This window comes from Sarcophilus harrisii, chromosome 2 (assembly GCF_902635505.1).
Source record: "Sarcophilus harrisii chromosome 2, mSarHar1.11, whole genome shotgun sequence".
NCBI classification, from domain to species: domain Eukaryota; kingdom Metazoa; phylum Chordata; class Mammalia; order Dasyuromorphia; family Dasyuridae; genus Sarcophilus; species Sarcophilus harrisii.
Genome location: NC_045427.1, coordinates 125731021 through 126226680, shown reverse-complemented (window position 1 = coordinate 126226680; position 495660 = coordinate 125731021). Strand labels below are relative to the sequence as shown.

General features: G+C 35.0%; 6 protein-coding genes and 1 pseudogene across 12 annotated transcripts; 2 read left to right on the top strand and 5 right to left on the bottom strand.

Moving 5' to 3' along the window:
• Positions 1-19582: 19582 nt before the first annotated feature.
• Positions 19583-104674, bottom strand: LOC100927054 (disintegrin and metalloproteinase domain-containing protein 32-like). Of its 2 annotated transcripts, XM_031950735.1 has the most exons (21): positions 104531-104673; positions 100685-100761; positions 96542-96603; positions 88379-88457; positions 82127-82203; positions 80946-81123; positions 75344-75412; positions 65633-65704; positions 65110-65276; positions 58337-58418; positions 49407-49540; positions 48197-48383; positions 42564-42659; positions 39489-39684; positions 35181-35289; positions 34444-34627; positions 32961-33047; positions 30714-30822; positions 24702-24864; positions 20287-20325; positions 19583-19783 (listed from the first exon to the last, which is right to left on the bottom strand). In XM_031950735.1, the coding sequence occupies exons 1-21, from the start codon at positions 104586-104588 to the stop codon at positions 19768-19770; spliced, it is 2241 nt and encodes a 746-aa protein (XP_031806595.1). In that variant the 5' UTR covers positions 104589-104673; the 3' UTR covers positions 19583-19767. The 2 variants fall into 2 exon arrangements, 1 of the variants encoding a protein (XP_031806595.1); XR_004231758.1 differs by lacking the exon at positions 30714-30822 and having other exon boundaries at positions 104531-104674.
• A 1687-nt stretch (positions 104675-106361) lies between these two features.
• Positions 106362-219358, bottom strand: LOC100920255 (disintegrin and metalloproteinase domain-containing protein 18). Of its 5 annotated transcripts, none has more exons than XM_031950731.1 (21): positions 219214-219358; positions 212729-212808; positions 211276-211331; positions 210285-210372; positions 208599-208675; positions 203994-204171; positions 201709-201777; positions 198370-198441; positions 197983-198149; positions 193123-193204; positions 190890-191026; positions 188708-188891; positions 181405-181509; positions 175515-175713; positions 167223-167328; positions 166169-166358; positions 154955-155038; positions 152801-152915; positions 128864-129020; positions 126868-126906; positions 106362-107271 (listed from the first exon to the last, which is right to left on the bottom strand). In XM_031950731.1, exons 1-21 carry the CDS (start codon positions 219257-219259, stop codon positions 107217-107219), a joined length of 2286 nt encoding a protein of 761 aa, XP_031806591.1. In that variant the 5' UTR covers positions 219260-219358; the 3' UTR covers positions 106362-107216. The 5 variants fall into 5 exon arrangements, 4 of the variants coding, with proteins under 4 accessions (XP_031806591.1, XP_031806592.1, XP_031806594.1 ...); XM_031950732.1 differs by having other exon boundaries at positions 106362-107241; XM_031950733.1 differs by lacking the exon at positions 106362-107271 and adding an exon at positions 124731-124910 and having other exon boundaries at positions 219214-219357.
• A 245-nt stretch (positions 219359-219603) lies between these two features.
• Positions 219604-228347, top strand: LOC105748987 (annotated as a pseudogene).
• Positions 228348-236618: 8271 nt separating this feature from the next.
• Positions 236619-328211, bottom strand: ADAM9 (ADAM metallopeptidase domain 9). Its single transcript, XM_031950730.1, has 22 exons — positions 327957-328211; positions 313931-314028; positions 309788-309852; positions 301548-301626; positions 299083-299159; positions 298705-298915; positions 289204-289269; positions 287436-287507; positions 286371-286540; positions 284518-284599; positions 279192-279325; positions 275017-275188; positions 273270-273362; positions 272513-272708; positions 269262-269367; positions 256125-256311; positions 255944-256024; positions 248945-249050; positions 247913-248054; positions 244810-244897; positions 241422-241489; positions 236619-237280 (listed from the first exon to the last, which is right to left on the bottom strand). Exons 1-22 carry the CDS (start codon positions 328060-328062, stop codon positions 237190-237192), a joined length of 2490 nt encoding a protein of 829 aa, XP_031806590.1. The 5' UTR covers positions 328063-328211; the 3' UTR covers positions 236619-237189.
• A 179-nt stretch (positions 328212-328390) lies between these two features.
• Positions 328391-338429, top strand: TM2D2 (TM2 domain containing 2). The gene is made up of 4 exons (XM_003757986.4): positions 328391-328763; positions 330987-331074; positions 336384-336499; positions 337510-338429. The coding sequence occupies exons 1-4, from the start codon at positions 328531-328533 to the stop codon at positions 337721-337723; spliced, it is 651 nt and encodes a 216-aa protein (XP_003758034.1). The 5' UTR covers positions 328391-328530; the 3' UTR covers positions 337724-338429.
• Positions 338430-340734: 2305 nt separating this feature from the next.
• HTRA4 (HtrA serine peptidase 4) lies at positions 340735-356021 on the bottom strand. Its single transcript, XM_003758001.2, has 9 exons — positions 355233-356021; positions 353273-353372; positions 350800-351004; positions 349375-349569; positions 348187-348219; positions 344491-344605; positions 344109-344166; positions 343035-343130; positions 340735-340996 (listed from the first exon to the last, which is right to left on the bottom strand). Exons 1-9 carry the CDS (start codon positions 355702-355704, stop codon positions 340831-340833), a joined length of 1440 nt encoding a protein of 479 aa, XP_003758049.1. The 5' UTR covers positions 355705-356021; the 3' UTR covers positions 340735-340830.
• A 7732-nt stretch (positions 356022-363753) lies between these two features.
• On the bottom strand, positions 363754-482370 carry PLEKHA2 (pleckstrin homology domain containing A2). 2 transcript variants are annotated; one of them, XM_003757985.4, is made up of 12 exons: positions 482183-482370; positions 452576-452739; positions 408062-408118; positions 396966-397014; positions 393889-393986; positions 386305-386445; positions 385050-385196; positions 383972-384040; positions 383397-383467; positions 373818-373881; positions 368322-368399; positions 363754-366515 (listed from the first exon to the last, which is right to left on the bottom strand). In XM_003757985.4, exons 2-12 carry the CDS (start codon positions 452714-452716, stop codon positions 366156-366158), a joined length of 1275 nt encoding a protein of 424 aa, XP_003758033.1. In that variant the 5' UTR covers positions 452717-452739; positions 482183-482370; the 3' UTR covers positions 363754-366155. The 2 variants fall into 2 exon arrangements, with proteins under 2 accessions (XP_003758033.1, XP_031806589.1); XM_031950729.1 differs by lacking the exon at positions 482183-482370 and adding an exon at positions 462232-462473.
• Between the last annotated feature and the right edge of the window lie 13290 nt (positions 482371-495660).

Here is a 495660-nt window from a genome sequence, read left to right as displayed (position 1 = left end):
TCTTTTTCCCTTATGGTTCAGTTAGCCTGAAGTTATAGCATAAAAATATGCTCCTAGTTCACATTTAAGAATCTCTATTTGTTTTATTTTAATAATGAGAACTAAGAATATCAAAAAGAGGACAGAACAAGAGATTGCTTTGAAAAGAATATATTGAGCCAGGGAAAACAAAATTAAAAAGCAATTAGAGCATCTAAAAACATTTAACTACAGGAAAAAAAGGATCATATTGTCCAAAGGGGCAGTTTCAATTTCTTTGTCTGAGAATTGTCTGTTTATATCCTTTGACCATTTATCAATTGGAGAATAGCTTGATCTCTTATAAATTGGAGTCAATTCTCTATATATTTTGGAAATGAGGCCTTTATCAGAACCTTTGACTGTAAAAATGTTTTCCCAGTTTATTGCTTCCCTTCTAATCTTGTCTACATTAGTTTTGTTTGTACAAAAGCTTTTCAATTTGATATAATCAAAATTTTCTATTTTGTGATCAATAATGATCTCTAGTTTTTATTTGGTCATAAATTCCTTTCTCTTCCACAGGTCTGAGAGGTAACCTATCCTGTGTTCCTCTAATTTATTTATAATCTCATTCTTTATGCCTAGGTCATGAACCAATTTTGACCTTATCACTTGGTGAACAGTGTTAAGTGTTGATGTGGGAAAGATTCCTTTCTAGATTCCCATCCCCTCCTAGTTAATAATGTAAATTATCCTTTGACTCACAAATCCTGGTCCCTTTGAATTCCAATAGACAATCCGCACCTGTCCCAGCCCCATCTGGATCTGAACCTACTTTGGGGCTACACCCAAAAGCCCCTGGAGCTAAGTCTCCTATTACAAAAAGGCCACAATGGGAACCTCTCTTTGTAAAGATTCCAAACATTGCAGCCATGTGAGGACCCTCTGTCCACTGGACCCTCTGTCCAGTGTCCTCCTTATCTCTACCTTCACCTATCTCCTACTTCTAAACTCAATAATAAACCTCTTTTATCAATCTAGCTTTCGGACTAATAAATGCTTTTATTGGGGACTCCCACTGCTACTAGACCTCATTTACCACCGTATCCTTGCGCCGAATCCAAGGGGGTTACAGGGGAGCTTTGCTTAACTTCCTGTACCCCAAACTTGCCACTAGACCTAACTAAACCCTGATTTCATTTAGGTATCCCAAATCTAGACCTCAACATTTGGTCTATACCTCAACAGTGTGGGTCATTGTCTAGTTTCTGCCATACTAGTGTTATGCCACAGTTCTCTTTAACTGTTCTGACTTGGTTTCCCCTGAACTAGTTTCCTTTGTCTCAGTTTCCTTAGCTGTTCTGTTAAATCCCCTTAGTTGTAAAAACTGACTCTAGTCCGTTAAGACTGGGAACCGTTTACTCTAAGGTTATATATTGCTAGCAAGATAAACAAGAGAGCAGAACTCCTGACCCTCCCCTGTCCTCAAGAATTTACAATATCCCTCTAAAATATTCCAAGATACCTCACTGACATCTTTATCTCTGGGTATTCAGACATCCTGTCTCTGGGCTTTTAGGAGTTATGGTCTCCCCCCAACCTGACAGAAGCCTTCCCGCTTTTTTGGGGGGGAGGTCTTTGTCTCTAGGGTTATTTAAAGGAAGAGGCCGCTCTTATTCTTATTCGGAGCTACTTCATTCCTTGAGATGACAGCCCTGGGACCAACATGGATTCCTTGGTCCCAGTATATCTTTATCTCTGTCTGACTGGATAATTTGAGACGAGAGTCCTGTCCAGTCAATTATACTCTCCAATTAATAAACTATTGAAAACTCTCTAATCTCTCTCCTGCCTCAGTTTCTCCGGCATTACACTAGTTTCCAATTTCCCAGCAATTTTTGTAAACAGTGAGTTCTTATCTCAAAAGCTGGAGTCTTTGGATTTCTCAAACACTACAGTATTAAAGTTATTGGCTGTTTTATCCTTTGAACCTAACCTATTCCACTGATCAACTAATCTATTTTTTAGCCAATACCAAATGGTTTTGGTAACTGCTGCTTTATAATATAATTATAGCTTGGCCACCTTCATTTGATTTTTTTTCCCATTAATTTAAGGGGAAGCTTATTTAAGAAATGTACTTGAAGCTTCATGACATTTAGCCTGGAGAAAGATTTTTTATTACTCAAGAACTTGTAGGCCTACACCTAGTTATTCATATAACCCCATGATAGCCTTGAGGTTGGGGACACATTTGCTAAATATAGAAGACTCTAAATTTTAAATGCTGACAGATGTTTCTTGGTAGCCTCAATGACATAAACTAAGATTTTTTGGGGGGACCAGATGTGTATCCCTTTCCAAACCCTGGGAAAAGCCTGCAACCTCCCAATTAAGTGGTTTCATTCAATTGGAAATCTTGGTCAATCACCCTCCATTGAATTGCCACAAATAACCCTCAGTGGCTCAAACTCCTTTTAAGTAATCTCATTCAATTTTAAATTGAATTGAAAATCAGTCTTTCAGGAGTTGGCCCTCATCTCTGGGCCAAAGATCAAAGCAAACCCCAATATGTCTAGGGCTACATGCCCAGATATTTTTTTGCAGAAGTCTTAATAGACCATGCCCACTGGTAAAGATATTCTCTTCTCAGTGTTAACCTTTGCTATCTTCCTAATAGGACTTTTTGCCACTAAGAAATCTGTCTTCCTACCAATGCTGGTTTTTTAGTGTCAATAAATCCCTTTTTGCCACACAGATTTCAGGTTTTCCAATTCTTTCCCATAGGACCTGTGGCTCTAACCAGAGGGGATTTCCACACCTCTTCACAATTCCACTAACCTCATCATTTACACCTCATCAACATCTTAATTATCCTCTAGCATGGCTTCCATGAGTCCCCTTTTTGCAAAACACTCTGCCTTCTGCCTAAACCCCCTTACAAATCTGCTGGCATGGGATGCCTATCCAAACTTCTGTTCCCTGAAGGTATTTTGTCCCTACTACTGCCCACCCAGGAACTAACATCAGGACTATGTGTTTAAAACTGCAAAAGTAAGTTTTTGCCTTTAAGGTATACTTTGTAAAAGGTTCCCCAATATTGATCTTGAAGATGATCAATTTAGAATGTCTTCAATTAATGCTTAAGATGTTCCTTGATTGCATGTGTATGACATATATCAGATCTCTTGCCATCTTGGAGAAATGGGAGGGAAAGAGAAAAGTTTGGATCTCAAAATCTGATGTAGAGAGCCAGAACTCTGGAAAAGTATCTTGAAAGAAGTCCTCTTTTTTGTGGAAATTCAAAGGCAAATAGCTAGCCAATGTTAGTGAATACTCCAATTGTGATGCCGGAGAAACTGAGGCAGGAGAGAGATTAGAGAGTTTTCAATAGTTTATTAATTGGAGAGTATAATTGACTGGACAGGACTCTTGTCTCAAATTATCCAGTCAGATAGAGATAAAGATATACTGGGACCAAGGAATCCATGTTGGTCCCAAGGCTGTCATCTCAAAGAATGAAGCAGCCCCGAATAAGAGCGGCCTCTTCCTTTAAATAACCCTAGAGACAAAGACCTCCCCCCCAAAAAAGCGGGAAGGCTTCTGTCAGGTTGGGGGGAGACCATAACTCCTAAAAGCCCAGAGACAGGATGTCTGAATACCCAGAGATAAAGATGTCAGTGAGGTATCTTGGAATATTTTAGAGGGATATTGTAAATTCTTGAGGACAGGGGAGGGACAGGAGTTCTGCTCTCATGTTTATCTTGCTAGCAATATATAACCTTAGAGTAAACGGTTCCCAGTCTTAATGGACTAGAGTGGGTTTTTAAGACTAAGGGGATTTAACAGAACAGCTAAGGAAACTGAGGCAAAGGAAACTAGTTCAGGGGAAACCAAGTCAGAATAGTTAAAGAGAACTGTGACATAACACTTTACTTCAGGCAGCCCAAGAATCTCATTGTAAATATCATCAGGCTGCTCAAGCTTTACATTTGCAATTTGGGATAACAAAAGAGGAATTTGGGAACATAGTAAAAGCCTGTAAGGCTTGCTTTCTTTTCCACACTCCCTCAAGGGAAGAACCCTCATGGTTTGAGACCCAATGAAATTTGGCAAATGGATGTGACTCATTATAAATCTTTTGGTCACCTGTCTTTTATCCATGTTGTAGTAGACACCTTTTCAAGATTCACTTTTGCAGTACCAGCAACAAAAGAGCCAGCCCGAGTGGTCACTGAATTCCTTATACAAGCTTTTGCCACCATGGGTGTGCCACAAGCAATAAAAACAGATAATGTTCCTGCTTATACTTCAAAACATTTTGCACATTTTTGTGCACAGTATAAGATTTTACATACCAGAGGCATACTTTTTAATCCTCAAGGACAGGAAATAGTAGAGAGGAGAAACAGAGATATTAAGACGCTCCTCCAAAAACAAAAGAAAGGGGGAGCCACAGGTAACCCTAGAAAACTCCTAAATTTAGCTCTTTATACAATTAACTTCTTGATTTTTGACAAAGATGCACTGGCTCTGGCAGACAGGTTTTATAAAAACCCACCGGAAGGGCAGTGTCCAGTGCAAGCGGCTCCACTATCTTTAGATAATCTCCAGATGATATGGAGAGATCCAGAAAGTGGTGAATGGAAGGGACCAGATAGGCTAACTGCTTTGGGGAGAGGATTTGTTTGTATCTCTATAGATGGAGAAGGAATCAGATGGGTATCAACGAGTTGTATTCGCCTTGTCCATCAGAGAGAGACAGAGCAGACCCTTGAAACGAAGGAGAAGATCCAAGAAACATTGGGTGGTTCCATCGCTGATTGTGCCCACCACTGAAAGAGCATCACAGTTATGGCAATTGACTCATGAACATTAAAAATTGTTAATAAGACTGTTGCAAAACTTTAAAACCAGCATGAATCATTGGATTCCCTGAGTTAACACCTTATTTCAAGTATACTTCTTTCAAATATACTTCTCCAGAGTTCTAGCTCTCTACAATCTTACAAAAATTAATGTTAAAAAATAAAATAAATGTCAAAAAAATGTCAAAGATCCAACCCATTGACCATATTATTTCCAGGAACATTCCAGGGTATAGCTCAAACCAGATTTAAATAAAAATAGAAATTGTATCAAAATTAATAAAAAATATAATACATTAAAATATGTGTTACTTCTATAATAACCATATTAAGAAATATTGGTAACAATTGAAATTTTTTTAAATTGCAATGTATTAACTGAACAGTGAAGAAATAGAAAAGATATGACAATTTGGAAAAATGCTTTGATCTTTGCAAATGACATAGCAAGACTTGTTCAGACTTTTTTGTTAACTAGGACTAGAAAAAGTCAAAATGACTACTCCTGTGCTTCAACATGAATATGAGATGCTTTAAACCTTCGAAACACTTTTTATGTAATTACTAAGAACATCTCAAAGGATTTTTGAGGTGATTGTCCCACAGATTTCTCCATATATCGGGATTATGAATGAAGAGTATAGTTTTCTATCTCCTTTTGAGAGAACGGGAAATATCTGAGATGCTGATACTTCTAAAGAATACTTGAATTATAACTAATCAGCCAACAATAACTACATAGCTTAGGAAAACAAGGGTTTTAATGTAATGGGTTTTAAAAACAGTGCATGCTAAAGAAAAATGCAATGCTATAGGAAATATTCAGCTCAGTATAGATAGTCTGGGATATAGATGGAATACAGAGAATGATATGGGAAATTTTATGGTTATTCATGATATATAACTGGAATTTCCTGGGCTCCAAAGCTAGGGTATGGGAACAATAGGCTGCCAAGCAAAAGAGTAAGGACAAGAAAGTATCATGCTATTTGAAGTACTTTGAAGATAGAAAAAAATTATAGGGAACAGAGAGTCACTATGTGTCTTTTAAGAATGAGCCAAGTGATAACAAAGAGTTCTGGGTTGAAGCTCTGCCAGAAATCTTTGAGACTTAATATGTTTCTATTAGGAATCATAATGTTATGCCACAGTCTCTTTGAACTGTTCTACCTCAGTTTCCCTGCACTAGTTTCCCTTATTGTCCTGACTGAGTTTCCCTGAATTGTTCTATCTCAGTTTCCTTAACTGTTCTGCCTCAATCCCCTTAGTTGTAAAACCCTGCTCCAGTCCATTAAGACTGAGGACCATTTGCTCTTAAGTTATAAATTGTCAATGTGAGAATCAGGATGAGGGGGAGATCAGACTTCCTGACTCCTAACTCCTTCTGCCCTCAAGAATTTATGACACTACCCCCCTAGAATATTCCAAAAGATAAGACTATCCCAAATACCTCATTGACATCTTTACTTCTGTTTATTCAGACATCCTGACTCTGGCTTTTAGTAAGAATTTATAACCTCCCCCATCCTGACAGAACCAAATGGATCTGTGAAGAAGTTTCCCTCTTCTTTCCCCTTCTTTGTTTGAAAAGGTATAAAAAGATTTGGAATTCTCCCATTTATCGCTGGATACTTTGAGACAAGAGTCCTGTCCAGTCAATTATACTCTCCCATTAATAAAATATTAAAAACTCTCTAATCTCTATTATGCCTCAGTTTCTCGGGCATTACAATAAAACACAAATTTGATTTGGATGAAATATCGTCCAGAAATTAAATCAGAATGTGGTCTTAATCATGCTTCCTTATTGGTATAATTTTGGTAGATTGAGAACCTAAATACTTTAAATTTTTGACAGCGGATTAGTGAAATATGTAAATGAAGTACTTGAAATAATTGCACTTTGTAAAAAATACTAGTAAAAAATTGAAACTATTAAGTATTTTGTATGATATCATTTGGGAATATAGCTTCATGAATAATTTAATTCTAGTTTCATTTTAAGTGGGAAGAACTATGATCAGTTAGACTATTTGGCATGGAGAAAAGGTATTGGGAAAAAGGATAAGAAAATGTATTTTGTAATCTTAAAAAATAATCTTAAAAAGCTACTTTAATAATGCTTATATTTGTAACATTATATAGAATTAATGCCTAACATTACTTTAATAAATCATTGCATTAGAAATATAATTACTAAAAAAAAAACTTTTAAATTTGGATTCTTTTGATTTGTAGATTAAATTGTTAGAAGATTGATATATCTGAAAATTATCTATTTGCAAATATAGTGGATAACAGTGGCAATCATCTTTGAAGTTGGTATAGCAAGGATCTTTTAAAATGCCCTAATCTGTGAAAGCAGAATCCTAAATATCTTGTTAACTATATTAATCCTGAAAAGATTCTTTTTACTTTATATTTGAAACAAGCCATTATCTCATCAGCTCTTAAGCTCTTTGTAATAATCAAAAGATCTTTGTGTAATTGGGTCTGATAAATTAGCATCTTTAAGGGAACTAATTTTTAGATGGATTTTATATTTAATTTTGTAATGGAACAAGATTATCATACCTGAAGTTTCTTTTCTGAGGTTTGAGTGGACAAGCTTATATAAGCTAAAGTTTAACCTCCCCCTCTCTGAAAATACCAAAGATATAATTGCTACTAGAAATACTTTTCCCCATTTTCTCATGAAACATTGTTTCAGCTTTGTGGGGTATCCCTAAGAAACTATGGCAATCTGACCCTGCCCCTTAAATCTGCCTTAATCAAGTAGGTAAGCCCTGTTATTTTACAAAGACGTCCCTTAAAGATGATCCTCATGGCATGTTGGGGCTATTAGGACTGTTGATCTGTGTGATGCCGTCAATTAGATAGCTGTTCTTTGTTCTATGCTTACAAAAATGTATTGCACCTTTGAATTTAGGATCTCTTGGTCAGAGACAGAACATTATAATTATCCTTTATCAGGTCATTAATATACTACCTTTGAAATTTGCCTCTCTCTCAAATTCCCTTTGAGACATATAAATTGCACATATCAAAAGGAGGATTGTTTCTGGTTAATATATTATCAATGATTTTGGATTACTATTGAAATCACTTAAGTAAAAAAAATTAATCTAGATATTAATAAAATCTAGAAATTAGATATTTGTTTTACCTTACAATAATTTGCCTCATTCTGTGGCACAAATTGTAAGGCAGTTTATGTGCTAAAGCCTCTTTTATTAATCAGCAATATTGCTGTTATCAGCCCTGTCAGCCATATAATGTTAGAAAATTGGTAAAAATAAAAACAGATCACTTTAACTTTGTATGTGAAAAGTTTTTAATTGGTGCAAGACCTTGATAAGTATAGAATCTCTCCTTGAAGACTTGAAACTTATGGCAAGGTATCTTACTTGGTAACTCAACCATACACACAAAAACCAAGGACAAACAAACAAAAAAACCCTGACATTAAAGTTGATTTTCAACTTTATCTATCTAAAGATCCCATTTTTAAAGGTTAATATTGAAACAGAAGAGTGACTTGCTGGCAAAAGTATGTTGGAGCCAACTCATAGTGGCTCATGGGAGCCAACTATTGAATTTTTAATACAAGCATTTATGCCTCAGAAATCAGCAAAGGCTAGTAATAAGGGACTGATTTATTGTTTTATGGATTGTTTACTTCCTTTTGGCTCTCTAGTCTTTTCAGGAACTTCTGGTTTCCAACAGCAAGAAAAAAGATATGTGAGATCCCAACTTCCCTTCAGGCCCAAAGAAAAATAGAAGCCAATGTGAGAAGAATTGGCAGTCACCATGTCGCACATCAAGATTTTAGAGAAATTTCCTATTGGGTAAGACCTGGGACTCTTTTCTTGGTTGAATTTATTCCCCATGAAAGAGCCCTTCACTCTATATTGCTTGGTATCTATTCTTATATTTATATTTTCTTTGACTTGTTTTATTACCAAACTGGATAAATAGATATTTTTGCTATTAAAAAAGTGGCATAGAAAATAATGCAAATTAACTTTAAAAGTGTATCTTTTGGGGACAGTAGCTAGAGCCCCAGACCTGGAATCAGGAGGAATTGAGTTCAAATCTGGCCTTACATACTTGAAACTTAATGACCCTGGGCAAGTCACTTAACTTCAACTGCCTCACACACACACACACACACACACACACACAAAAATCCTTTGTACATAACTGCATTTCAATTCCAGTTGATTCCATGTTCTATTTGAGCCACAGAAAATCCTTGTTAGATCTCCATTTTACAGATTAGGAAGTGGTAATTTTTTCCAAAAAGTATCTGAAGAAGAATTCAATTCTTGACTGCAGGTCCACTGTTCCCATTTAATATCCTTGAAATTGTTCATTTGCTCCCTAATCATTTGTTTTGGAATAGAGATTAAAATCTTGTCCATGACATGTAATGGCATGTTGAAGCTAACAGAGTGAAAGGAAAGCTATTAAAAATTTTAACAGCCTTCTCTTTTTTTTCCTTTTTTTATTTGAAAAAAGTTAAAAGGAAAACAAAAAATACAAAAACAAAACAAAAGAGAACATTGTCATGTGTCCAGTAGAATATCAGGGAAGATTCAAAATATATAACAATTAAAAAATCAGTGTGTGTGTGTGTGTGTGTGTGTGTGTGTGTGTGTATGTATATAAGAAGAAATTATATTCATGACCCATTTTTTTCTTATAAATTGTTCTTTGGTTCTTTGCTGTACACATTCTTCCCCCGCCCTTCATCCTCTTACCATTTAAAATGTATACATACACACACATACACACCACATACACATCTTTCCTATGCTTAATTCTGCTCCATAACTTGGTTTACTACTACTTAACCCTCCTCTCCCGACCTAGGGATCCATCATCTTTCCTCACCCTTTGCTTTCCCATCTACCCATCCCTCTCCCCTTTATAGATTTTAGGGAATACTAAACCCTTCATGATATATGTGGTCTTTTGAACCCGTTCCAGATGTGAATAGGTTTTCAGAACTTTTCCCCCATCTAATGCCTATTCTTCCTCTGCATCTAATTTGAAAAATGTTATTTTTCCTTATCTCTGCCAATCTTTGTTGATGTAAATCTCATGCACACACACACACACACACAGACACAAGACACAGTTTGTCCACGTTAAGTTCCTTAAAACTGATCTTTCATATTGGCTCTTGTATGTTAAATTTTAAGTTCAGGTTTGGTTGATAGCAAGTTCTGAAAATCTGCAAGTTCTTTGAAGGTCCATTTTTCTCATTCAAAATTTTGCTGGATATATTTTTGGTCACAGATCTAGTTCTTTTCATTATTGGTAGATATGATCCCGGGAACTGCAGGCTTTTATTGTAGCTGCTGCTAAATCTTGTATAATTCTAATTGTAGCTCCAGGGTATTTACATTTGTTTTGTTTCTGGCAAATTTTCTAACTTTCCCCTCGTGTTCTATTACTCCAGGACAATTTTCTTAGATTATTTCCTGCATTATTGTGTCAAGGTTCTCTTTTTGGTCAACTTTCAGGCAGTTCAATTACATTTTCTCTTTTTGATCTGTTCTCCAGATCTATTTTTCTTATAAGCTATTTCACAGTGTTCTATTTTCTCTTGTTATTTCTTGGCCTCATATAGCTTCACTGGCTTCCCCTTGACCAAATTATTTTCATCTTTTCAGATTCTGTACCCTTTTTTCTAATTGGTTTAACTTTTTTCATAATTTTCTTTAATTTTTCAATGTCTCTCATTAAATTTTTGAATTTTTTTTAAGTTCTAGAAATTCTCTCTGGGCAGGGAGCCATTTCATGTTGTCTTTGGGTTAGAAGTGTCCTACTCTGAATATAAATCCTAGTCTTCCCTGCTCCCATAATATGTTTCAATGGTGGTCTTCTTTGCTGATTCATTTTTTTTTTTATAAGAGGTATTAGTGTAAGCATCTCTAATTGTGGGATAGGGGTATGGTGACTTCCCTTCCACTTACTACTTGGACCAGAAACCCCAAACTAAGAACTCCACCCTCCTGCAAGTACCCCCAGCCAAGTTTCCCTGACCTGCCACACTCATTGGGTGCTGGTTCCTTCTCACCCAGGGCCACATTTCAGCAGCACCAATTATCCAAATTTTGTTCAGTCTTCTGGAACTGAGTCCGGGGAGTCAAATCCTGACTCCACAATCTGGGAGGTTAAAGTCTCTGTGGTTCCTGCTAAAGCTTCAGCCACACCAAGCTAGCCCAAGGGATTCCCATTTGATGTTTCCATAGAGCTAACTTGGAGGTATTTGTACTTCAGATAGGTTAATCCCCAGCCCAGAGACTTTTTTTAGATCTTCTCACATTGTAACAGGAACCCCTCTCCCAAATTCTGCCCCTAGTCTTCTTAGGTTTTCACTAATCTGTGTTCACCCTGAGGCACAATTTTTTTTCTATTTGTGGAAGAAATCAGGAGAGCTTGAAATTTACCAACCTATTGCAACATCTTAATAGAATCCTCCCACAAGATAATTTCAATCCATCTTATTAATGTTGTCAAAAGTGTTAGTATGCAAGATAAAATCTGGGGACTACAAAGTTTATTTGTTACCATAATCTCTTTATCCTGATGAGAAAGTTTATAGTGATAAATCAGCAATCTAGTAGTACCCCATGTGGTTAATCAATTCTATGTGACTATAGATTACTGGAAATGTTGGAGGGATAATACTGTGAAAGCTGAATCCCCAACCCATTTCCTTTATTCTCAGCTTCTCTCTTCTTACAGTTTCCCATTTATTATACCATGGACATGGCTACTATAACTATTGAAAAATCCAAACTTATTGATTCATAATTTTTCCAGAAAGATTTCTGACTCATGCCCAAGATCAGAGTTCAAGATTCTTGCCTTTACACATCTATGGAAAGTGGAGCTGTAACATTTAGGTCTGGATCTGATAAAACAGCATAATATACATTTTTTAACATTTGTCCTTCCTTTCTTGTGGTAAAATTTTCTATACAATGAAGGGTAACTATGTTAAAGGAAAATTCTTGCTTCAAATTTCTTTCTGTACCCCAATAGTGCTTGTCAATATGTCAGTCATATTGGAAAGTTTAAAAAGATGAAATAAGCAGGTCCTCTCTTCCCATGAAGATCTTTTGTGAAAACAAGACTGATTTTACTCAAAAGACAAAATGTTTTTTCTAATGCACTTGTAATCATTTGCTTGTACTCAGCATGACTTGAAGATTTTCCTCTTAACAGAAACAGACTTTTAAAGGAATTTATTCCCAGATGTATAGATGTATATTACCCTAACATAAGTGACAGAAGCACCCAATTTATAGTATAGATTGTAAGGAAATTTTTGCAAGACTTTGAAAATTCAACATTTTTATTGCATACCCTGGATCCGCACAGGCAATGTTAAGAATAATATAGCTAAGATTTAATATGTGCTGATACTGGATTTAAGTGACCTAATATTCTTATCACATTCATGTACATTCAGAACACTGAAAACAGAAAACATGCCCTAAACATGAAATTCTCCTGATATATCTCATGCAAATGCTATCTAGAATTCTAGTCCCTCTATTAAACAAAATTCCAATTGAGAGATTAAACCAAGCTGAATTGCTATTAAAAATCAATAATATGTATTGTCTTGTTTACCAACAGATGTCAAAAGTTATGCTCTGACTGCTTAATAGCTCTTACTATATAAACTAAGTATTATTCATTGAAAAAATTGCCCTATGAACTACTAGAAAGGTTCATTTGATGTCTTGCTTACCATCAGCATTGACAAGGCCATCAGACATGGATCTATGTATCACCTTGCAAAGAAACTTACACATTCTAGGAACTAGCCATTTTTTCCTCCTTCCATGCCCCACACTCATCATGATAAAGGAAAAGAAATCCAAAACGAATGCACTAAACTACCAATACTACATTACTTTTAACGCTCCACTAGTGCTCCAAGCTGAGATTCTGTCACTCTCCAAAGCAACCCTGGATCGTCTTACATCTTTGTAGAATCTGTGTCCTACTGCTGTTACACTTTCATTGATCAGTATGAATTTAAAGGGACTAACCTTCAAGGGACCTGTATGTGCACGAATGTTTGTGGCAGCCCTTTTTGTAGTGGCTAGAAACTGGAAACTGAATGGATGTCCATCAGTTGGAGAATGGCTGAATAAATTGTGGTATATGAAAATTATGGAATATTACTGTTCTGTAAGAAATGACCAACAGGATGATTTCAGAAAGGCCTGGAGAGACTTACACGAACTGATGCTGAGTGAAATGAGCAGGACCAGGAGATCATAATATATATTGTTGTTCAACAACAATACTAGATGATGACTAGTTCTGATGGATCAGGCCATCCTCAGCAACGAGATCAACCAAATCATTTCTAATGGAGCAGTAATGAACCCAAGCTAATTGTACAATAATTCAGAGTCTGATTCTTTTTGTACAGCAAAATAATGTTTTGGTCATGTATACTTATTGTGTATCTAAGTTATATTTTAATATATTTAACATCTACTGGTCATCCTGCCATCTAGGGGAGGGGGTGGGGGGGGTAAGAGGTGAAAAATTGGAACAAGAGGTTTGGCAATTGTTAATCCTGTAAAGTTACCCATGTATATATCCTGTAAATAAAAGGCTATTAAATAAAAAAAAATAAAAATAAAGGGACTAACCTTCACACCTTCTGGGATCTATACCTTATGGCAATGAAAGATATGACCTGGACTCTGTTCTTGAGATTGTTCTCAATAATAAGTATTATTTACATTAGTTGCATTCTGAATTTAAAGTCTCATCCAGTCGTTAATATCAGTATTCATTGGCCTTTTCTCTTGACCTACAGGTTTCTATATGTATCACCAAAGATTTCACACAAACTCCATTTTACAACCATCCAACTAATTATCTGAAGTTTTCAAGTAAAAATTCTAATTACAGAATTATTGGAGATGGATATCATTGAGTGAAGCTATTCATACTGAAAAGTAAATGGGGTAGATAGAGGTTCAAAGGGACCTTTATTCTCCTCCTATTATGTGAGTGACTTAGAAGGTAGTGATTCATGAAACTAGCTCCAGTACAAAGGAATAGTCACATATTTTAAGTTTTTAAGTCTCCTTATAAGACAAACCACAGAGAAAAAAGTTTCCCTATTCTCTGTTCTTGAGATAAATGGAAGGAACACCTTTTTGTCCTTGAAAGAACAAAGTTGTCCTATCATGCCTCCAAATTAGCTGCAAAATTTGTAATTTAACCTAATTACCCCTTATTTTTCTTTTTTCAGCACACTTGCCTCATATGAATTTCTCTGCAAACCTAATTGGTGCTTCTTGCTATCATGGCTTCTAATAACAAAACATCTTTCTCTAACCTATATTCTAAAATTGCATATGCATAAAACAAGTGGTCACCCAGCTTCTGCTTGAAGATAGACCTCCACTGAAGGAAAATTCACTCTTCCTGTAACAGCACATTTCGCTTTTGGATGAATCATGTTTTTAGAATTATTTTCCAGATATCAAACTTTTGCCTTTTCAAAACGCCCATATTTTGCTTTTAGTTAAGTCCTCTAGAATCAAAATAGAAAAACTTGAATCCCTCTATCATGTGACAGTCCTTTGAATTTTTGAAGATGCCTACTATGCTGCCACCTCTCTTCTGGTCTTTTCTTCAGACTAAATATGCCCAATTCCTTCCGCAAATACTCAAATGATTAGAAAGGAACTCAAAACCCTTTAATTACTGGTTGCCTTCCTTCAGGTATCATCTAGTTTCTCAAGTGTTTTTTTTTTTTTTTTTAACTGTGGCACTAAGACTGATTACAAAAAATCAGATTAGGTTTAACCAAGCAAAGTCCTTCTGAATCATCTCCCTATTCCTAAAAGCTATGACTCTTTTCACAGAGCCCATGATCACCTTAGTTTTTTTGGCTAAACATTAATTTATTTTCAGATTGTTTTCTGAACATTCTTGACACAACATTCAAGGGAATTCTGATCATTGCTCCCAGACCACCCCAGTCCAAACCCTACAGACAAGCAAGTCAACATGCTGTTACTATATCAAGTGATTGAAACATAGAAATCAGTCAATAAAAGAGTAGCACCAGAAGGATACAGAGCAGGACTTTCCCCAATGTGTCACATTGTGTCCCACTCTCCCAGTGGGATCTTCTGTATTCTGGATAACCACATAGTTCCATCAAGGCTTTAGGACCTCTCAATATTAGCAAACTCTTCCTCCAATTTCAATATTTATTTATCTTGTCATGTAATCAATACCATTAATGCTTGTCTGTCTTTGTTGGGCTGATGACTCTTTAAGGGAGTTCGGCTAATCCACTGGGTGCATAAATCTCATCAAAATGTGTTTGCTTGGGTTGGAGATTGTTGAAGCCTGAACACCCCTCATCCTCCTCCATTTTCTCCTTAAGGTGATTTTGTGAACCCAAATATAAGACTTTACATTTTTCTTCTTGAAATCATCCCTCCTCACCCAACTCCACCTCTAATTCATACAAAAACAATTTGGCCAGAAGTGGGAAGGCCTCTTATGAGGTGTGCTTTTTCACCTTTGCTCTAAAAGTGACTGTCTCACTTTTGTTTGTATCCTTTTTCCTTTATTGATTCCTTTACCATGGTCTCTTGAAAAAAAGTAGCTCTTTCCTTCAACAAAGCTATAATCCTACATTATCTTTATCCACTCCCATTTGTTCTGGAAGAGCATTCCAAATGATCCTGTCTCAGTGTTCTGTAATTTCCCATTTGCTGGCTGCAAACATGCTCAAGTCTTACCCACCCCTTAAAAACTCTTTTAGCCATACTTCTGTCTTATGCTATATTTTTCTTTCATCCTCTTAAAATTGTTCAAGAAAGCTATCTCCATGTTCCTAGTTCCTCTCTCACTACATAACCCAACCGTAGTAAGACTTCTACCCAACTCAAACTGAATTAGTTAAAGTTCTTCTTTGGCCTCTTGGTCATTTTTTTTCTCTGTATCATTTGTGATTGAAGACTAGACTATTCTCATATACTCCCCCTTCTAGATTTTTGTAACACTGATACTTTGGTTCTTTTCCTATCTCTAGAACTATTTATCATTCTTCTTTAGTCCCCTAACTATGGGTATAACCAAAGGTTCTGTACTGGACCCTATTTTCTTCCACCACTATACTCTCATAATAGCATCCACCTCATAATGTTATGAAGCTCCAGTGAAATCTAATAATGTGACACAGTAAGTACTACATACTTATTTCCTTCTTATCTGCTTGTTTCAGTAATCCTATCCTTGTGCAAATGACAAATAGCCATCTTTGGTTTTACCTGAATTTCAGTCCCATCTTCCATTTTAAAATCAATGTCTTATAGACATCTCAGTTCCAACATATTGAAAACTCATTATATTTTACCCCAAACCCACTTCTCTTACACACCTTATTATTGTCAAGGAAACTAGCATACTTGCAATCACCCAGGTTACCAATTCCTCACTCTCCCTCATCCCCAATATCCAATTAGTTGCAAGACTTTAGAGATTACACTTCTCCCTCACCTTCACATTTATTCTTTTCTCCCTATTCACACTCCCTAGTTCAGGCTTATTTCTATATCTACCTAAAGTCTCTCTTCTCCTATCCATGCTCCAAATATCACAGCAACCAAAATGAAAGTCTAATCATCATCTTGCTCAACAAACTTATATGGCTCACTTTTATCTATTAAATTAAATACAAATTGCTCTTTTTGGCATGTAAAAACCCTTCAGAAGCTGACACAAACTTAACTTTACCTCATTATACACTATTCCCTTTTCATGAACTATATAGTTTCACCAAATGGCTCCTCACATGTTAACATATCCCAAGTCTATGCCTTTACTCAGCTGTTCCTCATGCTTTATCTATACTGCTTAAAATCTAATTTCCTTTATAGCCCTCCTCAGTTGTTGCCTTCCCCAGTTTCTGGTGCCTCTCAAAATTATATCTACTTATTTTTTTTTAATTTAATAGCCTTTTATTTACAGGATATATACATGGGTAACTTTACAGCATTAACAATTGCCAAACCTCTTGTTCCAATTTTTCACCTCTTACCCCCCCCACCCCCTCCCCTAAATGGCAGGATGACCAGTAGAATATCTACTTATTTTCTTACATTATGTCTGAGGCAATGTTTTAGTATCTTTAAAAGGAAAAAAAAACTAATCTCCTATGGATGGGATAGGATTTAAAGCCAAATCTGACCATTATTGCTGCTTCCACGAGGTATTATATGTGAGAAATATTTTAGCAAGACAGTCAGCCTCAAAGCCAGGAGGGCCTCAGTTCAAGTCCCAGGTTTGACACATAGTGGCTATTTATAAATCCAGAGAATTCACTTAACCTTTCAGTGATCTAGGCAATTCTCTAAAACTTTAAAATTTTCTGAGAAGCTACCACCCATTTTTTATATTTGAATACACTGCCTCTGTCAACAGAAGGTAGACCTTCTTGAAGGCATAGATTATTTTCAATTTATATTTGCAGTGCCTAGTGCAGAGCCCAAAACATAATAGCTACTTGCTGGGACATGACTATTAGGTTTTCTTTAATGTAGAAGCTGTTATCCTGACTACTTTCTGTATAAGTTATACTTGTTTCTTTCTGGATGCTTGCACTATGGCTCTATTAGAATTGTTTCTATTTTCTCTTTGATTTGAAACTTCTGGAATTTGGGTGGGTGTTTTCATTTGGGGATCTCTTTTAGGTGGTTATTGATGTATCCTTTCAGTTCTATTTTACCCTCTTGTTCTAGAATATCAGGATAGTTTTCCTTAATTTCTTAAAAATGATATATCTCGGCATTTTGATCATAAGTTTCAGGTAGACCAATATTTTTAAAATTCTCTCAGATCTATTTTCCAGGTCAGTTATACTTCCAATTAAGTATTTCACATTTTTTTTCTATTTCTGTTTTTTTTTTTTTGGTTTTGCTTTATTCTATATTGATTTCCCATAGTCATTAGCTTCCATTTGCTCAATTCTAATTTTAATTATTTTCTTTAGTGAACTTTTGTACCACTTTTCACAATTTTCTAATTTTGCTTTTGAAAGAATTCTCATTTGCTTGTTAAAATTTCCTTTTTCTCAACTTTCAATTTTTTTCCTGCCTAAGAACAATTTTTTTTTTTCTCAGAAGCTTTGGATATAGGAACTTTTGAATGTGTGTTTTGACCTTTTTTGTCACCATAGTAATTTTCAATGGTCAGAAACTTGTTCTGTTGTCTGTTCATTTTCCTAGCCTATTACTTGACTTCTAGCTCTTTGTTTTAAAGCCAGGCTGTTTCCAGGGTGGAGGGTGCACTGTCCCAAGTTTCAATAGTTTTTGTGCAACTTTTTTCAGAGATCCTTCTAGGAACCTCAGTATATGCCCTCTTTTCTACCCTGGAACTTTTAGGAGTATCCCAACCCCACTGTAGCTGCAAGATCTAGTGTGCTAAAGCCACAGTCATACCTTGCCAGGGCTGGGACCTCAGGAAACTGCTACACCACCACTGCCCATTCCCCTTCTTGGTTTGCTGGTTTCACTAGTGACTGATCTTTTATGCCGACCTTCCAAGTCGTCTTTGGTGTCTCTGAGAGGTCTAGAAACAGCCTGTGCAGCTGATTCAGAGGTCCTGCTTTGTTGGAGTTGGGGTAGGGCTGGAGGAGGAACTGTACTAGCATCTGCACCAGGACTGCTCGCTGAACTCCTACTCTGTTGTCATAGACCTTTTCTGCTGACCTTCTAATTTGTCTTCGGCTGAAAAATGTTCTAAATTGTTTTGCCTTAGTTCCCCAAATTGTTCTGCCTCAGTTTCCCTAAATTGTCCTGCCTCGGTTTCCCTAACTGATTCTGCCTCAGTTTCCTTAATTGTTCTGTCTCAATCCCCTTAGTTGCAAACCCCTCTCTGGTTCATGAAGACTGATATAACTCAGGGCTATTTAAGTTATAAATTGTCAATGTGTAAATTCAAAAAGGGGGAGTCCAGACTTTCTGTCTCTAGCCCAGACAGTTTCTTACCCCCCAGTTTGTTAGAATTTACTGCCCAAACTGTCAGAACCAGATTAATGGTTCCTGCCTGGAGATTCCTGCTCACCAGAGTTTGGACTCCATCCCCTTTGTTTAGCTATTGTGTATAAATATGTCATTGAGAACTTACATTCTCAGCTGAATGCTGAATTCTTGGAGACGATAGTCTCATTCAGCCCTAGGAACAAACAATGGATCCATTCGGTCCCAGTAAATCTCTCCCTTTCAAATACAATATTAAAAACTCTCTAATCTCTATCTTGCCTCAATTTCTCTGCCATTACATCATTATTATTACCCTGCTATCTAGTGTGGCATTGTATTTCTTCCTACTGATGGACAAAGACCCACTTTCAGGGATTTCTTATCCAGTATCATGCTTCTGACCTTATATCTAAATTCTGTAAACACTGATAAATCTGTAATAACAAATATCTTTAGCCCTATATAAGGCATCTTTCCTTGGACCTCCCTCCTTCTCCAAGTTCATTTTTAAAATCTAATCTATTATGTCATTAAAGAGGTAGTTTCTAAACTATGAGTTGCATAATTATGATCAATGAATACTTAGGACACAGTATGCAATATCGATCTAAATTTTCCTTTCTATTCAATCCTAGCCCAACATTATCAGAGAATTATCAAATTGCCATGGAAAAGTAAAGAAATGTTAGACAGAATTTATAATGGTTCCAAAAATAGTTTACTCTAAAAAATATTAATATCCTCAAAAGTGGCAAACCATCGATTGGCAAGGAAAAGGGGGAATGTGAGAGTGGAATATTTTTCCTGTGAGAGTTCTATTAGTCTGATTTCTGATGCAGTGAATTGTAATTTATTTTCTCCAGAGTTTTGCTTTTGGCATCTTAGGTACTGTGTTCACTGTAAAACAAAGAGTATACTCGACATTACTTTTTAATGTGATTACTATGAACTGATAGATAATATAGCCAGAACAATATGGTGTCATACTAGAGATGACTCCTTTTCCTTCAACTATAAATAGTTACCTTAGAAACATCTAAAACTAAATATACTTTTCCAAATTCAGACATGTGTGAATTATAAAATCAGTTCAATATATTTAGTTACTGTCATGTAGTAGGCATTAGGGCTAAGAAAGAAAAATAGATAAAAATTTTTATTCTCAAGGATTTTATATTCTATTGGGATGGATAAAACTATATATATATATATATATATATATATATATATATATATATATATATAGTATAATACAATGCAGGACAAAATATTCTAATTAAATCTGAGTAGGGAGAGAGCATTTTCATCTAGTCAGGATTCAGTATCAAAGAATAATGGGATGGAATAATGCATTTCATATGTCATTTTTAAATATGGTTAAATATCTTAAATATACTTACCTGCTACTGCTATATGAATATGTACTTTCTGATCCAGACCTATGTAAAAGTAAAAATATTGTTTTAAATTAGCAATTATGTCAAGGCTATATAATATCTACAAAACTTTATTTGGGAGATCAGTTTCCCCAAATATCTCATTTAAAACACATTGTTGACAAACTCAACTTTCAAAGAATTTTCTCCCCTTATCAAAAATTATATTTGTGGCAAATCAGAATCAGAAGAATCAAGTCACTCTTTTTCCCTCTGGCCACCTTTCTGAGTCTTATGACTTCATAGGACTCACTAAAAAGCAAGGCCATAAATATTCCTAATGACATACATTTTTAAGAAGGAAGAGCACACAACTATCATAAGATTATGTTTTTATTAAAACTATCATAAGATTATGTTTTTATTAACTGAAGATTCAGAGTATAAGAAAGCATTGATTTCAAAGACCTTGTTCATAAATATTGTTCATGATTTATTTTAAGTGAAATTTATCCCTTTTCAGTTGGTAGATGACCTATATTTTTTCTCATCAACATCTTTACCTCAATATGATTCACTAAATCAGTAGGCATTTTTTAACATCATTTTGTCTGTTCACCTTCATATTAGTTCATACTAATGGTTAAAGGAAACTTGGTTATTTCAAAATTTCTTTGAATTATTCATATTTATTGGTATTGTACAATATTTTATTATACTCATATACCCAATTCACTTATTTATATCCCTTTCAAGTAAATTTTTCTTCACTATTTCAACGAAGTCACTAGATTTCTTTAGTGATATAGTTTACAAAATCTTGTCAAGTTTGTCATAAAATCTCTTTTTGTCATTTCCCTGCAAAATTTTGGCAAACAAATTACAATAATATTTGTGTTCTTTTTGCTTATGCTTTTTAAGATGACCAAATGTACCGTGAAGTTAAGTCTATTGTTTATTGTTTCCTTTGGGTGCACATTGAAATCAACTCCATCAAATTTCTTTGCCTGAACAATAATGCATCCTTCTATTTCCAATTTCCTTATTTCTTTTGGTTCATTTAGAATTAGATATCAATGTAAGTTTGCTTCTCCATATTATGTCAATTCATTGGCTAGTCTAGAACTATCTCATTTTTAAAGTCCAACCTCGGTTTTCATAATTTTGCATACTTCCTACAAAGATGCAAATTGCAAACTATCCATGCCTCTTCATTCTTGTGATTCCTTGTCCATGTTCTAATTTATCCCTATGTTGTCCACCCAACTTTCTGAAGGCTTCTCTCTTGATATTAAATACTAATGGAGCACATAGGCTGCCCATTACTTAACCTTCTTTGCTCTTTTGCTATATGACTAATTTGTGCCCTCATTTCCATCCATCTGACATTTAATTACCTCTTCAATGTAATCTAGTTAGAAATTCTCCAGCCTTCTATCATACACTTTTCTCTGGATGATTTCTGGACATTCTAGTATTAAAATGACTCATAACCACACATAAGAATATTGATACTAAAAAAAATGGGCCTTTGTTTCAGAGAGAATATCTAACATTTACATAGGGCTTTTAAAGTCTGTAATGTGCTATATATATATATATATTATCTAATTTGATGCTATTATTTCATAAAAGAGTTAATTGAAGTTGAAAAGGGCTATGACTTGACTAGGGTCAAGGGGATTTTTTGTTTTAAGGAGGTGCATAATGTTTTTTATTAATTTGATTTACTGATTACAATTCATCTCTTTTTTCTGGTCTGATGACTCTACAACTATATGCATCTACATTTGTTTCCAGAAGTAATACCTATTCTTGGATGGTTATCTGTGCTCCAAGGTACTGGGTACTGGCTTGACTTCTTCAGACTTGGAAGAACATCAGGAACTAGAATGCCTTGGAACTTTGGGATAGCCAAATTAAATTCCTTCATTCTGGTTAGCTTTGGATACTTTATGTACAGCATTGAACCTATAACTATTACATTACTCAGGTATTTGATCAGTATTTGTATTTCTGGTTCCCACTTATGTAAAAGGCATCACAAATTAAAATTCAATTAATCTTTTATCCATATGGTCAGATGGAAGAAAAAGTGGAGAAATTTATGAATTTTGACACTATTCAGAGAGTTTTACTAAAGTACTGGAGATCTATTTTACCCAAGAAAAAATTAACAAAATTTTTAAGACATTATGATCATCCCATACTTGTTCCCAGCATATGCATATGCAGTGACTACTACTTCCAGTAATTTCTATATTCAAGATATTCAGAGGAAAGAGCGACACAACTGTAAGGATGTTGAGGGACTGATTCACAGAAGGTAACAATCAAGATAACATACTAAATGTGTGTGAAAAAAATCTCAGATCTTACTAATAGAGAATATCAATAGTTACAAAATCAATCATTTTTTAAAAATGTAATATTTACATAGCGCTGTTTTGCAAAGTACTTTGCATGTTATCTCATTTGCTTCCCACAACAACCCTGTGAAAGTACTGCTGTTCATGTCTAGGAAAAGATTTTTACCCATTTTCCTTACTCCAAGTCTATCATTCTATTCACTATGAAATACTACCTCTTTTTGCACTGTACAGTTTTCCAAAATAAATCCAGGCAACTTCCCTTCTTATGCACAACTCAGAATTTTGATCATCCCTCAAAAATATCTGTCCAAGATATAGTTACGGTGGTTTGTCTATCTAACAACATAATACATATTTTTCCTTCACTTGGATTTTTCAATTCTAGTCAGTCTGAATTCTTTTGAACCATCAAAATTATTTTAAGAAGCACTACAAAATTCTATCATTTGATGTAGTTAGTACAATGTTATCTGCATGTTAATCCTTAACATTTATAAGGAATCCTTTATGAAGATCCAAATTCTTTAATTTGAACAATAGTTTATGTGATGACAGCAAATACATTTGATAAGCATTTTTTTGTTTTGTGCTTTACTTGATGTTATAAGATTATAATCAGAAGACTATGTGAGCTATCTCAGTAATAATATGTTTTAAGGAATATACTATGATTATGGGATATTTGTAGATGATACCTTAATGGAGAACAGCCTTTAAGGTAGTATCTTGTCCATGAAATATTGCTTTTTTCTAGTCCACAAAAAACATATAACACTGTGATCTTATGAGCTCTACAAATTTCAGTCAATTTTGTAACCACCAAAATGGCATTCTGCAGAAAATAATTTTTTAAAATCTTTTTTTTTGCCTTCTAACACTTAATAATTCACTTAATGAAAATAATTTAATTATTAATAATTCACAAAATAAAAAAATACTTTGTGGGCATGGGAATAATGATTAGTAGTTATTGATATTTTTGTCATTTTTATAATATTTGAGATTTTTTCCAAGCCTCTATTATCCTTTATTATTTATCCTTTTAGATTTTATTGCAGAAATTCCTACAAACTTCAATTTTTTTCCATTTTTTTGTTCTCTTTCCAATTTTATACTTTCTATCTTTAGGATGATTTTGGCTTAGGTAAGTTGCTCAAAAGGCTTTCTTCAAATATGATTTTCTCTCCATTGTTATTATCTTATGAAGTGATATTGCTCACATCATGTTGCATGGAATACTTTACAAGTGAGTTTATGTTTTGTCTTACATACTTATAACCTGATAAGGAGATTCAATAATGGATAAAGTAACTTGTGTATTTTAATCAATCTCTTTTTCTAGTCTCCTCTAGTCTCTTCATTATGATCAATACCCTGTAAACTTCCCCAAGAAATGGTATTCTTTTATCTGCTCATTTATACTTGTTTTTTTCATTTTTCAGTCTCAATACCTTATTAAATAGATCAATTTAAAGTTGCCTCAATTTCTTTCCATTTATCTTCTCGTTTTTGTTCTTCTAGTTTGTACCAAATCTAAAATCTTCATTCTAATAAATCAATCATTTAAGCCAAATACTAATTCAGAAATTACTCTCACAGTCCTTTTCTGCCCATTAAAATGTAATCTATTTTATTATTTGTGAGACTGAGATGCTCTTCTGTCATAAGCATTTTTTCTTCTGGAACTTATGAGAGACTTCAATCATTAAGCCTCCAGACATTCAAATTCTCCATTCTAACTAGCTTTCAAAAAATAGTATCTGAGATTTTTTTACAATCTTTTTTGGTTATAATATCTGAAGTTTTATACCAGTCCCAGTGGTTTTATAGCCATACCCTACAGGGTATAATCAAGGTCTTTAATCTGAGCAGATTTCTTTTGTAACATCACTCTATCCAATGATTTTCAAAGATATCTAAATTGATCAAGGTCTTTCCCCACCTTCTAAAGGCTAAAAATGAGTGATTAATTGATTCAGTGGAGGTGCTCTAGACCTTTTTTATACCCAGTGAACAACTGAGATGGGTTCACACCTAGTGCTTAAAAAATACATAAATTCAATTTACTCAGTAATTGGCGATTCCTCCGGCAATAAGCATTCTTTCAGAGATTTCCATTTGAGAATTACTATGGCTACAATGAAAAAAATAGGTAGAGAAATGTAGAAACTTATAAGCAGCCAGTTCTTCTTAGGATGCTCAGCAGCTCTATAGTCATACAGGACATGTTCTAAAAATAAAAACACAGAAAGAAATGAATGACATAAAACCCAGCTAAAATGATTAATAGTTTTAATAATAATATTTTTTCAAACAGGGCTCTAATAAACATAAACGTTAGATTTAAAAGCAACAATCAAGTGAGTCAGAATTTATTAAATGTTTATCATATGCCAAGTGTTTTGCCAAGTCCTGAAAATGCAAAGAAAGGGGGAAAAGCACCACAGATAATGAATCAATATCAGTTTTTATATATGTGTGTTAAATGGCATAACATCTAAATACTTAGAGAAAGAGCTAACTAATCACATTGCAGAGAAAAAAAGTTAAATTATAATCCTGGGATTCTAATGTGCCCTTTTAGTCCTAGACAAATAAAACAAAAATATAAATAAGAAAAGTTAAAAACTAGAATAGCATTTTAGAAAAGTAAAATGAGAAAAATACCTGGCAAATTTGATTGAATGGGATTGAATGGGAATATTGAATGGGAATTGAAAAGAAAATTTAACATTTCATAACATTTCCTAACTTCTATAGCACGTATACAAATAGCAATCTATATAAAGATATGATCTTCAGAAAAAAAATAAAAGTGAAGCTTACAAAGCACAAGAGAAGTGAAGAAAAGATCAAAATAATTGAATACTATATAATTTATTCTTAAATTAATGAATCAAATCATAGCAATAGTAGAAAAACTTCTTTAAAGAAAATGACAGTGATGAGACAGTAATTCAAAGAGATATGGAGAAATTTTTCACACCTAAATGATTTCATGAACACAAGAAAGAAAGAAAAATAAGAATTGAGAGTGCAACTAAAAAGGAATACAGCAAAATAGAAAAAAAAGAAAATATTAACATTAAAATGTTAGAAATTTGGAAAATTAAAGACAATGGTAACCAAATAGAAAGGAAAAAAAAACTTTGAACTAAGAATTGTTTCTTTCTAACTAATCAATTAGAGAATTGGTCTCATTTTTTAAAAGAAAAAATAAAATCATAAAAATTAAAAGTAGGAATTCAGAATTAAAGATCTAAACACTATATTGCCTAATTTAATGCCACTATGACTAATATCAAATTAAACTTATTCACATTTGCAAAAATATAAAATATCCATATTACCAGAAAAACTAGAATATTTAAATATTTTAAGAAAAAGAAAATTGAACTAAATGAATTCCCCCCAAAAAAAAAAAAAAATCAGATGATTTCACAAGTGAATTCTATTACATTAAGAGAGTAATTCCAATTTATATAATCTATTTGTAAATGCAGGAAAAGAAGGGATCCTTTTAAATACTTTTGATGCAATAAATGAGCCTAGCCCAAAGAGAGGCAAAACGCTGATGACTATTTCTGAACATTAACACAAAAAATTAACTAAAATATTAAAAAAGCACCTGCAATTACATTTTAAAAGGTTATATTCTATGACTAGGTTAGATGTATGCAAAGAATACAGAGTTGTGTCTATTTACAAAAAACTATGAGCATAATAAACCAGATAACTGCATGATAATTTCAAAAGACAAGAAAAACTTTCTAACATAATATAAAACTCTTCTGTTTATATATATATATATATATATATATATATATATATATATATATATAACATGAACATATATATAAGAATAAGTGGTCCTTTCTTTAATATGGTACAGAGTATATGCCTAAAATCTAAGAATCCTGGCTATAAGAACCATGGTAGTATGTTATAAATACAGTGTCTCACAACTCTTCCAGAAGACCAGTGATGAACTTTGCTATCTCCTGAAAGAAGTGTTGTATTGGCATAGAATGAAGTATAAAGGTATACATTTTGAGTTGCAGTTAAGGTGAAAATGTTTTTGACTTGATTAGGAGCCAAGATCCTGACGTTCTGAGAATATATCCATTGTATCAGACTGAAGCAAGAATATAATTGTCCCAAAGATACCTTGGGGAGGTTCATTAATTAGATACCCCCCAGCATAGGTTTCCAGGTCTACTTTGTATTCACTATTATTAATAATAATAATTTATCACAAGGTTTGTGCAGAGGTTAAAACTATCTTTGCATATGTTTGGAAAAATAAAATACTATTTAAAAATAGTTATTTACATTTATGAAGTATTTTAAAATTTGCAAAGCACTTCATGTATGTTCAGGGAAGCAAGGAGATGTATTGGGAGGGCCAATGGGGAGGTTTTCAGACTCACTCCTCTCTTCTCTGCCCTTCCACCTGACAATACTTCTGCCCCCCTGACTGAACTCTGGCTCCCAGTAGCATTTTGTCCTCTCCTTCCCATTCCCATGCACCACTTTTCAACTTTCTTTGACAAATTCTTCTCTAGAGAAGAATCCTTAATCCTTGAGGATTGGAACTGTATTTTTATGTCTTTGTACTTCCAGTGCTTAGTACAAGTCCTGGAACAAAGCAAAGGCTTCGTGAATGCTCTGCTATATCTACCTGGCTAGTTACTTTAACTATTTTAAAGATTACAATATTTCATAACAAACTTGCCACAATGCAAAACAAAAATTCTGTCTTAAAACACAAGTTCCCAGGAGGAGGCTATATTCTTCCATTATAAGGAACTTCTCAATAAATAATGATTTCCCTTAATTTACCTACAACAAATGCCACTTATTCTTAGTTCTTTGGTATACCTTTGAGAGTAACTCACTAACTCACATGACCCAAAAATACCAATATCATTTATTGTGTTACCTAACACTAGCAAATGAAGTTGGCAACAAAGCTTCCCCAACAGAACTGAAAGCATCATTATGGGAATGGGGTGTTTCTGCTGTGCTACATGTAGCATCATTTCCTATAACTGGACCTTCCTATACCAATCCCTTTACAGTTCCCCCATACTTAAAGATTGATAAGGAAAGCATCAGTGGCCAAAGTTCTGTTATGGATACTCAGGAAGAAAAAGATGACAAAAACCTCAGTCACACATACTAAGTGGCTGAATCTAAGGTAGTTTGCCATATAATACCTCACATATAATATCTTGTCATAATATCTCACATTGAAAAGCATTTATATTTTGAAAAGCATTTAACATGCATTATTAAACCCATTTTACAAATGATGAAAATGAGACTCAGAGGGGGTGAATAATTTGCTAAGTCCCACACAGCTAGTAAGAAATTGAGCCAAGATAAGGTCAAAATGGGTTCATGATCTAGGCATAAAGAATAAGATTATAAATAAATTGCAAGAGCATAGCATAGTTTGCCTCTCAGACCTGTGGAAGAGGAAGGAATTTATGACCAAAGAAGAACAGAGATCACTATTGATCACAAAATAGAAAATTTTGATTATATCAAATTGAAAAATTTTTGTACAAACAAAACTAATGCAGACAAGATTAGAAGGGAAACAATAAACTGAGAAAACATTTTTACAGTCAAAGGTTCGGATAAAGGCCTCATTTCCAAAATATATAGAGAATTGACTCTAATTTATAAGAAATCAAGCCATTCTCCAATTCATAAATGGTCAAAGGATATGAACAGACAATTCTCAGACGAAGAAATTGAAACTATTTCTAGCCATATGAAAATATGCTCCAAATCATTATTAATCAGAGAAATGCAAATTACTACAACTCTGAGATACCACTACACACCTGTCAGATACAGTATCGTTGTTGAAGTATATAATGATCTCCTGGTTCTGCTCATTTCACTTAGCATCAGTTCATGTAAGTCTCTCCAAGCCTCTCTGTATTCATCCTGCTGGTCATTTCTTACAGAACAATAATATTCCATAACATTCACATACCACAATTTACCCATCCATTCTCCAATTGATGGGCATCCATTCATTTTTCAGTTTCTAGCCACTACAAACAGGGTTGCCACAAACATTTTGGCACATACAGGTCCCTTTCCCTTCTTTAGTATCTCCTTGGGGTATAAGCCCAGTAGTAGCACTGCTGGGTCAAAGGGTATGCACAGCTTGATAACTTTTTGGGCATAGTTCCAAACTGCTCTCCAGAATGGTTGGATTCGTTCACAACTCCACCAACAATGCATCTATGTCCCAGTTTTCCCACATTCCCTCCAACATTCATCATTATTTTTTCCTGTAATCTTAGCAAATCTGACAGGTGTGTAGTGATATCTCAGAGTTGTCTTAATTTGCATTTCTCTGATCAATAGTGATTTGGAGCACTCTTTCATATGAGTGGTAATAGTTTCAATTTCATCATCTGAAAATTGTCTGTTTATATCCTTTAACCATTTATCATTTGGAGAATGGCTTGATTTCTTATAAATTAAGAGTCAATTCTCCATGTATTTTGGAAATGAGACCTTTATCAGAACCTTTAACTGTAAAGATGTTTTCCCAGTTTGTTGTTTCCCTTCTAATCTTGTTTGCATTAGTTTTGTTTGTACAAAGGCTTTTTAATTTGATGTAATCAAAAATTTCTATTTTGTGATCACTAATAGTCTCTAGTTCATCTTTGGTCACAAATTTCTTCCTCCTCCACAGGTCTGAGAGATAAACTATATAAGGATGTATTCTGATGGAAGTGGATTTCTTCGACAAAGAGAAGATCTAACTCAGTTTCAATTGATCAAGGATGGATGGAAGCAGCTACACCCAAAGAAAGAACACTGGGAAATGAATGTAAACTGCTTGCGTTTTTGTTTTTCTTCCCGGGTTATTTATACCTTCTGAATCCAATTCTCCCTGTGCAACAAGAGAACTGTTTGGTTCTGCACACATATATTGTATCTAGGATATACTGTAACCTATTTAACATGTATAGGACTGCTTGCCATCTGGGGGAGGGGGTGGAGGGAGGGAGGGGAAAAATCAGAACAGAGGTGAGTGCAAGGGATAATGTTGTAAAAAATTACCCTGGCATGGATTCTGTCAATAAAAAGTTATTTAAAAAAAAAAGAAAAGAAATTGAGGTGTGTTTTAAATCCAGGTTTTCCTACTCCAAATTTAGCATTATATCACTGAATATGAAACAAACTCTTTGAGTGCCTCATTAAAATAAATGACCCAAAAGGCAATATGAAATCCAGAGAAGAGGAGTGAATCAGAGGTATAAATAAAGAGTTATTTGAATGGATACAAGGATGGATGAATGGATGAAAAAACTGATGAATGGAAAGATGGGTAGCTAGATGAATGAACAGGTATTTATTAAGCATTTATAATGGGGCAGACACTAAACTGAGGCCTGAGGATACAAATACAAACATCAAGGAGCTAGCAGTCAGAGTAAAGAAAACACATAAAGGGAAGCTAGAAAGCAGCATTGGAGGAGGGGTAAAAAAAAAAAAAGAGCAATAAGTGCATTAGTATGGTTTGATAATGTCTGATTCCAAGAAAAACAAAATGAAATCTTTCCAATAAAAGCTCAAGATGCCAGGGGACAGAGTCCAAAGTCTGATGGGAGATCGATGAGGAAAATGGGCAAGATACATGTGGAATCGTTTGAAATGTCCCAGCAGTTACTGGAAGTCTGGTTCTAAGCAGCTTAAGGTGAAAGTCCATATCAAGACTCTGGGCTTCCATGCTTCCATATCAGACACCATACCCCCCCCCCCCTTTATCACTTTCTTTATTGTCCTGATCACACACTGGCATTGCTCCATCATCAGGGATTTTGTGCAACTAGAGCCAAGTACACTCAAGTTGATGCCAGTCCCCACCAGGAAGATGCAATGGTATATTTTCCTAGAGTAATTAATTATGTAGTTTTCTTTTCTTTCTTTAATTACATGAAAGTCTAAGTTCCCTGCATTCCTTTCCTGCTGATGATAAAGGGAAAAAAAATTCTATTCTACGCCTCTGCTCATTTATTTATAGGCTGTATTATGGATACTAACCTCGTAACCACTTTACAAAATCTTTAATAACTCTACTTCTCCTTACACTGCAATTTGGGGAGAAATATCCTAAATGGCACATGCATAAGTCAGCTTCATTAGTGCATGCCTAAGATAAAAAAAATAAATATGAAAATTATGGATATCATAAATGATTATTTGGATAAATGTTCTGCATGCATATTTTCTTTTATACACTTAATTACAATAGCATTTTAATATATATATCATATTTATCATAGCAAAACTGACAAAGACTAAAGAACTTCTTCAAGGTCAATTAATGATCATCAACCATTTTTCTAAATAGTCTAAATCTTGGCCTTTTGACTAAATGGTTACTTAAATCCCATCAACAGGTCAACAAATCAACAAGCATCAAGAATTGTGCTAAGTACTAAATAAAGAAAAACAAAATTAGAATTTGCCCTCAAAAAGATCACATTCTAAAAAGGAGAACAACATAAAAACAAATATCTACGTGTAATATATATTAAATATAGAATAAATTGGAAATAACTTCAGAGGAAAAACATTAAGGGGGACTGGAAAAGGAATCTTCAAAAGGTGAGATTTCAGCTAAGATTTAAGGAAACCAAAATTCAAAGATGAAAAGAAGCATTGCAGACATGGGAGATAGTCATTGAAAATACATGGATTTTAAAATTGAGTATCTTCTGTGAGAAATAGCAAAGAGACCAGGGTCACTGGATTGCAGAGTACATGAGAGGGTTAGGGGAGTGTGAGGATAACTGGAAAGATAGGAGGACATGTTAAGAAAGGTTTTTGAATGTCAAACAAGATTTCAGTAACAAAAAAATAACAAGGGTTACAACTTTGCTATTATCATCTGCTTTCTGTAAAATTCCATTGCTGCCATCCTGTTTATATATTCACATTCCATTTATGGGTGCTGAAATTGATGCTCTGGGCTTTCTGGCCCTTTTATATAGCCTATACTATGAGTATTATAAACTGCAGTTTCTATCTTTACATTATTGATTAGTGATTGGCAACTGTACTTTTTCAGTAAGAAAATTTTGTCACAATAAACAGCAAAAATCTGTTAAACAACTTCACCAAAAATTTTCTTTTGCTCTTTTATAGCATTTATAAAAAAAAAAAAAAAAAAAAAAAAAAAGTTTGATGATATCCTGTACTGTTTCCTCTAGAATAAAATAAAAACTCTGTTCTTTACCACTTAATGTCTGTCTTAATCTGGCTCCAAATGACTTCTTCAGGTGTAGTATACACCATCTTTACGTTCCTTGCATACAACATTTCCTGTCTCTGGATCTTTCACAGTCTGTAATCCATGCTTAGGATACACAACATTTGCAAACACACACATAGATATATGCATAATACACACATACACATATATATATATATATATATATATACATATTAAAAACCATCTCTCCATGTGTATATATGTATATATAATTCTATTTGGTTATTCTGAACTTGACAAACTATAACAAACATGAGCATTCCCATATACAAGGAAGAATAGAACAAAACAATTATATATGAAACTACGAAGCTTCATTGCAAACAACTTGCATTTTAATTCATGTTTCAAATTCAAGGTTCAAAGTTTTTCTCCTTTGTGTCTTCCTTCAGATTCTTTTTGTTTTTCTTCTGTTCATTTTTGTAAATATTGTAATGACTTTCTTTTCTTTAACCTTTTTTCTTTTCTTGGAATCAGTAGCCATGGTCCTCCCACCCAACAGAATCTTCTCCCCAACTTAAAAAAAAGGAAATTTCAAAAAACTTTGAAATTCATAGGCATAATTAAGCAACACAACTCCATGTATTGTCAATATCGTGTCAGTCTGTGTTTTGATTCAATTCCCTCAAGAGCCTAAGATAATTTCTGAACTAAGTGCTCATACTGAAAAATTCACAATAGTCTCTTAAGGGCTAGTTCAAATTGGCTCTAGGACATTTCTGTCTGTGGCCAAAGACATATGAGCTATGGTAAAGAGCATCCTTATCTATGTCAGGAAGTTCATGCGAGGCAATTCTATACCCCTTAGAAATCATTGAATTGCACAAATACATGTATAGTTGTAGATAAGCTTATCCTAAACTTTCACCTAAACTATCTTTAGCTGTTTAACATGCTATAGATTCATAAATGATATTTGTAAGTATTTAAAATGAAGGTGATTAACGGAAGTACCTAAATCATAAATTATAGGATGCCAAATGATCCTACTGAATTAAAATGATGTTACTTACTCCATGACCACTGCATTGCGTCTCTGAACAAGCAGTTGCTTCACCTACGAGTCTACTCAAATATACACACTCAGAATTAAAACAAAACTAAAAAAAAAAAAAAAAAGAATCCATATTAGGTGGGCCAAGACATCTGAACTTTCTATTCAACTTTTATACAAAACAAATTAAGGCTTAAAGAATTATCAGAATTTGGGATAAAATATAAATTTATGTTGACATAAACACTTAGACAGGATTAAGTACACATGTAAAATGTTACTTTTGACATGAATATAGTCCCTATATCTATTTAATAGAAATTTCAAGACATGACAACCTCTATTGTAACACTGAACAATAGTTCAGATAATTTTTGTAATGATGACATGAAAAGAGGACCAACCTATTTATCTAATCAGAAGACCTAAATTGGATTGTAGCTTTGTGACTACAGACAAGATAATTTCTCTCTTTGACACTTCCTATTCCCACATCTGTTTCATTTCCAATCCCATCAAAGGGAGGGGGAAGGATGTCATGCATAAAGTACTGAGCCTGGACTCAGGAGTAGAGACGTGCCTTCAGATCTGGCCTTTTTATGGGACTCTGAGTAAGTCAACTCAACCCCTGGTTGCTCCAATTTTCTCAATTATAAAATGGGGATAATAATAGCACCTATCTCACAGGTTTGTGGTGAGAATCAAATGAGATAACATTTATAAAGAGCTTAAAACAGTGCCAAATACATAGGAGGCATTCTGTAAATACTTATTCCCTTCTCCTTTTCCCCCATTCCTATTTTGTAAAAAATAGGGATGATAACACTATCTAATAATAACACTCCACTGAGTGTTATTAGGATTAAAGAGAAGTACATGCAAAGGTACTTTACAAACCAAAAAGCATATTTTTAAAAATTACTACCATAATTTCCAACTCAACCACAGCATGCCAGAAGCAGGATTTGCTGAGCTTTTAAAAACTCAGTACCTCAATGTAGTATCTAGCAGTCATAGCCTATGTTCTCCAAGTCCTAACTTTAAGTTATCTTGGTTCTCAACTATGAGTTGAGTTTAAGAAATAAATTTTAAATCCTACAGTCTCCTAAAATCAAAGGCAGAATGATATTTCATTTTCACAAGATTTGGACTTCTATGATTTATACTACAATTTATGTGTACATGTGTAAATTCTAATAGTGTTGTCCTGAATAAGTGACTTTCAAAATGAAAATACACCTCACCTAGAATCATCCTAGGAACCTTTGAGGTGTGGGCAGTTCTAAGGCTTAAGTTGTGACTTAGAGAAGGCTGCTTTTCAACAGAGTTATATAATAAGCTACAGAAGAAATAAAGTAAGATTGGTGGCAGCATTTCTGGGTATTCTTTAGGAAATGCTCTGTTTGCCCTCTCATATTTTATATTGAAAAAAAGAAATGTGAACTTTTATGTTTTAATAGGAAACAAATATATAATTATTTTCCTAAAAAGATATTATTTACCTTTTTCACATCACATGGACTTCCATTTCCTATCAACATTGGATCTGGAGTATTTAGTTTAAACTTGTGATCTAAACTTATACATACAGTGTTTAGCACAAAACTATATATCACAGCAACATTTTCTCGAACATATGGTTTTCGATATGGGTATGTACAAATTAACTTGCCACAAAGAAGATTCCTACAAATGTAAAACAGAAATTGTTAAACACATAGTGGGAAAAGTCTGATCATCTTATTTCCAATGACACTATTTGATGAAGTCAAACACGTGAGGGGGGATAGACAACAGGACCAATAAAGTATTAAGTAAAGTAGAAAGCTATGAAAATATTAATCAGTGAAACCTGACAGAACTAGTCACTAAGTGATCCTTGCATAAAGTCTAAAGAAGGCTTTGACCAAACTTGGTAGATTTACAGAATAGATAACTCTAAGGAGTGTGACCTCTGGAAAAAGAAAGAAGGACCCACCTAAGGAAGAACCTATGGGTTTACCTTTCTAAATTTATAGTTCACAAGCATCTACTAGGATACTTACCTTTTTATTAATCAGTGGGTAGACACAATCAGCTTAAAACAAATACATTTTGAGATGACATCATAAGAATATTAGCTACAAAACATACTACCTAAAATCCTGGGCTTTATTCTTAGGCTGCTGCAGAGATATTATTCTCACTGAAGAAATCACTGCTCCTTCTATTTATCAAAATAAATATTTTCAAAACATACCTCCAGTTACAGAATTTAAATCTATTTTCTCCTTGCCGGCCACAATTCCCAAACCTGTCTTGCTGACTATTGATTTCTTCATAGCAAGCAAAGGGACCATTCTTGGAACCTAAGAATTTAGAAATAAAATTGAATAACCAAGGCTTTTCTTTCTCACTTATACTATGCTTTCCATTTATCTGTCTATATTTGTGATGTGAACCATGACTGATGTAACTAAAGATCTTTCTAGAAGTATGAATGGGAAGAGGTCATGCACATGAATAATTATCACCTGTTATTTCATAATATAATATACCATGCATTCTGTCTCTGTTGATGATTCCAATTTGACTCAAAGCCTATTGGTTTGATGATTATTCAATTTTAGTCTTAAAATACTAAGATCCTTAGATGGAGTGTCATCAAATTGAAATGTCTTCCTGAAGCTACAAAGGGCAACTCCAAATAATGGAATACACTTAAAAATGAAATAGAACCTGTTGAAAGAAATTTTCCAACCAAGCAGAAGAGGTTGGTGATTTAAGGCCTTAATTATTATATACATATAATTATTATATATATTATCTTAATTCTGGCATTTCCTAGTTTCTAATGAATTTCGTTTCTCTTTGAACCATTCTGGAATGTTTTTATCATTGTTCCATCTTCTCTGGGGATTCCAGATGGTTCTATATTTCATAATGCCGATATTGGTTCACTTTCTTGTAATGTAGTTACATTACAAGATATTTAAGAGATATTTATGCTTTGGGATCTTCTCTGTGACATTTTTTTAATCAGCAATTATTTTTGTCTACTTCTTTTCAAACCCCATGAGAAAAGGTAAAAATGAATATGCACAATCAAATAAAAGAAATTCTCATATTGGCATACCAAAAAGATCTCATTTTACCTATTATCCATCACTTCTTCAAATGAACCACAAAAATGATGAAAATATTATGTTGTGATCCACATTCAGCTCCCACATTCCTCTCTTTGGCTCTTATCACAAGACCATTGGAACTGATCTGAATCACCTCATTATTGAAAAGAGCCATGCCCATCAGAATTGATCATCATACAATCTTGTTGTTGCCATGTACAATGTTCTCTTGTTTCTACTCATTTCACTTGGCATCAGTTCCTGTAAGTTGTCCTGTCGATTATTTCTTACAAAAACAATAATATTCCATATCATTCATATACCATAACTTATTCAAACATTTCCCAAGTGATGTGTATCCCTTCAATTTCCAGTTCTTTATCACTACAAAAAGGGCTTCCACAGACATTTTTGCACATAAGGGTCCCTTTTCCCTTCTTTAAGATCTCTTTGGGATATAAGCCCAGTAGTAATATTGCTGGATCAAAGGGTATGAGTTCTTCCCTTTTTTAAGTTCCCTTTTGGATACAGACTCAGGTCTTTTACTCTCCAGAATGATTCGATCAACTTACAACTCCACTAACAATACATTCAAGTTTTCCCGCATCCCCTCCAATATATCATTATCTTTTCCTGTCATCTTAGCCAATCTGAGAAGTATGAAGTGATACCTACCTCAGAGTTGTCTTAATTTGCATTTCTTATTTCTCTAATCAATAGTGATTTAGAGCATTTTTTCATATGACTAGAAAGACTTTAATTTCTTCATTTGAAAATTGTCTTTTCATATACTTTGACTATTTATGAATTGGGGAAGTCTACTTCATTTCTTAACTAGCCTTAATCAGTAATTAGGCCTTGCCTCAGTCAAACTGAGACCTATTAAAAGTTCTTAGTTCAAAAAGGCCTTTCCCAGGGACTCGTATGTGCAAAAATGTTTGTGGCAGCCCTTTTCGTAGTGGATAGAAATTGGAAATTGAAGGGATGCCCACCAAAGAATTACTGAATAAATTGGTGTATATGAATTTTATGAAATATTATTGTTCTATAAGAAATGACCACCAGGACAATTTCAGAGAGGCCTGGAGAGACTTACAAGAACTGATGCTAAGTGAAATGAGCAGTCAGGAGATCATTATACATTTCAACAACAATACTACATGATGATCAATTCTGATGGATGTGGCTATCTTCAACAATGAGAGGATCCAAATCATTTCTAATTGATCAGTGATGAACAGAACAACTACATCCAGAGAAAGAACACTGGGAAATGAGTATGGACCACAATATAACATTTCTACTCTGTTATTGTTTACTTGCATTTTTGTTTTTTCTTCTCAGGTTATTTTTATCTTCTTTCTAAATCCAATCTTTCTTGTGCAACAAGATAACTGTATAAATATGTATACATATATTGTGTTTAACATATACTTTAATATATTTAATATGTATGGGACTACCTGCCATCTAGGGGAAAGGATAGAGGGAAGGAGGGCAAAAATTGAAACAGAAGTTTTTACAAGGGTCAGTGTTGAAAAATTACCCCTGCATAGGTTTTGTATATAAAATGCTATTTTTAAAAGGCCTTCTCATTGCATCTGGGGTGATCTCCAGTTGTCCTGATGATCTATAACTTGCCAATAGAGTAAGAAGGAGAAGTGAGCCCTCACTCACTCAAATCCAGTTCACTTGCTTGTCATGGTTATCACCTCCCTGATGTTATGGTCCTTACTTCCAAAGGACAAACAACAGTATCTATCTAAAACCCTCAGCAAGCATTATCTCTACTGGGGGTAAGCTGGAAGCTTTCCCAATAAAATCAAGAGGTGAAACGGATGCCCCTTATCACCACTATCATTCAATAGTGTATTAAAATATAATTCTAAGAGAGGAAAAAGAAATTGAATGGATCCTAATAGGAATGGGTAAACAAAACTACTACTTTTTATAGATGACATGTAGAATCCTAGAGAATTAACTAAAAAAAATTTAGCAAAGTTTCATTATATAACAAACTCACATAAGTTATTAGCATTTCTATATATTACCAACAAAACCCAAAAGCAAGAGAACAAAAAAAAAGAAAAGAAATTCTACTTAAAACAACTATAGACAATATAAAATACTCAAGAGTCTGCTTGACAAGACAAACCAGGAAATATATAAGCACAATCACAAAACACTTTTCACACAAATAGTCAGACCTAAACAACTAGAAAAATATCAATCTGCTCATGAGTAGTCCAAGCCAATATAATAAAATTACAATTTTGCTTATATTAATTTATTCAATGTCATAAAAATTGCACTACCAAAAATTATTTTATAGAGCTAGAAAAAAATAACACTATAATTCATCTGGAAGAACAAAAGAGAAGCTCATGAAAAAAATGCCAATCTGACAGGTGTGTAGTGGTATCTCAGAGTTGTCTTAATTTGCATTTCTCTGATTAATAATGACTTGAAGCATCTTTTTCTATGGCTAGAAATAGTTTAATTTCTTCGTCTAAGAATTGTCTGTTCATATCCTTTGACCATTTATGAATTGGAGAATGGCTTGATTTCTTATAAATTAGCGACAATTCTCTATATATTTTGGAAATAAGGCCTTTATCAGAACCTTTGACTGTAAAAATGTTTTCCCAGTTTATTGCTTCCCTTCTAATCTTGTCTGCATTAGCTTTGTTTGTACAAAAACTTTTCAGTTTGGTATAGTCAAAATTTTCTATTTTGTGATCAAGAAGACCTCTAGTTCTTCTTTGGTCATAAATTCCTTCCCCTTCCACACTGCCTATTATTTTTTAAGTTATTCTCAGTACCTGAACTTATTAAGTGGTTGTTTTTTTCTCCCGTGTCTTTGGCTGTCCTGCAGGATTCACAGAGAAAGACTTACTTATTGTCAGCTACACCTACACTCAGAACTCAATTGCAGAAAGCTAGGATCAACAGGGGAAGCCAAGAGGGAGCCAGAAAGCAGTCATAAAACAGTCATAAAACACAAGGTCAAGCCTGGGATGACCAAGACTTTTTAAAGATTTTATGAATTAAGGAAGAGTCAGTGAAGACAAGCCATTCAAATCTATAATGGTATCATCATCTTAGCCAAGTCTGGATCTACATCTCTGGTTTAAGCTTCATTGGTCACATAATTCATCTTAAATTCTTTCCCAAAGAATATATCCCTTATGGATTCTTCATATATAGAATCCAAAAAGGGTGACCATCTATATCACCTATCCCTAAAGCTACTAGTGTCATCATCCTTATTATTTGAAGCAGAATATCTACTGAAGTTGTAGTTTGAGGCATCTTATAGGTGAGAGACTAATAACTAATTCTGTTTTCACTATGGCAAGCTATCTATTTACGAAAATCAAGTTCCTGTTTTAATTTTTTAGTGTTGATAACAGTAATCAAAATATACACAAATATCCTACCTCTTCCATATATACGCTGGCATCGGTTATCAGGGTTCTGGCACATTCCACCAAAACATAAACTCGTACCATCAGCACATAAACTTCCATCCCTTGCCTTTAAATCCTTTGAGCATTCGGATGAACTGCCATTACATTTCTCAGGAAAATCACAAAGTTCATCATATGCAGGTCTACATAAATTCCCTTTATTAAACTGGTAAATAGCATATGAAGAATAAGGGAAAAATAAGAAAATTACTGTGTACATAAACTTACCAAATTTTCCACTTCAAAACTTTACAACTTTTCTTTGTAATTTGGTAATAGTAACAAATTTCCCTTTGGGTAAATGAGCTAAAACTTATAAACAGTCCTACTGCATGTTTCAAACCATTCCTTGAAATGAAAACAAGTTGAGAATTTTCAGAATTAAATTTTGAGATGAAAGGGATAGGAAATATGAAGCAGTGACGGAGGAATATATAGTAAGCCAAAAGAAGGCAAGCGTTATGATTTCTTCTCTTACCTTCTAAATATAAATATTCTCGAGAAGTCCATTTTTAACACTTCATTGCATATGCCTTCTTTCAGTGATTTTATCCACCTCCTATGGTTTCAACTAACATCTTCTCTGCAGAGGACTCCTAGATCTACATATATGTAATCCTGATCTCTTTAGAACTTTATTCATCTTCTCAACTATCTACTAGACCTCTTTATCTAATATGAAATTGTATCCACAATTCAACACATTCAAAACTTAGTTTACCATTCCACCCCCCAAAAAGGTGTTCCTCTTCTTGATTTTATGAACTCAGCCAACAATGTCACCATTCTTCTAGTTGTTTGTGTTTGTAATCTTAGATACATCATTTTTCATTCCCTCCTAGCCTTTAATCTACACATCTAATAAGTTACCAAATACTGTCAATTTTATTGTCAAAATATTCCTTGCATCAAATCACATACACACACACTTAGTATTCCCACTGCAACAACTATAGTATAGTTCATCAGTAGCCAGCTGAATTATTGAGTTGTCATATACAGATAAACCAACAGGGAAAACATTGATAATTGAAGAAAATATGGCCTCCAGATCAAGTAAACAAGTTCAGACAACTATAAATACAAAAAAACCACAAACAATTGTGATTTAATACTTGATAGATGGATTTAGACAATACCATGAAATCATAAAATGATGTTCTTGAATGGTTTTAAAAGAATCAGAATTATAACAACAGAATTTATGGCCTGCACAGCAGAAATAATTGGCAAAATAGAAAACCTTGAATTTACAATGGCAAATCTCTCTCTCTTTTTGTTTACAACTCTGCAGGAAGGGTAGTACAATTGTTGCCTTTATTTAAGTGGTATTTATTTTTCCAAATACAAAGACAGTTTTCAACATTGCCCTTTGCAAATCCTTGTTTTCCAATTTTTCTCTGTCTCTGCAACCCTCCCTTCCCAAGACAGCAAGCCATCCAATATAAGTTAAACATGTACAATTTTTTAAAAATTTTTATATTCATCATGCTATGAAAGAAAAACCAGATCAAAAGGGGAAAAAAAACAAGAAAGAAAGAAAAAAGGAAACAGCAACACCTACAAAGAGGATGAAAATACTATGCTCTGATCCCCAGTCACCATAGTTCTCTCTGCATGTAGACGACATTTTCTATCACAAATCTCTTGGAATTGACAGTGACAAGTTTCAACAAAGGAACATAATAAAGGACAACTGATTAGGAATGAAACTACATAAAAGTGAAAGACAATCTAGAAAAAAGTGAAGCAAAAGGCAACAACAGTAAGAAAAAGTACAATCTCAATTCAAATAGTACATAACAATTGAGAAAATAAATCTCCCTAAAGTACAAATCAAAACCCCAAAAACCACACTACAAGCAAGCTGCTCAGGACTTCTGAATACAGAAATGAATGCCATATAAAAGGATTCACAGATACCTTCCAGGGATGTTAAAAAAAAAAAAAAAAAAAAGAGGTTGCAGACAGCAAGATGCAACATGGTTAAATTTAACAAGTCAACTCAAAAACAAATTCTTCAAGTGACCAGAAAACTTTTAACCACAAAGGAAAGTAACTTTTAATAACACAAAACTATTCTGGATCCAACAGAAAATACAAGAGAAAAATGAATAAATGTATTATAAATAATAGTGGGGCTGAGGATAAAGTTTAGAATGACCAATAGTCTGATGATCTAAGCTTAAAAACACAGGAAAATAATGAAGCAATTGAAACATTCCTAAACAAAAATCCAAAAATAATAAGATTTTCTTTTTGAACACTCCAGACAAAAAGCAGGAGAAATGAAGGAAAAGCAGGAGAGATGAATGCACATAGAAGTCAGAAACAAAGTGACAGCAAAACGATCAGTAAAAGACTTCTTTCTAACATCCATGAGGAAATCTGAATGAAGGCAGAAGTCAAATGGAATTATCAGTGGAGAGATGAGTCATGCGCATTATAGACAGGATTTTGGGCAGCAAAATTTTTAGGGTATAACTGAAAATGTTTAATTAGGATAATGGTATGATCAAAGTTTTGCCCCAAGAAGGTTATTCTGATAATTAAGTAAGAGTCTGAGTGCAGGCAGATGTCAGGATTCTATTACAATAGTCCATGTTAAATGTAATGAGAATCCAAAGGGAGAAAAGGATTACATGAATAGGATAGGAAAAAAGAGAGATTTTAGATTACAGAGGAATGTTAGCAAATAGTTATAGTTAAGAATGAAAGAGACACGACAAAATGATTATTTTGAGTAATGACCTCAAGACTAAATATTTTATATCAGTGATCTGAAACTCCAATTTCAGTTTCTTTAAAGTTAAAAGGACATGTGGATTAGTACCACAGCAACTTGAATCTTTGTTTCTCTTCACAAAGATTTGCTAATCTGATTACATATCCCTCCAAAGGAAGGGATAAGAAATGCATGCCATTCATGAGATTGGGAGTGGAGAGGACTAAAAGCTGACTTATATTTGGTTTGATATTCCTGTTTTAAATGATTTTACTTAATACTTTTAAAACTCTTTAAGTGTTACCAAATTAAGATCTTACCTTACAATCTGGCTGGCAGCAAACTCCAGAAATACACTGTGCAAAATAATTTCTTCGACAGTAACTCGGATTGCAGCATTTTGAAAATCCACATACCTATTAATAAAAAAGTAAGTTAAATGAACTGTATCTCATTTCAATAGAATCTATATTTATTGACTGTCTCTTTAAGCATTAAGATTTTTTTCTACTCACAAAGTTACCACTTAGAGTGTTTTATGCAAAAGTCACTTATATGCCAGAATAAATTTAAGGAAATATAAATTTAAATCTCCTCATACTACAAACTATCATTGTTTTATAAATATAACATCTTTGAATATGAAAAGCTTATCAAAATGATAGAAAGCTTTATGTCTGAGTCTAATATTTTTATAGTTTTCCCATCTTCATAACACTAAAGGAATTGAATTATAAAATCACATAATATTACAGATTGAAGGAATCTTAAAGAAATTATCTAATCCAATCCTTTGTGTTTGAAGAAAGCTGAAGCCAATAGACTTCATTCTCTTCCCAGATTTCGATTTTTTGATTTGCTTTTAGTTCTCCAGACTTTGCTACCATGACTCATATTGGCCTTTCTCTCAGTGCCTGAAGCCACCTTGCTCTTTTCTCCTGTTGGTAAATTCCTTTCCAGGTCTCCATTGAAGGGGTCAGGTTTAACCTGGCCATGTTTCATTCTCTTCTTGGATGTGCTCTTGATTCTTCTGATTTTGCTACTATAACTTTAGTTGCCTCCTAAAATTTCCCACAGCCCCTGGGACATTATCATCTCAGAACAATATATAGATTAATAGTCCATTCCATCTAATAGTGTCTAAAGGGTCTAACCGACCCTTTAACTCTTTTCTCTATACTCACAACATTCCTCATGAGTTTATGTCATTTCCTAGTAATTCACAGATATATACATATAAATATATATATATTTTTGGATTTGGACATAAATGTGGACTTAAGATAGCTACAGTATGCACCCTGAGTTTCAGTCACACATCACTGTCTATGGGATACACTGGATACATCTCAAATTAACATGTCCAAAACAGAACTCATCTTTTTCTCCTAAAGCCATCTTTAAAAAAATCTTCCAAATTTTCCTATCAAAGACATGATATTTTCCATTCTTTCAGATCTATAATCTCAGCATCATCCTTAACAAATCTTTTTTTCTTTCCCCACACATCTAATTAGGTACCAAATTTTGTTATTTCTATGTCCACAATACCCACTGTATATGATCTCTTCTATACTCACAAGGACACAAGGCTAGTTTGCACTCTCTTACCTATAGAACTTACAAAAATACTACAACAGCCTTCTAATTGGTCTCTCTGCCATGTGTCTCTGCCCACTGTAGTATGTCCTTTAACATTGATGAAAAAATTATGTCAGTCATATATTCAATAAATACCCTGGATCCCTATTTCTTTTAGTTTCAAATATAAACTCTTATGCTAAATTAAAGTTCTTTACAACTTAGCTCCCACTATCTTTCCATTACTCACGACATCATCCACTCAAACTGGCCTTTCTAGCTAGAGATAGGTAGATCAAGTGAAAGTTTTAAAGCAAGGGAAAGGTATATTTATAAGTGGAAGGTCCTTTTTATTCCATATCATCACAAACTTCCAGAAGAGTCAGACTCACCAGATATCCATGTGGGTCCCCTTCCCATGCTCCCAACAATGGGTCCCCATTGGCCAATCCCCCATTATATAAAGAAAAATAGATGTGAAAATCTTAAGAAATATTATCAACACAACGATATTGTGTTTGCTGCCTGACAACTCCAGGAGAGGGGCCAGGAGCAAAACAGAGATCTATACACAATTTGTGGACTGTAATTCTCAAGGGCTTATGAAAAATTTTATCAAACTTTGGCTGCCCAGAGATATTCATCAGTGTAGTACACCAATTTCATGATAACATCCTTGTCCAGGTTCTGGACAACAGATAATACTGGCAAGCTTTTTCAGTCACCAGTGGAGTGAAACAAAGCTGTGTGCTTGCTCCTATAATTTTTAGCATGTTATTTTTTTCAGCCATGTTGTCATATGCCTTCAATGAGGACAAACGTAATCATAATCAGTTATCACACTGGATTAATTTTTGAACTTGAAAAGGCTACAAGCAAAAACTAAAGTGGAGAGTGTGTTGATGCATGGTTTTTTTGCAGATGATTGTGCACTCAATTCAGTGGTCAAATAGCAAAACACTTTTGAGGAAGATCAGGGTGAAAAGATAGAGAGAATAGAATAAATGTGAAGGTAGAGGGAAGAATACAGTTAGCAATAGCAAATGGGAAAAGAATTTTGAAACAAATTTCTCTGATTCTTAAATTTATAGGGAAGTGAATCATTTTTTTTTAAAATGAGCCATTCCCCAACTGATAAACGAACAAAAGTTAAAATCTATAAAATCTTGCATATCATTTCACCTAACAATACCACTACTAGGCTTGAATTTTAAAAAGAAGGAAAAGAACTTCATGTACAAAATAATTTTTAGCAGCTCTCAGAGCAAAGAATTTGAAACTGAAAGAATACCCATCAATTGGGAAATGGATGAATTGTGGTATGCAATTAGGATGAAATATTGTTCCATGGAAACTGAAAGAGCAAGATACTCTCAGAAAAATCTGGAAAGTCTTCCATAAACTCAAGCAAAATGAAATATACTGTATACAAAGTGTGTGAATACAAAATAAAGCAAAATTTATTTTATTTTTCTCGAGGGTTTTTTGGGGGATTTTTTGTGATTTTTATGGAAATATTTTGTATAGCTTCACATGTGACCAGGAAGCTAAAGGTAGGGAGGAAGGAAGAGAATCTGGAACTCAAAATTTTAAAAACAAATGTAAACCATTATTTTACATGTAATTGGGAAAATAAAAATATTAAACATAAAAAAAGAAAAAAAAAAGAAAAATTTCCCAAAATATTAGAATATGAAGGGAAAATGGAAATTTTAAAAAAAATCCACAGATAACCACTTGAAAAAGATCCTATGAGGAAATCCTTCAGGAACATCATAGCTAAATTCCAAAACCCCCAGATCAAGAATAAAATATTACAAGCAATAAGAAAAAAAACAAATCAAGTATGACAGAGCTACAAATAAGACCCAGCAACAACTACATTAAAAAGATTGCAAGTCATAGAACATTATATATAAAAACGCATAAAACTAGGATTGTGGCCAAAAATATTATGCCCAGCAAAATTAAGCACAATCCTGAATGAAAAAGATATTCAATGAATTGTCAGACTCAGAATTTTGTTAAAAAAAAAAAAAAAAAAAAGATCTGAACTACTAGACAATTTGACAAAGGAGATCTAAAAGAAGTATCAGATAAACATCAAAGATTAATTTCAAGGGACTCAATAAGGATAAACTACTTAAGCTTTGTATATGGAAATGTAAACCACATGTCTTAACATTGTCATTAGCAACTGGGTAGTTCAAAAGATTGGGATAGAGCCGAGTATGATGTGATTCTAAAATTCAAAACTGTAGGAAAAGGTAAAAAGAATAATTATATGAATGAGGTGCAAGAACAAGAATGACATAGAGGAATTAGATGAAAGAAGAGGCCTGGTAGTTCTGGAATCTTACATTGGGAATGGGTTAAAGAAGGAACAATAGACACATTTCTAGGAGGTCATAAAAGAGTTCTAAATTTATTAGTAAGAGGGATAGGGAATAGGATAAATGGAGTATGGAAGCTGGGTGTGGATTAATGGGAATGGGATAATGTGAGGAGATCAGTGGGAATGGAATAAAGATGAAGGTAAAGGATAGGAGAAAAGGGTGAGGGAAGAGGATAATGGAGGGATCCTTGGGGAGACAGGTTAAGTAATAGCAAGCTAGGTAGTGGGTAGAAGTAAAGTAGTCAGCAGGGATAGGAAATGAGATACACACAAATATAATAATAAGAATTAGAAAAAAAAGTAGGGGTAGTAATCACTGACCTCAAAGTTAAAGTTAAAATAACTTTAATCAAAATCAATCAAAAAAGACATTAAATGTCAACTATTAAGCCATATTGCTTTAGATTATTTAAGAATACTACTATAAGGTTGAACTATTGCTGTGGAGCAGAAAATGATGAGTTGGTGGATTTAAAAAACATGCAAAGACTTGGACCTAAAAAGGATAATATTATTCACCTGCAGGAAAAACAAGCATAGTAAAATCTTACATAGATGTATATGAATATATACTATATATGTGTATGATTATAAATATGCATATGCATATGTGATATATTATATGTGTGTATATATAGATATATATAGATATATATAGATATATATAGATATATATACACACTTAATTGCAGCCTTCTTGGAGAAGGTGTGAGGGCCGAGGGTGAGAAAGGAGAAAAAAAGAAAGAATAAATAATAAAATTAAAAGTGCATAGCAGAGAACAAAAGAAAACCTAAACAGAAGCAAAAAAAAGATGAACAGTTCTGAATATAATGTGTAATATTATATATGCTTTCTTAAAATGAATATTCTTTCATTTTTTAATCCTTACATATCCTGCTATGCACATGATAATTTCTTTTCCTTTTTCTATTTTGTATTTAAATTTCAAATAAGTACATTTAAAAAATTACTCCTTTTCACAAATTCTATAATTTGTGAAATTTATGGCTTTCTTGCTGTTTCTTACATTCATCTTCTGTAGCTGTGTCTTTGCATATCTGGAATTCCACATATCTGGAATGCAAAATCCCTACATTCTTCAGATCCTTATTTCCTTCAAATTTCCGGTCAAGTTTCACTTCCTGAATGAGTCTTTCCTGATCTTCCCAGTCAACAATGCCTTCTCCCCTCAAAATCATCTTGAATTTATTTTGTGTGCAAGTAAGATAAATCAGACAAATATGCATGTTTATGTACATGTTTTTCTTCTCTAATAGAACTAATATCAGAAACTGTGTCATTTTTCCTTGTATTCCCAGTTTCTAAAACAGTGTAGAATCATCAGGGATCCTCAGACTTTTTAAATAGGGGGCCAGTTCATTGTCCCTCAGACTGTTGGAGGGCCAGACTATAGTAAAAACAAAAACTTTGTTTTGTGGGCCTTTAAATAAAGAAACTTCATAGTCCTGGGTGAGGGGGATAATCGTCCTCAACTGCCACATATGGCCTGCAGGCCGTAGTTTGAGGACCCCTCGGCACTGTAGATGATTGACAAATATTTGTTGACCCACAGATTAATTGCTTAACAGTTTTTCTTTATTAAAAAGGAAGAATCATCAGTCAGGTTGCAGGGAGGAGAGAAAAAGGTTCTAAAGAAAAATATCTGGAAATGATTTTGATTAAAAAGTAAAAGCACTAGTAAAAAAAAAAAAAAATTACCAAAAAAAAAAAAAAATTCTATGAAGGGGGAAAAGGTCCTCATGACCGGTTTTTTTACAAGTTATTTTTTTGTGGCACTTTTTAGACTTATCCAAAACTCCACAGCCTAACTCCCCTATGTATTACAATATGTCTTATATTGGTTTTTGACCTTTTTTGTTAAATGTTGCTGGATATACAGATTTTACAAGATATTTCTTCATAGCAATTCAAATTATGGTATGTTCATAATAAAATCTGTTTCTCTTAATATTTACCGATGGAGGGCCACAGTCACACTCTTCATATTCAGATACTACATAATTCCCACAGGATCCATAAGCGTCAGCATAAAAATATTTAAGAGTCGGTTGATTTTTAAGACATTTAGCTCCTGTCTTTGAAATGAAATTGTGAAGGTCACTCAAGCTGCAACGACTAAACACCTTAATTCCACTGGAGAGCCTAAAAATTGAATAAATAACTTTGAAAGAAATATTACTTCTGAAAACCCATACATTTCTTGACCTATTAAAAAGCAAATGTATTGATTTCAAGTGCCCTAAATAGGTTAAGAATAAATGTGATTCAAAATAGAAATTTAATTGATTTAATTGATGACTGTCAACATGAGATAATTCTATTTTTCTTACTGGAGTATATTAAAATATAATCCTGATTTGGCAATGATTATTAGGTATGTGGCCTTAACTTTTTAGGTTTGTATTAGAATGTGAGAATACTGCATAGGGAAACAGCATCATGAGGCAGGATAGCTAACTGAAGCCATCAATTATGCTCAAGGAAATAAACATTTCTGGAGCTATTTGGTTATGCTCTATCATAGACCTAAGATGCTGAAATGGACTATAGGGGTCATCTAGTCTGAACCCTTCAGATGAGGTAACAGGCTCCCAAACCCCAAAACAGGGTCACAAAAATTCGGATACAACTGAAACAAGAGAACAATAGTATCACAGATACAAAGAAATAGAACTGTCCCTATTCACACCTCCTGCTACAGGTCCCAGCCTCCCTCTAAGCTATGTCTTTGACATTATTTCTTTATAGGTTGTTATTGCCTAGAAACTAAAAAAGATTATAAATATTTCTGAACTTTAAGTCTGATTATCAATAACTGCAAAAAAAATTAATTAAAATTTTTAAAAACCTGTAAACTTTGTCTCTTGTATTTCATCTGTAAAGAAATGCTGATAAATTCTGTAATGCAAATAGTCTAACTAGAATAACTTTCCTAATCTATCTTCTAAATTAAAATTTGTTATTGGAAATTGTCTGAAAGGCCTATCTGCGCTCATTCTTTTTTATAAACATGTTTATATTAAGTGTATATTTTGAAGGAGAAGGGCCAATTTGGGTATTTGTGTCTTTTTCTGATCATTAGTTAGAAATGACTTGGATCTTATATACAAAATATATCTTCAATAAAATAAAAAACATAAGAAAGAAATGTTTCTTTAATCTTACACTGCTTCTGGGCTCATGATGCAGGTAGATTGCAAACAGTGGCATTTCTTGTCATCATATCTTATTCCCAGACTAAGTCCCAGCAACTGTGCAATAATAACAGAAAATGCCTCCACAGTTATTCCTTTGGGATACTAATGTTGAGAGAAAAAAGGGGGGGGGAGGGAAAATTGTTACCAAAAAGTTTATTGAAAAGAGTAAGAAAATTAAATTATCAAAACAATTTTTCTTACTATTGCTATAAAAAACATTGAAAAATAAGACTATTCAACAATCTGATCACCTATTATTAAGATGTAGCTATTAGTTTGGTGTGCCATGTAAGTCCATAACTGTCAGGATTTTAACTTAACTGCACAGCTTGAATATTGGGCTTAACTATAGGATATGTAACGAATACACAAAAAAGATGACACATACCTCATCAGGAATATATAATTCAGTAAATGCGATAAAGTATAACTATAATATATAACTACATACAAGTTGGGACAGCTATGTTGTGCAGTAGATAAAGTGCTAGGTCTGAACTCAGGAAGATGCAATCTTACTGACTTCACATCTGGCCTCAGAAACTAGCTGTGTGATTCTGGGCAAGTCATTTTACTTTTTGCCTCAGTTTTCTCATCTGTAAAATGAGCTAAAGAAGCAAATGGCAAACCATTCCACTCTGGATCATGAAGAGTTAGACAAGAGTGAAATGACTGAAAAACAAGATATACAAGTTATTTTGTCTATTTTGTTGAGCCAGGTTAGAAATGGTAAAGAATGGAGAAAAGGAGGAATAATTAATAATTGATAATAAAAGTATTCATGTAGTGCAAAGGTTTGCCAAAAAAGTTTTTCTTTCAAAAACTATCAGGATGATAGTGCTTTAAAATTATTTTTATTTAATTAATTTAGTTAATAAATGCTTAATGAATTTAATATTCAGTTTTGAGAATATTTCACATTACTAGTACAGTTCTGTCATTAAGATGAGGACGTGGATAGGAACCAAAAACAGAGAACACAAAGGGCAATATTAGGACAGAACTCCATGTATGTTTTCACCTTTTTGACACGTCCTTTGTCCTCCCTTCCTGTTCTAGAAGAATAGGAACCATATATGTGTCCACTTTCACCATCAATCTAGGAAATGGTTCCCCACAATATAGAAAATCTACATATGTTCTGGCCCTTTCTTCTTACAAGAGAATTAATATGAATTATGTTATTAAAATTTTAAATGTTGATATTATATAATAATATACATATATTTTATGCATTTCTTTGTTTCTTAAATTTTTTTTCTGTGATGGCTTTCATGTGTCATTGTCAAAATGACAATATTCTATTAGAGTCAAGTTACAGTGTGTATGATTGTGCTGCTCAGATTAATACAATACAAGAATCCATATAAACATTTGGGGTAGATTCTCTAACTTTGCACATCATCTCTCATGAGGGCACATTGAGTGGTCCTGTGCCAGTGTTTCCCATTTCATACAATTAGTCCTAAAGAGAAATCTTAAGAGTGCTCTGGTACTGTTTTTTCTGACCACTACATGAAGGCTTACCCTATGTGAATTCCCCATAAAAATCTTTTTGGCAAGTGTACATTCAACATTCAAACAATGGGACCAGCCCAACGGAGTTTCACTCTTTGCAGATTCGTTCAAGAAAGGATCTCAGTGTCTATTATTTTATACTGTCAGATGACCTTCAGAATCTTCCTAAGATAATTCGGATTTTCCTGGCATGGTGCTGACAAATTGTCCAGGTTTCACAGGCATACAACAATGAAGCTGGCACAACAATTTTGTAAATCCTCAGTTTAGCAGTCAGTCCAATACCTCTCCTCCCTCACACTTTCTGTCAGAGCCTCCCAAACACTGAGCTGGCACTAGCAATACATGTGTCAACCTCTTTATCAATGTGAACAATCTTGGACAGTATACTGCCAAGTGAACTTATCCACAGCATTCAAAACTTCTCCATTTGCTGTAACTGATGGTTCCACATATGAATGGCATGGTGCTGATTGTAGTACTATCTGCATCTTCTTGTAATTATCAGGTCAAAATTATCACAAGCAGCAAAGACTCAATCTATACTTTGCTTCATCTGTTTCTGAGGCTGCATTGGTGCACAATCCATGACAAAGAATCATGCAGCAGCACTCCCCCCACTTTAGTTTTGGCTTCTAGTCTTTTCAAGTTGAAGAATTTACCATTAGTGTGGGAGCTGACTTCAATGCCATTTTTATTCTTATTGAAGGCATTTGATCACATGGCTGAAAATATGCAAAAAAGTTTGGGAGCAAGCACACAGCTTTATTTCAGTCCACTGGTGACTAAGAAACTATGAGAGCATCCTCCACGTCCAGAACCCAAGCAAGGATGCCATCATGAAACTGACATATAACACTGTTGAACTTCTCTGGGAAAGTAAATTCTGACACAATTTTCCATTAAGTCCTCATGACTGACAGTATCAAAGGCCTTTGTCAGATCTACAAATTGAGTTCTGCTCCTGGCATTTCTCCTGGAGTTGTCAGGCAACAAATACTGTATCAATTGTTGCTTAGTCCCTACTGAAGCCACGCTGGCTTTGTGGAGGTCCCCTCCACTAAAGCCACTCCAGAAAAATGTGTATCCAACTCTGACTTTGGTAAGCCTTGTTTCACTTACTTGTTTTGCTATTTGAATCTGGTTCCCTCATAATAAGAACTCTTGTCTTTCAGTTCTACTGGATTTTGTGTTGTCTATAAGTCTACCCAAAGTCCATGTGCTGATAGTGAGTGGCATCAATTTTGAAAAAGTTTTTATACCTTTTTGTTCATCAACAGGATGGGATCCCTAGCTGCTGTGATAATCATGCCAGGTTAAGTTTGTGGGGGGCACATTTTTTAGCCCCTTTCTCACTCCTGGATATGAGCAGTGTGATCCTAAAAAGGCTATTCAGACATCCAGGAGCCTCCTGAATCTCACTGCTGTTTCTCTAAAACATGTACTGTCTGTGTGCAGGGTTGTGACTACAGCTCCCAGTGAATCTGCATTTGCCCATTGCCACAGGAGGTTGAGATAGGTAAAAATAGTAAAACAGTATGAGTGATGTCTTTTGATTATGTGTAAACTGGATTAAAGAGAGGCAGATTGCACAAAGTAGTTGACCTCACTTTTACAGTTATCATGGTCTAGTAGCAGGACAGTCAAGATGCCTGATGATGGCCTGATTTGCAATGGATGATCTTGGTGTCTTCAATGTTTAACCAAGTTCTAAATATTCCATAGTGACTGCTTTAATTGCCTTTAGTTGTTGAAACAGATTGTTCTCATCCTCTCATTCTACCAAAGTCAGTCTTCAAATACTTAGGGTAGACACCCCCCCCCCCCAAGTCACTAGAGAGTTTGAGTCCTTTTGGTTATCCCTCAACCTAGTTTAATTCATCTGCAGAAACAGCTTACCAAGGTATGGCTGCTATATCCTACAACTTCTTGAGGTATAGGTGTTAGGTGGATCAGGTAGATACCAAAGGTGTAAAGCAATCTTCCCTGAATACACTCCTACACCTCATATGTATACATATATTATGTATATATACATAAAAATGCATGTCTGTGTATGTGTACATATGTACATATACACATGCATACACACACACACTCCCCATTTTTCTCCTAACCTTTAGTTTTGAATCTCTTAACTATCTGAGTAATCTTGTCTACACCAAGAAGTCAACTGGTCTAAGACTAAATTAATCAACTTTCTCCTCCTCCAAACTTTTAAAATCAGTTCCAAAAGTTCTACCATACATACATACCACCCTCCTCTTTATCAATTCCACTCTAATTCTTCATCACCTAGACTCCTACAGTTTCCACACTCCACTTGATCTTTGATTTAATTGACCCGACTTTCCCCTCTAATAGTACAGTTCACAAAATGTATCCATGACTATACATCATACATGATTCTTGTTCATGGCTTCCCATAAATTTGCCCCAAGGAAACCCCCTAATGTGTTTAGATTTTTTTGTGAGTGGGGGGAAGCAGGATGATAGCATTATAAGATTCCAATCATCTCTCAAGTCCTAGAATCCTGGGGGAAGGGTGGATGTAGGGAAAGATGTAGCTAGCTAGCTATCTCTATAGAGTAAGCATTGGTACAATGAGTTATGAATATATAAATATTCACACATGTACATGTATTGTGTATGTACACATATATACATGAGTGAGTTAAGAATATATACATGTCTATATAAATGTATTTTCATATACATATGTGTTGTGCATACACATGCTTTGTATGTTCAAAGCACACATTTTGCATGAATATACATATAAGTATACTTTTAAATCACATGTACATACATGCATAATAAACACTCTCAAATCATTTATGTATGTGTTCATATACATATGTATATGGGATGTATAGGTTCTTAGGGAAGAGTAGTACCTCTGGTATAAAGGTTGCCAGCCCTGTTTTCAAGGCTGCTTTCCACTTTTGCTATTCAGTCACCCAACCCTCAACTATGGCTTGAAAAAGCAGTAGCATGCTCAGCGGCTACACCTTGGTAAAATCATGTTGACAGGCAAAAACCAGGTTGAAGGTAACCTGGAGTCCCTCATCATCAATGCACTGAAAGAAGCCAAGTTTATAATTCTATATGGCTTTAACACCAGAATAGATCATCCTTGGGAGGAATGAAGTAAGAAACAGAAACAGCAGTGGCCATTTAATATTGAAGACTTGGCTCACAACCTTCTCATCATCAGCGTCTTCCATTTACCTAAATGCAATAAAATTTCACGGATATCCCCTTGCAGCAAAGGAGAAAAGATAGACAAGACATGACTGTGACAAAAGGCAATGTGTGGAAGAGAGTGCTTGACTAATCAGAGATTTATCTGATCAGAGATTTATCCTCTACAAGTTAACCATCTGCATTCAACTAGATACCCCAAGGCAAGAAAACTATCAGAAAACAATGTTAACAAATTAGAGTGCTTCTCAAAGTGGGAACAATTTATAGCTAACTTCTAGGGAAAGCTAAACCAACACACGGTTGACAAAAGTGGAGCAGAAAAGGAGTGGGCAATCTTGGTATAGCACTACTTTTCCTTTTCTGGGACTCTTTCACTCACAAACATCAAGATTGGTTTGATGGCCATATGAAGCCAAGATGGTGGAGACAAGCCAGGAAGTTGGCTCAGCTTTCCCTGGTTTCCCTCTAAAAAATGCCAAATCAAGCCTCTAAATAGATTCTGCAGTGACAGAATCTACAAAAGACAGAGTGAGAAATTTTCCAGCCAAAGATAACATAGAAGGACTTCAAGAAATGTCAGCCTCACTTATATGGAAGGGGATAATGACTCAGTACAGGCCCAGTACAGACAATCTAGCCAGAGACTTTTAGACACAGCACAGAAAGTAAATTACGCGTCCCCTGGCACAACAGGTTGTGACAGACAAAGTTCTTCTCAGCAATATATAGTGATCCAAGAAAATTCCAATAAACTTGGGAAAGAAAATGCCATCCTCAACTAGAGAAAGATCTTTGGAGATTAAATGCAGATTGAAGCATATTTTTTCATGTTTTTTATTTGTTTTTTTTCCTCATAGTTTCTCCCTTTTGTTCTGATTTTTCTTTCACAACATGAATAACACGGAAGTATGATAAAAATGATTGTACTTTATTACCTAGATGAGATTGCCTGCTCTCTTGGGCAGAAGGGAGGTTAAGAAAGAAAGGAGAAAAAAATTGGAACTCAAAATGTTACAATGAATGTTGAAAACTATCTTCACATGTAACTGGAAAAAATAAAATTTTAAAGCTTTTTTTAAAATATTGTTTTAATGAAAATGATGGGGAAATTCAGTGAAAAATAAAAATCCCATGGGGTTTGCCAGCAGGACAGTTCGTCCATTTCTAAGAGGTAGTGTTTAATTCCATCAAAAGTAAAGTGCAAGCAAAGCTTAAAGAGATACAGGATTTTGGGCTTAGTAAAAAGGCAGATGAAATTCATGTTTTGCTAATAGTAACAAAACAAGGCACTTTTATGTTTTCCTGATAATTATTTATGGACCAAAGGCTTTTGGTGCATCTTAACTACTCAGTGCTCAGTACACATGTGTACATAAAATGACATTGATTAGTGATAAGGATATGATTCTGGAAAGATGGATTGAACACTTCTCAATATATCATCAATCACCAATACTAAAGCTACTGACCATATACTTCAGGTTGAATGAAATCTATCATTCTAGCCAAGCAAACTGAAGAAGAGGGTTTGAAAGCCATTAGGTTCTTCTCATGTAGCAAAGTACCTGTTGCTGATTCTATTCCAGCTAATATTTACAAGGCAGGGCTCTTATTACTCATATAAAAGCTGACTAAAATCTTCCAGGCAAAAAGAAATTATTCTCAGAAGTTTAAGATACTCCATTGTCCACCTCTATTTAAAAAAAAAGGAAATAGGTTTTCCTATGACCATCACAGGGAGTCATTGCCCACATGATTCTTGCCAGAAAATTACTTAATTGGCTGATCAATTGATTGACCGGTACAATGGTCATCCACTCAAGAATCCATTTAGCTTCAGAAAGTGACAAGGAATGTTCTATGTGGTGTTTGCTGCCTGATAACTTCAGAAGAAATGCCTGGAGCAAAGGGGATCTGTATTTTGGTTGCTTAGAGAAGTTCATCAGTATTACACATAACAGCATGCTTGTACAGGTTCTAGATAATGGACAATGCTCTCACTCTTTTCCAGTCACCAATGGAGTGAAGCAGAGCTGTGTTTTTGCTCCCATCCTGTTTTCAGCCATGTTGTCAGGCACCTTCATCAAGGACAAAAATAGCATCAAGGTCAGATTCCCCATTGATGGTAATTAATTTAACTTGGCTATATGTCTGTTAAGACTGAAATGCAACATAGTGGTTGAAGCATCTTATTTTCTAGTTTCTTTTATGACATTCTTTATGCTACTTCTGTAAAAATTCTTTAAGTCAGTCCAAAGGTTTCCTCCATTTTTTCAGAGAATGTGGTATTCCATAATTTTTAAATCATACATTATCAATGGAAGAATTTGGGGATTAAAAATATTAATTGCTTCAAAAGGAAGCTTAGACATTTGAAGAACTACTACTCTAGCTTCTTCCTATTCAGTTGTCAGTCCAAATAGATGTATGTGTGTATGTTATGTATATATGTATATATATCATAATATACAAACATACCATATTATTCCATGTATATCAAGAAGCATTTTTCATCCACTTGATTTTTTAAATGTATATAATTATAGTTAATGGAATTCTTCTATGTGGTTAAGGATCTAGTTTAGAAAGCTGTGTGATCTTTTAGTGATTGACATAGTCAGTACATCCAGATCAAAAAAGTAATCTTTTTTCTATCAAGGACTATTTGGATATTTACTCATCATTTATTCATCATTTATGTGCCAAACAAAAATATCAACTTAGAGCACTCAAGCAGGAGGAAATTAATTGTACCTAGCTTTCAACTCATTGCCTGCCATAGCAAATGATTTCACAGACGTGTGAGCCAGATGTTCCTCACCTCTGATATTTAATTTAGATTCTATACTGTATTAAAAGTTCAATGGCTATTTATTTCAATCTTTTATAAATCTATGACTTTCTGTCTTGCTTGAGAATAATACAAAACTGTAGAACAAAGTTAGCTTTTTTTACATCACTTAAGATAACTTGTATCATTTTTACATATGCATAGGAGATACCTAGTTGCAAGAAAACATTTTAAATGGTGTTTTGAAAATGATGATGTTCCATCTAGTAGATTGGCAAAGATGATTTTTAAAATTATAAAAGTTATATTTGGAGTTGTGGAAGCTGCAAATAGAACTAGAAAAGAATTATGAACCATGCTTAGAAAGTAACTAAAACAGCCATCTCCTTTGATTTAAAGAGCTCACTACAAAATTTATACTCTGCGAAAGTTATACAACTACAAGATATTTTAAGAGCATTTTTATAGTAACAAAAAACTGGAAATAAAAAGAATAATCATCTACTGAGAACTGATTAAGCAAACTGTAAAACATTAATATGAGGAAATATTATTTTGTAAGAAATGAAAAAGTTAGAAATATTTCTACAAACTGATACAAAATGAAGGAAAACCCAAAAAAATCATAAGCACAATAAGATTATACATGGGAAAAAAAATGATTAAGCTTAATCCTGAAAAAAGTGATAGAAGAATGTCTTTCTCTTCCTTTTTTATAGAGGTGAGAGAATGTGGTATGAATCACTGCATATATAATGTTGAAATGTATTGAGTGTAGGCTAATTTAGCTGAACTGTGTTTAACTCTTTAACATAAGGGATAGTTTTTTGGATTGAGAGGGATTTATTGGTTTTTTTAAAAAAAGATAATTTAAACAGAGTGAAAAGAAACATTTATTAAGTACTTACTATGTACCAGGCACTATGCCATGTGCAGAAGATACAAAAGGAGGTTAAAAAATGCAAAAACAAAAATATCAATAAAAAAATCTGAATTGTGCTTTTCTTTAATCAAATGTTTGGGGGGGGGTTATTTAATAATCAACAAATCAACAAAGTGGGATCTGGTATTCAGTTAATTGTGTGTCTAAAAATGTGTTCTGTTGTAGAACATTACTTGTGAAAGCCTATCTGAGCCTTCCTTTTTCAACTTTCATCAAAGATGCCGTAACAAATGTTCAGATTATTATCATGAAAATGTAGTATATAAATGGGAAAGTATCAAACTTTGCATCTAAGTTTAGAGCTAGAAGGGACTATGTCCTTAAACTATATAAACAATATGTAAATGCTCCCAAAAGGTATTTTATATGTATGTTTTTAGATACCAAAGTATTAAATATTTGAAAAGAAAACAATAAGGTTAATTAGGTCACTGCATACCAAAACAATTCCTGCAGCATAATGAAGAATGCACATCTTTCCAGGAAAAGTTGCTCCTATAGAAGTGGAATGTTCCCTATAACTGAAGAAAAATTATATCTTTATTCACAATTATTAACAAAAATATCAAATTTCAATATTGTCATTCAGGATTTAACTTGATTGTTTATAAATATTCATAGTTAGATTTTATCATAAATTTGATATACTTGGAGATATTTTCAGATATCTGAGTTAGATTAAAAACTCATGCTATATTTTCTGGAATTTATCCAAAGCATTAAGATCTCTGATGGCTTCCCACTTTCCACACAATGACACAGAATTTTAAATGAGTCAGAAATGGAAAGAATAGCAAATAATCTCTTATTCTAGTACTATTTTGAGCAATGAGAAATATTAGTTTCTCAACACAGAAAATTACTCCTTTCCCAATCAGGAAAATGTACAGTCAGATTCCCAACTAATTGACACAAAAATTAATATAAAATAAGACTGGATAAATATAAAAAAAAAAGCAGAAATATATTAAGTATAATTTTAAAATAACTTTGACCTGATCCATTCAAATAGTTTTTGATGGCAAAATAAAAGATTATGTTCTTGATTATGATATCCAATATGGAAGTTTAAATTATGTCAAACACCACCTAACCTAAAAAAGTCTCCAAACTGCCACAAACACCTCACCACTTTACCAATTGGGGACATGAGACAACCAAATGCAATACCAGGTTGGAGTGTAAATCCATTTGTAAAATGTTATGGAATATTATTATCAAATTAAATCATAAAATTTCAAAAAGTATTTGATATTAAAAAAGAAAAAACTAATGCAGAAAAACTTGTTTGAGACAGATCCATCACCAAAGCATTGATGAATTACAGAAAGAAAATTTCAGAGCTGAAAAAGGCCCCAGTGATCAGGTAGTTCAAACAGAAAAATGATTGCTTTCTAACATATCCAAGCATTGTAATTCAGCCTTTGCTTAAAGACCTGAATTGGGGAAAATTATACTATATCCCATGCCCATTTTTGGGAAGTATAATTGTTACTAAGTTTTTCCTTCCACTTACACTAAATATGCCTCTTTATAATAATTTCTAACCAATACACCCAATTTTGCCATCTGTTATCACTTGCAAATTTAAAAATTATGTCATTCATTAGTACTATTACCTAAATAATCAATAAAATCTTAAACATCATAGAGTCATGTATAGATCTTTGTGTAACTGCAATGGAGAGCTCCTACCAGTTATCAAAAAGCTATTAATGAATACTATGGTTACTCTGAGTTTGTCTATTCAACTAGTTTAATTAAGCAATACCACTGACTAGGGCATATAATTTTAAAAGAATAATGTGATATTTCACATTTGTTAAAATATATCTGCATTTCCCTGTTCTACCAATTACATAATTATCAAAAATAAATAAAATGATTGTACCATAATTACTTCTTAGGGAAGTTATTCTCGCTCTTACAATGACTTCCTTTTTAAAGGATAAACAAATTTTGCAAGGAACTCAATTTAAGCCCATTGGCCTATAGTTTGCAGACTCTGTTTTCTTTTTTTCTTTAAGAAGACATTTGCCCTTCTTCAATCCTATAATCCTCATTTCTATTTTCTATCTTTCAAAGATGCCTGGTCTCAGTTCAGAAAATGCATCTACTTGTTTTTTTCAGTACTTTGAATGTAGTCCATATAAAGCAGGTTACATTAAGTTATTTTCATGCTGCTTCTTACTTGAGTATCAACTACCCATTAGCTATTATTTCTTCTTTTTTCCTGTACAAAGACTATTTTCCTTAGTAGAGAAAAGCAGCAAAATAAGACTTGAACAGCCCTATTTTCCCTGTCATCAATCAGTATTGACCATCTACCATGTACTCTAAACAGTATTTCTAGTTCTTTGATTCTTTTTCTTCTTTTTCCCACTTTCACTTTTTAAAAAACCATTACTTGTTGTGGTCTTTAGCTTTCCTCACCAGTCTCAGCTCATTTTTCCTTTGCTGTTCAGGCATTTTTCAGTCATTTCTTCTTGACCTATTCTAGAGTTTTCTTGGCAAAGAGACAGGAATAGGTTGCCATTTCCTTCACCTTATTTTATAGATGAGAAAACTGAAGCAGAGTTAAGTGACTTGTCCAGGGTCTCCTAACTGGTAAGTGTTGAAGGCAACATTTGAAAGCAGGAAAATAACTCTTCTTGAATTCAAGCCTGGTACTCTATATCCACTGCTTCAGGCCTCATTTTAAGCTTTAGCATTTCTGGTACCACATTTCCATGTTCTTTGTTACTTGACCTTCCTCCTATTTCCCCTACATTTCTTTTTAAAAATTCAAGTATATTTTCTATGCATTTGAATCAATCTCTTTAGCTAATTCTCAGTCTTCCTCCAAATCATAATTGTTTCTGTTTATACTTTCAAAACTTGTTTGGATAGAGTTTTATATCTTTCTTAAGCTGACTTCCTCTGTAGAATTTTTTAAGCACTTATATTGTGCCAGGCATTGGGCTAAATACTAGGGAATACAAAAAGAAGCAAAAGATAGTCCCTGCCCCCAAGAAGTTTACAATATAATAGGGAAGAAACTTGCAAAAATATATATGCAAAGCAAGCTATATACAGAATATTAACAGGAGATAACAGAAAGGCATTAGAATTAAAAGAAGTTAGGAAAGACTTCCTGCAAAAAGATGGGAATTTATTTGGGACTTAAATTAGGAAATCAATGCATTAGCTATAGTCAGAGCAGAAGAGAGAGAGCATTTTGGGCATGGGGGACAACAAAAGACTATGTCTAGGAGCCAAAAAAACAGATTATCTTGTTCATAGAATAGCCAGGAAGGTCACTGGATGGAAGAGTATATGTGAGGAGTAAGGTGTAAGACCACTGAAAAGGTTGGAGGGGATTAGGTTCTAAAGGGCTTTGAAAGCCAAACAAAACATTTTGTATTTGATCCCGGAGGCAATCAAGAGCCACTGGAACTTATTGACTTGGGAAGAGAAGGCTGGAGTTTGAGTTGGAAGGGAAGAAGGCAGTGATAGAACCTATATTTCAAGAAAATAATTTTAGTGATTGAATGGAGGATGGATTGGAGTGGGAAGAAAGTAGTAGTAGGAAAACCCAACAGCAAGCTATTACAATAATCTTGGTATGGGAAAATGAGGGTCTGCCTAGAATGATGATAGTGTTGAGAAAGGGATACCTAAGGGAGGTTGGGAGCCTGAAATATTAGGAGAATGGTGTTGCCTTCTACAGTAATAAAGATGGTAAGAGACATAAAATTTAGGGGTAAGTTAAGTGACCTAATGGACATCCAGTTCAAGAGGTCTGAGAATGGATGTGAAATTGGAGGTCAGAAGAGAGATCTGGCAAGATAAATAGATTTGAGAATCATAGGAATAAAGATGGAAATTAACAAATGCAGTAGTACAGAGAAAGCAGAGAAGAGGTCTGCAACAGGACCTTGAGGGACACCTACATTTAAAGAATGTGAGACCTGAAGGAGGATCCAGCAAAGAAGAGACAGAAAAATGATCAGATGAGTAAGATACAATACAGAGTAGTGAGTCCCAAAAACTAGAGAAAAGAGTATTAAGGAGGAGAGAAGGAGTCAGAGAGATCAAGGAAAATGAGACCTGAGGAAAAGAAACTTTGGATTTAGTAACTAAAATATCACTAGAAACTTTGGAGAGAACAATTCTGGAGGAATGATAAGGCCAAAAGCTGGATTGTAAATTTAGAAAAAAGTAAGGAGTGAGAAAGGAGCTTTTTCCAATTTAGCTACAAACGCTAAAGAGATTGCCTAATATTTAGCTGTGAGGGAAAGATCAAGTAAGGATTTATTTCAGAATAGGGAAATATGGTTACTTGTAGGCAATAGGGAATGAGCCAATAAAAAAGGGCATAAATATATCTATGTTTAATTGTAACCTGCTTGGGGGGAGGTGCAGAGAGAGGAATGAAAGGGGGGAAAAGAACACAGTAAAAAGTGCACAGCAGAGAACAAAAGAACAACTTACAAAGTAACAGAGAAAAGGACAGTCATGAATGTCATCTCTTCTAATATTATATATACTTTCTTGAAATGTAAATTTATTTTTACATATTTTGAATCCCCTCTAATATTCTGCTGAGCACATGCTAATGTTGGGGAAGTTATTTTCCTTTTCTGTCGATTTTTTTATTAATTTGCCTTTAGTTCAATAAAAAATGTGCCTTGCCATATATTTTTCCAATAATTAACTGGTGGTTGAACATTTACTAGCACACCACTGATGAGAGCCATTTCAGAACTATACTTACCTACAAGTAGGAACTTTGGGGATGATATTTTTCTCTAGATTGCCATCTACCTTAGGGAAAGATGGACAGTATGGGAAGTTAAACCAGACTCCCCATTCCTGGCTCACCAATCCACCAGGGTTCATAATAACTGACATTCTCCAGTATTCAAACCTGTTTCTGATCATTGTCTGGTTTCTGCAGCACTGATTTCTGATACTAGTCACTGTCAGTAGAAGCTTGGGCCACTGTAGCCAGAAATCCAGGAGACTGACTCCCTTAGTCATTTGCCACTCACTCACACAGTAAGGCAAGAAGTCTCAAAACAACTATAGTTTCCTCCCTCAAGAATAAAATAAGAAAAAGTAAATTGGGGACCCTGCACTATGTCCATCTATAAAGAGAGCTTATCACACAATAATAGCTAGAATTTAGGTTTGCAAAAATCTCTAAAAGCCCTAAGAAGTGAATGCAATTACTATTTTCAGGAAAGACTTCTGGGAAAATGGCATAGGAGGTCAGAAAATTCCAGCTCTCCAGATTTCCTCCACAAACAAAACAAAATTGCATCTCAAGGCAAGCATGAGAGGGGCAGAAATTAAGACTTGGGACAGAACTCTTTGAAAATTAGATTTGGGCAAAGAGAAGCCAGTGAAGTAAGAGACCTAGAAATAATAAAACAAAATATAATGAATGAATGAATAGAAGAGAATGTGAGACATCTCATAAAAAAACAGATTGGAAAACAGATCAAAAAGAAAAAATATAAGAATAATCATATTCTTATATGTAACTGACACAAGAATACAAAAAATAATCAAAGAAAATTGCCCTGAAGTAATAGAATAAGGGAAAAGTTGAAATAGAAAATAATTCACTGATCGATACCAGAACAAGATCCTGCAAGGAAAACATATAGGAACATCATTTCCAATTTTGAAAACCCCAGATCAAAAAGAAAATTATACAAGCAACAATAACAAAAATAAACAAAAATTCAAAAATGCTGTAACTATAATTAATTACACAAGACTTATCATCAAAAACAATAAAAGACCTCAAGTCCTGGAATATTGCATATTGACAATCAGAAGAATTAGAATTATGGCCAAAAAATATTATATCCAGCAAAATTAAATACTGAATGAAAAAAATGGACATTCAATGAACTGTAAAAGTTTCAGGACTTTGTTACAAATAAACTTGAATTCAATAGAAATTTTATGATGTAAGAGTCAACATCAAAGGCCTATTTTCAAGTGACACAAACTGTTTATGTTTTCTACATGAAAATATAAACCCTATCTCTAAGATTATCATTAGTGGGTAGTCCAAAAGATTGTGGTAGAACTGAGGATAATGTAATTTTAAAAAGCAAAACTATATAGGAAAAGGTAAAAACTGGTAGTTCTGAAATTCTACTCAAATCAGAACTGGGTTTAGAGAGAACTATATACACACACATATGTATATGTATAATACATATATATACACACAGATATCAAGAAGAGTATAGTATACTCCAAATTCTATTTAAAAAAAAATTAGAGGGGGAGGAAATAGGATAAGGCGAAGTTTAGAAAAGTGTATAGATTAATAGAAATGGGATAAGGTGTGTAGATTAATGAGAAAGGGATAAAAACAAGAAGGGAAAGGTGGTACAAGAGGATCCTGGAGGGATTCTTGGGACAGAATAGGGAGGAGGGGAAGGTTAACTAAATAAGTAATAATAGCAAGGCAAGTAAGCAGGTAGAATAAAAACAGAAGAGTTATCAGGGATAGGAAACAAAAGACAGTGCAGATAAATGTATGTCTATGTGTGTGTCTATGCATGCATTATGTAGGTCTCGTGTATATACATATGTATTTATGTATGGGTCTGTATGTGTATGCATATATAGTATATGTATGTATGTGTGTGTATACATGTATATGTATGTGTACATAAACATAAGTATATCCATACTTAACTATATAATTTGCTTAGGAGAGGTGGGGGGGAAGAAAAAGGGGAAAAGAATAAAGTAAAAGTATACAGCAGAGAATAAAAAAAAAAACTTTGAAGAAAGCAAAGATAGTTCTGAATATGTTTTATTATTATATACTTTTTAGAAATGGAAGTTTATTGTTTCATATTTTCAATCCTTTCATGTTCTGTGCACATGACAATTTTTTTATTTTTATTTTTTTCTATTTTCTACTTAAGTTTTAAAATAAGGACAATGACAGAGACCAAAGTCAGGTGATTTGTCCAGAGGCACAGAACTAATAAGTATCTAATCTGAATTTGAACTCAGATTTTCTTGATTCCAGATTCAGAGTTTTATTTACTATGACAACTCACTTCTACTATTGCATGATTTGTTATGTTTTCTCCATTGAGAATTTCAGAAAATCCCTCAGTCCAAACAGAAAAAAAAAAATAGTTGGTACATATATATTTGTTAAATTTCTAGCAAAGCAAAAATAATACTTACACAAATAAATATGCCATGTCATAAGGCCGCAGAACCAGGTAAGAATTTTTCCATTCCAAAAACCTTTGTAATATTTCATCTGGCTCCCCAGTTGTGGAAATCTTATTTTTATATGTCCACAATTCCAAAGATGACAATACAACTGTCATTTTAAATTGGGTAAACATCTAAAAATAAAAAAGATAACTATAGTTTGTTTTTTAGTTGCATTATGAATATGCTATGTCAGTCAATAAACACATTAATTGTAAACTATGTGCTAGGCACTGTGCTAAAGACTGGGGATACCAAAGAAGGCAAGAGGCAGTAAAGGAATTCACAGTTTAAACTACTACATACATTGGTTACTTAGTAAATGACTGTTGAATGGAATTTTACTGAACTGTGTTTGGATAGGGTCACACAATTAGTTTACATTTTGCCTTTGAGATGATTTATTATACAAGAGACCCACAATAAATCAATTTGATTCTAAAGTCAAAACAATGAATTTTGTTTATCACAAAAAGGGAAATAAACTTACTGCATTTATAAGACCAAGAATCTGGATGACTTTATTTGTTACAGCCTCAATGTCAGAGCCCATGTAATCAAACTGAAAAACAAAATCATGTTTACTATTTATTTAATAAATTTAAATGAATTTAAATTAAACATTTAATCTAAATAAATTTAAATTAAATTAATTTGTTAATAAAATTTTTAGACCTAAGCACAAATCATTAAAATTTTCCAATTTTCCAATTAAATTTAAATTCCAATTAAAATTAAAATTTATTCACTTACTATTTCTAACCTTGAAAATAATTAGATAAATTAACAGAAAAAAAGTAATAACAGAAGGAAATATGACCTCCAGATCTAATAAACAATTTCCAACACCTATGAATAAATACTGCAAGATAAAAAAGTGATTCAATATTTGATGAAATTAGGATCTTATGAAATTTGAGGAAAAATACGCAATCATAACAATATGTTCCTGAGTGGCTTGAAAAAGAAATAAGAATTATGAGAGCAAAATTTATGTCCTGCATAGCAAAAAATAATGCACAGAATAGAAAAACTTGAATTAACTTCACCAGAGAAACAAAAAAGAAAACAACAGATTAGGAATGCAAATTATACGTTAGTGAAGGATGATCTAGAAGAAGAAAAGATTAAAATAGATCTCCCTATACAAGCAAAATATACGGATTTCAAAGATAGAATGTATAGAAACAATCTAAGTATCAATGGCTTTCCAGAAGAACAAGACAAAATAAAAATAAAAAAACCTTAATACTAAGAAAATACTAAAAGGGAACTGTCAAGTTTCTGAATATAGAAAATGAAATTCCAATTGAAAGAATTCAGATTACTTCCAGGGAAAAAAACAAGGCTTCAAAGTCTAAGACACATAAAGGTTAAATTTAACAATTCAATTCAGAAACAAGTTCTGAGGCCAATCAGGAAAGAGTCCTTCAAATACAAAGAACATTCAAATAATAAAAGATTATTCTGCACCCAATAAAAAAAGGGGTAGGAATAGAATAATATATTCTGAAGAGCACTAGTGCTCAGATGCAGCCCACAGTCATCAATCCTGATGAATGTTCATTAATAAATAAGTTTGAAACATTTCTAGAAAGAAAACCAAATAACAGATTAGAGGCAACACAACTCTCAAAATTCCCCTCCAAACAACTCTAAAATAACTCCTCAAATCAAATTTGTAGTGGCAGAGACAAAAAGAGTTGACAAGAGAAGTTTTTGACACTGGGATAAAAACCTGTCTAAATCCCATACACAAAACAGCAGGAATGGCATCAGAAGTAGCAGATTCATTAACTCTTAGTCCAGCAAGTCAGCAAACTGGTCAGTAAGAAATTGAGAACCCTTTGCTGGTATCAGGTACATTTGGCACTGATTGGCAATTTTATTATCTATACACAATCCTGGGTCACAGTTCCAAGGAGCAAAGAAGTGCTAGGGCTCGTTCAAGGGAAACAAGTGCCTTGATTGCTGTTTACTGCAGAGAAAGTATTAGTGCTTGTGGCTGTAGGGGACCAGGGGTTCATTCTGGGTAAAGATCAGAATGCAGACCTGGAGATAAATGACCACATCTCTACCAGGATCACACCACCTTAGAAGCATGGAAAACTTTCAGCTCCCCAGAACTAACTCTGAAAACAGCACACAGAAAAGTCTGAAGCCGACAAATGAGCAAACAACTGAAAAAAAGAACCTGACCATAATAAGCTGCTATGGTGGCAAGAAAGACTAGGATATACATTCAGAAGAAGGCAACAGTGTGAAAAAGCTTAAAATAAAGGCTAATTCAAAGAAAAGGGATAATTAGAACCAATGACAATAAGAATGTCTAAAAGCATTTAAGAAAGATAAGAGTGCTAGAGGAAAAATTGAGAAAAGAAATGAGAGGGACACAAGAAAATAATGAAAAGACTATTAGGCTTGATAAAGAGAGGCACCAAGATACTAAAGAAAATTCACTGAAGAACTCCTTAAAAAATAGAATGGGTCAAATGGATAAAAGATAGAAAAGCTCGGAAAAATTAAAAATTAGAATGGAGTTACTGAAAGTCAATGATTTTATGAAATTTTAAGAAAAAATAAAGTCAAAAGAATGAAAAATGGAAGAAAATCAGAAAAACAACTGATCAGGGAAAGATATCAAATAGATCAAAATTAAAGAATTATTGCCATTACCAAAGCCATTATCGAAAAAGGGGCATAAACATCATCTTTCAAGAAATTATCAAGAAAAACTGCCCCAACATCTTAGATCTTTACTTAGATCTTTTAAGTAAAATAGAAATTGAAAGAACTCACTTATCTCCTGAAAAGAGATTCCAAAATGAAAATTCCCAGAAATTCTATATTCAAATTCCAGAGCAACAAGATCAAAGAGAAAATGCTTCAAGAAGCTAAAAGCAATTCAGATATTATGAAACTATAGTCAAAATCACAAAAACACAGCAGTTTCCATGGTAAAAGGTTTAAAATATGATACAGACACATGATGACTATCAAAAAAAAAAAAAAAAAAAAAAACATCCACCCGACAAAAATGAGTATAGTCTTTCAAGGAGAAAAAAATGAACATTTTTAGAAATAGAAGACTTTCAAGCATTTCTGATGAAAGAACCACCAGAGCTTTATAGAAAATTTGACATTCATACAGAAAACTCAAGAAAAGCACAAAAAAGTAAACAAAGTTCTCAATAAAATTAAACTGTTTGCATTCCTATATGGGAAAAGAATATAGATAATTTTTAAGAACTTTATCCTTACAAAGACAGTTAAAAAGAAGTTTACATAGACAGAGCATGGGTGTGAGTCAATTATTAGGTTGCAATGATTTCCAAAAAATGAATAAGTGAGAAAGAGATGCATTGAGAGAGGGGGAAAGGAAGAAGTAGAAAGAGAAAATTTTTTCTCACATAAAAAAGGTGCACAAGAAAGAACTTTCACAGTTGAGAGGGAAATGGGTTAGCTCCTGTGGTGGCCATTGCTTGACTCTCACTGTCATCAAAATTGGTTCAAAGAAAAAAATATAGAGAAAAATATATGGAAAAATAACTTACACAATATACAAATAAAAAGGGACAGGAATAAGATAAGAGAGAGTGATAAAAGGGAGGGCAAATTATGAATATGAATGGAATGATCTCATTCACAAAAACAGAAACAAATAGCAGAATCCAATTTTCTGTCTATAAAAGACACACTTAAAAAAAATAGAAAAACAGTTAAAATTAAGTTCTGGAGGAGAACTTTATGCTTCAGCTGAATTTTTTAAAAAGAATAGCAATCATGATCTCTGACAAAGCAAAAGCAAAAACAGACTTAAATAAAGAGATAATGAGGGAAACTACATTTTGCTAAAAAAGGTGCCAGAGGTAGTGAAGTAATATCAAATATTTTTTTCATTATTTCTGATAAAGACCTCATTTTTCAAATATATATTGAGTAAAATTTATGAAAATAAGAATCATTCTATCAATTGTTAAGTGGTCAAAGGATATAAATAAGCAGTTTTCAGAAGAAGATATTAAAGTACCTCTAGTCATATGAAAAAATGTTCTATATCACTTAGAGAAAGGCAAATTGAAATAGCTCTGAGATCCTCTGATACATGTAAGAAATGACAAATGTTGGAGATGAGGGAAAAATAGAAACACTAATTATGAACTTTGGTCGAATAATGAACTGGTTCAATCATGATGAAATAAAATTTGGAACTAGGCCCAAAGGGCTATAAAATTGTAGATAACCTTTGAACCAGTAAACTACTACTAAGTCTGATCTGTATCCCAGAGATCAAAAAAAAGGAAAAGGACCTATATGTTCAAAAATATTTGTAGCCACGATACAAAAAACATCAAGATGATGCACATTAATTGAGTAATAGCTGGAAAAGTTGTGGCATATGATTGTGATCGAGTACTATTGTGTTGGGAAATGATGAGGGAAATGGTTTCAAAAAAATTTGGCAAGATCTATATGAACTTTTGTAAAGTGAAATGAGAAGAACTGATATAGCACTGTTATTACTGTGCACAGTAATAACAATGTTTTAATGATAATCTGTAGTGTGCTTTCTAGAGCCCCCAAATTGGGGTGACAAAATGTATAGTCTGGACTAGCTTTCTAGAGGACCTTGGGACCAGTCCGAGTCCAGGAGACCCATGAAGATGGTCAAAGATGGAATTCATTTATTTCAAGTCCTCTAAGCCCTTAAATACCTTAATATGATTACATCACTATAGCACACTGCACAGGTGCTAACTATAAGCACCCTGCTATTGATATATAAATTCCTCTTACTGTAAGTATCCCTTGCTTCATGTAGAACACAGATGATCACGCCCTCCATGACTTCTCAGGAAGCCTGAGAGCCCTTAGGGGAGATGGGGAGCCAAACCAGACATCAGCAGGTTCCCTCTGGGCTGAAGGGTACCAGAGTTCCCCCACTATCTACTGCCCTCTACAATAAAACTATGAAAGACCTGGCTACTCTGATCAATACAATGGTCCAAGATAATTCTAAGAATTCATGGAGTTGGCTAATCAGGACTAAGGCCACTATGAGGTACTCTCACCTTCCTCATAGTATCTTCTCTTTAATAGTGTCTTTCTCCTTACTATAGCTAACTCTGGTTAGTCCACTAAATTCCTCTATGGATTTAAGTTGTCAGTCAATGGTATATTCCTTTCCTTGGTAATCCAAAGGCTCTCCCCATCTATTTCATATTTATCACTCCTGGTACCAATTTTTCCTCTTCATTTTGCATGTAACCTATTCTCCTAAATAAATAAATTCTCCCTTTTGGCCGAACAGTTAAGTAGTAAACAGGAGATATGATAGACAGAACCTACTGATATCACACCTTACAGGTGAATGCTTCTTAATGTGACATGACATTGGGGGGTGGGGGGGGGGAGCAGGAAGATAGAAGTGAAAGATGGCACTGGGGTTCAATCAAGAACCAATGAGGGGAAGACCATGCCTATGAGTCCCAGAAAGAAAAGAACCTACAGAGCAGTAGATGTGGAAGAGGAAGGAAAGATTTAAAAGAGAAGGAAAGAAAGGGACTTTATTTTGGAAATAGGAAAGGTTCCATTGATGAATTGCTCCTATGAAGGAAAGGAAATGAGAATGTTACACTGGATAAGGAATGGGGGATTTGATGCCTAAAAAGTCTGCTTGTCCTAGAAAGGGGAGAGGTAGATATGCTCCTGTGGGTAATTGGCACCTGGAGGAACAGGACAGCATGGACAGACCCAAGGGGACGAGTACTAGGTAAATGTTGAGGGAGGGGAGGAAGAGGAGTAGATAGGAGAATATAGATCAGAGAGGGGAGGAATGGGGAAGAAATCCATCAATGGGTAGTATCCTTTGAAATCAGCAATAAATAGCCATTGTTTTAAGAGTAAGACATGATAGAAAAGGGAATAAATGGACTAAGCCTTACAAGGCAGTGGTAGAAAGTACCTAAATGGGAGAGCCTAGAATGGATACCTTAGAACTTTGATAGTATGAAAAATACACAGATAATAAAGACCAAATGATTATAGGAATCATGAGTTAGAGAATAAGGGTCTAGAGTAAACAGAAAGAAAAGATAAGATAATGAAGAAAGTGAAAAATCCCTTTTGGAAAGAGGCAATCTCAGAAAAGGAAATAGATTTAGGTGTAAAAAAAAAAAAAAAAAAAAAAAAAAGACAAAAATTCCTGGACATGATTAATTTACAGAAGGACTCTATCAAACCTTGAAAAAACAATTAGTACCAATATTTCACAAATTAATTCAAAAATTGAGAAGGATTTTTTATGATATATAATCCTAACATATATACATATAATATAGTCCTAATGCCTACACTAAGTAAAGAGAAAAAAAGGAAAACTATAGACCAACATCATTTGAGAACACTTAAAAAAAAATACTACCAAAAATATTACAGTTCTCTATATCCAAGGAATCATTATTTTTCAATGTTTTAATTTTTTTAATTTTTTAGTTCCAAATTCTATCCCTCTCTATATTTCCCCTTTCTGAGATTGTAAGCATAATAGTCATACATATGCAATTATGTAAAACATTTCCATATTAGCAATTTTTATACCACCAAAAAATTGAAATGAAAAATAATATGCTTCAATCTGTATTCAAACAGTATCAGTTTTTTCTCTAAAGGAAGATAGTATTCTTCATCATTAATCTTTTCTGATTGCCTTGCATAACTGTATTACTTAAAATAGCTAAATCATTCATAATTCTTCATTAAACAATATAGCTGTAACTATATATAATGTTTTTCCACTTCTGTTCATTATCCATCAGTTCATGTAAATCTTTCCAGGTTTTTCTAAAATCATCTTGCTTATCCCTTACAATCATTATGCCACAGCTTGTTTAACATTCTTCAACTGATGGACATACCTTGGATTTCCAATTCTTAAAAACCATAAAAAGAGATGCTATAAATATTTTTGTACAAATAGATCCTTTTCCTTTTTTAGATGTTTTTGGGATATAGACCTAGTATGGATAATGTTAGATCAGTTTTGTAATTTTTTTAGGCACAGTTCCAAATTGCTCTTCAGAATGGCTGATCAGTTCACAACTCCCACCAACAATGCATTAGTGTCCCAGTTTTTTACATCCTCTCCAATATTCAACATTTTCCTTTTTTTCATATTAGCCAATCTGATAGGTGTGAGATGGTGCCTCAGAATAGTTTTAATTTGTATTCCTTCAATCAATACCTACTTAGAGCATTTTATGACTATAGATAGCTTTGAAGAAATCCATCATTATGATCAAGTAGATCCTATACAAGGATAGTTCAACAGTAGAAAAACAATCATTAGGATAATTAATTATATTATTATATAGTTCAAAAACATACAAAATAATGCAATCATCTAAAAAGAAGAAGGCTTTAACAAAGTATAACACTTTATATACTATAAATCCTACAATGGATAAGCATACATAAACCTTTTTTAATATCATAGAAAATATCTATCTAAAAACAAAAACATCATATAAAATGGGGGGGTTCACTGAAATGTTTTACAATATAAGTGAAAGTAAAGCAAAGATGCTTACTTTCTTCAATATTATTTGATACAGTTCTGAAAATGCTAGAAATAACATTAAGAACAAGGAATTAAAGAAATAAAGGAAGTTAAGGAGTAGATAAAAGGAAGGAAGAGATAAAACTGTCCCTGTTTACTGATGATATGAAGATTTACTTGAAAAATCCCAAGGAATCAGCAAAGAATTACACAACTAATAATAGATTCAGTAAGCTGCAGGCTACGAAATAAATGAACAGCAATTCTAGATAATAATAAAACAAAAGCAATAAGAAGGAAAATTCTATTTCAAATAAATACAAAATGAATAAAATATCTGTGGATCAACCTCCCACAATATATTCTAAATATATATATGTGTGTGTGTGTGTGTGTGTGTGTGTGTGTATAAAACCTTAGTATGAAGAGATTGTACTATTAAAAAATTAGAAGAGAAAAAGATCATGTATATCTCACATCAGTAAGAGATATATTCTTAATCAAACAAAAAATAAGGATAATTACAAAGGACAGACAATATTAATGCATCTAAGACAAGAAGGGAAGTAGTTAAATAAGGAAAATAAATCAAATTCCTCTGATAAGGATTTGGTATCCAAGATATATAAACAATTAATGAATATGTATACATATATATATATATATATATATATATATATATATATATTTATATATGAGACTAATAGCTATTCCCAATAGATCCGTGGTCAAAGAATCAGTTCTCAGAAGAAAAAAGTTAAAAGTATTCACAACTATGTAGGGAAAAAAAGTGCTCCAATTCACTAATAATAAGAAAAATGCACATCCAAACAACTCTTGAGGTTTCACTTACATCTCATAAACTGGCAAAAATGACCCAAAAAAGGCAACCACATTGTTGGAGTAGTTGTGAGAAAACAGGCACACTAATATATTGTTAATGAGCTATGATATGGTACAACTATTTTGGAAAGCAATTTGAAATCATGCAAATAAAGTGGCTAAAATGTCCATATCCTTTAAACAAGAGACTCTATTACTGGGTTTATACTATAAGAAAGCCATTGATTAAAAAAAAAAAAAGTCTTCATGTACTCCAATACTTTTTGAGATAGCTAAGAATTGGAAATAAACTAAATGGGCATCAATTGTTGTTCAGACATTTTTTAGTCATCTTAAGGAAAATGGACTATTTAAAAAAGAAAGATCTGAAATAAGTAAACTGATTAAAAAAGAAATGGTGAGATTAACATTCAGGAAGAAAATAATGAAAGTATAACATAAAAAGGCAGACTGGTTTAGTACAAGGCTGTACGATCAAATCAAAGAGGATCAAATCAAAAAGAAGAGAGCAACAGAAAAGAGGGAGATGAAATCCAAGATAACTGCAATTTTTTTTATGAGGCAGGGAGGACAGAAAGGAAAAAACATTTATTAAGAGATCATGCTAAGCATTTTACAAACTATCTCATGTGATCCTCACAAGCCGAGAGGTAGGTGTTATTTATTATCGCCATTTCATTAATGAGGAAATTAAGTCAAGCAGAGGTAAGGTAACTTACCCAAGATTACACAGTCAATGCTTGAAGTCAAATTTTAACTCATCTCCTTGATTTCAGTCCTGGCACTACCCACTATGCTACTTCCACTGCCTCCACTGTAAAATGTTACAAATCATAGAACATAGCTCTAATGCTGAATATGTAACCTTTGCTTTGCCTGCAAGAGCTTCAGTTTGTTATTATTGTTTACCATGATCATGGTACTAAGAGTTGGGGATAGAAGGAAAAAGCAATTTAAAAAGTCCCCATACTCTTAATTACATAGCTTACATAGGAATGGGGAAGTTAACAGTTTTATAAATAAATATATATAAAATACTTTCTAAGTATATACTGGAAAATGTAGATAAAGCAAAAAAAGTAATACAAATTCCATCAAGTGGGAGATAGAATTAATTATTAGAGTGGCCAACAAGACACATAGATACAAAATAATTTCTAAGCTTACATTGGGAAATGTAAATAATGCAAAAAAACCCTAAATATATCAATAAAAAGTAATACAATTTCTATTAAGTGGAAGGTACAATTAGTTATTAGATCAAGATTAGATTAGTGGTCAAAAGGATACAAGTTCAGAGCTTAAAGGGATCACATAAATTGTTTACTCCAAGTCACAGGATAGCATTTAGAGTTTCCACTAAAGAAGCTTGGAAGTGGATAGTAGCTGTATGTATGGCTCATCAATTGCTCTAAGCTGGGGGAAGGAAAAGTGTCAGAAAGGATTGCTACTTTTGGAATGATAATAGTGTAGCTAATAAGAAGAGAAAAGCCTGGAAAGTGGGTGGGATTGAACAGATAAAAGAATTTTTTTGTGTGATAAAGACACCCAAATCTATTCTTCTCTGCCTCATAAGCTTGTGTTCCTCACCTCCTTTTCTACTGTAAGAGACTAAGTATAGCCTTTAAATTTTTCACCCTCTAAATTTTCAATGCCTAGATTACCTTTAATGTTAGTCCTTAATGTTCATTTTCAATAATTTTGCCTAGATAAAAATTTTAGAGGAGTTAGAAGAGTGGAAGGAGCCCACCTAAAAATGTAAACACATAACCATTTAAGATTAAAGAAATAAAGACATACCAAACCTTTGTCCAAGACAATATGAATTTCCACATACTGAGGTGATAGCTTTGGACCAAATGATCTTATCTAGGAAAAATAAGAAATTATTAAGAAATTTCATAATTTTATATACATTGGAGCAAAGTAACATACTGACAATATTAATGATGAGTGGAAGGAAAGGGAAGAGAAATTTTAAAACTAAAACTGCACCATGTCTTTGGGAACACCTTGTCTTGTAATTAGTTCCTTGCCATGTTTAACACACAAGTTCTTTTGGAGAAGTACCCACATTTCTAAAAAATGCTTTATAAATTCATTCTCTTACAACTTTAATTGTTCCTTGTTCTGTGGCCTAGATTTGAAATATTTCAAGGTTCATGGGTTCATCAACATTTCCTCAACTAATAATGTAGGTGTATTATATCCTCTGATACTCAGAAAACAGACATGGTTTCTGTTTCTGAACCCACCTTCAAAAGCTTACTTGCATGGCCAAACCTATCAGACCTTTGGCTCCATTCCTATAGCTTTTGAGAATTTAGGGTCCCCCTCTTATGATACAGTGAGATATGAAGCAAGATTTTAAAATAAGTTTATTTTCATAACAGGAAGATAATATGCATTTGCTCTACAATTAGGCAGTGTCATTTAGGTAAAGAGACTGAATATCACACATTTGTCTGAGTCAAATTTCCACTCGGATTCCATAAAAGAAATCTATTTTATGTAGTAACAATTCCCAAGTGGCACCAGAAAAAAAGCCAAGAACCACAATTTAATCAGATCATCAAGGTTTTTAAAAGAAACTATTCTATGAGATTAGGGCTTCTTACCTCCTCATTAAGAGTCTGAAATATGTTCAAATTCAATCACTACCATTCTCCAGGTTATTATACATATTAGAAATGGCTTATATTGTGGCATTAATTTGGAATGAAGGATGTGGAAGATGGCTTATTTTGCTTGCAAAGTACCATGGGAAAACTGTACTCATAATGTGTGAATTATCCTGTCATTCAAGTTAAAAGGACAATTTTTATAAATAAGGCTCATAATGTAGGTTTCCCTTTATTTCTCATCCCCTAATTGCAACACCCATATCAACTTCCCATTTGAAAGGCCAGGCAAGTTTAATGAGATAACGTTTAGTAAGGTAGCATGAAAAATGAATCTATATTCAGGATAATAAAGTTACAGTTAGAACTAGATAGTTTCTAAGATCCCTTGTAACTCAAATTCTGTGACTTTGCAGTAAAATAGGTAACATACTCCCAGAGAGAAAAAAATGGAAATGGCTGGTATGTACAAAAATATTTATAGCAACATTGTTGTAGCAAAGCTCTAAAAGAAAAGCAGTTGCCAATCACTTGGAGAATAGTTGGAAAAATTATGATACTTGAATGCAACAGAATATTATTTTATGTTATGGGCCAGAACTCTGTACTTTAAACAAGGATTCTTACAAGGTGTTAAGTCAGTGGAATTGATGAGACAATGTTATCTAGTTTAGCATGGTAATTAACAGTTCTCTTAAGTTCAGTATGATTGATTTAATCTTACAACAAATAATAGTTTCCTAGTGATATAATGACTGGTTTATACTCAGTGTAGAATATAAGCTGGGACAAACTCAGCCCGTGGGGAGTCAAGATTCACTCACTTCATCTCATACCACTGTGATGGCAGGCTCTCCTCCTGCACTTCCCCCACTGAGACCAAGACCAGTCTGAAAGGCCCCAGGCAAGGAAAGTAAATTGTGAAGGAGAAAATAAAGAATTTGGACTTTAACATTTGGCTATTCTTGTGGTGATTAATCTGCTGAAAGGAAGACTGCTCCTAGACCTCCAGAAAACCAACAAGAACGTTACAATTGTACTATAAGGAATGATAAGAAAGAATGGATTCAGAAGAATCTTACAAGATATCATTCTAGCTAGCTAGACTATGGTGCTTTAAGGTTTGCAAAGCACTTTACAAATATTTCATTTTATCATCACAACTCTTATTAAAAGAGCTACTTTTATTGTCCCCATTTTACATATGGGGAAAGTAAGTCAGACATAAGAGACTTGACCAATATCATTTAATTTGCTATGGGTATGAGACTAAATTTGAACTCAGGTCTTGTAGATTCCAGGTCCAGTAAACTATACACTATGTGACATAGCTACCTGTATTGATTCTTAGATAAACTGAAGTAGCATGCAGTGAACAGCACCAAAAGAACTTTTTATACAATCACAATGACATTGTAAGGGAAAATAACTTGGAATTCTGATCAATGAAATAACCAGGCATTATTCTAGAAGAAAATTTTTCCAGAATCTTGGGAAGAAAGGTCATGAACTATAAGAATAGAATGAAACATTAATTCTAGACACAAGTATTACAGCAGAAAATTTGTTTTGTTGACTATATTTTGTTACACTTTGTTAAAAGGGTGGGGGGGAGTGATAGTAATTCGAATGTAGGGAATTTTGGATATATTATGGTTTTTGTGTTGTTCTGCCCATGTAGGTTATGTGTGTCTAGACAAGCCTATCTAGAATGGTTCACATTAGAGTAGATCTCTCTAGAGTCTCCCTCTTTCCTTCTCCAAAGAAGATTGATTTCTCCTAGAAGAAAGGCAGGAAGTTGGCGCCACAACCTTGGCCAGTCTGCTCTCCTCAGAGAGAGAGCTATTAGACTAGAATTATACCTATTTGATCCCTTAAATATGTCAGTCTAGGGGTAATTGTCACTCTTGACTGCTAATCTTTAACGTAAAAGTTTCCCATGTTATATGTCTAAGGTACCTTTTCATCAAGTGCCCAGTTCTACAATGAATACATGAAGCAAATAGAAAACAAACCTCATTTATGCAAGTTGATAGCAAAGCAAAAATGAGAATAAGTATACCTTGGAGAATTTACACGCAGACAGCAAATGAACTATACTACTGGGAACATAGAGAGTTTCAGATTTCGCCCAGAAGGAAATTCCCCTAATCTCTAATATAGTAACTTGAGGATAAGGAAATGACTGAGGTTGTGCTCTTCTTTATCTCAGCATCTCTCGATCTTCCTCTTCCTTCTAGGATGTAAAGACAGTCTGGAATGACATGTCTTCTCTCTTAAGGCTGGAAATCAGATGATCAGGATCTCTCTTTTTTCAATTTCACACAACTCTGGCCCCCTCCCTTTCTAGATGTTCACCAACCTTCTTTTTACTGATCCACTTTAGAATTAGTCTGACTTTTTTTTTTTAATCAAGACATTTGCCCTCTCCATTTGTATAGTATTTCTCCCTTTTCCCGTGATTTTCCAAATACTCCTTACAATTGTTGTTCAGTTGTTTCAGTCATATCTGACATTTTATGACCTCATTTGAGATTTTCTTGTCAAAGTTACTAGATTAGTTTACCATTTCCTTCTCCGTCTCATTTTGTAGGTGAGGAAACTGAGGCAAAGAGAGTTAAGTGATTTGCTCAGGGTCACATATAAGTTACTATGGCTTTCAAAATGTTGGCATTCTTCCTGTCTGGTGTCTTCTTTTATTTTTTGCCTTTGTGTTGTCTTCATTTCTGAATACATAACTTTCCCTCCTCCTAGCAACTGCTTTCCCCTGCTTTCAATCCCCTTTAATAAAGATTTTAAAAGAAGAAAAAGTGCAGACCAAACCAAACCACAAATAAGTCTAAGGATCCTGATGGTTAGGCTATAATAACAATGGGAAAGCTCCTTCATTTGTTTATGTATTCTTTCCCTGATTTCTTTTTTATTAGCTAGGATAAATGAGTTTCTTTGTCATTTTCTATATATATATTCATTGTGGAATTGGTATTTGGTGGAAAAGGAATCAAGCTTTAAACATAAAGCATGGGATCACCCTTACTAATAAGTAGCAGTCAGAAATTTAGATTGAAACTTAAAGTTACTTCCCCTAAATTAGCAATACTTAACTGAGCAGATAAATATAGTAACGTTAATTCTAGTCAAGATACTCCCTTTCTCTGAGAAGCACAAAATGGCCAGCCTCTGGCTCCAACCTCCAGCTTTTCTAAGTGGCTAGAATTAAAGTCTCTAATGTAGGAGAGGGGAAGTTGCTCAAAATGTCTCTTCTTTCCTCCCTTTCAGCCACATTGAGACAAGTCATAATACACAGATACAGAATCTGAAGCTAAGAAAGGGGGAATGTCTAGTCTAATCAAACATTGCTCATAAATGTTAAGACTTAAACCTAAGCCCTATTACTAAATCAATATATAAATTATTCCTTTTAATGAAATTCTGTCAGTGAATTATTTGAAATGATCCTTTTTGGCCCTGGAGAAACTTACTAACTGAAAATAAATCACATCCATTTAAACTATTTAGGAAAACATTTTAAAGAAAACTGGGCCATCAATTATCCCTCCCTCCTCTTCTCCCTAACCCATTCCTTTTTGTCCATCTATCTTGCTCCACCCCACCCCCCACCCCCCGCTAAAAAACATCCTTTTTCAATTCTAAAATTTGGAAGAGGCAGCATGACAGTAGAAAGAACGCTAAGTTTAGAGTCCACAGAGGCTGAGTTCAAACTATTTATGATATGACGGTAAGCAATCTCTCTGAGTTCTAATTTCCTTCACTTTGGAAATATTACCCATATCACCTACCTCACAGAGGTGTGAGGATCAAATGATATAATATAAACAACACATTTTGTAAAGCACTAAAAATGCCACCTATTGTTAAGAAGCAAATAATTAACTAAATGATTATGATAACTAACATACTAGTTTAACGTCCAATTTATGATTTCTGTACAGTTGGATCTGTATTACATGCCATTTTGACTTGTTTACCCAACAGTCCATGAAAGCCCTCTACCAAGAAAAAGAGTTCTTAGTATGGGAATAAGATTTCAGGGAGTCTTTAAACTTAGATTAAAAAAAATTGTATCATTATTTTCACTAACGTCTAACTGAAATTTACCATTTTCTTCAAATATTTAAAAACGTTGTTCTGAGAAGTTTTTAATTTTCACCTGACTGCTAAAGGGATACATGACTGAAAATTTAAAAAAAGTTAAGAACCTCAGATTTACAATATGGCATAATATGTTGAAGCCTTCATATAATCAATGCCTAATAATATATTTATGCTGATTTTATAAATGCTACTATTTAAATTACTTTGGAGGTTTGTAGTTGTTGAATCTGCTTTTATTATATATTGCTAGACATTTATGATGATTTGACTCCTAATCCTTAGTTTGGAATGAAATCTTCTATGTTATTTTCATAAAAATCCTCTTTATGACTGTATTCCCAGAAATGTGTTATGATTTTTTTTAAAAAATGACACCTGAGTTCACATTGAACACAGCACTGTATTAGATGGGCAATTTAAAAACAGGACCAAAAAAATGCTCCACTCTGGGAGCTTACAAATGGCAGAACCATGAAGTCGCCGCTTCCTTAGTTAGTAATGATTAGAATAAAGGGGAATATAAAGGTACATCGGTCACAAATAAAGTGACTTACAGGCTAGATTTCAAAAAAAAAAAAAAATTCCACAGCACTCTAGTTAATTCTAATAATCATTTTAAGTAGATGAGTAATAAAACCTTTGGAAATGATAAAATTTAAACTCACTTCACCACTAGACTCAATTCTATACTCCAAGTCCTCCGATTCCAAATGTGTATTATTTTCTGCTAAAACAGCAAGATCTGTGTTTTCACTTCTTAATCGATAAATAAGATGCTGAAATCCACCTGCAGACCCAAGGGGCTCAATTCCATAAGTAACATTTTGAAATTGCAGTAATCCTCTGAAAAATAAATGAAGTTTAAAAACAGGAAATTTATTTTATTTTTATTATAGAATTCTGATATATTCTCAGATGACAAATATTCAGGAAATATTTATTATATCTATTTTATACCAAGTCCTATGTTAAGAGGATACAAACACAATGATTTTTTTAAATCCTATTCAAAAGTAGGAATTACATTCTAACAGAAGAAACAATGACATCTTTAAGTATATACAAAATAAGTATTAAAAATGACAAATGCAAATAAAAACAAAATAATTACAAAATAGTTAGAGAGTATATTGTTTATCAAATAAAAGGATTGAATTTGATACCCTCTGAGATCCCTTCTAGCACTAGAATATGAGATATTAAAGGAATCACAGAAGCTTAAAAGATTCTCAGAAAATATTATGCAAGAGATTAAGCCCTTATGGTATGATGTTTGTGTCCAAAGGAATATGTGGAAGAAGTCAGTTAATAGTCCCAAATATATTCCATTTCTTCCTCTAGTACAGACAGCTCTCCTCTTCTCTAGACCATGGGGATATTCATAACCTTCTAAAGTTAGAACCAGAAGGTGCAGAGAGCTCCACAAAAGATAGTGTGTACTGGGAAGCCTCTTCTGCCTTAGGAGAGCAAAGAAATTATATCAAAGGGACAATTGAAACATATACTTTTGCATTAAATCAGTTCTCTATTTCTCTAAAATTCAGAAAATGGGCATGAATTTTTCAATCAATGGATTCTTGGATGGTTTCATAGAGGTCAGGTGAACCTTTTTGCCCTAAGAGTTATAAGAATGGGTCGAGGATGGCCTTTGGAAGTCTGATAAAGTTCAGATATTCCACTAGTAAATAAACTGACAATCTGAAAACAGATGAGAAAATCTTATCCAGGTTTTCATACTGCAATCACTACCACATCTCCACACATATATCTACTTAAACATAGCAAATTCATTATGATCAAACATTGTAAATTTGTTTTTTGTAATCAGCTACATATAAAAAAGAACCTGAGTCCAGAACAGGCATGGAGCGTGACAACCGAATTTGGAAAACCTGCAACATATCCTTGGTAGTTACAATATTTCTGGAGGGAAAAAAAAAAAAAAAAAAAAAACATAGGTTATTTGGGAACTAGTTCTATCCAACTCTTTCATGTTTTCTTAGGGCCTTTCACAATTGTTTTTATATTTTAAAAAAGGTTATAACTAGCCTAGCTATGATCCCCTAAAATCAAAGGAACTCCCATAGTTTTACATGGGCTATTAGTATTATCTCCTTAGAAATTAAGAATTATTCCTTTCTAAATGGCCTTGGGGATTCTATTCTATTTCCCATTTCCAGAGTGAGTCATCCATATCATATTTCTCAGGAAAAAATTCTATTGCACTAATATGCATTATTATACATAATATAATTTAAAGATTCTTGGCTTACTCACTAAATGCAGGATGGCAAGGTTAACAAATAAACATGGCTTTTCAGCTCCAACTTGTTTGAACTCCAAGATGAAACTGGGGAAAATGACTGAAAGTATCTGTTCAGATTAGGAACACAGTGATATAATAGAAAGAACACTAAGCTTAAAATTTTCAGTGACTTCAAATTTTAAACTCTGAAACTTACTGTCTATCTGACCTGAGGTAAATTATAATCTCTAAGCTGAAATTTTCTTTACTATAAAGTGGGAGCATATTTATTTTACCTATGCCACAGTTACAGCAGTAAAGATTAGGTAACCATATGTCATTAAACTTATACTATTCCAATCCAAAGGCATTTACATCATTCCAAAGTAATCATCTCATCTCTGCTCCAGTGTCATGGAACTAATCTATGCATTTTTAAAAAAACATTTGAAAATCTCCTTCTATCTTGAACCAAAATCTCTTTCCCTATAACTTCTAAACACTCACTAGTCTTGGTTCTCTGTAGGTAGAACAAAAAGAATAGTTTCAATTCTTCCACAAAACAAGTATTTCAAAACAGCAGTTAAGTCTCTACTACATCTTTTTTTCGAAAGTTAAAAAAAGGAGGCAGTGCAGTATAGTGGAAAAATTACTAGTTTTTGAGTTGGGATACCTGAGTTCAAATGCTATCCCTAATTCTTACTATCAGTGTCACCTTAGGCAAAGTTCTTGGCACTTTCTTCACGATTAAAAATAAGGTTAGATTACATGACCTCTAACATCCCTTGTAGTTCTACCTTTCTGCAAAGTTATGATTTCATAAACTCTGTGATATAAGTGATAGAAATATCCCTGCATTATTACAAGGAAACTAAAAGTTCAGAAGTTATACAAATTACTTGTAATATCACATGACTGGTTAAATTGTAGAATTGAAGTCAAACTTTAACTTATCTACATCTAGGGGTCAGTTTGCTTTCTAATAAACCATGAAATAACTGAGTGGGTAGAAGGAATGATCCCAATGGTACAAACATGGACCAAGTCAAGGAAATGGGACTTTCCCTCTGAGAATCCTAGCAATCCACAAAGAAGAGGAAATAGAATAGAAAAATCTCTTGGAAATATACCAGGATCAAGTTTGAAAACCAACTGATTGTCCAATAGCTCATTTCTGCATAAAATGTATATTCCTCTGTGTGTGTGTATGTGTGTGTGTGTGTGTGTGTGTATATACACACAATGTGTATGCACACACACATATATACTCCAGAGAAACTGCTGCCTCATATGGGGAACATAAATGTTATTTTTTACAATTATTATTATTACCATAATATAGTTCTAATATAGTAATACTATAATTCTATAATATAGAATTATAAACTCCTCAACTTATAAAATACTAGGAAAAAGACTCACTCCTCCAGGCTATATGAAAAAGATGTGAAATTTCTGTAATACTAGTTAAGTAATCATCATTTTTAGGTAAAATAAATCTTTCTTAATTGTTCTTTGATCCCTCTTTATTATTAATTTATTATTAATGAATGTGAATTCTAAACAGATTTCTGCTGCACCTTCAAATAAACTTGAATTCATATCTTTTAATTCTATAACCAGGCAGTAGTAAGAATTCTTTAAAATTTAGAACTGTAGAAATAAGGCAAATTTTTTTAAAAAATAAGTATTATCCTTAAGTTTTCAAAATTTCATTAAGGGACAGAATAAATACAACAAATTTTGGGAGGAAAAAAACATGCTGGAGTGGCTAGGTGGTGCAGTGGACTTGAGCACCAGCCCTGAAGTCAGCAGGACCTGAGTTCAAGTCTGGTCTCAGACACTTAAGACTTCCTAGCTATCGACCCTAGACAAGTCACTTAACTTAATCCCAACTGCCTCAGAAGGAAAAGAAACAGCTTTTTAAAAATATGGACCATTTAGGAATTAAAAGCGAAGTATGACACATGCTAATAATTGCAAAAAATTGTCATTTTCTTCACTGATTTACTGAGGAATAAAGATCTAGCTAATTTGTTGTACTTCTGTGAACAATCTGATTCTATATATTTGAAATTTGGGAAAATACTGCCAACTTTTGTTATTTGTATTTCAATTCTAACCTAGTAGAAACTCCTCTTTGAAAAAGTCAAAATAATATTTTACTTTTATCATCTTTTTTCATATTTATATTTCTAGCACTCAATGCATAATAAATTTGTGAATTAATCTTGAAGTAGTTTTCATTATCAGATCTCTATTTTATTTCCTAAAGAAAAAAATATATATTTCTCTTTCTTGAAAGTAGTGTATATCACATCCCACTGTCACATACCAAAGTCTCTGGAATTAAGGATATTGTCCTGAAAACAAGCAATGTAGTTTTGCAATTTTTGTAAAAACTGGAAGATTTTCTTGAAACTCAGATAATGCCCCCACAGAAAATAAAAAGTTTATTATAAATTATAAATTCTCCCTTCATTATTTTCAATGTTCATTGTACTCATTCATATTCCCCTCTCCTATCTATTATTCCGTAAGACTTAGGTGTTAACAAAGATAAAGAAAGCACAGAAGAAAATCAAGTACACATGTGACTAAGTTATTAAATAATACTAACCATCTATAGAATAATGCATTCGTCTGACAGACTAATTTAGGGATGTGGAGTGTCATTTAGAATTGAGCAAGAATGAGGTCTTTTTTTTCAAAATGTCACCCATAGTAAACTTACCACTATTGTAGAGGAAATTAAAGAAATAATTAGGAGGTATTTTGCTCAAGTGTATGCCAATAAATCTGACAATCTAACTGAAATAGATGAATATTCATAAAAATATAAATTTCCCAGATTAACAGAAGAGGAAATAAAATACTTAAGTAACTCCATTTTAGAAAAACAAGTTGAACAAGCCATCAATGAACTCCCTAAGAAAAACTCTCCAGGGCCAGATGGATTTACAAGTGAATTTTACCAAATATTTAAAGAACAATTAATCATATATAAACTATTTGGAAAAATAGAAGATGAAGTTTTATCAAATTTCTTTTACGACCCAAATATGGTAATGAAGAAAATTATTGACCAATTTCCCTAATGAATAATGATACAAAAAAATCAAAATACTAAAAAGAATGCAGAAATTTATTACTAGGATATATCTATTACATATATGTATACATATACATATATACATACATTAACATATTCATTATGATCAAGTGGGATTTATACCAAAAATGCAGGGCTGGTTCAATGTCAGTAAAATCGTCACCACAATTGACCATAACAAAACAACTGACCAAATAACAAAACTAACAAAAATCATATGATATCTCAATAGATGCAGAAAAAGCTTTTAACAAAATACAGCACCAGTTCCTATATTAAAAAAAACTAGAAAACATGAATAAATGGAGTTTTTTTTAAATGATAAGCAGTAAACAATTATATATAATTGACATAAGCTAGAAGCATTCCCAGTAAGATCAGGGTGAAACAAATATACTTGTCACCACTTTTATTTAATATTGCAGTAGAAATAGCTTTAGCAATAAGATAAGAAAAAGAATTTGAAGAAATTAGAGTAGGCATAGAGGGAACAAAACTATCACTCTTTGCAGATGATATTACTGTATAGTTAGAAAATCCTAGAGAAATGAAGGATACAAAATAATCCCATATAAATCATCAGCATATTTATATATTGTGATGACCACGTTAGCACCCTGGATGCTTTAGAATCAGCTGGAGTCAGAATCAGCAAAAGTCCTTGATCTTTATTCTTTGTGGACGTGAATGGAATGGTGATATGAAGTGAGAGCAATCACAACACAAATCCAGGAGTGACTTTGGCGCTTTCACTCCACCGCCTAAATCCTCCACTCCTATACAACAGATCTCCTATACAACAGATCAAACATGCACAGAGTAGTGGGCAGGACCATTCTTTCTCCAAGCATATACTGATAGAGTATTGTCCAATTGATAATTAGCCTTAAGTGCTCGGACCTCAGTGCATCTGCTCAGTTTCAGCCCATTACATCTCCCACTTTCTTTTGTTTTAGAACACAGGTGTGCAGTTTCAGTCAATTACAATATGTGTGTGTGTGTGTGTGTGTGTGTGTGTGTGTGTGTGTGTGTGTGTGTAAAAAAGCTCAGGAGCAAGAGCTAGAAAGAGAAATCCCATTTAAAATATTTGTGAGTCTACCTGCCAAGACAAACCCAGGAACTACATGGACACGATTATAAAATTTTCACATAAAATCAGATCTAAACAACTGCTCATAGCCAGGTCAAGCTAATATAATTAAAATGACAACTCTACTAAATTATTCTAAACTGCCAAAAAAAAGTCAGAACTAGAAAAAATAACAAAATTCATCTGAAAAAAACAAAAGATCAGACTTTCAAGTATTAATGAAAAAAATGCAAAGGAAAGTAGCCTGGCCATACCAGACCTAAAATTAACATCCCCTACTCGTAAGATAAGGTCGAAATAGGTTCATTATTTAGACATAATAAGTGATACTGTGAGCAAATTGGGAGAACAATTGGACAGGAGTTTCCTCCAAATCTTTGGAGAAAAAATTAATTTATGACCAAATAAGAAATAGAAAACATGATAAAATACAAAATACATAAGTTTGATTAAAATTAAAAAGGTTTTGCATAAACAAAACCAGTGTAGTACATATCAGGAAGCAGAAATCTGGGAAACGATTTTTATAGTCAGTGTTTCTGATAAAATCTCATTTCTAAAATATATAGAGAATTGAGTCAAATTTATAAGAAAACAAGTTATTTCCCAATTAATAGTCTAAGGATATGCTCAAACATTTTCCAAATGAAGAAATTTCTAGTCATATGGAAAAAATGCTCTAAATCACTATTCATTAGAAAAATGCAAATTAAAACAACTCTGAAGTACTATTTCATACCTATAAAATTGGGAAATGCTGGAGAGAATAAGGGGAAAGTAGTATATTAGTGAACTTCGGGTGGCACAGTGAACTAGTCGGACCATTCTAGAGATCAATTTAGAACTAGATCCAAAGAGCTATCAAATTGTGCATACACTTTGATCCAGCAGTGTCTCTACTGGATCTGTTTCCCAAAGAGACTGTAAAAAAAGGAAAAAAAGATCCACATGTGCAAAATGTTTGTAGCAGCCATTTTTGTAGTGGCAAGGAACTAGAAACTGAGTGGATGTCCATCAGTTGAGGAATGGCTGAAAAAATTATGGAATATGAAAGTAATGGAATATTATTGTTCCATACAAAATGATGAGTAGGCTGACCTAGAAAGACTTACATGAAATGATACTAAATTAAGTGAGAAACACCAAGAGAATGTTGTACAAGGGAACAAAAAGTTTATGTAATAATCAACTGTGATGGGTTTGGCTCTATTCAACAATGAGGTGATCCAAGACAATTCCAATAGACTTGTGATGAAAAGAGCCATTCTCATCCAGAGAAAGAACCAGAGAGACTGAATGTGAATAAAAGCATAGTATTTTCACTTTTGGTTATTGTTTGTTTGCTTGTTTTTTCTTATTATTTTTCCCTTTTGATCTGATTTTTCTTGTGCAGTATAACAAATCTGGAAATATGTTTAGAAAAATTTCACATATTTAACCTTTATCTGATTGCTTGAGGTCATGGAGGAGAAAAGAAGGAAAAAGGGAGAAAAACTTGGAACATAAGGTTTTGCATAGGTAAATGTTGAAAACTATCTTGGCATGTATTTGAAAAGAGAAAATACTAATTTTTTTAAAAAGAAAAATGCCCACGCTAAGCAATAAAATAAAAAGAAATGAAAAATCTCAAGATACAAAATATGAATCTTACCATTGTAGTTTTGGAACTAGAATACAAAGCACCTTCACGATTGTACATATAGACAACAAAATCATCTGGTAAAAACAATCTGGATGTGAGGGGGGAAAAAAAGAAAATCTGAGTTGTGAAAGCTGCACTGTTCATTTTTTATCATGTTAAATAAGAAAAGAAGCTTTCTGCCATTTAAACTAATTGCATTATTTGAATATTGCCCAAGATATATACATCTATCTTCATTCAAACTTCCCTATTCCACATTTTATCACTCTGTGCATTACAAAGTTCCCCCATATCTCACTGTTCTCAATTCACTATTTCTTCCATGGTATTCCTCCAATTCAGCTTCTCTTCTTATAAGGGAATATATATCGTAAGTATTAGAATAAAATACTTATTCCAAATAGAGTTGTGTTTGGATGACTAGTTTCCACAATTCAATTTTAATTTTAACTTATTGATGAACACTTTAAATAGTTTATCACTAGGGTGTTTCTATCAAATATGATACTAAGTACCTACTATGTACCAGGCACTGTGCTAAGTACTATGAATATATATAAAACAATCCCTGCTCTCAAGGGGCTTATGATCTAATACACAAGACACATACAAAAGGAAGCTAAAGCTGGCAGGCCCTCCATGGGTAGCTAGCCCAGAGGCACAAGGATGGTGGAGTTAAACCCAAGAAAAAAGATTGGCAGCAAATAAAGAGTTGAATAGAATTTTGAATTCTCTATGAAGGGAAAGGATAGAAGTAAGGGGTTTTTTTCTCTGCTCTCCAGCCCTCCAATCAGAGAAGCAACTGAGAGTACTGATGAAATATGCTTACAAACATAACTCCATGTTCATGTGTTTTCTAATGAGAAGCATATACTAGGAGGTAGTGAGCTGGGGCAGAGGGAAAGTGGAGGCATGATGATAATAATAGTGGAATAGAAATCAAGTAGAGCAGTTGGTGGCAAATATGTCAATTCAGAACTGTCTTGTCTTAAGCTTGTATTTTTTATTACTCATTTCTATAATTAATGAAAAGAGAATTGAGAATTCCATAGGTAAGAGAGCTGGCCTTAGAATTAGGAAGATTTCTGGATGTTCAAGTGCTAACTGTGTGACTCTGGTCAAGTGACTTAACCTCTCAATGTCCCAGGCAATTCTCTAAGCTACCAATCGCACTAACAAAGGAAGTTCCAAACTCAGAGCTCCCTGCAGTGCTGAAATAGGATTGATTTTTTTTTTTTAAACAAATTCTTTGGAAAAAAGATTAATACAAAGAAAATTCTAGGAAAATAGCTGAATGAAATCTAGGAGTAGCTTCCCACACTCCCCATATTTTATCATTTTAGGAGTTCCCCAATCAGAAAAATATCAATAACAACAACAACAACAACAAAAATTAAAACACACACATACAAGTTATACAAACAATAAATGTAGACCAATTCAACCAGCCCTTCATTATTAGAGTTACTTCACAGGACTCCCAGCTTAATTTCCCCAATCCCAATATTGACATGTTATCCAAAGGGGTCCCCCCAAGACTCCCATAGCTTTGCAGCCAAGTTTTTTTGATGAAGATTTCATTTCTAGAATATATAAGGATTTGAGTTAAATTTGTAAGGTAAGAACCATTCCATGGTATTTTCATCTCTTTTTGTTTTTTTCTTATAATTTTTTCTTGCATAACATGACAAATATGGAAATATATATAGGATTGTACATATATATATATACATATATATAAATATAGGATTCATTGTTCTCTTGGGGAGAGAGGAATAAGGAATGGAGGGAGAAAAATGGGATGCAAAATCTTATAAAAATGAATGTGGAAAATCATCTTTACATGTATTTAAAAAATAAAATACTATTGAAAAAAATAATAATTTTTTAAAGAATAACAGCCATTCCCCATATAATAAATGGTCAGAGGTTATGAAAAGTCCATCTTCAGAGGAAGAAATCCAAGTGACTCAATAGCTATATGAAAAAATTAAATCACTATATCACTAAAATTAGAGAAATGAAAACTAAAACAACTCAGAGATAGAAACTCACAACAATCAGTTTGACAAAAGTGACAAAAAAGGAAAATGACAAGTACTAGAGGGGCTATGAAACAGGTATATTAGAGAAATGACTCAAATTTATAAAACTACAAGTCATTCCTCAAAGATAAATAATCAAAGGATATGAACAGGTAGTTTTCAGACAAAGAAATCAAAGTCATCTATAGTTATATGAAAAAAATGTTCCAAATGACTATTAAAAATACAAATTAAAATAATTCTGAGGTACCACCTCATACCTCTCAGATTGGTTAATATGATGCTCTTGATAGAGCTATGAATTAGTCCAGAAATCTGAAAAGCATTTTGGAACTATACCCAAGAAATTATTAAATTGTTCACAGATACTCTGAACCAGTGATATGATATCTAGGTCTATATTCCAGAGACATCCAGAGAGATCAAAGAAAAGAATGAATTAAAATGCACAAAAATATTAAAGCAGCTCTTTTTATGATGGCAAAGAGTTGAAAACTAAGATGCCCATCATTGGAGAATATCCAAATAAATTATTACAATATATGAAAATGACAGAATATATGCTATATTACAAAAAGAGAATGGTTGCAGAGAAAACTTGTAATATTTATAAGAACTGATACTAAAATATATGAGCACAACCAAACAACAATTTACATAACAATACTATAAAGACAAAATATCTATGAAATTCAGGAACTCTGATCAACACAATGACCAGCCACAATTCCAGAGGACTTATGGTAAAACAAGTTACCAATCTTTAGACAAAATGATGAAAATACAGGGTGAGGATTCTTTAAACATGGTCAATGGGGAAATTTGTATTGCTTGATTTTGTTTTTCTAATTTTCTCAATCAAAGAGGGAGAAAGGTAAGAGAAAGAAAAAGGAGATATGAAAAATGATTTTAAAAATTCAAAAAGAGTATTCAAGAAGGGAGGATGATCAATATGTGGCAAATGCTTTTGAGAGGATTAAAATAGCTAATGATTTGAGGTCACTTGATTTGGTGATTAAAAGATTATTAATAACTTTGAGAAATGTAATAATCTGACATTTAAAAACCTATTTTCTAATCTAATCTGTGTTATGGAAGAACTTTTATCTTTTTTTTCGAAGAGGATATTATAACATTTTAAACATTTTATTAAAAAAAGATTTTTGATGAGATAAAAAATTATATAAACAGCAACTCATTCCAGTGCTAAAAAGAGGTGACAATATAAATTTTAGTGAAAGTTTGATGATTGTTTTAAGAAGTCCTGGGATAGAGCCAGATGGAAGTGGCTCCTGAGAACTATTGTTAAATTTCAATATGAGCATACATTTTTTCCAGAGACCTTGTTATTAAACATTCACTAATATAGCCCTTGTCTTAGGTCAAGTATATAGATAGTGGCCTCAAATATAAGTTTAAGATCTGGAAAGACTGGTTACAGTGAGGCAGAATTTTTTTTTAAACAAACTCTTCTACTATATATAACCATTCTTAAAGTATAGACATTGTTAAGTGTAGATTTCTAAGTTCACATCCACAGCAACTCACCCAGTTTGATAACAGTACACAATTATCAGAACAGTGAAAATGAGTATGTGCTAGCTATGCAGGTAACCAAGGGAAGCCATATAGGACTAACTTGACCAATCAGCATACAGAATGGCTTAACAAACCAATCATCCTTTTCAATGACCAAGAGTAAACCCAGTTGTACTCAATATAGCATCAGTGACTCTGATTAGCTTTGCTCAAACTAGCTTTGGGCAGCCCATGAGCTAACTGCTTTGGGCTCTTAAGAGATATACCAGGCCTTGTGCCTGGAACTCTGTCCATAACATACCCATTCCCTTCCCAGATCAGCCCATTTTCTGTTTCCCTTTATTAGGAAAAAAAATTATATATATATATATATATATATATATATATATTATTCTCTGTTTCCTCTTGAGCTGAATTGTTCCAGCATTAGGTTGTCCACTCCACATGTATATTCATATGTACCACCTTAAAAAAGATCACTTAACTTTTACAGGCAATCAGGCAATCTCCCTCCGACTTTCTTTCCTTTGGGAAAGAGGGATCCAGATCCTGTAAAGTTCCTGAGTCAGTTTAAAGAGGCAGTCATTGGATCATAGGTGTATTCCTTTCTTGACACAAGATAATATAGGATTCACCAAAAAATGATAATATAGGATTCACCAAAAATTAATAATTCAAAAAGAGTTTAATAAACATCTATTATGTGCCTATATATGCCAGGGCTAAAAAGTGTTCCCTTATTGAATTTATCCTATTGTCACTCCTAAACATGACTAAGATTTATGTATGCATTTTAAATCACTAAGTTTGAGCAACTCATTTGGTCCCTTAGGGTCCAATGTCTGGATAAAATGAGTGAAGTCTAAGATAATGACCTCCAAAGTCAGTTAAAAATATAAAAATAGTACTAGTCTGGAGCTCATGGAAAAGTTAGATTCAAAGATAATAGGCCTCCATTCATCATCTCCTGCATTCAATAAGTAAAGGATAGGGGAGATAGATAAAGCTACAATATATGGCATGGAATCATAAAAACGTTTTGTAAAGAGGAAGAAGGGTGCTTCAAAAGTTATGACCTTCCAGTATTAAATCTGTATGTATTGTGTTATAAGTAGCTGCAAGAATGAATACATAAAGCTTTTTGCCTATAAAATTGTCTAAATTTTACTAACATGGTTTTAGATATGTTGCTTATTTCTACAATGAAGTACAAAGAATGAAAGAATAGGTACATTTTATTAAGCTCAGACTGCGTGTGTGTTTGTGAAGATGCATCTAGTTCATCACTGATGGGAGTAGTAAAACTCCCTAGTAAAACTTAAATCAAAAAGAAAAAGGAAGGGTTACAGTAAATGAAAACTTTCAAAGAAATAAGATTAAGATTGCTGTGAACTCTTTTTAATCTGGCAGTAATATTTTTAATTATGTTATAAGGATTCATGATACTCATGTTTAATCAGTTGACATAATTTCTTACTCCTAAATCAACTACAATAATGAAGAGCTGGTATGCACTACATGAGGCATTTTATCCCATCAAAATAACTTTTGATTATGTTTTGTATTTATATGTGCATATGTTGGCTTGAAACAAGCTAAACTCACTAAAACGGTGAGTGAAAAGAAAGAACTGTTTAATTTTTGACTTTGTATTTTTAGTTTGTAGCATAGTACATGGCACATGATGCTCAAATGAGTCTGTGAAATCAGTATGAAAATAATTCATGCCTCCCTAGCTTGCTTTTATCTATATACTCTCCTAAATTCACCAATGACGATTCACTCAAATGCCAGAGGATTAACTCAATTACTCTTAAAATTTCAATGGTACCTATCAATGCAGTACTCTGTCTACTCATTATCCCTCTCTTGCTATATGAATAGCCCATCTTTTTTTCTGTCATAATTCCTTTATATGTATGTATGAATGTCAGATATCTTGTGAAAGCACCAGCTCTTTATAGCATTTTTCACAGTAAGTACTTCAGAATTGTCTTGGATCATTGTATTGTTGAGAATAGCTAAGCCATTCACAGTTGATCATCATATAATATTAGAGTTACTGTATGTATACAGTCTTCTCCTGGTTATGCTCATTTCACTATGCATCAGTTCATCTTTCCAGGTTTTTCTTGGAGTATCCTACTTATCAATTTTTTAACACAATATTTCATCACAATTATATACTCACAACTTTTTCAGATATTCTCCAATTGATAGTAGGCATCCCCTCAATTTCCTATACTTTACACCACAATAAAAAAAGCTGCTACAAATATTTGTGTACATACAGATGCTTTTTCTTTTTTTATCTTTTTGAGATACAGACCTAGCAGTAATTATTTTTTTCCTTCATTTTGGAAGAGGACCATGACATCATGGAGGTGAAGCCATGACATACAAGTGAACTGGATTTCAGTGAGGGAAAGCTGTGCAAAGTTACCAGCCTCACTTTTTTGTCCAAACCCATTTGAATCCAGGGGCCAGATATAATCAGGATGACTAAGAGATGACCCTGGGTGCAATAGGAGACCTTGGCCTTTTTAAGTTGGAATTTTAACAAGTCTCAGTTTAACTGAGGCAAGGTCCCATCAGTGATTACGGCAAGGTAAGAAATGAAACAGAGAATACCTACACACACACACACACACACTGTTATTATTATTTACATTCACTCTAAGCCAATCAGGGCCAATCAATCAAGTGGAACTTGGCCTGGAACTAACTGTTGGCCAATCATTAATAGTCAAAGTGATTGGGATTTAAAGCATGGTCTTAGCCCATAAAACCCAAGATATCTTGCAAGATTTCATCGATCAAAATTTACATTCCTTTGGGGAGTGTATATAAAACCTTCTGTAGATATAGGAAAAGGATAGAGGGATGAAAGGAAGCCAGGAAGGAAGGAAAGAAAGTAGGCAGACAATAAGGAAGACAGCAGGGCAAAAAGGAAAGGAAGGGAAGGGAAGAAAAGCGAAGGGAAGGGAAGGGAAAGGAAAGGAAGGGAAAGGAAGGCAAAAGAAAAAGGATTTGAATCCTGGTTCTCTTCTGCTAATCTTATATACTGCAATGCCAAATAAGAACTGCTATTATTGGGCAAAGATATACATGATATACTTTGGGCTATATCATCTCTTCACATTCAACTAATACCTGTGCCCTCTGTCCATATATACTTATACCACCTGCCCTTATGAGAAAATTCTTACGAGTTACAAGTATCATGTTCTCATGCAGAAATGGAAACAATACCTTGTGACTTCCCTTTCCTGTTTATATTTTATGCTTCTCTTGAGTTCTGTATTTGAAAGTTAAGTTTTCTATTCAACTCTGGTCTTTTCATCTATTTCACTGAATATTCATTTTTCCCCTTGAAGGATAAAAGTCAAGTTTTTCTGGATAGGTGATCCTTGGTTGTAATCCAAGCTCTTTTGCCCTTTGGAATATTATATACCAACCAATGAGCCTTTAATCTGTTCAATTTTGTTATTATCCTCCATGGTGTCTGAATTGGTTCTGATGCTTGCAATATTCTCTCCTTGACCTGCAATTTCTGGAATTTGGCTATAATAAGAATAATCTCCTAACCTGTGCTCTGATTTATGAGTGACGCAAATACTCTATTATTATGCCCTGAAACTGTGACCAACATGCTTAGGCCCCTGTTGCCTCTAGCTCTAGTGTGCTAGTGTTCCTCCTTACCTGCGATCCTGAACTGGATCCAAGTATTGACAAGGCAACGGAGTCCTGCACTCAGTGAGAGCAAAGGAACCCCTTTAATCTTTCAATCAGTTGAGTAATTCCCTTACTGCCTATAAGCTAAGAGTTCCAGAAGTGACCACTGCCATTACTGATTCAGTTATTCCCAGTGCCAACTCCTGGTTTGCTGGAATGCCACCTTTGCTTTATTCTCAGAACAGTGTGGCAGACCAAGTTATCTTGGGCTAGAGAAGTGTTTGACCCCATAATTTTGTTGGGCTCTGCCACTTCAGAATTTGTTTTGAGGTATTACTTAAAGTTTTTTGGTGGGGAATTTGGGAGAGCTCATACAAGTTCTTACCTTTTCTCTGTCGTCTTGGTTTCACCCTGTATAAATAATACTCATAGTAAAGATGGGACACTGGGCATACAGTTGAGTATTTCTTTTGGTTGTTTTTTTTTTGGTATTATTAATATGGTAAAAAAAAATTGTTTGATATTACTTAAAGGGAAGCAGATAGCAGAGTGGATTAAAAATCAGAATCCCATAATATGTTGTTTACAAAAAACACATTTGAAGCAGAAAGGTATATACAGAGCAAAGGTAAAAGGGTGAAGAATATATTATGCTTCAGCTGAGGAAAAAAAAGAGATAACAATCCTGATCTCTAATCAAGCAAAAGCAAAAATAAATCTAATTCACAACTTAATTCTTTATCTTCCTCCCTAACCTCTTCCTTCTCCCAAAATTTCCTGTTAGAATATCAGCATCTTTTAGTCCACAATCTTAATATCATCTTTAATTTTTCATTCAAGTCATTTTACAATAAATTATGCTTGGCTTATTTTTAATTATGAGTAGTGAAAATTAATCCAAGAGAATATTTACCTTTTTGTGAGGTGTAAAGTATACAATCTCCCTTCTATTGAAATAGTATATGAAATCCCTTCCTAAAATATCAAGAAGAACAAGAAGTCAATATAGCAATTTTGAAATAAAAATACAATGTTTAGATCTAGTACTCCACAAGAGATATTTACAATGTATTTCTTCATTAATACAGTGTTTTTCATATAGCATTTAACAAATACTTTTTCATTCATTAAAGATAATTTTGGTTTAAAATTTACATTTAGAATTTTCTGAAAATTACATTAGCCTATCTTTTAAATATTATGTCCCAAATTCATAAATACTATCATCAATAAAGAGACATAATTAAAAGGAGACCAAAAAAAAAACCCTCAAACAATTATAACCAGAAAAACAGTAGAAACTCAAAAAATGGGATCATAAGAAAGCATCATTGAGGCAACTGGCAGCAATAAGATTCTCTTGTGTCTTTCAGACTGATTTACCAAACTCAAAGTTCCATTCAGGATTTCCCATATTCTAGCTGACAGTGTGTAAATGTGTTTCTAGATCATAACTCCCCCAAATAGTAGGTAGTATAATTTCAGAAAGAATATAATTATGCCACATCTTATCTTAACATGAAAACATATTAAGTACTATACCATTTATTTGCTTAATTGTTCTGAGCTAAGACTGGTTTAGGCCAGCTTTCTATGGTTAGGTTTAATAAAGGAACAAAGTAAGACACGCATAAGTCATTTAGCCATTTACAAAAGGTAATTTATTTAACCAAAGCAAGAAAATATTAACTAGGTTATACATTGGGAATAACCAATATTGACTGAGCTGAATGAAACTCCATTGTTTGAGTTGCCCATTGAATTTAGTCAAGCAATAGAGTGCTTGCAGTTCCTCATAAATATTTTGTACTCCGGTAACTAGGAAATGATTATCAACAGCCTGAGCCTTAAGTCCCCCTGATGCGGTTTGAGTGGTCTCATCCTGGTGATCAAGAGGTTAGTGGCAATAAAACAGTTGTTAAGAATCGCCTTTAAATCGGCTACAAGTTTTAGGAGTGAAAGAATTCACTGATTCCCGAATTATTAGTTGCAAAATGAAAGTTTATTGTTGGATAGAAATCAGTTTACCAAGAGACTGACTTCTATAGTGGCAGATCTATTGGAAAACGGAGTTTTGCACTGAGAATGCTTTCTCAGTGGACAGAAGGTCCTGGCAGCTGAGTGAGCTACCTAGGTCCATCTACAAAGACCTTAGTTGAAAGAAGTTGTTATATTGGGTATCTTAGTTGGCATTGGGTCAGCCTGAGCAGGTTCAGACCATGTGGGGGGCTGGGACAGCCCAGGTTCCCAGGCTTAGATTCTTATCAGCCCGGATCTCCTATTGGAATTAACAACACTTCAAAGGGGTGCTTTTTGACCAGGATTTCTAATTGAATCAAAGGCTCTGACATCCTGGAAAGATAACTTGTCTGGAGGGATATGCCTTCCCCAGGAATGGCTGAGACTCTGAAAGGGATCACAGATCAAAAGGAAATACAGTTTCTTAAAGAGAACACAATTTGCTTCACCCTGAGCCAATAATTTCTCATAAAGAGTGTAAATGTTTTAAGGGAAAATCAGCATAAATTTAATTAATGGCAAGGATTAAGTTGTTAACCTTGGGGAAGAATATGGAATAGGAAACTAGTTGCTTCCATCTCTTAAAGCAGTTAATTTTATTTCTGGTGATATTATTCAGTGTTGACCTGTATTTAATGAATAGGGCTTCCTCATCTGGGAGTTCTAAGTATCACTGAAATTATACTGTCCAATCCCTATTCCTATTTAACATTTGCCACAACCAACGTCTTCCTGTTTTCTTCTTGAATAAAGTTTTCATGACATTTTGATAAATCATTATGGTGACTGCTTTCATTTTGTCTATTAGTCTTAAATTCTATTTCCCAACTTTCTTTCAAATTACTATTAAGGTATATATACTTAGTTCGTATGATCTTTTTCATATTCTTTAGGTAATTTTTCTATTTATTAATCAAGCACAAAATTACAGGTTCATAAGACATCATGTTGTAACTAGATTTTTTACAATAAAAATGAACGTGAATGTGGAATCCAAAGCTAAAGCAAAGAGTTCACAATCCATACAGAAGTTAGCATATTTAAGACAATACAAGAAAGGAAAGAGAGGAAATAAAAATCTCCACCCAAAAGGGAATAGCATAGGAAGGGAAAAGGTGCAATAAAGGTGGGAAAGGAGCAAAACCCCACTAGAAAGAGAAGAACAAAGTGATGGCAAAAGCAGCATTCATTTTCCTTCCTAGACCTTGAAGGATCTACTTATCCTATGCATCCTAGCTGCACAAGCAGCTTCTCAGCCTAGTGCACACTGACTGGTACCTGTTTAACTCCTAAGGACATATGGGAGACAAACAACCAATTATGTCAGCTGTAGGAAGGATCATTCTTGGCACATTCACAGCCTCCTGCACTGGTCCAGTGTTTCTAGAAAATATAAAAACTCAAAAACAAAAGTATAGGAGACCCCTTAACATACTTCTTTATTCTCTGTGATAAATGCCTGGTCTATATACACAGCAATTTTCTTCATGGCAGTGTTTTTAATGGCTATTATGATCATTACAAGCGAAGATGAACTGTCCCATTACATGATAGCTCTTAATTCCTTTGAGTGCATGATCAATTCTGCCACTTCTCTAAATCATTTCTCTAAAAAACAAAACAAAAAAAAAAAAAAAAAAAAAAACCCTGAACTTTCTTTTCATTAAGAAAATAAATAAATGCCAATATGAACATGTTCTATTTATGTCAATTTGTTGGTCATTTCATAAAGACCTCATGCTAAGAGTACTAAAAAGTTAATGTCCATGAATAATCTATAAAACTCAGATTCTTATCACCCTTTCCCCTACTACCACCATCACTGCAAGTACAAAAGGAAAACATTTTTATTTTTATGTAAGTGAAAGGAAACCAAATGTATTTTTATAGCACAGGATAGGAAGATAAATTATCACCCACAGCAAATAACTAAGAATAAAGGGTTCAGTAATTAGCCAGATTAATCCATCTACAGCTACTGAGTCAAATCAGAAAGCATTTATTAAACACCTATCATATGCCAACCACTGTGCTAAGTGTTGGAAATTCAAAGAAAGGCAAAATAATTGTTTAAGATAATCTAAAAAATAATTAAAGTCCTTTTTTCTCAAGGAGCTCACAATCTAATAATGGAAGAAACAAAGTGCAAACATCCATCTACAAAAAAGATAAAGACAGGATAAATTGGAGATAATTAATTGGAGAGAAGACAGTAAAATTTTCCAGGACTAAGAATGGCCTTTTGTAGGAGGGACTTTAGGTAAGACTTGAAGGAAATCAGAAAAGTTATCTAGCACAGTTTGAGGTGGGAAGCAAAAAGAATATCTAAAATCAGGAGATGGAGTTTTAGGTTACAAGAACAGCAAGGAGGCCAATGTCTGTCATATGGACTAGACTCAAATCTACAATTATGCACCAGAGTATGTTTGGTATAAAAAAGAACAATTGCTAAAATGAAATAATTATTTTTCTTCACCTTCCCCAGTAAGTAAATTATATAGTAAATGCCAAGTCACAGTATTAAGTAATTTATGAACATGCATTAACTGTTTCAAACCAAAGAACACTATTTCGACATATTATTACTATATTATTTCTTAAAAGAGTATTACCAAATACTCACTACAATAAAATATACTACTTTAACATATTATTATAATATTCATATAAAAGGAACATATGGAATTAAGGTAATTTTGTATATAATATCAAGCTAAAATATTTTCCCCCTCAAAAATCTAATTTTTCCAGTGAAAAGTTTTAGATTTTTAGGGAGGAGGAAATAAGATTTTGTAATATATAAAACCTCAGTTCTACAGTTGACTTGCTATATAAAGATCTTATATAACTGACTTTAAAAAACCCACCAATTTATTTACTCTCATTGTCCTTCAATGTAGCTGTTAGCAAATTTATATTCCTTGTAGGTGGTCATATATGTTGATAGCTTTACTTACTGAAGTATTACTAGGTTTCTTGATGCAATTAAAGAAGAATCAATATCATACTTATAATTCTGAGTAACTCTGCTCCTTACATATTCCAAATCTGAATCACTTGAATTTGATAGGATCTCCTCTGGAACTGTGATCTCTACAAATGATTGCTGAAAATCTGGAGAAAGTAAACAAGTTTTTAATTACCTGATAAAATAACCTCATTCCAGGACCTACCAGGCTTCTCTTTATTATATTCAAAAGTATTCTTCTATTTCTAAGTTTCCTTAAGTAGCCTTTTCTACATATGACTGCCATTTGTCTCTGAAATTAAGACTTCTTATGCCCAAAATTTATGCCAGCAAGATTCTTATAATTTCCCTTATTTTAATTCCTTACTTCTGGTATTCTCTCCAAGTCTGTGATCTTTCATTTCCTTACAACTGACTGAAAAGATAATTTTTCACACAGATACAAGCAGGGGTTTTTCTCTACTTTCAACTTCTCCTTACTACCAAACTTATCTTGCATCTTTCTTATACCCATACATTTTGCCACCTGCTACTACACAGATATTTGAGCCACACACAAACTAAACAGTAAAAGAAAAAGACTGCTTCCTACTTTCTACTTCCACAGCTATAGCAGTGAGATGGCAAACTGTAAACTCCAGGCTAGTTCCCTAGAGGCCTCTGGATCAGCCCCAGTCAGGATAAGTAAAAGCTCTTGGTCTTTAGGGGGAGAAGTAAAGGAGATGGACAAACTGTCACAAACTCACCACCAACTTCTCTCCTCCTTCCTGCCACAAAGCGAGTCTGGCTTATCTCACCCCACTTTCTAATCCCTCCTATGATTATCTGTATATACCAAAACATTGAGCCAGCACCAAACAGTGAGAAGGGCCCTTTTTACAAATATATGGTAATAGAGTCATTGTCTAATAAGTAATTAGCCTTAAGTGCTCCATTGTCTGATTCAAGCATATCTTTTAAGAGTTTTAGCCCTTTCCAGCAAACCTTACCTTATGACTCCAATGATGAGTTTTCAATAAAATGTTTTATTAAAACTTCCAGCATTTATCCAATCCTTTTTCTCTTACCACTGCTTCCGATTCACTATATTAATTTTGCTTTCTCCTTCCATTTTCCATTTTCCCTTTCCCAACTCTGCCCTCCTCCCCAACTTCTTTTTCTTTAATCTTCCAACTTTGTCTGCCCTAATCAAAATTCAACAAGAAGAACCTAACATATACATGGCATCAGATCAGACACTTGTATAATGGGTATACCACAAAAATAAAACACTCCCTACTAGCTTCAAGGAGTTTATAATATTCTCAATATTCCCAATATTATATTATATTGAGAGGATATAAAGATAAAAATAATACAAGGCAAGTAGAAAAGGTAGAGGACATGGTTAGGAAAACAATAAGAAATTCAAAAGACAAAGAAAGAGATTCCAGAGAATCTGAAGCTAGAGATGGGATGTTACAATAATTCTGACAATAACTGGCAAAAAAGGATAATAGTTCATTAATGAAAGAAAAGGTGATAGATTCAAGAAATTTTGTAGTAATTGGCAGAAAACTGATAATGGATTAGATATGGAAAGATGAGGGAGAAGTCAAGAATAACCCTAATGCAGGGATTCTTAACTTAGGAGTACATGAACTTGTTTTTTAAAAATAGTCTGATATATTGTTACCATGTTTAACATATATTGGATTATATGCCATCCAGGGGAGGGAGTAGAGGGAAGGAAGGGGAAAAGTGGAACACAGTTTTTCAAGGGTCAATGTTGAAAAATAATCCTTGCAGATCTTTATATACGTCAACAACAATATTATATGAAGATGTAATCTGATGGAAGTGGATTTCTTTGACAAAGAGACCTAATTCAGTTTCAATTGATCTATGATGGACAGAAGCAGCTACATCCAAAGAAAAAACACTGGGAAATGAATGTAAACTGTTTGCATTTTTGTTTTTCTTCCCGGGTTATTTTTACCTTCTGAATCCAATTCTCCCTGTGCAACAAGAAAACTGTTTGGTTCTGCACACATACATTGTATCTAGGATATACTACGACATATTCAACATATATAGGACTGCTTGCCATCTAGGGGAGGAAGTGGAGGGTAGGAGGGAAAAATCGGAACAGAAGTGAGTGCAAGGGATAATGTAGAAAAATTACCCTGGCATGGATTCTGTCAAAAAAAAGTTATTATAAAAAAAGAAAAAGAAATATAAAAAATATCCTTGCATACGTTTTGAAAATAAACTTCAATTAAAAATAAAAATAAAATTAAAAATAGTTAAAACTTTATTCCAATGTAATTGGTCTGCTTTTTAAGTCTTATTTTTATTTTACGAATTTAACAACCTTATCCTAAAAAAGATCAACAGGCTTCACCAAATTGCCAGAAGGGGCCATGAAACAAAGTAATGATAAAAATTCTTGGGACAGCTAGGTGATATAGTCGATGGAGCAACAGCTCTGGAATTAAGAGGACCAGAATTCAAATCCAGTCTCAGACATTTGGCACTTTGGAGCCTTATGAACTAGGGTAAATCACGTAACCCAAAGTGCCTTACAAAAAAAAAAAAAAGAATCCCTGCCTTAAGGTTAAAAACCTGAGTGACTAGTGATATGCCCAATAAAACATGTGGTTGGACTGCAGAATTTCTAGATCAGAGAAGGTGAATTATTTTAGACATGTTGAATTTGAAGTGTCATTGGGACAACAAGATAGAGATGTCCAATAGACTAAAATACTATTAAGGTCCTCTAGTTCTAAACTTTAATAAATTATTAAGTCACAACAGGCAACAGTGGTATGAGTGAGTGAATAGCAATGCCTTTCCTTAAACCTCTTGCCAACCTTTAACTAAGGGAGGGTTGTAGCAGTAGCCGTGGTACAGAGTCCTACGACAACGCGTCTTTTATGGATACTACTCACTCCTGATTCTCACCCAACCTGCCAGATCACAGCAGCCATCTCTCATCACAAAGGCTCTCTCCTTGACCTCTTCTTTCTCTATATGCTCTCTCTTCTTGTTTGTTCCCTTGTGTTTCTCCCGCCTCCGTAGTCTCTCTCCTCAACCCCTCAGGGGTTATGCAGTACAACTTATACCCGAATAGGCATCCTCTAATAATCATCAATAAAGAAGCATTCAGCCTTCACTTGAAAGCCTCTAATGAAAACAAGTCCACTCTCTCTCAATCCACTATTGGACAGCTCTAATTGTCGGGAAGTTTTTAAGTCGATTCAAAATAAGCCTCCACGGTTTCCATCCATTGGTATTAGTTCCGCCTTTTAGAATACAGCAAAACGAGTCTTACCCCATTTCCCACGTGAAAGCCCGAATACCCGAAAATAATCCATCCCAGGATCCCCGATTCAGAGCTGGGGCCCCCGAGGGCATCCATCCCTCTAAGCTAACTGAGGCTCTGACACAGCGCGGGTCCTGCGAGCAGTCTGCACCAGGGCTTTTCTGTATTTCTCCAAAGCTCTCAGGCAGCGCTTGTCCGGCATCCGTGACACTACGTACCAGTCACGGCTCCCCACTGTCATACTGGCTCCTGCCCTTATTCTAACGTGGTCCAATTGTTGAATAAAACAGATCTCGCGTCCTGACTGCGGGCACCATACTTAACGAAGGCAACAACTGACCTTTTGTCAACTTAGTAACGCGTCTTACTCAAATGAAGCTTGTCCGAGGAGGACAAAAGGTTTCCGGAGACGCTCGGGAAATTGCGAGCCGAGACATCTGCACCTGACAATTATCCCTCCCGTGGGGTTATTTGGGGCTCCCCGAGACTCCTAAGATCCCACTCCCGGCCCTAACAGAGAAGTGTCCCATCTAAATCCGGGCTCTTTTTCCAAGCCCTTTCTTCACAAGGTATCCCGTGGGATCCGAGTCCCCGGCTACTCCGAAACTCACCGAGCCCCAGTATAAGCAGCTCATTGAGCCCTGCAAAAAGGGCCAACAGGTAAAACATGGCGCGGCCGGCAAACGGTCCAGCAACCGTTTGAAGACTAACGCTTGCACGCCGGCGCCCACGGAGCCGGAAGTGCGAGAGGCGGGACTAGGAGGTGGGAGCCTGCCGAGCCGGAAGTGCGAGGAGCGGGGGGGAGGGGAGGGGCCAAGCCGGAAGTGCCGGGAGTAAAGGCCCAAGGCGGGTGTTCCCCAGAGAAGGGGCAAGGGAAAGCCGGAGAGGCGGGTGGTGCGGCGTTGGGCCTGCGCTGCTCTCCTCCTCCCCCCTTCTCTTGCCCCCCCCTGCCGCGAGGGGTGCGGCCTGTGGCGTCATTTTTCGCCCCCATCCCGAGCTTGAGCAGCCGGCGCAGCGCGTCCGGCTCTCCCGAATCTCTGCCCGACAGGCTCGCGGTTCCGGCCCGAGAAGCCTAGCCCGCCGTTGGCGCTGCCCGGCGGGGGACTTAGGAAGGTTTCAGCTTCCAACACCTACTGAGTCTCCAGACGACAAACCCACTGCCGGAATTACTGAGCCAAAGGTTCTTCAAGGAGATCGCATTCTGCCAAGGGACTATCAGTTTGAGGGAAATAAACCCAAGAGAATTTAACAGCCGATGCAGGTTAGGAAAAGTCTCAGGTAAAAAAAAAAAAAAACGTGGATTTGAGTGGAACTTGGAAGGAAGTGAGGACATCTAAAAGCTGAGGGGAAGATGGCGCGCGCTCCAGGTATCAGTCAGTCTGTGCAAAACCGCAGGGATGAGAAACGTGCCCCGACTAGAGGTCAATAAAAAAGGGCTCCGCATGCTCAAAAACCTCCATAGCAGCTGGTTTGTTGTGACAGAGAATTGGAAATTGAGTTAATGCCCATTAATTGCAACACGGCTCAATGAGCTGTAGTGTACGAACAAACGAGGATACTGTTCTTTTATAAGACATGATGAGCAGGCAGATTTCAGAAAATGGGGGAAGGACTTAATGGATCGATGAACCGGAAGAGCATTGTAAGCCTTAACAGCAACCCTGGGAGATGACCGACTATGAAACAGACTTATCTCTTCTCAGCAATGCAATGATCCAAGAAAATTCCAGGGGTTGCATGGTAGAAAATGCTTACCATATTCAAAGAACTACGGGATCTGAAAGCAGATTGGAGCATTCTACTTTAATTTGTTTGTGTGTTTTGTTTTCTCCTGGTTTTTCTCTTTTGTTCTGAGTTTTTTTTTAACATGCATGTGTAATTCATATCAAGATCCTTGCTGTGTTGGGGAGGGGGAAGGAAGAAAGGAAGGGAGAAAAAATTAGAGCTTAAAATCTTACAAAGATGGGAGAAAAAATTAGAGCTTAAAATCTTACAAAGATGAATGTTGAAAAGTATCTTTACATATAAAATAAAATACTGGTAATAGATTAAGAAAGGAAAGAAATAAATGATGGGGTTTGCTGTTGAAGTTACCCGCGACCATTACCACAAGAGTTACTTCCCAGAGGAGAGCTAGGAGGGGCTTCCTGGAAGAAGGACTGATAATCTGAAGGGTGCTGCAGTTCCTAGGGTTTCTGTGCCTATCTGTCTCTTGTGTGGTCATTGGTCATCAGTAGTTGCTGGTGACTATAAGGTTAGCTTTTTCCCCACAGTGATTTCTCCCTTCAGTGATGATTATGGATGTTGAGCAGGAAGCCACTCCTAAAGGCTGAAACTCAGACTCATAGATTCTCTGGGGGGCCATTATGGTCAAGGTGGTAATGAGTGTTTGGAAAATATATTATCTGAAATAGAAAAATCTGACATACAAATCTTCTGAGTATAATGATTTATTTGGAAAGCTAGCATTTGCAATCAAATCAGATCAACTGTCTTAGAGGTCAGAGACAAAAAAGTGATTTACATAGCTTGATTTTACAACAGAAAAAAGAAAAATTGACATTAAGAACATAAGCAATTGAACAAACAGGTCATCTGCCTAGTTTACTTTGTCAGAGATTACTTTACCCAAATCCATACAATTATATTGTACTCAACATTTGGAGTGTGGGCTTGTTGAGCTTAATGGAACACATTTAGGGTGGAACAACTATTAAATCTGATATTCTACTGAATTAGGACCTGTGTCTATTAATATGTCAAACTGAGATTACTTTAGAAATGTTTGCCTTGTAGCTGTAGTATTTGCAATTAAAAGCATTACTGTTTAAAAGGCTTGTAAACTAACAGGTTTTCTGCTATTAAGGGGAATTGAGACAAGAAGAGAGGAACTTAATCTTTATTTCAAGAAAAAGGAGAACTTATCCACTAAGAGAGGAAAGAGAATTTAACCTTTAGTAGAGAATCCTATAATGTCTAACTTAATCCTATGATTATTATTCCTACAGATATATTTCTTACTGTGACTTATCCTATTAAATTTTATTTATTCACTAAGTCTATATAGATAATTTAGGTTTTAGCTTAAACTTTGGCTTTTCCAAAGGAATGGAAACAATCCTACAATCAAACTCAAATAAATTAATACTAACTGATTTAGAGATCATCCTTTGTAAGTTTGACTTGCCAGCATATGCTTTCTCTTCTTTTCCTTGAGGTGTCTTGCCTTCTTTGTATGTGGAAGTTGCTCAATGGTTGATGAGAATAGCTGATACCTTCTCCACAAGAGTTACTTTTTCAGATGGCAGTTGCAGTAGCTGAGCTGGAAGAAGGATCAGTGGTCTGGCGTATGCTTTCATTAATAGGGGAGATAACATACAAAAAAGGTACAAAAGTGCTATACATAGGATAAATTAATGTTACCAAAAGAAAGATATTAAAATTAATGAGACCTGATAAATACTTCTTACAGAATGCAAGACTTTAGCTAAGACTTGAGGAAATTAGGGAAGCTATGAGGATAAGATGAAAAGGAAGATTTCTATACAGGAGAACAACTAATGAAAATGAAAAGCATTTGTGCAAGGAACAGCAAGAAGGCCAGCAGAGTATGTTGAAGATTGGAGGGTATATAAAGTATAAGAAGACTGGAAACATAGGAAAGAGGCTTTAAAAGATTTTTTAAAAATTATATTTGATCATGTTAATGATAAGGAGTCACTAGAGTTGATTGAATAGGAGATTTAAGCATTCGAAAGATTAATTTGAAACTAAATAGAGGACTGACTAAAGTGAGGAAAAATGATACAAGTTGACCAACCTGCATACTGAAACAATCCATATATCCTCCATGCCTGGAATGCTCTTTTTCCTCATCTATGCCTATGGACTTCTTTGACTTCCTTTAAATTTGAACTAAAGTTATACCTTCTAAAAAATAAGCTTTCTCAACCCCTCCTAATTCTAGAGTCTTCAATGTTACAGTTATTTCTTATTTGTCCTGGATATAGTTTGAATGTATTTCTCCCCACATACCATTAGACTATGAAATTCTTTTGCTGCCCTCAGCACAATTCCTGGAACATAGTAGCTCTTAATACATATTCATTGATTGACAACTGACTCCATATGTAAGATGATGAGAACTGGAATGGTAGCAGTGGCAAGAATGAAAAAAGTGTATTCGAGAGCGGTTTGGAAGATAGAAACAACAGGATTCCATTGGTTGGGGAAGAGGGGGAAGAGAATAATAACTCAAGGATGAGACCTAGGTCACAAGTCTGGATAATTGAGAATATCATAGTACCCTTACAGAGTAATATCAAAGTTAAGATGAGATAAGGGCTTAGAAAGTTAAGTCCAGTTTTGGACATAATGAATTTAAGAGGTAATTGAGATATACAACAAGCAGTTGGAGATGGAAGATTTGAGATCAGTGGAGATGTTAGGATAGAAAAATAGACCTAAGATTTACCTGTATGATGATACTTGAATCCATGGAAGTTAATAAAGTCATTAAGCAAAATAAAGGAGAAAATAAGGCCCCAGACCCTGGGGGACACACACATTTAGTGGGTATACCCTGGAGGGAGATCAAGCTAAGGAGACTGAGAAGATCAAGTAGGAGATGAGCCAGCAAAGAGAAGAGTCATGAAAACCTAGAAATAAATTATCAAGAAAAAATGAGAAATCAACAATGTCAAAGACTGCCAAGATGGCAGAGTAAAGGCGGGAACTCACCCCACCTCTCCCCTAAACTGCTCCAAATTCCTTTAAATAATGAGACTAAATAAATTTTAGAGTGTCAGAATGCCCCAAAAGACAGAATAGAACATTTTTCAACTGAAGGCATTCTACTGCAGTGCCTGCCAGTGTAGCCCTGGCCCCATGCCAGCAAAGCAGAACCTCTGAATCAGTGGCGGTCCTGGTGGCTTCGAGAGCTCTCAGCCCAGAGACACCAGAGAGGATTTGGAAGGTCAGCAACGAGGCTGAGGAGAGGAGGAGTGAGTAAATATTACTTTTATCAGAACTGGCTCAAAGAGGAAATAACATATACATATACACTCAATATGGGTATAGAAATATATCTTATCCTGCAGGAAAATAGAAGGGAGGGAGGGTGATCAAAGGGAGGGCATATTGGAAGAAAGAGTGGTCAGTAGCAAAACACTTTTGAGAATGGATAGGTGAAAGAAGAAAGAACAATAAATGGAGGGATATACAGTTAGAAATAGTAATTATAAAAAGAATTTTGAAGCAAGTTTCTCTGAGAAGGCCTTATTTCTCAAACAGAGGGAACTGAGTCAAATTTATTTAAAAAAAAAAAAAAGAGCCATGCCTCAAGTGATAAATTAAAAAATATCTGTGCCCAAAGGACTATAAATTCATGCATATCCTTTGACCTACCAATACCAGTACTAGGCATGAATCCCAAAAGAGGTTTAAAAAAGAAAACCTATATATTAAAAAATATCATAGCAGTTCTCTTCTCAGGGCAAAAAAAATCTAAATTGAGGGGATGTCCCATCAATTGGGGAATGGCTAAATAATTTGTGGTATCTGGTTATCATGGAATATTATTGTTCTGTGGGAAATGAGCAAGATGTCCTCAGAAAAATAAAACTCAAGCCAAGTGAAATGTACTGTGTATAAAGTAATAATGTTCTGGGATTGTTCAGCTGTGAATGACTTTGTTATTTCTAATAGTATAGTTATTCACAACTACTCTGAAGGACTTAGGATGAAAAATTCTCTCTCTCTCTCTCTCTCTCTCTCTCTCTCTCTCTCTCTCTCTCTCTCTCTCTCTTTTTCCTCCTCCTCCCTCTCCCTCACTTCCTTTTTCCCTTCATCTCTTTCTCTCTAACTTTATTTTTCTTGAGGTTTTGTTTTTAATTAAAGTTCCATGGAGGTTCACAAAGAGCTAATTCAAGTGCTTAATAACTACCTGTTGAGTTAAAGTGATTGAATTGTGTTGACTTAATGTGACAGGTCAGGTCTTTTACTTTTGCCTCACAACTGTACTTTTTAAATTAAAAAAAAAACCGTACTTTTTTCAAAGTTTGGATAAACACTGAGACTGTGTCCCTAGCTGCCCTTTCTATTCTTCCTTCAGAATTCCCCCCAAAACCTCTGAGGTTCAGGGTTCTTTATATTTTTTAGATTCTAACATTTTACTATTCAAAAGGATCAGTTAGATAAAAAGTATTGAGGTAGGTTACTTACTGGTGAAGCAGCAAATTAATTTATTGTTTCCACTGTTCTTTTCATATGCAACTGAGCTAATCAGAAGCTCAGATAAATATTTTTATTGAGATAGAATTATTTAGTAATATTTGAAAGAGCCTTTCATATCTCATCTTTGTTCTCACCCTTATTACTTTGCAAATTTGCCCAAGTCTTCTTGATTGATTTCTTTCTGGATATCAGCATTTCAGTGAGAGAAGAGAAAATGTTGTAAGGGGAAAAGTTTTGGGAACAAGGAATAAGGAACAATTTTCAGGACCCAACTTAGTAGCAGTTGAAACAAAACTTACTCATTTGTATGTGAACTTCATGGAACCAATGATAACAGGAAACTAACTACATTAAGACTGAGCCCCCTCTCTCCAGAAACTTAAGAGGGTATAAGATGATGTTGTCATCCCAAATAAAAATAGATCTCTGTGCTAGTTAAATATTTCCTAATTAAATTAGCTAAGTGGCACAGTGGATAGAGCACCAGCCCTGAAGTCAATAGAACCTGAGTTTAAATCTGGCCTCAGATACTTCTAGCTGTGTGACTCTGGGCAAGTCACAACCCCAGTGGCAAAGGGAAAAAAATGTGCGTGTGTATGTGTGTGTGTGTATATATATATATATATATATATATATATATATATATATATGAGTATATATGTATGTACATATATATGTATTCCAATTATGTTTTAATCTGATTTGGGCCTCATTCAGGAATATTTGGGTTACATGGGGCTGGTGGGACTCATGATTGATTATTTCTGGTAGACTGAAAACAATTTGATAACAAAAATAGAGGAGAGTGGTCCTCCCCAGTGTGTTGGAGGGCAATGTTTCTACCATCATGGTTCTTAGTATAGCTTGAAAGTAAATATTCTTTTATAAAATTATTACAGTTGAATAAATGAAATTGGAGCACTACTCACTGATGGCTAATAATGGTAGAATACACACCAAGAATTGGAGCTTGAACCAGTGGCCTTAGAGAAGAAACAAGCCTTCTGAGCCCTAAAGGAAAAATATAATTGACTTTGCTCTAAAAGAATAATGCCAGAGATATGATCAACATATCCTGGCAAGGAGACGGATGACTTCTTTACCTGAAACTGGAATGAAGGAAGAGAATATGGGAAAATATATCCGAGTGATGTGAGAGGAGGGGAAAGAGAAGAATGCTAGGCAAATGCCTCAGTTTTGTGTGTGTGTATGTGTGTGTGTGTGTGTGTGTGAGAAGTTTGTGTGAGGCAAGAGCCTCAGAAAATAGGGTGAGAGGATGGGATGCTATGGCAGGCTTGGGCAGAGTGAGATAGCTGAAAATAACCGTGATGAGAACTGGGATAGGGAGCTGTTTGGGGAGGAGAAAGGAGAAAAGGAGATTTGCCTTGCTTCAGTGACAGCTTAATTGAGATTAGATCATTTATAGTGGTCACAATTAGCACTCTTTTGTAGCTTCTCATCTTGTAATGGTCATCATATTCTACAAGAGTATCAATGTGTAGGAACCACAAGATTTTGAAGAGCTTCTCATACCAACACTTCAACAGTACCCCACACTTCCCTGTGGTTCATCCATATGGATTTTTTTATTATTATTTCTATCGACTTCCATCTTTTCCTTACTACAAATCTTATCTAGTATTAAAAGTCAGGTCAGATCAGATCTGAAAACTTGAAAATATGGGTAAACCTAGCTATTCATCAAATTTATTTCCCAAGTCTTTATGCTTCCTGAAGACATGACCAAAAAGAGGTGATAAAAGCAGCAGAGATACACAAAATGTTGGTTATAATTTTTATCTGAAATAATATAGTTAACATTTAATAGCACTATTTTTTAAATAAATTTTCTCATTTTATTCACACACCATCCCTAGAGGCAGGTGCTACTATTATCCTTATTTTAAAGATGAAGTGATTGCCACTGAGAGGTTTAAGTAATGTGCCCAGGATTCTTATAGTATCATCAGATTCAAAGGTCACAAATTTGTGCTTTTATTATCATAATTCCAAATTTCCTATTTCTTATTTTAACTGCATTTATTTTGACATGTAAAATCATTTCAAAATAATGTAATAAAAATTGCTAATTTTATCTTTTATAATCATTCTTTCAACTCCAGAACTGCAATACTGGGATCCCTTTGCTTACTTGGTGAATGCTTCAAGTGACTTTTTATATACAGGTAGTTTCCACCCATGTGTCATTTTGCAACTTGGTCATCTTCCCAACATCAGCCTTACCGTCCAGAATGGAAATCAGGCACTAGAGAGTACTTCTCCCTTTTAGCTCCATTACTCCTCCCTGGAGCTCTATTATCTTGATTGGTGAATGCTTTATATGGCTCCTTATGTCTAAACAGGCTCTAGGTATGCTTCATTTTATTCTCGTCATCTTCATAACAGCAGCCATGAATATAATCAGTAAAGCCATTGTCTCTAGAGAATATCTTGATCTACTCACCTATTATTTCATTCTCCCTATAACTTTCTAAATCAAAATTTCCCTGGCCATCAATTCCTTACATGTGCTATCTTTATTAAAACAAACTCCTCAAGGTCCAGAACAGTATGCTTTTGTATTTGTATTCTCAGGATGTAGGACCTATTTGACACGTAGTAACCACTAAATAAATGCTTATTCATTTATCTCTTTCCCTGTTTTATGTAAGACTTCTTAAAAATGATTGATATAATCTATTATATTTAATATATCCATTAGGAGTTTATTGGAGTATATGTATACTCCAGTACAGTAGGTATTACCTGTAGTTAATTTACAGTAGGTAGTAATCTGTATAGAGACTTCTGGGCCTGGAATCAGGAAGACTCATCTTAATTCAAATCTGGCCTCAAGACACTTACTGTGTGACCCTGAGCAAGTCATTTAAACCCTATTTACCTCAGATTTGCCTCATCTATAAAATTAACTGAAGAAGGAAATGGCAAACCATTCCAATTATCTTTGCCAAGAAAATACCAAATGGAGTCATAGTCTCAGACACAACTGATATTTAAACTTGTTCTGCCATGCCCTTTTTGTAGTGGCTAGAAACTGGAAACTGAATGGATGTCCATCAGTTGGAGAATGGCTGAATAAATTGTGGTATATGAAAATTATGGAATATTACTGTTCTGTAAGAAATGACCAACAGGATGATTTCAGAAAGGCCTGGAGAGACTTACACGAACTGATGCTGAGTGAAATGAGCAGGACCAGGAGATCATTATATACTTCAACAACAATACTAGATGATGACCAGTTCTGATGGATCAGGCCATCCTCAGCAACAAGATCAACCAAATCATTTCTAATGGAGCAGTAATGAACTGAACTAGCTATGACCAGAAAAAGAACTCTGGGAGATGACTAAAAACCATTACATTGAATTCCCAATCCCTATATTTATGCACACATGCATTTTTGATTTCCTTCACAAGCTAATTGTACAAATTCAGAGTCTGATTCTTTTTGTACAGCAAAATAATGTTTTGGTCATGTATACTTATTGTGTATCTAAGTTATATTTTAATATATTTAACATCTACTGGTCATCCTGCCATTTAGGGGAGGGGGTGGGGGGGGGGTAAGAGGTGAAAAATTGGAACAAGAGGTTTGGCAATTGTTAATGCTGTAAAGTTACCCATGTATATATCCTGTAAATTAAAGGCTATTAAATTAAAAAAAAAATAAAAAAAAAAATAAAAAAAAATTGTTAATCCTGTAAAGTTACCCATGTATATATCCTGTAAATAAAAGGCTATTAAATAAAAAAATAAATAAATAAATAAACTTGTTCTGCCATAATGCCAACCTTCCCAGCATTTCCTGTCAAGTAAGAAGTTTTTAGCCTAATCAGGTGTCTTCGAATCATTCAGTTGCTTCTGAGACTTGTTTAATCTATTCTATTGATCAAATTTTCTATTAGGAAAGGTTTTTTTTTAAACCATGACAAATTTGTTTTAATGATTGCTACTTTGTAGTATGATTTGCTATCTGATATTACTAAACCCCATTTTTCCTATTTTTTTATTATCTCCCTTGAAATTCTTTAACATTTCTCCAAAATGCATTTTAAAATGTACTTTATGTAATACAACTTATAAAATCATCCTTCAGTATGGTACTAAATTCATGTTAGTTTCGGTAACATATTATGCTCTTATAACCTAACTATGGACAATTAAAATCTTTCCAATTATTTAAATGTAATTATATTATATTACATTAATTAGTTCATTTAAGTTTAGAGGCTTAGGTCTTTGAGGGTTGGTCCTATTTGACTTTTAGAATTTATTTTAGATGAAAATTTATGAGTTCAATCACAACTGTTCTGTACCGGCCTCTCCCTCCCCCCCAGTTAAGAATATTCCTAAGCTTTAGGAAGAAATTAATTTTTAACTATTCATGTAGCTACATGTATACATGGGGGGTGGAGAGGTTGTAGTTAGTTTAATTCCTAAACTCTTAGTTTGTGAGGCAGAATTCAGTTTATTGGAAATGTTTAACAAAACAAATTATATTCTAGTGTCTGTAGATCAGTAAGTACTAAGAAAAGAGCTTAACTTTTTTATCGAGGTTCTCATTAGACCATGTCTTATGATCTAAGATGTCAATAGGGCTGATGACCTTTAATTATTTACCTTCTCTATCATAGCTCAGGAGTTCCAAGGTGTGCTAGAAAGCTATGATTGCTCCTATCTTTTAAAAGTTTCTGATTCTCTAACTTGATAATTTATAGAAAATCCTGTGACGTAGCCAAGGTTTCTCAGCCTACCTGAAGAATTTCTTTTTAATTTTTTCCCCCAGTTACATGTAGAAAGAATTTTTTTTTTAGTTATCCATGTACATTCTTTTTTTTACATATTTTCTTATGAATCGTGTTGAGAGAGAAAAATCAAAGAAAAGGGGAAAAAACAAAAGAAAAAAATCAGGAGAAAAAGAAAAAATGTAAACATAGCAATGTATTGATTTATATTTAGTGTCCCCATTGTTCTTTCTCTATTTGGATAGTGTTTATCAGGTTGCCTTGGTTCCTATGAACCGCTGAGAAGCAGCAAGTCCATCATTATACAATCTTCTATTGCTGTATACAATGTTCTCCTAATTCTCCCCACTTCACTCAGCATATCATGTTTTCCCGCATCTCCCCTGACATTTATCATTATCTTTTGCTGTCATTTTAGCCAATCTCAAAGGTGTGAGGTGGTATCTCAGAGTTTTAATTTGCATTTTTCTAATCAATAATTTAAAACTTTTTCATAAGACAATATAGCTTTAATTTCTATATCTGAAAATTGTATGTTCATAACCTTTCACCATTTATCAATTGAGAAATAACTTGTATTATTTGACTCAATTTTTTATTTTAGAAATAAGGCCTTTATCAGAAACACTGGCTATCAAATTTTTTTCCTGGCTTTCTGCTTCCCTTCAAATTTTGGTTATATTGGTTTTGCTTGTGCAAAACTTTTTAATTGAATGTAATCAAAGTTATTCATTTTGCAATTCATAATTTTCATAAAGTTCTTCTTTGGCCATAAAGTTCTCTCTTTTCCAAGGATCTGATAGGCAAAAAATCCTTTGTTCTCCTAATTTGCTTATAATATCACTGGGGTTTTTTTAGATCTTTTTGATTTGAGATGTGAGATGTAGATTTATGCTCAGTTTCTAACATTTTCCAATCATCTAGCAATTTTTGTGAAATATTAAGTTATCACAGTTTGGGGGGTTTATCAAACACTAGTTTACTATAGTCACTGATTATTGTGTCATGTGTATCTAATCTATTCCACTGATCCTCCACTCTGTTTCTTAACTTGTACCATATGGTTTTGATAATTGCTGCTTTATATTAGTTGTAGGTCTGGTACTGCTAGACCACAATCCTTTGTAGTTTTGTTTTTTTTTTTTGTTTTTTTCGTTAGTTCCCTTGATATTCTTGACCTTTTGTTCTTCTAGTGCTATAAAATATTTTTTGTGAGTTTCATTGGTATGGTACTGAACAAGTAGAATAATTTAAGTAGAATTGTAATTTTTATTATATTACCTCAGCCTACCCATGAGCAATTGATATTTTTCCAATTGTTTAGATCTGACTTTGTGTAAAAGATGTTTGGTAATTATGTTGATATAGTTTCTGGGTTTATCTTGGCAGGTAGATTACCCACATATTTTATTTTTTCCCACAGTTATTTTACATGGAATTTATCTTTTCTACTGGGCTTCATTAGTAACATATAGAAATGTTGATTTGTGCTGACTTGAAATCCTGCAATTTTGCTAAAGCTGTTTATTTCAAATGTGTTTGGGATGATCGTCTAGTATATTTATTTAAATATGCTTTCATATCATCTGCAAAGAGTGATAGTTTTATCTCATTGCCTACTCTAATTGAATTTCTTTTTGCTAGAGCCAACATTTCTAGTACAATTTTGAATATATTGGTGATGGGCATACTTGTTTCATCCCTGATCACCATTAGTAATGCATCCAGCTTCTTCACATTGCAAATAATGCTTGCTGATGGTTTTAGATAAATACTTATCATTTTAAAGAAAACTCATTTATTTCTATGCTCTCTAGTGTTTTTTAATAGGAATAGATGCTGTACTTTGTCAAAAGCTTTTTCTGCATCTATTGAGATTATCATATGATTTCTCTTAGTTTTGTTATTGATGTGGTCAATTATGCTAATACTTTTACTTATATTGAATTAGCCCTGCATTCCTGGTATAAAGCCCACTTGATCATAGTGTATTATTTTTCTGATAAGTTGTTGTCATCTCTTTACTAATATTTTATTTAAAATTTTTGCATCAACATTAAGGAGATTGATCTATAATTTTCTTTCTCTGTTTTGGCTCTTCCTAATTTAGGTCTTAGCACCATATTTGTGTCATATAAGGAATTTGGCAAGACTCTTTCTTTCCCTATTTTTCCTAATAGTTTAGGTAGTATTAGAATTGTTCTTTAAATGTTTGGCAGAATTCACTAGTAAATCCATCTGGCCTTGGAGATTTTTTCTTAGGAAGTTCATTGATGGCTTATTCAATTTATTTTTCTACAATAAGACTAAGTAATTTATTTCCTCATTTGTTAATCTGGGCAATTTATATGTTTGTAAATATTCATCTATTTCAATTAGATTGTCAGATTTCTTGTCATGTAGTTGGACAAAATAGCTTCTAATTATTGCTTTAATTTTTCTTTCTTTGGTGGCAATTTTCATGCTGGTAATTTGTTTCTTTTATTTTCTCTAATCAACTTAACCAAAGGTTTATCTATTTTGTTGTTGTTTTTTTCATAAAATAAACTCTTAGTTTTATTTAGTTCAATAGTTTTCTTAGTTTCAATTTTATTAAATCAGAATTTTCTAATTTCATATTTAATTGGGTTTTTATAATTTGTTCTTTTTTTAGCTTTTTTAGCTGGATGCCCAATTTGTTTATCTCCTCTTTCTCTATTTTATTCATATAATTATTTTGAGATGTAAAATTTCCCCTCAGAACTGCTCTGGATGCATCCCATAGGTTTTGGTATGTTGTCTCATTGTCATTCTCTAGGCTGAAATTACTGTTTCTATAATGTGTTGTTTGACCCACTCATTCTTTATAAGTAGACTAATTTATTACTAGTTTTTAGTCTATCTTTCCCTATCCTTTTATTGAATGTAATTTTTGTTGTATTGTGATCTAAAAAGAAAGCATTTACTATTTCTGCCTTTTGCATTTCATTGTGAAGTTTTTATGCCTTGATATAAGATCAATTTTTGTGTAGGTGCCATGTGCTGCTGAGAAAAAGGTATATTCCTTCCTATCCCTATTCAGTTTTCTCCAAAGTCTTTCATATCTCAGTTTTCTAAGATTCCATTAACCACTCTATTTGTTTTATTTTTATGGTTACATTTATTTAATTCAGAGAGGGGAAGGTTCAGGAAGGGGAAGAAGAGAGGAACTATAGTTTTGCTGTAGTAACTGACAACTTCTTTTCTAAAGAATTTGAATGTTCTGCCACTTGGTGCATATACAGTAAGTATCAACACCACTTCATTGTCTGTTATCCTTTAACAAGATGTTTTCCTCTTTATCTTTTTTAATTAGATCTATTTTTGCTTTTGCTTTATCTGAGATCATAATTACTACCCCTGCTGTTTTTGCTTCAGTTGAAGCATAACAGATTTTGTTCCTGCATTTTATCTTTATGTATCTCTGTTTCAAATATGTTTCTTGTAAACAACAGTGTAGAATTCTGGTTTTTAATTCATTTAGCTATCCTCTTCCATTTTATGTGAGAGTTCATCCCATTCACATTCACAGTGATGATTACCAGCTATGTATTTCCCTCTTTTTTTCTCTTCATATAAACTTTTGTTCTCTTTTTTTTATCCTGTCCTTCCTTAGTAGTGTTTTGTTTCTGACCCACTTCTCTTGATCTGCCTTCCCTTCTATCACTCCTCCTCTTCTCTTATCCCTTTCTTCTGATGTTTCTGACTTCCCTCTATCCAGGCCTTCCCTTTTCTTCCCTCTTTATTCAGTATGGTAAAAGATAAATTTCTACACCCAACTAAGTGAATGTTATTCCCTCTTTTGAGTTTTAGATGATGTCCATCCCCCTTCCTTCTTTCCCTCTATTGTAATAGGTATTTTGTTCCTTTTCCAATGATCTTTTCCCCATTTTACGGCTTTTTTCTCTTCTCTCAGTGCAATCCTTTTTCTACCCTCAGTGTCTTTTCTTCGATTTCATCACATCAGAGTCAATTTATATCCACACCTTCTATGTAACTGCCCTAATAAAAGATATAGTTCTAAAGAATTACAAATACAAAATACTTCTCACACAAAGTCAGATCTAAACAATTGGAAAAATATCAATTGTTCATGGCTGGGCTGAGCTTATATTATAAAAATTACAATTCTACCTAAATTAGTCTACTTATTCAGTGCCATATCAATCAAACTAGCAAAACATTATTCTATAGAACTAGAAAAAGTTATAACAAAATTCACTAGAAGAACAAAAAATCAAGAATATCAAGGGAATCAATGAAAAAACTGCAAAGGATATGGTTTAGCAGTACCAAACCTAAAACTATATTATAAAGCAGCAGTCATCAAAACCTTTTGTTACTGGTTAAAAAATAAGAGTGGTGAATCAGTGGAATGTATTAAATATACATGACATAATAATCATGGCCTACAGAAATGTAATATTTGATAAACTTCCAAACTGCAACTTCTGGAATAATAACTCACTGACAAAAAATTGCTGGGAAAATTGAAAAATAATATATCAGAAATTCAGCATAGCCCTACATCTCACATCACATACCAAAATAAGGTCAAAATGGATACATGATTTGGGCATAAAGAATTAGGAGAACAAGGGATAATTTACCTATTAGCTTTTTTGGAAAAGGGAGGAATGTATGACCAAAGAAGAACTAGAGAACATTCTGAAAGGCAAAATGGACTTTGATTACATTAAATTAAAAGGTCTTTGCACAAACAAAACCAACAGAAACAAGATTAAAAAGGAAATACAAAGCTGGGGGGAAAATCTTTACAGCCAGTCTTTCTGATAAAGGTCTCATTTCTAAAATATATTTTAAAACTGTGTCAAATTTACAAAAATACAAGTCATTCCCCAAATGATAAATGGTCAAAGAATATTAACAATTTTCAGATGATGAAATTAAAGTCATCTATATTTATATGAAAAAAATGCTCTAAATCACTCCTGATTAGATAAATTCAAATTAAAATAACTCTGAGGCACCACCTCATATCTCTGAGATTGTCTAAGATGACAGGAAAAGATGATAAATGTTGGAGGAGATATGGGAAAACTGGGACACTAATACACTGTTGGTGGAGTTATACAATGATTCAGTCATTCTGGAAAGCAACTTGAAACTATGCCCAAAAGGCTATAAAAATCTGCCTACTACTGGATCTGTATCCCAAGGAATCTTAAAGGAGAGAAAAGGATCCACATGTGCAAAAATGTTAGTAGCAGCTCTTTTTGTGATGGCAAAAAAATAGGAAAATGGGTTAGATGCCCAATTGAGGAATGGCTGAATAAGTTGTGGTACATGAAGGTAATGGAATATTATCCTATAAAAAAATATTGAACAAGCTGATCTTTAGAAAGACCTGGAAAGATTAACATGAAATAAATGATGCTGAGCAAAACAAGCAGAACAAGAAATACATTGTATAAATAGCAAGAATGTGTGATGATAAACTAAACTATAAAAGACTTGGTTCTTCTCAGTGGTTCGGTGATCTAAAGCAACTGCAATAGACTTTGGACAGAAAGTGCCATGTGCATTCAAAAAAAGAACTAACAAGACTGACTATAAATCAATACATGCTATATTCACTTCTTTTTTCTGTTTTTTTTATCTCTCCCTTGGTTTTTTCCATTTTGCTCTGATTTTTCTCTCCCAACATGATTCATAAAGCAATATGTGTTTTAAAAAAATAACTAATTTTTTTAAAAGTTACAAATATTTCCCCATCTAGGGATAGTTAGTTTTTTCCCCTTTCCTGTTTACCTTTCTATGCTTTTGTGAGACTAGTTTTTGAAGATCAAAATTTCTATTTAGTTCTGGTCTTTTCAATAGAAATGAATGAAAGTCCCTTACTTCAGTGAAGATCTGTTTCTTCCTCTGAAAGATGATATTCAAGTATTTCTAGATAATTGATTCTTGGTTGCAATTTCAGGCCCTTTGCTTTCTGAAATATGGAATTCCAGGCCCTCTGATCCTTTATTGTAGAAGCTGCTGAGTCCTGGGTAATCCTGACCGGTTCCTCAGTACTTGAATTTTTTTTCTGGTAGCTTGCAGATCTTTTATTCCTTGGGATTATAATTCTGGAATTTTCCAATAGAGTTTCTTGGGGTTTTCCCTATGGGATCTCTTTTTAGAAGATGATAATTGGATTCTTTCAATGACTATTTTTGCCCTCAGGTTCCACTACATCAGGGTAGTTTTCCTGGATTATCTCTTGAAGAATTCTATCCAGGCTCTATTTTTGGTTGTGATCATCAGGGAGACCAGCAATTTTAAAACTGCCTTTTCTGGATCTATTTTCTAGATTGGCTGTTTTTCCAATGAGGTATTTTATATTTTCTTTTTCATTCTTTTTTTGGTTTGTTTGATTCTTGATATCTCAATGAATCATTAGCTTCTATTTTTTCTAATTTTTATTGTATGATTTTCTTAAATTAGCACTTTTTTCTTCAATCTTTTTTCCATTTGATTCTTTTCAAAATGTTCTCTTCAGTATTTTTTTGCATTTGTCCAAATGTGTTTTTTAAGGAATTGTTTTCAAATTTTGCCCTTCATTTTCCAAGCTATTGATTCTCTCTTGCATATCTCTCATTTCTTCACTTACAAGAAGCCTCTTTGGGCTTGATACCAATTCATATCACCTTTTGAGATTTCCCATGTGGGCATTTTGGCCTCTTTTGAATTGATGTTTTAGTCTTCCCTGTCACTATAATAATTTTCTTTGTTTAAGATTTTTTCTTTTTCTTGCTAATTTTCTTTATTTTGCCTTTTTGTGCCTTTAAAAAATCTAGCTCTGATCCTTGGGTACAGGGGGTGCTGTCCCAAGCTTCTCACCACACTCTGAACTTTGGGCCTTTGTTTGATGTTTTGCTCACAGCAGTGTGGTAATCCTACCTGTTCTCTTCAAGCAACAGCCTGGTTTCCTAGGCTGGCAGTTTGCTTTCTGTATTGGGACTGAAGGCTACTCCGCTGTCTGCTTTGCTACTGAGCCAGGACCAAGGGTCCCAGTTGTTGATTGCTGTGATTAAGGCCCTCTCACTGGATTTCCTGGATACTATCTAAGCTGAACTGAATATTCCTTTTACCCCCAGTGAGTCTACTTGAAATCCTTCTAATCTAGAACTGGATAATGGTTTCATTCCATCAGACTCTGTTCAGAGGCTTGGCTTCATGTAGGTTTTGAGAAAAACTGGGAAAGCTCAAGCACCTTTATGGTTTCACTCTGCCATCTTAGCTCTGCCCCCTTACCCCTTGCCCCCTTAAGATATTTCTTGTAAAACATCACTACAATTCAAGATTTCCACATTTACTGTAAAGATATGAAATTGAGTGAAATTCTTATCAATTAAAGTGGGGTGGAATTGAATAAATTAGTTAAAATGTCCTCCATTAATCTGCTGTAGTGTGTTTAGCAAAGACCATAGTCCCAAATATTGTAGAGTAATAGTATAAAATTAAAATATAACTAGATCCCTGGGATACAAGTATCATTTTAGGAAAGCACAAATATTACCTGATGTATTTTATTTCACTAAACATGTCACAATTTATTTTTTAATCTGCTTCAATGAGTTTGAAATTTCTGCTCTATAGCACTTTTATGTCTTTTGAAGCTTTTGCATTATCCATATTGGATGCCTTTCCTGGTACATTGTATTAAACCTTGAGAAAAATGTATATGTTAGTTTATAATCAGATTTGTTAATTAACATTCTTTCTCCAGATGATTCAAACTCTTATTTAAAAAAAAATTCCTATCCACTTCTGATTCTGAAAATCACTTACTCTTTTCCCAAAATAGGGCAAAAAGACAATTCCCAATTTTAGAGACTTAGCACTCCTCTCACCCCCAGCCCTATAAAGCTTCCACTTTTAAGTCTTACCAGGATGATGATTCATGTGTTAACATGGATAGTTTATACATGGAATAGGCTTCTGTTTGTAGTCAGGGACACAGAAAGAAAAACAAGTTGTTGTTGCCCATCAAAACAGGTACAGGGGGCTTGAGTTGTGGTAAACAGAACATGATTAACCATACATCTACATGCAATGAGCTTGAGTCCTCGTAAGACAGGTTGCCAGAAAGCTTGGGTCCTGCTATATTTCTTGTTCATCTCAAAATTGTCATCTCAAAATATGTCAAAAATGTCTAAGAAGTGAGCATCTTCTTGAGAGGGTCCAACCAATGAGCAAAGAGTAAACATCTTCCCCTCCTACCTTGCCCTATAAAACACTCATGTTAGAGTACCCCCTTAACCAACCAACCCCCTGATGCTGCTTGGTCCCATCCTGCTTTCTACGACAATAAAGACTTTTCCTTTGAGAAACTAGTTCCATGTCCAGGTAATTCTTATGTGCTAAGCCCACTCTCCTACCATATACAAAATATATAGATTAATTTTCTAACAAAGCATTGTTAACAAATAATGTAATAGGTTTATGATGTTTAATTATTAAGTAAATTACCAGGGAAAATAGAAGCATATAGCAAAATCTGCATCAATGAACACATATAATACATGGTAGGCACATGGTAGGTAGGTATGCGTACAAGATGAAGGAACCAATGGGCTTATGCTAATTCCTTTTTGGTGACATAAGAAGACAAGCTAGGTTTCCCTCAGAAGTGAGGAAATGCTTTTGACACTGAATATTAGAGCTTATTAAAAAAAAAGGAAAATGACTATATAAGTAACATAAAAGTCTAAGCAGTTTACAAACCCATGGTTTTATATTTTTTTTAATTTGTATTGGCCTTTACCCAGTTTCCTTGTGACATCTCCTATAATCCCTGGAGTAGCTCTAGCTTGAGTTGCTGGCTATTCTATTCTTTATGGAATGAAGCCAAATAGTATTTTCTTTGGTTTTGTGTCCTGTAGTCCATCATGATTGTTAATAAGTGGAAGCCAGTTTTGCCCTAGGAAGCTAGTTTTGCCTAGAAACCTATACTATCATCACCTTAAACAGAAATCTCTAAATTAGTTAATTTCAAGACATATAACATTTTCCCTATTTTGTATAGAGATGTTTAATCCATTATCACTTGCCTTCCTCCTATAATTAAAGTTAATGTGTACTTCATTCTGATTTTTTACTCTGTATTATTTCATAGAGATCTTTCCAGATTTTTTTTGTTTTTTCATGCTTGTCCATCTTATAATCTAATATTCTAATGTATTAATGTAAAAATTAAATTAACCATTATAATGTTATTGGATATCTTAATGCATACACTTAAATATAATTAACACATTTATGGAAAAGATGTTACCTTATTGCCTATAGAAGATATGCTTAATTAAATATGAAACCACAGATATATTGGTGGACTTCTTGCAGTACCTGTTTGGCCTTTCAGAGATAATCAGTGGACTACATAGCTAAATGGGAATTACTATGATGCCCTGCTTTTCCAAATTTCTACTGTAAGTCTATCCCTCACTCACCCACAAGATCTGCCCCAAAAATAGAAACCTCCATCTAAAAACACAATAAGGCATTTATCTGGAGTACATGAGTGTATTCTGTAAATTCCTTTCACTATAGTACTTGGTGCCCAAGATAGCTGAATCACTCTTTTTCTGATTCCAATAATGGCTAAATAATTTATTGAGCAATGTCAGATCTGCCAGTAAAGTAATTATTCCATATCCTCTCAGGGTCCATTTGTTCATCTCAGTCTCAAAAAATGTACTACAAAACAGCTTATTTTGAAGGCAGAGAACTTAAAACAATTATCATTAATCTCTAATGGAGAAAAACTAGAAAGAAGACTAGGAAAAAAAGTGAACAAGTTTTTATTCACTTGGTTTATTGTTGTGACAGTTAATATCTTTAAATACAAAAAATGAAAAAAAGAGAAAGCAAACTTTTTCTTTATTTCATTAGTCAGGCTTCTGTGAAAGTATGATCATTTCCTGACTCTTGACTCCAGTTTTTGGCAACTTAGGTACTGTGATCACTGAGAAGCAAAAAATAAAATAAAATAACAAATACTTAGCAAGGAACAACCTTCACAATTCAGTCATTACAAATTTCATAGTGAAAAATGTAATTAGTACAGTTTGTATGAAAAGTTGCCTATCTTCTCCCTTTCCCTCTCTCTTGTTAAAGAGATCAGTTAACCAGACTTCTAAAGCATAATATTCTCTTTTTCTCCTTAGGAAAGATCTATTGGAGAGGATAGCTATCTCTAGATCCTTTAATGCCTAACTCAATTTGGGGAAGGAATTTTGATCTTATCAAAACTGAATACTAAAACTCCTAAGGACTAATAGTAATTCTTGGGAAAATAACTAGATAGAAAAATTACATTGGACATTACTGAACAGGAAGGAAATGAGAAAAGGAAATCAGGGAAAAGTTTTAAAGTTCTAGTTTCTATATAACCTAAAACACACAGAAAAATATCAATTATATCTCTGATGTATTTAAGTAATTCTAGTCTCTATTGGAATGTAGAAGACCTTTTAGACTAAACTGCTTTCACTTTGACTCATTTTAGCCCAAGACATGGTATGACACCCAACAAAACTAGTGTTTTGTGTCAGAGATAAAGGGAGAAAACGAATGCTAATCTAGTAAGAATCCTTCAAAAGCCTAGAATATTTTCTTTGGGCTGAAATGATTGCTCTAAATATAATTAGCAGGTATCTTCATGAATATACAAGATACTGGAGGAAAAGATACGTAGTTCAAGTTCTAATTATATTCACAAATGCCTTTAATTGAAAACTAAATATTCAACTACAACAGACTGAAGATTGTTTATTATTTATTATCTAAATGGTGCCTTATATTAACTGAGCTACAAATTATAAATTTTTAAATTACAAGTGGTAGATAGTTCTTATCATCATTTTGGTACAAAAATGCCTAGTCCTTATATCCCCAATTTAATAAAGGTACACTGAACCTGAAAAATATTTATGGCCTAATTAGAAATATCTGTGGGAAAAGTTTAATTCATTTTGGTTTACTATATTAATCTCTAACTGTTCATTTCCTATTCATACTTGTTTTCCCTTTTATCTTCTATAAAATGCTAAATTGTGATAAGTAAAAAACATTATAAAATACATTATAGAACTGAAAAAGAGAGAAAACAAAAGTAAATTTTAAAAACAATTTCTTTGAATATAACAACATTTTATTTTGTGCCTGTTGTATCAGGTGGTGGAATAGATAGATTATAATACTACATAGACTCTGGTCTCAAGAAATGTATGGTCTAATAGAATGAATGTGAAATGCATACCAAGTTTAAAGGTAGGGTGTGATGGGGACAAAGGAGAGATCCAGATAAAGTACACTAGAACAATTTGATAAAATTAATATGAAAAAGAAAACCTGAGAAAGAAAGTACTTTTAGCCAGGATTCAGAGAAGGGGGAAAGAATATTAGCCAAGATTTCAAAGAAAGAGAGAACGCTAAAGAAAGAGGATGATGATAAGAAAACATATTCCTAAGCAGAGGAGATGGCCTTTATAAATACAGAGACAGATGTAATATGTCAACTTCATCTAAGAGCCAGTAATCCAATTTGACTATAACATACAATTGGTTACAGGAAGTAATATAAAGACTGAAAGAATAAGGCTAGAAGCAAGACTATGGAAAGTCTGGCCTTAAATGCTAGAATATAGGTAATTTTATTTAATCTATAAATTAGAGGTCTCTAAGGTAAGGTGTTGTGACATGACCCCAATATAATGATCATAAACAAAAGTACTAAATGTTGCAGAAATGTCAAGGATGAAAAGGCAGCCAGACAGCAAATAAAAGGTGATTGTTGCAAGAGATGTCTTAGTACAATGGTGTGGCTGGCAACCATATGTAAGGGATTGAAGAATGAATGGAGAATGAGAAATCAATATAATGATTCTTAGTTCTTGTCCAGCAGAAAACCCAAACCTCACCTTGTACTGTATGACGTGCTGCTTTCCCCTGATAGAGATCTGTTTTAAGAGGAGGAAAAAAGGATTTATTTTAAAATTAAGAAAATACAGAATCCTGAGGAATTAAGTTATTGTTTAAAGCAAAATTTTAGAAACTATCATTCTTAAACACAATTTAGACAATAGCAAATACCTGATACCCACTTTTCCTTTATACCTAGCTTCTCATAGCATATGTCATGTTTAAATGTGTTTAAAAGGTTTTTTTTTCCCTTTTGGAAAGCCTGATTGTCTTTAGATGGTGGTCCATTTACTAAGATGAGAAGCATACTATTGGGACTCTTTACTGTGACTGTCTTAAGATTGGTGAAACAAATTCATAGTAGCCAAACCTAGAAAAAAAAGATAACATACAATACTTCTCTCCTATCCTCAATTTTATTCCCTCCTATTCATAACATAAGTGAATTAGATTGAATACTTCTGTACCCATAGCAATGATTTATTTGAAACAGAAGTTTGTTTTTGATCTAAATCTATGAATTCCTTGGTGTGGGAAAAATAGGCAGCTAGATGGTATAATATATAGATTGTGAGATCTGGAATCAAGAAAACCAAGTCCATTTAAGCCTCAGACACTTACTAGTTGTGTGGTCCAGAACAAGTGACTTGCCTCAATTCTTCATCTGTGAAATGCACTGAAGAAATAAATGGCAAGCCTCGCCAGTATCCTTGCCAAGAAAATCCCAAATGGTGTCACAAAGAGTCAGACAAAACTAGAATGACTGAATAAGGAAAATTCCTATGGATGAAGATCGACCTGTAATTATAGTTTTATAAAGTTGTATAGGACATTAAGAGGCTAAGTGATTGGTCCAATTTAACACAACTAGGATGTGTCAGAGGCAGGACTTAATTCCAAGGCCAGACTTCTATCATTATACCCTGTTGATTATCTGTTATTACAACTGCCAACATATAAAAAGCACTATAAAAATAATTAAAATCAGAATTGAGAATGGCAAAAGCATAGACTATCTCTAATACGCCCTCTCCTGTGATTGCTTCTAGCTTAGCAATTCCTTTGGTTTACTTGAACTTTTAGTATGCTATCATTTGCATGTCACTGCTCTCACAATATTATTATACTACTAAGAGCTGATCTAGAGGAAACTTGGTAATCTTTTCACAGTATCTTGAAATATAAAGGGAAAAAAGAATTAGACTAGAATTCATTCATTTAGACTGAACTGTAGGAGAATGCTGTTTAATTTCCACCTAACTCTATACTTACAAGTGAGAGAAGCTGCTGATCAAAATGTACAAATACTAGACAAAAAGTCTCCTTAGCTTAAATAGCTAGTCCTTAAAATAGACATAGATTTCGTGTGGTGGATTGCCTTTTTTGTCTTTACCAAGGCAGTACAAAATCATTGTGCCTTACAATCTCTAGAACAACTAGAATATTTTGAAAACTAATTTTAGTCTGAAGATAGAAATATCTGCTGAAATGAAAAACCTAAGCCTCCCAGGCAATTTCCCAAGTGAAGTTTATTCTATTACCTTATCTCCCTCAGTCTCTGCCAAGATGCCTATTCTTTCCTTGTTTGTTTTTTTTTAATGTCTATTTGTTCCCAGACACCATTAACAGGGAAGAGTTGTTTTTGATGGTTCCTATTATGATTCTGAGATACTTATCACAAAACATTCTTAGCCATCATGGTTCTCTGCCACAGAGTGGGCCAGAACTCTTTATCTCCCAAGAGATAGAGGAAAGCTAACGGACTACCTTCACTCTCTAAAGTGGTTATATTTAAATCATATCTTACCAGCTAGAATAACAAGTTGCCTGGGGGCAAAAATATGTTCTTTTTAATGTAAGATTTTACACACACATTCTCTTTATAAGTTTACTTTATAATATTACTCAACAATATATTGGGATGCTCCAAGTGCAAAGTTGAGAATTTTTTCTTAATTTTTATCTAAAAAAATAAAGTGTACAAAATTAATTTACCCTTCACTTTGCATTTCTTCTACATTGCATAATTCTTTCACTTTATTCCATTTTATAACAATAATGATAGTGATGATGAGAAATGGTAGAGAAATGTAGAAGCCTAGAATAAGCCAGTTCTTTCGAGTAGCAATATAGCTTCGAGTAGTGACTTTATCTAGAAAAAGAAAAAAGATCAACAATTTCATATGAATATAAATTGTGCAACTAATTATTGGGGGCTAAATTTTATAAACATATACATGGAAACACAACTACTCAGAATTAATAAAAGAATAAAATGACCGATCGAAGAGGAGCAGGGGCTTGCTCCTGGGCTCCAAGGTGTCTACTCCCATGCCCATTGAGTACATCTCAGCAAGGAAAAAATCAGGAGGCTATGGGGGAGTTGCTTAAGCAGTAAGAACTAAAAGTACAAGAATTCCGCCTACAGGCTGAGTCAAAGAAGAAACAAAAGGTTATTTTACAGAGACCTGTTGCTTTCCCAATAGAACAGAGAAAAATGAGCCTTCCTCCCCAGGGAAGTATGAAGCATGCTTAGGTTAGGTTAACAGAGAAGCAAAGTCTGTTAGTAACTCAGAAGTAGATCAATGAGTTCTCAGGTGCTCAGAAAGGCATGTTTCCTTGGCTCTTTAAGGGAGTGAGATTAGAGCCTGAGAGGTAGAAGTAGTGGGAGAACTAACTGAATACAATGGGTTTTAAGGAATACCACAAGTTTTAAAACTAGGAAAAATTTTAACTTGGACAGCCAGACAAGTTAGTACAAGGAGAAAAGCGAGCAGAGAGTTGGTGCCCGTAGCCCAGGAGAGTACAGCACCTGGGGCAAAGTTAAAGAAGTCTTTTTATTTAGCATTTTACTGATTTATTTTGATTGTTACTTTTCTAGGAGATCTGCGGCCATTTGGTCCAGAAAAGAGTTAAGTATCTTAAGTACCATGGTGAGTTGGTCAGAAAAGGAATTAAGTACATTAAATACCTTGCTGATGAGAAGGGGTGTGGTGCTTTTCACTTTCAAAGCTCAGTTTCAATTCTGCCTATAACCAAGCATGTGTCCTTAAGGTATTCCTCATCTCCTGACCCTCTTCCCTCAACTCTGCCTTGGAAGGAAGAGGAGGAGGAGGAGGAATAGGAGGGGCAATGACACCATCAGTACTGCCCATGAAGCAGTTTTGCCCACCCCCTATGTCCTCATTACAAGAGGCAAGGCTCTGCTCTAGGGCCCCTGGCAAAAAACACTCAGGGTTTGATAGAAACTACTGTTACACCTAGAGAGTCTTTAAAAGTTTGGTACTCCAACATGATCAGTCAGTAGAGAAGCAACCAAAGAGGGGAAGGGGATTGCAATTAGGGAGAATAGAGTTGTATGCTGCTAGGATTACTGAGATATCCCCTGGAGAGCTTGAAACCTGTCCCTGTCCGTCCTATAGATCCTTTGCCTCCACACACAGTAGGTTTGATCATTTCACCTCCTGAGAGTGCTTACAAAATAGTACCCATCTATTCATTGATTTGGGAAACTGGGAGATGTGTAGCTAATATCCCAGTCACTAAGACAATGTGTGACTTATCACCAGGAGAAGTAGTTAACATCAGCCTCTTGATATACACTCCTGAAATGCAATTTGGTGATATTTATTCAGATTTTGACTCTCAACAACAGAATCTAGGAATATTCTGGATTGCAGCCATTACAGCTGATAATCCTATACTCACAATCTATGTAAATGGCATAGCGTTGAAAGAGTTGGTAGACATGAGTGCAGATCAAACAGTCATTAGAGGTGCCAGCTAGCCCAGTAATTTGCCAAAGATTAAGACAGACACCTATATGTCTGGCATAGGAGGATCAATAGCAGCTAAACTTAGTGCTACCCCTTTGAGAGGGAAATCTGAAGATAAAACAGGAATTTTCACTCCTTTTCTAGTTAAAAAAATCCTCATCAATCTATGTGGAAGAGATTGTTTTTATTCTAACCCTATAAGGAGGATATGAAAAGATTTGCCTTTTCAGTGCCCAGCATTAATTTAGCTGAGCCTTATAAAAGATATGAATGGACAGTTTTGCCACAGGGAATGAAAAATAGCTCTACTATGTGTCAAACACTTGTAGCTGCTGCTCTTACTCCTGTAAGAAAAGCATTTCCAAAAGTTATGTTATTACCTTACATAGACAATATCTTGGGGTGTACACTTGAGGAGCAAATGTTAGAAGCATGTCTACAAAAGACCATAAAAACACTATGGAACTACCACTTGTATATAGCCCCAGAAAAAATCCAAAGGCACACTCCTTTTCAATATTTAGGATATGAAGTATACCCTAAGGTGCTTACAATACAAAAACTTTCCTTAAGAACAGAGAAGCTAAACACCTTAAATGACTTTCAGAAATTGATAGGAGATATCCAGTGGATGTGTCCAGTGTTAGGCTTGACTACCTATCAATTACAGTCATTATATGATATTTTAAGGGGAGCCAGTGCTTTAAACTCACAATGCCAGCTTACAAAAGAAGCTCAAGAGGCTTTGAGAGAAGTTGAACTGGTTTATCCAATGTGGTTGAAAGAGTCACTCAAAAACCCTTGGAAATAATCAGGTTTTGCTACACAAGAGGCACCTACAGCAGTCCTTTATCAAGGAGACAGTGTGATAGAGTGGGTGAACTTCTCAGCACAATCAGAACAAAACCTTACTCCTTACCTAGTGCTTGTGGCTAGAATTTTATTAAAGGACATTAAGAGAGTAGTACAATTATCTGGGATAAGACCTGACAGGATATATACCTTTTATACCAATGCACAAATTAATGTATGCTGTGAAACCATCCCAGAGTGGCAAATTTTATTGACCACAGCTCCAATTTTATACACGGGTCTCCTTTAAAGATAACCCGGCTGTTACATAATTGGCAATGGATTTTTGAAGAAAAGTTTTCTAAGGTTTCTTTTAAAGGATCAATCTTTACAGATGCATCCAAACATAACATTTGTGCTATATATTGTCCTGACTTAATTATTAAAAGAATAGTCAGAAATTTCTTTCAGTCTACTCAGCAGAATGAATTGTATGCAATCATGTTATCTAGGAGATGTAAATATATCTGATTCAGCCTATTCAGTAGGTGTAGTACAAAGAATTGCCACAGCCCAAATAAAATTTGTAGCTTCCAATATATATCAGCTCTTTAAGGAACTTCAAGAGCAAGTGAGAAAGCATCCAGGTAAGATTTATATCTTGCATGTCCACTCTCATAATGAACTTCCAGGTCCTATTTTTTTATGGAAATTCAAAGGCAGATAGCCTTCTAACCATATTAGCCAGTATTCCTTTATTTCAGGCAGCCCAAGCTTATCAGGCTGCTTGACCTTTATGTTTACAATTTGGGATAACAAGAGAGGAAGCTAGGAGCATAGTAAAAAGCTATACAGATTGCCTTCCATTCCATGCTCCTACACTCCCTCCAGGGAAGAACCCTCGTGGTTTAAGATCAAATGAAACTTGGCAAATGGGTGTCACCCATTATAAAGCTTTTGGTCGTCTGTCTTTTATCTATGTTGTAGTAGACACCTTTTTGGGATTTCCTTTCGCAATACCAGGAGCAAAGAGACTGCCTGAGTGGTCACTGAATTCCTCATACAAGCTTTTGCAATCATGGGTGTGCCACACAAGTAATAAAGACAGATAATGGGCCTGCTTATACATTTTCTGTCTTTCGGTCCTTCTGCATTGAATTTGGCATTGCCCATTCCACTGGCATCCCATATAACCCTACTGGCCAAGCCATTGTTAAACGGCCTAATCTTATCCTCAAGATGCTCTTGTCTAAACAAGAAAAGGGAGTACTGGGGTTCGCATGACCCTCCACTCAACTCACGCAGGCTTGCTTAGATGCAGCATTATATACATACAATTACCTGCAATTTTCATATTCTGTGAATCTTACTCCAGCAATGAGTTTTTGGCACATGCAAAAGGCACAGTTGAACAACAGATTGGCCAACAAGAATAAGAGCCCTCTTTCCACAGTGATATAGAAGGGCTTAAATGGCACCTGGAAGGGCCCAGGTTGGGTCAAGGTTTGGGGACCTGAGTAGGCTCTTGTTGTTCCAGATGCAGTTCCAGAAGTTGAGGAATGGATTCCAATCAGAAACATCCATGACCTGGGGAATTAAGAAGAGAAGGACCAGACAATGATGTTGTCCCCGATGATGACCCAAAAGGATCGGCCAGATATCAGCAACCCTTCAGACGCCGATGAAAGCCATATCCCTCCTGACCATGACACCACAAATGGCAAACACGTTAGCACCAGTGTCTCAATTGAACTGTACTGTCCTGGTTGATGCACAATGCCTTAGAGGCTGAAAAAACCAGACAATGGACTTGGGTACTTCTCCCACAGCCTCCCACTATTCATATGATCAGCTTGGGGGTGGGGGGTGCGGGGGGAACTTCGTTCCATTTTCCACTTGTAGATAATGCCTCTAAATTAGTGGGTGAAAAACCAACAGACCCACCTAATACAATTAGTGAGGCAGTGCTGAAGAATATGACTTTTCTTGTATAAACCCCTCCTCTGAGCCTTTCTTTACTAGATACCAAAGGGTGTATTTCAATTGTATACAATACAATACAATTGAAACCACAGAATTTTACTTCAGGTATTCATTTAGTACATGACTTATAATATCCTACCTCCCTGAATATGGCTAAGTATGCCATCAATGTACAGGGACTTCTGTAGTCCAAGACATCTCAGGGTTTCACAAAAGGTTTAATACCACCATAGTCCCGTCCCGAAGCCATATAAGGAGGGCACTCCCAACACCTGGATGCCATTCCACACCTGTTCTAAAGGTATCCCCCCTCAGTGCTTCCAGGAAAGACAGAGAAGACCATCTTCAAGGTGCACTGATGGCCAAGAATGTCACCTCTTAGATAGAAGAGTTTTCCCACTTGATAGCTGAAATTACCCAGGAGGCTTCCAATTTTTTTTTTACCCTCTTTGGCTGCTGATTCTTTTCTTGAGTGGGTTGAACACCATGTTATCTTTTCTTGGTTCTGGTCTTTGCTAGGACCAGCTCTTACCATTTTACTTTTTATTTGCTTTTGTCCTATTTTTATATGCCTTGTAATCTCACTGATTAAGCAAGATGTTGTTGATGCCAAAATTAGTTTGATGCTATGAGCGGTCCTCTTGTTATGGGCCAGAACTCTGAATTTGAACAAGGATTCTTACAAGGTGCTAACTCAGGGGAATTGATAAAGACAATGGTTGTGTAGCATGGTGCTTAACAGTTCTCTAGTTCAGTACATGTACTTAGTACTTAATACAGTTCTACAAGATTCACACCTATGATGAGAAAGCATATAAGCTCAAACAAACTCAGCTAGATTCATTTATAGGCAGAGAAGACAAGAGAACTGGAGATAGGAGCTTAAGCTCTCAGAAGTTCAGAGAGAGCTAGAGAAGACAAGCACACTAGAAGCTCTAGGAGCCAAGAAGACAGATCCATTTGGACCTTCAGTCAGGTTCCTGGTGGCAGGCTCTCTTTTTCAATTTCTCCACTGAAACTAATACACCAGAAGGCCTCCAAGAAAGCTAGCTGAAGCCCTAGGCAAGGAGACAAGACTTTGAAAGAGGCAATAAGGGATTTGGACTTTAACACTTTGGGACTTTTAACATCTGGCTGTCCTTATGGTGATTACTGAACTGAAAAGAAGGCTGCTTCCAGAGACCCCCAGCAAAACCGAATCAGAGAATATTACATTTGCTAAACAAAAAAAGGGTATGAAGGGTATGAAGAGGAACCTCGCATGGTGCAACAAGGAAGTAAAAAGGATTTGATGCCTGAGGCACCTGGGTGTGACTTCTGTAGCCATCAGGGACCACCTCTAGAACAGAACCCTGCCACATTGAGGACACATCATCAACAGGAGACGTCTCCTTCTCTTACTGGCTGTGCATGTGACCTCATGGACCCAATATAAGTAGTGGGAACCAGGAAGTGGAGAGTGCAGGACGTGATCACATACAATAAAGATTTGTGCTCACAAGCTCCTGTGTCCTAGTGTTCTATTGAACAAGAACCTCTGCTCCACGAGGCAGTGGCCAGAGACATCTGAAGACCTGGGATAAGGTAAGACTGGTGACCAGTGACCTGGGTGGTCACAAAGGTGCCTACAATATACAACATAAGCAAATGAATTATTTAATGTTTAAGACAATTATGAAAAGAAAGTCTTGTGACTGACAGAGAAACAGATGATTTTTAAGAACATGCCAAAGGATAAAAGCAGGGATAAACAATGCAAAGCAATCACTTTCTCTTCAGTCTTCTTATATTTTACTTGATGGTACTGAAAGAGAACGCAGTGTAGGGCCAAAGAATCTAGGTTAAATTTTGCCCTTAACACTTGGGAAAGCTTTAGACAAATCACTTCACCTTTCTGGGCTATAACTTCCTCATCTATAAAATGAGGGGGTTGGATTTATGCAAATAAGTGAAAATATACTTTTTAAACAAATACTATGCATAAAATTAAATAGGGGGATCCAATAGAAACACAAAATAATAAAAAATGAAAACAGTCTAGATAACAGTCTCTGTTCTCAAGGAATTTGCATGCTATTAGAAATAATCACAGAAAAAGAAAGTCAAATACAAGGAAAGGCATTATGGGTACAAATGGAAGAACCAGATGAGGTATCCATTTATAATATATATATATATATATATATATATATATATATATATATATATATATATATATAAATATATATATAAAAGATACTTTTTCAAATAAAGTGGGTGTTTTTCTATCCGCAAAACTCTCTGCCTTCTACCTTCCCACCAACCACATTCCCAATTGAAAAATAAAAACAAAACTTCTGATGCAATATGTATAGTCAAATAAAACTAACTCCTATATTGGCCATATAAAAAAAAGTGTCAATAGACATTCTATATCCATCACTATCAAGAGGTAAACAGCAATATACATACTGTACCTTCACCCCTTCCTCCTTCTCTATATAGATTTCTACTTGTTTACCCCAATTAGGAGATAATTTTCTCTGACTTAACTTTCCCTTCCAGCCCTAGTTTACGTTTTTAAGTTCATCAAGATATATTAGAGTCAGTACCATGCCTTCCCTTAAATTATTTCAATGATACCTGATGATGACAGAATTCAGAGGGGACTCTTTTGTCTTACTTCCCCTTCTTAGAATGTAAACAGTTTAACTTTGTTTATAATCTCTTCTGATTGTTCCTTCGTGTTTACCATCCATATTTCTCTTAATTTTGTCTTTTCACTAGACATGTTTAAAAATCATCAATTTAATTTAAATTTTCATTTTCCCTCTTAAATTTTTACTCAAGTTTTCCTATAGACATAATTCTTGGTTGTTAGCCTACAATTCCCACCACTATCACCACCACTATGGATTACTGTCAAATAAGGAGAGGAATTCTTTAAAAAGCAGAATTGGTCAAATTGGGGGAAAATTCCAATTTGAAGAAAAGAAATTCCTTAAAAGTAGAATTGGACAAATGGAAAAGGAGGTACAAAAGTTCACTGAAGAAAATTCCATAAAAATTAGAATTGAGCAAATAGAAGTTAATGACTGAGAAATCAAGAAATAAAACAAAATGAAAAAATCTGAAAAAATGATCTCATTGAAAAAACAACTGACCTGAAAAATAGATCTAGGAGAAATCAGTTTTAAAATTACCAGACTGTAGTATCCTTCTCTAAAATGTAATGTTCTCTTGTTGAGGTTTTCTTGGAGTCCCTGGAGGCAGCCTTAGTTTCAGTTCAGTAATCACTCCAAATGCAGCCAGATATTAAAGTCCAAATCCTTTATTGTCTCTTTCCAAGTCTTGTCTCCTTTCCTGCAGCCCAGTTAACTTTTTTAGAGGCCTTCTGTAGTCTTGGTTCCGAAAGCTTGAGCTCTGGCTTCTGAATCTCCCCAACTGAATCCTGATTGCGGTTCCGAGAACTTCTAGTGCACTTGTCTCTGAATGAATCTATCTGAGTTTGTCTGAGTTTATATCCTCTCTCATCGTAGGTGTGAATCTTGTGGAACTATATTAAGTACTAAGTACATGTCCTGAACTAGAGAATTGTTAAGCGCCATGCTAAATAACCATTGACTCGATCAATTCCACTGACTTAGCACCTTGTTTCAAGTTCTGGCCCATAACACCAGACAACTGAAAGCCATCATAAAAAAAAGAGCCTAAACATCTTTCAAAAAATTGTCTTGCAAGGAAAGTTGGCCTGATATTCTAGAATGAGAAAGTATAATCAAAATTGAAAGAATTCACTTATCACCTCTAGATGATATCCCAAAATGAAAACTCCCAGGAATATCATAGCCAAATTCTAGAGATCCCAGAAAATATTGCATGCAGTCAGAAAGAAAAAATTCAAGTATTTAGAGCAAAGTCAGGATAGCACAAGCAGCTTCTACACTAAAGAATAAAAGAGCTTGGATATGATATTCCAGAGAACAAAAGATCTAAGATTAAAACCAAGAATCATCTACCCAGTAAAACTGGATATAAAATAATATTCAATGAAATAAAGGATTTTCAAGTTTTCTTGATGAAAAGACTAGAACTGAATAGAAAATCTGACTTTCAAATACAAAACTAAAAAAGTATAAAACAGTAAACAGGAAAGAGAAATCATAAGAAACTTAGTAAGGTTCAACAGTTTATATTCAATGATGATACTTGTAACTCATTATTAGGGCAGTTAGAAAGAATATATTTATATACATACACACACACATACATACACAGAGGGCACAAGTGAAAGGATGATACCTGAAAAAAAAAAAATTAAAGGGTGAGAAAAAAAATGTATTGGGAGAAAAGAAAATGGAGAAGTAGAATGAGGTAAATTATCTCACATAAAAGAGGCAAGGAAAAGCCTTTTCAATGAAAAGGAAGAGAGAGAGATTAAAGGGCTGTAAATCAACCTTACTCTTATCAGAACTGGCCCAAAGGAATAATATACACATTGAATTGGGTATAGGAAGCATTCTTACCCTACAGGATAGTAGGAGCAGAAGGGGATATGAGAAAGGGAGTTGGCAGGGCATGGCGGGGAGGAGTGAGATAGAAGTGAGGGCTGATTGGAGGAGGGAGTAGTCAGAAGTAAAACTCTTAAGGAGGGACAGGGTGAAAGGAGAAAGAACAGAATAAACAGAAGTAAATACAATATTTTCTTTTTTTAATTACCTTTTTTTAGGTTATACTTGTATATTCATTTTTTACACATTTCCATGAGTCCATGTTGGAAGAGAAAAACCAGAACAAAAGAAAAAAAACATGAGAAAAAGAAGATAAAAATAGTTTGGGTTGATCCACATTAGTATCCCTAGTTCTCTCTTTGGATGGTTATAGATGACATCTTCCACCCAGAGTTTATTGGGATTGCCTTGGATGACTGAATTGCTGAGAAGAACCAAGTCTATCATAGTTGATCATCACACAATCTTGTTGCTATGGACAACGTTTTCCTTGTTCTGCTTAACAACTGTAATTGTGAAAATTTTTTAAATTTTCTCTGATAAAGGTCTTATTTCTGAAACATAAAAATGGAGTAGAATTTATAAAAATAAGAGCTATTCCCCAATTGATAAATGATCAAAAGTTAAAAACAGTTTTCAGATGGGGTAATACATAGCTATGTATAGCCATATAAAAAAACTCATTATTGAAGAAATAAATATTTTTAAAAATTCTAAAATACTATCGTATACCCATTAGATTGGCTAATATGACAAAAAAGGAAAATGATACATGGTGGAGGGGATATGTGGAAAATGAGTCATTGATAGAGTTGCAAACTGATTCAACCATTTTGTAGAGCAATTTGGAACTATGCCCAAAGGATCATAAAATCATGCATACCCTTTGATCTTTGATTTGATACCACCATTAGATCTATATCCTAAAAGAGACATAAAAAAGAAAAGGAACTATTATGTACCAAATATGCTTCTCTCAGGACAAAGAATTGGAAATTGAAGAAATATCCATCAACTGGTGAATGACTGAATTAATTGTGCTATGTGATTATGATGGAATACAATTGTGCCATAAGAAATGATGAGTAGAATGCTCTTAGAAAAACCTGGAAAGATTTCCATGAGCTGATACAAGTAAAATGTACTGTGTACAAAATAGCAACATTAGAATATTATCTGCTATGAATAACTACTCTTAGCAATACAATGATCCAAGACAACTCTAAAGGACTTATGAAAACTGCTATCTAGCTATCCACAGCCAAAGAAAGAACTGATGGTGTCTTAATGTATAAGTAAAGCACACTATTTTTTTTACTTCACTTTTCTTGAGAGGTTTTTTGTTTATATTTTCTTTTACCACATGAATATTATGGTAATGGTTTACATGACCACATAGTATAACCTATAATAAATTGTTTGCATTCTCAACTGGGGAAGTATGAAGGAAAAGAATTTGAAACTCAAAATTTTTCAAATGAATGTTTAAAATTGTTTTAATATGTAACTGGAGAAAATAAAATAAAATTCTAAATAAACTGGAAAAGAGAGAAAACAAACATAAAAAACACACAAGAAAATAAAGCAGGAGAAAGCCTAATAAAGTTATCAAGATAACCCATTGATCATAAACCCAAAAGGTAACTCTACACAGAAACCGTCAGATGCTCAATGCAGAAATCAGATTGATCATATACTTTACAGTTAAAATGAAGTATGAAGCAAAATGCCAGACTGAATCAAAAGATAGAATTCAAAGTTGCTGAGAAAAATATCTTAGATATGTTGATGAGACCATTCTGATAGCAGAAAGTGAAGAGATATTAATAAGTTTCTCAATAAGTGTGAAAGAGAAAAGAGTAAAAGCTGTCTTGCAGTTTAACATCAAAAGATCTTGGCAACAGGTTCCATCACTTCCAATCAAAGAGAGGGAGAAGGATTGAAAGCAATGTCAGATCATATATTTTGGAGCTCAAAGATCACTACAGATGACAACTGCAGCCTTGAAATGTACCTTGATCTCAACAAGAGTGATGTCATTTTTGGTCTTCTTCAATTATAAGGGGCACCAAACAATAATCCCTAAATCATGTTTCCATCTTGATCCTATCTTGGTTTGTTGTACAAGACATTGCTCTATGCCTAGTCCTGCCAGACTGCTTTCCAAGTTTTCAAATAATGCACTTTTGCCCAATAGCTTAGATATGGGGGTTTATCAAATTTTAAGTTGCTGTACTCATTTACTTCCATATATTCTGTACTTAATCTATTCCATTATTTCTTCAGGTGTTTAAATTGATTTATATAAGAAGTGTGTTTTGCATTTGTGTTCGTATAATTCCTGTGTATGTTCCAGATACAATCTCCCAAGTATTTTGTACTTTCTGAATAGTATTTCTCTTATCTGTTCCTTCTGAGTTTTGTTGATAAAATATATAACTGTTAATGGTTTATGAAGGTTTCTTTTGCATCATACAACTTTCTTGTAAATATTTATTCATTTAACTTAAGATTGTGTTATTACAGTTCAGCAAAAAAAAATTGGATCCTAATTATTGTTTTAATTTTCTCTACAATGATGGTGAATTCACCTTTTTCACTTACTTGCCCCCCCACTTTCTGGGGGGTTTGAATGTACTTATTTATTTAAGATGAATATAAGATTTTTTTAAATTGTCAGGAGCACAGTAAAACATGAGGATTCAAAATGTGAAACAAATTTCATTTCCAGAAAGCATGTATAAGATATACTATACATTATATTCAGAACTGTTCATCTTTTATTTGCATCTCTTTGGCTTTCTTTTGTTTTCTGCTGTGAACTTCTTTTTACTTTATTCTTTTTCTCCTCTTTCCTCCTCTCCACCTCCCTCAAAAGGCTACAGTTAAGTATTATATATAAACACACACACACACACACACACACACACACACATAAATATTGACAATATGCATATGCATACATAGATATCTACAGTCATATACACATATATACATTTATATAAATTTATGTAACTGAGTGTGCCAGACTGTCGGAGCACACTTCTCCCTAAATGGAGCAGGGCCACACATTCTAGTTTTCAGAGCCTACCTGGATAAACACGGAGACGAGTCAGTCGGAAGGTGCAAACTGTCTATTCAGTCATCCTCTCAGTGGGGGTAGCAGGAAGCAAGAGGGCCAGTTCTGCTCAGAGATGTCTATTTATGCTTCCTCTCCTCCCAAATTACCTGTGCCCAGCTCACTCAACACTGCCATAAGTGGAGCCACAGAAGGGAGGCATGTGGAGTGATGCACCCAAGTAGGAGATCTAGCAAAAAGACACCCTCCTCACAACCTCAAGGAACCTATCAGCAGTTCCTATAACCCCTGCGAAATACAACCTCCTGCCTCAGGATCAAAGCCCCTTTTTACCTACTGGGTCTGCCCTGCCCATGCTGACGTGGCATGTAGGCTCTGTGGCAAATCTTGGAGAGAGGAATTTCCCTAACAAGACTGTACTATGCTTGTTTATCCTCCATTCCACTGAAGGTGAATAACATTAACCTTATTAGGGCAAGTTTTTCCCTATTTTTCTAAATCTGCCAATTCATAATTTCCTACACCACACAATATTCCAACCTTATACTATCTAGTTGTTTTAAAGTCTATAACAATATTGATTAATATGGTTGACAAGAGTATAGTTTCCCTGCTTTTCTCTTTTAAGTGAATCTATTTTAACTTTAACTCTGAGATCCAGTGATTACTACCCCTGCTTTTTCTCTAATAAATTCTACTCCTAATCATTATGTTTACATGTATCTCATTTCCTATCCCCGTTAACTGCTCTACTTCTATCCACTACCTTGCATTACTATTACTTAACTTACCCTCACTTCCTCCTCCCTACCCCCCACAGGAAAAAAATCCTTATTATCCTCCCTTATCCTCCCGCTGTATAGCTATCCCATTCCCATTAATCTATATACTCTTCTATATTCCCCATATCCTATTCCCTCCCCCTTATTAATAAATTTAGAAGTACTTTATACCCATATATGTATGTGTATGTGTGTGTGTGTGTGTTGTCTCATTTTTCTAGTTTTTTAATCAAATTAACTGCTAGTTAATATATTTTAATTTTTTAAAAGTAAAACCAAGTACTAGTTTTATCAGTTCAATGGTTTTCTTTAAATTCTATTAATCTCTCCTTTAATTTTCAGTTTCTAATTTGGTATTTGAGGATTTTTAATGTTTATTTTCTAATTGGTTTTTTTTTTTAATTTCCTGCCCAATTCATTGATCTTCTCTTTGTCTGTTTTATTTCTTTGCATTTGAACATATAAATTTTACCCTAAATACTGCTCTGGCTAGATCCCATAAATTTTGGTATGTTATCTCATTGTTGTCTTTCTCATTATTGAAATTATTTCTTTAATTTTTGACCAACTCATTCTTTAGAATTAGATAATTTACATTTCAATTCATTTTTAATCTACATTTCCATGGCCCTTTCCTGAATGTAATTTTTTATTGCAATATGGTCTGGAAAGGACACACTTAATATTCTGCCTTTCTGCATTTTTGTGAGGATTTTATGCAATAATATAGTTTTTGTGGAGGCACTATTTTATGTATAGCTGATAAAAACGTGTGCTTCTTTTATTCCTATTCAGTTATCTCCAAATGTCTATCATAACTAACTTTTTAAAAATTTAAAAATTCTATTCATATCCTTAAATTCTAACTTATTTTATGGTTAGATTTCTCTAGTACTGAGAGAATGTTGAACTACCCCCCCCCCAAGAGTATAGTCTATTTTCCTCTTATAACTCATTTAATTTTTCCTTTATAAATTTAGGTGCTATGACATTTGGCACATAGATGTTGAGTACGGATATTGTTTCATCATCATTTATATTCTTAAGCCATAATATTGATAAAATTTTTAGGCATTAAAATATTTTTTAATATTGGAATAAAAACAGTTTAATCTTATTGAATCATGATGATTTATCTTTCATGTTTAACTTTTTACTTCTCTTGAGTTTTGTTTTTGAAAGTCAAATTTTATTCAGCCCTGATCTTTTCAACAGGAGGGTTTGAAAAATCTTTTATTTAATTAAATATCTATTTTCCTAAGATGAATTATAATCAGTTTTGCTCGGTAAATTATACTTCATTGCAGTCCTACCTTTTTTGCCTTCTAGAGTATCATATTCTAAGCATTTTCTTCTATTTTCTTTCATTCTTTTAACTTTGTTTTTTTGATATCTCATAAAGTCATTAGCTTCCACTTGGTCAATTCAAATTTTTAAGAAATTATTTTCTTACTGGAAACTGTGGATGCCCATCAGTTAGAGAATGGATGAATAAATTATGGTATATGAATGTTATAGAATATTGTTCTATTATAAACAACCAGCAGGATGATTTCAGAGAAGCCTGGAGAGACTTACATGAACTGATGCTAAGTGAAATGAGCATAACCAGGAGATCATTATACACGGCAACAACAAGATCATACAATTATCAATTCTGATGGACAGTGAGATGATTTAGGCCAGTTCCAATGGTCTTCTGATAGAGAGAGCCATCTACATACAGAGAGAGGACTGTGGAGACTGAGTGTGGATCACAACACAGCATTTTCACTCTTTTTGTTGTCATTTGCTTGTATTTTGTTTTCTTTCTCATCTTTTTTCTTTTAGATCAAAAATCAGATCAGATTTTTTCTTGTACAGTATATTTGTGGAAATATATCAAAAGACATTTAGCATGTTTAACATACCTTGGATTATTTGCCATCTAGGGGAGAGGTGGGAGGAAGGAAGGGAAAAAGTTTAGAACACAAGATTTTGCAAGGGTGAATGTTGAATATTATCCATGTGTATATTTTGAAAATTAAAAAAATTTTAATAAAAATTTTTTAATTATTTTCTTCAAGGAGCTTTTTTAGCTCTTTTAGCTCTTTTTTCCACTTGGCTAATTCTGATTTGGTTTTGTTGTTATTGTTGTCTGATCATAAAAAATAAAGCAAGATTTTCCATGATAAGGTTGAAAAGAAAAAATAAAGATTTCACATGAAACCACAAATTTATTAAGTAAAAATTGCTTTTCCTTTTAAATATATAAAATTATGTTGTAACTTTCTTTCCCCTCCCCTTTTCACCCTTCTGACATACAGATGGCTACCATTAGACACAAATATGTATAACCATACTATACACTATTTCTATTACCAGTTTTTCTTTGGATGCAGTAGATTCTTTGTAGCAATTTGGATTTTTCTAATTTTGTAATTTGATTATTTATTTGGCTTCTCAAAATTATTTTTAAAACTATATTAATTTTACTGTATTTTACATAGTTCTACTCATTTCATTCTTTATCATTCATGCAAATCTTACCATGTTTTTCTAAGATCATCAAGTTCATGATTTCTTATAGCAGTATTCCATCATGATCATATACAACTTGTTTAGCCATTCCTCAATTGATAGAAATCCCCACAATTTCCAGTTCTTTGCAACCACAAAGAGAGCTGCTATAAGTATTTTAGAATGAATAGGTTCTTTTCCTTTTCCCCTAATCAATTTGGGAAAAAAATATTTTGTTACTGGTAAGTCAAAGTGTATAGACAGTTTTATAATTCTTTGAACATAAATCCAAATTGTTCTCCAGAATGGTTAGGTTAGTTTACAGTTCCACCAACAATGAATTAATCCCAATTTTTCCACATTTGTGCTCTAGCATTTGTCACTTTCCCTTTTTATCATTTTTACCAATTTTATAGTTATAAATTGACAAATCAAGGTTGTTTTAAATTTGCATTTTTCTAATTAATAATGATTTAAACATTTTACATGACTATAAATTTTGATTTCTTCATCAGAAAACTACCTACTTTGTTTTTGTCTGCCCAAGTCCTTCCCTAATCTACTCTGTTCTCCCTCTCCTAAATCTTAACCTATACATGCTTCTAAAAGTCTCTCTTAACCTGTCCCCATGCCCTCTTATGTCTTAAGTTTAAAAGATTTTATACCCTTTAAGATGTATGTTTTTCCCCTTTACTCAAGATCCTACAAAAGTGAGGTTACAGCACTACTAGCCTACCCCACTCTTCTTCCTCTGTATCAATACTTCCTTTCATGCCTAATTTTTGAAAGATTACTTTTTTCTTTTTTCCTATCCAATTTTGATTTTTAGATACACCATCTTTTTCAGCTCAGTTCTTAACCCTTATTCCAAATTGCTAAATAATGACAGTATTCTTAAAGAGTATAGATAACATTTTCTCATATAATTAAATAATTTGATTTTATTGAGGATCTTATGTGCCAGTTTCCTTTTATTGTCATGCCTCAGTTTCCCTAATTGTCCTGTCTCAGTTTCCCTAAATTGTTCTGCCTCTGTTCCTTGAATTGTTCTGCCTCAATCTCCCTGGTTGCAACCCCATCCTTGACTATTAGGACTGATATAAACTTAGGGCTGGCTAGTCTAAGATTATAAACTATAAATGTGTAATCTCAGGATAAGGGGGAGTTCAAATCTTCTGCCTCCTAAGTCCTCCTAAATTATCAAGAATTTATGGTCCTACCCCCAACCTGTCAGAACCGAATTGATGGTCCCTGCCTAGAAAGTTCCGCCATTTACCAATGCTTAGACTCCATCCCTTCCTTGTCTACCCTAACCTATGGAAACATATATTTCATTGGAAACACATTCTTTGCTGATGCTAAGGCTGAAGCTGCTGCTGCTGTTGAATGCCTTGAGACATCAGTCCTGGGACCAAAATGGATCCTTTAAAGATCCCAGAAAATCTGTCCCTCTCAGGAATCCAAATAAAATATTAAAAACTCTCTAATCTCTATCTTGCCTCAGTTTCTCCAGCATTACAATAATTGGTCTTTAATATTTATCTTTTATTTCTCTAGGATGTTATATATCAAATTTTCCATTAAATTCTAGTATTTTTGTTACAAATACCTCAAAGTCTTTCAGTTGATTAAATATTTATTTCTTTTCATTCAGGATTATACTGAACTTTGCTGGTTAAGTTATTTTTAATAATAACCTCAGCTCTTTTGAAAAATAATGTTCTAACACCTATGGTCTTTTAGTATCAAAACTCCTAGATCTTCTATATAGTATTGACTATGACTCTGCAGTTTTTAAATTGGCTTTTTTTTCTTTTTGCTGTTTTCTACTTAAACTGGGAACTTTGAAACTTAGCTATCCTTTAAGTTTTCATTCTAGGATCTCTTTCAGGTAGTATTTAGTAGATTATTGTTCTATTTTCTTTAAATAGCTTTTTGTTTTCAAAATATATGCAAAGATAGTTTTCAACATTCACTTTTGCAATCTATTACTTGTTCTTCAAGAAAATTTTCCTTAATTTCTTTTAATATCATATCAAGATTCTTTTTTAATTGTAACTTTCAGGTAGTCCAACAATTCTCATACTATTGTCTCTCCTCAATCTATTCTCTAGACACTACTTCTTATGTTTTATAATTCATTTCTCCTTGCCCAATTCTAGTTTTCAGGAAGCTATTTTCTTAAGTTTTTGTATCTCTTTCAACTTCATTGACTTTCTTCATAATCATAATTTTCTTGGTTTTTTCCCTCTAATTTTCCCTCAATCTCTCTTATTTGATTTTTAAACCCTTTATCTTCCAAGAGCTTTTGGTTACTCATTGTTTGATATTTCTCATTGAGACAGGAATAGCTTTTTTACTTTACTATCTTGTTCTGAGTATGAATCCAGAACTTCTCTCTCCCCATAGTAATCTGTCTTTAGTTGAGTTCCATCTCCTTTGCTTACTCGTTTTTATTGATACTTTGTTTTTAGCAGTTTGCCTCCCCTTATTTTATAGGTCTAAGTAGGTCTCTAGATAAAGCTCAAGTCAATAATAAGTTGGCTCACTCAAGTCATCCCTCAAATCAAGTTAGTAATCAATAAAAAATGGATATTAATGTTTATCCAAGAGGAATAATCAAAATCTTCATTTATCAGGGAATCAAAGTCTCAAACAATGGCTCCATTCTTTAGCTTTAAGGTTAAAGCAAAGCAATTGAGGCCAACTTAAGTCATCCCTGTATTCATGGAGATACTTAAAGAAAACTCATCTGCCCTTGATAAATTCGAATTTATTTTATTAATTATTTATTAATTAATCAGTCTTAACAACCTACAACATCCCAGTCAAATGGATTACATTACAGAAAGATGTAAATGCTGATGTTATTGATGTTTGAAAAATCATGGATAATAAAAATGTGCAATAATGAAGAATGGCAAATGCTCCACTTTTCAAAGGAAAAAACGGCAAGACAGAGAGGATGAGTCTGGAAACTACTGGCAAATAAGCTGGAATTTAATTTCTCCATAAATTCTGAAATATTATGCTGGGGCAAAACTCTAAATTGTACTCAATGACTTATCCTTTCATCTCCTCTTTTTGATAATTTCCTTTAACACTCATTTTTAAACTCTACTTATCTAATGATCCCTTTGCATCAACTTAAAATATACCCATGCCTTTTCCTTATCCTAAAAATTTATTAATCTTGTTCTCCTTTTGAAATAACACATTTTCTGATAAATAATGGGGGGAAAGTGGGAAAACTGGGATACTAATGTATTGTTGTAAACTGACCATTCCCATTTTGAACAGCAATTTGGAATTATGTCCAAAGGGCTCTAAAGCTATGTATACTCTTTGACACAGTAATGCCATTACTGGGCCTATATCTTAAGAGATCATAAAAAAGGGAATGAACTCACATAAACAAAAATATTTATAGCAGTTCTTTTTGTGGTGGGAAAAAAATGGAAATTGTACTCTCATCCATTTCTTAATCTTAAGCTTAGCAATCTTCTGAGTTGTCTTCTTTTCTTTTTTATTTCCTTACAATATTAATCTCATTAGTTCTCATGATTCTTATTTTTCATTTCTGTATGGATGAATCTGTACTATACAGCATCTGTTCAACATCAGTATATGTTTACTATATAGACTAGATGTCCTAAAATCTTCAAGGGGCGAGAAAGATAAGTAAAAGAGGCAAGGGCCCTAGGTATGATATTGTTCTTTTCTGATGATCTTGAATGAAAAAAGAAAAGAAAGGGAAAAGGATAAAAAAGGAATAAGAGAAGAAGGAAGAACGGGGTGAAATTTACTCTTACATAATTTCTGAAAAAGAGACACAGAAGAAGGGTTGAGGAGCAAAAATCACATGAACCTCACTTTTATCTGAACTAGGCGAGGGAAAATCGAACACTTACTACAAGCAAAAAAACTGCATTGATCATCATATACAATGAAATAATATTACTACTAGATATACATGCAACAGATGATATGGTGTAAAAATCTTAATAGCAAGTTAATTTACAGGAATCATCAATAAACCTAGATTACCTGAAAACCTCAATGTATTTCTTGTAAATTAAAAAAAAAACTGACTATATATATTATGGCATTAAAAATCTAACATACAGAAAATAAAAAATATTAAAAGTATCCTTTACTGATATATATAATATTATATAATATAATACATATTATATAATAAAATTATACTGAAAGGATTTTTGAAGAAAATGCTATAATTAATTTTAAAATAGGTACTTATAAAAATCCATGGACTAAAGGAACAATTATAGAAACAATAATAAATTGTATTAAAAATGACAATAACTAAACAATATAAAATCTTATAGATAAAGCCAAAGCAGTCCTGGTGGTAATTTTATATCTCAAAACACTTTAATTTACAAAAAAAATTAAAGAGAAAGATCAATGAATTGAGCATATACCTGCACCTGTTGTGTTGACTAAAAGATTTGATTTTTGAAATTTAGTTGACAGGACAGTAAAAGTCCTGGATTGGACTGGGGAGTCAGGAAATCTGAGTTCTCTGACCCAACTTTTTACCACTGGTTTACTGTGTAATTTTAAGCATGCACCATGAAACTCTCCAAGTGTCAGTTTCCTCACCTACAAAATGGAAACCCTTCTGCTTCCAGAATTTATAATTAATCTATACAGTTTCCAAATAGGGGTAAACCTAGAGGTCCTTGGGAGCCTAAATTCCCCCTCTTCCTTAGGCAAGAAGAGGAGGGATTTATTTCTCCTTGGACTCACACCCACACTCCATTGCATACCATTGTACTCCTGGGTCCAGGAACCTCCCAAACAGAACCATTCTACATTACATCTTCTCTAACATGAAAACTGTGAATTATGTAGGAAAAAAACAGATTTTAAAAACATAATTAAATAATAAAGTAGAAATTCTATAAATAAAAGGATATTAACAAAACTGCAAGCAAAATACACTGAATAGTACCAGCCCAGCAGTCAGCTGGGAGGACCTGAGTTCAAATCAGGTCTCAGAAACTTGACACTTAACTGTGACCTGGGGAAGTCACTCCCTCCCCACTCCCATCTGCCTCACCAAAAAATACATTAAATTGACAAAATAAATGAGCTATTCAAAAAATAAAACAAATAAATCATAACATACAATTTTTAAAAAGAAAGCAAGATTAAGCATTTTAAAAGGGAAATCACATCAAATTGAAGTGAAATAAAGAAAATTATTGTTAAATATTCTGCCTAATTACATGAAAAAAATTGATAATTTAAGCAAAATGAATGTCTACGAAAGTAGAAAATGAGCAGATTAAAAGAACAAGAAATAATTTAACCTCAAAAAAAAAAAGAAATTGAATATGTTATAAATTAACTCTTAAATAAGCCCTAACACCAGATATAGATGTAATTTCTATACAACATACAAAGAAATTATACTAAATAAACTATATTCCAAAAAAGGGAAAATCAAAGTTCCTATTAAGTTCCCCCTTGACGAAAATACAATTTTGATACAAAATCAGAGATAAGTCCGAGAAAGAATGCCAAAGAAGAATATTCCAAACAAATGTAGATACAAAAATGTCTTAAATAGAAGAGGCTACAAAACACACACACACACACACACACACACACACAAGGGAAAAAACCCAACTATAGATTTGGCCAGGTAGGATTTATACCAAAACTTCAGTGTTTGTTTAGTATAAGGAAAATTATAAATATAATCAACTATGTTCATAAAAAAATCAAATTCATGAGTATGTCAATAGATGAAAAAAAAATTTTATTAATTACAACATAAATTTCCATTTAAAATACACTAACAATTAAGTAGGACACTCCTTTGAAATGGTAACTATCTAAAACCAAGGGTCACCAAATATGATCATATCAGTAAATCAAGGACAAACATTGTCATAATCATTATTAAAATAGTGCTAAAAAAAAGTCAGCTCTTGCAAAAATTCAAGAAAAAAATTGAGGAATAAGGATAGGCAAAGGGAAAATCAAATTACTGCTTTTTGCAGATAATTATGACTTCAAAAACATAGCCTAAAATAAAGTCATATAAATCATTAGAATTTCCACATGTTGGCAATGACACTTAGGGAAAGAAAATGAAATTCCATTCAAAATAACTACAGAATGCATAAAATGATCAGTAATCCATCTATCAAGACACTTATTTAACTATAAGGATACAACTATAAAGTACCACTCATGGCACAAAGACAACATATTTAGAATCTGTGCCTTTTCATTGGTCATTCCCCAGGCTTCGAGTGGTCTTGTTCCTTTCTTTGTCTCTTGTACTCCTGGACTCTTTCAAGTCTCAGACAAAATCATACCTTCCAAAGAGGTTTCCCTATTCCCTCTGCAAGACCTTTAACTCTGAAATTTCCTTCTAATTTGCAGGCAGATAGTTTTAGTTAGTCCACCTCCTTTAGAATGTGAAGTCTTTGGGGACAGGAATAGTGTTTTTGCTCTTCTTCCAGCTTCTAGAATATTTTATGAAACACAATGAACACTCTGCAGATAACTATTGACAGATTCACCATATTCAACGACTTCATGCTCTTCATGAAGAAAATATTCATAATGAGTATGGCTTATTAGTAGTCTACAAAGCTTTGGAATATTCCAATTTTTAATCCTAAACTGTATTTCCTGCATAGTTTTTGCAGTCCTCTCTGTGTCCATCTTCTCAATATAAGTTAGATACTAAAGTAAATGTTGAGAGTTTGAGGGATATTCAACTTAACAAATACATATTCTATGTAAGTAGTGTTTAAGAACTGGAAATACAAAATACAAAAAAAGGTAATCCCTCAAGCAGCTCACATTTCATTTATATTCTTTTCAAATTGCTTATAAAATTTCTTTAGAAAATATGTTGGTATATAAAAAGCAATTATTTTAAAAATGTTCTATTTGCTTATACCCATCTTGAGGATGCAACAAGACAAAGTAATCAGTTTTCTAAGGGACAATCTTTCTTGTCCTTTGGCATATGATAAAAACTTCTCTACCAACTTCTGTATTCATCTTCCCAAGAGGAACCTGAAAGTCATTCCTCTACTTCACTGTAACTTTTTTCTAGTGATCAGTTTCTCTAGTAATATAAAAACTAATTGATATTTGAACAAATATTGTTCAAATATCAATACCATCTGTTGACTTAATGTTTGCTAGTGGAATAAGAATGCTCTAATTCCTTGTATTACCTATTCCCTTTTTCTCCTTCCATTTTCTCATCAACACTATGGAAAAAGAATGGGAGGAGTCGTCACAGGACGAAGAGATTTTTTTCTTTTTAATGTGCTTCATAGGTTTCCATGATCTAAATATTCATTTCTTAGTGATCAGTATTGTATTGATTAGCTTTTCTCTATTGCTGTTCAGTTGTTCAGTCATGTCTTACTATGGACTGTTTTTTCCATGTTTTTTTTTGCAAACTGGGTTTGGGAGGCAAGCAATCAGAGTTCTCCACCAAAAACTGTCTTAAATAGCCCTGCATAGCATAGCTTACTTTCACTGATCTATGTAAGCTCTTCAGCCATAATAAGGCAGTTATCCAAGAGGGACCTTTTTAGACAAACAGGAGATGAGTGACCTGCCAAAGATCACACAGCTAGCTAGTAACTGTCTGAGGCTGGATTTGAACTTAGATCTTCCTGTCTCCAGGGCTAACACTATATTTGTTGAGCCACCTAGATGCCTATGAACTCTTTCTCTATTTAAGTCAATTGGTCCTTTATCTCTCTGAGATAGTTGATATCACTGGATGGCCTCTATGCTCCTATAGATTATAGCAGAATGCACCAGAGCTTGTTTTCTAAATAATCTCTAAGAATTCAAACTAAGTTTCTAGCACAAGAAGGCATCTGAGTAAAACTTGTGATCTTGATAGGCCTATGATTTCATTCCTATAAGAGATCACAATTAAGAGAATAGTTGCTCTACCAGTGCAGAATGGCATAACATTTATAATCTTATAGAACTGCTTAGAGTATATCTGATGTTGTATGGAATGTATTATGATTTACAAAGTGTTTTTAGATAGTATCTCATTTGATGCTTACTTACAACAACCCTACGAGAAAAATAATGTAGATGTTATCCCCATTAAAGATGAGAAAAAGGAGGTGTAGATTTGTCCAAAGTGACAAAAGTATAATAAGTCAACCTGACATTTAAATTCAAGATAGGGATAACTAGGTGGTGCAGTGGATAGAGAACCAACCCTGAAGTCAGGAGGACCCGAGTTCATACTAAATACTTCCTAACTGTGTGATCATGGGCAAGTCACTTAACTCCAATGACCTCAGCAAAACAAAAAAAAAAAGAAAAATAGATCTTTGTGATCTTTTTCTGTCTCCCACTAGTCCCTCAGATATTCGGAGTCTATGACAAGTGGGTATTGCTGGTATGTAAACATTTTAGTTTTATGTGCCAGAACTTTTAAGTTATACCAAACACTACATATAAACATCTGATTCATAAATAGTATTTTAGATACTAACCAGGCCTTGCTAAATGCCCATCTTCATAACTTCCTCCTGACAAGAAAGCCATTCTCTTGCAATCTGGAGGTGAGTAATGAGTATTACAATGACAGGAGTTGAAATTATTGCAACGCTAAAAAAGAAATAAATTAGTACAACTGGTTATTATGTTAAAATGGTTTTTGAAAAAGATGTCATATTATTCATCACAGTTAGTAATCCTGAAACATAAAGCAATTCTTAACTTTTTGAATTAACCTCATTTTTTAAAATTATAATCAAGCAAGATCTTAGTATGTAAAAGGAGGGCATCAAAAATGGAAAACTATTCACCTCTTTTAATTTCAAATCTTTGATCAAATATATTCAACTAGTAGTGATACTTCCAAGTGCTTACTTTGCATAAGCATATTAGGTAAATCTCTATGTTGCAAATATTCATTGTCTTAATACCCTCAAGACTTCTAATTCTTATTAAGGGAAAATACCATCTTTCTATGGCATTTGCAACAAAACACAACCTTAACCTTGTATACATACCAACTCTTCTGTAAAGATGGTTGTACTATAGGAAATCAGAAGCATGTTCTGCCTAGAGCAGCAATAAGCTGTGCAATAGAAATGCTCATCAAAAGAACTTAAAAACTAGTGGGAGGAGTGAATTTTAGGGAGGCTCCACCAGGCAAGAAGAAAACTAGCATCTAACAAGGGATAGTTCTGTCTTCCAAGAAAGACTGGTGAAAAGTGAATGCTCCATTGTGGAAGAAAGCTGAGAAAGCTTTAAGGATCAGCCCTGGGGATCCATCAACAAAGGGAAAAGAGAAAGAAATTAAGTGATAGGAAACATAAGAACAAGTAATTAAAATTACAAAAGATTTCAACAAGAAGGAAACTCACCAAGAAGTGCTGGAGATTTGAAGAAAAATCAACAGAGAAGAAAATAAAAGAAAAGAGATAATCAAATGAATCTAAACATTTCAATAAATACTGCATAATAAAAAGGAAAATAAATCATCACTTAAAGTGACAAAGGATTTTGTAGATTACCAAGAAAACATGGAACCAGAGAACTATGTTCCCAAATGACTCAGGGGAGAAATAAGAATTGTGAAATAATAATTTGTGGCCTTCACAACAGAAATAGTAGTCAGAAACTGCATAAAGGAATGAAATTTTTGCATTCTGAATAGCAAAGAAACAAGATGCAAATCAAAAAGACATACACTGCAAAACTGAACCAAATCATCAATGAAAAAAGATAGGTAGAATAAAATGGGAAATACCAGATTCTCCAAAATTCTCCCACAAACAAGATAAAACATTGCCTTAAAGCAATTTTAAGCAGCAGAAATTGTTAAAAGACAAGATAAAGCTGTTTTTGTCTTCCAAAAAAAAGAACTGATCTAGAAAGATTGAGAAGAGACACACACGCACATATGGATATGGATATAGATATATACATACATTATTCCTAACTTTTAATTCTGCTCCTTAACTTGCCTCGCAGGCAAGTAGCATTTAATTAGTCTTTGGAATAGAAGTTTTTTTTATTTCTTTGTCTTCCTCTGAAGATGAACCATGGTCTTCCCTATTCCCATAGTAACTTTCTATACTTGGGTTCTTTCTCCTTTTGCCAATTCCTTCTTTTTAATGGAAAGAATTAGTAAGTAAATTATTAGTAAGCTGTCCCTTTTTTTACTCATTTCCAAGAAATGGGCCTAGGTATGTTTTGTGTTTCTCCTGTGCCTCTGACTTCAGCAAGAGGAGTAAGACAGTAATCTTTACCAAACACACAAAATTCAGGAGCCCAAGCCACACCAAACTTGAAAGAGATAGGATAGCAGACATATTGCTGAAGTCAGCCTGCCTGGCAGAGATGCCCAGAAAAGCTCAGTCCCAAAGGAGTTTTGGGACTTGGAACTAGAACTGAGCAGGATTTGAGCCAACTTGAACCTGATTCCCTTTCCTTCCCCAGAGACTAATGTGGTGTTTGGGAGGAGGAAGGAAGGAGAAAATTATGCCTCCCACAAATTGGAGGAGTTAAGTTCATATATTGTAGTTATATCTTGGTAAATATTTCTTTGTAATAGCTAAAAAAAACCCACCAACAACAACAGCAGCTGGCCAAAGCATGCTACTTTAAATAATAATTACTGTTAATCTATTACTCACTCCTTTTCCATGACATTTTTCAGTAGCATTACAACTTTCTTGCATCAAAAAACGAGATTCTCTACAAGTAAAGTGTGAACACACCTAAAAATAAAAAAAAAAATAATGGTAAAGATCTATACAGGCATCTCCAATATCACACTAATCCAAACCATTATTATTTCATAACATCATCATTAGAACATAACCTTGACACCAATAAAACCCACAATCCCAGTATAAAATTTTAAAATTCACTGCCTTCTAGCTCCTTACTCATAAATCAGGCAAATGGCTACTTCTAAGCAGAAGCAGACAGAAATATTGCTAGACAATAGATCACATTAAGTAATATGGGAATCTTGAGTATAAACTCAAGATAATGGGATAGCTAAAAAAGCTAACATGATCTTAAATTGCAACAATGGAAGTAAAATATCCATAAAAAAGGAGGTCCCTATATTCTCTCCTCTGATCTATAGTATTCAGTTGTAAAGACTATATTTTAGGGGGATACTGAAAAGATGGAACAAGTCTGGAAGAGGGCATAAATAATAAGTTAGAAATCTCAAAACTATGTTTTTTGAAGATTAATTAAGGGATCTTTAGTGGGCAAAATTTAGAAGAGATTACAATATCATAGCTGAAAATATTTGAAGATTATGTTGCATCAGTTTTATGAATCTCCCATACCTGTGAATTCCAATGTGTACTTAAATATTTCTTGCTTATATGAGCTCTCTAAAGGTGAGAACACAAGCATTGTTTCTATTAATTCCACTTAGTACCTTGTTTCTTCTGGCCCATAACATCTCCTTCTAAGATCAGATCAATCATACTGAGCCATGCTAAATTAGATAATTATTGTCTCTATCAACTCTAATGACTTAACACTTCATAAAGATTCCAACACATCAGGACTAGATTTTTTCTCTTGGCTCCAGAAGACAGAACTAAGATCAAAGACTGAAAATTTCATGGAGGTATATTTCAATTCAATAAAAAGATGGTCATGATGGTGATTATGGTCAATGTAATGATCCAATTCAATTCCAAAAGACTCATGATGAAAAAAATTCTATTCATGTCTAGGGAGAGAACTGATGGGAGTGAAAATTAAAGTATACTTTTCTCAATTTCTTTATTTTTCTTGCTTTTCTTAGAAATATGGTTGATATGAAAATGTTTTACATGATTTCACATGCATATTTGATCATTGCTTGCCTTCTCGGTAGGTGGGAAGAAGGGAGAAAATTTGAAGCTCAAAATTTAAAAAGAAAAGAATATTTAAAATAAATAACAAATTAAAATGTCAAAAAGAAAGAAAAAATAACGACAAGTAGGCTGTTTTCAGAAAGACTTACATGAACTGATGCTGAGCGAACCACAAGAACATTGCATATAGGTAACAGCAAGATTAAGTGGTGATCAAACAATACAATTCCAATAGACTTGGGATGGAAAATACCATCTGCATCCAGAGAAAGAACTATGGAGACTGAATGCATATCAAAGCATACTATATTTTCACATTTTTTTATTTGCTTATTTTTTTCTTTCTTGTGGTTTTCCCCTTTTGTTCCGATTTTCCTTTTAAAACATGACTAATACGAAAATGTTTTCAATTATTGTATATGTATAATCTTGTAATGGGCTGAGGTTTGAGTTGATGCACTGAGGTCCCAAGTACATGAAGCTAAATAGTAATTGGGCTATACTCTATTAATATACATGATTGGATAAAGAATGGTCCCTGCCCACTCTCTGTGCAAGTCCTGATGTGTTGTATAGGAAATGACGATTTTGGTGGGTGGAGGCAGAGAGAGACAGTAAGAGAAGCTGGGAAAGATTGGGCCTGGGTTCGAGACTCCTAGCTGCTGGTCATGTGGCTGCTGGTCTAGCTAGCTTCTTGACTCAGCTGCACACATTGCTATCGCCAATTCTCTTCCACCTCTGATCCTTCTTCACTGAGAATAAAGATAGACGATTTTCCCCTAATCTGAATTCCTGACTCCAGCTGATTTAAAAATACGCGATCTTCACATTTGGCACCCAACAGTGGGAACCAAGGACTGAAGAAGTCTCCGGTGACCAGGAACTTGGGTGAGTATTGTTAATAGACAAACAGGGAAACAATTATTTTCTTAAAAACTAAACCAGTAATCTTTTTTTGGCTAAAATGGGACAAATGCTAGCCAAAGACTCTCCATCCCCGCCCCCAACCCCTTCAATCCCTTCAACCCCACCCACTAGTGGTGCTATAGAAAGCATGCTTAAGCTGATAGAAGGACAAGGGCTACTTATAACTTGGGAACAGGTAGCTAGACTTGTGGATACATTAAACCGCATCTCCCCTTGGTTTGTAGAGGAGGAGCAGATCTCTCCAGATAACTGGTCCCTGGTTGGACAATAGATGTCCACGTATTACAGTGAAAACAGTCCTCATTCAATTTCCATCGAGGCATTTATACAATATAATTCAGTTAGCACTAAGAAACCCTATCCCTAGAAGAAAGAAAAAGCCCACTGCTCCTGCTCCTTCTCAGAGTAGCCATGATATTAAGGAGGAAGACAATGAAGAGATTAATGACCATATCCCCACAGGGCATGGAGACTTAAGTGAGCAAGGGTGTAGTGACTTTCCACCTCAGGAGGCAGCTTCAGCCCCACTTCAGGAGCAAGTGATTGACTCTCCTCCATCAACTCCACCCTCCAGGATGGAGGGAGGAGGGGCAGTGGGGGGGGGGGGGAGTGACAGCACCAACACCAATTATGAGTAGACTGCACGAGGGCTTAATGAAGGCCAAATAAAGAGCATGGACGTCCTGGAGCTCCAGTCACATATCTTTCCTGTAATTTCCCAGTTTAATGTCTCCGGTCAAGAAAGTCGAAGATACGCCCCTTTTAACATAGAAATCATCAAAGACCTGAAAAAGGCTTGCACTCTTTATGGGGCTACATCAGCTTATGTTAAGATGCTATTACAGAATTTGGCTTTTGAAATCTTGACTCCTAATGACTGGAAATCTATAGCAAGCGTATGCCTAGAACCTGGACAAAATTACATGTGGCTTTCTGAATATAGTGAGCTCTATAGGATACAAGCCCAACAAAATAGTCAAAATGCTGTTCATGCTGTGATCACCTATGACCTACTAACAGGTATAGGTCCCTATGCAGACGTGACAGCACAGATTAATTATTCAGTAGCAGCATATGAGCAAATTGCTGCTAATGCTATCAAAGCATGGACTTTGATTCACAATAAAAATGACAAAGGTGAGGCCTTCACAAAAATAACACAAGGGCCAGATGAATCCTTTTGTTGACTTTGTGGGATGTTTACAGACTGCTATCACAAGAACTAATGGGGAAAATTCATCAACAGATGTTTTAATATGGCAACTTGCTAAGGAAAATGCTAATGAGGTGTGCAGAAGGATGATGCTAGGACTGCAGAAGGATGCTCCTTTAGAGGAGTTCATAAGACACTGTGCCACAGTGGATACAAATGCCTTTAATAGCCAGAGTCTGATGCAGACTTCCCAAGATCCCAACATGGGTAGACAGGGTCCCTTCCGGCAAGGGACTTCTAGAGAGACACATCAATGCTTTCAGTGTGGTAAAGTAGGGCATCTGAAAGCTCAATGTTGGTATAGAGGCAGAGTGAGAAAGCAGGGTGGGTGGGAGAACAAGACCCAGTACCCCATGTCCAAAATGCAACAGAGGTTTCCATTGGGCCTCAGAATGTAGACAGGTTCAGGGAAAGGGGATGAGGGGCCCAGCCCTAGGGCCCTAGGCAAAAAACACTTGGGGCATGATGGCAGCCAATGGTGCAAGAGAGTGCCTAGACAGCCAATTCCCAATAGACCAATCAGCCAGGAAGCCATATGATGGGAGAAAGGGATTACACAATCAACCAGCTAGGAAGCAACCTGATGGGAGAAAGGGATTACAATTAGGGAGAATAGGAGTTGTACAGCTGAGACAACTGAGATACCCCCCTGGAGGGTGAAATCTGTTCCTCTCCAGCCTATGGATCCGTTGCCTCCAGGCAGTAGGCTTGACCATTTTACCTCCTGAGAGTATGTACAAAACAGTGTCCATCCACACACTGATTGGAAACTGAATGGTAGATAAATCCAGTCACCAATAAAGGCAGACAATGTGTGACATCAAGGAGAAATAAGTAGCATCAGGTTTACTCATACAGAATCCTAATAAGCAGCTTGGTGACAGTCACCCAGATTCTGATTCCAGATCACAAAATCCAGCAATTTACTGGACAGCAGCTGTGATTGACAACCATGCTCACGATCTTATAAATGGCCTTCCATTGGAAGGATTGGTAGACACTGGTGCAGATCGGATGGTCATTAGAGGTGCCAGCTGGCCCAGTCACTGGCCAAAGATTAAAGCAGACACCTACATGTTTGGTGTAGGAGGATCAACAACAGCTGAAGTTAGTGCTGCCCCTATGAGATGGACTTTTGAAGGCAAAACAGGATTTTTTACTCCTTTTATAGTTGAAAAAATCCCCATCAATCTGTGGGGAAGAGACGTTTTACAGCAATTAGGGTTAAAAAGTACTTCGGTTTTTTTAAGCAGGGCTGCTGTGAAGCCTCCAACACTTTCACCTGTTCTATCAATGGAAACTGATACACCAGTTGGATAGAACAGTGGCCCTTAAGTAATGATAAAATTCAGGCCTTATTAGATATAGTACAGGAGCAAATTGAGCAAGGACACTTAAAACCTTCTCTAAGTCCTGAATTCCCAGTGTTTTGTGAAAAAGAAATCTAAAAATGGAGGATGTTAACGGATTTAACCTTGGAAACTATGAACTCTTCAGCCTGGACTTCCATCTCCTACCAGTTGCCCTAGGAATGCCTCTTTGGTCATAGATATTAAGGTTGTTTCTATTCTGTCCCTCTGGATAAGGAGGATATGAAAAGATTTGCCTTTTCAGTGCCAGCGTTAACTTAGCTGAGCCTTATAAAAGTATGATTGGATAGTTTTGCCAAGGGAATGACAAACAGCCCTACTATGTGTCAAATGTATGTTGCTGTTTTGCTCCAGTAAGAAAAGCATTCCCAAAAGTTATGCTATTACATTACATGGATGGTATCTTGGGATGTGCACCTGAGGAACAAATGTTAGAGGCATGTCTACAAAAGACCATAGAAACACTAAGGAATTACAAATTATACATAGCACCAGAAAAATTCAAAGACATGCTCCTTTTCAATATTTAGGATAGTAATTACCTAAAGTGCTTAAGTTCAAAAACGTCCTAAGAACAGAAAAGCTAAACACATTGAATGATTTTCAGAAATTGATAGGAGATATCCAATGGATGCGACAGTGTTAGGTTTGATAACCTATCAGTTACAACTTTATATGATATTTTAAGGGAGACAGTGCTTTAAATTCACACAGCTTACAAAAGGACTCAAAAGACTTTGAGAGAAGTTGAACTTTTTATCCAATGTGGTTGAAAGAGTCACCAAAAACCCTTGAGATATCAGTTTCCACACAAGAGACACCCACAGCAGTCCTTCATCAAGGAGACAGTGTGATAAGGGAAACCTCCTGACAACCAGAACAAAGCCTTAACCCTACCCAGAGCTTTGTAGAATTTTATAAACTAAACGAACAGTACAATTATCTGGGACAAGACCTGATAAGATATACACCTTTTATACCAATACACAAATTAATGTGTGTTGTGAGACCATCCCAGAGTGGCAAATTTTATTAGCCATGGCTCCAAATTTTTTACATGAGTCTCCATTAAAGATAACTAGACTATTACATAATTGGCGATGGATTCTTGAAGAAAAAGTTTCTAAAGTTCCTCTTAAAGAACCAACTATCTTCATGGATGCATCTAAACATAATATTTGTGCTGTGTACTCTCATGATGTAAATATAAAGAGAGTAGTCAGAACTCCTTTTTCAGTCCACTCAGCAGAAATGAATTTCCGATCATTCTAGCTCTTATTAATTATCCAGGAGACATAAATATAATATCTGATTCGGCCTATTCAGTAGGTGTGGTACAAAGAATTGCCACAGCCCAAATAAAATTTGCATCCTCTAATATATATCAGTTCTTTAAGAAACTTCAAGAGCAAGTGAAAAAGCATACAGATAAGATCTATATATTACATGTCCATTCTCATAGTGGACTTCCAGGTCCCATATTTGATGGCAATTCAAAGGCAGATAGCCTTCTAACTATGTTGGTCAATACCCCTTTATTCCTGGAAGCCCAGGCATCTCATTCTAAATATCATCAGGCTGCTCAAGCTTTACGTTTACAATTTGGAATAACAAGAGAGGAAGCTAGGAACATAGTAAAAGCCTGTACGGCTTGCCTTCCTTTCCACGCTCCTACACTGCCTCCAGGGAAGAACCCTCGTGGTTTGAGACCAATGAAATCTGCAAATGGATGTGACCATTATAAACTTTGGTCGTCTGTCTTTCATCCATGTTGTGGTAGACACATTTCCGGATTCACTTTTGCAATGCCAGCAGCAAAAAGAACAGCCAAGTGGTCACTAATTCCTATACAAGCATTTGCCATTATGGGTGTGCCACAAGCAATAAAAACAGACAATGGTCCTGCTTATACTTCAAAACATTTTGCACATTTTTGTGCACAGTATAAGATTTTACACACCATGGGCATACTTTTTAATCCTCAAGGACAGGAAATAGTAGAGAGGAGAAACAGAGATATTAAGACGCTCCTCCAAAACAAAAGAAAACAGGTAAATACTAGAGAATCTAAATCTAGCTCTTTATACTATTAACTTTGATTTTGACAAAGATGCACTGGCTCCGCAGAACAGGTTTTATAACCCACGGAAGGTCAGTGTCCAATCAAGCAGCTCCACTATCTTTAGATAATTGCCAGGTGATGTGAGACCCAGAAAGTGGTGAATGGAAAGGACCAGATAGGCTAACTGCTTTGGGAGAGGGTTTGCTTGTATCTCTACAGGTGGAGAAGGAATCGATGTGCCAAAGCCATATTCACCTTGTCCATCGCAGAAAGACGACAGACCCTTGAAATAAAGGAGAAGACCCAAGAAATATGGGTTCTGTTTGATTGTGCTCACCATTGAAAAGCTGGCAGTTATGGCGTTTGACTCATGGACATCAAAGATTGTTGGACTTCAAAACCCTCAGGAATCACTGGATTCTCTGAGACATAGGACTTGAAAACTCTCAGGAATCATTGGATTCTCTGAGAAATGATAAGAATGTTACAGGACTTCAAAATCTGCTGGAATCATTGGATTCCCTAACACATAAAAAGATTTTTGCAGGACTTCAAAAACCTAGGGGATCATTGGATTCCCTACATGTAACAATGGACAATAGATTGGTTTTGGACTATTCTTCTGCTGAAGAAGGTGTATGTGTGACTTTGTTTCATACCCTCCTTCTAGGACTTCTGGTGATCTTTTCCAACACCATGTTGATTTATATTGTTTGCTATTCTGCTACTAGTGTACTATTATGTTTGTTACACCACATCGAGCCTGACTGACTGTGGGGAGAGTCATCCCTAATAGCCTCTGCGTTATTGCTATGTGCTTGTGTAATACCTCCCATGCTGATGGGTTTGTGCATAATAAGACCCTTTAGCCCAGAAACCCACTAGCAACCCCCACTTCCCTTTGGTGCTTTTCATCTCCCTTCCTGAGATGTTAGGGAGGGCGTGATCATCTCCTTTTTAGTGCTTTCACTGCCTTTCCTAAGAAGTCAGGGAGGCTGTGATCACCTCCTTTTCGGTGCTTTCACCTCCTTCCCTGAGAAGTTAGGGAGGCTGTGATCACCTCCCTTGGGGCTCTGACCTCCTGAGTCAGGGATGGCATGACCACCTGTGTTCTAAAATAAAAGAAAGCGGGAGATGTAATGGGCTGAGGTTTGAGTTGATGCACTGAGGTCCCAAGTACATGAGGCTAAATAGTAATTGGGCTATACTCTATTAATATATATAATTGGATAAAGAATGGTCCCTGCCCACTCTCCGTGCGAGTCCTGATGTGTTGTATAGGAAATGACGATTTTGGTGGGTGGAGGCAGAGAGAGACAGGAAGAGAACCTGGGAGAGATTGGGCCTGGGTTCAAGACTCCTAGCTGCTGGTCTTGTGGCTGCTGGTCTAGCTAGCTTCTTGACTCAGCTGCACACATTGCTATCGCCAATTCTCTTCCACCTCTGATCCTTCTTCACTGAGAATAAAGATAGACGATTTTCCCCTAATCTGAATTCCTGACTCCAGCTGATTTAAAAATACGCGATCTGCACATAACCTATATCATCAGATTGCTTGCTGTCTTGGGAAGGGGAAAGTAAAGAAGGGAGGGAGTAAAAAAAAGAAAGTTTGGAACTCAAAATCTTATTAAAATAAATGTTGAAAGTTTAAAAAAGGGTTCCTAGCTTAATATAGCACCTCCCTTAATGGGTCACATTCACTTGCAGCAGAATTAATGAAAATCATTTCTTAAGTTTAACCAATGATTTGCTGTTCTGAGGAGAGGAGAAATGAGAGAGAGAGAAAAAAATTGAAACACAAGGTTTTACAAAGGTGAAATGTTTAAAACTATGTTTGCATGTATTTGGAAAAAAATAAAATAATATTGGAAAAAATAAGAAAAAAATTTTAAAAATTTATGCCACAAGGTTCACCACCAACTTCTCTCCTTCCTGCCACAAAGTGAGTCTGGCTTATCTCACACCACCCTCTAATCCTTCTTACGATTATCTGTATACACCAAACATTGAGCCAGCACGGACAGTGATAAGGGCCATTTTTCCAAACATATGCTAATAGAATCATTGTCCAATAGGTCCAATAGCCTTAAGTGCTTGGTTGTCTGATTCAAGAACACCTTCTAAGAGTTTCAGCCCTTTACATTACCACATCCAGTTGAACAGGTCCTAGGAAATGGGAATTCCTGAACTAGGAAAAGTAGCAGACTCACTGAAAATTTCAAATGCATTTCTACACCCAAAATTTCTCTAATTATCTGGAAAGCTTTCAATTCTATCTCCTATTTTTGAATACAGATTTAACTGATTGCATGCCCTCTATGTATCAAAAGTATCATTTGGTGTATATGGAAGCCCGATCTAATTGTTCCAAGATCAAAAAACTACTATGAGCAGTAGATAGTGACTATAACATGGAGGTCCTGGTCATTATGAAATAAATATAATTCCTATTGTAGGTCAAGCATGAAACTGATTCAAGGTTTAAAATGCCAAAATAAGATGAATACCAAGATATATAGATTCTACTTCCATAATTCTGAACATATCCCTAACTCTTGGTATCTCCTCAAGAATTCCTGAGTTATGAAAAATAGAAGGGAAAGCTACTCAAATGGAAAGTCACAAGCAGACTTGGACACAGCAAGAGTTAAAGATAATATGCTCTCAGTTCCACATAAGACAGATAATATGCAAAGTCAACCTTTTCAAAATAACACCAGAAAAAAAGTAAAAGCTGAAGGCATTCAATAAAAAGGTTTCCTAGTGAACTACTCAGTTTGAGTAAGTATTACTTCATAGGCTACTGGTCTAGAAGAGAGTGAGTACCCATCAACCATTTCCACTAACACAAGTATAATTCATATCTATACTAAGATCCAAAAAAAAGATCCATTATTTCCAGAGGCCTCTGTACATATAAAGAGTTTGCACTTGGGATACTTGAGTTATGGGGAAATTTAATCAAATCTCAACAAGAAAGGTCTTTGTGTCAGTGATCCTCTTACTATGTGATGATATCTCCCTCTTGTTGAATGTTATGATTAAGGAGCAAAGATCACAAGACATATAGACAGAAGTTTATAGAAGGAATGGAAGAAGAAGACAGGGAAAGGGGACGGCATTTCTTTAGCATAAACAATTTAATCCTAATTGTGGAAATATATATAGAAGAATTGCACATGTTTAATAAATATTGGATTACTTGCTGTCTAGGGGAGGGGAGGGAGAGAAAGGGAGAGAGAAAAAATTTGAAACACAAGGTTTTGTAAGGGTCGATGCTGAAAACTATCTTTGCATATATTTTGAAAACAAAAAGCTATTATTGTGATAGCACAAATTACACATGTTGTGTTTTTGTTCAGAACCAAAGTTACAGTGAAGTCACACAACACAAGCAACCTGCCAGAAATACCTCAGATTCATTATGCATTTGATTTTGAATTAATTTTTGGTAGCTGTGTGTGGAAAGTTTCTACTGTTGCTGAATTTTTCATGACCCTCACATTCAGTTATGTGACCCCATATGGTGTTGTGACCCACAGTTTAAGAAACTTTGGCCTAGTTGACAAGGAATAAGATTTGGATTTGGAATAGGAAAACAGCCATTCTAATCCTAGCTCCCTCACCTGCTACCTGTGATTTAAAGCAAATGACTTAACCTTCTGAACTCAGTTTCCTTATGTTTAAAAATAAAGTAACTGGACTTCTTAAGTTCCTTCTAGTAGATGATTCTAACATTCAGCTATAAGTGAAAGGGACCAAGAGCGAATTGAAAATAGCTATAGCTGTGCCTTACTTATGGGAGGAGGGTGGGGGAGGCAGAATTAGGTAGAAAACTTGAATACAAATCCAAAGTATTAGATGATCTGAGTTAATGTTGGAAAAGCTTATATGTAAGGGAAAGAGTTAAAGGATGATAGAGAAAGGCAATTAAAATTAAAGTTAAATGTTGGGGCAGCTAGTGGCACAGTGGATAGAGCACTAGCTCTGAAGTCAGGATGACCTGAATTCAAATCTAGCCTCAGACACTTAACACTTCTTAGCTGTGTGACCCTGAGCAAGTCACTTCACCCCAGTGAACTGCCTCAGGAAAAAAAAGTTACCTAAAAATGCTGAGTCACAATGTTGGTGCCAAGCAGATGAGAGAAAGAGGGATTGATTTACAGGCAGGGTCATAGAAAATTGCATTAATATGGGGATCAGACAGATTCTAGTGTTGACATGTTTAGCACTGACAGATTTACTTTATCCACAGATCTGCTGCTAGGGATTTCCTTTTACACATGTACTGCTCCTACTTTCTAATGATTCTTAAAGGTTTACATGGCTAGGGTACAAACACTGAAAAATCTTAAGATCTAAAAAGACAGCAATGTTACTTCCTAATTATAAATAGCATGATGTTACAATTATAATTGAAAAATTGAATAATGTTTCCGGATAGTTACCATTTTAGGACCACATGGAGAACCATCATTTACAAATGTAAAATCTCTTTGCCCTGGTCGCACTGGAATCCTATGTGCAAGGGATACACATATATCATCATAAACACGTGTATAAATCACAGATACATCACTTCTGAAGAACAATGTTCGTTTTGGCCAAGTACAAACTAATTTTCCACACAAGAGATCCCTACAAACACAAGGCAGAGAAGACAGTTAAATATTTTGATAGCTAGCACAGTATCTGGTACATAATGGGTACTAAATAAACGATTCTTGATTTGAGAGCATTTGGTACTTATTCACATGTATTTGGAATCAAATAAGATGCCTCTGATAATAGAAAATACTATTTGATTTAGAACATTATGCCAAAAAAAAAATTTAAAACATGGTAATATTAAGTATAACATACCAACTTTAAGTTTATCTGCCTACATATGATTGATATTCTGACAATAGTCTTCATTATTCAGTAAAATAAGTATTTCTCAATGGATTACAAAATTAGAGATAGAAAGGACTTTAAAAGGTTATCTAGTCCAATCCTTTCATTTTCAAAGAATCAAAAACTATGAAAATTGGAAGGGATTTAGCACCCATCTTGTCCAATAGATTCACAAAAAAGAATCCTTACTATAACCTACTAATAAAGTAGCCAGCCAGCCTGTGCTGAAGATCTAAAAGGAGGAAGACTCCATCACTTTTGAAGAAAGCCTATTCATTTTGAGGTAGCAATAACTGTCATGTTTAATTAAATATGTCTCTTTATGAATTCTAGTCCTTGTTTCAGATTCTTCCCTCAGGGATATAAGAGAACCAATATAATTCCTCTTCCACATGACAGGTCTTCAAATATCTGAAAACAACTGTCAGGTGCTCTTTATCTTTCCCCAGTTCAACATTTTTAGTCCCTTTAAGCCAATCCTCTTTTAACCAAATATAACCATTTATCAACGAAGGCACAGAGGCCCAGAGAAAGATGTCCAAGATCATAACCTGATGGCAATACAGGTTTACTAATACTACCTTTTCATTGTTTTTAAAGACTTACTCAAATGGACAGGGTTTAAATGAATCTTTTTTAACACCACAGTTTCCAAATCTATCACTTCTGCCATTCATTTCTTCAAAACATGCAAAGGAAGCACCTTTGGAACCTGTAAACATAAAAAGAGAAAGGTGGATTTAAATTCTGAACCCAATTTAACCACAGACTTCACAGATGCACAAAGATTTTAGAGATCATTAAGTCCAAACACTTAATTTTATAGATGAAGAAACAAAGGCCTATGGAGGTTAAATAATTTATTCATAGTCATACATTTAGAACAACAGAAGTGGGACTAGAGTCTAGGTCACTCCTAGTCCAGTGAACTCTTGAGAGTTTTAAAAAACAAACCCAATCAATAAGCATTTAAGCAGCACCTATTATGTACATAGCACTGTGACAGGCCCTGGGGATACATAGATATAAATGAAACTGTATTTACCTTCAGAAAATGTATAATCTACAGAAGGAAACAACATGTAAATAAGTACAAAATATATACACATTACATAGACAGTAATATGGGGTGTGGAGAGGAAGAGGATCAGGAAATGCTCACACTTCTTAAACAACTAGAGATTTTAAGAGACAGAGAGGAGGAAGGAGTATATTCTGCATTTGAAGGACAGGACAAAAGTCATCAGAAAGGAAACACTGTGAAGGAGAACCAAAAAGTAGCCTAGAATGTGGAGAATTGAATGAATAAAAAGTATGGGAAATGCAGTTCAAAAGACAAATTATGGAAATTAAGGGCTTTATATTTTATCCTAGAGACGATAGGATGGATGTCCCTAGAACTTTCTGAGTAAGTAATATGATCAGACCTGTATACTTGAGACATATTACTTTGGCAACTATGTGGAAGATTGGAGAGGAAAATTACCTGGAGCAGAAAGTTATTTCAATAATTATTGAGAGTAGGTGATGATGGGGCAGCTAGATGGCGCAGTGGATAGAGCCCCAGCCCTGAAATCAGGAGGACCTGAGTTCAAATTTGATCTCAGACACTTAACACTTCCTAGCTGTGTGACCCTGGGCAAGTCACTTAACCCCAATTGCCTTAGGGGGAAAAAAGAGAGAGAAAGAGAGTAAGAGGTGATGAAGGCCCAGATTAAGAGTGGTAGTAGGTGGTATAAATGGAGAGAAGGGACACATGAGAGATATATCATAAAGTAGAATGCCAAGACTTGGCCATTTAATGGCTATGCTAAGTGAAGAAGGAGAAAGAAGGTGAGGAAGGATTCAGCTTGTGACTGGAAGGAAAATGTAGGAATATATTGATAGAAATTGGAATAATAGGTAGTTTAATTTGGGGGGGAAAAGATGAGATATTTTAGACACAGTGAAATTTAATATAACCATAGAATATCTTCCTTTAGTCAATAGGAAGATATCCTATAGTTGATGATAATGGGGCGTGGACAATCTCTGACCATGAGGTGATATTATCACAACTTACCAAATATATATGCTCTTGTTCTCCTTCTCTCCCATCTTCAACACACTGTTCCCACAATTATTCCCTCCCCCTCTCTCCCTCCCCCACATCTCTCTTCCTCTCTCTCTCTCTCTCTCAACTTCAAACTCTCTCTGGTTTTCCTTTCAAACTCTACTGGTTCCTTCCCTTCTGTTTTCAAACATGTCCAACTCTCTTAAAAATCTTCATACAACCCTACAAACCCCTCAGACTACAATTTTAAATGCCCTTCTTTTTCCAGATCAAATTCCTAAAAAAATCTGCCTATAGGCATTTCCTCTTTCACTCATTTTTCAAAACTTTGTAATCTAGCTTCCAAACCCATCGCTCATCTAAAATGATTCTCTCCAAAATTAACAATAATCTTTTAGCTGCTAAATTTGAGGGTCTTTTCTCAGTTCTCATCCTTCTTGACCTGTTTGATACATTTGATACTAATGATCACTCTTTCCTACTGGATAGTCTTTCCTCTCTGAGTTTTTATGATTTACTCTTCTTATTGCTGCCAACAGTGACTTTCCTTACACATATATTTGACCATGTCCCTCATTTACAAAATCAATTCCTATTACAGGATAAAATTAAAACAACTCTTCTTAGCTTTTAAAACCCTTTACAACCTGGCTCAATCTATTTTGCAATCCTAATTCCATATTATTCACCTTCTAGCATTCCATAGTTCAACCAAATTTATCTTCTCTCTGTTCCTCATACAAGCTAATCCATCTCCCATTTCCATATCTTGCCACTGCTCATCTACTATGCCTGAAATGTGTACTCTTCCACTTCTATCTCAGAATATTCTTTCAAGATATAGCTCAAACACTACTATCTGTATCAGAGGTGTCATTATAGCTTTCACAGTCATTTGCAGCCCACAAAACTTCCAAATTACCCCGAGAACCAGATTAAAATTTAATTGTAAAATGCTTAACAAAATAAATAGAAACACTATATAAAATGGATAATGTTAAGTTGTGATTTTCTAAGTCAATATGTGGTCCATAGGGATCCATTTTTATTTGAGATTTGAAATGATCAGAGTGGATCTTGTGTTCTTTTAAAATCAATCGTATTTATGGTTAATTGATTTTGTCCTGTTACTACCTAAATCATGGTTAATTAGCCAAACTTCATTCAGAAATTCAGATGTTCTTGATTCTATATTTTCCAAAAATTACAAAAAGGAGATGCCTCCCTCATTTAAAGCCTTACTATTGCTAAAAAAGTTGAAATCCCATTTATTGGTAAATTGACCCTTTACTAATAAATTGGTCATGCTTGGAATTTTGTGCCACTGTTTACCTTATTTTGACTGTAAGTTTAAAACTGTTGATGCTGACATTTTTGCTAATCTGCTAGTGGCCTCATTCCTAAACTTCCTATTCTATATACATAATTATATAATTGTTTCCTCTCATCTTTCAAATAACTGTTTCATTCAATGTACTTGGATCCTCAGAGTCTAGTACATCAGGTTTATGCTAGGTACTTAATAAAAGCTTGTTAATTAATATGTAGTTATAGGTATAACAGTAAAATTTTAGAAATCATTCTAAACACATGCCTCTTATTTTCTTGTATGCATTTATGGATTGTTTCACACACAGCTTAGTTGTACAAGATGAAGAAACTAACCAGTAATCAATCAATCAATCAGCAAGCATTTTTTTAGCACATTACTTCCTCAGGATCTTCCTTTGTAAATGATGGGGTTATATACCAGATTATTTGCTGTTTGGGGAAGGAGAAAGAAAAGAAAAGAAGGGAGAAATAATTTGGAACTCAAAATCTTTACAAGGGAATGTTGGAAACTATCTTTTGAAAAACTGGAAAAAAATAAAATATTATTAAGTAGAAGGGGAAAGAAAGACTTTCAAAGGGGAAAGAAAGACTTTCAAGGACTAAGTTATTTTCACTAATCTTTACAAGGGAATGTTGGAAACTATCTTTTAGAAAACTGGAAAAAATAAAATACTATTAAGTAGAAGGAGAAAGAAAGACTTTCAAGGACTAAGTTATTTTCACTATTATAAATACATGCATTAAAAATAAAGGTCATACATGATTCTCTTCAACAATGAGATGATTCAAACCAGTTCCAATTGTTCAGTGATGGAGAGACATCTGCACCCAGAGAAAGAACTGTGAGAACTGAATGTGGTTCACAACATAGCATTTTCATTCTTTTTGTTGTTTGCTTGCATTTTACTTTGCTTTTTTTTTCTTATGTGGCACAATAATTGTATAAATATATATACATATATTGAATTTAAGATATATTTCTACCATATTTAACATATATGGACAACTTGTCATCTAGGGGAGGGCATGGGTGAAGGAGGGGAAAAATTGGAATACAGGATTTTGCAAGGGCCAGTGTTGAAGAATTATCAACAAATTCTTGTTTTGAAAAATAAAAAGCTTTAAAATTAAAAAAAAATAAAGGTCATATAAGAAAGATGTCATCTGCATCCAGAGAAAGAACTGATAAATAGAAATATCTACAGAATAATTTTACATATATATATATGCTTTTTAGTGTCTAATGGTAGTCATTTCTAGAGTGAGGGAGGAGGAGGGAAGAAAAAAACAAGGGAAAAAATGTACATGATAACTTGGTTGTATATTTGGAAGGAACAGCATTTTGTACATGGTAGATTTTCAGCTACATATCCAGTCAAGTATTATATTGTAGAAATGCTTTTTTTGTTCCATGAATTTAAAAAAGTTTTTTCAACCAAAAAATCCTTTCAGGATTTAGCCTGTCAGTTAAGGGCATGCCCTAACATCATGAAGTATTTCCTTTCTCCTGGTAAAATTCCTCTATGTTTTTCCACTCTTATTAAGGCACTCTGCCTTATAGTATTGTCTTTTCCCTTCTCCTCCCTTCATACCTTGCGGTATCTCCCCTAACTCCACTATGCTTCTCAACTCCACCTCATAGCTAGCTCCTCATAGCTAGCTAACACTTTTGGGGTGCTATGTCCCTTTCAGGAACTTTTTTATATGCTCTCCCAACTCTATTTCATATTTACCATTCCCAGTGTCTATTGCATTCCTTCATTTTGTCTGTAACCCTTTCCCCTAAATAAATCTACCAAAGAAAATTGTCAAAGAAAATTGCCATTGTGGATTCATCACATGACCAAACCCCAACTTTTGGTGCCTGCTATCATCTGGTATCTACATCACCTGCATCATTTTGGTTCTCAAACCACATCATTTGGCACCAAAACCCACAGCACAGATTACATCAAAGACCTCTAAAGTTTAAAAAAATTAGGCTAGATGATTTCTAATAAATGCTTGTTAAATCTAAGTACTTTTCCTTCTCTAAAATACAGATTACAAAATTATAAAATACAAATTCTGTAAAAATACAAAAAGAGCATTTATTATCCTTTCTATCTTATTCTAAACAAAAATATGCTAATAAGTACAATAAGGGTTTAACTGTTAAAGTGTTACCCAAAAAAAGACAAAAAGGAAGAATTATCTGAATAAAATCAAAGACAATATTCTAAAGTGAGATGTCAGGTCTCTAATACAAGACTATCATAAGGAAAACACTTTGCAAACCATAAAGTGCTAAACAAAATATAATTTGTAATAGGTAAAATTAGGACAAATTGGACAAGAGGACCAACTTTAAAGAGAAAAAGCAATAAGAAAAGAGTAATGGAAAGAGCAGATAGAAAGGACAAGCAACATTGCTTTTCCTTTGGCAATGATAAGGATTTGCATGCACAAGAGTTTCCTGACTTTTTTTTGCCACCAAGAAACAAATCATACCATTTTCCCTATTGGATGTTTCCAAGGCACTTTCTAATCACTGAAATGTGGAATCTACATGATTTCCCAGAGTCTCTGTTGCCCAATGCTGGCTAATGAGGGCTTCAATGTTGGGTGTAGTTAGCAGAGGAATTGATAAAAATTATTCCCTAGGGCAGGAAGGGAGAAGACAGTGATAGAAATCAGTTTAGCTCCATGATCCTACTTTCTGGGAAGGTCATCCATTCAGAAATCCAATTTAGGTCAAACCCTGAGATCCACCTTCTGTAGAGGTCTTGGGCAGCTGCACTTGCCATGCCCTGTCAAAAAAACCCCAGTCATATGTTAAATTTTCCCTATTAAATCTACTTTTGGGACATGGCTTCCTGGCTACCCTCCTTTGGGTCGGCCTGGACCTGCATTCTGTCTCATGGTGTCTTTCCCTTTACCCCTCTCCCATGCCACATGGTCTCTCCTAACCCACCATGCCTTGTGATGTCTTGCTGGCTCCTAGATGTGTGGAATTAACTGAGTGAAGATACTTTCATGGGAATATAGCCTTAAATTATACTTTAATTGTGACTTGAGACTATAATAACAAATAAAGCAAAAAAAATTTTTTTAAAAGCTAAAAAGTTACAGGTGTTGCCCCCTCTTATTCCCTACCAATTCTCAATTGGCATTTAAGTACTTCTTTTAAAGGTGATGATGACTTTGAATTCTATATCTATATTTGAAATCTATATCTATAGCAGTTCTCTAGGGAAAGTTAAATTAAGAGTTTATTATTATTGACTTGTACTCTTTTGTTTCTGGGTTAGAGTTCTGAGATTAGAAAGTAAACCCGGACTCCCCCAAACAATGGGAGAAAAAAGGCCAGACAGGGGTGGGAGCTTCTGTGTTCAGAATCATTGATCTTGTGTTTCAAAGTTATGCTTGGCACTCCTTTTGCTGACAAACAACTTGTCAGATGAGAGATGTCCTCTCTCCCATGATTATCATAAACCCCTTTTTTGCTTTTCCTAATGGGGAATTCTACTTCTAAGCCATAAAATTAGCATATCAATGACATGAAGCACCTGATCTCTCTTATGTTCCTATAAATTTATTTTCTTGCTCTTGATTCTTTGCTAATTTCTTTTAGATTTTAGCCCAATTGGCATCATAATTACAATAAACTTTTTTGCCCCTTGACTTAGAGATGGGTTCAAGCTTGCAAATTTTCATGACACTGGTTTGCACCCAACCTCTTGGGGTCTTCTTTTGAACCTCAAAATCTCCTGACCCACTTTTCCTCATTATAGCTACCTAATTCTTTTAGGGTCCCTTTCAGGATTTAGCCTGCCAGTTAAGGGCATGCCCCAACATCATGGAGTATTTCCTTTCTCCTGGTAAAACTCCTCTATGTTTTTCCACTCTTATTTCATATTTACCATTCCTGATGTCTATTGTATCCCTTCATTTTGTTTGTAATCTATTCTCCTAAATCTACCTTTTGTCAAAAAGAATGGACATTGTGAATTTTTCACATGATTAAACCCTAACTTTTGATGCCTACCATCTATCTGGTATCTATATCACCGATATCATTGGCTTTTTTCAAACCTGTCCAGCCTGGAAACCATGCTTTGGTCCACTATTTCAGGCAAACACCACCAAGGTTTCACTTCTTTCCCTGCTTCTTGACCAATTTCTTCACAATCTCACCAGTAGCTTTGCCACTCAGACCCTAAATCATGCCCTGGAGGCTTGAAAGCTCCCCAAATTTCACTGATTGGCCCAGATGACCTGCTTAGTGAAGACCTTGATGTAGGGGAGATACCAGTGACTCTGAAGCCATTTTGACCTAAGAGTGCTTTTAATTAAATTAAATTAAAAGAGTAATTTTAAAATGTAGTAATATTTCTTCCCTTAGATTTTAGGCAAGATATATTAGTGATCCTGAAGCTCTCTGATCATTTTCTAACAAGCTGTCAATGATTTCAAAATCTTTTGACCTTAGAATAGTCCTATAAACTTTACTGAATGTCAGATAGATAATCTGTTGGTCAGTAATGACCAACTTCCTGAGACCACTCCTCAAACCTATCTGAAAGCCATAAAATTAGCAAATAAGTAATATGAAGCTCTGATCTAATTTGGTATAAATCTATCCCCTTCACTCAGATTCCTTGCTAATTTCTTTTGGAACTTAGCCCACTTGTAATGGCATTACAATTACAAATAAACTTTGCCCCTTGACTAGGAAATGGATTCAAGCCTGCAAATTCTTTTGAGACACCTTGCAATACCAGTCTGGGATACCAAACTTCTGGGGCCCCTTTCCCAAACTCAACAACCTCACCTGGTCTACTATGTCAGGTGGACCAATCATGCTTCCCTTCATTCTCTACTGGCCATCTTCTCAACAGTTGCCGTTCAAACCAAAAAACATATCTTGGGATGTTTTATTCTTTAGATCCTTGCTTTCCCAACTGTGACTCTCACTTGGCTCACTATTTCTGGTAGGCTTCAGTCATGCTTCAATTCATTCTCTACTACCCAATAATGTTCTCTATATCCTAGATAGCCACTTTGTTGTGGAACAGGCACCCTCCTAACCTTTCTACATTCACTCCAATTCTCCTCACACACATCAATTGTAGAGCCAAGATCAAATCAACTCTGTTCTTATTATGAATTCATCATATTCATAATGAATATAACATTCATGAGATGTTATCATTCTATTTCCCCAAGGCTCCAGTTGTCAGTACAAAAACAAAATCTAACAATATGAATCAAGTACTCCTCCTTTGGTTAGCTTTCCCCTAAATGTATTGTCTCTACTAATAAAAATATAAGCTCCTTAAGGGCAGGGATGTCTTTGCTTTTGTATTTGTATCCTCAGGGCTTAACAAAGTACTTGGCACACAGTGCTTAATATATGCTTTTACAATCATGCAACCTACTGAATTCTATTTTTCTTCAGAAGGTTCCCTTTTCTATAATCAAATTGTGCTGAATAGGCTTCAGAACCTAAATTTAGTAGAAACCTATATTACCTGATCCAAATATAGCCTTACACTGGTCGTTTATGTTAGCACATAGTCCATTAACACAAAAGGCAGTTTTCTTACGGCAACTTTCACCATTCTGTACAAAAGTATCAGGTACACATTCGTGAGATGTTCCATTGCAAAAATCATTAAAATCACATTCTTCACTTGCTTTAGGCCTACATAGTTTACCTCTCTTGTAAAACTAACAGGAAAAAGAAAAACAAGAAATATGGCATTGTAGCAATGATACTGTAATGGTTAAAAATATCTTTTAATTATCACTGAAGTAAACCTAATATGATCACCTTCATTTTTTAGTCAGCTTGTGATGAAACCAGTTTATCTTTTATTTCATGTCTTTTCAACTTGCTGTTCTGAGGGAACCTGTCACTTCAAACTCTAAACCATATCTCTAAAGAAACAAAAATGTGTTGAAGTATAAAGAGCCTTAGACAAGCAGAAATGCAGGCCTTTGGTGCTATCCAGGAGCACCCTCTTCTTTTCAGTCTCTTTTTAGTTTTCTTGACGCTATTGCCTAGCAGTTCTTCTCTCTGTGTGAACTCTCCTCAATCTCTTTTGCCTTCTAACTATAGATGTCCAACAGGGTTCTGTCCAAAATCCTCTTCTCATCTCCTTCTATATTATTTCACTAGATGTTCTCATCATTTCTTATGGATTTAATTATAATTTCTATGCTGATGATTCTCAAAACTATCTGTCAAGCCCTTATCTCTCTGCTGACCCTACAGTCTCACAGCTCCAACAGTTCATTGCATATTTCAAACTGAATGTTACACTGGAATCCATAAGTTTATTTCTCACAAAAACCCTCCTATTTTTCTGACTTCCTTCTCTCTATTGAAGGTATCACCATTCTTTCAATCACTTACTCAGGCTAGGCATTCATCTTTGACTCCTCACTCACTATCTCCCTTCCCTTATCAATCAGTTGCTAAGTCATCATTTCTTCCTTCCTAATATTTTTCATATATATCTACTTCTCTCCTCTGACAGTGCCATCTTCCTGATGCCGGCCCTCATCACCTCATACCTGGATTAATGCAATAGCTTTCTGCTTACTCTTCCTATCTCAAGTGTTTGCTCACTCCAGTCCATCTTCCACTTGACTATCAAATTGATTTCCTAAATCAGAGGCCAACCATGTCATTCTGCCTATTCAATAAACACCAGCGCTCACTCTCTGTAGGATCAAATACAAAATCCCCTCACTGACTTTTATGTTTTTCCAATCTTTTTATATCTTTCTTTCACATAGATATATGTATATGTCATGTTTGTAATATATGTATATATATATATATACACACATACACACACACACAAATATATTGCTTATACATTTTTGCTTCCATGTTGTCTTCCCCATTAGACTGTGAGCTAACTGAAAGGGACTTTTTTTAAACTTTTGATATATATACTTTCATTGATTAAATAGTGTCTAGAAAATAATAATTAATAAATAATTTCTGTTGATTTGAAATTATGATTATATGATTTTTGTTAGCATTATTATATTGATAGTAGGACCAATCCAATAATTAAAAAAAGAAGAATCTTTTACTGACAAGATGCTAGGTACATATAGATACACAAAAATATAATTATCAATTTTCAGTTAAATAGTTTATATTAATGAAGATGTTAAGATGAATTAAAACCACTTATTAAGCACCTACTATGTGCTAAGTACTGGGGATAAAAATACCAAAGTGATACTTGTCATTGCCCTTAAGGAGCTCACATTCTAATATGGGAAATAACATAACAAGGAGGGGGAAAGATTAAACGTAGCCTGTTAGATTGACATACTCTGTCCAGAATCAATGACAGATTTGATTTAATTATAAATGAAAAAGTGGAAAACTAGGTAGAGAGGAAGAAGTCCCTTTTGTGTGATGAACTAAACAATTTTCCATTTGACCACTAATTGCTTTTAGTATTATGAATACTAGACAATTGGAAAACATAATATGAGAAAAGGCTTTGGAAATGAAGATTTTAGAGCATTTTTTGAACTCCAGCATAAAGAGACTTAGGTAGGGAACCTGGAGAACATATTCCCTAGGAAATAGAACTGCCATCAGTTATAAGGACAACTACAAGAGATATAGAATGTAGGAAGAAGACAGATGGTGAAAGAACCATACAAAAAAATAGAAATCAGAATTATCTGCAAAAGCTGTTAAAAGTTTAAACTGCAAAAGAAGCCATGATGCATAGTTATCCAGATGAGGTAAGGAGGAAGGCCCAAATGATAAGATTTGAGCTTTCCCTGTTAAAACCCTACCCTGCATAATACTGTAAACAACTGAAACTATACAGATTTGTGGAAGAATTGATCATTAGTGAATAGTTATTTTCTTATGTTATTTTCTACAAGCTCTGATATAATGTTGGTTTCTTTTAATCTTTAAATAAAATTTATAATAGAGTTTTGAGTCAGGTAATCTTTCAATGCTCATAAGGGATCGAAGTTCCATTACTGCTAGGAGCAATTACTCAGAGAAGTCAGAACTGTGTATGTACCTAGAAAGAGTCTTTGGCAAAAGGATTTATTTTTTAAAATATGAACTATCACTTCAAGATTAGCATTTTCAAGTAAAGGCAAAAGATACACTTTAAGCTTTAAAGGACCTGAAACAATTTATCAACAAAAGTCCATTGCTTAAAAGAGCAGTGAAAAGATGTCCCCAAGATGGGAAAATGAGTGCCAGCTGAATAGCTCAGATAACCCTCTTCCAGTAATGCCAAACACTGAGGACTAACCAAACAACAATCAAGAAATCCAAGAAAAATTTTTAAAAATTCATTTTGCAAGCTCCTCACAAAGGAAACCTTTCTCCTTATACTATCAAACTTGGTGATTTCCTTAGCTCCCAGATGTTCAATGATCATCTCTGCATATGATTCCCAAACCTCTATATTCAGACCCACTCTGTCTCTTAAGAAGGTCATGATCACCCACTACTTCTTAACTGGAAGTGCACAGGCATCTCATATTCAAAATATACAAAAGAGAACTTGTTCTCTTCCTCTCAAACCTTCTATTCTTCCAGACTTTCCTATTGCTGTCAAAGATATAACGATCATGACAGACACCCAGATTAATAGCCTCAGCACCATCCTCCTCTCCTCACTTTCACTCATCTCATCTATCCAAATGGTTGTCAAATTTTATCATTTCTACCTCCACAAAATGTACTATACTTATCTTTTCTCTATTCACAGTCACTACTACATTAGTGACCTTAGTCTCAACTCTTCTCCCCGGAGGTATGATGACAATAGTTTTCTAAACAGTATCCCTTCTCCAAGTCTCTTCCTCCATACATTCTCTACAAAGCGGCCAATGTGATTCTCTGAGAGTTTTCCTCCTCTCCCCACCTTTTCAGCTCATATCCTATTAGCTGTTTTCAGCTACTCTCTTCCTTCACCCTATTTCACACAATAAGGTGACCCTTCTCCTTGCCAAGAAAAATATCTCTATTTGCACAAGTAATCCCATTCCATCTCTTCTTTCTCAGAAAATTGCCTTCACTAACATGCCCACTTTTTCACTTATTTTCAGTCTCTCTTTATCAGCTGCTTTCCTACTGCCCATAACCAAACCTATATACCCCATTCTCAAAACAAAACAAAACAAAACCCTCATTTTATTCATCCATCCCTGCTACTTATTACCCCATGTTTCTCCTTTTTGTGGCTAAAATCTCTGAGAAAGTGATCTACCATAGATAATTCTACTTCCTTTCCTCTCACTCCTACCCAATAATCCTTCTCATTCTCCATTGCTGGATAATTATCAAAATCACATACATTAAATATGAGTGTCCTACAGGGCTCTGTCCATGGTTCTCTTCTCTTTTATACTATTTTATTTGGTTATCTCATCAGCTTCCAGGAACTTAATTATCATTTCAATGCTGATGATTCTCAGATCTACTTATTCATCCCTAACCTATCTGCTAACAAAGAGACTCATATTTCCAATTGCCTTTTGGATATTTCAAACTGAACATCATATATATATATATATATATATATATATATATATATATATAATAAGCCCAATATACTTCAAACTGAACTAATATTTCCCTTTTCCTAACTTCTACATTACTATTAAGAGTTACCATTAGGGCAGCTAGGTAGCACAGTGGATAGAGCACCAGCCCTGAAGTCAGGAGGACCTGAGTTCAAATCTGGCCTCAGACACTTAACACTTCCTGGATGTTGGACCCTGGACAAGTCACTTAACCCCAATTGACTCAGGAAAAAAAAAGAGTTACCACCATCCTCCTAGTCACTAAGGCTTACAATGTTAGGTGTCATTCTTGACTCCTCACTGTCACCCCTCTTATCCAATCTGTGGCCAAGTCTGCTAATTTTATCTTGATTACCCCCCTCATCATATATATCCTTCTTCCCCCAACACTGCCACCATCTTAGTACAGGCCCTCATCACCTCATGCTTGGACTACTGCAATAGCCAAAAGGTGAGTCTTCCTGCCACAGTTCTTCTGCACTTAATTTATCTTTCACTCAGTTGCCAAAGTAATCCTCCTTAAAAATTCAGGTCTGACAATGACCCATCACAGTGTCTCCTTTACACCTTCAAAAGCATATGCAAAATCTTGTTTGGCTTGCAAAACCTTCCATAATCTGTGACTCCTTTCCAATCTTTTTATATCTTATACCCCACCCACACACACATAGTTTGAAATATGCAAACACATACAAATTTACCAGACTCCTTTTCTTTCCTCAAACAAAACACTCCATCTTCTAATTACAGATATTTTCATTGGTTGTCCACTATGCCTGGAATGCTCTCATTCTTAACCTCCATTTCCAGGTTTTCTCCAAGTTCCAACTAAAATTCTGTATTTATAAGAAAATTTTCATAACCTCTGTTAATTACAGAGATTCCTATCTTTTGGCCCTCTCCAATCTATCCTCTATATATCTTGTCTTTACAAGTTATGTGTATGTTGTTTCCCTCCCAAAACTGAGTTCTTTGAAAGAATAAACTGTCTTTTGGCTTACTTTGTATCCTCAGTGCTTAGCACAGTGTCTGGACATAGCAGACACGTAATAACTGCTAGTTGATTTATTACATATATAATAAATTATGTGAATATATACTTATATAGCGTTTATAATATAATTCTAGTTTATAATTTTAAAATCCCATAATATATAAGTGTAAATTAAATGTTATACAATATGTAAATATTATATAATTACAAATCACATATTAATTATTATTAATAGTAATAAATATTATACAATTATAAAATATAATATATGAATACAATCATAAATATGTATATATAAATATTTATATATATCCTCCTTCCAGAAATAATTGCGCCATATTCTTAAGATTATTGTTAAGAATATGGTTTGATTCATTTTTATATGTCTGTTCTGAGCTAAATCTCTACTGATTGTCTATGTCTAATTAACCTTAACCTATGCTAGTTATTTTCATTTCTATTCAATCTCAGAATTTTACCTATAGTCTGTCTATATGTCTCACAGTCCTCATTAGGCACCTTTACATCTCTTGCTTTCTCTTCCTGACATCTAACGAAAGTGTTTTTATTTTACTTAACAGACATAATATGGGCAAGTAACAAGAAGATCTCAAGAATACTGGGACTCAACAGATTTGGGGACATAGTTAAATAACAATTTCCCAAATTCAATTAAAAATTCAAAAAGCATTATTCAGGACCTATTTACATGTTAAGCACTATTCTATGATACAAAGATGAAAAAACACCAGTCCCCTCTATAACTTATATTCTATTGTAATCAAGTGAAAAGTATATACTGAAATATTTTAGAATGTGTATCTTGATCTTACCTGACAACTACTTGAGCAACATGGTCCAAAACCACATTTTGCTGATGGTTTCAATTTACATGTCTCCATAACACAACAATTTTTAAATTTACACATGGGATATTCCTAGAAATAAACACAAGTTATAAATAGCATAATTTCATACCATGCAGGGAAAGAGGGGGAAAAAGTTCACAGGACTTCTCTAAGAAATACTAAAAAATTACTTAAATTCATAAACAACTCTTCTGCTAGATTTTATAGCTCAGGGCTGTTCAAAATATGGATTATTTCAAACATACACAATAAAACTAACAGTTTTCCATAGCTGAAATCCTTAAGGGATTTACTAAATTTACTAAATGGCTAAAAAAGGATAAATTTAGTCTAAAATGTTTCAAGATTTGTCTCTTATTTAACAAATCTTTGCTTGTAATCTTACATTAATTTACTTAGCAAACTTTTTTTTTTAAAGAATTGAGTCTCCATATTTCATTCATGCTACTCACACATATGCCAAGTTCCACTTTAATCAGCAGAACACTGAACTAGCTCTGTTTAAGATCTGGGGCAGTTTGTCTTTAGGCAATCTGATGGCCTTCCTCTTGTGGGAGTTCACTGAATTAAACTTAAGACACAGCAGCTCAAAAAGACTGAGTTCATTAAATAATCTGTCAGCCTCAGTCTCCTCAGAAACAGATTTTGCAGGCATACCATAGCCTTTCTTTAAAGACAAAACAAAGATAAAATTCAGTTGAATCTTTGTCCAGATTTTCACAATTTCTAAATTAGTAAAGTCTGAATTAAATAAAATTTCGTTTCACTATAAGCAGAATGGGCAGCTAAATGAAGCTAAAATGCATATAGCACCAGACCTAGAGTCAGAAATTCACATTTTCTTAAATTCAAATGTGGCTTCAGACACTTACTAGCTGTGTGATACTGGGCAAGTCACTTGACCCTGTTTGCTTCAGTTTCCTTATCTGCAAAATGAGTTGGAGAAGGAAATGGCAAACTCCAGTACCTTACAAAACCAAATAGGATCATTAAGATTCAATCAAAATTGGAAAAAAAAACTTAACCAAAGCTTCTTAAATTGTGGGTCATGAATTCATGTGGAGTTGTATAACTGAATATGGTAGTCATGACCCATTATGAGTAAATGTTTAATTTGCATATTTATTTTATATACCTGAATACCCAGGGTGTCATGTAAAAATTTCTCGTGCAAAAAGGGATCATGGGTGGAAAAAGTTTAAGAAGCCCTGATATATTTACAAGGGCCCTTATGCATTAATTCTTGATTCTAGACATTGTTTTTGAACTGACAGTTTCCCCCTTTTAATGCCTTCACTTATGACTAGCTCCTAGTCAGTAGTGACTTAATACTTTGTTAAATATACTCTCTACCTATACTATAAAAAATATTCTAAAAAACAAATTGCAATAAAACTTCTAGTATCTGGAATTATCAATAAATGAGACAATATGGCTGAGTTTGGGGGAAGTAGTTTAGGACATAAAACATATTCCAAATCTTTCTATTTCAACATTTTTTATAAAGATCTTTCTAGAATGTACTCACTAAAATAATGTTTTTTTTACTAAGATTCATTATCTCTATTATTGTGATACATATGTATCATATAAATGTAGTTTTGTACAAATAAATCTAGAGTGAATTAGTCAGTAAACATTTAAGTGCTACTATGTGATAGGCATTGTGCTAAGCACTAGAAGTGAAGTATATAGAGTTGCAATAAACCAACTGTGTAACATAATGTCTTTCTGAAAAGTTTCAGGAAAACAGATTTAGGTCCATGTTTAAAAGAAAAAGACCCCCAAAATAAAACAAAGCAAAACAAAACCCTTCCTAGTTTTTTAGAAATGTACAAAAAATAGAATGGGCTGCCTCAGGAGGAAGAGATTCTGTTTCTCTGTACCTATTCAAATAGAAACTGAATATAATTACTTGAGTATGTTACTGACAGGACTGCTGTTCAAATCTCTGAGATTCCACCTCTGAGATTCTGTGAAATTAATAAGTTAAAAAAAAAGGCCAAAACTATTTTCCTCAAGTTGTATTCTTGCTTTTCAGAAAATCAGCTTTATGGTCATAATCACTACTTTTGACTTATCTAGGACATTCAAAACATTATCTACTATTTCTAGGCAAGTAGCACAACGGATGCCCACAGCCCACAGAAAATTCCAAGAAAATCAGTATCCACATTATTCTGTTCATATTTGTCAGTTTGTTTGTGAGATATGAAAAGTTTCATTGACTAAGAAACCACCGACAACTCAGGAATCAAGAGACATCATTTTTTGTATAAAGTATGAAGTTGGACAGTGGAGTCATGAGTGAGCAAAACCCAATCCTCATGCCCAAAGAAATAAAAATCAGACAGATTTTGTAATTCTGTAATACAGGGGGGAAAAGTAGGCAAGATTGAGGATTAAAATAAATATGAATCATTGAACTGTTCCAACAATGAGAAAAGTCATAGAAGATGGAATTCAATGAGGACTCTGTTACCATGGTGAGGATTTTCTGGCCTCTGGCATAGTCAGGTTAGTACAGAGTTTCCATGTTTGTCTGTTCATTAACTATGAATGGATAGGATTCACCCATGATAAGAGTATCCTTCATTAACACAAAAATGTTGGCTGGTGGCCTCTTCCTGTAAAGCCTATTAATGTGTCATTCTCATCAGAAGGAGAAGCATGTTACAGATCACAGTGTCCTCAATTTAGAGTTGGAAAGAACCCGAAAGGCCACCAAGTCCAGCTTCCCATTTTATGATGGCGACAATGGCTTCCTTCTACCAGGTAGTGATTTGCCCAGCATTCAGAAGGGGCTTTGGCATTAGGCCTCCTCTCCTCACCTTTAAAAGGAGAAGACTGAACCAGATAAGTACCAGGCTTCTCATTCAATAAGCATGATCCCTAGCAGCAATTCTTTTTTTTTCTGTATCTTTTTAACATTTTCCTTTGAATAAAATTCTTTGCATAAGCAACATTTAAAACTGTTTCTTTAATGTTATAACATAACTGAAATGCATATATAGAGTTCCACACAACAAATCTATTTCCTTATTAAATATTTTCTATAAAACTTCATATTCTAAATACAATTCTAGTTCATCAGGAGTCAAAGAACAAACACTTGAGACAACTTGAGAAATTAGTCATCCTACTCCCTCAGGTTAAACTCTTCAATTATTTAACAATGAGAGGCCTCATATCACAAATAAACAGAAATAAAAACAGAATAATGTGGATAAAAGTTTATTGGGAATCTTCTGTGGGCATCTATTATATTAGTCATTCAGAATAATTAGATATTTTCATGAAAAACTATGGCTATGAAATGATCTTTCACTCAAAATGAAAAAAAGTAATAGAATTAGAATAATGTTTTGTCTATCTAGTCATTAATCTGTCATCTACATTCCATAGACTGTTCTTGTTTAGTCATTTCATTCATGTTGGACTCTCTGTGACCCCATTGAAGAAACTAAGTCAAATAAGGATAAATGACTTGCCCAGGTTCACACAGCTTGTCTGTCAGATCTTCCTGACTTCCTAGCACTCTCTCCACTGCACTACCTAACTAGCCCTCTATGTACTGCAGATAAGTGTGTAATATTTCTGAACATTCCAAGATAATAAAATTTTCCATTTATCAAAGACTTTATTTTATGGGAACCTAGAGCATTAGCATTTGTGAGAATAATTAGGCCTTATTCTGCTTTTACCATGAGTGCTTGATTTTCTAACTCCTCAAGAAAAAAGATAGCAAGCCCGACAAAATAAAATTGGTTTTAGGCATTATAAAAATTTTAAGACATTAAAAAGTGATCCAACATTAAATCTCAAAAGTGACACACAACTTTTCTAAAGCATCATAATTGGCTTTTCTTCACCAGCTATATCCTTCTGCGGTATTATATTGCATAATTTTTCATTTTAAATGCCTTACTGTGAATGATAAAACCAAACTATCTTTACAAAAATATGCAGTACTCAACAAACCTTTTCTCATTTTAAAAGTAAAATGCCTTTTCAATTTCACTGAAAGAAATCAAAATACATTTTAAATTCCCCACTAAGAATCATCCATATAAAATAATCTTGGGCCTCCAATATTGTATGCATAATATGGCACTGTTCAACAATTTCAGATGATTCAAATATTGTAAAAAATAGTTGTCCTTTCTAAGTTTTGAAAGCATAGAAGAAAAATTATATTAATACTATATCCATTCAATAATATTTTTCTTTGCTCACATGTTTGAAGTCATACCTATTTCCATTTTCTTTTAAAGTTAATATAACTTCCTTATACTTTTGCTGTTTGACTTTCACTAAAAGAATATGTGGAATTCTATTTCTGCCAAATCAATCATCTATACTAGTAACTAAAAGAAACTGATTCAAAAGTTTTCATCTCTCCCCAGTTCTCCTCCTGAACCCTTTTATTTTAATCCTGATCCCTCTTAATCACTCTATAATAAGTGAAACTATTAATCAGATCTTATTTAAATTGTTATTACTCTGCTCTGCTGGTTTTCCTCCTACTTGACTATTAATTTTCTATCTCTTTACCAGATCTTTGCCCAGTTATACCCACTAATGATGGATGTTTGCAATTCCATCTCCCTTTCCTCCCACCAATCTGACTAAATAATACTTCTGCCTTCTAGTCTCCCTCACAAAGTACCCTGTGAGAAAAGACAGAAGGTAATATAAGCCAAGTGAGTGAAATTATCACCACATTTAAGATTAACAATGCCCTTCAATTACCAATGGAAATAGCCCTGACTTTGAATATAAGAGCCCTATAAACTACTGTGCCCACCTAGTCGAATGAATAACAGCCCTATTTCTGGTTTGGACTTCTTCAACGTCATTAAGGGAAGTAATACTCTATGGAGATCACTTTGCTCAACAGCAGCACCACCAACCATTAATCAAAAGCCAAGATGAACTTGTAGGCCAAGAGCCCTCACAATTGCAATGCCTCCTAGACCAGAGCTTCTTAAAATTTCCACTTGCAATTCTTTTTCATCTGAAAAATTTTTACATAACCTCAGGTATATAGATATATAAAACATATACAAACTAAACATTTACTTATAATAAATCACAAAAAAATTTTAAACAATTCTTTGATATACATATAATTTTTCCATTTATTAAAGATGAAAGCAAATTTGCTTACCAATGAGTTGCGTAGGAAATTTTGGAAATGTTGCCACATATAAAAACCACATATAAAGTTGGCTGCTTTTTGTCAGGGCAAGGGCCTTGATGCTATTTTGTTTCCTTAAGTGACTGTCTCTTTGTATAACCAAGGAACTCTTTAACTGCTTCAGGAAGACCTTCTGGCCAATTCTGGGTGAGAGATGTGGCTGATGCAGCCCAGAAAAGGAACCAGCTTTCCCCCCAGCAGGGGTCTCAGGCCACAATTCAAGAGTCTGGACTGCCTTAAACTCCTTAGATTTCATAAAATTCCCTGAGTGTGGCTAATCAAACCCCATTGTTGACACTTATGAATAAACTGAGTTAAAATAAGAAGGGGATTCTGAAATGTGGGGGTGGAGACGCAGGTAGGGGATGTAGGCATTGTAAACCCTGCAGTGCCCAGCTAAAGTAGAAGCAGTAGGGAAATGCAAAACGGGAATAGGAAATAAAAGCTATTTGTTACAGTGAGGCCCAATGATTTTGAACACCAGCTTTGGCAAGAACGTTGCTATTAAAGATCCTTCCCAATTCACCAACAACTTCATGGGTTCTTGTTAAGATGCTTGTTTCTTACAACATCTAAGTGTCTGCTTATTTTTACATAAAGAATTAAATCTTGGCAGAATATTTGATGCTGCACGAAGTCGAACATTCAGAAACCTTTTTACTTGTTGCCAAATTTTTTGACGATCTCCATATTCTGTTATACGGTCCCATTATGTGGTAAAGACCCACAGTTTAAGAGGCTTGGTACTAAACAAGAAGTTTAGTTGCTTCTAGCGCAGTCCTTGCAACCCTGGTGGAAACACACCCTCACAGGTGCTTCAGCAGGTACTAAAGCCAGTACTTCAACATTGCTATTGAAAACACAGGGGTGTACAAAAGCACCAAAGACTGTTGCGCTTTCTTTTTCATTTTGAATTATTTCATAAATGTATTTTTCATATTCCTCATATTTGTCCATCTTACCTGCATTGTAATAGTCCATTTTTTTAGGATCACAGGTTAATGGAAATAGACATTCAGAGTTGAAAGAAACTTCAGGCTAAAACTAGTGAGTTCAGTCTCCTCATTTTACAAATGCAGACCCTGAATTTCCAAGACATGAAGTGATTTACCCAGCATCACAAAAGTATGAAATTGACTGAGGGAAAATTGAACACATTGAACTTATCTGACTTCCGAGTTATATCTTCAATTTATTATTGGATCTTTAAATTGTTTTTCGTTTTTATAACTGCAAATAATGCCATTATCAATATCTTTGAAAACTTAGCTTTTTAAATTATATTCTGCTTTTATTGTATACAAAGAACCATAATTGTCATATACTGCATGATTACTCTCCAAAAAAATTATAATTTGCAATCTCCTCAGCAATGAATGAAAATAAATATTTCTCTACAATACTACTAGCAATTAGTTTTATTGCTCTTAGTTATTTTTTTCCATATGGTTGGGATAAAGTGGTCTCTCATAGTTTTAAGTGGATTAAGCATGTTTAATTAAGCATCCACTTAATCATTTTCTCAATGATTATAAACAATTTGTTTCCCTATTGAAAAGCATTTTTATATCTTTGACCTGTTATCTACTATGAACTACAAGTTATCTATAAATGTTTAACAATTCCTCATATACTTTAGATGTATATTGTAATTAAATGTACTTTTATGTATAAAATTTGCAATAAATATTTATCACAATTTGTTATTTTCTTGTGATGATTTTTTGAGGTCTACAGAAATGCTCTTTCTAATGTAGTTAAGTATCTCATCCTAATAAATTATATCTTTTTGCTGACTAGGAAAAAAGTCATGTCCCCAATACAACTGTCATATATAATTTCTTTTTTGGTTCCATCTTTTTTATAATTCCTTTTTAAAAGATTTAAATTTCTCAGCTACCTGGAATTCACTAAAGTTTTTCTTATATGCTTACTTCTTACATGTATACACTTTTATTTTTACAACCTTAAAAGAAATGACCCTATCTCTTACTTCAACTATTACATGTACATATGAAAAATACAAATAGAAACCTTTTCACTAAGTTTCCAATATTTAGTACTAACCTCTTTAGGGCCACAATCACACTCTTCATCACCTTCCACAAAACCATCTCCACATACTGCATCTTCTTTGTAAACTGGTGTCACATATGGCTGATTTTGAAGACATTCAACTCCACTCTTTGAAGTGAAATGTTTAAAGTCTTTCAGACTGCAGCTACTAAAAACTTTTATACCACTGGAATGCCTAAAATTAAATTATATTTCTAAGTAAGGAAACAGGATTACCTTCACACAAAAAAAACTAACAGAAAAATGTCTGTGATAATGACAAAATTTACAATAACATCTTCCATAGAAAATGAAAAAAATTCATGGAAAGACCTGTTATTTTATAATTCATATCAAATTCAATTTTGCTGCAACTTTCTCCAAGATATTGCTTAAGAAATGTATCATATTACTAAGTACTCATTAGAGTATAAGTTTATCATTCACCTCCATTTGTAAAGGACAGATCAATTTTCTGCTTTGTCTTCTACCTACAGTGATACAAAATTGACATCCTAATAACCTACATCTTTCTGCTAAAACAACTAAACCTTCTGATCCATAATCTAATTTTAGTTTTAATCATATTTGAATATTTAACATGTTCTCATTTAATCAATTTTTATATGTACAAATTTTAGTAATGCCAAGAGAAAAATTATAGTCTGGTCCAGTGTAATATCAACTTTAATTCAAAATTCCAGGATGAAAGATGTCCTTAATTCAGAAATTTAGACATAACATTATTTCATAACAAATACAGAAAAGGTCTTTTTGTATGTATGCTATTACAAGAAAATCACAAAATCATTGTCTCCTAAGCCTGAAAGTATTTATGTACTTGTAAATATAAACATAGATAGATAGATAAATATACATACATATAAGGAAATAAAATATATAGGGAAACCTGGAATTTAGAGAAATTAAAGAACCTAAGGTGACATAGCAGTAATAACATGATCCCATCTCTTACACTTACTGGCTATGTTTGCCTTAGGCAAGTCACTTAACCTCTTAGTCCCCAAATAACCAAAACTCTCCATTTCAGAGCACTTTCTATTCTGCAGTGGCAGAATGAGTTTCCTCAATAGCAGTTCTCAATACCAATAAAATTATAGGTCCAATAGCAAAACACACACATGATCATGTTTTGACAGAAGAGCATGAAGTGAATAAACAAAGTACAAGTATGAAAGTACAGCATGGCTAACAATACAAATTTCTTAAATATCTATTATGCACAGATGACATAGGAGCTTGCTTTTTTTTGGCTTAAATATCCCACTTTGCAGATGATAAAATTTCTGCTGCTCACACAAGACAAATAAAATGACAGAAAAATACATATTAACTTTTAGAAATATACAAATATTTTCTGCTTTCTGGAAACAAAAAGTTTCTAAGTGTTCCCAGGGAAAAAAATATTCTTTCCAATGATGTAATCACAGAAAATTTCAACAGAATTTATATAATTAGTAATGTTTCCCAAAATTTTAAAAGTTTTAAAGTTTAATAGCAGAGGCAATACAAAGTACTTTGAAACCAACAGTACTGTTCTCTTTGGATCCTAGATTCAGAGGCAGAGGACCTGAGAAAAATCAAAAAGGTAATGCTATACACTGTTTGGCATCTGACAAATATTAAATTAAGACTTTTCATTACAATATTTGTTCTTTTAATTATTCTGAGTTGAAAGGAACATTTTACATGTACAATACAAACAGACATGTATTTGAATGTAATTACAAAAAAGAACAATGAGGATTTTTATTGGCTTTTCTAAGACCAATATAAATATCGGATCAATGATAGAAGCAATATATCACTTCATTAATCTACACCTTATCATCCAACTCCTTCCTCCTTCCCATTGGATAATCCTTTCGCTTTAGGGTTCTCACTAAATTTGGGGAGTGAATTAATTCTTATTCTGGGCATTTAGCAAGTGCTCAGTAACTATTTAGTACTTCTAAAACTCTTGCCATGAATACTTAGGGAAGTGAAACACTTTCAATCAAGAAATTTATTCTAATGAACCTTAAAGTATATTGACCTCCCTTTTTGCACATTTCTCTTTACATCTTGCTAGTATTTAGTTGGATTCAATGGATTATAGATCCTAGAATATTCCAAATACAACTCCCCTCCTACCCTTATAAAAGATGGAAAATTGATAGAAAAAATATCTTACACTGCTTCAGGATTCATTATGCAGGTTGCTCCTAAACAATGACACATGTTGAGGTCATCATATGTCAATCCCAGATTAAGGCCAAGCAACTGTACCATAATAACTGAAAATGTCTCCAGTGTTACTGCTTTTGGATACTAAATTGGAAAAAAAATAGTTTTAATGTACTGGTTAACCTGCCATTGGGGGGAGGGAATGGGGGGAAGGAGGGGAAAAATTGGAACAAAAGGTTTGGCAATTGTCAATACTGTAAAATTACCCGTGCATATAACTTGTAAATAAAAAGCTATAATAAAATTTTTTTTAAATAGTTTTTTTAAAAATCTGAAAACTTTATTCAACTATATAGGAAAAAATTTGTATGATCAAATTTTTATGTTCCTGTCAAGAATTTGTGGTCATAGTTTATCCATTTTCCTCATTCTACTAAAAATGCTTTTAAGAAAATTACTTGGAAAAACCTGCAAAACTTTTTTATTCAAGCTAATGATAAGATTAGGAAATATAGATGAGACAAACTGTGTATTAAATGAATAATTTATTTTTGTATCACAAAGTACACATTTTGTAGCACATAGCACAGTGCCTGGCACATAGCAGATGTTTAATTAGTGGTCAATAAGAATCCTAAAAATCAAAGACAACGAAGTTCTGAAGAATCATCCATCATTATTTTGTCCCTCTTTTCTCAGGACCTTAAGACCTAATTCAGACTTTCCACACCAACTTCTGTCCTAAAAACTCCAATATATATACTTATGAATATGTTGGTTCTAAGTTCATCTATCTCAGCTCCCCTGTCTGTCTTCATTCCTTCTCAGGTACTCACACAGATGAATTACCATACTAACTTAGAGCTCAATTACAACCTCATGATCTTATATTTGGAAATCTACCCACATCTTAACTTTCTACTCTTCCATGTTTTCCCATCTATACTCCTCCTAAATTTCATCCTGTGACCTTTCTTGTTCTCCCAATCTTTTATTTCTACTGATTCTCAAATATTCATTTCAAAGTCTTAACCCTTATAGATAACCCAATTCAACTATATATTGTCTTCCACACTTAAGGCTCCTGCCCCATGTCCTACCACCATTCAATCCTTGGCCATTTTCATCATGGATTCAACCTCATGTGCTTGCTCTGCTCTTACTCTGAAATTCCTGAATAGTACTGGAGCAAACCACAATTGGACTAATTGGATACAGTATAAATTCACTTTAACTAATCTCAAAAAAGCTCTCTCTCTTCCGATCCCTCCCTAACCTTGTCTTGCCTAAATTCATCATAACACTCTCTCAAGCAAGAAACCATCCTTTGTCTCCTACTTTACCAAATCTCTATTATTCCACACCTCAAGACCTATTTGAACATTAATTTCTCTTTTATTCAAAATTGTACCCTAAAAATATTTTTTAACATTTGACTGTGTCACCTCCTCCAACTATCACCCTATATTTCTCCTCTCTTTCAAAGCTATTTTTGCATTACCATCCACTCATTTCTAACCACAGCACTTCAATGACCCTGCTCAATCATTACCAATAATTTCTTGGCTTTCTGACATCCTTTTTCTAGTATTTATTTTTCTTTACCTCTCTGTACCTTTTAACACTGTTATTATAAATCTTATAGATATTTTCTTTCTTTTCTGGGCTACTGTGGATTCAGGCTCTTTTTTGGTTCTCCTTCCTATATATATAGTTGCTTGTTTTTTTTTTTCTCATGTTTTTTTTCTCTTTTGATCTGATCTTTCTTGTGCAGCATGACGAATATGGAAATATATTTAAAAGAACTGCACATGTTTAACCCATATCAGATTGTTTGTTGTCTTGGGAAACAGAGAGAAACATTAGGAATACAGGGTTTTGCAAAGGTGTATGTTGAAAACTATCTTTTCCTGCATTTGGAAAAATAAAATACTATAAAAATCAAAGTTAAAAAATATCATTTGGATATAAATTTTTTAAAAATTAATATTCTTGTATATAAAGTTTAAGATTTAATCCCTAATACTGAAATTACCTTTAAAAAAAGCATGATCACAAAAAACAAAAACACAGTGATTTCTTCTGTAAGACTATATGATATTCTTAATTCTCTAAGCTTTAAAAAGGCTGTCTAAAAATAACAATATAAATAATAAAGTTATGTGAAATAGAGCATGAAAGGAAAAAAGATTGGCAATATAAACACACACAGAAAGACAATATTTATAACAATTACATACCATAGCAATTCCTGCAGAATAGCTTTTATTACATATTTTTCCAGGAAAGGTTGCCCCAATATAGTTAGGTCGGTTCCTATAACTAAAGCATACAATCATTCTATTACGTATAAACATGTTTTTCACAAGGTTTTCAACTTAATTTTTTAAAATAATTCTTATTCCTAATAAGAATTTCCTTCTTTAAAACAAAATGTCAAGAATTTCAAGGGAATTAATGGAAAAAAAATCAAATGAAGGTGGCCTAGCTGTACCAGATCTAAAATTATATTATAAAGCAGCAGTTACTAAAACCATCTGGTATTGGCTAAGAAAGAGACTAGTTGATCAAAGGAATAGGTTAGATTCAAAGGACAAAACAGCCAATAACTTTAATAATCTAGTGTTTGACAAACCCAAAGACACCAGTTTTGGGGATAAGAACGCATTATTTGACAAAAATTGCTGGGAAAATTGGAAATTAGTATGGCAGAAGCTAGGCATTGACCCATACTTAACACCGTACATCAACATAAGGTCAAAAATGGGTTCGTGACCTAGGCATAAAGAATGAGATTATAAATAAATTGGAAGAGCACAGGATAGTTTACCTCTCAGACCTATGGAAGAGGAAGGAATTTATGACCAAAGAAGAGCTAGAGATCACTATTGACTACAAAATAGAAAATTTTGATTATATCAAATTGAAAAGTTTTTGTACAAACAAAACTAATGCAGACAAGATTAGAAGGGAAACAATAAACTGAGAAAACATTTTTACAGTCAAAGGGCCTCATTTCCCAAATATATAGAGAATTGATTCTAATTTATAAGAAATCAAGCCATTCTCCAATTGATAAATGGTCAAAGGATATGAACAGACAATTCTCAGACGAAGAAATTGAAACTATTTCTAGCCATATGAAAATATGCTCCAAATCATTATCGATCAGAGAAATGCAAATTAAGACAATTCTGAGATACCACTACACACCTGTCAGATTGGCTAGAATGACAGGGAAAAATAATGATGATTGTTGGAGGGGATGCGGGAAAACTGGGACATTGATGCATTGTTGGTGGAGTTGTGAACGAATCCAACCATTTTGGAGAGTAGTTTGGAACTATGCTCAAAAAGTTATCAAACTGTGCATACCCTTTGATCCAGCAGTGTTTCTACTAGGCTTATACCCCAAAGAGATATTAAAGAAGGGAAAGGGACCTGTATGTGCCAAAATGTTTGTGGCAGCCCTGTTTGTAGTGCCTAGAAGCTGGAAAATGAGTGGATGCCCATCAATTGGAGAATGGTTGGGTAAATTGTAGTATATGAATATTATGGAATATTTTTGTTCTGTAAGAAATGACCAGCAGGATGAACACAGAGAGGATTGGCGAGACTTACATGAACTGATGCTAACTGATGCTTAGTGAAATGAGCAGAACCAGGAGATCATTATATACCTCAACAACGATACTGTATGAGGATGTATTCTGATGGAAGTAGATTTCTTCAACAAAGAGAAAATCTAACTCAGTTTCAATTGACCAAAGATGGACAGAAGCAGCTACACCCAAAGAAAGAACACTGGGAAATGAATGTAAACTGCTTGCATTTTTGTCTTTCTTCCCAGGTTATTTTTACCTTCTGAATGCAATTCTTCCTGTGCAACAAGAGAACTGTACAGTTCTGCACACATATATATATTGTATCTAGGATACACTGTGACATATTTAACTTGTATAGGACTGCTTGCCATCTGGGGGAGGGGGTAAAGGGAAGGAGGGGAAAAGTCGGAACAGAAGTGAGTGCAAGGGATAATGTTGTAAAAAAAAAAAAAAAATTACCCAGGCATGGGCTCTGTCAATAAAAAGTTATAATAAAAATAAATAAATAAAAGAATTGCCTTCCCTAAAGCTTAAATTTAAAGTTCTACCAAAATTCTACCAATTTTATATCCACTCAATATCTTATTTAGATTGGCTAAAATAGCATATTTTAAATGTTTAGCTCACCTATCAGTACACTTTTTATTCTAGGTTCTAGTTTGTTTTCCCTCTTTTAGATTCATGAGCTTGTCACTCCTCTATTCAAAACTCTTCAGCAACTTTCTCTACTAAATGAAGCTCAAATTCTTTAACCAAGCATTCAAAGTCTTCCAAAGTAAGGGAATGCTTTTAGCCTTCTATTTATACTAATCCTGACTCTAGACATCCTATGCATTTAGCAAACTGTTCTATTTTCCATTTCTCATATCCTTTGAGGTCTTGCCTCAAATGTTCGCTGTGCCCAGAATGTCCTCTTCATTCCACTACAACTCTTCTTACTGAATTCCAAAACAGAAATGATTGCTATTTACATCAACACTAGACCCAAACAATGACCAATTAGGGTTTGACCTTCCTTACTCTTCCTAACTCTGCCTTTTAAGTCTATATTTTGTTTGTTACTGAAACCTAAATTTTTTGTAACTATTCAGGAAAGGATTCTATCTGTCTAAAGATTTTTCTTTTTTTCTATGGTCATGTGATTTCAACAATGTAGGTACTCTTAATGTACAGACTACAAACAATTCTCATCTTCCTATTTTGTATAACTTTTGTATATGTCCTCCAACCAATATGCTTATTTTAAGGTGCATATTGGTGCAGTAATAAGAATGTCCATACTTGAAGCTTGCGATATTATCTGCATCCTTTTCTATTTACACATCTCCTTGATGACTTTTAGGCACTTCTGGTATGCAAATTATCATTGACTATATATTACAGCACACCTAAACCCACCATATTTTTCCATTGCCAATAGCTAACTTATAAGAGTACTTCTTCAAGTAATATTTCCATACCTTATAGCAATATACTTTCACTAAAAGGACATTTGTATTCAAAAAATGAATGTTTGTTATATGGAAAAGTTTGGGATTCCTGAAAGTAGAATTCTCCATCATGTCTGATAGTTTGTGGCTCCTCTGGCATTAAAGTGACTCAAAATGATAAGACTGTCCTCTTTTGAGCACAGACATGACATTTCCAGGTTTTTGCAAAATTTCCTTTGACCTCATCAGAGTTTGTCATAGGAAGAGCCTTTGCATTGGCAATGGTGGTGTGGTACTTTCTTGCAAGTGGTGATCGTGTTGTCATGAGCCTGTCACTCACTCCTTCTGCTAGGTATACAAGCTTGTTGTCTACATTAGTTTTGGTTGTGAAACCTATGCCAGCGTCAACTTTGGTAAGCTAGCCTTTCTTTGCTACCCTTGTCTTTCAGATAGTGTATTATACCTAAGCATATGCACATTCCCTGTACCAATGGTGAATGGAATGATCTTCAGAAAAGTGTTTGTAAATTTTGTGTGCTTCAACTACAAGGGAGGATCCCTGCCTGGGTGAAGCAGACAATTGGGGGTGAAGGGGGAATTCTTTCCAGCCCATTCTTCAAGCCAGAAAGTAAATGGTACAGTCCTTTAAAAAGACTGCTCAGGCACCCAAGATAAATCCCACTGCTGAGTCCAGTGAGAAGCCAACCCTATGTCCTAGGCAGCCTGTGTGCAGAATTTTGAGTACAGCTGCTAGTTTATCTGTATCTGCTGCTTTATCACTTGTCTGTAGCCACAGGACTTTGCGGTAGAAAAATGATAAAAATGGAATGAGTGATACTTCTGACATGCCCATAAATTAGATTTAGGCAGAGTTGTACAATGTCATAGGTCTCATTTTCTCTTCTATAGTGACTGAAGTTCAGGGACAAAACAAACAGGTACAGTGGATGACCTCGGTGCTTTCACTGTCTAACCAAACTCTAAATGCTCCACAGAATCTCCTTCAGCTGCTTTAATGGTCACTGGAACAAACAGTTCTCATTTGCCCATTCTTGGGAGTCTTCCCATGCTTGGAGTAGACATCTAACTCACCAATGGAGTTAGGACCCCTAAGTCACCCTCAACTCGGGCTTAGCTTATCTGCCAAAATAATTCACCAAGGTATGGTCATTGTACATAATATAGCTTCTTGGAGTCACCAGCTCTGGGTAGCAAATGGACACCAAAGGTAGAGAAGTGCCTTGAAAAGAGTTTAGCAGCTCTCATACCAGAGATACTAGTCTTCTCTGAACACCTGTATATCTCTTTAAGGATATTAAGCTAGTGCTGGATAATAATAATGAAAAAAATAAATATTGAAGGGAATACAGTGGGATAAGAGCTCAAGCTGATAGCATTATAAAGACATTTCAATCTATCCATTATCCATTCAGCCCTGAGAAGGAGATGTAACTGTGAGGACCCAATTTGGCAGAGTAAGGTATAAAGACATGTAACCCCATATGAGCTATATAGTTTTTATTAAAAACTGCAAATATAAAATGGATAATAATAATACAATTTATTTAGTTCTTTAAGGTTTGTAAATTGTTTTATAAATATCTTCATTTTATCCTCACAATAACCTTGAAAATTAGGTGCTATTATTATCCCCATTTTACAGATAAGAAAACTCAAATCAAAAAGAATTGTCCAGTGACTTGCCCAAGGTCACACAGATAGTATGTTAAGGCTGAATTCAAACTCAAGACTTACTATCTTCAGGTCCAACTACACAGCTGACATAGAGAAAACAAGGAGCAAAATTTTGTGAAATAGTAACATTTAAACCTAGGTATATGTACATCTTATGTAAGTCAGTTTCACAGCTAAATTCCTCTAGCTCTTCTTACCACTTAGTTGTTGTCATTCTAAATATTTTGTAAAGGTTTTTTTTGTCTCAATGACACTATAAAATCAGGGACAATTATTTTGATTTATACTATTTTTGTAATTAAATTCTTCTTAAAACAAATTATTTCCAAAAGTTTTGTTTAGAATTTTTTAATACAAATTCTTTACTTACACAAGTAAATATGCCATGTCATTGGGTCTTAGGACAAGAAACTTTTGCTTCCATGCCAAAAACCTGTGTAGTAAATCATTAGCATCCCCAATAGTAGAAATTTTGTTTTTATCTGACCAGAATTCCAAGGAAGACAATACAATTGTCATTTTAAGCTGGGTAAACATCTAAAAACAAAAGATAAATATTTCAATAACCTTAAATACCACATCAAAATTCCATAAATAATAATGATAAAGAGGCTAATGAATATTTTGGGAGATATGGATAGATGAAACTGCTCAGTAACATTTCTACTTTTACCAGTATATGATTTTAATAATGTCCAAATTAATTCAAATAAATTATTTTTATAAATTATTTAAATTCAGAAAAGCAAAAACTTACAGTATTAACTAGGCCAATAATCTGGATAATTTTCTGTGTTACAACTGTCATGTCAGAACCCATATGATCATACTGGAAAACAGATTTCAGATAGTAGTGAAAATAATTATGAAGCCACATTTTCTTTGAAATACAAACTTAATCTGATTAATTACTAGGACAGGCAAGAAAAGAAAATAAGCACTTACATAGCACCTATTATATGTCAAGCACTGTGCTAAGCACTTTATCTCATCTAATGCTCACTAAAATAGATGTTATTATCTCTATTTTACAGACAGGGAAATAGGCAGACAAGTTTAAATGACTTATCTAAAGTCATAAAATTAGTAAGTACCAAAGGCCAGATTTTAACTCAGTTCTTTTTGACTCCTAGTGGATATTTCTAGGACATAAACAGAGGAGAAAAAAATCACAAGACCTACTCTTAAGTTACTTATTCTATTTTAATTGAGCAAATAACATATTTAGAAAATAAAGAGAACAAATAGAGTTAGATATATAGATCTGAGAGTCAGTTTCAGAGAAATAATAGGAACTGCTTTTCGCTGCTGTCGTTCAGTCATTTTTCAATTATGTCTGAATTCATGAACTAATTTTGGGGTTTTCTTGACAAAGACACGGGAGTGCTTTGTCATTTCCTTCTGCAGCTCATTTTATAGATTAAAAAAAAAAAACTGAGGCAAACAGGGTTCACTGATTTTCCCAGGATCATAAAGCTGTAAAGTATCAGAAGCCAGATTTTGAAGGAAGATTCTAGGCTTAGCACTCTATCCACTGTGTCACCTAGCAGTTGCAGGAATTGATAAGCTCACCATATAAAAAGTAGAGAGAAAAGAGAATAGGACCCTGGAAAGAGACTTGGAGCATGATATGCTTGATGATTTAGCAAAGGAGTATGAGGAAGGGGCAGCTAGGTGGCATAGTAGAAAGAGAGCTGGGACTTGAATCAGGAAGACTCAGACTCCTGAGTGCAAATCTTGTCTCAAAACTTCTTAATTGTGTGACTCTGGGCAAGTCATTTCACCCTGTTTACCTCAGTTTCCTCATCTATAAAATGAGAAGGAAATGGCAAACCACTCTAGTAGCTTTGTCAAGAAAACCTCCAGAATTGTCACAGAGTCAGACATGTTTGAAAACAAACAACAAATGAGAAGAGTTAGAGATTCAAGAAAGCAAAATGACAAAAACAGAAATAAATGAGGATATAGGAAGAGTAGCCCACTGTTTTTCTATGAAGTAAAGGGAGATAATGAGAAATACTTGAAAGCTAGTCATACATAGAATAATTCCAAAGCACAGCCTTAATTCTAGCCATTTTCCCCTAGAGATACTCTAAATTCCCACTTCTTGTACCCAACCACAAATCGAGCAGCCAATTTTGTTTTAAAATTGCTACACACATGCAGAATCCTAGAGCTTTGGAGCAGCTGGAAAATTGAAGGTAGAACTAGGAAGAGGTATTGTAGACAGTAAAAGATCTAAAAGCACCTCAGGGGTTTTAGTCAAAACAAAGTCAAGCCCAATGACATATAGCATTTTATTTTTCAACTGAGTTTATTAACTAACATACATGACCCAAAAATTGGGTTATTTTGGGAACCCAATAAAATACAAAATTACAAATAAGTGTTACTATTTTACAGCATTTTGAATAGGAGTCCCCACTTGGAAGATGAGGATCTATAGATCATCTTTTCCTAGATTTTCTGCTTTTCTTTTCTGCTACCTTTTTCCAGAAGGGAGAACATGAGATGCTGCTATACCCTTAATCCCTCCTGAACTGTCTGCAGCTTTGACACTGTTGATTACACTTTATTACTCTTCTCCTTAAATTTTTGTGAATTTATCCTGATTTTCCTCCTATTTGATAGATTTTCATTCAAGTTATACTTACTAACCATATATGCTTACAGAATTATGTATGCCCTCTTTTCCTTCTATGCTGTTTAACTTGGAAACCTCATAAGGTCCAAAAGATTTAACTATGATCTCTCTGAAGATGATTTTCAAATTATTTATCTATCCTTAGCCTTCCTCTTGACATTTAGACTTCTATATTCAACTACTTTTTAAACATTTCAAAATGTCTCATAGACACCTTTAACTCAATATATCAAAATGCAAAATTCATTCTCTTTGCCAAAAAACCTTCCCCTCTTCCAAATGTCATTTTATTATCCAGGACACTACCATCCTCCTAGGCACTTAGAATCACAACTTAAGTAATATCTTCAACTTCTCATACTCTCTCATCCAATTAGTGGTCAATTCCTGTTGTTTCTGCCTTAATATTATGTGTGTGTGCATACATACCCACAAATATACATATATATATATATATACACATGTATGTATATAACATAGATATGTACATATATATAAGTACACACACACACCCTCCTTGTCTCATTTGACACTACCATTAACACCCTCAACAATTTATATCTTGACAATTTAATAGTCTAACTCAAGTCTTTCCCTACTCCAACCTATTCTTCACAAAGTATTCTTCCTAAAATCGCAATTCTAACCATTCATCCCACTATTCAATAAATTTTAGTGCCTCCCTAATACTTCCAGGATCAAATATAAAATTCTTTGCTTGGCTTTTGAAGTCTTTCATCATTCTTTCTACCTATTTCTTCTCCTTACATCTTACTTTCCCCTCCATGTACTAAGAAATCCAGTGACATTGACCTCCTTACTGTTCCTTAGAAGACACTCCATTTCCAGACTTTGTACATTTTCACTAATTGTTTCCCATGTATGAAATATTCTCTCTTCTCACCTCTATCTCCTTTTTTTACCTGGTTTCCTCCAGGGTCCCAGCTAAATTCCCACCTTCTACAAGAAGTCTTTCATGATCCCCTTAATGCTAATGTCTTCTCTCTTGATTATCCAATTTATCTTCTATATCTTGTTTGTACATAACTGTTTACATGTTGTCTCCCCTATTGAACTGAGCTCTCTGATGGCATGTGCTGCTTTTTGCTTTTCTTTTTTATCTTTTATCCTTAAAATTGTACCTAATACACAGTAAGCATTTTGTAAATGATCAACTAAATTATCCCTTCCCCTAAGCACTCAAGGTCTTTTCTATCTGCAGATAAACCCCTTTTTACTAATCTTAGAAATCTAGAAAATCAAACTAGCTCTTCCTCACAAAATGCTAGAGATCTCTGATTTAGAATTTAATTTGGCTAACAAAAATTTCATGTATAGCTAACTTTCAGGAAATCAATCTGATACAAAAATCAAAATACATCTATAATACAAAGAAGAGGCAACGTTTAATACACCTTTGAAATTACACTAAAATCAAATATGTTTACCTACCAAAGCTTTATCCACAATAACATGCATTTCCAGATATCGAGGTAATAAGTGTGAAACCATTATTTTTTCCTGAAATACATAAAATGTGAATACTGAGGAATTTTAAAATGTTTACCTTCTGAAGTTATTACTAACATTATAACTCCAAAGATAAAAAAATGGGATCACCACTAAATATGTGACCAAGTTTCTATCTTATATTTAGATGTAAATCAGAAGCTACTATTTCAAAATCTGTTCTTGGCTATTAAAAATTCTAAAAATTGCCATTGTGGCTGATGAAAACACAGAGAAATCCAATCCACTTCAGATTTTACTAGAAAAATAAAAGATGGAGTTTTGCTTTTCTTGGTACTGTAGTATTCTTACGATAGCATTACATTAACTTTCTACTTGGCTTCTTTCCCTCAGATTTTGCCACCATCTCCATGGCAAATTTATAGCCATCTCACAATTATGAAAAGATTTAAGATACTATATTAGATCACCTTACTACATTTGTATCAGATGGCATATTGAGTCATTTTTTTAAAACAACAAAAAAGAAGTCATTATAATCAATTATAGTATATCATTATATCAAGAGAAGATGCATTATAATCAATAGAAGACACATTTTAGATAATTGATTAACAGGATTGCCTTGGTATCCTTTTGCCAAGATTGAAAGGAAAATTATTTGACCTGTAAAGAGTATTATTACTAAAGCCTAATGCTAGCAAGTTCTAAATAACCATATGACCCTTGTAAACCAGATACCATTTGATAAGATCTTTCTTTCCATGACTAGCAAGGACATAGGGTTTATATTGCAAAAAAGTTATGTAATTCAGTTCCCCAAAAAAAGACTTTTACCTGAAATACAAAGTTAGAGAATCTTAAGAATTTCAAGGGATCTCTCAGTTCCCCTATTGCAATTCACACCCAAACAAATACCGAGGACCATCTCCAGTCATTTTGATCTCTACCATACCACTGGACTCAAATGGCTCCAGAGGAAAAAGTGGGCCTGGTGACTTCACACAGCCCTCTCTCACTGAAACCCAATTCATTTATATATCACCTCCCTGAAGTCATGGTCCTCTTTAAGAATGAAGGACAAATAACAACAACAAATTAACATTTCTACAAATGAGAATCCATTCTCAACTTGATTCCACTTTTAGATATAGCTAATTGTTATATTTTTCAAGATAAGACTAAGAAGTTGGATCTTTGCCACATCCAACCACTGCTCGAGTATCCCCTCCTATGACCAAACAAAACAAGCCTAAACAACTATCTTCTATGTTCTTTATGATATCTATCATATCTCCCCTAAGTCTGCTCTTCTCCTTGCAAAATAAACCTGAATTTCATATTACATCATACTCCTCTCTGGAAATACCATACCTTATAATACATACTCTTAATAAAAACAAGGTACCCAGAAGCAAGCACAATACTGAAAAAATGTTCTGATTAAGAAACTACAGGTTTATCATCTCTTTTATTAAGTACATTAAGAAGCTTATATAAATCTAATAATCAGGAACAAATTTCATATACATTTTAATTACTTTTTTTCTTGAGAGAAATGATTATTTCTCTTTCACATTGGAAGATCCAAGTTTTTTTTTTCCATCCTAATTCCTTGTCCGGTATCTCAAGGACAGGGATATAAAATATTAAAATTCTCCTCATTCAGGATATTGTTACTCCATTCAACTAGTTGAGGCTTCAGTGGGGGATACAGAATCTTTGTCTAGATTGCCCAAGTCTGGGGATGGATTGGGTTTTGGGACAGTCATTCTGTCCAAAAGTAACAAGATGTTATTCTTAGCCACTCATTTTAATATTCATTCTATTATTGTTAACCAATCAGAGTTGATTGCCACTTCAAGGACACCCCTCTTCCAATTCTGTCACCATGATTGTCTTTGGTCTAAGAGATAGCCAAATGACCTAACTTTTATTAAGAGGTATGCTGGCATTATTAATACAATGATTAAATTACCCAAATTAGTTCTCTCAAACCTTTTTAAATATCGCTCTATAAAATATAGAATTTCTGCTTCTTAATAATAATATTTAGCCTCAACCAAATGGTATGGAAGGTTATATAAATTAATGCTCCAAACTTTTTAGAAGTAGCTAAGTACTTTCATTAAAAGGTATAGTAAATATACAAAGATGAATCAGCAGTTTCTCTGATGATTTTTAAAACTTAAGATTCTAAATTATCATTTTAAAGTATAACAGTAAAACAATTTTCATAGTGAAAGTCAAAGTTTGTTAATACTTACTTCTAAATCTATATGAGATTTATAAGGTAAGTTTTTATACCAGATATCTGTATCATTTTCTTCCAAGAGAGGAACATTGATATTTTCATTTTTTATTTGGTAAATAATATGTTCAAATCCTGCAGTAGACTCCAAGGGTTCAATTCCATAACTGATATTTTCAAACTGGAGCAATCCCCTGAATATTCAAATAACAAAAGCAGAAAATGACCTAATGACAAATTATAATCAAATTTAAGTGCTTTTTAGTGCACACTTATTTTTAATACCACAAGTACTAATTATTTTCCTGTTGTTGTTCTCATTCCCAGATATTATTCCTATTTTAGCTGTAGAAAAGATTCCTCAACCCTGCTGCTTCTATATTTGTAGTAGTAATGGCTAACTACAGGTATGGCTTATTGGGAAGAGAACCTTTCCTTCCCAGTGTAGAAATTTTCTGAGTAATATGATTGTACCTTAACAAAAGCACTTTATAGATGTCTTCCAACAAGGTATGGAAATGATCCTCTGTTCTCAAAAGTCATTAATAGCAGAGCACAAGATCTGGCATGTTCTACTAAAGTAAACTAAATAAATATGTATACTGCATTGAGTTCCCAGTGACAGATGATCCAAGGGAACAATTAAAGCAGAAAGGACCAGTTAAACATGAGGACTGGGTACTAATGAATTCTTTGGCTTATTTGACCCACAAAATTTTATACATGTAAAAGGCCCTTTTTTTGTTTCCACAATGATGTTGGCAGAAAAGGGTAATAAAATCATTTAGCTTTTAGACCATCTACAAACAATATTTACAGATAATCTAGATATACCTCCATGAAATATTTTTCTAATTTCTTGTTACAGCATGAAGATTATCTGCTGTTCTAAAAAAGTACAAACTCTAGCATATGTAATCATAGATTACAAACTCTAGCATGTAAAGTAGCACAATGTCTAGAACACTGGGCCTGAGATCAGGAAGACCTAAGTTTAAACCTGGTCTCAGACTTATTAGTTTATGAACCAGGGCAAGTTACTTAACCTCTGCTGCTTCATTTACCTCAACTAAAATGGGAAAGAAAATTGTATCTACCTCCTAGGCTATTGTAAGGATCAAATAAGATAAAAACTGTAAAGGGTTTATAGCATGGTGCCTAAAACACTTAGGCACAATAATATACTTGATAAATGTTTTCCCCCTTATGAAGGTTAGAAAAGCTTTAAAAATTGTCATGGCAACAGAACATTATTAATGGACATCATGAAGATTATTGCCAGATTAATCTTATTTCCTTTTTTGGCAGTTTTACTAAAGTGATAAGTCAAGTGTGTATTGTCAATATAGTTTAACTAGATTTCAGCAAAGTATTTAATAAAATTCTCATACTATTCTTATGGACAAGATGGAGACAAAGATTAAAAATAATGCAAATAGGTAGATTCAGAACTAGTTGAATAATGTGCTCTAACATCTTAATGTGTCAATATCAGCTTAGAAAGTAGCCAGGAGTAGAATTATCAAGAGTTCTGGACATTATTTTTATTATTTAATATTGTCATCAAATATTTAGTTAAAGGCATATCTAATTGGCAGATAACACAAAACCTAAGATATTTAAGACACTGAATGAGACAGAAATCAAAAAGGTATTGGCATATTAAACTATTTTTGAGCTATATCTGGCAAAATGTGTTGCTCAGAATTTGGCTTATCCTTTTATCTCTTTTAAATTTATATTTTCCTTTGAGCTCAAGAAAATGAAGCACTAAGAACAAAGAAAGTGAATGCCAAAGTAATTCCAGGACCCTGATGACACAGAAAAGAATGGTTTCTTCTTATCTGAGATCCCAATGATCCACTCTTTTCATGATAGATAAAGAATTAAAACTGCTTCCCTGCTCTCCTCTCCTCTTCCTTCTCTTCCCCTCTTCCTTTCTCTCCTTTTGCTTTATCTGAGATGGCAATATCAAAGAGATTCAAAGAAGCACAGGTGCATGAAAAATATAACCAAGATGTAGTAGATTTCAAATCAATCTAAATAGCAAGAGTCACATCAAAAATCAGCATCTGAAAGTCTCAATTGAGCTCTAATAAATACCTACCATGAATTTTCATCTAACTGGATATTGGAAAGCTAAGGACATGAAATTTGTTCTGTTTTCCCTTTAATCCATGAGTCAGAAGGGAAGGAGACTGAATACCCCTCATATTTTCATTCCTTTTCATGGGTCTTTAGAGTTTGGAACTGGAAGCTTTCTTCTCCATACAAAGAGATCTGAGAACTTATTAGACCAGCAAAAAGAGTTCATATGTTCATTCTCCGTTTGATTCTGTTATTAAAAATTATGTGATCACTACATATCCTAACTATGTGAATCTATGAGTGCCTTGGGAAATAAAACATAAAGAGTGGAAAACCCCCAAGAGATGGGAGCTCTGAGAACAGATATAAATAATACATTTCGTGTTTTAATCTTTAATATTTTATTTCATCTCCTACACTAGATGAACATAGGAGCCAAAGGAAAATGCTGAACATGGGGTCATGGTGGTATTGGTGACTGCTACTGATCCATTCAGGCTTCAAGGTATTTGTGGGGCTTTGAGCAACAGCCAATGGTTAGCTTAGATATTGTACTCTGAGTTAATTTAAGGAAAAGTTTATCACATTAGGATGTGAGGGGAGCACCAGCAAACCAGGAGTAGGCTTGAGAGCTACTGAAACAGCAGCAACAGCTGCTGCAACAGTGGACAGTAGCTGCTTTTGGAGATCTCAGACCACAGATAGAAGAGCAAGGGCCTCTTTGTGGGCACTAAGGCAGGACTCTGCTACTTTGCCCTACTTGGATCTTTGTTGCAGTGCTGGCTCACAGTATGAGTCCCTAAAAAGATCTCTGAAAACAGATACACAAAAGTCCCTAAAGCTTGGGACATTCCACCTTCCCCCCGGAAATGGAGACAACCTTTACCAAAGAGTTAAAAGGTAAGTACTAGACTGGGAAAATGAGCAAACAACAGAAAAAGATTCTGACTATAAGATAGTTACTATAGTGACAAGGAAGATGAAAATATATACTTAGAAGAAGATGACAAAGTCAAAGCTCCTGAATCCAAAGCCCCCAAGAAAAATAAGAATTGGCCTCAAGCTATGGAAAAGCTCAAAAGAGATTATGAAAATCAAGTAAGAAAGATAGAAGAAAAATTGGGGAGAGAAATGAGTGATGCAAAAGGAAATGCAAGAAGCTAATGAGAAGAATGCCTTAACACATGCACTTTTTATTTCCTTCACAAGCTAATTATACAATAATTCAGAGTCTGATTCTTTTTGTACAGCAAAATAATGTTTTGGTCATGTATACTTATTGTGTATCTAAGTTATATTTTAATATATTTAACATCTACTGGTCATCCTGCCATCTAGGGGAGGGGGTGGGGGGGTAAGAGGTGAAAAATTGGAACAAGAGGTTTGGCAATTGTTAATGCTGTAAAGTTACCCATGTATATATCCTGTAAATAAAAGGCTATTAAATAAAAAAAAAAAAGAGAAGAATGCCTTAAAAAGCAAAATTGGCCAAATGGGAAAGAAGGTACAAAAACTCACTGAGGAAATAATTCTTTAAAAATTAGAACTGAGCAAAATGATTTTATGAGAAGTCAAAAAAACAGAAGCAAAACCAAAAGAATGAAAAATAGAAAACAATGTGAATATCTCATTGGAAAAACAACTGGCCTGGAAAACAGATTCAGGGGCGATCATTTAAAAATTATTGGTCTACCTGAAAGCCATGATCAAAAAAAGACATCATCTTTCAAGAATTATCAAGGAAAACTGTCCTGATTCTAGAATCAGAGAGTAGATAGAAATTAAAAGAGTCCACCAATCAGCTCCTGAAAGAGACTCAAAAATGAAAACTCCCAGGAATGTTATAGCAAAATTCCAGAACTCCCAGATCAAAAAGAAGACCTTGCAATCATCCAGAAAGAAGCAATTCAAGTATAGTGGAGCCACAATAAGAATAATACAAGATTTAGCAGCTTCTACATTAAAAGATTGGAGGGCATCCCAAGAAATTTTATAGATGAAGTTAAACAGAAAAGAAAATATGGATGTGAAGTGAAATACCTGCCAGTGATTTATTCTGATCATTGGTGAAAATTGGACCATTACATTTATATCCCAGCAAAAAAAGTGACTGATATGAAGAAGAAATAACTTTAAAATGAAATTGAGAAGAAAAGATGACCTTATAAAATACCTCACTGAGGAAATTTTTGAAAACCATGTCAAAAGTTTAAAGGCACCCAAGGAGTGATTTCTAAGATAATTCAAAGACATGACAATTCCAAAAGAATGGAAAAAGATAACAAACATTATTATCCCCTTCCCTCTTACCAGCCAGTGTGATAGAAAATACAAATAGAAATATAAAGAAAACAAAGGAATAGGAGAAAATGTAAAACAAAAGAGAAAGAAGCATTGGGGGGAACAGTTTCATCTGTTTATTTTTCTTTCTATTTTCTTCTAGCTTCCATGTGATTACTACCTACCAACAATTATCACAAAAGTATTCTAAGGTTTTCCAATACAGTACATATTCTAAGGAATATGTCATGACCTGAGTCCAGAACAGGTGTTGAGTGTGACGAGTGAATTTGGAAAACCTGCAACATATCCATGGTAATTGCATTGCATCTGAAAAACAGTACACATAAATAAGTAGTTTGTCAAATATGTCATTCTGTTTTGGGTTATTTCAAATATTTCAAAATTTTCAAAGAGCTGAGAGTTATCCAATTGGGCCATAAATAGATCATATATATTTGCCACTAGAATCCTATTGTCTCAAACGTTCATGACCCCAGGTTTTCAAAGGCTAGCTGAGCCCATGCCATCAAGAGGCATGAAAAAAAGTACAACATATTGGACAAATAATGTTTGTCTTCCAAGAAGCAATCTAAGTATGGAAAGGCTCATTATCTAAGACTGTCCAAAGAATTTTGGCCACAGCAACTCATGAATGTCACTTAGTAAGGTGTGGATATCCAAATAGATCAAAGAAAAAGGAAAATGACTCATGTACAAAAATATTTATAGCAGCTCTTTTGGTGGTGGCAAAGAATTGAGGGTATACTTATCAATTTTGGAAAGGATGAACAAGTTGTTACATGATTGTGATGTGAAATACTATTATGCTAGAACAAATGAAATGGATGACTTCAGAAAAAAATTGGGAAGATTATGTAAACTTATGCAAAGAGAGCAAAACAAAGTAATAACAATACCGTACAATGATCAATTGTGAATGATATAGCTATTCTGAACAATACAATGATCCAACACAATTCTGAAGGACTTATGATAAAAAGAAAAAATATTATCCACCTCCAGACACAGAAATGATGGGAGTCTGAATGCAAATGAAAGCATAATTTTTAAATTCAATTTTACTTTATTTTTCATAAGGGGTTTTTTTGGTCTGAGTTTTCTTTTGCAACATAGCTAATATGGAAATATGTTTTACATGACTTCACATGTATAATCTATAGCAAACTGTTTGCCTCCTCAAGGAGGCAAAAAGAAAGAGAAGAAGGAAGATAAATTGGAACTCAAAACTTTAATAAATAAATGTTTAAAAAATTTACATGTAAATTAGAAAAAATAAGAAGGAAAAAAAGAAAAGAAAGTTGTGTATAGATTGAGATCTGCATCAATGGAGGAAGTTTCCACTTACTGTATCACAGATCTTTTGGAGCACTGACATTGTAGGTAATGTTTTTGTTATGTACTATGTACATACCAATATCAGATGTTCCTAAAAAACTGGTGGCTTCTAAGTGTTTCACAATTTTCCTCCACACAATGGTCAATTTAGGAGATTTATCTTCAAAACTAGTTTCAAAAATTCATAATTTTGTCACTATGCATTCTGTTTAGCAAAGCTGATCACAATACTTCTTAAGCAGCGAGTCTTCCTGAGTTGCTGTGACCTCAAAAATTCATCATCTAATGGTCAACTTTCTAGTGATAACCTTTCTTTAAACTAAGTAGACTTGTCTTTGAACTCATTCCAGAAAAATTCCACCTTGTGACAATCTTCAAAGAATATGCTTTGTTGGCACTGCTTTCAAGTACCCAGAATTGTATCTATGACAAAACAGAGTTCTAGGTAAGGCTTTGGAAGATACTGAAAGGTTCTCAGAGGTTAAACAAAGCATAAACCTGAGCTTTTAATATAAAAGATTATAGATTAACACATCTAGTTTCAATTTTTTTGAAACACAAAACTAAAATTAATTCTTACCATAACTTTTGAAGAAGAAGAAGAAGAAGAATGAAAGACACCCTGTTTGTTATATGTATAAACCATGAAGTCCTGGGGTAAAAATATTCTATGGAACATAAAAGAGAAAATTAACTTAAAAACTAAAAAGCATAAATAGCACTGTTTATAACAATAAAAACGAACCTTGAACTTCACGTTTCCTTTCCTCCTCCATTACCCCTCCCAAAAGCTCAGCATAAAATAAACTGGTCTTGATTTTTCTCAGCTGTCATCCTAAGTACATCCCCAGTGCTTTAAGTACTTTTTGGGAGGTTTTGGTCTACACCCATGTTTTTATATTACAGAAAATTCTGGAAGTGCAAGTTACCTACAGACTTTGTCTATATTTTGTAGTCTCAGAAAATTATATGGGCCATTAAGAGATTAATTTGCTTGCCAAAAGCCATAGCTATAATATATCAGAAACATACTCTGAATCCAGATGTTTCTGACTCGAGACTATCCCTTTAATGCTATTCTGCTTCTCAGATTGGGTTCTTAGAGAGGCAAAGTAAACATATGATGTTTATAATCATGCAGTACAGGTGAAGGACCAGTCCAGATTCACAGAGCCAGGCAGAAGTAGAGGTTTTTAGACTTCCAGGTCAGAGTTTTCTTTCAGATTGTGCTACCCATGTTTATTATACTATATTAAAAGTAAAACATGTTTTCTAGTTCTTTTCTATATCATATGCCCTATGCATTAATTTTGTCAATGTTGAGCTCCCAGTGAGGTAATTAATTCTATGAGAACAGATCAACCATCATTCTGTAAATTATATTTTATAGATCTCAGAAGGTACTAAGAAGGTACATCCCCCAGGATCACAAAATCAGTAAAACTGTATTGAATTCAAATCAATTCTATTCTGAGATTGGTGTTCTTTCCAATATACCATATTGCCTCTGTTACTGAAGAAATTGAGAGCAATCAAGATTCCAAGGATGGGAAACAAAAATCATTACTTACTGTTTTTGGAGTTGTAAAGTATATGGTTTTCCTTCTATTGTAATTATATAGGCCACCTGTAACAAAGAGTATACAGGAAGGTAAATAATAAACAGTAAAGCAGAAATTTACAAAGTACAATTTATTCTTTTTCCTGACAAATTTACTTTAAAAAATCTGCATTTATACTCATAAATACTTTATGTAAATTTAATTATACATACTTATCTTTATAGAATATAAATTTCTGAAAATTAAAAATGAAGCTGTTATCAATACTAGATATTTATCACAAATATATATTTGTGACAATATCACAAATTGTCAAGAATCATCAAAGCCTTCAGATACCATCTAGTCCAATCCAAACTTAAAACATACCCAAAAAGTCCAGGTCACATGAGTAACTAGAAATTTTCTGATTTCCATTATTTCTCAAAAAATCTCCAAAACAGAAATTACACACCAAAGATAAAACAACTTCAATTGTTTCCATTGTCGAGGAGTTCCATAATCCAAAAGAAAGTTAAAAAAAAAAAAGCAGATGCTTACTGACCCTGAGTTCATTCAGTATCCCTTTTCCTCACCTCCCATGTATTCTATTAAAGTATGGGAAATGGACTTACATTAAAACCTACAATTAGATCCCAGTTGCTCTCTCATCCATTTCAGTATCCTAAACTCTGGTTCCAGGCTAATCCACCCACCTCCTTATAATAATAAAACTATGAAATCATAATTAAATGTAGTAGAAAGATCCAAAAGATGAGATCTAGAAAATAAATTCCTGGATTTACCCTGATATGACAACTATGTAAATATGAATTAATGAATGAATCAAAAACATTTAAGTTCTCACTAAGCACTATATTAAATAGGAAATTTCTATCACCTAAATTTAGAACTTTCAAAATAGATATCTACAACAGCATGTGTTAGGTAAAGTCATTGCTATGTAAACTTTTAGCTAATAATACAAAAAAGTAGTAACATAAACCACAAAGATAATGGAGTTGACTGTATATACATTTCTATATAAACTATAATCATATCTTGGTCTTTTGAAATAAATGTAAGCTTACTAAATGTTTATATTTTAATATCTAAAATCTATTCCATTGCTTACAGCTACCACAACAAAATTTAGTATTAGCAGGGCACCTAGGTGGTACAGTGACTACAGTACCAGTCCTGGAGTCAGTAGGAACTGAGTTTAAATTTGCTCTCAGGGACTTGACACTTATTATCTGTGTGACCCTGGCAAGTCACTTGACTTCAATTGCCTCACATTAAAAAACAAAAACAAAAACCTTAATATTAGCACTTCCACAAAAATATAGACACACTGATTCTGATAAATGTTTTGTGGCATATGGCATAGCTACTGAAGGAATTGAAATTGAAAGAAATTAAAGGAAATTATTAAAAATTTTTAATTATTTTCAATTTTTTAAAATAGCTACTTCTCATTTACATGTTGTTCCACTGAGTCTTCAGTTGCATTTGACCAAATCTTCCGGGGAACTGTAATCTGAAGTGGGGTTTGTTGAAAACCTGCAGTAAGCAAAAAAGTTTTAATATTTTAACACCTTTCAAATTACAGCATTATCCTTCATTTGCAAGTCTAATTTTAAAATTGTTAATTCGGTTCTCCTTAAAAATGTTACATTGCTTCTCCAAGTTATTATTTTTTATGCTATTTTTCTTTAATTTACTAATCAATATAGTATAGTGAAATAGCACTGGAATTGTAGTTATTAGTCCTGTGACATCAGAAATTTTTCCCATCTCCAATTTTCTCATCTGTAAATTAAATAATAATCATTAGCATTATCTACTTAACAGGACTGTTATAAAAACTCTTTGGTAAATGTCATTTCCACTCTTCTAAGGAGAATCTAAACATTTATTTTACTTAATATGTTACAAGCTGAGGGACTACCTGACCCTGACCCTATGATCATAAAGCAGATTTGAACTTACTGGAATCCATTTTTGTGGTTTCTCTGGAAACTCTCCATTACTGCCCCAGAGCCACTGTTCTGATCAGATGTCACCACTACCCAAGATTCCCAAACATCCCCAAAAAACTTCTTTATGGATGTTCAGCTAATTTGCTAAACAGCTCCTGAAAAAGCTTTGAATAGCTTTGAAAGTCCCCCATGAGACTTTCTCCCTGTTGAAATATTTAAACCCTGCACCTTCTGCCCCTCCTGAACACCCCATACTTTGGTTCCAAGTGGTATCCCAAATTGTAATCCCATTGATCCTTTGTTGTTACTTTGGTTGTTTTCTTTGCTATAGGTTGACAATGTTAAGCAGTGGGAATAAAAGAAAGGAAAAAGACAGTGTCTGCTCTCAAAAGAGCTCACAGTCTAACAATAACTGTCCTGGGCAACATTCAAACGCAGGTCTTCATGATTTCAAGTCTAGTACTCTGTCTACTACACCATGGATAACCAAAGAAACATTGCAATTACTTCCCCAAGGGGAAAGGAGGGCATGGCAAGAGTACATTTTTAGACTTAGTCCCTTCTAATACCTAATCCAGTTTTATCAAATGATACCAAATGTTGATAGCTCATACCCTCACTGAACTGGATAGTCAAGTCTTCTATTCCCGAGACCCTTCCTCTTTTCTTTCCCCCTCAGATAAGGTTACTTTATATTTATTGAAAAGGGGCAGGTGGGTGGTACAATATATAGAGTGCCGGGCCTGGAGTTGGAAAGATTCATCTTTCTGGTTCAAATCTACTCACTTACTGCCTGTGTAACCTTGGGCTAGTCAGTTAACCCTGTTTGTCTCAGTTTCCTCATCCACAAAATGAGCAGAAAAAGAAAATGGTAAAACCGCTCTAATATCTTTACCAAGAAAACCCCAAATAGGCTCACAAAGAGTCTGAAACAACTGAACAATAATTTATTGAACATCTTGACTATTTTTTCACTCCAGCCCAAGGTTTTTTTAAGAAGCATTCACTTCAAGAATTGACACCAACTAAAACTAGATGTCTATTCTAATTTGTGAATTCCCTTCTCTTATAGTTTTGTGCCTAAGAAATACCTTCTCCCTTCCCTCTATTTCAACTTAGCTTCCCAGTGAAATGGACAGCTCACATTTATCAATAAACCAATCAATTAACATTTATTAAGTGTCTACTATATGACAGATATTGGGCTAAATATTGGAGATATAAAAGAGACAAAAATAAAGAAATCAGTTCTTTTATTTACTGGACTTGTACTGTATGAATGGTTCAATTGGTCCTGGTTGTCTTCTAATGCTTTTTATAGTAATTCATCGAGCATATTTCATTTCAATTTAAAATTCAATCAAAATTTACTGATTTATATGGATAACATTTCCTAGATGAAAAGGGGGATCCATCTGTCTTTGAGGAGTTTCTAAGCTTTTGGCAGGAATTTACATTGTTGGGATGGTTGCTGTAGACAGTAGAAAAGATTTAGTAGTTTTATCTAAGCAAGACAGAAACATGACAAAAGTGGTATTAACACTAAAAGTTTATATTTCTATCATACTTTTAGGTTTGCAAACTGCTTTGTGTATATTATATCCTTTTAGCCTCAGAGAAATCATGTGAAGCAGTTATTATTATTGTCTCTTTTCATAGATGAGGAAGCTGAGACACAGACAGGTTAAATTACTCACCCAGGGTCATATAACCAGTATATGTCTAAGGTAGGATTTGAACCAGATTTTCCTGACTCCTACTCCAGGACTCTAACATCATACTACACACTGTGTTTCCTAAGAGTACAAGAGAAGGAGCAATTGAAATAAGGAAAAATTAAGAGGGTATTCAAAGGAATAAAAAGTTATCTAAAGATGAAGACTTGTGAGAGAATGCTCATTATAGGAATGGAAAGAAATACTCAAGGTATAAAGTTGATAAGGCTTGATTAATAATTGGACAAGGGACAAGAGAGAGAAGTCAAAAATGACTAGCATCCTAAGTCACTGAAAGGAGGGAAATATTAATCAAAACAGGCAATCCAATAGAAAAAAATGTTTTGAAGATGAACACAGAAGTAGATTAAGAGTTGAATAGCTCCTTCTCTTCTTTCATTAAGCTGGTCCATATACCCCAAGCAGCAATCCTATCCCTTCCTTGATCCTCATCTTTTCCCCAATAAAGCTTTTTAAAAAACATTTTCTGGTTATTCTTAGCTTTCTTTATTTTGACTCAACTCATCATAAGCTTTAGCCTTCCTGATATATAGAACCATGCCATACATGGTTAAAATACATGTAAACATATGCATATATACACACACACATATATACTTACTTTTTTTCCTGCTACCTGATCTAACACTGTTTCTTTTTTCTTTTTTTTTATTAAAGCTTTTTATTTTTCAAAATATATGCATGAACAATTCTTTAACATTAGTCCTTGCAAAACCTTGTGTTCCAATTTTCCCTCCCTTCCTCCATGCCCTCCCCTAGATGGCAAGTAGACTAATATATGTTAAATATGGTAGAATTATATGTCTAATACTAAGTTTTAAGGAATGTGCTGATTGAATTAATAAAGAAAGCTCTTTGTTCTCCCTACACTAGTAAAATTACAGGTCCAATTAAAAAATAATAAAACTTGCCCTTACTTCCATCTTCTGTACATGCCCTTTTCTTAACTTAAAAAAAGGGAGGGGAAATGGAATGAGGTAATGGGATGTGCTTAATATCTTTGCTTTGTATTTGCCATATTTTTCAGATGCTAAAGATGCCATCTACAATGGAATACTGCTTGCAAATGTCTTATTTCTTCACACTAATATTCTAAATTGGGATATACTTGTTGAATGTATAGATTTACATGAAGAGAAAAGAAAATATCTAGATCAGTAACTGTTGATATTCACTTAGAGCTGGGCCATAAGCACTTGACTACAAAAAAGGTACTGGAGGACTGAAAGCAAGATGGGGCTAATTGCCTGCCAGGAGCTCCTGGGTGAATTTAAGCTAGGACAGTGAAGACTGGTTGCCATGGTAGCATTAATATACCTATTACACTTGTATAATTGATGTTATCCAGCTAAGTTACCATATCTATGCACTGCTCCTCTCCTTTAAAAGTTGACTTTTGAAACTGTCAAGACAAGCAAACACTCTGAGCTTGTTACTGAAACAACAGTGGGTTTGGTTTTTATTTTTTAAATTTCCTACATTTAATTTTCTGAGCTCAACATTTCTCCTACCAAAATGGAATTTAAAAGTATTTTGGGTATTTTTGCAAGATTGGTAAAAGTAATCACCAGTTCTTCTTTCCAATTTCTGTAGCTCAGCTCTTCACCTAATTTTCTAAAAGAAATGTCTAAGTCTCACTTCTGAAAAAGGTAATTCTCATTCTCTTCTTTTTATATAACCTGCCTTGGCACTCTGTCTATAGGGAAACATGGCAAAACTCCTTTGATGCAAAACCCCAGGCAGGGAAACATGGCAAAACTCCTTTGATGCAAAACCCCAGGCTTTTCTCAGAAACAAAAGTTTATTTTTTTAAAATGTCAGTATCCTAACAGAGTTACTGTATGGCTATAAGTTAGGTAACATTAAAAATTTTATGGGGAGAATGTTAGATCAATAAGGACAAGGATTAAGAAAGGGCTATTAGGTTTGGATTAAAAGGTCATTTGGAGAAGGCAGTAGTAATTAAAATGATAAGGTCAGATGAAGATTGCAAAAGGATATAGTAATGAGAAAAGTAGACATACCTAGTATTCACAGGTTTCTCAAAGACTTTATTCAAAAAGGAGAATAGAGGTATACAACAAAAACTAGTGGAGATGGTCAGATGAGTTGAAGCTTTTTTTTTTAAAAGGAAAAGGGTGGTGCAGACTAATTTTAGGTATCAGCAAAAGGAACCATCTGCTCAAAATGGGAGATGAGATCCTAGAGGGGAAGGAAAAGAGCCATTTTTTCATAAAAGATAAAGGAGCAAAGAAAAAAAGACTTGCTGAAGATTGGGGCTTCTTGTCTCCTAGAGCCAACATTCAAGGAAGTAATCTCTGTGGAGAAGTATACTTTTTTCATCACTACCAATGCTACCCTTCACTGACAGGAAGCCTTAAGAGCCTCAGGAATGAGTACCCACCTTATCATTAAACCTGCTTTCAGTTCAACCCCTGCAGCCATCATCTAAGAAAGCAATTAGTGCTTTTCAGCCCTAACCTTCAGCAGATCTTTCAACAACTACAGCAACCAAAGACCCAGAAAAGAAGGAAAACTTGGTACTGTGAAATGGTTCAACATCAGAACCACAAATGGTTTTATCAGTGGAAATGACATTTTAAAAAGTGTATTATTATCTACTTTGCTACTATATTCCAAGAACCACAGGACAGCATCATATTGAAATGGATCACAGTAGAGCCCGTTTGTAGGTAAGGGCCAGGGCCAGCTATTGTTGCCCATCAGGACAGGTTCAGGGAACTTGGGTTGTATGAAACAAAGATGTAGTTGCCCACACACCTAGATACAATGAGTGTGGGTCCTGGTAAACAGGATATAGGGAAGCTTGCAACTTTCTCCAAGTTTCTATTCCTTGTTTTTATAAAAATTTGGCTGCCAAAGATATCCTCTCCCCAGTTTTAGCCCTGTTTTATGTTATTGTTCTCCCACTTATAAAAATTGCTTGAGTGATTATTTTGCTTTAGTTGTGTTTGTATTCTAAGGGTTCTAAAACTGTGAGGAAACAAACGTCTCCCTTTAGAGAGTCTAACCAATAAGTTCTATGCTAGCCCTGCCTTTTTTTATAAGTACACATTCCAAACTACCCTCCCCAGACCAACCAGTTCTCTGATGCTGTTTCCTCCTGCTTAGTATTATCATTATCATTCCTCCTGCTTTCCCACTATGATATGACTCACAGTTTTATATGATATACTCATCGTCTTATACCATATAAGTTCTTTGTTCCATTTTTCAATTTGTATCTGCAACTCTAAACATACTGATTTACATATAGTAAATACTTAATAATTTTTTTTAATTCAATCACTACAGAGACACAGTGTCCAGAATGGGGGAGGAAAAAAGTCCCAAGTCTCTAGGACAGACCACTCCTCAAGTATTGTGGTCAGATATTTTTGTAGGTTCACCAAGTTGTAGTCCATCCAGAGAACAGTGACCAAAATAGTAAGATGCCTTAATATCATATCACTGGAGTAAATAGGAATGTCTAGCCTGGAAAATAGAAGTAGAGGAATCCTAACTATAATCAAGCTTTTATTAATTCTGTCACTTAGAAAAAGAACTGCACATGTTCTTCTGCATTTCAGAACTCAGAACTAAAAGTTACAGGTGGAAACTGCAAACCAGAGGTAGGTTTCAGCTTTATAGTGAAGGTAATTTTCCTAAAAGAAACAAAGAAATGGGATTTCTCAGAAGGTTTACATAAGACACATAGGCAGGTACTTGTCAGCACCTAAAAGATCTCCTCTGAGACCCCTTCCAATTCTGTGAACTGTGATTCTGGTCCACACATGGTTCTCTGTCTTCCTAACTACCTTTACCCTCTCTGGGCCTCAGTTTCCCCTTTTATATAACACGATTTGCATAATTTCCATGGAATATGGATCATTTGTAATTTGCATCATTTGATTCTTCTGTAAAATGGCCTCAGAGGGTCTCTGGAGTTCCCGGATGCCCTAAATCTCTAGACGGAGCATGTTCCTCGACCATTCAAAGCTGGTTTCTGATTACATGCGGGAGCCTGCATGACCTCTTTTTTGCTTCAGTTTCCTGTTATAAAATGAGTGTAATAACACCACCCTCCACCAGGGGGCTGTGGCGCCGAAAAACTGAGATAATATTTGTAAAATGTTCCCTTCCTCTTCCGGTCGCAAAATTGCCTGCTCGCCGAGGGTGGTTCGGCCCTCACCCCCTCACGCCCCCCAGGAAAGTCTGCGAGAAGGTTAGGCGATGCCCGGGTCACTTACTTGGCCCAGCATAAAAAACCCCGAGCAGCACCAGCAGAAGGAACATGGCGCCGCCGTGGCGGTGGGGCGACGCCGTAGGCCTGACCGTGCAGCCGTTGGCCCCTTCCGAGGGTCTGTTCACAGGATCCTACGCACGTGCGCAAGTCTTTCCCAGCACGAGGCCGGAAGTTCCGGCAGGCCCGCTGCGCCTGCGCACATGGGGACCTGCGCGCGCAGGCGAAGCCCAGGCACTGGCAGAAGCTGACTGTGCGGTTTCACACCCTTTAGGTGAGGAAGCTAATTAGTGATAAGCGCGTTTGAGGACGTGTTAGTTATACTGTTAACTTGGGTTAGAGGGTCCAGAGCACTGACTCTGGGATTGTTAACAAAACTGACCACGGCTAAGTATAAATGGGCGGTGTGCTGCTCGGGGTCACAGGGAAAGGTTCTAAAGAGTCTCTCTTTGGTAACATCCCGCCAGGTCCTAGAAGGTAATGGTGGTTCGCAGCTAGCTGTCCTCCCAGCAGTCCTTCTAACTCAGCCCGCGAAATATTGAAACGCTAGAGTCATTAATGATCCCGTGGCATGCTGGGAGTATGTTTATAGCTGTCCCACTTTTTCTAAAGGTGCACTATAGAGTAAACCCTCTAAGTCTGGGATCCTGTAATGAGTGTAATTCTGAATGCAATTGTTTGCAAAATGAAATAGCTGGGGGTGGAGAATTAGGCTTTCTTAATGTAGTTTGAAAGACTAGATGATCACTAGAGTTCTTGCCTCAGGTTGTGTTTTGTTGTTGTTGGGGGTTAGTGTTTTGGGTTTTGTTTGTTTGTTTGGCAATATAGCATTTCTTTAAATTAAATATTTCCTAGCCCCCAAAAAGGAGGCAACAATTAGGATACAGGTCTTCTGCTAAAGCAGCATGCAAAGCGGGCTCCAGCATGTGGCCTAAGGCATAGCGTTCATAAAAGCTGGCACAGGGAGGATCCACAGCAAAGGCCATCAGTTGGTAGTTATCTAAATAAAAAAATGAGAGAAATAGACCATCTTTGGAAACTCTGACAACTGATAACAAATCAGAAAAGTCTAATATATAAAGCTACTCTGGGGGAAAGTCTTTAATCCTGGTTTGCCATCTGTTGTGATCTCTGAAAAACTGAAAAAAGGACCTCAAGGAATTAGAAAAGAGAGTTGAACAATGTTTTAACAAAGGTATGTTACCTAATTTCAAGTAAAAATGAAGCAAAGTATCCTCAGCCATTGAGGTGTATTTTTCCTGTCCCAAGTACAGAATCAAAGTCTACAGGAGGAAATACTTCACTTCATCTTAAATGTGATGTAAGACCCTAGATCCACTATGTATTAGTAGAGGAAATTTATTAGTTGAAAAAACTATGAAGAAACATGAATTCATCTCTTCAAATAGTATGCTGTGAGGTACTTTATCCTGGGGAGTAAAAATTCTTCATATTGATATTAAATACTATATTGAACAAAAGAAAAAGGAATTATATCTGATCAAGAAATCAAGCATGTGACTAAGAGAGGGGGGGAATGATTGGGTGTTCAGAAAACAAAAGCTTGAAGGCCCAAAAAAATCATTTGTAAAGGTGAAAGAGTCAAGCCATCATTACAGATCCTTCAGATGTCCAACATATATTCTGTTCCTAAGCTCTGTAGTCCTGATTTGGATAAAACCTCTGCAAAATCAAACACTAGCTAAACAAAGGAACAGAACAGGTTGTGAAATAGATAATCTCTATCTCACAGCCCCACCTCCAGTTGAACAAGATGAAGAAGGGCTACTCTGAATGCTGCTCCGAGAAGTATAAGGCATTCCAAACCAATCTTCTAAGCAAATAACACAGAAACTTTACACAAAGTACTCAGTATCAAGTTGTTGATATCACATCCAAGTTGATGTATGACTTTGTAGCATACAAAAACTATAAATCCAGAAGAGTAAAATGCAGTATTGTATCTTTTGCCCCCATTGTTGGAAATATTTTTAAAAGGAATGAACCTGAAAAGCAACTGGCATTGTGCTGTCACAGATCAGTGTTGCAAGGTGTCTCAAAATAATTTGCAGGCTTGAACCTATATCCAATTCAAGGACCAAAGTTTATTGTAATTGTAATACCAATTGCAGTGGGCTAAGTTCCAAAAGAAATTATCAAGGGACCTAAGAGCATGGGATAGATTTATAGGGCAAAATTGGTCAGAGTTTCATGTTATTTATTTGCTAATTTTATGGCTTTCAAGTAGGTTTGAGGCGTGATCTTATTCACTATTGTCTCAGGAACTTGTTTATTTCTTAACCAACAGATTATCTGTCTGACAGTCAGGAATGTTTAGAGGACTATTCTTAAGCCAGAAAATTTTGAAATCATTCACAGATTGTTAGAACAAGAGCATTCTTAGGTCTGAGGGCTTCAGAATCACTAATATATCTTCCCTAAAATCTAAAGGAAGAAATATTACATTCCTAGGCCAGAGGACTTAGGTCAGAGAGCCTTCGGATTATTAATACATCTTCCCTAAAATCCAAGGGAAGAAATGTCATTATATTCCTCTACAATCATTGCCAGACAGGATTGTTAGAATAAGAACACTCTTAGGTAAGAGGGCCTCAAAATCATTGCTAATTCCTATGGAAGCCATACCACCTCAGTACTGTTTCCCCAAATGATTCTCAGGGAAATCCTAGCAAACAGATAATAAAACAGGATTTCCAATATCAAGAAAGCAGAGGTCCCTCACAGAAGGTTTCCTTCAGTTCAAAGCCCATGGATTTGTTTGTCCATGTCCTTACAATTCAAAGCAAACTCAGAGAACATTTGGATTGCAGAAAATCATACAATAAATCGAATAGAGAAGGATATTAAGTTGAATTTGGTACAACTACTTCTGAATTGAATAATGATACACAGGAATATAATCCTGAAGTTTCTGATCATAATGAAACTAGAAATGAAAAAGACTTAGAAGAATTAAAAATGAAATGTTGTGTTCATATGTCCTAGAGACATTTATGCACATTTCTGATTTTAATGAAACAAATAAAAATGTATCTCAGCACACTTTTTCCAGAAGAAAAAACAAAACAAAACAATAGTTCCCCACATAGTTCTAATCTTAGAGTCATTAGCAATTCACCAAAACAACCTACAGGTCAATTAATATTCTATAATTTTCCTGGTGAAGAACCCAAAGAAATGGATGTTGATAGTAGAGAGAGTTTACCTTCTGGGAAGTTACACAGAAAAGTAAAAATTAAATTAGGAAGAAACCAAAAAAGAAGTCAGAAGAAAACTGTCAAATTACATGTAAAGAACAAAACAGAATTTCTTACTGCAAAAGAAGAAACTAGTTTTGGTAGTTCACCAGTACAATTTTTAGTAGAATTACTTCAAGCCAGTGAAGATAATTCTGAGTTTCTGAGTTTTCTGAGTTTTTGAGTTTTATAGGCTCTTCTGAAAACCATGGTTCATGTGATGTTTTAGTGGTTTGGGAAGAAGAAAATGGGAATAGCTTGTTGTCTGTATTTATCTCTTCCTGGTCCACATTTTATTGGGTTTTAGAGGAGTTTTTTTGGTTTTTTTGTTTGTTTGTTTGTTTTTAATTTGTATTTTTCACAAATGGTGAGGATTGTATTCCTGGAAATATTTTTATGTATATGTAAAAATTCTTGTTTTATTATTTGTATGTCACTTATGCTTTTAAATAATCAAATGTAAATATTAAGAATAAAGATTCTTAGTAAAAAAAAAAAAAAAAAGCCTATTATGTGTTAGGTACATATGTCAGTCTGTGCTTTCTAGGAGCTCTCAGCCTAATGGGGAAAACAACAGACAAACAATTATATACACACCTCTCATCATCTTCCCTCCTTGTCGCCACCCTGGTACAAGCCCTCATCACCTCTCTCTTAAACTATAGCAACAATCTGATGTTTAATCTCCCTATTAAAAATTTCTGATTATGGCTAACGTGACAGGAAAAGATAATGAATGTTGAAGGAGATGTGGGGAAATTGGGACATTAATACATTGTTGGTGGAATTGTGAACTAACCTAACTATTCTGGAGCGCAGTTTGCCCGAAGACAACCAAATTGTGCATACCCTTTGTTCCAGCAGTGCCTCTACAGGTGTCTCTGTCCCAAAGAGATTATTAAAAAGGGAAAGAACCCACAGGTACAAACATGTTTGTGGCAGCCCTTTTTGTAGTGGCAAGGATCTGAAAACTTACTGTTAAAGAATGGCTAAGTTATGGTATATGAATGTTATGAAATACTTTTGTTCTATAAGAACAGTGAAGTGATTCAGGCCAGTTCCAATGGTCTGCAATTTAGTGGCAGTCACTTTCTTGCTGTACCTTGCACAAAACAATCTATCTTCCAAAATTGGGCATTTTCTTTTTTTTTCTTTATTTGGGGGGAAGGGAATCATCACTGGAAGGATATAGTAGTTACTATTGGAAATTCTCCACAACCATTTAAGAAGTTGTTGGCTAAGTTACCTTTATCTTTTAAAAAATTAATATTTTTTATTTCTTATATCATCATTATATCTCATTTATTCTTCTCCTATCCTCCCCTAATAGCCATCCCATATGACAAATGGTGGGATATTTTTAAGAGAGGAAAAAAAGTCAGCACAATTGATTAATACTTTGAGAAAACTAAAACATGTACAATATGTAACATTTGTGTATCTTCCAATTACACAATGGAATAAGTTGGGGATGTCCTCTCACATTTCTTCATTCAATTCCCACTTGTTCTTTGTAATTTCATTACATTTGCTTTTAGGTGAGGGATGTTGTTTTCAATTACATTTTTGTAGTCACTGTTTATATTGTTTTCTTGACTCTGTTTACTTCATTCAGCATCAGTTCGTATGTATCTTTCCATGCTTCTCTGAATTCCATACACACAACATTTCTTACAGAATTGTAGTATTCTATTATAATCCTGTATCTCCAATTTGTTTAGCCATTTCCCAAACCATGGCTATGTAATTTGTATCCAATTCTTAGTTCTCACAAAAAGTGCTGCTATAAGTATTTTGAAATATTGCAACTCTTTTTTTTTTATCAGTAGTATCCTTGGGATAAAAGCCTAATAATGAAATTATTAGTTCAAAGGATATGGATGTTTTAATCATTTTATTTGCATAATTCCAAATTGCTTTGCAAAATAATTTTGCAGCTTCAACAATATAAGATGGTGTGCCTAACATAACTGTAACCTCTCCAATATTTACTGTTGCAATTTGTTTTCATTTTTACAAATTTGCAGGATGTGAGTTAAACTTCATAGTTCTTTTGATTTGCATTTCTCTTATTATTAATGATTTGTAATATTTTTCATATGGTTGCATTTCTTTTGAAAACTTTATATCCTCTGACTGTCAGTCGGATGATAGCTATTAATCATATATATCTCACATACAAAACCTTTGTCAGAGAAATTTAATGCAAAGATTTTTTTCCCCCTTGATCACATTCAGTCTCCATAGTTCTTTCTCTGGATGCAGATAGTTCCATTACAATAAACCTGATAAATTTATTAAAATTGATATAGCAAATAACTACTGTTAGATGTTCAATAGGCATTTAAAGATGCAAATCTCCAACTACTCACATCTCATTTCTATGATCTAGTCAAACTAGCATTCTTGACATACCTCATAATGTTTAATCTATTATCTCTGTATTTTTGTTGTTGATTATACCATGCCTAAAAAGTACTTTTTCCTTCTTCTACCTCTTAGAATCCTTTCTTTAGGATTCAATTCAAAATATCACCTTCTGGATAATACTTTCCCTGGATCTTTAGCCAAAGTACATTCCTCTACCCGTTATTTTTTATTTATTTATTTATCTATTTATTTGCTTCTATATGTCCATACTATCTCTTCCACGAGAAGCTAAGTACCTACAGAGCAAGGACTTTTTCATTTTTGTCTTTGTATTCCCAGGGTCTATCACATAAAAGATATACTTCACAAGTTCATGTTGGTTGATGTTTTGATTCACTGCTCCTGTTTTGTAACAAACTTCCCCAGTATCTCATAGAACACTTCAGGTTTTTCTAACTTTCATCTAATAGAATGCTGCATATTAAAGTTAACTATGTGTATGGCTGTTCTACCTGTTGGGCTGTGAATTCCATGAGGACAGAAACCATGTCTTAGCTAAACTTAGTGTGACTCTTACCATCAAGTACAGTACTATGTAGGCAGTGTTCACTGAATGAAAATTCTTAATAAATCTTTCTTGAAAGAATAAATGCATGACAAGCGTTTTTTATGAGGCAATGGGGCTAAATGGCTTGCCTAGCTCACATAGCTAGGAAGTGTTAAGTGCCTGAGGTCTGATCTGAACTCAGGTCCTTTTGATTTCAGGGCTGGTGTTCTCCAGCTACTCTATAACAAGGGTTCACCTCAGTGAAGAATACATGGAAACGGGGTTATCCTAAATGCATGGGAATAAGGCCAATATCTTTACCAGGCCTGTATTCCAAAGAGATCATAAAAAAGGGAAAAGGACCCACATGTGCAAAAATGTTTATGGCAGCCCTTTATGTGTTGGCAAAGAACTGGAAACTGAGTGGATGCCCATCAGTTGGGGAATGGTTGAATAAGTCATGGTATATGAATGTTATGGAATATTATTGTTCTATAAGAAATTATGAGCAGGATGATTTCAGAGAGGCCTACAGAGACTCATGAACTGATGCTGAGTGAAATGAGCAGCACCAGGAAATCATTATACACGGCAACAGCAAGATTATACAATGACTAATTTTGATGGATGCGGCTCTTCTCAATAATGAGGTGATTCAGGCCAGTTCCAATGGACTTGTGATGGAGAGAGTCATCTGCACCTAGAGAGAGGACTGTGAGGACTGAGTGTGGTTCACAACATAGTACTTTCACCTTTTTATTATTGTTTGCTTGCATTTTGTTTTCTTTTTCATTTTTTTCCTTTTTGATCTGATTTTTCTTGTGCAGCATGATAATTGTATAGAAGAACTGCATATATAACATATATTGGATTACTTGCCTTCTAGGGGAGGGGGTAGGAGAAAGAGAGGGAGAAAAAAATTTGGAATACAAGGTTTTGCAACGATGAATGTTGAAAACTATATCTTTTGAAAATAAAAAGCCTTAACTAAAAAAAAATTTAAAAGAACTCTGACAAAAATTGTTGGGAAAACTAGAAAACAACCTTACAGAAACTAGATAGAAAGGAATGCCTCACGTAGTATATCAAAATAAGCTTCAAATGCATATGTAACAGCCATAAAAGATAACATCATAAAGAAATTATAGGATCAAAAAAAGAAATTACCTTTCAGATCATGGCCATACATTTTATGAAAGGATCATTGGCTTGCCTCCATTTATGCCAAAGACCTTGAAGTGAAGATGTAATTTGCTTTTATAAGCAGAAAATAAAGAACACCTTTTTCTTGGTTATAGAACTGGCAATATCATGGGATTGATAGATCATGATTGATTATGTTAAAGGCAGGCACACATGACGGATGAAGGCCACCTCTTTCCATCTTAAAAGAATATTTTATGAATCTGTAGGACCTAGTTGCATCCTGAAGCCGACAGTGAACAAGGAATAGCAAACTCACAAGCATATGGAAAGGAGATAAACCTCCTTTAATTGGCAAGAATGAGGTGGGGAAAATGCATCTTATTTTAACTGACTCTAAACTGAAATTTGGCACTTCCTTCAATTATTAAAAATGTTATTTGAGGAGGCATCCATGAGCTTCACCATCCTATCAAAGGGATCTGTGACATACAAAAGGGTTAAGAACTATTGACCTAATTAAATTTATTAAGTACCTCATCTGGGAAGTGATAAGCATCTCATCTGGGGAGGTGATACATCAAGGTGAAATAAGATGAAATGATTGGTTAAGATGACAGGAAAAGATAATGACAAATATTGGAGGAGATGTGGGAAAACTGGGACACATGCATTGTTGGTGCAGTTATGAACGAATCCAACCATTCTGGAGAGCAATCTGGAATTATACTCAAAAAGTTATCAAACTGTGCATACCCTTTGATCCAGCAGTGTTACTACTGGGCTTATATCCCAAAGAGATACTAAAGAAGGGAAAGGGACCTGTATGTGCCAAAATGTTTGTGGCAGTCTTTTTCATAGTGGCTAGAAACTGGAAATTGAATGGATGCCCATCATTTGGAGAATGGCTGAATAAATTGAATGTTATGGAATATTATTGTTCTATAAGAAATGACCAGCAGGATGGATACAGAGAGGCTTGGAGAGACATACATGAACTGATGTTAAGTGAATGAGCAGAACCAGGAGATCATTATACACTTCAACAACAATACTATGTGAGGATCAATTCTGATGGACCTGGCTCTCTTCAACAATGAGAGGATCCAAATCAGTTCCAATTGATCTATAATGAACAGAACCAGCTACACCCAGAAAAAGAACACTGGGAAATGAGTATGGAGCACAATATAGCATTTCCACTCTTTCTGTTACTGTTTGCTTGCATTTTTGTTTTTTTTACCTCAGGTTATTTTTACCTTCTTTCTAAATCTGGTCTTTCCTGTGCAACAAGATAACTGTATAAATATGTATACATTTATTGTATTTAACATATACTTTAACTTATTTTACATGTATGGGACTACCTGCCATCTAGGGAAGAAGGGGTTGGAGGGAAAAGTTGGAACAGAAGTTTTTGCAAGGGTCAATGTTGAAAAATTATCCATGCATATGTTTTGTATAAAAAACTATAATAAAAAATAAAATTTAAAAAAAGACATCAGATAAAGTACCTTACCTTGTGAAATAAAAGGAAAATAAGGTATAAAATGTTAGATTTTTCTAGCTGAACTAGAAAGGACTTCAACTTTTCTTGAGCTTAATTTCCTTCATTTTATAGATGAGGAGTCTAAAGCCCAAGTAAAAGTATTTGTCCAATATCACACAGTTGGTAAATGGCAGAAGCAGAGTTTAAACCCAAATCCTTTGATTGTCAAGATGCGCTGGAATCAGTTCAGAATTAGCTCAGCCCAATTCTTGAATTTTCATTATGAGCATTTATACTTTGGCAATCAGCAGTTGTTACAAATCAAGTTTGATTAATTGTTTAGTTGACTGTCTACATTTAATAAAGTGATGGTGAAACTGTTAATCCAGACTAAATGTAAAAAGGGTAATACAATCTTTTGGAAGAAAATTTGGGATTTATAATTCTCTTATTTTTATATTCTAATTTAGATTTTTCAAAATTTTATAAATATTATTCTATTGCATGTTATGTTTTGTTAGCAGAGAAAGGGTAAAATAGCTTCTAATATACATTTTAAATTTCTTCATGTTCTCAATTTTTTTAAATGTTGATAATAAAAATCAGGTTAGCTAACATTTTATTGTTAAAAATAGCCTCTAGTTTTATCAATTCAATATTTTGATTTGGTTTAGCTTGGTTTTAGTTTTCAATTTTGTTATTGCTTTGATTTCAGAATTTCTATTTTTAGCTTTGATTGGTGTTCTCTAATTTTTTTTTTTTAAGTTACATGTCCAATTCATTGATTGATTGTTTCTCATTTTTGTTAATGAAAATGATAAATTATGCTCTTAAAGTATTCTTTTGTCTTATGGAGCCCTACTTTCCTTCCAGATTTAGTTTGTGAGCTCCATCCAAAATCATATTTATTTTTGTATCAATTATGTACATGTTGTCCACCCCAATCAAATATAAATTCCATACTTCAAGTTTGTGTTTGTAGCCCTAGTGCCTAAAAATGAGAAGGGTTTAATAAATGCTTGCAAGTTTACTGATATATTTTTATATGTGAGACCTTTGTATGTCTGCTAACTAAATTGGTTAAGGTGAATGTGGCTTTATTCATAGACTTAATCCAAGCCCTTTATTTTACATAAGGAAATTGCATTCCAAAGAAGTTTAATCATTTTCCCAGATTCATATAAGCAATGAGTGACAGTGGCAGCTTTTAAAACCAAATGAAATAATTCAGCATTATGCCCAGAAAAAGAACTCTGGGAGATGACTAAAAACCATTACATTGAATTCCCAATCCCTATATTTATGCACACCTGCATTTTTGATTTCCTTCACAAGCTAATTGTACAATATTTCAGAGTCTGATTCTTTTTGTACAGCAAAATAACGTTTTGGTCATGTATACTTATTGTGTATCTAATTTATATTTTAATATATTTAACATCTACTGGTCATCCTGCCATCTAGGGGAGGGGGTGGGGGGGTAAGAGGTGAAAAATTGGAACAAGAGGTTTGGCAATTGTTAATGCTGTAAAGTTACCTATGTATATATCCTGTAAATAAAAGGCTATTAAATAAAAAAAAAAATAAAAAATAAAACATTAAAAAATAAAAAGAAATAATTCAGCATTCTTTCCAATTCTTTGCGATTTTAAAAGTAATTTCTCCCTAAACCTCCCTTTCCTGCTTATTTTCTTTGTGTGTGTGTGTGTGTGTGTGTATAATGGTGGTGGTAGTGGGGTGTATATATATGGAAGCTCTCTTTTTTTTTTTCTTTGGCCCATTTATGTGAGAGGCTCAGGTGTCAGATGCTCCTCCTCATCCCACCTCACCACCCTGGTTTGTGCACCCTGATTATGTGAGATAATTTTCCTTAAAATTCTATTCCTCTGGTCCCATCTCAGTGTATTTCTTTTCTCTTTTTTTCATTTTTTTCCTTAAGATCATCAAGACATAATAGAATTCACTCCCAGACTTTATCTCCCTCTTATTTTTTAATGTAAGTAGTTGGTCTTTGTTTAGGCCTTTATTATTTATCTTTTTTTTTTTTTTTTTTTTTTTTTTTTTTTTTTTTTTTTTTTTTTTTTTTTTTTTGTCTCTTAGCTCCAGTGATTGAATTTTAAAGTTTCTACATAACTTGGGTCTTTTCATCAAGAATGCTTGGAAATACTCTCTCATTAAAAATCCATTTTTTCTTCCATGTATGATTAAACTAAGTATAATCCTCCTCAACAAATAAAATTTGCTGGATGTTATTCATAATTTTAAACCTTTTATCCTTTGCCTTCTGGAATAATATATTCCAAGCTCCTTACTCCTTTATGACTTTTTCTGGATTTCCCATCAAGATTCAGTCTGTACTATTTTCTAGATCTATTTGGTGAAGTTTGTGGAGGGTAGATTGGCAGTACTGCTTCTTTTTACTCTGTCATCTTCTCGGGTTTTCTTCCCCATAAAGCTTTATTCTCTACAGTGGTTTAAATCTATGTCCTCTTTATTCAGACATCTTTCCCTACCTTCTTCACACCTACCTCTGATAAAAAGGTGGTGGCCTTTCTTCTTGCCAAGGCAAACCTCTCAATTAATACCCTAATCCCATCACCTCTGGTTTTATCCGGTAGATCACTACCTCTATCATCTTCATTAGCTCTCTCATTTTCAATTTCTCTCTAATCACTGTCTACAAACATGCCCAAGTCTTCTTCATTTGTACAAAATTCTTACTTGGGACTTTTTCTGCTGTCATACCTCTGCTTCCTTTGGTTAAAATCCTTGGCAAATCTATCTATACAGAATGCTTCACTTAATCACTTCTTACTGATTTCTAAACTCTTTGTAATTTGGCTTTCAAATTTCTTTTCTTCTCCAAAATTACCAATGACTTTTAAAATGACAAATGTGATAGCTCTTTCTTGATCCGTATCCTTGTTCTCTCTGCAGTCTTTCACATTAACTCATCCTCTTTGGATATTTTCTTCTCAATGTTTTTATGACACCATTAGCTCCTACTTTCCTCACTTTCCCTCACCTATCTAATCTTTCTCAGCCTCAGGTCATTCCCAGTAGGTGGAATTTCACAATTCATTTCCAGGTCCCCTTCTCCTTTTCCTTTTTTACTGTATCATTTAGAGATAGATACATTGTACAGTAGATAAAGCACTAAGCTTTGAGTCCATAAAATAAGTTCAAATCTAACCCCAGACACTAGGCATGTCACTTTGGGCAAGTCATTTAATCTTGTTTGCCTCAGTTTCCTCATCTGTAAAATGGATAATAGCAATTATAAAGGTGTAAACCATTTTGTAATCTCAAAGCACTATATAAACACTATTATTAGTATCATCTGCTTCCATGACTTTAATCATCATTTCTCTGCAGATTATTCTCTTATCTATATGTATTCATATGTCTATGCACATAATCAGCCCACATAATCAGGAGATTTCTCTCCTGAGCACTCATCCCAAAACATCCACTACCTTTTGGACATATGGAACTGGATGTTCTGTAAGCATCTCAAACTCCCTATGTCCCAAATAGAATTCATTGTTGTTCCCTCAAAATTTTCAACTTTCCTATTATTGTCAAGAACATTATAATCATGCCAGTCACCTAGATTCATCTTGGACCCATATTAAATTTCTTTAACTCATCCAACATATTCAATCTATTATGTGTACCTTAACAATGTCCTTCCTATGTTCTTTGCCCCTAACTCAGAACCAACATGGGTCCACCTGTTTCCTCTTCTAGATCTTGTACCAAGAGACTACAAGACTCCCCTCTCTGAATGACTACAGGTAATTCTGGTCTAGATATCAATTCAAAAAGTATTTTAAGTATCCAAGTATTTTTACTTAATGCTGGAGATACTAAGACAAAAAAGAAAAAGACAGGCCTTGCCCTTGGGTGCTGAGGGGAGGAAGAAAGAAACATGTAAAGAGACAAATAGAAAGATAATTTGAAGAAGCGGAGAGTACAAACCACTGGGGGTCATCAATCAAAGAAGGCTTCTTGGAGGTGGACCCTAATCTGACATTTAAAGGAAGATAAGAATTCTGACAGATGAAAATGATGAGCATTCCAGGCATGAATGTTAGTTTGACTCAATGCATGGAACAGAAAACTGTTCTAGAAATATCTTGCTTATGGAACTGAAATATGAGTAACATCAATTATCTGAAACAGAAAAAGAATCAGAGGAACAAGACTTCTGAGTATTATAATTTCATTTGCAAAGCTAGCATTTGCACATCAAATCAAGTAATCTAATTCCGCAAATGTCAGAGACTACAGTGATTTACAGAGCTTATTTTTATAACAGAAAAGAAGTATGTGATTTACAAGAAAAGGAAAGTATAGTTTGCAATGTTTGGCTGCTAGACATTTCGGAAGTGTAATGAGAAGTTCCTATAGTAGGACAACTATTAAATCTGATGTCCTATTGGATCAGGGCCCATATCTATCAATATGTCTGTCAAAGTGAGATTGCCTTTAGGAATCTGCCCTGCAGTTGTAGCATCTCACATTTAAAAATAACTTATTTTTCAGCTACCAAAAAGGAGAATCTATGTGAGTTCAAGTAAAGGGTAACTAAGATTGGGAAAGGGAAATTTGTGCTTTGTAATGGGTTGTTAATAATTTATTCCCCATCCTTCAACTGCCAGAAAGGAAAATCCAACCTCAGGAGATTACACTGCCCAATTTATACTTAATGTGTAGCTCAAGAAAATAGGGGAACTTATCCACTACAACTAGAAAGAGAAACTTAATCTTTAGTAAATCCTGCTTTTGTTCTGCTTCCAGAAAGGGGAGCTTAGCTTTTAAAAAGGTCTTATAATCCAATTATTATTTTATTCCTACAAAGATTCTTACTCTAAATTGCCTATTACTAAGTGATAATGTCTAATTAGTTTATTCCCTAAATCTATAAGTATTATTCAGGCAAAAGGGAATGTCTATGTTGGCTAAGTTTAGCTGTTAGGGCTAGTTTTTCCTAAGGAAGGGAACTTAATTCTTCAAACAAACCAAAAATAAATTAATCAATACTAACAGACTTAAAGGTTATTCTTTTCCACACAGAACATATAAAATAGGTCTGGAAAGAAAACGTGGAGTCAAGTTGTAGAGAATTTAAGACATGCTGAAGAGTTTGTATTTTACTCTAAAGTAATAGTGAATCTGTGAGTAAGAATATGGATAGAACAAAGACAGAAACTGATTTTGGCACCTTCTTGAAGGAAAGATTAGAAAAGAGATAGATTAAAGAGAGATTCCTTGGGAAGCTGTTTTTATAATCCAAGTGGGACTGATGAAGCCCTAAACTAGATTTGCATCCATGTGAGCATAAGGAATGAGACTGCTGTAAGGGATGCAATAGAAATAGAATCGTGAGATTTTACCAAATGATTTGATATAAGGGGTAAGGAAGAGGAGAAAAAAGGGTCACAGATAACTAAAGTTATAAACTATTATAATTGGGAAGAGAGAGAAAAATTATGCCCTCAGAAAGTTTGGAGGAAAGGCTAGCCATAGAGAAAAGATGAGTGGTTTGAGACATGTTAAGTTTTGATACTCCACTACAACATGCACATGTAGATGTCCAAAAAACAGTTGATGCAAGAACAGACTTTAGAGCTACAGATAAACAATGGCAGGTTGTTTGCATAGTGATGGCAATTGAGGTTATAGATGTGTGCCATGAGAATAGTGAAGACCAATATTTCACCTAAATCTTCCCTGCCCAAAACATACATTGCACCTGGAGACAAAATATGGCATGGCAATAGAGCCTTAGTGTGTGAGGGAGTAGAGAACACAGGATCGTTCAGATCAGAGAGCAGAATTGCTTGACCCTCCTCAAGATCAAAAGGTGTGTTTACATCATATTCTAAATGATTTTCATGAATTACCACAGCCAAGAAAATTAATCACCGAATTGCTAAAGGTCTTTTGTATTTCATAATGCCTCCAAAGTTTTCTAGTTCACTGCTCAGCTTACCAGTATATACTAAAGTGTGTATTCCCTCGGCATAACCTTAAAGAAGCATTAGAGGAAGCATCTGGAGTCAAAAATCAACCAGTAGTCATCTTATTAAATGCTCATATTATGTAAGGCACTGTGCAAGGTGTTGGAGATATAAATGGGGAAAAAGGAAAATAGCTCCTGCTCTTAAAGTACTTAACATTCTATTGGTTTTGCAACTTTGTGATTTCCGTCAACTCAAGGTCTTCAAAGCTCAATAAAGATTAAAATTAACCAAACATAATGGCCCCTTCACTTCTAAATCTAGGATTTTACGTTGCAAAAAAGGTTCTGACCTAGGCATGGGTTGGGCTAGACAGTTTCCAGATCTGAAGGACTGGAATATATCAGATTCCAGTATCACTTTCACACCTTATCTAATACTTCCCTTGACTCGGTAGAATTTCTCCATCTTTATTATGGGAACTCACCAGTGTAATCTAAGTGGAAAAAGTCAAAAGAAAGACAAAAGAGTAGATCTTAAGACACATTTTTACTGAAATATTTGTAGAACTTAAAAGCCAAAAATTCTTCATGACTATGTGATATATTTTATATTGCCAAAGAACAGTTACACTGAAAGGCTTGCCCTTAGGAGTACTTACAGACACCTTGCCAGGGTCCGATTGATGACTTTACTATTTGTTATGATAATTAACTAGATATCTCAGACTAAGCAAGGCAGAACTAAATTTAGACCTCTGGCCATGTATATTAAAATATTCCAGATTTTGTTTCAGATTTGATGGGGGATACTTATTTTTGATCGCCACTGGAACTACTAGTAGGTTTAGTATGCAATCATGTGCCTCCTATTAGAAGTGCCAACACTGAATTGAGATAAGGAAACTACAACCAATTTCTGCCCTTTGAGGGCATAGTAAATGAGACTATAAAATTATCAGAGTTTTCTTTTTTTTCTGGTTAATTTGAAAAGTGAAAGATTATGGTTGGCTGGATAAACATGAAATGTCTTAAGGAGAAGGGAGATAAGCAGAACAGTCTAGACAGGATTGTACTCATGCTCAGTGCTAATCACTAGTCTAAATACTTTATAAACATTATTTCATTTGATTCTCCCAACAATTAAGGAAGGTAGGTGCACTTTACACTTGAGAAAACAAGGGCATACAGAGGTTAAATGACTTACCCAGGGTCACATGGCATAAGATAGAAGAGACTAGATTTAAACTCGGGTCTCCCTCACTTAAGGTACAACATTCTATGTACTATCACGTACCTGTCTCTTATTTTACCTTTTTTTTTTTTGTTTTTTGTTTTTTTAATTTTTATAGCTCACACTAAGCTCACGCCAGCTACACCCTTGGCTCTTTAAAAACATATTAAGCAGATTTTATTTTTTTAAAGCGCTTTATTCTTTTCCATTTCAAAAGCGGCATTTATGATTGAGAAATTTTACACTACAGATGGCAAGTCAAAATAAAATTAGCAAGGATAAACTTCTGCGTGCAAACAAGAAAAAATCAAATATATAGGGGAAAATGTTCTGATTGTTCAATGATCAGAGTATAAAATCAGTAGTCCAATTCCTTATTTTCTAAGAGTTCAAAAATTTACTGTGCATTACAGTTCAATGGCATATACTACAATCATAAAAAACTGAGTCTGTAAATGAGGAAAGGCACACAGATTTTAGCACTTGTATCATAGATGTACTTGTTCACAAGTTTACATCAAAGCAGGGCCTGCCTTTAGAACTGTTTCATAAAATATAGTATTTCTCTGATCAATATGTGTTCATTGAAGTAATAAACCACCTTCAGAGTGCAGTCAATCTGCCTACCTTAAAGCAAAGCTGTATCACTTTAAAATAGGCAAGCTATGGTATAAAGTACACCAAAATGCTGGCAAAATTAGCCAAGAGAAATAATTTTGTAAAAGCTCTTCTGGTACTTTAAATTTAACATGTTAGGTAACTGAATATTTTATTATTCTCTGTTAATGGAGAGCAATAATACAGAATTTCAAGTATTTTATTGTTGCAAATGTTATAGCTATGTACGTTTTATGCCTGCATGTATACATATATAAGAATATGAAACACTTGAAACCTCAAAGGAACTCAATAAACATTATTTTTGCATCCTTCAAAAACATTAGTAAGAATTAAGATGTGTTCCAACATAACTTAGTAAATGTAAACATTTTTATATTAACAGCAAAGTCTGAAAACTCAATTCAGTTGTTAGTTGAAAGTTTATTTTAGATTTAACAATTTTAAAGTGCGCATGAAATTCTCAAGTATCTTCGTAACAGATTACTCCATTGAAGATATTGCAATGATTTCTGTTTTCTATTCTGACCCCAAAATAGCACCCAGACAAAATCTATTAAAAACCGCTATTCTTCGTACCTTTTATGTCCCATCTGAAATATTAATGCTAATGAAAAAGGTTTCCAGTCTAGTAAGGATTACCATGATTAACATTAGAAACACATTTAAATGAAGTTTTCTAATAATATCCATTGTCTATAGTTCAAAAGACTATCAACATGGAATTATTATAACAAGTGTATCTATATATACACATTTAGAGCATGTACTTTTATATTTCATTGAAAATAATTGACATTTAACTTCATCTCTTGTCTTTAAGAAAGTAATGATAATCAGTTCATGCAAGATAAAAAAGATCCGATTTTTTTTTTAGGTTACAAGATTTTCTGATTTCTATTACTTTACAACATGGCATTTTCAGTTTATGTTGTACAAGAATATGGATTATAACAACCACAGCGAAAACTTCAGAATCACATTATGGAATGGGAAAACTTAAAAAATGATTTCCAACTAATTTGAAGATTATAAATACTAATGATCTGTTCATGATTAGCTAAAACTACTTAACTGTATAATGCCACACTTCTCAGGTGACCTAATTATGCCTGGTCATGAAAAAATGGAAATTATTTGCTCTGGAAACCTTGACTTATTGCATTTTCTTACATTATTGAATGCTGGTTGGGCTTCCTTTTTCACTTAGTTATTAGTGGTTCATTTCTTGAGTATTTCCATATTTGGTAGCTGGTTTTCTTTTAAGCTTATTGCAAGATGAAATTCTTCCCAAAATGGCAAAAAATATGAACAACTCAGTTTCCTGAAGACATCTTTTATACAAAGAAAGAAAGAAACACTAAAGGAATCTTTTAACAGGAGCTGCAGGTGCAGGACGAGTAGGAACAAAGTTTCCCTGAGATGATACTTTTGGTTGTGGTGGAGGTGGCCTGTGAAAAGAAAAGAGAAGTAATCATTTCTCCTTATCTGGGTACTACAAAATGGAAATAAAACAAGTGATTACAATGAGAATTCCCCAATAAATACTAATCTATGGGTACCTTGTCATGATGTGACCACTTTGTAGGAATTTAAGGAGGCTATTTTTGTCAATCACATTCTTTTAAATGATCCAAGTATGCTGGTAAATGTTAAACAATCAATCCTCTGAAAAACTTAATGCCAAATTTATTATATTCTTTAAAGAAAAGAAAATGGCAGGAAATAGAGATTGATGATTTCACAGAAGGTTGTTTTTGATTTGGGATTTGTTGGGAGACTTTTTTGGTATTCTGCTATGGTATGTACACCCCTTTTTGGTGTTTATGCTTGGAATAAATTTTTTAAAAATGAAACAAAAGTTAATTTTATCAACAAATATAACAGCCAGTATTTACATAATGATTTAAGCTTTTCTAATTCATTTACAAATCCTTAGTCTTAGAAGAGCCTCAAAGGTAAATGGCAACATTGTCCTTAAAGCAATTTAAGTATAAAATGTCAGGTTCTCCTGACTCTAGGGCTGGTTCCTTACCCACAGCACCATCTAGTCACCCCATAAAATCTCAACAACCACCCCATAAAATCTTAATGCTTCTTCACATTAACTCCAGGATACTGAGAGTTTATAATGCAAATCCTTTCCTTTTATTAATTTCTTTCCAGTTTCCTCTTGTTTTCCTTTTAAGGTATTGCTCCAAACCTTTTCTGTTGTATTTGTTTTCTGCCCAGCTGAATCTCCACCCTCCAAATAAGAACTGCAGAGAACATGCATGGGAAAGAACTGTGACCCTTGGACTCATATTTTGCTCACAACCATCTCTTCTACCCCACCTTTCCCCTCTCCACCTCTTACTCCAAGGTTGATAGGAATTGGATTTGTGATTTCATTCTTTAAAAAAGTCACTTTAGCAAGACAGAAAGGCACCTTTTCTGCAGCTTAATAGAAATTGGATTCCATAATAAGTTAGAAAACCACAAATTAACATTATCTTTGTGGAGCAGCTAAGTGGCTCAATGGATAAGAACACTGATCCTAGAATCAGGAAGACCAGAGTTCAAGTTTGATCCCAGATACCTCTTAACTATTGGATCCTGAGCAAGTCATTTGACCCCTGACTGCAAAGAACTGAAGAAGAAAGGGGCAAAGCATGGGAGTGGTCTTTGCCAAAACAAAATAAAACCAACCCAGGGACAGGTGGTCCTCAGGGTCTCAAAGAGTCAAGCATGACTGAATGATGACAATGTTATGTTGTATTTTTATTTATTTCAGTCAACATTTTCCAAATCTATTAATTGGGTATACTTTAATCAGGTAGCATTTAATGCTCTGGCCTGTATCACTAAAGTTTTAAATATTTGCCCAGGATCAAACTGCCAGTACATGTAAAAAGTGAGAGTAGAGCCCAAGTCATTAGTTCTCTATCTGCTGTACAATATACAAATTGCCATTGTGGGAGTCAAGTCTCTCCTCTATTCCTTCTCCTTCAGCAATCAGTAATTCATGCCTTTGGAGGGCACACCAGTGAACTGCCCTACACACACCATCTTTGTGTCTTCCTAGATCCAAACACCCTTGCCTATTCACCATTACTCTATACGTATCAAGAAGACTAGAGTTCAAACCTGGCCTCAGATTATAAAGAAGGGAAAGGGACCTGTATGTGCACGAATGTTTGTGGCAGCCCTTTTCCTAGTGGCTAAAAACTGGAAACTGAATGGATGTCCATCAGTTGGAGAATGGCTGAATAAATTGTGGTATATGAATATTATGGAATATTACTGTTCTGTAAGAAATGACCAACAGGATAATTTCAGAAAGGCCTGGAGAGACTTACACGAACTGATGCTGAGTGAAATGAGCAGGACCAGGAGATCATTATATACTTCAACAACAATACTATATGATGACCAGTTCTGATGGACCAGGCCATCCTCAGCAACGAGATCAACCAAATCATTTCTAATGGAGCAGTAATGAACTGAACTAGCTATGCCCAGAAAAAGAACTCTGGGAGATGACTAAAAACCATTACATTGAATTCCCAATCCCTATATTTATGCCCACCTGCATTTTTGATTTCCTTCACAAGCTAATTGTACAATATTTCAGAGTCTGATTCTTTTTGTACAGCAAAATAACGTTTTGGTCATGTATACTTATTGTGTATCTAATTTATATTTTAATATATTTAACATCTACTGGTCATCCTGCCATCTAGGGGAGGGGGTGGGGGGGTAAGAGGTGAAAAATTGGAACAAGAGGTTTGGCAATTGTTAATGCTGTAAAGTTACCCATGTATATATCCTGTAAATAAAAGGCTATTAAATTAAAAAAAAAAAAAAAAAAACCTGGCCTCAGATATTTACTAGTTTGTATGACCCTGGGCAAGTCTGTCTCAGTTTCTTCCTTTGTAAAAAGGAGATAGTAATCTTGCCTACTTCCCAGGCTTAGTGTGAGGACAAAATGAATTAATATTTGTAAAACATTGTTATATATAAATATTGGCTATTGTTAATACTAATTATCATTATCTTCCTCTTTTAGAATGTAAGCTCTTTGAGATCAGGGACTATTCTGTATTTGTTATTTGTATCATCATTTTTTAGCATAAAGTGAGTGCTTAATAAATTACTTTTCTTTCATTCATTCAATCTCTAGACTTGGACTTGTCATTTTGCATTGATACCCACTGTTATTATCTTCTTTCAGGCTCCCATTACCTCTTGCTTGGATTACTGATCCTGTTTTCTTGGCTTATAATTTTTTCAAACACATTTTATATAATGTTTCTAAATGCATTATACCCTAATAATTCTACTCCTCGAATACCTCTTAAACAAAATCTTTGAAAGAATCCCTATTGCTTTCTTAATGAAGTCAAATTTTCTAAACCTTGTACTGAAAGCCTTCTGCAATTTGGCCAAAATCTAATTTGCCAAATTCATCTCCCACTTCCGTCTTACACACTTTACATTCAAGCTAAACAGAATGATTTTCTATGCCAGGAATATATACCTCATTTTCTTGCCTGCATTCCTTCAATCTTTTCTTCCTCATTATCTTTACTCTATTTAGCCCAGGCTACCCAATCTTCATCAAATTTAGAAAGATTCTTTAAAAGCCCTCTAACCCCAAATTCTCATTTTACAGAGCAAGAAACTGAGGCTCAGAGATGAAGCGACTTGATGGAAATCGCATATCATCAGTTACAATATGAACCAAGTGCTCCTACTCTAATTTGAAACCTTTCTCTAACCACATTGCTTCTCTGTCCAGATAACTTGCCATCCTGGTGAACCTCTTGATCTAAAGCAAGCTCTCTCTACTATGCATATGTCTTGTACTTAATACCTCTTACTTCCTATTCTAGAACATAAACTATGCAACAGCAAGTGTTGTGCCTTATTTATTTTATAGATGAAGAAACTGAGGCCAAGAGAGGATGATTGATATGTCCATAGGTTACCCAGTTAGAATCTAAGAAGGAATTTAAATTCAGATTTTTCTAATTCAAGCCATGAATAAGTGAACTACTGATAATTGAATTAGTGATGTCTGAAATATAAGGAGTGAAAGACTTTACTCTCATAATCTGATTTTAGTCATTCTATATGTAACATCATTAATCAACAATGTTTTTTGCTTTGCATTTCTTTAAAATGTTAATGTTACCTGTGCTCCAAACCAGGTGTAATTAAACAAGTTTTCTTGGAGTCTTTCTTGGAAAGAAAAAGGTTTAACTTAATTTCTGGCATTATTTAACGGATTTCTAAAACCATAATCATATAAATATTGTGGATTGATGTATAAAGATGTTTTGGTTAATCTACTTTTCCATGCCACTCATCATCTTTTTAAGTTTCCATACCACAATACCTTCTCAGGACCATCACTCCATTTTGTATGTAGTCTTCTTCTATTAATATACAAGCTCTCTGAAGACAGGACCTGTCTTTTACATTTACATTTACAGAGGTTACATATAGTAAGTGCCTAATAAATATGTTTTCATTCATTTATATTGCTTATTTGCACATAATCCACAGATTTCACTAAAATCAAATAAAGTGAATAATTTTATTTTGTACCTTGATGGGAATTGGTGAGGCTGCTTGGCTGCATAAGTTGGTACTGGAAACCTGTTTGTGTAAACAGCCTAAGGAAATAAAAAGAATAGGTCAGTATCAGTAGGTACTCACAAATAGCTTCTAAATACACTTTAGTATTTTTCATCCTAAAGAAATCCATAACATTTGACAACCTACACTCGGAATGGTTGTTTTAAAATATGACATTTTTTAAAAATCTGATTATCAGATGTCTTTACCTTAAATGAAAGATACTTAATTCTTACGACACTCCAAAAATACACACACACACACACACACACACACACGCATATACATATATACATTTTGCCTAATGTGTACAGAGATACTCAGGTGACTAATGAGTCTTACACAAAACTGATGTTGACAGTGAACTTTCAATCCTGAACATAAGGAATGTGGATAGGGAAAAGGAATAAGCATTTATATAACATTTACTACGTGCAAGGCTACTACATCTTCTTGAATCTCAGGCCCAGTACTCTCCATACATTGTGCCGTCTAGCTGCCCTTAAACTTTAGTCACTCCCTATTTACTAGTTCATTCCTAATAAATGCTGCCTAAAAGTATGCCCAGGTATCTCTTACCTTTAAAATTGTTTGCCCTTATCTCTATCATCTTTATCTTTCTTTTATGAGTCAAACTCCTAGAAAAGGCTATCAGACTCTCTACTTTTATTACATCCACTTTCTCTTCTTTCAATCACTTTTTGATCCTTTCAAAGTTAGCAAGAATCTCTATTTTAAATATTATTAATGATAACTTATCAAATTTGATGGCCTTTAAAAAAAATCACCATCTAAATGGTCAAAGGATATAAACAATTTTCAGATGAAGAAATGGAAACTATTTCTACCTATATGAAACGGTGCTCCAAATCCTTATTGATCAGAGAAATGCAAAGTAGGACAACTGTGAGATACCACTACACACCTCTCAGATTGACTAGGATGCCAGGAAAAGATAATGATGAATGTTGGAGGGGATGTGGGAAAACTGGGACACTGATACATTGTTGGTGAAGTTGTGAATGCATCCAACCATTCTGGAGAACAGTTTGGAATTATGCTGAAAAAGTTATCAAACTGTGCATACCCTTTGATCCAGCAGTGTTACTGCTAGACTTATATCCCAAAGAGATATTAAAGGAGGGAAAGGGACCCACATGTACAAAAATGTTTGTGGTAGCCCTTTTTGCAGTGGCTAGAAACTGGAAATTGAATGGATGCCATATCAATTGAAGTATGATTGAGTAAATTATAGTATATGAATGCTATAGAATATTATTGTTCTATAAGAAATGACCAACAGGATGATTTCAGGATATTGAGTGAAATGAGCAGGACGAGGAGATCATTCTACACTTCAATAATACTATGTGATGATCAATTCTGATGGACATAGTTCTCTTCAACAATGAGATGAACTAAATCAGTTCCAATGTTCAAAAATGAAGAGAACCAGTGACAGCCAGTGAAAGAATTATGGGAAATGAGTGTGGACCACAACACAGCATTTCCACTCCTTCTGTTTTTGTCCGCTTGCATTTTTGTTTTCCTTCTCAGGTAATTTTTACATTATTTCTAAATCCGACTTTTCTTGTGCAGCAAGGTAACTGTATAAATATGTATACATATATTGCATTTAACATATACTTTAATATATTTAACATGTATTAGTCTACCTGCCATCTAGGGGAGGGAAGGGGGGGAAGGAGGGGAAAAGTTGGAACAGAAGGTTTTGCAAGGGTCAATGCTGAAAAAATACCCATGCATATGTCTTATAAATAAAAAGCTATAATAAAAAAAAATTATCATCTTTCTTGACCTTTTTAGAACATATGTCATTGTCAATCGCCCTCTTCAGGATAAACTTTCCTCTCTGGAAACTAGTCTTTCTTGGTTCTATTTATTTTTAATTTCCTTTGCTAAATCATAATGGATATCCTGTTCTAAAAGTGGATATTTCTTAAGAATGTTCTAGGCCCCAGGTTCTTTTCTCTATATATACTATTTCTCAAAGATATCATCACCTATCTTGGGTTCAAATAACAAATTTGTGCCTATGATTCCTAGAGGATCTACAAATACAGATCCTACCCTGCCTTTTGCCTTTTTTCAACCAATGACCAATTGGGTATTTCGAACTGGAAGAAATATTTCAAGAAACATGGTACAGAAGACATGGTTCTAGAGTTAAAGGACACAGATTCAAATGCCACTTCTAACAGTTACTACTTCTCACTATAGTAAAGTGACCTAAGCTGCCTGGACCTTAGTTTCCTGAACTGTAAAATGAAGGGCTTGGGTAAGATGGCTTTTGAGGTCACTTATAGCTTCAGATCTATGATACCATGGGAACAAATAGATCTGGAGGGTGGATTGCAGGAAAGAAAGAGTAGAACTGGGAAAAGCTGTTAGGAAGTTGGTAGTAATCAAGTCTGCTCTAGTGTTATAAGGAAGGTAATAAAAATTACAACAGAGGCCAATAATAGATCTGATAACTAACTGGATATGAGAGGTGAGAAATTAGAAAGAGACAAATAGCAAGGTTTCAAACATAGGACATAGAATAAATATCACTGATGGAAATAGTCCGGTTACATAGCATTGTCAACCTATTAAGTATCTCCAACAGAAAAGCCTGACTATCTCTATGTCATAACAGGGCAAAAGATCTTGAAGGACTTGCTGACTTAGCAGATGTATTTCTACTATAGCTCTGAAAATCAAAGTAATGCCTCCACATTCACTGTAGAGCATACATAAATGGTATTTTAAAGCACATATTTAGGAAATGGTCCTCAGCAGCATCTAACTGTTGCTTCAAAATGACAAAAAGGAAAACTTTCAAAAGGTACTGTTATACCACTCTGCACAAAGCCTCTGAAGCACTAAAACAATAAGTCACCACAATTTTACTCATTTGAGTTAAATGAGTTAAAACAAGCAGTTAAAGTAAGCTTTTAAAATAAATCCAGAAAACTCTTTCACAAGAGACAAACTATTTTAAGTTGAAAGGACTATTTGAATAGGAATTTGAAGCAATAACAATAAAAAAAAAGTTAAAAACTATACATAACTATAATCCCACTGCTAATTTCTTTTAAAGCTACCAGAAAAAAAACACATAATTTTCCCCAGACTACCTACTCTACAAGCTTCTTGTTATATGTGTACTATATTAGTCATTCAGTTTTAAAAAAAAAAATCAAAGGTCATCTCTTACTTCTAACTACATACTTAATTGTCACCTGGCCAAGACCTTAAAAATGTGAATATTTATAGCACAAAGCAATTATATTTTTAAAACCCAAATACTCATAGCAATAAACATGGAAAATATGAAACCAAAAAATAAACTTACAGCATCTCTGGGGCTATTTACTGGAGGAGCATTTCGAGTGGCATTCACTGGTGGTCTAGAAACATTCGTTTGATTTTTTCCATCTGATCTGAAAGATATATTTATAATGAAATTAAAATGAAAACTTTTCTGTATTGACTCCTAACAAAAAATGTTTATGTACAATATATTTCTTTAATATTATCTTAAGAAGAGGATGCCCAAACAATCAAGAACAAATTATATTCTTTACCAAATGCTACATAAATTCATTGTTGTGTTAAAATTATATTTTGTTCTGGTCTTCCTCACCACCTCCTTCCTTTTTAGTCAGTATAAGTAAGTTTATGAGTAGCCAGTATAAAGTAACAACAGTATAATGTGAAGAGAAACTCACAAGGCCTGTATAGCCTGTTCCAAAGATTAAAGGAGCATAATCAGCAAATATCACATTCTGAGACTAGGAGCTAGACAAACCAAAAGAAACCATCCCAGCTTTGCTGTCATGGCCTTTTGGTCCTAGGATATATACATTTCACATAAGTTACAGACATCTGCATTAAGATTAGTAGAACACCAATATTGCTGATAATGTGAATATATTAATGAACTAACTCCAAGATAGCACAAAAAAAAGATTTAAATCTGCTCCCAACCAAAAGCTTATAAAAATGTGACCCTAAATTCCTGTCCCCCTTCCAAACCTTCTTCCATTTCTTATGGGCCATGCTGCCTAAATGGCTCCATTCTAATCCTTGATTATTTGAGTGATTTTCTGTGATTCTTCCCCCTTCCTATTCTCTTTTCCCTGCTGCCTGCCTTCCTTCATTGTCCCATCCCATCTACCTCTGCATTTCCTCACTTGCACTTTTCATCACTTATCTCTGTACTGATTTTTGTGCTGATTGCCTTTGTACCCACTCTCTGTTCCTTATAAAAGTGTAACTGCTGTCATCATGGTCTTTCCCAGTGAATACTCAAAGAACCATGTATACCAGTCCCTATTTCATGTTTCCACAAATTAATTAGTATCTCAATAACAAGTGTCCTTCAGAGTTGACAGTATAAAAGGTCTTCTTGTCTCATATTCTAAGACATATGCCAGATAACAAATCTCTCTTTCTGTTAAGAAAATTACCTCTTGAATGATATGATAAAATAATATTTATATAATATGAAGTACTCACTAATTCAATAATAAACATTTCAAAGAATATTGCATGGTAAAACAAAAACAAACAATGCTGCACTTAGAATTAGAAATAACCTGGATTCAAAGACCAGCTCTAAAATTATAAACTACATGATATAATCCTGCAAGATAAGAATACAGTGGAAAGATAGAAACAAAGAGCATTTTCTACTTAATGTAAAGAGAATACATAGAGAGAATAATGCTTTAAGGTTTACAAAACTCTTTCCCCATAATACCCAAGAGGTTGACAGTGTATAGTTTTCAAACCCATTTTATAGATGAAGAACCGAGGCTTAAGACAGATAACATTTGTTAACAAGATTCTTGTAGTTAATTATTTCCTGTTTATCCTGTATATAGCTTACTTTGTATATATTTGTTTGCACATTGTCTCTCTCATTAGATTAAAAGCTCCTTGATAGCAGAGAATGTCTTTTACCTCTTTTCATATGCTTAGCATAGTGCCTGGCACACATAGTAGTTATAATTGTTTAATGATTGATTTAACAATAGCTATAGCACTCATGTAGCTCTTTAAGGTTTGCAAATAATTTTACATATATTACCTCTCTCTGTTTATTAAGTCAAAAATTCCTCTTATTTAATGCCTTGTTACCACTCCCACAATCTACAAGGCAATATGCCAAATATAATGAAAAGAAAAAGAAAAAATAAAACTACAATAAATAAAAATCTCAGGAATGTACATATGTTAACTTAGGCTGCAATAATCAGTAACTGTACTTTTATTGTTTGCAAACTGTAGCTATGATAGTCCTGAACAAGGAGGATTTCCTGTTAAAGATATAATTTTTTTTATTATGAATCATTATTGACTTTAATCACTTCTTCCAAGATTTGCTCCATGACTTCTTTGTGAGCCAGCAAAATACATCTGTTTTGAAAGGTTCTTTTTCATTTCAATTATATCTATTAATAGTATGGTATTTCTTAATAACAATTGTATCTACTGTATCATATCATCAAAAGTCAAAAAAGCAAATCTTTCCACTCTGCCAATCTTCCATAACTTCTATGATTCCAATCTTTTCCATGCTTTTCAAAGTGGTCTCTTAAATTGAATTCTTGCATATTTTCTGCAATAACATCAGCAAAAAATTGTCTTCCTGATTAGATCTGCACTATGTTTTACAGAATCTTTTGTAAGAAAGCTCTCTTTGGTACTTCACAGAACACCCATCAACCTAAGTGGCCAAGCACACATTGTTGCATCTATTTATTCTACAAAAGAGGAGGTCATATGTGTAAAACTGCCTGCCATCTAGGGAAGAGGGTGGAGACAGGGAAGGGAAAAGTTGGAACAGAAGTGAGTGCAAGGAATAATGCTGTAAAAAATTACCCATGCATATGTACTGTCAATAAAAAGTTATAATAATAATAATAAGACAAAAGAAATTAAAAATTAAAAAATAAATTGTGGGTCACAACCCCATATGAGGTCCTCTAATTGAAAAAAAAAAAGAGGAGGTCACAAAGCTAAAGTTTCTGAATATCCACACAAACATTGAAAGGGCTCCACTTTTTCAAACTCTTATCATCCATAGTTTTAAAGCTCAAGCCACCAACAAACAATAGTCTCAACTTCTCTGGTTCTTTTGCATCACAACCAATCCCCCTGCTAAACTCTCCCTTCCCAGAGTCAGTCTCATACAAACATTATCTCAAAGGAGCCTCACAATAATCCAAGGAGGCAGGTGTTATGATCCCCATGTCAGAGTTAAGGAAACTAACACTAAGATTAAGTGATTTACCCATGGTCACACACAACTAATAAGTATCTGAAGAAGGATTCAAACTCCAGTCTTCTGGACTTGAGTCCAAAACTCTATCATTGACATGTTAATTTACATTAAGATTCTATACATATTTATCACTTAACATTAACCATAACAAGAAAAGTGTACTTACTCATATGTTTGGGATCTTTTCTTTCTGAAGAATCTTCTTCGAATCTGATCCCTCTTAAGGAAGGCAAAGGCAGCAAATACAAGAAGGGGAATAATTAGGAAGAAAAACACCAAAAGCCCCTCCCAAAGTGAAGTGTCTTTATCTAGAGAAAACAGAATTTTCATATTAATGGTCATTAAATTAAACAATATATCGGCTCAGTTTTGCACATTCAAAGACATCATAGAATCATGAAATGTCATGAAAAGTTAGAAGTAACTTTCTCAGCATTAGCCCAAAATACTTTTATAGAGGCTAAAAGGCCCAAAAGAGTAACAGATTGTCCAGTCACCCAGTGAAATGGTAGTAGACCTTGGAAAAGAATTCGAGAGCACTCAGAAGAGTATTCTTTCCAGTGAACCAAATAGTTCTACTATTTACTGAGTAACATTAGTAGCATTTATTAATGAAATTTTCTAAGTTCTTTGAATGGACAGAGGGAATAGATATAAATAATGGGAGCAAACTGCATTTACAATGATTATGAGGTTATAAACGATTGGCTCAAAGGATTTACAATGGGGTAAAGACGGCTAAAGACCTTGGGAATCATCAAGTCCAAACCCCTAATTCGACAGATCAGAACTTGTATCTTTGAGAAAAAAGTGGCTTTGCCCAAAGTCCCAGAATTAGGATGTAGCACAGCCGTCATATCTGAAAACAAACCAGGGCCTTTCACTTCACTTCCATTTTATTACAAGAAACAGAAACTTTATTTTAAAAGTTTTTTGTTTTTTTTTTTTCCTTTTAGAACTGAAACTGTCTGGATTTTACAATAGAATCCAATTGCAGTGTACAATTTATCATTATTTCTCATATACATGATTCAGGCAAATAATTTCTCAAATCTCAGTAACAGGATTTTAATTGGTATCTGTTTCTAGTTTCCATTTTCCACCCAAGCAAAACAAGTGTCATGAAATGGTAAATAGTCTCTTGTACCAATTAAAGATAGGAAAGAAATTCTGGGGTTTTTTTCTCTTTATTACTTGCCATTATAAGTAGGTCCACTGTCCACACTTCCTCCGTACCCTGTATTCTCACAATATGGGGGAGCCCAGCCCATGTTACAATGACAGTTCTTGTTGCTATTACACACCTTCAAGAAAACAAAATACTGTTTGTTTAATGTAAATAGTGTTTAGCATTACTAGCTCACAGAATCATGAGTCTCAGAGTTGGAAGGCACTTCAGTGACCATACAATACCTGAACAAGAATTCTATAAAGACAAATGGTTATCCAGTCTTTTCCAAAAGACTAACATACCTCCTGAAGAACACCATGCCTGGCATACAGCAGGGGTTTAATAAATGCTTATTTCATCATCATTCCTCCTACTTTTAGTTTGCTCTTTAAGAATTTTATTTGTTTGGTTTTTTTTTTTTAATTATATCAAGGCTTAATCAGCTTTTCTGCAACTTTTACCTCCTACCTCTGGTTCTCTTGTCAGAGGCCAACAAGTTTAAATCTTCCTCCTACAGCAAAGCCTTTCTGGTATTTGAAAACCCAAAAATCATCTTTTCCCAAGCTAAAAATTTCCAATTCTTTATTCTGATCCCCCTAAGGCAGAACTTGCCTAGACTAACAACTGAAGAAGCTCAGTAAATAGTATTTCCCTCTTCAAACCATCTTCAGAACAGGCATGGGGGAGAAGCGACCAATGGAGAGAGAAAGAAAGAAAAAAGGAAGGGAGGGAGAAAAGGAGGGAGCTTTGAAAGTCATCATTACCTACAGGATAAAATACAAACTCCTGAACCTAGCATTTAAGACTCTCCAAAATCTGGATCCCACCTATTTGTCCATTCTTGATACTACTCTATTTCATTTACTATTGTTTTCTAGTCAAACTGGAATAGTAGCTATTCCCTGATCTTAACTCCCTTCATCTCCAATTCTATACATTTGCAAAAGCCAACTCTCATTGCCTGGACTAGATGCTTTCCTCATCTTTACTCTTCTAGAATCTTTACCTTCATTCAAGGATCACTTCAGGTAGCTTTTCTCATGAAGCCTTTCCTGGTCTACACGTCCTGGCCTCCAATTAATGGTCTTCCCCTCATTAATCTTTCTTATATTATAGTTTTTAGTGTCCATATTTTTCATGTCATATAAACTCCTTGATTTTATATCTAATAGGTTATTAATATTTATTGTAATGAACAGGATGATTTTGAAGCCCTTCACCATCTTGGGCACCTTTCTATGAATATTCTATATCTTATTTTATGTCCATCCTTAAAAATGTCCACAATACTCCAGATGTGTTCTCACTAAGGCAGAAGACAAAAGGACTATAACTTCTATAGTCCCAGACAACTGCGCTTCTCTACAAGCAGCTTAAAATCATGTTACCTTTTCTGGTTGCCAGCTCATCCAGATTGAGTTTTCTATATAATTCAATTTAGCAAGTATTTATTAAGTACCTACTGTGTGTAAGGCACAGTACTAAGTCAGGGGATACAAAGACCACAACAAATCAATCCCTGACAAATGTATTTAACGTTTTACTAGAGTAAACAACATAAAAGGTATATGGATAATTAAATACAAAATCTATGCAAATATGTGAACCTCTTGTATAGTAAGTGGTATTTGAGCTAAACTTTGAAGGAAGAAAGAAGAATGAAGAGAACACTGAAAAATCATTCTAAAAAACACAAGGTCAGAGATAAGTTGTGAAGAGTTTGTATTTTATCTAAGATTCAATATGGAATCACTGGAGAATTAATGTGATCACGCTTGAGTTTTAGGAACATCAATTTAGCAGGTGAGTAGAGAACAGATTGGAAAGAAGATAGATTGAAGGAAAAGAAGGATAATGAAGAGGCTACTGCAGTGGTCCAGCTGGGGACCTAAAGTAGAACGAGGGATCTGTGACTGGAAAAGAAGACATGTAATGTCTATAAGATCTTATAGAGGTAAAATTTACAAGATGTGGTGACTGAATGGATATGGGGAGTGAGGAAGAAGGAAGAATAAAGAATGATGCTAACGTTACATCATTGCAATCAGAAAAATAAGGAAGACTTCAAGAAATAAAGGGAAATTTTTAAAAATGTGGGGTTAGGAGGAAATACAAGAGTTCTGGTTTGGAAATGCTGATGTTGTCAAGAAGGGCCACCTTTCCTCTAAAACTGGAGTAAAAAAATAATGTGGGTTGATGTTGCTAAGATTGTTACAATGCACTAGATTGTAAACTCAGGCGCAGGAATTATCTTTTGCCTCTTTTTGTAATCTGCAGTGCTTAGCGCAGTGCTTGGTACATAATAGGTGCTTAATAAATATTGACTGACTGATTGATTGATAAGATTGAATTGACAGAGTAAGGAAAAAAGGGAGCTCCAACAAATAACCTTCATTTTTACAGTGAAATATTAAAGATCCTCTAGTGAGAAGGGGGAAGAGAAGTAGTAGTATATGTGGCTTACAGAGAAAAGATGACATGAATGCTAAAAACATCGTATCTTTTTCAAATAAATGTCTGAGTGCCAAACCTTCCCCATCATGAATATGTTGATTTTTTTTTTTAACACAAGGGTAAGACATACATTTATCCCTATTAAATTTCATCTTAGGATCACAAGAAAATAGGTTAAAGTTAGGAAATACCTTAGAGATGATCCAATTCAATTGTCTTATTTTAGAGAAGAAAAAATGGAGGCTTAAGGAGATTAAATGATTCATTTTCCTCAATACTCCATGGCAGAGATAGGACCTGAACCCCAAATTCAGCATTTTTTGCACCATACTACTACATATTTTAAGATTACTGAGAATCAAGAAAATCAATTTCTTTTTGAAAATCTCTTTGCTACATAAACCTTAAAAACACTATTATTTGTACACATTTAACATATTAGATTGCTTGCTGTCTAGGGGAAGGAAGGGAGAAAAACTTGGAAGACAGGATTTTGTAAGAGTGAATGTTGAAAATTATCTTTGCATGTATTTTAAGAGCTAGTATTTTTAAAAATTAAAAATAAAAAATCCACTATTATTGGTACTAATATTTCATTTTTCCATTATCCAAGAAGCAGAAAGACAGAAAGGATTGAGAGAAATCAAGACCTGATTTCAAATGCTGCCTCTAACACATACTACCTGTGTAACCCTAGGGGACTTTATATTTCAGGAGCCCAGGCAACTTTCTTAAGAGTCTAACTTTCAGGATAAATGATAATCTGTATTAGTTCAGGGACTTCCCTACACCAGATCTCTCTAGGAGTTCCCTATACCAGAAACTCTGGAACCAGTTTAAAATGTAATTGGGCAATGTTTAACAAAATAAATAAAAATACAATAAAATACAGATAATGTTATTTTGTGGTTTTCTAAATCAAAATGCAGTCTATGGAAATTTGAATTTGATGCCACACCTACATCAATAAAAATCACAGGTAGAGGTCTGAACCCTCTCTATGTTCACCCCATTCTATAAACTCACTTTTAACCATTTTGATACTCTAACTAAAGATATTCCACATTTACATTACTTTTTTTTGTTGAGGCCTACATTCTAGGTTACAGGACTTAACCTTTTTAACGCTTTCTTCTCTGGGATTCTGGTCCTGAGACTCTGATGTCCCAAGTGGTCAGTATCTAACTGGGCTCACCAAGATAAGCCAGATATAATCAAGCTTTACTCTATTGATCAACTTGACAGCAACCTTGCAATTTTGCCAACCTCAGTGCCATTTTCCACTTCCACAACCCCAAACAAATATACAGAATGCCTAGCTTTTCAGCTCTAGAATCATAATCAAATCAGTTTTACAACTGCTGCTCATGAGTGTATCAATTTTTATTTTGCAAACCAAAATATCATTCCCTGACTATTTCTAGATGTGATTCTTTCATTAGTACAACATAAGCTCTCTGGGATCAGCAATTATCTTTGCTTTTGTTTTTGTAATTTCAACACAGGACATTGGTACATAATAAGCACTTAAATTTTTTTTCTATGTTTATAATGTATTAGTTTTCTAAAATTTATATTACTTTGCACTAATCTGTCAGATCTGTCCCTACAAATAACTTTGACTTTACCTGACATTCATATTCTTAGGGTTTCTTATTGTTCCCACAAAGTGAGTGAGACTTTAAGTCTCTTCTTTAGGAAGATAAAGGAAGAGGAGATAAGCAAATCAAAGAAAGAGAAAAAGGTGCCATATGTTCAAAAATATTTAGAGCAACTCTTTTTGTAGTGGCAAAGAATTGAAATCTAAGAGCAAGTCATAGTATATCAATATAATGGAGTACTACTATAACCTAAGGAATGATTAAAAGGATAGATTCCTTAAAATCTGGGAAAATTTACATGAACTGATGTATTCTGAAGGAATAGCCAGGAAAACAAAGTATACAAAAACAGCACTGTGAAAAGAAACAACTACAAAAGATTTAATTCTGATCAACCTAGTTATCAACTATATTCAAGAAGAACAATGGTAAAGCATGCTACCCACCTCCTGAGAGAGAGGTAATGAAATGAGACCTTTTGGCAGGGAGGGGGAGGACATGGCCAATGTGTGAATTTGTTTTGCTTGACAAGATATACTTTTTTAAGTTTTTCTTTTTTTCCTTTTCAATGAGGATAAGAAAATGAGAGAGAAAGAAAAATTGGTTTTTGTTAACTGAAAAAAATTAATTTAATTTAAAAGTTAAAAAAGGACAAAAAATTAAGTAGAAAATCAGCAATAACATCAGAAAAACATAAAAATGAATCTGGAAATATAGCAGAAACCAAGGAAATACCATGAGAAGATGAGGACTCTTATGAGAAAAAAGCTACAAATGTAATTTACTACAAAGATCTAGCTCATCAAGATCTTTTTGGATTTTAACTCTCATCTAATATTAAATATCCTTCCCAAGCTTTGTGTTAGCTGCAAATTTGACAAGCATGTCATCTACAACTTTATATCCAAATTACTGAATAGAACAAAATAAAACACAAATTCCTGACATACTCCATTAGAGATTTCCTTCTAAATTAACATCAAACCATAATAAGGATAAAAAAGAGCAAAAATAAAAACAAATGACACTTTTTGTGGTCCTTTATTTTTCTTACCAGCTTTAACCCATTCTAAGCTTCCACATTCTTGATATTATTCTTACAGGAACCTGATCTACCACACTTTTTTTTGATACTCGACCACTTGTCCTTGCTTAATTTTTCTAAACAAATATCAATCTTGCTGGGTACTTTCTACCCCTGATTAAAAACCTATCATGTCTATATTTTAAATCATAATAAAGAAATTCAAATTTTGCTCTAGGAAGTTATCCACCATTTTCTATTCAACTATATGCTTCCCCAAAGTACACTTCTTTGGAACTCTTTTTATGGATAGTAGTTCTATCTTATATTTCAAAGGTGTTTCTGTTTTTTTCTCAATATTTCATAATTCTTACCAATACTTCCTAGATTCCTTTGTGGTCTCGTGAAGCATGAGAATTGGGTAGCAATTATCAAATTTGAAAAGTGTTTAGAGTTTCTCTGTCATGTCCTAGACCCATGTCCCAGGAAATTAGCAGATCTCTCTATTGTTGTCAATAACAGGTCAATAACTAGCTTCTTCAGATCCCTTAACACAAAGTGCCAAGCCATCACTATTTTCTCTTCTTCCTGTGACCCTTCATGGATGATCTTACTTGAAAAGACTTATGGATTCATCATGTTGATCTTTGGAGGAAAGACAGATATTTTTGTCTAAGAAGGTCCTTCTCTTTATTCAATTAAAAAAAGAATCTTATCTGTCACCATGTTCCCAGTATTCAGGGGCCCTTATTCTCTTTTCTCCCTCTCCAGCTGTCTTTAGTTTGGACACATATGAGGATGTACTTCTTTCTCCTCAGATCTTTCTCTTTTTTTATTTCTACACTGAGTTGTTCTGTTTTCTTTTTTAACAGAACTACTCATTCTCCCAATAATCTAGAAAATGATACCAACTTTTTCATCTTATTTTCTTGGAAGAAGACTAATCTATACATTGAGCAAAGTTAATAATTGTTTTCTATTACTGTTACATGGCAGGAAATCATCATAAATTCTACTAGGTTACTGAAAACATTCCCAATAGCTGTACCTTCTAGAAACAAGTTCCTTAGTTCTAAAGTAGTCTTTAGGGCCAACTCCCCTGTAGACTTTTGCTCACATGCTTAGCACCTTGACAACCAATACTCAATTTACTTTTGAATCTCTCTTTAATTATAAGTCCTCCTCCTTCTCTTTCCCAATATTTTACCACCAAAGTTGGTAAAAAGTGAAAAAAAACACCCAGATTATCAATGCTTTTCCTAAAATGTGGTACCAGATATGAAAATGAAAAAGAATTCAATTTATATAAATTTATATCCTGTTTTTAAAAAAAGAAACTCTTTGAGAGATACTAAAATCCTATTTTACTTCTTAACATGTTTTTACCCAAATCTGGACGGTATAAAAATTAAGGGTAAACTACAACTGTATACCAAGAAAGAACAATTTAGAGAACAATGATAAAAAAAAGAATAAAACATTTTTTTACTTGAGTTAAAAAAGAAATAAAAATCCTCCCATATTATGTTTTCATTTCCAGGTAATTTCCTGGAATCCTTTTTTTAGTATACTTGACCTACAGACACTGATCAAAAGGACAAAGTTTTTTTGGCCCACCAACTCATTAAATCATTTCCTAAGACATGAAGCAGTATCAGTGTCATTGGGAGGGAGAATCTGTATCAATGAAATTCTAGATCTTTTTAAAAATGGCATTTTTTGACATATGTTTGCATACCTATAGATTGTAATCTATTCAAAGATATTATTTCATCTTTGAAATGAGACTTATATTGAAGAAAACCTCTCTATGAACCAAAACAGTAAATTAATAAAAAGTGATCAGAAAAAAATAAGCTCACATTTAACCTGCAATATCACTATTCATAATTCTCTTATAAAAGTCAAACATATAAAAAAGCAAATTTTACATTTTTTATTACTTACCCCTCGTCCATTGCATTTTTTCTCTATATCACAGTCATAGTTCAGAACAGAGGCACTTACACATTGGAAATTTCTACAGATCTTTAAAAAAAAAAAAGAAAAGCATTTTTAGTTCAAAGAAATATTCAATTGTTTAAAAGCATCCAAGAGTCCACTTAATAAATGAAATTTTTTGGATTACCTTTCCATCATCACATTTTGTGCCTTCATTCACCATGCCAGGATCAGGCACATCTGATCCTAATTGGAAATCCACACCTGAACATGTAGTGCCCCCAAATTTAGTATGAATGACTGCAGGGACAATCCCAAACACAGACAGCATACCTAGCACATTTTCACACTGAAGCTTTCCACACAAAGCATTCCTACAAAAGGAACAATTATATTATGTATATATATATATATATATTTATATATGATATTCAATTAGCATGTCTGTATAGATATATATACAAATGATAGGAGTGGCAGCTCTAAGACCTTTTAGAAAATAGCATTCTCAACACCACAATTCCGAAGAGGGAACAAAATATTTTTAATCATTAGCATTAAGCAACTACTACATGATATTAAGTACTAAGGATACAGACATAAAAGTGGAACAGTTTATATACTCAAGGAAATTGTTATTTTTCTGGGGTAGTCAACGTGTACAAAGAAGGAAAGACATTAGTAATTAGGAGAGCAACAAAAGATTCATGTCTTCCCCAACAGACTGCTCCATGACCCACATTTTATTTCTTATCTGTCATCTCTCTTTGATGACGGAATCTTTCCCTTCTGCCTAGAAACATACCTATGTCTCCCCATCCTCAAAAAATTTACATGATCCTTCCATCCCCACTAACTAATAATGTTCACTATCTCTTCTACTTTTAATAGCCAAACTTCTTGAGAAGGCTTTCTATGATAAGTGCCTGTACTTTCTTTCTCTCTTCTCATTCACTTCCTAATCTCTTCAATCCAGATTCCAATTTTATCATTTCACCAAATCTACTTTTTCTAAAGGTACCAATAACTTACACAGATTTCTTCAAATCCCAACTAAAATTCCATCTTCTACAGGAAGTCTTTCCAAACTCCTCTTAATTATAGTGTCCTCCCTCTGCTAATTATTTCTTTGTAAATAGCTTGTTCAAACATATATGTTTGCTTGTTTTCTGTAAGCTCTTTGAGGGCAAAGGCTGTCTTTTACCTCTTTTGTATCTCCAAAGCATGGTGCTCAGACCCAGTAGGTACTTAATAAATGTTAACTGATAAACTGATATAATGATATGAAAGTGCTGTTTGAACTGAGATCTGAAGAAAATTAAGGATTATAAGGGGCCAGGATGAAAAGAGAATGCATTCTAGCCATGGGGTTCAGCACTACACAAATACAAAGTCAAGAAACAAAATGTCTTGTTTGAGGTACAGTAAGAAAGTCAGTATAGCCTTCTAATTGGAAGAGTAATATGTAATAAAACTGGAAAGCTGGTTAGGCCCTGTTTGTGAAGGGCATTAAATACCAGAGAATTTATTTGATCCAAAAGATGAGGAAGCCACTAAATATTATTAATAAGGTAATGACATGGTCAGACTTTTCCATTACAAAAATTACTCTTAACAGCTATGAGGAAAATGAATTGGAATGAAGAGAGACCTCACGCTCTGAGACGAATTGGGAAGCTATTACAATAGTGCTGAAAAGAGATGACAACGGCCTTAACTAGAGGGTGGCTGTGTGAGTGACAAGAAGTTGAGTCTTGTTAGAATCTCTGTGACTTCATTTGGGGCTTTCTTAGCAAAGATATTGGAGTGTTTTGTCACTTTTTTCTTCAGCTCATTTTACAGATAAGAAAACTGAGACACAAAAGATTAAACGGTTTCTCCTGAGTCACATTGCTAGTAAATGTCATAGGCCAGATTTGAACTCAAGATGAATCTCCCTAATTCTAGTGTGCACTATGGAGCAATTTAGCTGCGCTACTGGAAAGAAGGGGACATGAAAAATATTTTGTAGAAATAGAAACAATAAAATGTGGGAAATGAGTGGATAGGAAAATGAAGGATCATGGACACAGAGAGGTTGAGAACCTGGATGATTGAAAAGATGGGGATGTTCTTGTTAGAATCTGGGAATTTTAGGAGAGGAATGGGCTTGGGAAGAAAGATAAAAAATGTTCTGTTTTTAAATGTTGGCTTTCAAAGCTTCTTGAGATCTCTCCATTCCAAGGCAACAATAAACTGGACATTTTATTTCTTCCCTTGCCTACCTGGAACTCCAAGAAGGGAACAAAGGCGAGTGTCATCTCTCCTGATCACATAGCTGAGGCTCCTAGATACCAGAGAATGGGGAAAAGTCCTTCCTCTGTATCACATATGACAGCTTAACCAAGATAATTAATCCAAATACAGAAATACACATACTTTTCTGTAGGCACTATACTGTAGAAAAACATCAGCTCTATCTTCCACACATAAAATATCACTGGTACAAGAATAGTAACTTATCTATGCTTCTTTCTTCTAAAAAAAAGTCAAAAAAGCTTAACCATCTCAAGTTCCTTCAGGCTCAAAAAAGTCTGCAAATCTACAAAATGTAAAGAAATATCAGTAAAATCACAGAATCTGGAATGGAAGTGACGTCAGAGGTAACCTGAACCAATAAATATCTGAACAAGACTCAGAAAGAGAAAAAAGTACAGGGGAGTACATGAAGAGAGGATGGGAAAACCTTACTTTGTAGATAGAAGATGAATGTTCCTAGAAGTGAAAGGAGATGAGAACCTTACATAGGATGATGTTTATTTTTTTTTTGGGGGGGGGGGGGGGGGCGAGGCTGGTGCTTCAATAGTTTACTTGGGGAGAGAGGGTTGACTGGAATCCCTTAAAGGAATTGGAAGATTGGAGGAATGGGAGAATATAGATAAAGGGAAGAGATTTCCCATCAAGGATAGGAAAAAAGGCCAATAAGAGGGGAGAGTAAAGGGTTCTCTCCCATGGGCCACTGTCCTCTCTGACCCTTGCAAGAATAAGGATTGTTCTAACAGTGAGGCACAATGGAAAGGGAGAATTCATAAGGTACGTCTTATAAGGCCATGGCAAAAAGCAGCTAGAAGGGAAAACCTAGAGTGGATACTTTGATAGTATGGTGAACACAGTGAAAAGAGAAAAATTAGATAATCACAACAGGTCATGAAATCAGAGAATGAGCATCAAGAGTAAAGAGGAAAAAAAATATGGATAATGAAAACAGTTAAGAGAAATCCTTTTTGAAAACAGAACTGGCTGAAGGAGATGAGAGAAATGAAGAAAATACTTGGCTGAGAAGAAAAGGAAGCAGGAGAAATATATAGCCACATAGCATGAACAAAAGGAATTAATAAACAAACTCCTAAAGGTAAAGGGGTAACAAATGATAAGAGATATCAGGGTGAGGAGAGGAGAGCAAATGGAAACAGGTCCACTTTAGAAAAATTAAAGTAACCGAAGGAACAAAAACACTATGTTTTTAGCAAAAAAGAAAAAAAATTCTTAATTCTGAAGGGAAAAAAAACACTTTTAGAGACAGATGGAGGGAAATATAAACCTCACTCTCATAACTTTAAGTGTGAGTGGATCAGATAATCTAATAAAATGAAAAAAGAATGATAAATTGGATAAGAAAACAAAGTATACAAGAAATACATTTTAAAAACAAAGACAAACACAAAATAAAACTAAGGGGATGGAAAAAACAATTCTCTATGTATCAGGTGACTATAAAATAGAAGTTACCATCATGCTATCAAAGCAAAAACATTAAAAAAAAAAACCAAGGAAATTGTATTATACTGAAAAGAATTACAGACAATCTATTAATATTAGTAATAAACTTTAGACATTCTAAATGCTTTACTATTCACATTCACAAAGGAAACATCTGAACTTCAATAAGACATAGCAACACAATTGTGAGACAAAATTTTAACATCTATCAATGATAAGAAAAATATGGAACTGAAATAATTGGCTAGCTAAAAGAGTTCTGCATTTTCTAAATGGAACAACAAAAAATCCTTATTTTTAACACCATATGTAAAAAGCTATCATTGTACCATGTCACGGAGATATTGCAAATAAAAGTAAAAGGATAGAAATAGTATAGACCATAATACAATAAAAATAAAAACTGATTATCAAATTGTGCATACCCTTTGATCCAGCAGTGTTACTACTGGGATTATATCCCAAAGAGATTATAAAGAAGGGAAAGGGACCTGTATGTGCACGAATGTTTGTGGCAGCCCTTTTCCTAGTGGCTAAAAACTGGAAACTGAATGTGTGTCCCTCAGTTGGAGAATGGCTGAATAAATTGTGGTATATGAATATTATGGAATATTACTGTTCTGTAAGAAATGACCAACAGGATAATTTCAGAAAGGCCTGGAGAGACTTACACGAACTGATGCTGAGTGAAATGAGCAGGACCAGGAGATCATTATATACTTCAACAACAATACTATATGATGACCAGTTCTGATGGACCAGGCCATCCTCAGCAACGAGATCAACCAAATCATTTCTAATGGAGCAGTAATGAACTGAACTAGCTATGCCCAGAAAAAGAACTCTGGGAGATGACTAAAAACCATTACATTGAATTCCCAATCCCTATATTTATGCACACCTGCATTTTTGATTTCCTTCACAAGCTAATTGTACAATATTTCAGAGTCTGATTCTTTTTGTACAGCAAAATAACGTTTTGGTCATGTATACTTATTGTGTATCTAATTTATATTTTAATATATTTAACATCTACTGGTCATCCTGCCATCTAAGGGAGGAGGTGGGGGGGTAAGAGGTGAAAAATTGGAACAAGAGGTTTGGCAATTGTTAATGCTGTAAAGTTACCCATGTATATATCCTGTAAATAAAAGGCTATTAAAAAAAAAATAAAAAAATAAAATAAAAACTGATTCAGGGATCACAGAGACAAAGATCCAAAAAGAGACTTACCAATTAAATTGTAAATATTAAGAACAAATAATTGAAACAAATAGTTACTATGTAAAAGAAAATGATCACAGTAAAACAAGATATCGAAATCTCTGGGATGCAGATAAAGCATTCCTCAGAAGGAAAATTGAAAGTAAAGGGATTAATGGTTTGAACAGGCATTAAAAAAGTAAGATGCCATCAAACAAAGCCATCTAAAATAAACATAAAAGGAAAGACAATAAAAACTTGAGGGGAAAGAGATAAATTGGAAACAACAACAAAAACTTCCTAGAAATGATAAATAGAACAAAAACTGGTTCTTTGAAAAGACTAATAAAATTAGTAACACCTTAGCTAATCTGATTAAAAAGAAGAGAGCAGAAAATCACATTAACAAAACAGTAAATGAGCAAAGGAAAACAGCAGTTAAGCTAGAAAAAAATTTTTTTAAAGTACACAAAAGTCTGTCTAGGGACCAGAGTAAAGAATAAGTTCTTGAAGAACAAGAATAGAGCACTACCACCATCTAATGGCAAAATGAATATTCCACACTAGATGTTACTACTTTAGGTAATTCGCAGGAGTGATATAGAGTCAGACTCAGAGTTGCTAAGATCTGGGGTCAAAACATCTGACACTGAGGGTGTAAGTCACTCAACCTTTCAGTACACCAAGACAATTCCAAAAAATGATGAATTGCAGAAAATGATGAAGCAGTGGATGAAAGAATCTCACTATTAGCTTTTCTCCTCATAAAATCACAGATCTAGACTAAAAGTCTATGGAAATATTCTAAAAAGCCATGTTTTTTCAGTGTCCTTGATTTGGTTTGTTGACATATATTGGCTGGCAAAATCAGGAAGCAGAAATTTTCTCAAGTTAATGAGAAGTTTATTGACTGTCACATTCAGTAGCCTGAATACACACATGCAAGTGTCCTTCATGAGACCACAAAATCCTCCTAAATCACTTCAGTTTTTATAATCTTAATCAAACAACTCTGGCTTCTTCTCTTTACCAAACATTGTTCCCTAGTGGACATAATATTGATGCAAGTCCTTTTTGTAATCCTGAAAATATTCTGTTTTTAAAAACATCCTGTACAATCCTGCAATTTATCAGCAACTCCATTGCTTCCTTACTGTTTTGCAACCTTCCAAGTCAGAATAAATTATTTCCCCTTACTTCCATATTCTATTATAGTCATACAAAGTTTTAGGTTTCAATTTTCCCCCTTTGAATTATTTAAAGTCTCACAAATTTTTTTTAAAGATAATTCCCTAAATGGTATCTTTCTGAATAGAAAAATTACACAGCTTACAGAATAGATAATGCACACAAAACTAATAAAACAAGCAAAATAACAATAGGGTGAAGAAATACTCTATAGGTCTAGCTTTTGGTGTGTCAGGTCCTCTGGCAGTGTCAGTAATATATTCTTGCAGGTGTCTAGCACATAGGTTCTATACTTCTCTCTAATGTCTATGCATGTCCTCTTCAGTCATTTCGAAAAAATGACACCAAAAGAACCCACTATCCTTCTGTATCTAGACAAGGGTCTTGGAAGCTATGCTTTTATGGCCAGGCAGGTGTTATGATTCATGATTGAACAAATGTGGTTCACATTTCCAAGAGGATTCACCCAGTAAATAATAGCACTACTAGGTTTCATAAGGGGCAAGTAATGGACCTTGGAAGGTTGGCCAAAAAAAATGATCTTATGTGTCCTATTACCAGGGCAGATTTGTAACTACCTCCTGGCCAGCTCACTTGTAAAGATTATCTACATAATGTTGAGAAAACTTGGTAGTGATGAGTTAATAATTTAGTAAAAGCTGACAAAATCTATTAAGACTGGTCTGCCAGTAATTAGTTCATGTGGTAAAAAACCAGTTCAGAGCAAGGAAAAAGTTTACCTGTCAGATCTATGGTGAAGGGAAGAATTCATGACCAAATAAGAGATAGAGAGCTATGAAATGCAAAAAAGATAATTTTGATCATATACATACACAGTATAATTATCATTCTTCCTTTTAAAGCAAAATATGTCCAACAAAAGAGTTGACAGGTTTTAGCATTTTGACAACAGCCTCAAGTAATTAATAACTGCACAGCATCCATTTCAAGAGGAGTTAAATTTTCTAATGATGCAAATGAGAATTAGCTAAATGCATAGTGAGTAGAGTGCTGGACCTGAAATCAGGAAGACACATCTTCCTGACTTTGAATATGGCTTCAGACACTTAGCTGTCTGACCTTGGACAAGTCACTTAATTCTGTTTGCCTCAATGTCCTCTAGTTCAGATGAGCTAGATAAGAAAATGGCAAACCATCCCAATATCTTTGCCAAGAAAATCCCAAATGGGATCACAAAGAGTTGGACATAACTGAAATGACTGAAGAAGAACAACAACAAAAGTGATATAACTGTATTATCCTCTTTATACTATTTTATATACAATAATTTCCCAAAATTCACAGTAAATTTAAAAAACACAATAACATATATAACATTACATATTTAAAACATGAATAAAACTTATTGCTGGTCAAATAACATCAATTCAATTGAATGTATCTCCAAATTTTTTCACATAGATCATTTCACTCATCAGTTTTGATATTCTGTATTGACTGCATTTAAAACCAGTATAATTTTGATCCAATAATTTACTCATTTAGAGGACAAAAATTCCCCTCCATTACACTAATAAAAGGCATCTTACTTAAAATAAGACTGAAATAAATTCAATCACATCTGGATCTACATAACATAGCAATTTTCCTAAACTTTGTTAAACTTCTTTCTAAAATTCTAGATCTTTTAATTTCAAATACTCCATTCCCAGTCAATGAAAATTAACCTTAACAATTCTCCTCTCTTGCCTACTAGCTTAAGTCTTCTCTTTCTTATTTTATATCCTTCCAGTGGACTTTGATTAAAGTCTTTCCAGCGTACCTTTCTTGTTTTCTATCACATTCTAATCCAAAATCTTTATTACTTTCTTAATTCCGCTCATCTTAATTTCCAGTCATATCCCAGGACCATTTGTAGAAATTAATCTTCATTCCACTCAACTGAATTTCTCCTTTGCTGTTTTGCAAAAGCTTTTATTACACAATAATTAATTGCAATAATTTTACTTTTGAGGGAAGAGGGGTTTTTAAGAGTTTACAAATATATGGTCTATTGTAATTTCTTTTCGGTGACTTTTCACAGAGCAAAATACCATGGTAACATAAAAACATTCTCACAATAAAATTTTACTTGTTTTCAAGTTACTCCCTGATTTAATTATGCCTTTCTCTTTTTTTCATTAAGTTCTAGTTAAATTTAAACTACAGACTGTAAATTCCCCTCTCCAACTTTTGGACCTCAGTGATAATTTCAAGTTAGCGTCAGGTTTTTTTTTTTCTTCTTTTATTGTCAGTAAAATCACTTCCCTCCTTTACCCTAAAATCATAAATCTGCCACTCTCCAGGAAAAGATTGATTAAAAAAAAAAAAAAAAAAAAAAAAAAAAAAAGGCCTAAGTAAAAAAGGCCTAACTTCCATAAAGTTTTATTCTTATATTTCCTTTTAAAAAAAAAAAAAACCAATCAAACCAGAATTTGGACATTAGAGTAAAAAAATTGTATTTTAGTCATAAGTTTAGTATCCAATTAGTTTATGATGCTATAAATTTCTATAGACCAGGAAAAAAGTACCTTCTTATCTTGGACAGAGAAACACAAAGAGAAAGTATATCTTTCTGAAAGCTTTGAAAGTTCTGTAGAAAAGTTCTTACTCTTTAAACCCTTTGTTCTTTGCCTAATCAAGTCACAGGGAAAAGTCAGTTTGGATTTATCAAGTTATAAAACAAACAATGTAAATGTACTCAATGCAACACAAATAAAACACTTAACACTTCAAAGTACCAATGTTTTGATTTGGGTTTTTTTGTTGTTCTTTTTTGTCCTGTAACCATTTCCTCTAGAGGAGACCCTGGAATTAGCATTGATTGTCCAGATCCCATAATCCTACATGACTATTAGCCCAAAATACCTCTTAAATAGAACTTCATTCATTTAGATTCCCCTTCCAGAGCTGGTGGTGCAGTGGTGAGAGACTTTTCAGATAGAAAGTATGGGACCATATTGTTGTTCATTCATTTCAGTTACATCTAATTCTTTGTAAACCTATTTGGGGGTTTTATTGGCAAAGATATTGAAGTGAGTTAACATTTCTTTCTCCACCTCATTTTACAGAGGAGGAAACAGAGGAAAACAGGATGAAGTAACTTATTCAGTTACAGAGCTAGCAACTAGGTGAAGCCAGATTTGAATTCAGGAAGATTAAGTCTTCCTGAGTCCAGGCTCAGCACAATATCCACTGTACTCCTCAGCTTCTTGCAACCTGCTTTAGTAATAGCTGTTTTTCTACATGATGATTGTAGTCCAATCATTCATTGGCGGAATCACCTTTTTTTGTCACCATGATTGTTAGCTGTCAAAATTAAGAGGCAGAAGTATATCAAGCTAATGAGTTTATTGATTATCACATGCAGTAGCATGACTATATGCATAATAGATGATCTGTAAAAGACCTCAAATTTCCCCTAAATTGCCTCAATTTTTGTACACCTGATCAAACAACTCTGGTTTCTTCTTTTTACCAAACACTGTTCTTCAGTTGAAATAATATTGATACAAGTCCTCTTCCTAATCTTGAAAACGGTCTGTTTTCAAAAACATCCAGGGATTACCTGTCATGCAATTCTGCATTTTATCACTAACTCTATTGAATTTCTATTCTATTTATAATCTTGTGGGTCAGCATGAATTATATTTTCTTATTTCCACAATCTGTTATATTCATACAAAATTTAATGCTTCACATATTTCTTGGGTTATTGCTGAATGCTGCCAACACAGAGATTTAGGTATTGATTCTCTAATCATTTCCCAGGGTGTTCTGGGAAAAAGAACCAAGTCAGTGGAGTCAGATCAGAATGAAGGCTTCTAAGTAATTTTAGAGAAAGGCAAAATCCCCGAGAATCCTACCTACAACATACACCCAACAAGCTATTTAGTCTCCTCTAAGCTAGTGGGACTATAGAACTCTAAGTTTGCACATGGAAATCTCAAGACAATCTAAAAATGGGGAAAAAAATTTTTATGGATAAATCAGCAAAAACATAGAAGATTTGTATAATTTCATGAGTAGAATCATTGCCAATTACAAATGGAAATTACAGAAGTTAGGATATGTCAGCAATTTCTGAGGAGACAATTGAGTGAAATTACCAACCCAGAACACATTTCCCAGAATAGATGTCATAGAGTTCATTAGACAGACTCACCTGCCACAGTATTTCTCAAATTTTTTTGGCATTATTCCTTTCTTGCTAGTTCTAAGCTATTATTTCATAAATTATAGACAGTACTGCAGAACATACATAAGAGAAAGACAGCTTGATTATTTGTCTCTTGTTACATTCTTGCTATCAGACAAATAATCTTCTGGCCTTCAGCTTCATCAACTATAAAATGAAAGTAGTGGATTAGATGGCTATTAATATCCTTTCCAGCCCCAGACAGATTCAGGATATATCTCCTACTATCTCTAAAGTTGTCCTTGCACCACAGAAAATGAAAGGAATAAGTGGCCAAACACAAACGTGTAAGAAAGTGTAAGCCTATGTGAGAGGCCAACATTAAGTGCTGGGGATTTATTCCACTATTATGTGCCAAACTGTCCCATGCACTTTACAAATGTAAGTATTACAAATAAAATCCAGACTGCAGCTCTAGTTGTTTGAGTTCTCTGGAGCTAAAAGAAGAAATCTTGAATATTGAATTATCAATATATAGGCAATTTTGAGGATTAACTCTCAGCCTATGAAGAACTATGATTCTGATACCTGGGGTCATTGAATTGCTTACCCATAAGCTCAGTAAAATCTAAGTACAATCAATTCTTTACAAAAATTTCAAATTCTGGATAGACTGATCAATAATTTTACAGAGTTGCACTCTTATTACAAAGTTGTTGAAAGTGGTGGTGATGAAAACTGCATCACCATGGAGGCAATTTGATGATATATCTCTACCTGGCCAGGCTGATCATATAAAATATAATTCATCATTAGCCTATACTTGAGGACTTTCTAACTTGAAAAGAAAACTTATATTCCATTGGAATTGAATTTAAGAACCCAGGGTCTTCCCAGTATTTCTCCTTTCTAGGGTACCAATTCTTTTACCAAAGTCCTCCTTTGACATCATCATATGCAGATTGAGGAAAAAGAAAATTGACAAATGATGAAGACTATGGGAAAACAGGCACATTAATGCACTGTTGGTTAAACTATGAGTTGGTATAGCCATTCTGGAAAGAACATGGAACTAACCTGAAAAGACACCAAAATATACATGCTTTTTAAAAATTCAGTGAAGTGACTATTAGGAATATACCTCAAAAATATCAAAAGAAAAAAGTAAAAGGATGTTTACAGAATCTGTTTCTACAGTATCTAAAAACAAGAAACTATGGAAGGAGGGAGGGTGCCCATTTACTGGGAAAAGGTGAAACAAAGTATGGTCTGTGAATGCAATGGAATACTATTGTGCCATAAGGATGAAATAGATAATTTCAGAGGAAAATGAAAAGGCTTATATATGAAGTGAGATGAACCAAGAGAACAATTTATACTCTAATAAGATGATAAAGATAAATAATTTTGAAAGGCATCAGTATTTGATCAATGTGCTGATTGACACAAATGATTCTGGAGGTCCTAAGATGAAGTTCATTAGATAAGAGGTGATAGACTCAGAAAGTATAGAAAAATATTTTTCAACATAGTTAATGATGGAATTTGCTTTATTTGATAAGGCTTATTTGTTACAAGGGCTTTCTTTCTGTTTTATTTATAGGAGGGTGAAGGGAAAGAAGGAGTAGGAAGAGATTTTAAAATGTTCATTAATAATTTTTTAAAATATGCTCAATGGCAATTACAATGATAGCTGAGTAAAGATGACTATGAAAGAAAGAGGCACAAATGTAAGTCAGGACAAGGCTAGGGTAGTTGACAGTTTGGATAAAGATTTGATGTAATACTGACTCACAGACCAGAAGTAGAATCACTAATCTGATCTGCATAAAATACAGGGATTTCAAATCAGAAATAATTTCGTTATACAAAATGATGTCATAAAACCATGGAATTAGAACTGGAAGGTACTTCAGAAATTATCTAATCCAATCTCTTTGTTTTACATATGAGGAAAATAAAGCCTAGAAAATTTAAGTGACTTGTCCACAATTGCATATGCAGTAAAAATAAACTTTTGGTGTGCTTTGAACTGAGTTCCTCAAGTTCCAGAGAAGGATTCTTTCTCCTATACCACGCTGCTTCCTCTCTACCACAAAGGGAGAATATAAGGATTTCTAATTACATCTTTACTCATTTCATTTTCCAAAAAAGAAGTGCTATGAAATTAAGTTTAATTTTGAATATCATGTTTGTTTCCTGAGGCAATTAGAGTTAAGTGACTTGCCCAGGGTCATGTGGCCAGAAAGTGTTAAGTGTCTAAGGCCAGATTTGAACTCAGGTTGTCCTGACTTCAGGGCTGGTGCTCTATCTACTGTACAACCTAGCTGCCCCATTGAATATCATGTTTTAGAAAAGTCAGTTGAGGCCAATGGTGATGGGGAAAGGAAAGACTTACTTGGGAGACAATCTCTGTCTTCAAATAATTGTCAAGTAGAAGAACAATTTGATTTATTCTATAAATCTTCCCATTATCCCACCTCCCCCCCCCAAAACAAACAAACAAACAAACAAACCAGGAGCAATAAGTGGAAATTACAAAGCCATAGATTTAGAGATGGAAAATCTAATAATATAGTTATCTAGAAGTGGAATGTGTTGCCTCAGAACATTAGTGAGCGCCCCTCAGTGGAAGTCATTTAGATTGAGGCTGAGTGACTACAAATTAATGTGTTATTAAAAGACATTCCTGTTCACATATAGGCTGGATTAGTTGGTTTATGAAGTCACTTCCATCTGAGGTTCTATGATTCTCTATTCTCTGAGTGCTATATACTCTGTGAGCATGATGCTTATTGTTACTTCAGTCATTTCAACAAAATTATTGAGTTTTACTAGGTGCAAGGAAGGACATAATTACATTTTAAAATTCTTTTAGAACTGATATCACCATTTGTAAATACAAATATAGAAAGTTAAGCCAGATAGACGACAGAGGAATGGAATTTTTAAGTGCATTTTTAATGATGTTATTCTAGCATATGACATTGACCTTTAAGGTTTTCCACATTCTATCACTTCTTACCCTCTACTTACCCAGCAGAACATTTTCTGTATCCATTGCCATGGTAACCACAGTTGCCAAATCTATCACCTTTAGAGTTTACTTCAGTAAAACAATCCTTTGGAGCAGCTTTTGCTTCTGAAATGCAAGAAACAAGTAGTATTAACCAAGAAATAACTTTTCCCTGAATTTCTCTAGTGCTTCAGTTCCTCATTTCCTAACTGCCTATCAAACGTGTCTTATACTTTATTATCAAAATTCAAACTCAATATGTCATAAACTGAATTAATACTCCCAAAATATAATGCCTTCTAGAAAAATAAATGCTTCTTGAAAGGAGAAATAAGTCTGGCTTTTGCATTTACATTCTTAGTGCTTAGCAGAATACCTGATGCATAACAATAGCTTAATTAATGCTTATGGATTAAAAAAACAAATATTCCTCCCTTTTGAAATCCTTTTTTTTCTTCATAGCCAACTGAAAGTTCTTTCTCTCTTCCATGAAAACTTTCCTGATCCCTCCAGCTTATAGTGATCTTTCCCCCCAAAAAAAATTTTTTTAAGCATTTTGTCCATATTCCATTGTAGCTTTGTATCATATTTGTGTATAAGTTTATTCTTATCATACTGTCAACTCTGTTAAGTATTGTTACTCAATTGTTTTTCAGTCACATCCAAATCTTCATGACCCCATTTGGGGTTTTCCTGGTAAAGATACTGGAGTGGTGTGCCATTTTATTCTCCAACTCATTTTATAGATGAGAAAACTAAGGCAAATAGGGTTAAGTGACTTGCCAGGGTCACAAGTCTAGGAAGAATCTGATCCTAGGTTTGAAGTCAGGAAAATGAGGCTACTCACTATAAGTATATGGTCTATCATTTTTCATTGTTATGTCTACAGAGATTATTATAGTATCTTGCATAACAGACATTTAACAAATGGTTGTTGGACTGAATTAAACTTGCCTGACCACCTTATAACCAGCTATTTTTCAAAGGCCTCAAAACGCACTTACTTTGTGCTTCTCTTATCCCCTTGTAAATCACTTTGCATGATATTTATGTGAGCTGTCTGATTTCGTCTACAAAATGTGTGCATTATGAGCATAAGGGTTAGCATTTTATTTCATCTTTTGTTATTTCCCTAATGGATTCTGCATAAACGTGAATGAGCATAGGGATGAAGGATCAAGAAAGACATGAGCTTGTAAACAAAGGTTCCTGAAAAAATGGTGGTAAACTCAAAAGGGATTGTTTAGAATAGCAGTGAATTTGGGAGGAAAAATAAATGAGTGATTTTGAACATGATGAGTTTGAGATGATGATGGACTGGACAGAAAAAAAATTGAATATAAAGATATGGATTTTGTTGAAATAAAGATATGGACTTTGTTGTTTGGACATTTTAAGTGTGTCTGACTCTCTGTGACCCCAATTGGGATTTTCTTAGCAAAAGTACTATAGTAATTTGTCCGTTCTTTCTCCAGCTCATTTTACAGATGAGAAAACTGTAACTTGTGCAGAGTTACACAGATAATGTCTGAAGTCAGATTTGAACTCAGAAAGATAAGTCTTCCTTACTTTAGGCCCAATACTCTATAAAGTGTACTACCTAACTGCTCAGATATGGGAGTCACTTACATAATTGATTATTAAACTCATGACAACCAATGGAATTGCAAGATCTTGACATTTACAGAAAATGATTTTATAGGTCACAGAATTACAGCTCTAAAACAGGAAGAGTCCTCAAAGATTATCATCAACCCAATCCTCTTATCTGACAGAAAGAAAATGAATCCCATGAAAGTTAAGTGATTCAGGAAGGTTACAAAAACAGCAAAAATAAAAGGCAGAAGTTGAACACAGGCCCTTTCATTCCAGGGTGAATGCTCTTTTCACTGTAACACAAGGTTTCCAGCATGAAACTTATTATTTCCCCCTACCTGACTTCTGATCTATTTGTCTTTTTATTTTTTAAACTATCCATTCCACTCAAGCTTCTGTGTTGAAAATCTTGGTGTTATCTTTGATTCTGAGGACTTATCTGTGACGAGATAGCTCAACTGAATGGCTCCTAACCAGCGAATATAGGATTCTTGTTGGACCATGGAGTAATTACAAGATTAAGAATATGTGTGTGTGTGTGTGTGTGTGTGTGTACATAATCTATACATAAGCACACTTAACTTCTCTAAAGTGAGTAAATAATGCCTCACACATATATGTATCTTTCATTTTAAAATTTCTGTTGATACTGCTGTAATCAGCTTATTTTAAATTATTACTAAAGTCATAATTCAATCAATGGATGCCAATAATCATGCTGACGTCTAAACAGATTCTAAAGAGACCAACTCATATTCAAAACAAATGAAAAGGACTAGTTTAAATATTATAATTCTATTATCCAAAAAGGCAGTATTACCTGTCTAACAGGTTGCTATACTTCATGCCATTTGCATGAAGTATATAAGAGGAATTATTTCTCTAGGTTTACACCTTGCAATTTGATAAGAGACCTGTGAATTCCTTGCTATAGGCAATTCCAAATGAGGAAACCCTTCTGTCAATGAAGACTAGAAACTACTCTGAAACTTAGAATCTTTTACCAGTGGTTTTTAACTTTTCCACATAATAGACAACTCTAGCAGTCTGGTGAGACCTACAGACTCCTCAGAACTCAGAAATGCTTAAAAACAAAATAATAACATAGGAAATCAAATATATTTAAATAAAGCTGTGATTTTCTTTCTTCATCCAAATTCACAAAACCCTCCTGAAATCTATCCATCAATGTCAGGTTAAGAGTTTTAGAGTTGAATAGGGTAGTGAGAGGTTAAGTGACTATAAGGATAACAAACACAATCTGAGGGAGGACTTTAATCCAACTCTTCCTGACACCAGAACTGACTCTTTACACATGACTTGTCTAACAAATCCCATCTTTTTAAGTAAAAATAAACATTACATTCTTACATTACATAAAATACCTTATTAAAAGGAACACCATGACAGGATGTTTAGTGAGTTCCAAAAGAATAGTAAGTATTTTTTGACTAATGTAAACTACAAACTAGGTACACATTTTCATGCAGAAAATAGGTAGTTAAACATTTGATGATAATATTTCAATAAAGCCTAAGCACAAGCAAATGAGAGAAATATGCATCTTCAATGCCATAGAAATTTAAGAAAATTAAAATTAGAACTATTTTAGTTTGACAAATTAAACACATCTTAAAAATTGTATCACTCAAAATATTTTCTATTTAAATCTTACTTGAGCCAAAGATGACTTGACACTGAGCATCATAAAACTGACACATGCCACTGTAGCAATAGGCTTTATTGTTCTGGCATGGGTGTCCATTTTGAACATAAACATCTAACTGACAGAACTGAGATGAGCCATTACAATACTCTGGGAGATCACACTCATTGGCACTCTGCCGACATAGAGAACCTCCTGGAAGGAACTGGAAAAACAAAATTCAAATCAAACAGTTAGTACTGGCTCAATTTTAATAAGTAAATCAAAGTTAGACATATTTTATGAAAAAATTCCACAAAAGTTATTCCATTATGACAAAAAAAATCTACTATGTTGGAAAGATTCTGTGTATAGTCCTGGTGGCAGACTGAAACTACTTACCAAAGATCATCCTAACCCAGAATATAAAAATTATCAACCAATATTCTGGAAACTAAGTGATAAATTATCGTATCATGGAAACTCAATAAATTAAAAAGCTATATAAAATTTCCATTCATCTCTGCAATAAAAGTGGCAGAAAGGGGCCTGAAGGCAATTAGAATCAAAAATTTTAGATGCTCAATAAATGTTTATTGAATGATTGATCAAATATTCCAAGGACATTTGCTATGGTAGAATTTCCCTCAATCTCACATATACAACACATTAAAACCCAATAAAGCTTTCCTTGCTAATCACACAACAAAATAAGTACTTTTTTACTAGAGATTTCAGAAGGCAAAAGATTAATATTTTTATTTTTCAACCAAGCAAGCTTTCTTACCTGACAGTTTTTACAACAGTCACCATATGCACATTCAGCACCTGATTTGAGCTTACAAGTACTAGATTCACAGCAAGGGTCCAATTCACATTCCTGTTAGATGATATAAATTGGCTGTCAGAAAAGGCTTTAAAGCCATATAAATGATAGGATATCAGGAGTGCTAAACAGAAAGAATTTCACACATTAAGAAATGATCCGGCCTAAATATATGTTACTCCTATTTCCCAAAAATGGTTGCAATGATAAAAGGAAAGGGCAACTTGATACAAAAAAGAAAAGGAACACACACACACACACACACACACACACACACACGTAAGAGCATTACAATTCTCAAATTGAACAGGCACATGTTCATCATCACAATTCCCACACTCAGAACAGCCCCCAACTGCCTACCGCCAAAAAGCTATTCAACTCAGGGCTAGAGAAATAAAATAAAGTCATAGCAACCTAATTCACATTTACCAAAAAACTTTTTCTGAGTTAGACAAATAACAAAATTCATTCAAAAGAAGATCAAGAAATTCAAAGAAACTAATGAAAAAAAAAAAAAATGTAAGGAAAGTAGGCTTAATAGTTGCAGATTTTGAAATATCATAAGGCAATAATTACCCAAACTAGCTGGGGCTAAGAAATAGAAAGGCAGATTAGCAGAACAGAGTAGACATATAATAGACAGCAGCAAATGAGTATAGTATCTTTGTATTTGACAAGTATAAAGACCCAGGTTTGGGAAAATAAGAATTCATTATTTAGTAAAAATTGTTGGGAAAGCTATCTGGTAGAAACCAAGCATAGACCAGTATCTACTATTTGTCAAGATAAAAACAACATGAATATATGACTTAGATATAAAGGTAGATATCACAAGAAAATTAGAAAAATGGGAAATATATTACCTATCAGACTTACAATTTATGACAAATTATGAATAAACAAGAAACAGAGAGCACTGTGAAGCATAAAATGAAAAATTTTGATTATATTACATTATAAAAGTTTTCTACAAATAAAATTAATGGAGCCAAGACCAGAAGAAAAGCAGAAAATTGTGAAAAAAATGTTTTTAGACATTTTCTCAGATAAAGGTCTCATGTCTCAAATATATAAAAAACTGTGTCAAATCTGTAAGGATATAAGCCATCCTCTAATTGATAAAAGTCAAAGGATATGAATAGGCAGTCTGCCAAGCAAGAAATAAAAGCAATTTATAGTCATATAGAAAAATGCTCTATGTAATTACTGATTAATAAAAATTAAAACAACTTTAAGATATCACTTTATACCTATCAGATTTGCTAAAATGATAGAAGAAAACAACAAATGTTAGGAAGAGGAAAAAAAAACTAGGACATTAATTCACCATTAGTGGAACTGTAAATTAATACAACAGTTTTGGAGAGTAATTTGAAATTATGCTGAAAGTTATTAAAGTGTCTATAACCAGCCATCTAGGGGAAGGAAGAGAGAAAAATTTGGAATATAAGACCGCGAGGGTGAATATAGAAAACAATCCTTGCATATAGAAAATTAAAAGCTAATTTTTTAAAAATAATATGTAGTACTTATTATGTATTTTTTTCAAAAAGACCAGTGTGAAATGTAAATTCAGTTTTTTAGTGAATCCTATTTTTGTGTTGTGCTATATACATGGAAATGTTCTCTTTTTTGTCTTTATGTATTTAATTTCAAAATAATAATAAAAAAACAGAATTCAAAAATTATAATAATAATTACTGACCTTTGGAGAACCACAGTCACATTCTTCCCCCAGATCTATTATTTTATTACCACAGTAAGGGGCACTGTAGGCTTCATCAGGTTTTGGAATATTAAGTAGACAGGTTCCTCCTTTATTTAAAGTCAGATTCTCAAAGTCATCTGCACTGCAACTACTAAAGTTTCTAGAACCTCTAAAAGAAAGACAAGGAGAAAAGTTTTCATGTTATTTTACAAGTCGAAATAAATCAAAAAAAAATCAAAAATATTTTATATTGCTTCATAAAACAGAAAGAGTACTTACAAGAATTCACATTTGGAAAAAACTAAAACATTTTTAAGTTAATACAAAAAGATACTCTGAAAACATTTTCCTCTTAGCACAATGATGATTGCTGTTGTTTAGTTATTTCAGTCTTCTCCAACTCCTCCTTGGGGTTTCCTTGGCAAAGATATTGAAGCAGTTTGCCATTTCCTTTTCCATATCATTTTATAAATGAGAAAACTGAGACAAACAGGGTGAAGTGACTTGTCCAGGATCATACAGCTAGTAAATGTCTGAGGTTGGGTTTGTACTCAGGAAAATGAAAACTTCCTGATTCTAAGTCTAATGCTCTAACCACTGTGCCACTTACCTGCCTTCAGAGCACAGTGCAAATGTAATTAATTATCCACAAAGTAAGACTTCTCTAAGTGACTTATCAAAATGCAAGCCATAAATGGCAAAGTCAGAACAAGAACTCAGGAAATCTTCAGATCTCTTCTTTTTTGTTTTTTGTTTGTTTGTTTGTTTGCTTTTTACCAATATGTCATACAGCTCCTCCAATCTCACTATATTCTCCAAAACAATCCAATGGCTAAATGTCAACTTCTAAATCATGTATAACTCTTTATAACTGACTCTAAAAATCAGATTTTCTTGGCTATAATCAGCCTAGTATAAGCAGCTATTAACATTTATATTTACTTGACTACAACTACTTAAAATATGCAGAAAACAGCCCTAATATATCAGAATCCAACATATATAATATCTGTGTGTGTTTCTAGATCTAGATTTAGATATCCTTGAGTACAGGGACTATCTGTGTCTTTTTGTAGTTCTAATACTTAGCAAAGTGACCGACATATGGCAGATGCTTAATGTTTATTGAGGGTAAGGTGTGTGAGGGTGTGTGAGGGTGTGTGTATGTGTGTGTGTGTGAGAATACTATTACAGGCTTCCTGATCTGACTTTATATTTTAATATAACTTGGTCAACTAAGATAATCAAGGAAATTGACTTGGTTTACTTGAAGAAGACCTGTCAACTACAACTATCCTCCACCAAGTCCTGTAACTATTTGGAAGGGAGAGCTGTGCAGATATGGGCTATTGTCCTAAACTCTTCCAATCTGAAATGGTCATTATATTTGATACATAAATACTGATTAATACTGTAAGCTAGTTTGTAAAATTTTATGGAGGAAGAAGTTAGGAGATGATGAACAGTTTCATGTTGTTAAAACAGAAAGTTACAATTTTAAAAAAACAAAACCAAACCTGGTAATGACTCAGGTAAACCAGATCATTCTCAAGACATTTAAAGATAAAACTAGGAGAATAAAAACAGATGAAAAATGAAAAAGATCTGTCAAAATTTTTCAGATTAAAACACTTTGTTTTGTTCTTTAAAAAAATTCTAAAACAATTTCTAAAATATATCCTTTCTCCATCAATGAAGATATCATATTTGGCTTCTAACAGCATTCACCAATACACAATGCTTCACTATTTCCTTCTCCAGTGGATTAAGGCAAACAGAGTTAAGTGACTTTTCCAGGGTCATACATCTAGTAAGTGTCTGAGGCCAGATCTGAACTCATGAAGATGTCTTCCTGACTCCATGCCTAGTATACTTTCCACTGAGCCATTTAGCTACCTCAAAAATATGAGTAAGCCTCAATATATTACCAGAGAAGAACTATAAAAGAAGAATGTTATAAAAGGTATCATTAGAGTGATGTGATTATAAAAGGAGATAGGCCAGACAAGTATAATGAGAATAAGGAAAAGAAATCTGGGAAAATGAGAATAAGGGAAAAGAAACCCCCAAAATGTTGTGAGGTTTTATAAGAAAGCTAGGCTAAGAGTTGGATAGGATGAAGTATACAGGTTGAGATCTGCATCACTAAAGTAAATACAGAAATCAATGAATTCACAGATTTATACCAAAGTATGGCAGGCTAATCATGTTTTCACTTCTAACCCATCTTCTTTGATAGAAATACCACCTCTCTTTATCTCTTACAGATAATCTTCTTTCCCTAGAGTTTCACAATTAATAGTAAACATGTTAAGAGAAAATACAGCAAAGCCCAGATCTTCATGTCAGTAAGTCAACCAATAAACAATAAACAATACTATGCTAAGCACTGGAAATACAAAATGAAGTAAAAGATAGTCCTTGCCCTTGAAAAGCTCACGATTCTAATGATAAAATAACATGCACAAAAAAAATCATACATAGGATAAATCAAAGATGATCAACAGAAACACAATTTCTTGTATCAAAAAAAATTTCCTGTATAAGGTGGTATTTAAATTGGAACCTAAAAGAAAACAAGAGGCAGAGATGAGCAGGGACAGCATTCCAGGCATGGTGTAAAGGCAGTGAAAATTTGTGAAGTTAAAAAATGGGATTTATCTTGTTAGAGAAAGAACAAGGAGGCTGGTGTTATTAAACGTCAGAATACATGGCACTACAGTATAAGGTGTAAGAAAGGATTCTACATTTGATCCTGAGGATAACTAGAAGTCATTGGAATTTATTTAATAGGTAATAATGAGGAAATAGCTCCAAATTTAATAATTAATAATTAATTAAATATATTGTATTTATTATTATTAATCAATACATTTAATAATTAAATAAATAAACGATATTTATCTAATAGGTAATAATAAGGAAATATCTCCAAATTTTCAAAGGCCATTCTAGTCAAACACAAACAAGCTCTGATAGCTTGAATTACAAATGTTCATCAGGAGACCATGTTCTTATAAGCTAGCCATGTTCTTATAAATTTGCAGACTGGACAAGAAGTGATTATTTATTTTTGATCCCAAAAGTTAATGAATTATTTCCATTAAAAAATAGAGAAATCATAATTTCTAGTAGTAACTAAAGTATCCACATGAATGGGAAGAACATCCCATAAGAATAAATATTTATTAATTTAATAATATATCTAACTTCTCTAAAATTGTTTGTAAAAGTCAGGAGCAAAATATAGAGTCCTTCAACAAAATGTAAGACATGTATAATTCTCACATAATTTTAAAGTCCAAACACATCATTTCATAAAACATTAATAAATTAATAAAATGAAAAGGGATGGTGGTGGGGAAAGGGTTCCCATTGATATACTCTCCACTATCTTCAAGGCAAGAACTGCACTTCCACAGAACTATGTTAAGGAGAAAAATAAACTAAAATATTTACATATAACAATATTCCCTATCAAAATATAACCAAAAAGAGGTGGGTGGAAGTGGGGGAAGAGAGTAGTTTGTTTCTCTAATTTCTACCAGTAGTTTTCAAAATGTGTTTGAGGAGATATGTAATCTGGGAGCATCCTCTAAGTGATCCATAGTAATCTCTGGCAAAAATAAAAATATATAGAAGAAAGAACATTGGATTTTGATTTAGAATACCTGAATTCAAATTCAAATTCAAATATATTAAATGTATAATTAGATGAAGTGATATAAATCTATCTGAGCCTCATTTTACAGATCTACGAAAAAGTAATCATGTGATTGTGATTTAGAGCTATAAATGCCTGTAAAAATTATCATGGCAAACCTCTTCATTTTACACTTCTGGAATCTGAGACCCAAAAAAGTAAATAAATCGAAGGTATTAAAACAGAAAGATAGAAGTTAAGATTAAACTACTGCCCTAACTTCAAATTCCAGTGTTTTCCATGTTACAATCTTGGTAATGCCTACAAACATGGTTGTTATGAGAAAAAGTCTTTTTTTAAGTTTGTTACTATTCAAGTTTTTAATATAACATCTACAATTTCTATTTCAGAAATGAATAGCTATTATGCTATTTAATTTCTAAAATAAGAGATTGGTACTTTCTTCATCAAGTTTAAAGATCATTTTTCTATTTTACTATTCATTCCAAAGCCAAGATATCTGACTTACGATGCTCCTGAATTCATGATGCAGCTCTTTGCTCCACAACTGCAGTTTCTCCCATCATCATGGTTCATTCCCAAGTTATGTCCCAACTCATGAGCAACAATGGATGCAAAGGTCTCCACACTGATTTGACCAAACTATATAAAAGGAGGAATATGATTATGGAGTGCTATTTCTCAAAGATATTTGCTCAACAAAAAGAATTACATTTAGTTTTAATTAGGCATTCTACAAGGTAGTATTACAAATCAACATTTACATGAATTTTTTTGGACTTGGATGTTCAGGAATATATTAGCTTAAATGTAATGATTTTAAATAGCAATTGATGGGAGATATTCTAGAGACCTTCTAAGAAATAAAGTGATAGCCTCAGTTTTCATGGGCCGATGAGACTGTTACTTCATCTAGTTTTTTTTAAAAGCAATAGTTTAAAAGAATACCTAAGCATTAGCAAATTTCAATCACAATCTTTGTGGGAAGGCAAAAGAGTGAGGATTACAACCAAGAATCACCTACCCAGCAAAATTGAGTATAATCCTGCAGGGGGGAAATGGACATTTAAAGAAATAAAGGACTTTCAAGCATTCCTAGTAAAAGACCTGAGATGAACAACACAAATGATCTTCAAATACAAGACTCAAGAGAAGCATTAAAAGGTAAAAAAAGAAAAAAGAAAACATAAAATGTTTTATATTCTTATATGGGAAGAAGATACTAAGAACTGTATTACTATTAATTAAAAGTATAATTTTTATAGAAGTATAATAAATATATAGAAATATATATTATATACATAGAAGTATAAATATAAGTTGAATGTTATGGAATGATCTAAAAAAAAATTAAGAGGAGAGAGGAATGTACTGGAACAAAAGGGAAAGAGAGGAGTATAATGGGGTAAATTATCTCACATAAAAAAGGCATAAAAGAACTATTACCAGTAGAGAGGGAATGGGGGGGAGGGGGTGACAGCCAATGTTTAACCCTTACTCTCATCAGAATTGGCTCAAAGAGGGAATAACATAAAAGCAGTTGGATTTTTTTTTTTAAATCAATCTTATAGGAAAACAAAAGAGATGAGAAAAAGAGGAGAGAAGGAGGAACTAACAGAAGAGAGGACAGTTTGCAGAAGACAGTGGTCAGAAGTAAAACACTTATGAAGAGGGATAGATGAAAGATAACAGAGTGAAAAGGATAAACAAGGGAAAATAGGATGCAGGGAAATACACAGTTATAATAACTATAAATGAGAATGAAATGAATTCACCTGTATAAGTGAATAGCAGAATTAATTAAAACTCAGAATCATACATGTTGTTTCTAAGAAAACAAATTTGAAGCACATAGATACACATACACAGAGTAAACATAAGAATCTGAAGCAGAATCTATTATACTTAAGCTAAAGTTAAAAAAAAAAAAAGCAGTGGTAATAATCATGATGTCAGACAAAGCAAAAACAAAAATAGATCCAATTAAAGGAGACTATAACTTGTTAAAAGGTACCATAGAAAGCAAAGAAATATTACTAAAAATGCACCAAATGGTATAATACCAAACTTCTTAAATGAGTTACAGAAGGAAAAAGAAGTAAAACTACACTAGAGGATGACCTCAACTTTCCCTCAGAACTAGATAAATCTAATTTTTAAAAAATGAGAAATTAGTTAAGAAGGCAAATAGAATTTAAGAAAAATGAGATATGGGGATAGATAAATCCACAGTGGATAGAGTATCACTACTTGGGGTCAGGGGAACCTGAGATCAAATTCAGCTTCAGACATTTGATACTTATTAGTTATGGCACCCTAGGCAAGTCACTTTACCCCAATTTCCTTGAGGGATAAGGGAAAGAAGGAAGGAGGAAGGAAAGAAGGGAAGGAAAGAGAAAGGGAGGGAGGGAGGAAGAAAGAAAGGAAGAAGGAAGGGAGGGAGTAAAGTTAGATATGATAGCCCTCTGGAGAAAACTGAATAGGAATAGAAAGGAATATACTTTTTTCTTAGCAGATTATGGCATCTACATGAAAAGTAACTATATAAGTATTAGGGCATCAGAACCTCACAACCAAATGTAGAAAAGTAGAAATATTAAAGGCATCCTTTTTGAATTATAATGCAATAAAAATTATATTTAATGAACAGTAGAAAGAGACGTTAAAAATTCATTGGAAACAAAATAATCTAATTGTAAAGAATAAATGGATCAAAAAGCAAATCAATGGCATAATTTCTTTAAACAGAATAACAATAATGAGACAACATGCCAAAACTTATAGTATGCAGTCAATGCAGTATTCAAGAAAAATTTTCTATCTCTAAATACTTAATAAAATTTTTAAAAGAATAAATCAGCACATTGGATATGCAACTTAAAAAAAAAAACTAGAAAAAGAATAAATTAAAAGTCCCCAATTAAACATCAAATTAGAAATCCTGAAAATCAAGCGAGAAATTAGTAAAAATGAAAGAAATCATTAAACTAAAAAATAAAACAAGATCTGGTTTTATGGAGGAGAAAAATCAATAAAATAGGGTAAACCACTGCACAATATAATTTTTAAAAGGAAAGAAGAAAACCAAATTACTAGTATCAAAAAAATGAAAGGGGTGAATTCACCATCATTGAAGAGAAAATTAAAACAATTATTGGGAGCTATTTTGCCTAATTATATGTCAATAAATCTGACAATCTAAACAAAATAGATGAACATTTACAAAAGTATAAATTGCCCAGATTAACAGAAGAGAAAATATAATACCTAAATAATCCCATTTAAAAAAAAAACAAATTTAACAAATCATCAATAAACCCCCTAAGAAAAAATCTCCAAAACAAGATTTTTTTCACAAGTGTATTTTAAAAAACATTTTAAGAACAATTAATCCCAATACTATATAAACCATTTGGAAAAATAGGCAAAGAAAGAGTCCCATTAAATTTCTTTTATGATATAAATATGATAGATACCTAAAGCAGGAAGAACAAAAATATTTCACTATTAGGAAAACTTTCAGCATAATTAACCATATCAGTAACAAAATCCACATATGATTATTTCAATAAATATAGAATAAGCTTTTGACAAAATACAATACCCATTCCTACTGAGAACATTAGAGAGTATAAGAATAAAAGGAGTTTTTCCTAAAATAATAAGTAGTATTTATCTAAAACCATCAGCAAATAGTATCTGTAATGGGGATAAGCCAGAAGTCATTTCAGGACAACTAGAGGTAAAGCAAGGATGCTCATTACCACTATTATTTAATATAGAAAAAAATATTAGCTATAGCAATAAGAAAAGAAAACAAAGGAATTAGATAGGAATGAGAAAACAAAACTATCACCCTTTACATATGACAGTATACTTAGAGAACTGATCAACAACTTTAACAAAGTTGCAGGATATAAGATAAACCCACATAAATTATTAGCATTTCTATGTCATGAACAAAGTCCAACAGCAAGACATAGAAAGAGAAATTTCATTTAAAATAATAATACACAATATAAAATACATGAGTCTATCTGTCCAGACAAACTTAGGAACTATGTGAACACAACTGCAAAATATTTTTCACACAAGAAAAAAAAAATTGGAAAAATAAGAATTGCTCATGGTACACAGAGTCAGTATTTTTAAAAAATGACAATTCTACATAAATTAATATACAATTTGGTACCAAATCAATCAATTTACCAAAAGACATTATATAGAACAAGAAAAATATTAATGAAAATTCAGCTGGAACAAAAGGTCAAGAATGTTGAGGGAATTAATGAAAAAATGTGAAGGTTATCTAGCCACACTAGATTTCAAACTGTATCATAAAGCAATAATCATCAAAATATCAGTGTATTATTAGGTACTAGGTACACAATACATTGTAGTAAATGACCATAGTGTTTCATAAAGCCAAAGATCCAAGCTTTTGGGACACAAACTCACTAGGCAATTTGGCAGAAATTAGGTAAAAGCCAACCTCTCATACCATATACTATGATAAGGTCAAAATGAATAGATGATTTAAACATAAAGGTTGATACCATAAACAAGTTAGGGAAGTGTAAAATAGTTTATGTCAGATCTATGAATAAGAGATGAATTTAAGATGAAACAAGATATAGAGAATATTGCAAAATATAAAATGCATACTTTTGATTATATTAAATTTTAAAAGTTTTACACAAATAAAGCCAATGAAATCAAAATTTAAAGGAAAGCAAGAAACTGGGGAAAATATTTTTACAGCAAGTATCTCTAATAAAGGCCTCTTTTCCAATACATAGAAAATGGAGTCAAATTTATAAGAATACAAGTCATTTCCTAATTGATAAATGGTCAAAGAATAAGAATAGATGAAATAATCAAAACTATCTATAGTTATATGAAAAAATTTCTGTAAATCATTGATTAAAGAATTGCAAATTAAAAGAACTCTGAGGTATCACCTCACACCTATCAGATTGACTAATATGGCAGAAAAGGAAAATAAATAATAAATGTTGCAGGAATGTGGGAATATTGGGAAAGAAATACACTATTAGTGGGGTTGTGAAATAATCCAACTATTCTGGAGACCAACTGGAACTATACCCAAGAAGCTATATTGTGTATACCCTTTGATCCTGTACCCAATATTAGTACTAAGTCTATATACCAAAAAGATCAAAAAAGGGAAGAAAGTATCCATTTGTATAAAAATATTTATAGTGGCTCTTTCTGTGATTGTTGGAAATTAAAGGGATGCCCATGAATCAATGGCTAAACAAGCTGTGGTATATAATTGTAATAAAATATTATTGTATTGAAAAACTTGGAAAGACTTATATGAATTTAAGAACAGTGAAGTGAACAAAATTAGGGGAATATCGTACATAGTTAATAGCAATATTGTATGATGAACAACTGTGAAGGACTTAGCTATTTTCAGTAATACAATACAATGATTCAAGATTCAAAGGATTCATAAAGAAAAGAAAAAAGGTATCCACTTCCAGAGAAAGAACTTATGATATTTTAATACAAACCAAATTATATCATTTTTCTTTCTCTTTTTGGGGGGTTTGAGTTTTTTTCCAAAAAATGACTAATATAAAAATATTTTACATAATGGCTTACCATGTTAGGGTGGGGGGAGGACAAGGAGGAAAGCATAAAATTTGGAAATCAAAACTTTTGAAAAAAACTTTTGAAAAAAAAACTGTTAAAAATTGTTTTTATATGTAAATCGGGGAAAAAACCTAAAACTTTTAGTACATAAATAGCTACACAAATAGAGAAAGCAAGAGATAAATTAGCAGTATATGAAAAGACCAACGTACCACATTAATGCCTCCTGCATGGCTTCTTGAACACACTGTTCCTACAAATGCCATTCCTGCAGTCCCTCCAAAGCCCTTCTTCCTGAATTGCCAGAGAAATGAAAAATGGAACTTTACTAATAAAGTAAAACATCTTTTCTGCTGATTAGGATGATGCCATCAGATTGTCTTTAGAAAATAGTAGTAGGAAAAGCTGTATCAAACATACCTAGTCAGATTTGAACAGAGCAACGACTCATCCAATGTGATAAGTGAAATTCTCCACATAAATGGAATTGTTCTGTGACTGTAACATACTCTCTAAGGTAGCTAAAGTTGTTTAAATTAAAACACTTTAATGGAAACCCTTATTAATTGCATCATACAATTAATAAAACTTACACTTCCATAGTCTTTTAGAGTTCACAATATGCTTTCTTCTCAGCAACTCTGATGAGGTGGTCTGAGTATATTTACTGCTCTTTTGTAAGGGAGAGGAACAGTGGATAGAGCAGTAGACCTGGAGTCAGGAAGATCTGAATTCAAATCCAACCACAGATACTTGGTAGTATGTCACCTTGAGCCAGTTACTTAATTCCTGTTTGCCTCAGTATCCTCATCTGTAAAATGAGGATAATAACAGCATCTACCTCTCAGGGTTACAGTGGGGATCAATTAAATAGTATTTAAAAGCAGGTACTATAGTGCCTGGCATATAACATGTGTTTAATAAATTTTTATTTCTTTACTCCTTTTTTTCTTTTATACATTTTTCAATAGTCTTTGAGAAGGCTAATTACACATTAGCTAAGTACCAAAGGTGGTACTTGAACCCAGGTCTCTGACTTCTGGTCCCACACTACCTCTCAATTCTTCAGTATCCACTACTTTCAAACCCTTTATTTCCCTTGTTTTATCATTAATCATAGCTTTCCAAAATGTAACTCAGTAGTACTCTATCAGTTGCTATTGTCTGCTATTACTGCCCTTGTTCGTATTCAAGTACTATTGATCAGAGCTAAAGTAATCAGAAAACCACTATAAATTTATTTTATATCTAAGCTCAATAGGGATCTTAGTACATTAACACATTCTAATTCTCCTCAGTTAATTCTCTATTCCATTTTCCTCAGCAACTCTTCTAAATCTCATGAATCCTCAAGCCTCCTAAAGGATAATCTCACCTGATCTAGTAGTATAAGGTTCAAGAATTCAGGTTTACCTCCACATCACAATGAGCTATTAGAATAGGATGATATCAAAATGGAAAGATTAAAATGTATCACTTAACAAATGTATTTTACACAACCATGAAAATAATGCTTGCCAAAATAAAAATTCAAGGTGGCTATAAGTTTATTGCCATGATGCACACTCATTGACCAAAATATTTTACAACTACTTTCGGAATTGCCATCAGAAACAATTTATGAACCACAGATAAAAACTAATTTTTGATCCCAAATAATATAATATGCTAGCTTACCCACTTTACTGATCAGGAACATTTGTCCAAATACTATTTCCAAAAATCAAGTCACCCTCATAAGATAAAGATTTGTTAACACAGAAGATATTTTTGAAAAATAATTTAGACTCTGATGGTCAAAAAACTAGTTTCAAATATAATTTGAATAATGGCAGCATTTCTAAAATAAATACATAGATTTTCAGAATAATTAATCTGAAGGGAAAAATACTCACTTACATGCATAAGTTCTGTCCAAAATTAGTTATTACCTTATGTTCAATACTTTGAATTTTTAATTTTGCTTAAGGTTAAGAAGCCTTGAGAGAAAACAGTAGCAATAAAAATAAATAATAATGATCACTTTTTAATAAAATTTTTTGAAATAAAAAAGAACATCACCTACAGAACTAATTGCGCACTGTCATGTCTCCGACGTGTAATCAGTGACTTTTCTCGCCACTGCACAAAATTCCCCAACACATCACCAGCACTTCCAGCTGTACTAATTTGGTTTGAGTTTGTCCAAATCTCTAGCCCAACTAATACGATATGGATATTTAACATAATGTACATCTGGAAAAAAAGAAAAATACACCACAAAAATACATTTAATACATTTAAGAATGTGGGCCAAAAATAAAATAACAATAAAGCAAGTTAAGTCCCAGGGAAATTGATTCCTTTGTTAATAAAATGATGATGTTTTCAGGGTACATATCATAGTATTAACTTAGAGATAAAGCTATTTTACAACTTCATACCAAATGACAAAGAGACAGTGATACCCACTGTTGGAAAAAGTGATAGAAATGGAGTCAAGAGTATTTAGGCTCCAATCCTACCTCTCTAACACTTAGTACTTGTATGACCCTAGATAAGATTCTTAATGCTCTGATTATATAGTGTGAATATTGCTATTCTAAAATTTTAAATGTAGGAGGAAATTAAAGAAAACAAGTTTTCTTTTAAAAAAAAAAAATAACGATACTGTCAATAAAAGGCAAATTTTTCTAGACAATTACTTTGATGGCAAACAAGTTGACACAGACATCTCTCATCTAACATCATTAACTCTATCTATAAAAATACAATGTCAGTTGAAACACCATTATTAAAGATACTGAGTTCCACACAAACTATTTAATAAGTATTTTGATCAAATAATATTATAGTAAGGCTTCATGTATTATGAAAAGGCATTGTCAGATCCACTTTAAAGAGCACATACATTCTATGAAATTAGTGCTTTATAGTTTTAGATACATCCACTATACCTTTACTTTTGTTTCAAATTTAATAATTATCACAAAGTAGAGTAGTCTACAAATCTAAGAAATAAAACACTGTAAGACTCAAACACCAACAAGTCCCTGGGTGACTCAGAGATCAAACTAAGAAACTTACAATCAATTCTGAAGGTCTGATATAAACAATGAATTATTTTATCATGACATTAACCACAACTCACACTATCCAAGTAGTTTGCTAAATGAACCATTTCTTCCCTCACAGCAGTTTGATTACTCCCCATCGTGTCATACTGAAAAAAAAAAAAAAAAAAAAAGAAAGGAAAGAAAATAAGCACCAGGATAAGTAAAATGACAAGAGTGTAATCTGAAAAGAAATTTTTAAAAAAAATACAAATTAGCATGATTAAATTACAAATCTTACGTCTGTATCTAAAATTAAGGTCAAGCTTTAGAAAATACCCTAACAGATAAAGAGAATTAAAAATAAAATGAAGTCAGTTTTCATAAACACAAATGAAATAACCCAAATATTCCCTCCAAATTAGCAAGAAGTTTAAAGTCAGTATAAGTTAACTACAATATTTAGACCAAATGTATACTGATTTAAAAATAAAAACAGGTTTATGAATATTACAGTTGAGAAGATTTACACTTTGATGTTTCAAAAGATGTGTTTGAGATTAAATACTCTCTCCACCAAGGCAGGTCTGAATAAAGTTATCTAGTCGTTAACCTTCCAGAAGTAAGAGGGAAAGTTTAAAAATATAAAAACACCTAAAGATCCTAAATTATTATCAGGTCAGTAAAAAACAGTGAGTCTCAAAAATTATATCATAAAGTTTTGCATATTATTGCAAACGAAAAGAAAATTTAGAATTTTATCCAATACAAATTTTACTTAGCATACATAAACAAAATTTATTTATCACATATAAACATTAACCGCAGAACACCTCAGACATTGAACTTTCAAAGAACTCAACAAATACAACTATTTTTACTCAAGGAAAACTGTACATATGTAACTTACATGTTTAGTGGGCCATCATTTCACACATCAAAGAAAAATACTGTGCTATATACAAAAATGTTTGAAACTGATAAATCAAAAAAATTTTGATAGAACGTTTTTCTTTATAAATCCATGAAGGTTTAAAATTTATTATGTTTTTATATCAGTTTTAAAGTATCATCAATAATTTTTCCATGTGCTAGATTTAGTGACTAGAATTCTACCAAAACAAGTGGTTTTAAATTGAAATATGTGGTTAGACCATCTGTCATATAAAGTAAAACAATTAGCGTGACTGATTTTCTTCACTGAAACAAACTATGTGAACACAAAGATATTTGGTCTATGATTAAACTGGCAAAGGCAACACCCCAGTAGGTAAACATCTTCTCTATAATTTACAATGGTCATCATCCTTACATATACAATCTACACAGGAGGGGGTTCTAACATTGTTAGCCTTTCTGCATTTTTAAGAACAGTCTTGACTGTATTATATGAAAGAATCAAGAACAAAGGCATTTTTTTAAATGGTTATCTAAAGGGTTATCTAAAATTGATGAAGTTGAGAGTATATCTTCTTATGAACAAGTAAACTTCCTGGTTATCATCTGATTCACTATGTCATTTCTTTATTGAACTTAGGGCTGAAAGAAGACTTTATCTTTTTACTATTGCTTTGTTAATCCAAGTCCAACTTCTGTATACAGAAAAATAATCAACTTTTGATGATACACAACTATCTTAAATTCCAGAGAATAGAAACAGTAAAGTAGCACCTGATGCACTTAATTCGTATTCATTAAGGTATCTAAGAGAGGTCAAAATGCCTATCTTCAAGGTAAGTTATGAGAATGTGAGGGAAGAATTCTTAGGGAAGATATTTCAAAATAGAAAAATCTTGGATTTTCTCCACAAAAATAGACACACTCTTTGTTTTCAAATAAAATAAGAAAAATATTTAACAATCTTACCTTTTCTTTGTCTACAACTATGAATAGCTCCACATATCTGGTGTGTGGAAGGATGGCTCTTTTTTTCTGCCAAGAGAACAATCATAATGTCAAAAAATTCAAAGGGTCACATATGCAAAGAACATACTCTTATCCTCCAAAATTTAAGAATACACCTGCTGAAATAGATTTCAGAAAAACTTACATGAACTGATGCAAAGTGAAATGAGCAGAGTCATGTTAGTATCAAAAATGAAAAGGGAGAACTTTCCAACAATGAAGAGGAAATTAGAGCAATAATTAGGAATTATTTTGCCCAACTATATGTCAATAAATGTGATAACCAAAGTGAAATGGATAAATACTTAGAAAAATATAGATTGCCCAGATTAATAGAAGAGGAAATAAATTACTTAAATAGTCCCATTTTAGAAAAAGAAATAGAACAAAGTATTAATCAACTCCCTAAGAAAAATCTCCAGGGCCAGATGGATTTATATGTGAATTCTACGAAACATTTAAAGAACAATTAATTCCAATACTATGCAAACTATTTGAAAAAATAGGGAAAGAAGGAATCCTACCAAATTCTTTTTATGACAAAGGTATGGTGTTGACACCAGACCAGGTAGGGACAAAACAAAGAAAGGTGGTGCAGTGGATAAAGCACCAGCCCTGGAGTCTGAAGGACCTGAGTTCAAATCTGGCCTCAGACACCTAACACTTTCTAGCTGTGTGATCCTGGGCAAGTCACTTAGCCCCAATTGCCTCAGGGAAAAAAAAAAAACCAAAGAAAGAAAATTATAGACCAATTCCCCTAATGAATATTAATGCAAAAATCTTAAATAACATATTAGCAAAAAGATTGCAGCAAGTTATCCCCAGGATAATGACCAAGTAGGATTTATACTCAGAAAGCAGGACTGATTCAGTAGCAGGAAAACAATTAGCATAATAGACTATATTAATAACCAAACTAACAAAAATCATTATTTTCTCAATAGACGCAGAAAAAACATTTGACAAAATTCAATACCCATTCCTATTAAAAACACTAGAAAGAATAGGAATAAGTGGAATTTTCTTTAAAATGATCAGTAGAATGTATTTAACACTATCTGCAAGCATCATATATAATGGGGACAAACTAGAACCATTCCCAGTAAGATCCAGGGTGAAACAAGGTTGCTCACTATCACCATTATTATTCAATATTAAATTAGAAATATTAACTTTAGCAATGAGAAAAAAAAGAAATTAAAGGAATTAGAGCAGATAATGAGGAGACCAAATTATCACTCTCTGCAGATGATATAATGGTATACTTAGCGAATCCTAAAGAATCAACTAAAAAACTACTAGAAACAATTCACAACTTTAGTAGTTGCAGGATACAAAATAAATCCACAGAAATCATCAGCATTTTTTATAATTACCAACAAATTCTAGCAGTAAGAAATACAAAGAGAAATTCCATTTAAAATTATTGTAGATGATATAAAATATTTGGGAATCTACCTGCCACAGCAGTCAGGAACTATAAGAACACAACTACAAAACACTTTCCACACAACTAAAGTCAGATCTAATAAACTGGAAAAATATCACATGCTCATGGATAGGCCAAATAAATATAAAAAAATGACAATACCACCTAAATTAATCAACTTATTCAGTGCCATAGTACTCAAACTCCCAAGAAATTATTTTACAGATCTAGAAAAATTAATAACAAAGTTCATATGGAAGAACAAAAGGTCTAGAATCTCAAGGAAATTAATGAAAAAAATGCAAAAAGGTGGCCTAGTTGTTCCAGACCTAAAACTATATTATAAAGCAGCAGTCACCAAAACATTTGGTACTGGCTAAGAAAGAGAATAATCAATCAATGGAATAGGTTAGGTTCAGAGGACAAACTAGTCAATAACTATAGTAATCTAGTGTTTGACAAATCCAAAGAACCCAGCTTTTGGGATAAGAACTCACTATTTGATAAAAACTGTTGGGAAAATTGGAAATTAGTATGGCAGAAACTAGGATTTGACCCACATCTAATACTATATACCAAGATAAAGTCAAAATGGGCTCCTGATAAAGAACAATATTATAAGAAGAACAAAGGATAGTTTGCCTCTCAGATCTATGGAGAAGGAAGGAATTTGTGGCCAAAGAAGAACTGGAATTAATTATTGATCACAAAATAGATAATTTTGATTATATTAAGTTAAAAAGTTTTTGTACAAAAACCAATGCAGACAAGATTAGAAGGAAAACAGTAAAATGGGAGGAAAAATTTACATTCAAGGGTTCTGATAAATACCTCATTTCTAAAATAGAGAATCGACTTAAATTTATAAGAATTCAAGCCATTCTCCAACTGATAAATGGTGAAAGGATATGAACAATTTTCAGATGAAGAAATTGAAACCATTTCTAGTTATATGCAAAGGTGCTTTGAATCACTATTGATCAGAGAAATGTAAATTAAGACAGCTCTGAGAGACCACTACACACCACTCAGACTGGCTAAGGAAAAGCCAGGAAAGATAATGATGAATGTTGGAGAGGATGTGGGAAAACTGGGACACTAATACATTGTTGGTGGAACTACGCCCAAAGAGCTCTCAAAATGTGTCATACCCTTTAATCCAGCAGTGTTTCTACTGGGCTTATATCCCAAAGAGATCTTAAAGGAGGGAAAGGGACCCACATGTGCAAAAATCTTTGTGGCAGCCCTTTTTGTGGTGACAAGAAACTGAAAACTGAGTGAATGCTCATCAGTTGGAGAATGGCTGAATAAATTATGGTTTTTGAATGTTATGGACTATTATTTTTTATAAGAAACGATCAGCTGGATGATTTCAGAAAGGCTTGGAGAGACATATATGAACTGATACTGAAAGAAATGAGCAGAACCAGGAGATCACTATACATGGCGACAGCAATATTATAAAACAATCAATTCTGATAGACATGATTCTTTCCAACAATGAGATGATTCGAGCCAGTTCCAATGATCTTATGATGAAGAGAACCATCCATACCCAGAGAGAGGACTGTGGGAATTGAATGTGGATCATAACACAACATTTTCACTCTTTTTTGTTTGCTTGCATTTTGATTTCTTTCTCATTTTGTTCCTTTTTTAATCTCATTTTTCTTGTATAGCAAGATAATTGTATAAATATGTATACATATATTGGATCTAACATATATTTTTACTATGTTTAACATATACTGGATTACTTGCCAAGTAGGGGAGGGGGTGAGGGGAAAAGGGAGAAAATTTAGAACATAAGATTTTGCAAGGGTCAATGTTGCATATATTTTGAAAACAAAAAACTTTAGTTAAAAAAAAGAAAGAAATGAGCAGAGCCAGAAGAACCTTGCATACAGTAACAGCAACTCTGAATGACTAAGCTCTTCTTAGCAATACAACGATCCAAATCAATGCTATCACAACTAGAGAAAAAACTGATAGATTCTGAATATGGATCAAAGTATATTATTTTCACTTTCTTTATTTTGTGTATATGCTTTTTTCCTTTTGGTCTGTTTATTTTTTTCACATTATGACTAATATTAAAATGTTTTACATGAATCCACATATTAAAACTATATCAAATTGCTTACCATTTTAGGAATAGGGGAAAGGAAGAAAAATATGGAACTCAAAATTTCGAAAAAATGAATGTTAAAAATTGTCATATATATATATATATATGTAGAAAATATAAAATACTATTTTTAAAAAGAATGCAATGCTGAACATATTATAAGGTTTCCTAGATAAGGGGGAATAATTTTTAAAAATTAAATTATGCTTCTGAATATCTAAGACAGAATAACTGTTTCTAAGCTGAAGCTATACCACATTATACAAATTTTCACACATAGATTCTTAGGTTTTATGAAATCATAGAATTTAAATAGAAAATACTGTTTAGGAGAATTTTTTTGTTTTCTCTTTTCACCAAAGGGAAAATTTACTTCTACACTGCAGGTAAGTTTATTACTTACCTACAGCAGTTATGAAAGATAATAGCTACCAAACCCTCTTGAAGAGTCCTTCCTTCTTTCATTTCTTATGGGCTTGCTCTATGAATTCTATCTAGCACAGCTTTTAGAAGATACATAATCAGCCACTATTGATTGAGTTTTTCTCTGCCTTCTATGAAACCAGAAAAATATACAAATGACTTAACTGATCAGGATAATATCTTAGGAAAGTTTTAATACTTCATTTTTTGTCACAAAACTATATTAGAAGTTTGCTTGGTGTTTCTGATGTTTCTAGTAGTCAATTACCATTTATTAAGCACTTACTATGTGCCCACACCTGTGCTAAGCAATGGGGATATCAAGAAAGGCAAAAAACAGTCCCTGCTTTTAAGGAATTTAAAATCTAAAGAGGGAGACAATAAACAAACAACTGCAAACGAGATATATACAAGATATATTAGGAGTATTCTCAGAAGGAAGCACTGAGGCGGCAGTATGAAAGCATTAAGTAGCATTGCGAAAGGTTTCTGGTAGAAGGTTAAAACTTTAGCTGTGAATTAAAAGAAGCCAAAGAAGCCAGGAGGTAGTGAGATGGGAGAGAATTCTAGGCAAGTGGACCACCAATGAAAATGAAGTCAGCAAATAAGTCTTTTGTAAGGAACAGCAAGGAGGCAAGTGTCACTGATTGCAGAGTACATGAAGAAGAGCAAAAAGTAAAAAGATAAGAAGGGGGCAGGTTATAAGAGTCTTTTAAAGGCAAAGAATTTAATATCTGATCTTGGAGATAAGAGAGTACCAATGGAATTACTAAATGAGAAGATGGATTAGAGTAGGGAGAAACTTGAGAAAGGGAGACCAGTTTTTCAGTAGTTCAAATATGAGATGATGAGGGCTTGCATTTCGGAGGTAGCAGGATCAGAGGAGTGGGGTGGTATACAAAAATTGTTCCAAAAGTTAGGTGGGATAAGAGATATAGGATGATAGCTAGTGCGGTTGGATGGATCAAGAGAATATTTTTGAGGATGAAGGACACATAATTCTGTTTATAAGCAGTAAGGCAGAATGAGTAAAGACAGAGAGATTGAAGATTACTGATAGAGCAGAGATGCTGGAGGGGCCCATATGGTGTAGAACATGAGATGAAACAGAATCACTTGTGTTTGCCTTGGCAAGAAGAAGGACGCCTTCATGTGAAACAGAAGTGAAGCAGGACATAGGGGCGGAAGACATCTGACTGATGTCAAATAAAGAACAGGGAAAAGAGGAAGCTCTCTGTGAATGGTCCTAATTTTTTCCAGTGAAATATGAGGTAATCTTCAGAAAAGCTGCTGGGCCGAGTGGGAGAATGAAATCAATTAAGGAAGTAGGTAAAAAAAAAAAAAAAAAAAAAAGGATTGCCTTTCTGCAGTGAGGGCTCAATTGTAGGAGATCTAGTTTGCACAGTTTTGTGATTTTTGCCCAAGATTTACTAAGTAGCATGTGAATAGGGGTAAAAGCAAACGGATACCAAATGAATCTTTCTAAAGCACAGGTTGGACCATGTCACTCTTGCTCAAGAACTGCTGTGACTTAATACTGCCTCTATGACAAACTACAAACTCATTTGTTTGATATTTAAAGCTCGTCTCCGGTCTAATTTAACAGGTTCACTCTACCTCATATACTCTATTCTGGCCAAAGTTTTCTTCCCCAAATACAGTTTTTCTTTTGCACAGTTTACCTCTCAAGGCTGGAAATGTTCTCCCTCTTGAAACCACTAGTCACCTTTATGAATCATATCAAGAAAAACCTCCTTAAAAGAGATCCAATTCTCCCAATTGTTGCTGTCTCCAAAAATTTAATCATGGAAAACAGAGAATTGGAATTGAAGGGATATCGAAGCCATAAAGAGAGGGAAGTCCAATGTAAACAAGCCTGGCAAGCGATTTTCCAGCCTGTCTGAAAATTCTCCTCCATACAGCCCATTACAATTTTGGACAGCTCAAAGTATCAGCAAACTTTTGTCCCCTGATATGAGGCCTAAATTGGTTCCTCCTAGTTTGGAGGCAGCATAATCAAGTCTAATCTCTCCCTGAATACAGCCAATGTGTACCTTCTGACTCCAAAGTCTTTTCTTCTCTAAACTAAATAGGCCCAGGGCACCTATTTTTTGATTCCTTTGTTGTTGTTTTTTTAAATTTAATTATAGGATTAAGCTCCCTTCTTTAGGAAGAGCTATCCCTAAAATAAGCCAAACTAACATAGTCTCAAGTGTAGGCTACCTATAGATTTAGTGACTAGATTGAGAAGACTTTATCATTAAGTAGCAAATTATTAAGATGTCATAATCATAGTGTTACTCTTTTATGATTAAAAGCTAGCTTTTCCTTTCTGGCAGAAAGTGGGGTTGACCAGAGGCAAAGTCCCCTTTTCTGGCAGCTGGAGAAAGGTTAGCCAGAGTTTAAGTTTCTCTTTCCACTCAGTGTATAAATTTCCCTTTTTTCTTGAGCTAGAATCTAACTTGAGTCATAGAGACTGATAAAGAAGATTAGGGGTTGGAGGATGACTGGACTGCTAACCACTAACCACAAGTTCCTCTTTCCCTGTATGCTTTCTGATTACAAAAGACATCACCTGGAAGAAAGGACATCTGATATAGGATTAAGAAAGTGTAGGATGGTCATCCTGCCATTTAGGGGAGGGGGTGGGGGTGGGGTAAGAGGTGAAAAATTGGAACAAGAGGTTTGGCAATTGTTAATGCTGTAAAGTTACCCATGTATATATCCTGTAAATAAAAGGCTATTAAATTAAAAAATAAAATAAAATAAAATAAAATGAGAACCATCATAAAAAAAAAAAAAAAGTGTAGGAGAAGCCAACTAGTCAGGTGACCTGCCTTGTCCAATTGAATTATGTTCAAAACAAGTTTCTATAATTTTTCTAGTTCCTCTTTTTTGTTATAAAAACTATCTCTGTTATCACTCCTTGCCTCTGACCTCTGAGGAATCAAGTAACCTGGTTGAATATGCAAATGTTGGCTTTATAAATTAAATCATAAGTAACTTTATCCTCAGTTTCCTTTTTAGTTCAGATAATCAATTTTAACCAATTGATTCATGTCACCATCATGATTGGTCTCAAAACTCTTTCAGCTTCTCAATGATCTTCCTAAAACTGTAGGTTCCAAAACCGAATATGATATTTCAGACAAAGTCTGATAAGATCATAATATAGGAGAACTACCACCTCCCTGCTCCTGAAAGCTATTCTCTCTTAATGTAGCTCAAGATCATATTAGCTTTTTTTCAATGCCACACACCACTTTGCTGATTCATACTTATCTGGAAGTCTACAAAAAGCCTTAGTTCTTTTTCAGAACAACTACTCTCTTAACCATGTCTCCTCTATCTCACACTTGCAAAACTGATTTTTTGGTACAAAAGTTTAAGACTGTTTTTTTCCTTATTAAATTTCACCTCAGATTTAGCCCAGGGTTCTATTCCTATTCCTGTCAAAATCTTTTTAGATCCTGAATTTATTTGACTTTTTAAAATCTTTATGAAGTCTTTAAGAAATTCTTTTGGGAACTATGACCAATTCACATTTTTCTTCAAAGCTCTGCATATAGCTATTTTGACTTTAATGCTTTCTGAGTTTTCTTGATCTTGCATGTCAACTTAATAACTTTTTATAATTAGGTCCTTTTTCTGTTATTTGTTCATTTTTTCCAGCCTATTCTTTTAATTATAACTTTATGTTATAATTGGGTTCTGCTCCCAGGGTGGAGGGGGCACTAACCCAAGCTTTAAGCCTTTCTTGCTGATGTTTCAGAGCTAGTTTGGAAGGGATGGTGGAAGTGTCTGTAAATTTTTACTTTTTCAAAAGTAATGTGATGTGGGGCCAGATGGTATCATTGCTCTGGTCTGTAAGTGACTATATGCACCTCTGTAGCTATAAGTACTAGTGAATTAGTACTCCTCTTCACCCTGAGACTGTGACTTAGAATTGTATGGGCAATGCAATAAGGTCCTGCAACCAGGACCAGCAAAGGGTCTCCTGCAATCTCCTTCTGACCAGATGTCTGACCCCCTTACCATCTGTGGGCTCAGAATGACCACAGCTACTGCTGCCTCCGCTGCAGATTCAGCCATTCCCCACTGGGCAGTCCAAGCTTAGCTCCAGGTCTGACCATCACCCAGTAAGACAGACATTTCTGGCTAATTTCCTAAGTTATCCTGGGCTAAAAAATCATTTCATTCTGACTTTTATTGGGTTCTGTCACTCCCGAATTCAATTTGAGGTATTTTAATTTTGTTTATGGGAAAATATGGAACAGGATAGAAACAACCTTTTTCCTACAATGCTGGCTCCACAAGATGGATCCTGAATCTGTATCTAAACATTTTTAATTGAATTTGTATTATTTTTTCATACACATTGTAGGTAAGTATAGCTACACTATATCTTCTACACAAAATATTAAATCTCTTAAAAGTAAGCACTTTTTCAGTTTTGTTTTTTAATCTACTGCCGAGCAATTTATATATATAAATACTTAACAAATGCTTATTGAACTGAACAACTCTAAGGACCTGCGAGCCTTAGTATCAGATGCAGTGAGATCATTTCAGCCTGATTTCTTAGCTTTTTGTTACAAGCTAAAAACCACAATCCCAAGAACTCCCTAAAACCAAACTTGTTTTCAAGGGAAACCTATGTTTGGCCAAATTAATGTTGTATCTCACAGCTCAGATTACCATTCCATGCTATGCCAATATGTTAGATACTAGAACATCTTGTTACAGTTTGCCAAGAAATAAAATATGCCACAGTATTCCAAATGCTCAGAAGCAACAACATATACTACTTCTAATTCTATAGTACTCTGACTGTCAAAATGATAAGGGGAATTAGTTAGTGCAATGAATAGCACTCTAAACCATGAGTCAGTAATATTTAAGTTCAAATCCAGCCACAGACACTGGCAGGATGACCCTGTGCAAGTCACTTAACCTTTCTATCTCTGTTTTTCCCATCTGTAAAATGGAAACGCAGGGTTGTTGTAAAGACAAAATGAAATAATCATTGTAAAGTAATTTAACAGAGTGCCTAGCTCTTAAAAAACAGTACACAAATAAATGCTCACTATTATCATAAGAGGGAAAAATGTAATCATATATGTATTAAATAATAAAGTTACACCATAGCTGTGGAGCTCATAATAATGCTTATCAAGCTTTCATTAAGCTTGATCTATTTCTAAAGATCTATCTGAATATTCTCAATTAGTTTCGTAATCACCTTGTTTGTGTCTCAACCTGCTTGAGCAGTCTGATGAAACCCATGACTCCCTTTCAGAATCATGAGGCTTTTAAAAACTCATAACTGAAGGTAATATCAAATTTCCATTGGAGCTTGATGAAATGAAAGATATTCTTTGTTTTTGCACACAAATTTAAGAACTCCCTGAAATCAATCCACCTCAGGTTAAGAACATCTTTTTTAAAATGAACAGTAGAGGGCACAAAGGAGTCTCCTTACCCTCAGCAGCTGAGTCATACTAAGAGATTGTTTCTGTAATTCCTTTCTCTCTTTATTTTCTGTGGTTTCTTTCTTCAATTCTTTAGTAGTAACTCCACAAGCCAGAGGTTCTTGCTGAACATTGTCTAGTCGATAAATGAGGTGCTCAAAATGAGAACTAGATTTTAGAGGTTCAATTCCATAGCTGGTACTCTCCAAATGTAGTAATCCCCTAAAAATTTAATCACTTTCAAAATTAGTGATTTGCAAGATTCACTTAATAAAAAAGTTCACATTCTCAAAAATTAAAGCTTAAATTAATCATAGAATACTAAACATAAAAGTTTTTGAAATTGTTTAAACTATTTCATTTTACAAATAAGAAAATAATTACTTTACCTGAGTCCAAAACAAATGCTAAGTGCAACAGATGAATTTGGGATACCTTCCACATAGCCCCGATAATGGCAATGATCCTAAATGAGAAAAAAATATTATCTGCATTACAATCTTATTGCAAAAAGTCATGACTCAAATTAAGTTCTATACTATCAAGAACTCTTTGTTTGTAACTTACATTACATACAAAGGCTTAAGAATGGAATTTTAAAGATAACGTTTCTCTATTCCCATAATATAAGTATACAAATGCTTAGGCAGAAGGGCCCAGAGGATGCTAAGAACAAAGAGTTCCGCCCAGATGACATTCCAACCTAGAAATAAACAAGGCAGCATTATGCTTAGTTAGTGAATAAAGACCATATATACAGGATCCACACCTCTTGGCAATCTGGCTGAATGACTCTGATGGTAGATGACTTCATTTGTCAATGACCCAGACAACTCTGCACAAAAGAAAGCAGTACAGAGGATGATCTCCATGGTAGAAGGTGTTTCCTTCTTCAGGAATTCCTCATACCAGTGAAATCACAGGATCAATTTTTTAAAGTTTTCAAAACATAAGGAGCAAAAGCAGTTACCTGTCTAACCCTGTGATTGCCTGAGGCCAAGAAAACAATTAACTTTAACATCAATATTGTTGTTAAAGATGGATATTGCCATTTTCTTATGATGGCCAAGTTGTCATACTTGTAAACTGAACTGTGTGAAGTGTAAAGGCTCTTCTTCTTAAAACCCATCACACTCATTACCATTTATTAAATCTAACTTATTTAGTAGCTCAGAAGCTCTATTCGCCTCCAAAAACATCTTTAAAACACTTACTTATAGAATAAATATAGGTATCATATTTCAGCATTTAACAAATTTTATCTACCCCATGATGATTTAAAGCTTGTTTTTTCTAGAATTTTTGTAATTTTCTACAGGTGACAAAATTTTTTGGATATAATTTTCTGCCACCTAATATTACAAATTAAAGAACAATGACAAGATAAGAAATTTATATCAAATTCTGAAGTTTTAATCTGCTTAGACAATGAAGGATAATTTTTCATCTGGTAAACAAACCAAAATAAAACCCTACTCTTTCTAATTTTGTTTTTCTAGGAATTAACAGGAAGAGACAAAACTCTACAATAGTATTTTGTAAATTCACAGCTATACAAGTTTCACTGGTGCTGTTAAAATACATTTTCAAATAAAACTTGATCACAAGAAAAATCCATATGGGTAGCATAAAAAATTATGAGAAGTCTGTTTTCAATTTCCTTTCACACCACTCAAAAAAAAAAAAAAATGATAGTTTATTGCTGGGAAAAAAGTACCCCAGAAAGAGAGAGTGAGTGTGTGTGTATTTTTTTTCTACTTTAGTTCCTATCTATAAACTGCATTCAAAGAGTCATAAGATTTAGAGTTGGAATAGACCTTAGCAACCTTCTGTGTCAATCTCCAATGGAACTGTATTCCTATTATCCAGATTGTATTGTATTTTTATATATTTAACTAAAAAAGCAGGTTTGGGGGTTTCTTCCTTAACGACAAGGCTTTTCCTACCTCTTGCAATCTCCAAAATTACCATTTGGTCCATGACATGAAAGTATAATTATTTCTAGAAGGAGGGGGAAAAAACCAAAATATCTGTTCTTTCATTTGTCAACTAAATAAATAAATAACCTAGATTTTCCTGTCCACTATTTCATAATGTAAGAGACTTCCAAATTAAGAAAAGTAGATCTCTTAAAGGAGAAAAAAAAATAGCAGAATACAATAATTTTCAATATAACAAGTAAATGTTTTAGTAAATATCCCTCAAGAATATGAACCTGGATTTATACAATAAATACAGGCTTAATTTATACATATTCTAATAACAGGAATAGGGTAATTATTTAAAGGCTAAAAAGAACAATAGGCAAAATACTCTGCACTTAGCTTAGACAAAAAAAAAGTAGAACTGCTTGTGTTATAGCTAAACATCACAGACAGCCAAATTCAACAAATAGTAATTAACTGCTATGGCCCAGGCCAGCTCTGTCCCCAAGAGAGATTCTCTTAAGGAGAGGACCACACCTCTTTAGTCCTTGCTTTTAGTGAGCAGTTTGAGTGTTAGAACACAGAACAGCAAACAAATGCTTATTGGTAAAATATTAATGGTTTAATATGGAAGAAGATCTACTTCCCAAGTTATCAAACTTTAAATAGCATATAAATTAAAGACCTCAACTAGAATTATAGAAATTACTTTCAAATGTGCAAACTTAAGGATCAGCTACTTTTCTTAAATGTATGCTGTACTTCTCAAGGACCTCTGGTTTTCCTTTGATAAACAGAATGAAACCTTATTACCAAAGAATATTTTTCTGGTTTTTAAAAAATAAAAAGTGAACCATTAGGCATCTGAACAGACATTTGAGAAATACATTTACTTATAGTCTTATGCCAAGAGCAAAGAAAATAATTACCTCCATGTCAGGATAATCCAAGAGCAGAGACCCCTCCTCACTGTAGGTATAAACTACGAAATCTTTGGGTAATAGTCCCCTACAAGATAATAAGACATTTTTATTTTCCCCCCTACATGAATAAAAGGACTTAATAAAAGGACTCTAGAAAAGCCAAGCTAACAGAGGAAATAGGTAACATTTGACAGGAATATTGTTATTATCAAATCCAATATTAATTTCTCTCTCAAAAGGTCATACTGACAGTAAGAAAGGCCCTCCCTCTGAACAACCTTAGTAATGTCAGAATTTTACTAAAGTCCTAGCATTCTTGCTTATGAAGCCTTTACTTTCACTTAAGTCCCCACCCTGGGATCTTACCCTGTAAACAAAGACAGATTGAGCCTGATCAGTTGCCAAAGTGGCTTGTGTAGTTCTTGCGTTGCTAGTTGAGATTTATGATGAATTAGATCATGAAGGGAAAAAACAAAACCAAAGTGCTAGAGAGGTGAACTGTCAAGTGGTTGGGAATTTCAGGGAGCCATCCATTTATTCAGACATGATTTGCCCTAAGATTGTAAATTTGCAACTCAGCTATCTTTTTTTTTATTTTTTTTTATTATAATAACTTTTTATTGACAGAACCCATGCCAGGATAATTTTTTACAACATTATCCCTTGCACTCACTTCTGTTCCGGTTTTTCCCCCTCTCTTCCTCCACCCCCTCCCCTAGATGACGAACAGTCCTATATATGTTGAATATGTCGCAGTATATCCTAGATACAATATATGTATGCAGAACCAAACAGTTCTCTTGTTGCACAGGGAGAATTGGATTCAGAAGGTAAAAATAACCTGGAAAGAAAAACAAAAATGCTAACAGTTTACATTCATTTCCCAATGTTCTTTCTTTGGGTGTAGCTGCTTCTGTCCATCATTGATCAACTGAAACTGAATTAGGTCTCTTTGTCAAAGAAATCCACTTCCATCAGAACTGATCCTCATACAGTATCACTGTTGAGGTATATAATGATCTCCTGGTTCTGCTCATTTCACTTAGCATCAGTTCATGTAAGTATCTCCAAGCCTCACTGTATTCATCCTGCTGGTCATTTCTTACAGAACAATAATATTCCATAACATTCATATACCACAATTTACCCAACCATTCTCCAATTGAAGGGCATCCATTCATTTTCCAGTTTCTAGCCACTACAAACAGGGCTGCCACAAACATTTTGGCACATACAGGTCCCTTTCCCTTCTTTAGTATTTCCTTGGGGTATAAGCCCAGTAGTAACACTGCTGGGTCAAAGGGTATGCACAGTTTGATAATTTTTTGGGCATAATTCCAGATTGCTCTCCAGAATGGTTGGATTAGTTCACAACTCCACCAACAATGTATCAGTGTCCTGGTTTTGCAACTCAGCTATCTTAATTAAAGATGCCTTATTTCTCCATTTACAAATCTGGTTATAAGATTCACGTTATGAGACTTGATAGTAATTCAATTAAAATTAAATTTATGAAGACATTGTTAAATACAGCAAATACCACTGCAAATCTAACAATGTGCAGGAATGAAATTAGGATCAAAATAGCAATAAATGACAAAAACAGAATGTTAAGTTCCCCATTTATCTCACATGGCCATAAAATTTTTGCTGGAGAAAAAGGGTATAAAACATCCCTGACTTAATGAGTTTAGCCTATTTTTAGGGAATGATACTGTAATGAGAATCATTGTTTCTCTACTCCCAAGACAGTGTTTCAAAAGAATATTCTAAATGTCCAAGGTGATTGAAATGGGAAACTGAGGAATTCTCAGTATATTAACCTTGGGTAATTCAAGACTCAGTACCAAGGATATGTTTAATCATCAGGCTCTGGAAGAAGAGCAAAGACTTATTCTTCCCAGCAGAAAAGATTTAAGAGATAACCCCTAGATCTTTACTCAGCTGCTTAGAGAAAAACCTGACTCATTGTTTAATGGCCTGGAGATATCCAAGAAGTCCCCAACCTGTCCATCCCCAACTGATTGATTAAGCTCAGTGTGTAGTTCAAGACAGCATTTAATTAAAAAAAAAAAAAAAAAAAAAAAAAACTGGAGTGATCTCTAGAAGCAAAGCAAAGTTTATTATAAATTCTCACAAGAATCAGGCATCCCACCCATCGAGCAGACAATAGAAGAGAGGAGGCACTGTAGGAGGCAGGGTCAACACTTTTTATCCCTAACTCAAATACCCCCTCCCACCACTGACCCTCATCCTTATTGGCTGAGGATCTTGCATTCAAGACTAGGGAATTACCCAAGAAATTGAACTTGACCAGGAAGTACATAGTTGCCCATATTTGACTGAAATAGGGACAAGAAGGGGGCTTAAGTATGCCCTTAGGAGGATAGCAGGGAGGGGACTTAAGTACGCCCTCAGGAAGATAGCTGGGAGGGGGCTTAAGTATGCTCTTGACTTAAAGCCTAAAGTTCTTCAGGCCTACTCAGACTTTGAAACAGATGAAGCCTTACTTGATTTTCACAACTGTCTTGAAAGATCTCACCTCATCTCGTTCATCAATAATTTAGAAGCCTTTAACCTCTCATGCTTAATTGATTATTTACCTATGAAGCAAGATAGACCCCTTTTTCTTAATAGCATTTTGAAACATTTATTGCTTAACTAAGACCGTGGTCCTGAAGAAGGGACCCTGAAACTTGAAGGAGAAAATCTCCTTCAACTTTGCCTCAGTGAAAGACTGCCCCAGGGAATCAGATAAAATGGTTTATCTAGGTGGGTTGGTCCAATCCAACCTTATTTAATTAAAGAGACTCATTCAATTCTATTCAAATGCCAGCTATAGCTGAAACCCAACTTGTAGATAAAAAGAGCCAACTTGAAACAACTCCTTGCAGAGAACTTGACATTCCATGCCATGCTGGGCTATGCCAAGGAAATCTCTGCCCACTGGGATGATATTCTCTTCCAATGTTACCCTCTCTTTATCCTCACCTATTTTCCTAAGGAGACTTTATGTCTCTCTGTCAGGATTTCTCTACTAGAAACCTTACTTCCCAAAGCCTGTAATAAACCTCTTTTATCAGTCTAGCCTTTTCAGGTCTGTAAATTCCTTTACAAAGAATCTCTATGCTGCCAGAAGGGAGTTCCCCAAAACTCCCTACCCTTGTGCCGAATCCCAAGGTGGTTTAGGGGAGCCAAACCTCTCCATCTGGTTCGCTGAACCCCGAACTTGCCACTAGACCTTATCAAAAACTCTCTGACCACCAGAAACCCAATCTCATTTTAGTTTCCTAAATCTAGACCTCATAATTTGGTTCTCTGACAAAAGGGAACCCCAAAACCTAAATCTCATCAATATCACAAAAAGCCCACCTGTATTTCAAAGACAAATGAGGAATAAAGATCTAGTTGGCCAATGATTTTAAAAGGGTTAACTGAGATGCGTGGACAAATAGTTTCTGTAAATCTTGACTATATAACTATCTTCATAACTTCTGTTGGCTTTCCTGCTCCAGACTTTCTGGTGAAGGGATTGCCCCGAGAATCAAAATAAAAAACTTTCTGTTTTGTACCATGCCTTTAAGCAGTCAACTTGAATTAGGATCTTTACATTACACACAAGGGGAAGGGGTAAAGTCCCCTATCAAAATTTTATACAATGCATTTTCTTCCAACTTTCTGGAGAAACAATTGGATGCAAGATGCAGGTACATCCACCACCTCTTAAATGATCTACAATGAAAGAGACTGAATAGCCATCTAAAGCATATGCCTAACTGACCTTAGATGAGTGTAAGGAAATTATCACTTGCTTACTCCCTTGAAATAAAACTAGGGAAGTTAAGAGAATATAGGTTTCATTTATGTTAAGCAACATAGTGCTTAAAAATTGGAGGCAAATCTCTTTGTAGTGGCCAGAAACTGGAAACTGAATGGATGCCCATCAATTGGAGAATGGCTGAATAAATTGTGGTATATGAATATTATGGAATATTATTGTTTGGTAAGAAATGACCAACAGGATGATTTCAGAAAGGCCTGGAGAGACTTACATTGTTGAGGTGTGGAACCAAATGGTGAGGTCTACATTTGAGGTACCTAAATGAAATTAGGGTTTAGTTAAGGTCTAGTGGCAGGTTTGGGGTACAGGGAGTCAAACAGAGTTCCCCTGCAACCCCCTTGGATTCGGCGCAAAGATACGGCGGTATATGAGGTCTAGTAGCGGCGCAGATTCCCAATAAAAGCATTTATTGGCCTAGAGAGCTAGATTAATAAAAGAGGTTTATTACTGAGTTTAGAAGTAGGAGATAGGTAAAGGTAAAGATAAGGAGGGCACTGGTGGACAGAGAGTCCTCACATGGCGACCATGTTTGGAATCTCTGCAAAGAGGGGGTCCCAGTGTGGTCCTTTTAAGTCGGAGACTTAGCTCCAGGGGCTTTGGGGTGTAGCCCCAAAGTTGGCTCAGATCCGGGTGGGGCTGGGACAGGCCGGGATCTTCTATTGGAATTCAAAGGGACCAGGATTTGTAAGTCAAAGGGTAATTTACATTAGCTAGGGGGGCTGGGAATCAAAGATTGGAATCTTTCCGGCATCATTATGAACTGATGCTGAGTGAAACTAGCAGGACCAGGAGATCATTATATACTTCAACAACAATACTATATGATGACTAATTCTGATGGACTTGGCCCTCTTTAACAATGAGATGAACCAAATCAGTTCCAATGGAGCAGTAATGAACTGAACTAGGTACACCCAGCAAAAGAACTCTGGGAGATGACTAAAAACCATTACACTGAATTCCCAATCCCTATTTTTTGCCCACCTGCATTTTTGATTTTCTTTACAAGCTAATTGTATAATATTTCAGAGTCCGATTCTTTTTGTACAGCAAAATAATGGTTTGGTCATGTATACTTATTGTATATCTAATTTATATTTTAATATATTTAACATCTACTGGGTCATCCTGCCATCTGGGGGAGAAGGTGGGGGGAAGGAGGGGAAAAATTGGAACAAGAGGTTTGGCAATTGTCAATTCTGTAAAGTTACCCATACATATAATCTGTAAATAAAAACCTATTTTTAAAAATGGAGGTAAAGATGGTTAAAAATTTAAATTATTTAGACATACTGAAAGTTCTGACTCATTCACTTAGAGTACAAAAGTCTATAAAGATTCTCCAACCACAATATAATCACACTACTTGAAATTAGATTATTTGAGACTCAACAACCATTTATATTCAGAAAAAAAACTCTCTCAATCCCTAAAGAGCTAGATAACAGTTAGCAGAGTAAAACAATGGAAAACCCACAACATTTGGAATTAGGAAGAAAGTGTAAATTACTGTGAGGAAATAGATTAACATCTCCAACCACAAATTGTGCCCCAAGGGTCAAATCTGACCCTAGTAGATACAATAGGATTTAATTTACAAATATAAAAACATTTTTGGCTAGCAAACTCTTACAAAAACAAGCAGAGGGGCAACAAATTAATCCCTACCAGTAACTAAAAAGTCTCAAAGTAAATTATTTATTTGTGCTTTTTTTCCCCCAAAGATATGCTAACCAATGGAATGGGAATTTTAATTGGGAGAGAGTGACTTAACAAAGACAAAGTTCAGGGAAGAAGCTCCAACATGTCAAGAAAACATTGTAAAAACACTGGGGATTAGACAGGAGAAGAGAAGCCAAAGATAAGCAAAGAATTCAAGAAAGGAAAGAAAGAAGGGCAAAGAAAATAATTTCCTTCACATTATTACCCAGGATTAGCAGCTCTGAAAGTTTTTCCTTAAATCTACCCATTCTCTTCCTGCAACTAAAATCCATTTTCTTACTCAACTTTCTAAAAGATGATGAAAAGTTTATCTTTTCCCTCATAACTTCTTAAAAGTTGAAGCAGAACTTCAACACAGTGTGTGTGTGTGTGTGTGTGTGTAAAATAGATCTACAAATTTGGCATTTATTGATAGTAAATCATAATTTTGTGATTCTCCTCCTCCACTCACACTCAGTTATGAGATGCCATATGGAGTCTCAAACCAGTTTAAATTAATATCTCTTTCTTAACTACTGATAATATAAAATATTTAGGTATCTATATACCAAGGGAAATCAGAAACTTTATGAGCAAAATTACAGACCACTTTTCACACAATTTAAGTCTGATCTAAACAATTGGAAAAATATTAAATGCTCTTGGATAGGGCGAGCAAATATAATAAAGATGACAATATTACCTAAACTAATCTATTTATTTAGCGCTATACCAATCAGACTCCCAAAAAACTATTTTAATGACCTAGAAAAAATAACAACAAAATTCATATGGAAAAACAAAAGGTCAAGAATTTCAAGGGAATTAATGAAAAAAAAAAAAAAAATCAAATGAAGGTGGCTTAGCTGTACCAGATCTAAAACTATATTATAGAGCAGCAGTTACCAAATCCATTTGGTATTGGCTAAGGAATAGATTAGTTGATCAGTGGAATAGGTTAGGTTCAAGGGATAAAACAGTCAACAACTATAGCAACCTAGTCTTTGACAAACCCAAAGACCGCAACTTTTGGGATAAGAACTTATTGTTTGATAAAAATTGCTGGGAAAATTGGAAACTAATATGGCAGAAACTAGGCATTGTTCCACACTTAACACCGTACACCAAGATAAGGTCAAAATGGGTTCATGACCTAGGCATAAAGAATGAAATTATTAATAAATTAGAGGAACACAGGATAGTTTACCTCTCAGACCTGGAAGGGGAAGGTCTTTATGACCAAAGCAGAACTAGAGATCATTACTGATCACAAAATAGAAAATTTCGATTATACCAAACTGAAAAGTTTTTGTACAAACAAAACTAATGCAGACAAGATTAGAAGGGAAGCAATAAACTGGGAAAATATTTTTACAGTCAAAGGTTCTGATAAAGGCCTCATTTCCAAAATATATAGAGAATTAACTCTAATTTATAAAAAATCAAGCCATTCTCCAATTGAAAAATGGTCAAAGGATATGAACAGACAATTCTCAGATGAAGAAATTGAAACTATTTCTAGTCATATGAAAAGATGCTCCAAGTCATTATTAATCAGAGAAATGCAAATTAAGACAACTCTAAGATACCACTACACACCTGTCAGATTGGCTAAGATGACAGGAAAAAATAATGATGATTGTTGGAGGGGATGCGGGAAAACTGGGACATTGATGCATTGTTGGTTGGAGTTGTGAACGAATCCAACCATTCTGGAGAGTAGTTTGGAACTATGCTCAAAAAGTTATCAAACTGTGCATATCCTTTGATCCAGCAGTGTTACTACTGGGCTTATATCCCAAAGAGATCATAAAGAAGGGAAAGGGACGTGTATGTGCACGAATGTTTGTGGCAGCCCTCTTTGTAGTGGCTAGAAGCTGATAACTGAATGGATGCCCATCAGTTGGAGAATGGCTGAATAAATTGTGGTATATGAATATTATGGAATATTATTGTTCTGTAAGAAATAACCAACAGGATGATTTTAGAAAGGCCTGGAGAGACTTACACGAACTGATGCTGAGTGAAATGAGCAGGACCAGGAGATCATTATATACTTCAACAATACTATATGATGACCAGTTCTGATGGACCTGGCCATCCTCAGCAAGGAGATCAACCAAATCATTTCCAATGGAGCAATAATGAACTGAACCACCTACGCCCAGAGAAAGAACTCTGGGTGATGACTAAAAACCATTACATTGAACTCCCAATCCCTATATTTATGCCCACCTGCATTTTGTATTTCCTTCACAAGCTAATTTTACAATATTTCAAAGTCTGATTCTTTTTGTACAGCAAAATAATGGTTTGGTAATGTATACTTATTGTGTATCTAATTTATATTTTAATATATTTAACATCTACTGGTTATCCTGCCATCTGGGGGAGGGGATGGGGGGTAAGAGGTGAAAAATTGGAACAAGAGGTTTGGCAATTGTTAATGTTGTAAAGTTACCCATACATATAACCTGTAAATAAAAGGCTATTAAATGAAAAAAAAAAAAAAAAGATACTGTGTGATCATAAACAGTACATATAATCTCTTAGATGCTCACTTTTCCCTGATTGTGAAATTATGACAACAATATTTTATAACTCATGATGGTGTAGTAAGAAAAGTACTCCACATCTTTAAAATGCAATAAAAATGTGAGCTTTGTTTTATAAATATATATATATATATATATATATCGCTTACTTATTTCTTTCCAGGTGAACAGTATGTTTCCTTCCTTCGGCTTGAATGACATAAGACACCTGATCCTTAAAAGAAAAAAAAAGAAATAGTAACTCAAAATTGCTTTTTAAGTGATTATTCATATCAATAAAACCCCAAAATTACACCCCAAATTAAAATAATGATCAATATAGCTGGGCACTTTGTATCTAATATTGTTTCCAAAAAAAATCTAACATGTAAACAGAGTATTTGCATTCAAAATAATATGAAGGGACTTTGACCATCCTTAACAGGGAGTGGTTTAGTATAGTAGAAAGAACACCTGTATTCCAATCCCAGTTCTTATCATTTACCAAGCCAGAGGAACATAGACCACAAGAATTCTAGCCCAATTTTTAATGTGAAAGTTGGGCAACTCTTGGTTCTCAAAGGTTGAGTCAAAGGAAGACATCTGGCATATGCCTTACTAAAAAGGTCTTAATGTAATCCCCATGATAAACAATCAACTTCAGAGGACAAGTCTAGAGGACAAAAGAGGCTTGACATCATTTGGCTGGCCACAAAAACCTAGGGGAAAAAAAAATAATCCTTAATCTTGAGCAGCCTCTTCTGTGCCTGAAAAGAAAATGGCAGAACAGCTAAAAGAGAGCAAAAGATTTTAAGTATCACAATTATCATCCAATCAAAAAGAATTTATTAAACACAGTTAATGATATGATCTTATTGAACTGTATTACTCAAAAAGAGCATAAATGAAAAAACTACCTTGAAGATAACTGCAATTTATAAGTCAAAGCTATTGAAGAAGATGAAGACAGAAATTCTATAAAGAATTTTATAAAAACCTTCTAATTTAAGTCAATTAATAAGGGAGGCTATCAAAAGTATCTTAGAGAATACTGCTTAGAAATATCAGAAAGAACAATGATAAAGAAAATCAAAAGTATCAGATCTCTTATCCAGTCCAGAGCAGCTCATGCAGATAATCAGAAGTCCAAGAATACAGATGTTTCATTAGGGAAGCCAGCCAAAAGTACCAATGGAATGAGAAAGCCTTGAAAGAAGCCAATGTTATCACAGGTAAACCAGCCAAAAGCCAGAAAGAGAGACACGTAATCATAAAGCACAGGTAAATGATCCATCCCACTGCCAAAGCTAGAAAGAGGAAGCAGGTCAGAAAAGTCAGCACAAACAAATTTTAAACCTTTCATCTAGTGTTCAGGGAGCTATTACAAGGCATTTCAAACTCCTGTAATCTGGATTTGTAAGCCAGATCCTAACCAGAAATTATGTCACTACAAAGGGAAAAGGGTCTGCACTCCTTGCCACCTGTTAAGAAGTTGAGCAAGTTCTGTGGTGGAGGAATAAGACCAGAATGTTCTCTGACACGCAAATGGTCTTGTTAGGTTAAGAAAAACTCAAGTAAAACCTAAAAGAAAACAGCCCAACAACTATGAGCAAAGCCAGGGGACAACAATTATGTTAAAGAAATGAAATAAGAGATGGAAAATAAAATTAGAAATGAGATAAGGATTCAGGAGGGGAAACTGAAAAACAGCTAGTAAAAAACTTACAGCTTAAGGTAAAAAATATTACCCAATTATTAAACTCTCTATAATACAGAATAGAGCAATCAGAACTAAATGGCTTCATGAGATAACAAGCAATATTATAACAATGCCAAAAGATCAGAGAAAAATTGAAGAAAATATAAAAGTATCTACTGTCAAAAATAACTGGAAAAAATGGCCAGAAAGATAATACAATAATGCCTGGACTCATTAAAAGCAATGACCAAACAAAAAACCTAAGACAGTGGAGTTAAAATATAATCACAAGAAAAATATATGGATATTTTGATCTGTGATATACAAAGTAGAATACAATATTCCAATGAGAAAGAATAATAAACACTAAATCCAACTATAAATCTGAGCATAATCGTATACGGGGAAAAATGAATCTTTAGTAGAATAAACAAGGGCAAGTCTAGAAGAAATAAATACCATTTCTAGTCATATGAAAAAATGCTCTAAATCACTATTGATTAAAGAAATGCAAATGAGGCTAATTCTGAAGTACAACTATATTTCTTTCAGATTAGCTAAAATGACAGAAAAAGACAATGATAAATGTTGAAGGGGATGTGGGAAAACTAGGTCACAAAATACATTGTTAGTGGTATTGTGAACTTAACCAATCATTCTGGAGAACAATTTACAACTATGACCAAAAGGTTATCAAAAAATGTGCATACCCTTTGATCCAGCAGTGTTTCTACTTCTCCAAACATATCATAAAAAAAGGGAAAGGAATCTACATGTGCAAAAATGTTTGTAGCTGCACTTTCTGTAGTGGCAAGGAACTGGAAACTGAGTGGATATCCATCAGTTGGAGAATGACTGAATAAGTTGTAGTATATGAATGTTATGGAGTATTATTGTTCTATAAGAAACGAGCAGCAGGATGATTTCAGAAAGACCTGGAGAGACATATATGAACTGATACTAAGTGAAATGAGGAGAACTAGAAGAACATTATACACAGCAACAAGATTATGTGATGATCAACTCTGGTAGACATGGCTCTTTTCAACAATGAGGTAATTCAGATCAATTCCAAAAGACTTGTGATGGAGAGAGCCATCTGCATCCAGAAAAAGGACTGTGGGGACTGAATGTAGATCACAAGATAATGTTTTTACCTTTTTTGTTGTCTACCTGCTTTTTTTTCTTTCTGATTGTTTTTTTTTTTCATTTTTGATCTGATTTTTTCTTGTGCAGCATGATAAATTGTGGAAATAGAAGACTTGTATATGTTTAACCTATATTGGATTACTTGCTGTCTAAGGGAGGGAGTAGAGGGAGGGAGAAAAATTTGGAACGCAAAATTTTGCAAAGATAAATGATGAAAACTATCTTTGCATATATTTTGAAAATAAAAACTATTTTTAAAAAAGGGGAACTCTAACCATATCACTTTCCTCAATAAAAAGCTAAGATTCCTCCTGACACCCCCCCAAAAAAAATAATGAAAAAGTTGCTCTGTTTTCAGGAAATTAAAATGATTAAAGATTTACAGACTATGCAAAAAGTCTAAACCAATATATCATAAATATTTTTTTGAAGAATAGGGAAGGTGCCAAATGGATCTGGAAAAATTGAAAAACAGCACAAAAAATATGAAACCATTAGTATACAAGAAATCCCTCCAATCCTTCTACCACAAAGCGTCCAAAGTGATTTTCCTAAACCATATAGTTATGAGCATGTCACATTATTACTCAACAGCTTCCTAAAGAATCAAACAGGATTTTTAGGATCAAACAGAAACTATTCTGTTTGGAATTTCAAAACCTTTACAATCTTTCTACCTTTCTAGTCTTCTACATGAATTCCTACATGTTCCTACATGAATTCTCCTGCCCCAGCCATAGTGACCAACTAGCTTTTCCCCTTTTATAACACATGTACTGTCTCTATGCTTTTTCACTGTCTATCCCACAGATCTGGAATGTACTCCCTCTTCAAATCCAACTCTTGGAATCAAAATTCAGCTCAAATGTTACATTTTATATGAAGCCTTTTCTCATCCCTCCAACTTCTGTTTTCCTCCCTCCCTCACACAACTACTTCATATTCATTTTATATACATCATATACATATACATAAATATACATTCTTATAGTATATTCATATATGTTGTGTTCTATGTTACAATTTAAGCTCTGTGAGGGTACAGGCTATTTCACTTTTGAATTTTTATACCCATATCTTAAAACATAACCTAGCACACAATCAGTGCTAAATAAAGGCTTGCTGATTGATTCCTTTTAGAAACATTTCCCATGTACAATTAAGGTCATTGACTTGTTCAAACAAAGACCAAAATCATTCAAAACCAAAACCAAAACCAAAATCAAAAAGATAAATGTAAGAAAAATACTAAAATTCTAACTTAATTAATTCAAAAATGGGAAAAAGACAAACAGATTTTAAAAATAGACAAAAATAACAACTATTACCAAGGGAAGATTGGATAAGAAGAGGGAGTAGGGAAGGGTTTGTTTTTTAGTCCCAGATATGACTAATTATAATGACACAAGGTATTAACAATTTTTTAAAAACTGAAGTAAACTAAATTTTTTAAAAAGCAACCTACCTGTGCTGAATAGGGCCTAGGGGCCTCTCTTCTTTCTCTAACTAATCTCCAGGGTGTTATAATTTCATAGGAAGACAAATGTGACGTCTGCTGAAAACCTATCAAAGAAAAAAGCAATCAAATTATAACCAATGAGAAGAGAAAAACATGTGATATCCAAGAAAAATATCAAAAGCCCAAAGTACAAAATTCTGAAAAATTATCAGACATGCAGATATTATAAACTATTTCATCTTAAATTTTTTCACATTTCATGTAGATATCTCTTTCATCATTTTCATACCCTGTTGGCTATCATTTACTTCTGTATACATTATATCTTCCACAATGAACATAACACCTTCTTGAAGGCAGAGAGAAGATCTTGAAGATCTTCTTGTATCCCAAGTGCTTTGCAATAGAAGGCACAGAGTAAAAATATGTTGAATTAAAAGGGAAATAAAAGTTAGAGTATATTCTCTTTCCTCTGGAAAGAGCACTAATGACCACAGATACTTGAAGATATGTAATGAAGATTTCTAGGTTTCATGGAATCAATTCCTAGTTTTTTAAATTCCTGAAAATGATGGCAACTGGCAGGAATTAAAGACAAGTCTTCCTATGCCATCAAAGCCCATTCTTTGCTTTCTATCCTGCCATCTAGATGAATCCTTTTAGTTTGAGACACAGTTCCCTTCATACATGTCTCTCCCTCCCTTACCACAGTTTTTGGCTCCAAATTGTCTCCAAGGGGTTAGGATAGTGCAATTTATGATGACTAACCAGTTGGATGTAGCAATGTAATGTCTCCATTGTTCACACTTTATTTGCTTTATTTGTCCTTCCCTTTCTTTGGCTTCATGAAACAGTCAGTTTTTACTGGCAAATGCTCTGAGGTCACACTAAAGATCTGCCCATTCAGTTACTATTTATTCTCTTTATTTCAAGCTTATACATACACAAAATTGGCCATAGGTGGAAGGGCTTCAAATAGATTGCTTCTGCTGATATGCTTTGGAGTAATTAAGTAATAGTCACTAGGCATTTAAGTGACAGGCACCAAGCTAAGAGCTGGAAATAAAAAGATAAAAGACAATCTTGCCCAGAAGGAGCTCATAGGTTAAAGAGAAAAATTGATATGCAAACAACCATAAACAAGATGCATTCAAGAGAAAACATAGGATTTTATATTTGATCTTGGAGGTGTTAAGAGTCACTGGAGTTCAATGAACTGAGATACATGATGGAGGTAACAAGGTCAGATTTGTCTTCAAACTGTCTCCTCTCCATAGTTTCATGACACTGTTTTCTCTTGGTTCCTCTACCAATCTGATGATCCAAATCTTTGCCGTATCTTTACCCAGCTCATACAGACTTAAAGATGGATATCCAATAGGATTCTTTTCCCTGAGTACTCTTCTTTCTCCCTAAATACTATTTCATTTAGTGATCTCATCAGCTCCCAATACAATCATACCCTCCATTGAATGATTCTCAGATCTACCTATTTAATATCTTATCTAAATACTCATCTAATATCTCTATTGACCTCTTGTACTTCTGTTACCTACTGAACATTTCAATTTGAATGTCCTATAGCTATCTTAAAATTATTATTTTCAAAGTTGAATCTATTGTCTCCCCTCTACTCTCAAACCATCTTCTCTTCCCAACTTCCCAATTATTGTCAAGGATACTACCATCCTCCTCAACTTTTCACTCTCTCTCACCTTCACCCCCATATTCAATCCATTACCAAGACCTGTCAATTTTAGTTTCATAAGCTGTCTCACATTCCACCCCTCTGTCTAGACACTACCATCACCCACACTGCCAATTAATAAACATTTATTAAATGCCTACTGTGTCAGGAACTGTGTTAAGTGCTAAGATAACAAACAAACAAACAAAAGGCAAGAGAGCATTTTGACCCTCGAGGAGTTCACAATCTAATGAAGAAATGGCTACCCTCCTTAAATGAAGACGCTAAGACTACCATTATTCACCATCTTCTCCAGGGGATGAGAAAAGTCACTGGGGTAGGGAATACAGATAAGGTATCAGATAAAGCTACTGTGATCTTGTAGGACAATAAGGTTCCATGGAAAGTGATGAAGACCAGAGGAATATAGTCAGTGGGAGATAAGATGGCTGCAGTGGAGGCTCTCCTTAAATAGGGGACCTGGGAATAATGCTTCAGTGGTAAAGATTCTCATCATTTCTTGCCTGTCTCTCCATACTGTAAATTTACCTCCCCTTAGCAGTCAAAGTGATCTTCCTAAAGAAAGTCCAGATCTGTAATTATCCTTCAATTCCCCACTCCATAAATTAAAGTAGTTCATTATCACCCCTAGGATTAAAATTCTCTGGTTTTCAAAGTCCTTTATAACCTGCACTTCTCAGCATCACCATTCCATTCTTCTGACATTTTAAATACCTAAACTATACTCTTTTATCCAGTGATACTTTTCTCCTTGTTTATTCTCCAACAAAATACTTCATCTCTCAACTAGGTATTTTCACAGGTTGTTCCCCATTCTTGGAATGCTCTCTCTCCTTACCTATACCTCTGGGTTTCCTGAGCTTTATTCAGGCTCTAGCTAAAACACCACCCATGCTTAGTTTTTTATTTATCTAAAACATATCTTCTGCAATGAAATTTTCTTAATGTATGTGGAAAAGTACTGCTTTATATATTGATATTCTGATCACTGAAAGGGCAGGAAAAGAATGTTTCTTTAAAAAACAACAACCACCACCCTGAAAAACAACTTGAGAAGATATAGCACAGGACCCAGACTACACTAAGGATCAGTTAAAGAACAATCCTGATGAATGCACTGAGAAGACTTGTCTGAAGGCAAAGCAATAACAGAGGTAACTATCATTGCCAGTCCATCACATCATTTTCATGTTACTGTTTCCAGTTTTAAAGGTTACAACTGAAAAAGTGTAAATCCAGCAAATATTTGGAGATTACGGGAATTTTTAAAAACTGTTGAGTCACACATGACAAAATTATCACAGCTAAGTTTGACATCTTAGACTACAGATGAATTACTGCTTATGAGGAAGCACTGATAGAAGGCATTAGAAGCCAAAGAAGAAACTCTAGGAAGAAGCAAGCTGAAAAATAGTATTAAAATAAGAATAGGGATAATCTGAGTATAGAAGGAGTTAGAAACAGAAGGCAAAAGAAATCACAAGAATTTAGAAGCTGTAAGGAAAGGAGCTGACAGAAAAGCTTTGCAGCTGTTTTTGTTGAGAGCCATGCCGATTGGAAGATAGGTACTGCTTTGCCCAGAGCTGACTGGCTCACTATGAGAAAGCTGAATCCTGCTGGGTGAGAAGAGTCAGCTGGAGTAACTACACTGTAGTACCATCTATGGTCTGAGAAAAAGGAAACCTCTCAGAAGTCCCTGGGTTATCCTCTGCTGCTCCCTCTCTAAGCTTTGGATTTGCTTTGCTGTGAAAAAAGAATCTGACGATTGATTGTTGTCTGTCCTTTATTCTTGAAGAGGACCAAGAAAGATATCAGGAAGATGATGCCATAACTTGCAAATGAATAGGAATTAAGTGAGGGAAGGTTGTGCAAAGTCACCAGCCTTATTCTCCCCTCTGTAAGTCATCAGGGTCAATGGCAGGATATAGATCAACTATACTGGAGATGGCCCCAGACTGCCTTTAAGACAATTAGGGAATGGCTAAACAAACTGTAATATATAAATGTAAGGGAATATCACTGTACTATAAGAAATTATCAGACATAATTTCTGAAAATTCTGAACAGTATAAACTTATTCAAAGCAAAGCAAGTACAACCAGAAGAACATTTTATACAAAGACAGCAAATGAAAGAAAAACAATCCCAAAGGATTTAAGAATTCTGATCAAAGCAGTGACCAAATATGTCTCCAGATGACTTAATGATGAAGCATGCTATTCATATCCTGAAAGAGATGATGAATACAAAATTCAGAAAAGTCTATTTTTGGAGATGGCCTCTAATATAGACCTGTTTCTGATTTAATTATGCTTATTTGTTACAAGGATTATTTTTTCCTCCTTGCTATCCTTTCAGTTTTTATTTGGGGGGGGAGGAAGAAAGTTAGCAATAATCATAAAAAGGGGGAGAAGGGACATTGTAATAGTTTTTAAAATGCACACGAGAAAAGAAAAATGTTCAGAAGGAAAAGATAAGCAGAATAGTTTTCAAACTAACATGCAAAATTTATTAAAAAAAAAAAAAAAAAAAAACATGCAGCAGTATGACTGATAAGACCAAAGTTTATTTGGTGCTTTAGGAAAATCACAATGGTATCTGTGTGGAGAATGGATTAGAGAGACCTGGAAAAGAGAACAATTAGAAACTATTTCAACAGTCCTGGCTGGAGGTCAAGGTATCCCCCCAAGAGGATAGTAGACCTAGAGCTGGAACAGACCTCAGAGGCCATCTAATTCAACTTCCTCATTTTAAAGGAAAAGAAACAACTAAGGTTGAGAGGGAGGTTAAATGTGTTCAATGATCACACAGGTAGTAGCATAAGAGGAAGAATTTGAACTTAGATCTTTGATTCCAGTAAGTGCTCTTTCCACTGTACTATACTTCCTCAGAGATGATGAGAGCCTAAACTAGACTTGTGTCTGAGTAAGAAAAGAGAAAGAGAGGTATTTGAAGAGATGTTAGGGAGAGAATAACAAGGTCTACAACTAAATAGATGGACTGACCAACAAGATGAAGGACTAGGTATTTCCCTAAACTTCGGGACCTCTTAAATTTCTCCAAAGATAAGGAAATGATTCTGGGAAGTGAGGGAGGTTAAGTAATAGCAAAGCAAGCTAGCAGATAGAAGGAAAGTAGAAGACTTGGCAAGAATAGAAAATAAGAGATACACATAAACACAATAATAATCAATTGTAGAATTTACTAAAAAAAAAAGGTAGATATAGTTATCAGTGATCTCAGACAAAATCAAAGTTAAAAATTCAAGCAAAAGAGAAATCTACATTATATGTCAGCCAGATTAATATTGTTTTAGAGTATTCAAAACAATTAGATAGTACGTTTGGAACACTGCTATGGCATAGGAAATAACCAATTTTAAAAAAACATAGAAAGACTTGTACTTAAGAAGGATGATGTTTTATCCATCTTCAGAGAAACAGAACAAAGAAGTATAATACAACATACATATATATATGAAATGTATATATGTATACATATTTATGATTATAGGTATAAAAGTATATATATATATATATATATATAAATGTGTGTGTATGTATGCATACATGTTTGTATGTGCTTTGTTTAACTGTAGTCTACATGGGAAAAGTGGGAGCAGGGGAAGAAAGAGAAAAAATAACAAAGTAAAAAGTACACAACCGAGAACAAAAAAAAAACCTACAAGAAAGCAAAAAGAGTACAACTCTGAATACAATGTATTCTCTTAGTATATACATTTTCTTGAAATGGAAATTTATTGTTACATATTTTGAATCCTCATGTTTTTCAGTGCACATAATTGACAATTTTTTTCTTTTTATATTTTTTCCATTTTCTATTTAAGTTTTAAACATATATTTCTATGTACATATATATATGTATACACACACATATATTTAAAAACCTCTCCAAAATAGGAATTATGTGTAAGAGATAAATCAAAGGAGTATGAGGAGCAGTTGTACAGGTAGGAAAGAACTTACAGAGAGTAGTATCACAAAAACACAGAGGAGAAAGTTACCAGGAAGAAAGGGGATCATAAGTGTCAACTACTGCAGAGAGGTCAAGAAGAATGAAGACTGAGAAAAGATCATAAGATCTGGTAATTATTAAGAGCATTAGTAACATCAGCTCTTCTTTTTATATTCTTTCCAATTTTTTATAGTAACAGAAATTTGGCTCTTCCTGAAAGATACTGTATCCCTAGCTGCTATCTCTCCAGGGATGGTTATGCACATTCTCACTTGTCTCCCAACACAGGAGGACAAAATGTATATTATTCTATCTCTGTTGCAACTTACAGATTCTGACTACTACCACTATCACTCCTAGCAACTTTCCCTCCTCTAAGATTTACTTACTCCATTAATTTACTTTCACTGCTTTTTCAAGTTCAATACCTGGCACATAATAGGTACTATGTAAATATTAGCTAATATTATATTATTATACATTTCTGACCTCCCAATGCTACCTTTATTTCATTCTCTTTCAATTAGGAGGATGAAGCAGAAAGGAGAAAAAAAGTTAAATGCTTATAAGCTGAGAAAAATGAAAACCACTAGTAGCTGTATGGAGTATGGTTTGCAGTAGGGAGGCACTTGAGACAAAGATCAATTAAAAAGGCTAATGAAACAGTCTAGACAAGAAATGATGAGGGTATGAACTAGAGAGAGTAAAAAGGAGAGAAGAGAATGTACTCATAAGATGTTCTAAAGATAAGAAGAGGAGTTGGCAACTAACTGGACATATGAGATGAGTAAGAAAGAGCAATGTCAAGAATGATGCCATGCTTGTAAGCCTAGATGACTGAAAGGATGATGGGGCCTTTAAGAAGATGAGCCAGTTTGGGGGAAAATCTGTTTTCTACATGATGAGTTTAAGTCACCAATGGAACATCCAGGTCAAAATGGTCACCTGCAAACTAATAACTGTGGCTCTCTAGAGAAAGTAAGAGTGGACAATCAGATCTGAAAATCATCTACAGAGATGATCATTAAAGCCATGAAAACTAATGAAAACAACAAAATAAGAGAGTATAAAGAAAAGAGAAAAAATGGACTAGGACAGAGAAACTGGCAATAATTAGTAGATGTAAAACAAATAAAGTTCTAGCAGAAGTGTATAAAAGGACACAATGGAATGAACTAGATAATAGGTGAATGGGCTGGAGCAGGGCTAAGAGAATAAAGGCTAGATAGAGATGAGAGATAAGAAACAGGAATTCCTCTACTCTGGATATAGTTGTTTTTGCCCCTCAAGTCATGAATCTCAAAGGAAAGGGGCAAGGATATTATACTCAGAGATTCAGTTATAACTGGCCTCCTCTATACAGCAAATTCCTTGGGAAAGTGGGGGATAGGAAGGAGGGGAGTCCAACAGGGTGGTTCAACTTAACCTAAACAATAATAATTATATTAAGGAAAGGAATATAGTGACATTACTGAATCATCATTTAAGGGAGTAGCAGGTAATATTACATTTGGGTTTTAACAATTTCTATCATTATTATAACAATTTTTCGGTCAATCCTGAGGCTAATTAGTATCCAATCTTGAACTGTGACCAAGTCTTAAAACTCTACAACTAGTACTCTTCCTAATACACCATAGCAATTCTCCTTATAACATGTTCTCAAAGTAGTTTTAATTCTTATATTAGTTTCTTCTAAGGCTCTTTCTCACCATCTCTAGTGAACTGGCATTCCTTCAAGTGTGTAAGATGGAAGTCTTATCTAGATATCTAAATATGAATATGTCATTGAGGCTCAATCCTTAAGAGTCAAATTCAGATTGATATTAAGCAAATTGTTACTAGTGAAGTAAGTACATGAGTAATCTTTCTAACAAAACATGATTAAAGTTCATTTTCATTTGCCAAAATAAATTTACTTCCTCAGTTCAAATAGCTTTCTAATCACTAGGCAGTAACATCCTTAGTCACAAGATAACAGAAGGAAAAGACTATTTCCTTCCTGAGGATATACTACCAGAAAAGTTAAAAGCTTTCAAATGACGTTTAGCCTTTTAATTCTTGAACATTACCATATAATCTAAAATACTCCTCTTCGTTCTTGAATTTGATAACTGCGTATCTGTTTAACTATTAGTATCATTTAAAAAATGGTTACTTCAAGAATTGATAGTTTCCTTGATAATGAAGAGGGGAAAACCAAGACTAAGAATCAGAAGATCTAAATTCAAGCACAAGAATTTAATATTTTCTATATGCTAGGCAATCTACTAAATACTATGGATACAAAAAAAGGAGAAAAAACGATCCTTGTCCTCAAGGCCCTCACATGGTAATGGAGACAACATGTAAATGATGAGGTATAGACAAGTTATAAGGAGGAACTAAATTACAAAGAAGTCACTAGCAGCTGGGGGATGAAGGGACCAGAACAGACCTCCTGGAGGAGGGATTTAGACCAGCTTAAAGGAAAGCTATGAAACTAAGAGATGGCAATTAGGAGAGACAACATTCCAAACTAGCCAGAATTGATGATCCCACATATTTCTTCATGAATCTCAGCACCTTTGTATTGGTTGTCTCCCTTTCCCCACTCTTCACCTTGGAATGTTTTCTCTGCGCACTTCTACTTCTTAGAATTCCTAGGGAACTTCAAAGTATGGCAATTATCTATCTCCTACAGTTAAATTCTACCTATTTTGTTTATACTTGTATATGTGCATGTTGCTCCCCTTCACTATATTGTAAGCTCTCTGAAGGCTTTTGTCCTTGTACCCCAGTACCTAGCATGGTACTGGCATGCCACAGGCATCAATTACATACTTGTTGATTGATTAATCTAAAAAAGGTGAAATTCAGTTGCAATAACTAGGAAATCCTATAACTAGATTCCAACAATCAGCTTCACAAATTCAAACTGGGAGAGATGTGCCCAGAAAGTAGTTTTTCTGAAAAAGATGTGAAAGCTATTTTTGACTACAAGCTCAACATATCAACAACATAATAGAAGAACTTCAAACAGCTAGTGTAACATTGCGCCATTAGACTGCATTGGGAAAGACACTTTATCAGAAAGGAGAATGTGATAGTACTCTACTTTGATCAGACTAGTTTAGAATAGGGCTTCTTATTTTGCCCAAGAAGTTTTTATGTGACTCAGGTGTATATAATATATAAAATAGGTATGCACCTTTGATCCAGCAGAGTCACTACTGGGTCTACATCTCAAAGACATCATAAAAAAGAGAAAAGGACATATATGTGCACAAATGTTTATAGCAGCTCTTTCAGTAATGGCAAGAAATTGGAAATTGAGTGAATGGATGAATAAGTTGGGCTATATGAATGTAATTAGTTTGTTTGCTTTCTCTTATGGCTTTTTCTCGTATGGTCTGATTTTTCTTTCATAACACGACAAATATAAAAATGTTTAAAATGACTGTACATGTATAACCTATATTAAATTGCTTGCTGTCTTTGGGAATGAAGAAGTAAAAGAGAGGAAGAAAAAATTTGGAACACTAAATCTTACAAAAATGAATGTTGAACACTATTTTTACACGTAAAAAAATAAAATACTGTTGAAAAAATTAATTATATGGCAGGAGGATCCGAGTTCAAATCTAGCCTCAGACATTTAACATTTCCTAGCTGTGTGACCCTGGGCAAGTCACTTAACCCCAAATGCCTCAGTCAACAAAAAAAAAGTATATAAAACAATTACTGACAATAAATCATAATCTTGGGGGGCCCACATTCAGTTATAAGATCCCATATGGGGTAAAGAATCATAGTTAAGAAGGAGTCTAGAGCATTGTACTCAGTACTTTAAAAAGAAAATTGGTTAAGTCTGATCAAAATTTATATTCCTTTAGGCAAAGCATCAGCAGCTAAGAGTATGATCCCCTATGTGGACAAAGAGAAAGGAGGGAGGAAGAAGAGGGAAATAAGGGGAGAGAAAAGGAAGGAGCAAGCTGTGTTGCCCCCCTGGAACTGGTCAGCTAGGTCCCCAGGAAGGAAGCTACTACTTCTCACAGATCTATTTTTTTGTTTTGTTTTGTTTTGCTCTCTAATAGGACTACAACATCGAAAAGATGACATTATGACTTGCAAGTGAATTGGATTTTAATGAGACAGTTGTGCGAAATCATCAGCCTTACTCTCTCCTCTGGAGCTAAGTCCAATGGAAGATACAGTTCAGGATGAGTGGAGATGGCACTGGATGAGGAGAATATGAGGCTGAAGACTTTGCATAGCTTTTCTGGCTTAAATCCAATTCACTTGCAAATCACGACATCACCTTCCTCCCTCTTCAAGAAGAAAGGACAAACAATGATGGTAAGTTTGAGAGTGTCAAGGAGATGGTGGAAAACTGTGAAATTATGTTATATGAAGAATGGATGAAGGAACCATACAATTTTTAGGTTGTAAAAGAGAAGGGCACTGGTAGCTGTCAAATAAGTGAAGAGTTGTCAGATGGAAATATAATTTGCATGACTTCACATATATAAGTGATATATTGCTTGCCTTTTCAATGGGTCAGGGAAGAATTGGAGGAAATTTGTTATTCAAAATTTTTTTAAATGATGTTAAAAATAAATTAATGAATTTTTTAAAAGAGCTGTCATACAGACATAATTGACTCAAGCTTTTTGTCCCATAAGGTAAAACTAGCGACAACAGACATAAATTGCAATGAGGCAAATTTTGGGTTTATATCAAGAAAGACTTCCTAACAAAAAGAAGGGTCTCTTCCAGAATTTTTATTCTATTATTGTACTATCTTAAGAGGTTGTATATTCCCTGTTCTGGAGTTCTTCAGGAAAGGCTGAATAGCCATTTGTTGGACATTTTAGAGAGGGGATTCTTTTTTATGAGAAGTAGAACTATGTGACTTTCAAAGTTTCTTTTCAATTAATTATGTAATTCTATGAAAAACTAACCACAGAACCAAAGAGACAAATATCTAAATAGTCAGTGGAAAATACAAATCCACAAAGCTTTCCTTCCCAAATCTGAGGTACAGCTAATTTCTACAAAATTTATGCTTACTATGAATTACTCAATAAGGATAGCTTTTCACAATCAAACATTTAAAAATAAACATGCTCTTGTCAGCCTTTTATTCATTCTGCTTCACCATTCCCATTTTGAAATGAAGTTATGTCACAAAAAACTATAATTATATCAAAATGAATGTGTTCTTCTATAGTATATCATTAAGAACAAATAATCAAAAGATACTATTTATCACAAAAAAATTACACAATTATTTTAAGTTTTTTTTTAACATCTTTGTCAGACCCTTTATTCTAATAATATACATTTAATTTTTTTTTCAAACTTACCTCCCCATCTCATTACAAAAATGAGCTTACTGATAAAATAGCATTTAGACTTGGAATCAAGAAGACCAGGGTTCAAATCTTGACTTTGAGATTTATTATTTATTATTTAATAGCTGTATGACTCTTGGGAAGTAATTTCCCAAAGAAACCGTATCATTATCTATACAGGTATCAGTATCATTATCTATAAAATATATATAAATATAAATAATAATTGCACCTATCTCACATGGTGCTTGTAAGGATCAAATAAGAAAACATATATGAAGTCTTTTGCAAATCTTAAAATGTTAAATAAATGCTATTATTATTATAAGGCTATTGAAAATATTTAAAAAAGGTTTAGTCTATGTAACAACTTGGACAAAATTATAGATAACATTGCACTATAACAAACCCCAAAAATTGGTTACAAAAGAATTTTGAAATTATAAATAATACATTGTAACATGAGTTAACCATAACTGATAAGACTGGCCACAAAAAGTGAAAATTACAAATTAAAGAGAAGTTTCTACTACTTGAAATTCAACATGTTCAATATTCATCTTTCTGTCAAAATCCACTTTTCTCCCCAAATTCCTTACTTTTGATGAGGATATTCTCATCCTTCTAAGTAACTGATGTTTTCAATCTTAATATCAATCTTCACTAGCGACTCTCTATGACTTCTAGAATCAAATATAAATTAATAATAAGAGTTCTTCTCTCAACCCATCTTGAGGTGTTCTGGTCTACATAGAACACTAGCTAAATTCAGAATCAGGAAGATTTATGTTCAAATTCCAAATTAGATTTTAAATTAGGTGTATGAGCCTAACAAAAGATTATTTAATTTCTCTAAACCTCTATTTGCTCATCTTTAAAATAAGAGGGAAAAGGAATAAACATTTATATAGTGTCTATTATGCACCAAGCACTGTGCTGAACACTTTACAAATATCACATTTTACTCACAACATCCCCAATATTATAACTTCATTTTACAGAGGAGGAGACAAAGGCAAACAGAAATTGAAGTGATTTGCCCAGAACCAACAGCTAATAAGTCTTAAACCAGATTTGAACTTAGATCTTCATAACTGTTGGCCCAGCACTCTATCCACCTTACCATTTGCTTGTGAAGTATCAGAAAGGGACAATAAGTAATGAATTGGTGACTTTCTGCTTAATTGGAAGAAAACTTGAATATTCAGGGTTCCAAAATTTCTAGCTTGTACTAAATTCAACTTGTTTTTTAAGAAAGAATAATTCAACTGGGATAAAAAAAAAAAAAAAAAGCACAAGTTATGAGTTTCCCTAAGATCAGTGGTTCTGCATTGATAACTCCTATCACCACCTAATAAAAATCCCATGGCAGCAAATACATTCCATCATATTATTTATAATTTTTTTTAAAGTCATACTTCCTGCATGCATATAAGGAATTTGATGCAAAAACTAAAGAGTTAGAGTTTTTTCCAGGAAGAAGTCAAGATATTACTGGCAATGACTAACTCTGTGATGACTGATCTCAAACTAAGACAAAAGTCAATTTATGGGAGAAAAAAAGATTGCTAAACTACAGAAACTGGACACTTAAAATCCGAAGAAAAACACTTAGGCCAAAGGACAGTCAAGTAAATTATACCTGGTCCAGTATATAGTGTTATTCTAAAGTCCAATGTGTCCAATATCCTACACTAGTAAATTTGTATGGAGATCCCATCTCCAAAACACCACCTATACTTCCAGAAGCTCTCAGAACCAACTATATCCTCAGAACTCTGCTTTCGAAAATAACTTCAGTCAGGGAGTGGGGGGGGTGGGGGGGAAGTCTCCTAATTTCCAGACATAGTTTTACACTCAAGTCACAGACTTTGGAGTTTGACCTTGAAAATTCAGATGATGTGAGATCAGGACTAGAAAGAACAGGGAGGAGGTAGAGGGGGTGGTGGAAAGAATAAAAGGTGGAAAGGAGGAGGGGAGCTGGAGGGATAAAAAAGACAGGATCCTGGGTAAAGGGGGGCAAGGGGAGGCATAAGGGTACAGAGTGGAAAAGGAGATGGGGGAGCGCAGGATAAAGAGCCCGGTAAAGAGAAAGCCTTCGGTATATAGGAATGAAAACCTGGGATTAAACGGGGTGGGGGAGTCTGGGATACAGAAAGGTGGCAGCTTGGAGTACAGTGGGCGGGAGCTTGGGGGAAGCCCAGGGTACCCTAGGAAGTAGAATCCTACGGTAAAGGAGAGAGGGGAAAGCCCAGGCTAAATGGGTGGGAGGAGCCCAAGGTACAAAGAAATGAAAACCTGGGGTAAAGTGCCAGGTAAAGAGTGGGGGCAACCCGAGTACAGAGGGATGAAAACCTAGAGTAAACTGTGGGGAAGGAGATCAGGGTAAAAGCTTCTAGCAAAGCGATGTGAGGAGCCCGGGATACAGAGGAATGAAAGCTTGGAGTAAAGCTGGGGAGGGGGTCAGGGGATCCGTGTATAGAGAAATGGGAGCCTGATCTAAAGTGGAGGGGGCCCAATACACAGAGTAGAAGTCGGGGAGAGCCCGGGGTACAAAGAGGTGGAAGCCCAGGGTAAAGCTCCCAGTAAAGCGATGGGAGGAACCCGAGGTAGAGCGGTAGAAGCCTGGGGTAAAGAGAGGAGAGTTTGGGGTAGAGAGGAGTGGAAGCCTGGAGTAAATCAGAGGATAGCCCGTGATACAGAATGGTGGAAGCTTGGGGTAAAGGGAGGGAAGTTTGGGGTACAGAGGGATGGGGAAAAGTGGGACAAGGAGCCTAGGGTACGGGGGGTGGGAGCCCGAGAAAAAGGAGCGAGAGCCCGGTGCAAAGGGAGGTTACAGTCAGAGGAGGAGGGAAGAGATCGGGACTGGACGGCTCCGGCCCAGCGACCCCAAGGCCTGCCCAAACGCAGCGCTTCCCCGGGCTCTAGAGCGCGCCGCGCCCCCCGCACCCTCAGAGAAAGAGAGGAACAAGCCAGACCCCCCCCCCCCGAAGGGACCAGGGAGGCCACGCACCTGCCTGCGCCGCTCCCAGGGCCGGCCCCAGACAGGCGAGCAGCAGCAAGCCCAGCAGCCGCAGCAGCCGCCGCCTCCGGCGGCGCCCCGTGGGGGACGAATCCATGCAGGTTCTTTCCGCGGGATCGGCTCACTGCTCCGTCGCCTCAGCTTCCTCCATCATTCCAGACCCGGCCCGGAGCGCTAGAGCCAGCGCGCGCACGCGCACGCCAATCCTGGTCCCAAGCACCAGGGGGACAGAGCCGGGAACAAAACGCCCCGCCCACTTGGAAGGCCACGCCCCGCACCCTGGCCGCTTTCCCTCCCCTCCTTTCTCCGCTTTTCCTTTTCACGTAAGACTCCTCCAGGGCCAATGAGGGAGTGTCCATCACTAGGCTCCACCTCCGGAAAGCCCAGGGGCGGGGCGTGAGGGCACCGAATGAGGGCTTCCATTGGCCTGCTCGCAGCAAAAGGCGGGGTCGTACGGCGCCGACCAGCTGCGGCGAGGCGGCCTAGGCCGAGAGTTCCAGGCTCAGCTGTGCCGGGTCCTGGATTTTTCACCCCGGCCGAGCGACGGCGACGTGCCCCCGGGAGGATGGTGTTGGGGGGCTTTCCGGTGAGCTACCTGCTGCTGTGCGGTCAGGCGGCGCTGCTGCTGGGAAACTTGTTGCTGCTGCACTGCGTGTCACGGAGCTTGTCCTACAACACCACGGCCGAGCCCGAGGCCGTGGCCACCGGATCTGCGGGCACGGCCCGCCTCGAGGGCCCGGAGACGCAGATGCTGGCGTATACAGATCCCCGCTCCCCAGTCGTCCTGTGCTCCTTTCTGTAAGCGGCCCCGGCTCCGGGAGGCGAGGGAGCGAGCGCGGGCTGGAAAAGGATGCGCAGGACCCCCTTGGGTCCTCCCGCGGCTTTCGGGGAGGAGGGTGACCCGACCGACCCCGCCTGCTTTCTTGCCCCGGGCAAGGCAGGGCAAGTGAAGGATGGGGTTATCGGCGGTCGGTAGTGGGGTTCCTTGCATTAGGGGGCTTGGTGCATCGTAGAGGTCTGCAGAGTCAGGTGAGACCCTGGCGGCGGAGGACTGACTTTGGTGAAAAGTCAGATAACTTAGTTCCTCCAGGATTTACCCTGAGTCAGCCCGGTATCAGGTGCCTGGTGTTGTGGGCAGCTATTTGAACCTACCAAAGAAGTCCTTCCCATAGGGGTCATAAAGCAGAATCTTGGATTCTGTACCTTTTTAAACCTCCCTGCCCCCCCCATGCCTAAAACTTCTGGTTATCGCTTCCATTGCTCCCCCACACATTCTCCTAGCACCCCGAGTTCTTGGAAGGGTTCAAATTTGAAAGCTTTTGAGTACTTGAAAAAGGAGGAATTGGATGATTCTGTCAGAGAGCCAGTCTAGAAAAGCCGGTCACCAGAAGAGTGATTAGCCACCAGATGAGATGAATTTTGGGAGCCACAACAACTCATGAAGATGTCTAGTAAAACACAGAAGTTTCCATCTAGCACACCGAGTGAACTATCCCATCTAGTGAAAAAATTCTGATGAGGTAAAATAAAACTGGCAAATACTAAAAACTTGATGACTTCAGGCATAAAATCTAGGTTAAGCATCTAAAAGAGGCAATTCAATAGGGATAGATGTACTAGGTTTTATTCAGATTCAAAAAATCAATTGTGCAAATACATATGAAATAGAGAATATGTGATTAGAGAGCAAGTTGTACTTGCAAGATCCATGTGGAAGTTAGTATAGCAGCCCATAAGCTGATTTTGTTTGAAACTATAATGAAAGAAGAATAATGGAGAGAGTTGTAGTACCACTGATTCTCGCCCTGATCAGACCACAACTTAAGTATTTTCTCTGGTTCTGGTTACTATGTATGATAATAAGTAGTAGTTATATGACACTTTTAGGTTTGCTAAGCATTTTACAAACATCATCTCATTGATCCTTACAAGAACCCTAGGAGGTAGATGCTCTTATTATCCCCATTTTGCAGATGAGGAAACTGAGTCAAATAAGAGGTTAAATGGGGTTACTGGTCAGACAGTTAGAAATGTCTGAGATGGACTCCACAAGTCCAATGGGGTCTATTTGATATTCCATCTAATTGCCTAGAAAAATTAACCAACTAGAGCTTATCCAGAAGAAAGCAATCAGGACTGATGGAGGCTTCAAAACCATGCATGAGGACTGGTTGAAGGACCTGAGAATGTGTGACATGATAGAGAGTAATTTAGGAATTCTGTGATCTCAAAATAAATTTATTAAATCCTTCTGCTACAAAGTAATTTTTTCCTTATTGCTTCATTAAAGTTTGAAAGAAATTATGCTTTATTCTTTGCAAAGAAAAAAGTAATTTAGGGATAAGGTTGTTGCCTTTAAACATTTGAAAGGTTGTCATTTGTTCAATTCAAGCAGAATTTGGAATCTATAATTTCATAATAACAATTTTTAATTTAATTAATTGCAAGCTATAATTAGAGCTGTCCAAAAGTGGACTTAGTAGCTTCTAGAGTCAGTAGGTTCCTTGTCATTCTTTAAGCAGAGGCAGGATAATCACTTGTTGAGGTTGTTGTAGAGAGTGTTGGAAGACTTGGAGCCAAATCTTACTGATGACAATTACTATCTATATGACCTTGCACAAGGAAATCCTGGACCTCTGTTCCTCATCTGTAAAATTAGAGTTCCCTTCTGATTCTAGATCTATGATGTAGTGCATGAGCTTCATTCCAATTCTAGGATTCCATAGATCAGTTTATCACAAAGCTTTTTGATGACCAGTAGTAAAATCCCAAATAGCTATCCTGAAAGATCATTATAATTTGCTAAAGTTCTGCCACCTTGTCCACTACTCTCAGATCATAAGAGAACATTTTGAAAAGAACATATCTGATCCCTCTTTGATCAGTCTAACTGACAAAAAGGTTTGCGATTGGAGGAAAATGAGGAAATTTACATTGTCTAGTGGGGTTGAAGGAATATGTAAGATAAACAGCAATATACAAAGATCTGTTAATGATGTTCATTTTACTGGTGGTTTACAGGCCTGATGAATTTATAAAATGTGATGACCCTGTGGATCATGTTGGAAATTCAACTGCCTCTCATGAAATGGGTTATGGGTGTGTCAAGGTGAGTTTTTAATAAACTATTCTACATAATTTATTCTAAATAGTCTCACACAAATGACTGACACCTCCATTCAAAACTTGTTTTTGAAAGAAAAAAATTCATTTTAAATCCTGTTACAAAAAATATTAAGGGAATATCCAAATTATTTTTTGTAACAGAATTTTATCATAGTAAATATTACTATAGAACACATTCCCAAATTCAAGGGCTGTAATTAAAATGAAGCAAGACATTTAACCTCTATTAAAAGAAGTATAATTTTTTAGCAAAAGCTGCCCACACATCGAAACCAGCCTCACTTTGAGGCTCTGCCTTTTACTTCTTGAAATCAAGAGAAACATTTTGATTTTTTTTTTTCAAATCCCACTGTCAGACATTATTCAGAACATGTCTTTTACAAAAGCTCAAAGAAAAGTTATTATACTCTCCAGATAAGACAATAAATTTAGACAATAGAAGAGAAATCATTCACACTGTAAATGAGCCTCCAAAAAATACTTGTGATCTTCAAACTTAGGGTGGATAATCTGACCAATTAGGTTTTTTTCTCTTTGATGTTATTTTTTGAACTTGTACTATTATTAACCCTTGAATAGTTAGATATTTTTTCTCAGTACTCAGATGAGCCTGCAATCTATTGTATTTGAGAGTTCCTTCTAGCAGTGCAGATCTGAGCCCACCATGCCAGTCCATCCTGTGTGACTTTTATCCAGCTCCTGCCAACAATTCCCTTTAGGAGGAATTACCCAATATGCTGGAAGTTTTCCTTGCTTTTTCCTGATAGTGAGAAGATAGCAGTGGAGCATGCTGGTCCTCTATTATCTCTCTTCCTATTTTTTTTTTTTTTTTTTTTTGTATATGACATAATTCCTAATTCTTCATTATTTATAATTTACAATCTGCTTGCACCCATCATGCATTTCTCAATTGATATCTATGTGATAGTTTTCTTAAAAAGAGAAAAGTTTGCTTCAATGTGTACTCAAAGTCGAACATTTATCTCCCTGGAGATAGATAGCATTTTTCATTGTAAGTCCTTCAGAATTTTCTTAGATCTTAGATCATTGTATTGATCAAAGTTGCTAAGTCTTTTACTTGATTATCATTACATTATTATTGTTATCATCTACAATGATCTCCCATTTTATTCATTTCACTCTGCATTAGTTCATGTAAGTTTTTTTTTCTGAAACCATCCCTTTCTTATTTCTTTTTTTTTTTCTTATTATTATTTCTTATAGCACAATAGTATTCCAACATAATTAGATCTCCCAACTTACTCAACCATTCCCCAATTGATGGACATCCCCTTCATTTCCAGTTCTTTGATACCACAAGGAGCTGTTATAAATTCTTTTGTACATCTAGATTCTTTTCCCATTCCTTTGATTTCTTGAGATACTTTAGTATTAGTACTGCCATTTTTGGATCAAGAGATATGCACAGTTTTATAGGATATGCCTTTGGACATAATTTCAAATTGCTTTCCATAATGGTTATACCATTTTATAACTCCATCAACAGTTTATTAATGTACCTTTTCCTCATATCCCCTCCAGCATTTATCATCTCTAATAGCTGTGAGATGGTACCTCAGAACTGTCTTAATTTGCATTTTTCTAGTCAATAGACATTTTTATATACAGAGGTTTGATTTCCTCTTCTGAAAACTATATCTTCATATCCTTTACCATCTATCAATGGCTCTTATATTTCTAAATTTGGCTCACTTCCCTATATATATGAGAAATAAGGCCTTTCTCAGAGAAACTTGCTATAAAAATTTTTTATATTACTTCATTGTCTATGTTGACTTTTAGTAAAATGTATAACCCTAATTATCTATTTTAATTAGGTCTATTTTTGCTTTATCTGAGATCATGATTGCTACTCCTGCCTCTTTATCTAAAGCATAATAGATTCTGCTCCAGTCCATTATTATTAAAATATAGGTATATCTTTCTCTTTTTAATAATTGGATTCTAGTTTCTAAACCATTGTGCTATCACTTTTTTACATTTTATAGGTCCCTTTCACATTCACAATTATGATTGCTATCTATTTCTCTTCATCTGATTTTTCTGTTATCTTGTCCCCTGTGGTACTTATTTTTAATTCAAGGTAGTTGTATTTATTCCATGTCTCATTGCCATATAACATCATCATTAGATTTTTGTATTTTAAAAAAATGTGCTTTAGCTTTCAGAGAAAATTTGCAGCTTCCACACTGACTCTTCTCTTGTCTGGGCCCAACTCATTGTCCTTCTGCATATCTGTCCCAAGAAAGATGTAAGTTAACTCACTTGGTGCTGATCAAATCCAACCCTCTTGTTTATAGATGAAGAAACTGAGGTCCAAAAAAGTTGTGAGTTTCTCAGGACCTGCAACTAATAAATGTCCAAGATTAGACCTTTCTGACTGCCAAGTACAGTGCTTTTTCTACTGTACCCCAGTGTCTTTCATATAAGACCATAGACACACACACACACTATAATCTTGTCTAACTAATTTCATGTTGAAAATATGGGCAAACAACATTCATCCCAATAGTCTTTCCCGTATGGATGGAGAGGCCAAACTATTTTGAATGATTACAAATTTAACCCAGGTGCCTCTGTAGTATTCTTGGACTTGTCAGCACAATATAAATGACAAAGAGAAGCATCAGGAAGATCTTACCATCCCCAGGAAATTCCTCTTTGACCTGAGCTATTTGTTGGATCTTCTTTATCATGATGGCTAGCACTTTGGAAAGCATACATCTTCCCTTTTTTTTGCATTGCTTAATTTTATTATGAGTGTGTGATTGAATGAAATTATTTCTGTTGTTATACCTTTCACTGAATCTTGTATGGGTTTTATGTGTGGATGGGCACTGTGTTGTTATGAAATAATTTTGTTCTTTCAAAGCAAATACTTTTTTATAATCAACAGTACAAGGGGCTCTTATATTTTTTCTGTCATTCAATTAGTTGTGAAATAAAGATGTGATTTCTGTTCTTAGTTCCTAATAATAAATTCATCAAAAATGTTCCTGATTTATATATATATAGATAACTCCCATAAAGATTTTTTTCTAGATAGGAAAATGGGGATATAGGTAAATAATTTTTGATGTTCTCTGTCACTTTTATTGAGATGAATAAAATCTGAGTTTGTTTTTCCTTATTGTTTGATAACTTTGATCATCTGATGTCTTGCATTTAGTCCCTAATTGCTCTCACAATTGTGTTGTCTCCAACCTGAATTGCCTTTTTATATTATCCACTCCGTCAGCTTTTCCCATGATTGTTCTTTTTATTACATTCCTAGCTCTTCTTTAAGCGCATTCTGTACAGTGATGTTAGAATCCAACTGTAGGATTCCCATACTCTCAATGGAGAAAATAGTTTGTTATCTTTTTTTGAGATAGTTTTCATTTTTATTGTATTTGTAGATCACTTTCGATTTTTATTCTGAAATGTCATTGAAATGATTTGACTTAGTTGGAGACCTTGCCATGCTTCTTCTAAATTGATTTTACCCTCTATTGCTTCTTTCATTTGGTAACAATACTGTTCATAATTCATTTATAAAACCCTTCTTCATTAGATTTTACAAATGAGTTTTCATTCTAAGCATATTTTGCCTTTGGTATAAATTTCACTCTGCTAAATTAGTCAAATATTTTCTGACTAAAACTCTTTTGGGGGAGATCTTTTGACCTCCTGGTTTTGACAATTAATTTACAATACTTAAATTTCTGTATAAAGTTGTTTTGGTTGATGTCAGTGGCATTTCTGTTGTCTATTTCCATGTTTTATTTTCAATTCTTTAGGTAGTTCAGGTGCATATCTTATGTTTTTCTTATTATTCATTCTTCTTGATTTTTACTAATGGTCAATTTAACTATCACAATGCTCTTGCTGTATACAAAGACTGACTTAGACATAATTTCCATATCAATAACAAGTCTTTTCCTGTATGTTAAAATTAAAAAATTTTTGTTCTATGTATTAAGTGCTTGCTACATCTTTGTTGCTCTATCATTTCAGTTGTCTTGATTCTTTATTACCTTATTTTGGTGTTGTCTTGACAAAGATACTGATGTGGTTTCAACATTTCCTTCTCCAGCTCATTTTATAAATGAGGAGGCAAACATTTAAGTAAATTGTATAAGGTCATGAAGCTAGTAATTGTCTGAGGCTGGATTTGAACTCAGGAAAATGAGTCTTTCTAATTGTAAGCCCAGTATTCTATCCACTTCGCCATTTATCCAGTTTACCACTTGCTTGCCACATCCAGTACCTACCAATTATTTTCTTAAAAATGTTCCTGATCTAGTGGAGTTAAGTTTCTTTATAATCCACAGATCTTTTTCTCATTCTATATCCTTAATTATGTTTTTGCAGATGTTAGGTAGCTAGATGATGCTAGGCATGGAGTCAGGAGAACCTGAGTTCAAATCTGGATTTAGACATTTGCTACCTATGAGACCTAGAGTAACTCATTTTAACTTGTTTTCCTCCTTTTCCTCAATTTTCAAATGGGAGTAATAATAACATTTACTTTCCAGAGTTTTTCTGAGAATTAAATCAGATAGTAATTGAAAAGTGCTTGCCTAGTGCCCATGTAATAAGTGCTATATAAGGGTTAGCTTTTATTGTTTGCCCCATCTTCATTTTTTCCTAGCTTTGATGTCAAGACTCTTCAAATGAACCCTGTGTTAATTTGTGTATATGTTGAACTCTTCCAATGACCGTAAGTCCCTGAAAAGAAGGAATTTTTTTGGTTTTTTCTTTGTATCTGCAATATGTAGCACATTACTACCTATATATCAAGTCCTTTTATAAATATTTCTTGAAATTAATTTCTAGGATTGACAAAATATTGTCAGTTCAACTGATGTCAAAGTCATATGCTTAAACATAGCATTGGATCAGATGATCCCTTGAGATCCATGCAGCTCTCTTCTTCCATGATTTCCTATGTCTTTATGTAAAATATGGATATCTCAAATAGTTTTTAAATGGCAAATTCATAAATACTCCTTAGTCTATTAATTTTTCTAAAAAATATTTAATTAGTCATTTTTACCATTATATTAAATTAATAGCATTTATTTATATAGTTTCTTGTACTTTATGTATATTACTGAAGAAGTTAACACTTAATTCCCTGAGCAACTTTGGGAAGCTAAATAATTGAAAACAAAAAAATACATAAGATAGATCTGTCAGAAATTAGAGAGTGAGTTAGCATCTTGCAGCTTAATACAGTGAGAATAATTACTGTTTTAAAACTTTAATAAGTTATTTTTGGTTCCATAGTTTGGTGGCCAAGCCTACAATGATGTGGAACACACTTCAGTACAGTGCTACGCCCTGGATGGAATTGAATGTGCCGGCTCTAGGTCCTTCTTACGAGATAATAAACCATGTATAAAGTGAGTGTTACCTTGAAAGGTGATTAGTTTGGAGTTCTTCTGTTTCTCCCTGTTTTTAGTGTGTCATTACTTAGCTCTACCACTAAGTGAAGTACAGAGCACAAGATTTGAAGTTAGAAGACTTCAGTACTTCTGCTTGCTATGTCTTGGACTTTCAGCAAGTCCCTTTGCTTTTTGAGCTTCAGTTTCCTTCCTCATTTATAAAATGAGAGGGCCAATTTCTTTCTTAAGTCCCTTCCAACTCTGAGTTTATGACCTTTATAACAGTTTTAACCCATTCTTCCTCTTTGAACCTTTCTTCTGCTATAAAATGAAAGGTGTGTAATAAGTGACTTCTAAGACTCCTTCTAACTGTAGGAGTTTAATAGATATAAATCCTATCCAAACAGTCCTTATTATAGAGAAGGAAGCTAAAGAAAAAGCAGGTTTCTCTGCACTGAAGTTCATTTTATTTATATTTAAATTGAAAACATATGCGTAAGTCTCAGAATCTAAACATCCTACAGCCTAAAGCAAAATAGTGAATGAATTTATTTGCGGCTTAATATTAGAGCAGTTTCAGTCACTGTTAGTTACTGGCAGTTAGTGACATTGCATTTTATTGTGGAGAGAAGGCCCTGTAAATGAACATTTTGTAGCAGTTATTATCACAGAGTAACCTGAAAAATTATAATAATTCAGAGCCCTTAGAGAAATTACACGAGGGCATGACAAGCCTTCCTAGAATAAATACTGTCTCACAGCTCTGAACTATAGAAAGCCCTACATCCATAATTACTTATGCATTTTAATTCAACAGAAGCCAGTAACTATCTGAACTAATAATTTCATAATATTGTAATGGGAAGAGGTTTCTTTAAATTTATAGATAATTTCTTTGGCCTCCACCAGAGGGAACCAAAGTTAATTATTTTATTACAGCATAAGACTTATCTTTCTGTGATTTCATTTAGACTGAAAACATTTTAACTTTCATCTAGTAAAAAAACATTTCATTTCATTTTTTCTAGGTACACTGGACACTACTTCATAACCACTTTGCTCTACTCCTTCTTCCTGGGATGTTTTGGAGTTGATCGCTTCTGTTTGGGACATACGGGTACAGCAGTAGGGAAATTGCTGACCCTCGGAGGACTTGGAATCTGGTGGTTTGTTGACCTTATTTTACTTATTACTGGAAGACTGATGCCTAGTGATGGCAGCAATTGGTGTACTGTTTACTAAAGAGAACTAGACTTGGTGAGTGTTGGTGTGGCATGGGAAAACAAATGACCTTTTTCTACCAACCTTGTCTGTACAAACTGCAATTTCTTCCACCATCTCAGTCTCAGACTACGTTGATGTTTTACCCTTTTTAGAATCTGTTGGAGCAGTGTTTTTGGATTTTAGATGTGAAAACCAGTTGCAGTCTGGAAATGAAATACTCTGAAAAAATCAACTATCTACAGAAAAGAAGACATAAGTTTGCTTGTTCAGACATAAGCAGCAAGAGGATTTCTATACCTTTTTGCATGCCTTCCCTCTACAGTATGATACCTTCGGTCTTTTGGAATGTGTATTGAAATATCATGAACAAAATGAACCTTTTTAGAATGTGCCAGGACTATCATGCTCCGAGCACTTTAAGATACCTGAGGTAACATCGACCATTAAAAATCTGTCTTCAGCAAAAGGTGGAAATTGAAATAGCTTTTAATGAAGACTGAAACTCTGACTTAATTCTCATGTTCCACGAAATGTTTGGCCAATGGAGAAACTGTACAGGTATATTGTCATTTGAACAAGCAAAGTGAAGCCTCTAGTTCAGTTGGATTATTAGAACCAGGAAATGCCAAATTTCTGTGCATACCCCTCAGGGTGTCACCATTATACCCCAGGGTGATGTCTCCTGTGTACTGATGATTTCATTAAAATGTTGTTTTTAAAGAGATGTCTGAGTGATGTATCTGAGATCAGACATTTCTCTTGGCAGCAAATTCCCTCTAAAATTCTGGACTTAATAAAGAAGAATTGCTTCTTGACATAAATAACTAAAATGAAAATTCATGACTAGGGAGATTATATAGATTGAGAATTTTCATATACTAGGAATGAAAAATAGGTTTCTCCACTAAGATTTTCCATTCAACAAGCATTTATTAAGCATCTAAACTGTTCTCCGCAATGTGCTTAGCCTACAAAACAAAACAAAAGCAAATTAAAAAAACAAAGCAGTCCCTACCCTTGGGAGGCTTACAGTTTATTTGAAATAATTGGGAGAAAGTGGAAACCAAATATAGAATTGTAGAATTTTAAAGCCAGAAAGGATCTTGGAGGTCATGGAGGTACTATTAAACTGGGTATAAAAAAAGTTTGTACAAAGTACAAAAAAAAGAAGGGAGCCAACTTGAACCTGCTTAGGAGAGCCAATTGTTAAATTTTTCAGTGTGAATATTTACACCTCAAATTGGCAAAAGATACTAATATGTGCTTGATTTGTTGTTTTGTTGATTGTCTAAAGTTAAAGTGATGGAGAAAATTAATTAAGTTAATGCTGACTAAACTTAAAAAGTGTGTGGGCCATTGTCCCCAACTGGTTGTTAAACATTTACCAAGCAATCCTTCCCCAATCCCTCAACTCTGAATGTAAGACATTAGGTAAATCACTCTCTAATGCAGGGGTCCTCAAACTTTTTAAATAGGGGGCCAGTTCACTGTCCCTCAGACTGTTGGAGGGCCAGACTATAGTAAAAACAAAAACTTTGTTTTGTGGGCCTTTAAATAAAGAAACTTCATAGCCCTGGGTGAGGGGGATAATCATCCTCAGCTGCTGTGTACTTTGAGGACCCCTTAAAGTCTAAGGCATCAGTTTCCTCATCTGAAAAATGAGGGATTTAAACTCATTCACAAAGATACTTTCCTACTCTACAATTCTATGTTATTCTGGGTTAGTGTTTTTGTTTGAGGGTTTTCCCCCTACCCTTCTCTGGTGTGTATCTTACCTATGTAAACAATGGTATTTAAAATTCTTCCTGTAAGCTAAAGTCATCAGTTTTCTCATTCACAAAAGCCTGGAGACAATCCTTTCCTCTTAATAACACTGTTGAGTTTTGATTTACAAATTATTTTAATAATTTAATAGTATATACTTAATAATAATAATTTTTAGCATTTATATAACATTTTGAGGTTTACAAAACACTCTGTATAGATTATATCTTTTCAATTTGACAGTCCTTTAGGGATCTGGAGACAAAGGATATGGATTTGAAACTGAATATGGATTTGGATCTGATTGCTTCCTGTCTGTATGACTGAGGGAAAGCCTTTTCCTTCTCTGGAGCTCAGTTTCCTCATCTGCAAAATGAGCACAGCAAACTAGTGCAAGGTTCTTTCTAAATCTAAATCTTCTGATCCTGTGAAGTAAGCAACAAAAAGATCTGATGATAACATCAAAGGTAATGATAAAGATTATGTTAGAAATCCCCCTACCAGAGAAGATATATAGGAATATATCTAATAATGGGTTCCCCATCCCCCAAGTCATCTAGGGCCTTTATTATCTATTCACAGCTAGTCCTCTTCAGAGATTTCCAGGCTTTGGAAAAATGAAAAGTGGATTTTCTCCAAAAGGTGAGGGCCCTCTGGCGCAGATATCCTTTAAGAATAAAATGTGAAACTGGTCCCTGTCAAGTTGGATTTAATTTCTTTATAAATTCTCTAAATAATCTTAGTTCAAAGTGTGCTCCAGTAACAGGAACGTTGGTGTCTTCTGCTGGTTATATGATAGTGCAAACTCCCTAAAATTAGTTGCCTCAGGAGATAATCATTTCCCTCTCATCAGAGGTCTTTGGCAGAGACTCGATGCCCTGTTGTTGGGGATGATGTACAGGGCATTCTTGGTCACTTACCAGATGACTTCCAAAACCACCTCCAGCCAAGAGATTTTGCAATTTTTAATTTCTCTGAGCCCATTTCCTTATTTATAGAGTAGACATAACGATGTTTTTATTCCAAGTTGCAGAGAAAGTCATGCCCTCCATTGGTAGAGAGTGTTGTTCACCTGAGAATTCTCTATACTCATGAAATCACAGGTTCAATGCTTGTCCCTATCACATAACTTTACAGGGAGATTATGAAAGAAGCACTTTGTAAGCCTTAAAGCACTATATGGTTATGAATTATTATTAGAAAAGATTAAATGTTTATCCAATTAGAGCTCTAGGTGAAATGATCAAAAGGATTTATTTGCTAAGGAAGAAGACCTCAGATCTTTGGACCATCTTCAATATGGACCCCGTGGTATAAATTGAGTTTTGCTAGAAAAATTTGTCTCTGAATGTGAGCTCTGCTTAATTAATTATTTCAGGGATGATCGTCAGGACCACATCTTCATTTCTCCGACGAACTACTAAGGAAATGGAGTCACTCTCTTTCACAGCTTCAATGACATCTGTGATGGAAGTGACAGGTTGTCCATTTATGCTGGTAATCACATCATGGTTTCGCATCCCAGAGCTGGGGGAAAATATGAAAATAGAGAACTAGAGAAAAGGCTTTTTTGGCTTTACTAAATCTAGAACATAACCCTATTTCTCACATGGAAATTCTTCTAGAAAGCTTAAAGACAGTTCTGCTTTATTCATCTTGAGGGATGGATTATATTGGGAAAAATAAATCACCAGTTGTAGGTATCCACTAGCTTTCTAACCTCTTACTCTTACAGGTAAGTAAACAAATGGCAAACTTCCCCTTAATCTTCTCTCATAATCCTCAGCTTCCCCATCAAGCTAACATTAGCACATAGAAACCTTACTGATTTTTTGACCCCAAGGAAATGTGAAAAGTACATTCAGGATAGAAATATGATTTTTCCCCCAATATATCATCTGTTTGACTTTAATAGGAAGCTCTCTGTCTCTTTTTTCAAAAAATTTCTAGAACTAGGGAACATAAAGCTGAACTACAGTTTGTGCTTCACACACATTTTAAAATGTCTGTCTCTAGTCTTTTAAAATGAAACCTTGATCAGCAAAGTTATGAATTATAAGCCCAGTTCATTGGCTTCATTTGGGGGACTAAATTATCAACATGTAGAATCTGTTGTTCTTGAAGTGGAAGATGTTCAAATATGAAACACTTCAATAGAAATGTTAATAGAGCTGTAACTATGCTAATGTATGTATTTGAGATTTGACTGTGTCAGAAGATATATGCCATATGATAATTTCCTTAGTGGGAAATAGACTCATAATAAGAGATTAGGAGCCCCAGAAATAGTAATGACATAATGAGGAATGAAGTTAGAAAGTAATTTGGGAAATGTTATTTTATTTTTTTTAATTTGGGAAATTTTAAAGAAATATTAAGTTTAGAAATATTAATGATGGAGAAATGTTAGAGGAGATGAGAGGTTTAAGAATAAAAAATAAAAAAATTTGAATTTTTAGAACAGGTCAATTTAGGAGTAGGGCTCTGTGTTCAGCAAGGTAAGAGAGTTGGGATAATTCTTTGTTCAGGATATAAAGCCAAAGACTATCCTAGGAAGAATGATTTTAAGCTAGGACTAAAACAAAGACCTAGGAACCTTGCTTTCTTATAACTGAGAGAACTAGTGGGTCTTAGGTGGGAAATTACACAAAAATAAGAGCTGGAAACAATTATAAAAACTATATCCAACCCAATTTACTTTTGTCAAGCCAAACTGAACATTAAGGTGGTATATTTGTAACTTTCCAACTCTGTATGTAGCTTATACCCTCCAAATTTCTCTCCTATTAATCATAGCATGTGCAATTTAAGCAGTTAATGAAAAGTATTGTTTAAGAACAAACACATTAAGGAAGGAGGGGCATAGGAGGGAAAGTCCATGGAATCCTGGGTACTGTATTGATAGGAGAAAACAAGCTTCTCATGAGTGGTGTAGCTAAAAGTTTCCAAATCAATAACAAAATAATCTAGGGAATCTTCTCTTTGGGGGCTCTCTATGGGCTTATTTCTTCATAACAATCAAAAGAGACTTCTACTGCAACCTTTTAATATTTTCACCAAGATTTTATAAAAAAATATCTTTTTTAATTATAGATTTCAAGATAGAAGGGACCTAAAAGGTTAAATCTAGCCCTCTCATTTTATAGTTGAAGAAACCAGAGAAAGGTTTTTATAACTGGCCTGTTTAGTGTCACACAGCTACTAAATGTCTAGGGCAGGATTGCAACCCAGGTCTTCCTAACCTTTCCATGTAACATGAAGGACCTGTAATAGAAGCCTACGCAAAATTGTGCCTAGAAAATGAGAAAACCCTAAAAATGGGGTTGTTGCCTTCTTCCTCAATAAGACACTAAGAAAGAAGAAGGTCTGCTAATTTATCAAAATGTTCTCATACTTGTGGTTCTTCTAACTTATTTCACAAAAACCTGTGCTAGAAAAAGTGTATAATGCAAGACAATACTAACAACACAAAAATACTAGTCCTCGAGTTGAGACCCTGCTGAAATACCTGAATTATTACCATTTGACTTTCAAAAAAGATAGATGATCTCATTTTATATTTTACCTGGCAGCAGGAGTTCCTTGAATCACTTCATATACAAAGACCCCAGAGCTCACATCAGGAAAATCTGGATCTTGATTCTTCATTTCTTGGAGAAGTCTAAGAAACAAGGGCAGGTTTCTATGTTAAAATTAAAAGTGACTAATGAATGTTCTGGAACCCGTATGCATTTCATTACAACTCATTTGGTTTCTAGGATGGAGAGAAGTACTTGACTGGGCTTAATAGTCACAGTATTCCACTATATTTGAACTCTCCCCAGGGTTAAAAATGTTATGAAATATATATAAATTAACAAATGTGTATGACTGAAGAAAGAGATAGGTAGTCATAGAGCAAGGTACAATGGCCAAAATAAGTGTGGGAGTATTCATAACATTTTTAAAAGGCTGAAGAAGATGCTTCACATGGCAGGGAGGAGTGGAGATGGGTTTCATGAGTGGAGAGAATACTCACACCCCTAACATGACAGATCAAAATAGCAGTGGGTATAACTCCATGACCCAGAGCCCCAAAAGTAGAAGTGGAATTCAGGAGGTGACTATTGCAGAATGCACAGCATGAGAACTCTGATAAAAAGCAAGGGTAAAAGAACAAGATAAGACATGCTATTTTTCTGTTAAGAGTGAATTTGAGAAGCATCCATGTCAGTTCTGGCTAGTCAGGGGAAGAGGGGAGAGTGTTTTGCCAGATGATATTTGTATATTGAAGAATTTGGGATTTTGGTGTTTGTTTGTTTTTTTAGTTTTTTAGTTTACTCAATGGTTGGTAAGGGTTGGAAGGGAAGAATAATGGAAAGGATTTGAAAATGTATTTTAATCTATTTTATTTTTAAAATTCATTAAAAAATGTTTACTTGAAAAAAGGAATCAACATAAATTTTCACATATCTCCAAATGTCCATAGAAAACAGAGATAAGATGGGTACTATTTATTGTCATATTCACCAAGGCAAAGCAGTTAGAAAATTATCTAACATTCAATTGCTTTGGCCCATCTCTTCAGGCTTTCCATCATATTCATGCAGTTGACTTACAATCACAGCATGTAAGTATATCCACAAAGTTATATACTTACCTCATAGAAAGAGGCAACATCCGGAGACCTAAATATTTTTTCTGGGAAAGCACTTTTCCTGGAAATAAAGAATCTAATGAGTTAATGTTACTCAACAATCTCTCTTCTTTGGGAAAAATCTCAAAATACAGATGCTTCTATGTGACAATCTGCTTTTCCCAACTATCTGCTGACAAACTTGGAACAAGGAAGGAGTCTTGAAGGAAAGGAGTCAAGAGCTCCCATAAACGAAGTCTGTGCTTAGATTATATAGTTCAGTCCAGATATTCTCACTACCTTTATAGAAATGGATCATCAACAGCCTAGTTTTTATTAGAGTATACATTAAGTTTTGTGAATAATGCTAAGAATTTGGAATGTGAAGCACCCTAATCTTTGTTACCTTTTAACTGGCGCTGATAAAATTCTGCCAAGAATTGTCGAATTCGATCTGAAGGAATAGCAAAGGAAATTCCTGCTGTCACCTTCAGGGTGTTTATGCCAATAACTTCACCATCCTAGCAAAAGGAAAGATGGATTTCAGTTAATGAATTATGTGCAAATGATCACTATTAGGCCAGTGGTACAAGGAGCCAACTAACCTATGGTCAGAAGTCACTGTGGCTGATGGAATTTTATACCTATTAAACAGATTATGGGATGGGGAGGGAAGTGCAGAAGATTCAGTAAGGTTCCAGGTATGTTTGGATAGCTAAGGCTACATATGTAAAAAAAAGTACCATGTGTACAGGAGCCATGAGTCACAGTTGCCAAGATCATTGGGAAATTCTGGATTTTGTATTCTGTATTGTGAACTAATTCTTTCCTTCTTGAAATCTAATTGGTTTCAGAAGTGAATTAGAAGCTTCAGTTTCAGAAGGCGAGTGATGGGCTAGTGTCTAGGAAATCTTTACTCTTGACTGGAAATAAAAGTGGAAGGGGAAAATCATATAATTGCTTTCATTTCAGCAGTGCATACAGATTTAGCAAGCACTTTCCTCACAAAATTTCTTTAAGGAAAATAGTGCAAATATTCCCATTTTACATCTAAGAAAACAAATTCAGAGAAGTGATGGATCTTTACGTCTAGTCAGTGATGAAGCCAGGACTCAAAATACATTTTTTTATTGTTTCTTTCTGGCTGCTTGTAATAATTTTTCCTTGGTCTGATAGTTCTGAAATTTAGCCACGACATTCCTTGGGGTTTTAATTTTGGAGTCTCTTTTAAGAGGTGTTTGGTGAATTCTTTCAATGATCATTTTACCTTCTGATTCTGATTCTATGACATTCAGGCAGTTCTGTTTGATGACTTTCTGAAAAATAGAGTCCAGACTCTTTTTTTCATCATGGGTTTCAGAAAGTCCAGTTGTCTCTCCTAGATCTGTTTTATAGGTCTGTTGCTTTCCCAATTAGGTATTTCACATTTTTTCTATTTTTTTCATTTATTTGGTTTTGCTTAACTGATTCTTGTTTCATTGAGTCATTCATTTCTATTTGTTCAATTTTGAATTTTAGTGAATTATTTTCTTCATTTCCTTTTTTTTACTTCTCTTTGTATCTGTCCAATTGAATTTTTAAATGAGTTGTTTTGTTCTATGGAAATTTTTTCCATTTTACAAATTCTGGTTTTTAAGGAGTTATTTTCTTTTTCTGTTTCACAAATTCTGTTTTTCTGGGAGTTGTTTTCTTTTTCCATTTTATCAAATCTACCTTTTAATGAGTTATATGCCTTTTCCAAATCCCCTTGAAAAGTTTTCATTTACTTTCCCCATTTTCCTTCTAGCTATTTTTTAAAATCCTTTTTAATTTCTTCTAGGAGATCCTTGTGTGATGGGGACCAGATTATATCAACTTTTGAGGTTTCATTTGGAGATGATCTGCTTTTAGTCTCCTCAGGGTTTGAAATCTGTTCTTCTCTTTCACCATAAAAACTGTCTATGGTCAGAGTTCTCTTTACTTGTTTACTCATTTTTTAAAAAAAGTTGAGATCTGCTTTTAGGTCAGGGAAGGTTTTCCAAGCTTTCTCTACAAGCAGCAGTGGCTGCGCTGGGTCAGGTTTTACTGACTTCTGGTGCTGGGTTGGCATGGCTAGGCCTGGGAGATTCTGGTGTTTCAGGGTTCACTCTTTACCTTTTGTGTTTGTCTTGGATCTTTTATAACTTCTCTGCTGACCTACTGGCTTACAACAGGGCAGATTCACCAACACTGCTGTACATTTCTTCCCATAGATTCTCCACCACATGGAATTTGCACTGTCCCACAGAGTCTGCCTCCACCTGGCTCTGCACTGTCTGCACTGGCATCTGTGCTCAGCACTTGGCCCACCTCCCTCTGTTTCCAATTGAAACAGACCTTTTCTGATGATCTTCGAAATTATCTTCTGCTGATCATTTGTTGCATTCCCAATATTTGTGGATTTTGCCAATCCAGAACTAATTCAGAGGCTGGATTTGCTAATTAGCCTGAGAGTTATAGGAGAGGGTTAGAAAGAAACATGTCCTCTCCACCATCTTGTCTCTGGCCCCGGAATGAAATACATTTTTTAAAACTCTAAATCCAATTTTCTTTTCATTATATCACCGTGCCTTTCACTGTCTGGTTATTTGCTTGTAATTGTTTAGAGTAGAAATTTTTTTTTTTTATGTCATGGCCTTCTTAGGCAATCTGGTAAAGCTTAAGGGTCCTTTTAAGAATAATGTCTTTAGGTAATTAAAGAAAACACTAAATTTCAATTCGAGGGTAGAGAAAATTAAGAAGTAATTTTTCTCATACTTATTGATTGACTGTAAGTATGATGCATATAATATGAGTTTTTATTTTGATCAGTAAAAAAAAGAGTACACATTGACCATTTCTCTCTTCTGACCACCATTTTGAATGAAAAATTGTTGCTGTTATTTATCCATCATTCTCAAAGAGAACCTTGAAATCAGGGAGGAGATGCCATGACATGTAAGTGAGTTGGATTTCCATAAGGAAGAAATGTACAAAGTTACTAGCCTCACTTTTTCCTCCAGAGCCATCTGGGTCCAGTGGCAAAATGTAGATCAGGATGACTGGAAATGGCCCTGGATGCAGTGGGAGACAGTTTGAGGCAATGTCTAATAACTGATTAAAGCTAAATAAGAAAAATTATATCTACCTAGCCAAAAAATTATATGTATATATGTGTGTGTGTGTATATGGTGTATATATCTATATCTATATCTATATATATGTGTGTGTACCTATCTATATCTATATATCTATATATCTATATCTATGTATATAACCTCAGGTTTCTGGCCAGCACAGAAAGAATTACTATTTACATTCACTCTGAGCTAGTCAAGGCCAAACAATTACCAAGTGAGGCTTACTTAGGCTGGGACCTATTGTTGATCAATAAATGAGATCCAGAGTGAGTTGGGTTTAAGGCATGATCCTAGCCCATAAACTCCTAAGATATCTTGTTAGGTTTCAATGATCAATATTTACATTTCTTTAGACCCACAGATAAAGGTATGTTACCCTATGTTTACAGGGGGAAAGGAAGAGAAAGAATCAAAAAAAAAAAAAAAAAAAAAAAGAAGAGAAGAGTTGTGTTGCTCAATTGGCTAGTTCTGGATGGGTCCCCAGTGAGGCACCTCCTACTCCTACTCACAGGTTGTTTGTCCTTCATTCTCAAAGAAGAGCATGACATCAGGGAGGTGAGGTCATGACACACAAGTGAATTGGATTTTAAAGAGGGAGGAGGGCTGTGCAGTCACTAGCCTTACTTTCTCGAACTCTGGAGCTACCTGGATCTAGTGGCAAGATATAGAACAAAATAACTGAAGACAGCCCTTCTTGAATTAAAGGAAGAAGGGAAGAAATGAGAAAAGAAAATAAGAGGAGAGAGAAAAAAAATTGAAGGGAAATTGGAGGCTGGCAGCTTTCTTTTCAATGAAGTCATAGGTTTTAGATTTTCTTTTAACAATTACCTCTAGCTCAAAGAACAGGAACAAACATCTCTTCACATGTTTCAAACATTGATGCCCAACCCTGGTATCATAGAATTCAGAAGGACCTCAAATGTTAGGAAGAGATTTAGGGCAAAGAAGAAAAATCAACTACTTACCAAGTTCAGCAGAGGCCCCCCAGAATTCCCATGCTGCAAGAAAGAATTAGAAAAAGGCAATCATAAGTGTCAAAATGTCCCATCTAACCAATTACTCTATATACTATCCTCAGAAAGCAGGCCTTTAACACCTTTAGTTGTTTCTGGCATTGGAAATAAGTTGTATTGATAAAGGAATTGCTTACAATCAATAGTAATGCAATTAGAGTAGTGCCAAAAATCAGCACCTTTTAGAGGAATATTAAAGGAATCTAACACTTTAAATACCAATTACCAATTGTTATATTTCAAAGATTTGTGATTGAATTAGTGTAGTACACTCTTCACAATACCAATCCCAACTCTTCTAAAACATAGAAGAGTCTTCAAGAGTTGCCAAGGCTGAAAAATTCATCACCCTGTGCCCAAACCAGTGAAGATCCCCTTCAAACTTAGCTAGAATGATTCTTAAAGTACCATCATGTGACCTATGGCCAGATCTGACCAACAAATATTTATTAAATCCCTACTTTGTGTCAGGCACTGTATTATGTATAGAAGATACGAAGATGAAAACAAAATAGTCTCTACCTTCAATGACCTTATATTCTAACAGACAGGACACTATGTATACAACTAAATTTTATACATAATAAACATGTGAAGATATATCAAAGTACATAAGTATATTGGGTAACTATTTGATTTTATTAGTGTTGGAAGTCCACCCCCCTCCCCCCAAAAAATAATAAGCATCTTCTGTGCTAGAGGAATTTCAGAGAGATGCTTGGGCACTGAGAGATTAAATGACTTACTCGCAGTCACTTAGCCAATATGTGCAAGGAGTAGGGCTTAAATTCAGGTATCCTTGAGTCTGAAGCCAGCTATCTATCTAGCACAGCAAACTTAAGGTAAATACTTGAAACCATTCTATCTTAGTAGGTAGAACATGCCAGAAATTGTGATTCTCTGGCAAAATCTTCAAGAACCAAGAGTCATTTATCTGTCAAGATAAAGCAAGACAGATCCATGATAGAAAGAAAAAAAATTAAATATTTAGAGACTGAGCCCTCATAATGATTTCATTTTTGATGCTGAAGACCAGGTCAATTCTGAATATCTAGAAGTGACCAATGAGAGAGGGGGAAAAGGTCTAAAAATTTATCTCATTTTACATGATTAGAGTATGGACCTCCTGAGCTGACTTACATTGATGATAGCATCTGTCTGGATGTAGTCCATGTCCGAGTCCTTTAAGCCCAGTTCCTTGCCTCCTCGTTGAGTGGTGCTGACAATTCCTGCAGTGACTGTATTCTGAAGAGAAAAGGGGCTGCCTAGAGCTACCACAAACTCCCCTGCATGCAAGTTGGATGATCGTCCCAAGAACAAAACGGGAAGGTCAGTCTGCATTGAGGACAGGGGTAAGGTGAAGGGGAAATGGAAACAATACAAGAGATAAAATTGTCATTACATATTTATCTTTGTGTGCAGTCCTGACATCACAGTTGCTTACAATCTAAAAATCTCTTATCTACACCCATAAAGCCTATCAAATAGTTCTCTAATTTCCAACATTCACTCTTTTAGAAATATTACAGAATATATCCAAAGATTTGTAGTTATTACAGTAATTAGTACCTAAATAGGTTAAGTACAGAACCCAAAGTTAGCAATAAAGCACTGATCCTGCCTCCAAATCAGTATTAGGCCATAAACAGAAAGGGAAATCATCCAGAGTATGCTACAGTAACCTCAGGAATTCCTTAGGATAGTGAGATCTCTCAGTATGTATTCCCTAGTGTGAATGTGGCAAACTCTATTAGACCAGGAAAACTAGTCCAGTGAGAGGTCCTTCAGTATGCATCTCTGAAGAGAAGAGGGATTCTTAAGTCTGACTTTTCTGATGAGGAATGAGCATAGAATCTATGGATTACTGATGGCATGGACTTTTACCATAAATTCATTTTAGTAATATATTTTTATTCCCCAAGAAAGTTCTAAAGAAGAAGCTGAGGGGAGAAGAATGGACTATACACTGAATCTTTTTTGAAATAAAATATATACAGACTACTTTGACACATGCTTTTCTACTTTCAGTATCAGTGATGTCTACACTGTCCATATTTTATAATTTACATAATAAGCCCCCCAAAATAAGTCAATAAACATTTAAATACTTGCTATGTGCTCAGCACTATACTAAGCACTAGGAATACAAGGAAAGACAAAATCTCTGCTCTCAGAGAGCTCAAAGTCTAACGGGAAGACAACACACAAACAATTATGTGCAAACAAGATTTATACTGGATAAACAGGAGATAAAAGTAAAAATCTAAAAAAAGATTCAAAAGCTCCCAAGAAGCAGGAGACCAAGGAAGGATGAGATCATCAGGTAGGTAATAGTAAACATATTGTCTATAGCACTAGAGAAAGGTGTTATAATCATATTTTTGTTATTTGTTCTTCATTCTTGATGAGTACCAAATGAACTGGAAAGAAGAGAGAATAGAGAAGCAAGAAGTAAGCTCAATAGCCTGCATTTTACAAAGGAAGAATCTTTGAAAAGATATTAGAGAAAAAAGTTTTTTTAATGCCTGAAAGTGACCAATTAACTTTGCATCTGCATAGCCTTACCTTTGGCTCAATCTTGATGAGAGCAAGGTCAGCTTTTTGGTCAATGTCTTTCACCGTTGCTTCATATTTTTCCCCATTCTGGAGTTCCACAGTGATCCGCTGCCGGTTTGTGAGAACATGAGCATTGGTAACAATGAGCCCATCTTCAGACACTATGAACCCTGAGCCACTGGATGCATGAGTATACTCATTGCTTAAAGGTGACCTGAATCAGCAAGATAACAGTATCAGAAAATTTGACTTTGCTCCCAATATATCACCTTATGTGTAGGCTGAGGGGTGAGGAAAGTAGCTTGCACTTCCTCCATGGAATGATCTTGTGTTGATATATTGACCCTTGCAGAACTCATTGTTGAGATGTGGCTCTGCAGCCAGATTCAGACCATTCTTCACTAATGCTTTCTACTGCCACCATCCCTCACATGTGAATCTTGTGTAGGGTAAAAACATTACTAGTTGTGTCCATAAGCAGATAGCTGTAAGGTTAGATAGATAAATACCAGACTGGAAATTCAAAGATTATGTGTTTTAATCCTTACAATTTACCATATTCCTGTATTTCTATAAAACAAAAATGATAAAATAAAATTTGCAATTGGTTATATACTGTAGGAATCTACACTTTGAATATATAGACATACTTAGAATATGCTGGTAAATGTTTAACAACCAGCTGAGGGGGTCCTACTTTCATAACTTTTAAGATTAATCTGCATTATTATTTTCCCATCACTTTCTTAAATCTAGACAATAAACAAAATCTTGGTTTGTAACCTTTGCCAATTTCCAAGATGCAAATGCCCACACTGAAAATTTAACAACCAACTCTCAAGCCAATTCAAACTAGCTCCAGCATACCCCTGGTTCAGTAATCACATACAGGATATGAAAATACCTTCTAGTTACTTTGCCAGGTTAAAGGACTAAAGAGTTCTCCCAATGTTGCCTCAGATAGAAAACCAACACGATGGACCAATAGACCCTATAAGTATCTTCAGCTTATAATGATGCTGGTGATTTTTCAACTCTTTGCCTGCCTCCCTAGTTCTCAGTTCCACTTTAAATTCTGATCAGCATGGGCAATAGTGTGTTCCACTGGAAAGAATGATCAGTCAGAGGGACTAGTATTAAGTCCCCAACTCTACTACATAAAGAATTGACAGCAAAGGCTATGAGTTTCTGTTTCCTAAAAACAGAAGTAATTACATCTGCGCTATATACCTCACAGAATTTTTGTGAGGAAATCATTACATGATTCCTTACATGAACTATTCCTAACATCACATGGGCTCAGGAAAAGCCTCCCATACCTATCTGCCTTTTAACTCTTCCCAGGCACAGCCTATAGAGCACTTAAAATTATATTCTGATTACATTATTGTATTCTGGTTGCCTTGTAAATATAACCAATAGTGACCCATTTTAGCAAAGAATATGATATGAACTTTATATCTAAAGAGATCTCAGATATGTTTTGGTTAGACATAAGGCAGAACTTGGACCAGTCAGGGAAGCCATATTTGGACTAAATATGAGGAAAAATTCCCTAGCAATTAAACTTACCTCCAAAGCAAAGGATTTCTTTGGTGGGTAGTGTGTATCCTGTTACTGGAAGTTTAATGTTCAACATCATGGATCATGGATTGTAGAAATGTTGGATAGCATTACATCTGGAGTATAACTATTGGTATTATACCTCTCCCCAACTCTTTATCTCACTGTGTGATTTTAAATATTGTTGTGGGAAAGAAGGACAGACAGAGATCTTCTTAAAGTCAAATAGGGCATTAAAGTTAAGCGACTTATTCAGGATCACATAGCCAGTGTATGTCAGGAATAAGACTTAGTTTGAGGGCTTTCTGGCTTTGAGGCTGGCTCTCTCATCACCACACCATGTACTTCTCTATCTTTTATATTTATAATAAACATTTTATATTTTTTACCATACTTTCTCTCAGAGAGTTCACAGTTTATGGAGGAAACAACATGGAACAACTATGTACAAACAAGTAATACATAGAATAATTTGGAAATTATTGAAAGATAGAAGGCACTAGAATTAAGAGGGATTGGGAAAGACTTCTGTAGATGGTAAGATTTTAGCTGGGAATTTTACAAGTATTTTTATGCATACAATTCAGGATCTCTTAGGTGCAAACTTCCCCAGAGAGTTTTCTCATCCTGTTGATTAGGGACCTCATCAAATTAGTCATCCCGGACTTCTCACAGCCAAGGATTTGCCTCCAGGCTAACTTCAAATGTTAGTACTCCCTAATGAAAGCTGAATTTAATTCTACTCCTCCACATTAGAGCTTTGTTCTAGAAAGGCTTTGTTCTGCACTACTAACAATACCCACCCCTTTTCTGTGAACCTAATTGTTACTTACACTCTAGAGATTTTACCTTAATTTATGTCTCCGGGATACTTAGATATGACACAACTACCCTCCCCCCTTTTACCCCATCCCATTACCTGCGAAATAGTTCCAAGTGTACCACAGATGGCGCAACCTTCTCCACCACCTCAACGATGAAGTTATATTTGTCCCTGAGACTGCCTGGGCTTCTGGTCCCTGGGAATGAATGTGATCTTGATGGGTGCCTGTTGGTGCCCATCACATGACAGCAACATCCACACTATTCCCCACAGATGTCTCTCATGATATAAAAATGTATCTCCTATGACTTTCCAGTGAAGGCAATCAAGGAATAAGACTCATTTACTTACATTTATAGAGGGAAAGTATGACATAGTAAAACAAACAGACAGACCAAAAAACCCAACCTATAAATGCTGGATTTGGCACCAGAGGTTATAATTCACTTGTTTTCACTCATATCTGATTCTTCACGACCCCACTTGAGAGTTTCTTGACAAAGTTACTGGTCCTCAGCTCATATCCTAGCTCTGCTAATTGAATAAATTACCTAGTTCTCAGTATCCTCAGTAAGTATTTAAGTACCTGCTATATGCTGTAGACATAAGAATATAAAGTCAATACCAAAACAATTCCCACTTCTAAGGGACAAATAACATGCATATAGATAAGTATATAAAATATGTGCAAAATAACTAAACTGCAGGGGGTGCGCTGACCAAGGCTGGGTAGGAGAAAGCTAACAACTAGAGAAATTAGGAAAGGCCTCCATAGGAGGTAATATCCAAATACTACTGGAAGAATACAAGGGATGCTACAAAGCAAAAGCGACGACATCATTCTAGGCAGGGGGATGGAAAAACAGCCTCCGCAAAGACAGACAGAAAAATGAAAGCATATTTGAGAATGACGTCAGTTTGTTTATGATATAGATAAATGTGGTGTGGAAGGTGGTTGTGGAGATAAAATATCATCAGTCTGGAAAATCTAGAACCAGATTGTGAAAGATTTAAAATTCCAGATAGAGAACTTTCTATATTTCCTCGAAGCAACAGGGAGCCACTGGAGCTTCTTGAGCAAAAGAGGAATATGATTAGACTTCAACTTTAGGAATATCAGTTTGGCAATTATATAGCATAAAAGAAAAAAAAAGAAAGAAAGAAAAGAAAAAGGAAAGAAAGGAAGCAACGAAGGAAGAAAAAGGAAAGAAGGGAGGAAGAAAGCAACAAAGGAAGGAAGAAAAAGGAAAGGGAGGAAGAAAGGAAGGAAGAAAAAGGAAACAGAGGAAGAAAGGAAGAAGAAAGAAAGAAAGAAAGAAAGAAAGAAAGAAAGAAAGAAAGAAAGAAAGAAAGAAAGAAAGAGAAAGAAAGAAAGAAAGAAAGAAAGAAAGAAAGAAAGAAAGAAAGAAAGAAAGAAAGAAAGAAAGAAAGAAAGAAAGAAAGAAAGAAGGAAGGAAGGAAGGGAGGGAGGAAGGGAGGAAGAAAGAAAGAAGAAAAAAAGGAAGAAAGAGAAGGAAGGAAGGAAGGAAGGAAGGAAGGAAGGAAGGGAAGAAGGAAGGAAGGGAAGGAAGAGAAAGGAAAAAAGAAGAGAGAGAGAGGAGGCAAGGAGAGTAAATCCAAATTATTTAAAAGAAAAATAACACGAGAGAAAGAAGTCTCAAAGAATAAAAAGAAAATCAGCTAGTAACAGAGAAAAGGAGGAAAAAAAAGAGGTAAGACATAATAGGACAGATAGACCTAGAGCTAGATCGCGAAGTAGATAGAGGGTGGAACTGATCACTCACATGTTATTTAACAGCTCTCAGTCTCAGTTTTCTTATTTATAAAAAGGGATACTCATTTATCTCAGAGATTGTTGTGAGGATCAAATGAGATGATGTGAAAAACTATCTAAATGTTAGTCCAATGACTCTGGCAGATCCAAATGGGAAATAATTTGGTAAGGCTGTACAAATGCTAATTTAAGATCGTGATTGATTACTTAGGTGGAACCGAGAGTGGGGGATGAGGACACATAGACAGACGTAAAGTAGTTCACACCTCTAGTCTAGCTCACCTGAGTTGCCACAGTTTCCCTTCTCCACCGGCACGGCTGGAAGATCCCCTCGGAGACTGGCAGCTCGGTTCTCTGCTCGGAGCGCGCAGAGACTCCGGTAGGAACGGCCGTCGTTGCCACAGACTGGTACCTCCGAAGCCCGGCAGACGCAGGTACCGAGTTGGCCCCGGCTCTTAGAGGTACGAGTCAAGCGACACCGCAGCCCTAAGGCGCAGGGTCGTCTCCAAAGTCCCCCACACGTTTCCCCTTCCCTAGCAGCGCACACTAAGCAGCAGTTGCAATGGTCAGGCTGTGGCGACGCCCCCATGGGGCAGACTGGCAATGGGGGACAGCGGGTCGGCTCGCAGGTAGGTGGGCAGGGCGTCGGTGGCCAAGGAGGTCCAACTTGGATCGAGGGCTTTGCTACCGTGGACAGCAACAACAGCAGACAGGGAAGTAGTCCAGCTTCCACAATAAGCACAGCCATAGCCATCTCCTCTCCCGACTTTCTCCTTAACTTTCTCTACTTTTTTAGTTTACCCTGGCGCCCAGTTCAGTAGGGTCCTTAAGGCAATTAACAATCCTGCCAAGTTAAGGGGCCGTCTCTGCTTAACTGTGTCAGCCCATCGCTTTTAAGCCCTCGAGTCCTGGGAGGGAGGAACCTGGTGGAACCCTTCTTACTGACCCTTCCCTCCCTCCTCCTCCCCCAAACACACATTTGCTACTTCTTGTCACTCCTTCTCTTCCTCCTACTCCAACGGGGAAGGGAAGAGAACTCTCAGTATATCTAAAAATCTAGCCAAAAAATTCATAAAACTTAAATGTTCTAGAGCTGAAAAGGATCTTAAAGATTCTATGGACCAACTCTCATTTTACAGATAATTAGGCATCATGGGAATGTGGTGAAAGTGAAGCTGGAATAAGGAGGTGTGAAGGAAAGTAATGTGAAATGAAGTTGGCAAAGTAGATTGGATTTGTTTTGGTGAAGGTTCTAATGCCAAACTCTCAAATGACTGCGATAAAGTGACTTGTTACAAGTCAATCAACTAGCATTTATTAATTGCGATGTGTCAGGTGCTATTCTAAGCATGGAAGATACAAAGAAAGGGAAAACAAAACACCGTCCCAGCCCAGAAGGAACTCAGCCTAGGGAGCAGATAAAATGCAAATAATTATGTACATTTAGGTCTCAGGACAACTGGGGGAGTGTGGGTCTAGCCTGATATCTAGCCTGAAAGTCAAGAAGACTCACCTTCCTGAGTTCAAAATTGACCTCAGACACTTATTAGCTGTGTGACCCTGAGCAAGTCATTTAATTGTTTGCCTCAGTTTACCTCATCTATTAAATTAGCTGGAGAAAGGAATAGCAAAAGTATCTTTGCTAAGAAAATCCAAAATCAGGTTACAAAGAGTTGAACATGACTAAAATGACTGAACAACAACAAAAGTAATGTACTAATAATACAAGTTATATAATGCTGGAAAATATTCTCTGAGGGAAGGTACTAGCAGTGAGGGGAGAGAGGATGGTTTAGATAAAGTCTCATAGAAAAGATTTGATTTAAATTGACTCAAGAGGCAGAGATGAAGAGGAAAAGCATTCCCAGCAATGGAGATAGTGAAAAGCTTTCAACATGGAAGAGATTAATTAACAAGAAGGCCAGCATAACTGAATCAAAGAATACATGAAGGGAAGTAAAAGGTAAGAAGTAGGAAAAGTAGGAAGGGGCGAAGTTGTGAAAAGTTTCAAATATCAAACTGGCATCTTCTCTTGGAGGCAATAAGAAAACACTAGGGCTTCTTGGTGGGAGGGGAGGAAGGTGACAGCTGGTCAGACATGCACCTTCAGAAAAATCACTTGGGCAGCTGAGTGGGTGATGGATTGAAGCGGGGAGACACTTAAGACAGAGAGACCAAACAGAAGTTGATTGCAATGATCTAGGCATAAAGTAATGAACACCTACCTAGTAACTGAGTGGAGCAAAGGGGAAGTAGAAGAGATATGTAAAAGTAGATATGAAAAGATTTAACTGCTTATGTATGGAGAGTGAGGAATTGGGCTGTGAGCCAGTGACTGGGAGAATTATGATGCCTCAAGAATAATAGGGAAGTTTGAAAGAGAAAAGGCTTTGAGGGGGAGGGGAGGAGGGAAAGATAACAAGTTCTGATTCTGGACATATTGAGGTTAAGATATCTAAAAGGTAACTGATGATTTGGGACTAGAGCTCAGGAGAGAGATCAGATCTGGGAAAAGACATGAGAATTATTTGCATAAAGATGCTAATCACCAAATGAAATAAGATCAAATTACATAGGAAGTATCTTAGGTGGGAAGAGAACCCAGATTCTCTGACTTTAAACTCAGGCAAATATAGATATGAATTAATGAGACAGAGTAATTAAAACCACATATATGATAATGAGATTTTCCAAAGCCATAGATTTATAGAACTGAACAGAACTCTAAGATTCATCCAAAGGCATCATTTTATAGGGTTCTGTATACAAGCCACTACACTTCTCTTCTTCTGCTTTCATTTTATTTTCTGAAAAGGAAAAAGAGTATTAGACTAGATGACAAAGGTTGGTTTAGCTTAAAAATTGAGACTGGGAAGATTGAGGCTTAGAAAGGGGAGTGGCTCTCTCAAGGTCATACAACTTACAAGAATCTGAACCTGCACATTTACTCTTCATAATTTGTTCATAGATTTTCTTTCACCTGGCAAAGAAGATGTTCTCACAGTGATCTAATTTTTGAATTCTAAACCAGATTACTATAAACAACAGTAATGCAAGATCTGAGTTAGATAGCTTTACAATTCTTTTCTTAGTATGTAATTCTGGCAGCCTAGTACAGTCTTCTCATTTCGGTAAGTCTCATCACCTCCCTAGGATTTATTTCCTATTTGTCTGTTGATAGAAAGGGGTTCCCCATGCTGCTGAAATTATCTTGTATTCTACATTTTTAAATGTAGTTCTTGATTAGGTAGTGACTTCTAGTTCAGTTCTTTGAGTAGAGACTGAAGAACTGTGAGGATTGTTGTAGGAGGGTATTCCCACTTTAGTTGAGGATTGATAATTGATATCTCCTTCAGCCCTAAGATGCTGAGATTTCTATCTTTTTAGAAAAATACCATCAGTCATGGGAACCCTCCCTTTGTAGCTCCTTTTTTTTTTTTTTTTTTTTGCCTATCTTTTATTGAATTTAATTAAATTTTAATTGCAATTTAGTAGCTGTGTGTCTCTAAAAGGAGGCAGGAAAGTATCTTACTTAACCTTGAGAGATGTAAGGTGAGTCACTGTCAAAAAGAAGATTCAAGAAGACTACCACGGCTCATATATCAATATGCCATAACATTTTATTATAAAACAAACAACAAAAAATAGCTGTAGAAAAGGATTTTGTGTAATGATTCCTAGTACAAATCACAAAAGTGAAAAGCACCAGTTTTCGTGCAGTTCTGGTTCTGTGTTACAGTGAGTACATTTCATAGCTGAGACTTTCTTAGGGAAAAAAATACACACACGAATCAAACCATAGTTCACAACAGAATCAACAGAAAGAAGGAGAACTAGAGGAACAATTTATGTCAAATGTCCTCTTCATTTAATTTTAAAAACAGAGACAAATTCCTGGGTTGTCTGCTTTAGACAGTGAAACAAACATAAAAGGAAATATGAAAGGACGGGAGAAAAAACAAACACCAAAAATAAAAAGCTCTACTTAAAAAGGAGACAGTTTGGTGACGTATTGGTTACAGTGGTGGAATTGGAGCCTAGTAGAAAGAAGTTTGAATTCTGCCTTAGACAATCCTCTAACTGGGTGACTTTGCCTCAATGCTCTGGATGAAGTTGGATTTCATGGCTTCTAAAATCCCTTCCAATTCTAACTTTATCATTTTCTTCTCATATGTCATTATCTGATGTTTTAAAAGCTTTGTTTTTCATACTACATGTATTCCCACAACCCAAACAGCTACAAGTTTCCATAATATGCAGATTATTTATTTATCCTCTCAATTAACATCAAATACATTTCTTTCAACTTTGCAGGGTAATGGAAGGAAAGATGGTGGCTTCAGCATCAGGACACCAGTGTCAAGTCCCACTTACTCACGGTATAATCTTAGGCAAAGACAAAGTGGATAGAGCAACTGAAAGGGAAACGGGAAAATCTGAAGTAAAATTTGCTCTCAGACACTTATTAGCTTCATGACCCTGGACATGTTTGCCTCAGTTTCTCCATCTAGAGAATGAAATGGCGAACCAGTTCAGTATCTTTGCCAAGAAAACCCCAAAGAGAGTTACAGAGAATCATATGGGACTGAACAGCAATCTTAGGCAAGTTACACAAGTTATGTTCATCTGAAAAACAGGGATGATATAATAATAGCTTGTTTTAATATAGCACTTTGAAATTTGCAGAAGTCTTTTATATTCTTTTAAAATTTGATCCTCATAATAACTTTGTTAGATGAGTGCTATTATTAAACCCAATTTATAATTTTATAATATAAACCAAGAATAAATTACTTGTCTATGGTCTTTTACCTAGCAGTTCCTAAGATTTCGAAGCCAGATCTTCTTGTATCCAAGTAGAAGACTCTATCCACTACCTTGTCTATTTTAGGTATTTTGAAGAACTGAGATAATGTGTGAGGAAACATTTTATTCACTGTGAAGCATCATGCAGATGACTAGAAATATAGGAATTGGAGCTGCAATGGACCACATAAGATCATTTAGTTCAATCACTTCCATTTTATAGAATTTGGTTTAAAGGTTAAGTGAGACCCATAGTCACATAGGTAATATAAATAACAGGGCTAAGTGCAAACCTATTACTTGTCATTGACTAGAGTAGAAGGGGAGAAAAAGGGAAGAGAATATTGTTTCCAGGGTATATGAATATAAAACAATCATACTCTTCATTCCTGGGAGCTTAGTATACTAGGCAGACATAGGTATGTATCAGCAATATAGCCAAATAAAGGTACTTTTTAGAAAAATCTACTCCCTGATTTGGTTGAACTGCTTTTTCCCTTTTTTCTTTTATTGTATGGGATTGAATATGGGGGGAGTGGAGGAGGAAAGAGGAAACTGTCAGAAGTTAAAGAAATGCAAAACCAAAAGATAACTATGACGTTAAAAAGGAAAGAAAGGAAACCTCCTCCCAAACTTCTGGAATTGTCATTCAAAATGTCTAAAGCTGGGCTATTAATATCTCTCCTCCAAAAAAAAAATTTCCAACAAATATTTGGGTAAAGTGCATTACATTATAGAGTTTTAAGCTCTACAGCCCCCAACTAAACTCTAGTTTTCAGAGAGAGGGACTATTGGAAAAAAAGGATTTTGAAAGCAAATCTTCACAAAGTTGTTAAGGGACTATTTTAAAAACCTCCTGACCATAAAGAAATAATTGGGAATTACTTTGGAAAAAAAGTTCTTTGCTGGGAAATGTAATGCCTGCAACCAATCTGGATAAAGTGGACAATGGAGAGAGGAGTGGACCAGGGAATGGACCCAAATTCAACTCTGACCTCAGATAGTTCCGAGCTGTGTGAGCCTGAGCAAATCATTGAATGTGTTTGCTTCTCTTTCCTCATCTGTAAAATGGGAATAATGTCTATTTCCCATGATTGCTATGAAGATTAAATTATTTAATATCAAAGCTCTTAGCATAGTGTCTGACATATGTAAGTGCTGTATAAATTGATAGAAAGGGCCTTTGGCTAGTGGTCAAACCTGGGTTAAAGCTCTAGCTCTGTCACTAATTAGTTGTTTAATGTAAAGTCATGTCACTAATTTGGGTCTCATTTTCTTTTTCTGTAAAAGGAGAGGTGTAGTTATGGTAGATGCAAGATCACTTCTGGTATTAACACTATGAGGGATTGTAGATACTGTCACTTTAGCTAAAAAATATTTAATGGTATACATTTTTCTCTCTTAGTCAGTGAATAAGCCATTTATTAAGTACTTATTGTGTGGCAGACATTGCATTAAGTGCTGGGAATACAAAGCAAGACAAAAGAGAATGTCTGCTCTCCAATAGACTAATGGGGAAAGATGTCATGAAAACAACTTTGTGCAAACAAGCTATCTACAAAATAAATTGGAGATAATCAAAGAGGGAAGGTACTAAGATACTACCATTAAGGTAGATGAGGAAAGACTTCTCATAGGGATTTTAACTAAGACTTGGAGGAAGGAGAAGTCAGAAGTAGAGATGAGAAGAGAGGGTATCTCAAGAATGGGGAATACAAATGCCTAGAACCTGGAGACTGAATAGTATTGTGCAAGAAGCAGCAAGGACGCAGGTACACTGGGAGTGATTTGAAGAGTTTTTTCTCTTCAAGAGAATAGGGATTAAGTTTCAATGCCCAAATTCTCTGACCACATCTTTTGGGATACAATTCATTTAACTTCTTGCAAAACAACCTTCTCCATTTGTGGCTAAAACTTCAGTAAGGTTCTAACTTGGAATTCCAAATAGATTATCAATTCAGGCTGGTGTTTTCTCCAAACTCTTAAGATAAGTGGTCAGTATCCTAGCAATAGAAAAGGATAGCAGATGGATAGCCCAAGTATTGCACTGATATCCCGAAAGTCTCCAGATTGCTAGGTAAATTCCCCTTGTAGGATTTATTATATGGCACCTTATGTTGGAATGGAAGAAACAAAGAGGCTGCAATGAATTCCCACTATGAAGACACCAAAGTATCAAAATTAAGATGTATATTCTTGGGGATCATAAATGCCACATTTACAAATGGACTTTGGATAGGATAAAATAGATAATTTCACCATCATAGTGACCACTAACACAGTCACCAGTACACTAAGCATATTGAGACAGGAGGTGGTATGTGCCACACAAGTCAAACCACAGCCAATATCTCCCCTTTGACCCTGCTGGAGACACCCCAGATCCATGGGAATAGTAGCATCCACAATCCAAGGAAGCATCCCTTGTGTAGATGGAATCTGTCAACTTCCTCTGAAGATGCTGTGGCCTCTGGCCCTTCAGTGGTCATAATTACTTAAGATTGGGGAAGTGAAATTTGTGTCACTTAAATCTTTGACAATGAAAAATGGTTGCACATTAAAGAGAAACATTTTATTAATGGGAAATTAAAAGAAGACATTATTTTTTGCTTTGCTGCTACATCCTAAGAACCATTCTTGATTTCTTTCTGTATCCCCAGCACTTAGCCCCATACTTTGTACATAGTAAAAGCTTAATAAATGCCATTTTATTGATTAATCACCATTATGCAATCTATCACAATATGTTCTTTGATAGAAATGCTAAAGTTTCCCAAAAAGGAGAATTTGGTTTCCGATAGATGGGATGCTTCTTTAAACTGACTGGAGAGGAGTTTTACATCAGAAGCAAAATTTGAAAAAGAATCTTTAAATCCTGGTCATTGAAATATGTTGAGGGCAAAGGGATACACAGGGGACATATGTGGGTGTTTGATGAGCATTTATGGATATTCTATGATAATTTCTTATGTGCTTCCTGCATGGTGAAGAAAAAGCCTTTTAGCTAATCAGTATGAGATGTCTGCCATATGCCATTAAATTATTTTTAATTAAGAATTTTTGAAGACAAGGTTAAAAAAAAAAAAAAAAAACCAAGTTACAATGACCTAGAAGTGAATGGTGGCTTTTCCTGGTCACTTCATAGTCAAAAGATCAGAGAACTCAGCTCACTCTAGGGAGAAGACATAAGTCAGTGCATAAACCATACCTTTCAAGGGATAATTCTAAATATGAAAAATAAATCAAGAAAAACATAATCCTGGGGGCAGCTAGGTGGCGCAGTGGATAGAGCACCAACCTTGAAGTCAGAAGGACAGAAGTTCAAATCTGTCTCCGACACTTCAAACACTGCCTAGCTGTGTGACCTTGGATAAGTCACTTAATCCCAAATGCCTCAACAAAAAAGAAAAAAGAAAAATATAATCCTGAAAGTACACTTTTTGAGGGGGTGTGAATATCTAAAAAAGTGTTTTCTGCATAGTAATCCCAATTAGAAAAGGTAGATGTTTACTTATGCAAAAGCATTTCTATTAACCTCTTCCTTTAGACACCAGCTTTTATTTGAAAAATAAAAAATCATTGTTTTAATAGTCAAAGCAGATGCATTATTTATGGGTCTAAATGGGAGATTTTTCAAATGTAAGCTTCTTGAAATCAGGCCATTTCATTCTTTCTGTTCTAATCCCCAGCCCCTAGCAGGGTGTCACTCCCTAAGACTGACAAAACAATTTAAAAAGGGAAAACATTTTCTCATACGGACTTGGCATAACTGTAAAGATAGTTGCATAGGTTTAAGAGGAAAAAATTATTAATTTTAATATTTAGAGCTGGAATTAGCTTTAGAGATCTAATCTAATCTCATTTTACAGATAAGGAAATGGAAACTCTTGAGGAATTGGGGTGGAGGCAAATACTTGTCTGTAAGTCATATAACTGCCCAGATTTATCAAACCCCAGATAACTTTTAAAACTCCCAGTGAAAATTTTATACATATACTATAAATATGCATGTGTCTATATGTATATACACACTTGTATAGTTCATATGTAGGCATACACATCTGTGTTATATGTTAGGAGATTTTCTTTGTGACTATAGATATATTCTAACATGAAAAGTCATACTTTATCATTTGGATAGAAAAATTAAATTTCTTATGCTTTTCTAATGGATACCTGAGGATGCTCCAGTTAGTGGAATCACAGGGATCTTAAGCTAGAAGGGGATCATCTAACCCAGTAGTTCAAACTTCTGATCTCAGAACTCTTTGACACACACCACAAAAAATGAGCTCCCCCTCCCATCCTCCATGCCAAGATCTTTTGTTTATGTAGGTATATTTAGTGGTATGCCAGTAAATAACCAATTCTCCAGAAAAAAAAGAAATGTACACACCGCACATTTTTAAGTTTAATTTGCATTATTAACATTTTCTCCATCACTTTCTTAACTCTAGATAATCAACAAAATAAACCAATCCCTGATTTGTAGCATTTATGGATTTCCAAGGTGTAAGTAGTCACACTGGAAATTCAACAGTAAGCTATTGAGAGCTAGTTTGAGCTGGTTCCAGCAGCTGGTTATATCTATTGATATTTGCTGAATTCAAAATTAAAATGTTTTAATATTATTAAGAAAACAGTTTTGAACTGAAGGATTTTCTGAAAGGGTCTTGAGGACTTCAGGAGTCCCAGGACCATGCATTGAGAACCACTGATAAAGGTTAACTCCTTCATTTTATTGAGGAAACTAAGGCCTGAGAGGCCTTAAATTTAAGTGTCAGAGCCAGGATCTGACCGTTGGTCTTTTGAATCCAGTGGTCTCAAACTGATTTCTATTTTCCCAATAACAGTAGTTTACATTTATACACACTTCACAAAACACGTTTCTGTTTTCTTAAAAGTACAAATATCATATCCCTCCCCAAATTATTTTACCATAAAATGCCTATACAGGTTTTCCATAATTTAAATATCAAAAGATGGGTTTTTAATAATCTCATGGATCTTTAAAAAAAAGATTCTGAAAGTTGTTGATTAAATTTTGTTTCTTTAATAATAGATACTGAACATTCTCTACCTATCCCAAGGATTTACTTGGGGAAATGTTAAGGGAGGAAATGGAGAGAGTCTTCAATGTACCCTAAATTATGCAACTCATTATTCAAAGGATATAAGTGAGGGATTTTTTTTTAATTGATCAACTGGGATAATTCTGGGGTAATTTAGGGGTCTGGTCTTATCTACAAACCAATCTCCAATTGTCTAAGAAATCATGAAAAATTATCAAGAAGTGAGGTTGGCTCTTTTTTGCTAAAGGAATAGTTCTTCACCTTTGACAAGACAATATAGTCTGGCTGGAAAACAGGGGTAGAAAACAGCTCACTTGGTTGAACCTCGTTTTTCCTTTTCCATAGCAGGCCCAGCACTTACTTTCAAAGTTAATATGAGTCCAAATTCTGGGAATGTAAAGCTTTGACCAGTCACACATGAGACTATGGAATCATCATATTCATTAATCCTCCACAATCTCAATATCATCACACTGGAAGCAATACCCATTTGACAACAAAGAGCGGGGCTTTGCATGCCAACAGGATGGGTAGGCTCTCCTGTCTCATGACTTCACAGTATTTGGCTGTTTCATATTTCAAAAAGTATGCAAAAGACAACTTAGCATTTTCATATACCTATTATATACTCTGTGGTGGAACTGGGTCCCATACTCTCCCCTTCTTTTGTCATCCTTCCAGGGAAAAATGTCCATGCCTATAACCTGGAGAAAAACACTGAATTTTGACCAAAATTAACACTACCTCTCAAACAGATTATTCTTAACAGGAGGATGGGATACAATAGGAGTATTATGAAAAATCCAAGAACAAGCAAAAGTATCATAGTCCCCCAAGATCTCTGGGAAGAAATCTTGATCCTTCCTCAGGCTCCACCAGCTGTTTTCACCTTGATTGGTCTGTATCATCATTTCTACCCTGTATTGTCAGATCTTGGCCAAGAAGTATAATAGCAACATTGGGTGAATAAAATTTCTTGTGTCAGGGGAAAAAAGCACACAGATAAAGAGCTTTGTTAGAGGAAAAGTCAGCCCATCTACTTAGAACAGGAAACTGGTAACTGCTGAAAGGACATCTCAACAAAGAGGTCACAGAACAGTCTGATGAATACTTCAGAACCTGGAGCTGAGCTCTACTATTCTTAATGAACACAGCCATGGTACCACTGGTCCCTTGTCCCTGCTCCAGCAGGTTAAATATATATTGGCCTGTAGAACCCTTTGCCTGGGGAACCCCACAGAAGTATTTCTGAAGCACCGCTGCCCCTCATGATAAGGTTCAGGTCACAGGAGCCCCTTTCCCATCTCGCTAGCCCTGCTGTGCCTGATTACACATCGGAGGTCCTTATGTGCTCATCATCCAGGTTGTACATAAATGGTTTCTCTTTGGGGTGTTGGGGCTCTGATCGATGCCGTACTCGAGAACTTGACAGCACAGAAGCATCACGTTCCCCGAGTCTGGACATGAATGGGGAGCCTCCAGGAGTCTCTTCGTCAAGAAGCAGTTTTTCCTCTGCTTGTGGGACAGGTGTCCAGGGCTGCCAGGATGAAGCAATGAAGGGCGCTTTGCAGGGAGCTTTCTTCTCTTCCCCAGATGGCCGTCCTCTGCATTGGGTGGAATTGGGCACACCTGAGAAATTGGAGCTTCCAGGCCGGGACAAAGAAATTGATCTAGAGAAGGACATTTCCTGCAGTGGAAGAGGGCAAAATAACAAATACGTATCAATAATATTATGTGTCAGGAATTTAATTTGATAAACACCTCTTCATTAAGCACTTATGCATAGCCCTATCCTAGGTGCTAGAGATAGAAAACTGAGACAAAATAAATCCTGCTTGCAAAAACACTATAATTAATATAAGACATAATAGAAACAATATAAAACATAATGGAAACAATTATAGATTGTTAGAATAGAACATAATAGAAAACAATGTGACTGAGTGCAATGTGACTTAAAAAGAGCATTTTCAGTTGGTGCAATCAGTACAGACTTTATAAGGAAAGTGGCACTTAAAAATTCTTTTTGTGTTTAATTTTTATTTTTTATTGGACTTAACAAATGCAAAGTAGAATGGGCATGTGAAGGTACATGGCAGAACAGAAGAAGAGAATTATATACATAGCAGAATAGGAAAAGAAGGCTAAACCTGAAATTGTGGCTCTCACATACTATTTCTTTTTCTTTTTAAGCATACAGTGTCTCAAAAGTCTTAATGCAGCTTAGGCTTATTTAAAGCAATTATTACTAAATAAGCGTATTAAATTTTATTAAGCTTATTAGCACCTAAGCTGCACTAAGACTTTTGGGACACTAAAATAAGATGAACTTGTAGCTTTCCAAGTTGTCCTTGTCTGGCCTTCTTTCTGTTTCTTTTTCTCCATTTTTGGGGAAGATACTTCAAAGACTTGAAAAAAGAGGTAAAAACTGGCAAAAATAAGGAAGGAGAGCAAAAACGTGCTGGAGCCAGTTCCTACTAACTCAAAAAAGCCAACTGTTAAAGGTTCATGTGAGCATTTACAACTGTGGGGAAAATGCTACCAATTGGGATTTAATTAATTATTTTGTTGATTGTTATCTAGATTTAAGTGTTAATAATGCAGATTTACCTTTTAAAATTTGTTGTCTATATGTTTTTTGGTGTGTCCGTTTTTTTGTTGTTTTTTTTTGAGAACCTGTTGTTAAACATTTACCGAAATACCTCTGAAGGAGACTATACCAATTGTGAATGACAACAACATTTATGAATGCACTGAAGTGCAGAAGACAGGATATGATTGTGAAAAAGCTAGTATTACAGGCTGCCTGGGACATAGATTGTGAGAAATCTGGGTGGAAAAAGGCTAGAACCAGATTCTTGAGGGTCTTAAATTACAAGTTCATATCATAGGAATTAGAATTGGATAGGACCTCAGAGAGCAGCTAGTCCAATCCCCTCATTTCACAGAAGGAAACTGAGACTGGGAAAAACTAAATGGCTGATAAAATCAGAATTCCTCATAATCCAATTCAGTGCTTTCCCCACTTTACCACACTTTCTTTGTGCAGTTTATTCCAATGCCTAAGAAAACCACCTCCCCCAACATCTCTATTTTATAACTCCAGGCATCCTCCCAACTTAAACCCAGACAAACTCAATGGCATGTGAAGTCTGGATCCAGAACTGTCTTTTGATCTCAGTGGCAGGTAGGTTTGCTGCAGAATGCAGCATAAACATTACATCTTTCCTTTCCTCCAGCTCTCCATAACTACTCTAACCTCTTTCCTTAAAAATAACCCTGAAAAATCCCAATGCCACCCCCCCCCCAAAAAAAAAAAACAAACTTGCATCTAGACCACTGGAGAAACAAATTAAAAAGAGAACATCCTAATGCTGCAGCTGCATCCTGGGCACAAGCCTCCTGCCTGTCCCCATCATCCAATAAAGCATCCCCCTCAGTAAGCATTATCTTTAATTGGTATTAACTGCATAACAGCAAAGATGTGACTTACTTTAGGATGGCACTTGAGAGCCTGGACAGCTGCACCAATCTCCTTGATCCAGCTGTGCATGTCTTCTGGGCTGTCGGCCTGGAAAACATTTATGGGTTGTGTGGAAGCACTTAAGGACCCAGTTTCTGCCCATTTTCAACCCTTTTATTTAACCTTAGAAGTTCACCGAATCATAAAAGCTTAGAGCTGGGAAGGGATCTTTGGATCACAAGATTTAGGGGTCCTTATCTGAACACCAATGAATGTAAAAAAAGTATTTTTGATAACTACATTTCTTTGTAATTAAAAATTTTTCAATAAATTAAAACACATTTTTTTTTCTTTCTCCCATCTCTCTCCCTTCAACTGAGAAAGCAAGAAAAATAAAATCCTTTTACTAAACAAAGCAAAGTCCTTTATTAGCCACATGAAAAAAAAGAGTATATCTGAGTTTGTCACTGGGTTAATTAGCACCATAAAATGTCATTTTAAAAAATGGAAACAGAAACAAATGACACCAAGTGATATCTGTTCATCCCACGAGGGGGCAGCTGGCAGCTTGGGGAAGGGAGGGAGGAAGCAAGCTCAGCAATCACTGATTACTGTCCCATCTTTTACTGCCTGAATGACCATGAGCAATCTGAGCTTTTTTCATTTCTAAAACCAAGAGACTGGGCTGGGTGATTTCTAGGGTTCTTTCTGGCTCTGAATCTGAGACGAGTTTTCTATGACTAATTCATTTTCCTAGAATGTCATCAGATTAAGCAAACCATGATCTTTGCCCAAAGGAAATAGTAATATTTCCTTGAGACCTTGTTTCCATGCTGCTGCAGGTTTAGAACTGAAAGGGACCAACAAGGGGTCATTGAGTCCAAAACCTTTATTTTGCAGATAAGGAAACTCAGGCTGGAGAAGTAAGATAAATAGCCCAAGATCACCCTGATGATGAATATCTAAGATAGGATTTGAATACAGGGTCCACCGCCTCCAAAACTAGTTCTTTTTTTACTGTGCTGGGACAAACCACAGAGATGACCAAATCCATATATATATATATATATATCTTTTTTTAAAGAAGTAAGAAAATGGAGGCTTAGAGGGATTGAATGATTCAATCAAAGTCACTCAGGTAGTAAAGGGCAAAACTAGAACAACACAGCTCCCCTGATTCCCTCTTCAGTGACTTTTCCCATTATACTATTAAATATTTCTCTTACTTAACCTAGCACCAAGTTATCCTGTACTCACATCTCCTGGTTGTTTTGTAGCAACTGGAGTAATTTCCATCCACAAACCAAATTCATCTTTGTACTAAGAAAATAAAAAGGTAGTGGAAGAGTACCTCCAGAGAGCCCTCAAAGAAATATATCCAGCCAACATAATGCGTCGCATGGACTAGTAGAGTAAAAGATGATTTTCATTTGGCAGTTCCCCCCAATTTTAAGTTCTATAGTGCCTAGAATTTCACCTCTAAAGACAATTTCGTTTAAGTTAAATGTTGCCCTCTCTGTATAATCCCCATTTTGAAGAGCCCATTTGCAGAATACATTCAATCCCAAACATCTCAACAAGAATGAGTTGATGATATTCCTTATTTCTGGGACAGCATGACTAGGTCCCAATTAGTTCAAATAATGAATCCCATAAAGTGGTTGCATGTATTCTAATTTGTACTATCTGGAGTTATAATTATGTAACATTTAAAAATTAAAAATAAATTATATGTAAGATAATAGCAGAGATTTATAAAAGCTTTAAGGATTGAAAAGCATGTTACTTATATCATTTGATTATTACAATGGCCTTGTGAGGTAGGTGCTCATCCCCAATTTATCAATGGGGAAACTGAGACAGAGAAAGGTTAAGTGATATGCCCAGAGTGTATAACTAGCATAGATTCTGAAGAAACAAATACAAACAATGAGATGAGGTCTCCCTAGGTTTAGTGATGTCTGACAGTAGGATTATCACCTCCCTATTTAATAGGCCTTTTATATAACATAATTTAAAATTGTGTTATTTTTTGAGATTGTTTGCTCTTACAGACCACTAAATCACCAAGATCTGTTATTTTTTGAGATTGTTTGCTCTTACAGACCACTAAATCACCAAGATCCTTCTTCACAGTTAACTATTATATACTCACAGTTCCCTCATTTAGTACTTGTATGGGTGATTTTCAGAACTATAATGTAACATTTGTCCTTATTAAATCTCAACATAGCAGATTGAGCTCATTATTTTACTCTATTAAATAAAATCATTTTGTATCCTGAATTTGCCACCCAACTGTGAGTGATCTCTTCTAGCTCCCTGAGGGATAATTTGATAAGCATAACAATCCTATTACCATCTGACATCACTGATAAAAAAAAGGAACGAGATCAAGAATAGAGCCTTGTATTATACTTATTTGTGAATTTGTCTTATTCTCCAATTAGGCTGTAAAGTCCGTTTAGACTTTGAAAGGACCATGAAATATATAAACACTCAACACTTCGATATCTGAACACTGAGATCTAAAATACTCAGTGGCTGACACTGTTGTATATGTATATACACATACCTATGTATAATGTGTCTGTGTATATATATGTATACATATGTACTACATATATGATTACATTACATTAATAATGTACTGATACAGAGCTTCAACCCTGACAAAACATATTCTATATATCATGACTTGAAAGCCACAACAACCCTGCAAAGTAGGAGCACTACTGGGATTATTATTCTCATTTTAGATATGAAAAAAACTCAGAGTCTGCGACTTGCTGATGTGTGCCAAAGATTAAGGTCAGGTTTTCCTGATTCCAGCATTCTTACCTATGAAGTTATCCTACATCTCCTACAATAAGAACTCAATAAATTTGCAAGTAAACTCTTGAAAGTCTTGTGGGAAGAACAGAGGAGGAGGCTATTAATGCATAGATAGCGTAAGGGTAGAATGAACAGACACTAGATACATTTCTTTCTCTATAGGATTCTAAAATTTCTTATATTAGAGTATGGTTGGAAAATGGCCAAATATGTTATGGTTAAATACTTCATAGAATGCGGTGTCATAAAATATGATAAATATGAATAGAGAAAAATAGGATAAAACTTATATCAAGTAATGCAAGCAATAAAAATAGAATCAGAACCACAATTATACATGAAAAAAGAAAATAAAGCCAAAGGCTTCCTGGCCTCAGCTGAATTTGAAAAGACTACAGCAAAAACATATCGTATATACAAAGATCTAAGACAATTCCAAAAGGCTCATAATGGAAAATCTATTCACATTCAGAGAAAGAACTATGGAATCTGAATGCAGATCAAAGCATGCTATTTTCACTTTTTTGTGTTTTTTTTATTTCTCATTGTTTTTCCCTTTTATTCTAATTCTTCTTTCACAACATGACTGTGGAAATATGTTTGATATGATTGTACATGTATAACCTCTATCAGATTGCTTGCTACCTTGGGGAGGGAGGAGAGAAGGAGAAAAATTTGGTACTTAAAATCTTATAAAAATAAATGCTGTAAATTATCTTTACATGTAAATAAAAAAAATACTATTAAAAACATTTTGCATGATTGTTTTCATTTTGTTTTTTTTTTCTGTTAATGTACTTGCTTCTGCTCTGGAGAACCAAGATGTTTGGTTTTTTTTGTAAGTTTACTTTAAGTTTGAAAGTTTGAAAAGCATATTACATATATCATTTGATCCTTACAATGGCCCTGTGAGGTAGGTGCTTATCCCTATTTTACCAGTGAGGAAATTGAAGCAAAGAAAGGTTGAGTGATTTTCCCAGAGTTGTATAGCTTGCAAAGATTCTGAAGAGGACACAAAGAAGCAAATAATTTTTTTAAAATTAATTTTTAAAAAATAAATTAAAATGTAAAAATAATACTTTAAAAATATTTATTTTAAAAATTAGTAAGTTTACGAAAATTTTTTCCAATAATATTTTATTTTTCCAAATACATGCAAAGATAATTTTCAACATTCACCTTTGCAAACCTTTGTATTCCAAATTTTTCTCCCTTCCTCCCTTCTCCATAAGACAGCAAGCAATATGATATAGGTTAAATATTACAAAAGTTTTTTTTAAGATTAAAATGAAATTAATGTTTCTTGAATTGCAATAAACAGAAAGCTATCACACTTCTTGCCTTAAATAACAACCACTTTCCAAGTTTTTTTTTCCATCATTTTTCATCATTCATTATGCTTTTTCTTCCTTGAAATGAAAAAAAAACTCTTGCTGTCTCTAGGAGAAAATAGTCAGCAAATACAGGGGGAAAAACATGTGTGTATACATATATGTATATACTCATACACATATATGTACATACATGCATTTAAATTAGTCCAACTCACTAAGAAAAGCCCTGACCTCTCTGTTTTGTGCAGGCAGAGAGGAACAATGATTTTAGTTATTATGAAAGCAGACTTGGAAATGTCTACAGGCCAATGAAAGTTGAGTGGGTTTCTAGTTAGTCTCATCAGAGGGTATTTGGAAAAAGGTGATGGTGTATGGGAGAAGAGAAACTTTGAAAAGTTTGCTCTGAGATCCAGAAATATACAACCAAATTGACTCATAGAAGGGTTTGTATTAGAAAACTGTGGCCATCAAGAAAGACACACCATAATCTTGTCAGCTTGGGAAATGGTAATAATAAGAATGTTGGCATTGATAAAGCACTTTAAGTTTAAAAAAAAAAACATTTTATATAAATTATTTCATTTAAGTTTCAACAATTTCATAAGGAAGATTTCTCAAGGATTAGTATTTACATTTTACAGATGGAATTGTGGTTCAGAAAGAAGATGCTCCAAATCACTGTAATAACAAAGAGATTATCTGAATTCATATCTTCTAAGTCCAGGACTGTATCCTCTGTGCCATACTAGCAATCTATGGACTAATAGTACTGGAGACTTAACCCTGGAAGCACAGAGCCTGGATAGAAGGCTGTTTTTCCAAAGGCCAGTGCCAGGCAGGAATTTGAAGCTCCTGTGACTGCGGCAAGAGATGGGAGGGAGCCAACAGGGTGGAGAAGGGGAACCTCTGGCTGAACAGCAAGTGCCCAGACAATGGCTTTCTCTGTGCAGCTGGGCTGTGCACCTGGCCCTGTAACAAGGCACTCTGGGCTTCTGTCCTCCTATATAGAACTAACGTCCACATACAGAGCTATGGTTAAAAATAAACCAGATAAGAGAAGTGAAATCACTGGTCAGTTCTCCTTTTCTCTGCTTAGTTAGAATCCAGTGGCTGACATCAGCTGAATACAAACTCACATTCTCCAGTACAGTGGTTCAGCCTGTTTTTATTTTTGTATGGTTGGGAAGTTTGGGGCAAACATCCTGTTAGGAGATAATGGGACCAAGAATATCTGTCAGGTGCTAAATTTACTATTTAGACCCTGAGAAGGCAAAAAGAGAAAGCAGAGAAAAGAATGAAGTTCATGAACTGTTCACTTAATCCTAAGCTATTAAAACACTAATAAAGGGCATCTTACCTGGATATAGAAGGTCCGGGAGCTTGTTATTATTTCAAACAAGTTGTCTCTCATTAAGAGATCTCTAGACATAAAGACAGAAAACAGAATGTAACAAAAAAATATGCTAGAATAACTACAGGAGACTTAGCTTCTCTTAGATATTCATGACTCTGGTGGTACCAACTATCTCTTGAAAAGAGGGAATTAGAAAAATATTTGAGAAAAAAATTTCAAAGATCAGAATACCTTTATTCAACCAATCAGGATTCTCTCCAAGTAACAGGGGTTCTAAACCTTTCTTGTTCATGAATTCTTTATTAAGTCTTATGAAACCTCAAGACCCCTACAAATTATTGTCTACATTCAGAAATGAAGGAAATGCTAAATGTCAGGCTAGTGGGGAAAAAAAAATATGAATTTTTTTCTACTCAGGTTCCCTCAAATGGGTCGGTAGACCCCAGATTAAGAATCCTAAGACCACAGTAGGCCCACAACCTGTCTAATTTTTCTTCAAATTTTCTTTTAAAAATATCAATTTAACAAATACCAACAAACATGGACATGTTCTTATACAAAGAACAGGAAAAGAGGACAGTATATTTGACAGGAGAGCAGACAAGTGGTGCAGTGGATAAAGAGTTGGGTCTGGAATCAGGAAGACTCATCTTTCTGAATTCAAATCTGTCCTCAGTCACTTATTAGCCCTGTGACCCTGGACAACTCATTTAACCTTTTTACTTCAGTTTCCTCATCTATAAAGTGAGCTGGAGAAGAAATGGTAAAAACTCCAGTACCTTTGCCAAGAAAACCCTCAATTGGGTCACAACAAATTACACATAATTGAAATGCCTGAACAACAACAAAACACTTGACTTGAAACATCATTATATATGTTTTGGTTTCAGTTTTTTACATTTCAGACTTAATATATTTCACAGCATAGTAATTCGAGAATGGCTCTTTCTGGTCTCCTTTTGAATTTCCTTCCGCCTTCTGCTGTATAGTTTTTAACTATATCATAGGAGGGCCTTTGTTTAATTTTTGCATTTCTCTACAACACCCCCTCCATCCCTCAATATGTCTCCCATCATCCAAAGTTCTTCTTTTAACAAGTATGGTGAATCAAAAAAACAAAGCAAGAACAAAAACAAAAACCAGCTCTAACCACTGATTAGTCATGTCTAGAAATGTATGGTATATTCTATGCCTATAGTCCTTGAACAAAAAATAGACTTAAGCTTTATCAATATTTTGCTGGTTGTGAGTGGTCATTGATCAAACATTTGGAATTCTTTTCCTTTTAAATATTATAGTCATCTAGTTCTTCTCACTTCATTTTTTTATTAGTTCATATAAACCTCTCTAGGTTTCTCTGAATCTCCTTTTGTTATGGTGCAATAATATACTATTATATTAATATACCATAACTTGTTCCCTCGTTCCTCCATTGGTGAACATTCTTTTATTCCAATGCTATTCTACAAAAAAAAAAAAAAAAAAAATGCTTATAATAAATATTTTTGTACATATTCACCCTTACCCTTTGTCTTTGATCAATTTGGAATATGTCACTAGTAATGGTATTATTAGGTCAAAGGGCAGATACAGTTAGTAATTACTGAAATATAGTTCCAAATTGTTTTTAACCATGTGTGGACCAATTGAACCAACAATGCTTAAGTGTGCCTATCCTTGCACAGCTCCTCCTATAATTGCAATCTTCCTTTTTAACCATCATTACCAATCTGACCTGTGTGAAATGGAACCTCAGAATTGTTTGAATTTTGCATTTCTCTTATTATTAGTGATATGGAGTATTTTTGACATGGGTTTTTGATTTCTTTAGAACTGCCTATTCATATCACTTGATCATTTATTTACTAGGAAATGGTTCTTGTTATATGATTTTATCAGTTACCAGATATCTTGGATATCAAAGGTTTGTTGTTTTTTAAGCAAAGGAGTTTGCTGCAAAGATTTTCCTTAAAATCACTGTTCACCTTTTAATTCTAAATACACTAAATTCATTTATTTATTTATATGATAACGATGTAATAGCAAAAACAAAGCAAGTTCACATATATAAAACCAAGTCATTTCCCAATAGTTAATATGGTCAAAGGATATGTACAAACAGCTATCAAAAAAGTATAAACTATTAATACCTATTTGAAAGGCTGTTCAAAATCACTGATAAAAGAAAACTACTAATCAAAAGGGTAGTAAGGAAAACCAAGAACAATATTCACTATAATTACAAAAAGAAGGAATGAAATAACAAGTTTTGACAACATTAATTAAATGACCAAGGTTGGCCAAGAAAAAGTGAGAAAAACTTCTCTCTCTACAGAGTGTTGGCTAAGAGAATATATTATTATACATATTGTCAGATATGATTGATGAGTTGGTTGGTTTTGCTGAACTGCTTTTCTTTTTCTCTTTTTTTCTAATCATTATTACCAAGAAAGACAAAGAACTGGGAGGGAAAGTGAAGTAAAGTGATATATTCAGAAATGAAGGTGCTGTTAAAATAAAATGTATTAACTTTAAAAGATTTATGAGGAAAAAAAGAGAAATGGTCTAGTGTGTGGAGCATTGGATTAGAAATCAGAAGACCTGACATGTAATTCTAAATCTGCTTCTTTTAATTGTATGGGCCAATCCAAGTCACTTGGCCTCTGTGGGTGTGCTTCAATTTCCTCTGTATAATGGAAGATTTTAGATGAAATAAACTCTATTATTCCTCTTAGCTCTATTATTTTATTTTCTAACATTTCACATTCTAAGAATCTGCCTGGTTGTAACTTTTGATTTTCTCATTTATATATTCCAAGTTTTCTTCCATTTCTAATAATTCTATTGACATGTATTTTTTCCTATCAAATGTTCTAACACTAAATTTATTTTGCAAAAATACCAATAAAGTTGTTAATATGATTTCCTCTGATCCTCCCTATCCCTATTTTGGTCAAGAACCTTTCCCTTTTCCATAGTTGTGAAAAATGTTTCCTTCTATTTGGCTTCACTTTGTTTTATGACATGACTTTTTATATGTAATTGAATTGAAAAAAACCAAAAAAACAATCAACTAACTCTCTATAACATTCCCAACAAGAAGTCTGAAATGCTCTTGTATGCTATTATTAATGGAACAGTTTCATTTAGCTATTGAACAGTTCTAATTAATCACTAGGAAAGCTTTTCTATATAAAAGTGGATATTGACTAAATTAGGGCTAGAAAGGATCAAAGGAGATAGTATTAATAGCTCTGATAATATTTTTGCAAAATAAAATTAGTGTGGCTAGAATTAAAAGGGAAATAATGACCAGAAGAAAATCTTTGTAATAATAATAATAATAATAATAATAATATCCAAGACATGTAGGGAATTGACCAAATCTACCTCTTTATAATCTTTACCCACTGGTTCTAGTCAAATCAAATCCTACCAAGAAGTGATTTGGACTAATTATAAGGCATGACATTGTGAATTCCTTGAGGACAGGATATTTGTCTTATAGCATTTTGGTTCCTCATAGGTCAGCACAGTGACCTACCCATAAGAGGCATTCAAGGAATGTTTATTGAACTAAATTGATGCTTAAAAGGCTTAACTCTGGCTCTCAAGACACTTATAGGCTAGTTGATAAGATTAATGAAATAATTATAAGGACACAAATAAAAAATAGGATCATAAGATCACAGATTTAGAACTTAAAGGGACTTCAGAGATTGTCTAACAAAACCCTCTCATTTTATCAATAAAGAAACTAAAGCCCAGAGAAATTCCTTGCCCAGGAAGTAGCTGAGCTAGCGTACAAACACTGATCTGAATTGTTGAATGCAATTATTAAATAAATTCAAGTATGAGAATCTGAGTTACAAGCTAAATGCTCTAGGAATTAAGAAAAAAGAGTGAGATCTGACAATTTCAAGATTCATAATGAAAATTATCCTTCAGAGAGAGAACTGATGAACTTTGAGTGCAGATTAAGGCATTTTTTTTTCTTTATTTTACTTGATTTTTTTCAACATGACTAATATGGAAATATGTTTTGTGCAACTTCATGCAAATAATGGGTATCATATTTCTTGCCTTCTCAATGGGAATGGAGGAAGAGACAGAATATAAAACTGGAAAGAAAAAAAATTAATAAAAAAAAAAAAAGAAAAAGGCAAGGTCATTGTGGGCCCTAAATTGCTGGGGAAGATTTCGTAGAAAAATCTGGATAGGATTTGGATTTTAAAAGCAATTCCCAGGAATTGATGAGGAAATAAGAATGTTTCAGGCATGAGGCATAGCATAAAACAAGTCATCCCTAGCGTAAAGTCTTTCATTGAATAAACTATGGATGGGAGTTCCCCAAATGGATATTAAGTAAATGGGACTTACATATTCATTATCAGCCCATATATGAGAACCCCAAGATTCTTTGATTTAAAAACCTTCCTGCAGGCAAAGTTTCCTCAACTGTAAAATTAAGATTATCACAATACTTAACTCACAATGTTTTTGTGAAAATCAAATGAGATAATATTTTTAAAGGGACCTGCACAGTGTTTGACACATAGTAGGTTATTAATAAATGCTTATTCACTTCGTTTATAAAATGTCCTCTTCCACATATCCCTCTTCCCCCAGGACCACATGCTGTCTTTCTCCCATATCTTTCCCTTCATGGCTCTTAATTTTAATCAGGTCCTGCCCTATATGTGGGTTCTCCTTAGTGTAAATTCTCAGCTCACACAGTCCACCTCATTCTGCATCATTTTTAAACAGCTTACACCATAATAAAAATTTGGGGGGGAATGAGGTCAAGGAGAAAGGAATTCACACTGAAATTTGTCTTAAAAATAGCTCTGGATCTCATACCCCAATAAGGTTGCTTTGCCAGTACCTAATCTCTCTAATTCACTCCTGGAGTTTGCTAATTCGGGATAATGCAGATTTGGATCTGCTCCAGGGAAGATTTAGAGTGTATGTATGCCCGGTTCTCTGACATTCCTTGTATCCCCAGAATTAATTAGACTTTCTAGGGATGCCGACATCTAGGTATGACCCAGAACCAGGACAAAGTCCATACTCTGAGTCCTCTAATACCATTCTGGAATGAATCAAGACCCTTGGGTCAAAATTGAAACTGATTTTTGGATCAAGGGATTCCCAGCTATGAAATTTTGAACTAGAACTATTTACAAAGTATCCTAACTTGTTATGTTTTGTGTCTGAAGCTTCTCCTGCTACTGTAGAACTGTCTTTACACAGTATCTACCTGGCAAGTCTATACTTTACCAGCCTTAGTGGCTATTTTATAATTTCCTGGTCTATGCAATATTTCCTTCGAAGGTGTGACCCTGTTTAAAGGCATCCCTACACAAAAGCAATCTATCTGTTACCCTGATTTCTGAGGGTATGACTATTACACTGTAGACTGAAAACAGTTGCAGACTAATCAGGATTCCAACTTGCCACAGTGATCACAATCTCTCCTTCCCCAATCCCATCCCCCTTAGAAAGTTAAGCGTCAAGGGTATTTGGAAGCAGTATTGCTAAATGACAGGACTACTGCCTAAGCTCCTGAACCCTACACTAATTCATCTTCTCCCACAGCACAAGATGGAATCATCTCACACATTCTAAAAATACATATATTCCTTCTTCTTTCATTTTGTAAGACTTCCTTACACGGAATATCTGTGAGCAACCCTGGCATTACTGAAAAGTGTAGGATTCTGAGACAATGAGGGTGAAGAGAAAAAACTAATGGAAAGTTCAGAAAAGAGAGTCACCAATGTCTAGGAAAAGCCATCTGGATGAAAGATTTTTGACAATAGATCAACAGTTAATATTCTGGGAACAACAAAATATATGAAGAAAAATACTATGTAGGACCCCCAAAGGAGGAAAGGGTCTCCTAAATTGGCAGGAAGAAGGCAATTGAATTAGGCACTAAAGAATATGTGAATTCAATAGGTGAGAAGTAGCAGAGGCCCAGGGCACATGCAGAGCATGGGGCCTACAAAGTGCAAGGGATGTGCAGGTTGTGGCAGGTAGTCCTCCAGATGTTAGACAGCTGGAATCATAGATTTAGAATTGGAAGGGTCCTTAGAGCTCATCTACTCTAAACTCTTCATTTCACAGAGATTAAACTAAGATGAAGTGGAATTTACACAAATAGTAAATGGCAGGGCTAGGATTCAAAGCAAAATCATCTGGCTCCAAAGTTAACATTCTTTCCACTATTCCTTATAAAATCAACAAAGTAAGCAGAAGTGTGTCTGAATGGGTAAAGGGCTTCAAATGCCAAACTAATAAATGCAAAGTTAACTTGGTAATAATAAAAATAATGATACATTTATATTGCACAAAACCACATGTAAAGCCCTATGGTAAGCACTTTACAATTATTACCTTATTTGACCTTAAAAACACTCTGGAGGCAGGTGCTATTTTTATCCCCGTTTCACAGATGAGGCAAAAGGAGATTAAATGACATGCCCAATGTCAAACAGCTATTAAGTTATTAAAATTTGAACTTGGATCTTCCTGATTCCAAGCTCAGCTGAAAAATTTCTTTTTTTCTCTCTTTTTTTAAAATCAAGCTTTTAATTTTCAAAACACATGCATAGTTTTCAACATTTACTTTTACAAAACTTTATGTTCCAAATTTTTTTCTCCCTTCCTTCCCCCTATCTCCTCCCCTAGATGGCAGGTAATATAGGTTAAACATGTATAATTCTTCTATACACATTTCTACAATTATCATGCTGCACAAGAAAAATCAGATTAAAAAAGAAAAACAATGAGAAAAAAAATAAAAGGCAAGCAAACAACAAAAGTGAAAATACTATTTTGTGGTCCACACTCAGTTCCCACAGTCCTCTCTGGATATAGATGGCTCTCTCCATCACAAGATCATGGAACTGGCCTGAATCATCTCACTGTTGAAAAGAGTCACATCCATTGGAATTGATCATCATATAAACTTGTTGCTGTATACAATGATCTCCTCGTTCTATTCACTTCACTCATGTAAGTCCTTCAGGCCTCTCTAAAATCATCCTTCTGGCCATTTCTTACAGAACAATAATATTCCATACATTCATATATCATAACTTATTCAGCCATTCTCCAACTGATGGCATCCACTCAGTTTCCAGTTCCTTGTCACTACAAAAAAAGCTGCCACATCTCTTCCAACAATGAGATGAACCAACTCAGTTGTATTTGTTCAATAATGAATAGAACCAGCTACACTCAGTGAAAGAATTCTGGGAAATGAGTGTGAACCACTACATAGAATTCCCAATCCCTCTATTTTTGTCTGCCTGCATATTTATTTCCTTCACAGGTTAATTGTACACTATTTCAAAGTCTGATTCTTCTTGTGCAGCAAAATAACCGTATGGACATATATACATATATTTTATCTAACATATATTTTAACATATTTAACATGTATGGGACTACCTGCCATATGGGGGAGGGGGTGGGGGGAAGGAAGGGAAAAATTGGAACAAAAGGTTTTGCATCTGTCAGTGCTGTAAAATTACCCATGCATATATCTTGTAAATAAAAAGCTATATAAAAAAAAGAGTTGCCACAAACATTTTTGTACATGTGGGTCCCTTTCCTTTTTTTAAATTCTTTCTGTGGGATACAGGCCCAGCAAAACACTGCTGGATCCCAGGGTGTGCACAGTTTGATAGTGGCTAAAATAAGCAGGAAAGGGAAGATTTCTGAGCAGAGGGATGACAAGGATCATAAGTCCAATGTATGTGAAAAGAATAGATTGCAAGAACTCCATCTAGTCTTTCTCCTTTATATTTCAGGTAAAAAAAAAAGGGCAAAGGGAGATTTAAGTGACTTGCCTGAGATCATAAAGGCAGTAATTGTTAGAAAATGGGATTTTTACCAAAATCCACTGCCTCTGGAGCCTATGGTCTTTCTATGGTATCATAGTGCTCTATCATCTAGCTTGCTCCTCTGCACACAGTAGGTTTTAATATATGTTGAATTAAAATAATGCCCTCCAAAGCATATTCTCTCTATATTTCTTACCACAGAAGCCAAATTTTGTCGGATTAGGATATAACAACAAGAATCCATTGAGTTACCTCACTTTCGTCAGTCAGTCAACAAGCACTAAGAACCTGCTATGGGCCAGACATGGTAATAACAGTAGGGCATACAAAGACAAAACAAAAAAACTGTTTTAGCTCTAAGAAGTTCATAGAATGAGGAAACAAAAAAAAAAAATGCAAAATATGTACAAACAACATACAGGATAATGATAATCATTAGAAGGAAGGCCCTAGCATTAAGGGGAATTGAGAAAGGTTTCTTGTACAAGGTAGGATTTGAGTGGAATTTGATGAAAGTGAGGATGGCAAGGAGTCAGGAATGAGGAGGAAGAGAATTTCAGGCATGGAGGATAGTCAGTGAAAATTCCCAGGACTGGAAGTATGTTGTTTGAGGAACAACCAGGAAGTTAGATTACTGGATCACATAGTATTTGGAGAAGAGAGAAGACGAGAAAGATAGAAGATACTTTTATTATTAAAGGCTTTTAAAACCGAATTATTATAATTATTATTAATTTAAAACTTTAAAAAACCAAATAGAGATGATTTTATGGCTGCCACAGCCTTGTGGAGCCAAGGATCAGACTCCTACTTTAGGAAGATCACTTTGACAGCAGAGTAGAGGAAGGGAGAGACATGAGGCAGGGAGACACTCCCAGCAGGCTATTGCAATAGTCCAGTTGTGAGGTAATGTGGCTGCACTATGGTGATGGTATTGTCAGAGGAAAGAAGGAAACGTAGATAAGAGATGTTAAAGGGTAGATCTGATAGGGCTTGGCAACAGATTATAATTGTATGTATTATATATGATTATATTATATATATAACATATATATTATATATGTTATTATAATATGTAATCTACTTGTTATAAATCATAATTCTCTTATGAGTGAGGATTGAAGGATTACGCCTAGGTTTGAGCTTGGGTGATTGGGAGGATGATGGGGTTCTCAACAGTAAAAAGAAAGTTAAGGAGGGCTTAGGTGACCTTAAGGTACTTATGGGATAGCCATTTCAAGATATCAAATAGCTTGTTACAGATGTAAAGGTGAAGGTCAGCAAAGAGATTAGTACTAGGACAAGTAGATCTGAGAATCTTCTATATTGAGATAACTGACTCCATGGAAATAAATAAGATCATCAAGTGAAAGAGTACGGAGGAAGAAGTGAAGATGACTTTGGATAGTCTTAAGGGACACCCAACATTAGTGGATGCTACCTGGATTCCAGCAAAGGAGATTGAGAAGGAATATTTAGTTAGGTATCATTACAGAGTTTTTCTCTCACAAGAAAACAAAACAAAACAAGAGAACAAACCAACCTTCCCTTGATCCTGATATTTCTTCAGATAATCATTTCTATCTTTCTTGGTCTTAATTGTTAAATATCTAGGAAGAGCAGACTTTGCTACCTCCACTTCCTTTCCACCCACTCACCCTTCATCATTTGAGTTTTATCTGTATTGTTCTCCTCTATCAGCAATTAATCAAGCAGAGTTAATAGTTACCCAGATTTGACCAGACACTCATGAGTCTTGAGTACATCTTTCAGAAGGATGGTTCGCAGAGGATCTCTGTCCTGGGGAGAGAGACAGAATAAGATAGGATAAGTCTATCTATTTGTTGTTTGGTGACAGAGATCTCCAAATCTATGTAAAATGAAAAGCAACAAAGTGCAAACTCAACCATGAATATGACCTCAGAGATGTCTAAAACTCAGAATTCTGGAGCAAGTTATTTCATCTCTTTTACCTCAGTTTTCTCATCTGTAAAATGGAAAGATTGGAATACATGACCTTAATGATTCTTTCCATCCCTATATCTTATATGAATTCCTGACATGGATGGGAAATTTGAGAAGGAAGCAGACAAACATGGTACCCTTTGTAAACGTGAGAAGGAGACTAGGGATAGAAATTTGTGCATTGGAGGGGCAACTGAGAGAGAAGGTGGGGCAATTTTCTATGTTCATGTTTGTGATGACAGTATGAGTGTAACCCATGCGCCTCCAAATTTATGTAGGCAAAAATGTACCCTGAGCTAAAGGATTCTTTTGCAGGGTCCCAGAGCTACCACTACTCACCTGTTCACACTTGTAGTAGGACAGGGAGAAATCATCAAGAGCAAAGAAACGACGTTTCCAGTTCTTTCTCTGAAACAGAAGAGAGACGGATGCCTCTTTGTACATTGCTCCTTTCAGTAATCTTATCTTATCCTTGGGTAGCAGATTCTAAGATACTAGTGTTAAGTATAGCATTTTATTTGAAGTAGCAAGTTTTGTCATTTACTAGCCTTGTAACTTTGGGCAAGTTGCTTTATACCTGTCTGGGCCACAGTTTTCTGATATGTAAAATGAGAATAATATTAGCACTTAAGTCACAAATTATGGTGAAAATGAAATCTATTTTTGCCTTATAAATGTTAATGAACTATACCAATTTTATATAATGTGATGTAGTATAAGATTATAAATATTACTATTATAGTCAAGCTTATGGGGTATTTTGGCTCCAAAACAAGATAATATATATACACCTTAAAAGGCTACACAAATATTAGGGTGAAGAGGAGGAAAAAGATGGGGAAGAAAAGGAAAAAGAAGAATCCTTAACCTTCTGGGAAATATTGGATTTTTTAATTATAGATTAATATTCTGAAAATTTTGGATAAAAAAGTCTTACATAGATTGACATCTCTCCCCACAAGTTTCTATGGTACAGCAAGTCCTACTATATGTCAGGCACCGTGGTAAGTGTTTGGCAAAAGATAGTCCCTGACCTCAAAGAACTTGCAATCTAATGAGGGAGGCAACATGCAAACAAATATTTACAAAGCAAGCTATATTCAGCATAAATGGGAAAGCATTGGAATTAAAAAGAGTTAGGGAAGGCTTCTTCTAGAAGTTGGGATTTTAGTTGGGGCTTCACAGAAGCCAGGGAGGTCAGTAGTCAGAGTGGAGGAACGAGGGCATTCCAGATATTGGGGATAGTCGGAGAAAAACAGAGAGAATGTCCTGTTTATGGAACAGCCAGGAGGTCAGTGTCATGGGATTGAAGAATACGTACTGGGGAGTAAGGTGTAAGAAGACTAGAAAGGTAGGAGGGGGCTGGGTTATAAAGGGCTTTGAATGGCAGAGTTTGGCCAGAGTTGTTGACCCTTACCACATTCCCCTGTTTCACACAGTAGCCACTCTTGAGGACAGGTGGCCCAGGCGGGGCTCGGCATCCCGAAGTAGGAATGTAGCTCTGAGACCTCCGGAGGATAGCATGGTGACCTTGTACACCTGTATCTGTCCCATCTCCGCCATTCTGCAAAAGAACAGTCAATATCTTTTTCTCATCCTGCAAACTCTGACTTATTCTCTACCTTAAACCCTTTTACCCTTCTCCTACCCCAGTTAGACTCTTGGATTTCCCCATAAAAACAAAGTTTTCTCTTACTACTAAGATAAGACTATTGTCTCAGAGAGTTCAATCAGAACTGGGAAAATAGAATGGAGCAGCTAGGTGACTCTAATCAAGAGAATTGTTTGTGTGCTTCTACATCTAAATATATAAATATATGTATCATCTAATTATATATGTGTACATATATGCACATGCATGTTTTTATATACATATGCAAGTATATGTATATGTGTATACACATATAGCCCAAATTTGTATCTTTATAATCTAACCACTGGAGGGCAGGGTAGAGAAGGGAGGACAAGGTGACAGATAAGAGAGGGAAGGAAGCCCAGCATAAATGTTTTCAGTTTGGCTCTTTTCCTCTCTCTCTAATCTCACTAGTCTAGTATGGTATTAGGTACTAGTCTGAGGCAGCTAGGTTGCATAGTAGATAGAGCATTGGACTTCGAATAAAGTGACTTGAGTTCAAGTTCTCCCTAAGACTCTTACGAGTTATATATGATATTGAACAAATAATCTAATTGCTGCCTACTTCAGTTTCCCCAAATGTAAAATGAAGATAATAATTACATCTACCTCTCAGAGTTGTTGGGAGGATCCAGTGTTTGTAAAGTACTTTGCAGAGCTTAACATGCTACATAAATATTATATTTTGTTATTGTTATTGTATTTGGTTTCATGGACTATATTCTAACATAGCAGTTAAAACAAGAGGATTGATACTTCTCTTTTTCACCCATGTAGAGTCCCATTATCTTCATATCTCCTCTAATGATAGCCACTTCATAGCAATCATTTTCCAGGTGCTAAGGGAGATCTCAGACCTTTAAAGATCAGGGTTCTCTTGCCCACAAAACACTCTCTGTAGCTCCTCTGAATCATTAATCTAAGACATCATTTCAAGACATAATCCAAAACACATTTCTTTGCAAATGTCAAATCAATGACATCATACCCTTGGTTTTCTCAATCAGGAGCCCCATCCTCACCCTCCAATCTGCTATACCTGGTTGATGGGTGTGTGGACCACAACTCCACCAATGATTTCTGTCTTATATGCCACCTGTAGCTTTTTTTCTGAGGGCTGAGGAATTGCTGGACTCTTGGCAACCTCAGTAGCCAGGGGCAGGTTCCCCACTTTGGGCACCTGGAAGAAGAGGAAGCACAGAAAAATTTCGTATACAAGATAGTAGTAAATGTCAGAACTGAGACTCAGTGGCAGAATGGGGTTATCTAACTACTAAGTTCATTGCTCTGCCTCTTAGGTTCACACAAAAGAAAAACAAGTCTACAAATTGAAGATTTCAGAAGCAAATGGCAGATTGAAGGGAATCTGCTAAGGTAAACGTTTTGAAGGTTCCCTGAGTCTTAACAACAATGGGTCCTATGAACTGCTAGTCCTGGAAGTTTCACCTGAGGACTCAGCTTTCAATACAGGAGTACCAGACCATCCTATCCTTATGTACATTCTCTCCCACTCCCTCTCCTCATCCACCTATAATAAATAGGTTCTCTTTGGGGAAAGAGCTCTTTCCTTCTTCTTAGGCACTTCTGCTCCCATTCCCTATTTCCAATTTTAAGATATCTATATTATAAATTGGACAAAAAATCTGGCAGAAAAAACTGTATCTCTGACACTTGAGGTACACTCAATAATTCTTCCTTTCTAAAACAATCAAGGGATTCCCAACCTTTTAAAAAAAAAACTCATCCCACTTAAAAAAAATTACAATAATTTCATACACTCTTCCCCTAACCATATAATAGCTGACCTCCTAGAGATGAACTTACATAGCTAATCTAATTTCAGAAAGTAGATTAAAGTCATTCCCAGACCACTTTTCCCATATTTCCCTGAGCTATGATTAAGTGTTATAGGATCCTTAGGATGAGTGGATTGTATTTCTTTTACTGGTTTCATGACAAACAACCCCTAGACAGTAGAATGGAGAACAAGCCTAAACTGGGAAAAGGCTGCAGTCTAAGGAGAAGAGAATCCCCCAGAGAGCAGGTGTCATGAGCAATGATGACGTCAACTTTCACAATGACAAACTTGGAAAAAAATTTTGTTTTCTGCTCTTGGCTGTCAAACCATTTGAAGGAAGACAGGAAGACCTCACCAGGATTTCTAAAATACTGTTTGATCCTGACCAACAAATAAGAACATAGGGAAATTCTTATGTACTATCCTGAGAAGTTTTTGAATTTTGTTCCATAAATTTCTTATGGCTCTTATCAACATTGTAACTCTAGGATACCTATCAGAGCTACTTCATAGACTTATAAAATGGTAGAAATAAAGAAGAGAGGTTCAAGGGGAAATCACTTTCCTAAGGCCACATAACTAATTAGTGGCAGTGCAAAGCTTCCCAATTTCCTTTTGCACTAAATATGCTGGAGTTGGACCAGGCAGAACTACCAGGGCTTATGGGGAACCTCCACTATAGCCCATGGTGATGAGAGATCCTTTAACCAGGAACCATTTCCTAGAAGAGAAGCTGGAGGGGAAGAGATGGGCACTTAGGTGAAAGGACTTTTGGGGGGAGAAACAAAGAGAGAAGGGAAGAGAGAGAGAGAGAGAGAGAGAGAGAGAGAGAGAGAACGAGGCAAGGGAGGGGGGAAAGAGGAGAGAGGAAGAGAGAGCCAGAGAGAGAGAATATCTGTCTGAGGGCAAATAGAAAAAAATCCAAGAAAACAAGAAATAAGCCAGAATTCCCAAGATACTAGAGAAATTGAAATTTAGAAAAAGTCAAGTGAAGGTACCTTCGGATGGGTAGACAAAGCTGGTCTAAAAGCTTACACCACATTCCAATTCCAATAGACTTGTGATGGATAGTGCCATTCTCATCCAAAAAGAGAACTATGGAGACTGAATGTGGATCAAAGCATATTTTCTTCCTTTTTATTTTTGTTGTTATTTGATTGATTATTTTTTCTCTTGTTTTTCCCCCTTCTGATCTGATTTTTCTTATGCAGCATGACAAATATAGAAACATGTTTAGAAGAACTGCACATGTTTAACCTATACAGGATTGCTTACTGTTTTGGGAAGGGGAGCAGGGAGAGGGAAAAAATTTGGAATACAGGGTTTTGCAAAGGTGAATGTTAAAAGCTATCTTTGCATGTATTTGGAAAAATGAAATGCTATTAAAAAAAAAAACAACTAACCTATGCCACATTCAGTGAAGGATAAGAATCTAAGTCCTCAAAGTACTTTTAAAGAGATGCTTTGCTGGAGGATGTGATACAGACTGTGATGAGAATAATATCTACCAGTGTTTCCTCACAAGATGAATTAGGATACCCCTCTTCCTTCCCTCTAGTTTTCCCCCCAAAAGAGAGAAAGTTGTTCCTGCTTCTTGATTTCACCTGAGGTTGTGAAAAGCCTGGACTACATGTAGTTAGTTCCTGGCTAAAAATCAAAAAGTTCCCATGTTCTTCATCATATCCTGTCCTTATGAAGATGCGGAGGGAGTTCAGACCTACTGTACTTATATGGTGTATCTATGTTGTTTTAGGGCAAAATAAACCTCCTTTGGTGAACTTTCAATGTCTTGTGAATGTTTCATTTCATCTCAACAATAAATATGAACTAAGTGGGCTGCCATGACAGATGCTTCCAATACAGACAATTCCCTTGTATCCTGAACCACAATAGAACTATTAAGGACACAGGCTTGGTAGGAAAGTCAAAGGCAGTTGCCCCTTTATAATAGAGGAGATCTTTAGTTCATTCACCCTGTATAACCTGTAAATCATTATTCTGAATTTCAATTTTCTCATCTATAAAATTTTGGTTTTTAAGCCAACCTTATTTTATGATTCCTCATAATCTAATAGTTGCTATTAGAAAGATATTCAGAGAAAATCACCTTCATTGCTTAGTTGGGGGTCCTTTTCACTGCATGATTTTCAAAGCCTTCTAGGGAATATGTGTGATTCACTGCTGTAGGTTTTTTTTGAAATCCCATACACTTGTCAGAAGTAATGTATTTGTATTATAATAATTCAGCATCTTCAGGAGTCATCAGATTTAAAGTGAGAAAAGACTTTCAACATCAGTTCAGTTCCCTCATTTTTAGATTATCAATGAGGTTCAGAAAGAAGAGTTGCCCAAATTTTATAGCGCCATTTAGGAACAGAACTGGATCAGACCATGGAAGGAAGAGGCTAAGGGATCTAGGGAGGAGGAGGAGAAGGAGCAGTAAGAGGAGGAAGAGCTCTGAAACTGTCTTCAGGTACTTGAAGACCTGTCATATAGAAGGTGAAATATCCTTGTACTGCTTGGCACCAAAGGGAAGTACTGAGAATAGCCTGTAGACATGGACATGGCAAAGAAGTAAATTAGGTTTTATATAAGCAGGCATATGAGGGAGCAGGTTCCAACAGCCTTGAAGCCTACTGTTAAAATTTTAATGTGAATATTTATACCTTGGAATAGCAAATACTTTAAAGTCAGGACTTGATAGTATTTCTTTTCATTGAGAAAATAATGCAGAAAATGTTAATATTGCAGATTAGACTTAAAAGTGAGTCCTGTGCTCTAAAGAGTTAGTTTTTGAGACATTTACCAGCAAACTCCTGGATATAAGGGAACAATTTCCTAACAATTGGAGCAATGAAATTAGGCAATGTCATGTATGCTATACCAGGAGTACTTCTAAGAGATGTGAAGCTGAACTAAATAATCTCTGAATTCTCTTCAAGTCCTGAGATTCTATAATTCCATGAAACCCTCTAAGAAAACTTATTTGTAAAACCAGGGAAAACAAAGAATATATCTGAGGTTAAAAGAATTGAGTGTTAGGGGCAGCTAGATAGAGCACCAGCCCTGAAGTCAGGAGGACCTGAGTTCAAACAATACTTCCTAGCTGTGTGACCTTGGACAAGTCACTTAACCCCAATTGCCTCAAGGGGAAAAAAAGAATTGAATATTAGCCTTCTTAAACAAAACACTTCATCATTCAAGAGTGATACAATTAGAAAATAGCAAGTCTCATAGCATTAGATAAAAAGTTTTGACATCTATAATACAGAAAGCTTCTCAGTATGCATCAATACACACACATTCAATGACATACTCCCTCTGTGTCTGTCTCGCCTACTCTTGCATGAGAATACTCAAAGGACCTACGATTTTGTCAGCATGGGGGAAACTTCCTCCATCAAAGCAGGGCAGGTTGAAAACACTTCTATGGCTTAAGGAGCCTGAAGCCCAGGGTGACCCATTCCCTAAACTTCAATCTCTCCTTTCTTCACTTGAAGTTTACAATACACCCAAGCCTTTTCTATCCTAAAATTAAAAAAAAGAAAAGAAAAAGAAAAAATTTAATTTGACCTGATGATTCCAGCTAGCTTTAAATCCATATCTCTCCATCTCACTCATGACTAATCTTGAGAAAGCTATTTAGACAAAGTGCCTCCACTTCTCTCACTTCTACAACTGATTTCTAACCAAATGGTTTGACTGAAATAGATCTTTTCAAAGTTAGCAATGATCTCTTAATTGTCAAATCTAAAGGTCTCTTCTCAATACTAATCCTTTTTGGCCTCTGCCACCTTTGACACTGTCACTCCCGAATACTCTCACTTTCCTAGGTATTTCATGACATAACCCTGTCTTTATTCTCCACTTACATGTCTGACCACCCTTCAATCTTCCTTTCTAGCATATCTATGCCATATCCACTAAGGATGAATGTTTCTTCAAGGCTCTGTCCTGGCCCTCTCCTTTTTTTTCTCTCTGTAATTCCTCATTTAGTGATCTCATCAGCTCTCTTGGGTTCAATTATCATCTCTATGCAGGTGTTTCTCGCATCAATGTAACCAGCTCTAGTTTCTCTGTGGAGCCTTCTTCTGTGTCACTAACTGCCATTTTTACATCTCAAAATGGATGTCCCCAAAGGCAAAAAACTCAACATATTCAAAACAGAACTCATTATCTTTACCAAAAAAACATCCCTTCTTCTGAACTTTCCTACTGTCAAGGGCAACACTATTCTCTCACTTAGCCAAGTGCATAAATTTAGTCGTAGCATCCTCAACTCATTCAACATATCTAACCTGTTGCCAAATATTATTTTAAAATATATTTTCACCATGTCTGTCTATGTATGGTCCCTTCTTTCCAGTAACATAGCCACCATCATTGCCTCTACCCTGAGGTATAAAAGGCACAAAAGATATAATAATACCCTTTCATTGGTCTCATCTCTTATCGCTCCAATTCTTTCTCTACTCATCTGTCAAAGGGATTTAACTAAACCATGTTATTTTCTTATTTCCAAATGCCAGTGACTCCCTACTATCTGCTGGATCACATATAAAAACCTTTTGCAATCTGTCCCCTTCAGCCCTTTCCAGTATTAAATTCGCACTGACCTTCTTAGCCCCCTTTAAATGTACTCTTTTCCCAACTCAGTGCCTTTGTACCAGCTGTCCCCTATAACTGGAATGCCCTCCTTCACCTTAGCCTCTTAAGATTTTCTACTTTCCTTCAAGACTCACTAAACAGAACCGTAGAACATGGTACACACTAACAGGAAGATTATGTGATGATCAACTATAACAGAGTTAGCTCTTCTTAGCAACTACAATGATCTAAGAAAACTCCAATAGATTTGGGATAGAAAATGTCATCCACATCCAAAGGGAGAACTATAGAGAGTGAATGTGGATCAAAGCATATTATTTCCCCTTATTGTTTTGTTTTGTTGTTGTTGCTTGCTTGCTTTTTCTTTCTCATGGTTTTTCCCCTTTTGGACTGATGTTTTTTGCACAATATAACAAATATAGAAATATATTTAAAAGGATTGTGTATATATAACCTACAATAGATTGTTTGCTGTCTTGGGGAGAGAGGAGATAAAGGAGGGAGAGAAAATTTTAGAATACAAAATCTTACAAAAATAAATGTTGAACAATACTATATGATGACCAGTTCTGATGGATCAGGCCCTCCTCAGCAACGAGATCAACCAAATCATTTCTAATGGAGCAGTAATGAACTGAACTAGCTATGCCCAGAAAAAGAACTCTGGGAGATGACTAAAAACCATTACATTGAATTCCCAATCCCTATATTTATGCACACCTGCATTTTTGATTTCCTTCACAAGCTAATTGTACAATATTTCAGAGTCTGATTCTTTTTGTACAGCAAAATAACGTTTTGGTCATGTATACTTATTGTGTATCTAATTTATATTTTAATATATTTAACATCTACTGGTCATCCTGCCATCTAGGGGAGGGGGTGGGGGGGGGGAAAGAGGTGAAAAATTGGAAACAAGAGGTTTGGCAATTGTTAATGCTGTAAAGTTACCCATGTATATATCCTGTAAATAAAAGGCTATTAAATAAAAAAAAAATAAAATAAAAAAAAAAGAAAAAAAAGAAAAAAAAATAAATGTTGAAAACTATTTTTACATATATTTGGTATTTTTACATATATTTGGAAAAATAAAATATTACTGAGGAACGAGAGAATGTAAGCTCTAGGTGGGTAGAAAGTATTTTCTTGTTTGTATTTGTATTTAAGGCACTTAGCACAGTACATATAATAAGTGCTTATTGTTTATTCACTGTTGGGAAAAAAAAAGACTCAGCTCAGATTCTACCTTCTTTAGGAGGCCTTCCCAAGCCTCTCCAGTTATTAGTGCCTTCCCTTTGAAATTTTCTTCTATACCTTCCTATTACCATATATAAAAAATGCATAACCTGCTATTTGTATGCTGCTTCCAACCAGAAAGTAAGTTCCTTGAGCTTGATTTTGCCTTTCTTTGTATGTCTCACATCTACATGGTACCTGCCACATAAGTGGTTAAACGTTGTTGGGCAAGTCCCAAAGACTGGGTTTGTAATTAGACCTTCCTTTCTCCAAACCTAGGGATTTATCTCCTCCTGGATTTATCCAGGCTACCTCATCTTCTGATCCTATACAGGTCCAAAAATATTATCTTGGAGGATTCTTCTACATGCAGATAGAGGAAGACAGCATGAACCCTAGAGCAGTCACTCATCAAGGTTCAGTGATTCTTCTAAAGGAAGCACCTTTAAACCACAAACTGTCTTTGTTGCTCTGGGCTCATCTACAAAAGCAACCATTTGGCCAAGCAACTCTTTGAAGTGAGAGGAGGAGCTAGAGGACTGGTGAGAGAGTTCCAACTTCTCTCCTCCCCCATCCCATACACTTTCTCCTTCATTTTGCAATATAAGTAAAGCACATTGTGATCTTTAAAGAGCTCTTTAAATGTTGGCTGCTGGTATTATTGTTACCAACTTTGAACTTGAGTTACCCCAGAAATTACCCAAAATATGACTGACTATAAGTCTTCCTAGGAATCTGATCCTACCACAGAAGGGACTCTCCATGTACTTCCCCCTGGCCAGAACTGGATCTCAAACTTTCAGTTTAACTTGTGGTCAATCAGTCATGGTGCAAGAATAGGTAGTTGGGAATTAGCAGGGGAATAGGCAACTGGGAATCCCCCTATTGTTGTCCAAAGTTTCCTCCAGCGTCAATTAGACCCTGGACTGGAACAAAGGTTCTTTTTGCTTACATGAAGGATGGGAAAGGAACCATACATACTGTGATTTTGCTGGCCTGGTTCAGTGCCTCTACCCAATCCTTCAGGTCTTTCTGGTCATTGGCTTGCAGGAAATAACGCTGAGAAAGGGCGTTGATGACTGCAAACAGACAGGCAGTAAGACAAAAAGAAAATAAACTCCCAATCAGCATTCAGGTGACAAATGGAGACATCAATGAACAAAAACCCATCTTTGAGATGAGGTTGCACGGGCCCCATAATGCAGACCAGACAAATTTCGGTGACACAGGCCACTCTGAAGAGTGCTCAGGGAGGAAAAAGCTATTACTACTCTTTCTTCAGCTCTAAAAATATATCTTACTTCACCAGGAAAATGCCTACTACTCCACTTCTGGATATGCTGATTTTCATCTTGAAGATGATCAATAAGACACACCCTTGGATTCCTTTTCTAAGAGTAATAATGGATTTATGATACATCCCTTTTCTCTTAATCAGTATTCCTTATTATCAGTGACATGTAAATAAGGAGTGGTTAGAAAACAATCAGTTGTGAAATAAAGTCCAAATTCAAATGACTGAGCTCCCTGGGTCTCTTTTGGTTTAATTATTGATTTATTAATGAGCTTTCTATGTGTTTTATTTAGCTTGGTTGTCTACAGAATCCAAGGAATCCCCAATATTTTTGAGTTGTGCAATAAATAAAATGTTTGAATGGGAAGTAGAGGATTATTTTAAAATAAATTTTGTTTAAATTTTATTGATGCTTTTTGTTTTGGCATTATAATTATTTCTAGAAATGGACCATTTTGTATCCCCTACCCTTTCCATCAAAACAAAAGTGTCCCAGACAGTCATTACATCTGATTATACACACCATATTCTGCCTCTCTGCCAAGAGGAATGAAGCCTAGCTCTTAGTCTGTTCTCTGGGACCACTACCAATTTTTTAGCGCCTCAGATTCTTATTTCCTTTAAATGATCATTTCATTTACATTTCTATAGTGATTGTTCATATTCAATATTGGATGTTAAGCCATTCAGGGTAGGGATGGGAAAGTTAATTTATTTCCTTTATAATTCTTCAATCATCTGTGATTCCTTCAATATGGGTTCACCCTCCTCTGCTAAATGAGGTGTGATCTCTCCATGCTTCGGTAAATACGGTGGCCACTGTGCTGGTGATGAGACTCTCTGGACTGGTTTTCAGATAACAATCTGGCCCTGGCCCATAATGGAAGCTTTTTCAACTTAGTAGGACATGCCAGGAGTTTATGGAGTCCTGGTACAGCAATCATGAACCCATGGTTATCTCTGTGCCACAGGGCAGCACCCACTCTCATCAGGCTTTAGTGAATGTGAGTTTTAGGGATAGGAAAGTCCCATGGGACAGACTCCAGAGCCACAAGACAAACAGAACAGCAGGAATCCTGGCTGCTATCTTTTTGTATTAATCACAGCTTTAAAGTAGGAAGGGACTGAGAAATCATTCAGTCCAAGTCCTTCCTTTAAAATTTTGGTTTCAGTCCCTTCATGTTGCAGATATAAAACTGAGATTTGAGAGTCTTTGGCTTACTGCCACCTAGGTAGTAAGAAGAAGAATCAAGATTCCAACCCAAGTCCTGAGGCTAAATCCAGCAATTTTTTTCTCCACTCTTCTCTGCTGCGTCCTCCATGACATCTGTTAAAATGTTGTTCACATCGTGAGCTTCTAATATACCATGTCAATATTGGTCGATAACCAATAAGTGATATCCTTCAAAGTTGGCCAGATCAATAACCATCATTTAACAACAATGGTTTCCAATAAAGAAATCTTGTAAATGAATATCCGTTGAGCACCTGAGGCCCCACATTAAAAGGCCCTAGAAACATACATACACATGTATGTATATATTTCATAGTCATTTCAGTAGTGTCTGGTCAACTCTTTGTGACCCATATGGGGTTTTCTGGACAAGCATACTGGAGTGGTTGGCCATTTCCTTCTCCAGTGCATTTTCCAGATGAGGAAACTGAGATTCAGGAAGTTGAAATGACATATTTATTGTAAATTACACACACACACACACACACACACACACACATATACACACACACAATATCTTCTTGTTGTTGAGTTGTTTTTCAGCCATGTCTGATTCTTCCTGACCCGATTTGAGATTTTCTGGGAAAACATACTAAAGTGGTTGGCCATTTCCTTCTTCAGTCCATTTTCCAGATAAGGAAACTGAGGCAAACAGGATTAAATGACCTGCCCAGGGTCACAAAGCTGGTAAGTATCCAAGGCCAAATTTGAAATCAAATCTTCCTGATTCCAGGCCCAGTGCTCTATCTACTATACCACCTAGCTGCCCCACCTGTGTGCATACTATTGATATAATATTGTGCATAACATAGATATTTTATTTTTAATTTTCTAGTTCCAGAAGGACTGAAATATCAATGCAATTTTTCTCTAGTCTTCATGATTATCTGGAGGGAGATACTCTTGAGAGATCAGAAAGACCTGAGCTCAAATTCTGTCATTAACATTAGTTGTATTATCATAGGTGAGTCATAATCTCTCTCCAACCTTAGACAATGCTTGTAATCCCTCATTCATAGAGTTGTTGCATGGCTCCCATAATGAGATAAGGTGATTTCTGTGAAACACGTAGGTAACATGTAAAGATCAGTTATTGGTATCATTATCTCTTCAGACTCAAGATAGTCTGCTGTGACAGCAGTCAGTCTCTCTCTCTCTCTCTCTCTCTCTCTCTCTCTCTCTCTCTCACACACACACACACACACACACACATACACATACGTCTGTCTATCTCTCCCTTTCTCCCTCTCTCCTTCCCCTCCTGCCCCTCTGTCTGATTTCAGAGACATGAGACAATCTTTGCCATTCATTAGCTATGTGACTCTGGACTGCCTGTCTCCAAGCCTCAGGTTCCACACAGTAAAACTGGACTAAATGATTTCAAAAATGTCTTTCAGTTTATACAGTCTATGGCGATCCCTCAGACATACTCAAGTTTGATTTGTCATATGGTCACAGGACAGTTACTATGCAGGAAGCAATTGTGAGAACCAACAAAAATCTCTTTCCCCAGAGCAGGATACTACTCACCAAAGCAAAACGGAGTTTTTGGTTTCTGTTTTGGAGTGGCTATATTCACCTAAAAACAAAAATAGCGAGATTTATACATATATATCAAATAATATATAATACAGATATATATGATATATATAAAACACATGGACAGAGAAAGAAAAAGATGGAGACAGAGAGAGAGAGATGAAGAAAAATATGGAGACAGAGAGAAAAAGACATAAAGAGAGGGAGACAAAGAAGACAGAGGGAGGAAGGGAAATACAGAGACAGAGAAAGAGAGAAAAGGGGAGGGAGAGGAAGAAAAAGATGAAGACAGAGAAAAGAGGGAAGGTGGGAGAGAAAAAGAGAGAAACAGATACAGACAGAAATGGAAACAGAAATAACGACAGAGATGGAGACAGAAGATGGAGAAAGGGAGGGAGAGAGAATGAAAGAGAATATGGACACCTATCAGTATCTTGAAAAGAAGTTTCAAAAGTTTTTGAGGCCCACCAAGATTCTGGCCCCCAACATCTGTATTCGCTACATCTATACTTACTAATATGTGAGCTCCACATATCTCAGGTTCCAATAAAAGCAAGGGATGAAGGAAGCACCCCTGGGTCCTGACCAAGCATTTATAGTATTTTAAAGCAATTGTATTCTATGCTAACATCAGGATCTCCTTGCCACATTTCCCAGTTCTGGCCACACATGGAGCAGCCAAGGATCCTACTGGCTAAGAAAGCAAACTAGCCAGGGTTTGAGGGCTCCTGTTACCACATGTGCACACTCTGAAGCTCTCTCAGTCAACGGCCAGTCCTCTCACTTTTTCTTTCCAGCCAAAAGTGTTCACTCACTTGTTCTTACCCACAGCCTCTGCTTGGGTCTACAGATGGCTGATTCCATCTCTAATAGAAAGCACATAAGAACATCTCTGATAGGAAGCTTATGACTTGGGATGTAAATTCATTGAAAATAGAGATTGTTTCATTTTTGTGCTTATATGCTCAGCACCTGGCAGTACCTGGGCACAGAACAAGCACTTAATTTGTGCATGTTGATCAATTGAGTAGAGTGAGGAAACTTTCTGCCTCCGTCATGTCTCTTTTCTGGCTGGCTTTCTGACTTCCTGACTGTATGCTCAGTTTCCCCATCAATAAAATGGAAATGATCATATTCTTACTACCTATCTCAAAAGATCATCATGAGAATGAAAACAACACAGATGTGGGCTTTTCATAGACTTAGCATTTTTGTCTGTCTAGCTGAAACTTTTAGTAACTTGCTTGGCCCAATGGACTTCTCCCTTATATTACAGTGTATATTGGGAAAAGGTCTGGAGATGAAACCAAGAGAACTCGGTTCAGTTTAAACCTCAGCTCTACTACTTGTTATCTGTGTGATCTTGGACAAGTCACTTCCTTAGTCTGGGGTTCAATTTCCTCATATGTAAAATGAAGCAAGTTTGTACTAGTTGCTTTGAGTCTAGATTTTAATGATATTCTCAGATTCCACCTGACTGTTTGGTTAGAAACCAAAGCTTGCTGTTTTCTCCAGTGGCCTGTGACATCTTTTTGTTGCTTGGTTACCAGTTTACATCCTCAGCCTTGGCTCTCCAAGTACAGGGCAACAAGTTTTTATCTTTTGGTCCAAATCTGAGATTGAGACTAGGCCAGATCGTCAATGGAAAAACCTCAAGACCTGACTTCTAATTTCTAACATTTGTTTGCCTCTGATTCACCAGGCTCTCAGGAAACTACCATCTTCATGGTGCTCTGATAGCAAATAGAATTTCTTAGGCTATCCAACTCATTAGCCAAAATGCAGTATGAGATTGAACCAGCATGTGATTTATGGGGGATCACTAGAGAGCAAAGGTGTCAAATGCATGTATCACAAGTCACAGCTCACAATCTACCTGAGTACATCCTGAATCAGATTAAAATGTAATTGGTAAATAATTAACAAAATAAATAAAACAGAAATAATACTATATATGTTTTTTAAGTCAATATGCAATCTACTGGGATATGTGATTTAGTGGCTCCCATTTCAATTTGAATTTGACATACAGCAGTAGAAGACTGATACTTTCAGTCAAGAACATGGTCCTCTTCATAAGCAGTTGTATTTATTAAGGTTACACTGCAAGGTCACCCACCTGTGGGGAGGAGGGCTTTGGAGAGAGATGTGGGAAATGGGTGGGGTTCCCCTACAGTATGAAATAGAAATAGCCACTCCATAGCTGAGCAGGCAATCTAGAGCACACTCATATCAGATGGAAACCCAGACCACATGAAGGAACAAACTTTTCTATGCATGTTGCTGTAAGAGCCAACTCCTCCCAGTCAGTCTCTGGCAGGAAATAGATCTAGGATTGCCCCAGAGAAGACGGTACCATCCTGAGATCTGTGATGAGGCTGTGGATGGGCATTCTGGTTCCATCTCTGTCATGGTTGATTTGGCTGACTCCATCATACAGAACCAGCCTTAAAAGAAGATAAAGTATAAAAAATCATAGGTAGGAGTGCAGAGAGATAAAACTTTTTTTCCCTGAAGTCATACAGCCATCATATGAACTCCTCTCAGTTCGGTGCCAATTTCACTATGCCAAGCTGCTTCCAGAGGTTACCCACATATTATTTGAAGGGCACTAGGCAGCCCATAGACCTCAAAATATCTCTCTTACTGCCTGTCCTAGTGTCTTCCTTTTAAGAATTATCTTCCAAAGTAAAAGTAGGGGTAAAACATTAACTATTGAGTATCAGTTAACACTTTGAGGGGTGGGAAATGGGAATTGATTAATAGTTAATGGAAGCCAAGATACTCACTGAAATTAGCCCTAGAGCAGATCTATAAAGGGAGGCAGAGAAAACAAGCAAAAGGAAGGAGACACTGAAAAGATATCAAAGGCAGATTTCCATTATTTAGAAAGATCACTAGATTTGAGTAACTAGGTAAAGTTGATAGAGAAAGACTGAAGCACTGATGGAATTAATCCCAGAGGCAAGCAGGGAAAGACACTGATGGGGAGAAATTGAATCTTATAGTACCACACTTTGGGGAGGGTCGTGGGTAGCTTCACTTTGTTGCATCCAACCAGAAATCCTAGTTATACCCATATGATCTTTGCTGAATCCCTTTTGGTGTTACAGCCCACTATGCAAGCTCATGGTATCTTTCCTTTTCCCTCCCTCTATGTCACATGGTATCTCTCCTCTTATCCCCTTCATGGTATTTTTCTCCTTAAGTGCCAATCAACTCTTTTAGAATACTAAACTCCTCTATTGATTTAGCCTGCCAGCTAAGGGGATACTCTCCAACCTTATAGGGTGTTCCCTTTCTCCTGGTTAATTGTGAATTCCACTAGGGAACTTGTCTTTTCCATTGTTAATTGTTATATGCTCTCCCAATTCTATTTCATTTTTACCATTCCTGGTGTTTATTGTATCACTTCATTTTGTCTGTAACCTCTTCCCTTAAAATAAACCTACCTTCTGCCAAAGAGAATGACTATTGTGAATTCTTCACATGACTGAACCCTAACATTTGATGACTGCATCAATCTCAACATTTGGTCCTGAACCTCAATCACATCATTTGGAGCCAAAATTGCTCTCCTAGGGAAAGGGACCCACATGTGCAAAAAATGTTTGTGGCAGCCCTTTTTGTAATGGCAAGAAACTGGAAACTGAGTGGATGCCCATCGGTTGAGAATGATTTTGGTATATGAATGTTATGGAATATAACTATTCTATATGAACAGTTCTTGTCTCTCCAGGCTTCTCTGAAATCATCCTGCTGATCATTTCTTATAGAACAGTTATATTCCATAATAGCATTTTCATGCCTTCTGTTATTGTCTGCTTGCATTTTTGTTTTCCTTCTCAGGTTATTTTTACCTTATTTCTAAATCCAATTTTTCTTGTGCAGCAAGATAACTTTATAAATATGCATACATATATTGTATTTAACATACACTTTAACATATTTAACATGTATTGGTCTACCTGCCACCTAGGGGAGGAGGTGAGGGAAGGAAGGGGAAGGTTGAAACAGAAGGTTTTGCAAGGGTCAATGCTGAAAAATTACCCATGCATATATCTTGTAAATAAAAAGCTAAAATAAAAAAAAATGGATTTATCAATAAAAATTCAATCCATACGTAATAAAGACCCACTATTTTATTTATCTTTTATACACACACACACACACACACACATATATGTGGGTGTTAAATTCAATATAGGAATATATATTTATACAACTATCTTGCCACACAAGAAAAATCAAATCAAAAAGAAAAAATGAGAAAGAAAACCAAATGCATACAAACAATAACAAAAAAGAGTGAAATGCTATGATGTAATCCATACAGTTCCCACACTCCTCTCTCTGAATGTAGATGGCTCCCTTCAACATAAGGTCATTGGAACTGGCATCCATAATTTCATTATTGGAAAGAGCCACAACCATCAGAATTAATCATAGTATAGTCTTCTTTTTGCTATGTATAATGATCTCCTGGTTCTGCTCATTTCACTCAGCATCAGTTCATGTTAAGTCTCCCCAAGAGTTAAAAGTCAAGAAATAGGTAAATTTGAGGGGATACAGAAACCAAATTATGGATTTAAAAATGGGGGGAAGGAGAATTGGATGAGGATTTAGTTTCCATTAAGTTATGAAAATTGAATCAACACAGAGAAATGAAACTTAAATAAGAAAAATGAAATCAAAGAAATGGGAAACTGTGACCTGGTACAAGGAATGTAATCAATGGTGAGAGTTTTAGATTTCAAAAGGAACCCTCTGAACTTGGGCCCCATCCCCTTCTCTGGTTCTTATATGTGTTGTCTTTCCCCATAAGAATGTAAGTTCCTTGAGGTCAGGCTTTTTATTGGCTTATATTTCTTTTTCTTAGGTTTGTGTGGCACAGTGCTTGTCACATAATAAAAGGATGTAATCAAAGATGGAGAATTAGAATAAGAGATAGTTGTGAGATGTAATGAGGGGTAGAGCTCAACACTGTCACTTCTGTAACACACAATTAATGGGGAATCAGAGGAGGGATTTGCACTGCAGGATAGGAAATAAAAAGACTGCCTTTGTAGTTTCAAAAAAAATATATCTACTAGCCTAGACACTTACTTTTGCAAGAATGTAAAATAAAATCCAGAAGGAAGACAGGAAGGAAAATAAAGAGGCTGGAAAATGAGCAAATAGCAGGAAAAAAAAAAAAACTCTGATTATAAAAAGTTACTATGATGCCAGCAAAGATCAAAACACAAACTCAGAAGACTACAAAATCAAAATACCTATATCCAAAGCCTAAAAGAAAACTATGAATTGGCCCCTTTAAAAAGAACTCAAAAAGGATTTTAAAAATCAAGAGAAGTCAAGGAAAATTGGAAAGATAAATGAGAGTGATAAAAGAAAATTACTTTAAAAAAAATCAACAGTTTAGTAAAGGAGGCACACACACACACAAAAAAAAAAACTGGAAAAAACCAAACCTTAAAAAAACAGAATAGGCCAAATGTTAAAGGAGGCACAAAAATCCAATAAAGAGAGGAATGTCTTGAAAAACAGAGTTGGCCAAATGGGGGAAAAAAATGTGCAAAAATTTATTTAAGAGAACTCCATAAACAAGCAAAACGGTCAAGGAGAAAAAGAAGTACAAAAGTCCACTGAAGAAAAAAATCCTTAAAAAGTATAATTCCTTGAAAATTAGCATTGTAAGCTAATGATCATGAGACATCAAAAACAATTAAAAATCAGAAGAATTAAAAAAAAATAAAATGTGAAAAAAAACAACTCACATAAAATATAGATCCAAGAGAGATCATAATAATAAAATAAATAAGAATTACTGAACTATCTGAAAGCCATTTTAAAAAAAAGAGCCTAGACATCATGTTGCAAGAAATTATCAAGGAAAATTTCCCTTATATTCTAGAACCAGAGGATAAAATAGAAATTGAAAGAATCTACTTATCATTTCCTGAAAGAGATCCCAAAATGAAAACTCCCAGGAATATTATAGTCAAATTCCAGAGCTCCTAAGTCAAGGAGAAAATTTTGCAAACAGTCAAAATATTGAACAGCCACAATCAGGATAACAGAAGATTTAGCAATTTCTACGTTAAAAGATTAGAAAGTTTGGAATATAATATACTGGAGGGCAAAAGAGCTAGGATTATAACCAAGAATCATCTACCCAGAAAAACAGAATATAATCCTTCAAGAGAAAATGGATATTCAGTGAAATAAAGGACTTTTAAGCATTCATGATAAAAAGACCAGAGCTGAATAGAAAATTGGACTTTCAACTACAAGACTCTAGAGAAATGTAAAAAGGTAAACAGGAAAGGGAAAACATAAGTTACTTAATAAGTTTAAATTGTTTCCATTCTTACATGGAATGATAATGTTTCTAACTCATAAGAACTTGTTCATTATGAAGTCATTTAGGAGTTTATATAAACAGAGGGCACAAGTGTTAGTTGAATGTAAAGGGACAATACTAAAAAAAATAAAATTAAAGGGTGTGGGAGGAACACATTGGGGAAGAGAGTAAGGAAGAGGTAGAATGGGGTAAATTATCACACATAAAAGAGGCCAGAAAAAGTTTAACAGTGGAGGGGAAGATATAGGAAATAAGGGGCAATGAGTAAACCTTACTCTCATCAGAATTGGCTCAAAGAGGGAATACACTCACTTGGGAAAAGAAATCTATATTATCCTGTAGGATAGTAGGAGAGGAAGCAGATAAAAGTAGTGTGTGTGATAGAAGAGAGGACAGATTGCTGGGAGTAATCAGAAGCAAGACACTTTTGAGGAGGAATAGAGTGAAAGAAGAAACAAATAGAATAAACGGGGGAAATACAACTAGCAAGAGTAATTGTGGTTAAAAAAAATTTGAAACAAGTTTCTCTGATAAAGGCCTCATTTTTCAAATATATAGAGAACTCAATAAAATTTATTTTAAAAATAAGAGCCATTCTCTAGCTGATAAATGATTAAAAGATACAAACTTTTTTTAGGTGAAAAAAATCATATCTATCTACAGCCATATTAAAAAAAAAAAACCTCACTATGTATTGGAGAAATGCTAATTAAAATGATTCTGAATTACTACCACATACCTGTTAGGCTGGCTAATAGGACAGAAAAAGAAAATGACACATGATGGAGGGGATGTGGGAAAAATGAGATATTAATGCACTGCTGGTAGAGTTGTGAGCTCATCAAACCACTCTGTAAAGCAATTTGAAACTATGCCCAAAGGGTATAAAACCATACAACCTAGCAATACCACTACTAACTCTGTATCCCAAAAAAGACAAACAAGAAAAAAGAAAAAGGACTTATATTAAAAATATTTATAACCTCTCTTTTTTTTGGGGGGGGGCAAACAATTGGAAATTGAAAGGATGCCTATCAATGGGAGATTGGCTGAATAAATCGTGGCATATGATTATAATGGAAGACTATTGTTCTATAAGAAATGATGAGCTGTATGCTCTCAGAAAAACGTGGCAAGACTTCCATGAGCTGATGCAAAGTGACATGTACTGTGTACAAAGTATCAGCAATATTATAAGATGATCAACTCTGAATGACATAACTATTCTCAGCAATACAATGATTTAAGACTGCACTGAAGGATTTATGATTAAAAAAAAAAATGCTATACATCCCCAGAAAAAGAACTGATAGTATCCAAATTAAGATTAAAACATACTCTTTTTTTTTTTTTAAACTTTATTTTTCTTGAAGGCTTTTTGGGGGAGGGAGTCTATGTTTTCTTTCACAACATGACTTATGGAAATATTTGCATGATTGCATATGTGATTGCATTCTCAATGAGGAGGGGTGGAAAAGAAGGAAGAAAATTTGGAACTCAAAATTTAAAAACAATGTTAAAATTTGTTTTTACATATAACTGGAAAAAATAAAATACTAAATAAGTTGAATGGTGAAGAAAAAAAAAATGAGCAAGATGTTCTCAGAAAAACCTGGAAAGACTTACATGAACTAATGCTAAATGAAATAAGCAGAACTAGGAGAACAATGTACACAGTAAAATCAGTGTTGTATGATGAGCTACCATGAATTATTTAGCTATTCTCAATAATACAATGATTCAAGATAACTCTGAAGGACTTATGATAAAAGATGTTGTCCATATTCAGAGACAGAACTGGGAGAGCCTAAAATACAGATTGAAGATACATTTTCTTTATTTTTCTTGTGTTTTCTTTTTTTTGGTCTACATTTTCTTTTGCAGAATGACTTACATGAAAATGTGTTTTGCAGGAGTACACATGTAAAATCTATGTCAAATTGCTTACCTTCTCAATTCAAGGAGGGGAGGGAAAAAGAGAAGAAAATTTAGAACTGAATATTTGAAAAAATGTTAAAATTATATTCACACTTAATTGAGGAGAAATAAAAAATTAAATTCCAAAATAAATCCCACATTCTAAAAAAAAAAAAAAAAAAGGGGGGGGGGGGAGGAGAGAACAACTTCTTTCTGAAACATCCTATGATCCTAGATCCAGTAACTATCAGTTTCCTTCTATCCAGGGCTCATATGTTGTTCAGTCATTCAAATTGTGTCCATGTCTTTGTGACTCTATTTGAGTTTGGTTTTGTTTTTTTTCTCAACAGTACGTTGTTTTTCCAAATACATGTAAAGATGCTTTTCAAAATTCACTTTTGTAATTCTTTGAGTTACAAATTTTTTTTATCCCTTCCTTACCTCTCCCTTCCCCAAGACAAGTTGATTTAGGTTAAATATATGCAATTATTTGGGGGTTTCTTGGTGAAGATACTGAATAATTTGCCATTTAAGTAGTGACTTGTCCAGGATCACACAGCTAGTGAGGCCAGATTTAAACTCATGAAGCTAAGTCTTCCTGGCTCCAGGCCTGGCACTCTATCCACCTAGTTTTCCCTTTATTTAAGTAAATATCCTTTACTCAAGGATATCTACTGAGACCAAGAAAACAAAAGTTATAGACTTTTCTTCTTTTGGGGGGATGAAGGCTTACATGTAGACATTCAGAACCAGAGCACAAAACAGGGAATTTAAAGGATCAGTGGATTAGCAGGATTCAGTGAAATAAAGGACTTTTAAGCATTCATGATAAAAAGCCCAGAGCTGAATAGAAAATTGGACTTTCAAATACAAGACTCTAGAGAAATGTAATAAGGTAAACAGGAAAGGGAAAACATAAGTTACTTAATAAGTTTAAATTGTTTCCATTCTTACATGGAATGAGTTTCTAACTCATAAGAACTTGTTCATTATGAAGTCATTTAGGAGTTTATATAAACAGAGGGCACAAGTGTTAGTTGAATGTAAAGGGACAATACTAAAAAAAATAAAATTAAAGGATGTGGGAGGAACACATTGGGGAAGAGCACTAACTCAAGGACCTGGGTTCACATCTCACCTCTGCTACTTATTACTTGAATGACCTTGGGCAAGTAATTTGATTTCCCCATTTCTCAGCTATAAAAATGATGAGGTTGATTGGATTAGATGCCTTCTAAGATCTTTTCCAAGACTAAATCCTATGACCCTAAATTTTTTCCTTCCTCAAAGACTCAATGATTTGGTCATTGATTATGATGGATCAAAGAGTTTAATGCCTTCCCTTAAGCCCTCAAGTAATGCTTGTGGAGTTTGGAATAATTTCATAGGAGGCATCCTTGCTCCCCCATATGTTTCCCTTTAAATGCACACATGGTGCATGGAGGGATTTAGGGGTAGTGGGTAGAAGGCCTAGCGAGCTTCTGTTCACTTTGTGGTTGGCCACAAGCCGCAGTTCTAACCATGATGGGGTACGTACTGCAGATGGCATTTTTGTCTCCCCTCCCCTGAGCTCATTATCTCTTCCCTCTATCTATATCTCTACCAGACACAGCCCTGAACCTTCCTTTTGTGACCTTCTACTCAGCTACAATCACTTAGCTCCGTGCTTTCATACCTGATCTAGTACTGATAGGCCCTCTTCCCTTTAGGCCCCATGAATCCATTTGTTTTTCTCTGTGTGTCTGTTTCTCTATTTCTCTGGCTCCCTGTCTGTCTGCTTTCTCTCTAACTCAGGTTTCTTTGCCAGACCAGCTGAGACCAAGAACTGAACATAAAAGCTGACATGCTCATTACAGGAATGACTAAGTGTTCTGAGCCAAGTCTCAGTCTCTGAGAATGAGCTAAAGTTCTGAGTCTTTTGGGTGAGTTGGAGGGAGGGTTTGAGGACTTCCAGAGTCCCTTACATTAGGTCAGGAGCTGCTCAGTTCCTCCTCAAGTACACAAGAGTTCCTCTTTCTGGGTTGCTGATAAATTCCCCTAGCATGACTGGTCAGCATAGGTACTTGCCACAGCACAGGGCCCCTTAAAGATGCTTCACTGATTTAAGTTCCTCAGCACCAAAGAGATATTGCTGTTCAGCTCTCTGGATGAATTGAATTCAGTTACTAATATGGGTGCCTCAACTTGCTCTCCACAGCTAAACCCACGCCAAATGATTTGTCAAATAACTGAAAAAGCCTAATTCATGGGATATGATCTTCAGTTTGAATTTGCTTCATTAGAGATAATTTCTTTTTTCCTTCTTTTTTAAAAATTTCAATTAAGGTGCTGCTCTTCCTCATATAAACACTCACCTTTAGAAGAGCTAGGGTCTGGACCAGATTAACAAGACAAATATAAGGAAAGGGAACCTCCACCATCACCTCCCCATCAGCTTCAATCAAGAAGCTCTAAGGGCCAAAAGTGGAGCCAGGAACAGGAGAAAACATCTCCTAAAACTAGCTCAGGCTGAAATTTGGTCAAAGATGGAATGGATCTAAAAGGGAAAAGCTGATCTCAGGGTTGCCCATCAAAGAATTTGCTAAATTAAACCTAAGTCTGTGCATTTATCCTTTTGTCAGCAGCAAAACATCATCACCACATCTGACCATTCTGAAAAAGAATGTCTGCTCCCACCCATCCTCATTCCCCAAGCTCTGCCACTCTCAGAGGACTCAGAGCATCAGAGTCATAGAATTTTTGACCAAATTTAGATCTCAAAACCTACTTAGAGGGCATGAGTTCCCAAAGCTCCAGAATACGTTACCTTGGAGATGTAGGTCAATGGCAAAGATCCAACAGCTCCTGCTCCAATTGCCAGGTTCTGAAAGAGAGTGTTAGGGAGGCTTTAGAATTGGTTGGTTTGAAGAAGAGGTAGTTGTAGCTCCCTCCAAACTTTGAACAAGAGACCTAATTGATGTCCTCTGTCAACCCCTCAGGAATGGTTCTATGCTTTACCAAAAAAAAAAAAAAAAAAAAAAAAAAAAAAGGGGGTGGGGGGGGGACAATGAGATTTGAAAGGGAAGAATATTCAATATGAAGTTGGAGAAGCTGTGTTCCAATTCTAGTTGTGCTACTTCACTATGCTATTTGTGTGACTTTGGATAAGTCATTTTTCTCTCTATTGAGAGGCTTGGTTTCTTCTTTAAAATGGAACAGATTTGGAACCAGTAGAGGTTGAGGTTCAGAATTTCCCTTAACTTGTCAATACAGGTATATTCCAACTTAAACAAATACCTTATATGAAAATATTAATAAAATTACTCTTTAATCTACAGTATAGAAGAGTGGATTGAGAAAGTGATGCTGAAGTTAGAATATCATATGACAAATAATAGTTGGATGACCCTGGGCAAGTCACTTATGTTTCCAATACATGTTAGTTCATTTGAGTCTCACAAAAATTCTGAGGTAGATACTATTATTATTCTCATTTTACAAATGGAGGAAAATGAACTTGAGAAAGGTAAAGTTAAGCTGCCAAGGGTAAAGCCAGGATTTGAACTCAAGTCTTCCTAACCTCAAAGTCCAACACTAACCACTATACTATCTACCTTACTACTTACTATTATACAACCTGGGTTAGAGGGGAAAGCATTCCTTAAATCTTACTTCATAATTCATAATAAAGTCCCTGGATCCTGTTTGTCCTGAGAATGTTCACAGGATATGAGCAAATGTGGAAGAAAGTCATTAACATTATCATAGCACCAAGGGTGAAAATTCTGTTGATGTCTTTTGCATGTTGTGCAGCTGACTAAAAAGCTCTGGGTTATACTCCCAAAGCTTACCATTGAGTAATGATAGAAGTTCGGTCAAGTCTTTTAATCTCTTCTTATCTATAAAAGGAAGAAGGCTGGACTTAAATTATAATTCCATGCATCTCTAATATAATATATGCACTTCTGATATGAAACATGCACAGAAAACCTTTTTCTATGTGAATTGTTGTTGACATGTTTGTTGTGTAAGACAAAATCACTGTATGTCTAATGTACCTCTTTTGACCAGGAAAATCAGCTAAGTCTTCAGAGCCCAGAAGAAAATGTTGTCTCTTGTTTTAATTTTGTTTTTGTTTTTGCCAAAGGGCAAGGTAACTACAAGCCTAAACTCCACTTTTACTGAAGCTGTTGATTTAAGATTCTCCATTAGAAGCAACTCAGATGAAACAATGAAGCCCAGAAACCAAAAATAATTTGCCTAATGTTCCATAGGTAATTAGAGGCAGAAAAAGAATTGGAATCCAAATCTCCTGACTTTATCTCACACTCATCAATCCTTAGGGTATTGGGGGAGCAGAGATTTCCATACCTGAGATCACTGTCAGCTACAGGCATTTACGTCAGTGATCACCTAAATGGAACCTTGTAAGGGGCTACAGGTATATCTATCTTTATATAATAGCTTTATTCCTGAAAATAATTTAACATAATTTAAATATCTACAAATTTAATCCTGATTATTTAAAACAAAATTAAACTTTTTTTGTAAAGTAAAAATTGATTTTTTGTGAGGGAAAGAGTTTAGAAGTGGAGAAAAGACTTGGACCCATGATTTCACCCATGTAGGAAAATCCTAAATAGGCACATCACTCAATAATCAGATCATCCTCTTCTCTGCAATTTATACCTACAGGCTAAGCCTTAAAGTCACAATTTTTTGCAAACTCATTAGAATTCTTAAAAGAAAAGAGACAGAAATTTAAATAATTAGTTTTAAAATGATATTGTGATTTTTGTTAAAAAAAAGAGCTATGAAAGAGAGATTTAGAAACAAAATTAGCAGCTTAGTACAAAAGATTCCAAACCTTACACATGTAACAAATTCTGAAAATTAAAATAAAGAGAATTTATCGACTATAAGAAAACAAGTCAAAGATTGGGAGGTGGGGAATGGAAGAAAAATAAGGTGTCAGTTGACCTTGAAAATAACTGAAAAGAGAGAATTTAACAATTAATGGACTCCTTGAAAAAGTTTAGACAGACATCATATTTTAGGAAATCATGAAAGAAAATTATCTGGATATATTAGAACCCAGATGGCAAGTAAAAATAGAAAGAATACAAGAATCACCTCCCAAAACAACGTCTCAAATGAAAACAACTGGGAATGTCACAACTAAAATCCACAGCTTCTAGTTCAAAGAAAAAATATTGCACATAGAAAGAAAGAATGCAACTGTGGAACCACAGAAAATTATGAGATTTAGCAGCTACCACTATAAAGCAAAGGAGAACATGAAGTTAAATATTCTAAATGGCAATATATATATATATATACATATATATATATATATATATATATATATATATATATGTATATATATGTATGTATGTATACAGGCTTAAAATCAAGAATATCTCACTTGGCAAAGCTGAGTATAAATAATCCTAGAAGAAAAAATGGACTGTGAAAGAATTTCCAAACATTCCTAATGAAAAGACTAGATTTGAGTAGAAACTTTGAAACACAAACATTAGAAAGGTAAATTCAAGCAAGCAGTCAGAAAGACTTTTGAATCAAGAAGATCTTAGTTTAAATCCTTTTTCATATACTACAGGACTCTGGATAAGTCACTTAACTGCTGTTTGCCTCAATTTTCTCATCTATAAAATGGGAGTAATAACAACACTTACTCCCTAAGGCTGTCGTAAGGATAACAGTAAATAATAATTATAAAGCACTTTGTAAACCTTAAAGCGCCATATAAATGCTAGTTGCTATTTATTAATAGTGAATTAATAATGAAATATTTGCATTCTAATTAGTGGGGAAAATACAAGTATTCCTTGAGAACTGTAATGTCAACAAGATTTATAGAAGGAGGCAAAGAAAATAAAGGGCCTGGGAATAATTTTTGTTAGGCTTTGACGATCTTTAAAGAAGAAAGAAAATGGGTATGTGGGATGGGGGACCTTAAGGGAAGAGAGGCAAAGATAATTTATCTAATATAATCAGGGATACAACTAAAAGTCTATATCCAGTGCTTAGCCCAGCACCTGGCACATGGAAGGAGCATAATAAATGTTTGGAAATTTGTTGATTAATTATACAAATGAGGAAGGAGAAAGAATATTCAGAGAAGGGGAACTTTACTGTGAAATGATGCAGAAGGAATTGAATAGTTCCAAGAGTACAATTAATACAACATTGTAAAAATGAACAATTTTGTAAGAATTAAGTTTAACAAAGCAATGATTAACCATGAATCCAGAAGCCTGATGAATTAGAATGCTGTCCACCTACTGACAAATATGTGATAGACTAAATATGCAGAGTGAGACATGTATTTTTGGGCATGGCCACTGTGGGGATATGTTTTGCTTGATTATGCATATTTGTTGAGGGGAAGGGAAGTTCGATGATCCATCCTTCTTTCCTTCTTTCCTTCTTCCCTCCCTCCCTCCTTTGTTCCCTCCTTCCCCTTCTTCCATTCCCTTCTTCCTTCCTTTTTTTTTTTTTTTTTTTTTGCTTGGAGAGTGGGAGATGGGAAGTAGAAAGGATAAATGTTTGTTAATGGGGGTGGGGTGGGGAAGAAAAGCAATTTGGCAACATTTGGTGAATGAATGGGAAAGGGAACAGGCTGGATATAGAAAAACTAATTAGGAGATTATTACAGTATTCTAGGTGAAAGATGGGGCCTTAACCATGCTATGTGAATGAAAAAAAAGAGAAGCATTTGAGAGTATTGTAGGTAAAAGCTACAACTCTTCCCAACATCTTCATAGTGGAGATGACTTGAAAGCTGCAGCGTGGTAGACTCCTTAATAAGATTAGGGAAATTGGATAAAGTTGGAGGACTGATAGGAGTAGAGTGGAAAAATAATTACTTATTTTTGGAAATGTTGAATTAGAGATTCTTATTAGATATCCAGATAGATAGAAAGGGAGGCAGCAAGGAAAGGAGCTCAAGAGAACAATGAGGACTGCAGAACTAGACTTCCAAGTCGTCTGAATAAAGATGACATCTGAATCCATGGGATTCACTGGTAAAATATATTTAAAAAGAGAGAAGGACCAGGTGAGGTAAAAGTATGCTGGTAAATGTTTAAGGAGAAAAGGGAGAAAAACTTGTCTATGCATAGATAAGCAACAAAATAATAAAGAAAACCTTCTGAGCAGAAATATGGCACATTAGCTAGAGTACTGATCATACACATTCAGGAAGACATATTTATAGGTTCAAATCCAGCTTCACATACTTACAGGCTGTGTGACCTTGGGCAAATCACACAGAGAGGTACAACATGAAATCAAATATATACAAAGCAAGCTATATATAGAATAAATAGGAAATAATTAACAGAGGGAAGGCAACAAATTAAGGAGAAGCATAGTGACAGTTTGTGTAAGGTTTTTTAAACCAAATATAGGTAACTGAACTTTACTCAATATTTAAAATGTTTGAACAGTAGAATGACATGGCTGGCTCTATGCCCATGGAATATTATTCTGATAGTGCCATGATTAATGAGAAAGAAGAAAAACTGCTAAGAAGGTTGAGTGGCAATAAAGTCCTATACTAAGGTAAGAGCAGTGAGACTAGAATGTAGGGGATGGGTATGAGAGAGATTAATGGAGACAAAATTGACAGGACATACTAAAGACTATGAGAGGTAAGAAATAAGGGAATTTCACAATAAGATTAAAAATATGTGAAACAGGGTAAATGACGCACAGACAAAGATGGACATAGGAGATTCATTTGAAGGAACTGGAGTTTAACTAGTGTGGAAATAATAGCCAACTTCAAGTATTCAAAAGGCTACCATATGAAAAGAAATGGACTCATTTTGTTTGGTTGCAAAGAGCAGAATCAGAAACAATAAACTCAAGTTGTGGGGAGCAGATTTTGACTTGATAAAAGTTAAATTCATTAATATTTGGAGATATCCAAGAGTAGAATGACTACGCTCAAGAGACTATATTTGCCAGTTGTGGAGATCCTCAATCAGAAAAAGGATGACCACTAGTCAAGGATTTGGAGGGGAAGAAGATTCTGCTTAGGTATAATTTGGAACAGATGATCTATAAGGACCCTTCCAACTCTAAGATTCTGTTTTATAGAATAGATATAGATTTATAGAAAAGAGATGAATCATGAAATGATGATGATAATGCCTTGAGATTTAAAAGCACTTTTATATACATTATTCACATAAATTAATAATATACTTACATACATTAAATTATTTACATTCATTATTAATGCACTGATGTAATTAACTTAATACATTAATTAATTAATTACATCAATGCACTTACAGATCTTATTTGTTCTTTGTAACAATCCTTTGTGGTAAGAATTAATGGCACCCATGAGTAGCTAACAATTCTCTTAATATTAATATTATTATTCCTGTTTTATGATGAGTAATCAGAGACTCAGACCTTATGTGACTTACTCTGTTCTACTGACTCCTGGTTCAGCATTCTTCTCACTTGAACCCTGAAAGACTATTCAATTTACAATTTCCTTGGGAAATATAGGAGCACAGCTAGAACCGAAACCAAGTCCCTGACTTGGAGTGAAGCATTCTTTTCACGATCCCACAATATTCTCATTTCTGAACTTATTTGATATTTGTTATATAAGCAACAAATGAGTAATTGACACCACACTGTCCATATTGGGTATCACATCTGAATGACTTTCTGCAGTATTAGAAAAATTAGGAAGAAAAGAGCTTTGAGAGGGAAAGAAAGGGAATAATAAGTTCAGGTTTGGATATGTTGAGTTTTAGATGTTTGTGGAACATCTAATTTGAGATCTCCAATAAGCAACTGGAGATGTGAGACTGGAGTTCAGAAGAGAGGTTTGGGCTGGACAAATAGATCTGAGAATCATCTCTAGGATCTGGTGAGATAATCAAGTAAAATAGTATAGAAGGAGTAAAAAAGGAAAGCACAAAACAGTATCTTGGGAGACATCCATAGTTAATGATATTGACCCATAAGGTTTTGAATTAAAAACAAACAAGACTGAACTTTACTCAGCAGGGCAATGTTTGAACAGAGGAATTGCTGTTCATAAGAGCCAGCAAAAGAAAAAGAGAAGAAGACTTGTTGCAAATTTTCCCCTTTCCTCTCCATCCCCTCCCCTAGCTAGCAGGTAATGCAATACATGTTAAATATGTTGAAATACATGTTTTTTTTAATAACTTTTTATTGACAGAACCCATGCCAGGGTAATTTTTTACAACATTATCCCTTGCACTCACTTCTGTTCCGATTTGTCCCCTCCCTCCCTCCACCCCCTTCCCCAGATGGCAAGCAGTCCTATACATGTTAAATAGGTTACAGTAGATCTTGGATACAATATATGTGTGCAAAACTGAACAGTTCTCTTGTTGCTCAGGGAGAATTGGATTTAGAAGGTATAAATAACCCGGGAAGAAAAAAAATGCAAGCAGTTTACATTCATTTCCTAGCGTTCTTTCTTTGGGTATAGCTGCTTCTGTCTATAGGGTAACTTTCTTTAAGAATTTAGCCTGCCACTTGAAAAAATTCTGTTGTTTTTATTGTTTAGTTGTTTTCAGTTGTATGTGACTCTTTGTGACCCAATTTAGGGTTTTCTTGACAAAGATTCTCCTTTTCCAGTTCATTTTTACAAATGAGGAAACCGAGGCACAATGGATTAAGTATCTTTTCCAGAGGCAGATAGCTCACATAGCCAAAAAAGTGTCTAAGGTCAAATTTGAACTCAGGTCTTCCTAACTCTAGGTCTGGCACAATATTTACTGTGACACCTAGTTGGAAGAAGAATTTGATTTATTCTATTTGGTCCTTGAGAATAAAACTAGGAACAATGGGTGGGAATCTTTTTTCAACTCAAATTAAAAATTTCCTAGCAATTAGAAAAATGGAAGAAAAAAAAGATCCACATTATTAATAACAAAAGAAATGCAAATTATAACAGCTCAACAGTTTTTACACCCATTGACTTTGTCAAAACAATAAAAGAAGAAAAGAGCATTGTAGGAGGGGCAGTGGGAGGTCAAACATGTAAATGCCGGGATGGTAGAGCCATGAAATGATTTAGATGTTCTTGAGAAAGTGGGGGAGAGAGAGACAGATTGGAATTATACCCAAGGAGTCATTACACTATAAATCTTCTTTGATTCAGTAAGATTACTTCTGAGGGGACTGGAAAGCTTCTCCTATGGAAAATAGCATTTCACATACCATAAATTGTTCAGCCATGTTGAAGACCCATTTTGTCCTCAATCATTTTTTACCACAAAAAGGACTACTATAATTATTTTTGTGAATTTCTCTTTGATCTCTTGGGAGTCTATTCTTTTCACAGTGCCTGCCCAGTAGTGTATACCACAGCAGTTATTCCTCACTTGATAAGTGTGGTAGGAGACATAATATCTACATTTGCCTAAGCTGCTCCTTAGGGATCATTCTATCAAGCTTTTACAATGCTAGTGGGTTTCTCAATTAACCAGTGATATGGACTGATGTTACCTCTCCCTAGGTTTCCTTTTCCTACACAAGATGTATTCAAATTGCCAAGTTTCAAACGTAAGTGAGGGGGGACAGAGGGGAGAGATGGTAGCTGAGTTTGTCATGGGATTAGTTCCATAATATTTCATGAAAGAAATTCAGATGGATAGGTAGATCTAAAGATAGATAGATGGACAGACAAGGAAACAGAGACAGAGATGCAAAGAACATTAATTAAATGCTTACTATGTGCCAGTTATTATGCTTAATTTTGGGAATACAATGCTAGCAACAAAGATAGACAGTCCCTGATGTAAAGGAAGTAACATTTTAATGGGGGAAGACAAGGCATAAAAGGGAGTTGAAGATAGTAATAAAGTAAAGAAGTAGTTCAGAAGGTGATGGGTTGAGCAGGGTTTAAAACAAGCATGGTTGACATGTGTGCTTCCTCAAATAGGTTACAAGGAGAGACTCACCAATCAGAATGATGAATAGGGAGAAGGCAGGGCCATCCATCCTGTCCAATCTCTCTTATCCTCTAGGGAAACTTTTAAAATGCATCCCTCCCACACAGTCTTTATACCCCTGCTGACCAAGCAGAAATCTCCCAGGCCACAAAATCAGAAAACCTTAGCATTAGAAGCAATCTTAGAAGTCATTTCAGTTGGGCTTAGCTCAGATTAGGGACACAACCATGAATTCAAATTTAATGACATCCAGCAGTTTAACTTTTTACCACCTTTATATATCTATTCATTTTCTGGTGTAAGGGTTCACTAAACAAATGGAAAAACTAGAACAGGATACTCTATTTATACAATACCACAGCTGGAAGTACTCTTAGGGGATTATCTGATTCAACCACTTCATTTACATGGAAGGGAACAGAAAAGCAAAGAGGGGAAGTCAAGGATATATCCAATCCACCAATTGTACAAGAAGTCCCTGAATAAAGGAGAGATGACTATTATTATTTATACTGCAAGACTCCTAACGTCCAAGATTTCACTGGGACAAGTATTCCTTTCCAAGAGGCCAATCTTAGGAGTCTACAAAGGTTCTTCCTTCTCTCTTTTTCATATCCCCAACAGTGTCCAAGTATCAATCAGTTAACAGCCCCTTATTATTTACCTAATATGGGCCAGACACTGTGCTAAGCCCTGGGCATAAAAAAGTTTTTAAAAAAGGCACAAGAGAGTCCCCCATAAGGAGCTCACAGTCTAAATGAGGACACCATCTGAAAACAACCATGTACAAACAAAGTATACATCGGATAAAATAGCATTGAGGAGATCAGAAAAGGCTTCTCCTAGAATGTAGGATTTTATCTAGGACTCGAAGAAAGCTGGGAAAGCCAGGAGGTGGAGATGAAGAGGGAGAATTCCAGTAACCGATAAAAGGAGGAGGAGAAAGAAGATCCAGAAATAGGTGGAAGCCAGATAGCTGAAATAGAAGCCATCTTGGTCATTCATTCATGAGTTCCAGACCACAGGAGGAAGCCATATGCCAAAATGCAGATAAGCAGAAGACAATAAATAATCAGATGGGGGAGGGAAAAATGAGATAATTAAGAGTATAATGTCCTCTGCCCCACATTCCTATACAGGGCCATATTTAGCCAACAGAGGACTGACTAAAAGGCCTAAAAGGAACTTTAGAAGTCATCTAGATAAGTGCCTTATTTTATAGATGAGGAAATTGAATCCCAGAGTGTTTAAGTTGTATTTGAGGAAATTCCCCAGTGCTTTCAATGATCCAAACTGCTGTATGTAGCAAAATCATTTTTTGTATATCTGTATTCTGGTGATAGTACATAATTCATATCCACAGAACAACATGATCTGAAGAGCAATTCCAGTTATAAAATAATTTTTAAAGTTCTAAGTAACAATAAGGGCAAGATGCACAGTATAACATATATCTAATGATGATTTGTGAATAAGAAGGGGGTATAAAAAAATGTAGCAGCAAATAAGTGGCAATAGTGGAAAGAACTGTGGGCTTGGAATCAGGAAGACTCAACTTCATGAATTCAAATCTGACTCCACATATTACCTGTGTGACCCTGGACAAGTCACTTAACCTTATTTGCTTCAGTTTTCTGATCTGTAAAGTGAGCTAGAGAAGGAAATGGTAAACCACTACAGTGTCTTTGCCAAGAATACTTCAAATGGGAGTCAAAAAAAGTCGGACATGAGTGAAACAAGCAAACAATAGAAACAACAATAGATTATCAAAGATATGTATGATTGCAAAAGGAAGCTAGCTGAGAATGATGAGAGACAACAGTCATATTACAATGATACTCTTCTGAGATACTGAAAGAATAAAAAGGAAGCTTTTATTATATTGAGTAGAACCTACTTGGAATAAGTTTTGGAAAAAACATATCAAACAGTATAAGACAGCATAGTAAGAAAACAAGGGAAAATTCTTTTTACAGAACCAACAAAGTATCATAAATCCTTAAATAGTTTGTAACAAAAATATGTTAAGTAAATAGCCTACTTTCAAAAGGCAATTTATCATCAAACCAACAAAAACAGTGGGATTGGGAATTCTATGCAATGGTTCATAGTCATCTCCCAGAGTCTTTCGCTAGGTGTAGCTGGTTCAATTCATTACTGTTCTATTGGAGCTGATTTGTTTCATCTCAGTGTTGAAGAGGGCCACATCCATCAGAATTGATCATCATATAGTATTGTTGTTGAAGTATATAATGATCTCCTGTAGACCTAGGCAAATCTTGCAGTGACTTTCATATGTAGGTAAAATAATAAGCAAGAAAGAAGTTAAGAACCTAAATCAGATTTTAGAAAAGTCATTTATAATAGTTACCTGGTAATTATTGAAGAGGAAAATAAACAAATAAACAAGCAAATAAATAAATTTATTTCTCAATTGTGTCTGACATTTTTCCAAAAGAGAGTATATACTAGGAAAAAAAATTGCTTATCTCAAAAACAAATGCAGAAAAATAGAAATATTAAACATCTTTAATCACAACACAATCAAAAAAAAGATTTTAAGTTAAATGGAGTTTAAATAATTTAATCATAAAGAATTGGTAGTTCAAAGAACAATCAAAAAGTAACAGACAATGTCATTAAATATGGCAATAAGACAATATATAAAATTTTTTGGGGAAAAAAAGTAATGGCATGTTATGGGCCTGAAAGAAATTAATGGAGCTATATAATCAGCAAGAAAAAGAACCAGATATTTTTTCTGATCCTATAACTTCTCAAACCTCGCTAAAACAAAAATTATTCCAAAGATAAAACAGTTTCTCCTGTCTTCGTGGTATGGGACAACCAGAATCCAAGAGAAAATTTTTTAAAAATGAATTCACCTTGAACTCACTCAGCACTCCTTCCTTATCACATAAAATACAATCATTAAAGCTACACTCCAGACTCTAAGGACCTGACACAGATTTACAACAAACCTTCTGCATGCATTCTCTTTTCAGTACTTTGAAGACCCTACTCCAAGTTTGCCTGGATCATAGACCAACTGTCATTGTGACTTCAATCCTTCAAGAACAAAAGCTCACTGGGAGCTCCAATTCCTTAGCACTAGCACTGCAAGTCTTTGAACTATTGGTAGCCAGCCAGAGAACTAAAGAACAGAAGGAGGAGGAATAGGGTACCAGGAAAGCACATCCTATTTGGGTGATTGAGTAACACTCCACTAAGCTTTACAAAAAAAGAAAAGAATTCATCTGGAGCCAGTTCTGACCATCCAAAATCATTTGTGACAAAGACTCTATGCTACTGAACCACAAATTGCCCAGTGTGAGAGGAGACTAAGATTAGTTGAGATCTACTCCCAAAGAAATCATCAACAGAGAGAACAGTCAGAAAGTGAAAGGAGAGAATCAGAGGGGGAAAGATTGCAAGTATCAAAGATTTCATGAAGAAGAAACTTGAAGATCTTGTACATTAGGATAAATCAACAGGGAAAATATTAACAACAGAAGGAAATGTGGCTTCTAGATCTAATAAACAAGTTCAGGAATCTATGAATAAATACTGCAAAACAAAGGAAAATAATCCAACGTTGGAGACAGAGGATCTAATGAAATTTGAGAACATGAAACTAAAATACACTGTTCCTAAGTAGTTTTAAAAAAATGAAAACTATGAAAGTAGAATTTATGGCCTGCACAGCAAAAATAATGGTTGGAAGAGAAAAGCTGGAGTCTGCAATGTCAAGTCTTAATGAAGAAAAAGAGAGACTAGCTTAGAAACACAAATAATACAAATATATAGATTTGAAGGACTATTTACTGAAAGAGATGCAAAATATGCTTACTATGCAAGCAAAACATACTAATTTCAAAGAAAGGATGCATAAAGGCAGCCAAAAGAATATCACAAGAAAAAAATTTAATACCACAGTGTAGGAAATAATAGAAGAGAACTATCCATTACTTGTAAACAAAGAAAATGAAATTTCAATTGAAAGAAATTCAGAGATCATCTTTTGGAAAAACAACAACAACAACCCAAAGTTGAAAACTCTGAGACATATAATGATTAAATTTAACATTCAATTCAGAAACAGTAAGTTCTGGAAGTAATCAGAAGAAAGACATTTAAATACAGAGGAAACAAAATTTGGATAGACAATTTGATGTCCACCAGAAAAATGTGGGAGGAAGAATATGTTCCAAAAAGCAGTGAAGCAAAATTATGGAATATTACTGTTCTGTAAGAAATGACCAACAGGATGATTTCAGAAAGGCCTGGAGAGACTTACACGAACTGATGCTGAGTGAAATGAGCAGGACCAGGAGATCATTATACTTCAACAACAATACTAGATGATGACCAGTTCTGATGGATCAGGCCATCCTCAGCAATGAGATCAACCAAATCATTTCTAATGGAGCAGTAATGAACTGAAATAGCTATGCCCAGAAAAAGAACTCTGGGAGATGTCTAAAAGCCATTACATTGAATTCCCAATCCCTATGTTTATGCACACCTGCATTTTTGATTTCCTTCGAAGCTAATTGTACAATATTTCAGAGTCTGATTCTTTTTCTACAGCAAAATAACGTTTTGGTCAGGTATACTTATTGTGTATCTGGTTTATATTTTGATATATTTAACATCTACTGGTCATCCTGCCATCTAGGGGAGGGGGGGGGGTAAGAGGTGAAAAGTTGGAACAAGGGGTTTGGCAATTGTTGATGCTGTGAAGTTACCCATGTATGTGTCCTGTGGATGGAGGGCTATTAAATAAAAAAAAATAAAATAAAAAAAATAAAAATAAAATAAAATAAAATAAAATAAAAAAAAGCAGTGAAGCAAGGGAAAGGGACCTGTATGTGCACGAATGTTTGTGGCAGCCCTTTTTGTAGTGGCTAAAAACTGGAAACTGAATGGATGTCCATCAGTTGGAGAATGGTTGAATAAATTGTGGTATATGAAAATTATGGAATATTACTGTTCTGTAAGAAATGACCAACAGGATGATTTCAGAAAGGCCTGGAGAGACTTACACGAACTGATGCTGAGTGAAATGAGCAGGACCAGGAGATCATTATACTTCAACAACAATACTAGATGATGACCAGTTCTGATGGATCAGGCCATCCTCAGCAATGAGATCAACCAAATCATTTCTAATGGAGCAGTAATGAACTGAAATAGCTATGCCCAGAAAAAGAACTCTGGGAGATGTCTAAAAGCCATTACATTGAATTCCCAATCCCTATGTTTATGCACACCTGCATTTTTGATTTCCTTCGAAGCTAATTGTACAATATTTCAGAGTCTGATTCTTTTTCTACAGCAAAATAACGTTTTGGTCAGGTATACTTATTGTGTATCTGGTTTATATTTTGATATATTTAACATCTACTGGTCATCCTGCCATCTAGGGGAGGGGGGGGGGTAAGAGGTGAAAAGTTGGAACAAGGGGTTTGGCAATTGTTGATGCTGTGAAGTTACCCATGTATGTGTCCTGTGGATGGAGGGCTATTAAATAAAAAAAAATAAAATAAAAAAAATAAAAATAAAAAAATAAAAAATAAATTAAAAAAAAGCAGTGAAGCTCAGGATGCAATCCAGGATGACCAATACTAAAAATATTAGCTTGGTCAAAAATGAAAAAGATGGACACTCAAAACTAAATGGCATTTGAAACATTTTTAGAAAGAAAATCAGAACAGAAGAAATTATTTGATCCTCAAATACCTCAGGTAACAAAAATGAAGGAGTGAAGAAATGCAGCAATCAAGGATGGTAACAGCAACTGTTACAACAGAGAAACCAGTAAGAATCTTCTTTCTAAATGTACACAAGAAAATAGGAATAAAGATCAAGTCAATGTTAGTAACAGTGAAGTAGATAGGAGGCATTATGGACAGTACCTAGCACCAGCCTGCCTACAAGTGAGTCAATGTTGTTTTGTGAGCCTAAATTACAATGGAAAGGTACAAAAAAGGGGAGAGAGCACCAAAGGGATTGAGAAGAATGGGTGATATGCTGGGGTCAAATTAAGGGCTAGCAATGAAAGGAAAGTGACCTCTGAGAAAAGTTTATAGGGGAGTTCATGAAGTGAAGATTAGAAGTTTTGAAGAGTAGAAAAAAAGGGAGAGATTGCTTTAGTGGTGGGAGAGTATTTTTCTGACAAATTTCAACTGTTTCACTGAAAATTTTATTTATAAGTAAAAAGAGATGGTCTGTAAAAAGAGATGGGGATTTCTACTAGGTATGAGCTAGGGAATGTGGTGTTAGAAAAGTTGACTTATTGCACTTGGTGGGAGGGAGCTGGAATTCCTAGAAGCAACTGGCTCCTGGGGAAGTAGGAGAGCATGGATTTGGAGATTTTGAAGCAAATGGCCTCAAAAAAAAATAAAAAGGTAACCAGAGGAAGATATAAATCATTAATGGGCTTTATAATCAGGGATATGGATCTAAAATGGAAGTGTCTTTTCAAATACCTATAATAATTGGCATTATTCTAGAAGCAAGGCATAATAGAAAAAGGGGATTTGGAAGTAAACTCTATGAGGCAGGGGCAGAAACTGTCTAGAGAGGAAAGCCTAGCAGGATGATTTGATAGTTTTGAGAGTATGAAGAATAGAAGAAAAGAGAAAAAAATCAGAGAATGAGAATTTAGAGTAGATAATGAGGATAGATAAAGAGAGAAAGAGAAACCCTTTTCAAAAAGAGGTAGAAAAATGAAAAATTTCAAAACTAATGAACAGGGTTAGGTAAAGATAAGGTAAAAAGGAAGGAGAAACCTATATGTCCAACTGAGATGGGAAAACAATTATATAACCAAATAAAATCAGGAGAAAAAAAGAACTAATAAATAAATCCTTAAAGAAAAACAATAAGAGTAAGGGGTTAGAAGTGAAGAAAAGAAAGTCAAGAGGAAGAAAGCCACCTAAAAAAAAAAAAAAGATTAAAGTACCTGAAGGAAGGTAGTATAGGAGAAGAGGAGGAGGGTGAAATCATAACATTGAAAAGAATGCAATAGTAGAAATAGGTGAATGCAAATATAAACCTAAATTTCATAACTTTAAATGTCAATGGATTAAACAATCCAATAAAATGAAAAAGTGACAGATTGGATAATAAGATAAAATCCTATAATCTGTTGTTTATAATAAACCTTTAAAAATAAAGAGATGGAAAGCAAAACTTATGACGGGGGAAATTAACTATTCATAAAATGACTCCAAAAAGCAGGAGCAACAATCATGCTATCTGACAAAAACAAATATTCAAAAATTAAAAAGAGATAAACAAGAAAACTATATTATGCTGAAAGGAACCATAGAAAGCAAGCCAATATCAGTAATGAACTCATATATTCTAATTTATAAAGAAAATTTTAAAAAGACATATTACTCAGCACCATGTGAAACTTTTTCAATAACTGAGCATGTACAGAAATATTATAAATAAATATAAAAAGGGCAGAAATAGTTAATACATCCTTTACAGACCATAAAGCAATAAAAAAATGGTAACTAAATTAGGGACCATGAACAAAGGTAGACCCAAATAGGCCCAAATAGAGACTACAATGAAATCATAAATAAAGAGTGGATCAAAGAATAAAGCAGAAAAAAAAATGATAATGATGAAACAACATTCTTAAAAACATCCATTAACAAAATAGTAAAACAAAAAAGGGTTAATGAACTGAATATGCACTTAAAAAATTAGAAAGACAACAAATTCACAAATCTAAAATAAGTACAAAAGAGATGTTAAAAAGAGAGAGAATAAATTGGAAGCAAAATAAAATCAAAGGAAAAAAAACTAAAAGTCAGTTCTTTGAAAAGATTAAATTTAATAAACCCTTAGTTAATCTTGATTGTTTAAAAAGAGATCTAACTATGACAGACTTAGCTCTTCTCAGCAATATAGTGATTCAAAACAATTTCAATAGATTTGAGACAGAAAATGTCATCTGCATCTGTGAAAATCCTAGTAATAGTACTAAGACAAAGGCATAAACATGTTTACTTGGAAAAAGCCTACGGAATCAGCAAAGACACTGATTGAAATAGTAGCTTCAGCATTGCAGATTTCAAAATAAATACTCAAAAATTATCAGTATTTTAATATAATGACAATAAAACACAAGAAACAATAATAGAAAAGGAAATCCCATTCCACACAACTACAAAATACATAAAATAACTGGGAATCAACATTCCAAAGCACACAAAAAACTTTTATAGATTCAATGAGAAAGTGTTCCTTTAAAAAATAACTTAAATAGTTGAAGGAATATTCAGGGATGTGCCAATACAATAAAAATTATAAAATTATCACAAATAGTTTACAGCTTTAATGCTATACCTATCAAATTGCCAAGGGGATACTTTATAGAACTTGATTAAATTGTAACAAAATTCATTTGGAAGAACAAAAGATCTAAATTATCAAGGGAAATGATGAAAAGAAGTAAGAATAAAAGGGAATTGGCACTTCTAGATACTATAATATTGATCAAAACGATCTGATATTGGTTAAAAAATATAGAAATCAGTGGAACAGAATGGACAAAGAAGAATCAGAAACAATTAAATACAATTACCTAGTGTTTGACAAAATGGAAAATATAAACTCCCTGGGGGGGAAAAAAACTCCTTCTTTGACAAAAAATTGCTAAGAAAACTAGAAAATAGTATGACAAAAATCAGCCCTGGACCAATACCTTATACTGCATTTCACAATACATTCTAAATCGATATACAATCTTAACATTAAAAATAAATTAGAAGAAAAAATAATGCCTTTCATAGTTATGGGTAGATAGTGTATTTTTAGCCAAAAAAGGCAGTTTCAAAAGATAAAACATAACTTGGATTACATGAAACTGAAAGCTTCTGCACAGACAAAATTAATGCACCTAGGATAAGAAGGGAAGAACTCAAATGGGAAAAAAGTCTTTTCTATCAAATTTCTCTGATAAAAGCTTGATATTACATACATACATGATTTACAGTCATTCCCCAATAGATAAGTGGTCAAAGAATGTGAACATATAGTTCTCAAAAGTATTTCAAAGTCTTTGCAACCACATGAAAGAATGTGTCAAACTGCTAATGAGAGAAATATAAATAAAAATAAAAGCTGAGACTTCACCTCAAACCCTGCACATTAGCAAAAATGATTTTTAAAAATTACAATAGTCAATGTTGGAGATGTTTTGGAATGATAGACTCATTAATACACTGTTAATAAAGTTGTGAAATGGCACAATGATTTTAAAAAGCAATTTGGAATTATGCAAATGAAGTGAATAAAATGTCTATATTATCTGAATCATGGACTCTATTACAGGATTTATGCCCCAAGGAAACCATCAATAAGAAGAAAATTCCCATATACTTTAAAACATTTAAAGCAGCACTTTTTGTGATGACTAAGAATTAGAAATAAAACAGATACCCATCATTTGGGAAATGGTCAGATTGTGTATACATGGAATGTAATGCTATTAAGAAGTGCTGTTAAGAAATGATGTGTGTGAGGAATACAGAGAAGCATGGAAAAAAATCTATGTGAACTAATGCAGAGTAAAGTAAGCAGTGCCAAAAAAAATTATGCATGGTAAATAAAATAATGTAAAGGGAAAGAATAATGACATACTTTAAAAAAATCAAAAGTAAATATAACAAAATTACAAAGATTAAATAGGACTCAAATGAAGAGATATGAGTAGACACTCTCAATCCATCCCTTTGTGAAGATACGAAGACCATAGGTGCTACACATTGCATATGTTTTCACAGTGTTCAAGTAGTGATTGGTCATGCTGATTTTATTTCTTTCCTAAGAAATACAATTTATCATATGAGACAGTGCTCTGGGAGGGAAGAAAAAAGATAACTAAGATGATTTTAAAAATTATTCTTAAAAATTAAGAATATGAATGGAGAGAGAAACAGGCAGACTTGTATGAACTGATGAAGAGTGAACTGATTGGAAATAGGAGGACAATTTATAAAATAACATTTTAAAGGAAAACAACTTTGAAAGACTTAAGAATTCTGATCAATGCAATGAACAATCACAAAAAACTGATGCTGATGAAGAAATCTAACTTACCTCTTGGCAAAGAGTAATGAATAATAGGTGTAAAATAAGACATATACTTTCTGAAAGGACCAATGAAAGGACCAATGAATGACTCTGTTTTGCTGGGTCATTCTTATTTGTTTAAAGTAAACACTTTTATTGAGGGAAGGAAGTAAGGGGAGACATAAGAAAAGAAATGATGGAATTGTAAAAAAAAAAAAAAAAAAATCAAGAAAAGAAAGTCAATGAACCATTTTTTTTTGAAAGAGCAGAAGTTCAAAAGCCATCAGACAAGAAGAGCAATGGTAAAACCATCTTATTAAACATGAAACATATCAAAACAAAAACAAAAATAAGTTGTACATAATAAAATTACAAGATAAAACAGTCCTATATTTCTATTTTTCTTTATAGAAAATATGAGAATAGAGAAATATGTCTGTTGATGTTTGTCAAGTTCACATTAATTTAAAAAAAAAAAGAAAATGGGGAAAATATTCTGTCCTTATATCAAGCCCAAATTTTTCTTCTAGAACTTTCATGCATTGTTCCTAGGATTACCTTCTGAAGTCAAAAACCATTCTTCTTCCATGACAGCCCTTCAAATACTTCAATACAACCATCATGTGCTTTCCTCTAACCCCAAATCTTCTGTGATCCAGGCTAAACATCCCCAGATCTTCCTATGCCACAAACACAAAGCTTTTTAACCAAACTGGATGTTTTCATCAATATCCTTCCTAAAATGTGAAATCTTTTGCTGAACACAAAAATTCAGTGTTTTGAAGTATGTCTTAACAATAAAGTTGTCATTTATGTAGCACTTCATAGTTGATAAGGCACTTGTCCAAGATTGTCTCATTTATTCATTTTAGCAATGTTAAGATATAGGTTGTACAGTTGTTATTATACCCATCAAAGAATAAGTAATCTGAGACTTAGAGATTAAATCATTTGTCCATAAGAGTCAAGGTTAGGTTTTGAATCAAGATTTCCTGACAATGTTTTATTTCCACTCTACCATAACAGTCTTTGGGACAGCTGAATGCAGAAGGAAAAAGCAAACCATTATAGTATCTCTGACAAGAAAATCCCAAATGGGGTCATGAATTGGACATGACTGAAAAATGACTTCAATAGCTATCTCTATTTGAAGTTATTCTAGAAGGGGATATAAAATATGTAGAAAGATAAATATGATTAAGAAACACAAATAACAGAATATGGTATGTGTTTAGGAACTATAAAGTGTTCTAATATCATATAAAGGTGAAAGGAATTCCCAAGTGGAGAAAAGGAGCAGGTAGGAGGGGGTAAATTAGGAAAATTTTCAAGGAAGAAGTAGTATTTAACTGGGATTTGAAGAATAAGTAGTATGTCAAAGGTGACTGGTATTCAACATATAATGAATAGGGAGATGAAACTAGACAAACAAAGCTGTTTTTATTTTATCTTAAAAGGCAATAGAGAGCTATTAGTGTTTAATATGTAAGGAGATGAAATGTTTAGACTTGGACTTCCCAAAAATCTCTTTTAGCAGCAGTATGAATAAGGCATAGGAAGAGAGACTTAAAGCAAAGAGAATAATTAGGACAAAGTTTCTTAAACTGTGTGTTGTGAACCCATAATTGAATGTGGAGGCAGTGAAATTATGATTTATTATCAGTAAATGTTTGATTTGTATACCTATTTTATATATCTATATACATGAGGTTGCATAAAAAATTTTCAGGCAAAAAGGGATTGCTAGTAGAAAAAGTTTAAGAAGTCCTGAATTAGGAGATTACTGTGAATGTGAGCAGCTGTGTAACCCCAGGAAAAGGAAATACCCTATCTACTGTTAGAATCACTAGAGAGATTCTTAATCTTCTTTTTTTGTGTGTGTCATAGACCACTTTGACAATCTACTGAAGTTTATAGACACTTTAGAATGTTTTCAATACATACAATAAAAATATATAGCATTAAAAAGGAAATGATTTATCTTGATATTAACTCATCAAAAAAAATTTTTTTAAGTTTATAGATTTCAGGCTGAGAACCTCTGCATTAGCCCAAGTAAAAAGATTAGGCAGATTTTTAATAAAGGTACTACCAAAAGAACAAGTTTATTACAGGAGTAGAGTGAAGGTTTTCTTTTCAGTTATCTTTCAATTTACCTAGGGTCCACAGACAGCATAGGCAGATAAAATTTGCAGGAGTTTCATCAACCTAACAGCTAGTTTGAATCCCCCTCTTGGAAAAATACTTTCTAATTGGAATTAATGCAAAGTAACAGAAGTAACAGGGCATCTCAAACTCTCTTGCTCCTTCGGTAACCTAATTAGCTTACTTCTTCACTTTTCTCAGATACAACAACTCTCTCAATTAGGAAGAATTCCTACAATCCATAGGCAATAAGAACAGAGCAAACAAATGAAATCGACAGGAGTGAAATCAACTTCTCCATCTAAATTTTCTCCCAAGTTTTCAAAAAGAAAAAAAAATTGTCAAAACTATTTCTGCTCAAAAGCTCTTAGTGTTTTCTAAGTGACTGGTGAATAAAGACTAAACTCTTTAAATTGGTACAGAAGATTTTCAAATATTGTTACCTCACTATTTTTCTAAGATACCCCCCCTACTCCTTATACAATATGTTTCAGCCAAATTGGACTACTTTTCAACACCAAACACAAATACTGTACTATCATGTCACCATATCTTTAGTCAAATTGTTTTCTCACATTATTTCCCCAAAATAAACTTATTCTCCTTCCAAACTTCCCTATTTCTGTTGAAGATACCACCATCGACTGTTTTAAATTAAGACATGAACAAATATTGAGAAGTGCTTGCATTGTTCTGCAAAAAACCTTAGACTTGAACTTTTGTTCATATCTTGTAAATAAAAAATGTGTTCCTCTATACAATACACTGCTATTTAACAATACAAAGTTCTGTATCAATAAATAATTTTGTGCCCTTCATTTAAAAAATAAAAGAATATATCATCAGTCTTCTAGATTCACACCCTTAGTCATTCTCAACTCCTCATCAGTTGCCAAATTTTGTCTTTTCTCCTTTTACAACATCTTTCATATTCACTCCTTTCTCTATTTATATTATCTCCATTATAGTTCAAACTCATCACTTCTTTTTTTAAGATTATTGTAATAACCTCTTAATTAATCTCCTTGCTCAAATCCTTCCTTACTCCACCCTCTCCTCCTCCATGCAGCTGCTGAAGGTTTCCTAAAGTATAAATTGGATCATGTCACTCCATAACTCAATTAACTGCAATAAATCCGTATTCTTTTATGATTAAAAAGAAAATACTCTGTTTGCTCTTGAAGGTCCCTCACAATCTGGTCCCAATCTATGATTCCAATATTCTTATACATTACACTTTTTCTTAACAGTCCCATCATCTGGAAGTGGATTTCTTAGACAAAGAGAAGCTCTAACTCAGTTTCAATTGATCAATGATGGACAGAAGCATCTACACCCAAAGAAAAAACACTGGGAAATTAATGTAAACTGTTTGCATTTTTGTTTTTCTTCCCGGGTTATTTCTACCTTCTGAATCCAATTCTTCCTGTGCAACAAGAGAACTGTGCAGTTCTGCACACATATATTGACTGCTTGCCATCTGGGGGAGGGGGTGGAAGGAGGGAGGGGAAAAATCGGAATAGAAGTGAGTGCAAGGGATAATGTTGTAAAAAATTACCCTGGCATGGGTTCTGTCAATAAAAAGTTATTAAAGAAAAAAAAAATAGTCCCATCATCCAGTCAGATTGGCCTTCTGGCCACTCTTCACAAATCATTTGGCTATATATTAAATAAGAGACTTCAAAGCAAAGGTTTCCTATTAGAAGATTGTGAAAAATATTGGAAATCATGGCTTACAAATAAGAAACAAGTTAGGCCAAAGTTTTGTATAAAGCATAGATAAGACTTATACACATATATAATATACTTTGTTCAACAGGACAGGGGGAGGTGATAGACCTGCCAAGTACATCTCTTACACACACACACACACACACACACACACACTTATAATCACAATCACACAAATCACACCAAAAAAATGAATTATATTTGCCAGAGAGAAAACAATTGGTCCTTGATATGGGAGTTATTTCCAAATCCACCATCTATATATAATCAGAACACTGACTTATTAATATAAAAATCAATGAGAAATTAGAAGAATAAAAATCAGAAGACAGACCATATAACTGAGACAACTCTCCCTCTGCCCTATTTTTTAAAAAGTAATGCTGAAAAATGGGAAACAGTTAATAATATGTATATGTGTGTGTGTATATACACACACAGCACAAAACTGGCACATAGTAGGCAATTTATAAATGTTTATAGATTGCAGAGACTAACACAAAAATTACCTTTTTCTAAGGACATTTAATTATTAATCATTCTTCATAATGAAAAGCAGATTCAGTGAGAACCATAACTCAGAAAGGGAATTCATAATTTTGTCCAGGGGCATCAAATTTAGAGGCAGGAAAATTTAGAGGGAGCTGACAGCATATGACGTCCTTCAGCAGAAAAGAAATCTATCTTAGTTCTTAGCTAACTAAAATGTTTAAATGAGAAACTATCTGATAGTAGCAGCTTAGTGAACTCTCCCATATGAATGTCCACCTCCTCAGGAGTAGGCACGCATAGTCCTAACTACATCTGCTGAGGATATGCTTTGTGCCACTTTCCACAGGCACTATTTGCGATGTTTGCCCTGGGCATAAAAATTCCTAGTTATGATTCTTATAAGATGACCAAAATAACCTAGAAACCACTGAGCCAGCAAATACATGATGTCCTTGCCAGTTGAAGAGAGATGACTGCCAAGGGTAAAACCAGTTTAGAATTTAAATTTATTTGTAAAATCTTGTCTGGAATGATGGGAGAAGATCATGAGAAATATCTATCACTATAAAATAATGAAGAGCAGATAAAATAAAAGAAATTTAAAGGATATTTAGCAAAAGTCCCAATTAATTAAAACCAATCTTTTAAAAGTCCATTTAAGGTTAAAATATAAAAAGAGGTAATAAATGAATGAAAAATGGAAAAGATCTGTAAAGATTGCTGTATTAAAAACTCTACTTTCCATCAGTGTCGATAGAATGTCCACATTTGGATTCTAAGATGATGCCTGGTATGCTTCATGAAGAAACTAAAATGGAACTAAATAAAATACAGACAAGCAGAAGAACCATACCACACTAAGTATACACAGAAGAGTTCATATTTTATCCTAAAAATACAACTGCAAAAATATTTCAAGATTAATTTCCAAAATATTTTAAAGAAAGCAGGATATTAAACTCTTGGGGGGAAAAAATCTTGGACCTTATTATCACCCCACCCTAAGAAAGGCAACTGAGAAATTATTAATAACAGTCAATCCATATGTTTACTTTCCCATGTCTATAAAACTTTTATGAGAATGGGCATATAATAAAAATCCTCTTTGATGACAGTAGAAGAGGGGGAACTGACAGATTTTTGCAAATGTTATTCTACAGAAAAATACATCTTTATAGACACACAAATAACTAAAAGAGATATAGCTATAGATGCTATAATAAAAACTAGCCTTTTTATGATTATAGATATAAAAACCTTCAATAAAATTTTATCCAAAGGGACATATTAATTCTTTACCAAAATCTTTTCCATACCTCCTCAAGATGTGGAGTCTCCTTGATTCTTTACTTTTCTTCACCCCTCATATCTAAGTCATTGCCAAGACTTGTCAAACCTATTTCCATAATAACCCTGATATCTTTCTTTTCATTTTCATGACATTTACCCTTAAAGTAAGCCTTTATTTTATCTCTCGGACTACTACTAAAGTCTCACCATAATTTAGTCTCCCTCCTTCCAGTTCATCCTTCCCCAGCTACAAAAGTGATACTCTTTTTGAAAAAATAATATTTTATTTTTCTAAATACAAGCAAAGATAGTTTTCAGCATTTGCCTTTGCAAAATCCTGTGTTCCAAATTTTTCTCTCTTTCTCCTCCTCCTCCTCAAGACAGCAAGAAATTCAATATAGGTTAAAGACATTATGCAATTCTTCCAAACATATTTCAATATTTGTCATGCTGGGCAAAAATATTCAATCAAAAGAGAAAAAAAACACATGAAAAGGGGGGGAAAGCAAACAAACAACAAAAAAAGGGGAAAATTCTATGCTTTGATCCACATTCAGTCTCCATAGTTTTCTTTCTAAATGCAGATAGCTTTCTCCATCACAAGTCTACTGGAATTGCCTTGAATCACTTCATTGCTGAAGAGCCTGATTAAACATTTTCCTCCTCAAAAACTCAGTGGTCCAATAGAACTAATTTATTCATTGTTTCTAATTTCCTTTGCATTAGTAGAGCTTTGTACTCTTCAAAGTTCTATTTTATTTCCTTTAGCTTGTAGGCTCTCCTGCTTCCTCTTTAGCAGCTATCTCCTAGAGAAGGCCTTTGTTAGGGGTCTCGCCGGCTCCTCCTTATAATTTTATATTTACTCTGAATATATTCAATATGTGCTTATCTAGATAAAAGTCCCCACTTAGAATATAAACTCCATGCGTGCAGAAATAGTTTTCTTTTCTTTATTTTTTCTTTATTTGCTTGGGGTTTTTTGCCTTCATATTTCCACCACCTTCCACAGTACCTGGCACATAATCAGTATTAGATAGATGCTTGTTGAATTAAATCTAGGTTCTTAAAAAGCTACGCTAAGGTAGTTTTTGAGTAAGTTATGTTCTATCAAGCTGAAAAGTCTGCAGATACGAGACCTATGACAGACTGTTGGCCAAGAATCAGCTGACAAGTTCAGAGAGAGGATCTTATAACCAGATGACTAGACACCAGGTAATGATTTTTTTCCTCTAGCTGCATCAATTGTCAAGGCCTACCCATTTCACTTTCCCCCCCCAAAGGATATAGATATTTGAGTCACTTTATTTGTATAATTCCAAATTGATCATACCATCACCTCACATCTACACTACAGCAATAGCCTACTTGGTCGATCTGTCTATCTCATATCTTCCCCAACCCAAGCCATCATCCATTCAGTCACTAAAGTGATTTTCCTAAATTGCAGGTCTAATCATGTCATCCACTCTACTTAATAAACTCTAGAGACTCCCTATAGCAAATATAAATACTATGTTTGCCATTCTATCCTTGATAAACTAGCCTCCCCCCCTTACCTTTCCAATTTTCTTATGTTTTAATCTCTCCCATGTATGCTTCCATCCTAACCAGTAAAACTGGCCTCCTGGTTGCTTCTGTATCCTGAATCTAGGCATTTTCTCCAGCTGTCCCCCTTGCCTAGAATGCTCTCCCTCCTTATCTCCACCCACTGACCTCTCTGGTTTCCTTTTTTAAATTCGAACTAAAATCCCATCTTTTACGGGAAACTTTCCCCATTTTTCTCAATTCTATTGCTTTCCCTCTGTTAATTATAATTACTTCTTTTCATTCATGATAGCTATATTCTATAAAGTTGCCATGGACATTGAATTAGTTAATACTGAACCATTGATCCAAGGGGAAATACAGGGTTAGGTTTCTGCGAGTCTTTTGTCACAACATTTACTTTAGCACTTTCCGGAGCAGAGCGGCCTCGAGTACAGATCAGCAAATTTCCTCTTCCTTTTGCTGGATGTACCGAATTGTTGATTCATCAACATTGAACTCAATGCCAATAGTATTATAACTCATGCCTGAATGAAGTTGGTCTAATATATAGATTTTCTCTATAAGGCATATCCTTCTTATAGTTAGAAATACTAAATGGCACTTCAGCACTACATTTGGGGGCCATTTTAAATAATGAAACCACCAACAAAAATCTCTAAAATGTGGGAAATCTGGCATTAAATAAATGATGAAAAGGATAATTGTTTATTATGAGAGCTGAAATGACCTGGTTTGACCTCAGCTAATAACTACATGGATTTAAAGTGACTCAAATATTTCAGGCTCTGTGTGTGTCTGCAAATAAACTCAAAAATATTACAAGTATTGGTTTGGGGTTTACAAATAAATGTTAATAATCAGATAAATTCTAAAACATGGAATCTGCTAACAATAACAATCAAGCATACTTCCTATTTATCCCATAGATAGCTTGTTTGAACAAATTTAATTGTGTTTATACAGATTGTGAACTCTTTGAAGACAGGGACTATCTTTAGCCTCTTTTGATATTTCTAACACTTAACATAATGTCTGGAATACAGTAGGTGCTTAATAAATGTTTATTGATTCTCCATTAACAAGTCTGAAGGCCTAAAGCATAGAAAAATTAATACTCCCTGTGCAGGAAGTTCCCTTACCAGTGAAATCACAAGTCCTTGGATTATTGAAAAAAGAATAAGCAATCTGTCAAGAGGAATTATTCACAACCACGAAAGATTTGTCCCAGGAGTGCTAAGATGATTCAATACCAAGGAAATGATTAATGTAATTCCTCATATCAACAGGGGAAAAAATAAAAATCATATGATCGTGTCAGTAGCTGCCAAAAAAGCATATGCCATTTAGAACAAAAATCAACTGTCATTTATGCTTTAAACATCATTAAAAATATGAATAAAATACAGGAATAACAGTTGTTGCTTTTTTAAGTAATGAAGAACATTTACTTGAAACCAAGCCCAATCATTATTCTTCATATTAGAGGAATTTGGCCTAGAGAAGGGAATAGGCTTGATCTTCTCTATCCCACTTTATATTGTGTCTCTCTCCCTCACTTCCAACCCCATACAAATTTCTTGAATTTTCCCTCAGACTTTGCTGAAAGTGAGAGCAGACCCAGTTGAATGCTCCAAAGAGGAAGAAAACCAGAAAAGAAGGCTCAGGAAGAGCATCAGGCTAGAGGAATAGGAGGAGTCCAGGTTTTCCTTCACTCAAAGAGCCTCTACCGTGATGCTAACCCGGACAGGTAACAATGGCAGCCTCTCAGCAAGCTAGGTTGATATCATCTCATCCACTGGTGACCCAGTGCCCCACTAAGGGACTCATGGAAAGTATCACCTTGTCCCCAGTATTGGATATTAGATTTTCTATATGGGCCAGTGTGAAGATGCATACAGAACAACAAACATGAGGCCAGGATGCACACAATATGAAAGAACAGTGACATTGAAAAGCTCCTAAATGCCTGTGAACAGGAGCTGTCTCATGAGAATTGATACAAATGTCCCAACTGTGTGGACATTCTTATATTATACCTGTCCGTCCAAGATTGACAAAATGTCCCAGGAGAACTGCTGATTTTTGGTTCTGAGACCCAGAAGCTATCCTCCAAGACACTATATCAAGCCCCAAATTTCCCCAGGAAATCTACTTGTGAACCTTGTGGACCAGATGTGTGCTGAACTTGGGTCACAACCCACCAAGACCCACATCTATACTGGTCTCTATATACACCCCCAGCACACACTGTTTACACATGCACTATAATCGGGGCAAAGGGAGTGGACCTGTCCAGCCTTCCCCCTCACACACACATCTTCTACCCCATAGTGGCTCAGGCTTAAATCTACAGGTGGAAGCACCTCACCCTGTCTCATACCCGGTCTTCGCTGACCTGTCCATTTCTACTTCTCTTGTTCTTCCTCTTCCCTTGAGTACCCACAGCTTGGTGCCTGGGAGGGCCTGGGCAAACATACAAATGGATCCACAGACAGGCTAGACAAACACATGTAGCACAGATTCTATGTTTATTGTGAAGTGTATACACAAGATAGACCTTCCTCACTTTGTCCTTGGGGGTGGGACTATTTTTTCCCCTTCATATCCTCACCATCTCTTAAAGTACTTAGGTTCTTAAAAGCTTTATCAGTATAGTTCAAGCAAGTTAAGTTCTATCAAGCTGATAAGGCTTCAGATATAAGATCCATGATAGACTATTGGTCAAATAGATAAGTTCAGAGAGAGGGGCTCATCGCCAGATGGTTGCCTACCAGGTAATGATTTCTTTTCCTCTAGCTACATCAATCACCAAAGCCTATCATTTTCACCTTTGCAATATCTGTTTTATACATCCCCCTCTCTTCTCTGACCGCTGCCCCTTTCCAAACTTTGCAATTACTATTGGAGGTATCTTTATCTTTTCAGTTTCCTAAACTTGCAATTTAGGTATCATCTTCAAATCCTTCATATACAATCTGGCCAAAATGTAACTATTTTACTTTTGTAACATCTCTTGCATATAATCCCTTTTCCCACTGGATAAGCCACCACCCTGATGCAGGATCTCATCACATCATACCTGGACTATTGCAAAAACATGCTGGCTAGTTTCTTTCACTAGCTTTCCTGCTCCAGCCCATTGTCTGCTTGACTCTCAAAGCAATGTTCCTTGAGACAGATTTGATCATATCACTATCTTCCCAATTTGAAAAACTCTAATGATTTCTTATTACCTATAGTTTAGTTTTTTAAACTGTGGGACTAGTAATTGAAGGTAGGAGTCTTGAAATTATGATTTATTATTGGTAAATGTTTGAACTGTATCCCTATTTTAAATACTTAGACACACAGAGTCATATAAAATTTCTCAGGCAAAAAGTAGTTAACGAGTAGAAAAAGTTTAAGAAGTCCTGATCCGTAGGGACAAATATGAAATCCTCTTTTTGGTGTTGAAAGCCCTTATTACCCAGGCCCCTCTCTCTTTTCCTGCCTTTTTATACCTTACTCTCTCCCTTCAAGCATTCTTCCACTCTGTGAGACTGGTCACCTTGCTGTTTCTCATACAAAACACTCTCAGCTCTAGGAATTTTTCCTGGCTATCCTCCCATGCTTGGAAGGTTCTCAACTTCACCTCACTTCCTGACTTCCCTAGCTTTCTTCAAGTCCTGGCTAAAATCCCATTTTCCAAAAGAATTCTTGCCATTCCTCTTAATTCTAGTGTCTTCCTTCAATTGATTATTTCCAATTTATCCTTTGTATAGCCTGTTTTTTACTTAGTTATTTGCATCTTGTCTCTCCCAATTGATTGTGAATTCCTTCAGGACAGGGACCATCTTTTGACCTACTTTTTATCTACAGTGCTTAGCAAAGTGCCTAGCATATTGTAGGTATTTAATAAACCCTTATGAACTGACTATTTAACACAATATTTAAAATGCTGAAAAATGTTGATAAGCAATAAAAATGATAAATATTTTAAAGTGATCAAATAATGGCACAATCACATACCTAGAATATATAAAGATAAAAACAAAATTACTTAGAGATCATAATAAACTCAGCAAATTGGCAAGTTATAAGATATAATCACAAAAATCAATTCTATTCCTACATACCAAAAGCAAACAGTGTGATAATAAAATTAAGGGAAAGAGGATTTATAAGAATCATAAAAAATCATGAGAATTAATCTGGAAAAAAAAAACATTATTTAGAGAATTGTCAATCTTTTTTCCCTGGGACATACTTCCTCATTCTATATAGAAATGGTCATACCTTTGATTTTTGCTAACTTATAAAAAGTATTTTCAACTTCAATTTTCATGAATTCTGAATGTCTTTTATATGATCAAAATCTTTTACCATTCCATCTTTCCTATTGCTTTATATCTAAGATATAACTATGCTTTATTACTACATTTTAACACCTGTCTTCATCCCTCAATGGAAATATTTTACTAAGCTTGGATATTAAAATGACAATTATAAGTAAAATATATGTTCTCATTTTATATCCTGACAAATCTAACAAAATTATAAACAAGAAGGAAAAATTAATTTCAAAAGAATATTAAAAACAGAAAATAAATCAATGTAATTAATTAATGTGAATCTTAAAATACATATTTATACAATTATATGTATTTACACATATGTGTTTATATATGTGCATCCATTTTTAATATCACTTTTAAAAATCAGCTTTTGATAGGGCATAAATGATTCATAAATAAAGGTAGACATTAAATGTATCTTATATAAATCATAAAATAATAATCATAATGGGAAATAATTCAAATATGAAAGCCTAAATGGAGACTAAGTAACTATATCCTAAATAATGAATGAGTCAAAAAATGAAACACAAAAACAATAAATAATTATATTAAAGAGAATAATGAGACAAGATACCAAATTATATGGGATACAGTTAAAGCACTGGGAGGGAGGCGGTAATTGAAGTCAAACTCCTAGAAAGAGAAATTGAACAAACCATAAGTAAACTCCCTCCCCCAAAAAAACCCACCAACAAAACAAAAAATAAACCCTTCTGGTCCAGACAGATAAACAAATATAATTTACTTAATAGATTAAAAACAAATAATCCTCATGACACTTAAATTTTTCAAAAAAATACAGGAGGGAGTACCCAACCACTTCTTCCATGACACAAATATGGTCTTAATATATAATCCAGAGAGGGATAACACAGAAAAGTAATTTGTAGAACAATTACCATTAATGAATATTTATGTGCAAATAGTAAATATTAATTTTTATACTGATATTAAAATGGTACATCTTAAACTATTAACAAGGAGATAATGGCAACATAACCAAAACTTTCCAGTATAGTTAAATTAGTTTCTGATAAAAATCCAAAGGTAATTCAATGTTAGGGAAACAATCTGCATAATGAATAAGCTTCTTTACCCTGCCTCATAAGTCATTCATCATAATGGTCAAAGGATGTGAACAGACAATTTTCAATTGAAGAAATTAAAGCCATTTCTAATCAAATGGGAAAAATGTTCTAAATCACTATTGATTGGAAAAATGCAAATTAAGACAACTCAGAGGTACCACTTTACAACTCTCAGATTGACTAAAATAACAGGAAAAGATAATGATAAATGTTGGAGAGGGTGTGGAAACACCAGGACACTAATATACTGTTGGTAGAGTTGTAAACTGTTCCAACCATTCTGGAAAGCAATTTAGGACTGCCCAAAGGGATATTAAACTATATATCCTTTGATCCATAAGTGTTTCTATTGGATCTATATCTTAAAGAAACCATAAAAAAGGAAAAGGAACCCACATGTGCAAAATGTTTGTAGCAGCCCTTTCTGCAGTGGCAATGAACTGGAAATTGAATGGATGCCCATCAGTTGGGAAATGACTGAATAAGTGAGGGTATATGAATATAATGAAATATTATTATATAAGAAATGATAAATAGGCTGATTTCAGAAAATCCTGGAAAGACTTACATGAACTGATGCTAAATGAAATAAGTAGAACCAAGAGAACATTGAACACAGCAAAAAGATTATGTGAGATCAATTGTGATGGACTTGGCTCTTTTCAACAATGAGGTGATTCAAGGCAATTCCAATAGACTTGCGATGGAAGAGAGCCATCTGCACCCAGAGAGACTTGTGGGGACTGAGTGTGGATAACAACATAGTATTTTCAACCTTTTGTTATTGTTGTTTGCTTGGGTTTTTTTGGTTGTTTTCTTTCCCATGACCTTCCCCCCTCCACCCCTTCTGACTGATTTTTCTTGCACGGCATGATAAATATGAAAATACATTTAGAAGAATTGCATATGTTTAACCTATATTGGATTTTTTGCTACCTAGGGGAGGGGGAAGAGAGTTTGGAGGAAGAAGGAACACAAGATTTTGCAAAGGTGAATGTTGAAAACTATCTTTGCATGTATTTGGAAAAATAAAAAGCTATTTAATAATGCTAATACTAAAAGAAAGAAATATCAACCAAAATTTTTTTAAATATATAAATAAATAAACTTTTAAAGACAAGACATCATCATGCCTCTCCATACTGTGTGACTATTATCTACATCATCTCATGCGCCGGTAGCTGCTTTGATATCACATATATATTAGAGGGGTGTGCAAGATAAATATCAGTTATCCCTCTGGACTCATATGATTAGACCATCTTATTATATGATCATACATTTTTGATGACATCCTTATGTAAATTCTTCATAGTTCCTTGCTGTTGTAATTTTCAGTAAATTCATGTCCCAAGCTCCAATAAATAAATCCAATTCCAAAGTTTCATCACTTCATACTAGTGACTGGATTCTGGAAGACCATGTCAGTGAAGCATAAGTTCTGCTAGGTTCTGCTGTCCTAAAAAAGTCTTTAAAATAGGCTGTCAGTGACAAACTGAATCTGCTTTCAAAAGAAAGACCTTTCTAAATTACAGAGGCCAATTGACAGTAAACTAGTTATTTGATGATCAATTCTTTGGCCAAGGCAACCAAAGATGTATGTAAAATAGTTACCAAACTTATATGGAGTGATAAAAGGTCAAGACAGAAAATTGAAATAGTTGCATTAAAAAAAAAAAAGAATAAAAGAGGTTTAGGTATTGAGATCTCAAATTAAATTACAAAGTAGACTAGTTGATTTGATAAGATAAACAAAGGTACACAGCAATCTAGTGTTTGATGAATCCAAGACTAGAAATTGCTGGGAAAATGAGAAAGCATTTTTGGAAAATAGGTTTAATTGTACAAGCTGATGAAGAGCAAAGTAAGTAGAACCAGAAAAACATCTGATAATCTGACCACATTAAAGGAAGACAACTATGAAAGACTTCAGAATTCTGATTAATAAAGTGGGCAATCATAACTTTAAAAGACTGATGATGATGCATACAAAGAGGTCACAGAAGGAGACATACATTTTCAGATGTAGCCAATGTCTGACTTTTTTTTGTTATGGATTATGCTTATTTATAGAAATAAGGACTTTAAATAACGTTTTGGTCGGGTATACTTATTGTGTATCTAATTTATATTTTAATATATTTAACATCTACTGGTCATCCTGCCATCTAGGGGTGGGGGGGGTAAGAGGTGAAAAATTGGAACAAGAGGTTTGGCAATTGTTAATGCTGTAAAATTACCCATGTATATATCATGTAAATAAAAGGCTATTAAATTAAAAAAAAAAAAAAGAAATAAGGGCTTTTATTTGGGGGTGAAAAAATGTTAAGGTAGTAGAAATAATAGAAATGCAAAAAAAGAAAAAAGAATATTAATAAAGTGCATAAATTCAAATAAGAAAACAAAAAGAAATTCAGAAGGGGACAAAATGGGGCAATTTTGCTATTATTGTGTTAAGTTTAATATATGTTTTAAAAACAAACTGTACATAACCGTTTCATATACAATTTTTTTGTTCTTTGTACATTGTAATGTCTGTGTTTGTTTATTACTGTTAATAAAGAAATAATAAACTAGATTTAGACTCACAACTTGTACCACTTAGCACAATAAGTCCCAAATGGACATTTAACATAAAAAAATTATACTGCAAATATAACTAAATGAAAATAGAAGATTATATGGTTCACAACTATAGACAAGGGAAGAATTCATAGCCAGAAATAGGACAAGAGATTACAAAAAACAAAATGTAATTTCAATGATAGGCAATTAAAAAAACTTCCATATAAATGAAATGAACACATTTCATGTAAAAATGATTTCATTAACACCTCAGATAAAAAATTCTTAAGCATCCAAAATTTATAAGGAATTGAAACAAATCTGTAAATTCAAGAGTCATTCTTCAAGAAGAAAAAATACATGATATGAATAATTTTCAAAAGAGAATATGCAAACTATGAATAGCTAAAATATATCTATTATATCTAAAAAGTATATGAGATGACTAATAATCAGAAAAATGCAAATTAAAATAATTTTGAGGATGTTTTACACTCATTAAAAGTGAAAATTCTATACTGGAGAGACTGTGGGAAGAGAAAGTTAATCTATTTCTGGTAGAATTATGAGTTGGTCCAATCATGCTAGAAATTGATTGGGAATTATGCAGAAATTACCAAATTGTTCATACTTCTTGAACCAAGGAATCCCACTATTGGGTTTCTATTCTAAGGAGGTAAATGACTGTAAGCAATAATCTATAAAATACAAATTATTTGTATTTTTGAATGAATATTTGTAATGATAAAGCCTGGCAACAAAATTATGCCCAACAAATGGGAATGACTAAACAGAATATGATTATATTGTAAGGAATGATGACTTAAGAAATTAGAGAAACATGGGGGACTAACTAATCCACATGAAATAACACAGAACAAAGAGACAAACACTCCAACATATATAATAACTATGACAATATAAATAAAATCAATACTATTATGCAGTATAACGCAAAGACCTGAAAAATAATGATGCCAAACAATTGAGAATTAATAATTTAGTACAGGACTAATAGGGTTTTGGCCCAGAGTTGAGAAGGAAGGAAGAAGGGAAAGAAGCACCCTTGTGTCCCACAATAACCACTATTTCCAAAGTCCACCTCCTGGTCTTGTGGTGGTACATAGGATAGCCATCACTAACCTTCACTTTGACCATATACTGCCTGGGTACATATCCTGTACAAAGTACAGGATGCTCCTTTCAAATGTATCTATACCCAAATCATCTGTACCCAACTATTCTTTGTGCTAAAAACAAGACAAAATAAAACAAAACAAAACAAACTAATAAAAGCATTGTTGGTATTGTTTAGTCATTTCAGACAAATCCAACTCTTTGTGATCTTGTTGGGAGTTTCCTTGGCAAAGATATTGTACTGATTTGCCATTTCCTTCTCCAGCTCATTTTACAGATAAGAAAACTGAGGGAAACATGGTTAAGTCACTTTCCCAAGGTAACACAGCTAGTGAGCATTTGAATTCAGGTCTTTCCGATACCAATTACAGAACTATATCCGCTGTTAGCACACTGCTTCTCCTGACCATTATCTTGGTCCTCTAACCAAGAAGTAAGTTGTCATCCTTGCCTGAGAGCTCCATTTAACAGTTAACAAATATTTACTAAGTTCAAGACACCACTTAGGGTCCAGAGATGCAAAAAAGAAAAACAAAATTCATGCCATGAAAAAACGTACACTTTGCCATGGGCATACATCTACAAAGGTAAGTTAATGTAAAGTTGTGTCCTAAGTGTGGACAATTGTGTGGCACAGTGAATAAAGTACCAGGCCTGGAGTCAGGAAGATGAGTTTTCTTGAGTTCAAATCCAGTCTCAGACACTTACTAGCTGTGTGACTGGGCAAATCACTTTACTCTGCCTGTTTCCTCACCTCTACAGTGAGCTGGAGGAGAAAAGAACAAACCACTCCACTATCTTTGCCAAATGGGGTCACAAAGAGTTGGACACAATTGACTGAACAATTGTCATGAAAAACATTATTAGTCCCTGACACATCAGCCCTTGGTTTGGAAATATTAATTTGTGAGCCATGTAGCAGATGGATTGGAAAAGGAAGACTATGGAAGAAGGGAGCACATTAGGAGGTAGTAGTAGTAATAATAATAATAATAATAATAATAGTATAGGCAAGAAATGAAGTGACTCATTTTTGGTTTTGATGGGGACCAAATGAGAAACATGAAAACATTATTTTTCCATCCAAACCTAACCTCCCTCCAACTTCACCATTCTCTCAGGTATTCAATCTCTTTATTAGCCATAATACCTTACACACCTAAAACTACTATCTTCAAAATTACCTTGATCTTTTAATTGCCAAATCAATTCTCATCCTTCTTGATCTCTCTGCACCATTTCATACTGTTAATTAACCTCTTCTCCTAGACACATTCTTTCTTCTCTGGGTTATTGAAAATTATAGATGTAACCTATAAAAATTGTCATTTCTGCACACTTTACAACTTTGGAAACAGAAATGTTCTTACTTGTTTAGAAATCTCCCAAAGAGTTTCAGTGAGTTTTGAATTAGGTTGTTCTGATCAGTTTTTATGAGCAGCTAATGGATAACAAAGAAGATAGATATTTACTCACTGAATTTCAACAAAAACTTTTTTTAATTAATGGATCATGTGTTTAATCTATATTGGATTATTTGCTATCTAGGGGAGAAGAGTGGAGGGAAGGAGGGAGAAAAATTTGGAATACAAAGTTTTGCAAAGGTGAATGTTGAAAACTATCTTTGCATGTATTTTGAAAATAAAATGCTATTGTTAAAATTTTTTAAAATTAGTGGATGATATATCTCAATTAAGAAAACATAGCCAAGAATGCATGTTTTCCATTTGGAGTAGGTATTTTTGTAAAGTATCTTTTCCAGCTGTGACAACCATTAAAACCAAGAAGAGAAGTAGAGTGAATTTGAAACTAAATCTTTAAGTCACTGTATTACAAAGTGTTAAAATCAATATTTTAAAAAAAGAAGCACTGCTTTTATAATGAGATCATATTCCTCTTATTAAAATATCATGATTAGTGATATTTACAGAAAGCAAAATGAGTTTTTATGCCATTAAGGAAAATGTTATTTTCAAAACTGTATTTTTAATCTTCATGTCATCCTTTTAAAATTTTTATATAACTTACCTAATATACATAATTATTAATGCTGTAATTATATATAATTTATAAATGAAAAATACATATATATTTATAAAGAAATATATACAAGGGGGAGGCAGAGCCAAGATGGTGGAGTGAGCCTTGTACCACAAACATCTCCAACAAACCAAATTCTAACAGAGAAATCCAGAAAACACCACAGTGAGTTTTTTATCCAGCCCAGTTCGGCTTGGGGAACAGAGAGAGCTGTGGACATGGAACAGGATAGCAAGAAGCACCAAAGCACCCAGGAAAAAACTGTGCTTCAGAATAAAAAGGCCAGATTCTTAATGGGACATTCCAGGCCTGTGATGGTACAGGTGCTAACTGATAGCTTTGTTGCCCAGTATCTTGTTTTTGATTAAAGATCCAAAGAGAAAGAAAAGGGCCCAGAGAATTGGTATTTGCAGGTCAAAAAGCCCTGGGCTGTATATGGAGAAAGGAGGAAGTTAAGAAGTCAGCAGCAATAGCAATTAGTCATACTGCTCAGTCTCTTGGGCAGAGTAGAGTCTAACTGAAAGCATCTAGCCCAGTCTGTAAAGGAATAACCAAAACAGGAAATTCACACTAAAGAAAAACCTATAGGTTCTGTCACTTTGACCCAAAGAGCCCTATAGCAGGCTGAATAGAGTAGAATCTAGAAACATGTACCCTTACATAAACTCATGTTAGGAATAACCAGAGCTCAAGAGTAAATAGAGCAATCTGATTTTGCTTTGGATTAGACCACTTTGGGAGCATTTAAAGCTTGTGCATTCCAGAGTAACATAATATTCATTATTCCAAGAAAGTAACAATAGAATCAGCCTAGACCATCCCTCCAGAAATGTGGCAGAGCCCAGCCCTGAACTCGTGTGAAATCAGGAAATAAGTTGGAAAAATGGGCAAGCAAAAAAAGATCCTATCATAATAATTTATTATGGTGACAGAAACTACCATAATAGATCACCATAATGGCAAAGATGCTCAAGACACAAATGCAGAGGAGAAAGACTTCAAAACATCTGCAAGTAATGCCTCACAGCTTGGGCACAAACTCAACTCGAATTCCTGGTAAAAATGAAGCAAGAGTTTTTTGACAAACTAAAAAATGTTTTTATAAATGGAATGAGAGGGGGCAACTAGATGGAGAGACCACTGACCCTGGAGTCAGGACTTGAGTTCAAATACAGCCTCTGACATTTACTAGCTGCATGTACCTTGGACAACTAACTTAACCCCAATTGCATTTATAATTAAATAAATGAATGAATAATTAAATGGAATGAAAACACTTGGAAAAAAAGGAAAAAGAAATGAGAACTAAAGAAGAATGAACTGGAAAGGGAATCAATAGTCTTGCACAATAGATACAAAACTACCCAAACAACAAATTCTCTGAAAATTCAAATAAACAAATATAAGTTAATGACCCCATAAAAAAAAACAACAACAACAACATTAAAACAAAGTCAAAAGACTGGGGAAAATACAGAAGAAAATGTAAAGTATCTCACAGCAAAAAACAACTGACTTGGGAAACAGAATGAGGAGAAAAAACTTAAGAATCATTGCACTTTCTGAACACCGTAACCCCTCCCTGCCCCCAAAAAGTCTAGACATCATAATTTAAGAAATTTTAAAAGAAAACTACCCAGAACCAGAGCACAAAGCAGAAAGAATCTGCTAGTCACTTCCCGAAAGAAACCCCAAAATGAAAACTCCCAAGAAAATCAGTCAAAATCCAGAGTTTCCATGTCAAAGAAAAATTGCTTATAAGCAGGCAGAAAGAATTCAAGTCCTGGAAGAGCAACAGTTGAGATTACACATGATTTAGCAGCCATCACTCTAATAGGAGAGAGAACATAGAACATGATAGTCCATAAGGCAAAAAAATAATAAGCTTTCAGTCAAGACTAACTGACACAGAAACACTGAATATAATTCTACAGGGGAAAAAAATGAATCTGTAATATAACAGAAGACTTCCAACATTCCTGATTAAAAAATATCAAAGCTACATAAAACTTTGAATTCAAACACAAGAGTAGAGAGAAGTATAAAAAGGTAAACATGAATGAACAATGATGAAATGCCAAACAAGGATAAACTGGTTTATATTCAAATATATGGAAATGATTTTAAAATGTGGAAATATATAAAAAAAAAAATTACCAGGGTTCATGGAAGAGGCCAATTGAACAAGGCCTGGAAGTGGTTTTGTTATAGTCTTGATAATCATAAGAAAAAAAAAAATAGAAAGACTGAGGAAGAGAAATATATTGGAGTTAGGTAGTTGCAGATTAGAGGAAATTATCTCATATAATCAAAATGCACAAAATAAACAAGGAAGAAAGGAGAAAAGACAGGGGCTAACAGCTGAAGGTTACTTTTATCTGAATTGGTCATAAGAAGGAAAAATGCATGTGTGGTTCATACCATCACCACCACCATCAATACACACACACACATACCAACTTGGCAGAGAAGTAGGAGAAAAGGGGGGGGAAAGGAAGAGGGAAATTAGGAAGAAGTTAGTTTAAAGAGGGCAACTAGGTGTTACAGAGTGCCAGGTCTGGAGTTAGAAGTTCGTCTTTATGAGTTCAAATCCTGCCTCAAACACTTACTAGCTTAGTGACCCTGGACAAGTTTCTTAACTCTACCTCAATTTCCTCATCTATAAAATGAGCTAAAGAAGGAAATGGCAAATCACTCCTGTATCTTTGCCAAGAAAACCCTAGATGGAGTCATGAAGTAAGAAATGACTAAAAATGACTACTTGAAAATAGAAAAAAAATTTAAAGTAGGGATTAGTCCTAAGCAAAACAAATTCTAGAAATGTACAAAAATGTTTCTAAGTCTTTTTGAGGTAGCAAAGAAGAGAAATCTAAGAAGGTGCTCATAATTTGAGGAATGGATAAACAAGCTATATGATGGAATACCATTGCGTTGAATTCTTATCAGCATAATAATCAAAGAAGATTCCAGAAAGCTGGAATACTATTGTGCTGATGGAATATGATGGAATACTATTGTGCCAAATTCTTTATTAGCATAATAAGCAAAAAGGATTCCAGAAAACTGATGATGAAAAATGTATCATCTGCTAAAGAAGTGAAGGGCCCTGAATACAGGATGACATAAATATTTTTTGCACATGGCCAATATGGAAATTTGTTTTGATTTTCTCTATATATTTGTCATGGAGGAAGGGGGGAAGAGGAATGTTAAATGAGGTAACTCAGGCAGTGGACTACCATCACTGGAAGTTTTAAGTCCAGGCAAGATCACCCCTTTTCAAATATGTGGCAGAGGATAATCCTGCACAGGCACAAGTTGGACTAGATAATTTCTAAGGTATCTTCCAATTTAGCTTCAGATTCATGCCTGACTAAGCTAATTTCCCCAAAGGGGGGAGGGGAGGGGTGAAGTATTACTAAAAATAGCATTATGCACATTTGTAACAGGTTTTGTTTTTCTTACTTTTATAATGGGTGGGGAGTGGAAGATGAAAGGGAGGAACTGAAAATAAAATAAAACTGAATTTTTCAAAAAGAAACGGTGGGGGGGAGGGGAGAGAGGAGAAAGGTTCATGCTAAAAATTCTTACAATAAAGTGAGAGATCCAAAAAAGATTGAAGAGGGGTACCTTGGTGGTGCAATGGATAGATCATCAGAAGTCAGGAGGACCTGAGTTCAAATGTGACCTCAGACACTTAATACTTCCTAGCTGTGTGACTTAACCCCAATTGCCTCAGCAAAAAAAAGATCACAGCTTTAGAGAATAGTCATCTTTGTCTTGTAGATGAACAAATCATTCTGAATGAATAACACACTAAAAGAATAACTAAGAGACATAACTGATGCTCCTGTCTGAAGTTAAATCCTACCTAGAATGTTTACTATTGTTTGACTCTGGCCAATTATTTCAACTCCTTAAGCCTCATCTTTAAGGGGACTGGCCAAGATGGGCTCAAAGGGCTCTCCCAACTCTAAATCTCTGACTCTAAGACGTGAAAGATTTGGGGGAAAGGAAAAGGAGAGTAGGAGGAAAGTTATGCAAACGGCACTGGGTGTCTCCTTGGACGCTCTAAGGTAGCGCAGATAGGAGTGGTGGTAATGGGAACACTCAGCTTTGGCTCCATTCAGTGCATTAAAGGAAACTGAAGAACAAGAACAAAAGGTCACCATACCAAAACAAGGCTGGTTCTTAGTGAAGATGGCTTCAGAATGTTCTCTCCCTGGTCCAAGTGGCAGGAAGCCCGAGCTGAGCTCTTGCCACATGCAGCGGGCACGAGAACTCCCTACCCCCTTTATCACACACACCAGGACGTGTTCCTAGCTGCCGTCTCATGTTCCACAGGAAAACACCAGAGGCACCTCTATTTCTATAGGCCACAGGCCATAAACCACAGCATCTCTAGAATCCCCAACCATTACCCATATAAGGGGTTACACAGGGTGGGACCGAGCCAGAGGTGGAGATGAGGGGAAGGGATGCAGAAGGCAAATAGGCATTTATTACACGCTTACCATGTGCCACTGGGCAAAGCACTTTTTACAAACTTTATCTCATTCAATCCTCTGAACAACTCTGAAAGGCAGGCTCTATTATTAGGTTCATTTTATGGTGAAGGAAACCAAGGTGGTCAGAGCTTAAGTAACGTTCCCAGAATCACAGGGCTAGGCTGGATTTTAACTCAGGGTTTCCTGACTTCAGGCCTGGTGATCAGTCCTGGAAATGGCAGTAAAGCCCTAGGAGCAGTGACTTTTTAAAAAATATTCGATGATTTTCCAGGGTATTCATTCAACTTTTAATCTGAAAGGAAAATGAGGTAGTTTTGCAAAATGTAGGGAATATAGGGGGATTCAAAAATACTTTGTCCTTAAATTCAAGTCATGCTGAAAACTTGGCCCTTAAGAAGGCATTCAGCAGTTCCTTTAATCAGTTATCAAATCTGAAATGCAAAGGCTAAGTATAGAGAAACTAGGCCCCAGAGGGTCATCAGCAATGACTCACACATGTCTTTTTCCCATGGCTGCACATAATGTATAAGCTACCACTCGACACTCTGGCTTCCTTTTTTCTGTAAGCTTCTGAATCACTGCCAGCTCCCAGGACCCCCAAACACAGCTGTGACCTCTCTGGTCAAAGGTCAAGTCAGTTTTCAGGGTTACTTTTCTACCCCCTGTGTCGCAATGTCCCTCTGGCCTCCCTCCCTTTCCCATTGTCCAGGAAGAAGACCCAACACTAATATTAAGAGACTCTTCAGAGCCTAAATCAGTTTGAGCAACTATTTCTCAGAGCAATGATGCTACTGGAGATTTCTGGGCACAGAGACAAAGTACAAAGTTTGCCTTTTCTCTACTTTGAGACACCCATTTCAGATAGAATTACCCTCTCCCTCCCAAGTGATATAATTTTTAGCTGTTATAGCTAAAAATAGCTAGAGCTATTTGGGCAGATAGCTTCCTCTGGGCCTCAGTTTCTCCCCCTGAAAATAAAGGGGTGGAGCTAGCTGGCATTCCAGGTCTCATGCGCTGAGGTCCACAGACTTGGCAGTCTATGGTTCTCAAAACCAACATTTGTCCACCTCAGGGAACCAGGTCATTTCTGCTGGGAGAGGCCCCAGACTGGAAGAGCAGGTGAGGCTACAGAGCCAGAACCACATCAACAAAAACTATGGGGAAACTGGCCCTGCCCTGGAGCCTAGATCTGGCCCAACTAACCTGATGCCTGACTGTAGCACTTCCCATTTGCTAAAGAACTCAATATGAGGAAAGGCACCAGTTCTCCAGAGTTGGGAGAGTATCAGATCTGGAAACTGTAGGATCATTAGCCCTTTGAGAACCTAAAACTGGACTAGAGCCAGGTTTCTGTTCACCGGCCCAAAAGCAGTGGTTTCCACAGCCTCCTTAGTATTCAAATTTTTCTCAGTCTTATCATCCAATTATTTGTCTAGGATTATATCTCCTCCCTACTGTCCTATAGGATCAATATTGGGGCCAATCTGTTCTTTTGTTTCTTTTTTTAAAAATTGTATTCATTAAAAAAAAACAAAACATTATTTTCATTTCCTTATTTTTTTTTTGTTTTATATCACTTACATTTTCTTTTTTAAAAAATAATTTTGCAATCCAGTAACACTGGTTCCTTTATTGTTTCCTCAAATGACATAATTTATCTCCTGAGTGCATTTTCTCTAGTTGTCTTTCATATCTGGAATATTCTCTTTCCTCATTTCTGCCTCCTGACCTCCTTCAAATCACAGCTAAAATCCTACCTTTTATAGGAAGCCTTTCCCAATCTCTCTCACTTTAATTCTAGTGCTTTCTTTCTACTGATTATTACCAATTTATCCTGTGTATAAATAGTTTGTATATATTATATATCTCCTCCATTAGACTGAGGGCTTCTTAAGAATAAGAGCTGACTTTTTTTTTCTTTGTATCCCCAGTATTCAATGCAGTGGCTGGCACATAGTAGGCACTTAAATGTTTATTGACTGACTAATTTTTACATGTATTTAAAATCCACTCCTCCCATTATCTTTACTTTCCTGTCCTGGCCAAAGGAAGGAAGGAAAGAAGAAAGGAAGAAAGGAAAGGAGGGGAAAAGGGCGGGAAGAAGGGAGGGAGGGAGGGAGAAAGGAAAGAAAAGGAGGAGGGAAGGAAGGAAGAAAGGAAAAAGAACAAAGAAGGAAAGGAAAAAATGCTCCTTAACTGAAAAAAATATATAAAAATTAATTAGTCCAAATACCTCATTTTACAGAGGGGAAAACTAAGATTAAGGAACCAGCTTACCAAATGTAGCAAGTAGTGGAGACAAATAGAGTGCTGGACTGGAGTCAGAAAATTCTGAATTCAAATCCAGTCTCAGACACTTAAAGCAAGTCACTTAACCTTTATTTCCATTTCCTCCACTGTAAAATGAGGATAATAATAGTACTTGCTTTCCAGGGTTATGAGGATCAAATGAGATATCACTGTAAAGCACTTTGCCCAGGCGCTGGCAAAACGCAGGGGTCTGAAAGATGTTTATTTCCTTCCTCCATATACCACACTGCTCTCTACCTGGTGTGCTCTTGGTTGTATGATCTCATTCTCTTTTGGTAGTGCTGATTCTATACTTGTTGTGTGTAGCAAAGTCCTGGTATATGACCATCCTACTCCTTTGTTCTCCTGCTCTGTTGAACTCTCTGGTACATGACTTTTGTTTAGGACTGTCATTTGTTGAATCATAGTTGTGGGCAACAGGCTTGCCAGAAGCAGCAAAAGCCGATCCACATGAAACCTAGAGGCTCCTAACAACTTCCATTAACCCCAGGCATCCTGCAATTCTACCTCATCATCCCAACACATGTCTACAGAAGTCCAAAGTTGGGAGAAATAACAAACTGAACAGCATCTGGAGGAAGACAATCAGGATGTAAAAGATGGTAGGGATTATTTTAACCAGGAAAAGAGAAGACTTCAGCAGAAATGATAACACCCTGAAGAGCTGTCCTGAAAGAAAAGGATAAGACTTACTCTGCTTGATCCTACAAGAACAAAACTGGGACTAATGGGTAGAGAGGTTACAGGGAGACAGATTTGGATTTGCTATAAGGAGGAAACTTCCTAATATTAGAGCTGTCCAAAAGTGAATTAGCTGCCTCAGGAAGTAATGAACATCCCATCACTAGAAGTTTTTAAGAGGAGGGGTAAATGACAGCCTGTCAAGGATATTATAAATTGAGTTCTAGCTTTGGAAAAGGGGTAGACTGACCACTCACGCATATCTCTCCCATTCTAAAATTCTGTGATATTTTCCCTATGGGAAGAGGGCAAGGAATGGGTCGAATTGAATGGCCTCCATGCTGATAATGGATCAATGAGATAAAGCTGATAGATAAAGTTAGTCATCTCACCTGAGGGTTGTCCATGTACCAAAGGAGGCAGTCAGCCTGGGTGTCCAGGATAAAGTATCTCCGTAGGAATTTGCCACTGGTCTCATTGTCCTCGATGTCCAAGAACCCACAAATTCGATTCTGCCGATCCACATAAGGCATTCCTGTGCTCTGCTCACATCACCCTGAAAAACAGAGGAAAGGCAACCTCTTTAGGAAATTATTTAGGGGTTTCTCAAGTACTTGTCATATAAATACAGAGGAATGTTAACTAGGGTCTTCACTAGTTTTCCTTTCCAAGTCATCAAATTCTCCACCCCAATCACCTCCCACAGATCTACTTCCACCCTGAGGGATCCCAATCATCAGCTTCAGTAACTAGAAAAACCTGTGCAGACCTATGCTTGGGTCATTGAAAAGGATAATTCATTCTCTAAGAAGGGAAGACAAAATCAAATCCTTGGGAGCACATGGCAAGTACACATTCCTGAATTCTATTTCCTTCTACCAATACACCCTTACTAATAGTACTTCCACCCAAGTGACTGCTTTTTTAACTGAACAAGAAAAAAATTCTGAGAAAGCCCCAATCCAAATCCAAAATCTAGACCAAATAAATAACTATATTATACTATATTCTTCTATACTCTACCGCATCATACCATATTATTCTGGGGCAACATGGCCCTCTCCTCCTTTTTATTTCCAAAAGAAGGCATTTTTTGTCTCCTTGGAAGAACATTTTACAATAAGCATGACATTAGTGGAAGGAGTGTTGGACCTGAGCTTGGAATTGGAAAATCTGAATTCAAAACTTCTCTCCAACATTTACTAGATGTGGGACTCTGGGCACATCACTTAACCTCTTAGCTTCAGTTTCCTCAAGACCTAAATTACCACCAGAGGATAAGGTTTGTAAGGTCATTCTGCTGTACTAATATTTTACTTTATAAACATTCTACTTGGAACATTGGCTCTATTCCACTCATCTCTCCCCTAACATACAGCTTCCCTTCCGGTGAGATTACAGGCAAATCTCTTAACTTCTTAGCCTCAGTTTATTCAACTGCAAAATCAGGAGGTTGGCCTAGATAATCAGAAGGTTGGGACCTTCAGGTTCCCTATTCTCTGTCACTCAACTTTATTGCTCGATATACAAACTATACTTCCTTATCACCTGCTCCCAGACTTTTATCTTTATATACCTTAGTCTTCCACTTCCTCTAGTCCCACTTCCTCCACCAGCCCTTCTAACAGACTTCTCTTAAGTGCCCTTTGGAACCCCCATTTTAAAAAGTTTTATTGATGCTTTTTGTTTTTAATCATTTCCAGTGAGCTTCCCCCCGACCCCCCATAAAGTGAACCTTCCCTTGCAATAAAAAAAAAAAAAAACAATTAAGAAAAGCTAACCAAATGACCCTGTGACTGTACATGACAGTGTGCACAATGCTCCACACCCATAGTTCCTCAGCTCTCAAAAAAAAAAAAAAAAAAAGGAAGTATATTGCATCAACTCTTCTCCAGGGCCAAGATAGGTCATTACAATGCAGACAGTCTTCTGCTTGCTTTGATATTCTTTGCCTTTACGTTATTGTAGTTATTGTGTATATTGTTCTCTTAGGTCTATCTATTTTATTTTACTTCAACTCATGTAAGTGCTCCCATATTTTTCTGAATTCTTCAGATGGTATAGTAGAAAGAGCACCGGTTGGGAGTCAGAGGACCTAGGTTAAATGTTACCTCAAATGTTATTGTTATAGTATAAAATAATATATAAAATGAGAAAGATCGTCTGTGTTGGCTTTAAGTTCCTTCCAGCTCTCAACTTACAACCTTATGATCACCATTTCATATGGCAAAATATTCTATAACATTCACATATTTCAGTTTTTTCAGACTTTTCCAAATTGACAGACATGTTCCTTCCACTTTTTTGCTACCACATAAAGTACTTTTTTTAAACCATATAGTCTTTTTTTCCTTTATATAAACAAATTTGTTTACATCTTCTAATTTTTCCAATATTCTTGAGCATCAAGTAAAATCTGATTTTGTCTTGATAATACTCCATTACTTAAAATTATCTCCAGTGAAGATTATTTCTCCCATACCCTCTAAGTCACAAGACATCAGCATGCCTTTTGCTCCTCCACTGCTACTTTTCTTTCATAAAATCTCTTTTTCTTTTTTTTTTTCATTTTGTATATTTTTTTATTATAATAACTTTTTATTGACAGAACCCATGCCAGGGTAATTTTTTACAACATTATCCCTTGCACTCACTTCTGTTCCGATTTTTCCCCTCCCTCCCTTCACCCTCTCCCCCAGATGGCAAGCAGTCCTATTTATGTTGAATATGTTGCAGTATATCCTAGATACAATATATGTGTGCAGAGCCAAACAATTCTCTTGTTGCACAGGAAGAATTGGATTCAGAAGGTAGAAATAACCCAGGAAGAAAAACAAAAATGCAAATAGTTTACATTCATTTCCCAGTGTTCTTTCTTTGGGTGTAGCTGCTTTTGTCCATCATTGATTAATAGAAACTGAGTTAGATCTCTTTGTCAAAGAAATCCACTTCCATCAGAATACATCTTCATACAGTATTATTGTTGAAGTATATAATGATCTCCTGGTTCTGCTCATTTCACTTAGCATCAGTTCATGTAAGTCTCTCCAAGCATCTCTGTATTCATCCTGCTGGTCATTCAAATCTCTTTTTCAAAGTTCATGAAATCAGACCTTGCTCTCTTCCTCTCTCCCATTCTCTTTTTCTTTCTGTCTCTGTCTCTGTCTGTTTGTCTGTCTGTCTCTTTTTCATTCTTTTCTTCTTACTGCTATCAACTACTGACTCCAAGTTGTTCTCTCAACCTTCTTAAAAGCTTTTGGCACATAGTTCAGTGTTTTATTATATCTCATCCTGCACCACCATACACAGTAACTTCAAAATGATACTGGCAATCTTTCTACATCCTGACCTTGCAGTTCTGCTTCTGGTGATCTCAATTCTGATCTTACTACTGCATGGCCTTGGACCTTAGAAGCCACCATTACCCTTAACTATACCAATTCAAAGGATAACAAATAGAAGAGTTCTGGATTTGCAGTCAAAGATCTGAATTCCAATATCTGCTCTTACCCCCCGTGTCAGGAAAAGTCATTTAAGCTCTCTCCAGGATTCAGTTTTTTCATCTTCAGAATGAGGATGGTTGAACTAAATGACCTCTGATGTCTTCCTGTTCTAATCTATAATCCTATGAGACTAAAACTCTTTAATATAATAGCCTTCCACCTCTCCTTCTCCTTTACTATGACTGAAACTACTTTTCATACCCATGATGAACTCTAGAATCTTAACTCCTTCTCCCTATCCATTGCTCATATTTTGTCCCTGCTAGTCACTTCAACAATTCACTATCTATGATAATAGAATTGCCCTTGATATTTCTACAAATCCCCCTTCTCAATTCTGGGTACCTCAACGATTTGATTTCACTGCTGCTAAGAGGTATAGAATAATTCTAAATCTCATTTACTTATTCCATTATAAAACTAAGCAATTTTGTATTGAACCTTCACTCCTGCTTAATTCATTAATTTATTTGCTAATCATTGCCCAGATACTATTCCAGACTTTTTCCTCTCTTTCCCCACCCTCCCCACCCTCTCAGAAAATAATCTCACCTCTGACTTTTCTGAAACTAAAATAGTATTTCTCAATTCCCCTCCTTACCACCTAAACACTACAGTGTTTTTATTCACTCCCCTCATTTCCTAACTGTCAGTAAAAGAGATGTTCACTTTCTTGCCAAGGCTAAAATGGTATCCTTTCACCCAGACTTGGATTCCATTCCTTCCTGACCCATCTGGAACTTATTGATTCCAGAAAAATTCTTATTGGAATCCTTCTCTCTCATGAATCTTCAGTTTCTTTATTGGCTCCTTCCCTTTTGCCTAAAACAATGCTTTGGTTTCTGCTATCCTACAAATAAAAAACAAAATATCCCCAAAATATGTTTCCCTTTCTTGCCTCCCCTTCACTTTTACACTTTTTAAAAGAACAGAACACCCAATATACAGGTGATACTTCCACTTCCTCATACTCTTTGCAGCAATATCTCCCTCCCCCATGCCATTTTATTCTTTCTACTGATGAGTAACTCAGGCCCTCAGAATAGTGTAGTTCAGATAGAAATCTAAGAATAGAACAGCCATGAGCTTCAATGGTGGCTCAATTAGTACAGGATCAGCACCCAATTATCTTCATCTTCTCAAAACACATAAAGAGCAGTGGGAATCCCTCCATGGGAAGGTCACTCTCCACAGCACAAAGAAGGTAAGACACTCCCAATCTGGCCCAGTGACAAGCACCTTTCAGCTGGGCATATGTCATTACAGCATAAGGAATGAAGAACCAGACTACCAGACATTGGCAGAGTAAGATTCCTCAGATAGCCAGAGCTTGAAAAGGTAAACTCAACCATCTCCCCCATTAGTGTACCCTCTGAAGAAACCCTCATAGAGCTGGGAGGAGGCGTAGCATAATGATAACCAGCAAGGTGGGACGCTGCTTGTCCTGTTATCAAGATGATAGAACTATCACTTTGCTTAAGCAGTCCCCTTTTTGCTGCATCCAGGTGTCTGGACCACCCATGTCAGAACCACAGCCAGTGTCATAGTTTCCATACCATCTCCTCCTTAAGTCCTTGTAATTCCTACTCTACTAAAATTGCTGTTTGAGTACAATAGTGACCTTATTGCTAAATCCAATGAACTTTAATTTCAATTCAGCAAACACTTATTAAACACCTATTATAGATAAGGCTCTGTCCTAGGTACAAGGAATGCAGTGACAAAAGCCAAAATATTTTCTGCTCTTAGGAGCTGCCATTGGGAAACACAACCATACAAGAATAAATAAATAGAAAACATCATCAATGTAATGGGAAAGGGGAAAGGAAGACACTAACAACTAGAAATTAAGGAAAATATAAGAATTTGCATCTGTCCTGAGCACAATGTCCAAGTCACTTCATCCTTGATTCAAGGAATACTTATTAAGCATCTATTATTCATTCATTCATTACTATGCTAGGCCCTGGAGATGTAAAATTTAAGTAAGATATAGTGTATACTCTTCTTGAGATTATAGTACTATCAACATAGATAAATAATAATATACCAAATATGAGTATGTTAGAGTTACAAAACAAAGTGCTATGTGAACTCTAAGGAGAGGGAAGAAGCATTTATTAATGCCTACGATGTGCCAGGTACAGTGTTAGGTGCTTTACAGATATCATCTCATTTAATCCTCAGGAACACTCACTATTGATGGGAGTTTACAGGATAGGGAGAGCAAAGAAAGCTTCCCATGGTAAATGGCATTTGAGTTGGGATTCAAAGAATGGCTAGGAATTCCAAATAGGATGGAGATACTTTTGGCAAGGATGGTTATATGAGAGGAATTTTTACTGAACTCCATTGCATCCTTTAAATCCAAGTTATAATGACAAAGAAAGGTGGAGGCAGAAATGTAAGGGGTGTGTATATGGGAAATGGCAAGTAACCCAGTTTGGTGGCAGCATTGGGTACATGAAGGTGTTTCAGAGATAGCATTGTCAAAAGTTAAGGAGAGGGAAGAAGCATTTATTAATGCCTACGATGTGCCAGGTACAGTGTTAGGTGCTTTACAGATATCATCTCATTTAATCCTCAGGAACACTCACTATTGATGGGAGTTTACAGGATAGGGAGAGCAAAGAAAGCTTCCCATGGTAAATGGCATTTGAGTTGGGATTCAAAGAATGGCTAGGAATTCCAAATAGGATGGAGATACTTTTGGCAAGGATGGTTATATGAGAGGAATTTTTACTGAACTCCATTGCATCCTTTAAATCCAAGTTATAATGACAAAGAAAGGTGGAGGCAGAAATGTAAGGGGTGTGTATATGGGAAATGGCAAGTAACCCAGTTTGGTGGCAGCATTGGGTACATGAAGGTGTTTCAGAGATAGCATTGTCAAAAGTTAGTGACTAATTGGACATAAAAGGTGTGCATAGGGAAAATCAAAGATCACTCCAAAGTTTCAACTATAGAAAGCTGTGAAAAAAATTGATGATCCTCCTGAGAGAAACAGTGAAGTCACAAGCGGCTATAAGTTGGAGAGATAATAATAATGAATTTGACTTGAGACATGTTGAATTTCAGGAGCCAATAAAGTCTCTCTCATATATACCCTGGCTTCATCTATCTTGTGGTGACCCCTTCTTCTGCTTTCTACTTTGATTTCTCTTTCTCTTCTCACCTAAATTTGTTGTTGTTCAGTTATTTCCAGTTACATTTTATTTCATGACTCAATTATGGGATTTTCTTGGCAAAGATTTAAGTTTGGCATTTCCTTCTCTACTTCATTTTATAGATGAGGAAACCAAGGCAAATAGGATTAAGTGATTTGCTCAAGATCAGATTTGAACTCAAAAAGATGGGTCTTCCTGACTTCAGGCTTGACACTATCCACGGTGCCATCAAGCTACCATCTTAACTCAGGTGTCCCCCAAATCTCTTCGCCTTTTCTATTCTCTCCAATTTTTATTTCACCCACTCTTACAACTTTCCCTCTATAAAAATAATTCCAAAAATCTGTATTTTAAGTTCCAAACTCTCTCTGGAGTTCCTGACCAACTGTTATCAGGACAACTCAACCCAGATGTCCCCCAGTCCCAAACTCTTATACTCAATGTAGCAAAATTAGAATTTATTAACTTTCCCCCAAAATCTCTCCCTCTCCTTTCTTCCTTAAGTCATAACAGAGGTTCAGACTCCCTCAAATAAGGGAAATAAAACTTTCCTCAGAGAGAGAAGAAAGATCAGAGAGCTGATCCTACATTCCTATATAGTTTCCTACATAGAGGACTAATTCATTAATTCAGGTGGAGATGAGGAAAAGTTATCACCTTCCCTCTTTCTGTCTCTTAGATGGTGTGTTTCATCACAAAATTTAGAACTGGAAAAAATTTTAGGCATCCTCTAAGACAGGCCCTTGGTTTTACTGAAAAGCCCATGGTCACCTCTTAATTAATAATAGGACTCAGATTTAAGCCTCTATCTCCTAATTCCAAATGTAGTATTTTTTCCTCAGGCCCTCTCATTATGATGTTGTTCTCCTGTCCTAGAACCTTCCATGATTCCCTATTCTCCATTAAATAAAAGCCAAATTCTGGCATTCAAAGCATTCTATAGTCTACTTACAATCCATCCATGTGGACTTCACTAGTGTTGTTCTTCTTCAGGGTCCATTCAAACTACACTATTCATCATCCCATGACTTAATTAGTCCACATTTTAAAAAATATCTGATTACTTTTACTCTCCACATTCTCTGGATATAAAAATACATAAATTACCCTCCTCAATAGTCTCTTCTTGTTAAAATTTAACCCCTTTTATCAAAACCAGTTCCAATACAAACTTCCTCATGAAGCTTTCTTTGATACTCTCTTGCTAGTTAGAAAGGATGTCTCTCCACTATAAACTCTCACAGATTTTGTGTTTGCTCCTCATCTATCAAACAATCAACAATTTATTAAGCCACAACTATATACTATGCTCTCATAAACAAAGTATGTTCCACTTAGAATTACTGTTAGGGGTGGGAACATCTTATCTCCCTTATTACACTGTAAGGTCTAGAGTCTAGAGACTGAGTTTCACTTACTTACCTTTGTAATTGTCTCAGGATCTAGCAATGACAGCTAATATTCATAAAGCTTTTACATTATCTCATTTGATCTTCATACATCCCCATTTTACAGATGAGGGAATTGAAACTCTGAGGTTGAGTGACTTCTCCAAACCTAGTAAGTATCAAAGGCAGCATGCAAACAGTACTCACTCCTCAATACTCATGCCTTCTATATATATTTCAAAAGCTTTATAAATATGAAATACTTAACATTTATCGAATAATACTAGATAATAATATTTGTATATCACTTTAAGATATGCAAAGTGCCTTACATATGTTAATTTGTAATAATAATAGCTAACATTTATTTAATATATTAAGTGTTTTATGATTATTATCTCATTTGATCCTCATAACAATTCTGGAAGCTAGAACCAGTTTCATCCCCATTTTACAGTAGAAAAAACTGAAGCAGAAATGTTTAAGTGACTTTCCTGGAGTCATAAAGCTAGTAAGTCAGATTTGACTTACTTTTGAGGTCAGATTTGACCCTCAGGTGTGCCACCCTAGATGCTCTGAGCCTCACAATGGCTCTGTGAGGCCGGTGCTGTTATTATCCCCATTTTAAAGAGGCTGATACAGGTCAACTGTTAAACCCAGGGTCACACAGGAAATGTCTAAAACAAAATTGCTGGTCTCCAAGTCCACTTCTGAACACAGATCTTGCTGAGTTAGATTAATGTCAGAGGGAGCTCAGTCCTTCAGAGACAGACTCTTATTTGGTATTGTTCCTCTTAGAGAAAAATCCTGAAGTATAACCCAGGAGATCAATCCTTCTCATTTTTCCAGGAGGGCACAAGCCCATATCAGTTTTTAGTCAGCAGAAGAAAAAAAAAGTCAATGTGAAACAAGGAGGCTGACTCATCATCATCAGTCAGTAAGTGACTACCCAAGAGCAGAGAAACTATAAAGAGAACACATTATCGGTCTAACCAGTCCTGGGAGAAATAACCTCCATAAGGCAATAAGGCAAACCCCTAGAATTCCAGGCGGTTCCCACAGGGGGCATGTCTGTTAATGGCATCACTGTTCTCCCAACAGCCCAAATTGTGCCATCATTAATGTGTCCTTCTGCCTCCCAGCTCACCTCCATCCAACCAACTGCTAAGTCCTAGAAAGGCAGAGTAGGGGAGAAGAACAAATGCTAGACCTGGAGACCTGAGAACTACATGAGAAATCAGCTCTGATAGTGGTGAGCTGTGCAGCCACAGGTAAATTGTCTGGGTCTCTGTATCTTTATTGCTAAAACAAGGGTGTTGAACTACACAATTGTCATTGTCAGAGCTGAGGGTCCCATGCCTGGCATGATGGTCTGCACTTTGGGTAGGGATAATAATAGTTCATATATAAACTATTACTATTACTCATACAATATATATTACTCATATATTATATATATGAACTATTACTATTATTTATATACTATATATTATTCATAACAGATTATGAATATATATGTATATATATACATACATATAGACTATTATTATATCTCCCCAAAGTGTAGACCGTCCCACAAATGCTTAGCTCTAGTTGAATTCTGGCTACTCTGATTCAGTCCTGCAGTATTAGGAGGCTGTCTTTGGGAAAGTCCCTGAGGAAATCCAGATGAGCCCTGCCCAGTCCCCTAAACAAGGCCAAGTCCCACTTCTCCTGGCATCAGGGGCAGAAGAGCAAATGACTGGGTGAGAAAAGCCAGAACCACCCTAGGGAGGAGGAACAAAAGATCGGCTTAGTAGTAAATAGGAAAATAGGAAGGGGAGGCAGAGGAAGAAGCAGCCCAAGAGGAGATACAGAAGGACAGAGGAGGAAAGAAAGGGAAGAAAAAGAGGTAACCAAAAAAGGGCCAGAGGAGGAGATGGAAGAAAAGGACATGACAGAGAAATGAGGGTCCTTTGCATAAGGATAAGATTACCAGGTTTAATGATACCTGTAGCATCTGACGAAGCTCCCCTGGATTCTCGGGCCCTTTCCTTTGCAGATTCTTTCTAGATCCAATTTTATACAAGAGGTGCTGGTGAATGGGTCTCCCTGGGACTCAGGAAAGGGAAGGAAGTGGAGGCAGGTCCAGGGCACTGCCAAAAGTAGGGAACAGCTGCTGCTCAGAAGGAACTGAAGTCTCTTCCCCTGAATTGAAACTGGGAGTCTTCCAGCAAGAGAGATAAGGAGATGGGGAAGTAGAGGAGGGGGAGGGGTGCAGAGCCAGAGATCTGAGAGAAAGGTCGGTGGCTGCTCTGCAAAAAAGAAAGCAAAAAAAAAAAAAAAAAAAAAAGAGAGAGAGAGAGAGAGAGAACTAGACAGGTTCTGACAACCTCAACTCTGGCAGCTGTAGGCACCACATTAGACTCCTCCTCACCAGGGATGAGAGAAAGACAGAGCCGGAGGACCTCTACACAGCAGTCTGGCACATTCCCATGACGCCAGGTGATTAAGGCCAAATTACCCAAAGGCCAAAGGCCTCTGTGGTTCCCCAAGTCCTCTGGAATAAAGTCTCAAAAATGAAACATCATTCCACAGGAGGCTGGGCAAATGCCCTTTGGGAGGAAAGGCCCAGAATACCCATAATGCCTCATTTAACTTCCATTTTTAAACAAATTCACTCTGTAAGCCTGACTAGATGGCTTAATTTCTCTCTTCTTCTCAAACCAGGGGTCAGGGAGTGTTGTTTCTCTTCCTCTCAAAAAAAGATAAGGCCTTATTCACTAGATTCTACTGTAGAGGGGTGAGGTCCACTGAAAGCAGATGTAGATTCCACTCTCAATTTCTTCCCCTCCTCAGAAAAAAACTGTTCAGTTATTTGGGCCTTCCTAGATGCAGCTGAGTCCTAAAGCTCACTAAGAGATGTGAGAGCTGGAGCTGAGAGGAGAGGGGATGGATCTTTTGCAGAAAGAGAACTGATGGAGAGCAAGAGGTATGAGGGACTCTATTTGATCATACAATGGAACTATAACAAGCTACTCAGAAGAATTTATAATGAGAAAAAGGCCCTTATTTAGATTCTGTTACATGCAATTAAAAAAAGTTGGGAAATTACCAAAAATAAGCTTAACCCCAATAAAGAGATATGAAAATTCATTTCCCCCAATTCCTTTGCAGAAGTAGGAAGTTCATGGGCGTAGAACACAGAATATGAAGTCCTTTTTTGGAGGGAAATTGGTCACTTTTAATCAATCAATAAATTATTAAGCACCTACGATGTTCTAGTCATTGTACTATACAGTGGGGATATAAAAAGAGGCAAAAGACAGGTCCTACCCTCAAGAGGCTTATGATGTAGTAGAAGAAACAACATGTAAACAAATATATACAAGCCAAGTTAAATACAGGATAGATAGCAAATAATTAACAGAAGGAAAGGCACTGAAGTTAAGAGAGGTTGGGAAAGGCTTCCAATAAGACATGGAATTTTAATTGGGACCTAAAAGGTCAATAAGCAGAAAAGAGGAGAAAGAGCATTCCAATCATGGAAGTTAGCCAAGACTCAAGAGATAAAGTGTCTTGTTCATGTAACAGCCCAGAGAACAATGTCACTAAATCAAGACTCACCTGTAAGGGAGTAAAGTGTAAAAAGACTGGAAAGGTCAGAGAAGCCTAGACTATAAAAGGCTTTAAAAGCCAAACAGCATTTTATATCTGCTCCTGCAGACTTGGATATGGCAGTGAAAGATAGGAATTCAAGATGGCTCCTAGATTGGGACCTTAGGCAATGGAAAAAGACAGTGTTATTCTTTACAGTAATAGAAAGGTAAGAAGGAAGAAGGTTTAGGGGGGAAAGATAACGAGTTCTGTTTTGTATTTATTGAATTTAAAATGTGTACTGGATATTTAGCTTGATGATCTTAAAAAGTCATTGAAGATGTGAAATTGGAAATCAATAGAAAGATTGGGGCAGAAAAAGTGGGTTTGAAAACTACCAGCAGAGATAATTAAATCTGGGGGAGCTGACGAGATCACCAAATAATATAGAAGAAAAAAGAGAAAAGAGCCTAAGACAAAACCCTGAGGGACACCTCCAGTTTAGGACATCATCTGGATGTCCTAGCAAAGGAGACAGAAAATAAGCCATCTGAGAGATAAGAGGAAAAGTAGGAGAAAAAGTAGCATCCCAAAAACCTTGAGAAAAGCAAGAGTGATCAACAGTGCCAAAAACTGCAGACATCAAGGATAATGGGGATTGAGATAAGACCATTGGATTTAGCCATCAAGAGATCATTAGTAACTTTGGAGAAAACAGTTTCAGTGGAAAGTTCAGATTGGAAGCCAGATATACTCTTTTTTTCTCTTCCTTTTTTAGTTTCATTTTTCAATAGAAATAAAGACTATGGCTCTCTGGGAGAAGGGCTTCACAGGGAAATTTAGGATATGTAAAAAACAAAAGCTATCAGTAAAAACATTTTTTAAAAAAGATTTTGTTCTATATACCCAAAAGAAGTCCCCTGAATGACATCCAAATTCGAGTTGGGATGGTAAAAAGTAAAAGTAAATTTACCAACTAATGCTTAGAGTATTTAAGGACATCCTTTCTATCTGTCTGCTCTTGGTTCTTTCTAGTTGACACTTTATCACGTTGGCTCTGAGCAATTGAAAGAGAGTGACAGTTTTTAAAAAATCTGTCACCCTGCCCCTTCAACTTGTTATCCTTTCCCAAATTCTTCTCTAGATCCTGGGGTGGAGGTGGGGTGGAATGAGGATAGGACAAAATAATTCATAACCCTTCTCTAGTTATCACAGGGTTAGGCAGAAACCGGGATTGGGTGGCAGGAACTAAGAAAAGCATCCTGACTCCTAGCATTAGAAGAAATCTAAATGCCTTATCATCAAAGCAAAAAATTATCCCAAATAACCCAAACATCATTTTTTGTTACTATTTCTGCCACTCCAAAAAGTCCCAGTCTTAGTTGTATTTAAACTCAATATCATCTTTAAAATGGTTTGGAATATGTGTATGCAGGAGGAAAGAAGTTAGCAAGGTTGGAATCAAACCTCATGATCTGCTCCAGGCAAAACTCCTTTATAGCTCTGGCCTTTCATTACATATAGTTCTGACATATAGTTCTCTGTTCGAAAATCTTCAGCAATTCCCCATTACCTGCCAAGTAGACTCCAAACTTTATTCAAAGTCCTCCATAACCTAGTATCTCTCAATCTCTTTCTCCTAGAGCTCTTCTGCATTTATTCTATTCTCTAGCCAGAATAGATTCTTTTTATAATAATCAACTATCAAAAAACCCCTAGAATAAGAAGGAATAGTAATGGTCATCTTAATCCAATCACCTCATTTTATAGATCAGAAAATTGATACCCAGAGAGCTAAAATGACTTATCTGTGGTCATTCAGAAAACGAACAGCTGAGCTGGAATTTGAACCCAGGTTCTCTAACTCCAAATTGAGGAATAAACTCTGGACTTCCCTCCCTCTAAAGCTAGAATTTCTCTTCTCTCTTCACTTATTGAATTCTTTTTCATCCTTTATTGTTTTTGTTCTTGTTCAGTCATTTAAATTGTGCTCCATTTGGGGTTTTCTTGGCAAAGATATTGGAGTGGCTTGCCATTTTCTTCTCCAGCTCATTTTACTGATGAGGAAACTGAGGCAAAAAGAACTATGTGACTTGCCTAGGGCCACATAGTTAGAAAGTGTCTGAGGCTGGATTTGAATTCAAGTATTCCTGACTCCAGGGTGACTCTCTAACCATTGTGCTACCTAGCTGCCCTTTCATCTTTAGAGTTCAATTCAAATTCCATCCATCCCCTCTATGAACCATTCCCTTGTTCTTCTCTATTAGACTTCACCCACCTTGCTTTCTACCTCTCTAATGAACTTACTGTGTAGTACTGTATATTATGTGTTACCTATGTATTTATCTTATGTGTTAGATGTAATTCAAGGGGCACTGGAAAGCCGCCTTTTCTAAAACACCTTTCACACCATTAATTTGGTGTCTTCAAACACTATATATATATCTTCTACCATTGATAGATTGGAGAAAGCATTGGCCCAGAGTCAAGAGATTAAGTTTGGAGCCCCAGCTCTGCCCCTAAATAGCTATGAGATCTGGGACAAGCCACTTCTCTTTTCTGGGCCAGTTCCACATCTGTAAAATGAGATCAGAGGTGTCAAACTCTCCACCAACAGCAACACTGATATGTAATTGGTAAATGTTTAAGAAAATACCATATAAAAGAGATAATGCTAATTAGTGGCTTTCTAAGTTTCTATTTGAGTTTTATACCAGTGGACTGGATAATCTCTAAGATATCTTGCATTTCTAACATCCCATGATTTTTATGACTTTTTAAAATAATCCACATATCTGTAGAAGATAATAGCATCTTAAATCTTTTTTGAGCTAATGCCTTAAAGGACTGAATAACCTAAGAGAATTCAACCTAGAATAAGTGGAAGGGTGAGAAAGAAGCACCAGATAGATGAGCGCACTATTTCGTAAGGAGGAAGTACAATGTTTTGTACTTCTATCCTTGCTATAACATCTTAGTAAATAGTCCAGGGGGTGAGTAGAAGAAATGGTGGACTTGGTGCCAGGTGAGTTGGGGTCCCAGCTCTATTATAATATATAATCATGTATTGAGACAGCTTTCAGCAGAAGTTCTATATAGTTTGAGGTTTGTTACTTCCTATTGCTGCAAAAACCTCTTCTTGGATCTTTCTCCTGGGCTATTTAACCTGGGAGAAGGCTTATGATCCTTCGGAACCTCAGTTTATTCATATGTAGAATGGGAACAATGGTGTTAGAACTATCTACCTTACAAGGCCCTTGGGAGGAAAGTACTTAAATGTAAGCTATTTTTATTATAGGGTGCCAGGGTGCTGAAAAGAAAAATAGGAAGCCTGCCAAAGACAAAATTCACCTCTGTCACAATCTGGCTGAGAGCTAGCCTTGCAACTGAGCCTACATTTCTCAACCTCTTCTCTCCCTGCACATTTAAGAAACAAAGCATAAACAAACAACATGTCTAAGTTAAAGCTTTCTCCAGACTCTTGGGCCTGGCAGCTTTCATTGCAGTAAATGATATCCCATCAGTAGCACAAATCCCTAGGGAATATAGGAGCTGCCACAAAGCCTGTACTTAGACAGCCTTCAGAGAATATTTTGTACATAGTCTGGGGTTTGTTGTTTCCTACCCTGTGCAGAGCATTAAGAAAGATACAAATTATTAGATACTGAGTAAGATACAAAATTTAGGTAAGAAATTGGCTTTGTCTTCATGGACCTTACAGACTAGCCCAGTGGTTCTCAAAATATGTTTTAGGGATCAAATGATCCCTTTCAGGGGTTTTCGTAATAATACTAAGATATTTTATTTTCTTACACTGGAAATCACAATAAATAAAATCTATATAAATAAAAGTTCTTTGGGGGAAGGTACTCAATCATTTTTAAGATCATAAAGGAGTCCTGATATTAAAAAGTTTGAGAATTGCTGCTCTAGTCTAATAAGGAAGATAAGACCCATAACATAAGTAATTTTAGTGTCCAATAAAATCTGCTAAGAAATTCAGCTTCTTATGACATTCTCTTTTTTTCTTCTTTTTGAGTATTAAAATGTTTGTGTCTGTTGATAATTAGAACCAAAATATATTTTTTTAAATATGAAAAAGAATTAAACTATCTGCTACATGGAATAAAGAGGTACAAAACAAAGCTTTGTGAGATTCTAAGAGACTAGTCAGGGGAAGTCGGAGAGGGCTTGATGAAAGATACAGCCTCTGCATACAAGATGAGGTTCAAAGGAAAAAAGAGGAAACTAGAATCAGAGGAGGTGATTTTGGTCTCACTGTCATTTATTCTTTCCTCTTTAAGGGCCTCAGTTTTCTAACATGTAAAAATAGCTGATAGTTAAGGCACCTTCTAATTCCAAGAGTATATGATTCTAGGAATTTAACAAGGAGAGAAAGACACACACACACACACACACACACAGAGAGAGAGAGAGAGAGAGAGAGAGAGAGAGAGAGAGAGAGAGAGGGGATGATCTCCAAAGATTTTCAAGCCTCTAAACTCTGAGATACCCTGAGACTTGGCAAAGATTTTGGAGAAAGGAGGCCATTAGGTACTAGAGTCTCCTTCTGGGACAGTGGATAGTAGATTTGAAAAGTAAACTGATAGGTACATAGTGGTTAATGAAAACCAACTATCCCCATCATCAAAAAAGTAGGGGTGGTTTGCATGCCCCAGTTCTCTCTTGTAAAACCACAGAACTATAAGAGCCTGGTTTAAGGAGGCAGAAAATTACAAAAGAAGCTCACATTTCTATATAATTTCTACATTACCCGATTTGTAAGGCAGGTAATTCAAACATTCTCATTTTCCAGATGAGGAAAATGAGATTGAGAGATTTTGAATGATAGGCCAAGGACATATAGCTAGGAAGTATCAGGGCTTAGAGACTGTAAAATTAGTAGAAGGGAGAAAGTAGCATATAGGAGATAAAAAGAAAGAAAAGGAAGGAAGGAAGGAAGGAAGGAAGGAAGGAAGGAAGGAAGGAAGGAAGGAAGGAAGGAAGGTAGGAAGGAAGGAAGGAAGGAAAGTAGGAAGGAAGGAAGAAAGGAAAGTAGAAAGGAAGGAAGGAAGGAAGGAAAGTAGAAAGGAAGGAAGGAAGGAAGGGAAGGAGGAAGGGAGGAAGGAAGGAAGAAAAGCAAGAAAGCAAAAAAGCAAGAAAGAAAGAGAGAGAGAAAGAAAAAGAAAGAAAGAAAGAAAACTATATTAACCAAGTGAATTTTAGATTACAAGACTTCTGTGGTTCCTTCTAAACTGAAGGTTCTGTGCTTTTAAGGTCTCAGATTCAAAATATAAACCCACTCTAAAAAAAACTGTATCCACCAAAATTTCCTAACTGGAACTATCATACAGTAAATGAGTACATATCAACTACCATAGAACAGAAAGACACTCATCATAAGAGTCAATAGACTAGACTGAGAAATGACAACTTGGAGCCTCAGTTTCTTTGCTGTAAAGTAGGTACAATAATACTTTCATTCTTTAACTTTCCAGGGTTGTTGAGAGGAAAACATTTTGCAAATCTTAGAAGAATATTACTGTGGCGAGATCTAGGGACAGCGGCTTTGAAGGTGGGCAAAGGGGATACTTCAAGGAAGCTGCTGATCTCTAGCTAGAGAAAGTTGGTCAGGAAATGATGTCATCAAATAAAAAAGATTGAAACACAGCCAGGCCAAGTTTGAGGCAGTGGAAGAGAGCAAAAGTGAATTCACTCAGCTGCTGCCTACAATATACAGGATGGGGGTGGGGATGACGCACATGGAGGGGGGAGGGAGAGGGAAGAGAAGTGGACCAATCCAACGGGTCTGTGAAGGACTGCTAATTGTACAGCCCCAAAAGTCATAGGCTATTTCAGAACAAATCCCTGAAAACAAGCCAAGAACTATAAATAAGGAAGTCTGAGAGCATCTATTACCTAGTGATTACAATACCACTAGATTTTTTAATTCTCATGAGAGCATATACCCGAGAAAAGATGAGAGCAGAGAGCCTAAGGACAGGAGGAGTACAATGTTAGAATGAAGAGGCTATAACTATGGGACTCTCATTGACCAGCCCCTCCTCCCCTGGCCCCCCACCATTACTCAAGGAAATAAAGTTCTGATGTGATACAAGTTCTGGTGGCCCTTTCCCACCAATCATTTGGTAAATTGGAAAATTGGGAAGACATACCATTTTTCACCTCTGTCTTAGATGTTTAGAATTTTCTTATTCTGTGTGTTTAAAATGACTATAAGAACTCCTTATAGCCTTTTGAGGGTCTTGAGAGATCGAATGAATCGGGTTATGATGAACCTAGGAACTTCAAAAAGACACAAGAATTCCCCTTAGCCACCAGTCAGTAGCAGACCACCAGAGCTGGTAGCAACAATAATTGATTCCACTGAGGAATCATATCTGAGAAGTGATTTCTTGTTGCCACAGCACTTGATACATTTCATTCTTCAAGTAGTTAGCCCAGCTGAGAAAGGGAACAATTTGGCCATGCCAAACCTAGAAGTGAATTTGGTAGGAACTCTACAAAAAAAAATAAAAACTTCCAAGACAAGAGGTACCCCGCCCCCAAGACAAAAATATTTCCTCCATAAGTACTTTACTATGCTTTGTCTTCACATTTGACCCCACCTTCCCCAAAGATCCTGTATGTGTATAAAAGGGATAGAGTATCTACTGGGTTGGGGAGGGATATTTTATACTTTTGCCTTTGTTATTATACCTTTTAAACAATACTCCCTTATAAAAGCTAACTATTATTAACTAGTTAACCGATATGGGGTGGAAATATAGCAGATGGAGACGAAAGCAACAGTATCATTTGGGTAGGTGGGTGGGTTATGCATAAGCATTTATTAAGCACCTCTAATGTATCAGTCATTGGGATACAAAGATAAAAATCAAATAATCCCTGACCTAAAGAGGTTCCATCTATAAACTATATGGCATAGTGGATACTATTGACCTGGACTTGGAAATCAAAAAATCTGATTTTGAATCTAGGCTCTGATGTTCTGATCTGTCTGTATGATCTGGCCTTGATTTCCTCACTAAAAATAAAGAAATGATGCTAATACCTAATTTAGAAAGTTTATAGTAAAGGCAAATACTTTTGGAAACTGTGAAGACTTACGTAAATATGACCAACTATATAGTAAGCTTACTTCAACTTCTTAGGTGCCTAGAATCATTCTGATGAAGAAGGGTTCTGATGAAAATTTATAATTTATTACAAATAATGTGTTTGCTTAGAAGGCTAACTCAAAATGCATGGAAAAATGGAAAACCAAAGGGATTATTTTAGCTGTGTTTGTTGAAATTCATATTAACCAACAAACATTTATTAACTATCTACTATGTGCCGTTTATATCTCCTCCACTGGGGGTCAAAATGAGCAAGTTCCTTCCTCAAGGAATGACAGCCTACTGATTAACTCAACAAACATAAATAACTGGATTTGGTGGCAGTTCTAATCTTGCTCCCACTGCTATCTAATCATGTGACTTCAGCTAAATGCAAATTAAGTTGGGGAGGTAGCCTGAAACATAGAAAGTGCTTTAAATATTGTTAAATTGGATTGAATTAAGTAAATTGAACTAAAAATATAATAATTACAAATTATGTTTTGTATAAAGCCTTTTAAAGTATGTGAACAAAAATTGGACTAATGCATCAACCTAAGGCAGGCATCATCATCAAAAATAAAAAAGAAGTTTGATAGATGTTATCAAAGCACATGAAAGCAGGCTATTAATGTACAGATATCCATGAAACAAACCAATATCATATCATCAAGTGACAGGTGAAGGGTAACAGATAAGTACCCAACATGTGCAAAAATTTAGCAGCTCTTTTTATAGTGGCAAAAAACAGGAAATTGAGTGGATGCCCATCAGCTGGGAACGACTGAATAAGTTAGGGTATATGGACATAATGGGATGTAATTGTTCTATAAGAAATGATAAGCAGGCTGATTTTTAAAAAGGCTGGAAAGACTTGCAATAACTAATAGTAAGTGATATTAACTTAGCCAAGATAAAATTGTACATAGTAACAATTAAATTACGTGTTTATCAACTATGAACAATTTGTCTCTTTTCCACAATGAGGTGATTCAAAGTAATTCTAATAGACTTGGGATGGAAAGTGCTATCCATATCCAGAGAGAAAACTATGGAGACTGAATATAGATCAAAGCACAGTATTTTCACCTTTTGATTGTTGTTGTTGTTTGTTTGCTTGTTTTTTTCTTCCTTTCTTGTGTTTTTTTCCTCTTTTGATCTATTTGTTTTTTTGGAGCAGCATGAAAAATTCAGAAGAACTGCATGTTTAGTCTATTTTGGATTGCTTGCTATCTTGGGGAGGGGGAGAAGAGAGAGAGAAACTTTAGAGTATAAGGTTTTGCAAAGGTAAATGCTGAAAACTATCTTTGCATGTATTTTGAAAAATAAAATACCATTTAAAAAACAACAACAAATAAATGTCCACCAATGAATTTGTTGAATCATAATAAAAATAGTTTTTTTTAAGAAGCCTATGAAAAAGCTTAAAATCTAAGAATTGATCCAAAATGTTCTTCATGAGTGATATGCACATGAACTCAATATGTAGCAAAGAAACTTTGAAGAAATGATTAAATCATAGAAATGGAGGTATATATGATAACAATTTAGAATCTGGTTATCACCATAAAAAAAATTACAAATGGGTTGTTCTAAAGGAACCCAGACTTCCAATCAAGAAGATTATGCAAGGAAATGGTTGAAATTTAGCAACCCCTTATTGCAGATTGTAAAAGGACTTAATACCTAAGCAGGACATGATCCACTGGCTAGAATTATAAGCCAGAAATTCACTCTCTTTCAGAAACCAGAAGATAACAAAACTCCACACTACAAATACCTCAAAGTATCTTTGAGAATTAAACAAAAAAAATTGTACCAAAATTAGAACTAGAAATTAGAATCAAATAAAACTGTTGCCCACAGTTGATAGAATATAACATTGATCTACAAAAATTTAAGAACAATGTTTTTAATAGGTGTTGCAGTATCAAATATTCATAATCTGCAATCTATGTGGAATTAAAAGCTTTCCAAAGCAAAAGATCTGGTGAAAGAAATTAAAATTATGTGGGAACAAGATGAACTACATACTATTCCTGTTTTTTGTTGGCCCTAAGAGTTGATCCAAAAATGCTTTCAGTCAGCCTGCAAAGATGAATTTACATCCAAATACTTCTATTCAGTGACAAAAAGCAGTTATTATGCTCACCTGTGCAATACTCCACAGAACATTAAATATAAAAAAGCAATAATAAGATATCTACTTTTCCCAGGACTGTTTTTAGCTGAACTCAATTGAAAAAAAGATGAGAAAAATGAGAGGAATATTAATATTAGCTTCACTATCCCAAGTTATCTTTTAAAAAATGAACACTTTTTTCTCAAAAATAAAGAAAAGCACTGATAGGTTGGAAAGTTACAAAAATATTTCCCAAATAAACTTCCCAAAAACATCACTTCCCAAAGAAATAGTAAAAGCAAACAACAGACATTTGCAACTAGACTTACTGAATGTAACTGGACTACCTCCAAATGGAGTCTAGGAAACAGCTAAGATCAAAGAATGGAACCAAAAGGCCTTCCATGGGTGACATTCACATGAATTCAATTAGTGACAAGAAGCACTGGACATTTATATGACTGCTTCAAAGTGTATTTGTTATCAGAAAAAGAGAGGTTTAGGGGAGCAATAATATATTAGGAAACTACAGAAAGCTCATCTTTAAAAAGTCCTAATATATTGATCAAGTAAACTTTGCAAGGAAGTAGTAGAAACTATACAGCATATTACTGGAATTCACAAATATTTATCAACTACCAAAAACCTAGAAAGATGTAATCAAATGGATAATATTATATGCAATGGATAGGCTTAATATTCTTCATTAAGAGACCACAAAACTGTATACTGCAAATTCAACCTCAGAAATGGTCAAGTCAACAAATAAACTGTATGGGAACAAAAGCATTATCACAAATAATTGCCACAGATATAACATAACCCACAAAAAACTGACAATGTTTTTTCATAAATGTTGCCATATCAAACTCTCATAGCCTTCATATTATATTGAATGAAAAGCTTGCCACAATATAGAAACTGAACAGAAGAAATCAGAATGTGCTAAGGATAGGAAGTACATATCATCTCTGTCATACTGTCTGCTACTAGAACTATAGTTTCAGTGGGCTAACAGAATGATCCTTCATCCAAATTCTTTTATTCAATTAAAAAAATTAATCAATTGCTTTATCCGCCAGGACAACTATTGGCTGAATCCTAAACATAAAAGAATACCCAAGATCATTTCTATCTGAGTTCATTCCAACATAAAGATAAGAATATAATGATAATAAATAATAATAATAATAATAATAACAGCTCACATTTATAGAATCATAGGTCAGATCTAGAAAGGAATTTAGTCATCATCAATCCAACCTTCTTGTTTTTTAAATAAAAAGAAATGCAGAAGCATTTCAGCACTTCCCAAACAGGGAAAGTGATTTGTCTAATATGATAAAGCAGAGATGGGATTAGCATCCTAGTCTCCAAACTCCCACTGAAACATCCTTCTCATAATAAGAGAATTCCAGGAGGGGAAAAAATAAAGGTGATGATTACACATAAGGGGATAATGGGATAACCAGATTGTCTAGAATAGTGAATCAATGGTATTGAGTTGCATGGGGAAGGTGGGGCCAGGTGCTGGTGGACCTTCAAGCTAGGGAACACCAACTAAGTTCTTGTTTTTCCCAAGTTTGCATGTTCTCATGTTCTTTGAGCACCAATAGTTGAGTCAAAAGGAAGCAGAAGAACCATTGATTAGTGGTGAAAAAAAAATTTTTTAAGGCAGTTGAACATTGTATATGCCTGCTAATTGGGAAAAACAACCTATGAAGTTCCTTGTCCTTCTTAGAGCTGTATCCATCTCGTGTATGTTGGACAGGACTTAAAAGCAGCCTTCAATCAATGTGAACACAGAAAGGGATCACACACAGAGGTAACAAACTATAAAGTGGGTTCGGCATAAGCTGAACTGACTGCTTCATCTACTTTAAGGAGATGTTTCTTCCCCCCTCCCTCCTTTTAGAAACCTTTATATGTTACCACAACTAAAATGTGAACAGAATCTTTGGTTACATTATCGTAAAATTTAATGTCACCCAGAAATCTTGCTGAATTAATCAGCTTCTCCAGGAAAGGTCTCTAGAACTCCATACAGTAGAGGATATATCAGGAGCTTGGAAGCAGCAAGGAACCACCCAGTCATTTGTTGGCCAAATTTGGATATAATCTGCTGGGACAGCCTGTCTGAACTTTGCATGTCAACTATAGTGTTTCTCAAGAAATGAAAGGAAGATATGGAAGATGTGGAGGTCCTTACTTCCCTCCGTTATCTCAGCTAACCCCTCCCAGATCCATAAATACTTGAAGCAAAAAAAGCCCAAAGCTTAGGACTCAAGCTGAGCTGATATCATGGAGTCTAGACACTACAATGTTAAGACTCTCATAATGAGAAGCCCCCAAGCATTTTTTAATAACTAGTAAATGGCAGAACTAGGATTTCAATCCAGGTCCTTTGAATCTAAACCCAATATTGCTTTTAGTATATGCCAATAACAATCACCTAAAAAAATTAAATTCATGAAATTTTACATAATAAATACCTCAGAATGGGACAAGAATAAATAAGTCATTACTTTTAGGGAAATGTACAAGTTCTTTTTTAAAAAAAAAAAATTAACTATATCTGACCAGTATATGATTATATTAAGCTTTATTCAGGAGATTTTTTTCCCTTTGAGATTGTTATAGTCTTAATGCCTGGAATACAGTAGATACTTAATAAATGTTTATTGATTCACAATGAAAAAAAATTTTTACAGTGAAAAAGATAACTCCCAAAGGTTGGAAAGATCCAAAACTTAAAAGAGAACAAGAAAACCATACATGTGAAATATGTGAATTAATCCCAAGAAACTCTTCCAAAAGTATTTATATAATCATAAATTGTTAGAACTGGATGATATCTGAAAGATAATATAATCCAACCACTTCATTTTAACAGACTATGATTCAAATCCCATCTAGCCATTTACCTGTGTCATTTTAAAGCACTCCCATGGAAAACAATATATTCCTATCCCCTTCTCCCTACATCACTTACCAGAAGAGTCAATCCAGCTTTGGAAGGGTGAAAAAGTAAGACCAGAATTAATGTCTTGAGGACAAAGGAACAAACCCTATCAGCCCACTGTATCTATCCAGAGCCCCAGAACATACTGCTTCACATCCCATCCTGCCTTCCAACCCAGCAATCTTGCCATCTGTCTACACTGCAGTGGTTCTCAAAGTATGGTCTAGAGAATCCTGGGAATTTCTGAAACCCTTTTAGAAGGTCTACAAATTCAAAAATAGTTTTTATTTCCAATATGGTAAATGTCTATAAATATAATCCCAATAAACAAAAACGCTTTGGAGAGATTCTCAATAATTTTTAATAGGATAAAGATACTGAAAACAAAAGTTTGAGAACCACTGGTCTACAGTCTTCATGATTCCACTGACCAAAACTCCTTTCCCTGGCCTTGGCTCCTATGCAAGTGTAATCTACCTCCATTAGAATGGAAGCTCTTTCTGTAGTCTATGAATATAGTAGCATATGGTTACACTGAAAGAAATTAAGAAAGGGACAGATTAAGTGAAATCTATATATGAGCAGAACAATTTATACAATTACAACATTGTAGTGAAAACCATTCTGAAGGATTTCAGAATTTGATCTAACAATTATCAATTATTATGTGCCAGGTACTGTGCTAAGGGCTTTACAATTATTATCTCATTTGAAGTAGATACAATTATCCTAATTTTACAGATAAGGAAAGTGAGGAAAGCAGAGGTTGCATCTGAGTGACTTGCCCAAGGTCACAAAGTTAAAAAAAATCTATAATGCTCAACCAGAGGACCAGTGTCAACACATCCTGACAGAAGAGATATACCTGAAATGAGATGTATATTATTAGACATGGCCAACACGTAGGTGAACTGCTTTTGTTTAATCATATTTACTTGTTACAAAGAAGTTATTAAAGAGAAAATTGGGACGGGGCAACAGTGGAGTGATAATCATATCCAAAAGATGAAAAAATCATCATTAAAGCGCTTTTTTTTTAAATTTAAGAAATTTCAGAGGGAGACATGGACAAGTAAAGAACTTTGAAACTAATGTGATAAATTTATACTTAACAAAAACCCTAGCTGCAAATAACAGATTCATGGTTTCATATACAAACTTTTTTGTTCTTTCACATGCAAACATTCATATTTGTTGCTGTTTGTCAAGTTCAGAATAACAAAAAAACAAAAATTATTTTTAAAAAAGAATTGAGAGCAGAGGCTTTATTTATATCCCATAGCATGGTGTCCAGCACATAGTGGTTATTTAATAAATGCTTTTTCATTCATTAATTTTTTCATGAGGAAACTGAGACTAAATAGGAAAAGTGGGTTAGCCAAAATCAGTCAACTAATAAAGATTCAGTAAATGCCTATTAGCACAGTAGGGAAATAAAGAAAGGCAGAAAGTCAGTCCCTACCCTCAAGGAACTCACATGAATACCATTATAAGCTATATATGGATTAAATTGGACATAGAAATCCCAAAGGTAGTGAAGAAAAGATGAGATGAAGTGAAGATTCAGCCTAGTTCTTCTGAGTGTGGTTGAGTAGAAAAAGAATTGAATTTGGGGGCAGCTCTTTGCAATGAATGCAGCACCAGCCCGAGTTTAAATTTGGTATCACTAGCTGTGTGACCCCAAGTCAGTAATTTACTTAACCCCAATTGGCTTTAAAAAAAAAAAGACACTAGGTTTCAAATCAGAGGACCAGGCTTCAAAAGCAGGCTCTGCTATTTATTATCTACATAATCTTAGCCAAGTCACTCCCCTTTCTTTTACACATAAGAAAACAAGCATTTGTTGTCTAGATCAGAGGTTCTTAACCTTTTTTAAATCATGGACCCTTTTGGCTATGTGGTGGAGCCCATGAATTCCTTTGTAAAATAACATTTTAAAAAAGCATAAAATAGGATGTGGTAGAATTTCAAAGACAATGAAATAAAAATGTGTCTTTTCCCACTGAAGTTCACAGACACCTGCCCTCAAAATCTTCTCATGGACCCTTTGATGGATGAATCTCAGGTTAAGAAGCCCTCTAAGATCACAGGATCAAAACCATGGAGTTGGAAGAGGCTTTCTAACCAGATCCCTTCTAATTCCTTATACAGATGAGAAAACTAAGGCCCAAGGAAATAAAGTGACAAACAGTAGAACCAACCCAGATTTTCTGATTCCAGAACTTGCCTTTTTACCAGTACACCAGGCTTCTCATGGTAACAACTGCGGCACTTCTGTCTGGGTAGACAAGACCCATCCCTCCTACTCCACCCCCAAACAACCTGTCCCCCAGATGTCTCAAAAATGTTGTAATGCATAGAGTGCTGGGCTTGGAATCTGGGAAACTTGGGTTCAAATTCTGCCTTAGACACTAGCTCCATAACCCTGGCAAATCACAAATTCTCTTCTGAAGGGGCTAGATTGGACTCCAAGATTATTTCTCATCCTAAAGCCCAAGTCAGCAGATGAACACAGACCCAAGTAGTTCAGCAAGGCAAAATAGGAAATGGCAAGTGAGGTAATCAAAGCCACTTGCACACTTAGCAGAGGAGTTGAGGGGAGGCAGCACCTCCCAGCCCAGCCCAGCTCAGCCCCAGACCTGCCCTGCCCTGCCCTGCCCTGCCCTGCCCCGCCCTGCCCCACCCTACCCTGCCCTGCTCAGGTCACCTAAACTATTCTACCAAGCTCCTCAGAGATCTTATAGCATCCTAAATATGCAAAGAGAAGATGGTCCCAGAGGTGTAAGTAGAATTTGCCTTGACTTAGGGAGACAAAGACCAACTCAGGACAAAGACCTGAACCCAGAGGAAATAAACAAAATGCAAATAGAAAGTTTAACCAAAGCATTTACCTAGCACTGGCTCTCTGGGGGTTACAATAATAACATTTGACTATGAGCTAAAATGACAGGTTGGGAAAGCTTAGCCTGGTAATTCCCCTTTCTAAAGCATATTAATGATGGCAAAGTACTTTATCCAAAACAATCCAATGAGACAGTACAAGTATTATCATCTTACACTTTACAAATAGAGGAAACTCACACAAGTCATTAGTGTTGGAGCCAGGTCACTCCAAGCTGACCATCCTTTCCACTATCCACATTGCCAGCCACTTTTCCGAACCTCACTTCTTCCTGAAATATCTATAAGGATTCTTCCCTCCCCCAACATTTCCCATGTCTCCAGAATTCATAATGGCAAGCCTGGGCTTATAGTTTGGGGGCATCAGCCCATTGTGGTGACATGACAGGCATTTGTAAGCTTACTTCCTTTTACACATACTCAAAGGGAAGAAGGAAAAGAATAAGAAACATGCTAACAAGAGGGAAAAAGAAAGATTTACAGAATCCTTCAAAGAATTAACATTTAAACAGCTGAAAGTTTCCAAGCCAAGAGGAAAATGCTAACATAGGAGGTAGCTTGCTGAGGAGATAAGGATAACCATCTCTAGATGAGGTGAAAATAACCCTCCTAGCTAAATTCAGCACCAATAGTTCCTTGAACACAAATTTTCATGAGTACTTGTACCTATTCTGCATATTCTTGCACAAAAAAAAAGTTAGAAGAGCCAAAGAGATATAACATAATGGGTCTAGATTTCCTTTGTGAGGCAAATCTTAATAAGGTCTGGCTACCAGGGAATAGTACCTGGGAAAAGTACAAAAAACTATGTCACTAGGGAATCTACATGTATAGATGCTTAATGTCTGATGATGGTAGTAGTACAACTTTAATGCATCCTAAAAGGAAATTCCTCAGTCATCAAGTCTTCTGTTGTTCTCTCGGTGTGGAATTGATTATAAGCAAAGAAAAAGGAAGAAGGTGAAGGAGGTGGTCTATCCTGGTGAGAATAGAACTCTAGGATAGTTGTAGATGCCCTATTTTAATAAGAACATTGACAAAGTTAAACACATAAAGTGTCCAGAAGGTTGAGAGAACCCAAAACATGCTATATGAGCCTCCATTGAAGTATCTGAGGATATTTAGCATGTAGAAAATCAAGGGAGGATATGATTAACATATTTGAAGGACTGCCACATAAAAAGAGGGTCAGATTTGTTCTCCTTGGCCTCAAAGGGTAGAACTAGACCAAAGTGGGGGAGAATTAGAGACACAGAAATCATACTTAAGTTTAAGGAAAATTTCCCTGTGTTAAGGACTGCCCAAGAATGAAATAAGCTGCCTCAGGAAGTAAAGAATTACATATCAGTGTAGATCTTGATTATCTTTCAAGGATGCCCTCAGATAGAGGCTGGGCTAGATGATCTAGAATGCCTTACTGAAAGTCCCAACTTTGGAGATGAAGGAGGGGACTTGCCAAGTGCATATTTTAACTGAACTTACAATGCTCTAGAATCATAGGGAGCGCACACAACCAATTGTGAGAAGCCTTAGAAATAAGATGGTCATTGTTTCAGAAGAAATGAAGGCCTAGAGAAGGAAGGGGGGATGATTTGCCCAATCACACAGCTATCAGAAGCAGTGTTAGGATTTCAATTCGGATCTTTTGACTTCAAACACAAGGTTCTTTCTACTTCTTTTCACAGTTGCCTCCCTTCTTCTCTTTCTTAAGTTGTATCCCATGCAAATCTGCAGTTTTAGTTCCATGTTGGAAAGGAGAGAGGAACAAGATCATAGGGACATTCTGTACTCTTCAAGAATTATAGGAAGGAAGTATAGCTTTATAAAGTCTTGGAGAAGGGGAGGGAGAATGTACTAAGAATGGCTAGTCAGCAGAGGGATGCACCAACCTGATCTAATTTTCCTCATCTATAAAATGGGGATAATAGCATTTATTTCACCGGGTTGCTGTGCAAAGCTTAAAGCAATGTGTGTGTGTGTGTGTGTGTGTGTGTGTGTGTGTGTATGTGTGTGTGTGTGTGTGTGTGTTCCTTATTATTCACTAGTATATGATCTGAGGCTTGGAACCACTATCCCCAACGGCCCCAGTCTGAGATTGGAGAAGAAATGTTTCTCTTGCTTCCAAGGACATGTTCCAAACATTTAACATTACCCGTGGGGTGCTGTTCTGAAAGAGTCGTGGTCGTGAAGTCCATCTTTGGCATAGAAAGAGATTTTAAAGATATGTGTTGGGGAGTGGAAAGGAATGGGAATTGAGAGGAAAGAAAAGGAAAGAGGAGGACAGCTGCTGGCCTGAGGAAAGAGAGATGCTGTCCATTCTATTCCGGGGCTGTCCGGGAGACAAGGTGCAAAGATGCGCTCCAGCAGGGCCCCGAGAGCAGCTGCGGAAACGTCATACTTAGGCATCAGAGCCCAAGTAGGGATGGGGGTGGGGCAGGGACAGGTAGTAGATTAAGGGAGGATTTGACAGAATAAAAGCAGTTGAACTGTTCCAGACAGCTGGGGATGCGTTGAAACAGGGGGAGGTGAACTTTCATTTAACAAACATTAAACTGCTGCTACGGGAGGACACTATATTAAGCGTTGAGGTTGGGAAGGGTACAAAGTTTAGGTCCTCGAGTTTCATAGAACCAGCAGTAAGGAAGCCACCCCATTCGCTCAGTTCTGCTCCGAGGTAGCACCCAAGCCCGTCCCCAAGACTCCGTGGGGTCCACGAGAATGAGCAGTGTCTCGCAAATCGGAAGCCCTGGGATTGCTGAGTTGAACAGGGATAAAAAGAGGAGGGAGAGGAGGTCTCGCAAAGGGAGGACAGGCAAACCCCACTACTGAGCGTAGGTCTGGGTCCAAGCAAGCCCATGATCTCCCCACTCCTCTCCCCCCACGCCATTCTAACCCCCATCCCTAGAATAGATTGACCCAACGTTTCGCGGTTGCAAACGTGAGGAAAGACAGAGCAGCCATGCCCCCACTTCCAACTCTCCGGCCGCCCTAAGCTGCGCTCGGATTTGGGGGGAAAGGGAGGAGGGGTAGAGAGGCAGGGCACTTGTTGCAAACAGTCTCAGATTGCTATGGGACGCCCAGACCCGCGCGAGTGGAAAGCGGTGACGACCCCTGCACAAGCACTCCCGATGCCAATTCCAAGCAAGCCAGCTTCTCCCGTGCCCCAGGCTCGGCGCCCCTAGCCCTGGCCTGCGCTCTGCGCTCAGTCTCCCGGAGCCTCTCCGAGCCCCCCTCCTCCCACCTAAGAGCCTCAACTTACCCCGCTGCGCAGGGGGCCCGGGGATCTTCGGCAACTTCACATCGGGGCTTGCCAGTTGGCTTCTCTCCCCTCCCACTGGCCAAATCTCTCTGTCTCCCGGTCAATTTCTCTCCGTCCCTAGAACTGTCAGTCTCTCTATCTCTATCTGTAGCTCTGTCTCTCCTCCTCCTCCTTCTTCTCCTTCCCCCTCCTCCTTCCCCTCCCTCTCCCCCTCCCCCTCTCTGGTCTCTCGGCCTTTTTTCCGGGTTAATTACGCTTAGCACTAAAGCAAAACGCAACCCCCGGATGTGAGTACAATGCTCGGAGGCCGGCCCCCAAGGGGAGTGGGGGGGAGGGGAGAAGAGGGAGGGGAAGGAGCGGGAGAGGTGCTTCGGCCAAGAGGGGCTAGGAGCCCGCTGGGGGTGGAGGGGAGCGGGTCTGGGTGGGGGAGGGAGGGAGAACGGAGAGAGAAGGTGGAAGGCGAGAGGCGGGGCCCCGGGGCCTGACAGGTCTTGGAGGGACAACCTCTCCCAGGTGGGAGCTGTAGATCCGAGCTTCCCCTCCTGTCTATGTTGCAAAGAGAAAGATGTTCCATAGCTAGACCCTTTTGTCGCTCCCACTCCCTAGTTTGCACCCCAGCGCTCTCTGAGATCTAGATAGATAAAGGGATAGTAAGCAGGGAAGGAGTTGGCACACGTCTTGTGAGAATCAAAAAATGTTAAGAGCTGGAAATTCATCCATCCTCCTCGTTTTTACAAAGGAGGAAACTGAGGCCCAGAAGATAGGAAGCGACTTGCCCAAAGTCACATAGTTTTGCAAGGGGTCCCTTTTATTTCCTGTTTTTTTTTTTCTTTTCTTTTCTTTTTCTTCCCAATATCTCTGGGGAGATTTGACTCTGGCTGCAAAGGGCTTAAGAAGACCTAGGTTTTTACTTTTGTCTCTGCCTCTTACTACACGTAGTAAATCATTTTCCTAGTACTCAGTAGGGGACGTCGGTATAACCTACAATAATAAGGGGGTCTCGGTTTCATTCTTTGTAAAATGAGGAGGAGGTGGAGATGGACTAATTTGCCTCTGAGATCCTCTCCCACTAACATTTGGGGATCCGCTGGACTTCAGTTTTCTGTCCAGGAAAGAAAGGAGTTAGATTCGAGCTTCTTAAACTTTTTCCACTAGCGACCCCTTTTTGACAAAAAAGATTTTTACTAAGACTCCGGTATATAGGTATATAAAATAGGTATTTGCTGATGATAAATTATAATCTCAAGTCCCCGACATTCAGGAGTCTTGACCCACAAATTAATAAATTTTGGTTTGGATGACTATTAAGGTCCCAACTCTAAACCTATAATATGTTTCTGTAATATTATAAATTTTCCTGGAGTTAAAGAATTAGGTTTAGGATTCGAAAAAGAGCAGGGACAATGGATGGATAGATAGAACATTTATTAAGCCCTTACTGTATGTCTAGCCCTCTGTGATTAACCTGCCCTGTAACAATGGGCATATCACTTCTATGTCCCATTTTCTTCCTCTGTAAAATAAGAATAATAATACTTATGCTGCCCATTTCACAGGGTTTTTGTCATGAAATGACTTTGTAAACCTTTATTATTGTGGGTTGTGCCCAAGTCACAACGAGGTAATAGGGAAGTTTATAGGCCTAAGAGAGAAGTCACCTTTCTTGCCTTCAAGAAACGAATGCATGCAGTAAAAGGGGGATTATAGAGCTGGAAAGAACCTTAGAAATCATCTAGTCTACCTCCCTGATTTGACAGATAAGGAAATTGAGATCCAGAGATGATTAATCCAAAGTCACACAAATAATAACTACCTGAGCCACAATTTGTGCATAGGTCCCGTGAGTTCAAATTCAGGGCTTGTCCTCATGTTATCACTCAAACCATCAAATGTAACTGACAAAGGAAAATATACATTCAAAAATACATATTAACAAATGTTCACAAATCATCCATTACTAAGGAAGAGTATGTCCTGTCTGTTTATACCAGTGTAAATATGACAGTGTAGTGAGTGTTGGACTCAGTTAATAATAATCAATAAACACTAATTAAATACTTAACTATATTCCAGACACTGTGCTAAGCACTGGGGAGTTGAAAAAAGGCAAAAGATGGTTCTATCAGTCAAGGAGCTCTAGGTCTAATGGAAAGTCTTCAAGGAGGAAGTGGAATTTTAGAAAAATGTCAAATTATAATAACTCATTTATGGAGTGTTTTTACAGTTTGGAGAACACTTCCCTCACAACCACCTTGTGAGGCATATAGTCTAAATATTATTTCCCCATTTTACATATCAGGCAACTCGGGTGCAGAGAGAGGAAGTCTAAAGTCAGTCACATGGTTAGTGAACATCAGAATCAGCTGGGACCTGTGCATAACCTCTGCTCTTTCCATTGCACATCTAAACAGAAAGCACATGTTTTATTTGCAAAGAATAGTAATAATAGCTCACATTTCTATTCACTTCTAATGTTTCTGAAGCCCTTTTATCACAACAAGTTGGTACAAGCAAATGACAAAAGTATTTTTTTCATCCCTGTTTCTTGTAGTTGAGGGAGCTGAGACTTAATGTCCTTGCCCAGGACTTCACAAATTGGAATTAAGCCTGGAACTCAGATCTCTCTAGATTCTGAGTCTAGGGTCCCTTGAATTACACAACACTACAAATAAACAGAGTACAATGATCATAAGCGAAATAGAGGAGAATCTAAATCCCTAAATAAATACACCAAAGAAGGAGATACAAAGAATCTATGGAAGGAAATCAGAACTCCTAATCAAGAAGGGCTGGTATCAAAGAAATATAATCATATAGGGTGTCCCGAAAGTCTTAATATTTATAGTCCTGACCATTTCACTGGCTCCCTGTTATCTCTGGGGTAAAATAAAAAATTCTCTCAGCCTGACATTTAAAACCTTCCACACACTGGCTCTCACCTACATTTTTTTTAATCTTATTCATTTTATACCCCCCCCCACCACCACCACTCAGCATTACAGTCAAACTGACCTATGAGCCATTCCTCAAACATGACATTTCATCTCCTATCTCAACACTTTGCATAGGTGGTTCTAGAGACAGATAAGGAAATTGAGATCCAGAGATGATTAACCCAGAAGTCACACAAATAATAAATAGCAGAGCCAAGATTTGAATTTAGGTCCCATGAATCCAAATCCAAGGCTTGTCCCATGGTATCACTCAAACCATCACATGTAACTGAACAAAGGAAAATGCACAGGAAAATATACATTCAAAAAGGGCCATTAACATAATTCATAAATCATCATTGCTAGGAAAGAGTAAACATGTCCTATCTGCTTATACCAGTGTAAATGTGACAAGTTAGTATGTGTTAGTCTCAATCAGTAAATCAAAAAACATTCATTAAGCACCTACTATGTGTCTTCAATGAACTCCTTTTTTTCTACCTTTTCAAGTTGGATACAACTAAAATGACTGAACAATTAAAAAGAAATAGTCCCTGCTCTCAAGAGCTCATAGTCCATTGTGGGCAGAGGAGTCAAGGAGACAACACACATCTAACTCTTTACAAACTAGATATATAGGCTAAATTGGAGATAATCTCGGAGGGAAGGCATTACTAGAAGTAAGGGAGACTATTAAAGGTTTCTTGCAGAAGGTGGCCTTTTAACTTAATTTGAAGGAAGCCAGGAAATCTAGGAGGTGGAGAGGAAGAAGAAGATGGTCTGCTTAGGTGTCACTGGATCATAATGAGGAGGGAATACGGTGTAAGGAGACTGAAAAGACCAAGTTGTTAAAGGCTTAAAAAGTCAAAGAGAGGAATTGTCAATTGGTATCTCATCCTGTGGCTAGCAGACTCCTACATGTTCTAATGTAAGGAGTTCCTTTAAAAATTCCTTTAAAATGTTCCTTCAAAATTATTATTTTAATAAAGAAAAACTTGATTTTTCTCACACTCTTTCCTTATTTTTAACTGTTGAGTTAGCATTATACCTGGGTAGATAAAGTGAAGGATTTGGCGATTAGGAAGTATTTGAATCCCACCTTAGACATTTACAACCTGAGTAGGCTCTATCCTAAAATTCCTTATCTCCATCTCTCTCTGTGTGTCTCTTTATCTGTCTATCTTTCTGTGTGTCTGTCTGTCTCTATCTCTCCCTTTCTCTCTCCCCTTTCTTCTTCTGTCTGTCTTTTTGTTTCTGTTTCTCTCTTTCTCACTGTCTCTCTCCCCCTTTTTCCCTTTCTCTGCCTCTCTCTCTTTCTCTCTTTCTCTATTTAACTCTATCTCTCTCTTTGCCCTTCCCTCCTTTCCTCCCTCCCTCTCTCTTTTTTCCTTCTCCCATCTCTCCCTCTTCTTTTTTCCCCTTCCCTCTCTCTGCTCTTCTCTCTTTCTCTTCTTTCCTCTTTCACTCAGCAGTGTCCATAATTTCTATCATCTCTATGCAAATAGCTTTCAAATCTTCATACTCAATCCTCATATCTCCAACTACCTGTTGGACATTCCCACCTAGATGTTTCATAAGCATCTCAAATGTGTTCAAAGCAAAACTTTTCTCTTTAATCCATTTACCTCTTAATTTCCCTATTGCTATAGAGCACACCACCTCTCTTTCAGCTACCTGGGGGAATTGAGAAACCATCCTCAACTCTACTCTTGCTAATTCCTCCATATTCAATCAATTTCTAAAGCTTGTTGATTCTACCTCTTCAACATCTCTTCCATCTGACCCTTTCTATCTTCACATGACAATGATCCTGGTACACACTTTCCTCACCTCTCCCCAAGCCTACTGTAATCACCTCCTAATTGGTTTCCAGTCTTGTCTCCTTTTCAATCTATCCTCCATACAACTGTCAACTTGATGTTCCTAAAGCATAGGTTTCACCTTGTCACTCCCCTGCTCAAGAAGGTTTCAATGGTCCCTATTGCCTTTCGGATAAAGTCCAGACACTTCTATCATTTAAAATCTTTTGCCATCTGGATCTAATATATCTTTATAAGCTAATAACACATTATCAACTCTGCAGCCAAACTAGCCTATTTGCTTTTCTCTTGTACCAAACAGCCTATCCCTGTCCTTCATGTCTTTGCATAGGTTCTCCCCCATGTCAGAAATGCTTTTCCTCCTTACTTCCCATCCTCTTCGAGAGGCCTTTCTTGGTTCCCCAAATAGTTAGTGTCTCCTCCATCATCCTATATTTACTTTGATCTCTAATTTCTTCTTTCATACATATGTTTTGTATTTACTTTACGAACATCTACTCCTTGTCTCACCAATCCATAGACTGTTAGCTCCTTGAGAATAGTGACTGTCAATGAACTGAACCAGCTACACCCAGGAAAAGAACTCTGGGAGATGACTAAGAACCATTACATTGAATTCCCAATCCTCATATTTTTGCCCACCTGCATTTTTGATTTCCTTCACAGGCTAACTGTACAATATTTCAGAGTCTGATTCTTTTTGTACAGCAAAATAACGGTTTGGTCATCTATACTTATTGTGTATCTAATTTATATTTTAATATAGTTAACATCTACTGGTCATCTTGCCATCTGGGGGAAAGGATGGGGGAAAGAGGGGAAAAATTGGAACAAGAGGTTTGGCAATTGTCAATGCTGTAAAGTTACCCATACATATAACCTGTAAATAAAAGGCTATTAAATAAAAAAAAAAAAAAAAAAAAGAGAATAGTGACTGTCTCACTTTTGTATTTGTATCTGGAACACCTAGAACTGTGCCTGAGACATAATAAGTAATGTTTATTGATTGATTAATGTGATATTGGGCAAGTCACTTAACATCTCTGATCTTCAACTTCCTCATCTGTAAAATGGGGAAAAAAGAATAGTCCTTCCCTTTAACTCTTAGGTGGAATAATATAAATAAAGTGTTTTGTAAACTTTAAAGATCCATATAAAATGTTATAATTATCATGAACATTATTATCACAGAAACTGGGCTAACTCCAGAAGACCTTACATTCTTAGCCTCCTTCTCTCATACTAGACACTATTCTCACCACTCCCATCAAAGAAATGGAACAGAAAGAGGAGCAGGCAAATCTCTTGCTCCTCATTCACTGTCAGTCTCAGACCTTCCCTCTGCTGTCATCACTCGGTAGCATTTCCTCCACGAAGCTTCACATGACTGGCCAATACAACCTAGTAATGATTCCTTTTATTGTCATCTAGCCTCCAGGTCACTCCTCTTTTCTCAGGGAGTTTAGTATTTGACTCATTGGGTTCCTCTCCACCTGAAACCATGCCTCATACTTGGAGACTTTAATATACATACTGATGATCCTTCTACTACACTGGCCTTCCAGTTCAACCTCCTCAGTTTCCATGACCTCTATTTTCACCTCTACCTCAGCCACCCACTGGACTGGTCATATCTTAAAATCTCACCACCACCCACAACTGTACTAGTTTCATAAATTTGAACCCTAAAATCCTCTCCCTTCTATCTCTTCTTCTAGACCTATTTTTCATTCCTCCCCCCCTTTTTTTTTTACCTCCACCTCTTCCCTTCCCTCAATACAACATCTCAGTACTAGCTATCTGAAAGCTGACTAATTCAGTTCTATTTTCTCATGTACTCTCGAATCCCTATTCTGGTTTTTTCTATTAACACCAACCCAGATTCTGGTTACCCCTTCTCTGTTGCATATGACCACATAACCATACCATTTGGAGTCACTGCAGACTTGTGTTACTTAATCTCAACTGGGCTCTCACTTAAATTCTTTCATTCTTCCCTCATTGATTCCAAACCTTGTCTTCTCAAATCCCTAAGACTTTGCCCTATTTTCTATTTCACTGTAAAAATAGAGGCCATCCTCTGTGGGATCCCACTTCTTACCTCTTCTGAGGTCCTATATTTTTTGCATTTTCCTTTAGTGTGAAGCATAATATCCCTCCAGATCATTCCCAATTCTCTCTCTCTCTTTGCTCTAGTCTCCAAGGAAGTGACTCTTCTGTTAATGAAGACTAACTCATTTGCTTGTGCCTTTAATCACATCATTTCCCATCTTTTCCAGAAGCTTGTTCCTTCAATTACTTCCTTTCAATTTCTCCTTATCTACTGATTCCTTCCCTTTTGCCCACAATCAAGCCCAAATCTCCCCTATTCTTAAAGAAAACTTTCAGTTCAGCCTGAAGTTATCATCCTTCAATTCTTCCCCTTTTTATTGCAAATCTCCCAGAAGATGTCAAATACAATCATTGCCTTTACTTCTTATATATCTATATTTCATCTACTTGCTTTCTGACTTTCTATCTTACTGTTCAACTGAAACCTTTCTCTCAAGTGTTTCCAGTTGTTTAATGGAGAAATTGATGGGTGGTATGGTAATTAAGAGCACTGGGAGTGTAGTACCTAACCCAAATTAAATGCTACATAAATGTTAGCCATCATTATTAATGGACTTTAAAAAAAAGTATTCATCATACTTTATCTCTCTGTATCTTTTAAGTGTCAATCACCCCCTCCTTTTGGATATACTCTCCTCCCTCAGCTTTCCTAACAATACTCTCTCCTAGTTCTTCTCCTACCTGTCTGACTACTCCTTTGCTAATACAATTATCATTGCTATGTAAATCACTCCAGCCCTAATCTTCCCTGAGTTTCAATCTTCCACCTGGAGATCACATAAGCACTGCAAATTTAACATGTTCAATACAGAATTTATTATTTTCCCTCTTAAACCAATTATTACTCCCTTACTCCCTATTTCTCCTAGGGCTGGGGATGGGGTGGGAAAAAGACATTAGCTTTGTTGTAATAGAGCTGATGATCTCAGAGACAACCTAGACTCTTTCTTCAGTCTCACCCCCAAATCCAATAAGATGCCAAATCTTGTTCAATTTTCCTTCCCCATCCTCACCACTTCTCACTTGGACTATTGAAATAGTTTTTTTTATTGACCTGCCTGTCTCTAGTTTCTCCTCTCTATAATTCATCCACCTCATGGGTTGGCAAAAAAACCTTCCCCATAGGTCTGACTTTCCTAATTAAAAAATCTTCAGTGGTTTCCCATTATCTATACAACTACCCTCCAAAGGGAGGATCATGTCCACCTCTTCCAGAGGAGTGTTAGGATTGATAGTTGTAGTGTCATCTCAAAGGTTAAATGATAGCTAAACTGGAGAGTGAGGTGATAGGGGTAATCCAAACCTCCCTAAAATAGTCAGTCTCAGGCCTAGTCTCTAATACAGCTATACTCCCTCTCATTCTTCCTATTCTTATCCCTTTAGGGGCAAACTCCCCACTTCTGAGGCCAGATGATCCCAAGAACCCTCTTCCTGTTTTCCTCTTTTATTTTTCTAAACATTTATTTATAGTTTTAAACATTTACTTTTGTAATATTTTGATTTCCATTTTTCTCCCTTCTTCCTCTCCTTTTCTCCCCTCTTCTTAAGATGGCAATCAATTTGATATAGGTTATAAGTTATATATCAATTTGATATAGGTTATAATAAGTTACAATTATATTTAAACATAGTTCTATATGTTATGTTGGTTATGTTGTGAAAAAAAAAAGAATCAGAACAAAAAAAGGAAAGCCACCAAAAAAAGGTAAAAATATTATATTTCAATCTTCATTCAGACTCCACAGTTCTTTCTCTGGATAGGAATAGCATATTCCAATACGAGACTTTTGGAATTACCTTAAATCACTGTATTGCTGAGAAGAGCAAAGTCTATCAAAGTTGATTATCCACACAATGTTACTGTTACTGCATAATGTTCTCCTGCCAAGAACCCAATTTTGAACCTTGGGTGTTCCAAGAACCCAAAGCCATTGAAAGAAATTCTAGTCCCACTCCTAGATCCCATGGTGATTGAAAGGCATTGATGGGTGAGTAAAATCCCCATCTCCATCCTTTGTCATTTTGGATGGGTCAGGGTGAGTCAGACAGGATGAGGAGGGATGAATAGACTTTGATCAGAATTTTAGATCTCATTCACTTTTATCCCCAATTCTACCTAGTCCTTTTTTCAAACTTCCCTGTTTTTGTTGAAGGCATCAAGAACTTTCTAGTCATCTCTGTTTTCACAACTATTTCTGCCTTCTCACTTTTCCTTACCCTATATTGACAAATCTAATCAGCAGCCAAATTTTGCACCTCCAGATTTCTCATATCTGCCTATCCTCTTCTCTCTACTCCCACAGCATCACCCTAATCTAGGCTTCCATCACCTTTACCTGGACTTTTGTCATAGCCTTCTATTATCATACTCACCTGCCTCAAGCCTCTTCCTTTTCCAGTCCTCCATATAGCTGTCAAAGTGGTTTTCCTAAATTGTTGATTTGACTCTGTCTCTTACCCACAGTCCACCCCACTCAAGGAACTCCATTGACTCACAGTTGACTCTAGGATGAAGAATTCTTTCATTTCATCTTATCAATTTAATTTCTATTTTATATCAATTTTATAATGTAATAATTATATTATAATGTATATTTGTAATGATGTGTAACGTAATAAATTATAATGTAATAATAGCTAGCATGTATGTATTACTTTCTTCTCGCTATAATCCTGGGAGGTACTATTAATATTTCCATTTTATAGATGAGGAAATTGAGGCAGACAGAGATTAAATAACTTGTCCAGGATCACGTAGAGCAAGTAACTAGCCCAGGGTCACATAGCTAATAAGTATCTGAGTCTAGAATTGAATTCTATTTTTCAGATTCCAGTTCTGGAGTTCTACCCATCTTAACACCCAACTATACTAACATAATGTTAGTATAATAGTGTATGCATATAATTTGCATATAATAAGTTTATAACTTATAACTAAGTAAATATACATATAATGGAAGTGCATGTTCAATTTTTTAAACTGATTGGGTGTGCAGTCAAAGAAGTTTAGAAACCACTAGTATATAAAATAAAATCCAAATTCCTTAACCTTACATTTAAGGCCATCCATGATCAAGCTCCTACCTATCTTTCCAGACTTAATTTGTACTGCTCTCTTTCCCAAACTCCATGTTCTTGCCAAATGGCCTAATCGCATTTTCTTGAATTTGGCTTTTTCTCTTTTATCCCCATGTCTTTGGATAGACTTTCCCTCATTTTAATAGTTCTTAACTTCCATCAAAGTTCAGCTTAGGTATTGCTTCCCATGGTAACATATCCTCTCAAGATATACCTTAATTTCTTCAACTAGAAAATGGAGATAATAATAGCACCTCTCTCCAGGAATTGTCGTGAAAATAAAATGATATATTTGTAAAGCATTTAGCACATGATTGGCTCATAGTCAATACTTAAATAGGGAGAGGAGAAGGGAGGAGAAAAGCCTTCCAAGAAAGGCAGAATTTGCACTGAGCCTCAAAAGATGCTCAGAATAATAGTAGGCGAAGAGGAATGGAGCATCAAACAGGTGGAGGAGAAGGGAAAGAACAACCATTCTTGATCCTAGATTCTGCAAACAGTTACTAGGGAACTATTAATGCAAGAATGAGAAAATTCCTCTTCCCTATAACCCAACAAATTGCTAAAGTGTCATGTTTCAACCAAATTTGGTTATTACCAGGATAACTCTGACTTTTTCCCTCCCCTTTTCTGGCTCTTGGTCACTTTTCTGTGACTGCCAAGTCACAGATGTCAGATGTCAGAAGTATCGAATTGGTGGTAGTTTATATACCCTGCCATGATCACTTCCCTTCCCTTACTCCAGGCAACTAAAAAATGTTGTCAGTGTATCCTATAGTACATTTCAGCAAGGGATGCCCTGAATAGTCAGATTTTGATGGTCTAGAAAAGATAATTTAAGGGACTGAGAACTCTATAGAACTTAAAAAACAGAGAGTCACTAGGAAAATATCTCAGGATTCATTGGCTGGAATTGGAAGAATCTTGGGAACAGAATATAAAATAGCAGAGTTCAAAGAGACATTAATAGTATTTTGATAATAATAGCTGACATTTATGTAGATCTTTAAAATTTGTAAATTTTTTGATATATTATGTCATTGACCCTTGTAAAATAAAAGGCATAAATGTTGTTAATTCTATTTTATAGATAAGAAAATTGAAGTTCAGAGAAGTTCTTGTCCATGGTCATATAACTAGTAAGTGTATATAATGTGATGTTTAGATCTAGGTATCTCCTAATTTCAAGTCTAGACTAATTTCTACTATGTTCTTTTTACTTACAAATTATTAAAACTTAGAGGACCTTAGAATATTGGATCCAAAATGGCTGGAAGTAGCCTTAGAATACAGAAAACACAAATTTCCTTAATAAAGGTCTCAATTTCAACAATTGTAGGAAATTGATTCAAATGTACAAGAAATAATAACCTTTTCCCAACTGATTCAGATATAAACAAGCAGGTTTCAAAGAAAGAAATTCAAGGAATAATGTTATATGAAAAAATTATTATTTTATTACTTTAAGTTAAGAAGTTTGTGTCAGACCATTTGAATCTATGATATAAATTTTAATTCGGAATTCTGGATAATCTTTCAGTAAACTATTTTCTTCCATAATCAGTGATGTATGTCACAAAAAGCATCAAGTCTGGAAAGTTCTAGTGAACAGACTATGATATTTGTGAGCCCAAGAGCATGGATTTTATTCAGGTACATGTTGGTTAATTTAGCCCATAGAGAAATTATTCCTTGGCCCCCAAATTATATATGGTCCTCATTCTACAAATATTCACAGTGCCAAAGAGCATGAATGACTTGGCTCAGTGTAATTCAGGGCCAGGAAAGATATTTTAACATATGGTTTTTTTAAAAAATTGGACTTAATATCAAAAGACTCAACAGATTTGGGTCTTCATTTAATCACTTATTTGCAGCAAGACTTTAAGCAAGTCATTTTTAAAACATTTCTCTGAATCTCAATTTTCTTATTTGCAAAATGAGAATAGAAGTTATATGTAGTGATGGATAAAATTCTGGATTTAGAGTCAGGATGACCTGACGTCTCACATTTTGTGCTCTTAGGCAAGTCACTTAACATTCTGTGTGCCTCATATAGGCAGCTACCTAGGAGGGAGTTCCTACCTAGGTGCATCCTATGCTAAAATCACATATTCCTATAAAATAGGGATAATGATACTTACACTAATCTTCATGTGTGGTGTTTTTAAGGGCAGCATTTTAGCACTACAAAAACATGAACTATTATTAAAAGCTACTCACAGCAAAATGTCCTAGATTAAAAGCAGCATTTTTATATGTAAATAGCATGCTTTCAATACTTTTTATCATGATGTTATTCTGATTGGGATCCTATTTCTCAGCCATCTTTTATTTCAAAAAGCTCTTAGCATCCTCAACTACCCTTCTTCCCCAACTCTTTCATGTTCTAGGAATAAATGGCCATGATCTTCTATTCCCAGAAAAGATATGATGGAAGATCAGTCAGGCATGCCTCAGTTCAGACACACTTCCTTTTCTGTTGGGATCTCTTCCATAATCATTTAGGCAATTTCAGGTCTATTCACATATATCCTCCTGCCACGGAAAGGGAGGGGGAAGAACCTGATGAGCAACTTGAAGTCTGAGTACCAGTGAAACTCATTATGAGTCACTAGACAGGTAATTTGCTCAGGAATCCTTTGTTCATCACTTCTAGTTTTTAAAACAGCTCCATAAACTGTCAAACTATAGTAAAATGAAGTTTAGCATTAGTCTGGAGAATTTAGTCCATCCATTTTAGTGTTAAGAGTAGAGATCACCAGGAATTCTCCTGGAATCAATCACTTCCACTTCAAATGATACAGGCCCAGAAAGCTTCAAGGAATCAAAGATGTGAACTTGGTGAAGTTCACAGAATCCAATCACCATTATTCTAGGACAGCTCTAGGAAGATTCTTCTTCTTGCAATGGAAAACCTTAGAAACTATCACAAAGAAATAGCAGGTAATGATATCATCAAAAATTTTAATAGCCAAGATATATCATTGGTAATGGTGCTAATAAAGAATGGAAAGTTATGAATGTGAGTAAATTACCATACTTTGAACTAAAGAACGAACATATCTTATATAAGATAGGTCATTTCAGCTTGCTACTTTATTTTAATTGATTGGCAAATCCAGGTGATCACTACCCTTAGTAGTTAAGAAGCAACACTTTAAATGCTTACTTGATAATAAATAATGTGGTTTTAATCAGATAGATAATTTGAGGGAACAGAATCAGCAATAATTCCAGATTTACCTGGAGATCAAACTTCAGGTCACTTCTGCCCTGAAAAATATAGCTCTCAACTTGAATGGGTCTCTGGACATCAGAGAACCTCTGGACTTATTCCTGGGAACCTTAGTGCTTCATGGATTTTTGTTTTGAAAGACAATTCTTAACAAGATCTTTGGGATCATTTAATCCAATATTTAATATTTATTTTTCTCCAGTGACATGTAAAAACAATTTTTAACATTTGTTTTTAAAACTTTGAGATCCAGATTCCTTCCCTTCCTTACTCTCTGCCCTCCTCCTCCTCTCCCCC

Bases quoted from the DNA above. Each gene is read 5' to 3' on its own strand.
- LOC100927054 (XM_031950735.1), bottom strand. From the start codon at position 104,588: ATGTTTTACCTGTTGGCCCTTTTTGCAGGGCTCAATGAGCTGCTTATA. The intron at 81,124-82,126 runs GTTCTTTTTTAT...TTTATTTTTCAG, and splicing joins CATGCCTGTTCTGGACTCAG to AGGATTACTGCAATTTCAAA. The intron at 75,413-80,945 runs GTGAGTTTAAAT...TATTTTTCCTAG, and splicing joins GAATTGAGTCTAGTGGTGAA to ATAAGATCATTTGGTCCAAA.
- LOC100920255 (XM_031950731.1), bottom strand. From the start codon at position 219,259: ATGTTCCTTCTGCTGGTGCTGCTCGGGGTTTTTTATGCTGGGCCAA. The intron at 204,172-208,598 runs GTCATGACATAT...TTGAATATTCAG, and splicing joins AACACCTGTTCTGGACTCAG to GGGATTGCTCCAGTTTGAAA. The intron at 152,916-154,954 runs GTGAGTAATAGA...TTTCTTTTTTAG, and splicing joins AAAAATGTCATGGAAAAGGA to CGTTGCAATAATTTCAACTC.
- PLEKHA2 (XM_003757985.4), bottom strand. From the start codon at position 452,716: ATGCCTTATGTGGATCGGCAGAATCGAATTTGTGGGTTCTTGGACATC. The intron at 386,446-393,888 runs GTATGTATGGTT...CTCTTCTTCCAG, and splicing joins ACCAGGCCAGCAAAATCACA to GTGCCCAAAGTGGGGAACCT. The intron at 385,197-386,304 runs GTATAGCAGATT...GTTCTTTTGCAG, and splicing joins TCCACACACCCATCAACCAG to AATGGCGGAGATGGGACAGA.
- ADAM9 (XM_031950730.1), bottom strand. From the start codon at position 328,062: ATGGATTCGTCCCCCACGGGGCGCCGCCGGAGGCGGCGGCTGCTGCGG. The intron at 309,853-313,930 runs GTAGGTTGCTTT...TTTTCTTTTAAG, and splicing joins CTAGGCCCTATTCAGCACAG to GATCAGGTGTCTTATGTCAT. The intron at 272,709-273,269 runs GTAAGAAAGCTT...TTGTTTTTCCAG, and splicing joins ACTGTTGTAAAAACTGTCAG to TTCCTTCCAGGAGGTTCTCT.
- TM2D2 (XM_003757986.4), top strand. From the start codon at position 328,531: ATGGTGTTGGGGGGCTTTCCGGTGAGCTACCTGCTGCTGTGCGGTCAG. The intron at 328,764-330,986 runs GTAAGCGGCCCC...GGTGGTTTACAG, and splicing joins GTCGTCCTGTGCTCCTTTCT to GCCTGATGAATTTATAAAAT. The intron at 331,075-336,383 runs GTGAGTTTTTAA...TTGGTTCCATAG, and splicing joins TGGGTTATGGGTGTGTCAAG to TTTGGTGGCCAAGCCTACAA.
- HTRA4 (XM_003758001.2), bottom strand. From the start codon at position 355,704: ATGGCTATGGCTGTGCTTATTGTGGAAGCTGGACTACTTCCCTGTCTG. The intron at 349,570-350,799 runs GTAAGGCTATGC...TCCTCAATGCAG, and splicing joins TCATCAAGATTGAGCCAAAG to ACTGACCTTCCCGTTTTGTT. The intron at 344,167-344,490 runs GTAACAAAGATT...CTTTATTTCCAG, and splicing joins TTATCAGCGCCAGTTAAAAG to GAAAAGTGCTTTCCCAGAAA.